Source organism: Sus scrofa, chromosome 15 (assembly GCF_054392235.1).
Source record: "Sus scrofa isolate SSC_HxYL_T2T_F1_AM1 chromosome 15, Sscrofa_HxYL_maternal_Yorkshire_Landrace_v2.0, whole genome shotgun sequence".
In the NCBI taxonomy this organism is placed as follows: Eukaryota; Metazoa; Chordata; class Mammalia; order Artiodactyla; family Suidae; genus Sus; species Sus scrofa.
In genome coordinates this window covers 110,809,809-111,327,126 of record NC_139397.1, presented here as the reverse complement: position 1 = coordinate 111,327,126, position 517,318 = coordinate 110,809,809, and the positions used below count along the sequence as shown (strand labels likewise).

At 36.7% G+C, this 517,318-nt stretch overlaps 2 protein-coding genes and 2 long non-coding RNA genes across 4 annotated transcripts; 2 read left to right on the top strand and 2 right to left on the bottom strand.

Moving 5' to 3' along the window:
• Nucleotides 1-108,633: 108,633 nt before the first annotated feature.
• LOC146396055 (uncharacterized) lies at nt 108,634-113,730 on the bottom strand. Its single transcript, XR_014829428.1, has 4 exons — nt 112,582-113,730; nt 112,191-112,293; nt 111,316-111,486; nt 108,634-108,771 (listed from the first exon to the last, which is right to left on the bottom strand). It is a non-coding gene; the product is annotated as an uncharacterized LOC146396055 (long non-coding RNA).
• Nucleotides 113,731-114,925: 1,195 nt separating this feature from the next.
• Nucleotides 114,926-376,016, top strand: TMEFF2 (transmembrane protein with EGF like and two follistatin like domains 2). The gene is made up of 10 exons (XM_021075732.2): nt 114,926-115,509; nt 117,879-117,988; nt 125,727-125,856; nt 131,077-131,103; nt 255,442-255,538; nt 323,275-323,423; nt 324,370-324,429; nt 369,804-369,927; nt 371,760-371,918; nt 375,624-376,016. The coding sequence occupies exons 1-10, from the start codon at nt 115,338-115,340 to the stop codon at nt 375,718-375,720; spliced, it is 1,125 nt and encodes a 374-aa protein (XP_020931391.1). The 5' UTR covers nt 114,926-115,337; the 3' UTR covers nt 375,721-376,016.
• Nucleotides 376,017-383,159: 7,143 nt separating this feature from the next.
• On the bottom strand, nt 383,160-458,796 carry LOC102167218 (uncharacterized). The gene is made up of 5 exons (XR_014829427.1): nt 458,476-458,796; nt 422,188-422,329; nt 403,649-403,746; nt 385,584-385,698; nt 383,160-384,112 (listed from the first exon to the last, which is right to left on the bottom strand). It is a non-coding gene; the product is annotated as an uncharacterized LOC102167218 (long non-coding RNA).
• A 22,385-nt stretch (nt 458,797-481,181) lies between these two features.
• On the top strand, nt 481,182-494,402 carry CAVIN2 (caveolae associated protein 2). Its single transcript, XM_005652440.4, has 2 exons — nt 481,182-481,690; nt 492,019-494,402. Exons 1-2 carry the CDS (start codon nt 481,208-481,210, stop codon nt 492,808-492,810), a joined length of 1,275 nt encoding a protein of 424 aa, XP_005652497.1. The 5' UTR covers nt 481,182-481,207; the 3' UTR covers nt 492,811-494,402.
• The last annotated feature ends 22,916 nt before the right edge of the window (nt 494,403-517,318 follow it).

Below are 517,318 nucleotides of genomic sequence, written 5' to 3'. Positions count from 1 at the left end.
GATTGAAAATGGTAACACTGGTCTTTTCTGCTATTTATAGAAAGAGGATTTGTGAAAAGTAAAAATAAAAGGAATTATGTTGTATTAGCCTTTCTCTCTCCTCCAGTATCATTGCGATTCATCCAGGCCATCTGATAATGGTATTACTCACCTAATATCACTCATCCTGTCTAAATTCATCACTGTCTTCATTTGCAGGCTTTCACCACAGCATTTGGATTTCTTTGATGCCATTCACCTCCTTTTTCCATCTCTAGCACTTTGAATGGTATGCAATAGATAATTGATAATATATTGATACTAATTATGTCTTCAGATCTGAACTTTCACATTGAAATGTTTCAAAATGACTGCCAGCTCTCATAATAAGAAATTAGAATTCTCAATGTGCTCAGCGGTAACGAACCTGACTAGTATCCATAAGGATTAAGGATCTGGCATTGCTGTGAGCTACAGTATAGCTTGCAGACTTGGCTCGGATCTGTCATGGCTGTGGCTGTGGCTGGGGAGTAGGTCAGCAGCTGCCACTCCGATTCGACCCCTAGGCTGAGAGCTTCCATATGCCATGGGTACAGCCCTAAAAAGACCAAAAAAAAGAGAAAGAAATTAGAAAGTTTTAGTGAGCTTAAACATCAGAAACAGGGGAACAAAACAAAACAAAAGAGTTGAACAGGAACACTTACGTGCAGGAACACTTTACCATACTCCACTAAGTTGAAATATTACTAAGACGCATTTTCTTAACTTTTTACATTTCAACCCAAATGTACATGTGGTCATTCCCAATAAAGCTACATGAGAATTACTTCGTGGAATTTTTCTTTTTGCTTGCTTTATTGAAGTATATTTGATTAACAATGTTGTGATAATTTCTACTGAACAAAGTGATTCAGTTATACACACACACACATCCATTTTTTTTCAGATTCTTTTCCCATATAGATTTTCACGGAATATCAGATAGAGTTCCCTGTGCTATACAGCAGGTCCCTGTTGGCCAATCATTCCAGGTACCATGGTGTGCATATGCCAATCCCAAACCCCCAATCCATCCCCCCCCACCTTTGGTAACCATAAATTTGTTTGGCAACCATAAATTTGTTTTCAAAGTCTATCAGTGTGTTTCTCTTCTGCAAATAAGTTCATTTGTACCCTTTTTAAAGATTCCACATATAAGCGATATCATATGATGTTTGCTTTTTCTGTATTTCTTGGAGTCTTAAGCAAAATATTTCCCTGCATAGTCATATGGATCTAGCACATCATCACCATTGAATGCTGAGCATTCAGTGAGCAAACCGAGTTAGAATTAGCCCTTACATAAGGGGCCATAGCAAGGTATATTCTTGACTGACATTTTTATACACTAAAATAATTTCAATTTACCGTATGCATTTTTTTAAGCACTCCCAGGATGAGTGACACCAATAACGCTCACTTTATGTAGTAGTTGATTAAAAGATTCTTCTCATTTTTTCTCAAATCCTGATTTTTCCAAAACTATAGTACTGTAGTACTTACTAGAGAATCAAAATAGGCCACTGTTGATACTTATATTTTATCTTTTTAAATCTGTACAATAATCATTTACAATTTTACATTACAATTATCACCATAATTGCTATATTTTAAAAAGTGAAGCTAATTACATTTTATTTTGAAAATATCCATACTAACATTTTATAATTGAATACTTTTTGGTAATGTATGTTACCCTCAAATGTTTCTAACATATTACCTAGAAAATCCTGAAACTAAAACCTTCTATAAAATGTAGCAGTAAGATGAATTTCTTAAGCTCAGAGCCTTATTTGTGCCTACATTTTAGCATCTTCTACAGTGTTTGTCACTTTGTAAATGCGCCCCCATACTTGTTGACTTGAATTTTATAAGAAAGAGTACTCACAAATTCATGTAAAAAAATGGATCTTTTAGGTTGTTAAAAACTAAAGAAGGAAATTTTTTAAACATGTCTCCAGAGTCTAGTAGTTAATGAAGTGGTATTTCTTATATTTATTTGGTTCAATGTTCTTCTACTACAAACTCTTTTTCTAAGAGCTCAAATCTTTTTGTGCTTATTAAAACTTTTCAAAAGTAAGAATGTAACCCTCCAGCCTCAGCCAACCACTAATTGTTAGTATGTATTCTGTCAATGATCTTAAGATCCCTGCCACCAGCTTCTACTATGCAGAGAATTCTTTACCATGTGGGCATTGCTATACTCTCTTAATCACTTGTCATGTTTCACCCAAGAGATGTCTGCATTCCAGAAGCAAGCAAAGTCATTTCTATAACACTGATATTGTAAATTAGTTGTCAAAGTTTTTCAAAACGCCTTGAGACCCTTTTGTTTGCAAGGTGATTTCCAAATACAGCATTATTATAATAAGATAATTCAGAAGTTGCTACCAGCAGCAGGATATGCTGTACCTGATTAGAGCTATTGACCCACTGCTCAGTGAAAGAAATCAGATGTTAAGTGAAGAACACCAGTCCTATTCAGCATAAAATGTAAGAATCTTTCTATTGTAGTTTTCCAGCTATGAAGATATCGGGTCATGCAATAAGGTGCTTTGTCTTTTCAGTAGTGCTAGATGAAGTGCCAGTACTCCCTGAACTACAATGTGTGTTCCTATTTAAAACTGTGTCATTTTCTCAAAAGTGTTTAAAGAATTGGTGCTGGTTCATAAAAGTTTTTTTTCTAAATCTCTTAATTTCTGTATCATTTCATGTGTGGTATTTCTAATTGCTTGGTTCCTGTTGTGTAAGTACATAAATAATTACTATTAACTTTTCTCATCTATGAAAATATATAACATCTGCAAAGCCAGGTATGAATATTTTGAGTCTTAGGTACGGAGGAGTCAAATCCAATGACTCATCTAAGAGAAGAATGAAGTTAAATGTTTTATAAAAAACTGAGGAAAAATGGGAAAAGACAGAGTTCACTTTGGTAGTGTTGTTGTTGGTTTATATTAAAAACTTTAAATTACAACTTTATTTTAAAAAGAGTACACACTAAATAAAAGTGAAACTTTAGTAAATGAAAAGGGAGAGTAGCCAAATCATAAAAAACATTATAGATAGTTTTAAGTTCAATTTTATAGTGCTCCACGATTAAGAAAATTATTTCAAAAGTTGTAAAAACTAACTACCAATTCTGTTTGTTTCTTTTAAATGATTGTATAGCTCATTTTATATTAATAAATATATTCAATTTAAAATCAATGTATCCATTTGCCCATAGAAATATCAAAGTTACAGTGGTTAAAAACAACTAAGTTTATTAGCAAAGCGACAATTTTTGTGAATCTCTCACATTTCTCCAAATTTTGTGAGTGAGGCACTGACTAGATTTGTTCTGGGTTTCAAAGACATTTATACAGCAAACTGCCTTGAAAGATAGAGATAGTACTTCCCTAGGGAGCAAAGGGTAGGTGTGTTTACTGTTCATCACTAAAGACTCAGGTTCTCTAAGCTCACAGATCCTCTCCTGTAATACAAACCACTGCATGGGCAACTGTCACTTTGCCCTCTTTGTGTTACCTTGAGGGAACCATGGCTCAGAGAACAAGCCCCTAGATGCTAACGTGCTGGCTACTGCTATTGCTATGGACAACAAATTTCAGTCTCTGACCCAGGAGTCTCATGTTCTCTTTCAGCACCCTGGATATAGTGAGAAATTAATATGTTAGCTCGTAAGTAGAGTAAAATCTCAGTCCCATAATTTTTCCTTTTTTCAAGATTAGCTGTTGGCAAAATGGCTGCAGATACCGTTGTGTATCTTTAGTTCTTTAGTGTTCTTCACATTCATCTTTCTACCTGCTCTTACCCCTAGGCTCATACATTTCTTTAGTTCTTCAGTCATGAATTCCATTCTAGGGCACACTGTCTAGAATGTTTGTCTAATATTACCACATTTTAGATTGCGTTCCTTAAATTTTAAACATCTGTCTTTCTCTTTCTGACTTATTTCACTCCACTTATATCTGGAATCTAATATATATGGCACAAATGAACTTTTCCACAAGAAAAAAAATCATGGAAATGGAGAATAGACTTGTGGTTGCCAAGGGCGAGGGGGAGGTATTGGGATGGATTAGAAGTGTGGGGTTAGTAGATGCAAACTATTGCTTTTGGAATGGATTAGCAATGAGATTCTGCTGTGTAGAACTCTGTCTAGTCACTTATGATGGAGTATGATAATGTGAGAAGAAAGAATGTATACATGTATGTGTAACTGGGTCACCATGCTGTACAGTAGGAAAAAAAAATGTATTGGGGAAATAACAAAAAAATTTTTTTTAAAAAAAGAATAGCTGAATACAACTAAGAAAAAAAATTTCTTTAAACATCTACAAGGAGCTTCTTCAACACAATGACCTTTCATTTCCCTTTTGTTACTTTTAGTGGCTAATGTTCCCTCTACTTCAGGATATCACCCTGGAAACTTCCATGTAATCTTCCAATGGTATCTGAGTTAATTGCCTTCCTTCCAGGCTGTTCCACCAGGCATTTCTTTTCTTTTAACCACTGGGTTACAGAATATTAAACTCTCCTTTTTTTTCTATCTACTAGCTTATCTGAATCAGCTACTTTACTACAAGCTCCCAGAAGACAAGGGATTCATCTTTTGTAGACTTTATCCCCAGAACCTAATTGAAGTAAAAAAAAAATAAAAATAAAAATATGCAAGAGTATGGGTTTTGAGACAAAGCAGACTAGACTTGAATCACAAACACTGGAATACTAGCAAAATTAATTGACTGCTCACTCTTCACTTCCCATATTCATAAATTGGGAATCTTAAAAAAATCTTTCTCATGAAGTTTTTATGATGATAAAATGAGGCAATGTACCTAAGGCAAATTACACAATGTTTAGTAAGTAGTAACCACAACATATACTTCCAGTGAATATGATTGCATAAAAATTTGTTCAATCCTCCAAGTACTTAAGCTGGAGTACTTTAGCGATTTATTTGTGCAATTGGTTATCAGTGCTACAATACTATAAATTAATACTTGCATAGTATGTTATCTCATTCAGTTTCAAAACTCCAAAGAGAAAAATGTTGTAGTACTCTATGTATTATCTTTTCACCAAAAAGATTTGTCATAGTTATATTTAAGTCTATTTTAAAATTACAATGATTAAATATTAGCAAATGAATATTTCTAGGAAAAAGTATTTATTGTATACTGCTGAAAATGTGACAAAACTTTTCTTTTTTGCTTTTTTAAAGCCACACCCATGGCATACAGAAGTTCCCAGGCTAGGGGTCAAATAGGAGCTACAGCTGTCAGCCTGTGCCATGGCCACAGCAACGGGGGATCTGAGCCACATCTGCAACCTACAGCATAGCTCACAGTAAGGCCGGATTGCCCACCCACTGACTCACTGAGCGAGGCCATGGATTGAACCCACGTCCTGGTAGATATCAGTCGGATTCATTTCTACTATGTCACAATGGGAACTCTCAACAAAATATTCTTATGTATTTGCATATCTATTGAAAATGTTCAATCTTGTGTAATTGTTTCAAACAAAATTGCAGTATTCTATGAGAAGTCATATACTGACTTCATTATTTTTTTTAATTTTCAGGGGAAAATAAAACATTAACAGTCACAAAAATCAACTTAACACTAATTGTTCTTTGTCATTTATTGTGAACAATTTATACTGAATTCCTCATATTTTTTTAAATGTGTCCTCTTCAGAATAATGATTATTTATAAAGTAAGTCTGTTTTGCATGCAAATTAACTAAAAAACATCTTTCCATAGGACATTTATTTGGAAATTTATTAAGTCATTTCTTGATCATTTAATTTAAGGCTTATACTCTGGGAAAAGTGGGGAAAAAAATCTGTACGTTCAAATGATCTGAAGCTTCTGAAAATTGAGATCTGGTAGTGAAAAATATTTGAAAGAGTTATTATGTTAAAAAATTCCATTCCTCATGAATATTAAAACTCTTAATCATTATTAACTTGAATTGGAGTTGAGCCAACAATGTAAGTCAAAATGCCTCTTTTTGCATGGTTAGTCAAATGAATTTTTATCTCTTTATAATTATGGGAATTAACCAGAATTTTTCTCGTTTGTTAAGTACTTGTCAGTATATCAACGATTTAGGGCTATGAAGATGTCCCCACATTCATTGTGCCTCAGTATTTAAAATTCATTTTGTGTACCTCTGTGAAAAATACTTCATGATTAATCATTTTTCTCAGAAAAAAATTATGTCTACCCATGAAGAAATTCATTTCAACCAGAAATGAAAAGCATAAAGCATACATTTATTTTATTTTGTTTTGTTTTTTTCAGTGTTATACTGAGTACAGTGAATACCTCCTATTCATAAAAGAGGAATTTTGTGCAAAACAATAATAAAAGCACATTTTTAGAATAAAATTCTTAACAATCTGATAATGATTATAATTTGCAAGAGGAAAATTAAAATACCTTAAAGTACTGGTTAAAAAAAAAAGAAAAACATACTAGGAATGTACAATATGCAATATTTTGAAGGTGCTCTTTCCTGAATACTTACTTCATTATTGTTAACTAATGTACATTTATATTTATATATATTCCTATATATAAATTTCAGTTAGTCACATTCCAAATGCCTCTGAAAAATTTTTAAAAGTCTGTATTTCCGCCAATAGTCTCATAAAAAATTTGGCACTATCAATGGTGCTATCAGAGTAATTAGGGAAATGAAATAACTTGGGTTATCATTCAAATCTGTTTTGGCTTTATTTTTAAATTTGAAATGCAAATAGCTAATATAGTTCATTGTGGATCACTTCAGGGTGTTTAAATTTAGTATGATGCAAGCATTCATATAATATGTATTATTAGAAATATTTTGCTCCACCAATACTTATCTTGAATAACACAATAAGTTTGACTTAACTGTATACTTTTGTCTCAAAAAAAAATGAAAAAAAGAATGAGTTGGGGCTTTGCTTTCCATGAGCTATCCTGATTTCTTGGATGTGGCATTTTAGTTTAATACTTCACTAACATGAAAAATAGATCAGAAAGAGGTAATTAGCATGATTTCCTGCTAAAAAAAATAAAGCTATAATGATATCCTGACTTTTACAGTAATTTCATTAATTTTCATTGATTCAAGAAATTCATTATTAGAAGTGCCCATTTGGGTGCAGTAGTAACGAATCTGACTAGTATCCATGAGGATGAGGGTTCGATCCCTGGCCTTGCTCAGTGGGTTGGGGATCTGTTGTTGCCATGAACTGTGGTGTAGGCTGGCGGCTGTAGTTCTGATTTGACCCCTAGCCTGGGAACTTCCATATGCTATAAAGCAGAAAGAAAAAGAAGAAAGAAATTCATTATGGAGTAGAGAGGTAACCAAGAACCTAATGGTGCTTTCTTTTTCTATTTAAGACATTTACCAAATTCTTACCTTTCACAGCCCTGATATTTCGAGACCTCTTTAGAAGATTAGAGGCTACTTGCTATATAATTGACATAAAATAAACCTCACATATTTAACTCGAACCATTTGATAAAGTTTCACTCATGTATGCTATTATCACAATCAAAATACTGAACATATTCATTGCCATAAAAGCTCCCTCATGATCTTTTGTAATCTTTCCCATTCATTATGCTTCCCATCCCCTCCCCAAGAAACCAATGAATTCCTTTGTGTCATTTGAAATTAGCTGGCATTTTCTAATATTTAATTAAAGTAGAATGATACAATATGTGCCCTTTTGTCTAGCTTCTTTTATGCAGCATAAATATGTTGATATTTGTCCATATATTTTGAGTGTAACAATAGTTTATTGATTTTTATCGCTGATTAATATTTCATTCTTTGAGTATATCATGAATTGGTTATCCATTTACTTGCTGAAAAAAAAAAATGTCAATCCATACCTTAAACCATAAACACACACACAAAAACCTCAAAATAGATCATAGGTCTAAATATAAAATCTAAAACTAAGATCTCTAGTAGAAACTATTGGAAAAAAACTTTGTTCATACTTAGCTAGGCAAAAATTTTTAGATAGGATACTAGAAGTATGATCCATAGAGACCAGTGAAAATAGTTGAAAGTTTTAAAGTTAGAAAATTAGTAAATTTAATTTAAAGTCATCTAGAAGATATTAAGTGGAAGAAAAGTAAGAAAAATGAAAGAAAGGAAGCAAAAATGAAACATTTAGATATTTGTAATATTTATATGCAATTTATAGAATAAACTTTACATTAAACACAAATGTAAAAGGAAAATAAGTGAAATAATAATTAAACTGTTTCAATGAAAAAATTGTATCCAATTAATAAAACTATAGATAGCATTATGTTATTTTAATTGCTATAAAATTTATTAACTCCATGTGTATTTGATGAAATATATAGGTATATTTTTCCAAAGTTTATTGAGGTATAATTGAAGTATCATAAACTGCACACATTTAAATTGTATAATTTAATCAGTTTTGACATATAGCTATACGTGTGAAATAATCACCACAATCAAAATAAAAAACTTTTCCATCATTCCCAAGACTTTTTTCCTGTGCCTTTTTTCCCTCCTCTCCTCAAACCTGTTTGTTTTCTGCCATTTTGGTTTAGTTTGCATTTTAAAATATTATAGTAATGAAAACATACAGCATATACACTTTTTTTTTGCCTGAATTCCTCTATTCAGCCTAATAATATTTGATTTCTCCCATGTGATAATGTTTGCCAGTGTTTACTTCCTTTTTTTGCCAAGTGATTTTCAACTATAAGATATATCATAAATTGTTTATTCATGTACCTGTTTATGGACATTTAGAAAGTTTCAGGTTTTGGCTATTACAAATAAAGAATTTGACAACTAAATGCATTGTGATGTCCTTAAGGGGATCCTGGAACACAACAAGGAGCTTTTACCTAAATTTACTCAATATAATATACTAATGCCAATTTCTTGCTTTTGATGACTACCACATTCATATCAGGTATTAATACCAAGGACAGCTGGGTAAAGTGTATGCAGACACTCAATGTACTATCTTTGTAACTGTTATGTAAATCTAAAATGATTTCAAAATAAAAAAGGTTTTCAAAAGCTAAAAAAAAAAAAAAAGAAAAGAAACCCAAACAAATAATGGTACGAACATTTTTTAACACATCTTTGTGTGGACATGTATTCCTTTCTTTTGGGTAATTACATGTGAAGAGAATGCCTGGAGAGTATTGAAGAAGTAAATTTTTTAAAACTTTTTAAAATGCTGCCAAATTGTTTTGAAAAGTAGCTCTACCACTTTATAATCCCACCAGCAGTGTATTTCTCCCCTTAAATTTGTCAATTTTTCTTTATGAATTTTGAGGTCTTATTATTAGACATGTACATTTATATTTGTTATGTCTTGCTGAAGTATTTTTCCTAATTTTAATATGAAATGTTCCTCTTTTTATGTGGCAATATCCTTTTTCTGGTACTCTCTTTCATTTGATATTAAAATATTTATAATTTTCCTGACATATCCTTTTTTAATCTATTTACATTCAACCTATGTAAATTTTATACTTATTTTTATATTTAAAAGTAATGTCTTGCAAGCAACATATAGCAGGGTCTTGCATTGTTATCTACTCTGTAAAAATCTGTCTTTAATTAGCGTGTTTAATCTATCAACATTTAATATAAATACTGATATGTGTAGATTCAGTCAGTATGGTTATCTCCAGCATTTCCTGAGAAAAAGCAACTTCAGGACAAGTCCCTTGGCAACCTTTCAAACCAAGTTTTACTAATTCCTAAACTTCCTAAGATAAAATAATTTTTCTTTCTCTTTTACGTTAACAATTTTAGTTTAAGTATTTCCTTCTACTTTTTTTTTTTTTTTTTTTTTTTTTGTCTTTTTTTTTGTCTAGATCCCCGGCTAGGGGTCAAATCAGAGCTACAGCTGCCAGCCTACACCACAGCCACAGAAATGCAGGATCTCAGCCACATCTGCAAACTACAGCACAGCTTATGGCACCCACTGAGCAAGACCAGGGATGGAGCCTGCATCCTCATGGATAATATGTTCATTACTTCTGGGCCACTACAGGAATTCCCTTCTTTAAGTATTTCTTTTTAAGGATTTTGTGTGTTTTCATAATTATTCTCACAGTCATTTAGGTACATTATAGCTTGTATATATTACCTTTAAAGTGAAATTCTCAAAACTGAATACACACGATCCAATTTCTCCATGTCCCAATGAACACTTTTTTTTAAAAAATAGCTATCCTGATAGATGTATGGTGATATATCATTGTGGTTTTGATTTGCATTTCCCAGATGACTAAGAATTTTGAGCATCTTTTCATATACATAACGGCCATTTGTATGTCTTTTTCAAAGAAATGTCTATTCAAATCTTTAGCCTATTTTTAAAGTAAGATTATTAGTTATTGTTTTCTGTTGATTTTCTTATATATTTTGGAAAGCAATACCTTATTAGATGTATAGTTTGCAAATAACTTCTTCCATTCTGGAGACTGACTCTTCACTTTGTGATTGTAGATTATTTCTTATGCTATGCAGAAGCTTTTGTAGTTTGATGTATGCCTCTTTTGTAATTTTGCTTTTGTTACCTATGTTTTTGGTGTCATATCCATGAAATCAATCCCAAGACCAATGTAATGAATCTCTTCTATTACATTTTCTTCTAAAAGTTTTATACTTTCAGGTTTTATGTTTCAGATGTTAATTCATTTTGAGGAGATTTGTGTGTATGGTGTAAGAGAAAGGTCTAATTTCATTTTTATGCATGTGGATATCCAGATTTCCCAGTAGCATTTGTTGAAGAAATTATCTTTTCTCCAGATTGTATTCTCAACATTATGTTGGTCACTATGTCTCTTTCTTTATGTCAGTATTACACTGTTTTAATTATTGTAGCTTGGTAATGTTTGAAATCAGGAAGTGTGATGCCTCTAACTTTGTAGAAATTGGAATACTTGTACACTGTTGGTGAGAATGCAAAACAGAGTAGCTTGTATGGAAAATATATGGTGCAGCTGGTATAGAGGGTCCTCAAAAAATTAAAAATAAAATTGCCATGTTAATCTAGCAATCCCACTTCCAGTATTTATACAAAAGAATTGAAACCAGAGTCTCAAAGAGATGGCACTCTTACATTCATTGCAACATTAATCACAATAGAAAAGGCATTGAAGTAACATAAATGTCCTTCAATAGATGAGTGGATAAGGAAAATGTGGTAAATAATAAAGTGAAGTACTATTCAGCCTTAAAAAAAAAAAAAAAAAAAAGAAGGAAATTCTGCAATATGTGACAATATGGATCAACCTTGAGGGTATTACGCTAAGTGAAATAAGTCAATCACGGAAAGTCAAATATGTCATGATTTGCCTTCTATAAGTTACCTAAAACAGTCAAACTCAGAGATTCGAAGAAAGAAATTGGAGTTCCCACTGTGCTACAGTGGGTTAAGAATCTGACTACAGCAGATCATGTTGCTGGGGAGGTGCGGATTCAATCCGGAGCCCAGCATGTGATTTAAAGGATCCGGTGTTACAGCTGCAGCATACGTCACAGCTGTGGATTGGATTCAGTCTCTTGCCTAGGAAATTCCATATGCTGTGAGTGCAGCCATTACCAAAAAAAAAAAAAAAAAAAAAAAGAAAAGAAAAGAAAAAAAAAAGGTGAAATGACACATTTATTGTTAGGCTACAAAGCAACATGCTAAGCACTTTCAAAACTTCTTCAATCAGCAAGATTGATCTGTACCCAAATTTAAAATTAAAGTAATACATGGAAAAAGAGAAAAAAGATTATCCAACTAGAAACCAGTGTTTTATTTATGATTGCTTTTTTTAGGTATATCATTTTACCTTTCATCCACATAGCCTTGTGCATAAAGTGGATTATGGCAGCATTTGCGGCTAAATTTTTTTTTTTTTCCTTTAGTATATTTGAGAGAATAATATCCAACTTAGTCCAGAAAGTTCGAATACTCATAGGGGTAAATAAGAGATATAAAGAGATATTCCAAAGACTAACAGGGAGAGGACTCTCATAATTTTTCTATACTTATAGAAATATGGTAATTATATTAATGAAATGATAGGATGAATCGCAGGTTATAGCATGATGACCTGCCCAAGGAGGTTATAAAACTACTAGGGATTTCTATCAGCACAAACTCTAGAATAATGTTATTTCAACTAAAGTTAAAAAACAGCTAGCAAACATTGCTTCCTTTTTTTTTCTTTTTTTTTTTTTTTTTTTGCCATTTCTTTGGGCCGCTGCCATGGCATATGGAGGTTCCCAGGCTAGGGGTCGAATCGGAGCTGTAGCCGCCAGCCTACGCCAGAGCCACAGCAACGCGGGATCCGAGCCGCGTCTACAACCTACACCACAGCTCATGGCAACGCTGGATCGTTAACCCACTGAGCAAGGGCAGGGATCGAACCCGCAATCTCATGGTTCCTAGTCGGATTCTTTAACCACTGCGCCACGACGGGAACTCCGCAAACATTGCTTTCAAGCAGAAAGCTCGAAGATTGAAATCAAGTAATACATTCTGTAAAAAACAGTTACGAGTATATTATTGTCTAATGATTTTTATTATGCCTGTAAATGGCAAGATACAGTAAATATTTTACATTACTTTATAATACTTGACACAAAATTCACTATTCTTCATTGATAGGCAGAATGATTCAGTTTCTGAGACCCAGGAGGGAAAGAAAATCTCTTCTTAACAAATAAAAAAAAATAAGCAGATAAAACTAGCCCCTCTGATAATGTTATTCAGATGCCTCTTCAGGAATTTATCTGGACAAACACAACATTTATTCAAATACTTTAAACTCTTGATAAGCAAGTACTATGTAAATGCAAATACTGCTATGGTTGTTATTTCTTTCAGAACTCTAGGCATAGTCTTCTTAGAAATGTAATTAAAATTTGCATACTCTTATTAAATGAAACTATTTGAGGGCAGTCATTTGGTTGCTCTCAAAATAGAACTTTGTTTTCAGAAATGGTTTGTGAATGTTATTTAATGCATCCCCAAGGCATCAAGAGGAAAATGTTAAGGGACCTCCAGCGGGAACTCTGCTTAAAATTCCCAAGTGTCAGCTTGGTTTTGCAAAGCATGTTTTAAAATGGAGGAACATTTTATAATTGGAAATCAACGACCCTAGGCCAATACAAGAGGACCCAAGAGGAACTGAGCTGTATAAACTATGTGAGTGTGTGCGCCTGTATGCATAAAATGTATATTTGCCGAGCATGCTACTTATGAGCTGAGGACAACTGAAAGCAAGATCAGTGACCATAAAAGGTCACCTTTCTCACACACTCAGGACCAAACTGCAATATGGAGCAGTATGATTCTTGTCAAAATTTGATTCTTGACTTGGGAGTCCAAAAAAAAAAAAAAAAAAAAATTAAGTGAGCACAATGATAGCTAAACATACTTTCAAGGTGGTTTCCAATTGTGAATCTTTAATCTGGGAAATATTGCTCAATATAGTAAAATGGAGGGTTGTCATAGGTAACCAAGTCAGCAGAAAAGGTGTACTGATATAAAATAAGTATAAATATGGTGTACTGATATAAAATAAGTAAAAATAGATTTAAAAAGAATGAAAAGGAACTATTTTATCTTTAGCTAAGAAAAATACAGTTTAGTAAAACAGTTTTCCCCAATGTATTCGCTTATAGCAAAGTAGAAAAGTAGCATTACACATACAAAGAGAGAGGGAGCTTTGTTACTGCTTCAAAAACCTTCAGCAAAGGTGAAAAGAAAGGAAATAGAAATCAGGTTCTGTATAGCACCTTCTGAGGATTCCTATGAGTTTCAAAAAGCAAGCAGCTGTGTACATTTAACTCGCTTGACAATTTAGGCAAACACGTAGCCACTAGTACCTTTACAAAATGCTCCCTTGTTATATTTCTTAAGCTCACATCAACGCAATTTGTCTAAATCCTAAAAACAAAATAGATGGAGGAATTTTAATGAGGTAAAGAACAGTTAAAATGGGAGAGGAAACACAATTTAGAAAGCAGATATAAAGGAATTAAGTAACAAGTTGCCAAAGATTTAAAATATGAAAACTGATTCACAAAAGAATAAACAACTTAACAAAAATGACCTTAAGCAATTATGGTAATTCCACATATAAATAAACATAGTTTTTCCAACTTTATAATGTGTCATATTGTTCAGTTTATATTTTTGTGTGCTGTACTTTGAAAAAATCCAAAGAATGACTATTCAATACAGAGCTTTATATTATAATGACTCTTTCTGCTTAGTGAATATTTAAAAGTAGTAAGATAAGAAAGGAATTTGCATAATCCTTTCTGATTTTCCAATCAAATATAAAAGGGGGGGAAGCCATTCAACGACAAGGCTAGAAGAGCAATCAGAATTTCTTTAGCTTGTGTAAGGTAGTGCCATTCAATACAACTACAATATGAGGAACACATATAATTTAAAATTCTCTAGTAGCCACAGTGAAAAAGTAAAGAGATACATGAAATTAATTTAAATAAGATGTTTTATTAGACAAAATATATTTAAAACATGATCATCTTTTTCAGAATAATCGATTTTGCTGTGAAGCAAAAGTATATTAGTTTCAAACCTATATCACTAAATTTTGTGGCAATCCAGTATTATTAACATTGAATTCAGTGTTAACTTGAAAATAAATTCTAAATGTATTGATATCAAAAACGGTTCTTCACATTTTCCTTGTAGTTTTGATAATCAATTTATATAACACTTGATAGTAATTTAAATCTCCTACATACAGATTCATGGTGGAAAATGTAACATCTTTATTATCAATTTGTATTATGAAAAGTTTTTAATTTGACATAAATTTTCATGCTTATCTATCCAGACGACAAACAAGTTTTCCTTTTCTTGGAGTTTTGTAAATATCTTCTTCCTATATGGTGTGATAACAAATGAGAGAATATAAGTAATGCTGCAATTTTCTTTAAATGGTTTACGATCACTTCTTTTGTTGCAAGAAAATCTTAAAATGAAAATAACAGCATAGTAATTCATTGTAAAACTTTTCCATAGTTCAATAAACAAGCATTGACAAAGAACAAGATCATTAAAGTCCTTGACTTCTGTTTCTTTCGGCAGTTCCATAGACTAATGAGGATTCACAGTCTTCATAGATGCTGAATAATTTTTAACAACTGTAACAATGATACTTTTCTTAGGATCTGCCTCAGAAAACTGAAGATCTATATCTTTAAGTATATCATGTAATAGAATGAAGCAATAAAAGAAACCTCACTCTCATTATAAAATGCCAATACACTTGGATTTTATATCACATAGCTGAGACGCTGTCCATTAAAAAGGAAGTAACTTTGTTTCCTATCTAGGTAAACTTCTAAATTATGTTGAAGATTCAAAATATTTAATCCACAAATTTGATTTTGTTAGGCTGCAGATTTACCTGTCTGCATATGTTTGTAAGATCTCTAAGATAAAACCAGCCAAGATATTTGTTGAGCTATATCTCATATTGCATGACTCATCAGGTATTTGAATTTTTTAAATTTGTTTGAATCAATTGATCTTCTTTATGGTTAGAAAGGATTTACATTCCACAAACAAATGTTTGTTGGCTTAACTGATTATCACTCAATTTAAAAAAATTGATTTTCATCTTTTTCTTATAATTTTATAATAAAATTTTAATAACTGAAACAATAATTTTACATCTTTTGATCTAATAATGTGTGCATGTTTATACATCTGTACACATGGAAGAATCTAAGCAATTTTACCATAGGTCAAATACCAAATATCAGATCCTGGTAGAAATTACTCAAAATGTTTTTTTAGAAATGTAATTTTGATTTCAGGTGAATAATTTCATTGATTCTTCTTAGACTATTGAAAACATCTTATCAAATTCACTATTTTCTGAAAATCATGCTTATTGCTCACTTTATTATCATTAAATTTTTTTACACAACAAACAGTTTTTTTTATTTTGCTCTTGCTGCTGTAAATCCCATTGCCATTCATCATTTGATTTGTGACATACTGTTAACAAGGCTGTTGCCTCAGAATCATAACTTTCCCCTCCTTCAAGCAGAAACCAATTACTCTTATCTAAGTTTCAGGAGGAAGCTACAAAGAGAAAAAAAAGAGCTGGTTGGAATCCAGTTGGTCCAAGATGGCAGATATGACTTCCAGTAGACCTTGAGCCTCATCATATGCTCATTGTAATACATTAGCATGCTAAATGATATACCTGCCAGCACCATGATAACTGACAATCCAACAAGCCCATATAAGGACTGAAAAGGAGAGCTACTTTAGTTCTGGGTCCAAACCACATCCCTGTTCTTAGATAACTCATGAATATTCCTTCCACTTTTTCCAATTCCCTCCTTTTTACCTCAACCCTCTTTTATATTTGGTATATCCACCTGAATTGGGTTGAGAAGTTGATTTGTGAATAAGGTTTCCATTTCCCCATCCTTTGTCCACTGAATGGATGAATGCTGTTCCAGTCTCAGAGTGGATTTCTTTATTGGCTGCACATCTGTTAGGAAAAAGAACCCTCCTAGCCAAGACAAGAGAACTCAATTCCAGGCCAGGATTCTGGCGAGGCAATGGTCATGAATTTGGTAGCAATAACTTCTTCTAGTCTTTTCCATTTGTTTCCTAGTTGTAACAATCAGTTTCTACATCTCCACTTGATTCTGCACTAGTAACTCATAATTATTCTAAATTAAGTTTTTAAAATATTTAAAAATTCAATTATACGATGATTAAGATAATAATAAGTGTTTCCATTGTCTTACTAATTATGATTTACTTAGGTACCACTTTAGATCTGCATAAAATGTTCAATTAAATATATTACAATGTTCCATCACTGTATAGAAATAATCATTCAAACAGAATCAATCTGTTAATATCAACTAGATCAGGTACATGTTTATGCATATTACTAAAATGATGCACATACCCAATGTACACTACAATAATAATAATTTATGTGATGCAAATGCTAAATTGACATTTGGTCTTACAGAAACAATAAAGTTATGTTTTAAAAGAAAAATACTTTCTTTTTGGAAAATATGTTTAGAAAAACCTTGTCTTTTTAGGGCCGCACCTGCAGCATATGGAAGTTCCCAGGCTAGGGGTCAAATTGGAGCTGCAGCTGCAGGCTTACACCACAGCCACAGCAATGCCAGACTGGAGCCACATCTATGACCTATCCTGCCTGCAGCTTGTGGCAATGCTGGATCCCTCACCCACTGAGCAAAGCCTGGGATCAAACCTGCATCCTCCCGGATACTAGTTGGATTCTTATGCCGGGGCAAGCTCAGCAGGATGGGGAAGAACGGGTGCTGTGGAACTTAAGGAAAAATAGTTAACATAAAACAAGACACAGAGACATTTATCTTAAGTAAAGGTGGGAGCCGGGGGACTCAAGGTCTCAGGGACCAAGAGCGCGGGACTCAAGGTCTCAGGGACCAAGAGTACCGGGGAACTCCAGATCTCAGGGACCAAGAGCACCGGGGAACTCCAGATCTCAGGGACCAAGAGCACCGCCTCAAGAAACCACACTGCTTTTATTGTGAGATTAAGTGAGGAGTGGCTATGGGTGGATGATACAGGGTTTGTTTAGAAAGCCACTTAGGTGGTAAAGGGTTAAGCTCTTACTCTGACCTCTAGGCACATAACAGTTCTTAAGCTTAAGTCACTTATGCCTTTAGGTCTTTGCTCTTAAACTTAAGTCATTTACCAGCACTGTGACTGTTTCTCCAAGAAGGAAGATGGGATAAAGTAAGACAAGAAGATGGGATAAAGTAAGGAAGGACAAGATGGAGTTTTCAAGGTAACATGTCTTGCAACATTCTTAACCCTCTGAGCCATAGTGGGAACTCCCAAGAAAAATATGTTTAGTTGCTTTGGTTTTTGCCTTTCAAATTACCAAAATTATATAAAATTCATAATTATATTCCTGGTCATATTTAACTGATTAAACTGGTCATATTTCAAATGTCCAGTTACTACATGTGGCTAAAGGCTACTGTATTAGCACAGAGACGTTATGGAGTATATAAAATACAAATATAGCTTTCAGAGCTACGAATAACATAAAAATGCATACTGAGTAATTTTAAATGTTAAGCAAATAAAGTAAACTAATGTTTTGTTTTAGCCAATGATATTTGCCCTCTCTGTGGGGAGAGATATTTGGGGAGTTCTTTGAATTTTGCATAGCTAATTTGAAGTTTTGTGGTGTTATTGCAATAGATACCAATTAACATTATTTGAAATGATTAACCTATTCTTAATTGCATTTCCATCATCATAATAATATTATTCTGTTCTTGAAGAGTAATGTTGATCTATATCTATTCCTGTTAATTTATTATGCGCTTCTGTGGGAAGTCTAGAAGTTTGCTATTTTGATAAAACATCTCCATCACCACATGCTATTTACTCTACATGGAATACCCTTCCTTTCCTCCTTACCTCTGTATTTATTTTATTGTCTCCTATTTCCTTGTTAATCATTAGGTCAAATTTTACTTCCTCATGAGGTTACAGTTCCATCTGGCATTGCTGTGGCCCTGGTATAGGCCAGCAGCAACAGCTCCGATTAGACCCCTAGCCTGGGAACCTCCATATACCATGGGTGTGGCCCTTAAAAAGGACAAAAGACAAAAAAAATAAAATAAAATTTTACTTCCTCTGAAGCGGATGAACATAGTTAATGTCGGTCAATCTTGATTCAAAGTCTGGCTTCAAATCTACCTTTGTGACCTTAGAAAAACTGCATAATCTCCTTAAATTGTGCTTTCTTTTCTCTCAAATTGGGATAATAGAACACAGCTCATTAGTAGGGTTGTGACTATTAAGCTAAAGTGCATAAAGCATAAAACACAGTGCTCTGAATTTACAGGCTTAAAAATGCTTTTGTTCTTATTATCACACCTCTGTTTCTCCCCTGTGGCAGAATCAATTCTCCAGAGCCAGGTAATAGTACTGAAAATTTGGTTGAGATCATGACACAAAATTGGGAGTGGGATAATAGAGTCATTTCCTTTTCCACCTCCAGCCACAGCATGCTAAGAACAAGTTACACCATCTCTCTAAACCTCAACTCTCCTATCCAAAGCATAGTGTTTTGGAGGAATAATGGTGAAGACTTGACTCCTGAGATGGACCTGGGCAATAGGAAGCTCCTCATCCCCTCCTCTGTTCTTGGAATGTACATTGCACACACCGTTCCTGCATTTGTAGCAGTTCCAAGAACATAGCATTAAGAGAGTAAGGTGTTGTTGAGACCAACTGGACAGGTTACATAAACTTTTAAGATTGTGCTGGTGGGGGAGGAGATCTTTCCCCTTTTCAATCACCCAAGATAAGCTTCATATGAATGTCCCCTGGCTTATTAAAACCTTTCACCCACCAATCTGGAGTGGTTCGGCTGCCTCCTTCTTTCTTCTCTCCCTACCCTCCATGTTTAGAATCTAGTCTCAGATTGCACCTGGGGAAGTTCCACAAAAAGATTATATCTACTTATAAGAAAATTAAATAAGAAAGTATATGTCTTTTTGTAGTATGCCTTACACATGGTAATTCAAAATATAGTAATGATTATTATTTTTCTAGTTTCTATTGCTAACATGTTCTGCTAAGTTTACATAACTATCACACAAACAAGAAGAGTGGCTTATTCAACTTTATTCTGAGAATGGCACATATCTCAAACAAACCAATACTTTGAGTAAAAGAGTGTTTTATGAATGAGTTATTTAAGATAATGGACTAAAATATTTTATTTACTTAAATCATGTGTGTCCAAATTATCAGCATCAAAACAAATTATTTATAATCTGTTAGGGCTCTAAATTATTCCATCTATCCCCACTCACTGTGTAGCAAGGAATTGGAGGTGGCAGGAATTAAAGATGGAGGTGGCAATCTCTCCAGTTGGGATTGGCCGGTAGGAGCCGAAGGGAACTCCCTTAAAGCGACCACATCTCTGGTCTAGAGTTAGAGCTCTTGTTGGGGGACTTTAAAGGGGCATTACTCAGTTCACTGGAATGAAAACACTGCCACTGGGTTGGCTTGGAGATGGAAATCCAGCTGAATCAAGTTCACTGGAACAGAATTGTGCAGCAGATTTATTTACACTCTCAGAAAGATAGCAGGCCACCCTGGGAGTAGGGACTGGCCCCTCTTTGCAATTGTGTTTTTCTTATGCCCCCATGCTGCAGACCTGAGTGGAGACCTGATTTCTCCCACCCCAGGCCCACTAATTTTTTCTGTCCCACCCCCCTGCGCATTCATAAGGGCTGAGCATTTATGGGGGTGTGTTTTGATTCTCCTATTGGTTTCAGGCAGGATGCCTTTTTGTATGAGGAACAGGTTATATAGGAAATGGGTGAGGAGTGGGCCACATACCTTTCCTAGTAGGGAGTAGAAAGGAACAGGCCAGGTTGCTCAAGGTGGGGGAAGGGGCATTACAATGAGACAGGTGGGGCAATGGGAAGGATCTGGTAATTCTTGTCTTGGCCAGAGGCTTTGGGTTAATCTCCTTGAAGGGTACTTGAAGCCTAACAAATCTACTACATGAAAGCCATTTTCTAGTTTTTGTGGATGTAAAATTACATATTAAATAATTGCCCTCCAGAGTTCTGCACTTTGAATAAAGGACCCATGTTCATAAAGGTTAGAAATGATACCAACCAAAATTAAGTCCATAATATAGAGTATAACCTTAAAAAGTTGTCCCCAAATTCAGGGGAAGAGGAGAATGAGATCTTAGATAAAGTATATCAAACCTCTAGATCATAATATTCTTCATCCTCTGGAAAGGTTAAAACAATTTCAATTCCCCCTAGCAGCATAAGAATGATAAATTTATTGAACCTTTAACAACACTGATATTTTTAAATTTTTTCAAAACTAATAAAATGAAATGTCTCCATTATGAAGCGTTTCTATTTTATGAAAAATGTTAAGCCATTTATATTATTTTACCATTGATATATTTGGTCTTTTTCAATCTTCTTTATTGGTTATTTATATTACCTTGTTCTTTAATGTGTTTGATACCTATTGATCTACATTCTAATTTTTTTTCTTATCTTTCTTGTACTAAATTGAAAGATAGATTGATATTTTTGTTCTTGTAAGAAAAAGTTCTTTGAGAATTTTCCTATCTTTTTCTGTCAATATACCATACTGTTTAACTAAAGCTGCATAAAATAGTCATATAATTTAACATTTGTCTTGAATTTCCATACAATTTTGTAAAAAAATATAATGATTAAAGTGTATTTATCCATAAATAAAGGAAAGAAAATAACAAAAACCATTTTGAAATCGCTTAAGCAAAAAACAAACAAAAAGTGAAGTGGGTGAGGGAGGGTGGGTTTTGTTAGCTGATGTAACTGAAAATTTCCATCAATGCACAGTTCCCTTTCTTGTTCCCTTGACTGCATTCTCAAACTCTGTGTGCTGACCCCGTACAACACGTCCTAATTGTTAATGGACATCATCAAAAAAACCCAAACAAGGCGTTCCCTTCATGGCTCAGCAGTTAATGAATTCAACTAGGATGCATGAGGATGTGAGTTCGATCCCTGGCTTTGCTCAGTGGGTTGGGGATCCTTCATTGCCAAGAGCTATGGTGTAGGTCACAGAGGCAGCTCAGATCCCATGTTGCTGTGGCTGTGGTGTAAGCTGGCAGCTGCAGCTCCCATTCAACCCTGAGCCTGGGAACCTCCATATGCCATGAGTGCAGCCCTAAAAATAAATAAATAAAACTAACAAAAATTAAAAACCCAAACAAACAAGTATGTCTATCTGCAATATTTCCAACACAAGTCTTGAGCTTGATTTCTCCTCATTATAGTTGGGTCACTTGTTTAATATTGAACAAATTTGTGTGACTGTGGGAAAAGAATAATTTGATTGGTTTAGGCTAGGTCAAATGCTTGCTCCTCCACCTTATGAAATGAGAAATAGGGAATTATGATTTCCTACGGAAAAAGCACTGAACGGTTATTGAAAAAGTTGGGCAGCAAACCCATCAAGCAAAAAAACAATTTGTACCCTACAATGAGATTATAGATATATCTTAAATAATTATTTTACTTTTTGTGTTATTAAAAATATTTACAATGTGCATAAATTCGTTCAAAATTAGAAAAATGTATAAATAAAAAAATTAATAAGTACATTGCTTGTTCTTTTACATATGTTGATAAAAGAAGAAAAGGTCCTATGAAAAAGTTAGCTAAATGTGTGTGTGCACTAGGTAGGAATCATGACTTCCTAGATTCTCTCACTATATGATATAAATCTACTGCATTCAATAAAAATCATTGAATTATGCATATAAATTTTGAGTATATTGTTGGAGGTAACCTTATAAATTAGAAAAAGTAGAAAACTGATCATCAAAGTATCTTAGCTCTTTTATGAATGTGGAAAATCTCAATGGGATATGTATACTGCCCTACTTTTTTTGCTATCAATGCCTAAAGAATTTCTGCCATAATATGGTTTGGAGGTGAAGGTGAGTCATTTCTATATCACATTAACTTTTTCCAGCTTTACAGTCCAGCTACACCTAAAGAAAATAGCCTTGATGATAGTTTCAAAGAAAGTTATACGTTAAAAAATTAGTAAATAATTGTTAACTGACTGTTTTGTGCATATTACTCTGCTAAAATCTCTGAGAGAAAGTATTTCTCAAAAGTTCATAACCTTGGAGATATATGACAAATAGAATAATAATATAAAGATTTAAAATAAATGTCTTTAGATTGTAAGCACTCACATGTCATAAAAACATTTTTAAAAATTGATGTATGATTAGGATTTTCCCACGTCTAAGCCTAAGTGTAATCTTTCTATTTATAAAATTCCAGTAGATCAATAACACATTATTCCAGAAATATTTTTATCATGTACATTATCCAAAACTTTTCCTAGAAATTCCATTGTCTCCATTAAAATGACTCTGAATTCAGATAATGATGTAATGGTTAATAAAATATATACTGTGAAAAATTCAATAGATAGATAGATAGATAGATAGATAGATAGATAGATAGATAGATATGCCTAAGCTATCTTGGCAATATTTGGAAATATTTTTCATTTCTTGCTATTTATGACCTGATTTCATCCTTTATTTATCAGGCTAATTTTTCTAAGCAAAGCTTTTGGTTTCTGGGTAGAAACTATTAACTATAGGTTTATGACATTAAAATCATTCCTAAGTCATGTAAGTAGTAGACAAGATTTTCCTTGCTTTGGAGACCATTTAGGGATTTTGACAGTCAGCAAGAAAAACTGCTCACTTCACCATCTTAGAGCAAACGTCTGTTTTGGTAAATAAATATTATTGGAACACAGCCAGGCTCATTTGTTAGTACATTATCTATGCAGAGTTGAGGAATTATGATAGAGATCACGTGATCAACAAAACCCACACTGTCTCTGGAACTTTACAGCATGAAAATTTTGCTGATGCCTGATCCAGAGTGTTCCCTTGCTCCCATTCTAACAATGAAATGGATATCACTGATAGTCTATCTTCAGAAAATTATATAGCACACTACATTTATTCTATAATTCTTTTATTAAAAAATCAGGTTAAGTGGAGCTTTTATTTAAAAATCAGGTTAAGTGGGAAGGAAAAAGTGAGTAACTGGAATCTGATAGCTTTAGCGAATATAAGTTTGCTCAGACTGTGCTTCTATCCTGTCACACTTTGAGGGAAGGAAAGCTGGCTTACTGGTTTTAAACACCTCCTGTCTAATTAGGTAACCCCTACTCTGGATTGGCTCTATTTATGCATAATATTTACCAACCTCTCCTTCTTTATTTATTGTTCTCCATGGTAATGAATTTAAATATAGACACAAATATTGATATGTAGGTATAGACATAGGGGTAGATACAATTTGTAGCTCTGCTCCATCAGCTGATCCCAGCTTTGGGTTCTGACCCATCTTCCTCTTCCTTCACTTCTTGCTTCTATCATTAAATGTGGCTTCACACATGACACTGATGCAAAATTTTTATGGCCTGATGAATTCAGCATAATGTGAAATAATTTATTTGATCCAATTTGGGCCTACCCTAAATGAGAACTTTTGAATGTATTTTTCTATAAGTCCATTTTAAAGGTTTTAATTTAGTCCCATATCCCCATTCATAAATAGGTCTGTTTTTGTCACGATGTATAGCCTCAGGCCCAAGATTCCTTAAAGATAGGAAAGAAGGTAGATTTTGGATTATTTTATGTTCCTATACTCCTGCAATAACCCTTGTCCTCAGGGCCCCCTCTACATTAAGGCAGTATGACTTAAGACCATAGGTAACTTTAGAAATCAGAAAGTAGGAATAAACAGAGTTAATGCTCTGGAGGGAGCAATGATGCCATACTAAGAATCTCAAACTAAAGCTACCTGCTGAAGAGTTCATAACACTAAAACTAAACAACCATTTCCTAAAAATTGTCCTTTACATATGTTAAAGCCAAAGAAACCATGTTGATTTTTTGAAATAGAAAGCAAATATCTATGACTAAGATAAGTAAGCTACCACCTAAAGTAAGACTCTATTTGGGTGGTGAAAATTCACTGCAATTCAATCACATTGGGGAAGATCAAAAACCCTAAAGCATTACTATGCTCAGGCTTGTCTTCTTCCAAAAGCTATTTGTGCATTTGTTATAAAACACCTTATAAATGGATTCCTTTTTTTTTCTTTTTTCCTTTCTACGGCCACATCTGAGGTATGTGGAAGTTCCCAGGCTAGGAGTCGAATCAGAGCTGCAGCTGCAGCTACACCACAGCCATAGCAACACCAGATCCAAGCCACATCTGCAACCTATACCTCAGCTTGCAGCAACACCAGATCCTTAACCCATCAGGCAAGTCCAGGGATGGAACCCATCCTCTTAGAAATGTCAGGTCCTTAACTTGCTGAGCCACAATAGGAAATCTGAAGATTCCTTTTTTTGACCACTAAAATGAAGAATATTTTTTACTGTAGATAAACACTCAAATATAGTATCCCTCCTGACCTTAGTAAAAAAATAAAAGCATATAAACGTGTCTTTAATTAATTAATTCAGTAATAAGGGATACTGATCTATAAGCAGAGAATTATTGTACTTAATTGTCTTTCTTCAGATAATTAAATAGTGGAATATCAATACTTCCTTCTGAATAATAGAAATTAAAATATTTCTCCAAAGATTATTCATATATTTTATTTCTACTAAAGTTATTATGGTAATGCTTTTAATAAAAATATTTTTATTTTCTTTTAATGAGGTATAATAGAAGTGATATATACACTAAGACTATGCCTTAGAAATAAAGTATGTAGCACTGAAAAACTGGGAAAATTCTCATAACTTTCTGATTCATATAATTGGTGACAAGTGCATGCAGCACATTATTTTTGAGACCAGTAAAAGGAATTCACAAAAGTGCATATTACCTCATAAAGAATAGTTCCAATCTCATTTATCTAGCCCATAAATAATTAAAATTCCTATTCTCCAAATTGAATTACTTCGATAAGAATGCTTACTGTTTCCATTACTGATTGCATTACCTAAATATTATGCTCAATCAAAAAGTGTTAGATGTCTTACATGATTTTTATAAACAATACTATATGCTACAATGGAAATTTTAATGGGAAACCCATTTTTCTCTTCTCTGAGGAAGCTTCTCTTACTATAGACTCACAGCTTAAAAACATAATATTTTTTTGAGTTTGAAAAAAGAAGAAAATTTTCCAGAACAATATTTGTGAGCTCTCCATATTCCCCAACCCAGAATTGTCTAAATTATGCCTTGTCTTTATCCTTTGTAACTCTGGGGTAAATTCCTCACATAGAAGTATATAAAGATATAATGGGAGCACAAAGGAAGGGATGACAGATATGCATGCATGAGGAATAAAAAATCCAATTATGTAATTTCAGTGATTCTGCATGTGAATTAAATGAAAGACAATGAAAGACATTGTACAATGTAAAATGAACAGTAAATTCATGCTAATAATTTAAATATTTAACTTTTTTACTTAGAATAACATGAAAGAGCAAAAACAAATAGCAATAAACAGAAGTAGAGAGAGACCATGGAAAGAAGGTAAAAGGTTTATATTTTAGTATATTTTTTAATATAATGATTTTTTTTTTCCATTATAGCTGGTTTACAGTGTCTGTCAGTTTTCTCTGTACAGCATTAAATGGAACTGCATTTTCCTTTTGCACCAGGTGCCACAAATTATGTAACTGGTTCTGCTATTGGGATTAGCACCTGTGGGAGAATGGGAGGAAAGCAGAACTGGGCGGAGGGAGAAGTCCACTACACAATTACTACAAAAGCCTCAGTCAACTCCACAAAAAGCCCTCAGGCTGGCATTGCCTTCAGAGGTGTTTCTCAGCTGGGGTGAGAGGATCAGCCTTTATACTCTGTGCCTGCAAGTCATCAAAGGCAAGGCGACTTGGGAAGGTGGTCCTCCTAGGCCAGGGCCACTCCCAGGGAGGAACTCATGCAAGCCTTGAGCTAACATCCTTCCTGCAGCTGGGAAATGAGTGCCTCGGTCCTGAGGGGAGATCTGGGCAGAGCAGCACAGCATCCCGATCAATACATAAGGAAATTTGGACCTTATGTCAGTTGTTGTAATGCTGTACCTCTATAACAGATTTCACAGGGTTATTGTTTTAATTTTGTGTTTTATTTTACAAGATCCTCCCCGACAACGAAGATCCTTGCAATTCTGCTTCCACATGGCAAGGGAATAGCCCATCAAAGAGAAACTGGGAGGAGTTGGCATCTGGCAGCCTGATACCCTAAAGAGTAAGGCTACTAAATCAAAGCTCATAGATAGAGAAATCCGAAAATCTTTCAGATACGGTATCTTTGAAGTAGACCCAGGAGAAAGAGGCTGAAAAATGAATCCTCAACTAGGAAAGAAAGTGTTTTGTGTTTGTGTGCTTTGTTTTGCCTCAAGAGCTTTTATCCCAAGTTAAGGTGGAGACATAAAGTTTGAACACTGCCACGTGTGTTCTGTAACATTATGACTATAGGCCTGACATTGCTGGGCCATAGGTCCAATGCAACATGCAAGCTATGCCTTCGTTAAAAAGAAAAAAGAGGAGTTCCCATCGTGGCTCAGTAGTTAACGAATCTGAATAGGAACCATGAGGTTTCAGGTTTGATCCCTGGCCTTGCTCAGTGGGTTAAGGATCCGGCGTTGCTGTGAGCTGTTGTGTAGGTTGCAGATGCAGCTCGGATCCCACGCGGGCTGTGGCTCTGGTGTAGGCCAGCAGCTACAGCTCCGATTAGAACCCTAGCCTGGGAACCTCTATATGCCCTGGGAGCAGCCCTAGAAAAGGCAAACGGACAAAAAAAAAAGAAAAAAAAAAAAAAAAGAAAGAAAAGAAAAGAAAAACTAAACCATGAAGCAGCAGTTTACTGGCCACTCATTCTCAAGTAATTCTTTCCACTGGAGAATGTATGTCTCCAAGAGTCAATTTACCCAGTCTTATATGAATGTTTTAAACTGTTTTTTTAGGGTTTTTGTTTTAAATGAAGCAGAGAGTATGTTAAGAATATATGTAACCTACAAACAGCTATTCAAATACTTTCCATTTTTCCTGGTTTGACATGTTAAAGCTGATTTACTTTTTCATTGCTCTCCATCAGAACACAGTTATGGTGGTACCATCCCTGCATATAATGCCTGCATGTTAGTTAGTGGCTGAGAAGCTCAGCAGTACTGGTGGCAGTACTGGTGGCAGAAATGGGGAGGAGGAATGCACAGGTCCAGTGGAGGTGCATTTGGCAGCATGCTGCCTCCCTCCCTTCCTCCAGCCTTTGTACCAGCCCCAGCAGTAGAATTCTACACAGATGTGTCTGCCTGGGCCCCTTCCTGTCCCATCTTCGGGGCTGGCTTCATGAGTATGCTACCTGTACAGCTGCACAGGACCATACACTTGGAAAAGCTTCAGACATGGAGAACCTGTGGTCACTGTCCTGAAATGTTGATGATTTTTCAGCAAAGAGCCCTGCATTTTCATTTTGCATATAACCCACATGTTGTGCTTTTTATCTCCCACTCATCTTCCAAAATCTCCAATAGGCTCCAAGTTAAGAGACTGATCTCAGAGGACTGTTGACATCTGGAAGCAAAATAGTTTCCTACAAAAGCCAAAGTCTTCTTTCTGCATAAATAAATAAATAAATAAATAAATAAAGTGGAGCTGCTCTGGCACAAGCGGGATGGAATCCTAACCATGTGGTCTCTGCTGCTATGAACCCCTAAGACCTAACTTTCATAAAATCTTCAGACTTTATGAAACACTGGCTGGAAACCACTGCTTGAAGTTTTATCCTAATGACAATAGAAAAATAAGTATCCAGAAGCTAGTCACTCCACTAATCTCGCAATAAAATTTGCACATATTTTTTTTCTTTCTTTCTTTCTTTTTTTTTTTTTTTGCTTTTTATGGCTGCACCCACAGAATTTGGAGGTTCCCAGGCTATAGGTAGAATCAGAGCTATAGCTGCTGTCCTATGCCACAACTATAGCAACTCAGGGTCCAAGCCACATCTGCAACCTTCACCACAGCTCAGGGCAATGCCAGATCCTTAACGCACTGAGCAAGGCCAGGGATTGAACCTGCATCTTCATGGATGTTAGTCTCATTTGTTACTACTGAGTCATGATGGGAACTCCTGCACATATTTCTTTAAATAAGATATTTGTTGTTTGGAGAGTTTTTGTTTTTTTGTTTTATTTTCAAAATTGTATGTTTGGTCCCCTCCCCCAAAAGATGGCAAACAAAAGATGCTAGAAATGTTTAGATGATTTATGAGAGCAAGTAGTTAGTGAGCGCTTCCTCTGTGCCATCCATTGTGCTGAACAATTTTTCTAAGTGTGTCGTTGAATCCTCACAATGTTATAGCTCAAAGATGTGTCCAATGCTATATAACTAATATATTATACAGCTGAAAAAGTAGTAAAGATGATATTTTAATCCGGGATGGTCTGACTCTAACATTTTTGAACAAAACATCAATTATTTGCTGAAGTTTATCATCTGAACATGCTTGAGACCTCTATTTGTTAGTGAGTATCTTTAGTAAAATTAATTATGTTTAGAAAGGGATCTTTGCACTAAGAAATGGGAGTACCTTAAAATGTATAGGAATATGAAAGAAGCCATTAGAAAAGTGAGTGTCATGGATGTAATGCTAAGATCGATCTCATATACTTGGGCTTTTAAAAGCAATTCTTATTCATTTGTAAAAAGGGGGAAAAAGTTAGATAAATATCTTTAGAAATTTGGTCTAGGTCCAATATTTGTTGATTCACATGAGCTGAATATAACAGAAAAAGAGATTAGAAAGAAATAAAAGGATATTGAAATGTCAGTGATGAAAAAATATGAGGCAGTTCCACAACTGGACTCTTTATATAATGTAGAAGAGTAAATTTGCATGTGAAAACTAACTTTTCAGAGACATATAAATATTTTCTTCTGAAAACTCCCTCACCAAAAATAACTCTTTCTACTGAAATCATTATGCTTCCGGGAATTGGACAAGTCACATCACTTAGAATTCATTTCCCTGGGTTCTTTCACAAGAAAGTAATCAATTCAGTTCAGAAAACAAACTATTTTATGGTTGGCACCATCTGCATGATCAAATGAGTCACTGAAGGACAGTAGTCCTGCCTCCTTTTTAAAACTGAAAAAAAAAGTATGCATTAAATGGGGTAATTATATAAACAGACACTTTACAAAAGAGAAGAAAACAAATAATGAATTACCATCCATGTTACTAATGCAAATGAAAATAATATAATACAAATTTTGTCTAACAAATTGGCAAAGTTTTTGTTTGCCTTTTATTTGTTTGTTTCTGAAAATACTCAAGGACAAGAGAATGCAGTCAAAAAGCTATTTTCCTATAGAATTTGTAGAAGTAAAATGTAGTTCAGTCTCATAAAAACAATTTGCAATGAGTATTAAAATGTCATAAAAAACACTATTCCCTTTGAATCAATATTTTCATTTCTGGGAATCTATCCTTAGGAAAAAATACAAAATGAAGCATTAAAGAAAACTTTTAATGTGAAGTTCTTCATGATGGAAAAAACTCTTATAATGGAAAAACTGGAGGAAAATCAACTTCTACCATTAGAGAATGGTTTTGGGGAATTATAATACATAAACAAAGTCTTATAATGTTCACAAAGTTAATTATCATGCAGAATTATCTTAAAATGTAAGTAGTAAAAAGTAATATCAGCTACAGATATAGTTTGATCACAATTATAAATGAAAATACTTGTAGGTCTAAATGTGTGATTAACCTATAGAAGAACGCATATATAAAATTTAGTATATTCATAAGTAAAATATTACTTAATTGTGAAGATAATGATGCCCAGCCACAGACATCACATTGATAAACCTCATTAACATAAAACTGGAGAATCAAGTCCAGAAAAATACTATGTGATTTCATTTATATAAAATTTAAAATCATGCAAAACAAATCAGCCTTTGCCTGAGATATGTGTTCACATGTGTGAGGGGAGAGGGTGACCTCTATAGACATAGTGCTATAAGAAACATAACATTCAGAAAAGTATTACTTATTTGGGAACAGAGAGAGATAGGATCTGGAAAGGCTTGGGGAATTCCAAGTTATTGACAATTTTCTTAAGATGAGTAGTGAGTCTCCGCACATTTGGATTTTTTAATATACACGATTTTCCACCCATGTGAAACATATCTCCAAAACTGAATACAAGAGTTTCCTAAGACTAAACACAAATATGACGATATGTTTGTCATGGATGGTCTCGAGTATTGTGTTTATGAATGATGTATTTTCTTCTCTAATGTTCATCTATTATTCAACTCTGTCATTATATCTCTGGTTAGGAAAAAAGTCCAGAAGCAATTATCAAAAAATTTAGCCTTCAGAGATGAGCTGGTACTGGAATGTTTCTCAAGGAGAAAATCCAGTGTGAGTATTCTTAGCAATCTTCAAATATATGAATGAAACAAACTACATTATAGTTTTTTTTTAATTTTTGGCAAATTGTGATTTATATCGCAAAAGATTACTGAAAGGATCAAATGAAGTATATCATGTAAGTACATTTCGCAAAGGCACAGAGTACTTTGCAAATATCATTACCATACTCACATTTTTCTACTGAGGAAGAAATTATGGAGACTAAACTTGATATGGTAGAGAAAAAACTTAGAAAACTTTCCCCAAATAGGGAGAGACAATGTAACATGTAACAATAAATGATATAATCTCTATCTTTAGGAACAGCCTAAATTCTCATAAGTCATTTCAATTCTTAAAATCCTAGACAATGTAATGCTAACATGGAATTTATATATATATATAAACACGAGAGAACAAACAATTACAGCAAAACTTTTGGTGTTTATAGGTTAACAATTACAATACTCTTAAATCAAAGGTAATTTGGACATGATCTAATCGACTTTTACTTTAAAAAATGCATAAATTGAAAGTTAGAGTCCCAGTAATTTATCAAGGTCACGAAGATTTATAGAATCAAATGTCTTTAACTTAATATGCAAAAACAAAAAGGCCAGGATGGCACAGACTTCCCAATTAATTTGCTTTAAAAGCTATTAAATTATAGTTTTAATGTTACAGTTTTCAAATGCTCTTGACTCTATTTTTGCATCTTCTTGGGCCTTATTTTCCAGGAGAATACTAAATCAGTTATACATTGTCCAATTAATGATTCTGTGCTAAATGTAAGGAGTGGATTTAATTTAATTTAATCACGGTTGTAGATTGTGAAGGCTAAACTCTGAAAGATAGAAAAGTACAATTAATCCCTTGCTCCCAAAGTGATTACAATGTGAGAAGGTCTCTGTCCCATTTCTTCCACAGAGATAAGGTTAAGGAAATTATACGTATTCATTATCAAACACATGTTGAGTCTATTTTGCATGTTGTCACATAATCGTCACAATAGTCATCTACTGTTAATCTACTGTCCCATCGATTTATAAGATACAGACACTCACAGAAATAGGCAAGTAACTTTCCAAGAGTACATAGTTAACATGTAGCAAAAATAGGATTTGAAGCAAGGTCTCATGGTTATTGAAGTCTGAATATATTCACTCAGATGTATGAATTCCCACCTTTTTCTATTGCCCAAGGAAGAATCTTGAGATGTCCATTAGCAGAAGCACACTCTAACGTTCTAGCTATGTGCAAACTATTAAAGTCTAGGGCTCTATCTGTAAGAAAAATCTTATAAAACAGTTCTTCTCCAACTTTTCTAAAGTACATGAATGTCTCAAGTAAAAAGGGCAAGAAAAACAAGAAACATCCATTGATTCTAGTTCTTGCTCTGTCTTCCCTCAGTAAATACTGTTTCCCGGGTCGGGGGGAGGGGGGAAACAGTGGAAAAGATACTTTCAGACATTAATAGATTTCTTTTAGGACCTCAACTAATTTCTTAAAGAATTTTCTTAGTGCTAGGTAACATTTCAAATATTAAAAATACAAGACGTAAAACTTTTTCTTTTACGGTCTTCTCCCAATCTAAGGAACATCGGCTTGTTAGAGACATCTAAGAGAAACTCTGCACTTTCATGAATCTACTAAATGCCAAAGCTACCAACTTAAAAATGGAAAGCACTAGAAGTTCCCATGCGGTGCAGTGTGTTAAGGATCCACTGTTGCTGCAGCTATGGCACCGGTTGCACATGTAGGTTTGATCATCGGCCCAGGAAATTCCACATGCCACAAATGCAGCCAAAAAAAGAGAAAAAAAAAGGGATTAAACAAACTATGTGCCATTATGGATAATTGTTCAATCTATAAGTAAATGTTCTTACTAAGCTCAAATACTTTTAAATAAATTAACAGAATTTTCTTTGGCTATACACAAGGACTGAGTTGTATTATTGTATTCATCTTATAAGTGACAAATACTAAAAAATTCTGAAACTTTCCTACACTGGGTAAGGATATGCAAACAATCTTAAAAAAAAAAAAAAAAGACACTTTTTAAGGGTTGGATAAGCAGTTAAAGATGTTTCTAGATTGCAATACAGACACCCAAAATTGAAAATTGATAGTCCCACACATTCCTAACAGCTGTGTGTGTCTGGAAAACAGCTGTTAGAGTTTGTACTTCTAGTGATCCAGACAGTACACAAATTTGGAAAGGTAATCACCTTTTTAAAATATTGATTTAGTAGTCCTTACTCTTTCTCTTCATAATTTCTCATTCTAGAACCCAGGTATGAGAGAACTGGCCAGTTTATCCTATCTCTTCTCTGCAAGGAACCTCTAAGACATGATTGGAGTAGACTATGCTAGAGGTTAAATATTTCATTCACAAACAAATTCTTGCCAAAAAAGGCTATGGTGAATGTCACCTTTCTTCATAATAATAGTAAAGTACTTTACCATCTTAATAGTAAAGACCTTTCTCTGACATAGGAATATTCACCAGTGTAATGATTTTCATCAAATATAAAAGCAAATTAAATGACTTTGAATGCACCAACTATGTGCTTGGAGGATAAAGAATGTGGCAAATCTTCATTTGATAAATCAACAAAATATAATATTTTTGTTAATGCCTTAAGGTTGCTACTGTAATTCTCGTGAGCTATTGTTTTGGAAGGTTTTTTGTTTTTTTGTTTGTTTGTTTTTGAGACTTTGAAAACTTGAGCCATAACTAACCCCATATTGGAGAAAAACAGGTGTACATCACAAGAAATCGTGATAGGTTCACATTCATCATTAACACATCATTATTTTGGCTGTCATTTTCCTATAATAGGCACATTGTAATAATTTATTCTAATAGGTTAAAAGGTTGGCTAGCAATGGCACTAATAATTTTTCCTCTTTTGGACTTTTCATTTTAATTCTTGTTTAGGGAAATTATATTTTCCCAAACATAAATATCAGGGTTGATATTTGGCAATAGTTCAGATAAAATATTAACCTTCTCTCTTTAGACATAACCTGTAATAAAGAACAAAAAGCTAAGACGCTTCTGGAAATATGGCATTCTGACTCTTCCAGGCTGCAATTTTAGACAGAAAAATAAAGGTTATTTTCTCAAATCTTTCATTGCGGATTCCCAGGGTTCCATCAAGAAACTCACTCAGTCAGTAGACCTTCTAAAGGACACATTTATGTACTACAGTTATCCTCGATACCCTCGGGGGATTGGTTCCAGGACCCGTACAAATACCCGAATCCTCAGATGCTAAGTCCCCTATATAATAAGGCATAGTATTTGCATATGAACTAGGCACATCTTCCTGTGTACTTCAAATTATCTCTAGATTACTTATAATATCTAATACAATGTAAAGGTTATGTAAATAATTGAAATACAGTGTACATGCAATGTAAATAGGGTCAAGTGGCAAATTCAAATTTTGCATTTTGAAACTTTCTGGGATTTTTTTTCAAATACTTTTGATCTGCAGTCGATTGGCTCTGCAGATATGAAGCACACAGAGACAGAGGGCTGATGGTACACCCTCAGCCATGAATGGAATATACATTTGACCCAAAATTAGACAATCCACTGGCTTAGCAATGACTTGTCAGATTCCTTCTATCATGATTCAGAAACAGGAGTTCCTGTCGTGGCGCAGTGGTTAACAAATCTGACCAGAAACCATGAGGTTGCGGGTTCGGTCCCTGCCCTTGCTCAGTGGGTTAACGATCTGGCGTTGCGGTGAGCTGTGGTGTAGGTTGCAGATGCGGCTCGGATCCAGCGTTACTGTGGCTCTGGCATAGGCCGGTGGCTATGGCTCTGATTCGACCCCTAGCCTGGGAACCTCCATATGCCGCAGGAGCGGCCCAAGAAATAGCAAAAAGACAAAAAAAAAAAAAAAAAAAGATTCAGAAACAAAAGATACAGTTTATAGTTAACCAATGTTTAGAGCCTATTATATAATTGGAACCAACCCTTCCATATTTGGATATATGGAATACAATTACTTCAAGAAGCAGATAAACAGAGGATAAAAGATGGAAGCAGCATCAGAAAAGGACTAGATGTGTGAAAGACCATGCAGTCCCTGAAAGACTGAGAAAGATACTCTGATTTATTTTTCAGTTCAGAGTTTATTTTATTTTATTTTATTTCATTTCATTTCCTCCCCATAGATATTTGTGTTGACTTTTTGTATCCTTCATTAAATCTACTTTTAAAGCTCACTTGACATTTTATTATTTATTTATTTATTTTTGCTTTTTAGGGCTGCATCCACGGCATATGAAGGTTCCCAGGCTAGGGGTTGAATTGGAGGTACAGCTGCTGGCCTACACCACAGCCACGGCAATGCCAGATCCAAGCCACATCTGCAACCTACACAACAGCTCATGGCAACACCAGATCCTTAACCCACTGAGGAAGGCCAGGGATCGAACCCACAACCTCATGGTTTCTACTCAGATTCGTTTCTATTGCACCACAACAGGAAATCCCTCACTTGAAAATTTAAATTGCAACTATAACACTTAGATTAGTACAGAACAGATAACCTATAAATTAATTAAGTAATTTGTCCATACCTTTTTTTTTTTTTTTTTTTTTTTTTCATTTTTGGCTGCCCCACAGCATGTGGAGTTCCTGGGTTCAGATCCGAGCTGCAGTTGTGACCTACGCTGAGGCTGTGGCAATGCAGAATCCTTTAATCCACTGTGCCTAACCCACTATGCTGGGCCAGGGATCAAACCTGCATCCTGAAGCTGCTGCAGAGATGTTGCAAATCCCATTGCACCTCCCTGGGAACTCCTATCAGTACCTAATTTTATCACCTTTCATTTTTATTTTCTACTTTTGAAATTGTGTATCATATACTGTTTCCATATTCTTATGTACATGACCACATACCACATACAAAAACTTTGTTTGACCGTTAAAGTCTGCTGTTGATACAACTGCTTCTTTGATGAACCAAATCAAGTTTCACAGCATGTTTATAAGCAAATACACAGAATTTGTGATTTATAGAAATAAATGTAGGAGCTGTTTTAGAGTTGTTTTACAGGTATGTGTTTCACATATGAATGTTATCATTAGGATACATTTTTCCCTGCAAGGTTTAAAAGAAGTTTTGTAACCAGGGAAAAAATGGAGTCCACAGAAGCTCTTGCTCAGAGTTTGTTAAAAACTGAACTGTGTTTCTAAACTATCACTATAGTATGTCCCACTGTATTAAACTTGCTACTTTCCACCCAGGAAGAGATACCTAGGTTTAATTGTGTGTTCTTGTCAAAGTTATTTCATTTCTCTGTATCTGTTTTCTCATCAATAAAATAAGAATAATAATAGTGATAATAACACACAAACATCATAGGGTTATTGTAAATATTAAATGTGATATTACGTGAAAAGCATCAAATGTATATATTGCATTTAGGACATATTAATATAGCTGGAACAATTAATTATTCAACATACGTGAATTATACTTCTTACTAGATTGAACAGGAAGCGTAGTTTTAACATCATTTTGAGATATAGTTTATATAACATACAATTCACTCATTTACTATGTACAATGTAATGATTTTTGATATAGTCACAGAATTTTCAACCATTACCACAGTCAATTTTAGGACATTTTCATTACCTCAAAAACACTATACAATTTAGCTATCATCCTCTAATCTTTCATCACCCCTAACATTTAGCAAGCATAATCAACATGCTGCCATTCTATATTTGCCCGTTCAGCACATAAGCCATAATGAATAAGCAAGAAATGCATAAAGAAAATTAAGTTTTCATAATATTTACCTCAATGATTCTATAAATGGTGGACCTTAATGGATTCTTAGAGTTCTTAAATTAGAGCCTATAGCAGACTATCTTTTTTCCACTCAGAATCCTTCCTTTTAACATAGAGAAAGCAGCACCGGGGACTTGGACAGTTGCCCGGGATGCTGTGCATAGCATCCAGCTGACCTTCTGACCTATGTCCCACATACAGCTGATAATGTGATGATTAGATCCTTAGTTTGTTTAAGGTCAAACTTACTCCTCTGTGAACAGTGCAATAAAGAAAGAAGTAGAAAGCCTTTTTCCTAAGAAAAATGTTCAGGAAACCCAATGACTGAGATCAATTGCAGAAGTGGATTTTATGAATGGTTTACTGGAAAATTCACAAAATGGTAAAGAAAGTTCAAATGTGATGTTTGCATTGTTCCTATTCCAAGCCTGTGAAGATGGGCAATTCACTCTGTAAGTAATGCTCATGGCTAAGATAACAAACCATCATGTTTTCCTTTGACAAACCCCCTTCTGCCACAACAGTCTGGTTCAGTTCTATTTTACAAAATTTCGAGTGCAGCAATATTCCATAACACAGTGCAAAGAATGAAAAACTGGAAAGTGTTCTTATTCTTCTTAAGACTGCTTCATTTGCTTCCTTGATGTCTTGCACATCTCAAATTCACAGGCAGGATTGTGATGCTTCCTTCCATGCCTTAAAAAACATATTAAGATAATTTCCCTGTATGAATGCTATTTAGGCAACAGATTCTCCACAACTATTTATTTATTTAGATATTTTCTAACTTGACAATGAAGAACTAAATGCTGTATGTAAAGCCAAGCTACGGATAAAACACCCTAAAGCATTCAGAAAAAGAAGAGTAGCTTAAGTTACAGAAATCAGGGGATTTTGTAGTATACTGTTCGCTAACTCACAGAATCTAAACATCTGTATGACAAAATTTTCTGGGTTTTTGTGTTGCTTCATAAATTTCATAGTTAATATACATGGCAGTTTTGCAACCTATTAAATATGCTACTTAATTCAACAAATTTCTGTTGTCATCAAATTCCAACAAACTCCACCACTGGGTATGTGGTTTTCAATTTTATTCAGCTACAGTGATGACTTCTATAATAAGACAGAGTATTTCCCAATACCTTGTACAACAGTACGTTTATATAAAGTATGAATCATATGCTATGACATAAGAGATAGAGGGGTCTTTTTGTTTTACAGATCTTTCTTTATCACATGATGCATTGTGCACAAACTTGTCAGAAGCAGTATCACACAGAATTTGTTCATCGACTATAATAAACATATATTTGGTGTGTCTACCAGTTACTAAGATTTGCTCATGATACTAGGTTACATGAAAATATATAAAGAAAATATAGGAGTTCCTGTTGTGGCTCAGTGGTTAACGAATCCAACTAGGAACCATGAGGTTGCAGGTTCAGTCCCTGGCCTTGCTCAGCGGGTTAAGGATCTGGCGTTGCTGTGAGCTGTGGTGTAGGCCAGCGGCTACAGCTCCGATTAGACCCCTAGCCTGGGACCCTCCATATGCCGCAGGAGCAGCCCTAGAAAAGGCAAAAAGACAAAAAAGAAAAGAAAAGAAAATATAAAACTTCCTCCCGTAGCATAAGATACTGTGTTTATCTTTGACAATATAGAAAGGAGTAACATTTTAAAACTCTGCAGATAGATAGATAGGTAGGTAGATAGATAGATACTGATATAAGATAATTGTTGTGGACAATTCAGTTATTCTGTTCATGTTAAACACCAAACACTTCAGCCACTGTTTGTGTGATTAAATTTGTCACCGAATATTTAAATAGCCATGTGATTAGATTGACATTTTGCTATTTGTTTGTGGCTCATAAAAATCACCCTGATTATGAAAGTATTATGGCTAAAATAATATTGTATTCACTTCTTATAAATATATTTCTCAACAGCTTTAAAACTGGTCTATCCATTTTCACCAAGAATATAAAACATGGCAAAAATCTTCATGGTTAACCAATGTCTGTGCCCTCTTTGAAAATAAAATTTTTTCTTTTCAATGACAGAATCTTTTGTTTAACTGCTTGAACAAATATGATGGGATCAGTTCTTGTTAAACTGTCACTTCCTTGTCACGGAAAGTAAAACACTACCTATCTTTACCATCTGGGATAGACAATCCTAAATTGTTAGCATTATCCAGTTTACCAATAAGCAATCAAGAGGGCTAAGTGCTTATCTCATTTCGCTCCTGTAAAAGATAGGAAATTCCATTTTTACTTTCTTGACAAGGAAACAGATAAGCTACCTTTGCTGTTATCAATAAAATTTTGACATGGAGCTGTGGTGGGTGTTTCGACTAGCAAAGCTAAAGTGCATTGCAAGTAAACTCTCAAAATTTAGTCTCAGTGTGTTTACTATTCATCAGCTTTTATTGATGCAATCACTTTGATACATATTTTCATATATCTTATGTTGAGTCTCTCCTAGGATATTTCATCCTTTGCATTGTTATCGGTTTGGCCAAGACTTTTTGTCAGGGGGCTGTCCTGTTCCTTGCAAGATGTTTAGCCACAGATCTAGCCTCTGCCCACTAGATGCCTGTAGCATCCCTCTGAGTTATGCTGTTTTTCTACATCTCAGCAGTCCTTAGTATCAGTCTTTTTAATTTTAGCCATTCTGGTAGTTGTGCAGTACTATAACACTTCTCTGATTGTTTTTTTCATTTTTCCATTTAATTTAGTGTCAATATTACCTATTTTTCAGTTTTTCCTTATACCTTAGTTGTAATTATTGAGTTAACATAAATTAACATTTATTTAATGATTAACATTTATTGAATTGAATTTGTAAATTTTTAAAGTATACTGTGACAAGCTCTGTTTTTAACTTGCTAATTTAGTCCATTTACATTATTTCTGATTACTGACATATTTATACTTCTTTATTCTCTCTTAATTAATTATGAAATTATACAGATTGGGTTTTTTTTGTTTGTTTGGTTGGTTGTAGTTTTTTTTTTTTTTTTTTTTTTTTTTAGGGCCACACCTGTAGCATATAGAAGTTCCAGGCTAGGGGCCAAATCAGAGCTGTGACTGCCAGCCTGCTCCACAGCCGTAGCAATGTAGATTCCAAGCCTTGTCTGTGACCTACACCACAGCTTGTGGTAATGTTGGATCCCACCCACTGAGCAAGGCCAGGGATCGAACCTGCATCCTCATGGAAAATAGTTGGCTTTGTAACCCACTGAGCCACAATAGGAACTCCAAAGTTACACAGACTTTGAGTAGTCTGCTTCAACATCATTTTTCCAATAAGTCCTGCCATTTGTGTTTGTGTGAGTGAGTATGTATGTATGTGAGTCTGTGTTGAACTTCATTTAAATAAAATCATAGAAATGTATTCTTTTTTTATTGTGGTAAATAAGATGTAATATAAAATTTTCCATCTTAGAAATGCCTTATCATTTTTCATGAGCAATTTTGTAAAATATAAAATTTATCATGTTTTTAAAAAATGTTTCTATTCTATTCACTGGTTGGAATTATATATCATTTTCCCTCAATAATTTATTTGTTCTTGGCCAAAAAACACATGAAAAGATGTTCAACACCACTAATTATTAGAGAAATGCAAATCAAAACCACTATGTGGTACCACCTTACACTGGCCAGAATGGCCATTGTCAAAAAGTCTACAAACAATAAATGCTGGAGAAGGTGTGGAGAAAAGGGAACCCTATTACACTGTTGGTGGGAAGGTAAATTGGTGCAACCACTGTGGAAAACAGTATAGAGACTCCTCAGAAAACTAAAAATAGAATTACCATTTGATCCAGCAATCCCACTCCTGGGCATCTATCCAGAGAAAACCATGGCTCAAAAAATACACATACTCCAATGTTCTTTGCAGCACTATATACGATAGCCAAGACATGGAAACAACCTAATGTCCACCAACAGAGTGGATAAAGAAGATGTGGTCCATATACACAATGGAATATTACTCAGCCATTGAAAAGAAAGAAAGAACAGCATTTAAGGACCATGGATGGATCTAGAAATTATCACACCAATTGAAGTCAGTCAGACAGTGAGACACCAACATCAAAAGCTATCACTTACATGTGGAATTTAAAAAAACTACACAATGAACTTCTTTGCAGAACAGATACTGACTCACAGACACTGAAAAACTTATGGTTTCCAAATGAGACAGGTTGGGGTGTAGGGAGATGTGCTGGCGGTTTGGGATGGAAATTTTATAAAATTTGGTTGTGATGATCATTGTACAACAATTAATGTAATACAATTCATTGAGTGATAAAAAAGTTTTTTTTGTTCTATGTGCTTTTTTTAATAAATATTCTCTCGAAAATAGATTAAAATTGGGTTTTAGTCTTATACATAATAATGTTATGTACTTCACTTTAATCAAAATTATTGATGTAATATATGCATTTTATATTTTCAGTTTATTGTATTCATTGCTTCTTATTTTCTCCCTTCCTACCACATTGGAGTCATAATATTTTTCATTGTGCCTCTGTATCTTTCTAAGAGTTTGGATGCTATAAATGTGTTTCTCTGTTTCTTCTCTAATTTTTAAAACCTAGCAAATATAATTTTAAAATGCACTTTTAGTTATAAACATTCATTTGTAAAACTCTTAAAGTTATTCATTTTTTTAATCTTCTTTTACATGGATCTTAACATTTTTAAACTGTTACACAACCATTAACTTTCCAAATCTTTTCGGTATTACATAAAGTTTTAGTTTAGGCCATGCCTGTGGCATATGAAAATTCCCAGGGACAGAATCCTCAACCACAGCAGCAACCCAAGCCACTGCTGTGACAACCCTGGATTTTTAACCATCTGTGCTACAAGAGAACTCCTGCTTTTACTTATGTTTGCACACAAATCATGTTTTTCCTTTTTATAATAAATAGTTAACTAAACATACCATTCTCTTATACCCATTAATTGATTCCTTCACTCCTTGTTTCTTATATCACATGCTTTCCCTCTTGGTTTGCTTTTACTCCTTAAACAGATGTCCTTTGTATATCAACTACATTTCAATTTTTAAAAAAATTCATTGGCAAAATCCCAGCCCCCAATGGAACTTTAAAAAAAAAATTTTTTTAAACATTCACTTTCCCTCCTGCCCATGTTATGTTGGATTTATCTAACAGAGGCTCACGTCTTTTCTAATGTATGTGCTTTATGTGCACGTGTATAATTAGAGGCCTTGCTACCAAGACATCACAAGCACTAAGATCCATCTGGGTCTTTTGAGCTCTATATAGCAAGTATTAATTATGGCAAAATGCAAAAACATATAGAGCATCAAACAGAGTATGAGTACCCAAGTAAACTCCAAGGGCTCCTCCCCATCTGTTGTTGTTAAAGTTTCCAACAGGAAAAAAAAAAAACTCTTTTAATTATTCTTTCACTGATGGTCTAGGCATGGTAAGTTCTCCTACTCTTTGAAACATTTAAGTATTTAAAATGTTTTCAATCTATCGAATGCTAATTTGGATAAGAACAGTTTCTGTTTTTCACCAGTATTTTGTACCTCTATCTGCTGTTTTCCAACGGACTTTGTTACTGATGAGAGGTCAGCTGATATTTTATGCTCCATTCCTTAGTAGGAAAAGACTGTGGTGGGTATTAAGATGGTCTTTTTAGCCTTAATGGTTGCAGTTTTCCTCCAATGTAACAAGAATGGATTTATTTATTTATTTTAGTTGATTGATTTTAGGCACACTTTCATCTTAAGACTCAGGACTTTCTTCAATACTGCTGAAAATTTTTCAATACTGTTACTTCAGCTATAGATTCTCTGAAATTTTTAAAAGTTTTATTTCCTCTCATTTGTCATATATTGGGGTTCTTAATCTAGTCTCATACCTATTAATTTCTGTGTGCATACACACACACACACACACACACACATATGTACATATGTTTATCTTTGTGCCTTAGAGTGAAGGCCACAGTTCAAATCTACTGATTCTCTTGTATCAACTATTGCATAGAGTTTATAAGTTTGTGAAGTATTAAATATCCAAATAAATATTTATGTTTAGTATTTTATTGAAGTGTTTTTAATTTCTCAATTTTTTATTCATAAGTTCATTACAATTTATATAACTATTACTAATATCATTTTGAGAATCCTGACTATACTAGCGAACAATTATTTTGTAAATTATAACATAAAACTATTGAATATAGAGTGAAATCATTTTTATTATTGATTTTTTTCTATCCTTTTTCACAGTATTTTTTCTCAAAGATTTGTTAGATTTGCTCATTTTGAACTTGTCATTTGCTGATCCCCAAACCTGTGTCTCAATGGATAGAACATTTTGGAAGCTGTCCCCTTTGAGAGAAGATGACACCCCCAATAGTAAATCAAACCATCTACTAGCTCTAGCCCCTTCCCTAATGAAAGCACTGAACATTTCAGGACCTTGCTCACTACAGATACTAAGATACTAGTAGATGGTCTGCTGCTTCATTCCTTTCCACTTTTTTATATGGCTGTTCAATCTCTGCTCGAAGAAATTTAATTTTGTCCTAGGTATAAAGTATTGGTTTTCTCTTTGGCTTAGTGTTGACCAGGGAATGTGCTAGTTCTATTTTGTTAGTATCCTTTCTCCTCAGATGATTATCTGCCCTTTTCTGTCCCTGTATTTCAAGAAGCTGATTCTCACACAATCAGCCACCCAAGTTCCATGGATTTTCCAAGGCAGGCACAAAGAGCAAAAACAGAAAGATTTTTAGGTGTATCTTTCCTGCTCCCACCCTGATCGGAACCACATTTCTGTTAGACGCTGTGCCCTTCTATGATTGCCCTTCTTTTTCTCCTCAAAAACTTCAATTTTTCTCTATTTCAACATTTCTTCTACTCCCTTTAGGGTTAGGGGTGATAGTAACTTCCTCTGACTGGGTTTCCACAAGTAATTCCTTCATTTCAATCTCTGTATTGAGCCTGTCTGAATGTGGTTTTTCTTCCTGACAGGACTGGCACAGAGGGTGTAACAATGTTTTCAAATAATATTTTATCTTGACAGGAAGCCCCTTGGTGTGACCCTTACCCACTTCCAAAGTGCCTTAACACTTTACTGTATTTGCTAGGTCTTGGAAATACATTTGTTATATTAGCTCGTGCAATATTTTACAGATATTTCTGTGTTTGAGAATGTCAAAACTTTATAAGAACAGGTTTAATAGTTCTGAGAAGCAAGAACGAATTTGGTTAGATTTGGCCCTATTTGATTAGATTTGGCTTCTTCGAATTCTATATTGAATTTCAAATATAACTCTAAAGTTGGTGCATTTGAATTTCTGTCAAGCTGCTTTTCCAATAATTACTGTTATTCTTTGGAGCAAGATATTTGAAAATCTGGCATATTCTAATTTAGTTTTACAAAGAATAAAGGATTAGAAAATTAAACGTTCAACAGACCCCATACAAGAATTTCACCTTCTGAAGTGTTTCGGGAGTTCCCCTAACAAAATTGAAAATATTGTCAACATTTACCTCATGAAACAAATGTTCAATTTCTTAAAGCATGCCAGGCACTCTACTGTTTGACACATTCATCAAATCCCATAAGGACATTGACAGCAAACAAAATTATAATGGCATCTTGTCACTTCATACCCATCACAAAATCCAAAACCAGCAGTAGGACAAAAAGATCTTTCTTGGGGTGTGTGGGTGGAAATCAGCATATCTAAAGACATCCAGATTCCTGAGAGGTAACTCTGATTATATGCACACTCACATGACATATATACGTGTTCACACATTGTTTTGAACAGCTAGTGTTAATCTTTGGTTCATTCTCATGTGAAGTTTTCTGTATGGAAATAAATTAACTCAACGTTTAACATGGAAAATTAAAAAATTATAAGAAAAACAAGAGAATAGTTTTTCACCAAAGGAAAATATATATCTTACTTTGTCACAAAACTGTTCTTTTTAACACGTAACACCAGAAGACCTACAGGGAAGGAGTTGTAAAATATAGTCTCGTATGGGCTTTTGCTCAATTAAATTCAATCAGTTTATAGTGAATCCACATTTATTTCCACATGCTGACCTAAGTCATGGTTATTCAAGGACAAGTAGATTCTAGTTCTACCATTTAGTACTTTATAAAGTGATGGATAGCCATGCAAAATCTCATAAGTTTCATAACACTTCTTGAGAATCTCCTAAGTAGATTTGATTAGTTCTAATTACAAGTATCCAAGTAGGTTTCACATAAAAATTGGCAGTGGTAAGTGTCTTAAGAGTGTGAAATTATTTCAGTAGTAGAAAATGTCAGACTGAGTACTGGTCAAGTGAATTCTAGAGATTAGTATAACCAAGGACTTGGGGGCATAGCCAGGCATCATGTATCCTGGGAATGGGACATAAAAGTAATTTATACTCCTGTGTGTCTATTCAGATAGACATGGGTGCCAGTATTGTTTTTTCCACTTTCTAAAAATGTAGCATAAATCCTCCATCCTGATCACTATATCTGAAAATAAGGCATAGAATACCATCTAACTTACTGGGCTGCTTTGAATGTACAATGAAATAATGCATGTAATGTGGTTACAAGACCTAGTACATGAAATAGCACATTCAATAATGTAAAATATCTCTAGCACCTAGAGTGGGTTTTGCGTCATCAAGTTGGATATCAAGCTGAAAAGTTAAAGTGGAATCAAACTGGAAAACCATAAATGTGATGTTCATTGGCACATGATTTGCATCCAGCTTACATCAGGGCTAAAAAATTATGTTGAATATAATCCCATAAATAGTCGAGTATTTTATGTCTGGAGAATTCAATATCTTAATAATCTTCCCTACTGATATAAATCTTCAAGAAAAAAAATATTATTCTTGTCTTTGCGCCTCTGCATAACTAGCTATGGCAGTTCTAGAATAAATCAATAAATTGTAAAAACAAGCTTTTAAAAATAAACCTCTTATGTATAGAAAAACTAGAATAACAAATATTCCCTTTTGCTTAAAAAGAGTAACAGATCAACTAATTAGCTGGCAGATCTTCAGAGGTTTAAAGAATATTTATAGCCCCTTTTCCTGAAATCACAAAATAAATTTCTTTCAGTTAAAGGAACTTAAGGGGTGGAGATAAGGGAGAAGGCTTTTCACTTGCTAATAGGAGCACAAGAGATTTGCAAGCCACTGAAGTAATAGAAAGGAATCTCATCAGAGTTGGAAGAAAAAGCACCTTTCCTTATGAGTTATGTGAACTTGAACACCTGAGTTGCTTATTCTGGGCTTCGAATTTCTCTTGGGCAAGATTATCTCAGTTGCCTTCAAAAGCTGGTATTTCTGTTGTGTTCCTCCTCCTTTCATAGATTCTCTTCTGCCAGCAAAGAATTAGAGAATTCTGAATATCCTCTGTGCCATACATCCTCTGTATAGGCTTGTTGTTGGTTTGCCTTGCTACCAGTAGAAACCTTAAGTGAAACCATTTGAATATTCCACCCTTCACTCTCTCCAGTGAGTACTCCTATTCTAAGTGAGCCCTGCTGGCCGTCTTTGTTGTGAGAACTGCATATTCCTTTGCCATGTTTCCCTCTCCTGTGAGGGTGAGAATTTCAGTTCTCAAACATTAGGTGGGACTCATTAGTTTTATAGTTTCTTTGCCAAGTGGTTGGCTCTTCATTATCATTTCAGATAAAGCATAAAGAAAAACCAAGGTCTTGATCAATCAAAAAACATTTTGCAGTGATGAGGCTATTTTGGTTATTCAAGCAAAACAATTAGTGGAACATTACTCTTTGAATAATATAGCTCATTTTAAATAGATTCATTTTTTTGGCATAATTGACTTTATGTTGTTGTTTGGTCCATATTTATTAAAGGAAGTTAACAAAGGCTTAACATGAGCATGGGAGTTTACCCCAACCCCTGCCTTGACTTTGTATGAAACACTATCAGCTTAAGGAAATGATGTTAAAAGAACTTTGCAAATTATCTGTGTATAATTGAAAGTGAGCTGAAGATGACACATATAGAGTAAAAGATATTTTATGCAAAGAATGCATAATCTTTTGTTTATGCAAAGAAACAAAATTTTTAAAAGAAAAAACAAAATCTTACTAAAATAGAAAATTTCCACCTTAAATCCCTGTTTGTTCTCTTAGTAAATTCCTTATCTTAATATTCCAAGCCTAATATGCCATCTGTATATATGCGCTGAAAAATATGGTTTGAAGTTAAATTATGTTTAATGTAAATATTTTTGTATTAACTTGATCACTCAATTAATCATTGATTCTTCTTTCTGGGAAATGCATGCTCCCTGACCTCACAGGGGAATATACATCATTTTTTCACAATCTGTGACCCAGCTAGACTTAAACTAGTTCTTGTATACATAAGCTTTGTACAGGAAATAAGTAATTTTGATTTCATCTCTGTATAGAGAATTAGTCAGACATTGGCAGTGAAACACAGTATGTCAACAGGATTCAAACTAAAGATTTCTAAGTACAAAAAGCAAACTTTTATAATAGAGTATCAGATCAAAGCAAGCAAAAGCAAGATGAATAAAATTTAATTGCTGTTTATTCTTTATTGTAAAGTAGCAATTCATCAAAAAATATTTCCTAGAATCCCACTATATCTACAGCTCAAATTAGCCACTGGAAATATGGAATGTGGAAGTAGAGGAGGGAATTAAATGAGGAGAGTACTCATCCCCAATTTTCGCAAAATTTACTTTGAGTCTAAAATTTTCTGAGGTGTATAAATGTCATATTATACAGTGACTAAGATTATGCCAAGTTTTGAAAGTGTATTATTACCTGGTGTCTTGGTCAGATTACTAAAAGTCTCAGTTTGGTTTCTCAGTTTCTTAGTCTATATAATAAAGGAAATAATAACACCTAACACCTTAGGTTTCTAGGAGGATTAAATGAGACAAGAAATGTAAGGCACTTATAAAGTTGCTAGATATATAGTAACCACTTGACAGATATTTGTTCTTACTTTTTATTTCTATTATGGAATCCAGGCTATGGAAAGGTATATAGTTCCATAAATTTATTTATTGTTCCATAAATGGTGAAGAAGAGATTTCAAGAAAGGTGACTGGGAGGAAAAGAAAAATAATGATCAAGAGAAAAATTGAAATATTGGCCCTATTCTCAAGTAACTTATATTTTCAAAATATGACTAGAATCAATTAAAATAGTCAAGTAATATATAATAGTACTAACTCTAAATATAAACAAATTTAAAGAAAGGGAAAAACAGAAAGAACTAAAATTGTCATAAAAGACTTTTTGAAGCAGCTGACCCTAGTCATATGATTTCTAGGCATAGTCATATTTTCTTTTTTCCATCTTTCATTTCTTCTGAAATAAAGAATCAGAACTGAGTAATATACATCAGTCAACAACTTTAATTTGGTTAGGCTATCTAAATTTTTTTTCTTATTTGCAAGTTGAGTCATTTTATTTATGAAGTAACTTCCTAGAAAAGGAAGTAGGTTCTATCTTGCTTCTCCAGAATTACTGCAAATGATATTTTCAGATTCTATGTGGGTCTGTGTGACATAATTCTGCCTCAGAATTTTCATTTAAAAAAAAAATGACTTCAAGTTGAAGGCCAGAGAAACATAGACAAGTTCTTGGTTATCATCAGACATGAACCTGCAGATCCATTTTAACATTTTACTTTTCAGCAAACATATATAGGTCATTTTCTACCTCTGAAAGCTAAGTAAGACAGCATATTAGATACCATATATAGAGTACGTCTGCCAAGTCTTTTTGGGGGGGGACTGGACCATCCTGAGCACATCCATTTAGTTACGGAAGAGATTCTTGGCAATCTTATTCTTGGTTTCAGGGCAATGATTGAGCCAGTGATCAGTCTCTTCCCTAGGAATTTGAAATTGTGGTCCAAATAGATAATTTCTCTTTTAAGGTCTGTCATCTTAGCTGTAAATTATTAATACCTTAGCTGTACTTGTCATGTTTTTCACCATGTAAACTTGAGGCTCACAAGGCTGAGAAGAGGGAGATAAGAGGAAATATAAAAGGAAAAGCAAATGGGAAACAAAGGAACATCTTCTTTTCCCTGGTTTAAATTCTTTCCTGAGACTCTACTGGATTCCTAGTGCTTTGGCTTCCATGAGATGCACCATGTCCTCAAAATACAGCAACTGTTCTTCTTGTTTATGTAATCTTGAATTTTTACTCTTGCAGCCAAAAAACTATGTGGTTAATATTAAATTCAGCAGGAAATGAGATTTTTTTGTTTGTTTATTCTAGTTTAGTTCTGCATTGAACAATAGGTGAAGGTCAGAATTCCAGTTACTTTTTTTTGAGTGTGTGTGTGGCAGAAAGTGTCTAGTTAACTGGAAGGAAATTAAGGGATACCTGGTGTGGTGGAAACTAAGCCTGGACCTATTTAATAAAAGAAGTTGATTCTAAGCTTATAAGTATATTGACTAACTCATCCTGATTTGCTTGAGTACTTACCAGTTTCAGTATCAAAATCCTACATCCAGAAGATTCCTGAATTGGGACAGTTTGTTACTCTACCTCTGGATATGAGTAAAACCAAGTTATTGCTTAAAAAAAAAAAAATCCTTGAAACTATTAATAATTTTTCTTGTCTTCAATCTAGTGCATTAATTGAATTTAGAAGAGAGTACTTGGCAGAAACCAAGTCTAAGAGAGTGCTTTGTCCAAGATAAGAAAGGGACCAAACTCATTTGTCTCTCCATGCGTTCCTTTAAAATTTTATTATAACATGCTGTTTAATGAAACTAGCTCTCAAACAAGTTGCATCTCTTTATTCAGAACAATTAAAATCTGTTCAGTGTGGGTGCTTTCATTTGCAAATCTTCTCAGCCAGTGCAAGCGGCAAGAGCAAGGGCTCCTCTATCACAAAATCTGGGATCTAGACTTGGCTCCACTATCATCATGTGACCTGGAAAAAGTGGTTTAAACCCTCTTAGGCTGACTCTTTTTACTACTAAAGTGAGAATAATGAATACCACGTAGGGTTGTTGAGAGGATCAAAAGTGATCCTGTGAAATCAGATTGTTATGATCATTATACAACTACAGATGTGATAAATTCATTTGAGTAATAAAAAAAATTTTAAAAATGAATCTTAAAAAAAGTGATTGCACACATGAAAATATACTTATCACAGTACCTGGACCCTGTTAGGTACCCAGTTAATATTAGCTTTTATGCATTATTTCATTCAATCCAATATTTACCATTGCCTTGTGACACAGGAAGAACATGGTATGATAGCCCTGTCCTGCAGTTGAGGAAAATGAGAGATGGACTGAATCAAGGCATCCCACTTAGGGACAGAGCTTGTATTTGAACTCCAGTTCCTCTGACCAGGTATAGGACTTATTCCTCCACACTATATTCCCTTTGTATAAAAGCATAGAAGACCTAAGTTTTTTGTTTGTTCTTATTTTTGAGGAAAACAAGAGTTTAATCATGTCCCTGTCTAAATAATGCCAAAACAATGAAATAATACATAAAAAAGAAACTCTCCTACATATTTTATAAGTTGGATGCCAAGATGTCTGTAAAGATTCATAAAATTGAATTTTTCACTTTTTAATCTCTGCTGGGAATTATGAAGAAATAGCTATTGTCACTTCAATTGCCAGGCATTATTCAAAATGAGTCACCATATGGTCATGAAACATTATCTGGGAACTAAAAAAATATGATATTTCCAACAACAAAATAAGTGATTATATTACTTATTTTTTTAAAAAAACTTTTTTTTTTTTTTGGTCCTTTTGCCATTTCTTGGGCTGCTCCCGGGGCATATGGAGGTTCCCAGGCTAGGGGTCGAATCGGAGCTGAGCTGCCAGCCTATGCCAGAGTCACAGCAACACGGGATCCGAGCCGCGTCTGCGACCCACACCACGGCTCACAGCAACGCCGGATCATTAACCCACTGAGCAAGGGCAGGGACCGAACCCGCAACCTCATGGTTCCTAGTCGGATTCGTTAACCACTGCTCCAAGACAGGAACTCCTAAAAAAAACTTTTTAAATAAAAGGAACATATATATTGGATTTATTTGATGTAAAAACCATAACTTAAAATACATATGTACAAATAGTGTTTTTAGGGGATAACTAGTATAGGAATTCAGTTTTTATTATCTGCATTTCAAAAAAAAAACCTTGGAGTTCCCATTGTGGTGCAGCACAAACAAATCCAACTAGGAACCACGAGGGTTCAATCCCTGACCTTGCTCAGTGGGTTAAGGATCTGGCGTTTCAGTGAGCTATGGTGTAGGTCACAGACGTGGCTCGGATCTGGCATTGTTGTGGTTCTGGTATAGACCAGCGGCTACAGCTCCGATTAGACCCCTAGCCTGGGAACCTCCATGTGCCACGGGTGCAGCCCTAAAAAGACGAAAAAAAAAAAAAAAAAAACAACTTGCAAGTTTCAAAAATCATTTTTTAAAATGTGGGAAAAAAGTCCAAAACAAATTATGTATTGGGAATTCACGTGTGTTTTTGGCCACCTACATTTGCACCAAGAAAGCATGCAAGTTCTGAGTCATTGTAAAAGGACACAGCACTGCATCCTAACTTCATTTTGTTTCATAAAAATTATGTTAAGTCAATTTTGTTTGATTTAACTCTCAGCAGTAGTTGAAAATTTCTTATTTGTTCCTTTTTAAAATGTTTTTCCTCCATGTTTTATGATTATCACATTCTTTTAATTATTCACCTAATTGGCCATTCCTTCCAAGCCTATTCTACTTTACTTCTAAGTCTTAGAGCAAACAAAGGCTTAACTTGAACCCATATTGCTTCACTTTCTCTTTGTCATTCTCTCCCTCTTCATTCTCTCCTTAGGTCCCATGATTTTTAAATAGTCTCTCTATTTAATACCTGTCAAATTTAGATCTCCAACCTCAACTTCTTCTCTCATCTCCAGACTTAAATACAACTGTGTATGGTAAATTACCCTTTGGGTATCAAATCGGCATCTCAAACTTTACATGTCTAAAGCAAAAGTCTTGAAATTTCCTGACTTCTGTTACCCCTCAAGTCTTCCTCACCTCAATAAAAATTCCTAGCAGATATCTAGTTACTCCAAGCAAAATCCTAGGAACACTGTAACTCATTATCTTTCTTCCATTCCCATAACCAAGCCATTAGGCAGTTATCTATTTTGGAACACACCCTGCAATGTGTGTTCCAAATAGATCATACTGCAACCATCTCTCAGGAGGACCAATAACTGCTTTCAGTCTTCCTATCTTTTACCCTCCACAGGGTAACAAAAGCGAACCTTAAAATGTAAGTGAAATACAATTATTCTTTCCTTAAAATACTCCTTAGCTTGACTTTCTTCTTCAAAATTTTAAAGATGATCTGATTCTCTGAACTTATCAAGCATTGTTTTGCCTAAACTCACTACACTATAATTGCACTGTTTTTCTTCCACAAATAATTCCATGAAAGTTTTCTCAAACAAACAGCTCTAGTCTTTGTACTTAAGCAGTTCAAAAATAACCCTCCAAACATCTATTTCTAGTAACGGGATATTTGTATTAGACTAAGTATTTAATAATCGACAATTTTAAACTTTGGAAAATGTTTTTAAACAGTTTGATAAAACTAGAGAGTAACCAAAAGCAAACAAAAACTGGAGAAAGTTAATACTTTAAAGAAATGCATTGGGTTAGGCTTGTGTTGTATGACTTTTCACCAGATGGCACTATCTTGTAGAAATTATATGAGGGGATGAAATTGATGTAGAAGGCCATGATCTCACTAGCTTGATAAATCAAAGGATACATTTTGTGGTTACCAGAATGCTCAAGGAAACAGAGCTATATCGCCTGGAGCAGATTCAAAGAGGTTCAATGTAAAGCAACTTTGGAAAGAACAAAGCACAAATTTTAACCCCCTCCTCCATAGTCTTGAAGAGACATCATTTAAAATTTGTCTCCAGATAGGCTAATTGCCTTTTGTAGCAAAAATTAATAAAGTTCAGAAAATAACAAAATCCAGAGTTTCTATAAATATCCCATTGTCTAGAATACAATCTAAAATTACTAGGAAAAAAGTGAAAAGTGACCTATGTTTGAGGGATAAAAATCAATATTATAATAATTTAAATACTAGAATTATCTGATAAAGATTTTATAGATTTCTTTAAATGTTCTAAGACAATAAGGAAAATTACGGCTCTTCAAGGAATGTAACAGATGGTGAATCTCAATGATAAAGTGGAAATAAAAAGAAATACAGGGATCTGGGCTGCAACTGTGGCATAGGTTGCAGATGTGGCTCAAATTCAATCCCTGACCTGGGACCTTCCATATGCCTCAGGTACAGCCATTAAAAAAAAAGAAGATAAGAAAAGGAAGAAAGAAATACAGTGGAAAATCTAGGACTGAAAAATGCAACATCTAAAGTAAAAACTTTATTATATGTGCTTATCAGCGGAATGAAAACGACAGACAATCATCACCTAACTTAAAGTTAGATCAACAGAAATGTTCCAAAGTAAAGAACAGGGGAAAAATATTTTAATTTAAATTTAAAAAAGCTAAAACAAGTTCTTGATGACCTATGAGACAATATCAAAAGATGAAAAATATGTGTAATTGGAGTATCAGAAGGAGATTAAAAAAAAATTGGAGAAGAAAATAACGTTTGAAGAAATAATTTAAAAATTTCTAAAATTCAGAGGAAAATATAAACTTCCAGAATACGAGTAGCTAAATGATCCTCAAAGATGATGAAGTTAAAGAAATCCATGGAGTTCCCCTCCTGGCTCAGTGGTTAACAAATACGACTAGGAATCATGAGATTGTCGGTTCAATCCCTGGCCGCACTCAGTGGGTTAAGGATCTGGTGGTGCTGTGAGCTGTGGTGTAGGTCTCAGGCATGGCTCCGATCCGGCATTGCTGTGGCTCTGGCGTAGGCTGGCGGCTACAGCTCTAATTAGACCCCTAGCCTGGGAACCTCCATATGCCGCAGGTGCAGCTCTAGAAAAGACAAAATAAATAAATAAATAGAAATCCATAAGACATTCAATATAATAAAGTTTTCTAAAATTAAAAACAAAGAAAAAATCTTTAAACCAGCCAGTGATAAACCACTTGTATCCTATAGGGGTACACCTGTTTCCTATAGGGGTACATCCATTTGAATGACTAAAGATTTCTCATCAGAAAGCAAGGAGACTAGAAGCAAATGAATGGCATAGCATTTGTTTAAATTCTAAAAGAAAGGAATTGTCAAATCAGAATTCTTTACTAAGGAAAAAGTATCTTTTAGGAATAAAGGTGAAATAGACAATTCTCAGATGGAGGAGAACAAAGAGGTATTGGTGCTTGCAATCTTAGTCTAAAAATCTGCTCAAAGAGTTTTTCACAAAGAAGGGAACTGATGCTAGAAGGAAACCTGGAACATCATGAATGAAATTAGAGCAACAGAAATGGTAAAATTTGAATGAATATAATGGATTCTTCTCCTCTTAAGAGCCTTAAAATGTTTTGTAGTTGAAAGCTAAAATTATGATATTTTCTTTCAGGTTTTTCAGTGTATGTAGATATAAAATATAAGACAACTATAATGTAAAGAAAAGAGGATAAGGGACCTATATGATGGTAAGATTTCTACATGGTAACTGAGGTGGTAAAATGCTGGTTCTAAGTAGCCTATGGAAATTAAGTCTGTATGTAGTCATCCCTACAACAACCACTAAAATAAATTATACAAAGAGAGTAAAAAGCATAGTAAGTAAATTGAAATAGAATACTAAAAATGTTCAGATAACACAAAAGAAGGCAAGAAAGAGAAAATAAAGGAAGGAAAAAGAGGAAAAAGACAGAAAATACATTATAAATGATAGAGCTAAACAAACATACCTATAATTACATTGAATGCAAATGATCTGGGAGTTCCTGTCACGGCGCAGCGGAAACGAATCCGAAAAGGAACCATGAAGTGGCAGATTCCATCCCTGGCCTCGCTCAGTGGGTTAAGGATCCTGCATTGCTGTGAGCTGTGGTATAGGTCACAGATGCGGCTCGTATCCTGAGTTGCTGTGGCTCTGGTGTAGGCTGGCAGCTACAGCTCCAATTAGACCCCTAGCCTGGGAACCTCCATATGCTGTGAATGTGGCCTAAAAAAAAATGATATAAACACATCAATTAAAAGGCAGACATGTTCATAATGGAAAACAATATATGACCCAACTACGTAGTGTCTACAAGGAAACATTTTAAATATTTAATATCATAGATAAATAGGGTGAAGATAATCTAAGCTAGAGTTTCACCTCTTGGTATTCATGCCTTGCATAATCCTCTTCTCTTGAGTGTGAATGGGACCAAGATTTACTTCTAGCCAACAGAGTACAATAAAAGCAACTAAATGTGTGTCATTACACGTACATAATTATATTAACAAGATTCAAGCTCTGGTCATGGAAAGAGAGCACCTAAACAAAACATCTAATGAAATAGGTACAGGATCGATATACTGAAAACTTCAAAACACCGATGAAAGGGATCAAATAACACATAAATAAACAAGAGACATACCCTGAATATAAAAATTTGCATAGTAAAAATGTGAATTCTCCCAAAATAATCAATAGGTTTAATGTAATTCTTGTGAAAAATTCTAGCAGAATCTTTCATGGATATAGACAAGCTAATTCTAAAAATTATACAGAAAGTAAAGAAGTAGAAGAGCTAAAGCAATTTTGAGTAAGCAGGTGAATTTGGAGAAATTATGCTACATGATTTTAAGTGTTCAAAAACCCAGACTGTGGTATTGGCAGAAGGATAGACCCACAGATCAATGGAACAGAATAACAAGTCCAGAAATAGAACCACACAAATACATCAAATCAAATATTTGATTTTGGCATGAGTGTGAAAGGAATTCAATGGAGGGAAGGAGGTAGAGGGCTGGACTGGGAGTTTGGGGTTCGTGGATACAAACTATTATATTTAGAGTGAATAAACAACAGGTCCTACTGTACAACAAAGAGAACTATATCCAATCTCCTGGGTTAGACTATGATGGAAAGAATATTAAAAAAGAATGTGTATATATGTATAAGTCATTTTGCTGTACAGCAGAAATTGTCAAACATTGTACATCAACCATACTTTAATTACAAAATTTTTTAAAGCAATTCAATGGGGATAGAGTACTCTTTTTAAAAATTTTATAGACAGAAAAGTGAATCTCAATTAAATTTCAAACATCATATGAAAAATTGATTCAAAGTAGATCATAGATGTAAATGGAAAATATAAAACTATGAAACTTTTTGAGAAAAATATCTTCAAAGTGAAAATATCTTCACAACCTGGAATTTAACAGATTATATATATATATACACACACACACACACACATGCACATATATATGCATATGTATCATACATTTGCATATATATACGTATATGTCACCTAAAGCTTGATCCACAAAAGAAAAAAATCATAAAATGACTCATCAAAATCAAAAATTTTGCTCTGTGAAATATTGTTAAAAGAATGAAAATACCAGGCACAGACTGAGAGAAATATTTGCAAATGACAAATTATTAAAAGGTATATTAAAACTAGATAAAGCACTCTCAAAATAAGAAAGTATACAGCACAATTTAAAAATGAGCAAAGTACTGAACAAATACTTTAAGATATTCTATGGATGGCTAATGAGCACATGAGAAGTGGTTCATTAACTATTAATAACATGCTAATTGAAATCACTACATGTTATAATTACACACATATTAGAATGATTTAGGTAAATAATACCAAAGTGTTGTATGATAATATCAAGTACTGATGAGGATACAGAACACCTGGAATTCTTAGTGATATAGCCCCTCTACAAAAAAAAACTGGAAGTGTTTTATAAAGTTAAAAAAATCTTACCAGACCACTATTCTTGGGTATTTAGACTAGAAATATGAAAACATATGTTCACATAAATACCTGTTCACAAATTTTAATGGCAACTCTATTTGTAATTAGCCCAAACTGGAAACCATTCAAATGGCCTAGAATGAGTGAGTGGAAAAAATTGTGGTAAAGTAATATGTGAAATACTATATGGCAAAAAAAGGGACAAACCATTGATAAATCTCAAAGACATTATGGTAAGTGAAATGAGCAAGTCTTAAAAGGTCACATTTACTTACAATTACATTTTTTGACATTGTCAAAAAAGACAAAATTGTAGTGATGGGGTTAGAGAAAAGAGCTTGGGTATAATGTAGCTCTAAATATATAGCATGAGGAAGTTTTTTTTTTGGCTGTACCCACAGTTTATGAAAATTCCCAGACCAGGAATTGAATCTGAGCAGCAACTGCAACCCACACCACAGCTGCAGGAATGCCAGATCCTTAACCCACTGGGCCTGGCTGGGGCTTGAACCCTTGCCACCAAGACAATGCCAGATCTTTAACCACAGAGGGAACTCTAGCATGAGGAAGTTTTGAGGGGTGATGGAAGATTTCTGCCTCCTGATTGTGGTGGTTACACAAATTTATATATGTATTAAAATACATGCAAAAAATTAATTTTGTACATGCAAAAAATTAATTTTAGTGTATGATAATTTAAAAATAAAATTAAGAAAAGAAGTACCAGGCTTTATCTCTCTGGGAATATACATTTATTGAATAGTCATGTTACTGTAAAAAATCACCTTACAGAAATCTTGTAAAGTTGAAAAACAGTCCTCAAAATATCTAAATTTATGACCATGATAGATGCTCAATTACACAAAATTCTCTTGTTTCAACAAACAGTAGACTTGCTTTATTTTGCTTCAAACACAAATCTTAAACAAACCTCCTCATAATAATTGTTGGTTTCCTCAGGAATGCTGAGAAGGCAACATATGAATATTTTCTCAAGTCACTTAAGCCCCTTCTGTTTTACTTTCCCTGAATTTCATATTGCAGAAAAACCATTTTGATCCTGGTTATATTAGCTGGCAATGTACAGGTCCAAGACAAGTTTTACTAATTTAATATTTGATTGTTGATTAAAAAAAAAAAAAAAACTTCCTTGCTAGTTTAACAAAATATAGATCCAATTACAAAGCCAATAGAAGATCCTTGGGAATTTTAAATGAGGACATGCCTATTTCATAAAATGAGGCTGATTCTCTGAATAATATTATTAAAGGTCAGTGCCACAGCTGTGCATTTGATGAGCAGCTGTGTGAGCTACCGAGAACAATGAACTATCTGATTGGCACCGGACCCGGCCATGCCAGCAGTTAGGGTGGAAGGATTTTGAACAGATTTAGAACAAGTAGCTACTGGGTCCTGCTGTGTACACCCTAACTATTGGAGAGTTTAAAGTAAGTGGAATAAAGATAGTGCAATTTGAGTATAATATAGACACCCTATGGAGAATAGAGTTGGATTGGGGAAAGAAGAACAGAGAATGTTCCCTAGAGGCAACAGATACAGTCTCTTTAGAAATGAATTTAAATCTTTCAGGTTTAAGAATATCAAAGTAGAATATTTTTGACAGCATTTATTGAAATGGTGGGGAAAAATCACACAATCCCACTTTCTACTGACAAGGTGATACTTAAATCCTATTTACTTAGATTTAGAATTTATCTTGGAATTTTATGAGTCTAGGGCATCAGAGTAAAATTTTTCCTTCCAGGAGTATGACTGGAAAAAATAAAGGAACATATGATGTGTTGTTTAAGTAAAACACATGTATTAACCGTCTGCAGATGCCTGTGTGTACTTCTTATTTGTAAATAATTTTTTACATTTCCTTTGACATTATTTGTAAGATCATATGTGTACGCATATATGTGTATAAAATAACTTTGACATTGCTCTTCATATAGAGAATAGCATATATGAAAAAACTCTCAGTGGTATGTTCTACAGTTTTTAAAACTTATCAGGGCTTATTGGATTTTTTTACTTTAATTATAGATAGTTTTCCTACTTTAATTAGAGATAGTTTTCCCTTGTTATTGTCCCTCTCAATTGTATCACCACCATTTTCTTGTCTTTGTTTATCTTGAATCCCTCTCTTTATCCAAAGCAGATAGCCTTTGGACTTAAGCGGTGGAATTGGCTCTTTTCTAGGTCTCTAGCCTTACAGCCCACCCTACAGATTTTAGATGTGCCAGCCTTTGTAATCACTTAAGCCAGTTCCTTAAAGTAAATCTCTTTACACACACACACACACACACACACACACACAAATCCCATTGGTTCCAATTCTCTGGAGAACATTGAGACAGTTAAAAGTTTTGTGCAGAGGTTGATTATTAATGGGGAAAACTGATCAACAAAGCTGGTGAGACATATGAACCAAGACTGTTTTTAAAGCTGTTACATCTCAATGTAAATAAATGTCTAATGCCTTGAATTTAAGCACCTACCACAGTGTGAGAACCTTAGATAGAATAGTCTTTGTGTGCACTTTCTTCAATAAATATGAATCAAGATGAATTAATATATATATTTAGAATTTTTAAGATATTAATCTTCGTCTCTGAAAATAGAATGCAGACAATTTTTCTTTATGATAGTATCTCCCGCACCAAAATATCAATGCTTCTATTTCACTACTCCTTGTTCGTAAATACTAAAATTTCCTCATCCAATTGCTATTCTTTCTATTACCTATTTTGTTGGTCTTTTTAATTTTTTATCCTTTACACCACAGTTATTCGCACTTTTTAAAAATAGAAATGGATACTATCCTTCATTATTCATTTCTGCCACTTTTATCTTTACATAAACATATCACATAATGCACTAGCGAGTGAATGTTCCTTTTTAGCTTCTTAGAAAATTATCCTAAATGCTGTCAGCTCCTGAACACCCTCCACTGTGAAGATTGAAAGAAAAAGGAGGCTTAGTCTGCATGTAGAGTTTTCAGAGACTCTGGGCATCAACATCCGTGGAAGACATAAACTTTGCTCCAGGACTGTGTCTGCTGGGGCTACATTGGATGAGAACAGGAGTCGGCTTTTAAGTTGGTGGATCATTATGATAAAAGGATTGACTTATATTTTTATTCTTTTGAGAAGAAGAATGAGCTGGAATCCTGGCCCACTTATCCTGAATGATTACATAACATGCAGTTATCAGTGGTAATAGAAAGTGGAGATGAAATTCTCAGGAAATATCTGTACCTCATTTTAGGCACAATTTAAATGTCAATGATAAAAAAAATACTTCATCTAGCTTTTACTTTTCTTTGGAACACTAATTCTGTTTTATGTCCTTAAAAAAGAAAAGGAAAAGAAAAACTCTAGAAAAGTAAGTTTGGGAAATGCTGGGTTCAACAGAGTTTAAGCCAGTTTCTTTATGGCAGGATAGCTAGTACCCTAGTATGCACTTTGAATTTCTAAAAGGTAGGCTATAATATCCAGCATTTCCCTACATATTAGATTAAAGCACCCTTTTTCCCAAGAAGATTCTTAGAGATGACTTTTATAGATTATACATTGGAAAATGCTGCCCAAATCAGAACTGGTAATAGATAGAAAATGTATATGATTGTCCTAAGTCTTCTTTCTCTTCCTTGAGAAACCTGCTAAAAAGAGATCAAAATTCCTAAGGGCAAGTAACCATATGGGAAAAGAAATCAAAAGTCCTGGATAATCAGCCTGCAAACGCTTCAGAGTGAACCATACTTTTAGCAATAATTGGCCTCCGGATTGTTCTGCAAATACGCTATTTACAGGAAATGTAAATCAACACATGCCCCTACCAAACACCTTTTTAAAAGTAAACTGCTACATTAACTAGGCAATAATACTTCCTTCTCCTTCTCCAAAGCCAAGGGTGCTCTCCACCAGCGCTCAGTCTGCTCATGGCTGGGAAAGAGTCCAGCAGAACCATGGGTGAGCACTTCCCCACTCAAAGCAAGGGATCACATTGATTAGTAGCTGCTCTGTAGGAGCTGGGAGACAGATGCCTTGTTCTAATTACAGTTTTAGCACCTTCCACTCCACATTTCCCTGCTGCTGAGGGTGCTGTGAAGTCTCTGCAGATGCTTATCATTACCAGTGAAACTCCATTTTGAATACAAAGTAGTATTAGTACCTCAAGGGAACTGAAAGCACTGGCTAAATGCACATGAGGCAGTCCCAGACTTTACCTGAGTAATACAAAGGGGACTATTAGTCCCTTCTTGACACACAGAGATTAAGGCCTCTGTGGGCCTCTGGTAGATTTTTTATCTCCTACGGCAGCACGAATAGAACAAGGAACAACATTTGTGCAGATGGTTCCTGGTAACCGGACTCAGTGATCATGAGAAAGCAGGGGCAGCAATGAAGGAGGTGAGGAGCGGTGGTCAGGGAAGCAGAGTAAGCTGAGCCATTTCCTGCAGAAAAAGCTCTCTTCTCAGCAGGCGGCCACCGTGCCTTTCCATAGGTTTTGTAGCAGCTCAGTCCTTTTTATGAATCCTTTTTCTTTAACCTCTTGTGATTTTTTTTTTCTTCTAAATCAATCACATTTTTTTCCTCTAAATGCTCTCCATTGGGACTGGAATTCTCAGGGCTTCAGCCATCAACTCTAATTGGACAACTAACAAAGTTATGCCTAATCCCCGGCTTCTCTCATGAACTACAAAGTCATTTTTCATCTTCCTGGTGAACACCTTCACATGAGTATTTAACTGGTGACTCAAATCAGTGAAGCAAAAAGAGAAAGTTTCCATTTTCACTCCTCTTCAACCTGTCTTTCTTTAAAAAAAAAAAAAAAGTTTTTCTTTATTTATTTCTCTTTTGGGGGCCACACCCATGGCATATGGAAGTTCCCAGACTAGGGTCAAATCAGAGCTGTACCTGCCGGCCATAGCCACAGCCATAGCAACGCAGGATAAAGCCGTGTCTTCGACCTACACCACAGCTCACAGCAACGCTGGATCCTTAACTCATTGAGCAAGACCAGGGATCGAACCCCAGTTCTCATTGATTCTAGTTGGGTCCGTTAATTACTGAGCTCTGACAGTAACTCCCTAAAAAATGTTTTTATATATTTCACATGTTTGCATTGGGCTAAAAATTGTGAAATAGACCATCCATTCAACAAATATTTATTGAGAGCCAATTATGGACAAGAAACTGCCCTAGGGGCTGGGACTATAGCAATAACAAAATAGAAAAACAGTTCCAGCCCTCCTGAAGCATATATTCTACTATGTTATAACTGAAAACAAACAAACGAGTCAAATATATATGAGGTCAGAATGTAATAAAGTTATGAGGGAAAGTTAAGCAAATGAAAAGCCTCTTAGGCAAACAAATGTTTGCTATGTTTTACAAATAGCAAAGAGGCTGAATAGGAATGAAACAGAATGAACTATGAGGAGGAAAATTTAGTTCAAAGATATAATAAGTCCAGATCGTGACATAAATTGTTCTCAGTCCAGACTGCCCTTTATAGTTACCTAATATATATATATATATTTTTTTAAATATCAGTGCCCAAATCTCATATGAGACTGGTTAAATTAGAATCCCTGAATATGAGACCCAGACACTGGTATAATTTAAAATCTCCCAAGGTGATTTTAACATGCAGCCTGTGTCAAGAACCACTGAAATGTGGGCTTGCTAACTAATGTAATGGCTTAATCTACCCTGAGTAAGACAGAATGTTTTTATCAGAGAAGTGGCATGAACCCACATACATTTTTAAAGGCTAGCCCTGGCTGACATGTGGAAAATAAATTATGTGAGGAGCGATGAGGACATAAATAGGGAGACCTCGTGTGGGCTCCGGCAATGATTCGTGAGAAAGGATGGTATAATGGACAGTGGGAGTTGTGGAGGTGGTGAGAAGTGGTCATTTTCTGAATCTATTTGGAAGAGAGGGTCAACAGGATTTGCTAATGAATTAAGTGCATGTGACAGAAAGAAAGACTTCAACTGTAACGCCAAAGTTTTGGTCTAAAAAGGATGGAGTTCCCACTGAAGTGGGAAGGAATGCGGAAGAAACCTTAGAACGGAAGCTTGGGAGAAGTTTTGGAACTTGTTGAGTCCCTTATGTCCCTAATAGACACAGACCAAAGTAAAGACATCCAAGACAGTGAAGTAGACAAACAGATCCAAAACTCAGAAGTTCAGGGAAGAAGTCTAAAAGCAGAGACAAACATTTGGGAGACACCAGCAAATAAGTGGTTTTAAAGTCAAGAGACTATATGAGAGAATTTAAAGAGTGAGAGAAATGAAAAAAAGACGTACAATTCTGACTATCATTAAAACTTAAGGGATATGAGTGGCCAGCGAGGAAGGAAAGGAACCAGTAGAGTAATGGGAAAGAAGTATTTCAAATAAATCTGCTTCTTCCAATACTGTTGCTAAATCAAGTAAGATGAAGACTGAGTATTGCCCATTGAAGAGATATATGCATATACACACCCTATATATAGTATAAATACACACCATTAGTAGACATGATAGGAGTAGTTTTAATGAAACTCTGTGGACAAAAAGAAATATTAGGGTGAGCTTAAGGGAGAAACCAAAGAGAAAAATGTAAAAAAATATTTTTAATAAGTTGGATAAAACTTCTGCATGCAACAGAAGAGGAAATGGGGCTTAAAAAAGTGTGTGATATTGTTATAATTAGAACGATTACAGCATGTTTTGTAAGAATACAGGAGTCAAGCTAGAACAATTGCTGGAGATAAGTCTTTGAGTGGAAGCAAGGGAATGAGATCTAATGAAGGTTATAAGAGTAGGTCTCAACTTTGTTAAAATGACCAGATTTTCCAAGGACAAGTGGAAAGACAAGGATAAGGGAGGGTGTTGGGATTACATGAAAGTTTTTTTCTGATTGCATACTACCCTCCCATGATGTAGCTCTGATGTCAAGAAAATTCTTGCCTTATAAAAATGGTTTTCGAATTCTTCCATATTAAATGGGTACTTTTTAAAAATTATGACTTCTTGCTTTTTCAGTGCCAAAGTAACTTATCTCTCCCTCTACTCTCTAAGTCATCCATATGTCTCCTAATTTAGTGATTTGCTAAACAAGTAGCCTTCAAAAAATACTTTGTGGAGAATAACATCCTGTGTGAGTTTACTATGAGAAAGTCATGAGTCATATATAGTGAGTTTTCTCTCCCAGTCTAAGAACCCTCACAAACATTCTGTCCCTCAGCTCCCAGGTTTCTTGAAAGAGCTTTAATCATCTGATTCCAGTGGACTTCCATTCATTTTGAAATAAAGTATAAAAGTGTCATGCCTCTTGCTTTAACATATATTAAACTGATCTTATCATTTCCAAAGTATCTACTAAAAATATCCAGATTGCACTGTCCTCATGTAGAACATTTTATTAATTCATAGAAAAGTGGAATTGATTAAACTACTGATTACATTTACATATCAGCCCATGGAATACTGATATTCACAATTATAGAAACTTTCTTCCATGTAATCACTAAAAGTAATACTTAACTACTTTTTACACCATAAAACAAGTTTTAGTAAATTCTACAATTAAGGTTCTGCTTATCATTTTGATATAAAGGGAAAGTTTCAAATGTTTACATCATATCTTTTTATTTTTTTACTCTGTCTGGTATTGGGGATCATATTGAAGAAGCCCAGAGGAGAACTGGCTTCTACAATTTCCAGCAATCTCACAGGAGAGGGAATATAACAGAAGCACAATAAACGTAATGAGTGTAGTTGAAATTTTAATTGATAAATCCAGTCATTAATAAATTTATTGATAAAATAGAATAGAATCAATCAAAGGAGAATAAACAAATTTTTAACTGATAAAATTATTAGAACATAAACTTCACCTGGGTAATAGCCTTGATTTTTTTATCAACTCTTCCTAATACCCAAAGGAACCTGGTTCATGGTTCAATATATATTGTTAAGTGCATATTGCACAATGAATATGAAGATAATTTTTTCCTGCTTACATTTTTTTTTTGTCTTTTTTTGCTATTTCTGGGGCCGCTCCTGCGGCATATGGAGGTTCCCAGGCTAGGGGTTGAATCGGAGCTGCAGCCACTGGCCTACACCAGAGCCACAGCAACGCGGGATCCGAGCCGCGTCTGCAACCTACACCACAGCTCACGGCAACGCCAGATCGTTAACCCACTGAGCAAGGGCAGGGACCGAACCTGAAACCTCATGGTTCCTAGTCGGATTCGTTAATCACTGCACCATGATGGGAACTCCCTGCTTACATGTATTAGTCTATGTCTTTAGTTATGACATGTATGCTGAAGGCTGAAAAAATATTGTTGCTACCTGGGGAAGCCATGTTTTCCTATCCCTTTCCTCTTTAGTTTGAAATTATCTTGGCTGTTTATCTTCCAAGCCCAGTTCTCTAGACCTCCTAGGGATTCTCTGAGCTGTCCAATATTTTTTTAAGCAAATGCCTTTTTCTTATTAAATTTATCAGAGACAAGTTCTGTTGTTGAAAACCAAGAATCCTGGAGTTCCCATTGTGGTGCAGTGGAAACAAATCCGACTAGGAACCATGAGGTTGCAGGTTCGATCCCTGGCCTTGCTCAGTGGGTTAAGGATCTGGAGTTGCCTTGAGCTATGGCGTAGGTCACAGATGCAGCTCGGATCCCATGTTGCTGTGGCTGTGGTGTAGGCCAGCAGCTATAACTCCAGTTCGACCCCTAGCCTGGGAACCTCCATATGCGGTGAGTGTGGCCCTAAAAAGAAAAAGAGAAGAGAAGAGAAGAGAAGAGAAGAGAAGAGAAGAGAAGAGAAGAGAAGAGAAGAGAAGAGAAGAGAAGAGAGAAAAGAAAAGAAAAGGATACTTGTGCATCTTGGAGCCCGTAGGAGGTTTCATACCAGGATATAACTAGACTTAAAAGCTGGGCCCCACCTCTTCTTTATTGGAACTTTCTTCCCTTAGGGCAGAGGAAAGGATTTAGGCAGAGAAATGGAATAAATTGTGAATGTGATGCTAATAATGCTTTGTACTCTCCTTGCAACTTTTGTTCCCCACAGAGCTCAAACTGTTTTACAAACCTGGCATTTTGTTCTGTAGCTATTACTCCCAAGGATACTATACTTGAGGAGAATATGTATTTCTCAAAAAATTGCCAATGAATTATTATATGTGAATGGAAACTGAAGAAAATCTTGCTTCTGTCCCACAGTTAAAAGAACATTCTTTTGCTTGCTTGATGATATTAATAATCATGAGAATGATATTTTAATACTACATGTATGCATTGCAGGAGAACAACCTCTAGAATCAGTTCTTTAGTTATTTCAACTAGGACTTTTGGATGAGAAAAGATGGACCTATTTTTACCATGTACTCTACTATTTTGAAAGCGGCTGTTTTCATATTCTGAACCCTTAATAGTCACTGTTTCAGTTTTTATTTGTTTCAAAGAATTCAATATTATGGTACACAGTGAAATGGCCACCTCTTTTATGGCCCGTCTATGTTTTGGAAATATAAACAATTTTTAACTAAAATGAAATTGAAAAAAACAAGTACATAAATGTGAGCTGCAGGATTTTGATCCATTCAGACAATAAACTAGAAAATTCATTTTGGCTTCCCTTTCCCACCACCATGATTCCCAAATCTCTACCTTTAATTGTTTGATCCATCATAGTGTCTAGAAGTAACTAACAAGTTATTGATCCAATGACTTCTACAGTAGGTAAACTCCAAGAAAGCCCCAATGACTCTGTTCTCCTGGTATTCACACACTTGTGCAGATCCATGCCCACACTGTACCAGAGATGGCTTGTGTGACCAATAACATATGTTGTGCTACTTGCAATGTTACAAATAGTCCACTTCTGGGATTAGGTTATAAAAGACTGCAACTTCCATCTCAGATTCTTTCTCTCTCTCGTATCTAACCCATATGTTCAGGGACCGCAACCTCTGGACAACAGGCAGCACTGAGCTGAGAAACTGAGCTCTGCCAATAAACACACAAGTTTGTCCAGCTTTGATCTGACTGCAGTTCCCGTTAACAGCTTGACTGCAACCTTCTGAGTCAGAACCATGCAGCTAAGCTGCTCCTGGATTCTTGACTTTCAAAATTGTGTGAGATAATATATATTTGTTGTTTTAAGTTGCTAAGTTTCTTTCTTTCTTTCTCTTTCTCTCTCTCTCTTCCTTTCTTTCTTTTTTTCTTCGATTTTTAGGGCCACACCTGTGGCACATGGAAGTTCCCAGGCTAGGGGTCCAATCAGAGCTACAGCTGCTGGCCTACAAAACAGCCACAGCAACACAGGATTCAAGCTGTGCTTGCAACCTACATCACAGCTCATGGTAACGCTGGATTCTTTACCCATTGAGCAAGGCCAAGGATCAAACCCACCTCATCATGGATACTAGTCTGATTCGTTTACACAAGGGGAACTCCTAAGTTGCTAAATTTTGAATTTGATACACAAAAATGGAGAGCCAACACCATTTTCATGGAGCTAATCTGACAGAAAAATTTTGTTGTATGAACAAAAATGTCTAGGTGTGCATTTGGTTTAACCATGGTTCATCAAAACAGATGCCTAATAGGTCATCATTCATAGTCAGCGCCTCCCTTCTGAATTTCATTTACAGTCCACATGTTGGTAATGGTCACAGCAATTAAATAAAAGTAACTTTGAACATTATGTAAGCAAAGCCCCCATGCATTTATACTGACTACCTTAAAAATACTTTTGGTTTTAAAGTACCATTAAAATTTTATTTTCTATTAAATTCTATGCTTATAAGAAAGAATACTGAATATAAAGGGAATCATTCAGGGAAATCTAAAAAATTCCTATCAAAATCTTTAGAGTGCTTAATTATTTTGATTCATGGTGGGACAAATTAAGTGAATACCATGGAGCAGATACTATTCTATTCAAAGGGAGTAAGACAGCAATTAACAAGCAAACAAAAAACCTTTGCCCACAAGAAGTTTTTATTCTGGTAAATTCTACAAAGAATTCAGGAAAAATGGGAAACAAATTCTTTAGCCAATGTCAGGAAGATTGTTATCCTACACGATGTCCTGTTTCTAGGTAGAACAAAATATTTATTTGTATTGCATGGAAATTTATCTTCCTGTGAAGGACATTCATTAGTTTCAGCCTTTTCATCTAAATGACACTCAGTGTATCTGCACCCTTTATTGTATGGCTCTTACATTTCCTTGTGGCATCTCACCCACGCGGCACCCTCACTTTATTTATTTACTTACTTATTTAATTAAACAGTAGTCACTTAATTATTTTTTTATTGAAGTACAGTTGATTTGCAATGCTGTGTTAGTTTCAGGTACACAGCACAGTGATTCAGTTGTATCTAACACCCTCATTTCTTTTTTTTTAATATTTTTTATTTTTGCTTTGTTTTCTTCTTATGGCTGTACCTACAGCATGTGGAAGTTCCTGGGCTAGGGGTCAAATTAGAACTGTCGCTGCAGGCCTATACCACAGCCACAACAATACGGGATCTAAGCCAGATCCTTAACCCACTGAGTAAGGCCAGGGATTGAACCCACATCCTCAGACACTGCTTTGGGGTTTTAACCCATTGAGTCACAACAGGAACTCCACCTGCATTTCTTTTTTTATTTTTATTTTTTTTCTAAGGCCACACCTGAAGCATACGGAGTTTCCCAGGCTAGGGGTCGAATCGGTGCTATAGCCTCCAGCCTCCACCACACCCACAGCAACGTGGGAACTGAGCTGTGTCTGCAACCTACACCACAGCTCACGGCAATGTTGGATCCTTAACCCACGGAGCAAGGCCAGGGATGGAACCCACAACCTCATGGTTCCTAGTTGGATTTGTTTCCGCTTCACCATGATGAGGAACTCCCACCCGCATTTCTGTTCATCAGGCTAAAATTTCAGTAACTTTATAAGTATTTTTGAAAATCCAAATATCTGAAGTTTAAAGACCAGTAGTTGCTTTAGGCTAAATAAATTCTTATGTTTGCACATTTTTGCTCTATGATGAACTCTAATACACCATAACATCTCATTATTAAGTTTTTCCTCTTGTACACATAAATATGGCAGAGCTATACATAGAGTATCTGCTTTTAAATGGTTCGTTGTTGGGAAATAGAATTTTCAAATGATCTGCATTTTATTTATTTTTATTTTTATTTTTGCTTTTGAGGGCTAGGCGTTGAATCAGAGCTGCTGTCCTACGCAACAGCCACAGCCACAGAAAAGCAGTGTCTTCGACCTACACCATAGCTCACAGCAACACTTGATCCTTAACCCACTGAGCAAGGCCAATGATCGAACCCACGTTCTCATGGATACTAGTTGGGTTTGTTATTGCTGAGGCATGATGGGAACTGCCTCAAATTATCTACATTTTAAAGGCGAAGTTACATATTCTATTTCAGTTTGTTTTGGTGGACATGGGTTAAAGGGCAGTTCTAAGGATGCTGCCTTGTGATGAAGGTGGTTGGGAAATCTAGTACAGATGACCCAATGTAGGAAAAGGGACTCCTTCCCTCTGCCAAGAATATACAGAATCAGTAAAAGGCCTCTGAATGCCTTGTCAAATGTAATGTATTGCATCTTGAGAATAGAAAACGATATTCAGTATATACAGTAAAAAATGGTTTGCAGTGAGAGATGAACAGGATCCCAGAAACAAAAAGGACAGTTTGTATTTAAAACATATTTATCATTTTAATGGGTTACCTGTTCTTGATGACTGCATTATTTGACAAGGAAGTAAAGCCTTGAGTGTGTGGAAGACATTGTCAGAAAAAAAGATTGATCAATTTTCTTAAAAATGCCTGAATGCCTCATCTTGGAAATTTCCATTGTCTGTCAGTGATTCACACTATATCCAACTGTAGTTTTGCATTTTCTCTAAATTTGAGAAGACGGTATATGACTCATTGATAGACAATAGCTAATGCTCCTCAGGATAGCAGGGGGCATGAGAAACAAACATCTGGGAAGTAAGTTGTGAAGAACTAATTTAAGAGTTAAGATGCCATTGTCTATCTCCATCTGTACATCTCTTCTCCTGCAAAATGTTTGTTATTCTTAATATGAAGAGAAAAAATATATTTATTACAGTGGAAATAATAGAATGCTAGTACAACTTTCTCAACCATGTATCACTGGGTTCATGCATTTCCCATCACAGGCAAAGATTTGTTTTTGTTATTTTTATTATTGTTAATACATGTAAATTTTATTATGCATCTTTTAAAATGTAGGGATAAAATAAAGGACTGGCAGAACTAAAATATAGTAGACATTTGGCCATATTAATAAATCGCTTTCTAATGAAAACAAATTTGAATTTTATGTAAATCTTAAATGTTAGACTTCTTTTATGAAGTTCTCTTTATGTTAGTGTTTATCTTAATATATGTTGCTTTCTTCTGATCTCAATTAAAACCAAAAGTTACTGTAATCTGTTTGTGTTTCAAATATATTTGATATATTTCTAAGTGTTCTTTTTTTGTTTCATCTAGTTATCATTCAGGAGGTATGGCATACATTTTCATTCTGTAAGACTTTTACAAAAGTCCTACTTTTTCTTAAGCAGTAAACAGTAGGTTTTTTTTTTCTATTTAACAATGTATTAATAGATTAAGCAATTTTATGCTCTTTATTCATAAAGAAGTTGTTCCAATTTTTGAAGCTTCCTGTTTTACCACACCAGTTAGTTAAGAATGCCTAATGAATACCTACTTTTCATGTTGCATTAATATCTATCTGCTCTTTCAGTGAATATTCATCACAGCACATGGTGCAGGAAAATTTCCAACATGCTATGTCTCCAATATGACTACTTCATGAAATTTGTTGATTCTAGTGATTTTTTTTTTTTGGGAGAGAACTTTTTGTGTTATTGTTGCAGTTGTGCATGTATGTTTATGTGTGCATTTGTGCGTGTGTGACAATTACTCTGCAAGTGTAAAACCTTAGTGTTTTGCTAGTGTCTTGGGGAGATTTCAAGTTCAGCCTCAGTCAATATAACAAATTACTCTAACAGTCTTGAAAAACCAACGTCTACTTCCTGCATAAGCGCTTCTATTTTTTACACCTTAAAAAAATATATATATATAGAATCAACTAATTTCCAGACACTGTCTTATTGCTGCAGGTATCAATAGGAATACAGTGAGTGTTCGTTTCCAGAGAGATTCCTTTCTCCTTGGAGAAATGAATCAATAAGCAAATAACAATAGTAGGATAAGTGTCAAAATGAAATCAAATCAATAGCAGGTAAGGTGAGACTATCTTTTCTTTGGAAAGTCAGAAAAGACCTCATAAGAGAAATTACGTTTTATCTAGATTCCAAGGACTTTTTGCCATGTAACTGAAAATTAAAGGAGAACATGCAGTCCAAGTTAGCACAGGAGAAGTAGAAAACATTTAGAAGTGTTAGTGCGCGTGGTAATCCAAATACATCGGGTTTCCAGAACTTTCCTGTAAGACACATGGAGTGACTGGAAGGACAAGAAGACACCTGAATGAATTTCTTGATCATTTTGAAATGTTTTAAAGTGTTTCAAAGATTGGATGTTATCCTCAAGGTGATAGAAAATCACTGAGGAAAATCACTTTCCAAAAAGAAAAATACGCTCATATTTATATTTCAAAAAGTTATTTGAAAGCAAAATAAATCATGGGCATTAGCATTGGGAAACCTGAGGCATGGCTGTCAGGAAGCAGGATGTTATAATAGTCCAAGAGAGATAAATAGAGTTTGTCTTAAACTGGGTGGTAGTCCGGGGTGAGGGGTGGCAATAGAAAGAATCCTGAACATGGAGTTCCCATTGTGGCTCAGCAGTAATGAATCCAAGTAGTATTCATGAGGACGTGGGTTTGATCCCTGGCCTGGTTCAATGGGTTAAGGATATGGCTTTGCTGTAAGCTATGGTGTAGGTCGCAGACATGGCTCAGATCAAGTGTTGCTGTTGTGTAGGCTGACAGCTACAGCTCTGATTTGACCCCTAGCCTGGGAACCTTCCATATGTTGGCCTTAAAAAGAAAAAAGAAAGAGAGAAAGAAAAAGAAAAAGAAAGAAAGAAAGAAAGAAGGAAGGAAGGAAGGAAGGAAAGAAGGAAGGAAGGAAGGAAGGAAGGAAGGAAGGAAGGAAGGAAGGAAGGAAAGAAAAGAAAGAAAGAAAGAAAGAAAGAAAGAAAGAAAGAAAGAAAGAAAGAAAGAGAGAAAGTAAAAGAAAAAGAAAGAAAGAAAGAAAGAAGGAAGGAAGGAAGGAAGGAAAGAAGGAAGGAAGGAAGGAAGGAAGGAAGGAAGGAAGGAAGGAAAGAAAAGAAAGAAAGAAAGAAAGAAAGAAAGAAAGAAAGAAAGAAAGAAAGAAAGAAAGAAAGAAAGAGAAAGAGAGAAAGAGAAAGAGAGAAGGAGAAAGAGAGAAGGAGAAAGAGAGAAAGTGAGAGAGAGAAAGGGAGGGATGAGGAAGGAAGGAAGAAGAAACGAAAGAAGTAAAAGCAACTGCTAGAACATACTTTATGAGGAGCCCAAAATCGTTTCCATACAAATTTATTTATTCTGTGTTAGCTGTGATCTCTGCTTTGGGATTCCCACTTTTTTTTTTTTTTTTTTTTTTTTTTTTTTGCCTTTTCTAGGGCCTCTCCCGCGGCATATGGAGGTTCCCAGGCTAGGCGTCGAATCAGAGCTGTAGCCGCCGGCCTACACCTCAGCCACAGCAACGCGGGATCCAAGCCGCATCTGCGGCCTACACCACAGCTCATGGCAACGCCGGATCGCTAACCCACTGAGCAAGGGCAGGGACCAAACCCGCAACCTCATGGTTCCTAGTCGGGTTCGTTAACCACTGCGCCACGACGGGAACTCCCCTTCTGACTTTTAAAAATTGATTTCTTAGTAAGGAATAAGAGAGTGGCTACATGGAGTTCCCCTCGATTGGATCCCTAGCCTGGGAACCTCCATATGCTGCGGGAACGGCCCAAGAAATAGCAAAAAGACAAAAAAAAAAAAAAAAAAAAGAGTGGCTACTGACTAGATAATTAGCCAAGAGGACAGTTTCATTTATATGTATCTGCATTCCTTTGGTAATAGAGACTATATAGATGTAACTTTAAGTGTTTCACTTCATATGGGCCACTGACACTTTCAGGGAGAAAATATAATTGCTATCCTCATACCCACTCATGATTAAACTAATATTATTATCTCTCAATCTTTGTTGAAAAAGATGAATGCACTCACATAGATGTGTAGTTTTTGTCTTTGATACGGCTGGGAGAAAGGCACAGAAGTTTTCATTTCAAGGGAGCAATTAGAGAAATGCATGGAATCTTAATTTCTCAATGTGCTCAACAGCAAAGGAGGACATCTGGCTGTAAGCAGACCAACATGCAATCAAATTAACATTATGAGAATACCACTGGCGATTCCCATTTTCTTCCCAACATAAATTATTTTTGAATCCTTTGTAGTTTAAAATATGATCATTTTATTTAGATTTCTCAGCTAAGAATTTCATCTCCAAAGAGTCTTAAAGTCCTAGTCATTTTGAAGTGACTCTATTTCTCTCAACAGGTTCAGGTAGGGCTGGCCTAGCAAAATGGAGAAGTTGTCATGTCTGGCTCCATTTTTCCCCAGAGGGACCACAGCCTCATTAAAAAAGGAAGGGGCAAGAATATCCTTTCAAAAGGAGTGAGAGTTCAGCCTCTGTGAGTCTTTTTCACGTCCCACAATATTCCTGACATGTGCAGTCTCTGCACAGGGCTAGACAGCTGGATTTGAGGTTAATTCCTAATGAGTGAAAATAATAGCTACTGAGGAGTATAATCAATATTAGCACCAAATACAAACAATCACACTTCAAAAGATTATTGCATTTTTCTAAGTAATAATTGATGTCCATGATTTTAGACTTTGAGTAAATATAATATATACGTAAAATCATATTATATTACAAATGATGACCAATTTATTAGCCAAATTTGAACTCTAATGTAACTCTGTATGTGTGTGTGCAATAGTCTCCTTGGGTGTGCATTATAAGTACATGCTGGAGGATGTGTTTTTTCAACAAATACATTTTCTGGCTACCTTAGTAGTTTTGTTTATTGTTTAAGATACAAATTTGTATTTCACATGTCGTGCACTATTCAGTGATCTTCATAATCCATTATTCAAAGATAAAAACCAGATGCTTATTTATTATAATAACAAACCCATTTAAATAAGACAAAGAAGAGTATACAATATAAGTCTCTTCCTAGGCTCCAAGCCTCTGCTCAAGAGAGTAACACTCTTAATAGTTTATCATTTATTCCTCCAGAAATTTTTTTGCACAGTTAAAATTAGATATAGTATAATATTTTTGTTTTCTAATTTTAATAACAATATACTTAACATTTTAAGAACTATCTTAATTTTATTGTTAATATGATGGAAAAACTAAATTGTTCCAATGGAAAATTATTACAATTAACTTAGTCAAGTTTTGTTTTCATAAGGTATCATTGGATATAATTCTAAAATGTAAAATGAGCATTAGGAGTTCAAGAATAGGAGAAAGGAGAACAAAATTAGATTAACTTAATTTCGATAGACATATCCTTGATACATCAATATGAAACATGCAAGTCTTATTTTAGAAATGCTATGTGAGGAAATTCACGATAAAGGCAAACACTCCATCTTAAGACACCATTGTTCTACAGGCAAAGAAATACTATCAAAAATCGGGGGGGTGGAGGGGGGAGTTCCCGTCGTGGCTCAGTGGTTAACGAATCTGACTAGGAACCATGAGGTTGCGGGTCCCTGGCCTTGCTCAGTGGGTTAAGGATCTGGCATTGCCGTGAGCTGTGGTGTAGGTTGCAGACAGGGCTCGGATCCTGCCTTGCTGTGGCTCTGGCGTAGGCTGGCAGGTACAGCTCCGATTATAGACCCCTAGCCTGGGAACCTCCATATGTCACAGGAGAGGCCCTAGAAAAGGCAAAAAAAAAAAAAAAAAAAAAAAGATTAAAAAAAATCAGGGGGAACAAATATCAATATAACTTTATTATTTTCCAGGTGAAGGGGGTATAGTAGAATATGTTAGGAATTCAGCATTTCAAAGAACTAAATTTTAAGTATAATTGTGATTGTGTGCAGAAACAGTCTTATGTCTTAGACATGGGCTGATTTTGTAGTCATCTGTGTCAAAATATTTTTACAAACATTTATATTACTTTACTTGTTAGCGAGGAATTCTAAATCAGGGTCACAGGAAAGGGAGAAAAGCAAAGAAATTCTGGAGACAGAGGGATATCCAGAGTTGAAGACATGGATACTCAAAGTGAAATAGTGGGAGGTACAGAGGAAAAGTACAAACAATAAAGTCATCCCTTTCTCCCAACATCAGGCTCAAGCAAAATTAGAAAATAAACAGTGTCTCTTCAGTGTTTCCCTAAGGACTAGAAGATGACAATCTCATCTCTTGAAGCTCTCTCCCAGCTACTCCCAATCCTCCACTACCCTGGGGAGCAAACAATTTTCCTCTAACACCTTATCCATGCCTGTCTAGTATAATAATAATAAATAGCACCAATAAAATGAAAATGTCTTAGATGCTAGCCCATTATGACTCTATTTTAGGCTGAGAATATTCTTGAAATGGCTGAGAGAAATTTTGATAACTAGTTTATGTTAATGTGATTTCATAATTCATTAACAGTCAAAACTACAGACACTGAATCAGCCAGTGAAAGAGAAAGCAGCCTTATGTGCTTTCTTATATAATACCTGTGGTATGAACACTTATTAAATTTTAATCCATTAAGCATGTCAGGAAGTAGGAATCTTTAAAATGTCAAGCAGCATTCATTCATATTTGGAATAAATAAAAAGTATAAGACAAATTTTGAATTATTAAGGATTTTAATAATAATGTGAAAATATAAGTGCAAAATGTTAAAATATTTAGAGAATTGGAGCAGAATTAAAATACCAACTAATATGTTTCATATTAGAGTATCAATAAAAGAGAAAAAAGATTATGTCAGTGGTAATAACTGGGGAAAACATGTATTTCATTCAGCAATTTTTTTTATTTATGCAATGTAATAGAATAAACATTTCAGATAATAGAAATAAATATACTGTTTTACAGGACTGAGTGTCAAGAAAAATTGAGAGCCAATGTGAACAATGGAAAGAGAAAAAATAAAATGAAAGAAAAAAGTTCTTTGTTAGGTTGGGAAGATTTTAAATTACAAAAAAAATCTTGAGAGCCAGATTGGTAAAAAGAGAGAGCCAAGGAAAATGAAATAACAGGATATAATGAGATAAGAAAGTGTTATAAGGAAGAGAAAGCATGACATTCTACCAAAATAAAATCATAATATAACAAAAATTCACAGGCAGATTTGCAGTTTTGCTCCTAAGAAATTGGATATATCTGCATAGTCTAGGCAATCAATCAATCAGTGTATGTCAATAATATCCAAACTTTTAAATGTTAACAAAAATAATGTGTTTTCATGTTTGCCCATTCTTGGCTAACAAGGTAATTACATGAAGACTGTGTTTGGTGTGAAGTGAAAACATGAAAATGCATTTCAATTAGAGTCAACTTCAACTGGTACTGATGTAACTGATTTAAAAAATGCAATTTTAGTACCTCTATTTGTCACACATTTCCTGTTCATTTAAATGATGGTTGATTTGATAGATTTTAGTCTTACTTGCTGTTTAGCAATAAAGCTTTTAAACTAAACAATCAAGAAAGTTCTTTTAATGTTTTGTGCCCTCAGAAAACATATGCAATATGCAATTAGGATTTACAATATGCCAAACAAGAAACTAAAACAACTTGATTTTTGATAGCTATGCTACATTTGCTAATTTTCATTTTAAACTCCATGTTTAAGGCAGTATGTTTAAGGTCAGTAGTAGTAGTAGAAAAGGTTAATTTAGAAGTGACCACTGAGAACAATTACAGTAAACATTTATTGACTCCTTTGGCCTAAAGCAGGATGCCTACTAAATTGCTTATGATAGTGGTAGTTCTTATCTGAAATAAATAAGGAAAAAGCCACATCTGTTCATGGTTAAACTAAAAATAATGAAAACATTGTTTAATGATAGGGACTCTGGAAGATAACTCAGCAATCTTCATTTTTTTTGAAGCAAAATGTTAAATAGTCTACTACACAAAGAGTTTGATAATTTTGTTAGGAATTCCATAGGGGATTGAAAAGAAAGATGCAAACTATGTAGGTTTAATAAAAAAATCCTCATGTTTTAAAAAAAAATATTTTCAGCCGGAGATATCCCAGTTGATTTGGTAAAAAATGGAGCACTAGTACAAATATACTTTTTTGACTGCTATTTGCTATTAACTACAAAAAATAAATTTTCAAGTGTGGAATAGGCCCATGAGATTCCTATAATTCCTGATAGCTTTAGCCTGGCAGTCAATAAATACTTAATTGCTAAAAAATGCCAACCATCATCTGAGACTTTCAGCAAATCATAATCTTTTTGCAATAGTAATATCAAAGGTCACTGATCACAAATCACTAAATCACTATAACAAATATAATAATAGTGAAAACATTTGAAATAGTGTGAGAATTATCAAAATATGACACAGAGATATGAAGTGAGCAAATGCTATTGAAAAAAATGGCTCCTTTAGACCTGCTTAAAGCAGGGTTGCCATAAAGCTTTAATTTGTGAAAAGTGCAATATCTGCAAAGTACAATAAAAAAAGATATGCTTGGAGTTCCCGTCGTGGCTCAGTGGTTAACGAATCTGACTAGGAACCATGAGGTTGCAGGTTCGATCCCTGGCCTCGCTCAGTGGGTTAAGGATCTGGCGTTGCCGTGAGCTGTGGTGTAGGTCACAGACGTGGCTCAGATCCCGCGTTGCTGTGGCTCTGGCGTAGGCCAGTGGCTACAGCTCCAATTAGACCCCTAGCCTGGGAACCTCCATATGCTGCGGAGTAGCTCAAGAAATAGCAAAAAGACAAAAACAAAAAAACAAAAAAAAAGATATGCTTGTATCTGATTACTGTATTTTGCCAGCTAGGCAAGAAGAAGAGGATAAAAAGCACTTGTTGTCTCATATATGCTTTACCCCCACACATGGTAGATTCTTTAAAAAAAAAAAAAATCTGTGTTTATCTATATTGGATGAATAGACTATTTATCAGGATTTCTGCATTTACTTCACTTAATTGTATGAAGTAGAGTTATTATTATTTATACCAGGAAGAGATAAATTCTACAGAGATTTTGTCCATGATCACACAATTATTCAATGGTATAGTATATATTTTATCCAATACCCATCCTTCTTTCACCACATCTAATGAATAAGGTACTATTGGCTTGGTAATTACATAGTAAATATATCAATAAAGTAAATATTTTCCAATTTTTGGTCAAGTATTTTTTGTAAATCTCCTCATATTTTCTTTATGATTAATGTAAATTATGCTAAACCTAGACCCTCGCCATTCTTAAAACTGCAGTAATGCCTCTTTATTTAGGAATCAATTTTAGTGTCTAGTTGAATAATGCATTTATTCCAGTAGAAAAATTTGCAGTGGAAGCTTTATCGTTCTGAATTCTATGTAAAGTATTATTTATGTTTATTGTTACTTTTTGTAATGATAGCATATGTTTTTTATCTATAGTAATATAATAGTGGATATTAATGATTAATACTACATAAGGACATGAAATAAAATGAGTAATTACCCATCTTAATTTCTTAAGGTAAATTATTTGTTTCTGAAGTAAATGTAAGTATTTAGCATTTTCAATTGTAATGTGAAGTTCTTTGGAGGGTAAATGATGGTGTTCTCAAAAATACAAAAATTTTGTTTCATTAGAAGGTATTGTATTGATTCTAAGAAAACTAATAAGCCTAAATTTAACTGTGAATTTAACAGATCTCCTAACAAAAATGACAAATTATGTCAATTCTACTAAAATAAGTGAAAATCATCAGCATTCCAGAGCTTGAAGTGAAAATTACTCGAGAAATTGTGAAATTAAAAGACCTCAAACTGTTATTGCTGAAGACATGCCTCGACAACACATAATATATTGCACAGATCAACTCTTTTTTTATTTTTTTATTTTTTATTTTTTTTGTCTTTTTGCTATTTCTTTGGGCCGCTCCAGCGGCATATGGAGGTTCCCAGGCTAGGGGTCGAATCGGAGCTGTAGCCACTGGCCTACACCAGAGCCACAGCAACACGGGATCCGAGCTGCGTCTGCAACCTACACCACAGCTCACGGCAACACCGGATCGCTAACCCACTGAGCAAGGACAGGGACCAAACCCGCAACCTCATGGTTCCTAGTTGGATTCGTTAACCACTGCGCCACGACAGGAACTCCACAACTAATTTTTTAAAGCAATATTCTTTAGTGTGTTCTTATGGTCACAAGTCACAATTAAGTGCTTAATTTGCAAATATAAAGAAAACTCCCCAGCAATAACCTCAGTTATTCCATTGAAAATTACAAATTATGTGAAAATTTGTAACTCATGACACCATATTCATAAAAGGGAAGATAGAAGCAAAAATACAAAGGGACATTTAGAGGGATACAGGTTTTGCTCATTCACAAAGCTCTCTTTCTCTGTTTGTGCCCCAGATGTCCAAATTCAATAATCTTCTCCAGCCTAGATGATATAGTTACTTGAGTCCAGTTAATACCCATTCTACCTTTAAAAACTCCAGGCTAATCAAGATTCTACCACCTTTTTGAACAACCATAAGAAAGTAAAAGAGAAATTTTCTTGTGAACTGGTAGGGAAGCAATAAAATAACAGATGAAATAATAATCTGAAGAAAAATAAATGGAGCCACAAAAGTCAGAGGTAGCATATCAAAATGAAAGGCATATATTCATATTCCATATCAAGTCATTTCCTCAAGGCTTTAAAAAGAAAACAGCAATATGGAAGGAAAATGCAGCAAATTGGGTATTCTAATCTGTTTGCGAGGGCTTTCAAAAGAATAACACAGGGCAAAATTTTAAAATACAACAGCCAAGCCACATACAGCCAGATCGTGGCAATTTATCTTTTAAGAGAGCAAAAAATAAAGAGAAAAAAATATCAAGTGGGAAAGGTAAACACTCAGAAGACTGCTTTTACCTACAGATCTACAAATATCACTGAAGTAGAGTCAGATGCTTGGCATTTCTGTATGTGCTTGACTCCACTCCAGTGTAGTACATTAAGAGAATGCAGAATGGGCACAGTACAGATTATATTTAATGGCAGGGCACGCATGGCAGCCAAGCCTTGTTGTTGAGCTCTGTGTGCCACACACAGCCACAATCTAAAAAAATAACTGTGAGGCTCATCAACTTAAAAGGAACGCAGAGAATTTAGACAGAGTTCACATTAGAATGACAACAATAATGGAGACCTCTAAGGAAACATTAAACAGAGTCATTAGCCTGGAGAAATCTGAGAAGCTGCATATTTATCGATCTTTAAACAAATTATGGCTTAGCCCTCAAAGGGAAGTAGTCCATACTTTTTACTCTATTGGGCATCACAAAAAGGAAATGAAGTTAAATTGCACTATGAGATATTTAAATTAGACATAAAGAGATATTTCCAGGTAGAGAGAGAGAGAGTGGTTTAAAAATTAACTTTCTCCGGAGGTCATTAAATGTATGCCATCTTAATTGAGTTAAGCCTAATGCTGTCTCTAATTTTCTGTCACATGTTCCCTTCAATGCTGTCATATTACTGCCCCTGTTATTTTGGCATTATAACAAATTATATTTTTATTATCATGACATCTATTCCTTTGACTGAATGTTTTTCACTCTCTTCTTTTAATCTGTGCAAAATATACAAGGAATAAAACCAAAATATCTTGGGCCAGTCCACTGCTTTTTTCTTTCTTCTTTTCAGTAGAGATGTTTTAGGGAATTTTTTTTTTTTTTTTTTTTTTTTTTGTCTTTTTGCTATTTCTTTGGGCCGCTCCCGCGGCATATGGAGGTTCCCAGGCTAGGGGTCGAATCGGAGCTGTAGCCACCGGCCTACGCCAGAGCCACAGCAACGCAGGATCCAAGCCGTGTCTGCAAGCTACACCACAGCTCAGGGCAACGCCGGATCGTTAACCCACTGAGCAAGGGCAGGGACCGAACCCGCAACCTCATGGTTCCTAGTCGGATTGTTAACCACTGCGTCACAACTGGAACTCCGGGAATTATCTTATCTCCACATTGATTTCACTTTTAGAAAAGATTAGGACAGCTGGACTGCTTCTAGGAAGACTGAAATCTGGGAGAAAGTGAAATAATATTGCAAGTATTCATTAAGCTAGTTTTATATAGAGTTTTAAAACATTCCTCCAGCCCCGGATGGGTGGTACTGAGAGCAGGCTTGGGGAATGCTCACTGCACTAGGCCCTCCTCAAGACCTTGTGTCTGTGTTCTCACCCTGAAGCAAGTATCTTAAGACTCATGTAATAATTTTTTTACGGTAGCTAAAAAAAGTCATGTTTTAAGTTTAAAAAAATTTAAATTCCATTTGCAGGAACATTTTCTCTAGTCTTGTTAGTACTGAGTCCAGCCAGATCATTCAGGAAAAAATTAGAAAGCCTTAGACTATTCATACAATCCAGTGAACCCTGCCCCTCCTGTCCCTAAACACTTAGAGTTTCAATGTTTTGAATCAAACATTCCATGTATTTATTTAATCTTCATGCAGATGACATGATACTATGTATAGAAAACCTTAAGAATTCCACACAAAAACTACTCGAACTGATCAAGGAATTCAGCAAAGAAGAAGGATGAAAGATTAACATTCAGAAATTGGTTGCATTTCTGTATATTAAGAATGAAATATTAGAAAAGGAATATAAAAATTGCAATACCTATTTAAATCTTTAAAACTGACTTGTTTGTCAAGTTGGCAGTAATTTAAAAGATTAATTTGTTAAATTATAAATAAATACCTACAGATGCACTATCTAATATGACAACTACTAGCCACACATGGCTATTTAAATTTGTTATTAAAATTAAATAAAATCTAATATCTGTTTGCTTAGTCACACTAGCCACATTTCAAGTGCTCCATAACTGCATGGGGCTAGTGGCTACCATCTTGTACAGTACAGATATATAAAATTTTCATTATCATCTAAATTTCTATTTAACCAGTACTCCAAATAATTTTGAGAATTTCCTCTGATGACCACACTCTTGAGTAATATTAAATCAACAAGAAACAATAAGCTACATGGAATTTTGACACTCTGTAGTCTTTTTTTTAAAAAACTGGGTTATGAGCAGTCTTTTTCAATAAAGGGTTTATACTTCTGTGGTACAGGCAGGTATAACATAAATAGCTACAAACTTGCCATTCAAAACATTCTTAGCAATAAAAACAATTCACACAACTTATAGGAAAGCAAACTTCAGTTGGCATGTCAAGGGTGAAAACATTTTGGCTATTAATTGCATAGAGCTGCCTCTACTAAAGTTATCCTGGGTATTGTCTTCAATAACTTTTCATCATGTTAAATCATAAATCCATTAAAATAATCATTTTAAAAGATGGATGATGGCAGACTAAAAACAGTAGAATCATTATTCTAGTAAAGTTTGGCATTCATTCTACTCAAGAGATGCAAATTTTCTTACATGAAGTTAGAGGCACTAAATGTTAGCAGAGGTTGGAATGTCTGAAAAATTATTACTGAAATACTTGTAAGTATTATTAAATATTCAAGATACCTAAGATATTCTGGGCATTATATTACTACATCGCTTTCTTTTTCAAAACCCTTTAAGATTTTTTTCCACCCTGCTTAAAGAATTAAATCCATTCCTCCTCAGGTTTTCATTGTAAGTGTTCTATGATCTGGTGCTGATTTAGTCTCTTGATTTTATCTCCTGAAATCTCCTAAAAGCAACACTCATGCACTCTATGTTAGTTTCCAATAAGGTAGTATTTCCCACAGGATGTCCTTGAAAACACTAATTTCAGGAGACTAATAGGTGTTACATTTTAATAAAAACGTCTCCAAGGTCAAATGCATTTGGAAAATGGTATGATAAGCAAAGTTAATCAGGTTTTATTTTTCTATAAATCTCAGACCCTATAGGATACTAGTGTGAATTAAGAAGAGCCAGAGAGTGGATATAGAGTGAACTATTTCCCAAATGAATTTTTCACAAAATACTTTTTTTAAAATGAGGTACCTTGATATCTGTGTTCTGAAGGACATGGTTTAAGCAAAACTGAGATGGTAGGAAGAGCACAGGATTTGGAATCTGATGGTCTTGGGGTCAAATTCCACTTAATATTCACCAATAGTTCAACCCTGGACAGGTAAATCTTTAGACTTGCGTTTCTTGCCAGATAAATGAAAAGAGTTATATTTAGCTTAGAAAGTCATTGTAGTAATTTAATAAGGAAACATATATTAAACACCAATATTGATCATTGCCATATGTTATGTGGTCAGTAAATATTAGTTTTGTTGCTTTTCCTCAACTTATAGTCAAACACAACTCTTCAGTTTCCTTAAATATATGTAACTTTTTGCTTTTGGAGATGATAGAAATTGGTTAACATTTATGCACATGTTTTTTCATGGTATTTTTGGCCTCTCTTCCTATTTTTATTCTCTCGTCCTTTAAATTCACCTTCTGTAGAAAGCCTTTTGTTTAATCATTACTTTAAAACTAGTACCTCCCCTGTTTGTATACCTATGGAAAAGAATTTGCATCACTATTCCATAAATCCCTGTTCCTCTATTAAACTGTAATTTCTGTGTCATCAATTATTGATAGACAAGAATAAAAATTTTTAATTAAGATAAATGCATAAATGATAGTTTTATTTTCTAGGAAAACCAGAAGCAGGAGACTTTCTCTTGTTAGTGACATAGCAATGAGATTTAAAAAAGTGATTTTCAACATCAACAAGCTGCCCATAGATCTCTGACACATTTTGTAAATGAATTTTTAATTTCCTATTGCTTTTGGTGTTTATTGGATGACGAAAAAACTTTACTTATTCATGTCTCGCTCTAATCTTTTCATCACTACCGTCCCAATATTATCCTCCAAGAGTTTTGCAATTTTTTTTCTTTGGGTTCTCAAGAAATACCTAAGTTCCATACTTCTCTGGATTTAGTGTAATTTATATTTGACTGCATTCAAAGCCTGTAAATTAGTTTATAAAATTAAGATTTCTCTTCTGGTTTGCACTTGAATCTCAGTGTTAAGAAGCCAAATAACAGATTGGAAGGAAAGATGGATTTTCAGTCAAATATCCTTGGCTTAAAATCTCGAATTTACTGCTTATTTAAACATTTGAACTTGAAGTTTAGAGAAATTAGGCATATTCCCAATTTTATGTCTAAAAGGAGAAATATTTTATAAGGTTATTGTGAAGAGTTAATGAAATTATATATATGTGTATACTGATTCTTGGTAAAGGAACATATTTTTGATGTTATTTTATATAAATGTGTCTTTATTATTTTTAAGTATATAACAACTTTTAGTATTTAATAAAGTTTAATTTGAATATTCCTAAATACACTTGGTGCTATTTTCATATTCTCTACTTGCTTCAATACTCTTCAACAAATCATAAATTTGATGATTCCAGAGTTCCCGTTGTGGCTCAGTGGTTAACGAACCCAACTAGTAACCATGAGGTTGCAGGTTCGATCCCTGGACTTTCTCAGAGGGTTAAGGATCTGGTGTTGCCATGAGCTGTGGTGTAGGTCGCAGATGCAGCTTAGATCCCGAGTTGCTGTGGCTCTGGTGTAGGGTGGCAGTTACAGCTCTGATTAGACCCCTAGCCTGGGAACCTCCATATGTCATGGGTGTGGCCCTTAAAAAAAAAAAAAAAAGACAAAAGACAAAAAAAAAGGAAAGAAAAGAAATTTGATGATTCCACAGATAGAGAGTGATTGGGAGTCCAGGGTATTCCTCAGTCTTCATCTCAGCATATCAGCCTCTAGACTTTTTTTAACAATATTCTAAGTGGTAATAATTCATTAAACTACATTTCCCTGAAAGTAATTTTTTTATTTCTTTACTCCTATTTGATATTTTGGTAGAAAGTCACAATCAAACAAAAAGCAAATTCTACAACTGACAGAGAAAGAAAGTTATGAGGACCTAAATAGCAGTTAGGATTACATTAAGTAAAAAATGCTTTAATATGTTGCCTGATGTTGTATTTCAACATACAGAGATCCAACAAGGCTGATGCAGAAGTGTGTGAATAGTACTGAACCTCAGATTTACTATAAGGACAGAGCCCAAAGTTCACGTCATTGGTACTCTATCAGGCCTAAGGGAAAGATTCACTAATTCACACTACCCCATCCACTCCGCCTCTTAGCAGTAGAAGTGGCTGCTAGAAGGTTTTGATAAATTCATTCATTCTTTTTTTTTTTTTTTTTTTTTTTTTTTTTCCTGTTTAGGGCGGCACGTGTGGCACATGGAGGTTCCCAGGCTAGAGGGTGAATTGGAGCTACAGCCGCCGGCCTAAACCACAGCCACAGCAACGCCAGATCTGAGCCACATCTGCGACCTACACCACAGCTTATGGCAATGCTGGATCCTTAACCCACTGAGTGAGGCCAGGGATCAAACCCCCAACCTCATGGTTCCTAGTCGTATTTGTTTCTGCTGTGCCACAAGGGGAACTCCATTTTTCAGTATTTTTTAAATTGAACTATAGTTAACTTATAATGTTAGGTTGGTTTCAAGTGTACACAAAAGTGATTATATTATACATACATATATACTCTTTTTCAGATTCTTTCCCACTATGCGATATCACAAGATATTGAGTATTATTCCACACAATTTCTGCTAATGAAAACTAACTTCTGGTTTTAATAGGTGTTTCCATTGGACTTCAACTAGAAGGGAACTATTCAAGAAAATAGAGACACAAAATGTCTGGATACTTCAGAGAAACAATAAAGGCCATATAATCAAAGGATTAATCTTTAAAGACTAGACATGTGTATTTATTTTGGAGTGAGAAAATAATTTTTATCCCAGGAGACAGATCATATTGAAGATAATCAATTTGGGACTATATTTCTATTACTGTTCTACTCCTAACTCAGAGTAATATTCTTTTATCATATCATAAAACAAAGTTCTTAGAAAATATTAAATGGTATCTAAAAATAAAATAAAACAGCCATAATAATGACGTATGTTTTAAACCAACCCAAGCATGCAAAAATTTACCTGACATTTAAGTTCTCTTGGTATTTAGGAGAGAAAAATTGTTATTTCTATGGAAATAATTTTCCCCAACGGAGAGTGAAATGTTCTATTTATTTTATCCAAGTCTAAGTTATTTGTGTTTCATTAGAATTACTAGCAGACTACTGCTCTCCTCCTGATGCCTGCAATAATTTTAAGCCCTCTTCTCTTTTGTCTCAGATAACCTAGGTTGAGCACTCTCTTTTTTTTTTTGGGAGCACTCCAAGTCTTTCCTATTAGATCAATTGTGTCTTCCCATGTTATACTAATCCTGTCTCTTCAGAAAACAAGTGCACATGTTTTTCACAGGTATCATATCATTTATGACAAAGGGAAAGAGCAACCACATAGAAACCTCAAAAGACAGAGAGGTTGGAAATGTGCTCTGAGTGGAAAAGTGAAGAGGGAATAAAAATAATAGCATTTCCAGAGGAAGTGACCTTGCCTGATTGGATTTGTACAGTGTTCCCACCAAACTAACCCACTGATTGCTCTCAAGCACATTTCATACCTGCCCTCTTCATGCTGTGCTCTTGTTCTACCAACTTGGTGTCAGTACCCAGCTGGATTACATCTAGTCTTCAGCTATGTCACAATGCCTTACTTGTTCTGGAGCTGGGGCTGATCATTTTAGTCTCTAAATAGGCTTATTATCTATTTATATTGGTAGCTGTTTTCCAGTTGTCTGAGACAGTACTCCTCTTCCAGCGCAAGCTCCTTCCTTGCGTCCTGCTCAAAATCCCAGCCTCTTATTGCAGATCTTACCGTCATATGGCCAATATGAAGTAGTCAGGTGTAAGGATTTGGCCAACACTAGGCCAAACATATTACACTCCTTTGCCTGATCAATTTGCTCCATTCTTGGTATTTTGGAAGTTGCTGTGTTTGTTTTATGTTGTATTTAACTTAGAACAAGAAAGATGATCCTTCATAGTTTACCTTTTATAGCAAGTCTAAGAAATGCAACCTTAGAATCCATCTCCTAGTAGCTATGTTGAAGAGGATAATCTCAGAGAATCAAACTGACATGGAGAGAGAAGAGAGAGAAACAGATCAAGACAGAGACAGAGAGAAAGTGAGAATTTTGGAGAGCAGTGTGTAATTTTAATCATGTATGAGATCTAACTATACCCTTGAACACTTGTGATTTTATGTTAGATCTATGTTAGATATCATTATGGTCTTTTTTTGGTATAAATTAGTTCAAAATTCAGTTCTGTAATAGAAATTAAAAGATAGCAAAGTAATACTTCAATGTCACCCTAAAAATACAGGAGCCCATGCTATTCTTACTCTTTTATATACATGATCTTTTCAAATCTCTTGGGAGTTGTGACTATATTTTATGTTTATGCTCATCCCTTTTGGTACCACCATAGCCAAAGGAACTCAAAGAACACTTATTGGTTTATCTAAGAAGATACAGTTGTAAGATTGCTTCCACTTTTTTTTAAGTTATTCCTTGGCATGCTTATCAAATTTTCACACTAGCATTAGCAAGATGGGAGGAGGGGAATCCCATAATTTACCTTGTCTTCATTAAAAGCAATGAATTTGGTATATGGACAAAATATAAAATTTTATATGCAGGAATTATAAAGGCCAACTCTTCTAACTTCCATATTAAAAAGTGAGATCAGAACTCAGATGCATGCAGAAGAAGGGTAAAAATTCACTTCATCCAAACTTGGAATTTCTCTAAATCACATTTCTAAAAATCTCTTAATAGTTAAAATGGGGTATTAAAATGAACTACTGGAGAATTCTTTTGAAAAGGATTTTTTCAGATAAGTGTCTTCAATGCTGACATATATTTAAGTTGGTCAAGTAACTTGCCATAAATCAAATAAACTAGTAATTCTTGTAATTTTTAATTTCCTACATAAAATATCTTTGGTATCTATGCATCTAAACATCTTTTATTTTATTTCTTAATCAATATTGTTAAAGGCCTTATTTTCCTATCCATAGAGCAAAATAGAGAACAGAGTATCACACAGGACTAAAGGAGTATCATTGTTAGTAGTAGACCCAGAAAGGTAAAAATTAGGGAAAACCTAAATCCACTCCCTTAGCTTTTTCCTATTGTTATTTTTTTGAAATTGAGTAATATAGCCAAGTTCCTGTCTATCAAGTCAAAGTACTAAGTCATATTGTTTACTCTTACTAGGGTAAAAAGCCTATCTCTGATTGCACACCTGGCCTTCTACAGTTCAAATGTTCTTTGTTATGGCATTTCAGAATATGTGAAGTATACACAAATTTGTTGTTTGATATTCTAATTTTCATATCAAAAAAGAATACTTTTCATTAATGGCAATTGTGTTGTCTTAAATCAGGAAAAAAATTTCAGAGTTTGGAAGTTATTTTAATAATCTGAATTATTTTTTCTTACAGAGGCAGTAATAAATTGGAATGGACTAGATATTCAAAATCTTTGTGGTTAGTTTAAAATAGAAAAGTCAACAAAACACTCAAACTGCTGCATAGATAAGTGTCTTTTCTATTATGTATTTCACCATCAGGAAGTCAATTACTCTTGGCTGTGTTTCCCCACAGGTGATATTTAGATTTCGCCAGAAAAAATTTTCTTATCTGAATTTCACTTTTTCTACTCAACACTCCATTCTGACCTACTTAAGATGTATGAATACTTAATGATCTCTTGCTCATTTATTTGAAATTGAAGTTGAAACCATCATTGAAGCTCCATGAGGACTTACTTGTAGATATGGATTTTGTGTTGCTATTTTAAGATTACAGGGGCGTATGTAAATATACATATGTAAATATATATACATATGTGAATCATATATAAATATATATACATATGTGAATCATATATAAATATATATACATATGTGAATCATATATATGCATATATATTTTTAATTTATATTAATATAAATTATATATATTTTATTTTTAATTTATGGTTGCCTCAAACCCAGTACTATTATTAGTTATATGAGAGATAAGTTTAGGAGGCAAGCAAGAATTATCATTCATAGTTAGGAATATTTGCTTAATGGACTATCTCATAATTTTTCATAATTATAAGCCTCCTTGAGCTAATGCAATAGGATAAAAAATATATTTACGGTCAGAGTTCTGACATTTCAAGCATTGTGACATTTCTGAGCTTGACTGGCCCTAAGTGTAAATTTTAGCAAATTATATTAGTGCCTGGGCAGCCTTTTGTGAATATTTATTGAGATAAAGAGTTTGAAAAGCTCTTGATAAGTGATAATACGCTATAAATATATTGTTTGCTTTTATATGAAAGTGTTCATAACATGTGGTGTTTGCATATGTTCTAGAGACAGTAGAATTATACCTATGTATTTAATAATCAAAATCTCACTTTTGGCTAACTGAAATTAAAGAGGTTTAAAAACATATTTGGAGTTGATTTGTATTTTTCTGCTTCTTTGCAATCTAGGACTTTCTTATTGGATGACAAACATTATGAATTTATGTTGCTGAATGCTAGAATTTTTGGAATTCTTTTAAATGATTAACTTTTTATAGCAGGCAATTAAATTACCTGCAGATTACCATGATCTTTCTTTTACATCATTTTACATTATTTTAGGACATGTCTAGAGTGGCTTTATTCTAGCACTGATAAAACCCCTTTCAGGATAGCTAGCAAAGATAGGAGGTAAAACAATTACCAGTCTTACATAAACAGGAATTTTCTATGTAACAGCACCAGAGTAATTTTTCTTCCTTCGGAAGTTGTGCTTGTCTGGCCATGTGAGATCTTACCTATGCATGTATAACTTGCTGTTGGACCAAAGACTCAGGAGAACAACTTTGCAGATTTCTATAGCTCTTTCTCTCTCTCTATCTCTTCTTTCCTCTTGGGTGTTATACACTGCAAATTCAAACTGTCTCAACCTCTACGAACTCCAATCTTTATCTTTTCAACTAGTGTTAAGTACCACCAGATGCAAACATGGAATTTAGTTTATTTTAAATAATGATGAGTTTGAAATACTATGTAACTAAACAATAAATACATTGGCTTACTTTACTGTAAATATTTTAAAATAGATACAATTTAGTACATTAATTTTAAAGTAATAGTTACATAAAATATTCCTCTTTATGTTGGCAATAAACTTTTCAAAGGTACTAGAGTAATTTTTGGCATATTATTCTAAGAACAGGACCAAGCAGAAGATTTTTTTCAGGAAACTATGGGCCTGATGACATTTAAGGCAAAATATTTTTATCTTATCTTTTGGACATAATTTTAAAAAATAAATGAATATAAAAGTAGTTATAGACCAATAGCAAAATAAGATTTTTCTAAGTTGATAAGTCATACTTAAGTCTTTTTTATGCAAAATTATTTTGGAATTAAAATGTAGTTTGGGAAAGCTGATGGCATTCCAAACTATACATTATCAGATTCAGGTTTTATGCTCAGACTGTCTGTCTACACATAGGTTCTTGTTTTCTCCTTCTATTGGAGTTCCTTAAGTTTCTATGTAATAGGAATATGATGAGGGTCCATTATTAAAGAGTTCACAGTCCAGACTAAGATTCAGAAAAGTAAATAGGTAATTAAAATTGAGTGTCTTGCTGTCAGGATACAGCAAAGAGAGCAATTAATATGGTTTTGGAGAGCGGACTGGATAATCTTCTTAGAGGTAACATGTAGTTGAGATTTGAAGAATGAATAGAATATATATATTCCATAGACTCTCTCTATATAGAGCTAGAACTCTGCATATAGATTGCTATCTATATAGATAAGACAGGGCATCATAAAACTCTTAGAAGAGAACCCACTGCAACACTTTCATAGTCACAGTAAAGAATGTGTTGTTTTCAGCAAGTGGTGTTGGGAAAGTTGGACAGCTGCATGTAAATCAGTGAAGTTAGAATGTACACTCACACATATACAAAAATAAACTCAAAATGGATTAAAGACTTAAATATAAGACAGGACACCCTACAACTCTTAGAAGAGAATACAGGGAAAAATATTCTCTGACATAAATTGTACCAATATTTTCCTAGGCCAGTCTAATAGAAACAAAAGCAAAAGTAAACAAATGGGGCCTAATCAAATATACAAGTTTTGCATAACAAAGGAAACCATAAGCAAAATGAAAAGAAGACATATAGACTGGGATGAAACATTTGTGCTGTAAGGGCTTAATTTCCAAGAATACAAACGGCTCATACAACTCAAGCATAAAAAATAAACAACCCAATCAAAAAATGGGCATCAGATCTAAATAGACATTTCTCAATGGAAAAATGGGTAAAAGACCTGAATAGACTGTTCTCCAAGGAAGATATACAGATGGCCAGAAAACACATGAGGAAATGCTCAACATTGCTGATTATAAGAGAAATGCAAATCAAAACTACCATGAGATACCACCTCACACCAGTCAGAATGGCCATCATTAATAAGTCCACAAATAACAAGTGTTGGAGGGGCTGTGGAGAAAAGGGAACCCTCCTGCACTGTTGGTAGGAATGTAAACTAGTACAGCCACTATGGAGAACAGTTTGGAGATACCTTAGAAATCTATCCATAGAACTTCCATAGGACCCTGCAATCCCACTCTTGGGCATATATCCGGAGAAAACTCTACTTAAAAGAGACACGTGCACCCACATGTTCATTGCAGCACTATTCACAATAACCAGGACATGGAAACAACCCAAATGTCCATCGACAGATGATTGGATTCGGAAGAGGTGGTATATATACACAATGGAATACTACTCAGCCATAAAAAAGAATGACATAATGCCATTTGCAGCAACATGGATGGTACTAGAGAATCTCATCCTGAGTGAAATGAGCCAGAAAGACAAAGACAAATACCATATGATATCACTTATAACTGGAATCTAATATCCAGCACAAATGAACATCTCCACAGAAAAGAAAATCATGGACTTGGAGAAAAGATTTGTGGCTGCCTGATGGGAGAGGGAGGGAGTGGGAGGAATCGGGAGCTTGGGCTTATCAGACACAACTTAGAATAGATTTACAAGGAGGATCCTGCTGAGTAGCATTGAGATCTACGTCTAGATACTCATATTGCAACAGAACAAAAGGTGGGGAAAAAAAATGTGTACATGTAAGGATAACTTGATCCCCTTGTTGTACAGTGGTAAAATAAAATAAAATAGAAAATAAATAAATAGACATTTCTTTAAAGACATACAGATGGCTAGTAGGCACATGAAAAAAATGTGCAACATCACTAATTATTAGAGAAATGCAAATCAACACTACAACTCACACCAGTCAGAATGGCCATCATTAAAAAGTGCGCAAATAACAAATGCTGGAGAGAGTGTAGAAAAAAAGGAATCCTCCTACACTGTTGCTGGAATGTAAATTGGTACAGTATTATGGAGTGTCCTCGAAAATAGAGTTGCCATATAATCCAGTAATCTCACTCCCAGGCATATATCCAGAGAAAACTCTAATTCAAGAAGGCACATGCATTCCTATGTTCATAGAAGCACGATTCACAATAGCCAAGATATGGAAAGAATCTAAATGTCCATCAACAGATGAATATATAAAGAAGATGTGATTTATATAGAATATATATATAACGGAATATTATCCAACCTTAAAAACGAGAGAAATAATGGCATTTGAAGCAGCTACTCTGATGGACCTAGAGTTTATGTTACTAAGCCAAGTGAGTCAGAAAGGCAAATACCATATAACATCACTTTTATGTGGACTTAAAAAAAATATGACACAAGTGAACTTACCTATGACACAGAAATAGACTCAGACTACAAATAGACTCACAGAGAGAAAAGACTTGTGGTTGCCAAGGGGAGGGAGCAGGGAGGGTTGGATTGAGTGTTTGGGACCGGCAGATGCAAACTATTACATACAGAATGGATAAACAAGAAGGTCCTACTGTATAGCACAGGGAACAATAATGGATCTCATTAAGGTTAATTCAAGTTTTGTTTCTCTTGACTTAGGTAAAAAAAAATGTAAAATTGTATCCAAAATCTGGATATGTGATTAAAAACTTAAAAAAACTAAAGAGATTAAGGTAGTGGGTAGCAGAAGGCATTTTCAAGAACTTCATCTCTTTTGGGAAGTTCTCTTTCTGGGTCGGAGAGGTACACGTGAGCTCTTAGCTCACAGGACGTGAAAGTTTTAACGTCTTTATTCACAAAACACAATAAAATATATTGTCCAAAGTATTCTTAAACCTTGGCATGTATGAATGGCTTTATTCTGCTTTCATGCAATGGATGAATTGTACTTTTATTTAATTAACATAACTAGAGTGTTAAACAATGAATGGGTGTAATTGTGTATTTGGGTAAAAAAGCAACAACAAAGGAATCAAGTCCAGTGAGAACTCATATCAAAACATAGATTGTATTGGCATTCAGGCATCTCATCTGGGCTTTGTCACTGGGCAGGTATGTGACTTGCAGCTTTTCACTTAACCTACCTGGAAACATGCTGCCTCCTCTGAAAACCAAAGGGATATGTTTACATGAATTCTACGGGTTTCATTTTGTTTGTTTTTTTGTTTTTTTGCGAGGGTGGGGGGAACCCTAAAATTCTACAAGGTAACAACTTTACTGCCTGATGAATAAATATATGATCATTGCTTATAAAAGCACTGTGAGGGTTAACACTGAACATTTTTATGTCTCTAATTAATGCCTTAAATATCTTGAGATATATTGAGAAAGACTCTCAAAATATAAGAATATAAAATACGTTTTTGGCAAATGAGAACCCAGGAGATTCTAAGTTATATCATACCTAATACAGGAGACATTCTGAGACTTAATTATAATGATTTACCAAGCAAGAAGGGAAATAACAGAAATCTTTTACAACCCACTAGTCAATAGCCAGGCACAAGTTTATAAACAGCTGCCAATACATATAATCTTAAATTTACAACACATAATCTTTTCTTTCCTCCGTCTTAAGGAAATTGGAGATAACTGAGAAGTAATTCAAGTTTAATTTCAAAATAGTTTAAGTATCCTTCTTACTACTGATGCCAACTCTTAGCAAATTAAGTATTTTGCTGAAAGAGCACATGCAAATAAAAAGGGGGAAAGCCCTAAACCCAAAAAGAACCCCTATTAATGGCTTCTTGAAAAATACAACAAAAGCCTAGATACTGAATCTACAGCTGCAGTTAACACTCCATCATTGAGCTATGATGGACAATACTGGTACTGTACAGATTCAGGCTAAATTGATGCTGTTGGTTTTTGTTTCTAAAGACAAAAAAAAAAAAAAAAGTGTATGAAACAACTTCAGTTCTCACTAAGCCAAATCTGTGATCCCATCTGTTCAGATTTTATGCTTTAAGAAGAAAAAAAGAAATCAACCTCAAAAACAAACCTCTTTCATCTAATACTATTAAGATATTCAGCGGGAGAACTAGATAAAACCCTTGGAATTTTATTCAACTTGAGCAACTTTAAATGGCAAAGCCACCGTTGTTTTCAATATCTAGGGAAACCTGTTCTAAGGAAGCATGGGAATGAAGTAAGGAGCTAGACCTATGCAAAGGGATGTGGCTTCTTTTTTCCTGGCAAAATCCAAGTTGTTAAGGGTTATAGCCTGGCATCCTGTTCAGTTCTTCCATTTCATTAAAAGCAAAGAGGTGATCTGTCTGAAACTACCAAGTAGAAACACTACATTTTTTTTCTTTTAATTTGTAACTAACTTTTAAAAGGATAAATAAATGTCCATCAAAATTTTTTTACTGATTATCTTTCTTCTTAGCAGGAAAGAAATTTGATATAAATACAAAATGCTATTGCCTAATGAAATGCTTACTAGAGAATAACTAATTGGCTTAAAATAGCTTAATTATAGGCCTGATTAAATTTTTCAGTTGATGTTTGTATTGGCTTCCTGGGTGCAATAAGTATTGCACTTCTTTAGAATTTATGATGTTTGTGAATAATCTGCTTCATAATTTAAAATACAGTCAACAAAGTATTGTTCAATTTTAAGAAAAAGCTTTAGATACAATAATTTCTCAGACTTAAAATTTACTTCATCACTATTGATTATGATAATTTTATATATTCCAGTAAGGCTTCAGAATAGATGGTATATTAATAGTTTTCCACTTTATTAAATACAATTAATTTTATGACATTCTTTTGATATTAATCTGGGTATAGGACTTATTATTTTATTGTTCCTATTGTCATGACTTAGATATATTTCCTTCACAAATGAAAATATAGAAAGGAGATTGAAGGCCTAAATGCTCTTTATCAGATACCAAGAATTGGGTAAAGGAGGAATCAGAAAACACCTGTAATGGATTAAGACAGCCAATGCAGACTCATTAAAAAATGTGCTGAGTACATTGATCTTCCTTCTTCATGCTAGTAAACAAAACAATTTTGACATTCTGTGATATGAATGAAAGGAGAGCATTTCTATTAACTTGTTCCCAAATCCTTACCCCATAGTATATTCTTTATAATAATAATAGCAGTTAATATTTAGCGAGGACTTACTTTGTGGCAGACACTAGACAAAGTTCTTTAGTATCGTCTATTATATGTTGTTCAGCATAACTTCCTTACAACCTTCTTATCCCCATTTTCTCATGTGAGAAACCAAAAACACAGAGAGGTTAATTAACTTGCTCAGAGTGATGGACTGGGATTCTGACCCAAACTATATAGCATTTGATATCTATCCAAGGATAATAGATAAGATTTTTTTTTCAAAAGGTTTTTCATTAAATGGAAAAAAAAATCAGAAATATTTAAGTACATGTTATTTATTACTCAATTCACTTTTTAACTGGTAGTCAAATTCATGTAGAGATTGCAGTCAATGCTCTTGAAAATTCTCCAATTTAAAAAAAAAACTTTTTTTTTGTTTAGGTATTAAGTTTCTTCAACTACAAAAGGATCAATGAGAAATGGAAAACTAATATTTGAAGACAGCTACTATGGAAGTCTTCTATTTGAGGGAAAACAATAAATTTGTTACTCATTAAATATTTACACTTTGCTCCAAGGCAATTTAATATGTAATAAATGTAAGCAGGAAAAAGTTATGTACTTATGTTACGCATTATGATCCTTAAAATAGAACAAGGATTGTTTGTAAAAGAGCAAAAATAAATAATTCAAGATGCAAAACAAATGAAAGAAACTAAATTTATCCATTGTCAAAAACATTACCTCTAGCAATGATTTAACTGGGATTATTTGTAATTTTGCTGCTTCATATTGGTGGCATTGTATGTGGGTTCAATAAACTTAATGATAAAAATATGTCATGTTTCAGCCCTTTTGGATTTAGAGACAGTTTTGCATTCACAATCTCACTTGATTAGATGAAATAATGACCACAGCCGTCTTATTTTCAGGTAAATGGGTATCAGGCAGAGTTTTTCAATAAAGACCATGGAGAAATTACTTATTACAAGGTATTAATCTCAGAGCATACACACCCTTCCCGATGGTTGAAGAGTCATGATAAAGTTGTTTTTATGGAAGGCTAACAGGATTATAATCCATAAAATGGAGTGATGAGAATGGTGTTAGAAAATCATTTAGGAAAAAACTGGAAGAACGACAAGGAGTGTTTAAAACATATTTAAAATGATAATTGCATATAACACTTCAAAATTTCCAAAAGATTATTAAAATGCAAATTGTTATTTGATAAAAGATAAGAATGAAGTCACAGCTATAGATTAAAGAGTCATTCATTTAGTAGGAATAATTTCAATTGAAAGCAGAGTAAAATAATAGCCTGGAGCACAGAATCATAAAGAGACAGGAAAGTAGAGGACGAAGGTCAAAGACAAAACCTCAGAATTTAGGCAAAGCCTTATATTGATTATTTTATGCATGTGCTGATCTACACTTCAATAAATAAGTCATCATTTCATTGTTCTCTTTGTTTTAAGAAAGAAGGTAATGCTGCTATTATTGCTTTGACTCTGTAACCCATTTGCAACTACTTACTTCATAATTTTTACATTTTCCAGATATAACAGTTTATTTTATTTCTATATTTGAAATATTTATCTGCTGTACAGAAAACTTAGTCAGGAAATAAAATCTTAACAAGCAATACCAGGAAGATGATGCCTTTGGCTCATAACTATTCCCTGTACATTTACCCTCACCACCTTAAAATTATCCTTCTTATGGGTGATTTTCCATAACATCTCCTCATAGATTCTTTCACCTCCTTTGTGCCACTAGCTCAGGGGTTCTTATACTGAGGTTTTTAGCCTTGAGTCTAAATTTCATCATATCTGTACTAGGTTGCAATCTCAAAAGTACACATTGGTACAGAGAAACAGATAGTATTGTGGGAAATAAATATCTGATGCCAAAAAAATTAGTGCGTGAAGGGAATGGTTCTATAACAAAATTAGTGCTATAAAGCTGCCCTTTATCTTTCCTTTGGATGTCTGAAACATTTTGGCTGAGGCACAATGGCAACTTCAAATTAGGGGCAAAGATGTATCCACAGAAAGGATTTATGAACTTAGATGTGTTCCCCTGCAAGATAAAGGGCAAAATAAGAAGGGCCACAATCACCAACATCCCCCTCCCCCCAAAAAAAGAACACTAGATTAGGAGAACAGTCTAACATTTGTACAGACTCATCCACTAACAACATGGCAAGTAATTTGAACTTTTTGAGCTTAAACATTTTCTTCTCCTTTATAAAATAATAAGATTAGACTATTTTTGTGAATCTTTCCATTTACCATCTTTTCTAAGAAGCTGTCGTTTTCCACGGAGTAGCTGGAGTGTTTATTCTATTGCAGGATGAAAAATATAGTCTATGTAAAAAGCTGTCACGAAAATTCATCTTAGGTAGAGAAGTATATTGTTTGCAAAATATATTGATAGCTGTTTGATTACAGAAGATAAGACCCTAGAATTATAATTATGAGTGACATAGTTCTAATTAAGACACATAAAAACATAGCTTCTGACATCTTGAAAGAAAAGAGGATGAGAAAATGAGACCAAACAAGGAACTTGGCAAAAGAGCAGTTATTTTGAGATGAGTTTCTTCCCAGCTAAGCCATAGTAAAGCAGTCTAGAATCATGAAACACCTAATGTATAGCTTGCTTATAGAATAGATAAAGCAGTTAAGTTGCAAACCTCTGTGCCAATGGGTAGCAATGCGGATACAATCCTTAAGAAGTCTGGAACACAAAATCAGAGAAAAGCGTAAGAGAGTAAGCTTTTGAAATTTGCAGAAACTGTGGGGAAGGCTTTAAAATCCACCACAGATGGAGGAATTGGAACTCAGGCCAAGCCAAACAAAATCTTCGAAAGTAAAAAATCCTGATATGACATCTGGCTTACAATTCCAAATTGTTAGTAGCATCACTGCGCTGATTGCAGCCTCTTTTTTATTTCCTCATTATCCTGGAAATAACATCCAAAAGTGTTTACGTGCATTACCAAACTCTATTCAATTTAACCCCTGTCTACCAAGTCATTACTCATATAATATTTTTTCTAGCTATTGAATCCCAATCAATGAGCCAAACTGCATAAATCTTGGGTCAAATATTTCATCTTTTCTTTACCAAAAATGTTGCCCCTCCCTGTTTCCCTTTGACCTTAGATAACAATGTCTCAGCTTAAATTATTTTTCTCCAGTTTGACTTTCTTGATCCCTTAGACTAGGTTTAAAGTCCGTGTTTTATGCTGTCCCCAAACATTTTCTGGTTCTGACCCTTTCATACTACTCCTCATGCTTGGTTTTAACTTTGTCTTTCCTTCTAAAACATGAGGGCAAAGACCACATCTATATTGTTTATCTTTCTATCCCCAATACTTAGCATAGTGCTTGGAATATTGTAGGAGATAAATAAATTTGCACAGAATGTCTGTTTTATAAAAATAATGAATAATTTCAGGTTCTAGGACAGGTTTTAAATAGTCCCTATGAATTCAGAGTACACTGTAATAGCTCCATTCCTCAGTAACAGAGTGGTCATATTTGCTAAGGGATAAAAGCAAAATGAATTATGCCACTGGCAAATGTCAGTAATCTAAAGAGTAGAACTCTACTTTTTATCATTTGTTATTTGCATGATAATGTCATTGATCTGGTCATTATCCAAAATGATTAAAACAGTCTACTTTCTGATTACCCATCCTCTGGTCATTTGGGCTATATTGCTTGCTCAATTATTCCAGATTGTTTTCTTCTCAATCAAGGAAACTGAAGAAGCCTTATAACTGGCCTACCTGCTCCCTTAAAATCCATTTTACACCCAAAGCCACAGTAAACAATTTAAAACATAAATCTAGTCTGACTAAGCTCTAAGTTAAATCCTTGAAAGTGTTATACTTAGGAAGCAGCAAGCCAAAAGATTTAACATGATTTATAAGACCCTGAATGATATCTGAGATTTCACACATTATCCCCCAGAATGCCGATCATTCATTTATTTGACAAATATTTATGGGTGTAGAATATGACAGACATTGAAATAGTTGCTGGGGATGCAGAATGTCTGCCCTCATAGAGCTTGCACTCCTGGTCAGAGGAACTAAATCAATCTCTTCATACCACTTTCCAACCCACCATCATTCTATCACATTAATACTGTCCTTGCTAAGTTGCCCATGAACATCACTGTGAAAACCCAAGTGGCATATTTTTAACCCTCATCTTACTTTGCATCTCCAAAGCCTATGATAAATTACCCACTCAGTCTCCTATCAATACATGTATGTCCTGATTCCCCTACCTAAATAGTGACACCATCTCAATTTTCTATCACAACTCACCCTCAACTCTACCTAAGCAGAAGGTCAAAAATGATGGGAGGGAGAGAGAGAGAAGTCCTGAGAGACTCCGAGATTTAAATGAGTGAATGAAGAAAAGAATGAAGAGTCTATCTGAACCCCTAAAGCAGATCAGTTTACTTTATTATACTCTATATACTCAAATGTAGTGGGATTTTGCACTACTTCTCCATGGAATCTCTCAGCATTACCTCTTTGTGTAATTAATTATTTAATGTTTATTTTTCTCACTAAACCCATTTCCCTATTAAGCCCCTAAAGACTGTCAGTCTTGTACCCTGCTGTCTCTTCAAAGGTAACTTGGATCTGACTCATAGTAGACATTCAAAAGGCAGAACACATGAATGCACAATCCCACTATTTTTGCACACTTACCTACATACTTTTCAGTATGTATCTATGTGATTGTGTGGATGACAACCAGGTGATGAGAAAGGTAGATTAATGCCCCTAAATTACTAACAATATATCAATATACTGGTGTTGGAGGAGGTCATCCAAAGGATGTGACTTCCAGTTGGCCTAAGAACTGGACCAGGGCAGTTGAGGAGTCTCACTTCCTCTCCTGGCCTTGGAATGTACATTCTGCCTCTGCCCATCCTTCTGCAGTAGAAATGGGTTTCAAGGATGCAGCATTCAGTGAATAAGCCATTGTCAAGACCACCCGGATCATACATGTGACAGAACCGTCTAAAGACCTCTATGCAAAGTTTTAAGATTTGAGGTGAGGTGGGGGTTGCAGAGATCTACCTGTCTTGAGGTCACCCAACACAAGCCTGGTTTCCCCGACATATTAAACCCGCTGCTTATCAACCTGGAGTGGTCTGTCTGCCTTCTTCAGACTCCTGCCCTCTGTGTACGCAGGCCAGTTTCGGATTTCACCCAGGAACTTTCCAAAGGCCACACCTGGACAACTGATATAAAAACTATGTATAAATTATGGTTAATCCCGCAACAACATAGTCTTTCCTATTTTCACACACACACACAAAATCATTGATAAGAGATTTAAGTATTTCTGTTGTTTTATTGTTCTAATAATGCTTCCTAATTAAACCCTCACTTAATCCAGGGGAAAAAAAAAACAAAATAATACTCAGATAGTAATGCAGATAGTAATGAAAAAGCATCATGAGAGTAGGTGGAAGAGAAATGAGGCTGAAAGTTGAGAAAATTAAACACAAAACTTCTCTGTGAAGGTTAGTTTTGTATTCTCAACTCCCTCTTGTTATAAGAGGTGTTTCTTTGCTTTACTTATTCTATCTTATCATAAATTCACTGGATGTCCTTGTGACAAGTAATGTGAATCAAGAAAAAAACATGCTAAGCAACAATTGGAGTGGATTTTGTACTGCCTGCATGCTTGTTGGTAATAACCATCTAATTCTAGATTCTGAGATAGAATTTATTCAAAGATACAGAAATATTTTCAATGTCAATTTTTTTTTAATTTTGCTTTTTTTTTTTTTAGGGCTGCACCAGGCTAGGGGTCCAATTGGAGCTATGGCTGCCAGCATACACCACAGCCACAGCAACACTGTATTCAAGCCAAGTATGCGACCCACACCACAGCTCATGGCAACGCCGGATCCATAACCCACTGAGCAAGGCCAGGGATCGAACCTGCAACCTCATGGTTCCTAGTCAGATTCATTTTCACTGTGCCACGATGGAAACTCCCAAAGTCATTTTTTAAAGGGTATACAAAATTCTTTTGATAATTTTATGTTTTTAGTTCAAAGTTTTCTTTTGAGAGACAGTATTGGATAATGAAAATAGTGGGACATTGATATTGATAAATATGTTTGTAACCTAAACCAGTGTACACATATTTGAATATATTTTTCTCACATTTAAGTTTATATTAATATAAACATAAATATTGAAATGATCACAGGAATATATACATATATGTCCTTTGGTAATAAAATGATAGGATATGCCTTCAACACAATTTCCTATTTCTTCATATTTTATTTCACCTCCAGTATTCCCCAATTGGGAACCTTGTGCAATTTAATAGTTAACCTATTTATAATGCTAATGAGGTCATTGATCATATGCAATCAACTTTCTGAGTTGAAATGCTCAAAAGGGGCTCAAAAGATCTATATTACAGAAATAGAAAGTGAACAAAGTCATTTGGGAAAAAACTATCATTTTCCATAACAAAGTGCTTCTTTTTCATGGAAATGGCTTATATAATCTGATGGTGTTATTTTCTTCATAAATAATAAAAAGACATAAAAAATAGTATTTATTCTAAGGGTCATATATGGATTTTGGAGAGGTCTTTTAATCTCTTAAAACCGTATGTAAAGTATTGTGTATAAGCGTATGAGTATTTTTCTGCAAGAAGAAGTTTATCTTTTAACCACTTCTCGGTTATGTTACCCTCTAAAATATAAGTACAAGTGATATATAGAAAAGAGCCTACAACTCCACAGTAATATAGGTAATGAAATTAATGAGATTTCAAAGGACTTTTTACATAAGGCTGTCATCATAATGCTAAAATGGGGATACAATAAATTTAAGATGTATTTTATGTTTGAATTAACATTACTTAGACTTCATGTGTTTAAAACTCATGATAAGTAATGTTAAGAACAGGAATTTGACTGAAATAATTTTTCACCATGTCTATAGAAGTCAGATTTTTAAGTGATTGAACTGATTGATTGCCACCTCAAGAGCACAATTTCATGGATATCAAAATGACAAATCAACTTGCTTAAATTTCTCTTAAATCTTCCCCGAAATAAAGTGGAAGAAAAGTAAATAACATTTAAAAATTGAACTGAAATGACCTATAGCTCCAAACAGACATAACTTTGTACAAAATGGCAATGCTCTTAATATGTTATATATAATACAAATACATATTGTACACCAAGATCAGGGCAATTTGTTGCTATGTCAATAAAAGCAGCAGCATCTAACCCTTTACCTTTCAATCAGACATCACTGGCAAGACCATATTTTATCAGAGAAATAGAACTTGTTAGAGAGATAGGTTATTGTTATGGAATGTAAGCCTATTAAAGTTGTAAATTTATCTTCACATATGTCATCTAAGATGCATTAGTATCCATTAGATGCAGGTATAAACTAAACATTAATGGAGCTTATTGTTGATATCTTTCCACCACAATATCCTTCCAGTCATGTGTGCAATGCCTCTGAACAGAGCTTTCTTCTAAATGGTAGACCATTCTAAATGATATGCAATTAAGAAATGTGCTATTCTACTGCATTAAAGCACAAGCCAAATGCAAGTTATTAGCATCCATTTCCAGTACAACTTTGCAAGTGAGAGAATGTGCATAACAAGGAAGCAATCACTTACCTTATAATAACAGTTTAAAATTTTGAGATTTACAATCCATGTAGTCTAGCTAGAAAAGCTTGCTTTCAGCTCTTGTTAGTTATCTTGACAACTCAAAAAGTAAGCTCATTCAAAGAACATTGAATCCTCAGCTAGGAAATATTGGATAAATCTTTTAATACTAATTTCCAGAGTCCTAAAATGACAATGAAAGTACCCATGTTGTAAGAATAATGAGAATTATTTAAACAGCTTTGAAAGAATCAAGTGCTTTGTAAATATGTTTAACATTAGTACTAACACATAATTAAACAGTTGACCTATTAAAAGAATTATTTCGTCATAAAATTAACATTGGTTCTTTCCACACTACCTAATGACACTGTATTTCTCTCCTCACCTATACAAGGTATCCTATATCACAAACACCTTAAAGACGTATAAGTCAATTACAAAACTTTTTAAAACGATGTTTAGAAAGAGTGAATTATTGTTTCATTTACTTAAGGAGAAATCACAGATCAAAATTTCAAAAGCATGATGAATTTATGAAGAAAATCTATTATTTTCTACTTCAGATAAAAATGACTTAATTGTGTTTAAAAGTATATACGTCTTATCTTCTAAAGTTTCCCAGTATTCTGCAATTTATTAGTCTGCATGTAAAAAATATGAAATCTCACATATAAAGTGATTTATAATGAACTTATATCTACCATGCTCTTCAATTAGGAGTAATTTTTCAATATAGAGTAGCAGAGGCTGAGTCACCAGTAACTGTCATGGTTTTTCAGAACCAAAGAACAAATCACATAAATTTCCTTTGCTTTGCACACATTTCAGCAAGTAGTAAATAATACCTGTTCTATTACAGAGGGCCTCGCAGATAACAGATCTCATTTAATCCTCATATTGTAACTGTCCAGTTACATATATGACGAGGATATAAAGAGGATCATCAGGCTCACATGGCTTCAAGGATCAGAGCCAGAATTTAAATCAGAGTCCAGCCAAAGTTCAGAGCCCTGGCCATTACTCTAAAGCTGCCTGTGTGATTGCTAATCCATAGCCAACTGCCTATGGAGGGGGGAAACTCACCATTTTAAAAGTTTTGATAACTCAGAAAAAGAGTCAGCTTTATGAGAGGAAAGAGCTAATTCACTCTGTCTACACTGATGTGTCATGTTAACTACTGTTCTTTGTAAGTCTAAGAGATGCAACTATCTTTGTATGATATAATTAAACTCCCTTGGAAAGACGTCAAGACCAACCCACATTACACTGAATATTATAATACGGCAACTAATATTACATTAGCTTTTGGTGGAATCATTATCTACCATGGCAGCAATTGGAGAAAATCAGCTTGTAAGAAGTTGTGTTCTAACCACAATGTTTGTGTGCAAGAATATCAGAATTAAATTTGAAAGATATTTCTAATATTTCCAATATTGTACCTAGGTTAAATGCATTCTTCATTGAGAGCAGTTATGAACCAAAAATGTAAGTCTTTGTTTGCTAGCTACTTTAGTATTTCCCCCTAAAAGCATAGTTATGCTGTCATGTGGTCTTTAGTCTCTTTATTGGTGGAGTGGGGTAGATATCCTTGTTGAAAAAGACAGCAGATATCTCACTACTGCATTAATTTTAATTAGCAAATAAAATAAAATAAAATAAATGTCTATAAATAATGGACTGAATAAATCATGAGACATCCTACACGGAATTCTACCCAGCCAAATGAAGTAGTTCTCCTGGTGTTTATTAGGTGAATAAAGCAAGAAGTTGAATATAGTAAGAATCCATTTGTAAATCAAAAGGATAAGACATGCATACACATATAAGTATACAAAAAATTATTTAAACAAAGCATACTTCATTTTATTTCTCTTCATTTATTGCACTTCATAGATAGTGTATTTTTTACAAATGGAAGATTTGTGGCAAGTCTGTAGGCACCATTTTTCCAACAGCATCTGCTCACTTTGTGACTCAGTCTAACATTTTGGTAATTCTCAAAATATTTCATATCTTTTCATTATTATTATATTTGTTCTGGTGCTCTGTGATCAGTGATCTTTGAAGTTATGATTGCAAAAAGATTGAATTATCAGAGGCTCAGATAATGGTTAACATTTTTTAAATAATAAAATATTTTTAAATTAAAGCAAGCATCTGCTTTTTTTTAGACATAATGCTATTGCACACTTAAAAGAGTGCAGCATGATAAGTATAAATTTTATATGCACTGGGAAACCAAAGAAAATTTGACTCCCTTTATTGTGATATTCTCTTTATTGTGATGTTCTGGAACCAAAGCCACCATATCTCCAAGGTATGCCCATATATATATGTTTGTGTCCTTTTGATTTCTCATATATATTATATATATGTACATATATAAACACACACATACATACACATATATACACACACACACACATATATAAAGAATAGAAGACCGATGTACTCAGCACATTTTCAGATGAGTCTATATATTTTTAATGCATGTGTGTGTGAGAAAGAATACATGGGGAGGCCAGATCTAGAAGGGTTCTTTTTTTTTTTTCCTTTGTCTTTTTAGGGCCACACCTGCAGCACATGAAGGTTCCCAGGCTAGGGGCTGAATCAGAGCTGTAGCTTCCAGGGCTTACATCACAGCCACAGCAACACAGGATCTGAGCCGAGTCTGAGACCTACACCACAGCTCGCAGCAACACTGGATCCTTAACCCACTGAGCAAGGCCAGGGATTGAACCTGCGTCCTCATAAATGCTAGTCATATTTGTTTCCACTGAGCCACAATGGGAACTTCTTTACCCCCTTTTTTTTTTTTTAGAAGTGTTCTAAAAGTCTAAAATTCTAGTAGAAGCAGTTACCTCTGTGGAATAAGAAGACTTGGAAGTTGGAAAGGAAGGATGATGCTGTATAATCTCTTGTATGGTTTGACTTGTTCATCACATGTAGATGTATGCACAAACATATATACACAAATATATTATGTACATGTATGTATATGCTTATACATACACACACATACATATAGTGTGTGTGAGAGAGGCCCCCAAATGTCACCTGCTGTATACTTTCCTCTCTCATTGTTCATGTCACTTAAAGACTTCAAATTTCACAAAATAATTTTTACTTGTTTTATGATCTGATGAGTTGAGTGATTGATCTTCTGACTTGAAGTAGTGGGCAATACAGAGGTAGCAAAAAATAAAGGCACAATTACATGTTGAGACCATGAATAAATCGCTGCCCATAGGAGGCACTTAGACTAATGGCCACTCCTTAGGGAATACCTAGGCAGAAGAAGGAGTTCAACACTGCTATCCATTGTTGAGGGGCTCCTTGATGTGTTCCAAACATGCCCATCTCAGGGCTGGCTTTTTCAATCCAAAATAAGTGTTGCCTAACAAAAGAAGGTCTACACAGAAATTCCAGGTTATTACAAAGTGATTTCACTACCTTTTCTGGTACACTCTTTCTGGAGTGTTTTGATTAATGTGCTTAGCTTTAGCATTTTAATTACCATCATCCTTTGAATGTCAACTATGTGTAAAGCATTTTGCTACATCCTTGGGGTATACATAGACAAAGAATGATGTCCCTGAGTTGAAATTAAAGGTCTTTGAAATTCAATATTATTTGACTAAATTATTTTAATATGAAAAGCAAATCTTATGAATGAAAATCAGGATTTATAAAAAGTAAATTGGAAAATTTACATAAAATAAAAAACAGTTTTATAGCTATTAAATAATTTGCCATAGAGATATCTCTTCTCGATTATTAGATGAACTAAATGTTAAAATATATAAAATTTCACAGTAATACACATAATGTACAGTAGGCATCTAATGCAGCTAAATGCAATTTATAAACACACATCTGAGATGTGGATGTTAGGATTGCAGAGAAAACTGGTCTACAGGGAAAAAGAATTGAAATAACTAAGGTCAAAAAAAAAAAAAAGTTACAGTGGGAAAATAATAATTAAAAAAAAAAAAAAGAAAAATGAAGATGCTGCCCTAGAAATATAAAATGACCCTATGCCTTAACTTTCAGGATGATTTTTTTTCTTTACAGACTTCAACCCTTCCTGCAGCCTGCCTCCTTCCTCAGCTAAAACTCCAAAACACATTCTCCCTCTTACAACAGGCTGATTCTTTGTTACTCAGGTAGTAAAAAGAACCCTGGCCAACACAGAAAACCAGAGCACAGAAAAATTAACTAACTTGTCCATAGAAACTCAGCTTGTAAGTGTCAAGGCAAAGATCCTAACTCATGGATGCACAGATAACTTGCCCCTATCATGTGGCCTTGACTTGTCATTATATCATAAACTCTAGTAACAGACAATGAGTAGCTAAGTGTCCAAATTTTTGCTGCAAAGCAAAGAGATATGTACAGAGGTATAAAGAAGTCAATTAGATTCTCTTTAAAATCTTGTGAAAATTTCTCTTTAAACATTTTTAGCATGTTCAACAACATAAGGTACAGTTTTTCAGAAAGTACTGTTATCTGACACAATCTATATCAGATCCTATGTTACAAACACTGCTAAGGATATTAGAGTATCTAATATTGAGTTTATATAAGACAAAATTGAGGGGAAAATTTAAAGGTTGTAAGACGGTGGGGCTGACATTTTAATCATCTTCCCACCATGTTTATGATGACAGAGAAAGTCACATCAGAAGATACAGTTGAGGACTATTTACCCTGCTGTAGGCTGACTTTACTTCTGTCTCTGTAAAAGAGAAATCAGAGGGAATGATTATTTTTTTATCTAACATGCTGACACCATTTTTTAAAAAACCACAGTCCTCTAATAGTGTAAGACGTAGAAATCCATTGCCATAGATTATTGCAGTGTTTTTTTGCTAAGAGGGATTCCATGATCAAATAATATTGGAAAATCTGAGTTCAATAAAGTTAAACAAGTATTTAGTTTTATTTGATGTGTTTTGGTCGGATTTTACTTCAGGGCTCCCCAGAGCTTTTAATATGCAAATGTGCACTGTGAAGCTACAAGTGCTGCACATTTCCCAAATTTATTTTGTAACAGAAGCCTTGTCCCTCCATTTTTTTTTTTTTTTTTTCATGTTCTCGGGGATCTAGGCAGGAGAGAAAGAGTTGGGTAGAAGGAGCAGCAAAATGGTTGAGAATATCGGTTCTTGACTAACTGGTTCTACCACTGACAAGAAATTTGAGGGAAAAAAAATCAAAACAAAAACAATTCAATGTCACAGATAATAGAAGGAGAAATAAACTGGAAGAACACTTGTTACTAATTCTTTTTACAAAGCCAGGGGGTAGTCCGCTTCGAACTCAGTTCAATAGAAGCCACAGGTAGCCAAAGACAGACACGAAAGCAGTTTCATCACAAACTGATCAAACTGATTCAAGCTTCTGGTTTTGACTGCAAAAAAGCAAAAAAGAATGTTTCATAATGATTCGAAGAAAAGTATTAAACTAAATCTTAAGATCAGGCATGATTAAATTAAATATCAGTTGAAAACTGTTTGGAATTTGTAAATAAAAAGACGCCAAATTGTATTAAGGTACCTACTGCTTTGTATATCTAGCTTTTTTAATTTTTTATTTTATTTTATTTATTTTTTGTCTTTTTGCCTTTTCTAGGGCCCCACCTGTGGCATATGGAGGTTCCCAGGCTAGGGGTCGAATCAGAGCTGCAGCTGCCAGCCCATGCCAGAGCCACAGCAACTCAGTCACAGCTGCATCTGCGATCTACACCACAGCTCACCGCAAAGCCGGATCCTTAACCCACTGAGCAAGGCCAGGGATCGAACCCTCAACCTCATGGTTCCCAGTCGGATTCATTAACCACTGAGCCACGATGGGAGCTCCTCTAGCTTTTTTTAAATAATAGGATTTTTTCCCAAAATATTAATTAGTGGCAAACATTAATTGCTGTATATCATTTTGGTTAAATATCCTAATCAAGGAGTAGCTTTTGTGAGATGTTTATTTTTAAAATTTTTAAGTGAAAAAATTACTCTTTAAACCTGCTGACACCTGGATATTTGGATAATGAGGAAATGACCACTTATTCACTTTCCCACTGGCAATGGTTATCAACAAGGGCCATTATGGTCACCAGGGAATTTAAAAATGCATACCAATGTCTCTGCCTCACCTCCAGAGATTTCAAGTCTTGAGGTGGGAACTCTGAAGCAATATTTTTTAATTCACGAGATGATTAAAATGTACATTCATGAATGGGGCCCACTTGCACTAAGGGGAAATAAATGCTATCACCAGTGCTGAAATTTAAATATAAACTATCAAAAATAAAGACACAGTCATCTATAAGGCACAGAGGAAACTTTATATTATAAAATTATTTTTTTAAATGATGGCTAGTTGTTTATGCATCATTAACTTACAGTAGTAAAGGGTGAAAATAGTAAATTTAATTACTTTCAGTTAAAATAATCAACTAGCAATGAAGATGACTCCTCTGAAAAATTGTTAATAGCATTTAATTTACAAATTAAACACTTAAGTTTCAATACATTTATTACTTACTGATAATATAAATTTTATGTTAATAAAATTGAGGGAATAATGATTTGGGACATTATATCTATCTAAGGTAGGGTATAATTTAAGGGACAAAATGTTAAGGTATTTGGTTAGGTATGAAAAGGATATTGTACTTCATTATCAATATCAGGATATTGGGTATTTTGGGAGTTCCCATCGTGGCACAGTGATTAACGAATCTGACTAGGAACCATGAGGTTGCAGGTTCGATCCCTGGCCTTGCTCAATAGGTTAAGGATCCGGCGTTGCCATGAGCTGTGGTGTAGATTGCAGATGCGGCTGTGATCCGGCATTGCTGTGGCCCTGGCATGGGCCAGCGGCTGCACCTCTGATTAGATCCCTAGCCTGGGAACCTCCATATGCCGCGGGAGCAGCCCCAGAAAAGGCAAAAAGATAAAAAAAAAAAAAGATATTGGGTACTTTAATATATAAGATAGGACTTGTATATCTTTACTTCATATATATATACATATATAAAACTACACACACACATATTTATGTACTAATTCATTCATTTACACAGGTATTCTCTCCAAGGCCATTACCATTACAATATACATTCTATCTCCCTTAATCTTCAAAATAACCCTAGGAGATAGGTATTATTACTACCCACATTTCATCAATAAGGGAACCATCTAAAATCACAAAGTTAGTAAGTCAGACACAATAGAAGCTTAATACATATTTGGTAAACATGCATATAGAAATTCAACATAATGCTACATACAGAGACAGATATATACAACAGTATAAGACTTTATCCTGTTTTAGAAACTTCTCTGCCAAAAGTCCTGTGAAAACTGAGCAAAAATCCAGATATCCTTCCACTTCTCATATAGGGATAAGTAGTACCTTAATTTTCAAATAAAAATGAATATTAAAACACAGATTCTGAACTAGATCCTTGCTAGTTAAACCTGGGATCCATCTCTTAAAAAGCTTCTTAAGTAATTCGTATGAATTCCAATATGAATCCCAAGTCTAGAAACTATTAGATCTCATTGCTAGTGGCTGAGATTTAATGAGTGTGGGTCTTACTAGTGCTCCATAAAAAGGGCAAATAGGCTATATGAACAGAGCAGATATGTCCCCAGTTACAGTTTCCTTTCTTAGAGGTTAAGTGGCAACGACATAGCAAAATATGGTGATTTAGGTCTCAGGCTCTGATATCATAGCCAACTGTGCTGAGTCTCAGCTATGTTACTGACTAGTTTGTTAATGGGGCAAGTTGCTTGATGCTTTAAAAGCCATATGCCTTTTCTATACAATAAGTATAATGGCATTCTTTGTCTCATGATAGATGCTGGGGTTGTTGTGGGATTAAAGAAAATCAATATATTCTTCATTGCATGGTCCAAGGTCTGACACCTGAAAAGCATACTACATATCTTACCATTACTGGAGCATCAGAATGTATTAGAGAGCAGAAAGGAGTCAGACCTCTCTCAGTGTGTCTTATTTTCCCAGGTTTGTTTATTTTTCTTGAATTATTCCTGTTCTAGAATAACTTCTCTTTCCCCCATTAAAGCTCTGAGTAATCTCACATTTCTTAACGATGTCCTTTCTGTGTGGAGGAGAAAAAACTTTTTAAAAATTTTTCTAGAAAAAATTTCCCATGCTTTCTCTACTTAAAAATATGACAACAAAAATTTACTCCGCCTGAGTTAATTCCAGAGTGTGTAGGCCACAAATAAACTGATCTAGCACAGGAATATTGAAAGCAAATATTGTATAGTATTATTATTATTATTATTTTGTCTTTTTATCTTTTTAGGGCCACAACCTCTGCACATGGACTTTCCCAGGCTAGGGTTCCAATAGGAGCTGTAGCTGCTGGCCCATGCCACAGCCCCAGCAACTGGATTGGAGCCTCGTCTGCGACCTACATCATAGCCCACACCAATGCCAGAACCCTAACCCACCAAGCAAGGCCAGGGATCAAACCTGAGTCCTCATGGATACTAGCTGGGTTCATGAACCCCTGAGCCATGAGAGGAACTCTATGTGTAGTATGTTAAAATAAGAAATTTTACAAATGCATGATATGGTTAGGTTGTATAGCTAGTAATCATATAAGCATAATGTAAAGTACAATTTATGGACTTAGTTTTAAATTCAATGCTAATAAGTAAAGGGATTGACCCTGTTGGGGGAAAAGTTGAAGCACTAATCCAATCACTAATCAATCTTCATTGCCATAAAAATTCAGGCCTGTCTACTTCCTTGGTACTAATGATAAGGCTAAATAGTGTATCTATTTTTATTTACGTATTCAATAATATGATGCTCTCTCTTTTCGGTGAATGATGTTCTTCTGCCACTTGGTGGTGCTTGCCAGTTTCAGAATTTGTTTCTTGGTGGTACTGTAACACTAAGTACAAAGTAAGTTGAACAAAATCACAGCATTCCTATTGGAAAGATTTTGCTTCAAACTGTTTAATAATTTAAGGAACCTCTGTGGAAGCAACTGCATTTGTTAACCAGTCACAACCAGTAATTAACTCCTTTGGAGTTTTAAGTTACTTTGGGCAAAATGTCTTAGGAAGAGAACATATTATTAGAAAGCATGCCAAAAATTTACTTAGCAGAGAATTCAATAACAGTTTTACTTGGCTAAGAGGTTCTGTACATTTCTACTTCTACAGCCAAGCACTGATACCTTAGCAGGTCCGGTTTCATCATTATAATTCCTGTGTAAACGCTTTTAAGGACTTTGCCTTCAGTTTCAAGCATGACTTGTTTTCATAAGCCTGATTAGTTACCACACCAGCCTTGCTATGGAAAACATGTCCTCACTTTGAACTGAGAAGTTGTTAAATCTTGATCTACATTAAGCGTGTATTTATGTTGCCCTCTCTGCTGAAAGAGTGCAGTGAAAAGACATCTCTGAGTCCCTGTTTTTGCAATATTGCCTGGCAGCTCTATCTAATAGGCATTCCGTTTCCTTAAAGAATTTGGCTGCACTGTCTAGAAGCCGATTTTCTGATTCCTTCAACGTCTGGTCAGATTGATCTGTTTTAATGGAGTCTTCGTCGGTGAGGAGCGAGATGCCACCGACTAGAATGCTGGGATTTGCTGCTTAATTGCCAGAAGCGAGAGACACTGAGATTCAGAAATCTTTGTAGGTGGGCGGGGGTGGGGGTGAATCTCGGGGCGGAGGCGGAGATGTAAGATAAAGGGATGGGTTTCACACAGGAAAAAAAAAAAAAGATTTCTTTGAGGTACTGAGGTGCTGCACAATCACATCTCTCAAAGGAGAAGTTAAAAAGCAAGGAAGTGGGAGGAGGTTGGAGGTTAAAGTATTTAAAAGAATAGCTCAGGTACAATTTGTTTTTCTGGTGATGCCTGCAAAGATAGATGGAACCTATTTTCAAAGTATATTGGTGCCTCTTTTAAGTGATGGGAATGTTCGCTAATTGCCCGAGAGATGCTATCACACAATGTTCTTCTAAATTCAGGGGACCCACGAGAGGGTGAAAGGCGAAATTTAAAAAGAAAAATAAAGCAGGAGATGAGGGCTCTTGAAGTGAAAGAGGGAGAGAAACAGAAAGACAGAGGAAGGGAAGAGTAGAAAGAAGGAAGGAAGGAAGATTAGAAAGAAGGAAGAAAGAAAAAGAAGCGAGGGAGGGAGAGAGAGCGTACGGGAAGAAAAGAAGAAAAATCCTGAATCACACAGCATAGAAAACACAGAACAATCACACAGAAAAGAAAACTCATCGAAAACACTGGGCAACAACGAGCCGGGTCACAAGATAAATAGGTTCCTCTTCATCACTGTCCCGGGAAGCTCTGGGTCCCGTTCGTTACTAGACGCTAAAATACCGTTAGGCTAAAGAGGGCTGTCGAACTGCGTGAGGAATGCAGCATACAAAAGGCGGGTCCCACTACAACGTTTGCCCAGCGCTGGCTGGGGCCAAAGATGGAAAGACGAAATAACAAGACTCCTGCCTAGTCAGATCTTCTTGCGTTGCCCAGGTCACTCAGAGACCCGCGTAAAGAGCCCAGGGCACCCGCACCCCCAGAGAGTCTCTCTTCTCGGACACTGCTTCCCGGCGAAAATGCCCGGCAACCCGCCGTGGCTGAAGCAGAGGAGCCTTCTCTTTCTCTCTCTGACCACTTGTCCCGACCACATCTGACCTTCGAACCACATTTGACCGCACCTCCCGAGCAGCCACACAAATAGGCTCCTGGCTGGAGAGGAGCGTGGGCTGGGTAGAGGGAATCAAACCTTCAGCTCCTCAGGCTGTGTCGGGGTTGCGGAGGGCCAGGGAGGGGAGAAGGAAGAGAGAGAGAGGAAAGGGAGCGAAGAGAGCCTAGCTGCCTGGTCGAGCCAGCTTGGCGAGCAGCCTCAGGTTCGCAGGCTCCTGTGGGAACTGCTGCTGCTTCCAGGCCAGCCGGAGCTGTTCTCACACCACCGCCTCTCACCCTCTCTTGCTTCCTGCTACTCCCTAGAGAAACATCCGTGGGCTCTCCGCGGCAATATTCCCAGCCCGTATCCCCTTACAGCCAGGCGGCGCGCTCCCGCACACTGAAGCGCCAGGCGCCAGCAGGACGCCCTCTCCTCTGTGCCCGCTTTCCCCTCTCCGCCCTGCTGCGACCGTTTCAGCCACCTCCGCCCTCACCAGCTCCAGCTCGGAGAGACGCCACCCATCCGCGGTGGGCCTCGCAGCCCGGGATCACGCACGAAAGAGGGACGCTAGCTCTGACCCAGCGCTCGGTAGGGGGCGTCCTGGGACGGAGAGTGCAAGGGCAGTTGGAATTTAAAGGTGTGGGAGTCGCGCGCCCTGAAGCCTGCGATTCTCACTTGAGCCATCCCAGTCTAGCCCTACTCGGGCCAGCGCCTGGTGAGCCAGCCCATCTGTGGCATCCGCGTCGTCTCCTCCTTGCACCTCCTCGCCGACCCCTCCCTCCCGGGACCTGCATCCCGCTCAGCCAATCAAAGCCCTCCTGCCTTTTCCCACGTGATCCCGGGCGGGCTAAGGACCTGCTGCTTCCCAAACGCCAGAGGGATGCGGGAGGCAGAGCGCGAGAGGCGGCTGCTAGGCTGCGGGGCGCTTTGACTCTCCCTCTACCCAGCTTCCCTGAGCTCCTCTGGTGTGCCCTCTGGACTCTGGTCTCCTCTTGCTGCCCCGGGTTGCCAGAGCTCCCAGCTTATGGCAGCAGCTGCCCGCGTCTCTGGCGCGGCTTGTCAGCGGACGACCCTCTCGCTCCCGGGGCTGAGCTGGGTCACTGGATGTTGCTGAAACTCTGGCGATCATGTGCGGGTTTGGCTGCTGCTTCCCCGTCAGGTGCCACTGCCACCGCCGCTGCCTCTGCTGCCGCCGTCCGCGGGATGCTCAGTAGCCCGCTGCCTGACCCCCGCGATCTTGTGTTCTTTGGAAGCCGTTTGCTGCTGCAGAGTTGCGCGAACTAGTCATGGTGCTGTGGGAGTCCCCGCGGCAGTGCAGCAGCTGGACACTTTGCGAGGGCTTTTGCTGGCTGCTGCTGCTGCCGGTGATGCTACTTATCGTAGCTCGCCCGGTGAAACTCGCAGCTTTCCCTACCTCCTTAAGTGACTGCCAAACGCCCACCGGCTGGAACTGCTCTGGTAAGTCCAGAACCCCAGCCCCGACCCCTTAACCCAGCAGAGGAAACGCGAGTTTCCAGTACAATCCAGCCTATCCTAGTGCGTCTCCCCAGCCCCTCAACTCAACGGCCCCAAATCCCTGAGAGCACGACCTCCACCCAGAGGAGCACCAAGAGAGCTGTTCCAAGCCGCTAAGGAAGGAGGGCGGGAGTCCTGGGGAGGACAGAAAATGCAGGTGTAGGAACCTTTGCATCCTTGCACTTAAATTGGAGCTGCGGAGATTTTAAGAAATGTTAAAAGGGATGGTTTTGTGGATTCACTGAAAAGAGCACCAGTCCTTGAGGAAACACTGAAACAGAACCTTTTCTCATTAAAGAAAAAAGTCTGGCTAAAACGAGAAAAAAATAACTTTAAGAGAAAGAAAGAGGGAGAAAGCAATAAATCAAATGGTGACTGCAGGGGAAACACTGATTACTGGCAAAAGTGCCATGAAGGTGCACTGGTGTGGCATTCAAGACCAGGTTACACAGATTCTATAGGAGCTTGGGTTTCAAAAGATTTAATTTCTCCCCCCAATCTCTTTCTGCCTCCCTCCCTCCCTCCCCCACACTCTACACGCATTCACATCCTCCCTCTCTACTTGGCTGCAAAAGACATTGTTTTTGCTTCCCTGAGATGCCTCTCCCTTGCCTTCCTAAGCTCTTTGATGGTGGAAGGAAGTTGAGAAAAGACTCATTCTTAGGTCTCCCAGGCCGGGGTGGGCTTGAGCAAGGCCGGGCAGGCTCAGGCATAGGCGGGCGGAGGGCGGAACCGACCCCAGTGGGCGCTGACTCCTCCATTTCTGGGCAGGCTTCCTCCGAGTGCGTCAGGCGCTCTTGTAGCTTGCTCCGGTCCCTTCAGAATCTGAACGCAAGAGCTTGGCAAGCTTTGCTCTGCTGAAGCCTCCTAATTAAATGCGGCCCGAGGATGGGAGTTGCTGCACTCCTCCGAGCTAGCTTCGCATTTCAGTGTGACTGCCCTTAGTATACTGGCGGGATTGGGGTGTGATCTCGTTGGCATTTTAAACTCCATTAACATGCCTGGGTATTGTCCCCCTAGGTCTGGTCTGTTCTAGTTTTAGCAAGTGTGTATGTAATTTCTCATCTTCTGTATATATAATTCTGCTGAAGTTGAATCTAGCTCTAAATAAAGTGGCTTTCAGAGATGTATGCACACTGAAGTGTTCGTAACTTTAGAGAAGAGAGAATGGCCAACTGTAACTTATAGGATAAAAGAATTTGTAATCTCGGGTAGTTACTGATGTAAATTCCATGAGGAAAATTATTATGCATCATTGTGGCTTGTGCTTTTTAAAGACAAGTTGAGATTTACAACCCTATTAGATTTGGGTCAATATATTGCCTTTGTTCTGTTTTTTGGTAATTTCTAAATTTGGCATTTTTAAAAAATAAAGCTCAACATGTTTTATTTAACTTACTCATGGCTCATGCACGCATATATGTTATCTTGGAAAGACCAAGTTCCACTTAGCAGGTACCTCATCACTTTTTAGGTTCTGTATCATAGGAATATTAAGCAACATGCAAAATCGTTTGAAATTTTGATAGCTTTGTAGCCCAACATGACTAGTTTGCTTCATCCCTAACTATGGTACTGTTTTAGGAAATGAATAACTTAGACAAAATTGGGATTGGCAATCAAGAAATTTTTTACCACCAGATATCTTACAGGGATCCCCAGAAACTAAAGAAAATAAACTGGTTTTACAGGCAGATTGTCAAGAACCCGGCACTGCCCCCTCCACCACCACCCCTGTTAACTTGGAGGTGATCAATCTTCATTTGAGTCAGGCAGACCATCAGAGAAAACACTGTGCCTGTTTATCTTTATTATTGGGGCTTTGTTTCCTCTTTGTCTGGAAAAATTCTAAATAAGGGGTTGTTGCAGACCTTAAAGCAAAAGAATAATTAAAGATGGAGAAATGGTAAAATGGTATTCAGAGACCATCATCAGCTCTTTTCTAAAAATGGAGTTTGGGAGTCATAAACTCTAGTTTAGTTAATGAGGGGAAAAAAGGAAGCTAAGAAGCAAGAGGTAAATCTTCATTCACCACTGCCAGTATTAACCCAAGCTAAAATAAAATAGCATTATCAAAAAAGAATATTAAAAGATAATTGACTAGAAAAGAATTATGATTAAAAAAGAAACAAATATTAATCACAACTAGAATTTTTTTAGGTTGTCAGTAGAGAATGACCTTGCAGTACAGCTGTGGTTGTTGGAATTAAAATTTAGGGCAATTTTTTTAAGCTTCAAGGTATTCTCTTTTTTTGTTGTTATTCAAGTCTATAACATTTTTTAATGACTAGAGTGTTCTCTTTAAATTTGAGGATATGATGACAGAGAAAATGATCTCTTCCTCTGTGACACCAACACCTGTAAATTTGATGGGGAGTGTTTAAGAATTGGAGACACTGTGACTTGCGTCTGTCAGTTCAAGGTAAGAAGTCTGATGTTTGCATCTTCTAATTCATTAAGGAGACTACAAAGCAGAGATCTTCCTTTACAGCCCATCACTTGGCAATTTATAGCTATGCAAGCTAAGAGGAAAGCTGGCACCAAACAAATGTACTGGCAAGAGAGCCAACTGATGTCAAAAAGACATAGCTTTTTGGAGAAAGGTATGCGCCACAGTTATAAATGCCACTGGAGGAAAGCTTCAGGTTGTCCTTCTGATGTGTCAAAGGAAAATTATCTTTCTGTGCCCCTTCTAACATGTATTTTATAAGTCAACTATTGGGACCAATAGTCAGAATTGTTTTTGGATAAGAAGTGTGAATTTATACTTTTGTTCTTTGATTGGAGCCATCTTCTTTTGATCCTATTGTCTTCTGTTTTAATGGTCTTGGGTTTTATTATCCTGGCAATCTGGTTAAGTTTTTAAGTGAACTCCTTATTAATGTGATTTCAAAGACCACTGTGCTAGTTTGGAAATCATGGCACTTATATGTCCATTTTTCATGGATACCGCATTCAGTTACAACTGACTCTCCCAGGAATCCCAAAGAGTGCAAATAGCCACGAGTCATTTCATAAACACGAGGAAGATGTGCTTTGCATCATATTTAAAAAATAAGTAAAAACTAAAAGAGATTGCAGAGGCAGTATCATCAAAACTAGGTTATTAGTGTTTATCAAAGATAGAACTCAATGTCATTATTATATACATCATCTAACAAATGCTTTCAAACATGTGAGTCATAAACCTTTTTGATTTCAATATGTTCATATTATTCAATTAGAGATGCCATACGGATATCTTCACCTTTGAGTGTTATTGAATTACTTTTTAAAATACTCATGAAATCTAACATAAAGTTCAACCAGGTAATAGTCCTATAAACGGAACTATATACTGGGGATCAGGGAAAACTTTTCCAAGATTGCAAGCAAAACTTAAAAAAAAAAAGTATATAGAACAAATAAAACATTAGAACACAAATTCAGGTCTAAAATTTGTTAGAGTACAGTTGTCTCTCAACTCATGGGGACTGGTTTCAGGACCACCACAAATAACAAAATCCAGGGATGCTCAAGCCCCTTATATAAAATTTTGTAGAATTCCTATGTAACCTATGGACATTCTCCCACATGCTTTGTCATCTCTAGATCACTTACAATGCAATGCAAATGCTGTGTAAACAGTTGTAGATACAATGTAAATGCTATATAAATAGTTGCTGGTAAGTGGCAAATTCAAGTTTTGCTTTTGGGAACTCTCTGGAATTTTTTTTCTCCAATATTTTCTGTCCAAAGTTGGTCGAATCTGTGGATGTGGACCCCCCCCCCAAATTTGGAGCGCCAACTATATGTGACATTTAGAATTGTTGATGGAATTTAAATATTTTAGATTGAATTCAACCTCCCAGTGAGAGAGAAAAGAGAATTCACTTTTTTTTTTTTTTTTTTGTCTTTTTAGGGTCGCACCTAAGGCATATGAAGGTTCCCAGGCTAGGGGTCCAATCAGAGCTATAGCCGCCAGTCTACACCATAGCTCAAGGCAGTGCCGGATCCTTAACCCACTGAGTGAGGCCAGGGATCAAACCTGCGTCCTCATGGATTCTAGTCAGTTTTCTGTTGAGCCATGACAGGAACTCCAGAATTTGTAACCAAGGGTAGACATAAGAAGTGAGCTCATAAACAGTAAAAAATGAACCAAGAAGAATGTTCCTCACATGGAAAGCCATAATTATAAGAAGATTTTGGAAAGAAAAAAAAAAGAGTTCACAGAATTCTAAATGGATGCATGCTACTAAAAGGAAATGTATAATTTTTTTATTAAAGAAATTATGTTCAGTTTTCAGTTTCCACAAAGAGTTTTGGTAAAACTTTTATCAAAACTTTTAAGTGTTTTTTCATGCATTGGTCAGTTGGTTACATTTTTCATTAATTTAAATAATAATTGAATGGAATAGACTAGGGGAGGGGGCAATGAATACAGGTTTGACTGAGAAACTAAAATGTAAATTTTCTTTTCCTAATGCCTGTAGCATTTTAAATTTACTACTAGATTACCATGGCTATTAGTTTGTGCTTTGCAATAGTTGTCAGTCTGTCAGGAGGAAATAAACATTTCCCTAGTGGAAAATTTAGACTCTGCACATACCAGGAATATAGAGCGGCTGAATTAAGTTCAAGATCAAGGAAAATATACAAGTTGTGCTAAGAAAATAATTTATTAGTGCAGCTTGAGAACCCTAAAAACAGTCATAGCCTTTAACCAGTCATTCAGTTCTTTGAAATCTTATCATGAGAATGAGATATTTTAGGCCAAGAATATCTTTACTCAGTACTTTCCAGTACTTGCCTGCCAATGAATTTGATATGTCTTTTTTTCCCCCACTGAAAAATGTCCTGAAAAATCTATTTTCCTATATACTGTTCCAGACTAGTGTAGGTCATCTGCTCTCTGTTTCTCCTGCTTTCAGATACAAGTCTGAATTCTTCTATTCAAAATGGGGTACAAACAATAGTCTTTCTGGCTGAGAGATAAATTTCAAAGAGAAATGGGTGTATGTGTGTATAATCTATGTTTTTCCAATTTGGATTATTATTGGAGCACTAAGGTCAACAAATATTTCTCTTCACCCCTCCTAAATGATTTAAAATAAACACATTCTAATCTTCAAACATGTTTCTTATTTATTTATCACAACTGAACAAGATAATTATTTTCTCCTCCTTTTACAGATAGGAAATTAAAGCTCATAAATATAAATAACTTACCATTATGTGGTAATCCTAAAGCAAGAACTTGGGTCCCTTGACACCAAATCTAATTTTTTTTCTAGGACATTATACAGGCAAATAAAAACATTAGTAACAACAAAAGTCCCAATTTATTGTAGACAACTCTTAATATCAAAAGTTGTACAACTAATTCTTAGATGATGATATGAGTTCCAGAAATGGCTTGCCACCTCATGTATCCTCTCTTCCTCTCTGAATACCAGGTGGTTTCCTGGTCATTCTGATAAATCAGATGTGGAGATGAAAATTTAGAGGCAGTAAATGGATGAATGGATGGATGGATGGATGGATAGATAAAAGAAGGAAGAAAGGAAAAAAGAAGACATATAGTCAGCTATTCATAGACAGCACTGGCCATATCAATTACTACATAATGATCAGTTGTCACTTTATAATATAAAAATATAATTAAGCCTATTTAATTTTGCAAGTATCATTTAATTCAAATATGAAATATTTTCACTTGGTAAGCCACGCTTTAGATCTGCAATTGTTCCATTTACTAGGACTGCATAACAAATTGCCCAGAACTTAGTGGCTCAAAACAATGAACATTTATTTCACTCATGAATCTGCAGTTGGACAGGGCTTAATGGAAGCAGCTCATCTCTGCTCCCCTTGGCATTAGCTGAGTGGGGGAGGGAACTCAAAGTCTCGGTTCTGTACTCGTCTCAGGGCTCTCACTCGTATGTTGGGCTGTCAGCTGGGGACCTTGTTCTTCCTCTCTGTGGGTTGGTTTGGGCTTCTTCATAGTGCAATGGCTGGGTTTCAAGGGCAAGCATCCAGAGAGCAAGAAAGAACCAGGTAGAAGCTATATCTTTATTGACCTAGCCTCAGACGTCACACAGAGTAACTTTCACCATAGTCACAGCCCTGTCCACTCTTTTAAAATCATGAAAAATTTCCCATATGAGCCATACGAAGAGATGTAGTGACAGAGAGGTAAAATTTACCTATGGAATGATCAAAGGGTTGGAACATATGCATTTATCTTTCTCTTTTCTGGAAGAGAAACATGCCATATCCTAAGCCAATATTCCTAAGCCTTTGACTACTGGGAATATAACAGAGTTCACTTAACATCTGTGGAGTGCCTTCTACATGCCAGACTCTGTGGAAGGTGCTGACAATATATAAAATATAAGTTATACATAGCTTCTAACTGATGAAATCTCAGTTAAAAGAAATTCTTATTAGCCAAACCAGCAGTAAATCACATGAAAATCTTCTCACGTAATATTTTTTGTTGTTGTTCGTTTGTAGCAAAACACATTCCACATATTCTAGAGCATCAAAGCATTGAATCCACTCCTGTGACATGTTGCTTTCTTCAGCAATGTGAACATTTGGGAACAAAATCATTGACAGAAAAACACATATTTGGAAAATAAACTTAAGATTTTTGAAACATCTGAAGAAAAACAGAATCACTTTTCCCCTAAGAGGAAGTTTGGACAACACATACGTTAATGAGCTTAACCATCTGGGCCTGAGTCTTGTTTTTTTCTCTTACCAGCCAACTATGTGGCTTTTAGAAAATCACCTAACATCTGAATCTGTCCCTTCATCTGAAACTGAGGAGTATTCCTGATTACCACTAAATATTTTTTCCAATAATATGACATACTTTAATGTAGGAGTTTGCTTATTTTTATACTTAGACTTAGTCTGTTTTCCTTTATCTAATTTTAGACATATGAGCTTTAGTGTCAATGTCAGGTGGTAACTCTACTAGTTAAAATGTATATCATGAAAAGCAAATAATTTACATTTCTTTCAGTGAATATTGCAAAGCATTTTGAAATGTAACTCTGTTAATCTTCCCAAATGCCCCAGTTAACTATTTCAAATAGGGAAACTAAACTGTAAACTTATTAATTTCATTGTTGAGTGATATACAAAAGGTTCTGTGTGAAGGCATTGAGAGAAATGGGAGAACCTGGGACCATACTTCCTTTCCTGAGCTTTAACGATTTAGAGTATGCTTCCTCTTTGTGTTATTCATTTTAATGAGTGCAAGTCATGGTACTAAGGGCCAAAAACATCGTGCTGATAATCTACAGTTAAGCTCTTTTCAACTCCATACAAATCTCCCTTTTGGCTTGTGCATGGAACTTGGCAGCTCTGTTTTTAGCACTGTTCACATTTGGCTTACTGCATCCCTCAGAAGTGGCATATGAACACTTTATCAGTTTGTTCGATATTTTAAGATGCATATCAGCATTGTGTACCAGCACTTGACAGAGATAATAAATACTCAGTCCCCATCTACTGACTGAATTGGTGCTTTTTACAGAAGTAGATGAGAAAGATAAATAAATGCTAGGGATTAGAGCGAAGAACATGTGGACCCAAATAATCTTCACACAGAGAACTATAACCAGGGTTGGAGATGGAGATTAAAAAGAAGGAGGGAGTAGGAGAGACCAGAATTTGGGGTTAATAGGTGCAAACTATTGCCTTTGGAATGGATAAGCAATGAGATCCTGCTGTATAGCACTGGGAACTATATCTAGTCACTTAAGACGGAGCATGATAATGTGAGAAAAAAGAATGTATACATGTATGTGTGTCTGGGTCACCTTCCTCTACAGTAGAATTGACAGAACACTGTAAGCCAGCTATAATGGAAAAAAATAAAAATCATTAAAATAAAAAAAAATTCTAAAAAAAAAAAAACACCCAGAAAAATAAAAAACTTTAAAAAAAGGTAACCTGGGATAAGAATGCTAGAACCCTAGCATGAGACACTAACTAGTCTAGCCATTTGTACTAATTATGACTCTCATCTGCCTACAGAAATGGTCAGCAAATCTACTGACTACAATACGTCACCAGCTGTTTGCTTCTTTTTGGTCTCTCCTCCATGTTCTCAGACACCATTGTAGTGTCAGTGGGTCCTCATCAATCATCCCTATATTCTCCTGTCCCTGGTCCCGAACTCAGCCCACCTATCAAACATTTAAAACACCCATCCATCACCTGCTTCCCTGGCCATATGGTTCTGACATGAGCACCACCCTCATTTATTTGGTATCTCTTCAGTACTGCTTATTGGAAAATTCAACTTTTTACTGACATTTTCCTATCACGTTTTCTTCAGTAGTGATAAAGATGTTTGATTTTATAGTCGGTCAGTTTTATATATATGTATGTATTTGGAAAGCTTGTGGAAAGCAGCCCTTACACAGGTATCATCTGGTCAGTAGTGAATTGCCTGTTGAATTAAAGATCCTCATGAGCTCAAAGTTTCTATCAAAATAGTTTTTAAAATGTAATAATGTAGATAGACTGAGTCTGGGGGCCGATAGTGGAACCATGGAAAGTAATTATTATACAGGACCTTCCAGAATGTCTGGATTAGAAATTGTAGAAATAAAGATTTTTTTAAATGTCATATTTAAAATATTTAAATCATTTCTAAATAGATATGTTTTAGTATCTAAATTACCTTGTTAACAATTAGGGTGATTATGAGTGTCATACAATTTGAATTTACTGTTGGAAGAATAGTGTAACTATTAGTAAAGAAAATATATTTAAGTTTTTTAATAATAGGTGCAAAGTAAGACTCAAAACTTTCATTTCAGAGGACATTATCTATACCATTTAAAAAATATTTAGGATGGTCAAGCCATTATTACATAAAGGCAAAGAGCAAGAGCTAAATGGTGGATTGGGAAGGAAGTACAAATATAATAAGAAAATAGAGTGAAAAAATAAATCTTAGGATTTTTACCCTCAGATTATAACCATATTGAGAATTTGCTTTTATTTTTGCATATATCCTTGAGTTGAATTTAACTTATGATTAAGTTTTTTGTTTATTATCAGATAGACTAAAACCTTAGCCACCTCACTAAGTCATCGGAATGTTTTATATGTTTTGAATTTGTAGCACATCAAACACCCAAATATTTTAATAAGAAGTTGAAAACAGCAAAGTGTTTCCACATGCATGTGTATGTATGATTTGCTTTACTTAGTTTCTGGCATGGTGAGTATTTATAAATAATAGTCTTGATCATTACATTTGTTGTAATTAAACAATGTAGCACATCAGTAGTAGTAATCATGAGATAATCACATCACTGGCATAATTAGCAGGTATAGCACACAGCCAAGTATCTCTAATGCCTTAGAGGGTGATTATATTATGATGAGTATACCCTGTAGGTTACTTCATTTCCATTGTAAAATGTGTACATTTTTGTAATGAGATTGCTTTAAAAATGAACTTTTCTCTCTATGAAATGTATATTAATAGCCATACTCTTGAATAATCAGTCAAGTTTACATGTAGTTCAGTAGTTGTTTATTTTATTTTCTGTATTCTGCAGTCTGTCATTTCTACACCATATCTACAGCAATAGCCAATGGCCTAAAATATATGAAAAATTAACTAGCAATGTCTTATCCAAATATTTGGAAATTTGCAAAGATATAAATTTAATACAGGAAAAATATACTAAGAAGTAAACTGAATTCTTCAGCATTTCAGCTATGAACTTCTGCTCCAAACACAGATAGATGACATCTATTTTTTAATAGATTAAATGTTGTAGCATGTTCTCATTTTTTCCACCAAGCCAGGTGGGCCATATATCAGAAAAAAAATGAAATAATATTGATGCATTTGTTGTGATGTCTTTTTACTATTGCTTGTCCTATCACTTTGTTGGAGTTACCTGATCAATTTAGCAGCTTTTTTTCCTCTATCTGAATCAGGTGACCAGTTGGCTTACTTGACATTGCTTTTGTATATCTTTGAATGATGTCCTTGCAAGGTCAAAGACTTGCTGGATACAATGCAGATCACTGAACACAAAGACAAGTGCTTTCTTTTTTAAATGATGGTTTCTATTCAAGGCATCAGAGGCATGCAGACTCCAATATTAACCGTAAGCTTACATATGTGTACTTTCTAGTGCAACAGTGACTATGTGCCTGTGTGCGGCTCCAATGGGGAGAGCTACCAGAATGAATGTTACCTGCGGCAGGCTGCATGCAAACAGCAGAGTGAGATTCTTGTGGTATCTGAAGGATCATGTGCCACAGGTATGTATGTGATCCTAAAGACTCCCTGAAACCTTTGGAAAGGATTCTGAGTCCAAAAGCCATTCTGAGTCTTGCTTTTCCTATGTTATCTACAAATAAATAATTCAGACTATACATTGGCTAGACAAGCCTCTTATGCTTTTGTACAAAACTTGCATTATTCTTATTCTGTGTCTTTTTACATTTCAAATCATTTCTGGAAGAAAGATTAATCTACCATAAAGATATTGTAGATTTTAATGTATATGTTATTTAATGAAGTACAGACAGTTGAATTAATATAATTAGAAATATAGATTGACTGTTGAGGTACCAAATACATGGAAAACTATCTATGCATGAATAAAGTTTTATTTGTTTGTTTGTTGGAATAATACATTGTGTGCTGGAGGGCAGCTTGCACATTTGGGTGTGTAAGTTTAAATGTGGTAATCTTAGTAGCCCTGCAAAATGCTCTTCTTAACATTTAGCAGATAATATTGAAGGATGTATTGATGATGAGCATGATTTCTAATGACTTCTGTGCTTTCTGACATGGTCAGCCTGGGACCCCACAAAGCTTTTTAGTTACATTGTACCAAGAATGCTATGAAGAAAGGAAGGAAGAAGAGTGAGGTCGTATATTAGAGCTGAGTAGCATTATAGGAAGAAAAAACAAAGAGGAATAAAGCCCAACTTGATAAAGCAGTGCTGTTAATTTAAGCTGTTTTCAGGTTAGGTTTGAGACATTAACATTACATATATTAAAGAAACTCCTAGTATCCCTTGATAGTTGTGCTTGGTGACAAATAAGCATCTTTCTGGCAAGTCATAATTTCTGGGAAATTAGATGACATAAGCATATTCAGGGATAAATAATAATGATATAAAAGAAGAGCTTTCTTCAAAAATGGAACTATAGAATAGTATCAGGAAAAGTCTATTTTATTGAAGTTTCTCTTAGATACCAGGTATTTCTATTCTAGGGACTTATATTAAAAGTTATATATATATATATATATGATGGTGGGGGCAAGGTAGTACATGAGCAAAGAGGAAGTCCAGTATGTTATATTAAGCCTATTGATTGTTAGTAGTTGATAATGTTCCATGTTCTACTGGTGACTACCAAAATTTCTAAGAATTAGAAGAGAAAGGTATTATTCTTCATGGACAATCATGTAGGTTTTTTGTTTTGGTTTTGGTTTTGGTTTTTAAATGGTCATTGCTCCTACTTGATTCTTTGCCTCACTATGTGAATGTCCTTCCTGTAATGATGATTGAGAAACAAGCTGGACTGGTGCAATGTTTGCTTATTTGCTAGCACGAACAGCTCATTGCTGCTCCATCTATGAGAGAGAAGTAACGAATGGAAGCAAGAGCAACATGCAAGAGTTATTGGACCATTTACCTCAATAGGACAGAAGGAGGACCAACATGCTAGTCTTATAGTGAGGATGGGGAAAATAGAAAGACAAGGTGCAAACTCATTATGAAAAATCAGTCTGCCATAGCTAGTGGGCAAAATTGAAAACTGATACTTTAGGACAAATAGAATAGGAAAAAAATGGAATCTCTGACTCCCAAAACCAGGAATGATGTAGGCAAATACTAGAGACTGCTGACGAATGGATTTGCTCATTTAGGATCATATGGGATATCTGTCTGTCTCTGACAGTAGCCGAATAAGGATCAGTGGGCAGTAGTCATAAAGCAGTCATGAAGTTATAGTTGTGGCTAACAGTGTTTAGTAGCAACATTTCTATTTTCTTATTTGCCAACCTCCACGTTCTTGTCAGCACATGCAATAACATTCTTCTGATTCATTCAGACTTTCTAGTATCGTCCCTAATGTGTTGGTTATACTATGAAAAGAAATACTTAACCAAGTAGAAAATTTAATCACAATTGAGTAATCCATCCCTAGCTTATTCACAGACTTAGATTTCTGCAGGATTTAATTAGTAAGTCAGTCTTGCTGAATGCACCTTCCATTGACTTGTAAATCTAAAAGGGTTTTGATCTGAATAATGATGGAGGGACCGAAGTAATTTTGATTAACCAGGTCTGACTGTAAATAAATTGGAGTTCTGACTTTTGATCTGAAAGAGATTCTCATTCTTTTCTTCATAGATTTTCCATTTTTTTCTTTAATGTTGTTTGACACTGAGTGGAGGTGGCAAGTTGTGATCTCTGGGAATAAAAGGCAGTAGAAGATATACCTTTACATTTATTATATTTCATTGAACTTACAAATCAGGGTTTGTTTGTTTGTTTCAGGAAAATTATTTCCTATTCCTATTCACAATAGCCTCACTGTCAATTTCACTTTTTTGCTTTATAAGAAATGTATTGACTAAGAGCCCAGATTCAGGTCTTCTTTTCTTAGGTGTTTCTTAGGTGTTTCTGTTTCACTAATAAAGCTTTAGCAGGCTGCTTATCTCTTGTTTGGCAAGATGATTCATTTTATAGTGGAGAATGTGTTAAAGCTTCCCATCACTTTTTTATAATGATGCCACGGATTTAAGTGACTTTTTTTTTCCCAGTATATGCCTCCTTTCTTCCCTAGATATTTAATTTGGGTCAAGCCAAATACAGATTGTTTTAAGGACCATGCCCTTTGAATTTTTAGAAACATGCATGTGAAATACAAGCCAAAATACTACTGCTGCTTTTCTTGATTTTCTCTAGCCATATGCATTTAATAGAAAAGCTATAGATGAATGGGTAAGATGTTCACTCAAATTTTTAATTATTATCTTCCAGACACAGTGATAAGCATTTAAAATGTGCTATTGTGCAGTTATCCTCAAAACAGTCCAGTCCTCTCCCCATTGACTAGAGGACCAATAAGCTTAAGAGGGTTGAATACCATTCCTTATGTTATCCAATGAGTATGTTTGGAGCTTGGAATCCATACGCTTTTATGCATTTCCTTTTATGTGTATATAAATATAGAAAGCTGAACAAGAAATGGTTCTTGATTTAAAGACATTTACAGTCTTAGTGGGAAAGGAACAAGAAACTACACACATTCAACTAAAACACAAGTAGAAGGTATTAGTGCTATAATAGTGCAACCTGTTATTAGCCTCTGATGATTTTATAAGTAATATGAAATTAAGCTTTCAAATTAATTCAAATAAAGTCAGTTAAAATTCTAGCTGTGAAGGGATACAAAAAGGAAACTTGACAAACATTGACCATTGAAGCACTGTCCTACCCAAAAGTGATTATGCCGTGATTTAGGACTCAGTTCAGTTGACAGGACTATTTTCCTATCAGGAAATGAATGCATCAGCCTTTCTGGATCTGTTACCTTAAAAGAGTCAAAGCATTCAAATAAAATCCTTATTTGAGTCTACTAAGAAGAGTTTTTATTGTAAACTGTTTTTGCCAATTACCTTGCCTTTAAGGAAAGGATATCCTTGCCCAAGGGCACACTCCTCAGTCACATAAGCAGTTAATGACTTGATGTTCTGATTCATAAAGTGTTAGACCCTGTGAGTTTAGTTAGTTCGGAGCTCCACCAAAGCTGATAATTGAAACTACTGCTTCTTCATGGCGGTGTTAATGTCTAACATAATGACAAGGGAGAACTACTGGGGAGGCATCTCTTTTTCCCTGTATCAGCCTTCTGTAGATCTTCATACATCATGCTTCCTTCTATGAAATGCCTCTCAATAAAGTGTCCTGGAGTCAAACAAATAGAAGTAGGGTTTTATTTTCATTGGTCTAAAACAGCAAACACAAATTTGTTGAAGTGGCATTTTTTTGTAGTTCTAGAACCCTAGTTGAGATTTCAGTGTAAAATGAGGGCAAAGACAAAGAATATCAGTATTAGTCTTATTTCCCAGTATTAACATTAAAAATACATAACCAAATGTATTTAGAATGGAGGGAAGCAGAGAGACAAAAGAAAGATGATGTTAAACCTTAACAAGTTGAAACAGATGGAAATCAATGGTCTTGACTCCATCTAGGAAATTGAGTGTTCCCAGGAACTTAGTTCTCAGAAATGGACAACTTTCAAGAGTTGTAATTATATAGAGGGGAGAGGAGAGAAGTGGAGAAAGAGAAAGACAGAGGGAAGTTTTTGTCTTTTCTGCCAGCATTACCTAGGGTATGGCCAATTTTAATCATGGAGACAAAAGCTGACTCTTCTACTGATTTTAAAAACAAAGGAGGCTTTTGGTTGTAGATAGACTCATCCACAATTGTGGTATTTGAAAAACATATTAGCTCTTATATGAAAAGATATTAAATTTTAAACTCTTTTTTCCCTTTGTATATGCAATGTACAAGAAAACAATCCTTGGGTTCCTATTGTGGTGCAGTGGAAATGAATCCAACTAGGAACCATGAGGTTGTGGTTCGAACCCTGGCCTCGCTCAGTGAGTTAAGGATCCGGCATTGCCATGAGCTGTGGTGTAAGTCACAGACATGGCTCAGATCTGGATCTGGCATTGCTGTGGCTCTGGTGTAGGCCAGCAGCTGCAGCATTCAACCCCTAGCCTGGGAACTTCCATATGCTGTGGGCGTGGCCCTAAAAAAAAAAATATACAGTCCTTAATTATGACTTTATTTGCCACATATCTTAGACTGTTTAATTTCAAAATCCCAGTGATTGTTATAAGTATCTCACTTTTAATTTTTTTTTTTTGTTATTGGCACTAAATTCATCTTAATTAAAATAAAAATTAAAAATTTTAGGGAGTTCCCATCTTGGCTCAGGGGAAACAAATCTGACTAGGATCCATGAAGTTTTGGGTTTGATCCCTGGCCTCACTCAGTGGATTAAGGATCCAATGTTGCCCTGAACTGTGGTGTAGGTCACAGACACAGCTTGGATCTGGCATTGCTGTGGTTGTGGCATAGGCCTGCAGCTGTAGCTCCGCTTTGATCCCTAGCCTGGGAACTTCCATATACCACAGGTGCAGCCCTAAACAAAGCAAAAAAAAAAAAAAAATTTACATAGACAAGTTTAGGAATTTTACCAAAGCTAGGTAATACATTTTTCATGATGTTTAAGAATGAATATAATAGGGAATTTATCTTACAAGTTATGTTATAAAAATTATACTCAATTGATGTGAATGAATATTTTTCATATTAAATATCAGTAAATTTTCAGTTATATTACCATCTTAATGGAGCAGTAAATATAAGTTTTTTAAAGTTATAAATATTTTTTGAGTATGTTTTTCAAATAAAAACAAATCATTTCCTTTTTCCCCCCAGATGCAGGATCGGGATCTGGAGATGGAGGTAGGAATTGCCATTTTATATGTTTGAAGACTTACATGTCAATATTATTTATGGATAATTACTGATGTATTCACCATTACAGATATCTGAGATAACTTCTCAATTTGAATTTTAGGAAAGAGAAAACAAAAAATATCTTTCTCTTTATTAAGAGTCTATACCATATAAATTATTCGATTTACTTATGAACCATACTTAAGAATTCTATTTCCCTCTAATCTTCCTGTTTATTTATGTGTTTGAGTTACTTTGAAATAAATCTTCATGTCAAAACTTCCTAACAGAAGCCTCCAAGCACGTTTGGCAGGTCAGATAACTCAGGAGAAAATCATTTAAATGTTGGATTTTTAAAATGTAGAATTACAAGGTATTGATATTAACACACACATGGCTATCATGTAAATGAGGCCATAATCATCAAATTAATAGTTTGGAATTGAAGGAACTTTATTTAATTCATGAAAGAAAAGTAAGAAAGATAAACATACTTTAAGCCAGTGAAAATGAGATAGTACATTTACTTCTTTGATTAAATTATAGTTATTTTTACTAAAACAAGTTATATGTTTTCATGATTTAGTTGTGTTTTTAAAGAAGTATGTGAGATAAGGGACAGGCAAAAACTTTCAAAATTTGATCTGATATACTTAGTGCCAAATAAGATTTTATTTGTAGATTGAACCTTCGTTATAAATTTCCTAAAATGATTTTCCAAATGAAATCCAAACAAATTCTATCTTTAAGCATAGGAAGAAAAAACTAAAATAATTAACTATGATTTCAACAAGAATAATGAAAAGAAAATAAATAAAAACATAAACAGTCTCTCAAGGCCTTGCTTAAGTTGTATAAAATGATTACATGGATGTTTCCAAGTAAATGTTAGTTTTTAAATGAAGAATTTGATAAAAGATAAGGAATAGAAGGCCTTGGATTCAGGAAAGTCAGATCTCTGCTGCTCACCTTTTCTGGTTTAGGCAACAGTTTAAAGGTTTATCACGTTACCTTATGTAATGATGGAAAGGCTTAACTATTGCCGATAAGCGATACACAGAGAATACAATTAGAGCAGCATATGGGAGCACAGTTTTTTTTCATGAAGACTGAAATGAGGAGGAGTAAAGATTCAGTACAATGAGGGTATGAGATATATTTCCATGTCATATGACATTGGACCATCATTTGATGTGAAAACAATCTTTTACAGTTTCTAAGAAATCTTTTTTTCCTAGCTGGTTAGTATAGTATTCCTAATAAGGCATTCCTAGAAGTTTAATTTCTAACACAAATTAAATCTTAAAAAGAAAGGAAAAAAGATATTCCTTGAGTAGATACTTCACCATTGGAATATTTGGAAATTAATCAGTTTTTTAAAATGTTGCTTTTGGGAGTTCTCATCATGGCTCTGTAGAATCTGACTAGTATCCATGAGGACGCAGGTTTGATTCCTGTCCTCGCTCATTGGGTTAAGGATCCGGCATTGCCATGAGTTGTGGTGTAGTGTGTCTCAGATCTAGCATTGCTGTGGTTGTGGTGTAGCCCAGCGGCTATAGCTCTGATTGGACCCCTAGCCTGAGAAGCTCCACATGCCAGGGGTGGGGCCCTAAAAATACAAAAAAAATAAAAATAAAAAAAAATTAAAAAAAAATGCTGCTTTTGGAAGGAAGTAGTTTTATGCAAAATTCTGTGTGTTTCCCAACTATTTAGTTTTATGTATAGAGTACTTAATTTGGTAGATATTGTGTTATTTCAACCGTTCCACTGTTCATGCAACAATTGTTAATCTTTTACTACCTTTAAAAACAAAACACAGAATTTCTTCTTTGCTCCTTTTGTTAAAGCTTCATGGTATACTTTTTTTTCTGATTGAGTCTTCTCATGTATCATTTCTTCATTTTTTTAGATAATAAGTGTGGTGTATGTTTCAGATACTAGTTTCCAGTTTTTGGTCACTGTAATTAGCACATGCAATTGACAGTGAAGTCATACACTTCCTTGTTGCAGTTTATATAGAAATCTTGGGTTCATTATGTTACACTGTGATCTGAATAAGGTGATTTTTAGGACATCATTTTAATCTATTGAGTATGATGTTTATAACATAAATTTCATATATTGGTGGCAAACTATTTTTTCTCTTGTTTTACCCTGCCTTTCAATTATAGTATAATACTAGCTTGGTGGGGGGAGCAGGGGAAGCAACTTCTTAAGAGATAATTGCTTTGAGAAGAAAATGAATGTGTAGTCCATTTAATTCCGAGTATAGTCTTTTTAGAGTTATTCTTCTGAAAGTTGTGATAAATGAGTATTTACTCCTACCCAGGCAATCCTCCCCACCCTTTATTTTCTTTAGTCAGACACACATTGTTTTTGTTTTGTTTTTACTGAATTTTTTTCTGGTCTGTGTTACTTTGTTCTGAAATACTAATAGTTTTAATTTTCTGTAATTTTTTACTCAATACAAAATGATAAAAATAAAACCTTATTGACTAGAACTTAAACACCTAGTTTAGAGTGACCTGCACAATTCCAATTCATGTATCTATTGGTTTATGCTTAAAATATATTTGACTTGCTGCCTTTGCTATACAAAATATGGACTTGTTCTCTATTCTGACAGAGTTCCTAATAGCAAGGTATCAGAGGAGTTGGAATCAGTTTCCTTTGAATTAACCAGAAGTGATTGGATTACCTGTGCTTGGTAATCAGACAATCCTGGCTAGTGATTGTGCTAACTGGTCTCTATAGGATATATTCTCATAGTGTGTATTTAGCCAATAATTGGGGCATCTTTGCAAGCATTTTGGTTGATTAGTGGTTATTTTTCTAATTTCTTTTAACAAAAGCTAATATAATTCCCAAATGGAGTGCATTGATCTGAATACTGAAGTAAACAATCTTATTTGCAAAACACTTATGTGTGTCTATCAAATGATATCATTAAACCTCCAAATGCAAAATCACTTTAAAAATACATCAATTTTTACCTTTTTTTGTATTGTCCTATATTTTTAAATGAGTGAATATTGCATTAGCATTGAAGATTAGATCTGATTATTTTTAAAATAATTTGACTCACTTGCATGAGGGCATATCTTTGTCATTTATTGTACTTGAGGGAACATTTTTACTGCAGTATAAAAATGATCTAAAAGTTTCATACAATTTATGTTATCTTGTTAGCATACATTTTTTAGAGAGTTTAAAAATCTTTATCTATTTATTTAGGTGAAACAATTCAAAGGGCTAACTTTATTTAATAAAATATGTTTATCATGTCTTTAACATGGTCTGCAAAATGCACATTCAGGTAATTTGTACAATAAGCAACAAATGCTGCCTACAGATCCTAAAAGTTGGCTTTTCCCATTTCACCGACTGTATCCTCTCTTTTCGTGTTTAAGAAAACTCATTAATACAAAGAACAATTTTCTATTATTAGTCTTAAACATAAGACTGGCTGTTTATGGGATTCTGTTTTCAAATAAAAATGTTTATCTGAAAGGCATCTACATCAAATAACCTTTTGGATAGACTCACACTTGAAAAAAGAAGTTCAGGATAAATTATAATTAACTATATATGCATCCTATAGGAAGGTAATATGTGATACTGTGTGGACCAAATTCCAAAGAATTTCAGAAAGTAATAGAAAGAAAGGGGTTGGTGTTCAAGTACTTCTATATGTGGAGATTTAATGTTGTAAATAGGAAAACGGGTGTGTGTAGGAGAGATAATAACATCTTATCCACCCACGGACTTCCTTAAGCAACAAATACTGAAGTAAGAAAAAAAATATTAAAGGAGCCGCCTCTCAAAATCTAGTGTGTGGGTGGTTAAGGGACAATTTTTAACACCTGCTATTCTTTCAAAATCTTGCAGTCATATTATAAGGATAAGACCATTAATATTTTCCATACTCGCAACAGTATTTTTGCATTAACTAGAGTTTTGATGGATTCCTAAAAACAAAAAATAAGTCCAGTAACATAAAAACTGTATTTTAACTATTAATATAATTATAAATATATTATCCTGATAGAAGTCTGGAAGAATCTACAGTTAAATTTTAATAACATCTTATGGGAAGTTGTATAATAATGTCCATAGACATAAAATGTCTCTAAGAATACACAGCATTGATACAATGGGTATATTTTTAATTCATGAGGTAGAATGAAATGCAGGGCCTATTTATACAACTTATATAATTATATAGTTTTAAGAGAATTCTTTAATAATTGATCTCTTTAATTAAGAGATTAATATCAGATATGTACTGCAACAAATTAAATTAAATTTACACCCATTATTTGTATATTTATTTTAATATAAATCCAGGTAATTGTTATTGTGATGATTAATGCCCCAAATCAGGTATGGTGTATTTTTATTTAATGCAAAATGGTCCCGTGCAAACTTGCTTTGTATGATTTTACTTGGATGTATGTAGTTATGACATTTTTCTCGTATATACTTTGGATAGAACAAGAAATATTTATGTTGCAACAGACTGTACACCCTAGGCTATTTCTGATTATATAGATTGCTAAAAACTAGAAAACAGTATTGTAACAAGTTTGAGAACTTAAAAATTAATTTTTTTTTAATTCTCACATCTCTAACGTGGATTTGATGATATTCTGGAATTGAGTCGAACACGCCTCATATAACCTGGGGATCATGGTAAGGTTTCTGGGACTATAAAGCTGAATATGACACAGTTCTTTGCACTTAAGGAGATTTACAAGTAAATTTTTTCTTAGCACACAGTGGGAAAATTATGATTCTAATTATCAAAAGAAAAATAATCCCCTGTAGATATAAAATGTTAAATATACTGTAAATAACAAGAAACTGAATATTCATTCCATAAAATATTCTCATATAAGGCTAAGCGATTTTTCTCCTCTGTGTTGCTATAGCAATTCCCTTTCCTGACCTCAGTCTGTACCTTCTCCATCTTACTGTCATGGTCAAATTTTGGCAAGTACAATATGCCTCACCATGTATTTTCTCCATTGCGTACACATTACAACCAAAGTCTGACAGGCATCAGTTATAAGCAGCTTCAGCTGAAATACTGATTCGATAAGACATTATACTATGTATGTAAGGTCTGCAGATTTTCCCAGGGTAATATATATCGGGAGGAAGCAGAAACTGTCCTGCTTTTGCCGTTCATACACCTGAAAGCTGCTGTCCAACACCAGAGAAAGAAGGGACGCATCAGAGGTCACAAGACTGGATGAGTTTATAGACACCTGACACACAGTTGAAATTATCTCGGGTTTTCATAGGGTGGAATCCATTGGCTTACTCTGTACCTCAAAGATAAACAATACTGTAATGGAGTAATAAAATAGAGGTAGCATGAATGCTACCTCTATTTTATTAGATAGATAATGGATAATGAAACTAGAAAATACCAAAAGCAAACGAAAGGAGAAAACAAAGTGAGAATGATGGAAAATGAAAAGGGAAGAGAAAGGAGCTCTTGTTACCAATATGGCTGCATTTGTCTTTGCACATGACTACCAACTTAAAAATAAAAATGACTTTTTTTTTCCCAGTAGAACAGTAACAATTGACTGAATTTCTAGAGAAGATTGCTTGGGGATATGAAATGGATGTTACAAGCTTTTTTTCCTGAATCATCTGTATGTGTTTTTAAAACTATATCTAGAAAAATAAATGTAATCATTGTGTGCAGTGCCATAGACATGGCTTTGGATTACAAATCAGGAGATTTGTATTCTAGATTTTTAATTGGCTTGAAGGATGCCTATTTGATTTTACTCTCAGTCTCCTTGGAGATTCACTCGCTTTTATCAGTAAAGGAGAATAATATCTGCTTATAGGAAAAGACGATTATAATAAACTAATGCAAAGAACTTGGATTCCAAAATATTAAAATGAAATTAAAAGAATTTATATTACTTTTGCTCTTTATTCCCATTTACTCTAAGAATATTATTTCTCCGAGTGGCTTAATTAGAAATTGAATCAGAAAAAGACAAATATCATATGATATCACTTATATGTGAAACCTTAAATATGACACAAATGAACCTATCTATGAAACAGAAACAGACTCAGTTATAAAAATCAGACTTGTGGTTGTCAAGGTGGGAAAGGAGGAATGGATTGGGAGTTTGGGATAACAGAAGCAAACTATTATAGAGGATGGATAAATAACAAAGTCCTATTGTATGGCATAGGGAACTATACGATAATAATACAATACACATTATTATCGTATACGATATACATATTATCGTATATGATAACTATATGATAACAATACCCTATGATAAACCATAATGAAAAAGAATGAATCACTTTTCTGTATGGCAGAAATTAGCACATTTTAAATCAACCACACATCAGCAAAAATTTTTTAAAATAGAAATTGGATCTTTTAAATAGTGATTTTTAGGTTCATGTTTTAAAGTACTGATGCTGAGATAAGAAGTCTACAAATCCCATCACAGTTTTCAATATTTGGAGGAGAGAGGCTAGCTTTGCACCTTGAAGGGGGTGAAATGACACTGTTGATATCAGAGGAACTGCAGTTCTATAAGATAGACAAGAAATAAGGAATAATGTTCAAAAATTCAAAAAAGTGGATAATTATTAAAAGGGCAGGCATATTGCCTCCATAGAAATCCAAAAAAGAAGAAATGGGAGGGATTCATAATGCTGGGGATTCAGGATACTTACAAGGAAGAATTTTCCTCAAGATGCTAAGCATTGCAAAGTTTTTCTAAGGGGATTTGAGGTTTGTTTGTTTGTTTCTTTTCCTTTCTTTTTAGAGCCTTATATGCAGCATATGGAAGTTCCCAGGCTAAGGGTCGAACCAGAGCTGCAGCTGGGGGCCTATGCCACAGCCCCAGCAATGAAGGATTTGAGCCGAGTCTGCAACCTACACCCACAGCTCATGGCAATGCTGGATCCTTAACCTGCTGAGTGAGGACAGGAATTGAACCCGAGTCTTCATGGATACTATTGGGTTCATTACCACCAAGCAACAATGGGAACTCTGGGATTTGAGCTTTTTTGAAAGAAATTCTTTTAAAATAGATAGAGAGATTTTATTAGAATTCTACTTGATAACAGTGTGAATTAGATAAATCTGTGAGGATTCCTCACTCAGGTATAATTATTTGTAAAACACTCTATAGTTTATAAAAATACTATTATAACATTGATTTATTTAATCACAATAATAGCCTTTGGATGTGTGCATTATGGTCAGGAAAAAAAAATACCATTTTACCCGAAATGCCAATAACAGTACATATGGTAACTAAGCCAGTCCATAAATTTCAAGGAAGGAAACTAAAGTCTACAAGATTACCTCACCTCTTACAGTAGTTGCAACCACTGTATCAGACAGACCCCATAGCTTGTGTTATAGATCATAAATCCTACCAACAATCATATGAGATTTCATTATCCCATCTTTTTATCACCTTCCCACTCTCATTTTTATTTCTGGAATCATCTGTTCTATTCAGTGTAGTACTCAAACCCCTGTGGGTTTTTTTTTGTGGTTTGCTATTTAAGTTAATCACACTCATCAGTCTATAATGGTTTGCTATCTCTTCTCTTCTATTAATTTCCCCTTTCATCTCCCATCCCTAATTCCATGCCTTTCTTGTATAAATATTCACACTAAGGTATTTAATATACCTTACATTTCTGGGAGGGGGGTATATGGTTGTGTGGGTAACAGTAGGAAGTGATAGTTAAAAACATAGGCTCTGGAACTGGACTCTGTGGGTTTGGTCCTGGCTCCACCCCTTACTGGCTAAGTGACCACAGACAAGTTACTTACACAATATGTTTTTAGTTTCTTCGTCTGTGATCCTTTCAGGGTTTCCCAGGAAGTAGACTCTGAGTTTGAGAACTGTACTTTCAAAGTTCATGGAGTAGTGCTCTCAGGATCAGCATCATATGGAGGGAAGAGTGTAGGACTGGGAGGAAAAGAACTGGTACAGTTTTAAAAAGGCACAGTAGCACCCATAAGGAGCTCTCAGAATGGAATGGCCCCTATGAGTTGTGTTTAATCCAGATGATGGGGCTGGGCCTTCCCACACCACAATTGATATCACCACTGATATGGACAACCCGAAGAAGGTTGTGTTACCTTGGGCCACGTGACTCTCTTCAGCTTCACATTTGACCAAGAGAGGCACTCAGCTGTAGGCTGTCTGTGTACCACCTCCCCAGCAGCTGAGAAGGAGGAAATGCAGACATTGGACCATGGCATCCTCTATGATCTATAAAATTTAAAACAGGGAACAAGACAGGCACAGGTTTTACCCTTGCAGAGCTTATTTCATGTGAAAAGAGCCAAACAGTAAACAAACAAACCAGGAAAAATGTAGATTGTCATGTGATGAGCGCTGGGTAAGAGAGAAGTGTGGGATAAAGAATGTTTGGGGTTGCTAATATATTTGGGGTCATCAAGAAGGCCTGGACAAAGATAAGAAGGAAATGAATGAGCAAAGCTTGCAAATAGGTGAGGGAAAGGCATTCCAGAAGAACAGCAGTTGCAGAAGCTTTGAAGCAGGTGCATAACTGGGGTGCTCCAAGAAGATCATGATATTAGCTGGACTGATGTGAGTGACAGGGTGCTTGGAGATGAGAGAGTGAGAGGGGGGTGGTGGGGGTGACCCTGAAGACCACCTCTCATAGGGTTTGGCTCTTCCTGTGAGTGAGCTGGGAGCCGTCAAGGATCTGGAGCAGAGAGCATGTTGTGATTTGACCTGTGATTTCACAAGATCTGTGTGGAGGATGCCCTGTGTCCAAGTAACGGAGGAAGTGAGGAAGACTTCTGTAATTAAAAGACAGAAGATAATGTTTCTTTTGTCTGGTTGTCATCAATGTTCAGGAGTCCATGGTATATTCGCCAGAGTATCCCTTGATTCTCCTATATGTGTCACTCTGCTGCCCATCAGAGGCACATTATCTATGATCCTTTATAAATAGATATCCTAGGTTGTGCAGTGGTCGAATCCATTTTTTTCTCTTAAGATATTTTTATATTTAGGATTTTATTTAAAACATCCTTCTCTTGTTTCGATATTTGTAACCAAGCAGAACATATCAGGTATTACCAGACAGTATTTAATACATAAAAATCTCTCTGCATGCAGCAGTGCATGCCAAATTGCGTTGACTTTGCTTCAAATTTGGATTTGAAAATATAGCTTTTTTACTGTACTAAATGTACAATACATATTGGAGCATATGATTTTCAACATGTACTTAACAAAGAGCAATTCCATTTTCTCTGGTGAATTACACACTTGTTATAGCTTTGGGATTTAAAAAAATCCAAGAATAAATAGAAAACAATATGTTTAAATAATGTTAGCATTCTGGCTCAATGAGTCAAACCAAAAGAATTATTCCAGTGACTTTCAGTTAGTAAACTGGTTCTGAAGATATTTTGGTTTTGCATTCCTTGCTGATCTCTCTCTGAGTAGAATAAAAGGGAAATTAACTGGATTTTAAATAAGGTTGGACTGATGCTTCCAAGAAGTTGTTCAGCAGATGGATCATTAAGCAGGACGAGTTCCTAATTAAATAAGTATGTATTTAATATAAAATAATAAATATATTCCTTATAAGCTTAATCTTCTCCCCCATGTTCTCTCATTTTCCAGCAGCTTTTCTTACTCCTTAATGCCATAGTTTGGCTGACTGGATAGCTGTTCTGTTGGTGAAGGCCACAAACAGAAAGATCAGTGTTAGTGGAATCCGTTAAAGAGGGAAGCTATTTCTGTTACGACCTCTACACAAAAATAAGATACTCTGCACATATTCGATCCTGGCTAAGTTGAGAAATTTTGCACTGTCTTGTAAGCATTGAATTAGGGCAAGAGTCATTCCAGATGCACTGACCAACCATCCTCTCCAGAGACTGTAGCACTAACAGAAAAACTGTGACCTTCGGCAAGTATAATTTCTGACACTTTGATCTAAGTGGTAGTGGTGAAAACTTGGTGAAAAACATGTTGAGCCGAATAGTGTCATCCTTCCCAAGCGCTTCAAGCTTGCTGATGCAGTTTGAGGTCTAATCCTTAAGGGCTGGAGAGTTTACAATGTTGAAGATTTTATTCCGTTAGTCAAAAGACAACCATAATAGCAGCTTGAATGTGCTTATCTTTGAAAGTAAGTGTTATTTTTAAATACAATTAAAGAGGAACACAGCTGGCACTTTAGAGACAAAAAAAAAAGGGAATTGGTAGAGATATTATACTTCATCTTAACTGGTGGGATGGTATTAAACAGTTACATTCTGGAAGCTCATGTTCTCATTGCTTTTGAGGTCCATGCTGTCCAACCATGTTCAGGCATTGATTAAGGAAACACTCTTGACCTTTTATAAAGAGAGAGCTCCCTTACACCAAACTCTGCTTTGAAACAGAACATGGCAGAATTATAAAGCCAGACCAACCCTATAAATCAGCACCTTTTACAAATTTTCTGTTGTGAATAGTTCTCAAATCTCTATGTCCAGACCCTTCATCAATCCCCTATTTCAGTCCCTAGTCCTCTCTTGTCTTTTTGGATTAAAAAAAAAAAAAAAAAAAGAGCCTCCTAACAGGTCTCCCTTCTTCCAGTCTTGTCATCCTAAATTTTTTTCTTACTCACAGTCAGAATGATTTATAGAAAATATTTTGAGCATATCATTCCATTGCTCACAACTCAACCCACAATAGTTGTCCCTCAGCCTTAGAAGAAAAGTCAGTCTTCCCAGTAGGAGATAGAAAGACTTCCAGAATTGCTCCAGTACCTGCCTCTCCATCCTCATCTTTAGTCTCCTTTACCTACTTGACAATTCCAGTGTACTTTTTCATTGAGAGTAGTTAACTGGGCTGCAACATCAATAGATTTCATGCCTCTTTGCTTTGCCAGTGTTCTTCCCTCTTTCTGAAACCTATTCCATGCTTTTGCCTAAATATTATTCATTTTCCAAGATTAAATCAGGGATCATATACTACGGGAAGATTTCCTTCAGTCTTCTGTTTGGACTAAATACAATTCCACTTTGAATCACCAGCCTGATTCATTGAAATAACCTGCTTCTATATGTAGCTGGAGCTAATTGTTAATACCCTAAATGCAGACCATAAGACCAAGTGCTTAGTAGGATCTCATTAGATATTTGCTCAGCTGAACTAAGGCCCTAATACTAACAAAAATTTAAAAATGTGCTTAAATTTTGAAATGTTTCCATTACCGTTTGCATACTATAGTTTGTTACTCGAAATTCTGATATGAATTAAATGTGAAGAGTTTCTTGGGCTAAAATAATGGTAGAATTATTTTAACTTAATAGAAGAGGACTGAAAAAACAAAAGTAACAGAATAATCCATTCCACCAAGAATAAGGGATTAAGGTGATATTCAAAAACAGCTTCAAAAACAGGTACTTGCTTACATATCCAGGATCTAAAGAAAATTAAGGGAATCTGAAAGGAGTCTAGCAAAAATATAGACTGCAAGCTAAAAGGCCTTTCCTTTATTTTTGAAGTGCATGGCATCTGATACTAGTATATCAACTTGTTCATCTGTGATTTACCCGTTCTCCTAAAAGTGGTGTGCAGAGAAAAAAAAAAATGAAGTTATTTTAGGATTCTAGTTAGTTTGTAGGTAATTGAGGTAATTTTACCCTATGTGAATACTTTATCCCACATCCAAATTACTTATTAAAATACCAAATGACTTTGGCCAGAGAATAGAATCATTTGGAAATCCATTTGGTACCTTCATTTAATTTGACACTGAACCAGTGGAAAAAAGCCTGTCTTTTCTGAGTTTTCAAGGAATTATAATAATTATTCTGCATAAAATGTTCTTTAGTCCTAGAAGACTATTACTTGGAAAATAAAACACTGGATATTAGTTCCTTGGATCTAGAAAGTTTCTCACTTTAATGAAATAAGAAAGTAGAACTCTGTGAGCTTCAGCTTTCAACTTAGGAAATGTGCACCGGGTGTATGGGAGGGGGAAAGGGGGAGCCTCCATGTGATGCCGTAGAGATTCAGAGGGAATGACTTTAAAGTAAGTCACTGCACTGTCATCAAACTGGAAGGAAAGATGCAACCAGTGGAATTTCATAGAATTGTACCTGGCAGATAGTGGTGCGTGATGAATATTTGTGAAATGAATGCATGGATGAATGAATTGGCAGGGTAAGATGTCAACTCCTACAATAGTAATTAATTGATGCTTGTGTGAACCTGGAGACCACTCTCCCACCTCCCAGAAACTGCTAACTATGGCCCTCGACTTACTTAGAGTAGGCATCAGAAATGCCAGGAGTTGTCATTCCTCAAGAAATCTGTGGAGTGATTCTATTTCTTCCACCAACTCTGAGTCACAGCTCTTTCCCACATCCCATGCTCTTTTCTTTTTTTCCTATCTATTTCCCCCCATGAATGAAACTGGAACAATATGATAATGCTATGCTCGGATATAAAAGAAGATATTTATAGGGGATAAAATGAAGAGTTTGAAGAAACAAGATAGGAGAGCAATCTGGCGAGAGAGAAAAGGATTCCTCAATGCAAAATAGCAGGAGAAAGGAGAAAGCGGTGGTGTTCAATGTTTTGTCAAAAGAGATTTTTTAGGGTCCACAGAAGGAACAAAAAATCTGGACTGTTAAATATCTGCAGGCCTCGGCAGGCTTTACTTTTGTTTTTTATGTGTTCCAACTTTTAACATTTCTTTCCATGTTAACACATGCACTATTTTCTCAGTTAGTGCATTTCTCCCTCAATAGTTTTTATACCCCAACACTTACATGTTTTGAGAAGAAAATCAAGAAAAAGGTATTCCAGACATAGATTTTCTTCCTCACTCTATCGCACACAGGTTTTTCTCACCCCTCTAAAATAGCGTTTAATGTTGCCAGAGGATATTTCATTAGGAAAAACAGATTTTGTTCTTGCCAGACAGGACAACAGTTGAAATCAATGCTTCATACTGCTGAGTAGGAGATCTGACAACCTTCCCTTACCCCAGCACTTTTGAAATGTGTTCGGTAGAACTTGAATGCCTCAAGATGCTGTTATACCTGAGGGTATCCAGTTAAGTGAGACCGAGAAATGGAGTGTATTTGGAAGAATCACAGATAGGGTGACCAATTTGCTCCAGTTTGCCTAAGACTTTTCCAGCTTTTGCATGGAAAATCCTACCTCCCAGGAAACTCCTCAGTTCTGCAAAAACGGGGATGATTGGTCACCTTAGTCACATAAGAAACATTACAGTAAAGAAGCTTGCTAAGTTTTGTTTTAACCGTGTTTTAAAAGAACACCTGACCATGAAACATTTTTCTTAAACAGAGATAGTAAAAACCAAAGAAATTAGTAATCTATGGTATACAATTTGGGAAGGTCTGCTCCAACCCCATTTGTCTCTTGGCCCCTGCAATCTCATTAGTGGTATTCTCTCTATTGCCCTTTGTTGAAGGGCATGTGGAGACCTAATGAATGATCCACCGATTGTAACTGCTTGAGTCTCTCCTTCTGAACCTTAGACTACTTAAGCCTCAAGCTGGACACTTAAAAGAATTTCCGTATAGGAATTATTTCATCAGTTTGAAATCATTCTTTTTTTCAGTCTCTTTCACAAATGTTTACCTATCTTAATGCAAATTTTTTAGGAATTTCTACAGGAGGGTAATATATTGTAAGGAAAGTCTTCAAAGGACCTATATTCCAAGTTTTTATTTTCTATTGTATGATTCTGGATGATTCTTGAAAATATCTTGGGCAATGTGCAGAAATTAAAAATATGTATATTAGTGGAGAGTTTGGAGGCTGCCATTATATGACAACATGAGCATTCGTGGAACTGCTCTCTGGTGCTTTTTTTTTTTGGTCTTTATTTTTTAGGGCCTCAACCACGGCATATGGAAGTTACCAGACTCAGGGTGGCATTGGAGCTGTAGCCACTGGCCTACACCACAGCCACAGCAACGCCAGATCTAAGCTGCATCTGCAACCTACACCACAGCTCACGGCAACACCAGATCATTAACCCACTGAGCAAGGCCAGGAATCAAACCCACATCCTCATGGATACTAGTTGGATTCATTACCAGAGCCACCATGGAACTCCTGTTCCTTCTCTCTGTAGGGATAACCCTGTCTGAAGGGAGAGGATAAAGAGATAAAAATGCATAGAATGCAATTCAAACCTTTTCAATATCTGCAAAGAGAGAAAAATTCAGATCTAGAGCTGCTTACTTCCATTCAACCATTTCCTCTTTTTTTTTTTTTTTTTTTTTTTTTTTTTTTTTTTTTTTTTTTTAAGGCAACAGTTAAAGGCTTGATCTTGTGGAGCACATCCTATTCTTGTCACCCCCTCACATGCTAGGGCAGGTACTTCTTACAACACCTGCACATGGTCATAGAAGGCAAAGCTCATTATAGTGAATTACAAAGGATTGGCTGAGTGAACTCATGAAAGGGACTCTCTGACACTGAATAATGTATTTGTTTCAACCAAGACTTAAATTTTTCTACATTCAGAGATTTTTTTCTCTAACTTTTTCCAAGTAGTTTTCAGTTCTAAATATCTATGAATTTAAAAGTGCTTTTTCTGACATTTCTAGCACACAGTGTTTACTGATAATGCTGAGGGAGCATTTCTTCTGACAAAATTTCTAATTTTTGTACCTCTGGGACAAAGCCAAGCCAAAGAAAAAATGCTTTAGCTGCATACTACTCCCTGAGGTTCCTGGGAGTGAAAAGGAATAGGTGGAAAAGTGCTTCAAATAGTATATTGCTTTTAGCTGTGATGCTTTCAAAATGAGCAATTATGGAAACACTGATAAAGACACATCACTGCTAATTTACATACACATTTAATTACATGAATCACTAAAGTTCCTACAGCTTATCTGTTCCAATAATTGATAAGTCCAATGTAACACTTTAAAGATTAATTTATACTGTCTTTTATTAAGATACTTATAATGAGCACCTACTCTGTCTCAGGGGTTTTATAGCCTAATAGTAAATATTTGTTATAACTCTTCAAGAAAGACATATCACCTCCATTTCCCAATGAAGAAAATAAAAGACGCAAAGGTGAAGTTACTTGTCCACAACTATGTAGTTAGGGGCACAACCAGGTTTTAAACCCAGGCTCCTGAAGCTATAGTTTCCTGTGTATTCTGCAACACATCTTTAAATCCAAGATTTAAAATAAAGACACATAATCTTTCATATTAAAATATATTAAACATTTATTCATTTGCTAAAAAAGATATTGCTACTTTAGCATTTGGAGTGGATAAGCAATGAGATCCTGCTGTATAGCACAGGGAACTACATCTATCTAATCATTGTGTTGGAACATGATGGAGGATAATGTGAGAAAAAGAATGTATATATGTGCATAACTGGGTCACTTTGCCGTACAGAAGAAATTGACAGAACATTGTAAATCAACTATAATAAAAAATTTTTAAGTAAAAAATAAATTAAAAAAATGTTGCTGTTAAGGAGAAATTTTGCACTAAGTGAAACATCTATGCTTTCGGCGTAATGTAACTTTGACTTATTAGTCCTACATGCACACCCACATACACGTGCACATACTGTTTTTTTTTTTGCCTCTTTTTTTTTTATTTTCCCTTGCCATACTGTTTTTTTTTATTATTTAGAGAATTTATTCCACTGATATTTATTGATAATCCAGTCCTTATCTCTTATTTTGACAACATGGCATAATAGTATTATACTTTGTGCCAGCCATGTTTTAGATGTTTGAGATACAGAAAAAAGTCCCTGTTCACATGAAGCTTAACTCTAAAGGCAAGAAATAGGCATAACCCAAGTGAATAAATAAACAAGAACATTTCTTTTCTTTTCTTGTCAAGAAACAAGGAATTTCTTTTAATGAAGTAAAACAGGGTGGTATAATTCAGAGGGACTGGATTTTGTGGGAAGAATGAAATTTGCAGTGAACACCTGAATTATTAGAAAGAAATGTGCACCAAGATCCTGAGGCAGGACTCTCAGAGCAAGAAGAGCAAATGCCAGGGCCCTAAGGGAGACCTTAGTGAAATTCGGAAACGGGAAGAAGGGAAGTGCAGTTCTGAGCACGGTAGTTGAGAAGGAGTGTGGTAGAAGAGGAGAGTGGAGAAGTCATAAAGAATTGGGGTTTTATTTATAGTGTCATAGAAAGCATTTGAGGATAGTAATATAATCTGGCTTATATTTTTAAAAGAGTGCTCTGGCTGCTGTGTGGAGAATGAATTATAGATGAAACAAGAGGAGAAGCAAAGAAAACAGCAAAAAGGATTATTATCGTAGAATAGGTAAAGATGACCCTGACCTAATTAGGATGATGGCAAAAAAGGTGGTGAGAAGATGACAGATACACTGGTGTCTCATGTCTACTCTAATTACCTTCCACGCATTTCCATATTGATATTGGTGTGAACAATGTCATATGCCAATGTAAAGGATCTAGAAAGAAGAAGGAAACAAGATAACAAAACTGTCACCTCATTTTGTACTCCCCAAATCCTCCACACACATTCAAAATGAATGAATATATAGGTTTGCTTTTAAGATGTGAAAATGTTTCATAAAAAGCATCATTAAAAAAAAACAAACCCATGCATTGAGCCTATTGTAGTCATCTAAAGCAATTTTCTCAGACTTTAGGAGGGAAGCAGATTGATGTACTTTTGGGATTTTTCAACCAGTGTCTTTTCAGTAAAGCCTGCATCTATTGATGTTTTTGTTTTTCACTTACCATTTTAAATTTATACCACTTAAATATCATCACTGGCATGGCAGTAAAAGGTAAAATATAAAAATAAACAGCTCTATAATTTGGACTTTAAATGGCTTTACGTATTTATATTCTATGTGGGATATGTAACAGATTGTGATAACAGAACCAGGTATAATCAAATTGCAGCCTTACAAATATAGCAAATATCATGAAACAGCTCCCTTATGCTGACTCAAAGAGTGGGAGTTCCACTTCTTTCATTATATTTTTTCTGTAACAGCTTATCACTAGCAACACCTTTATAGCAATTCTCCTGCTTTGACAGTGTGAATGTCCCCACAATAGCACTTTACCTATATTTGCCATTGATTCTCTCATTGGATTTTCTTCTCTGGAGACAACTAATTTGAGTAGCTTGAAATATAAAACTTATGGCTTCCACCTTTAGTTTCCCAGTTCACATAGCAACATAGTGAAGTCATTTTCAAATGCAGAAAACCCAAGGCCCTCAGATAGGCTTTGTTCATCCTCCATGGTGCTACTCTGTTTTATTTCTCTAAAACCTGTAGCCTTTCACATGTGCTGTTAGAGGGAGAAATTCTGCTGTTTATATATAGCATCACTAAATTAAATTCTGCTAGTTACTGTATCTGAATGCAAATGAGGACACCAGACCAGACTGAGAGTGACAGCCGTTTAGTGCACTCACCTGTCCACTTGGATGGGGGCTTAAAGGTGCTGTCAAATATTTGTAAACATGGCTTTTGCATATTTCTTTCACAAAGGAGAGTTGTTTTTCTGTTTTGTTGTGCTTGGGGTTGTTTTAAGCTTGTTTAGCTCTTCCTCCTCTTTAACCCTAAACTGCAACTCCGTTTCCCTCTACAACTCGCAGAAGTGATCCCTGACTGGATTCATGAAGTGGGAACAGTGTTGGACCAGTAGGGGGAGCTCATATCATGCCTATTTTGTGGGTTGTAGACAAGTTACTTTGTAGGTTTGTGTAGTTAGGATGGAACTATTTTAATTCTAAAGCCAATGAAGATTTGGGGTTGGAATAAAAGTTATTTTCTCCTGTTGAAAAGTTAAAATTTGCTAACGTTGAAAATCTCAACTACAGTGAGAGTTTAGGTGGCTTTAATCCATCTGCATGTTGTGGTTGAATTTTTCAGATAGCTGAAACGTGGAGGCTTTAAAACATTACAAGCTTTCTTTCCTGGTCTGTATTATCAAATTACTTTCTTCCATAAATGACAGACACAGCACCTGATTTTAAGGGGTTTTGTTTATTTGTTTATGGCTGTCGGTCAATATAAAATAAACATGGCCGGTGCAGATGGGCGTGACTGGAAAAAGGGTTGATGTTAAGTGTCGTCTGATGGACCCTAGGACCATGGTTAGCCTTCACCCAAATCAATAAAGAATCAGGGCCTGAAGCATCCTTCTCCCATTCTTCTTTTTTCTTTAAGGATGTTTTGACTATCCTTTCCGTCATCAGCCCCTTTCAAAATACTCCCTAATTTTCGGAGTTCCCATCGTGGCTCAGTGGTTAACGAATCCGACTAGGAACCATGAGGTTGTGGGTTCGATTCCTGGCCTTGCTCAGTGGGTTAAGGATCTGGCGTTGCCATGAGCTGTGGTGTAGGTTGCAGATGCGGCTCAGATCCCGCTTTGCTGTGGCTCTGGCATAGGCGAGAGGCTACAGCTCCGATTCGACCCCTAGCCTGGGAATCTCCATGTGCCGCAGAAGCGGCCCTAGAAATGGCAAAAAGACCAAAAAAAAAAAAGAAAGAAAGAAAAAGATACTCTCTAATTTTGGAGTCTCTGATATATGGACGTCAAGACCCTCATGGTGCTGAATGTACTTTTCCATTTCCATTCCCCCACCCCCCCACCCGCACTTCATGTGTTCATAGGGAACGCTCCTTTTTTACTTTATTGAGCACCTATTTAAAACCAGGCACTGAGCAAGACACCATAGATTAAATATCAAAGGTGGATAAGACTGGTCTCCACCTACAACAAACTCCTGATCTAGGCCTTTCATCACTTAGTGCCTAGGGAAAAGGGTGGCTCCAAAGGCTGTTTTCCTCATCAGGAGAAGAGGACACAGTTGTCACCAAACGGGTCTGAATGTTTGACTTTCAAATCATCCCTGACTCAAGCCAGTTGACTAATTGCTTACATTATGCATAACAAATTTGAAAGTCTTTGAATCCGAAAGTACACAATGCTGCATTTGGATGGACTTCGCTTCTGTAACCACTTCTGTCATACAATTTTCATCCAAATGAATGTGCGATTTCACAGGTTGCATCTGTGTGGAAACACTGGTGTGGAAGTGGCAGAGTGGGAGGGAGGAGCAGAGAGGAATGTGAGGGGACTGGGAAAAGGAGTCTGGAAGATGGTAAAATGTTCCCAGGCATTTACTCTGTTTCCTCAGGGTGAGCTTCACAATTGTCTAGCAATTTTCTAGCAATAAAATAGCTGTCCTATGGTTGATAAGCCTTTAGCATGACAGAGTGATGACCCTAGATGGATTCTCAGACTTAAATAGCTTTTTGGTTCCCACAAGGCAAAGCTCTTTTCTCTTCTCTTCCCTCGAAATAGACTTTCTTCTGCTGTCAGCATTTGCTACTGCTTATTGTTCTCACATTAGTGCCTAATTACCACGGCATCCGTGCTGCAGCAATGGCCTCTTTCCCTGTTCTTCTCACATTTCTTTTTCCAAGTGTCTTATTTTTTCTGACCTACCTGAAGAAGCTGTTCTATAAATACTGTCAGTCCTGCACGGGGCAGACTGACCACGGCCTTGTGTGAAGGCCATTATGTTGTGGAATGTGTGTAACTTCCGCTTCAGGGCCCCACGCTTTTCACAGGCCCTGCCCAGGTCTCAAAATGGAGCATTTGTGATCTCGTTTGATTTTTTTTTTTTTCCCCAAAGAAGGTCCCCCAGATTGTATAAGCTCAGCCTCTACTGAAACTTGGGTCTGTTTCTGCCCAGGAGTTTTAGTGTTCAGATCTTTGGCTCGCTTTTCAGTTGCTTTGTTGTTTGTGTTGTTTTGTGGTTCTGTAGGTAGATTGTTGCAATGCTGGTTCTTTTCTTAATGAATATTTTTTAATTTTTTTTTTTTCCCAAGCAGCCTCTTAGTCCAGAGTCATGTCAGAAGGCATGTTTTCTAATAGAGTTTAATGGATTTTTCTACACTTCTTATAAAATATGGCCTCTTAAATCTCTGTCACTAAATATTATAATATAGATATCACATGAACATATTCACCTAATCGCAGAGCATTTGCACCAAGCCAAATGCTAATATACACTATTCATATGATTCACTCAGATACATATGGGTCAAGCTTGATAGGGACTTTGAAACCAGGCTCCTTGTGAAATCTACTGGGTATTCTCTCAGTTCCACTCACCTTGACCTCTCCCCTCACATACACACAGTTGCTGCACCTCAGAGGTCGAAGGCTCTCAAAATATTAGAAGACGGTTCTAATAAGGTGCCCCTTTCTCAGGCAGTAATGTCGCAGTGGAAAATACCCTCAGAATATTAAGCCTCTGTCAGTCATGAAGTCTGTCTAGGCCATTGCTAAAGGAAAGGGTGAGCCAGTAATTCTCAATGGCCCTATTACGTTTCACCATCAGACCCAGTGTGAGGCAAAACTGAAGTTCAAATCCTTAGTTTTGACTTCCAGGTCTCAGAAAACTGATATGGAAAATAACTTTCATTCATTAATTCAATGTTTTATGTGACAGGCACATGTTCTGGGGACGTATAAGTGAGTGAAACAGGCAATAATCATGTTAACGTGGCAGTGACGTTTAGTGGAGCAGGGCAGTGAAGTGGGAGAGAGTGAAGGATGGAGAAGGATTTTTTAATTATCAGGAGCATTTCCTTAAGGCAGATCTACAAATTCTTAATACCAAGCAGTTAGAGTAGCCCATTGCTCAAAGGGACCACCATGACAGTTCTTGGCATTACCAAATTTGGTTAGATGTTGGGTCCATAGAGAGATTAAGCTATACAATGGAAGTAAACTGAATATGAACTCATTAAAAATTAAGTTTTATGATATTCTTTTGAGTGTCATGAGAATAGCAAAATTAGCACATTCAGTTCCCAGAATCACAGCTTCGTCATAAAGATGAGTCATGGTGAATGAAAGGGACCATATTTTAATGAACCAATCTGGTTACTATAGCTCATCTATGCTCAGCAGCAGACTGCCTATTTTTCAAATGAAGAATTGGTCCCTGAATCCACCCTTCTGTCTCAACTCCCCTCTCAACACTATCTGCTCTGTTCCTTCTTGAATACACTCTTGCCTTGGGGGTTTTCCTTAACTACAAATAATAGTAGCGAAAACAATCTCAATTATTGTGGTTACAATTCCCCATTTGGCATTTGTTAACAAACAAGAACCACATATTTATTATGCATCTACTGTGTTTACAGCACAACTGGGTTCGTAAAGAATCTTTATAAGATAATTTCTTCTCCTTAAAGAGGATTTCAAAATCCTTTAGGAGAGTAAAAACATATATATATGCATATGAAATAATTAGACCAAAAGGTATGATGTGTAGTCATTCAGAAAGGAATGATTGATCAAGTGGCAGGTAGTCAGTAGGGAGAACTTCAAAAAGGAGACAGAACATGAGTTAAACTTTAAAGAATACTTTAGGTTTTGAATAATTTAGCATTTTTGTCATTTTCCAATTTGCTTTCTTTTTAAATTCACAAACTGCATATTTCCTCTTGGCAAATGGATAGTGCACAATTATTTTTTATTCCTGGTTTCAGTTGATAATTTTGTGAGTAGTTTTACTTGTTTTTCTAGCTCGAGCAGAGGAGTCATACTTTCAATGTTTGTTTTGAGTCTCATTTGAGAACCTGAAAATGTGGAGTAATGAATTCTAGTGTGGGAAACTAAAGTAGAGACAAAAAGATAGGGGGAATTAGTAATTTTTCAGTCTCATCACCATAACCATAAGTAATTTTTATGACTTGTGATATTCTGATAGAAATGGGTTAAGGTAGATTTTTGAATTATTATTTGCAACTGAGTATCATGTAGTATTATTCTGAAGCTATGCTAATAAGTTCCAACTATGTATCATCTAATATACTTTATTGGTGGCTAAAATGCTTGGCTAGCATCAGGCTGGCTAGTTTTCACATTAAAAATGATACATCTAGGAGTTCCCTTGTGACATAGTGGGTCAAGCATCCAGCATTGTCACTGCAATGGTTCAAGTCACTGCTGCGGCATGGGCTTGATCCTTGGCTCATAGCTGTGGGTGCAGCCAAAAACAAAAACAAAAACAAAAACAAAAAAAAAAAAAAAAAAAAAAAAAAGATGCATCTAGATTTACAGACTTCTTGACATACAGTATAGTAGAAATATAATCTTGAAAACATACATTAAGACAGCCAAATAAAGGTTGTTCTTCTAACTTGATCCTTCACGAAGCTATAAACACACTTGAATAAGAATGCTATCAGTTAATAGATTTTTCTATTGAAAATAGACTGTGTTTCAATCTTTCAATGGGAGCCCTTATACAACTGCACACAGTTCCTTACATTATTGTGAAATCTAATTTAAACAAAAATGGCATTGCCCTGCTTGGTCATCTGCCTCATTCATTCATGCTGGAAACATTTGCATGGTTTCTTCTTATCCTCTGTGTTCTGGGCCCTGTGCCAGGGAGGCTCAGATCCTGCCTCTAAGGAGCTTACTACCGGTATGAGAGGACAGGCAAGGGTTTGGCAAATGAATAAGAGGGAATGAGCCATTAGAGACAGAGGAAATGCCATGTAAATACATGGAAGTGTGGAACAGCATGGCATTTTCAGGGAACAACAGATGGTTTGGCATGACTAGAAAGAAAAATGCAGGGAGAGGAAGGGTGCACATGATGCTAAAAATGTTATTTTAAGCCAGACAATGAAAGATTTTCTTAAGCTTAAAAAGACTTCATATTATCAAAGATTTTATCTCTCCTTTTTGCCATAGTCTGGAAAGCTGCTTTACTTTTACTAAAATTTGAAAGATTCAGGAGAGAAGGAACAAATGGTATAGATAAGCCTAGAAACGGCAACATGTGGTTTCAAAGTGATGTCTTCTTGTGAGCTAATTATTTCCCTGCTCAGTCCAAATAATTAAGAAAATCACAGAGGGTCCTGAAACTCACTTTTAAATGTGTTTTTAGTGTTTTAATACTTAAAATGACTTATTCTATTTAGTTTATACAACAACCCTAATACTACACTTTCATCTGCCCGTTTTATAGATGGGAAAACTGAGGTTTGGGGGAAATGCCCAAGATTTCTAGGTTACTAAGAGACAAAATTGAGACTTAAACATAGATCTATTTACCACCAAGGTTAATGGTTTATACTGTGCTGGCACTTTCCCTTTGTCAGGCTTCATTTATGTCATATTTGGATATGAACACACTCTGTTCTGAAGAAAATTTAAATCCTTCATTAAACTGTCCCAAGTGTCAGGAAACATTGACGTAGATTTCTCTAAATCACAATATTTATATTAAACATTCTGGAGGTTGCCAAGGAGAGAATTCCAGAACTATCTTATCTTTAGCTTTCTATACACATTGCATCTTGGCCCATTTGTCTTCAAATTAAGTTAAAGAACAAACGGGAATATTACAAAGTCTCTGAGTAAGACAAGGCTCTCAAGCATGACCTTTGGAAACATCTCTTGACCTCGGTTCCTCATCTCTAAACTGAAGGGTTTGGACTAACACCCTCAAGCATCCCTTTGCATGGCCTCAGGTTTTTGCACATAATCTAAAATAAGTAGCCTTTCATTCTATAGATACAGTATATGCTGGCTTAGAGGTGAGAGAACACTTTAACAGTGATTATTTATAACTGCCAAATTCAGAATCAGATTTGAGAACTGTGATTTTTTTTGTGTTTATTTTTAAGTATTCTCATGGCCTGCATATTTCTGGCATATGTAGGATTTGTTATGGGTGATATACCCGGTTTATAAACAGAAAATTGGTCTTTAAAAACAAAGTACTAATGTGTTTAGTTTTTAAATCAGTGGAAACAGAATAATCAGGAATACCTAGCATTGCAGAATATTTGTTACTATGGGAGGCAGAAGGGTGGGGGGATTAAGAATGCAGGCTCTGTGGCTGGACTCTGTAGGGTTAAATCCTGGTGCTGCTGCTTCCTTAATATGGAGCTTTCAGTAAGCATATTCCATGCTCTGTGCCTCCATTTTCTCATCTGTAAAATAGTTTCTGCCTCAGAGGGTTACTGTGAGTATTAAACAAGCCAATGCATGTGAAGTAACCAAGAACCAGTGCCTAGTCCAAAAGAACATTCAGGAAATGTTACCTGTTGTTAGTATTTTGGGTGAGAGATCATTTATTTAAATTAGAGAAACTATAAATCATGGATGAAATTAAAATATTGAAGGTAAGCTCCAAATAGGCAGGGATTTTTATCTCGTTCTTTCACAGCTATCGCCTCAGTGCCAACCTAAGTGTCTGGCACAGATTAGATGTTCAGTATTTGTTGAATGAAAGGATAGGTCAGTTCTAGATAGTGTTGAAGGTTCTTTTATTCTGGTTATTCCAAACATTTTAATGTTTCTTATGTTCAAAAGCATTAAATGGTATAACATAATGAGTGGCAACTAACAACTTTGGTCTCTAAACTGGCTCCTGTTTCAGTTTCTTTGTGATGTTGCAAGCAGAAATATCTGAAAATCTTAGATATCATGGAAACAACTATAGGTTTCATCTCTCTCTCTCTTTTGTTTGGCAAGTAAGAACTCAGACACCTCAAGTTCTTCGGCCATTTCCTGGGTTTGGGCGGTCCTCTTTGTTACAGCAGTTGCTGTATTGATCCGACTGTTGTAGTTGCTACTTGGGAAGCTGCTGGCCATCACTGCCCACTACCTCGGATGATTTTCAGAGAGAACAATCCAGAAATTCCATAAATACCAATAGTCCTCTCCTCTCACTCATCCAATTAGAATCCATAACCTAGAACCATAGATTCCAAATTTAGGATCCTCCCCTCTGGATACAAATTCATGCTTATCTTGAATAGCCTAAGTTTGATAAAATCTTACATGCAGTCTTAGTTTTCATAGTAACTTCAGAATTACTGTTACGTAAACCAAGTGTTTCTAAGATTTTCACAGTCTTTAACTTTATTAAAAACCCATGCTTTCTCCTCTTTATGCTCTCCTGTAGACACTGTTTCAAAGTCACTGTTGATTTGCCAGAATGACAAGGACAGCCACTTTAATTAATGAAACTAAATTATTTCTCCCAATAGGCTTTAAGTCAAAAACATGCTGATATTTAAGATGCATTCCAGCTTTACACCATTTTAAATATTTTATTATTGTCTAAATGATTTTGTTGGAAGCAAAATCTTTGAAAAGAAACAGGGAGATTTGTACAATACCAAAATCTGATGGTTGTCATCCACTGAGGTGCATTAGCCAATGAGAGAAACTTCACTTCTTGTTGCAAGAAGAATTGTCGAATACAATTAATGGTTCTGGGAAAGGTATGGAAATTTTTGCATAAAGATTTCATGGGCTTTCTGGCAGGAACAGAAACAGAAAGCTTCTTTCAAGCCTTTCTCTCCAAGATGCAACTTTATAGAAACCTGTCAGAATGGAGGAAGGTGCTTTCTGAAGGCAAGCCTGGGAAGAGCAGGGAAGCTTTCAAAATCAGCTGCATGTGAATGGTGACTGCTCTGACCCCAGGCTTATGAGGGTACTTGTGTGTTTTCCTAGAATGTGGAGATGGAATCCACACCAACCCGACCTTTTGGAGACTGCCTGAAGTCTCCAGACAAAATAGAGAAAAGAACATGACTGCTATCAGCAATGTGAGGGCACAAATAAATTAGATGAGTTATTAAAGGAGATGCTACTTTGTTCATTGCCCCCAAACAAATGAGGTACAAAATAAAATGATAAAATTTATTAAAGTTAATATGAAGTTATGCCTGTAGTCCTTATAGGAGACACAGGCATCAGTGGAGTAGTTTCTCAATAGAAGCTCACCAGTATTCTTGACCTGTGTAATTCAAGGAATGAATATCAGTTATGTCAGTGTCAGAAATTTAAATTAGTGTGCTCATTACACTAATGTGGAAAGTCACTGTTCTTATTATTATGTCCTCACGTACTCAAGCCTTACCCTCAGTCAGAATCATCTCTCTCTTACACAAAGCTCTAACCCACTCTGCTCTGTCCATTTGAGATCATTGATACAATGTTATATATTATTTGCACCACCCCCCCTCAATGCACACCACAAGTGGGCAAGACAAGTCACAAGTCTGGGCAAGACAAGTCACAAGTCCAGAGTCTAAATATTGAAACTTAATACTGCCAAGTCAGGTCCCTTTTCTTTAAGGTCTTTGACAGTTCTGATCAAAGAAACCCAAAAAGCCACTGGGTGCATGTAGAAAATTTCCCTCGTTTTCAAGAGCAACTGTGTCTGTAATTCAGCAACTGTTAATGGAATTACCGTAGCATTTAATTTCCTCTGCCTTCAAATTTAAGATACAAGTACTGTTTTGTTTTCACCCTCCCTCCCCCTCCACTGTGAAAGAATATAAACTGGTTTTGATAAAATTGTATCTAAAAATGAAAAAGCTATTTTATGTTTATTTACTGATTGAACCTGTGCCAGCAGTTCTAGTGTGTTCCCGAGTAGGCATCAGCCATCTCATGCATATTTGAGTAGCATCAGCACTTTCACCCCTTTTCGAGTATACAGTATTTCAAGCATTAGAATGTACATCGGCATCTGTGGCAGATCAGCATCTTTGGAAGCCGAAAGCAAACACTATAGACAGTCTATGGTATGCATTTTTCATACCACAGGTGTTGATTTCTCCCCCCAGGAAATATAAGAATGGTTAATCAACAGATATTAGCCATCATGAGTTAGGATCTGTCTTCTGAATGTTGATTTTAAATAGTCTAATTAGAATGTCCTATGGTTGGCAAAATATGTGTTGGTCAGCCTGCTCAATAGTTGTTGGTCTCTCATAGACAGAGTAAAGTTGACACTGGCACCTGATCATTGGCTGGCATCACAGAATCTGCACAGAAGTGGTGATGCATCAGCAAGTGTGTGTTGGAGAACTGGCTATGCTTTAATACATTGGCAGATATGAAATGAATATAAATATCAGGAAAAAATGCAGTGAAAAGTAGGATGCACAATCCATAATTTTTCAAAAATGAAAACTCACATTTAAAAAAAAATACCCTTATTCAGGCATATCCTACTATATAAAAGATATTCAAATTATTTACAAATGTTTGTATTAAAATTATATGAATATACAGTTTGGTTTCATCTCTACCTTTTTCTCATATCTAAAATATATTTCCTTTCTAAAGGTTTGATATATCTCTTGAACAAAAACTAATTATTAGACTTATTATCAAAAGTAGTAATTCAAATATTTAAATGTAGGCTCTCTATTAACTATTGAATAATATTCTTAAACTTAACATTACCATGCAGTTTAAATGAGATAATAAAATTAATATTTTTATGCATAAGACCGTAAATTACAGCATTCCACTGGAATCTGACATGTGACCAGTTCACACTTTCTGTACCTTCTAATTTATTCACTAGTAAAAGGTTTTGCTTAACTGTTTATTAAGTATAGTTGACTCTGCTTACAATAAAAGGTGGAAAATAGTTTTCAGCATTTCTCAACTTTTTAAGATTAGTGGCCTGAAGTTTATTCCAACATAGTTCTTTTGGACATATTAGCTATGTGCAATTGTTAGTTAATAAATCAGATATCATTAATGAGTCAAATGATTCTGAATTTGTGAAAATGTTTTCCTTTTTCCAATCTATAATCTGTGCTCACTTCTTTTAAAATAAATATTTAGTGCCTATCTATTTAGCATGTACATCAACATACTAGCTACCTTCATAGATGCTATCTTTGGTAATCTCCACAACAACCTCCAATAAGTTTTGCAGAGTTTCCACTGTGGTTCAGCAGAAATGAACCTGACTAGTATCCGTGAGGTGGGACCCACCAGGATCCCAGCACCCACTATTTTTCAATAATGCTATTGTCTTTCTAAAATGAACAATCCTTTAAATAATCATCCTTTCCTCTTCTTAAGAGTGTTTACGAGTTCCTGTTGTGGTGCAGTGGAAATGCATTTGACAAGTGCCTGGCCTTGCTCAGTGGGTTAAGAATCCACTGTTGCCGTGAGCTATGGTGAAGGTCACAGATGTGGCTCAGATCTGGCATTGCTGAGGCTGTGGCGTAGGCCGGCAGCTGCAGCTCAGATTTGACCCCTAGCCTGGGAACTTCCATATGCTGCACCTGTGGCCCTAAAAAGCAAAAAAAAAAAAAAAAAAAAAGAAAAAAGAAAGAAAAGAAAGAAATTTTGCAATTGATAAGCATCACTCTGCTCCCTGAGGCCACTCGTTACCTTTATAGCAGCATCAAATCCTTTTTGCAGGATTCTTTTGTATTTTATGATGTCTTGGTCTCTGTCTTGCTTAACTTACCTTCCATGGGGTTAGAAGTAATTACAGCAGCAGAGGTACCAAATAACTTAGTACCTGTACAACAAGATGGAGGGCAATCTCTGATTCTAATGCCTATTTCAGTCCTTTAAAAATAGTAAAGACAAGAAAATGAATGGCCAATTATTCTATCTTGACGCAAGCCTTGCATTTAGTAGTTAACGGTACAAAAGACAGCTCTTCACAGTCACCCTACTGTTGTCCTGAGCTGGACAGTATAGATTACTGAGTTATGCATGAGGTAAAAATTGGCAGCCATCCTAGTGCACTCAGTTCTTGATTATGTATGAATGCATTATTCTTTTGCGGGTAACACATGTTTCTCCGGATTACCACCCCCTAATTGCTATTATGGGACCTCCAGCTCGCTTTCTCCCTAAACAAATCTTTCCCAACCACACTAGAAGCCCCTAAGGACATGACTCACAAGATTCCTGAACAATTACCCTCAGCCCACGTGGAACATTTACCATTTTTCATCCTCTTGGGTCCAACTCTCTTTGGTCATATCACGCAGAAAGCCAGGTGCAGGCTGGCGAGCTTCAACCCACTGGTGCTGCCACCTGTTCATGCTACTCCAAGGTCAGACCGTATAAACACTCATCACTGAAAGCCCCTCTGCAGGAGTGGGGAGAACAGTGTGGCTGTGTTAGGGTGGTCCCTAAAGGTGGCACTTTCTGGTGTCAGAGAAAAGTTTATGTGACAACAATTTAGTCTTTATTCTGCTTATGCTTCTAATCTAGAGGACTATCCTTTGAAATTAACCCCCAATCATCTCTCGATTTTCACTCAAAAAACACAACCTACCTTTCCCAATTTTCCCCTACACTTTTTTTTTTAATTTTATGGCTGCATCTGTGGCATATGGAAATTCCTAGGTCAGGGATAGAATCTGAGCCACAGCTGCGACCTACCACACCTGTGGCAGCATGGGATCCACTGTGCTGGGCCAGGGATTGAACCTGTACCTTCACAGCAACCCTGCAGTCAGATTCTTAACCCACTGTGCCATGATGGAAACTCCTTCCCTACAGTTCTTTAATCAATATATTTGCACCCAGGCTCAGGTTTCAGATGTCTCACAATTAACATGCACAAATAGAATACTTGGTTTCTCTAAACAATTGTCCATATGATAGTCAAGGTGATCATCCTAAAATGTGACCTGGGGCAGTGGTTCTCAAATGTTGCTGGACATAGGAATCACCTTGAGAGCATCTAAAACATACCAGGTGCTTGTGTTCTTAACCTTGGTAATGTTATCTCTAGGGGAGGAAAAACTCAAAGGAAGTAATGCTGGATGACCCACCCCAGCCTGAACTTCCTATAGAGAATGAAAATATAAACTCGATGTACTAAATTCATCCTATTCTCCAAGGCTTTGGAATTGTGACAAGGGCTTGTACCGAGAAAGAGAGGCTAAAATAAGCATGTCAGGTGGGAGGGTCTTCCTCCACTGCCCCTTGTTACCTAAGAAATTATGAAAGGACTGAATGTCAAAGGAAATTATGAGGTGGTACTCGCTGCTTGGGCCGTGGAGCATGTGCCCAGGGAGTACTTCCAAATGCTTGAGGGTGAGACACATTAGAAAAAGTGACCCACATCAGAAGAGAACTGTTCTGTGTGTCACTGTGGTATCATCATACAGTGTGGGATACACCAAACTGCCCTGCAAATGATAACTTTCATTTCTGTTACTTAGATTAGCTTTATAAACATTATAATGAACCTTCACCTGGACAGTGGTGGACTGAGCAAGTGAGGGTATTTGCAGGATGCTGAATCAAAGCTTAATTAAGACAAATGAAACTTCCTATACCGGTCCTTATTTTCAAGGCCATGACTGACACCTGGTTACCCCATTTGTCCTTTGTCAATATAGGCCTATATTTTATTATCAATAATAACAATTCCTATGTGTCACTGTCCTTGTTTATATATATTTTTAAAGACCCAATTTGGTAACTGAGTTTCCATTAAGAGAAAAAACAAAAACAAAAAGATAGTGTAGTACATTCATGTGTGTACTAATTAATTTTTAATTTAATTTTTAAATTAATTTTCAGCCATATGTAGAATAATTAGATGTCTCAAAAATCACATTTATGAATATCAATTATATAGCATATAGTGACAAAACATTGGTTTCCAGAGCTTAATTTGGGATTATTCTAGAGTGAGCCTTCTGGATCAGTCAGTACCAGGTAGAAATGCTACCTAATAAAGTACTAATATATTCATTTATAGCTTAAAGAAGTTAGCCATGAAGTTATTTGATATTTTGCTTTCATTGATTCGTGTGTGTAGTCACCTGCTTTATCAAGAAATTATATAAATGTATATAATATATTATTTTGATACCCTTCTCCATTGGGACGTGTGATTGCAACATATTTCATCACAGGTTATTTAGTGTTCCTTCAGGGGTTAGGACTGTAACCATCACTGTCATTACCATAAGCAGCAATTTTGAGTCTAGTTACATGGTGCAAGTGTACAAAGAACTTCACCAACTAAGCTCCTACTCTGAACTTCAGATCTCAAGCAATTTTTAGATTCAGTGTGGCTCTAATATTTCCTCACCATTTTCTTCGTTCAAAACTCCATTTCTTCAAATATTAAAAATCTCCCGGAAGAGTCTCTAATATGCACTGCTCTCTAATAAAGAAAAGCCTGGTTCCCTGGTGACCTAGCAGTTAAGGATTTGGCATTGTCACTGCTGTGGCTCAGGATGGATCCCTGGCCCGGGAACTTCCACATGCTGAGGGCGCGGTCAAAAAAAAAAAAAAAAAAAAAAAAAAAAGTCCCAATGAAGCTTGAAGGATGGAATAAGCATAATTTGAGCTTTTTCTTCTATTCCTCCTTCCTCTCCCCTCACTATGCTTGTCTCTCTCGATCTTGTATACACACCCACTCGTACATATTTTTGGAGGCAGAAGAGCACTGCTTGCTTTTTGTGCAAATTAAATTGCAAAAAGAAAAAAATGTTGATGTGAAGCTGAAATATACTCATCTGACTAACAAGTGCTTCTGGAAAAGCTTTCACTGAATGTCATCCTGAGGAACTCATCTCCCTTTCCTTTGGGGCTCCACACATGAGCTAAAGGACCATCCGATCTCCCAAAGCCTGTTAAACAATGATCAGGATTTGAAGGCAAAATTAAAGGCCTGAAAATGGTAGTCACAAAGTGGCGGGCTGCGATCCCAGGAAGTAAGAAAGGAATAAGCCATTCTTCTGTGCCCTCTCTCTTCTTTTTGTGGTTTTCTTGTCATTCTAAAAAAGCTGGAAATGCTGTGGGACTTAGGGACCTCCTGGACACAGAAGATAGTCTAAAAATACATTTATTTAAAATTTTAAAAAACCATCCGCTCTAGAATTTGTCTTCTTTTGAGGTAATCTGGTATACAAGGCTGCTATCATTTGGCTTGCTGCAGTAAAGACTAGTTATGCCAAAAACGGATCATAAATAAAGTCTAGACAAATGCAGTGTTTTTATTCCAGAGGCAGCCAGCAGATGCTTTGTGTACCCCGCATTCTCTTGCTGACCGGATTAATTTTGCACCATGCTTTTACTCTGCAATGCCTTGAATGAAATAAATTTAAAATTGTCCTTTGACCACTTGGACATCCTCAGATCACTCACTCTAGCCTTCTTCAATTATAATGAAGAGTAAACTGTCCTTTTCAAGGCGTTTCTGATAGTCAGTGACTTAGCACACAGTCCCTCATAGGCAAGGAGATCACAGGCAGAGGAATCAGTACTCCAGGGATGTTCTTCAATTGTCAAAATTCTGTAGCATGTCAGGTGTGGGAAGAAGGACAAGGCAAGGAAATGGAAACCTAGGGGAGCAGAAATCTCAAGTTTCTCCATGGACTGTCGATCAAGTATATGATTATAATTTCTGATAACCTCGTCTTCCCCTTCTATGACATTCATGTAACAGAGGAAACTGTGAAACCTTTCAGATCTAGTACCTTCTCTTCAGAATGCATGTTATATTTGGACAAATAACTTTGCTGCATTTCCAGATGGAATGGTAACAGGAACTTAAAAATCAGGCTTTTTTCTTTTCACTGCTGATGAAAAGAGCAGAAAGGTCAGTGGAACTTGACCTTGAAATATAGCTAAATGAAGAACTATGCAACTTAAAGTTAGGCATTAGCTGCAGCGATGGTGGGAAACATGATGAAGCTTTCCACTCATCACAAGCAATTCCAAGCTCAATAGACAGACTTTCCCTAATTGAGGAGCAGGCATTACCAGTAAATTTTTATATGTTTATTTGTTCTGGAATTTTGCTTCATAATGCAGTCAGTTTATTATATTAAAAATGTATATCACAACTGAAGCAGTTTTGTAAAACAGGCATTATACAGTAGTGAATCTATTTATTTGTACCTTGGGGATGTGAGACAAAAAAAGTAAACTGCTAACTGCTTGAAAAATCATACTCATCTGATAACTAATGGCTCTGATATAGAAAATAAGGAAAATGCTTCCATTGGAGCCTAATCAAGTGATTGGGGTTGGTTGTAATGAGCGGAAGGGTGAGTTAAAATTGAATCAAGAGGTATGTATTCTTGATGAATGGACCTTTGCATCGTAATAAAATATCCCTTTTTATATTTGGTAAAAAAAAAAAAGATGTAGCACAATTGGGTATTAATTCTATTTAATGTTAGTTGAAATAAAACATGACGGAAGATAACTTACTATTTAAAAGTAGCCTTTTAAACTACTGCATGCTACTTCTAGTCCACAGTGTATACCTGAATATACCTTCAGTGATTTAGATTTTGCCGTAACTTATTAGATACCAGTCCATATTTTTAATACATTTGCTAGAGTTCCTGCTTGTTTCTGTAGTTGCTGAAACCAACAATAATGGAAAGAGAGGTCCTAAAGTTTTTTTAAAGATGAGGGATGCCCCCCAAAGAGCAGTAACCTAGACTGGAGTCCAGTGTGATCTCTTTATATTCCCATAATATCTTAATGTGTTTTCTTTATTCTAATTATAGTTCCTCTTTTGAATTTCCCAAATAAAAAATTCCCATGCAGCCTCATAGGGACCCAACATCGATTAGCTTTCACTAAGCCCATAAATGTAGAAACTAGTTCAAGGGTAATCGCCAAACCATTAATTTGGCATTGAGTGCTCTTATGCAAGTTTCTCTAGCCAGTATTTTCCAACAGTTTGTTGAAAGATTTTTTTTTTTTTTTTTTTTTTTTTAGATTTGAAAGAGTTGCTAGAAAATGTGCAATTGGAAAATAATTTACACATACAGACACACACACAAATTACAGGCTGTCGCTATGGGGCTCTGTGAAGCTTACAAATTCAGAAAATAGGATATTCACATTCTCTCAATGAATCAGAAATGTAGCAGGCCACATGACTGAGCAGATGACTAAGCAGACACTTGGGAGAAGAGCTTGCAAATCGGGCTGCGGGGAAAATGCTGTCATTAGACTCTAAAAATCTAACATAATTATCACTTAAAGTCAGTGTGGAAAATTAATTAAGATACTTTTTAGACCATTAGTTTTTCTAGTTCTTAGATCCCTTCCTCTTTCCACAGCCGTCCCCTGTCATGTTGTATCTAGTTCAATATCAAAAACATACCAAATATCAGAGGAATGCTTTAAAAACCAAACCTGAAATTTCTGTTAGTTATTTTTCCACAATATTTTTCTTGGCCAGGGGCCTATCTCCTTCTGAGAATAATCTAGCTTTTCTGACTATAAAGATTTTAAAATTTCTTATAGTTGCTATAGGGATGGCACCTTGCATAATAAGTTATTTCGTCTTGCATATTTACATTTTTGCAAAGATTTTTATGGTCTTATTTTTATATCCTGCCTTCATGATCTCATTCTTCCAAATGTGACCTGATAATAGAGAAGTAAATGTGCTTTGTTTCACATATCTGCTACTCTGTGGATGTGGGTTATTTTTCCAATTAATCTATTCATTTAAGCAACTGGTAAGTTGCTTTTCTGTTTTTTTCTTCTTGTCTGTTCAAAAGGGCTCCAGCTTCTAGAAGTGCCACATTGACAAAATAAGAGCAAATTTATATGGTACATTGTGCTCTCTATTCTAGGTTCTACAGGTGAAATAAAACATTTAACCATTGTGACAACTATAGAATATATAGAAGAGAACTGAGACACAGAGAAGTTAGATAAATTTCCCAAAATAACACATCTGATACCTGGCCAACTCAAGCAAATTGTGTCTGAGATCTATGACCTTATCCGCTACTCTGTTCTCCCTCATACAGAAATTTACACATCTTTTAAACAATATAGATGAGATATTCCTCTAAGTTAATGAGTGTTTTGCCTTTTTATTCAGGTAGTAGACACACTATTTTTAAAATATTAAAGTCTTATTAATTGGAATCACTCTGATTCCAAGCATAACATAGACTTTAAAAAATTCTACTATCAAAAAAAAAAAAAGAAAAAAAATGCTACTGTCAAGTTCACATAAAAATGGATATCTTGGAGCTCCCTGGTGGTCTAACAGTTAAAGACTCAGCATTGTCACTCCTGTGGCTCAAGTTTGACCCCTAGCCTAGGAACTTCTGCATGCCATAGGTGCAGCCCCCCAAAATAAATAACTTATTCGAAAGAAAAATTATCATAAAAAAGTGGCACTATGTGTTACCATATTCTTCTCCATCGCTTTCTCTCCTCAGCTTAGTATTTTATAGTAAAATGAAATGCACATATATTTAAAGGTTCATGTATAAAATGATAACAGATTCCATTCTTTAGGTATTTTATAGAATACATAATCAGAAGCATAGTTACATAAATATGTATTCTCTCATGAATACATATTAAAATATCAAATTTTTAAAAAGTCTAAATCAAATTCATTGTATTAAATAATGTTAATTAATAATGCTAAATCTTATTAAATAATTCAGTGTTCAATGCACTATGATTAATACTATTTATATATATAACATGAACTTTTATAAATGTTTTGTTCAGTTAAAAATGTTTATCTGATCTTCCTCAAAAGGGAAAATTTTTCAGAAAATCATATTCATTTCTTTCAAATATGTTAACTCATAATGATATTTATTAAAAACCTCTCCTGTTTGTCCTGTTTTTTTTTAACTCCCAAATCATAAATTAGTTATCATTTGGCCTTCAATTATTTTAACTATTCTATCAGATGACTTAACATTAACAAAGTCAAATTAGAAATAATCCTACAAATGAATATGATCTTTAATAGAGAAACTATATATGTTAATAGACCTATTCAATGACATGCATTGGAACATTATTTTCTCTTTGAATAAGGTGACCTGAAAAACTAAATAGAAGCAAAACTATTCTGCATTTGTCCTTACCACATTTAAATAATTTATTTAACTGTTTGTCATTCACCTTCGCTCAGTCTGGGACAAGATTCAGGTATTATCAGATCAACCTTGAAATATACACACATGTACACACACATACAACATGCATATTTACATATGTGTACACACACATATGTTAATTTAGTCAAGTTTGTCAAGTTTATCAATGTTTAAAAAACAAAGGATTGAACCAAGTTAAAAGAAGTATAGCAAACAATTCAGTAAAAGTACTGTTGGAGTTTGGAATTAGTAGATGCAAACTATTACATTTAGAAAGGATAAACAACAAAGCCCTACTATATAGCACAGGAAACTATACACAGTCTCCTGGGATAGACCATGATGGAAAAGAATATTTTAAAAGAATGTATAACTCAATCACTTTGCTGTACAGCAGAAATTGGCACAACATTATAAACCAACCATACTTCAAAAAATCTGAAAAGTAACAAAAAATAAAATAATAAAAATACTTTCAGAAGGGTGACAGGTAAACTAAAAGACTGAAGTGGCTTCTGTCTCATTCCACATTATTGGACAAAGAGGATAGGGTACTCAGAGAAAATAGGAGGTGGAACGGGAATAAAAGGATGCAAAAGTACAGAACCAAATTTTTAAAAACATCAGATAAATCCACTTATTGATTCTCCAATGTCATGTCCTTGATAATTAGGAAAAATTAATATTTCATTCTAATCTTCCTTCAAATGCAGTAAAAGGAGGAAAGAATTTCCCAAGTGATATATAACAAATGAAACCAGAAAATGAAGAGTATGATGGTGGTGGTGATAATCCAGGGAGGAGTATAAGCCCTTATGAATGAGTTTTCCTTGTTCTCCTTAGCATACGTGAACAGAAATTTTTTTTAAACAGGAATTATATGTTTTTTCCTAACAGATAATTCAAGACTTATAATTTTGTATTTTGATATCAACTGAGGTTTCAGAAGAATCGAGAATGTAGTTATTTTTTCATGTGTAAACACCTGGCTAGTGGTTACGTGGAATATAGACCTGCTGAAGAGCAGGGCATAACGAAGTAAAAAGTCAAGTGAAACAAACAGCTGTGATATACATATGATTTTTCATTCTAAATGCAAGATGACTATTAAAGAATATAACTAAGAAGAGACTTTAGGCCTTGTATCCTTCAAAGAAACCACTTGATAAATGCAGAGAATGCTTCAGGAAGGTGCTTCCACTGCTCAGAAATTAGTGAAAATTTGTAGTTGTCATGGGGATACTTAAATTACAGAAAGAAATAAATCAGAAAATAATGAATGTAATTAATTTTTCTTGAAGTTCAACTGATGCAAGGTAAAAGGATATTTATTATGTGAATGTCTAGCCACCCGTGATATTAAAAAAAGAATAAATACCAAATTTGCAATATATGTAAATCAGGCAAATTTTGTCATTGAGGTCCACAGAAAATGCAATAAGGTAGAGTTACTCACTGATGATTTTAATTTTCTCATATGTTTTTTCATAAATAAATAATTTATAAAAATAGAAGGCTGATCTTTGTTACATTTGGCACTTTTTAATAGGAAAAAATAAATCAAAGTAAACTTAATAGCCCACATACACCAAAAGTTATCTGATGTGTAAAAACTGCTATAATACCGAACTATACATCACACCTTCAGGAATATGAGCAGCTTTCAAGTGCCCAGCTTTGCTGCTGACTCTAAGTTAGAGAAAAAAACAGATCTGAATCAGATTAGAGAAACAGATCAGGCAAATAAGTAAACAACATTATTATTCAAAAAAAAAAAAAAGTGGAAGTTCCCATTGTGACTTAGGGGTAATGAACTCTGACTAGTATCCATGAGGATGCAGTTTCTATCCCTGGCCTGCTCAGTGGGTTAAGAATCCAGCGTTGCCATGAGCTGTGGTGTAGGTCATAGACACGGCTCAGGTCTGGCATTGCTATGGCTGTGGTGTAGGCCAGCAGCTGCAGCTCTGATTCAGTCCCTAGCCTGGGAACCTCCATATGCTGTGGGTATGACCCTAAAAAGACAAAGAAAGAAAGAAAGAAAGAAAGAAAGAAAGAAAGAAAGAAAGAAAGAAAGAAAGAAAGAAAGGAAGGAAGAGAGAGAGAGAGAGAGAGAGAGAGAGAGAGAGAGAGAGAGAGAGAGAGAGAGAGAGAAAGAAAGAAAGAAAGAAAGAAAGAAAGAAAGAAAGAAAGAAAGAAAGAAAGAAAGAAAGAAAGAAAGAAAGAAAGAAAAGGAAGGCAGGCAGGAAGGAAGGAAGAAAGACAGGAAGGAAGGAAGGGAAGAGAAGAGAGAAAAGAAAGAAGGAAAGGAAAGAAGTAATAGGGGTTGGTAAGTTTCCATGGTAAAGAGTTCATGCCTTATCTAAATGAGAAAATTAATTTCTCCAATACTTGTCCTGTGTGAATTTGTATCCATACATGTGATATTTAATTTTCATGGAAAGCTGGAGATCTAGATTTCTATGCAGGAACTCCTAAGTTTTAAGTGTGGGCAGGGAAGTTTCCCTTGCAGCTCAGTGGGTTAAGGACCTGACATTGTCTCTGAGGATGCAAGTTCAATCCCTGACCTGGTTCAGTGGGTTAAGGATCCAGCGTTGCCACAAGCTGCAGCATGGGTCACAGCTGCGGCTCAGATCTAATGCTGCTTTGGCTCTGGCATGGGCTGCAGGTGCAGCTCTGATTTGACCCCTGGTCTAGGAACTTCCATTTGCCACAGGTGCAGCAGTAAAAAAAGAAAAGTGGGCAAGTATTACAAAACAATGAAATCAACTAGTGGGCCACAGAAGAACTACTGTCAGTAACTAGTTTGTGACTTTCTTAGAGGTTTTCATATAGACTTTAATAAGTAGGCTAAAATCCAACCAGTTAGGGAATTTGTTGGTTGGACTTCTACTGCCTTTTCGTGGCTCTGGGTTTATGAATGTGAAACAGGCTGCTGTGTTTTATCAGCGGTGGTTTTTAAAAAATGATAACTCCTTCAGTCTATAGGTATAAGTCTTCCTTTCATAAAGGCCACTAGACTTAAATGCACACCTAATAAATCACATCCATCAGTTCTTGCATTCCAGACCATTATTTTTACTTAACAATAGTCTATGTTTCACAGTAGAAGTTTAAATAGGCTCCAGTTAGAGAATTTACTATTTGTTACTTACGTCATTTGTCAATCTTCAGACAGAATTTTCAGTCCAATAACAGCAAGGAAACACGATCTTTGTGATACAAATTAATGTACCCTCATTCCTTCATGGTTTTAGAGTAAGAAACATAAAGGTGGTGTCTTCAGTGTTGTAAAATATATATGGTCTTCAAATCAAAAGTCACCATTATAAGATCCACTGAAAAGAGATTCATTCGCTAGAGTTATCTGCATATATCAGATTAAATTCATCATTTCTAGGAGAGTCCAAGTCTTCAAACTACAGGTAACAGACACATGATACCTAACATTTATTTAAAGCTTAAAATTTAAAACGACATTCTCTGACAAGATCCAAATACACTATTTTGATCCCAACTATAATGCAAACACACATGAAACTCTTCCTTTCCTTCTTCAACTCTCCAAAGAGGGTCTTTCACATGTATCTTGGTGGATAACTTTTTATGTTTCCTGGGAAGACTCCATTGCCTGAAAGTTAGGGTTGTGTTTCTGGCTTATATTATCACGGTGTGGTCATATATATTTGATTCTATACCAATTTTTTTCAGTTACATGGGCACTATAAACCTATGAGGGTTAAGAGATTTCTTGTTTTGATCTGAAAACATTAAGAGAAATGTTTTATATAAAGGGCTTCCTTCACTTAATGCCCTGGAATATAGATGATACTGAGTAAATACAAGTATCCTTAGTTGCCTTGATTTGGGCCACCTTCTTTCCAAATGCACTTTATGAAACTTACCCACTTATTCCAGTTCCTAAAAGAAAATTCCAGTCATGGTAATTCTACACTCCCACTTGTGCTATGAATTCTTCCTCTCTCTCTAGAAAACAGGGCACAGCTTTAAAGATCCTTTCTTTTTTCTTTTTCTTCTTTTTTTTTTTTTTTTGGCGTCTCCCATGGCATGTGGAAATTCCCAGGCCAGCGATTGAACCCATGCCATAGCAGTGACAACACTAGATCCTTAACCTGCTGAGCCACTAGAGAACTCCCTAAAGACCCTTTCTGAGCCTCTTCATTGCTTCCTCTTTACCATCATGCTTTATCCAAACTAAACAACTGTCTGTTTAGCTTCTTTCTCAGAGCAGTATCTTTGCTACAATTTCCTATCTGCTTGGGATTATTTTACTACCTCTTTTTAATTTTTAAATTATAGTTCATTTATAGTGTTCTGTCAATTTCTGCTGTACAGCAAAGTGACCCAGTCATACATATATGTATACATTCCTTTTTTCATATTATCTTCCATTATGTTCTATCACAGGAGATTGGACATAGTTTCCTGCACCATGAAGCAAAACCTCATTGCTTACCCATTCTATACTTTTCACCTACGAACCCCAAACTTCCAGTCTGTCCCACTCTATCCCCCCCCATTGGCAACCACAAGTCTATTCTCCATGTCTATCAGTCTATTTCTGTTCTGTAGATAGATTCATTTGTGCTAATTTTAGATTCCACATATAAGTGATATCATATGGTGTTTGTCTTTCTCTTTCTGACATACTACATTTTTTCCCTACCATTTGTAATCTCTAAAAACCTTGTGCATCCTTGGGGCTCAATTCGGTAAAATATTTCCATGCCACTTCCCCCTTTTTACTCCCAGAGTACTGTGTGGCTCTTAAATAACTTATTTTTTAGTATTATACCCCTAAAATTAATGAAGTATACACCTCAAGCCTACTAAAAATTCACCGGCATGATTAGGATAATGTCTTTATCCCATTCACTTTGTATACCCTCCCAATGGGGGGGGGGCACACGGAGGGTTTGCCGTCCATATGTTAATTTTTCAATAAATATTTGTTGGATTTATTGATAGAAACCACAGGAACCATTTATCCGAGCTTCCTACGCAATTAAGAAATCCCCTCTATACCTTCCCAACTGCCTGACTTCTGGTAGAAGCATATGGAATCTTATTACTTTGTGATATAGTGTATTTCCTTGTTGGAAAATTGAAATGATTACAAAGTTCTTTCTTGTTTTGTTCTGAAATATTTTCCTCTTCACTTTGCTCTCTGCTCTTCCTGTGGAATTTAAATATTAAAAATTACTCATTTCCCTCTTCCACATGGCAACCTTTAAACACTAACACAGTGCTTGCCCTAGTCATTCTCTTCTCCTATTAAACCTCACTCCCCCCCTCCTTCCACATTCTGTTTTCCTCATATGACACCATTTTGGTCATCTTATTTTTAAATGTTACTTAGTTTATCATTTTACTTCTTTTAATGAGGAACCCAGAACTGGGAAAACTGCTCTGTGAATAATCTGACCAGCCCGGAATGCAATGGAAACATTATCTCCCTCGGTGTGGACCATACTTCTGCAATTCACCTTACCTGTCAACAGCCAGATCATGTGGTTGGCTCATTGTTAGCTTCAACAAGAAAACAACAATTTAGCAAGTGCCTGCTATCTGCCAGACACCACAAGGCCCTTCCACATATGTTATCTCAGTAAATGTGTAGTTGATTAAAGCTCCCAAGTCATTGTCACATAAATTACCATCAAGAAAAAAATCTGTCTTCAACATGTATAATTGCTATCCCAACACAAATCTAGGATTTTTAATTTATCCCAGTTAAATTTCATTATGTTGGCATTGTCTCTTCCCTTATCCAAGTTAAATTTCATTATGTTGGGTTTGCCTCATCCCTTTAGCCTGTCAAGATCAATTTGTATCCTGTTCCTGGTGTCAAAGATAGTAGTCAGTTTTCCAGCTTTGAGTCAATTACATATTTGATAAGGACACCATTTAGTCTTCAGCCAAGATGCTGATAGGAAAAAGTGTTTAACTGATGGAGCAAAGCCAAGGAGGGAAGCATCCTCTTTAGAGTCCATACTGATTTGTAATTAGAACCCCTAAGGTAGGGTTCTTCTAGATAGCTCCAAATTCACCTGAATGTTCGACTATTTGTTGCACATCCTCTGTCATGGCTACAAGGGCATTCCGAAATTTCTTTAAGTGTCTAAATTAGAATATGATAGAAAGCCTGTGAAATACAAGACTGGCTTAGCATGCCTTTATCTGAGTACGCACTTGTCGTTAAACACTTATTTATTCATTCGTTTATTTGTTTATTTGGTTTCCATACTCACCACTTCCTAGAGGGTCCAAACTAATAGTATGACAATCCTTTTATAGATTTTTTTCAGAGTTAGTAATTGCATGACAACTCTGTGGATTCCATACTTTGATTCTCATCTATTTATAAGAATTGGGCCATTTGCTCATCTCTAACCTTATGGGATTTCCTCTATTCCCCATCATTTCCCAGTGATTATCCAGAATGATTTGTTTCACAACCTTTCAAATATAACTCATCTGTGTCTGGACTTGCACATTCGTTTAAAAAGGCTAAATGCTCTCATAATCTTTGCTTTTATTTTGTGCTTCAATTACTTCTTTACAGTGCTGTCCTTCCTAATGTGAAGATAATTCTCTCAGTGGAGAGAAGTGGAAGCAAACCATCATTTTATCAGACTTAACAGTTTATCATTTTTCCCAAGCTGTGATTGTATACATCATTTAAAAATCTCTTTTTTCCTCTGACACAGTATTCATATCATATATACACATATTTTATGGCACATTTAAAAGAAATCTCTTTAGTGTTCTTAGTATACACAAGAAATATCAGATATTTCAGCTTCTTGGTCCTATTCTTAAAGATTGTTGCTTCGCTTTTGAATTCATCTTTGGTTATATATTCTTCCCTTCATATTTTGTACATGTTTGATTTAAATCTGAGCTCATCAAAAAGAAAGCCCTAAGCAACCGCACTGGTTTCCTTGGATACCGATTCTTTATTTTCCTCATCAGTATCATTTGTGATTGTATTATCAGATTTTCAATTTTTACTTTCCACCTCCTTTGAATTTTCTGGCCATGGAACCCCCAGGGGGACAATGATAGCTATTGCTTCTTAAATTGTTTTTCAATATAATTTCCTAAAAACTAGAGCATGCTTTCATAGCCTTTTCCTGATTACTAAAATGTCATGGATGTTTTCTCTAAAAGTTTCCATTATTTCATGTTCAGGAATAAGCTCCTCTTTGCTGGTTAAAAATTAAATCGAGAGTAGAAATCCCCTTCATTGTTTTGTCTTCAATCAGAGGAATGTTGTTTCAGCAAGACAGCACAATTTTCTGATGATCTTTGTTGGAGCAAGGGCTTTCTAGTAAACGTCCAGGTAGTTGGCTTCATAAGTTGCTCCTTTTAACACTTGCATGATTTGCATAATAAAAAAGCAGCACCATACATGTACTTGTTAAAAATGCGAATTCTGAGCCTCAGCCCAGACTGACAGTGTCAGATACTCTTGAGGTAGGTCTCAGAAATCTGTGCTTCAGCATTGGGGTCATTCTTCTGTGCCCTAAAGAATGAGATGAACTGTCGTAAGGCATCATTCATATCATCTGTGAAGCGATGAAGAACATTACCCACTAACCAACTACATTGGCTCAGGTATTATCTACCAGTGTCATAGGTTTCTAAACAGATGCACATCTTCTTACCACATGAATAAATGTTCCTTCCCTTTCTATTGACTGATTTCTCTTGAACAAGTAGTCTTAATATATCACAGAAATAGTCACATCTCAATAAATATTCTGATAACAGTAAGAGAATTCAAATTCTAATGTTAAATTGCCAATATTTCCAAAACTGTGTTAACCCTTAAGTTCAGTGTTTAAGTATGTAGCTATCTGAGGCCTTTCCTGTAGTTTGACTCATTTATTTCTGATGATTGGTCCCTTGAGTATAATGTTCTTTTGATAACTATTAAGTTAATTGTTCACCTTTGAGTGACTTATTTCCAAGTGGAAACAGGTAGAAAATATTAATTTAAAAACAATTGATGTTACAAAAATGACAAATAAATATTTTGTGTGGGGGGGTTGTGTGTGTGTGAGAGAGAGAGGGAGAAGAAAAAAGAAAGAATTCACAAAAGTTGAGTTGGCTTTAAGGGTCTTCAATCTTTCTTTCCCCTCTGTCAATAATACCATTAACAAACACTGTGTAATAAGAAATGTGACCTAATAAATATAGGAAAATTATTCTTTTATTGCACACATATGGGTAAGAGGTGCTTATATTATACATCATAAATTATAAAAATGATTTTAAAATATACCGTTTAGGATTTCCCATTGTGACTCAGTGGAAACAAATCTGACTAGCATCCATGAGGACGCAGGTTCAATCCCTGGCCTCACTTGGTGGGTAGAGGATCTGGCATTGCCTTGAGCTGTGGTGTAGGTCACAGACGTGGCTCAGATCTGGAGTTGCTGTGGCTGTGGTGTGGGCCAGCAGCTGCAGCTCTGATTAGACCCCTAGCCTTGGGACTTCCATATGCCACAGGTGTGGCCCTAAAAAGCCAAGTAAAATTTTTAAAAAATACTGTTTGTTTGGACAGTATGTTGTAGAGTTGAGAGGTTTTAATGAATCATGAAAAAGCAAGATATGAGGAAGGTAACTTCATGAAAATAGGGGAAAAGTCTTAGCAATTAACCTTAAGATGAAGTATCTCCTTTCTTACCATGATCAACTCATATGTAAGTCTTTTAATGGAAAATGACTTGTATTTAACCTTTTATGACTCAGAGAGCCATTTAATTGTAATTATAGCCAATCCAATTAAAGATGGATTATAAGAACTGCTGAATAGATCATGAAATATTAAGTTTAATTAGTAAACTCCTATTTATTTTGAAAAATTGAAAAAGAATTTTTTAAATATTATGTGAAAGCGCTTTAAAATTTTAGTTTACCTTAAAATTGTGCAATCCTCATTATTTAAAAACAAAAACCATAAACTAGAAGAAACACAAAAAATAATGGCATAGTATGAAATTTGGAGGAAAATCTGTTTTTAATTTTATATTAATTGAATTTAAATTATTATTTTATGCCCTTAATCTTGAAAGAAAATATAGTAGTAATTTTTCATTTCCTCTTTCCCTGGACAAATTAAGATTGTTAATGTATATACAGAAATAATAGTAAAAAGGTATAATAATAATACTAGTATTAAATACAATTTAATTCTTTGAGATTACAGATCACAGTGTAACATAATCTAAGTCATGTATAGACATTTTTTTATCCATTTGTTGCATTTTTAGGGAAAATCATGCTGTTGCAGTTAAATTAGGGCGAGCGACCTATGTTGGCATCAGATGTGGTATTTTAATATTAGTATAGTTTATTTTTTTAGAAGAGCTGTGGAAACAAATACGAATAATGGGAACTTTTTAAAAATTAATGATTATTGGTATGGCAAATAATTATACAACTAAAATTAAGACTTTTATTATGTGCATAAAATAGATAATACAGTGTGGTATGACTCAATTTTTCCAGTTCTTCCTACAAACATATTAAAAAGGGCTTAATTCCAATAGATGTGCATGTTAAGATCAAGTTCTCAGTCTGGGAAATTCTGGAGCAATATAGGCAAATCCCTAATAATAAATGTCATATTTTTAAAATTCTGTACTATCGTATTTTCATATTTTAACATTTTTGAAATCAGAATGCATCTGAACTCTCATTCCACTGATGGAGGAGGGGCAGTTTCTGTGTGATATGAGCTAAGGTATTAAAATGTGTTATTCTAAATTGTCCTTATTCCTTGGATAACCCAAGAACTACCTATTTCATGGCCAGGAGACATTTTTAACAGGCTAGTAAAGAGTGCCAGTCTATTTCACTCTCTCCTCTTAGAAAGTTGCCACTGGGTTATGTTTTCAAGATGATTAGAGGTAACCAAATTAGAGAATTGGTAGACATTTTTTAAAAATATACCAGAATATACTCTTGGGAAACAACTTGAGGAGCCCTTCTAAGGCCTGCATGAAGATCCCGAGATTCCTAGTGGTTTATTCAGCCTTAGACCATGTAAGTAGACAGAAATATGAACTGGCACAAGAGCTAAAATATCTAACTTAGGAGCCCCAGGCCAGAACACGTCAATATTACTCTGTGCTCAATACACATATGTGGGGCACCCAGGAATGTGCCAGAGGAAGCACATGGCTCTTGAAAGATGTACTATGGCATAAGCATCAGATACACCAATCTTTCAGAGTGCACCCTCTGTGCCACACTGGAGAGTTCCACTGCCTCCTGGGGGTGCTGAAATGTGCTGCTGTAGCACTTGGAATGGAAATGCATTTTCTGTGAGCAACAACCTCCTATGAAGAAATTGCTTTCTCCTTAAGCATTTGGAAGCTGCTGAGCAACCCATAATCAAGGTTTTCTTAATGTTGTTTTAAACAGGTCCATTATCAGAGTTGCATCTCTCTGAAAGCTTCAGACTTCATTACACCATTAGAAAAAAATTAACATTTTGTACCTGATAAGCTTCTGGCATATTCAAAATCTTGCAGCCTTACTAACGCTGACTACCCCAGCACTTTCTTTCTTATTAAAAATGAGTTTCACAAGAATTAAAAAATATGCTGTTTGTCTACCTTTTTCTTGAGATAAGGCAGCAATAGTTAACTTGTTCTGAAGTTAATTTTCTATCTGTAAATTCAAGTATTTTTAGCATATCTTTTCTTTTGTTAAAATGTTATATCTGTGCAGTAATTTATAAAGGAAAACTAATTTGGGCATGTTTATAGTAGATAATATTAAAAGTAAATTTGAAGGTTAAAATGATTTATTAGAATATTTGTCAGTAATTTAAGTAAAAAACTAAGAATATTATTATATTATGCTAATGTTGAATTGCTACTTCGTATGTAAGTTCTTTAATATTTTTAAAGTTGAGAGAGTTAGAAAAAAGTAAAAAATACGTAGACATTGAGTAAAAATGGAATTTTTAGCTTTTTAAAAACAGGCTTTATCTGAAATGACAAATTAAAAAAAAATTGTGACAGATGCAATTTATTTGGACTTAAGTGTGATCAGTGAAAGGCTAAACTATAAATGCCTGAAAACTGAAGTGATCTGAAATCTAATGTAGCAGTGGTAAATCAAGGTTGGAAATCTGAATCATATTATTACACAACTGCATGCAGTAGAATTGTGTAACTTTGTGTTAAGAAATACTACCAAACAGTCTAGACCTCTGTATCTCAAAACTTTAAGGAATTGCCAAAGACTTTGTGCAAATGACATTGTCATGAAAATTAAGATTAGAAGGGTGGAAAAGTGTAAGTCATGTTGGGTAGAAAACATTGCTTATATTGTTAAGGATTTTTGCTCAGCTCAGACTCAACTATTAGAAGGAAAAATAACATACAAATATAAAGGGATTATTACTTAAAATGTCCATTATTTCTTGAACTAGCATAAAATCAAAAGGATTGCGCTTCTCAATTAAAGTAAAACAAAGTTAAAATTACGAAGTTGTACTGATGCCCCATTTTTTACTTTAGACATGGCTAACTCTGTTCTTGTCATGCTTTAACACACAATGTCAACATTTGCCCCAAATAACTGTTCCATGTCAGCAAGTCACTAGTTTCTCCAAAACAAATAGAAGGACTTCTAATGTATTTTAAACAGACAAACAAAACCCTGCATTCTTAAATTTCAGATGTTCCCCAAATGAATAATTTTTACATTTTGGATTTAGGAAAGAAAGAAGTAGGAGAGAAGGCAGAAGGGGTAGCACTTAAAGACAGAAGGGAAAGTATCTAATGTCATTAAGAATTCATGCCGATAACAGCTGTGAATTAGGTGGTTTGTGATATTTAATGAACCCTGGTAATTTGCTCTATTGTTAGCCAATATGTGGCTTTCTGTAAGCATTTACAAAATTATACCTTGATGAACAATAAGGTCCGGTAAATCTTTCTTTCTCCTTGCTGATAGAGAATCCTTCGGACATGGTCCAAGGCAGTTATGATGCCTTAAGTGCACTAAATTCTCCCAAGACTGAGGGAGGAACTGCAGACTCTCAGAAAGCCTGGTGGAGGGGAGGGTCACTGGGTGCTAATGATCTCATTCGTGTACTTAGTATTACAGCTCTCGGGGTAAGAATGCTTCACTGATACACACGTAACTAAATATGGTAGTTCTGAATTATTTAGCAAGATAACAAGATTAGAAAACCCAAAATGAGAATTACTTTGATATTTTAGAAAAAGCAGAGTGGAGAAATGAATTGTCCAAAGTGGGAAGAGGGAGCAGCCAAAATGTTTCTTTGTAACCAAAAGGTAGCTCCACCCACATAGTGAAAGAAGACAGATTTTGGAGTCTAACCACTGGGAGGAAGTCAACCAGTCTCTCTGAGCCTCAATTTCCCTAAAATGATGGTGAGGGGAAGGCACCAAAGTCCTGAGTGTAAAACACCAGATAATTGACAGGGTGTTAGTTGTTTTCCCTTCCCTCTAGTTACAAGTGTGTCTTTTCCTTTATCTCAAATGCAATGAATATGACACTATCTGGCGTGTATCGAGCTGTGACATGAAAAATGCAGCTGGTGTCTTTAGTTTGGGACTAGCAGTTTCAGTTGTCACCTTTTATTGTCTCATACAAATCCTGATGCATTTTTTCCTCTGAAATATATCTTATAGTATCTTTATACAAATAATTGCATGTATTTGAGATACCTGAATAATTTATAGGATTTTCTCAGATACCCAAGCGACATATGTATTCACAATTGGGAACATTTCTATGGAAAAGAAATGGTAACTTATTCAGACCGTACTTTTTTCCATCACCTAATTAATTAACACAGCATATTAAGGACTTATGTATAAATTAATATTCAACTAGATGTAATAAATGAAGATTTAAAATGTTTCAGAAAATGTTTTACAAATACTTGTTTTTTGATTTTTTGCAGGGAGGGAGAATATTCTTTTTCAAATATCTGAATAATCAACTAATTTTTTCCATTTTCATTTGGACTTTTGGTAGATATGTCCATATTTATTGATATTTTAAAACAAATTTTTTATTAAATTCTAAAATACTTTACTTTTGCTTAAACATTTAAAATTATTTAGCATACTTTAAGGAGGTGCTTGGTGACTTTAAAAATTAATCCTTTAAAAAGTGTGTAAGTGGAAACATTAAATACAACATAAAATTGATTATAATGCAAGGACATGTATATTTCTATAGTGTTTGTTTTAAAAATTATGAAGGATACGTTTTAAAGTTAGAACTGTGGTGGGTTTTTTTAAACTCATAGATGGACTTTACTTATATAATGACTTGAAAATAATTTTATCTATCTTATTTGTCTGTCTCCTCTATGCTACGTATATTTTAAGACCTGACTTCTAGTTTAAAATAATGTTCAGTTATGGAGTTCCCATTGTGGCTCAGTAGTTAACAAACCTGACTAGTATCCATGAGGATTCAAGTTTGATTCCTGACCTTGTTCAGTGGGTTAAGGGTCTGGTGTTGCCATGAGCTGTGATGTAGGTTGCAGATGCGTCTCAGATCTGGCATTGCTGTGGCTGTGGGGTAGGCCGGCGGCTACAGCTCTGATTCGACCCCTAGCCTGGGAACCTCTTTATGCCGTGGGTGCGACCTTAAAAAGACAAATAAAATAAAATAAATGTTCAGTTAGAACAAAGACAAGGAGGGAAATTTCTCAAATCTTCAACACATGCCAGTTTCCAAATGTTTCCTCTTCCAAATGAGAAAACTAAAAAGAAAAAATAATTTTGCGCTATACAATCATCGTACAAGTGATGCTATTTGGAACAAAGAATGGTAATGACTCTTTCATAGTACACTTTTCCAATTAATCAATGTTTCTTTTATAAGAAATTTGGTCATAATAGCTTTTCAGAGGATATAAAAGTAGCTAATAGGGACAAGTTAATTCTTGTTATAGTATAGGTAAGAAAGAAATAGGGCACTACTATCCAAGAGGCAAGACAGTTCTAGAGTGACTAACAGCTAATCGTCAAAAAGGATGTGTTTGTTAGGCAATGAGGAAGGGTTATGGGAAATAAGGAGGCAGCTGTGACAAAGTTTGAAATGCTGGAAGAATATGTCTGTGTTTCCTCTTAGTTTTATGATCAATATGAATTACTCTTCTGTCCTTACATGTTTAAACTCCATTTGCCAGGTGTCAGCTAAGAAACCCATTTTCTACCTGCTTATTCATGTTTTCTGTCATCTGAAAATTTTTATAAGTGTTCAGCCTGCTTCTCTGAGGTTGGCGACATAAATTTGAAATACTTGCTGATCTTATCCATCCAGAAGATCCTGGCAGTTTCACAACTGTGTAGGGAACCCAGTTATTATTCTCAGGAGTCCTAATTTGACCCAAAGAAGGTGCAAAGTATCCAGATCCACAGGAGACAGAATGCAGCATCCATCACTTCTGCCAGCCCTTTGTCAAGTGACCCACAGAGCCCCATTAGAATGTCCTCAATAGGGAAAAGCTTGACTGCAGGCTCAGGTCAAGGAAAGGTGATGCAGTTTATAACTGCTGAGACAGGGGAGATGAGAAAGAGATGGATAAATCAGTTCAAATGAAGTCATAAATAGAAAAGAGTGTGAGCACTCGCCCCTGTGGTCCTATACTCCACACCCCCATCAATTTGCAGACTAGACATTCATTTTCATAATGATTGCATCCATGCATGTTTATCTTAAAGTAGTAGGAGTCAGGTGATTAAATTCAGATGTTGCTGCATGAGATTTATTACCCAGCAGCTCTGTAGGCTCAGATTGCTTCAGTTAGGAAAGAGTGAAAGGTGCATTTAGAAGAGCAGCTGATCAGTTCTTGGCAGGCGGAGTACTGCTGAAGTCACAATTTGCAGTAGTTTTACACTCCTGTCAATGCCAGTTGGCAAACTAATGGAGATGATGGAATGAAAGAACAAAATGTCACAACAGAAAGGAGCGAGTTGAAAATTCAAACGTTTTCTTATTTCTCACAATCCTACTGATTCAAAATTAAGTCAGTCTACAAATGAACCAACTCAATGTTGAGTAAAAGGCAGGTATCGGCACAATTTTTTTTCCAAGTAGGAAAATCGATTAACATTCTTGTAACCATTAGCTTGTTCAAAGAGTCATCATGATTTGTAATAACTCAGAGAACTAGTTTATAAGCAAGACTATTGATTTTAAGAGGATAAGTTTTAGTCGAGAATAGCAATTGATACTGATGTCAAAACCTTATGTTAAGGATCCCCTTGTAATGGTGTAGTGGAAAATCAGTACCGAGTTCACAAGGTCAATTTTAAACTATGATTTTCTAATACCAAATAATAATAATGATAATAATCTATCTCCAAGTTGTCCTCCTAATAATGATTATGTAGATTTAACTATATAATATTTGCCTTTCACTACAACTGCACTAGGAAAACCAATCCCGTATACATGTTGCAAGTCATGTTTCTTAACTTCAAAGATTTAATAAGTGTTGTTGACTTACGATGATTCACTCAATTATAAGTGTTTTTATAACCCAGAGGATGTACATCCGTTTTTGACTGTGGAAGAAAATGTAAGTTTACTTATCAAAACAAATAAGAGAAAATCAAATTAGCGTATCACATCAGAAGTTCAGCATAGGACAACTAAATGTGAAATAAAGATGCTGCCAAATATCAAAAAATATTGTCTCAGTAAATATACTAAAGAAAAAATCTTTACTTCAAGGAACTACAAAACAGCAGCTATTAGCACATCAAGAATGAGCAAGTAACTTGCCAAAGATTGAAAAGTAATTTTCTCTTTAATATAATTCTATAGTACATCTATGTGGCAGCTTATTCACTTTTCTTTCCTTTGGTATAAGGGAGAAGTTGTTTTAACATTCACATGGAAAAATAAATAATTAGCTTTATCTATCTCATGGCTGCTGTAAAGCTCAGAGTTCAATTTGTATGCCTCGTTATTACATATACATCTTAAAATAATATGCATTCCTTAATTTTATTTCTAGATTCCAGTCTGACTTTTTATATCCTCACTTTGCCTTTTTGCCATTATGTTATGGCATTTTTTGTTTTTTGTATTTTCAAATGATTAAATCACATTGAATAAGGCAAGCACATATAGTTCTATCAACCTATTAATCTCTGAAAACATTCTTTTAAAATGCATATAAATGAAGGATATTTTCATTTCTATGTAGTGTTTATGTGTATATTCGTTCTCTAAAGGTAATCTTGTGACTTCATTATTCTACACTTCATTAATCTTTGAACCAGCAGATATACATAGTTAATTTCATGAGAAAACTCGATTTCATCACCTGTTGACCACAACAGAAGCCAAAAATGTAGTGCTATTCACTGGATTTAGAAAGCACCATAAAAATCACACAATTCTTCAGAAGGACTAAGCCACTCCAAAAGGAGAAATGCCTATCTTAAGAAAATTCACATAATTTACCTTCTGATTTTTTTTCCTGGAACTTAAAAATAAAGCTTTTATGTTGGCAGAGTCTATATTCCTTTGACATCAGTTTTAGCAGAGTGGAGGTTAGCTACTATATACCAAAATATTTCTTTTATATTTCCTGATGGAATGAGTTCTGTTACTAAGTACTTGCATTTAGCCCTAAGGAAATCAAATTCTGTTTATGCTTTTTCACTGGAGAATAGAGAGGTTAGCATGGAATGGGGCCAGATTTTACTATAGCTGTATAACGAATATTTTTTAGGGAGCCTGGCTATTGCCATTTCGTTTTCTTTATCCAGCCATTCCACATAATTTGCATATTTGCCTGTTGAATGTTTTCAAAATTTTTATCATCGTTATCATGAGAATGACCATAGGAAGAGGAAAGAAGGCAAAAACTCTTAGTGTTTTATGGAGTCTTGCTATTTAAGTGTGTTCCTCCAGCCAGCACCATCACCACCCCCTGCAAACTTGTTAGGAGGGAAGAATGGAGGCACCATTCTGAATGAGAAGTTGCATTTTAACCAGATTATCCCGGTGATTTGTTTGTACATTAATGCTAGTGAAGGTCTGGTTCCGAAGTCCAACTCAGGCTAGCCCCATCTTGCCTCTCCAGCCTCATCCTTCTGCCACCTTTTTACCCTCCTTCCACTTTGCTTGCACTGGCAATTTTCTCTGGAAACAGAATGATCTTTTTCATGCCTTCAGTCCTCTACACAAAGTGGTCTCTTTGTCCAGATTTTCCTTCCCTGACTTCAGTACCTAAGAAACTATTGCAAATCCTTTATGACCAAGACCAATTATTTCTTCATCTGGCATTTTTTTCTCAAACTGTGGCATCTGATAAATCACAGTTAGTTGTTTTTCTCCTCTTTGCTCCTATAATGCATTTACATATTTCCAGCACTTATTATGTTATGTTGGAATTACCTGCTGATATGCCTTTATCCCTCACTAGACTTTGTTTGTAGTTCCCTGATACATAGTAGAATTCAAATAACATGGTAGGCCCTTGGCAAACAATCGTTCAAGAAATTAATGAAAGAATGAATAAGGGTTCTCTATATCTGCTTAAGGCAAACAAAATAGAACAAATACTTACTATAGGACAATTTAAACAATAACCATTGGTATCCTTTAGAACAGAGGTCCAAAACCTACAATCCCAGGGCCAAGTCCAGCCCTCTGCCACCATGATTTAAGCCAAGTTTCTTTTAGAACATAGCTTTTGCTATAGACTTGGTAATGATTCTTAATAAAATCAACCTAAAATTACAGGACAAATAGCATTTATCTGTGCAATTTATACTACTATAAAGTAATTTAAAGAACAACTGGTATTCTTTGAATCACAAGTAATGTCAGGCTGTTGTAGACACTCCTGGTGCAGTCAAAGTTTAAAGTAATAAGTGTGATCTTCATTCCTACACAGATTTGCAGTGGATATATTTTATGAGCTCAAACTACATTCCCGAAGCACTTTTCAGGCACTGATGCAAGTGCAAAGGAAACTTGCGTGTTTCAAAATGCATTTAACAGTGCAATTGAGAAGCTTCCACCTAACCTTCAATTGGAAGTCATTAATTTACAATTTAAAGACATGATAAAAGGCAAATATCAAGATGATCTAATAGCATTCTATAAATTCCTTCCAAGCAATAAATATGCTCAATTGAAACCATGTGTTCGTGCATTTATATCAGTATTTGGCACTACCTACCTGGGTGAAAAGATATATTTGAAGAAGTAATATATAAAATCACATTACAGAAGACATTTTAATTTTGATGATAGGGAACACTGACTTTGGATCTCAGTTAAGCAAAATGTTACCTTCCCCTCTCCAAAATTACATTTTTTCACAAATCTGTATTACACAAAACTATACTCAATTTTTATAATTATATTTTTTAATTTCTTCAATGAAAAAATTTAGCTGCTCTGTTGCCATATAAGTACCTATATAATGTCCTTAATTTTGCCTCTTGGCTCATGATCCTAAAATATTTACTACATGACACCTTGTAGATAAGTTTACTAACATCTGCTCTGGAACCAAAGATAGAGAGAATAAACATGTTTTTACTTATGTAGGGAATCTAAAAAATAAAGCAAACCAATGAATATAACAAAACAAAAACAGATTCACAGATGCAGAGAACAAACTAGTAGCTGCCAGAAAGGTGAGGGGAATGAATAAAATAGGTAAAGGGGATTAAGAGTTACAAACTTCCAGTCATAAAATAAATGTCACAAGGATGTAATGTACAGCACAGGGATATAGTCAATAATATAATAACTTTGTAAGATGTGTAATCTATAAAAATATTGAATAAAAGAAAACACAAATGGATGAAAAGATATACCAAGCTCTTAGATTGGAAGACTCAGTGTTGTCAAAATGACTATTCTACCCAAGGAATTCTACAGATTCAGTGAAATCCCTATCTAATTACAGAACTAGAACAGAATATCTTAAAATTTGTATGGAAACACAAGGGACCCCAAATAGCCAAAGCAATGTTGAAAAAGAAAAACAAAAGCTTCTTGACTTTAGACAATACTAGAAAGCTATAGTCATCAAAACAATATGGTACAGGCACAAAACCAGAAATACAGACCAATGGAACAGGCTAGAAAGCCCAGATATAAATCTAGGTACCTATGGTCAACTAATCTATGACAAAGGACAGAATATACAGTGGAAGAAAGATAGGCACTTCAATAAATGGTGCTGGGAAAACTGGAAAGCTATATGTAGAAGAATGAAAGTAGAAGACTGTCTACACCATATACAAAAATAAACTCAAAATGGATTAAAGACATAAGGCCAGACACTATAAAACTCCTAGAGGAAAACATAGACAGAACATTATTTGACATAAATCACAGTAACATCTTGTTTGACCCACCTCCTAGAATAATGACTATAAAGATACAAATAAACCAGTGGAACCTAATCAAACTCAAAAGCTTTTGCACAGTAAAGGAAACCATTAAAAAAATAGAAAGACAACCCACAGAATCTTTGCCAGTGATGCAACAGACAAGGGTCTAATCTCCACAATATACAAACAACTCATGCAACTCAACAACAAAAAAACAAACAACCCGGTTGAAAAATGGGCAGAAGAACCAATAGACATTTCTCCAAAAATGACATATGGAAGGCCAACAGGCATATGAAAAAATGCTCAATATCAATAATTATTAGAGAAATGATAATCAAAACTGTAATGAGGTATCACCACACACCAGTCAAAATGGCCATGATTAGTCAACAAATAACAAATGCTGGAGAGGGTGTGGAGGAAATGGTACCCTCTTCCACTGCTGGTGGGAATGTAAATCGATACAGCCTCTATGGAAAACAGTATGGAGGTACCTCAGAAAGCTAAATATAGAACTACCATATGATCCAGTAATTCCACTCTTGGGTATATATCCAGGCAAAACTTTCATTGAAAAGGATACATGCACTCCTATTTTCATAGCAGCACTATTCGCAATAGCCAAGACATGGAAACAACCTAAATGTCCATCAACAGATGAATGGATTAAGAAGATGTGAAACATATACATGATGGAATACTACTCAGCCATAAAAAAGAACAAGGTAATGCCATTTGCAGCAACATGGGTGGAACTAGAGATTCTCATACTAAGTGAAGTAAACCAGAAAGAGAAAGACAGCTACCATATGATATCACTTATTTGCAGAATCTAAAATATGGAACATTATCCTATCTAAAAATAACAAACAAAAAAACAAACAAAAAACAGAAACAGATCATGACCAAGAAGAGCAGACTTGGGATTCCCAAGGTGGAAAGGGAAAGAAGTGGGATGGATGGGCATTTGGGGGTTTTTTTGGATGCAAACAGTTATATTTAGAATGGATGGGCAATGGGATCCTACTGTACAGTACAGGGAAATGTGTGTGATTGGGTCACTTTGTTGTACAGTAGCACCTGATGAAACATTGTAAATCAACTATACTTTAATAATAGTAAATTTTTAAAAGATTAAAAAATTTTTAAAAAATAAAAATATTGAATCACTCTGTTGTACATCTGAAACTAATCTAATGTTGTAAGTCAACTTATATCTCAGTGAAGAAAATGGGTAACATATATTAAGTCTGGGAATGAAATATAAACAATTTCATCCATTTAGAAGTTATCACGTAATATACTTATGTAGTTCCTAAATAATCTTGGTAAAATATGTGTAACAACACAAACATGTGTATAAAGATGTATTTGAATTATTTTCTGAGAATAGTCATCAGGTCTAGATCAGATTTATAAACATTTTAAATCTACTATGTAAAGAAACCTATTTTTCAGGGAATTTCTCGCTTTCAGGCAATAATTTGTTATAATTTTTTAAAAGCTGAAAACAGCCTGCATATTTTGGTGTGCTGAATAAGCTCGCAAATGTTGAAACAACTTATATAATTAAACTCAGCAAGTATCTCTTCACTGTTTACTGTGCATCTCATTGTATAGAAGCCTTTCTGAACACATGCCGAGGGCTCTTCAAGATTAGAGAAAGAGGAAAGGCGTTTTGTTTCACCATGACTTTTTTATATCCCTTGAAAACAAAGCAATTTTCTGTGTTGAAACTTTTATTCTCTTCAAGCTATTGCAGTGGAGTAGTTATGGCATTCCTGAAATTTTCACCACAAAGTGGTTGCCTGTTAGAAACACAATCTGAGAGAACTTGTTCAAAAACCAGCAGCCACTCTAGGTCGTCAATTGAAGAGGATCAAAGGAATATTTTGGCACATATACCTGTTATGAAATAATCTCTACTCTAAAATTTTTAGTATAAGACCTCTAGTTTGCTTAGAGCACTTTGATTTTATAAAATTTGAGACTAAAAATGTTCATAATCTGTAAGTGATAAATAAACCAAACTATTCTCTAGTATATTAGTTTTATTCCAATTCTATGCTTTATCAATAGAAACCAAGAAACATTCATTAACTTAAACATTTTAACTCATTATTTTTCCTTTCCTAGTATTCTGTTTGGATCCCTGGCTGGCTTTAAATAAATTACCATTTCTACTCTCTTCTTTTTTTTTTTTTTTTTTTTTTTTTTTTTTTTTTGTCTTTTCTAGGGCCACACCCATGGCGTATGTAGGTTCCCAGGCTAGGGGTCAAATTGGAGCTGTAGCCTCCGGCTATGCCACAGCCACAGCAACGTGGGATCTGAGCCACATCTGTGACCTACACCACAGCTCACGGCAATGCCGGATCCTTAACCCACTAAGCAAGACCAGGGATTGAACCCGCAACCTCATGGTTCCTAGTCCAATTCGTGAACCACTGTACCACGATGCGAACTCCTCTCCTCTCTTCAAGAATCTTTCACTTCTATTAGTAACTAAGCTAGTACTCCTTTTTATTTTTTCTTCTACAGTTTATGAATATTATCTATAATATAGCTTTTCATAACTTTGAGAGGGCGCTGTACTATAAGATTTCTGAAACACGTAATTTTTGTATCACCTCAGGTCACAGCCATTCTCTGATATCTTCCATCAATTGGTAACCATATTTTAAAATCCAATTTGTTAAAAAACGATTTTAAAACTGGTTTTTTTTTTTTAAATCACAAGTATTGGGAGTTCCCATCCTGGCTCAGCGGAAGCGAATCTAACAGCCATGAGGATGAAGGTTGGATCCCTGGCCCCACTCAGTTGGGTTAAGGATCCAGCACTGCCGTGAGCAATGGTGTAGGTTTCAGACATGGCTCGGATCTGGTGTTGTTGTGGCTGAGGTGTAGGCTGGCAGCTGCAGCTCAGATTCAACCCCTAGCCTGGGAACCTCCATATGCCACGGATGTGGCCCTAAAAAGACCAAGAAAAAAAAATCACGAATATCAGAGCTAAGAAAAAGAATGACCTTTTTAAACCACAAAACATCTCTTGGTAATATATGTAGTATCACTTTATTAAAATGGACCTGTTAAATAATGATGAAAGTGAGAAAAATACTTTTTAAAATTAAAATAATTACAGAAAAAAATATTTCATTGTTATGAATGACTGTTGCGCCTCAGGTGTGTGATTTCTGGCTTAAAGGGTTTACAAATTCTTACCAGCAATCATAAATAATATGCTGCACTGAGATTTAGCATTTTTAGTAATTCTGATCTTCAAGCTAGAATTGATTCCTTCATCTCTGACATCATTGTACTGGCAGTCATCTTTATTTATATCAAAATATTTCTAAAAGAGAAGTGTCACGCAGATTCAGAGCTGCTCTTAGGGAATACCTTCCTAGAAAGCAGTTGATTACGTTTGGAATAAAATCATATAGCTGTTTAGTCAATCTGTTCAGATTGTTCTTGTTTAGGGTTAACATCAACAAGAAAAAAAATTCATTACGATTATACCTAATGACTAATATCAACATACAGTATTATTTTAGTAAAATAGAGTAACTCAACTGTATATTCATTGAATTGATTCATTTATCTTTGTTTTGCATATGGAATAACATTTAGAATTCTACCAGGCAAGTCTTATGATTTACTTTTACTTTATTAAACATATTTATTAAATTAAGCTTACATGTATCATTGTATTTTTACCTTTCATTCAGTTTACTCCAAAAGTATTCTTAGAATTCAAGCTTAAATGTTATCGTGATAAAGGAAGATTATCTTTCACAAAAGTAAATACGTCAATTTTATTTTCACACAGCAATATAATTCTTGGATTAAGGACTGTGTCCATATTCTCTGCAATCTGAACTGTTTGATATTTGCTTTAGGTTTTTTTCTTTTTTGTTTTTTTAATGAAAAATGTCCCTAACTTAGTATAGTCAGCCCTCCATATCCATGATGTAGGACCCACAGATAGGGAGGGGCGACTGTATTACACCATTTTATATAAGGGACTTGAGTATCCACAGATTTTGGTATCTATGGTGTGTGTAGGTAGTAGGGAATCCTGGAACCAATTCCCCATGGACAAGGAGGGGGATGGCTATAACACAAACACACACACATGTACATATGCACACATATGCCAGGCTTGATTCAATATTGTTCAATATTGTTCTCAAGGAGAAGAGTAATTCTAAGTAGATTGGTTGTACTTAAACAGAGTTAAAAGCAAAACTTTAAAGTTTAATAGATCTAAGTTCCAGTCTACTCTACTACTTATCAGTGATGTATCCTTCTCAGAACTTCAGTTGCTGTCAGTGTAATGGGGTTGATAATGATAATACTTTGTTGATTAGGTGGTTGTAGACAAACAATAAGATGAAGTGTCTAGGGGATACAAAGTACTCAGCAACTGTTAGCCACTGTTAATGTCATCTACTTTCAAGCAATTACCCATATTAGAAAGTTATATCAGAACTCGTATTATGTTTGTTTTATAAGTTGGAGTTCCTGTCATAGCTCAGTGGTAATGAACCCGACTGGTATCATGAGGACATGGTTCAATCCCTGGCCTTGCTCAGTGGGTTAAGAATCTGACCTTGCTGTGAGCTGTGCTGTGGGTCACAGATGCGGCTCTGATCTGGTGTTGCAGTGGCTATGACATAGACCAGCAGCTACAGCTCCGATTAGACCCCTGGCATGGGAACTTCCATATGTCACAGTTGCGGACCTAAAAAGACAAAAAAAAAAAAGTTCACTATTTATTGAAAAACAACTTTCATTTTCTTCTACTATTTTTAGGGATACTAATTTTATTTACCATTTTATACATTCAGAAAAACTGAACAGCTTATTGAAATTTATTTAATGTGATTAAATGCTATATTTATTTATGTCATTTCTATTAAGAGAAAAGTAATTTCTTAATGAAGAAATACCCCCCAAAATATGTTTTATCATCTGTGCATCCATTTACTTTTCATAATCATAAGATTGGCATTAACTCACCTAAATTAGTTTTCTTGTTTAGGGTTAACATATCATATATGATAACTAAAACATTCAAAAATATATGAAATTGACTCATCTTTTTTATATAACATTGTAATTTACCTAAAAAAATATCAAGATGAGAACTTCTTTGGCTAATCAAACTGCCTGTTGTTAATATTTTCATTATTAGCAGTCACTGGTAAAAACGATAATAGAACTGAAATATTTCTCATACATGCTACAGTAACAATATATTTTGAGTAGTACTTAAGCTTAAACATGTGAAATCAACAATTAGCTTTAATAAATGATAATGTTAATTTTATATACTTTTATACAACACAGCATTAAGGAAAACACATGAAATTTATGGAAAATGAGTTATTATCCAAAAATCCACATATATGCAGAATAATAAAGTATTTTTAAAAGAACTGATTCAGCTATATTCTAAAGAAACAAGTACAATAAATGAAAAATTAATAAGAAAGGATTTTCAAGAATTTAAAATTCCATTTATAACAAATTGAACATAGTAAATACTTAATAAGTGTTACACACCCTGGAAGAGGCAGAAAGAGATGGACAAGGGTTTAGTCTTGAAAGGTAAGAGATGTTTAAACAGAAAAGAAGACCAAAAGTATAGCCGGATTTTCATTCTAAAGATGAAGAATACCAGATAAACAAATCTCCCTCCACCTCTGGGGACCAACTTCCTTTCCTTCTCTTGTTTACAATTGTCTATACTCTCCAACTCTACTGTTTCACTTCCGACTCACCATTCAACCCACTTCAATTTGATTTTCTTCCTCATCTTGACACATACACAGCTCTCTGTAAAGTCACCAGTGACCTCTCGGATATGAAATCCAATGGACATTTTTTAGTCGTCAATTTGACTGCTTAGAAGGAGGTGACTCCCTTGACCTCTTAGTGGTCTTAGTATTTTAAAACTCTGTTTCTTCAGTTTCCATGTCTTTCCTGGTCTAATTTCCTTCTATGGCTCTGATAGGAACTTCTCTTCTCTTTTGCTAACTCATCTTCATCATTCAAAACATTAAATATAAGAGTTGTTCAATGGCCATTCACAGATTCTCTTCCTTCTTTCCTCTTTTCATTTCTATTTCTTATTCTAAAATTTCTCCCTAAGCCATATAACCTATACCTATGACTTTAACTGTGACCTATATACTAATGGCTTCCTAATTTATGTCTCTAGTAAATATTCCCTGATGTTCAGACTTGGAAATGTAACTGCCCATACAACATGACCATGAGGTGTATCTCCCACATGCCTTAAAAATACCTACAACTTAGTATGTCCAAAACCAAATTAATTATCTTCTCATACATGAGCAGGCACACACATTGCACATATCCAAATATTGTTTTCCAGAGTTTCCTTTTTAATTGAATTCTGTAATCCAGAAAACTGGAAGTCATTACGGTATTCATCCCTCCCTCAAACCACCCCTCCACCATATACTGTCTTTCTAGCACAGGTAACATAGAGCTGGCGCTCAAAATATGTCTTGAAGCTCTTCACTTTTTCCCTTCTTCATCTGTAATAAAGATAACATTATAAGGAAAATGTAAAGTCTAGAGACATCTTCAGTAACTAATCATTTATTTGGTTAACAATTTAACGTGTGTTGTTCAAGTAGAAGTAGTTAGAAATAAATGCAATGAGGATCAATGTACTAAAGAAAAAATACCTTGAGGAAATGGAAAATTGATAAGAAGTGGCAACCAACAACGTGCCAGTATAGCAGAAAGGGATTTGCAGAGATTTAGCCTGCAGTGGATTACATGTGAATCGAATATATGGCTCTATTGATTTTTTTTAAAAGCACAATATAGGATTCATAAATAAAAATACACTACATAGACTCGCATACTAATTTATTAAACATAACTCTCACTGATGTATATAAACTACAAATAACAAAATTTGTCTTTTAACCATTTTTAAGGATATAATTCAGTAGCATTAGTTACATTTACAGTATCATACAACCATCACCTCTTTCAATTTCCAAGGCTTTTTCATCACACTTAACAGAAACTGTACCCCTTAAATACCTCCCCATTGGTAAACTCTAATATACTTTCTGTCTCTATAAATTTGTCTATTCTAGATTATTTCATATAAATCAAATAATATAATATTTGTCCCTTTATGTCTGACTTATTTTACTTGGCAAAACATTCTCAAAGATTCATCCATGTATTAGACCTTCATTGTTTTTGTATAGCTGAATATTATTCTGTGTGTATATCATATTGTGTTTATTCATTCAGCTGTTGAGGCCCACTTGGATTGTTTCTACATTTTGACTTGAAAACAGTGCTGCAGTGAACATTGACATACAAGTATCTGTTTGAGTTCCTGCTTTCAGTTCTTTAAAACTCCACTATATATCAAAGAGTGGAATTACTGGATCACGTGATAATTCTATTTAACTTTTTGAGGAATCACCAAATTATTTTCCTCAGCAACTACACGATTTTATATATATACTTGCATTGTACAAGGGCTCCTCTTATTGCTACCTTTTCAATGATGGCATGAATTTAATGTTTAATAATTTAGGATTGATTGCTGTAGATTTTTTTGCAATGGATTGACAAAGATTTTAAAGAATTTAAAAATGAAAGTTATAGGTCATACCATAATGGCCTAGAAAAATTCTATAGAAGGCTATGGAATTATTTAACATTCATTTCTATTACAAAAAAAATGATTTACATTTAAGTCCAGTCCTATATAAGTGGATTTTACTAACAGCCTCTGTGAGTATGGAATATAATTCAAATTGTAGAATAGTCAAAAAATATTTCTGATTTAGACACCTTGTTTGTGTCTAAGCTCCATATGACCAAAAGTACCCATTCTGAGCTTTCTGACTGGAATAGTAGCCTGTTTGTGAAGATGAGCAATCGCCTCCTAGGAAAATCAATTTTAAAAGTTGACCTGTTTGAACTATCTAAAATAATTGATCGCACATAATGGATGACTGGCGATTTGCTTTTTCTTTTTTTTTTTTTTTTCATTCAATTCCAGAACAACAAAGCAACTTAGTTTATAACAGATAGTCATTATAACCTGTTTTTATTTCTTAGAAAGAAGTCATATGGCTTCTATCTCTTGCGGATAATCAGAGAGAGTTTTAAGGCAAACAGAAGATGAACAAGTGATCTCCTAATTTCCCTTGTTGCATGGTGATACCTTGACTATCCGATACTACTAATATATTGAGGCAGTTTATTTGGAATACAGTAATGTAAAATTTTATTGTAGCATGTGCCCATAATGATATATGTGGAGAAATCACTTGAATTATTACATTTGGGAAATTAATAAAGACCTCGGTGTCTTTTAAACATAGAATGAATATCCTGTGAATGCATGAGTATTTTCCAAGTCCACAAAATACCTCGATCTTTGTTTTGATAGACTGTTTTATCAGCATATGCCATATAAATTGGACAGTTCTGCTTTAGAAAAGCTATTTTTTCTAATTGTGGTTCTTAATTTTCTACAAATACTTGCTATATAGCATAAGTGTTTGTACATTCATGACTATTTAGAACATTAAAGTAAATTTAAGGATTTTTTTTTAAAAGGTCTCTTGTAAGAATACAGAGAATTTCCTATGTACTCTCATTGAAATAAAGAAGGTAATTCTGAAGATTTTTTCCCTCCTACTTTTCTACTAAATCTATCAAGATATCAAGATTTTTCATTCTTATATAATGCTGAAGCATTCCTAATCATGGGCTCAAGTGATCTGTACGTGAATTAACTGTTCCTTGATCCTAAGTGTATTTAATCTTAATATTATTTGTAATTAACATAGATATATGTAATTTCTTTGCACAAAAGCTTTTACTAGCTCCCAATCAGTATGTAATAAAGTCCAAACACCTTAGCCTTTTTTTTTTCTGAAGATTTGGAACTTATTTCAACTTCCTTTTCAGCCTTGTATTTTATTATTACTTATCAAATACTTAATATGTGCAACAAACCATACTATTCACTCTGCTTTATTTCCTCCAAAACGTTGCTCATATAATTCCTATCCACCAGAAATGCCTGATTCTTCTAATTCATTTTTAAAGGTCCAGCCGATTCTTTATGTCCAACTTCAAGATCACATGGCCATGATCTTTATTAAACTTATCTTGATTCACTAAATTAGAAATAATTTCCACCTCCCTGCTACTATGAGACTGTTTACCACTATTGACATAATTCTTACATTTTGTATGGAATTATATTTGGTTTTATACGTCTTAAAGGAGACTTAAAGTTTATTATTTGAATTGAATGAAATTCACATTCTCAAGTGTAGATTGTAAAAGATCATCTAAGAAGGACCAAATTTATTCTGCATTAAGTTAAACAATTAACAAAGAAATTAGTAAATCATGGGCCTCCTTTGAAAATTATGTAAAGCTCAGTAGTGGCAGCGCTTTAAGAAATGAACAAACATGAAATGGTGGATTTCTTAATCAATATTTTGGTTTATTATCAAGTTTATTGACAATTGTATAAAATAATGAGAAACAGAATACACACAAGAATAAAACACGTTTACCAGCATTTATGAGGTTACCCCCAAGATATAACAAGATAACATTTTAACCCGCAATGAGGAGCATGGATTATATATATTTCTATAGTTGGTGTTTTCCTAAAAACAGTTTGTCATTTTTTGCCAGTTATTTCCATATCAGTAAGTATGCTTCTCAAATGGCATTTTTAATAATACCTAGAACTGTTTTCTTATCTGTATAACTCCTGTACTTGAACATTTTGGATCCTAGGGTTTTTTTTGTTGTTTTTGGGTTTTTTTGTTTTGTTTTGTTTTTGTTTTTGTTTTTGTATTACCATATCTAAATCACTCTAACTTTCATTCATGTGATTTAAACTTTATGCTCATCTTTGTTTCTATTTCCTAGAAATAGAATTGTGTCACCCAGGACATACATATATAGTGTTACAACTATCCATATGCAATAATAACTTTCCCTTTAAACGTTTTTCCTTTTGCTAATTTCTATTGGCAGCAGTAATGTTTTAGAGTGCCCTATAATGACCTAAGGAAGTTATCTTTTATCTGACTCAAGCTGCATTCTGTAAAGTATTCCTCAAAATTAAGATATGTCATAACTCTTATCTGCTTGCTAAACATTAGATTATGTCTTGGATAAAGAAAAAGCAAGTAGATTAAGGATGTAATAACTTAGGTTCTCTTTTATCTTATATTTTCAACATAACTGAAGATAACATGTTTTATAATTAGTTGTATCCTGACATAGTAATGGCAGGTAGTAAATAGTAATTCAGTATTGCTAATTCAGTAATTGTCAGTAAATTAAAGAAACATGCCATTGGCTTTTGGCATTCCAGTTCTGCAGTTCTATTGCCTTGTTAAACTGTTACCTGCCTCTTCCCATGGTGTGTTGTCGGGCCAGTTGCCTAACAGCTCTTAGCTACTGTTTCTGTTCTAACAAGATAGAAATAATGAGAGTACCTTCTTTGAAGAGTGATTGTGAGGTCTAGATTAGATAATGCATAGAACATGTGTTGCCCAGGGCCTGCCACCTAGAAAATGTCTGCAAATACTCACTGTTATTGCTCTTACCTACAGTATTTGGAAAATAGCTGCCTCAAAATACAGGTTCATTACTTGATAGATAGGTTCAGTAAATGGTTTTGTTTATTGTAGAATGATATATTACTTAAAGGAAGGAAACATGCAAAAAAAAATTAAGCTTTATGTTCACTTCAGTAACCCTTCATGAAATATGTGTATCATCAATCTTTCACATGAAAGTTAAAATAATTTGGTTAAAAAATTTGTGTCATTTTGGAATATGTCAGATGAAAAGAGTGTGTTGTTCAACAGTACATCAATTAGACTTCATATGAATATTTAAAGAATTTTGGTAATAATTCATGTGATCAAATCCAAAGGCAGCCTTTCAATAAATGAAAAGTTTACCAGTCAAATCTCTTAACAATATTCAAGCATATTTACTTGTCTTGATTTAATATGAGATAACAGTCAGGGTTACAATTTCACCTATAACTAACTTAAAGGAATAAGACAGGTAAAAAGAAAAGAACTGCCCTTCATAACACAAATATAGAATTAAACTGTCAAGACCTGAAATGTTCAATAAACTACATGCAGAGTTAGATTTTTTATATTCATATAATTTTCTTTGAATTTGATAGGAAATGAACATATTGGCCAGAAAATTGTGACAATTAATTGCAGAATGACTGAATTTTAACGAAAGGCTCTAAGAAAAAAAAAATGATGAAATGAATGTGCTGTTTGCTTTTAAATCATTTACAGTTGGATAATTTATGTTATCTTTAATTCATCCAGTTAAATTATCCAAGATGAATACAACATGAATAGAAGAGGCTTAAAATTTTTAGGTTTTTGCATTAAAATGTTTGCCAATAACCACTTTCTGTTTTTTTATTACTATTTTAATGGTTTTATATATTGCAGTATGAGTTAGAAGGCTAAGATAAAATGCATAATATAATGAGTTTGCCAGGTTATAAATATTTGACCTATATCTTCAGACATTAAAATACAATCTCCTGTATAGGTAGGTTATGCGTTGACTCAAAGAAAAATAATTTAATGTGAAATTATTCTGATTATCCCCCCCAAAATTGTCTCATCCTTTTCTCTCCATTTCTCCAGTTGTTCATACCAAAATCTTTGGAATCTAAAAGCATTCTCTAGTTGTTCATACCAAAAACTTTGGAGTCTTGCCAAAAACCCTTAACTTCTTTTCTCTCAAACTCCCTGTCTTATCCATCAGTAAATTTTGTCAGAAGCTACTACAGAACCTATCCAGTATACTTCTCATAAATGCCTGCTGCTACCATCTGACGCAAGCTACCATCATCCTCCTGTATTCATATTCTTTCTCTCTCTCTGATTATTAAAGTAGTCTCTTACTGCTTCTCCCTGCTTTGGCAGTTGCTTTCCTACAGTCTTTTTCTGATAGAGCAGCCAGAATGATCCTTTATAAATAGAAGTCAGAATGTGTCACTCCCCTACTAAAAACTCCCGGTGGCTTTCCATCTCGCTCAGAGTAGAAGCCACAGGTCTTATAATGAACTTCACAGCAGTATAATGAGCTAACCCCTGCTACATCTCTGATTTTATCTCCTACCACTCCCTTTCTTTTTCCCTCAGCTCTTTTCTCAAACACACCAAGCATGCTATCACCTCAGAGCTACAGCAGCTCTGCATATAAAATAAAGACATTTCTCATTTTCTTTCTCCTTCTACTAATGACCCCACCAGTACTTTGATTCTCACCAAGAGAACCTTGGAACCCAACTTTAAATGCTAACAGACTGACTGCCTGACTCAATATACATAATAATGATTCATATAGCATTTTGCTAGGTATTTTACTTGCAGAGTCGAAAGAAAGATTACCTCCCTAATTAAGCTTCTATACCATTAAGAATTAGATATTGGGGCACAACTGGGGGTTTGTTAATATATAAATGGCAAAAGAGCCAGAGAAAATACAGAGGTACTCACTCCTCAAGGAACTGGAAGAAGATTGTTGCAGTTTTGAAATGGAAACAAGACAAATACATGATGACACATGTCTGAAGGTGAATCCAAAGCCAAAAGATCCCTATACTAGTCAATATTCAAGCATAGATGGGACAAGATAATGGGAGGAAACATAATAATCATGCTTTTTAACTTTTAGTTAGCCATTTCACAGTAATTGGTCCAGGAAGGAAGGTCATGTTGATGAGCTTTAAAACCAGTGGACAGATTTTATATTTTTCTGTTAAAAATAACTACTTGAACTGATCAATGAATTCAGCAAAGTAGCAGGATACAAGATTAACATTCAGAAATTGGTTGCATTTCTGTATACTAACAATGAAATATTAGAAAAGGAATATAAAAATACAATACCTTTTAAAGTTGCACCCAGAAAAAATTAAATACCTGGAATAAACATGACCAGGGAGGTAAAAGACATATGCTGAGAACTATAAAAAATTAATCAAGGAAATTAAAGAAGATTCAAAGGAATAGAAAGATATTCCATGCTCCTAGAGTAGAAGAATTAATATCATTAAAATGGCTATACTACCCAAAGCAATCTGCAGATTTAATGTGATCCCTATAAAATTACCTATGACATATTTCACAGAATTAGAATAAACAATCCCAAAATTCATATGGAATCAAAAAGACCCAGAGTTTCCAAAGCAATCCTGAGGAAACAAAACCAACTAAGAGGCAAAACTCTCCCATACTTTAGACAATATTACAAAGCTACAGTATTCAAGACAATGTGGTACTGATACAAAAAGGGACCAATGGAACAGAATAGAGAACCCAGAAATAAACCAAGATCCCTATGTTCAATTAATCTTCAACCAAGTAGGCAAGAACATAAAATGGGAAAAAGACTGTCTCTTTAGCAAGTGGTGCTGGGAAAACCAGACAGCTGCATGTAAATTAATGAAACTAGAACACATCCTCACACCGTGCACAAAAATAAACTCAAAATGGCTTAAAGATTTAAACATAATACAAGACACCATAAAACTCCTAGAAGAGAACATAAGCAAAACATTCTTTGCCAAAAAATGTAAAAATGTTTTCTTAGGTCATTCTCCCAAGGCAGTGGAAATAAAAACAAAAATAAACCAATGGAACTTAATCAAACTTAGAAGCTTTGGCACAGCAAAAGAAACCATTAAAAAAAAAAAAAGACAACTTACAGAATGGGAGAAAATATAATTGCAAACAATGCAACCAACAAAAATTTAATCTCCAGCATATACAGACAACTCATACAACTTAACAGCAAAAAAAAAAAAAAAAATTGAAAAATGGGCAGAAGACATTTCTCCAAATGTCTCCAAATAGGCTTTTCTCCAAAGACATACAGATGGCCAATAGGCACATGAAAAAATGCTCACAATCACTAATTATTAGAGAATTGATAATCAAAATTACAATGAGGTACCACCTCACAAAAGTCAGAATGGCTACCATTAATAAGTCTATAAATAACAAATGCTGGAGAGGGTGTGGTGAAAAGGGAACTCTCCTACACTGTTGGTGGGAGTGTAAATTGGTACAAACACTATGGAAAACAGTATGGAGTTACCTCAGAAAACTAAATATAGAACTACCATATGATCCAGAAATCCCACTCCTGGGCATATATCCAGGCAAACCTTTCATTGAAAAAGATACATGCACCTCTATGTTCACTGCATCACTATTCACAATAGCCAAGACGAGGAAACAACCTAAATGTCCATCGACAAATGAATGGATTAAGAAGATGTAGTGCAGACACACAATGCAATACTACTGAGCCATAAAAGGAGGAAGATAATGCCATTTGCAGCAACATGGATGGAACTAGAGATTCTCATACTAAGTTAAGTAAGTCAGAAAGAGTAAATACCATATGATATGACTTGTATGTGGAGTCAAGTATATGGCACAAATGAATCAATCTATAGGAAAGAAACAAACTCATGGACATGGAGAATGCCAAAGGGAAGGGGAAGGGAGTGGGATGGACTGGGAGTTTTGGGTTAGATGCAAACTGTTGCATTTGGAGTGGATAAGCAATGAGGTCCTGCTGTATGGCTCAGGAAACTGTATCCAATCACTTGTACAAAGAATGTATATATATGTATGACTGGGTCATTTTGCTGTACAGCAGAAATTGACAGAATGTTGTAAATCAACTGTAATAAAAAAATTTAAAAAGCCATTTAGTGGTATTCCATCTCACTCACAATAAATGGCAAAGTCATCACCACGGTGGCATCTAAGGCCCCATAGAATGTGCCCTGGCCTCAGTCTCATTTTACATATGTTTCTCTCCTTCTTCCATCTGTTCCAGCAACACTAGCTTTCCTTAAATCAGGGCCTAAAATGCTGTCCCAGATACCTCCACAGCTCTGTCTCCCTCGTTCTTTTAAGTCTTTGCATTACTGTCACCTTTTCAATAAGCAAATGGAGGCCTTAATTTTGTTTTTATTTTTTATGTGGGAATCATGTCTTACTCTTGCTTCAAGATTTTGTGTGTGCTGTGTTGTACACATCTCCTTGACATGCTAGTATTATTTAAGATTCTAATTCCTTCTCATTTTTTATATCAGCTGCCCTAAAACTACATTAAATTATTTATTGAGTTTTTTCATGTTACAGTTACCATGCTACATGCTTTATATGTAGAATTTCATTTATTCCTCCAACAATTTAGAATAATCATTCTTTCCATTTTATTGGTAGAGAAACTGTAACTCAGAGAAGTTTGGAATTCCAGAGCATGTGTTTTGCTTAGGGTTGATATGCTTGTTTTCATGAACCTGAGTTCACTCTTCAGGTTTTTTTTTTTTTTTTTTTTTTTTTTTTTTTTTTTTTTTTGGTCTTTTTGGAACCATACCCAGGGCATATGGAGGTTCCCAGGCCAGGAGTTGAATCCAAGCTACAGCTGCCCGCCAATGCAACAGCCACAACACCTCAGGATCCAAGCTATGTCTGTGACCTATACCACAGCTTATAGCAACACCAGATCCTTAACCCCTTGAGAGAGGCCAGGGATGGAACCCATATACTCATAGATAGTAGTGGGATTTGTTTCTACAGCGCCACAACTGGAACCCCAGGTATTTTCTTAGGTTGACTAATATTTAGGTAGGAGCGAGTGCATTCTCCATGTGGGACTAGATTTCTAAGTGAGAAGACACAGTCTGTATCCCCAGACATTTGTTAGAGCATGAGGTACCACCTGAGACACAGTATAGTCTGGTAACTCAGCACTTGTGCATTTGAATCAGCATGCAGAGGCCCCTGTCCTAACTCATCCATTTATCAGCCCTATAGGATTTCCCAGGGTCTAGCGTAGTTTCTTCTGAAAAGTAATAGTGCCTTAAGAAGGATTAAAGCTGATAAGATTTTCGAAGTCATATTTTAAAAGAAAGCATACAGAATTAGGTACAAAAATGAATGTTTATTCAGAGGAGAAAAGATAACATGGAAAAATAAAAAATTTAAAATAGGGAGTTCCATTGCGGTTCAGTGGTAAGGAACCCAACTAGTATCCATGTGAACACAGGTTCAATCCCTGGTCTTGCTCAGTGGGTTAAGGATCTGGTGTTGCTGTGAGCTGTCGCGGAGGTTGCAGATGCAGCTCAGATCCAGATATAGATCTGATTTGACCCCTATCCTGGGAACTTCCATTTGCTGTGGGTGCAGCCCTAAAAAGACAAAATAATAATTATAAAATAGCTGACAAATATCTCAAATATTATAAACATTAGAAAAAATAGCAATATTCTTGTTTCATGCCTAATAGTCAAAGTGACAAAACTAAGGATTGTTGTAAAATACCGGAAGTCAGACTTTCCTGGAAGCCCAGGGATGAGGCAGGTCTTTCTGGATGAAGGTTTTCAGTGGGCCACTATTCCGACACAACATCACACTTAAGATCAGGTTCTCAGCTTCTAAGCCAATCAAGAAAGTACTTTGAAGTGTTCATGACATACATTTTGAGTGAAACCTGTCTGCTGTAGGCACTCTATATGTTTGTTTAATTGAATTAAATTTGAATTAAATTGGATAAAGCTGGTTCTGTGGTATAAAATATGAAGAGATTTATTGAATGTAAAGCATTTTTTTGTCTATTTTAAGGCAGTTACTAACTTTGACAATAAAAGTGTAAACAGGACCATAATTCATTTTTAGGCTAACATTTCTTTCTGTGAATATTTGTCAGTACCGTCTAGCCATGACAGAGTGGTATATATATTTGTAATGCACCTGAGTAATACCTATAAAAACAGTTCAAAAAACTAAAAGCTGTCTAAAGGTGAGAAAAAAGTGATTGTTACCACATGATATGGAAATGCAGGGCCATGGGGGTAAGACCCTTGCTACTTATCCAGGCTTGCTTTGTATCACCAATGTGATCTTGAGAAATTCATTCAATACTTTCATGGCACAGATTGCTTAGCTGGAGCAGCCAGTGGTTTTAGGTCTTCCTAAATAAATAAGTTGGGAAAATAAATCTTGAAATGAACATACATGAAATGTCTGTGTGCTTTTAGTACTTGAGTCTGTTGGGTAGCAGCACAGTCTGAGGCATATGATGCAATTCTACATGCCAAACTGAGAAAATTGGGTAGAAAACCCATTTTCTCTTACACTGCCTTTGAAGCTGCCAGTAATTAATTTGATATAGTTGTTAAAAAACTGAAGCCAATCTCTCTAAGTTGTGGGGCTCTGTATATGAGCCAGCTGGAACTATCAGATAATCAAGACTGTTTAAGTTATGCTTCCATTATTGTGAATAAGAAAAGTCATTATGGTCTGAGTTCAAGGGTTTAGAAAAACAGAGTATTACTAATTCAAGAAAGCTTGAAACAATGACAACAAGAGTATACATGCAAACATATCTGATTTGAATTATTTTTAAGAAATAGATCTGAAAGCTGTATTTCTAATTTCCCAAGCTTCCCAAGGGATTAGTTCATGGCTTTATCTTCAAGGAGTGACACCTAACTAGATCTTACTCTGATACTAAAAAATCAGAGAAAACAGGCTTGTTGCTACTAAAGGAACAGTTTAACATGAACATTACTCAAGGCTTTCAGGTCCCATTTTTGTGAGAAGAAAAATTACTGTTTGTTTGCTCTATAGAAGCAACTAGAAAAATTGAAAGAAGGGACGGAAAAATAAGGAAGGAGGCCTGTACTGATTTTTGCCCAATTTTCAATGTATAAGCCCTATAGCTGCTACCTTCCTATCCTTTGAGAATATTAACTGAGTGCTAGTATAGTTTTAGGAACTTGACATTGTTGAGAATTTCAAAAATGTAATACCTCTGCTTTCAAAAACAAATTTTTAATTAAACAAAATTTCATGCCTGGATTCTAAAACTGAAATACTCTGAAAAATTCAAATCAATTCCTTTTCAGTAACTAAATTGAGTAATGTTTTACCAAAGTCTTTTTTAATACTTACTCTCAACAAATTTTGTATTGCTCGCTCAGATGCATACAATGAGTTATGAAAATCAACCAGTGTGATTCTATTCTGCTGCTGTTCATGTGATTGCCATCTACCCAGAAGAAAACAAAATCTTCAGAATTTGAAATTTTATTGAAATCCCAGATTAGCTATTTAGTTATTATTTTTCAAATTTTACTTGTATCATCCAGTTGAGAGAAGAGCAGCAGATGTAAACAATCGATTAGATGCTATAATTGAAATTGGAAAACATGGTAAAAACTCAGTTCTACCTTATTCTTTTTTAATTTTTTTATCAAAGTACAGTTGATTTACAATGTTGTGCCAATTTCTGCTATACAGCAAAGTGACTAGATATATGTTATACATGTATTCCTTTTTCTTTCTCTCTGTCTCTTTTTTTTTCTTTTTTCTTTTTAGGGTCCCGCCTGTGGCACATGGAAGTTCCCAGGCTAGGGGTTTAATTAGAGTTGTAGCTGCTGGCCTACACCACGGGCACAGCAACATGGGGTCCAAGCCACGTCTGTGAACTCCACCAGAGTTCATAACAACACGGAATCCTTAACCCACTGAATGAAGCCAGGGATCAAACCTGCATCCTCATGGATACCAGTCAGGTTCATTACTGCTGAGCCAGGATGGGAACTCTCACACATTCTTTTTTAATTTTCTTTTCCATCATGGCTATCCCAGGAGATTGAATATAGTTTCCTACACTATACAATAAGACCTTGTTGTCTATTCTTTCTAAATGTAATAGTTTGCATCTACTAACCCCAAACTCCCAGTCCATCCCTCCCCGCCCCCCACCCCGTGGTAACCACAAGTCTATTCTCTATGTTTGTGAGTCAGTTTCTGTTTTGCAGATAGGTTCATTTGTGCCATATTTTAAATTCCACATATGTTATATCATATAGAATTTCATTCTCTTTCTGACTTAACTTCACTTAGTCTGAGAATCTCCAGTTGCATCCATGTTACTGCAAATGGTATTATGTCATTTTTTTCCATGGCCGAGTAGAATTCCATTGTACATATGTACCATATCTTCTTAATCCATTCATCTGTCAATGAATATTTAGGTTGTTTCCATGTCTTGGCTGTTTGAATAGTGCTGCTATGAACATAGAGGTGCATTATCTTTTTGAATTAGAATTTTCTCTGCATGTATTCCCAGGAGTGGGATTGCTGTGTCATATGGTAATTCTATTTTTAGTTTTCTGAGGAACCTCCATCCTGTTTTCCATTGTGGTTACACCAACTTACAAAAGGAGGGTTCCCTTTTCTCTGCACCCTCTGTGGCATTTGTTACTTGTAGACTTTTTAATATTGACCATTCTAACCCATGTGAAGTGTTACCCCATCGTAGTTTTGATTTGTATTTCTCTAATAATTAGTCATGTTGAGTCTTTTTTCATGTGCATTCTGGCCATTTGCAAGTCTTCATTAGAGAAATGTCTGTTTAGGTCTTCTGCCCATTTTTTTGTTTGTTTTTGTTGTTGTGGAGTTATATGAGTTGTTTGTATATTTTGGTGATTAAGCCTTTGACGGGTACATCTTTTGAGGCTATTTTCTCCCATTCCATAGATTGTCTTTTCATTGTTTTAATGATTTCCTTTGCTGTGCAAAATGTTCTACCATATTCTTAAAACTCTCCTGTATAATCAGGAATTATCTACAGGAAACCCAAAACGTTTTCTTAAAAACTTGATCTCTTAGCACTTTGCCTAGTCTCATTTTAACACCTTATCAGATAATGAGGAGAATTTTTGGAGCAAATTGGTTTTTTGTTTGTTTTTGTTTTTGTATGTCTTTTCGTCTTTTCTAGGGCCACACCTGCAGCATATGGAGGTTCCCAGGCTAGGGGTCGAATCGGAGCTATAGCTGCCAGCCTATACCAGAGTCACAGCAACGCCAAATCCGAGCCGCGTCTTTGACCTACACCACAGCTAGTGGCAATGCTGGATCCTTAACCCACTGAGTGAGACCAGGGATCAAACCCGCAGCCTCATGGTTCCTAGTCGGATTCGTTAACCACTGAGCCACGATGGGAACTCCTGGAGCAAATTGTTTTAATTCTAAATGACAGGCAAGGAGTTCCCACTGTGGCTCATCCAAAATGAACGTGATTAGCATCCATGAGGACTCAGGTTTGATCCCTGGCCTTGCTCAGTGGATTAGGGATCCTGCATTGCCATGAGCTGTGGTGTAGGTCTTAGAAGCATTTCAGTTGGATCCTGTGTTGCTGTGGCTGTGGTGTAGGCCAGCACCTGCACCTCCAAGCTGTAGGAAGTTTCTAGCTTGGGAACTTCCATATGCCACAGGGGTGCCCCTAAAAAACAATGAATGAATGAATGAATGAACAAATAAATAATAAGCAAATGAAGTACTTTGAAAACATTGGTTTTATATTGACCAAAAATTTTAAAAAATTATTATAAGCAAAGTAGAAAAACATTTTTTTTTTTTCTACACAGGGAGGTCAGGGTTCCTTTCAAGTAAGATCTGGATTAAGAGTGGTTTTTGCTTGGTAAAATATGACTTTAAATTTGATAATTCTCACTAGGTAGAAAGTCAGTTTGTTTTTTAAAAACTATATAGTAGTGTTTTATTTTACTCTGCTGGTGTGGTTAAACTCAGGAGATTCTTATTTGGAGGGCCATTTCCTACCCTAAAATATTGCAAAGTGATGATATATAGTGCTAAATAGCAAGCATAGAATTATATACATTGCACACTTGTATTTAGTTTATTGTATCAAATGTAGTTGTCATTTGCCAAATGCTTGTGACCTTCCTTTTCTCTATCTTCCCTTTCTCTAAGCTGTGTTTAAATGGAGACTATTATTACCACTTTGGTGGAGTCTAAATATGATAGCATATGTAATGGACCTAGAATCCTAGCCTTGCACTTTCTTCACTTCGTTTAGACGATTTTTAGGCTAACGTGAATTCTGAATATGGACATATTTTTTTCAATGGTGGATTTGCATAATCCAATTAGAAATAAAAACTTGAGGCCCTTAAGAGATATTAACCATGGGGGTCAAAGAGCACACAGTGAAGTGCAGTTGAAACGTGATGACATGGAATCATCTTGCTCCTGCTCCACCACAAAGACAAAAGACAGTACTTAAAATTGCAATGAAGATTTATTCCATTTTGGTTAGCTTAAAAATGTGCAGTCAAATGCTTATTTCTCTAAGAGATGAGTGTATGGTAGGTCAATTGAAGGTATCTGTTGTGTTTTAAAATCTATTTAAAATGTTTGAGTGAATTATTTTCTAAATTGACAGGTGATTCCTATCTAAGCTAACAATATATTTCTGTTAGCATAGCCCAAGAGGGACTGCATTAAGGGATATATGCTCTTCATAGGCTTTGGCTGAGTAGATAAGATGATATGATACATGAATTAGGAAATGAATAAGCTGGAATTACAACTAAATCCATGTAATTCCATTGTGAGATGTCTTTACTTGCAATCCTTTGGAAAGCGTGCTGTGCACAGTGTGGGAAGTGTGCTTATAATAAACAATTAAGGGAGATTCTTACCTGGAGAAATGTACAGGCAATTTTTTTTAAAAGATCATCTCAATAAATACCTAAGGTGAAGTCAACACTATTTCCTTAAATTTTTAAAAAATGTATGTGTTTATAACTATTCTATCTACTAAATTTAGTGTATACACAAATATGTTAGTTCTTTATTAAATATTATATTTGTATATACTAATAATAAAAGATAATACTAAAAGTGAATGCAAAAATATATCTGTGTTTTTAGAATACTTAAAAAACTCAAAGATACATCCACATCTTAAAATGTATATTTCTATTCATAATTTTCAAAATAATGAGTAGATTTATAAACTGAAATTAGGTCAATAGGTATAGTGGATTAATTTGAAAGAAATCAGTCATGCATGAAATATTTTATTATATGCAGATTGAGTGTCTAACTTCTAAATGGCCTAAAAACAAGCTCCTAGACTAGTTCTTAAACCATTAAAAAATTAACTGTCTAATAAATACAGTCACATTTCTGTTGTTTTATATTAATGCTTCATCTACATTTATGTAGATAAAATTTTTAACTTCAATTGAAAACCTCTTCATGTAAAAAGTCCCAACTGTCCTTTGGAATGAATAAGGCACAATTAATATTCCATTGATTTCATGGTTAATGGATGACCAGTCACAGCCTGAGCAGAAGAGAAAGTTAAGTAATATCAACTGCTTCCTCTTTCAGAGCAGTGGAACGCCCATCCAAATTGCATTTTCTATGTTCTGCGGAACAGTGTCCCCAAAGCCCATAATACCACTTCTGCTCATTATGAAAAACTCTTTACAGTTTACAGGGTAAGATCAGAAGACTAAGCCATGACAAATGCCCAAAGCAGCTGTTAAGTTAGTCATGGGAACTATGAATATACCTTAACCTCAAATTATGGATTATGTCAAAAATAATGAAGCACATTTATCTTACATACATTTAATTTCTTGGTTGTGGTTTCTAAATAGTTTGACAGTTGATTATTTGTTTATTTTATGTTTAAAGTAAGTTATGGAAGACTTTTATTCCCAGAGTACAGGAAGCACTATCCTTGAATTAGAAGTCCTAAATTGAATACTCTGATAATATCTGGCTTTGCCATTAGCTTATCCCCAGTGTCATTATGGAAAGTCTTTTGGTCACTGCCTCTAAAGTAAATTAGTGGTAAGTTTCTCTATATCATGAGGATTTGTGTTATTGTGGTTCTTTGTCTTTGCTTTTGTTTTAAATAATTGTTTTCTGTATTTATTTTGCTGCTGGGAAAGTGTTGGCTTTATTGAGTTGCCTCATAACTTTGTAATTTTAATATTTCCATAAACACTTGAAAATAAAGTTGAAATGTCTGTGACCTTATTTGCCAGTAAAAAGCACACAATTAGAATTTATTTTTCAAGGCAAAAAGGATGATCATACTTTTCTCTCACTGAATTCCATGATGTTGCTATTTCAAAACTTCCTTAAGGCCTTACTACCACATCATATATGTAAAATGATACATGGAAGCATGTAGAGGAAAATCACTATCTTGCTGGAAAGGTATATTTCCATCAATATTTGTCCTTGGTTGGAATCAATTTTTTACTTCCTTTGTTTATTTTTACAAAATTTTTCACTGTCTTCAATAAATATGGTACTGAAAGAAATTGAATTTTATTCCTCTTTAATATAATTAATATTCCCTCTTAATATAATTAAAAATTATAGTTGATCATTGAGGCTTTTAGCTCAGTGGCAAAATAAGCAGCAAGCTCTGGGCCAAAATAGTAAGCTCTGTGTAATCAATTCTGCTGACCTCTGGGATTTTAGTTGTAAAATATAGTCAGGCCAGACACTGCTCCTCAAAGCAGGGCCTTCTTTATGGCTTCAGCCGTGGCCTCTCAACCAAGTTACCTTCCAAGTTTCCACTTTTATAGAATCCAAAGGGAGAAGCTGAAGGGGACTCTTCTGTTTACAGGAAAAGGAAAGCTGTTTGTGGATAACTCAGAACCACATGGAAAAAAATTAGATGAAGAAAGAGTAAGAAAAGAGAAGCAGACCTACTCAGGACATAATGAAGGGAGGAAAAGAATGATGAGGAAGATAACTGAACAGGGCAGACCATCAGCGGTTGCAAAGAACCATGTGTAATTGAGGAAAGCTCAACCTTGATGTTTAAATTCAGCTTTTGTGAACAAATGTACTTACATGAATGCTTAAACTCTACCTTACCCAAGCAAATTTACCATGAGCTTCTAGGATATGAAGGGCAGCAGAGACTCAGTTTTGAAATAGGCATAAGCAGTTAATCTGGTAAAATTCAAAGAAATATGTTGACTCATTCCTTAAGAGAGTCATTGTGTTTGGAAAATCATTGGCTTCTAGAAGAAGATGCAACGGTTTGTGTTGCTAGTGGGATGCTAGAATACAAATTTTCAAAAATTATTTATTTAAAACAAAAAACATGCTATTTATAGCAGTGACTATGAAACTTGATTATCTGCAGCTTAATTTCCCCCCCTCCAGTATATGCATTAACTAATGCCAACCGATGTCAACACAAATTATGAGCAAGCAAGAAAAACTAATTGTTCCACATTATTTTACAGTTATTATTGATTACTGTGCCCTTTGCAAATCAAGACAGAAATAGAAAGTATAATAATTCTTAAGGATGAATTTAGCAGTTACTAGATGGGAGGAGGATGTTTTCAAATACTTTCTTAATTACATATTAAAATCACGGGATACATTTAAAGGGCTTCAACTGAGTACAAGTGAAATCTGACTAAATTTTAGAACATGACCTCGAATCAAATATATACTGACTTAAGGGACTTATCAAGTTGAAAATTGTTTCTTTTTTGTAACAGAGTAGTATCTTCTTCAGCCACAAAGAGCTTAAAATCAAGATAAAATTGTGATGGGCATATGAACCACACACACACACAAAGTTATTATTAAGAATGTATTCTCCTGGCCACGTGGTAGAATTTTACTGCAAGTGGTGGGTTTCAAATGCCACCTGAAACGTATTTGGATCAGTGTCTTTGGAACTTAGGCTTATGTTACATTAAAAGGAACACAACGAAATACTACTCAGCCATAAAAATGAATGAAATAATGCCATTTGCAGCAACATGGATGGAACTAGAGACGCTCATCCTGAGTGAAGTAAGTCAGAAAGAGAAAGATAAATACCATATGACATCACTTATATCTGGAATCTAACATAAGGCACAAATGAACCTTTCCACAGAAAACAAAATCAAGGACTTTCGTAATAGACTTGTGGTTGCCAAAGGGGAGGGGAAGGGAGTGGGTTGGTTGGAGAGCTTGGTGTTAATAGATACAAACTATTGCCTTTGGAATGGATTAGCAATGAGATCCTGTTGTGTAGCAGTGGGAACTACCGCTTATGATGGAGCATGATAATGTATGAAAATAGAATGTGTACATGTATGTGTAACTGGGTCACCATGCTGTACAGTAGAAAAAAAAATTTTAATTAAATTTAAAAAAGTAAGATCTGAATAATTAGGTACTACATAGTACAATTTTAATAAAGATATGAAATTTCAAGTGGTATATAAAAAAAGGAACACAGGTAGGCTGAGAAGCTGCATTACACATTAAAATAAGAACAAAAACAAAGCAATATGAAAGCAGTTTAATCAAAGTCATACAATATGAAACTTTTATTTGGTCCTGAGCCCCAGCTCTACCTCATCCTCTCAGTCCAAGAAGATCTCATAAACCTCAACTGGAATACAGTTTATCAACATTCCTCTTTTTCAAACGATTATGTAAATAAAGTAGATAAGCTTCATTCAAGCCAAATTAATAACAAGTACATTCAAAAGTAACTGCTTGGAAGATCAAAGTTCAAGACACTTGAATATGCCATGTAGAGAATTATCATGACCTATTGCTAATATCCTGAGTCTTAAAACAATCCAGGGGCTAGGGAAAACAAAACAAAACAAACAAACAAAAAATCTTGGACTTAATACTTGTGTCTGTAAGACCAGTCCCAATATATATGAAAACCTAGGACTTCCTTTCCCTTCCTTACCATATACTTTTCCTTTTTCTTTTTATTCTTTGTTTTCTGTTTACTCTTCCTAACATAGAGTTCTTGGGGCTTAAATATAATCTGAAAGGTTTTCACTGTGGCTTTCAATTCTGTAATTACTGCAGTTGACCTGGAAATGTCCAATGAGGTCTGATTGGACCTGGGTATACATGTCATCAAATGGTAAAATTTACCTGGGAATCTGGAGCACAAGCTCTTGTCTGAATCTCATCTACCCACTGCCAAGGAAGAGAATAGAATTTTTTTGTGCTCTTATGACTGAGGTCTTGGAACTCAGATTTGAAACTTATGTCCAAAGGATTTCCTATACTATTTTTATGCGTGACCAATTATGGCCAATTCTTAAGGATGAGGAACATCTAGCCTTCTAATACCTGAAGGGAGGTGAGATGTTATTTAGAAAAAGGTGAGAGTATTTGGGCATACCAAATAAATGGTTCTTAATAGACAGAGAATTGATAATAATATAGGAACAGAATTTGAGACCTATTCTAGAAAAAAAATGTATTCAACTAGTATTACATAAATAAATGGCACCAAAATCTCATTCTCCTTTTCTTGATTTATATTTTAAACCACCTACTGCATTTTATACCTATTACTCCATTTGTTAGCATCTTTTTCTTCCCAGGACAATATGACCTCTATGAGAGTGGACATAGAGCAGGGAGAGCACCTGCCTTAAAATGATTTTTAGTCTGTGAGCAACCCAGAAAAGGAAGGACAGCTCAACCAACAGCAGTAATGTGTATCTGCCCAAGAAAAGGGCAGCTGGAGAAAATATCAAGAGAGGCTTTCCTAAGTAAACGCTTTATTATGTAGTTTGTATCAGTTCCCTATTTCTGCCGTAACAAAGTACCACAAACTTAGTGGCTTAAAAACAACACAAATATATTAGTTTACAGATTTAGAAGCAAAGAGTCCAAAATGGATTTTATGGGGCTAAGGTGTGACAAGGCCTTATTTCTTATTGATGTTCTAGGGGAGAATCTGTTCCCTTGCCTGTCCCAGCTTCTAAGGCCATCCACATTCCTTGGTCCATGGTCCTGCACCACAGTGCCTTTTCTCTCTCTGCTCCCATTGTCACATTGCCTTCTTTTCATTTGATCTGCTGCCTCCCTGTTATAAAATTCCTTGTGGTTACATTGGACCAACTGGAATGATCCAACAGACTCTCCATCCTTAATCACATCTGCAAAGACCCTTCTGCTTTGTAAGACAGAATATTCATAGGATGTGAACCTCTTTGGGGAGCCCTAAGTCTGTTTATCATAGGCTTCTAAACAAATCTCTTTCCCAGCCAGTTCTTAACCAATGATTAAAATACTAGTCTTTAGGTACATTGAAGAACTTTTTTAAAAATAAGGAACATTCTTTTCTTTTTAAAAATAAGACTTTTTAAAAATAAGGAACATTTTTATAGTTCCAAAAATCTTTTTAAAATTCCAGATAATCTGTCAATTATATGTAAATATCACACATTAGGTAAATGTAAATTATCACATGGTGATATAAAAGGATCTTATAGATTTGAAAATAAGTATGCAGAACCGTGAATATTTGAAAATAAATGGAGAACATTGAAGAGACTTCCTGAGAAGCAGTCAGACTTGATGTTGATTCCACATTGATTCACTCAAAATAGGGAAGAGTATCACACAGAATATAACAGGAATTGTCATTACCAGTAAATATTAGCCCACCATCCAGAATATTATTTTTTGTAACTGAGATTTAATAAGAGAGAAAGAGCTGAAAATTGAAAGTTCAGACCCTGGGCAAATACCTGGACTTTAGATGTTTAGGTTTATGATCAAGAAAGCAAACCATATATTTTAAAGACTATTAAGAGGAAGTAGTCATAAATAATAAATAATAAATCATTCTGAAGAGGTAGGATTGTACACCTGCTGGGAAAAGAGCAGGGTTTTAGGACATAGATGTCACCAGACTTAAGGAATTTTTTTCTCCAGTGTTTTGATACTTTGGCATGTAGTTCACACAGCAGTTCATGGTTTTTAATGAGTTGGAGAATTATATTGAAATTCAGTACTGTGATAATAGCCTCCAAATTAATATTTTCTTTCAGATAAACTCCAATGGAAAAAAATCTAATCTTATTGCCCATAAAGTGACATAATAAAACCAGAATGCCAACTATAGCGTGGAAAACTCTTCCAGCAAATGTTACAGAGACTGTCCACTTTTCAAGTGTTTGCTCTTTGTGTTTAGCTATTAAAATAGGGGTTTAATTTAAAATGCATGAATAAGTTTCTTACTAGATTGCAGACAAGCAAAGGAAGTAAATTTTTTTCCCTCTCCTTTAGAGAGCTAGCTGATACTCACCCCCTTTCTTTCTTTCATGCATTTATAGATGTAGGAGGTGCAGGTGACATGGGGGTGCAGAGATGGTGGGGAGGGCAAGGGAGGAGGGTACTGAGCACACCTGCTCAGACGCTACTTGGCCGTCTTAATAATCTCTGTGGTTTCCCTGACGTTTCTGCTACTGCGTGACTTTTGCTTAGGCTGGGATTTATAGCTCTTGTCATTCAGGAATAGGTGTTTGAGAGGAGCCATTAAACAACCATCAAAGCATTAAACAGCTACACGCGCGGAAACCTCCCACAAGTACGCCAGGAGCTGGTTGCAGAGGATCCCTAAGCCTTGCAGCAGGTGCGATACTACTTAGAGGGGGAATCTGGGGAACTGGGAGTTGACAACAATGTCCAGAGGACCAGAGGCAAAAGAACACACAGCTTGAGTGTATGAGACAGATGCTGCCTTCTTGCTGCATTCACCATCTCCCACGTGTAATATTTCCAACACATTAACAGAGCATTAGAGTTCGTGGCATGCTTAGTGACAGGAATAGAACCATGAAATTGGTAATGTCTTGCCAGTTTTAAAATGTAGATGAATAACGTCTTGTCAGAGCAATGAAGTCTTTCTTATCCTATAAAAAATCCTTGTATAACTAATGAGACTCCTGGGCCATCATATCTGCTCTATTCAATTTCTTACACTAGTTTGGCTGTTCAACTACCTGTGGTATGGACTATGCAGATAGGTATTTTCAGAATTGATTAACACTATAATAAATGAATACACACATGCTCGCATCTGAGTTGCTTCCTGGATATAATGGGCAAATTTCACGTTACCAATTTTAAACTATCCCTGGTGTTTCTACGTCAATTATCAGACTTTCTTGATTCTTCTTTATACAGAAAACATGTAAATTAGCTTATGTCACACATTGTGGAGAGAGAGTCTGGGGATGGCAAGGTGTCAGAGAACTGCCATTTTGACTGATTGTACTCCTGGCAACTTATTATGATAATAGATTGCTTTTTATTATATCACTGTATTTGGCTGTGATGATATTTAACTATGAAAGATTAAAGACATGTCATGACGCCAGGGAACTTTATGAATGGGCCAGTGCATTTTTGTCACACTTAAAATTAGCAAGCCAGAACAGTAATAAACAATTCTGGGAAACTTCAGTCACTCCACTAAAGAATGCATGATTTTTGTCTCTAGGCATTTCCTTCAATTGTTGAGTCAATACATGTTTATCATTTATTCTTTATGTGCTAGCATTAGGATAGGCCTGTGTGGAACACTTGACCATAAATATGATACTGTCCTTAAAGACCTGATAATCAAGTTTATGTAAGGCAACATGAAAGAATACAAGAAAATACATACTAGTTTTAATTTGCTTGTTACAAAAATAAATGTTACAGAAAAGAGAAGCAGATCAGTAGAGATAGAATTACATAGGACAATTTGATAGTCAACTATGAATAGCAGATGAGTAGAATTTTGTTAAGGCAAAGGAGAAAAGAAAGCAACTTAGGGAGATCAGTGCAGAAGGGAAGAACATGGTTATTCAGGGAACAGGTGAAGCCATTTCTTAAGCTTAAAGGCTGCTATGTTCTAGGCTTTATGCCATCTGATTTCCATGCCTTTTCTTGGTTAATCATCTTGGTGAAGTAGACATTATCTATTTTGCAAATAAGGAAACAAAAACTTAGAGAGGTCCTATGAAGGTTCACAGCTTGGAAGCAGAACAAGTTGGGCTCAGACCCAGCCAGTGCAGTGCCAGGTGGCATGTGGCCTGAGAAGAGCACAGGGCACATGGTGGGCGTGTGCAGGCTCAGTCTAGGTTGGTGGCCATGGGAACCCAGAGGTGGGCTCAGATCACAGATGCTGTTCTCCAGATATAGAGAGAGGCAGGGGGATAGTTAAAGAAGACTTTGTGGGTTTTCACCTGGAAGGTGAATACTGGCATTGAGACTCACTTGGAAAGGGGAGCGCTCTCCTCGTAGCTCCTTGTGCTCTTCAGAGTTTTCAAGGAACTTAAAGGGCAGAATTCTTTGCCACTTAAGAGACCAATATTCAGTCATCCTCACCTTTGGGAGCAAAAAGGCGGAGATTGTTTGTCCCTAGACTGCTGACCCAGTTCTTCTATCGCAGTAACTAGGTCAAGCAGGAGGAAGAACGGGTGAGTGGGGTGGGAAAGAAGAAAGGTCTTACCTGAGCCAAGAGGGACTTAAAAAGAAAAGGAAAGGAGGTTAGGAAAGACTGCTAGAGTCCAGGGAGCAGGAGCTTTGTGTAGGTACCCTACATTCAGTGAAGAATTGGAACAATTAACTCAAATGTCACTTTTGTCTGGATTTTCAATATATGTATTTGTTAAGAATCGACTGAGTGTCTACTGTGGTAAGTGGCTTAAGGAATACAAATATAAATTAGACACAGATGCTACCCTCCAAGAATTTGTTGAGAATTATGGGGCCACAAACTCCTAATTAACGTTACAGCCAAGGTGGACCTGACTGATAGCCCAAGATAGGGGCAAAGTGCTCCAGAGTTCTGAAGAGAAAGACTTACTTCAGGAAGAAGGGGCAAGGGTAGGCGGCTCTAAGCAGAAGAGGTATTTTGGAGGTGGTATTTGAAATGTATGTGACAGGTTTGGAGCAATCCAGAGAGGGCAGAAGACCAAAAACCAGTTTTGGACGAAAGGAAAAGCTTGAATTCAAAGATAGAAAGGTGGGAAAGTGTGACGTGTGAGTAAGAAACAAATTGAATATCTGGATTTGCTTTGAGAGCCACAGGTACATGGATACTTCAGAAAATATCAGGATAATTGATTATGTTTTGTGCTGTATTCTGTATATCTATTGTTTCATTCAAAGCAGCTCATGCTGATACCACCAATAAAGTTATCAGGGTCAACTTGCCCCACCTCAAGTGTCACTCACTGTTTCTGCCAATATGGTGGGATGAGACCCTTCTCTCATAGTGGATTATACAGCACAGAGGTGGTTTGGAAAATTGCAGGGACTCCATCAGCTAAAAATCTATGAGCCACATGTTGCTATGGCTGGAGGACAGATGGGTCCTGGAATGATGTAAATAGAAGTGTGAGCCTCCCTACCCCTTCCATCTTCCATGTCCCTTCATGGACTTTGCTCCTTCTTACCGACAGGAAAAATTTAGCCCCCTTGAATGTGTTAGGGAGAAAAACCTGATTTGCTTTGAGCTGAGAGGAAGTTGCTGAAGGTGATGGAAAGAATGGAAGTCCCCACACCTATACTTCCTGGAAGAACCTTCACAAGGAATTCTTTCTTTCTTACTGTCGAACCAAGGCAGAAACATCCAACACAGAAACACTGCTGTTCCTTAGTGAATCAGGGAGCTAGAGGGATGTGAACTGTGCTGGAATGAGTTCGTCTTTTCTAAATCAACATTTGGCTCAAGGTGAGGAACAGGAACTCATTGTACTAAGCGTTGCCTCCCAGCACTTACTTTTTCTATAAATAAATTTATTTGGGGTTTAATAAACAAGCCATTTCTTTTGTATTCAAACACACAGCTGAAATGTACAGTGTGGAAAAGAATGATTAAAAATATGGTATTATTAATAAAGATATTAGCAAGGAAGTCAGTAGACATAGCACAGAGATCTGAGTCTATCAAGGATGATACAAAGAACTTCATCATAAATATTATTCGACGAATATCACACATACTGTACATTAAACATAGACAAGCTTCTAATGTAATCTCTAGTCTCGTTTATTGCATCTAGTTATAACGGATCAGCTCCCTTTTCGTTTATTCTTCAATTTCACTGTGGTAACATGCTTGAGTGAACACAGACATGGTACATTTAACCAATTTGGCACCATGCCTTAGGTTTATTAAACAAACAAAGATTTGATGGGCTGTCTCTAAACTCTAGCCCCTCAGGTATTTCCTGCAGCTGTAATATTGCTCCTAAGGTGCCTTTCACTCTGCTGGAGCAGGGACTCAGGACATGGTGAAAGTAGAATCCACACACTTTGGGACCAGTGTTTATTCCTTAGATTTGTCTCCTCTTTCTAACCTGGGTATTGTCTTTTCTCTACCTAAAAACTTCACAACCTGCATTTTATCCAATAGAGTTATAAACGGTTTTCTCTCAGAGTATTCCATGTACTTCCTTAGAGCCTTAGAACATGAGTGAGTATTAAGTATTGTGCAAAGTTACGAAGTGAATGAATGAATTAGTCTGTTTTTTCTCAATGAATAGACAAAGTCTTTCTCATTGATTAATTATCCAGATTATTTTTTCCTGAGCTCCTGCCCAGAGTATACTTATCTATCTATGAATTTTCAGATTGGTAATTTAGTTTTATGTATAAAGTGGAATTTTTTTAATGTCAAGAAGATGTATATTTCAATTTTTTTCCTCCCAAATCCAATCTAGCAAATGACACTTAATTTTTATTATACATCTGTCATATTAAAAGAAAAATTGCCTTTTAATATATTTTTCTGCCACGTATAGCACCTAGATAATAAATTGCAGCAATATGTACTAACAAAATAAAACTATTTTAAGGAAAATGTCTTTAGATGTTGCGTACAGGCCAGATACAATGGGAAGTATATTCCATAGGAATTAAAGACATGTGAACTTAAGGTTGCTTGTCCTTTGCTAGGAGATTTGTCTAATTCTCTATCAGCTTGGCACCTACTGCAATGTAGATGGATCATAAGGTTTGATCATTATTAAGAACATTTTTTATAACCCTAACTTACAACCCATAAACACCACCTCATCTCTCAACTAACAGCCCTTTTCCTTTTTTGGAGTGTTACCAAGGTGATACATACTACAGAGGATGTACTACTGAAAAGATAAGAATTGCAATAGGAATATTTCATGGGTTCATGGGTAACCAGGTTGCAAGCAATGTCCACAATCAGTGATTTGAAATAAATCTACATAAACCTCAACTCAGGACAAAACCTTCATAGAAGCCTGGGTTTGTTTGTTTGTTTGTTCTCAAAAGAAAGGATAAATTACCAGGTAATTGAAGTTACCTTTACTTGTATGGTTTTTGTTTGTTTGTTTGTTTGTTTTGTCTTTTTGCCATTTTTTGGGCCGCTTCCGCAGCATATGTAGGTTCCCAGGTTAGGGGTTGAGTCAGAGCTTCAGCCGCCGTATCCGAGCCTCGTCTGTGACCTACACCACAGCTCACGGCAACACCGGATCGTTAACCCATTGAGCAAGGCCAGGGATCAAACCTGCAACCTCATGGTTCCTAGTCGGATTCGTTAACCACTGAACCATGACGGGAACTCCTACTTGTGTATGATTTTTGAACAACAAAAAAACTCTAGATGTACTTTTTACAGCTTTCCTGGTGGCTCACTGATAGTGCATGATAATTACAAAGGTAGAAACAAACCAACACATGACAATGCATCAAAAACTTAACTGCTCTTAGTTGTGGATAGAGATGAATGAATTCTACCAATAACTTGTTAAATAATTCCTTTTATTTTCTGATATCATTGATGATTTCTATTGGCCAGAAGTGCAGGTTTAACCAAAATAATAAATTTAATTTTCCAAATGTTAACACCTTTGATCTTTACAATGACCTATGGAATTTGATAGGGTTCATTTTCCTAATGGGGGACTGACACACAGGAAGATGAAACAGTCTCCTAAAGATCACAGCAGCCATTTTAGGTGGCGCTGTGGCACATATGGGAAACGGACCTTGTCCATGGGAATAAATCCTTTGACATGCAGAGCCCTCTGGCGTGCTAATTGCACAATGAGTGAATGCCGTGGGATAATGGTAAAAGTCATCTCTCAAGAGCTTCGTGATCAGATTTGTACACTTGCACACGAGATTTCTCCGACCCGACTTTGTTTGCTAAATCCTGAAATTACCTCCTTAGTGTTTTGTTTTGTTTTTCCTGCTTCCACACGTTCACCTTCTATCTCCATAGAGATGGATTTCCCCTTTAATGTGGTTATTAGAAGTAAACTGCTCCGGATTCCACAGTTGGGAGGGAGATGGAGCGAAGTATACTGACTGTTTGGAGGTCTGCCTCCTCCCAGTTGACTCCTCACCAAGTCCACCAGAAACGGATGATGCTCACCGCCTCTATGAACAAAGCCTTTAAGCTGCTGTCAGTTTTATTTAAAGAACCCACAATGAGTGATGCCTGACTGTGTGGTGCTGTTTCACGTGCAGAAATCCTAGGGTGCGTAAGGAAGATACAGCTCCAATGCCATGTTTCTTGCACTTTGGCCTTGCAGAGTTGGTTTTTAGCCATGTGCTGCCTCTTTCTACCACTCCATCTCAATTTACTGAGTTACTGTGAGCTCAAGTAACTTATCCCAAGTCACACATGAGTGGCTTACCAGAATTCATACCCCAGAACTGTCATGGTTCCTAAATCCTTTATTATGAGCATTATACCATACCATCTTCCAGGGCTCAGTATTAACATCATGTAAATTTATTCTCCAGCATGATTCATTAAAATGAAAATGGGCCATTTTCTCTGATTCTCCAAGCACTTCAGAAGAAGCGTTACATCCTGAATACAGATTTCATTTCTGAGGAGACAAGAAAAGAAGTTAAACCTTTACGTGTATTGGAGGCTGGTTCATCTTAAAAGAGCTTTTATTCCAGTTTTTGGTTTAAAATATTTAAAGGAAAACCAAGAAGTATAAAGATTAAGAATAGCTACAATTGTATTTTTTAGCAGTAGGTAAAGCAAGGAAACTAAAAAGTACCTGTAATTCAGTGGCAAAAATCCCCTCTGGATTAAAAGTTAATGTAAAACTAAATTTAAAAAATCAACCTGTGCTAGACACCTACACACACATTTTAAAATACTTTCTGTCATCCTAAACTATATAGCATCGATTCCTGTTTTTGGTGGGATCTCAATTTCTGTTTAAATAGAGACTTAAAATGATAGTAAAGTAGCCACTTCTGTATCTCTCCCAATAAAAAATCATATCACAGGAAGTAAAAACTCACCATATGTTTAAGATTACAGTCAAGAGGTAGAAAGGTGAAAATAAAAGTAGAGAAATGATAAAATAGGATTTTGTCTTTTTCTTCTCTTTCAGGAAGACTCCTACCCTGACTGCATTCTTTTTTTATATGTATATAAAGAACATCCACTTTCCTTCACCTACAATTCCATTATCCTCAGCAAAAACCATTTATTAGGTACCTACTATGTGGAAAGCATCAGAACTGTCGCTATTTGAATAATAAATGTCATCTCCTCTGTCAAGGAGGTTATAATCTGATTGTGTTATAGAACATACATTTAATGGTACAAGCTTACATCTATGATGTGAAGAAGAGACTATCAAGTAAGTGGCACACACAGTAAATAATACAGGTGTTTAGAAGAAATAAATAATGATAGAAGAAGAAAAAAGAAAAAAGGGGGGGGGGACTTCCCAGCTAGAGCAGAGGCATAAGAGACAGTGAAGAAGAGCTTGACTACAGGATTCCAATGAGCCTGATTATCAATCCCATTTCTACCACTATTAGCTGTGTACCTTTATGCAGGACTTTTAGGAGTTCCCGTCATGGCTCAGTGGTTAACGAATCCAACTAGGAACCATGAGGTTTCGGATTTGATCCTTGGCCTTGCTTGGTGGGTTAAGGATCCAGCATTGCCATGAGCTGTGGTATAGGTTGTAGACGCGGCTCAGATCCTGCATTGCTGTGTCTCTGGTATAGGCCAGCGGCTGCAGCTCTGATTAGACCCCTAGCCTGGGAACTCCATATGCTGCGGGAAACAGCCCTAGAAAAGGCAAAAAGACAGGAAAAAAAAAAAAAAAAGTAAGCAGGACTTTTACCTTCACTGATTCCACATATATGAGTTGGGCAGGATAATACCTAGCCCATAAAGTCACCGTGAGTACTAAATTAGGAAGCATACATAACTACCTACTCAGGGTTTGTCTCTCAATAGATGCAAATCAGTGGCAACAATAGTTCCAGTGATGGTACTATTGAGAGCCTTTTTGACATTCCTGGGAGATTCCTAATGCCAGAGCCTGGCATAGAAAAGGCCTTGAATGAAATTTAGTTCCCTTTTCCAAGCCCTCCCTTACCTACAACACCATGTAATTCTTTAACTGCTGAAGGTAAACCCCGAATCAAAATAAATCTTAGAAGTTTAGAAATGGAGACAGACATTCAGATATGGATAAAGATGAACAAAGTCAGAAAGTTGAAAATACAGTTAGGGCATTCAAGAAACAACAAATATACTGGGTGTTTTGTTTTTTTTTGCATTTTTTACATATACATTTTGCACAGTGTTTAGCTGTCTAAACGCTACACATGGTAAGCACTACGGAGAGGGTTTCTTCTTACTACTTTGTGACTTAGAAACAAGTTTTCTGCTGAAACTCTCTAAAAATCCTGCTAAGATAGACATATTCCAAAATGCAAGAAACATAACTGATAAAATACAATATTCTGTTCAGCATTTTGACATATTTTACTGTCTTCTATTTTTATTTAGCTTAAAACATATTTTATGGTTACAAATAAACCATGTTACCCAAAGCCATAAAAAGTATATTTTAGGGATAACAGTTTGGGGAAATGCACCAAAATAAATACCACATGGAGTAATGATGATCCAGTGCTAATTATCGAAGAAGGTCATTTGTCTGTAGAGTCCCAGTTAATAAGTGAAGTAGTTGTAATAAAAACTCATTCCAGAGTAATGGTAATTACCAAACATACATGTAGGAGAAAGTTTATCCTCACACATGGTACCAGGAACACAAATGTAATAACTTTAAAGTAATATAAAGTTAGACAATGACAAAGAGCAATAAAATGTTAACAACGTTTCAGTGATGTTATTAACTTTAATAGCATTGAAACTTGGATCTTTGTTTTGGAAAATCCTAGGAGGAAGATGAGAGGTCATGTTTAGCGTTCTCACTCTCTGTTTTACTACAGTGGCTGTTGGAGGCACTATGCTCCCTAAGAATTCTAAACCACATGGGGTCTTAGCAGGAAAGAGCACTAGACTTGAATATAAGCATCTGCCATGATTAAGAGCACAGCAGTAAAAAGTAAAAATAAAATATTTTCAAATTCTTTGATTAAAAAAACCCCACTCTTAAGCACATTTCAACATAAGAAAAAGAAAAGAAAAAAAAAAAACTATGTATTTATGAAGAATTAACTGTAACGGCCTAAAAAAAAAAAAGCAACTTCAAAAAACAAGTGAAATGGGTTAACAAATTATGATACCTCATCATTGATTTTTATGCATTAAAATGTATAGTTTTAAAGATCGCCTAGAAAACTTGGATACTTCCTCCATTATATTTTCTCCGTATAACAGATGCGTAGTCTCCAAGTAACTAGGGCGCTTCTGCCACTGAGATCAGTTTTGCATCATCTCCCTCCCCCAAGGCACTATTTTTTGTAATAGTTATGATGCCCTGATTTTTTTGAAAGGAAAGCCTGATGTTTTATCACAGTTAATTGTGTAGAAATTAAATTTCAGGTATATGAATTTAATAAATTGGCAAGTCATCAGGTCGATTGTTTCAATCTTTCTTAAATTAGAATTAATATGACTAGAAAGAAATGACTTCCATCTTTTGCCTTCTTATTGTGAAATTTGCTAATTAAACAAAACCTCACAGTACTTAAGAGCAAAACATACTTTCATGCCTTGTCTTTCCAGGCTTAGCATTAAAGTAGGCAAGGTTTTTTACAAAGAAATTGTTCAGAAAAAGCTTCAAGACTAAATTATAAAGCATACTGCATTTCCTACAGATTTGCGGTAAACCAATAAGCTGTATACCAAGATGCTGCTAGAAAAACAGAGTATCACTATTTTCCAGTTATTGAAATACATTTTGGATAGGCCCTAGTATTGCATTTGAAAATACCTATCACAAGAAGTTCTTTTTTCCATTCTTTACTGTGTGTCACAACAAAAAATTTCTGCTCTTACAACATTCTTAATTTTAAAAAATGCTTTATTCAGGTAGCATAAATAAAATTACAAAATGTAGACTTTTTACAGATATGCTTTTGAATATCACATGTATTTGATCGAATATTTTGCAAAGTATTATGTATAATGAGAAGCAGGTGAAAATTTGGCAAATTAGTAGGTTTGGGGATATATAGTAAACACAGCCTAAATAAGCACATGTTTGGGGTTCACGCAAAAGATTATTTTATATAGTTCAAGTCTTTATTGCTGTTAAAAAAAATGAAGCAGCAAAACTTGTCATTTAAATTTTTCTGTCTATAATCTGCAGTTGCTGTGCATCCAGAAATACTAAATTGACACACTTTCACTACCTCAACACAAGGCCTCACAAAAGTGTTCAAGAAATATTTGCTACTTAAGTTACTTGAACACCTAGGTTATGGTAAATGATTTTGTCATAATATGGTCTAATTGATATATTATAAAATATATCCTATTTTATAATAAATTACTCTCTGGCATATGCAGTCATTGTTTAGCCATTTGTAACCTTATCTTTCTTCCCCCAACCTCAACTCCACCACTCCCATCATTACGCTTTTGTGTAAGGAAGAAGCCAATTCTAAGAATGCATTAACATGTACGTTTTAGATTAAAGAGTTAATAAAGTAGACTTTATACTTAACCATGATATCTCAAGTTTATGTATTTTTCTATCTTCCTAGGCAGTATTTGTGCCATACAATATACAAGTACCAAGAAATGAAAATGCTTTAGGTCTTTGAAAACTAATAAACAAATGAAGAATTTATTTTTAGAAATCTGTTCAAAGCTTAGATCAAGAAATGACTGAGTTATATAACATTTGAGAAGGAAGGGAAAATCATTTTCATCTTAATCTTTTATTTATTTGTATGTATATCAGCTAGAGTCTATTGCTATAACAGCAAGACACAATAATACAAGGACTCAAAGAATAGAGAAGTTTATTTTGCTCTCATATTACAGTCCATCCCTGCAGCACGGATGAATGATTTTGCTCAACATAATCATTCAGAGACTCAAGGTTTTTTTCATACTTGTCAATCTAAAATTCTCTGAAGCAGGATGGTCAGATTTTTTCCATAAAGGGGCAGATGGTAAATATTTTAGGCTTGATGGACCATATATGGTTTCTGCCATATAGTCTGCCTTTTTTTGTTCTTTTAACAATGCTTTAAAAATGTAAAAACTGGAGTTCCCATCGTGGCTCAGTGGAAACGAATCTGACTAGCATCCATGAGGACCCAGGTTCGATCTCTGGCCTCTCTCAGTGGGTTAAGGATCCAGCATTGCCATGAGCTGTGGTGTAGATCACAGATGCAGTTCAGATCTGACATCGCTGTTGCTGTGGTCCAGGCCAGCAGCTACAGCTCCAATTTGACCTCTAGCCTGGGAACCTCTATCTACAGCAAGGGCAGCCCTAAAATGCAAGAAAAAAAAATGTAAAAACCATCCTTAGCTTCCAGATGATACACATGGGCCACAGGTCAGCTTCTACATATAGGCCGTAGTTTGCAGACTCTTTGTTCAGTGGAATTTCCTGCACATTAGAAACTCAATCAATGCCTCCTCAATGTGCCAGCTTTCAGGAAGAGGAAAATAACTGAGGTAGAAAGCAAGCCATTTCCTCTTAAGGAAGTGAAGCAGTAGTTATACATGTCACTTTCAGTCATATTCTGGAGCCAAAAACTTACCATATGGCCACAGCTAGGCACAAAACAGCCTGGCAAATGAAGTCTCTAAGCAGATTTCCACATACCCTGCTAGGATTCTATTACTATATGTGTCAGTTTGGTCCTCTGGGAAATAGACACTGAGATAAATTTAGGAGTGAAAAAGGTTTATTGGGGGAGTGAAAGATACAATGTAGAGGAAGCAGAATTAGACTGGGAAAATCCTCAAACTGTGATGCAGAGCTGGTACCTGTGAAAGTAAAGAGGAAGGGAAGAGGAGGGGCAGAGCAAACCTCCAACCAAGAAGCATATGTGGCAGATAATTAGGTCAACCCTATGTGCATCTCCAGAGCAAATATTGCCCATTTAGGGTGTCTTATCTTCAGAAGGAATTACCAGACACTGTTGTCCCCACCATACTCAGTATTTGGCTGTGGCTGTGCAAGAAATAAATAGCTTCTGCTTGAAAGCCTCGGTGAGTCTTGAAGTCACTAATAGCTGGAGGCACCCAGCTTACTACATATCTTGCAGCTGAATGACAAGTTATTTCTTAAAATAAGATCTGAAATGGATACCTCCATAGATGTCATGTAAAAAGGGATGTAAAAGGGGAGAATGGACTTAGGGAATACTAGTAGTTGACACAGTATATATACTCCATTAGAAGAAACAGAAAGAAGTATGGATTTAGTCACTGGATGAATCCTGCTAAACCTATCAAGAAGAGGTTAGTGTCATACCCATTCTGAGTTTGAGCAACATTTACATATGTTCCTTTTTTACAGATCAAAATTCATGTAGCTGATTATAGGGTCCCCTATATTGTCACAACTGTGACTTTTTAAACCATTTTTAAAAATTGAAGTAAATTCATTTACAATGTTTGGTTGCTTGTGGGTGTACAGCAAGCTGTTCATATATGTGTGTGTGTGTATGAGTATGTTTTTATTTTCCATTATAGGTTATCACAAGATATTTAATGTAGTTTCATGTGCTATACAGTAGGCCCTTGTTGTTTATCTATTTTATATATAGTATTATGTGTATGTTAATCCCAGTCTCCTAATTTATCTCTCCCCCATCACTGCTATACACTTTGGTAAACAGAAATTTGTTTTCTTTTTATTATCATTATATTTTAATAGCTATTTCCCCAATACAATTTTTTTTCTACTGTACAGCATGGCGACTCAGTTACACATACATGTACACATTCTTTTTTCTCACATTATCATGCGCCATCATAAGTGACTAGACATAGTTCCCAGTGCTACACAGCAGAATCTCATTGCTAATCTGTTCCAAAGGCAATAGTTTGTATCTATTAACACCAAGCTCTCCAACCAACCCACTCCCTCCCCCTCCCCCCCGGCAACCACAAGTCTATTCTGCAAATCCTTGATTTTCTTTTCTGTGGAGATGTTCATTTGTGCCTTATGTTAGATTCCAGATATAAGTGATATCATATGGTATTTGTCTTTCCCTTTCTGACTTACTTCACTCAGGATGAGCATCTCTAGTCCCATCCATGTTGCTGCAAATGGCATTATTTCATTCTTTTTTTATGGCTGAATAGTAATCCATTGTGTATATATACCACATCTTCCTAATCCAATCATCTGTTGATGGACATTTGGGTCGTTTCCCTGTCTTGGCTATTGTGAGTAGTGCTGCAATGAACATGTGGGTGCATGTGTCTTTTTTAAGAAGAGTTTTGTCCAGATATATGCCCAAGAGTGGGATTTCTGGGTCATATGGTAGTTCTATATGTAGATTTCTAAGGTACCTCCATACTGTTTTCCATAGCGGTTTACCAACTTAACATTCCAGCAACAGTACAGGAGGGTTCCCTTTTCTCCACACCCCCTCCAGTGCTTACTATTTGTGGACTTTTTAATGATGGCCATTCTGACTGGTGTGAGGTGGTATCTCATGCCAGTTTTGATTTGCATTTCTCTAATAAATCAGGGATGTTGAGCATTTTTTCATGTGCTTGTTGGCCATCTGTACATCTTCCTTGGAAAAATGTCTATTCAGGTCTTTTGCCCATTTTTCCATTGGGTTGTTGGCTTTTTTGCTGTTGAGTTGTATATGTTGCTTGTATATTCTAGAGATTAAGCCCTTGTCCATTGCATCATTTGAAACAATTTTCTCCCATTCTGTAAGTTGTCTTTTTGTTTTCTTTTTGGTTTCCTTTGCTGTGCAAAAGCTTGTCAGTTTGATGAGGTCCCATTGGTTTATTTTTGCTCTTACTTCTGTTGCTTTGGGAGGATGACCTGAGAAAATATTCATAAGGTTGATGTCAGAGAATGTTTTGCCCATGTTCTCTTCCAGGAGTTTGATGGTGTCTTGTCTTATATTTAAGTCATTAAGCCATTTTGAGTTTATTTTTGTGCATGATATGAGGGTGTGTTCTGGTTTCATGATTTGCATGCAGCTGTCCAGGTTTCCCAGCAATGCTTTCTGAAAAGACTCTTGTTTTCCCATTTTATGTTCTTGTATACTTTGTCAAAGATTAATTGAGGAAAGGTGTCTGGGTTTATTTCTGGGTTCTCTATTCTGTTCCATTAGTCTATATGTCTGTTTTGGTACCAGTACCACACTGTCTTGATGACTCTGGCTTTGTAATGTTGCCTGAAGTCTGGGAGAGTGATGCCTCCTGCTTGGCTTTTGTTCCTCAGAATTGCTTTGGCAATTCTGGGTCTTTTGTGGTTCCATATAAATTTTAGGATTGTTTGTTCTAGTTCTGTGAAAAATGCCATGGGTAATTTGATAGGGATTTCATTGAATCTGTAGATTGCTTTGTGTAGTATGGCCATTTTTACAATATTAATTTTTCCAACCCAGGAGCATGGAATATCTTTCCATTTCTTTACATCTTCTTTAATTCCCTTGATGAATGTTTTATAGTTCTCAGCATATAAGTCCTTTACCTCCTTGGTCAGGTGTATTCCCAGGTATTTGATTTTTTTAAGTGCAATTTTAAAAGGTATTGTATTTCTGTATTCGTTTTCTAATATTTCATTGTTAGTATACAGAAATGTGACTGATTTCTGAATGTTAATCCTATCCTGCTACTTTGCTGAATTTTTGGATCAGTTCAAGTAGTTTTTGGGTTGAGTCCTTAGGGTTTTCTCTGTATAGTATCATGTTGTCTGCATACAGTGACACTTTTACCTCTTCTCTTCCTATTTGGATGCCTTTTATTTCTGTTGTTTGTCTGATTGCTGTGGCTTGCAGAAATTTGTTTTCTTTATCTGTGAGTCTGTTTCTGTTTTCTAAATAAGTTCTTTATATCTTATTTTAGATTTCACAGATAAGTTATATCATATAATATTTGTCTTTCTCTTTCTGACTTACTTCACTCAGTATGAGAATCTCTAGTTCCATTCATGTTGCTGCAAATGGCATTATTTCATTCATTTTTATGACTGATATTCCATTATGTATATCTACCATATTGTTTTTATCCATTCATCTGTTGATGGACATTTAGGTTGCTTCTATGCCTTGGCTATTGGAAATAGTGCTGCTATGAACAAATAATGCTTCTGTGAACACTGGGGTGTATATATCTCTTCAAATGAGAGTTTTCTCTGGATATTTACCTAGGAGTTGGATCACAGGATCATATGATAACTCTATCTTTAGTTTTGTAAGGAAACTCCAGACTGTTCTCCATAATGGCTACACCAATTTACATGCCACCAACAGTGCAGGAGAGTTCCTGTTTCTCCACACCCTCTTCAGCATTTATTATTCATAGACTCTTTAATGATGGACATTCTAACTGTTGATAACCTCCTTGTAGTTTTAATTTGCACTTCTCTAATAATTAGTGATATTGAACACCTTTTCATGTGCTTTTTGACCATCTATATGTCTTCTTTGGAGAAATGTCTATTTAGGTCTTTGCCCATTTGGTTGGGTTGTTTGGTTTTTTGATATTAAGCTGTATGAGTTGTTTGTATATTTTGGAAATCAATCCCTTGTTGCTGGCATCATTTGTAAATATTTTATCCTAGTCCATAGGTTGCAGAATAAGGAACAATTCCAAATTCATTCTATGAGGCAACCATCACCCTGATACCAAAACCAGGCAAAGATACCATAAAAAGAAGACAATTATAGGTCAATATTACTGATGAACATAGACACAAAAATTCTCAACAAAATATTAGCAAACTTAATCCAACAATACATGAAAAGGATCATACACCATGATCAGGTAGATTTATCCCAGGGATACAGTATTCTTTAGTATCCACAAATCTGTCAGTGTGATACACTATATTAACAAATTGAAGAATAAAAACTACATGATCATCTCAAAAGATGGAGAAGAAATTTTGATAATACCCATTTATGATAAAAAAAAATCTCCAAAAAGTTGGCATATAGGGAATCTACCTCAACATAATAAAGGCCATGTATGACAAACCCACAGCAAACCTCATACTTAATGGTGAAAAACTAAACGCATTTCCTCTGAGAACAGGAACAAAACAAGGATGCCCATTCTCAGCACTTTTATTAAACATAGTTTTGGAAATCCTAGCTAAGACAATCAGAGAAGAAAAAGAAATAAAAGAAACCCAAATTAGAAAAGAAGTAATAAAACCATCACTGTTTGCAGAGACATGATGCTACACAGGAAATCCTAAAGATGTTACCAGAAAACTACTAGAGCTTATCAGTGAATTCAGTAAAGTCGAAGGATAGAAAATTCATGCACAGAAATCTGGTGCATTTCTACATGCTAACAACAAAAGATCAGAAAGAGAAATTAAGGAAACAATCACATTTACCATTGCATCAAAAGAATAAAATTCTGAGGAATAAACCTACCTAAGGATGCAAAAGATCCATAATCAAAAACTATAAGACACTGATGAAAGATAAAACAACACGAGCAAATGGAAAGATATGGCATGTTCTTGGATTGGAAGAATCAGCATTGTTCAAATTACCGTACTACCCAAGGCAGTCTACAGATTCAATGCAATCTCTACTGCATTACCAATAGTATTTTTCTGAACACTAGACAAAAAAAAGTTTAATTTGTATGGAAACACAAAAGACCCTGAATAGCCATTTTTCAATCTTGAGAAAGAAAAATGGGGCTGGAAGAAAGAGGCTTGTCTGACTTAGACTACACTACAAATCTATAGCAATCAAAACAGTATGGTACTGGCACAAAAACAGACATGGAGATCAATGGAACAGGATAGAAACCCCAGAAATAAACCCATACACCAATGGTCAATTAATCTATGTCAAGGCAGGCAAGAATATACAATGAAGAAAATATAGTCTGTTCAATAAGCGATGCTGGGAAAACTGGACAATTACATGTAAAACAATGAATTTAGAACATTCTCTAGCATCATAAACAAAATAAACTCAAAGTGGGTTAAAGACATAAATGTAAGACCCAGTACTATAAAACTCCCTAGAGGAAAACGTAAGAAGAACACTATTTGACACAAATTGAAGCTATGTCTTTTTGGATCCAGCTCCTGTAATGGAAATAAAAACAAAAATTAAAAAAAAGAGACCTAATTAAATTTAAAAGCTTTTGCACAGCAAAGGAAACTGTGATTTATTTATTTTTTATTTATAAGCTGGTACTATGTAGAATCTAGTATTCAATTTGTAGGGAGTAAGATGCAACTGAAACATTGAGAAAGATCTAATTAGGGCCCTATGCCTGAAGTCATCACAAATAATCATAACATAGATACAGAGAATTGACATGGTTAAACTGTGGATTTTTCTGATTCACTTCAAAAGCACCTCTGCAATGTATCTCTAACACCCATGATAAAAATTCTTACTCTCCCTTACTGTTCAGCTCCAACAGTTGGAATTAATTCAGGTGAAGGGGAGTACAGAAGACTAAGTTTGAATATAAATATCTTTATGCACATCCAATAAATGATTTCAGTGAAGAAACAACTCTCAATCCAAAAACTCCAGAGTACTGATTTTTACCATTTACTGAAGGTGCTAATTGATGCCAAAATTTTTACATATGTTGCATTTAATCTTGCAACATCCCTGCAATAGTTATTGTTATTCCCATTTTACAGATGATGGAACAAAGGCACAAAGTTTTGGTGACTTCACAAAAGCACATGATTAACATAGACTTCACCTGGTGTTCAACTGAGAGCCCCAAGACCAGAATCCCAGCACCTATCATTTTTCAGTAATGCCATTGTCTTTCTAAAATGAACAATCCTTTTGAATAATCATTCTTTCCTCTTCTTAAGAGTGTTTAGGAGTTCCTGTTGTGGAGCAGTGGAAATGAATCTGAGGATGCCGGTTCAATCCCTGGCCTCACTCAGTGGGTCAGGGATTCGGCATTGCCATGAGCCGTGGTGTAAATCACAGATGAGGCTCAGATCCAGCATTGTTATTCAACCCCTATCCTGGGAACTTCCAAATGCTGTCATGGATGCAGCTCTGAAAAATAGAAGCAAAAAAAAAAAAAAAAAAAAAGTTCACATTTAGTCATATTTGGAAATTCACTGCTTTTCGTAAAGAACTTTAGTGAGAGGTGAGAGAGTGAGGTGGGAGAACTTTGAGTAAAGCTATTGAATGCAGGCTCTGAACATTTTGCTGTTTATTTTCTGGAGCTCTTACTTTGGGACCAGATTCAGTTAGGGAAAAAAATGTTGAAATCATAGTCTTAAAAAATGAATGTTGTTATATATCTTTCTTATGAGAAATTAGAAAATTGTGCTTACATGTGTGTGTTTGTGTGGGTCTATGTGTGTACAAGAATGTAGCCAAACATGAAAACAAGCCTAAATATCCATGATGCCTTTCTGTACCCTCTCACACATCATTATATAATTGACGTTCCTCATTCTTGCTCTAATTATTGCCTGATCTGATGATCAAGAAGTAGAGGAGAGACATCCTTGGAAGGTTAATAAGCCATCCAGAAAATTAGATTAGCATGATCAAGCCTTAATGATTATTATTTCTCATTATATTAGATCACCTGTAAAGTTTGAGGAAGAAAAAAATAAATTGGCATCATTGGGCAGTTATACTTATAGTTTTCCACAGTAGATTTTACAGATGATCACCAGTTATGAATTCTTTTCATATCGAAAACCAGAGATTTTTTATAAATTATACTACCATTATTATAGTAATCAAAGCTCGTTTATTTGATCATCATCATAATGGAGTACTTGAGGCATTTTCTCCTTTGCTAATTGACAGTTGGTCAGTTAAGAGGTGCTTTTCATAAAATCTTCCATAACCCGAAGGGTTTGAATTAGCTTTAATAAATGCCTGAGAAGCTCCTCTACATTCTTAAGTGCATTTGCTAAAACTCCCAACTGCTATTTTCCACCTTCTGGTCAGAAAATGCCTTTGATCTGCCATCTAGCTGCCTTTCTTCCTTATATATATCTGTCTCAAGCACTGCAACCCTATTCATCAGCACAATGACACATTATCATTTAGATATCATTTTCTGAAGCCGGATTTCTCTGAGAAAGAAAACGAAATGCAAAGAGTGGGAAAAGGGTCAAACTGAAGCTCAGATTGCCCCATTTGGAGAATTGTGGGTGGTGGCCTGTGGTCAGAAGAATGAGCCTTGATCTTGATCCTCACTCACACCCTAATTACACACCTAGGTACTTCCTGTGCAGACTTTTTGGCTCACAGGCTGCTCCCTGCGCGGCCACATGCCATTTCACCATCTGTGGTGGGGACCCCCGGGACCCAGACTCCTCAAATCAACATCCGGTTACATTGGTTCCTTTAACTTCAGTCTCCCCATCACTACCTAGTAAGATGATGGTAGTTGGATGGGGGGAATGAATTGAACTAAATGCATAGATGAACTTGCTTCAAAGAGAGAGAGAGAGCATGTCATCTTAAAAGACTCAAAAATGTTTTACAATATTTTCTCATAATACAGGAAGACTTCAGGAAATAATGCAGGTTTGGTTCCAGATCACTGCAATAAAGCAAGTCACAGGAATTTTTCCCAGTGCATAAAAAGTTATGCAATCTATTAAGTGCAATGGCAATATGTGTAAAAAAAACAATGTACAGACCTTAACTAAAAAACACTGTTGCTAAAAAAATGCTAATCATCATCTGACAATGTAAGATTGCCACAAACTTTCAATTTGTAAAAAAAATGCAGTATCTGTGAAGTGCAATAAAGAGAAGCACAGGAAAACCATATATGCCTGTACTCTGATATCCATGATGAAGGGGACTTTATTTAGCTCACTGCTCTGTCCCTATTACTTCTAGATAGAGTGTGTTCAGTAAATGCTGATAGAATATTCCACAGAAACTGGTCCATATCATTGAACTGAAATTTCAATAACTAGTTTTACCTTTATTCCTTATTGTTATTATATTTTAAGGAAGAAATTGTTATGGTGATACAAACTCCCAAGTATCAAGAGTATGAATGGTTAATCTAAAACCTCTTTGCTAACGGGAGAGGGAGGAAGAAAATTGGGGAGAGATGGAAGGAAGGGAGAAACAGTTTGTCAGATGTAACTAAGCAATGTGTATATTTGAATAAAGAAATGTTATACACTTAAATATTAAACTTACAAATGACCCTTTTTCTTGTCCCTGGCAAAATCTATTCTTTTTTTATTCAATAAGTATTTCCTAAATGCCTATTAATATGTGAGTAGATGGGCACAGGGCAAAATAAAAACAGCCAGCAAGCCAAAAAGTTCTTACCCACAGAGAAACCATAGAGGTGGTTCCTTCTATTTTTCCCTCCTTCTTTCCGTCCTTCCTCCTGTACAGAATACAAAGTCAAAAGTATAAAGAATAAAATGGCATCCTTAATATCTCCTGCATGATTTGAATTAATCTGGAAAAGTTAGCAATTGAAATCTCTTCACCAGCTGAGATTAGCTTCCTCAGTGTGTATTTTAGTGTTTAAAATAAATATTTTGCAATTAGGGTGAAATATGTTAGCAACAGCTGCAGACTGAAGGCTTCTATTTATTCAGACACCCATTTATCTCCAAAATATCAAGGTAATGGCACACCCCCAGCTTATCACTGCTTCTAGATATGAACATGGAATTAAATCTCTCTGTGCCTTCATTTTGCTTTAATCTCTCTCCTCAAACTGCTGGTAATGAGAGGCCTGCTGCTGTCAGTTGGGAAGATAATTCTTCAGTAGGAAATTTTTAGCCACTAAAAATCAAGTCTTCCATTACAAAGAATATACTGCTCAAGGCTCCTATGTTGTCTTGGTTTAAATTCACATGGCTATGAAGTTCCTGTGTGATGCAGTGGGTTAAGGATCTGGCATTTCTGCAGCTGTGGTCCTGGCAGCAACTGCAGTATGAGTTTGATCCCTGGCCCAGGAAGTACCACATGCCACAGGCATGGCCAAAAAAATATATATATATAGTTTTTGGAGTTCCTGTTGTGGCTCAACAAGTTCAGAACTCAACATAGTGTCCATGAGGATTTGGTTTTGATCCCTGGCCTCACTCAGTGGATTAAGGATCTGGCGTTGCTGTGACTATGGCGTAGGCCAGCAGCTATAGCTCCAGTTTGACCTCTAGCCTGGGAACTTCCATATGCTGTAGGTGTGGCTGTAAAAAGAAACAAAATACATAGAAAAAAATTCACATGCTAAGTTTATACATGGGAGAATTAGGCCCCCATGAAAAGGAAACATTTTTATAAAGATGTATTCTAAGCTGTGTGTATATATTAGTGCTATTTTCTAGGCACAAGAACTAACCTCAGTGTATGAGGTAGGCATACTAACTCAGGCTGCAAATATAATTGGTAGCTAGAGCTTTGGACAAAAAATATCCATTAAAGCACATTCACTCTATTGTGCCTAGTTCTATTCATCTCATCTGTTGAGCTTCAAGTCACTGTAATACTAGTGCTCATTATCAGGATGATTGGACTAAATTAGAAGATAGCTATGTTTTGAGCACTTGAGCTAGAGTAAGAATACAAGGTTTTACCAATTAAGATCTGTTATGAAATCAAAGGACATTACATTACAAAAGTAACATACATAGTCATGTCACATAGGCAGGTATCATGGTAAGTTATCCCCCCCATTTCATCAGAAGCTGCAAATGAGAGTTATACCATCTTTTAATCTATATAAGTTGAAAGATTCTAAAACAGAAGTACAGAATTGGTATGATTAATTCATGAATATTATTATATGCATACTTGAGTTACATCTTTCTAGAGCAGCTCTATACAGCAGAACTTTCCTGCTGATATAAATGTTTCATATATGCCCTGTCCAATAGAGTTATCACTAGCCACATGTTGCTGTGAATTTCTTGAAATGTAGGTGGTGCAACTAAAAAACTGGATTGTTAATTTTATTTATTTTTAATTAATGCAAATTTAAACAGCTACAAGAGGCTACTAACTACCATATGGGACCACACAGTTCTAGAACATGTGATTTATAATTTTTAAAAGACTATTTTTTTAACAGTTGAAATGTAAAATATAGCTTTTAGTCAACATTAACCAAAATATATAAAATAAACCTAGTTTCATCATATGGACACATATTTACAGAATATGTCAGATCATCCCACCAAAGTGGATTTTCTATGTTGAACAAAAGTCTTCAAAGGAGTTTAGAGACAAATATTCAGCACCTTTCCAGCCTTCTTGCAGCCACATTTTTCTCAACATATCAGGGTTTCGTGGTTTATATTTAAAATGTTAAAATGAAATATAACCATTGCTTAGGCAAGTCAAACCTTCTCAGAACTACTAGGGGAAACTTAAGACAGGTCGATACTCAGGTGTGCATATTCCATACCAAGTGACATATTAACTTCTCTACTGGCTTATTAGAAGAAAGATTTGATGTCAGGAAGTAAAGATAGGAGATTACCAAAGGCTCCCCCTCTTTTTGCCAGCCAACTATTTGATTTATTTGATGAGTGATCTCAGACGACCCTTTCAGGCACTGAACCATCAGAGAATTTTGTTGCCAGGTGATAAGAAACCTGCAGAGATACCTAAATCTTCTTTTACCACTGGGAGTTTCATATGTTCTGGAATAAAGAACAGTTTTATGTATGATGTTTCTATCTGGATAGCTCTAGGAATATTCAAAAAAGATTCACAGACTTAAATCAAATTCATACTGACAAGGACCTTGAAACTGCATGAAATTTACCAAGAATGTGTGAGACAACACCTTATTTTTATTTTATTTTTATAGCTTGTTTCCCAAAGGTTGAAGGAGTGGCTAATGTATTATACATTGAGAAGTCTATTAATCTTTTGATTAGCATTTGTTTTCCTATATTTTCCTTAGAGACAAACCAGCAAATGAGGAGTGCACTTAATTTGATCTCTGGAGTAATTATGGATATGGATATTGTATCATTTAATAGATGCACTAAACAAACCAGTAGGTTTTTTAATGTACATTTCTATGAACCAAGAATGTAATGGCCTTCTTAATTTTATTGAAATTCTTGAACTGAAATTTATTTCTAATCTAATGTGTCTGCTGATCATATATAGTCTTGGGTTCTTTGGTAGGAGTTAAGTCCAAGTAATCTGTCTTTTAAAAAAAGTTGAAATCTTTCCCAGTTACAATAAAACTGATGTGAAACCTGCCTTTAAAAATATATACTATACAAGTGACACTCTTGGCTGTTCTGCCCAAATCACAGATCTCTCCATATGCAGCAGTTTCACTCAGGAGATTTCATTGTTTATAGCATATTCACCTGGCCCTGTGATACTGCCAAGTGTTGCTGATATCTAATAGAAGCTGTCTCTAAAACACATCTTCCCATTTAGAAATTCTTCACCCAAATATTTTTTTCCATTCCTTTGCACTCGTCCATCTGTACACAAACAAAACACTGCTTCAGCCATCTGACCCTCTTAAGAGTAAAGCTAAGGTATGAGTTTTTTTGAAATCCCTGTTTAGGCAAAGGAATTTACTTAACAACCTTTCTCTCTGACCTGGCTTGTCAAGCAGTGTGGGAACAGACAAGGAATGAAACTGTTGTCATGAGTGCCCATGTTTCTGAAGGAATTTAACAACCCAGAAAAGTCCTCTTCATTTTGATATGTGTATTTGTGTTAGTGGAAATTACTTCTATATGGAAGTGGGTTTTTTTTTTTCTTTAAAAATGAATATAATGCAGTAAAGATCAGATAATTCCCTAGGTCTACCTCTATATTTAGGAGTAGTTTGAAAGAGATGGGGTTTAGTGCATACAGGTCCCTTTCCCCCAAACCTTCTCTCCATTTAAAAATTCTGTCAATACCAGTGCTCGTATGGCTACATAATTCGGTAAGAAGGCTGTTTCAGATACACAAAGAAAAAGCAATTGAGTATAGAGACAAAATTAGTTGCAACATATCAATATTTCACAAGACTTTAAGTATTTCTTTTCATTAACATTTTCTTTGAATCCCACGACGTATTTTTCAAGGGAAGAACCTCCTATTCATTTTATCTGATCTAAAAATACGAATACGCATGAAGAAATCTAAGCAGCGTTGGGGAAAAATGAAAGCAACAGCACAGAATGTTGTGTGGGTATGAATTTGGGCAGGAAGCAGAATGTGTTTTGAGATAGGGAAAAAAATGTTTTTTCCATTTGGGAATACCCTGAATCAGCCACAACCTGACCTTCATGTCATCAGGTTTTTAAGGCATTTTAAAAGCTATGTGTGAACATAGCTTTTAAAATGCCAATAATTATCAGGAAATAGTTTCTTTGTGCTATGAGAAAGTGAAATTAATCTATTCAAGGATTCAAGAATTTAGCATATTTTTTGCACTTCTTAATAGCTACAGTTATTATTAATACTAGCTCTAGTGAAAGAGTAAGATTAAATTGTCTTAAATGTTTCAACAGTTTTCTATTGTCCTCTCCCCAGTAGGTAGCATAACACTCCTCCAAGCCTTGTCTCTTGCTGCTCTGCCTTCCCATAGCAGTCCACACATTTCTGGCTTCATACTGTCATTTTCAGACTATCATCAATGCAGTCTGGCACTATCACTCCCAAAACTGCTTCTTATTTGTAACTCATGCTATTTGCTGATACCACCTTTTCCTCATACTGTAGGTATAAGCCGCTGAACTTCCCGTCACTGCATTTTTCTCAATGATTTCAGCACATGGCTTACTTTCGTATACTCTATTCCAGGGTAACCATCAGTAACTGGGTACTTGGGAGCTTCTGTTGAGTTCCATCAACATGGTAGAAAGATTGCATCCGTGCCTCTTAGCCCCATCCCTGACATATTCCAGTTAGGCAAGTTTATACAGTAGTAACAAACATCCCCCCAAACTTCATGGCTTCAAAGAATCAAGGTTCATTTCTCATTCTCACTCCTTGTTCACCACAGGTTGGCTGGGTGATGAAGCTAGGTGGGGGCAGCTGGCTCTGCTCATTGCAGTCACTCAGAGACTAGACAGTCTTATCCATTCTCTCTCCAAATTTCATGCCATATTGGACCACTGTTCACTATATCCCTGTCATAGCATCCTTCTTGGGCCTCCTTTCTTGCCCATCTCAGGCACCTTTTAGTATTAGGGAAGGTCTCCAACCAGCAATTAAATCCTCTAGCCTAAAGTTCCTCATGTCACTGCCACTCAACAGCTCATTAGCTAGAACCAGTTACATGGCCTGTTCAACCACAGGGCATTCAAGAAATGCAATCTTCCCCTTTGCCTGGACATTTTAATGAACAACATTATTAACAACTATTGGATGTATCTGATATTCCTTCTCAACACTGGCTCCATGGTTCCTTTTCCAATTCAGTTTAGCTCTGTGGAAATGTGGTCACACTTTGTTATTCACTAGAACTACAACACGACAAAAATTTGGAATTCTAAAATTCTCCTCTCTGACCACTCCTTTCTGTCATCGCCCAAGCCCTGTGCTTAGAATGGATATAAAAGCAAATGAGACATGTATATTGACCTTGAAGAATTTTCAAGACAGTGGAAGAATCAGGAAACTTCTTTACAACCTCTGTAATGTATTACATCCTAAAAATGTGTGGGGGCACAAACCAAGATCCCAACATAGCTCAGAGATGAAGGAAGAGGGTGAAAAATGAATGGTGTGATGCTATAGCTGAATCTTCAAGTTAGAATCAGAATTAACCATAGACAGGCCACTATGGACAGTGGAAACAGCATGTGTGAATCCCCAGCAAAGTGACAAGTAGCAACAGCATAAGGAGCACGCCAGGGGTTCTAGAGATGAAGGTGCAGTGATAGGTTGGGGGCAAATTATGAAAGACTTTGAACACAAGGATAAGAACTATGGATTTTTATCCCGAAGGTAATGGGGAACCTTTGAGCTAAACAGGGTTGTATCATAATCAAGATTTGTGTTTTAAAGGTATCATTCAGGTTTGCTCATAGTTATCAGAAATATTTCATTGGCTAAATTAAATAAATAGCAGAGCTTTATAAAAATATGTTTTTAGATTTTGCTATTAATTCCATGAATGAAACCCACAATGTTATAATCATAAAAATGTTTCAATCTTTTAACATGTTTATTGGATTTATTACATTCATCAATATGTTTTTACTTACAAAATTACATCATAATTTATGCTTGGTGATTTTAGCATATATGTCCCTCAATGTTATAATTTTGAAAACATTAAACAGAATAAGCTACAGTCCTGTTAAACCTAAATCTTTATGATTTAGGCTGACCAGCAACTTTCTCAAAAACTTGAAAAACTTTTTTTAAATATGCAAAAACAGGAGTTCCCGTCGTGGCGCAGTGGTTAACGAATCCGACTAGGAACCATGAGGTTGCGGGTTCGATCCCTGCCCTTGCTCAGTGGGTTAATGATCTGGCATTGCCGTGAGCTGTGGTGTAGGTTGCAGACGCGGCTCGGATCCCGCGTTGCTGTGGCTCTGGCGTAGGCCGGTGGCTACAGCTCCTATTCGACCCCTAGCCTGGGAACCTCCATATGCCGTGGGAGCGGCCCAAGAAATAGCAACAACAACAACAAAAAAGACAAAAGACAAAAAATAAATAAATAAATAAATAAATATGCAAAAACAAGGAAATTAACTTAGTCCCAATTACCTTACAATTCAGGTATAACATGTTTAAAAATGAAAGGTCCATGAATCTTGATGGATCTATAAATGAAAGTGATTTGAGTTTAAAAACCTAAAGTTTAGAGAATTAGTCTCATTATGAAATTCCAAATAGAGCATTGTTAATTTTTAAAAATTTATCTCTTTCCATTTATTTCTGGATATCCTTGGCAGTCTAATGGTGATAAAAATTTCTCTGAAATCCCATGCAATTTTAAAAAATCTAGATGTCTTTTCCACAATTATTCATTCTTTTCATGTTACAGTTTTAGATTGAACTAAGTGGTTCTGTAAGTAGTCATATTGATTAGCTTGAAGTCAATTTCTAATCTATCCTGGCACTTCAGCTTTCTTAAACCATTTTGTGGTTTCGTTTGGCTTTGTGTTTTCTTCTTTTCCATTTTGCAAAAGATAGATGTTCATGTCTTATTCACAGACGGGATCTTTTTATCCTTACTTTTGCCTATACATTTTTTCCTTCTCACTTTCTTTTGTTCATGTTGATTCAAAATGTACATGAAACAACTTCTGGAAGGGAGTGAAGCTGAGGATATTGGGGCCAGCTTTGCTTGGCTGCTAGTGTGGGCAGATGCCAAGAAGAGCACCACAAGAAAGACCTTCAAGAGTGCTAGAGAACAGGCCATAAGTTACAGCTTTGAAACCAGAGTTTGAGAGACAGCTGGAAAAGGGAATCACAAGAGTAACCAAACTCCACCAATCAGAGCCAATAGGCAGGAGGAACCTGTAGAGATGAGAGTCTCTCAATATAGAACAGGCAGGTGTGGAGAAAGAGGTGTAGTAGCTATATCTAACACAAGACTGAAACTAATCACAAACACTGGACTCCAGTCCTGACTGTATTTTTTTGTTTGTTTTTTAGGGCCACACAGCTTCATATGGAAGTTCCCAGGCTAGGGGCTGAATCAGAATTGCAGCTGCTGGCCTATACCACAGCCAGAGCAACTCAGAAGCCGAGTCGCATCTGCAATCTATACAACAGCTCACAGCAACACTGGATCTCCAACCCACTGAGCAAGGCCAGGGATCAAACCCAAATCTTCATGGATACTGGTTGTATTCATTTCTGCTGCTCCACAAGGGGAATTCTGTGACCATCTTCCTATTATTTTGTCTAATGTGATTCCAAAAATTAGGGACTGGACCTTTAATAGCAAAAATAGGCTGGAAGTATCATAGGCAATTCAGAAAACTTATTGTTACAACTACCAGTTCTATGAAATGCCTTGACCCTTAAAACTGGCTTCATTATTACTGCTGCTCTTTTATTTTATTGGTCTATTTATATCAATAAGTTACATATTTAAATAAGCCTCATCTTCATACATTTTATTTTTACTTCTTATTTAGACTTGGAAGTTATACGTAGATGAATATGTTTTGCAGGCTTATGGTGAAAAGCAATGTCCATCACAGATAAATAGGAAAATAAAATATAAAGCTCTAATTTTATTCTTATCTTTGGAGGGGGAGGGAGTAGGATGGATGGGAAGTTTTGGGTTTACAGATGCAGACTATTGCCTTCGGAATGGATTAGCAATGAGATCCTGCTGTGCAGCACTCGGAACTATGTCTGGTCACGTGATGGAGCCTGATAACATGAGAAAAAAGAATGTGTACATGTATGTGTAACTGGTAGAGTTGTACGGTAGAGAGTTGACAGAACACTGTTAACCAGCTGTAACAGAAAACAAATAAAAATCATTATATAAAAAAAAGCAATAAGGAAAGAAACTATCACTTTTTAGTGCTTTCTTTGTTCCAGGATGCAGTGGGCTAGAACAAAGAGCCTGGAGCTCTTTGCAAACGTTCTGAGGCTGCCTGTCTGAGACTCCCCACCCACTTCTATCTGCTCCTCCCTCAAACCTTTTACCTCTTTATATAAGAAACCAAATGAAGACGTTTTGGTGTAAGACTTCCTCTACAAGTTTTCGATATTTTTATTTCTCTATTTTGTTATGTCATTTTGTGATTCTCATTTTCTTGCTCCATCAAAGACTCCTATTTCAGTAATATTATCAGGTCACCCAAAGGGCCAGAAATTCACGTTTGTGATGCTCAGCCTTGGACTTCCTTCAGAGAACCTTCTTACTTCCTTCAGATAATGGCTTTACTTCAACTTTAACACTTGCTTAGCATTAACACCTTAGGGTGGCAGAGCAATTTCGAGGGTGCAGAGCACTTCCACACATCCTCTGTTTAATCTTCACTATAGCCTGTGAGTTAAGCAGAACAGGCTCTCATTTTACAGATAAGAAATCTGGAGGTCCAGAAAGAATTTGGGCACCCCACATTCAGATCTCCTAGCATTAGGCCTGAACTGCCTTTAGATTTCTTCACGTCACTTTCAATTTTAAAACGGCATGATCAGATTTGCATTTTAATAAGATACATGGGAGATATATTTAAGAAAGGTAAGTTTGAAAGTGCAAAGGCAGGAAGTTAGAAGTTTAGACGAGTATGATTAGAATCTGACCTAGTATTGTGGTGATGGAATAAGAAAATAGGTAAGAAACATGACATGTAAGTTGTTATCATATTGCAAACCCTTTCTACCAAAACAAACATTAAGTAGGTTAGGGTGACTCTGTGGGCAATTTAGTCTTTTTTTTTTTACATATATATAATGATTTTTATTTTTCTCCATTATAGCTGGTTCACAGTGTTCTGTGAATTTTCTACTGTACGGCATGGTGACCCAGTTACACATACATGTATACATTCTTTTTTCTCACATTATCAAGCTCCATCATAAGTGACCAGACATAGTTCCCACTGCTACACACTGGGATCTCATTGCTAATCCATTCCAAAGGCAACAGTCTGCATCTATTAACCCCAAGCACCCCATCCATACCACTCCCTCCTCCTCCTCCTCCCTCTCCCCCTTGGCAACCACAAGTCTATTCTCCAAGTCCATGAGTTTCTTTTCTGTGAAAAGGTTCATTTGTGCCATATATTAGATTCCAGATATAAGTGATATCATATGGTATTTGTCTTTCACTTTCTGAGTTCCTTCACTCAGGATGAGAGTCTCTAGTTCCATCCATGTTGCTACAAATGGCATTATGTCATTCTTTTATATGGCTGAGTAGTATTCCATTGTGTATATATACCACAGCTTCCTAATCCAATCATCTGTCAGTGCACATTTAGGTTGTTTCCCTGTCTTGGCTACTGTGAATGGTGCTGCAATGAACATGCGGATGCATGTGTTTTTTTAAGGAAAATTTTGTCTGGATATATGACCAAAAGTAGGATTGCTGGGTCATATAGTAGTTCTATGTATAGTTTTCTAAGGTACCTCCATACTGTTCTCCATGGTGGTTGTACCAGCTTACATTCCCACCAACAGTGCAGGAGGGTTCCCTTTTCTCCACACCCCCTCCAGCATTTGTTATTTGTGCAATTTAGTCTTTATTTGATGACTCAAATCAAACTTTCCGTGTCACAAAATGCCTTTAAAATTATCAACACCAAAAGTCATGTACTAATGACATACAAAAGTGCAAGTTCGTAAGCCTATATATTTATTCATCAGAGATTTGCTAATTAGAAGAAGTGAATACAAAGTTGGAAAGCAACAAATTAGTGTAAAAAAGACTTAAAAAAGATTTTGGTCTTTCTTCATTTGCATTCACTCTCCCGTAATACCTCATATCCTCTCTCTTTTTACCACATCCTCCCAACTGATGACCTTTACTTTGAGTATAAATACAATACAGGCAGTAAATACAACCAGAGGAGATCAATTTCATCCTCTTCTTTCCAGTGTCACCTCCTTCCCACACCTGTATCCACATACTCTGCCATCCCTTCTAAAGTGGAAGGCATATTTGTACCTCTTAGACCAACTGCTATACCTGTAAAACCATCCCTTCTCAAGGACATTGCTTCTGTGACTATTGCCTTTCTCTCCTGCATAAATTTGTTCCTTTCTGCTCCATCATTTCTCTCAGCATCATAATGATGCCTCAACTCCATCCTTCCATAAATAACTTTCTTGACCCCACATCCTTTTGCAACTAATGCCTCATACTCTGTTCTCCTCATTAGTAAATCTGTGAAAAATTGTCACCTACATTCACTATTTCCACTTGCTAACTCTTAATCTTTTCTCAGTATCCTCTAATTGGAATTTGGTGCCCACCATACAATAAATACAACACAGGCAGTAAATACAACCAGAGGAGATACATTACAATAACTCATTCAGCCCAAGTCAATGTTCATAACTTACCAATAAAGACTAAATTTCCCACCTTTTAGGCATTTAATAAAGAAAAATTATAATTATTTACATGAATTTATTTAAAATAAGTTAATTATACTGATGAGAATAAAAATATTTTTGCTTATAGTTATATGCTTGATATGGTAGAGTCTCATGAGGTCTGGCATATTAACTTGCTCTGATGAATTCTGCTCTGCCTGATATCAAGCTGAATAAGCTTTTATCCTTCCTTCCATCCTTCCTTCTCTCATTTTTTTCTTACTTCATTCTCTTTCTTCTTTTTTTTTAAATCAACTGAGTATCTTCAGCTCTAACTCAGGACTGAGTGAAATCAGTCAGATTTAAATGATAATAATAGAATTGTGCCTCAACATAGTAACATTGTATTCATCTCTTAAATTATTTTTAGTTGTGCAGAAGATAAATTATATGCGATTTCTAAAGAAGCTTTGTCAAGCTCTAGCAAACTAGCCTAATTATGAAAAATTAAATTTTCTGTAATGATCTCTTCTTTTGAGTGTTTAATAGAAAATTACATTTGCTCAGTCATGAATTTGGTTCTAAGACTTTTCAAGTGGTTTTTAGAATTTTTAACTATTATATATAAGTGCAATTTCAGCCTTCCACTAGTTTTTTGCATAAATCACTTAAAAATTATCTGTAGATTTGTACGTCTTTTAATTAAAAAGAGGCAAAGATAATGAATTTCCTCCCTAAAATCTGAATACATCTTGGCATTATGGCACTGATACACATACAGAACTAATCTCTGTTAGTTTTGTAAATAGCAGGCTAGAATACTTCTCATTTCAGCCTTTCAGTAATATGATTTAACAGTGTAATTATTATTCATGTGACAAATATTTGCACATTCTAATATGAATAAGAAGAAAGTATTTCTTATTTTTCTTTAAAGTCATATTGAGGTTTCTAGGGAAATGTGGGAAGATGTAAAAGAGAACATAACTGTGGCTCAAGAAACAACAGCTTAGAATTTGAGCTTCTAGGAACTGTCAGGAGCTCCCGTCATTTAAATTCAACTTACTCATATGTGGGAGAGCATGTGAGAGGTAACAATGGCACACAAAAGGTAAAATAGACAAGTTGTACAAATTAAAAAATGGAATGGAGAATTTTAATTTAAAATTTTCTTTGTATTCTTTAAGTGGAATTTTTCCTTCACTGGAGGACAAATTCAAAGTTCAGCTTTTTGGTGATAATGAGATAGTAATGTATGCAAGTTATTCAGAAAGAAAAATTGCTTTTTATAACTTGATAAGGTAATTTTAGTTACAGCAGATATACTGAATAGCATCACTGGCAAAAGTGGAAAAAGTTACATCCTTACCAAGGATTACTTTGTCATCTTACCTATTTAAAAAACAAAAACAAAAAAACACCAACTATTAGACTGATACTGGCTTTTATATGGATTCTAAAATACAAAGAAAAAAAATACAGTATAAATTTTTAAAACTTCAGGAGTTCCTGTTATGGGTCAGCGGTAACAAACCTGACTAGTATCCATGAGGACGTGGGTTTGATCCTTGGCCTCGCTCAGTGGGTTAGGGATCCAGCATTGCTGTGAGCTGTGGTGTAGGTCACGGATGCGGCTTGGACCCTACATTGCTGTAGCTGTGGCATAGGCCAGCAGCTACAGCTCTGATTTGACCCCTAGCCTGAGAACTTCCATATGCCTTGGGTGTGCCCCTAAAAAAAAAAAAAAGAAAGAAAGAAAGAAAAGAAAAAAAATATTTTGAAAACTTCAGATTAAGGTTTATATAAAATTTATGTAAATGTTTTTATATAAATGTCTTTTCAACTTTGTAATAATTTAAATGAGTGTGTGAATCAGTATCTGTAGATCATATTTAAGATTAGAAATCTCATTCTTTCTATTGATAGAACCAGATTGTTTCAGGAACTGCTGACTTTATTTCAGACTTGATGCACATGAAGGCTTCTATTTATGCATATTTATACTGTGAGTAATATGTACACTAGGCCCAATTTAAATGGGACAACTTAGATATTTGTCAAAGCAATGTGCTAGAGTTTACATGGAGGAGAAAATGGGAACCATGCATAGACTGGGTATGGCACTGCTATGTTAGGAAAAAATGAAAACATAGTAGAAGAAACAGACTTTAACTATTAATATATGATGGTATAGAAAAGAAATAGAAGTTTGAAGGCATATTTGGAAGAAAATAAAAGCAGATCTAGAGTTGTGTAGATAAGAAATGCTACCAAAATCTGAAGTGTGGGAAATGATGTGAAAATGTTTCCTTAAAAATTATTAATAACAATAGTTTATGTCTTCTTAGCTGTCTTTCACTAGGTAAAGCTAAAGTTACAAATGACCTCAAAACCTCAGAGATTTACAGTATCAGTGAGTGACATAATTCTTGCTCCCATGGCTGTGGTCAGCTGTGGCTCTGCTCTATATATCTTCTCACTCTGGGATAAGTTGAAGAAACAGCTCTTATTCTGGAATGTCTTTTTTCTGCAAAGGAAACAGGAAAGAGCCAGAAATTAGAAATCCTCTTGTTGGCTTTTATATGGATTCTCACTTCCGCTGACATTTCAAAGGCAAAAGCAAGTCATAATCCCATCAGTCATGTCATGGAACTTCAAGTCATATTGCTATGGAGAGGAACATATAATTTTTATTGTGAAAATAATTCAACCTAATATAAGTGTCATATGCCAATAGTGCCTTCCATGAAGAATGTGAGGATATAAATAAGTCTTGAAAAGTTAGAGCTGATAAGGGTCAGAAGTCAAATAATCATTTAATGATGACAGGCAGGAGTCTCCCTTTGTGCTGACATCTCTGACTTTTTGCCTTTGAAATTAGAGTAGGATAATTGTTTAAAGTAAAACTAATTTTTAAAAGGAAAATGAGTTTTATATAATAGGTAGAAGTATGATATATGACAACAAGAGTGCAAAGCATGGACTATAGTAATTGCAATATATTATTATAAGATTTCTAAATGTTCATGAAGAAAGAGATTAGGACAATTTAAAGTTGTATCTTGTAATCCTTAAGGCACCTACTAAAGTAATAACAAAAAATATTTTAAAAATTGGGGCTTTGTAATTGGCATGTGTATACTATTGTATATGGAACGGATGGTCAGTGGGGACCTGCTGTGTAGTATAGGGAATGCTACCCAGTATTCTGTGATAACCATGGGAAAAGAATCTGAAAAAGGATAGATACGTGTATGTGTATCACTGAATCACTTTATGGTACAGCAGAAATTATCACAACGTTATAAATCAACTATACTTCAATAAAACTTTAAAAAATAAAAACAAACAAAACAAAAACATTATTAGAAAAAATAAGATGAAATAAATACCATAGAATATTTGATTCACCTGGAAAAAAAAAAAGACAGAAAATGGAACAGAGGAAAACAGAGATTGGCTAAATATGAATCAAATACTAAGTTGGTAGACTTCATACCAAACATATCAATAATTACATTAAGGTAAATGGTGTAAATACCCTGATTGAATGCAGACATATTTAGACTAGATAAAAAGCAAGCTCCAACTATATATTGTTTATAAAAAACAGACTTTAAACATAAACAACAGGTTGAAAGTAAAAAGATAGAAACAATAAGCAAAAAAATAAATAAAAGCTGGTGTGCAATCTGAATATCAGAACAAAGTAGACTTCAAGATGAATAGTGAGACCAGAAATTAAAAGGGGCATTTCACAATGCTAAAGGATCACTTATTCAAGAAGACCTAAAACTACTAAATGTTTATACTCCCAATATCAGAGCTCCGAAATACAAGATGAAACAAAAGCACAAAAGAGAATTAGAAATAATTTTACTGTCACCTATATATATTTTAACACACCTTTTAAAGTAATAGAACAATTAAACAAAAAATTCAATACAATTATAGATGATATGACATTGCTAACCATCAACTTAAGTTAACAAGTATTTATAAGACATTACTCCCCACAAGAGGCTACAACTTCTAAGATGCATATGGAGTCGTCAAGAAGACAGATCATATTTTGGACCCTAAAACAAGTTTCAATAAATTTCAAAAGACTTAAACAGAGTATTTTCTCTAACCATGATGGATAGATCACCATGAATGGATTTTTTTTTTTTTATAGCACTTTGAACATGAAACATAAAGCTGTCAACTTCCAGAGAGATTTGTTTCAAAGCCTGGACAATCAGGCTGAGCTCTTCTCAATACGTCAGACTTTTCAGCTCTTCACAACAATTTATTCTTTTAGTTCACACAATCTAGTTTTTATTTCAACTCTCAGCCAGGTTGATCATTTGATTTAATTTTGCACTGGGGAGTGAGGGAGTGGGGTAAAAAACCCAAAAGTCTGCCTGCCTAACCCTAAAGCCCTTTGAATTTAACGGAATCCTAGGTTATACAGTTTTTTTTCTTGTAATTTAAAGACTTTGATTGAAGACATTGTAAATTGAAGACCTTATAAGCCTACATTTCTGTGTCCTTAAGATGATACAACTCTTTTGTATATTTTAAATGATTCCCAATGAATTTTTGATATTTATATTAAATAAAAATAATATGAAATTCCTCAAATATTTGGAAGTTGAAAAATATACTTCTAAATAACCCATGGGCCACAGGAGAAATCTAAAAGGATATTACAATATATATTTTATGCAAAAATACATGAAAATACAATATAATATTTGTGGGAAACAGCTAAAGCAGTCCTTAGAAGGAGATGTATAGATGAAAATATATATATTTGAAAATAAGGAAGGTATCAAATCAAGCACACTTCTTCCATTTTAACAATCTGCAAAATAAATTAAACTCCAAGTATACAGCATAAAGGAAATAATAAAAATAATACCAGAAATCAATAACATAGAAAATTCAAATAGCCTTGTATAAGGAAATGAAATAATAATATTAATCCTCCACAAATTCTTTCATAAAATAGAGGAAGTGGAAACACTTCCCAACCTGTATCATGAGGCCATTTTAACCCTAATACTAAACCCAACAAAAACAATACAAGAAAAGAAAATTAAAGTCAGCATAGCTTATGAACCATAGCCGCAAAAATCCTTGAGAAAATGTTAACAAAAGAAATCCAGGAGTTCCCGTCGTGGCGCAGTGGTTAACGAATCCAACTAGGAACCATGAGGTTGCGGGTTCGGTCCCTGCCCTTGCTCAGTGGGTTAACGATCCGGCGTTGCCATGACTATGGTGTAGGTTGCAGACGTGGCTCGGATCCTGCGTTGCTGTGGCTCTGGTGTAGGCTGGGGCTACAGCTCCAATTAGACCCCTAGCCTGGGAACCTCCATATGCCACGGGAGCAGCCCAAGAAATAGCAAAAAGACAAAAAACAAAAACAAAACAAAACAAAAAAAAAGAAGTCTAGCAATATATAAAAAGGGTTAAATACTGTGCTCATGCTTGACTCATCCCCAGAATGTGAAGTTGGCTTATCACATAGAAATCAATCAATATACTTCACCACATTTACAGGTTAAGAGAGAATAATCATGTCCACATGGGAAAAATAAAAAAAGAACCATAATCTCTATTTCACATCATCAAAATCCAATTTTGGATCATAAACTTAAATATAAAGTAAATTTTTAAGATTAGTAAAAGTAAGGAATAGAATAAAGCATAGAAGAATAGCTTAATCAGTCTTGAGACTTCTCAGAAGTGACACAGTAAGGACAAATCATAAAAGAAAAAAAATTGATTTCATCAAAATAAAAAGTTCTGCACATCCACAAAAAGACACATTCAAGGAAATAGACTGAGAAAATAAATCCCAATATATGTACCTGACAAAAATTTTACCCAAAATATCTTAAAAATTTCTGCAAACCAAGAATAAAAAGAAAAACAACAAAATGAATCAAATACCAAACTGGTAGACTTAAAACCATAATTACATTAAAGTAAACGGAGTAAATATCCTGATTAAATATTCAGCCTAGATAAAAAAGTGAAATCCTACTGTATGCTGTTTATAAGAAACACACTTTATAATATAAGTTAACAAACAGGTTGAAAGTTAAAAAAAGAAACAATAAGCAAAAGAAAGCTGGTATGGCTATCTGAATATCAGAATACCACTGCGATACCACTCTTACTTGTCCAAGAGAAATAAAAACTAATGCACAAAAAGTCTTTCACAAGAATATTTACAATGGCTTTATTCATAAAAACTCAGTTATTGTTTCCAGTCAGTAACTAGAAACAACCAGATGTCCTTCAACAAGAAAATGGATAAATAAGCTGTGGTATATTCATTCAATTGGATACCAAGCAATAAAAAGAAACTACTGATACAGGCAACCACCTGAATTAATCTTAAAAATCATGACGCCGAGTGAAAGAAGCTGAACGTAATAGTTACATATTGCATGATTCCATTGATGTGATATTCTAGAATAGCTCATCTGTGTGTGTCAGAGACAGATAGACTGCTGATTTGCCCTGTAAGATAAACAGAGTAATGACAGGGAAATGGCTGGGAAGAGGCACAAGTAAACTTTGTGGGATGATGGAGTTGTTCCTTGTCTTAATGCACATTCCTCAAAAATGATTGAAAGATGTGCTTAAGATACGAGCATTTCACTGAATGTAAATTTCAGTGAAATTTTGAACCAAATAAATGGCATTGAGTAACCCTGTGTCTGTCATGTTTTCAGAAATAGTTTAACACAGGCTAGGAATATTATAAAAGGCCCAGGAGGCATGATAGTGAGTTAGTAACAGAACTGGGCCCCACAGGCAGGCACATTCACTGTGACGACCTGAACTGGACCAGAATAATGTCATGATGAAGGAATTTTGGTAGCAATTTCCAGGTGAAACCACCAGGGTGGGTAAAGTTTGGAGAGAGGTAATCTGATCATCTCTTATAATACTCCAATACAGAAGCTTCTTAAAGAAATTAATTAAATCAATTTAAACTGTAGGGCAGCGTTTTAGGTATAATATGCTTGCAGAAGTGCTACCTCTCTTGCCCCTCAAATTTCCATCAATCACACACTGAAACTGAAGTTTTTATAGAATAAAGGGAAATGATTCTTTTTTACTTTAAAATTCAAATAAAAACTCAAAGTGTAATGCATAGTTAAAGCAATACTTTAGAATAAATGAATTTCATTCCTGTGTGATCGGTGGGTAAATGCAAATAATTAAGCACTGATCCTTTCTGTTTCTGATACTGTGAAAAGAACAGGAAAAGGAACAGCCCAGTTCAGCACACATTTACCGTGTGTCTAGCATGCCCTAAACCAGTGGTGTTCAAGCTTTTGTGATTGTGACCTTTAGTAAAGAGTGAAATTTACATGGTAACCCTGGATGGATGTACATATATGTAACTACAAGTGTTGTAAAATGAAACCTCTACTTGCTTAATAAGATGCACTCTGTGTTTTCTATTCCAGTATATTCTACTTCATGTTTACAAAAATGTTGATAGTGACCCACTAACTCCACTTCACTACCCACTAAAAAATTGGGAATTGGGGTTTGAAAAACACAGTGCCATCCTTGCTACTCAAAATCTAGTTGGTGGACCAGCAGCATCAGCTTCTCGAAGCTTGTAAAAAATTTAGAACCTCAGGCAACAGATCACACTCACTGAATCAGAATCTTCATTTTAACAACACCTCCAGGTGACAGAAATCCTGTGCTAGACATTCATTGCATGAGGAGGACATTTGGGCCAGATGAAGTCTTCTCAGTATTATTTAGGGCAGAGATTCTTAGGGATGTATTTTCAAAAGTATACCTATCCAAGCCCCAAGCCTACAAATTCAGCACTTCCTAGGCTATATATGTAAAAATCAATATATAAATGAACAAAGCAAATCAACCAGTCCTATTTAAGAATCATCGGTCTATAGCATTACATGAAACTGTGTACTGATTTGTTTGTTTATTACAAAGGTGCGGACCTGTGCTTCTGGCAATATGGAAGGATGTTGTTTTATTTCTCATTGTAGATAGCTACACAATTTATTCCCAGAATGTTTATTGATAGACGTATTGCTACTGCTATTTCTGGATTTAATTCTCCAAGAGTTTCCAAACATCTTGAGTCCACCAATAACTGCCCTTTTTTAGAAATGTAATAATGTGACTTCCAGTAGAAATATTATTATTAGTTTTGCCAAGTTAGCACAATTCATCCCCTGGATTACTTCCAAAAGATCCCTAACCAAGGATCTCTGCTGCACAAGAAGATGGAGCTGCCCATAAGTGGCTATCACTGTTCATTAAGGACCTTCTCAGTGTGTTAGTTCGTTTCCTGAGTGATGAGAAGTTTGAATCTAGAAGCTGCTAATCTTGCTAACACTAAAAGGCTCTTTCCCATTAGCAGCTTCTGTGTTGCATTAATAATAAGTAAGTAATAAAGAGATGGACCTCAGCTGTTCAGGCTCCCCTGAGGCAAGGCCCCCACTTCCTTCTTATCCCCGCAGTCCACTCTAATGGTCTCGCCCGTATTAAAGTAATAGAATGGATAATAAGTGCTGTCTATTTTATCAGAGTCTAAAATTCCTTCTTCTTTCTGGAGAGGAACATCATTTTTTTTTTTAGAGTTCCAACTTTAGAACTGTACCATCAATACTTTTGCAATTGAAGTAGATCTGTTTAATTCATAAATTTTTAAAAGTGAAATGTACTTTTTTCAAGTACAGGGGAAAAAATAAGTCTCTCTCCCTTTCCTGGAAAACCTGTAAAACAGAGAACTCTCTTAGAGATGTCTTCTTGTTCTTGTATTTTTCAGGGTTTTTTTTCTTTTTTTTTTTTTTTTGGTAGATTCAATCACTCATTTGCATAGCAGTAAACTAGAAAATCAAGGAGCAAACACCTTTGCTATTGTAAATATTAATAACTCTCACTAACAGACAAAGAACAAATTATGAAAATATCATCTTAAAATAAATTAAGGTTGAATGTTTTAGATTTAAGTTTCATGTTAATAAATTATGTCTTTGTTACAAATGTTATCTTATTTGAGTTCCATATTGCCAGGAGCCAATGCCATACCTAATTGCTTATGTTCTACTTAAAATGTATAACCTTTTGCTGGAGTGCACTTTTTAAGGATCTCTGGATTTGAGTATATGTTTTTAAGTATATGATCTGTCCATGGAATAAGATTATCTATGCAGTAGTTAGGTCATTGCAATTTTTGATCTATAAGCAAAATTATTTTTGCTTTCAACTACATTTTTTTAAAATTGGGTAAACAGTAATCCATCATCTCAAAACTGTTGCTCAGACATTTATTTCTTGAACTCAAATACTAAAATTTGTTCTGCATTTACACTAGTTTCCTGATTTTGAAAGGTTAGTTTTATAATTAGGTTATATATAGCAAATTTTTACTTGTAATTTATGGTTATAAAAAGGACCAATATCAATAATCATCATAATGATAGTATATATTTTTAAATGAAATACATGTTAATAGCCATCATAAAATAAATCACTATGATAAGCTCTGTGCAACGTTTCTATAGATATACAAATCAAGGAAGATTTCTAAAGAATTATAATTAATAAATTTTTCTTTATAGGTCTTTCATATCTTGGGGGGGAGCTATCTAATAAATGAAAGCCGTCCATCTAAATTTTTTAAATTATGTATAAAAGCCTTTGGATGAAAAAATCTATAGTTTAGGGAAAAGAAAATGCTAAGTATTTTTTATAGACACTAGATTTTTCCTAGAGGCAGGTTAACAATCTCAGTCCCTTTTAATTAACCCTTTCATATGATCTATTGGCCAAATAATCTTGATAAATCCAGCAAACTCTCTTGCATTTTTTTTTGATAAAAAGAATTATTCATTACATACCAATGGCTAGGATATTATTGTTAGTTTTCCTCAAATTTAGGGAAGAAGGGAGTTAAATGTGACAATCTAATGAAGCCCAAGAGTAAACAGGTCCACTGGGAAAGCAGCAACTTTCATATATGATAGTCTTAGAGTTGTTGGTATTGTGCACACTTACCTGAATTCCTTTTGTTCATATTCTTCTGTCCTACAGTCCATGAAGGATCAGGAGAAACCAGTCAAAAGGAGACATCCACCTGTGATATCTGCCAGTTTGGCGCAGAATGTGATGAAGATGCTGAAGATGTCTGGTAATGTGCTATTTTATTCTTTTAAAAACAATGACAACCCTTAACTTCCTTTTACTCCATCAATTATCCTAAAAGAAGACATTTTCAGCAGTTTTTTAAATTGATGTATGGTTGATTTACAATGTCATGTACAGAACTATGATTCAGTTACATACATATTCTTTGCCAGACTCTTTTCCCTTACAGATTACTATAAAGTATTGGGTATGTTCCCTGTCTATATAGTAGGTTCTTGTTGGATATTTTATATATAATAGTGTGTATATGTGAATCTCAAACTTCTAATTATCCTTCCCCCTTTGGTAACCATAAGTTTGTTTTCTATGCCTATTTCTGTTTTATAAATAAGTTCATTTGTATCTTTTTGTTTTAGATTCCATGTATAAACAATATCATATGATATTTGTCTTTATCTGGCTTACTTCACTTAATATGATAATCTTTAGGTCCACCCATGTTGCTGCAAATGGCATTATTTCATTTTTTATGGCTAAATAATATTCCATTGCATAAGCATACATCTTCTTTTTCCATTCATCTGTTGATGGACACTTAGGTTGCTTCCATGTCTCATCTATTATAAACAGTGCTGTTATGAGTAGCACTGTTTACAGTCTTTTCAAATTAGAGCTTTCTGCATACTTCCCAGGAGTGGGATTGCAGGATCATACAGTAATTCTATTTTCAGTTTTTTAAGGAACCTCCATACTGTTCTGCAAAGTGGCTGGACAAATTTATATTTCCACCAATAGGATGAAAGTGTTCCTTTTTCTCCACACCCTCTCCAGCCTTTATTATTTGTAGACTTTTTGATGTTCCACACCCTCTCCAGCGTTTATTATTTGTAGATTTTTTGATCATGGCTATTTCGAACAGAACGAGTTGATAACTCATTGTAATTTTAATTTGCATTTCTCTAATAATTGGCAATGCTGAGCATTTTTTCATGTTTCTGTTGGCTCTCTGTATGTCTTCTTCCAAGAAACATCTATTTAGATCTTCTACCAATTTTTGATTGGGTTGGTTGGTTGTTTTCATACTGAAGCTGCATGAGCTGTTTGTATATTTTGGAAATTAATCCTGTGTTAGTTGCATCATTTATAAATATTTTCTCCCATTCTGTGGGTTGTCTTTTGCTTTTAGTTTCCTTTGCTATGCAAAATTTTTTAAGTTTAATTAGGTCTAATTTGTTTATTTTTATTTTTATTTCCATTACTCTAGGAGGTGGATCTAAAAAGATATTGCTGTGATTTATGTCAGAGTGTTCTGTTTATGTTTTCCTCTAAGAGTTTTTTAGTACCCAGTCTTGTATTTAGGTCTTTAATCCATTTTGACTTTATCTTTGTGTATGATGGTAGAGAGTGTTCTAATTTTATTCCTTTACATGTAACTGTCCAGTTTTCCCAGCACCACTTATTGAAGAGACTTTTTCTTTGTTGTATATTTTTTGCTTCCTTTATCATAGATTAATTAACCATAGGAGCATGGGTTTATTTCTAGGCTTTCTATCCTCTGATCTAGGTGTCTGTTTTTGTGCCAGTCAGACTGTTTGAATACTATAGATTTGTAATATAGTCTAAAGTCAAGGAGCCTGATTCCTCCAGCTCTATTTTTCTTTCTCAAAATTGCTTTGGCTTTTTGAGGTCTTTTGTGTTTCCATACAAATTTTTAAAAAAATCGTTTTAATTCTCTGAAAAATACTGTTGGTAATTTGATAGGAATTACATTGAATCTGCAGATTGCCTTGGGTAGTATAGTAATTTGAACAATATTGATTCTTTCAATACAGGAACATGCCATAACTTTCCATCTGCTTGTGTTGTCTTCAATTTATTTCATAAGTATCTTATAGTTTTTGGAGTAAAGGTCTTTTAAATCCTTGGGTAGGCTTATTCCTCAGAATTTTATTCTCTTTGATGCAATAGTACATGTGATTATCTCTTTAATTTCTCTTTCTGATCTTTTGTTATTAGCATCTAGAAATGCAACAGATTTCTGTACATTAATTTTGTATTCTTCAACTTTACCAAATTCATTGATGAGCTCTAGTTGCTTTCTGGTAACATCTTTGGAATTTCCTATGTATAGCATCATGTCATCTGCAAACAGTGACAGTTTTACTACTTCTTTTCCAATTTGGCTTCCTATTATTTCCTTTTCTTCTCTGACTGCCATAACTAGGATTTCCAAAACTATGCTGAATAAAAGTGGGGAGAGTGGGCATTCTGGTCTTGTTCCTGTTCTTAGAGGAAATGCTTTCAGTTTTTCACCATTGAGTATAAGGTTAGCTGTTGGTTTGTCATATATGGTCTTTATTATGTTGCAGTAGCATCCCCCATGCCCACTTTCTGTAGAGTTTTTCTTGCAAATAGGTGTTGAGCTTTATCAAAAGCTTTTCCTTCATCTATTGAGATGATCATATGGTTTTTATTTCTCAATTTGTTATGTAGTGTATCACACTGATTGATTTGAGGGTATTGAAAAATCTTTACATCCCTGGGATAAATCCCACTTGATCATTGTGTATGATCTTTTTAATGTATTGTTGGATTTATTTGCTAATATTTTGTTGAGGATTTTTATGTCTATGTCCATCAGTGATATTGACCTACAATTTTTATTTTTTTATGGTATCTTGGTCTGGTTTTGGTATCAAGGTGACTGTGGCCTTATAGAGTGAGTTCAGAACTCACTCAGTTTTTAGTGTTTGGAACAGTTTCAGAAGGATAGGTGTTATCTCTTCTCTAAATATTTAGTAGAATTTTCCTATTAAGCCATCTGGTCCTGGACTTTTGTTTGTTGGGAATTTTTAAATCATAGATTCAACTTCAATACTTGTAATTGGTCTGTTTATATTTTCTATTTCTCTCTGGCTCAGTCTTGAGAGATGGTACCTTTCTAAGAATTTGTCTATTTCTTCTAGGTTTTCCATTTTACTGGCATATAGTTGCTTGTAATAGTCTCTTTTGGCCCTTTGTATTTCTTTGATGTTGGTTGTAACTTCTCTTTATTTATTTCTAATTTTATTGATTTGGGCCCTCTCCCTTTTTTTTTCCTTGATGAGTCTGGCTAAAGGTTTATCAATTTTGTTTACCTTTTTTGGAGTTCCCTTATGGCACAGTGGGTTAAGGTTCCAGCCTTGTCACTGTAGAGGCTCGGGTCACTACTGCAGCAAGGGTTCAGTAGCTGGCCTGGAAACGTCCACATGCTGTGGGAAGGGCCAAAAAACATATATTTTGTTTATCTTGTCAAAGAACTAGTTTTAGTTTCATTGATCTTTTCTACTGTTTTCTTAGTCTGTATTTCATTTATTTATATTCTCATCTTTATGATTTATTTTCTTCTACCAACTTTGGGCTTTGTTTGTTCTTCTTTCTCTAGTTGCTTTAGGTGTACAGTTAGGTTGTGTTTATTTTAAATTTTTTTTCTTGTTTCCTGGGGTAAGCTTGTATCACTATAGAGTTCCCTCTTAGAACTTCAGCAATCTTTTTTTTTTTTTTTTTTTAATCTAGTTCTCAAGGGGTACAAAATAAGGTCTAAAATAACAACATGGAATTTCTGAAGCTGAACTAAGAGTCAGGCCAGCCAAGCAGCTGCTCAGGACATTACTTGACAAGGAACAATAAGATATCACTGAACCCCCCAAACACTGTCAATGTTAAGAGATGGAAGAGTTCCCCTTATGACTCAGTGGTAACAAACCCAACTAGTATCCAAGAGGATGCAGGTTCAATCCCTGGCCTCACTCAGTGGGTTAAGGATCCAGCAGATGTGGCTTGGATCCTGTGTTGCTGTTGGCTAGGCTGGCAGCTACAGCTCCAATTTTACCCCTAGCCTGGGAACTTCCATATGCCATGGGTGCAATCCTAAAAAGATTGAAAAAGAGAGAGAGATGGAAAGAAAAATTATATTTACCAGAACATCTCTCAAGAAGCATGCTCAAAAAACAATGGCTAATTGCTAATCTGCTCCTAAGACAGTGGATCTGGGTAACTGCTGAGATTTTATTTAAGGTATGCACATGTGTGGCCATGGCTGAATTGGAAAGACGGTTCAACAAGGAAAGGTCTCTGGGCCACTCTCTAAGATCGGTATCTCCCTTCACCCAAGCAATACTCAGCTTCTCCTGTAAAGATACACGGAACAGATTATAAATAATAGTCATTATTTTGAATGTGTTCCAAAACATTAGAATTCTAGGACATCCACATGTATTGGTCCTACCTTGATCTCATACCCAAAGTGAGCAGCCAAATATTCTGAGAGGTCTTTGTGAGGCATGATGGTGGGAAGAGGCAATCTCTTGTTCTCTCTCGCTAATTTTTACACACATAACTTTTAGGAAAACAACCAGGTGCCTTTTCATTTTTTTCAACATGCAGATTATATTGCCTAGAGCAGTTAACAAGCATCTTGATCAAAGAAGGCAAAAAGGGAGTAAATTTTAGATATTCTCATCACAAAAAAGAAGGGGTAATTCTTTGAGGTGATGGAGATGTTAGCCTACATTATGGTGTGATCACATTGCAATGTGTAAATGTATCAAATCAGTACATCATACACCTTAATCTTATACAATGTCATATGTAAACTATATCTCAATAAAGTTGGTAAAAAAAAAAACAGTCATTTTGGTCAAACTTTTGTGTGTAAAGGAATAATTTATCTAAGGAACAGAAAGGAAAAATTAAGGCAAGATAATTTTGGCGGGAGTGAAACAGTCCGCACTTAAAATAGTTTGGAATATTTCTGAACACAAAGCTGAGGATTTGAACTGAGCAAACTGAGGTTCTTAGGGTAAATTAAATAGGTACTTACAGGTAAACACTGCTTTTGACTAGTGAAATATCCGCCCATCAATAAAAGCAGGCACCAATAGAATTTCCATACTGTCAAATATTTCTAGCCAATGGTCATCTGAGAGCAAAGTCAGATCATCTGAGGTAAGCAAATGTATATTTTCTTAAGAACATCCTGGGCATCTTAATGACTGATGAATTTATGACTCCCAAACCTCGCTGATCATCGGGACTACTTTGGGAATTTTAAAACATATCAGTTATTTAGGTCCATGTAAAAATTAATGAATCAGAATTTCAGAAAAATGGGGCTTAAAATTTTATCTATAACTTCCCATCTGATTGTATAAATACTGCTCTAAGATGAATGATTGACTCAAAAAGATCTTTCTCCTCCCTAAATACTTTAGGACACTGTGTAGTCATAGACATTGTCTATTAAGACACATTGATAGGAAATGTATCCTTAAAATATCTCATTTTTAATGTTTGCTGATGATTGCATCTGTATTTCAACATTATTTTTAATACTGTTAATTATCTTACTGTCAGCTGTTTTACTTTTGAAAAATTCATATGGTCCCTAATTTTTTCTTAAGAATTTTCCATTCTTGGAAGTTGCCTTGAGGCACAGTGGTTTAAGCATCTGGCATTGCCTCAGCTGTGGCACAGGCTGAACCTGTGCTGCGTGTTTGATCCCTGGCCCAAGAACTTCCACATGCTGCAAGCTTTACCCAGCCTCCGCCCCCCCCCCCCAAATATTTTCCATTCTCATTCTTCTCTCTTTATCTCTTTCATGATCACTCTTATGTGACATGGTTTCACTTTACGACTGCTAAGATTTAAGAAATGAGATAATGGAAGCTAAAAATTACTGATTGCTTACTATGGACTGGTCCATTTGTATGCATTCTTTTTTTTTTTCTCAGTTATCTTCAAAATAACCTAGGAATAGATTCCATTATGACCATTTTAAAAAGAGGAAACTGAATTTAAAAGTGTTTAAGTGGCAGGGTAAAGATGAAGATATGAGGTGAAAGTAACTAGAGGATGTTAGTGTAACAATTCAACCAAAGATGCAATTAAAATATTTCTTTCCCATCATGTCTGGAATAATGAGATGGCCAGATTTCAGGCAGCCTGGATCCAGTGACTCAAGACTTGCAGGGTCAGAGCTGGTAACAAGAGAGAAGCCTGTAGCCTGGTGTGGGAAAACATCCAGGCAAGCAGTGTCACGCCTGATGGTCCCACAGAAGTTCATATGGTACGAAGGTAGGCAAGGTGGATTTGGGCAAGGTAAATGGCATCAGAAAGATTCAATAGCCATGGCTGCTGGAGTTCGAAGAAGAAATTCAGTTACAGAGGGAACAAGGGGAAGGGCAAGGCAAGAACCTCAGTCATTAAGGAATTGGAAGAGTAATCAGGGACAGACACTCCCTGTATAGATACTGGGAGATACCCATTTACCAGAAACTGGTGTCGAAAGCCACGCCTTGGTTACAAGGGCCTGGGACTAGCCCCTAGGTCTCGGAAATAAATTACGAGGTCAGAATGAAGCCAGCATTCAGGCTGACTGGTTGCTGAATCAGTTAGCTTTTGGCTAGGACATTTTGTACGCCCCCAGCCTAGAGACAAGATTAGTTCCAAAATGCAGAATAAGGCCGAACCTCCAGATGGGGCTAAGTGGCCATAGCTGTGAAGATTAGAGGGCTGCAGGGGGGCAAGGAGCCAAGAAGATCATTAGACTTCCGAGGCAAGAATGAAAAGTTGTTAGCGTTTAAATAAAATGTACTTAAAATGTCCAATGTAAGCAAGAAGGAACAGTGCTAAAATGATAAGCGTATTGATTTTCATTTACATAAATACCTTTGTAAGTTAACATATTGTATTTAGTTATAGCCATGAAGGGCAGATTGGAAACAGCTGAAGGACACACGAATAAAGCAATAAATGAAATTAAATAGGCATGGAATGAAAGAGCTATAAAGTAAGATAGGAAGCAATAGGGGAGTGATCTGACTCTAGTACTAGTCAACTGAATCCAGGGAGCTTGATGTGCTATTGATTTTGGATGAAACCATGGCCAGGTCCTCTCACAAGCATAAAAGACTGCATATGCTGTGTGGAAACAGAATACAAGTCAGTGTTTAATTTTATTTTTTCCTTTGACACCAACTAAACTACAATTTTATGCATATAGTTTCCTCAACCCTGCATTATGAAGTAATAACAAGATGTGAATAAATACTACTGAGAAATAGTTATTACTTGTAGCTACAATATTGAAACAAATGTGAAAAAATTAATTCCTGATTTTTCTTTAAACCTGGCCTAAGAAATTAATATTTTACATTTTACCACAGGGACTAAATCTAGTTACTCAAAGCTGTTCAAGTATTATCTAGATGAAAACCAACCTTCGTTAGAATTAAAAGAACAGTACACAATTAGCTGATCTTGTTTTTATAGTTAGATGAGTTTTTGAGTTAAGAAGCAAGTTATACCAGACATGGGGAAGAAAATAAATGAATAGATGGGGAAGGGTAAGGAGAGTAGAGAAAAAGGAGAAAAAAAAATCATACAGGATGACTGATACACCATGGTACTGATGATGTAACATTTTAATGCTTTTATTTTGAGGGAAACAGATGGTGTATAAGCTCATACAAGCCCCTCCCTTATGCTCCAAGATTCCTTTTCAAGGTTTTTCTCTTGCCTTTTTTCCTCTTCTTATGGAGAACATCAAGGCTGCAGAAATCAGAAAATGGCTAGATTCCCTCAATAGGGAAGAAAGAACATTGCAACAAAAGATTCTTCAGTTATAGAAATTTACCTATGTGTAGGAACAGATTATGCTTTCAAAAGAGATTTAAAAGTCCACATGGTAAGTGGTCCATGCCTCAGATATAAGCACTCTTATATTGAGGCATCCCTTTATTTAGGATGGACTTCAAAAATAATTGGAACACCTGTGCAAAGGGATGTGCATGCCTGTTTACGGGGAAGGGGTTAAGAGGAGAAGAAAAGAAAGGCTTAAAAGATTGTTTCTCTTTATATCTAGACTGAAAAAAAGTCAAAACTAATACATTTATACATCAAAGAGACTCTCAAATATATGCTGCCAAGTATAATTTATAAAGAAAAAGAAGGGCTTCAAGTCAAACATAATAAAATTGACTCATTGCAAAGTAATAAAGCCCCATCAGAGAGCACAGGGAATACTAACTTATGATTTCAACAAATATTTCTGATACTTGCTTGGTTTTAGAAACAGTTTTATATTCTCTTAATTATCTTACCTGATAAATTATTTCAGTAAGTCCAAAGTAGGTCAGTAGTAACTCATTGCACTGGGAACTGGTCCTAAGAAGTAATTAGCCTAGAACTTTCTGTTGGTTCTGTCAGTCAGAAGTAGTTCAGAGCCCTGGGGTTGATACTTGATTTAATATAAGAAAAGAGCAAGTTGATAGCTGGGTCTGATCATAGGAATGGCTAGGTATGAAACTGGCTGCATGCCTAATATTTCCAGGGTGTCAGGATAGATCAAGGAAGGGAGCACAGATGTAAGAGCAGATGTGGCAGGGTGACAAATGACATAAAGGGACAATTTAAATTATTATGCATATTTGCTTTACACGTGTGCTTTGTAGCTCCTGTGCCCATTTTAACTTTGCTCTTGTATTCTTCTCAACATGTTATTCAGGCTCCATTAGCAAAATCATATTGGCTTAAATGCCATTAATTCCTCAGTAGTCATTCATTTTGTCTTTGAAAGCATTAATAATGTTTTCCAGTTTTAGTGCATACATCCTTGTGTTTGACTGCAGTGCTAAGAAAGGAGAAAAGCAAAGTCATTTCAGGAAAAAGGATTCAGAAGAGGAAGGAGAATGAGCATCTATTTTTTCCTTTTTTTCATTGATGTTCTGTAACTGAAACAGGGTGTGGGATTTGGCATTCCTTTTGTGAGTGTCTCTTACAAAGACAGTTTAGTTTGAAGTTTTTAACATCTTGCTCCTTTGATCTGAGAAGGCTCCTTGTCACTAGGAAGACTGTGTGTGCTGGCATCGTTCCCACCTTTAATGCATTTTGGACTGTGGAGAATCATGAATATTTGAAGTGGGGCAATGGCCAAGGATGATCGTTGGCCCTGGATTTCACCATACAAATCAGCAAATTAGGCACTAGTTCCCGCTGACTTCAGTACATTTAGGTTATGAGTTTAATGGGGAAGATTAAGACACCTCTGAGTCTTAAGATTTAGAAATAATTTCTTTTTAAAACTAGTACTGGTCGACAATTGAACAAAAAGATAGTGTTGCAATTGGAAAGTTTCCAATTGTTTTCTACTAAGGAAAAAGATGGGTCAGGGTTGTATGGGAGATATCTGAAGAAGAAGATACTGATTAGTCACGAAATTTTAGGGAACTATGAGTTCATTCAGTCTTCCCCTGGGGTGTTTTCTTGGTATTGATTTCTTTTGCTCTCTTGCTGTAGAACTGTAAATGCGGTTACCGTAATTAGGACTGGCTTCTAACATGAGTCTACTCATGAAGGGAATAAATAGACACACACACACACACACACACACACACACACACACACACACACCCAAACAAATAGTAAATAGGTCTAGTCTAGAAAATCCAAAATTTTTGTTTGATGTAAGGCTTTATGAGACACCTCCTTAGTTCGAAGACCCCTGTAGTTAGGATGCTGCCTCCTTCAAATCGCTTTCTCTCCACCATGAAGACAAAGTTGTCAACTCTGAAAACTGGCATAGGATTTTTTTTAAATGTTATTGAAGTATAGCTGACTTACAATGTCATGTTAGCTTCAGGTATACAGCAAAGTGATTCAGTTATTTGCATACATGTATCCATTGCTTTTCCCATATAGGTTATTACAGAATATTGAGTAGCATTCCCTGTGCTATAGAGTAGGTCCTTGTTCATTATCTATTTTATATATTATTGTTATATGTTAATCCCAAACTCCTAATTTATCCCTCACTCCCAACCACGTTTTGTGTTTGGTAACCATGTTTGATTTTGAAATCTGTAAGTCTGTTTCTGTTTTGTAACAGAAAATAGATTCCACATATAAGATTCCACATATCAGACTCCACATATAAGCGATATCATATGATGTTGTCTTTCTCTGATTTACTTTATTTGGTATGGTAATCTCTAAATCCATCCATGTTGCTGCAAATGGCATTATTTCATTCTTTTTTATAGCTGAATAATATTTCATTGCATGTAAAATCCGTAGTTTCTTTATCCATTCATCTGTTGATGGACACCTAGTTTGCTTCCATATCTTCGCTATAGTAAATAGTGCTACAGTGAATACTGGGGTACATACATCTATTTGAATTATAGTTTTCTCTGGATAGATATCTAGGAATGGGATTGCTTTATCATGTAGTAGTTCTGTATTTAGTTTTCCATTTCTTTGGATGGGTGGGGTCAGAAGAGTAAAGACATCTCTCTTTCCTTTAATACTTCCATTTTCCCAAAAAACTTTTCCAGAGAGAGAAGGAAATATACAGCTCCTGATTTGGGGGAACACATCTCTATTCACTCCCATAATTTTCAAGAGAAAAATGCTGACCTTTTTAGCAAATCTCTGTCCAAATGTAAACATCTGAGTTTGATTTTATCTCCTTCTTTTATGTATTTATCCACCTATCTTAAACAAGAAAAAAATTGTACTTTTAAAAATGTTTTACACAATTTAGAAGTGCAATTATAGTTAAACAGGACTAGTATTTGTAAAATGATCCATACAGTGGTCCATGTCATCAAATGCCATGTCTGTGACCAAAACTTCCCTCTGCCAATAGACAAGTCTGTATCTAAACACTTTAAGTGTTACTTGCAAAGATGAATAAATAACGATGCCACTTTACATGCACAACAGGCCATTGCCAAAAAAAAGACAAATAGTAAATATACAATTAATGCACACTCCAAAAAAAGCAGGGCTGGGCTTTGGGAAACGTAAAATTTTTAAAATAAAACTGAAATTTGAAAATATGGAGTTCCCGTCGTGGCTCAGTGGTTAACGAATCTGACTAGGAACCACGAGGTTGCAGTTTCGATCCCTGGCCTTGCTCAGTGGGTTGGGGATCCGGCATTGCCGTGGGCTGCGGTATGGGTCGCGCGGCTTGGATCCCGCGTTGCTGTGGCTCTGGCGTAGGCAGGCGGCTACAGCTCCAATTAGACCCCTAGCCTGGGAACCTCCGTATGCAGCCAGAGCGGCCCTAGAAAAGGCAAAAAGACAAAAAAAAAAAAAAAGAAAGAAAAAGAAAAAGAAAAAAGAAAGAAAATGAAAATAAATCACGGTCTTTAAAACAAAGGCTTATCTCAGGCCTCAGGTCTTCTGCATAGAGGGCTACTTAGAAAGGAACTGGATTTTCACATAAGTTCTGAAGAGTCATTTGAAGTTGTCTCAATAATTATGCCTTAACTGTGCTCACTATCTCACAGAGACTAATGAAACTTAATTACGATATGATGGATATAAAGGTAGATCCGATATAGAGGACTAAGATATATATGTAGGAATAAAATATTCTAAACTTTAGTATTTTATGTTTTTGTAATTTTTATTTAGTTCAGGCAATATAAAGCATTAACTTCCACTTTATATAAAAATAATGAAATATTACACAAAGGTAGAACAAAGGAAACAAAACTCCTAAGTATAGATTGTCTTTCTACCACTAATTTAACTGTTTTCATTACGTGTTTCTCTTTTATCTGCTTGTGTAGCCCATACCCTGCTAATGGTGTACTCCTTCCTTACTTCTAGTGCTCACTCACCAAACACCCACTCACAATCTCCTCTTGAGTTTTCTGAGTCTCAGATTGGGTATATTCCAGAGACGCCTTCCCTTAAAGTCAGGGAATACACGTTCCATGTTCCAACATCACAATACAACACCCTAGTCTCAGAGATAAAAATATTAACCTCATCGTATTCATCAAAATATGATGGAAATTTCTGTTTCCTATGTGGGAGCTACCATGGTGATATCTACATTCACGGAGACGTTTAATCCTCCTGCTAATCTTACAGATTTAGATACACTGATCATTCTCATTTTATAAAAAAAAAAAAAAAGGAAACTGAGGCACAGAGAGGTTAAGCACACCATCCAAAGCCAAACATTAAGTGGAAGAATTAGGATTTGAACCCCACCAAGGCTGACTCCAGGCACTATGCTCTTAACCACCATAGTCTTCTCATATATTTAATGACATAAATTATGCATCTCTGTGTATGTTATGTATATACCATACACATATACTGAATATATTCAACAGAGACTAGCTATATTCAGTAAAGAATTTCACATTTTGATGTTGAAAGTGAAGATACAGAAACAAGACTTTAAGTGCCATGTCATGATAAAGTTCACCACTAACAGGTTCACATTTTCTATGATCTCTCTCTCTCTCTCTCTCTCTCTCTCTCTCTCTATATATATATATATATATATATATATACATATATATCTTATTTTTTGTGTGGTTTTTATTTGTTTTTTTGTAGACGTACTGAATTACTATATCTGGATAGCATCCTTATTATGACTATATGTGTACCCTGTTAAATGATAAGGCTGTTAGCTATGAGGTTGCAAAGAAGAGACATAGCTTCATCAAAACCTGGTTATTTGAGCTGTTTCAGCTTCATTGCGCTTGTTCTGACTATGAACCAAGGTGAACATTATTGATATTTGTAACTGGTAATAGGTTTTAGGTTTTTATCTAGAAACAAGGTATATAACATAGCTTTTAGAGAGTGGCCATTATAATACTCCCCCTTCTTTTAATGCTGGTGTGCTGCTATGAACAATATTTCAAAGCGCTACACAAAAGGAAGAGCACTGAGGAACTCAGAAGAGCAAGGGCACTCTCAGTGAGCTGTTTGTTAAGAAAGGCAGGAGGGACTTCATTCCTTAGTATCTTTGGGAATAGCCGATGGGCTGCATGCTGCTTTACAAGTGGCAAAGAAAGGTTTATTGCACATGAATATTCCTGCTGCAAGAATAGAAATTATGAGATATAAAAAAGGAGGGGAGAACCACCAGATTAAATGGCAAATAAATATGGCATATATGTCAGTGGGTTTTAATACCTATTTCTTAGTAGCAATGCTATCCTATATCTTTTTATTTAGCACTTGAAAATATGATGCCAAGCCTCTTATTTCCCTGTCTGATGCATGGTTTCATGGTTACATTAAAATGGAATTTACAGAGTTCCCACAGTGGCTCAGTGCTAACGAACCTGACTAGAATCCATGAGGATGTGGGTTCAATCCCTGGCCTCACTCAGCGAGCTGTGGTGAAGGCTGCAGATGTGGCTCGGATCCTGTGTTGCTATGGCTGTGGTGTAGGCCAGCAGCAACAACTCCAATTCGACCCCTCGCCTGGGAACCTCCATATTCTGTGGGTGCAGCCCTAAAAAAACAAAAAAACAAAAAAATTTTTTTTTTTTGCTTTTCTCAAGGCAAATGGATTTGAAGTCACTGTCCTAAAACACTTTTGATCTAAAAAACTTAACAAAGCCTAAATCCCCTCTAAGTCTACCTTAGACTCTTTTCTTGGCTAGACAGTATGTGTACTGAAAACATTTCCTTTGTATCCAGAGCATTCATGATAAATAGCTTTCTGAAGTACAAGTATTATTTACTGAGAAACTGTCCTCCCAAAGGTGTTTTAAATTGGGTAGAAACTGTTGCTGGTCTTCAGTGGTTTACTTCCAAATAGTAATATATTGTATGTGTTGATTCATCTAAACAATAAATCAGGAAGCCGTCCTTGGGAGCCCACATCGGTCTGTTCCAGACACATTCCCCTACAAGCAGGATGTGTAATATCTAATAAGTGATTGAACAAATTATAAAATTATATGCAACACCCAATCAAAAAATCAATACTGCAGAAGAATTAAATGCTTATTATAGTATAAAGAAGAAAATAAATAAAGGGAATGAATATTTTTCTAGCCTCCCCCCAGTGCAAAGTGAAATTAATCAGGAGTGGGTCCATTCATCCCTTCACCACTAAGCCATGAATGAAATATAAGAAATCAGGACTATGCACTTGGGATGGATGATCTTCTAAAGATTGTTTACCACAGCTCTCTTTTATTCACTGCAGCCTTTTCGGAGTCTTTCACATAATAGTTTTTTTCTCTGAGCTCATCCTAAAGTGAGCTTTCTACAATCAAAACTGTATTATCCAGGGTAATAAAAGTAATACTAGTCATAAGTGCCTATATTCAGTAGATATTAAAAGATGTATATCAGGGAGAAGTGCACAATAATTGGGGAGAAAAGCAAGAAATGAAATAAAATATTGTCTTCACATTAGCAGAAATTAGTGATGTATTTCTGTTCAAACATAGATCTCTACATAAATGTGATACTTTAAGACATGCAAATGTAACAGCAAATTATCAATTGACAAGAAATAAAAATAATATTTGATCAAGGTATTAATTTTAATCAAATATGTTTTTCCTTTTCTAAAAGATTTGCTAATTTGGGGAAAAAATATAACAGAGCTGTTTGCGCTACAATGACATTAAATTGTCAGACTTACGGAAAAAATAAATAAAAAGAAGCCCTGTATTGATCAATATATCAGAATCTGACATCTTTGCATATTATTACATTATGTGTCTTATTAGGAGATACGTTATTGTATATTTTATACTGAATCCATGAGTCTTTTAAAATTGTCTTTATGCAGTTTTGCTGGAGAAAGTATTTCCTTTTTGAGATGCACACAGCATGAAGGGACAGCCTGAAGAAAAGGAAAACCTCCCACAGGATTTCCATCCCACAACCCAAAATCCTGTGAAATTGGACTGTGATGATCATTATACAACTATAGATGTGATAAATTCATTTGAGTAATAAAAAATAAAAAAAATAAAAAATAAAAACAGCTACTCAGACAAAAAAAAAAGAAAAGAAAAGGAAAGGAAAACTTTCTAGCATATAAAACCTAATATTTTTCAGACTACTTTCTCCTCTCTTATGGTCCTCTGATATCTCTATGATGTAGTTAGGGCAGGTAATGTTATCTTCATCTGATAGATAAATACATGAAGCCCCCGAAAGGTTAAGGGTAGTCAACATGTAGTAAAGGGAAGGGCTCAAGTGATTTATGCCACTATTTCATCAAAGCTACCCACGTGAGATTTTAAAAAGAGAGAGAAAACAGTTGGTGTGACATAGTGGAAAGACCACTGCATTCAGAGAACTGAGATCTCACCTTGGGTAAAATCACATCATTTCCCTTGGCCTCTTTTTCTCCCATAAACAGATTATATTACATGGATAGATGATAGAGAGACAGATAGATCCGTCTACAGTCATATTGTAATATAATTCACATAAAATTCACTTTTTTAAAGTATATACTTCAGATATTTTTAGTAGTTCACCAAGTTGTGCAATCATCAACACAATGAATTTTATAATATTTTCATCACTTCAAAAGAAACTCGTACATATGAGCAGCCCCTCCCCGTTTCCTCCCCAAGTTTCCTCCTCCATCCTTAGGCAATAACTAATCTGCTTTTTGTCTCTATAGATTTCCCTATTCTAAATTTTCATATAAATGGAATCATTCAATAGGTAGTCCTTTGTGAATGGTTTCTTTCACTTAGAATGTTTTCAAGGTTATTCTATATTGTAGCATGTATCAATGTTTTGTTCTTTTAATTAATGAAAACTATTTCATTGTGTGGCTATACCACATTTTGTTATCTATCAGTTGATGAACATTTGAGTTGTTTCTAATTTGGGGTTCTGATGAATAATGCCATTTCGAACATTTCTATACAAATTTGTGTGCTGTGAGTGTGTGTGTATGTATGTGTGTGTGTGTGCAGAGGTTTTAGTTTGGACATTTGTTTTTATTTCTTTGGGTATATATCTACTGCTTGCTCAAATGGGAACCTCATGATTAACTTCTTGAGACACTACCAGACAGTTTTTCTAAGTGGCTGTACCATTTATATTTCTACCAGCAATGTATGAGGATCCAAATTTCTCCACATCCTTGCCAACACTTATTACTATGATCTTTTTAAATAATAAAATCCAATTGGGTATAAAGTGGTATCTGATAGTGGTTTTGATTAGCCTTTTTCAGGTGGCTAATGATGCTGAGTCTCTTTTCATGTGCTTACTGATCATGTGTACATATTCTTTGGATAAACATCTTTTCTGACTTTTACCTATTTTTAGAGTTATTTATCTATTTATCATTGAATTGTAAGAGTTTTTTAATTGTAGGTATAAGCCTCTTACCAAATATATAGATATGCAAATAGTTTCTCCATCCTATAGAGTTGTCTTTTTACTTTTATGGTGATATCTTTCAAAACATGAAAGTTTTTAATTTTGATAAAGTTCAGTTTGTCTTGTCTTTTGTCACTTGTGTTTTTGGTGTCAGAACTTGGAGGGTTTTACTTAACCCAAACTCTCAAATATTTACTCCTATATTTTCTCCTAAGAGATTTATAGTTTTGGCTCTTATTTTTAGGTCTTTGGTTCATGTTGCATTAATTTTTTGTGTATGGAGAAAGGGAGGAATCTAGAATCATTTTTAACCTGTAGATACCCAGTTGTCCCAACAATATTTATTAAAAAGACTATTTGTTTTCCATTGAATTTTCTTGGCACCTTTGTAGAAAATCAGTTGATTCTGTATGTGAGGCTTTATTTTTGAATTCTCAGTCTACTCTTATGCCAGAACTAAATACATTTTCTCATAGGTACGAGATAGGAAATAAGGGTGTTGGTCTAGATAATTTCCATGGTTCTTTTGAATTCAGACATCATCTCTGATGGGAACTCAATAGCTGTGAGCTATAAAGACCTACCCCACAAGCATCCCCCCGTGGCCCCAGGGCACTGTTCCTCTTTCTTTTTTGACCTAAAATTTTCACTATAGGTTTTGTTTGTTTGTTTGTTTTTTATTACATATTCTTTTTTTTCCCCACTGTACAGCATGGAGACCCAGTTACACATACATGTATACATAATTTTTTCTCCCATTGTCATGTTGCATTGTAAGTTAAATTAGAAAAGTGGTCTACTGTGTCCAGGAGGTAACATTTGCATCTCTGCATTTTAACCCTCAGACAGAAATTAACAGAAATAAGATGTTCATATTGACTAATCGTCTCGTTAGAAAGCATAAAAAATAGGAGACACTTCAAAGGATGTGAAGTGGTGGCAAAAGGTAAAAGTACAATGAAGCTATTCAAAGAAGAGATGCAGCTCAAGAATTGAATAATAAAACAATGTTCAGGAGAAGGAAGAAGGAAAAAAGTAGGGTAGAAAAAATAATTTTAGAGAAAAGGTGAACTAAGAAGCTGCTACAATTAATTAAACCCCCTATTTCTGAGTACCTTTAATTCAAGGTAAGGGAGAAAAGGAATTAACTCTTATGGTGTAATTAGAAAAGACAACTAGTTCATCAAGAGACACTTTAACAAGTTCTGAACTCCACAGGAATTTGTTCTTTTGACTTTAATAATGTTTTGAATGAAATAAAATATAATATCTTTGATAACCCCCTTATAAGTTATACAAAATTATATTGGATCTTAATGCATGAATGATAACTTTCTGAAATTGTGAGATTACCTCTGTAGAGGTGATTCTCTGTCAGACCTAAATAATGATAACCAGATATGCCATTGTTATAGTATCTGACTTGGTACAGGGTTAAAGCACAAGGAATAGACAGCCAATGAATCTGTTAATCTTTTTCTCTTAATTATAGTTAGCCAGAGATTAGGCAGAACTCCTAAAATAATATATATGAGTCTTCAGGATTATAATTCCCATGCACTGACAGCAAAACTAAGCAGCTGTGGAGAGAGGAATAATTTGTTCAAGCAGCAGAATAAGGAAGAGTATTAGGGGGTCTTAAGATAGTGCTAGGACAGTGTTTCCTGAATGGTTCTCCAAGCACATTTATGAACAAATTGGAAATTAGACGACTTGGTTTGTGACAATAAAGTATCATTTCCTCACATTGTATTTTTCTGTAAATATTTTGTTTTGCTGTTAATTAAGAATGAAAGATGTGGTTGGTATATAAATTCATGCAAAGTGGGAAACCACTAACCAGGTTTTTCTGACAAATAACCTTTGCTTTGATCATAATTAGTTAAATGATTAAAAAGTAGAAATGAGAAGCAAAGATAAAAAATATGCAAAGCAATAGCAATGTATCATAGTATAGAGCCTAACAATTATTAATTTTTTGGCTTTTTTAGGGCTGCACCCACAGCATATAGAGGTTCCCAGTCTAGGGGTCGAATCTGAGCTACAGCTGCCGTCCTAAGCCACAGCCACCAACAATGCCATATCCCAGCCATGTCTGCGACCTACACACAACAGCTCATGGCAATGCTGGATCCCTAACCCAGTGAGCGAGGCCAGGGATGGAACCTGTGTCCTCATGGATACTAGTCAGATTCCTTTCCACTGAGCCACGATGGGAACTCCCTAGAGCCTAACAATTATGATTCTGGGTTTAGAATGCAAAATATGACTTAGCTATAGAGTTTTATTTATAAGACTTCCTACTATCAGTCCTGCTCTTTATCTTTTTAGTCAGGTAATCAATCAATAACCAATAATTATATATATATATAATTATATGTATATATATATATATATATGACTATATATATGTATTTTTTTAATCCTCACAATAGTATTTGTAGTCCTTTATTAGTATAATCAAACTTCTGAGAATTTTAATCCACTTATTCACTGATTGCATCTTTCCCCCCCAATTTTTGTTTGTATTGTTTATGTCTCATGTCTTTTTAGGGCTGCACCCATTGCATATGGAGTTTTCCAGGCTAGAGGTCCAACTGGAGTTGGAGCCGCTGGCCTATGCCACAGCCACAGCAATGCAGGATCCAAGCCACATCTGCGACCTACACCACAGCTCACAGCAACACCAGATCCTTAACCCACTGAGTGGGGCCAGGGACTGAACCCACAACCTCATGGTTCCTAGTCGGATATGTTTCCACTGCACCACAAAGGGAATTCCCGAAGTATAGCTTAGATTAATGTCTTATGGTGCAGTGTTAAACTAGATGGAGAAGAAACCTTTTCACTAAGGATGAAGCAACACCTGGTAATGAAAGCACAGGGAATAAGGGCAGCAGGCTTGCATTTTTTAATGGCATTAAGTTTAATTCTATTCATGCTGCCTAACATTGGCCGGTAGAATTGGGGTAGAGCATTGTGGATATTAAAAACTACCTGCAAAGTTACTAGTCAAGAAGACATTCTTTTTAACAGAAATGGACACGAGTATATTAAGTACAGAGAAAGGCCATGTCAGCATGAGCTGGGATAGTTAGGTTTGAAAGGTTTGAGAGAATAATTTAAAAATAACAACTAAGCACTAGTGAGCACTTACTTTGAGCTGTGTATTCCTTAACTCATTTTCCCTTCACTGGAACACTGTAAGTTAGGTAATAGGACTATCCAGCTTTACCTATGATGAATGGAGTCAAAAGGTGTTAAGTCACTTGCCTAAGTTTGACTATTAAGGGTCAAAGACAGGATTTGAACCTAGAAGCCATAGTCTTACCTATTTCATGAATATTGCGCTCCCGAAAACTTAAGGCACAGTGGAGAAATTGCAAGACTCAGAAGAATTTTACAAGCATAGAAAAGGGAAAACAGACCAAGAGAGATATGTTGAATTAGAATGGAAGCACCAACTCATTGCATTCTTTACCACAGTGTGGTGAGTTGGGTATTATTTTTCTCCATTGATTACAAAGTCAGGAGCCAAGTTTTACGAAGGTAAATAACATGCCAAGTGTATGTTGCTAGGGAGGGGCCATTTTTTAATGCAACCTGAGAGTTTTCTAAGATAATTCCAAGGTCTCTGTGCTTTTCACTGCTTAATACTAGAGGGTAGATGTAAAGGTAGAATTAAGGTAGTGAAAGAAACTGTCCTTTCAGAGGGAAAAATAGCTTATGACTGAGAATATGTGTAGTATCTAAAGAGCTGGAAAAGTACCTGCAACCAAATGACTGATGGAGGACTTGGTTGTCAAGCATACTAGTTTGAATAAGTAACATTAAATGTTAAAACAGGTAAGTGCTAAATTCTCAGATGTGTAATACACAGACACATACACACACTTTATTTCCAGCACTCATCATCACAGTTCAAGACCAAGTGTTCCTATCCAGATAATCTTATGCTCTTAAACATAGTCTTTTAGGAACCGTGTCTTTTTCCATATCCTGAGACAGATACTACCTACATCATTAAGGTCCTATTCATTTACTTACTAGAAAAACAAAGAGAAGGCAAGATCATACATGGGAATTTCTATCAGCCAGTCTTAGCACTCCTTACTTCCACATACATTTCTCTGACCACAACCTTTGTTCCATAGTAAAAGGCATTAAAAAGAAAGAACTTGGAGTTCCCATCGTGGTGAAGCAGAAAAAAATCTGACTAGGAACCATGAGGTTGCGGGTTTGATCCCTGGCCTCACTCAGTGGGTTAAGGATCTGGCGTTACCGTGAGCAGTGGTATAGGTTGCAGAGGTGGCTTGGATCCCCTGTTGCTTTGGCTGTGGTGTAGCCCTGCAGCTACAGCACTGATTCAACCCCTAGCCTGGGAACCTCCATATGTCATGGGTGCAGTCCTAAAAAGACCAAAAAAAAAAAAAAAAAAAGAAAAGAAAAAGAAAGATTGGGTATTTAGGGAATGATTCTCTGAGGATTGCCATTTGACTCAAAGAGGAAGAAAGAGCCAGCTTTGCAAAGATCTATAGAAACAGAATTCTAAGCAAAGAGAACCTCTGGTCCAAAGGCACCATAACACTGACAAGCTTGGTGTTGGAAGGAACTGACAGAAGTTTAATGTGGCAGAAAATGGGGTCTCAGATGAAACTGAAAAAGGCCTTGATCATGAAGGTCCTAGTTACCGTTAATAAAGAATGCTGATTTTATTCTAAGTATAAGAGAAACCTTCAGATGTATTAATCTGCAAGTGGTATGATTTAGTCACCTCCACTCTCAGTCCCTCCTGGAGCCTTACTAGACCACTCCAGAACATCATCATTGCCCCCTTTTCCACACCCCAGAGCATTTTCCTTTGTTTCAGTCACATCCATTACTAGTTACCTGGAAGTATGGATGTGTGATTTCCTCAACCCAAATGTAACCTCCTGGAGAGCAGAGACTTCTGTTTAATATGTGGTGCCCTCGGTAACAAGCGCAGTTCCAAGAAAGCACTTAGATTCAGTATAAGTGCATGGATAAATGAATGATGGATAAAGGAAGGAAGGGAGGGAGGGAGAAGAAGGAAGGAAGATTAGTTAAAGGGAGAGAGAGCAATATTCTCTCATATGCAGAGCCTGCAACATCCTTCTCACTCTCACTGTCATTTGATCCACAGGAGCACAGGAGCACGATGGGTACATGGGGAAGAGTTTGGTAACCGCATAATAATGAGAAGCTAGAGATTAGCAAAAGACTCAAAGAAATGAAGATTTTTGAGGCTGAGTGCTGGGAAGAATAATGGAGCAACTTTGTAAATAGGGGTTGGGTAGGAGAGCCAATTTGGAGTAGGGGAGGGAGGTGGTAAGAGAAAGCTAGGTTCTGATTCATCCAACAAAAGGCAGAACCAAGTGGAATGCCCAGTAGGCAAATAATTAAAGGTTAAGTTGTGCGGTACAGACAGAAAAAGCTGCAGGAGTTCAGAGAAATCTAATAAAGAAAATGGATTTGGGGCTGAGGAATGAGAATAGACACTGGGATAGCAAAAAGTTAGACTGCTGGGCAAAAGGACACAAAATATTTACTGAAAATAATGTGAGACTGCAAAGACAGGACAAACTAAGTAATGGAAAGTAGGAAGATATCAGGGTATATTAATTAAGAGGCAATAAATTAGAAATAGACCAAGGAATAAAAAAACTAAGAAACTGTTATCCTCTGTTTGTTTAATTAAAAGATAAAATTACTGCCCTGCTGCTCACTGACCATTTCTGATTTCCCACCTCCAGAGTAGGCAAAATAGGTCTCTGTTACAGATTGTGTTTCTGGCTCCCTTGAGGTTGGGGAAACTCATGTGTCTAGTTTAAGACCCCTGACTGTGGCTTAATATTTGATTGCCAGTACAAGACTTTGCAGAATTCTTTCCCCCTTCTGGCATAGTAACTGGCACTGTTCACGTAGCTGCCTGTCTCATCATCCTGGGTCCTTGAGTGACACGTATAACACATGAGAAATAGATCTTTGTTGTTTTTAAGCCACTGAGATATAGAGGTTGTTTATTGCTGCAGCCTAGCATCTTATCCTGACCAGTGAATCCAACATCAATGAGGAAAGATAGATTTGGAGTGAGACTGACTCTTGATTGGAAACAGTAGAGAAACTGAGTCATTAAAGAAGGCAGAGACACAGGTTGGCAAGTGATCACTGACTGCTATCATCTAAAATGTTTGTGTCCTCCCTACAAAATTCATACGTTGAAATCTAACCTCCAAGGTGATGATGTTAGGAAATGGAGGCCTTTAGAAATGATTAGATCTAAATCATAAAGGTGGGGCCAGCATGAGTGGGGTTTAGTGTCCTAATCTAAGAGAGTCCAGAGAGCTAGTACGCCCCTTCTGCCAAGGGATTTTATAACAAAAAGACAGCCATCCATGAGAAAATGTCTCTCACCAGACACCAAACCTGTTGGTGCCATGATGCGGGATTTCCCTGCCTGCAGAGCTCTGAGAATAAATTTCTCTTGTTTATAGGCCACCCAGTTTATGGTATTTTTGTTATAGCAGCCCATTGACTGAACCCGTGACTAAGACATGGACCAGGAGTCTAATATGCTTATCTCAGAGGCCTGGAAGTGGGGTGGTCCTGGAAACACAACCACAGATGTGTGCACCTACTCATCCATGCTCCATGGAGTGAGAAGCCGATGGGCCATCTCCTTCAGGAAGACTGGTCAGCTCCTCAGAGTGCTGGCTCTGTCACTCTCCCTGCCTCTTCTTCACAGCTAACACGAGTTAGGCTGACTTAACTTGCAAATTGAAAAGTTGGGAGGACAGTGACCAGTGCTTCCAGATTTCCAACTCCACGATGCCACAACAAAGGATAAGAAAGAGCCAGAGATAATCCGAACCAAAAGTGTAAAGTAGAACGATCTGTAAACAGGGAGAGTAAAAGGCTTGAATGGCTTCTGACAAGAAGGATATACCTAGGAAGATAAAACCAAGCTTATAAGAATAAAGTAGAAATTGATTTTCCATATAAGGCCTACAAATACAGCAACAAGTAAAAAAAAAAAAAAAAAAAAGTGAGAGATGTGCAATATGCAACATAGTGCATTTTTTTTTTTCCCACGGAGGAATGGGGAGGAGGGCAGAAGGGCAAAGAAATGAGTATCTTTTTTAGCTCAATCTTTGATGACTTGTAGTGACCTAATTTTAGATTTACAGAATTATACGTAAAACTGCATTTAAGATAGTGCTCTTAATATTTTAGATGGAATTCCAAGATTCATTGTGGACCTTAAATAGGAAACATTAATCAGCTTTTATTTATTTTTGAAACTCAAAATCATGTTTTTAAAAAAGAAAACTTTGTTTTTCTTTTTAAAAGAGGAAAGTGAAACAAGCTAGTGAAATTCCTTCTGTTAGAAAATTTGTTTCACAAAAAGAGAAATCTCCCTGCCTAACAGGCCCACCAGGGGAGATGCTCAGTTTGCCATTGAATTGTAGCTGAATCAGATGTGTGAGGATCGCACCCTATCAAAGTCATGCTCTTTACCCACTGGCCATGAACCAAGAGCTCAAAGCGTGCTGATCATCTTTTAATAGACACATGTTTTGATAGCTGGATGGATGGATGGACAGATGGAAGAGTGTATGGATAGATTTATATAAAGAGGCAGCTTGGTGTCTTGAAACAGCATAAGCTTTGTGTAAAACAAACCTGAACTTGTGCTAAAAGCAGTCTAATGAAGAGTTCAAACGCTAAAGTCAGACTGCCTTAAATTTTGTTGCTGCCATTTACTCCTATGTGGCCTTCAGCAAGTTCCTCACCTTCCTGAGTCTCCAAGTTGCCATTCATAAAAGGAGAATTTGAATATTATAAAGGGTGTGTGGAAGATATATAATAACTATTGTCATTAATCTCAGTGTTCTCTGAATTTCTTATTTAAAAATATATCTCAAAAGTATTTCTCTTTCCCTATATTATAATTATTTATGATTCAGACCCTGATTTGGAGGAATGTCACTTGTCCTCTTATGTTTGGTGACCTGTAGGATGGGGTCCTAGCTTGTCTCAGAAATTCTTCTGTCTCCAAAGTATCCACTTACAAAGGTCTCAAATTTTAACACCTGTCCTACAGAGGTAGGGAATGGCAGAAGGAGTGAAAACAATCAAGCCAATTGTTTGGAATTATATAAATGAAATTAAATGTTTTGACTTATTTTTTTTACTTCAAGTAAGAGTGTAGGTGTTAAAGAAATGCTTAAAACAGTGTAAATATGCTAAACAAATTTAACCAAGAAAAATCATGCCATCCTGAATTCATAGGAAAGTTTTTTTTGTCGTTAGAGGGTAAAAAAGAATTTACTTTACAATATAAAATAAATAGCAATTGTTCACAGTACTATTTATTGATTCCATACTAAATCCAATGCTAAACAGTTTACAATGATGATTATGTTTACTGCCTCAAAAAGGTTCTACAAGTTTACTATCCTGTTATCCTCATTTTGCTGAAAAGGAGACTGAGGCTTAAAGGGCTGCAGTGCACCCACTTCCTGTCACAGGACTAATAGGTGAAGTGAAGCAGGATCTGAACATAGGCAGTCTGGTTCCAGAGCCCAGGCTCCTTACTACTACACTAAATTGCCTCTCAGATAATCATCGTGTGTTAAATCCATCCGGATGGGACCTTGGAGAACATACAATCCTGTCTCTTTGTATTACTGCTTGTAAATGTAAAACAGAGAGAAGTTAAACGATCTGCCCAAGGTTATACACTTCAGTCTTTTCCTCAACATAATACATGCTCGTTTGAAACACATTTCTAGGATTTATACAAAATAATGGCATCATCATGGCATTTTTTAATCGAATGCCCAATAAAAGAATCATTTCATCTTGTTTTTCCCTCTCATGCCCATGAACGAAATGTAAAAATGTATTGCGAAGCCAAAAGAGGCCTTATCTTCTTTACTAATGGCCTGCTTTTTCATAGAAGGAGAAAAACCATCCTTAGGCTGACTTTGTTTAAAATGAAATGTGTGTGGTCTTTTTCTTGTGAAGAACCTCTTTGAGGCATTAAGGGAAAAGATGTCCTGACTTCTAAGTCATGTAACTTTATAACTTACAGCCAACACATGACTTTAAGTATAACCTTTCCTACACTGTCAGTCTTCTATATTTTATAAAGTTCCCCACATCACTGCAGTTCCAGCTAGAAACCAATGGGGCTAAAAGTGCTTTGTCTTTTCAAGAGGCACACTGATTTTGTTTTTAACTGTTATTTTTTTTGTTTTGTTTGATCAAGTTTTACTCTTGCTTTATTCGGACACTTGAAGAGATGTTTACAAGGATATATAGTTATCTGAATGATATGATTTTTAAAGTCAAGGATAATTTTTCTTGAAAGTCTAAGATGGGGTGACCTCTACTTTTTAGAAAACCAGACAGCAAGAACAGCTCTGGATCATTTTCCTTGAAAGTTACATATCATGACTAAACACAATTTAAAACTCCATCCATTAGATAAAATTTCTGTTAAAAAGTTCTACACAAGAGCTTATTCTGGCAAAACTAAAGGGCCAGCTCCTTCACCAATCTTGCAACCTTAGTTGAGTTACCTGAACTCTCTGAACCTCAGCTTCTCTACCAGTAAAGTGGAAGAGATAACTGTCTATCCACAAATTTTGTATAAGGGTGAAATGCTCTGATATAGATAAAAATATCTAAGACGATCCATGTTAACAAATATCATGTTATCTTTTTGAGTTTAGTATCCAATTACAATACATTCATCTAGTCCTGAGACTTCAATTGCTACCTTAGGCATATGATGGACAAATATTTTTGCAGCCCTGACTCTCTTGTTCTGAATATTTATTCATTCCTTTAATACATATTTATTGAGTATCCACTAAGTATCAGGTATTGGTCTGGGTGCTGGAGTAACAGAAGTGAACAAAACAGATTAATGAAAGTTCCATTATTGAGTTTACTTTCTATTAGGAAAACATGATAAGTAAGTAAATATATTTAGTGTACATTTAAGTGCTCAGGTTTAAAAAAAAGAGCATGGAGGTGATGTAGGACTTACTAAGACATTTTGGACAAATATTAAGAAGTAGGGCATAAATATTACAATTTTAGATAGCGTGATCAATGCAAGTTTTCCTAAGAAGGCAGCATTTTATGACAGTGTGAAAGATATGAGGAAGTAAACCCTATGAGTATCAGATCAATTCTGACTTATATCACAACAAGCAGTTATTAAGCACCAACCATGTAGTATGTATTTTAGGTATCTCCTTCACTCTGTATGTCCAAATTTAATTCATCACCTTCCCTCCCAAACCTATTCTATCTACAGGGTTTCTGCCACCACTGTTCTTCTAACCACCCTGGCAAGCAATTAACTGTGTCCTAGCTAATGTTTCCTTTACGTCCCTCTGTCCACACACACCAATGTCCATCTACTCAACAGCCAAGTCCTACAAAATTTACCTCCGTAATTCTTTCTGGTCTGTTCTGTTCTTTTCCATTTCTGTTGATACCCGTGTATTTCAGACTCAAACTATTTTTACTTGGACTACTTTAATAACCACCTAGCTGGTACCTCAAAGTCCAATCAATGGAAGTTGGTCCAATCTCCCTAGTCAATGGGTTTGTCAGTTCTCAGTTTCAGAATCTTCAGCAACTCAGTGGCTGAATAGTATCCAGGCTCTGAGTCAGCTCACTCAGATTCCCTTGGCCTTCTTATTGAAATGGGGGAAGAGGGATGGTACAGCATTGATATTCTTTCAGTATAGCCTCCAAGGGCAGAACGGAGCAAGGCTTCGTCCCAGTGGAAACTTACACATTGCCATGACCACCTGCAACAGCAGACTTCTTTTATTGCCTTTGCTGTGTCACATGTTTGTGCTTATACCAGTCATGGGAAAAAGGAAGACCAATCAACACGTACCGTCTTAATACTCAAGCTTTCAATATCTGAACAGAATCAAGGATTCTTTAACAAGGAAGGAGAGTAGGGACCAAACCTGAGTTCTCATGGATCCTAGTCAGATTTGTTTCTGCTGAAGCAAGATAGGAACTCCTATTATTTTTTTTAAATGAATTAAATACAAAATTTTAAATGCCTCAGTTTTAGTTTCTACTATGAAAAATATCAAAAGATATAATTTGCATAAATAAAAACTCGTTGAGGTCCTCAATATTTTTTAAGATTATAAAGGGTTCTTGAGATCAAAAGGCTTGAGACGTGTTGCCCAGTCTAGATTACAGTCTCCTCTACCTACAATGCTGTGTCCTCCATCACTAAATGCTTATCATAAAAGACATGCCAAATGATCTTCTCCTGTCCTTAGAAGTAAACCCTTCTTCCACTGAATCCCTGTGCATTAGTTTTCTGTTGCTGCAAAACAAATTACCCTAATATCTGTCAATTTAACACAACAATATTCATTACCCCATAGCTTGTGTTGGTCAGGAATCTGAATGTGGCTTAGCCATGTGCTTCTGACTCAGGATCCCTCCCAAATCTGCAATCAGATGTTGTCTGGGGCTGTGAGTTCCTAGGGTTGAACTGGGGGTGGAGGGGACAGTGTCTATACTCACTCACATGGCTGCTGACAAGACACGGGTCCTTCTGGGCTCTTGGCTAAAGTCTCCTCACCAAAAGGTAGCTTGCTCTCTACCTCAACCCCTGGAGAAAGATTTCACATAGAAGCGGGGTGGAGGGAGAGAGTGAAGCCAGAGTATTTTTATAACCTAATCTTGGAAATGACATCCCATCGTCATGTCCTGCTCTTTCTGGGACCCAAGGCAAAAGGAAAATGTAAAGTCTCTAGTACAAAAAGCAGGAAACAAGTTCTATCAAAGGCTTTTTTTCCTTTCTTCTGTTAGTCTCTTTCTTCAGTTGCCATGGTGATTTTTATTTGCTCTGTCGTTCTGAATAGAGAAAGATTAAAATGTTTAATTATTAGCCTGTATTTTACTGTTAATTTTTAGGTTGTACAAAGCCAGGTTTAAATGCAAATATAAGAGCATTAAATTTGTGTACAGGATCACTGCACAATTGTGCTGTGTAGCTCATACATGCACATACTGTTTTGTTCTCACCAGAACAGTAGAAACTGTTGCATAAAACAACCTCAACTGTTTTTTATTTCATCTCTTGATATTCACACATTCTAGCAACCCTCTCTACCTTCAGTGGACTGACAAGTAAGCAAGGACTTAAAGGTAAAATAACTATGGGTTGCCTTTGCTCATTCTTACAAAGTCATAATGTGTCGCAAGTGGCTGACTAGTCCAGGAGAGTAACAAGAAAAAAGTGAAAATATGATAGAGTTCCCTGATCATTTTTATTTCTCAGGATGCCACTGCCTTCTTTCTGTGTTCGTGTTTTTTGGGGGTTTTTTTGCCTTTTCTAGGGCCACTCCTGCGGCATATGGAGGTTCCTAGGCTAGGGGTCTGATCGGAGCTGTAGCTGCCGGCCTACGCCAGAGACACAGCAACACAGGATCCAAGCCACGTCTGCAACCTACACCACAGCTCACGGCAACGCCAGATCCTTAACCGACTGAGCAAGGCCAGGGATCAAACCTGCAACCTCATGGTTCCTAGTCGGATTCGTTAACCACTGAGCCACGACGAGAACTCCCATTCTTCTTTCTGTGTTCTTAGCAAGTTCTGATTCAAAAGAAAAGGACGTCTTGTTGGGCGGTCAGGGCCTCCACCACTTATTCAGGTGTAGAAGTAGCCCACTTAGTTTGTACTTGCCTCGAGCCCCATGAACTCCTGTGAGTCACAGGGCCACCTGAATCCTGTATTCATGGGGTACTTAGAACACTTATATAGGAATGGAGTGGCCAAGAAGGGAGGCAGACACACATACTGACTCTCCTTCTTCTGCTCATGCACACACTCCATTGTTATCACTTTCATTGTATCACAATGAAATCCAAAGATAAAATTTCAAGACAACAGAACATTAAACCAAATGCAGGGAGTATGTGGACAGGTCACATTTCCATGAAGCCAGCCCTGCCTATCACTTTTGCTGTATCAGAGGAGAGTCTCTTGTTCCCGCCCACACTCAAGTGGACAGGATTACGTAAGGGTGTGGATTCCAGGAGGCAGGGGTCTTTAAGGGCCATGTTAGATGCTTCCTACCTCATCTAGGATCATTTTTCTCTTTGGACTTGTTCCCTTCACCCTGGTACTCTGTACTTACCTATATGCATATTATCTTGGGGACTATACCTGATGGTAATCACCTCCAGGGCAAGGTTCCTCTCTGATAAATACCCTGGAACTCTTTTGTCATATGAAACATGTAACACTTAGCAAGCATTGAAAACATGCTTATGAAATGAGTGAATAAATGATGCAGTAGAAGTGGGGAGTGGTCTTTGTGAAAAACAATCAAATTGGCCATATTTTCCTCAACTGTTGCCAGATCTTATGGCTGCCTGCCTTTGTGATTTCAGATTTTTATCTTTCCATAAACCACATATTCTGATTTCTCTTTTTACTGCTTTGTCATGAAGTGTCCTCTCTTCAAGCATAGGTTCTTTTCTGACCCCTCAAAAGTCATATTTAGGTTATTGTCACGGGTGAATTATTGTACTTGAGAAGAGAATTAATGATACAAAGGACAGCTGGAGCATATCTGGAGAAACTGTTCCATTAGCATTTACATTTTTATTTTGGGCCGCATCAAAATGGCAGGGGAGCAACGCCCTTTTAATGGTTCGCACATGTGGTCAGGCATTGTGTGAGCAAATAATGCTTCCCAGAGCTTGTATTCACTTTTCAGAAAAAGAAAATAAATATGAGCAGAAGCCTTTGTAGATCTAAGCATTTTCTTCGGTTTTCTTCATTGGTCTATTCCACAATGCATAAGCTTTCACTTCCAGATCTGTTTCAAGGGTCTTTTATAATGACAGAAGCTAAGTCTTTGTTTCCAAGGAGCAGAACACAAAATGCATCAGTGTGCCATTTAAGAAGAACTATTTTGTCAGTCTTGTTTATGCACTCAAGATAATACAGTGTTTTAAAAAAAGGTTGGACCCAGCCTCTGCCTGTTTATTCAATATAAACAGAAGCATCCCTTTTGACGTTGTAAGGACAGGATGTGTGCTAATTTCACCAAGTAAAAGCCACTCCACTTGGCTATATAAACCTGTGTCTGGAGCAGCCTTGCTGCTTCGCAATATTGTGAAAGTGTATATAAAAGATAATACAATGATGTACATCAAATATTAATGTGTGCTGACACGCAGTCATCTATTACAGCGGCAAAGGGCCCACACTGAGGGGCTCTAGGGTTCTGCCTTCCTTCACCTTTGTCGTCTTCATATGTCAGCTCTCCCCCCTCCTCCCCTGTCCAAATAAAACGAAGTACTTGGTACCCTTACCAGCAACTCCATGCAAGTGCTGGCCACATAGTGACTGGTGGCCTATTTACTTACACCAGAACACCTGTCAGCTAATGTATGCTCAAGAGAGGGGTGGTATGTCTTGTTTCAGATTGATGAGACTATGAACTGAGCAAAAGTGAGAGCCACACAGGGGACTGGAGGAGGGGGGCAGAAGTCCACAAGCAATGTGGATTTCGTTCTTTACCAATTTCTCACCAGCTTTTCAGTGATAAATGCATTGCCTTTTTATCATGTTTCATGTAAAAATGTATGAATAACAAAGCAACAACTCAACCCTGCAGTTTAGGAGTAAATGTTAGTTAAATAGTTCAGTCGAGTGTGTATTTTTCTCTTTGTGCAAAGTGACAAAAGCAGTTGTGCTGTGGCCACGTACTGCATTACGACGTTCCTCCTTTCCCCTGTCTATCACACCCCCTCTAGCCAGCACCCACCCATATCCTGCTTCATTTTAGACTTGTACCACACCTAGATAGGAAGGAAACACTAGGAATCTGTTTATGCATTTCTAAATCTCCCAATTTAAAAAGATATATGCCAAAAATCAATGTCTTGCTTCCAGACAGATTTTGCTATTACTGTGGCACAACTTCAGATCTCTTCCCAGTGAAAATGCAAGTACTGAATTTTATACCCCATAACAATATGCTGAAGCAGACATTTTGCTTTTCATTACACAGAAAAACATTTCTACTCTTTAAAACTGTGCCTAAGTAAGTTTCACCAACTTCTCAAATTTGAACTGTGCTGTTTTCCATGTCTTCCCCATCCAGCAGTTGTTTTTGTTTCTGTTTTGTTTTGTTTTGTTTTTTCAACAAAAGCCCAATATAATGAAAGACCTTCCTGTGTATAGAATTTCTTCCTCAGCTTAAGATCTTACCTGGCACCAACTTAACTAGTAATCTCACACTTGATCATTGGCCCATATCTCATCATTTCTGCTTAATAATTTAAAAGCTCAATAGAAATGCTTTAAACTGAAATTGAACCACCATTAACAGTTCTAGAAAGGTAGACATCATTCAAGCAAAACAACCATAGTCACCATCTCAGTCACCAACTCAACACCAGCTAGAGCTTAAAGTCTGGATCTATCACTGACTGCTGATGCATTTTCTCCAGATCAAGTATTGAGTCCTAAGTAAACTTCTGATCACCTCCCTTCATCTGGACATCAGTGTAGTTCCTTTACATCAGGCAATAGTATATCTCATCCCTTCCCTCTTTTTTTTCAGGCCTCTCTGCTCCTCATTAATTTTCTCACAGTCAACCAGCCAGCTCTGGCCCCCTGTGGTTATAGGAAATTATCCATGCAATGAACTTAATTTAGAAAACTCAGCTGCATAAAGAAGTGGCAACATTATTCTTCTCTGAGTCCCATCTATGTTTACTTTCACACTAAAGCTTCTCAGTGGTCACTGACAAAGAAACAGAGACTGAATTTTAAATCTTTTTCCAGAAGCTATTGGACAAAGGAACAGATAAATCGGAAGTTAGATTTCAAATTACACTCTTAATCCCATCAACCTTAGTGGGTACTTAATGTGGAAACACTTTTATACAACATCGACCATATACTCTCAGAGTATATACTTTAAAACTTGTGTCTTTAATATTAGAAAATATTAAACACAGTTTACATACTGCTATACACAATTTACAATAGGTAAATTCTAACTCAAGTTTTGAATTCTTATGGTAAAATAACTGTTTTAAAGTGTTTTTTTTTTTTGACTTGCTTAAATTTAAAAAATTAAAAAACATTTAGATTAATGGCAGCATGATTAGAATTAATCCATTGTCTTCCTAAATGACTACTTAGAAATGTAGACATGAAACATTTATTTGAACATTGCTTTAAAGATCTTTTGAAGAAATACCAGTGTCCTCCACATGCCTGACACAGGTCTATGGAGAATGACAGTAACATAAGAAAGCATCACGGCACAGTGGTAATGAACCCAACTAGTATCCATGAGGACTTGGGTTCAATCTCTGGCCTTGCTCAGTGGGTTAAGGACCCAGCGTTTCCTTGAGCTGTGGTGTAAGTCGCAGACGCGGCTCAGATCTGGCGTTGCTGAGGCTATGGCGTAGGCCAGCAGCTGTAGCTCCAATTCAACCCTTAGCCTGGGTAGTTCCATATGCCTCGGGTGTGGCCCTAACAAAACCAAAAAAAAAGGCATTCTAGGCATTCTACTTAATGTGATACATTTCACAGCTTCTCTTTGATTATCCTCTTGCAAGGGCAAGAACTTACCATATACAAAACATTGAAGGGTACTCAGGATTTTTTTACAGACTACAATCTTATGCTACATTTAAATTGAAATAATGTGTTGGCTTAATACAGCTCGTGTTGACTTAATGCAAATTGTAGCAAAATGAAAAGCAGGAAGAATCCGTAAAATATAATTCCATTGTAGTATTTCTGATAAATCGACCATGGAAAACTCTCATATATGGGAAATATATTCAAAGTTGTCCCATGAACTTAAAAAAAACAAAACAAAACAAAACAAAAAAAAAACAGGAATACTGTGCTTCAGCAGTAATAAATACATGTATAAGAGACATTTACTGTCACAAAGTTCATTTGTGAGTTGGTCAGGCTCTGGTCCCAGATTCCTCCCCTCTGCAGTGTTCTTTCACAGAATTTCAGAGGAAAGACTCTATTTAGTGTTAATCTTTCTTTAACATTCTTCTTAATTACTTTGAAGTGTGTGATTATCTTTAATCAATGAGACTTGCTAGACCCTCCTCCAACCAGTGTAGTCTGTCCCAAATTCATGCAGTCTAAGGAGAATAGAAACATCACTAAAAAGAAGATTATAAATGTGGTGAGGGGAAAGATCTCCCAGTTTAATACTGTGTCCAGCCGGCAAAGTTACTGAAACTTTGCCCTACTAATAAAATAACTAGAAATATAGATGGGTGACAGATAGATAGATACACGGCTATTTTTCTTAACTACCAACACTTGCAGATATTATACTAACTAAAAAGCCAATAAAATTGGATTTTAAAAGGCACTCAAAACCCACCAATTCTTTGCTTATAGAAACAAAGGCTACCCACCCCTATATCCAGCCTATTTTGAAAAACGTAAGGACAGACCAATCAGAAAATTGGGTGGTCCTCTCTGCATAGATCACTGCTGCTCTCAGAGAAAGCCCAAAGGCTGCTACCCTCCTCCTCTTTCCCATGATCACCTCTCTCTCTCAACCTGCAGGCAGAAGCTACAGCTCCTAGAATATAACTAGGCAAGAAGTGGGAGATACCTTGTGTTGGTGTAGTTCCCACAAGAAAAAAGTGCCACAGGCAGAGGAGGTGGGAATATAGAGAGAGTCATGAATGCTGGGTGTTTCCATGAGTGTCGATTTTTGTGGACTCAATCTATCCAAAGTGTCTTAGAGGAGAGGTGGGAAGCCTGGCTCTTTTAGATAAAAATCTAGGCGCTGGACACCAGACTAAGAAATGTGGCCGTCAAACCAGCACTCAGATATAGACATAAAAAAGGAGTATGTAGCTGTGAAAAAGGGAAGGGAATTGGATAAATCACAATCCACATACCACCCATATTGGCAAACTAGTTTTAGGTCAATAAGAACTTGTTCTAAAAATGAGTAAGCAGGCCAACAAGCCAACCCCCCAAAATTCCCTATATTGTCTCTATTTTTCACATTTTAGAACATAGGGAAATCCAACATAATACTTAATATGCTCATTGGGAGATAGCTACCTCATAGGGTTATTGCAACGAGATCAAGACTATAATACATTGAAAGCATTTAGTTCCTGGCAAGTGGTAAACATCCAATAAAGAGTGAATATTATTATTGATGATAATAACAATAAGAGATAATCAAAAAGCTCTTTCTTGAGTACAAATGTACAATCCCAAAACAACCAAGTGCAGATTAAAAGAAAAAATTCCCAGGCAGCATCAATGAATTAGTGAATGCAGGTCCACTCCAAGACATATCCTGGGAAATGTTTTTTGGGGTTTTTATTTTTTATTTTTTTATTTTTTGCTTTTTATGGCTGCACGTGCAGCATATGGAAGTTCCCAGGCTAGGGGTTGAATTGGAGCTACAGCTGCCGACATATGCCACAGCCACAGCAATGTAGAATCCAAGCCACATCTGCGACCTACACCACAGCACATAGCAATGCCAGATCCTTGAACTACTGAATGAGGCCAGGGATCGAACCCACATCCTCATGAATACTAGGTTCTTAACCCAATGAGCCACAATAGGAACTCCGGGAAATGTTTTTAATAATAAAAATAGAAAGAAAGAAAGAAAAAAAAAGTGACATACATCCAGGTAGAAAGAATTATCTACTCTCAAAAGCTTCAATAAAAAAAAAAAAAAAAAAAACACTATTGGAGTTCCCGCTGTGGCTCATTGGGATGGGAAGCATCTGTGCAACACCAGGACACAGGTTCAGTCCCGGGTGGGCAAGTGGGTTAAGGATCCATCATTGCCACAGATGTGTAGGCAGAGTAGGTCGCAACTGCAGCTCAGATCTAATCCCTGGTCTGGGAACTCCCCATACTGTGTGGCAGCCAAAAAAGGAAGAAAAAAAATAGCACTACTAGTATGTTACAGAATTAGAGACTTTTTTATAGGGATAAGACCTTATACATGTGTGGGAGCTGCTGAAGACGTAACATGGCTGCTGTCTCTGTATGTGGTTTTGGCCCTGAGGGTGCTGTGGGTCAGCAGGTGCTTTGATTCGGAAGAAAAGCTGGGTGTGGGACAAGGAAGACAACAGAACCAAGTGGAACACACATCTGCCTTTCACAGTCTCCAACCTCAATGATGCAGGTGACTTGCAGAAGTTGATACCTTATGTTATGGAGCTGCATACCCACTGGCTCAGGACTCAGAGAAGCTGATGGAGGAAATCTAGTGGGAGCTTGAGATGCTGTAGGCTGCACAGCTGCCCCCCAATAATGAAGTGAGGTAGCAGCAGATCAGCAACAGTCAGTGTGCCTGCAGCTGCTCCTGCCTCCTATGTCACAGTAGAATGGCTCTGCTTTACTTCTAGCTGATTCTCTGGTGACTCAGAACTAGCGAAGGAAAGCAATTTCTGAGAAATGGAATTCTAGTTTCTTTACCTGCAAAAGAACAAAATGAGAATGACCTCAGACTTCTCCTCTGCACATTTAAATTCCAGAAGACAATGGAACAATAACAACTGATTTAGGAGAGAAATCAGCTATGAGCAAAAGATTTAGTTCCTGTATTAATTATTTTTTCATATTTGAAAACATCTGTCATCTTCAGCTCACTCACATTTTCAAAATCTTCTTGGGCTTTGCACAACTTCATCTGCCAGTGTGCTTTCTCTGTTTGCACTCCTTTTCCAATAGCTCTTGAGAGGCTCCTGGGGCAGGTCTCCAAGTTTCACACTTCTGCTTGTGTCTTGTCATTCTTATGGTACATGGATTCTGGACCTTACACTAATAAATTTTATCTTTCTATCTCTTATTTTCATGTTCAGCCACAGTCATCCTTTAAATCAACTTCTGGTGTACTATGGCTCTTTCTATGAGGGGGCCCAAATTTACCACAGAATTGGTAGCTAAAAAGACAGCCTTTAGGTCATCCACGCTTTTTTGATTAACAAAATTCCAGGTCCTCTTGAGTAATTGCCTTTTTGATTTCAATTACTGCACTGCTTTTCTTCATGCGATTCATAAATTTGTTTCCCAGTTTCAGGCACTATGTTTACCCCACAAATTATAAGTATTTATAATATATGTTTTTTGGTTTTGTTTTTATCCTGCTTAAATCAATTACTGTAATGGATAAGTTCAATGTTGAGTTTTAGGAGGACAAAATACTAGCACTTGCATTGTTTTCTAATGAAAATCAATGGGATACATCAGCAAGATACTATAGAACAATAACAACAAAAATAAAACAGAGTACAAGTCAATTTTGTATGATCTTTGTAATATGAACTTTGGTCTGTATAATACTAGGGCATAGCTCTTTCTTTGGTATCATTTGGGAGCTATAGGGAAGCTCTTCTCACCAAGATTCAAATAGTTCTGACTGCCCACTGATAATAAACAAATGACAAATTCAGGTTTTGTTTGTTCGTTTGTTTTGTTTTGTTTATTTTTAGGGCCACACCAGCAGCATATGGAAGTTCGCAGGCAAGAGGTCAAATCGGAGTTAGTGGCCTGAGTGAGGCCAGGGATCAAACCCAAATCCTCATGAATACTAGTCAGGTTCTTAACTTGCTGAGCCACCATGGGAATGCTTTGCTTTCTACGTAGTAAGTTAAATTAACCAAAATGCTTCTAAAATATCTATATCCTCTAGGCAAACTACCCTAGGTAATAAGCCTCAACTCCCAATGCCTTATCTGTGGTTCCCATTGGGCCAACCCAGCCACCAGGGAAGGACTCACTCTCCATGACCTGCCCATTTGGAGCAGACTCCCAGGAGGCCTTCATCTAATTCTTTCTTCAGACTAGACTTTGAGAAACATTATTATGAAAGAGGATTTATGGCATATATGCTGGTTGATCAACAGAGGATAAGAACTGCTGAGTCTGCTCTGAAAAATGGTAGTTCTCTGGGCTCCCAACATGTTTCATCTGTTTTATCCTTTAGCATTCCCCATGTACTCTCATTTTTCTTTCTCTTCACATTTCCCTACACTTCTTTAAAGGGGTAGAGAATTCTAGAGCCTTCAATAATTAAAATTCCTTTTTCTTCCTTTGAATCCTGCTTCACCTGATTTCTTCTAAGGGTCCTGTGATCAGTCCTCATGGAAAGTGACTGGTAAAATAAAAGGAAGTTGAGTAGGTAACTCTTCCTATCCTGGAGTAGGATTAGTGAGATAATTTAGGAAGATAGACAGCACCTGTGTTTGGAAAGATGCAGTCTCTCTTTAAGATACTAATGAGCAATACTAAACTTTTAGAAATGCTTTTTTAGGAGTTCTTTTGTGGCACAGTGGGTTAAAGATCTCAGCAGCTTGGGTCCCTGCTGAGGCACGGGTTTGATCCCTGGCCCAGGAACTTCCTTCCACATGCCACAGGCCTGCCCCCTCACCAGGAAAAAAAAAAAAGGAGGTGAAAATGCTTTTTCAACGATTTGAATATGATCAGAATATAAGAAGACAAATGTCTAAAAATACTATTTAATAGATAAAGAGTAGTTGAGTATTACACATTTGAGAGGTCACTTTAAAATGAAACAAAAGTTAAAAAATAAAACAAAACATTTATTTTGCCCTTTAAGTGTTAGCATATAATTCAGTATGCTGTTCAGAGCACAGGGATGCCTGCAAGTCAAATGAAGGTTATGTTATAATTGATACTCTGAATTGTTAAGGAGAAGCAAAGGCGAAGCAGAATGCCTTTTATTATTATTTTTGTTGAAATCTTATTAAAAATTTTAATGAAATGCAAACTAGAGACCATCTTCAAGGTCTTGAATTAGATTATATGTGCAGCCATTAATAGTATCACTTAACATAAAGCTTTTAGAAAATAACTTCCCCAACACAGACATGGGCTAGCAGGTTTTCTATTTTCTTTGTATTTTCTTTGTTATTTCAGAGAAAGTTTTGAGCTCAAACAATATAAAGTATGATCATCATACTTAATTCTGATTAGAAATATAACTGGAAATCTCTGGATTACAATCTACACTCAAAAAATAAAAACTAATAAATAAATTTAGCATTTTAATTCATTCTGTCACGCTTAAATGTTCACTCACCTGAAGATTATAGCATTCTTTGCAGATTTCCATGAAATAATGATACTGTAATTGAGTTGAAAGAATTAGGAGGAAATTCACCTGCAGGAATTTGACAGGTTTTATACGTATGCAAGTCTTTACATGTTAAAAGTAATGATTCATAATATATATATTTGATAGTTAATACATACGTAGTTTGTCTCAGTTCTTATGTGCTCTTGGTTCACTCATTTTGTCATCTTATGGCAGCACATGCCACTAGACAAACTGAAGAACCCAATGAGACTTTAAAAAGGAGGGGCATGGGAAGAGAAATTTACAAATCAGAAAAAAATCTTCTCTGTTCTTCTTAAGGATTTGGAAAAAAAGCTGTTATTATTTTATTTTAGTGGCGGAACATCTTGCTTGAGCTCCCAACGAATAGTTTCCTAGAAGCATAGTATGAAACCTCCTATTTTAGTATGTATTTGTTCAGACACATTTCCAAAAGAGAACACTTTATATGAGCAAGCAAAAATAGCATAATTACACAAAGTTTCTTCACACTATGAAAAGTGAAGGCCTTTAAGATAATTCTCATCATGCAAAACCAATTCTCCATATAATATTCTGAGCATTTTGAGCACAATTTGTGTCTTATTCTAATTATTTGCCTAACCTTGTCTGTCCTATTGAATCACCATCTAACAACTTCTCAGTGCTTTTTATTCTTAGTAAAGATGTGCAAACTTTAATATGGATATACTATCATGAAAAGCCAGTGCAAAATAAAAGGACCCTGAAGAAGAAAAATAACAAAGGCAATATTTGTAAATGCAATATCTTGAGCATGTTAGAATCATTTCAAAGGAAGGAAGCAATTCTGAAAACAAATTTTCAAAGCTATTTTTACACTAACATTATTTTTTTTAATGTACACTCATTATGGTAGAGTTATCTTTTCCTTCCTTAAGTTCAGAATTGTCAAAGTTAATTTCCTGATATGCAATGTGCCTTTATTTTTTGTCATTTAAATTGTTTAGCCCAAGTTAGATTAGAGTGCTCATTTATTTATACATTTCAGGGCACTGTGAGCTGAAAAAATGAATTCTGTATAACATATCTATGTAAAGAAATTTGCAGTACTTCTCAACAATGATTCTGAAGATGTGTTCAGTAACTTATTAACACCTTTTATGCTTTAAGAGTTCTAAAAATAAAGTTTTTAAAAAAAAAAGGTATCATCCAATTTGCCTGACCCTTTTCTTCTACTGAAATCAAATAGTTTTGTAGATGATCATTAATATGAAAAGGAATTCATTAAACAATGCTTTGGATAGTAATAGTAACCTTCTCTATAGTGACAAGTAGTGAAATCTTTTAGATATTTATTTACTTTTGTTTCATTTATAATACAACTCACTGGTACAAATAAAACCAAAGTAATTAAATACTAGCATAACAATTTCATCAGTATTTCCCCTCCAGAAGAATTATTTTCAATATTTTGCCTTAAAATAAATACTACACATTATAGTAGATGTTGTGTGAATGTGTATAAGGAAGAGTGATAACGTTGCTATTATTTCACTTAAAAGGAATTGGTTTGATCACATAGATCCAGTGGATTAAGAACAAGATCTTAGCATATCCTGGCTACTTACTAATTCAGCAAAGTTAATTTTGCTACCTTAAAAAAAAAATACTGCAAATAAACCCAAAACATAATTTGTCTAAAATCACAGAAAAACTAAAATTTTGCCAGTTATGAGGTTTTTCAAATTCACGACTTTGAAATGTTTAAATACTTAATTATATTTCTGCTGCATTAAAATATATTGGATCAAAGTCTCACACAGAAATCATCAGAGGACTTGAGTGGGGAGGGCAAGAAGGGAGAAAGTAAAGAGAAGCTCTAGCACCACCCCCAAGTCTCCCCCACCTGGCACTGCCAAGCTGCAGGATGCCAATTCAATAGAACAGAGTCAATCAAACCCCTTTTTAAATAATGATTGAAGAAAATAAAATGAGAGGAAGAAAAGACAAGTACACTAGATTAAATGCTCAAGGATAAGTGTGAATAAATGAAAAATGCTTGCAAAACTGAGAAGGAAGGAGAACCAGGAAGTGGATATTTATGGTATCTTAATGTATAAGGGTGAAAAGAAACTAAGTATAATAAGGATAAGCTAAAAGCACAGAGAAAATGTTAAACCACTTTAACTTTTTGCTGAGTAAAAAAATCTAACACAGTTATACAGAATTTTTTTCCTGGCTATCTCAAATGACTACCAGTTAGAAAGGATATGTGTTTACTGATACAGAATGGAAACCTAAAGCTCAGAGAAACAAAGACTGCCTCTAACAAAGCTTGCCTTTTTACAGACTCAGATAGAATTTATCATCCTCATAGACTCAAATAGTACAAATCCCCCTACGTCATGTTCTCCTGAGTCCCTTGCTCTTATCTGCCAACAAGCTAGAGACTTTTATCTCAGATGGGCTGGTCTTCTTAGGTAGCAGTGAGGAAGGTGAGGAGTGGGTTTGGTGAAAGATCCAAGTGAGAGGTGAGAGAGTGGAAGTCTCAATCCTGAATCCTAGGCTTCTGGGTTTCCCACTTGGTTTTGCCAACTGCTAAAGGGGGAAAACTGAAATAGAAGTAAATTTCCAAGGGAAAAAAAATTAATGTTTAATGTTAGTTGATGATGTCTATGAAGCACTTGAGTGGGTAGGTCAGGTAGGCAGTTGGATTCTAGTGGCTGGAGTCTAGACTAGAAAAACAAATTTGAACTTGTCAGATTAAATAGAGAAGATTGCTTAGAGAAAGACTACAAAGAGAGAAGAAAGAGAAAATTGGGACTGAGCTTTGAAGAGCACTAACATGTAGGGTATGAGAGAAAGAGAAAGAGACTTAAACAGACTGAGAAGGGGGAGCCAGAGAAGTACGAGAAAAACCAGGAAAGGGTGCTAATACAAAAAGTGAAAAGAAGCAAGAAACGGTTATCGAAGTGAATGCTCTGACTAGGTGTAATCAGGTCACTAAAGCCTCATCATTTCTCCTCTGTATTGATACCCAGCCTTTGAACTGACCTCTCTGCTTCTGTTCCCAGTCTCTCCAGTCCATTACTCTTCTGCTTCCATTCTTCAAAGCTCTCTGAGCCTTCACATTGAAGTTTAATGTTCTTAGCAGGTCACAGATCTGCCTTCAGCACCACCCTACTCCTTTCCTGGCACACAGGGACCTCCAGAAGTACTAAGCTCCCTGCAGCTCCTTGACCAAGGCTTCACACCTCTGTGCTCAGGCATAAGCTCTTCCCTCACTTAAAGATTCATCTCCCATTCTGCTCAGCTATGTCCATCTCAACCTTCATTCCTCCTCTAGGAAGTATGGACACTCCACTGCACCCAAACTCAGTTAATCTCTCAGCCTTGCTTCTGCCTCTAAATCAAAAATAATTTTTGTCCCTTGCCTTCACTCTAGATAGTGCCCTGTTCACCTTTGTACCCCCAAACCAGTGTTCAGCACAGAGCCACTGAATAGATGACTGAATGAATGAGTACACCAAAATTCTGCTTTTTGTAATTTTCTCAGAGCTTTCTGCCATGCCGCTTTATTATGACTTAGTTGGAAGATGTAATATTTAGGAATGTTAAAGAAAAGGTAGCTTAGTTTCTTTTATTCTCCCTTCATTTGAGGAAAGCACCATTTGGACTCTGAATCTCATTCACTGGCTGAAAAAGTGGAATATCCAATTTCACCAACCTTCGAAGAACTAGCTAGTGAAAGAACATGGGGGAGGGTATGAAAGGCTCTGAGATGGACTCACAGGTCCTAGGTATATTTCACTGATTGACAGCAGGGTCTCAGGCCAGGAGTGAGCACAAGTGTTTCACAGTTCATGTCTCCATCAGTGAGTCATGGGATTAAAATGATGGTAGTTATTTGATTGAGTGCCATACTCAGTTACCAAGTTTGGGGTTACCATGGTCAAACTATAAACTTGTTCAAAGTGATTCTACAAGGAAATGACTATTTACCAATTTAATCTAATTATGAATTGTTAACAAACAATAGTAAATATGTATTCACTAGGTCATTGGACTATGTTGAATGGACATGAGAATCATACCAGTCAGTTCCCTGTAGCTTGATACCTCTTTGTCTATTTCTTGTATGTTTTTTCTAATAGAATTAATTTAATCATATCTCTCAATTCCTGGGATTCTGTCATCTTTAGTCCATGCAGAAATTCTTTCTTATGAAATGGCCACTACTCCAAAAATTGGTAGCATCATCCTTCACCATTTAAAGTAGTCTATAGAATTTGTAGGTTAAAAGTATTTTCCTGTGTGACTCAAGGCCCATTTTAGATATATTGGCTCATCTCTGTACAGTCCTTATATTTAGCCAACATTCATTTTAAGTGTCTTGTCCTATGAGATTTTTCATTATCTATGACTGCAAGCATACACTGCAGTTAGGTGAGGCTGACATAGTGATTGCTTGAACTATGAAACTGTGTTATGATACGGTGAGACAACACCAACATTTTGTGACACTGGCATTATGCTTCAAGGAAAAGAGGACGGACCCTAGTCTCTCAAGCAAACTGACAGCTCTGGTTCCACTTTCCTGAATATGATACCAAGGAAAATGGTTTGTACCTTCTCATAAAAAGGAGCCGTCTTCTAAATGTCACGCTTACTGTTGAAATATTTTGAGCTACTTATTAAGTGAACATCATTGTTTCCTGCATATACATTATTCTTTTAACAATATATATAGTCCTTTTATTTAGTATAGATTGTTTGAATAACATTCCTTCAAAGGATACTATATTTAACAGGCTGGTATTTTCTGCTATTCAAAAACATTATCAAAGGATAATCATTCTTTAGCCTTAAAAAATAGACTAATTTGTACAATGTAGCCACAGTTTGTCTTTAATCAATAATTCTTTCAAAGAGGCACACATATTGCACAACTGTAGCCAAATGGAACAAGTTCAGTGTTAGCATCTAAAACTCTGTAACTGTTTTAGTCCTTACGAGCCTTTCAAAAAAAAAAAAAGCAGCCACAACAGCCTGTAACAGCCTGTAGAATGCCATGCAACCATTTTAATGCCCCTGTCAACAAAAATATTCCAGTGACAAGTTACGACTGTAAATTATTTAATTTTTAAGTCACTTTTGTAGATAAAACTTTATATAGCAACATATTGTCCAATCGCTCATATCAACTAACCACTACCCTAACGGCATGCTATCTGCCCAGGCCCAGTATACATTATCAGGAAAGCAGAAGAGCACTGGTGCCTAAGAAGTCTTGCTAGACAAAGGGAGGTATTGTCTGCTTTGTGTTTGCTTTCCTTATTACCCACATTTACCACAGAGCAAACCCTCTGACAAGTAGTCTCCAGAAACCACAGTCACAATAAAAACAATGCCTGAGAAAAGGCAAAATCTTTCACCCTAAATATTTATGCAATATTTAACATGCCTTCTGATTCCAATTCATGATTTAGTAATAGCTGCATATAATGTAAGCCATACATTTTTCTTCTTGTTCTATCTAAGTATTTGAACCTACAGAAAGCACTTTCAAACCAGAACAGGCCCATTTATTCAGTTTTCAGTAGCTGCTGCTGCATCTTGGAAATGAAATAGATCTGTTGATATAAGTATAATTGGAAGTCAGATCAGAATGATCAAATGATCAAATTACTTAAATTAGACACATTCTAAATTGCCTAAAGATGAAGAAACTGCTTGATTGTCAAATGCTTACAGCAGACAGTAACCCTCAATCATTTCCTACCTCTGCAGTAAACAGTGACTCATACTCTGAAGGATAGGTGATATAAAGGACAGTAATATCACAGATTGGTACAAATTAAATAATCTTTGAAAGAAACAAGGCTGATTGAGTTTTTGTCCAGAATAAGAAGATTCTGACAGAGGGGAAGTCTAGGCCATTTTGAGCATCTCAATGAAAAAAAAAAAAAAAGGTTGAAATGATATAATATGGATTTTAATGCCCAAAATGTACATAGATAATGAAAAGGCAAATTGTATGCACTGCAGGTAGCCAAGAACTGTTAAACTGTATGGACTTTTAGCATTTATATTGGTTACTGAACACTGATCCTTAGCACCTGAAATTCATTATCATGTTTAAAATAAGCTAATCCACTTAACAGAGAGATTTTGGTCCATTTTCTTTTTGGAAATTAAATACCATAATGTCTAATAACTTGTACATGGTAAACATTCCATTTATTCAGCAAATATTTATTGCATATCCACTATGAGTTAAGCATTTAATAAAAATTAATAAATAGTTACTGTACATAAGAATGAAGAAATATTTTTCTTGATAATTGAAGAAAAAGAATGAGTTCATCAATTAACTATATAATTTAAAACAAAACTGTCTATACCACTAAAATATCAGCACATTTTAAAATGAGAAATGTATTTATTTATTTACCCATGTATTTAAAAAATATTTATTGAGTGCTTATTATGTGCTAGATACAGTTCTAAGTCTGAAGAATTCAACAATAAACAAAACAGACTAACTCACTTTATACATGTAGCATATACTGAAGTGGAAAAACACACAATTTAAAAAATCAAGTATGTGATATAATGTCAGGATTTAGAAATGGAAGTGCCGACTTTGATAGGGTAGTCAGGGAAGGCTTCTTTGAAAAGGTCATATTTGAGTCATGCAAATATCTGATTTAAGAGCATTCCGGATAGAGGGAAGAGTAAGTGAAAAATCCTGGTAGTATAAGCATATATGGTATGCCCTTGGAGCAGTAAAGAGTCCAGAGTGGTTGGAGCATGGAAAGGGCAGCAGAGAAAACTGATAGGAAATGAAATTGAATAGGTAGCCAAGGGCCAGATCATGTGGGGCCTCATAAACCATGGTAAAAACCATCGAATTTATTTTAAGGTCCATAGGACGACTTTGCTGGGTTTTGAGCAAGGAAATGATTTGATCCCATTTATACTTTAAAGCATTACCCTGGCTGTTCTGTGAACAGACTCTAGGGAGGCAGAGTAGAAACAGAGAGCAGCTCAGGGGCTTTTTCATTTCCCTGATAATTGAGAGTGTATTTTACTTATCTTCAGCTGTTTTTTTTTTTTTTGATTCCCAGCATCTTAGTGTCCTAGTTCTGGATTAGCCTATAATTTTTTTCTATATCAGAGAAGAGTTTTTTTTTTTTTTTTTTTCTTTTTAAGGCCACGCCTGTGGCATATGGAAGTTCCTGTGCTAGGGGTCAAATTGGAGCTGCAGCTGAGGCCCACACCACAGATAAAGCAATGCAGGATCTGAGCCACATCTGAGACCTACACTACAGCTTGCACCAATGCCAGATCCTTAACCCACCGAGCAAGGCCGGGATCAAATCCACATCCTCACAGACACTATGCTGGCATCTTAACCCACTGAGCCACAATGGGAACTCTGAGAATTTTTAATTTATATACACTCTTACTAATTTTTCTATACCTTGTCATTCCAAATTATATACTGATTATTTTTCCCAGCAAAATATTTTAAATCTCTTATGATTCAAGTTACTCTTTGATCTTTTCAAGTACAAATACAAAGCTAAAGTCACCCCAGTTCTTTTCAGGAAAAAAATAGATTTTAATTATATTTTTACTTTTGATTAAAACTCTATATTTTAAAAAGTATTTTTCATATTAGAAAAATCCCAAATTAAAGAACAGATCAGTTCACTTATTTAGGGCTACCATGTTATCAGGGAAAACATAAGCTTAAACTTCAACTCGAGTTCAAAGGGCCCCTGATTGATACAGCATCTGGATGAGTCATGAAATCCTGTATGATTTGTTGGCATTTCTCCCTTTGGTGCCTTGACAGGAGTCTGATAATGACCTCAGCAAGCTCTAAGTTCCACTTGCCTGACAACTGTCAAGATCTCAGTAAATTGCTTGTGAATGAGAAAGGTATAGGATACATGCTATTCAGTGGCATAAACAGAAGTTATCACCCAATGATTTTTAAGTTATAACCAACTACAGGCTAATTTATTTAAATAGAATTTATTTATGTATTTTATATGCTTATTCATAGCATGGCACTTAAAGGTACTTATTTTGAAAAAAAAAAGATAATATGTGTTAATAAGAAATATTATTTTGAATTCAAAGAAATTATAATTTAGGGTGGTTAAGTTAGAAGATTGATCATTTATGAAGAAGATGAATACCATGGGTGGAGGATAAATTAAATCCATAATACAAACTAAATAATATATATAGTCACAACAAAGTTAAGACAATAAAAATATTGCTAAGTTTCAGGTAATAACGTACAATAACCCTAGTGTTTGTTATAGGCAATAGCTTGTTGGTTTCATTAAAATGATTTTTCCTCTTGGAAGAGTTCAAAATACTATGTGTAACTGTGTCACCATGCTGTACAGTAGAAAAAAAATTGTATGGGGGAAATAGCAATTAAAAAAATAATTTAAAAGAAGAAAACATATTGTATTCCTGTAGTGGCCACTTCCTATTACTGAAAGAAAACTCCACATTTGATTATGCTGCTTAAAAAGCCTTCTGAGATGAAGGCAAGAGCAGGACCATTTTGCACAGTCATGCTTAAGAATAGAAATGCGGACATTTTAATTAGAATAAAAAGAATGGCACTGTTAGTGAGTAAGTCTAGCATGAAAAAAAATAAATGAGAGCTAAAGAATTCAATGTGACTTTATGCATGTTGCTACATATACATTTATCTAAAATCTATGGTTTGAGTTTTTTTCCACTATGTTTGAAAATACAAGCAGATTTCTCTCTCATTTCATTTCTATTGACTCTGCATATAAATTCATTTATATCATCTTATAGACAATATATTAAAAACACATTTTTCTACATTCTTATCAAGAATTTTTGAACCTTTCCATGTTCTAAACAGTAAGCTTCTCTGCTAGATGGTTAAATCTTCATGAATGGCAGGGAATTTCTTTAAGTACTGTCAACTGGAAAAAAAAGGCGCCACTTAAAATTTGAGAATTGTTTAATTTGGTGGACTTATTGAGGACTATAGGCCAGAATACAGCCTCACAGATAGCGCTGAGAAACTGTTCCAAAGAGGTAAGGGAGGAGCTATGATATATAGGAGCTTTTGTTGAAAGAAAGGAAAAAAAAAAATGTTGAATATCAAAAGATTCCTGCTAATCACACAAAAAAACCCCCACCATCTCAGGTTAATGATTTTAGTGCCTTTGTATATAGGAAGATGCCAGAGACTGGGCTCACTGAAATTAAATTATTCCTTTGATATGCATCTTAACTATCTAGGGCCAGTATCTTGTTTTTCTCCATCCTGAATTCCACTCAGGGCACACCATCAGGGACGGCTACAAGAGCTGATGGCTAGATGGCAATGTTAGTTGTTTATCTGTTTATCGGAATGGCAGGCAACATTCTTTGTTCACTGAAATGGCAGGCAATATTTTTTGTCCACAGTACTTGGTTTAAATATTTGAAGGGAGAGATTCCAGATATAAGTGATATTGTATGGTATTTGTCTTTCTCTTTCCGACTTACGATGGAGCATGATAATGTGAGAAAAAAGAATGTATACATGTATGTGTAACTGGGTCACCTTGCTGTACAGTAGAAAATTGAAAGAACACTACAAACCAGCTGTAATGGAAAAAAATAAAAATCATTACGAAAATAAAAAAAATATTTGAAGAGAGAAAGCAATAAAGAGAGAGAGGTAAGGAAGACGTGAAGCACAGAAATAACAAGGGCTAGAAAAAATAGGAGTATGAGTGAATGAACTCATTTTTAGCATTAGTCAATACAATGATATTCTAAGAATTTCAGAGAATTTGTAATATTTCTGGAAAATTGGATAAATGAGGTAATGGTTTCTATATTTTGAAAGGTACATAGAATTAAAAATTATTAAAACTTGTAAGACAATGCCAAATATCTTTAGAACAGAACATACTGGAGAAGTTCTTTGTTAACAGTTTCTTTTTGAAGCAAAAAAAAAAAAAAAAAGAAAGACATTAATCTTCTTGTACTTCAAAACTTGGCAGAATAAAATTCAATTTATAGATTTTAGATAAATAGGCAGGGCTATAGTTCTTTTATCCAATTGGTCAAAGCTTATTTGCAGTTGATTAATTAGGTGTAGGTGGAAAGGTAATATAGTTGATTGCCAGCCTGGAATGGACTAGACCAATTTAATACAAGAATGAATTCTCGAGGAGCAAGGGAAGCAAGCAGCAGAACCTGCTATTCACCAAATATCAAAGTTGTTTTCCCTTGTTCTCCACACGTATTCTCAGATGGCCTTTGGAAGTTGGTGTTATGATGAGCTAGGAGTTATTTTCCACATTTCCTAGCTGGGTTAAATAACTTGCAAAATTGGGATTTAAACTCAAGTCTATTGTTCATTCAGCAAGCATTTATGAGGTACAGATAATGGACTGAGACCCTAAGTGCAGTATCCACGGTCCCATGTTCTTCCCACATGACATAGGACAGGATGCAGAGCCAATGAGTAAGGCTACAGATGATGAAACAGAAAGAAGCCTAGCAAAGGAAGCAGCAGCCTCAGGAAGGAAGCACTCCCAGGTGACAGAGCATGGCTGTAGCCCTGGACATTTAGGAATCGCTGAGTAATGCACCCACTGGAAGGACATTAAGGAAATGTTAAAAAATCAAATGGGAATCCACATTCATCCATGCATTCATTCACCCATTTTATGTAGAATGTCTACTGTGTGGGAAGCACTATGCTAGGGCCAGGGAGGGCAGGGAAGAATGCCAAACTCATTGATAGAGGCTTTCACAGAGAAGAAGCTTCAAAGACTGTGAGGATGGAAGGGAGATAAGGATGTGCTAGATAAACAGAAAGAACAGGTAAGATGATACTTCCGATATAAACTATTAGAATTTTATTTTATTTTTTTATTTTTTTATGCTCTTAGCAGGCAATTTTAATTAAGATTTTACTTCTCCAGAATAAATAAAAATGGGTCCTTCCTGACCACAATATTTAAGTAGAAGCTATTATGGCTCTTCCATCTGGTCCTTTTCTGGGTCTTTTCTCCCACTTTTTTTTTTTTATTACTCAAATGAATTTATCACATCTGTTGTTGTATAATGATCATAACAATCTGATTTCACAGGATTTCCATCCCACAGCCCAAGCACATCCCACAACCCCCCAAACTGTCTCCTCCAGAAACCATAAGTTTTTCAATGTCTGTAAATCAGCATCTATTCTGCAAAGAAGTTCAGTCAGTCCTTTTTTCAGATTCCACATGTCAGTGAAAGCATTTGATGTTGATGTCTCATTGTATGGCTGACTTCACTTAGCATGATAGTTTCTAGGTCCATCCATGTTGCTAAGAATGCCGGTATTTCATTCTTTTTAATGGCTGAGTAATATTCCATTGTGTATATGTACCACTTCTTCCTGATCCACTCCTCTGTCAATAGACATTTAGGTTGTTTCCATGTTTTGGCTATTGTAAATAGTGCTGCAATAAACATTGGAGTACATGTGTCTTTGCGAGTCATGATTTTCTCTGGGTAGATGCCCAGGAGTGGGATTGCTGAATCAAATGGTAGTTCTATGCTTAGTTTTCTGAGGCATCTCCATACTGCTTTGCACAGTGGTTGCACCAATTTACAATCCCACCAACAGTGTACTAGGGTTCCTTTTTTTCCACACCCTCTCCAGCACTTGTTGTTTGTAGACTTTTGGATGATGGCCATTCTGGCTGGTGTAAGGTGGTACCTCAGAGTGGTTTTGATTTGCATTTCTCTAATAATGAGTGACGCTGAACATCTTTTCATGTGTTTCTCGGCCATCTGTATGTCTTCTTTGGAGAATTGTCTGTTTAGATCTTCTGCCCATTTTTGGATAGGCTTGTTTGTTTTTTTGGTATGGAGCTGTAGAAGGTGTTTATAAATTTTGGAGCTTAATCCCTTGTCAGTCGATTCACTTGCAAAGATGTTCTCCCATTCTGTGGGTTGTCTTTTCGTGTTGTTTAGGGTTTTCTTTGCTGTGCAGAAACTTTGAAGTTTGATTAGGTTCCCATTTGCTTATTTTTGTTTTTATTGTCAATACTCTAAGAGGTGGCTCTGAGAGGATGTTGCTGTCATTTAAGTCAGAGAGTGTTTGGCCTATGTTTTCCTCTAAGAGTTTGATAGTGTCTGGTCTTATATCTAGGTCTTTAATCCATTTGGAGTGTATTTTTGTGTATGGTGTTAGGGAGTGTTCTAATTTCTTTCTTTTCCATGTGGCTGTCCAGTTTTCCCAGCACCACTTATTGAACAAGCTGTCCTTTTTCCATTGTATATTCTTAACTCCTTTGTCATAGATTTTTTTTTTTTTTCCCACTGTACAGCAAGGGGGTCAGATTATCCTTACATGTATACATTACAATTACAGTTTTTCCCCCACCCTTTCTTCTGTTGCAACATGAGTATCTAGACATAGTTCTCAATGCTATTCAGCAGGATCTCCTTGTAAATCTATTCTAAGTTGTGTCTGACAAGCCCAAGCTCCCGATCCCTCCCACTCCCTCCCCCTCCCATCAGGCAACCACAAGTCTCTTCTCCAAGTCCATGATCCTTTGTCATAGATTAGTTGGCTGTAGGTACATGGGTTTAATACTGGACTTTCCATCCTTTTCCACTGATCTATATTTCTGTCTTTGTGCCATTACCATATGGTTTTGATGATTGTTGCTTTGTAGTATAGTCTGAAGTCCAGGAGCCTGATTCCTCCAGCTCCATTTTTCTTTTTCAGGATGTCTTTGGCTATTCTGGGTCTTTTGTGCTTCCAAACAAACTTTAAAATATTTTGTTCAAGTTCTGTGAAAAATGTCCTTGGTAATTTGATAGGGATTGCATTGAATCTGTAGATTGCCTTAGGTAATATAGTCATTTTGATAATATTAACTCTTCCAATCCAAGAGCATGGTATATCTTTCCATCTATTTGTGTCATCTTTGATTTCTTTCATCAGTGTCTTATGGTTTTCAGAGTACATATCTTTTGTCTCTTTAGGTAGGTTTACTCCTAGGTATTTTATTCTTTTGGATACGATGGTAAACAGGATTGCTTCCCTAATTTCTATTTCTGCTCTTTCATTGTTAGAGTATAGAAATGCTGTCAATTTTTGTGTATTGATTTTGTATCCTGCAACTTTGCCAAATTCGTGCATAAGCTCTAACAGTTTTCTGAGAGAGTCTTTAGGATTCTCTAGGTATAGTATCATGTCATCTGCAAATAGTGATAGTTTTAATTCTTCCTTTCCAATTTGGATTCCTTTTATTTCTTTTATTTCTCTGATTGCCATGGCTAGGACTTCCAAATCTATGTTGAAGAGTTGTGGCGAGATTGGGCACCCTTGTCTTATTCCCAATCTCAGCAGGAATTCTTTCAGCTTTTCACCATTGAGAATGATGTTTGCTGTGGGTTTGTCATATATGGCCTTTATCATGTTGAGGTAGCTTCCCATTATTCCCACTTTCTGAAGGGTTTTTATCAGAAATGGGTGTTGGATTTTGTCAAAGGCTTTTTCCGCTTCTGTTGAGAGAATCATATGGTTTTTATTCTTCAGTTTGTTAATGTGGTGTATCACACTGATGGATTTGTGGATATGAAGAACCCTTGCATCCCTTGGATAAATCCCACTTGATCATGATGTACAATCCTTTTAATGTATTGTTGGATGGGGTTTGCTAGTATTTTGTTGAGGATTTCTGCATCGATGTTTATCAGTGAAATTGGCCTATAGTTTTCTTTTTTTGTGGAATCTTTGGTTTGGGTACCAGGGTGATGGTGGCCTCATAGAATGAGTTTTGGAGTATCCCTTCCTCTGCAATTTTTAAAAATAGTTTCAGAAGAATAGGTGTTAGCTCTTGTCTAAATGTTTGATAGAGTTTGCCTGTGAAGCCATCTGGTCCTGGACTTTTGTTTGTTGGAAGTTTTTTAATCACAGTTTCAATTTCAGTTCTTGTGACTGGTCCATTCATCTTTTCTATTTCATCTTGGTTTAGTCTTGGAAGATTGTACTTTTCTAAGAATTTGTCCATTTCTTCAAGGTTTTCCTTTTTATTGGTGTATAGTTGCATATAGTAGTCTCTTATGATCCTTTGTATTTCTGTGATGTCTGTTGTTACTTCTTTTTCATTACTAATTTTATTGACTTAAGTCCTCTTCCTTTTTTGCTTGATAAGTCTGGCTAGGGATTTATCAATTTTGTTGATCTTGTCAAAGAACCAGCTTTTTGTTTCATTATTCTTTTCTATGGTTTTCTTCATTTGTATTTCATTGATTTCTGCTTTGATCTTTATGATTTCTTTCCTTCCACTAACTTTAGGTCTTGTCTGTTCTTCTCTCTCAAGCTGCTTTAGATGTAAAGTTAGCTTGTTTATTTGAGCTTTTTCTTGTTTCTGAGGTGGGCTTGTATTGCTATAAACTTTCCTCTTAGAATGGCTTTTGCTGCATCCCATAGGTTTTGGAGTGTCATATCTTCGTTGTCATTTGCTGCCAGGTATTTTTTAATTTCCTCTTTGATTTCTTCAGTGATCCATTGGTTGTTTAGTAGCATGTTGTTGAGTCTCCACGTGTTTGTATTTTTTGAAGTTTTTTTTCTTGTTGTTGATTTCTAGTCATATAGCATTGTGCTCAGAAAAGATGCTTGATGTGATTTCAATTTTCTTAAAGTTACCGAGGTTGGATTTGTAGCCCAGGATATGATCAATCCTAGAGAATGTTCCATGTGCACTTGAGAAGAATGTGTATTCTGTTGCTTTTGGATGAAATGTCCTATAAATATCTATGAAGTCCATCTGGTTTAATGCATCATTCAGGGCCTGTGTCTAGTTATTGATTTTCTGTCTGGTTGATCTGTCCATTGCTGCAAGTGGGGTGTTAAAGTCCCCCACTATTATTGTGTTATTGTCGATTTCTCCTTTTAAGGTTGTTAGCAGTTGCTTTATATATTGTAGAGAACTTGTGTTGGGTTCGTAGATATTTAAAATTGTTATATCTTCTTCTTGGATTGATCCTTTGATCATTATGTAATGTCCTCCTTTGTCCCTTAAAATATTCTTCATTTTAAAGTCTGTTTTGTCTGATATGAGTATTGCTACTCCAGCTTTCATTTGCATGTAATATTTTCTTCCATCCTCTCACTTTCAATTTGTATGTGTCCCTAGAAGTGAAGTGAAGACAGCATACATATGGGTCTTGTTTTTGTATCCATTCAGCAAGTCTATGTCTTTTGGTTGGGGCATTTAGTCCATTAACATTTAAGGTAATTATGGATATGTATGTTCTTATTGCCATTGTATTAACTGCTTTGGATATGTTTTTGTTGCCCTTTTTTCCTTCCTTCTTCTCTTGTTCTTTTCTGCCTAAAGAAGTTCCTTTAGTATTTGTTGTAAGGCTGGTTTAGTGTTGCTGAATTCTCTCAATTTTTGCTTATCTGTGAAGATTTTGATTTCTCCTTCAAATCGTTGAGAGCCTTGCTGGGTAGAAAAATCTTGGTTGGAGGTTTTTTTCCTTTCATCACGTTAAGTATATCATGCCACTCCCTTCTGGTCTGCAGAGTTTCTGTTGAAAAATCTGCCCATAACCTTATTGGGGTTCCCTTGTATGTTCTTTGTTTCTTTTCCCTAGCTGCTTTCAAGATTTTCTGTTTGTCTTTAATTTGGTCAGTTTGATTAATATGTGTCTTGGGGTGTTCCTCCTTGGGTTTATGTTATATGGTACTCGTTGTGCTTCCTGGATTTGAGTGAGTGGTTCCTTTCCCATGTTAGGGAAGTTTTTGGCTATTATCTCTTGGAATATTTTTTCTGTCTCCTTCTCTCTCTCTTCTCTTTCTGGCACCCCTATAATATGGATGTTGGTGCATTTAACGTTGTCCCAGAGTTCTCTGAGACTCTCTTCATTTCTTTTCAGTCTTTTTTCTCTTTTCTCTTCTGCATCTGTTATTTCCTCTCGTCTGTCCTCCACCTCACTTATTCATTCTTCTGCCTCCTGTATTCTGCTGTTGGTTGCTTCTAGTGAATTTTTTATTTCAGTTGTTGTATTTTGCATCTCTTCTTGTTTAAGTTTTATATCTTGTATCTCTTTGGTCATTGTTTCCTGTAAGTTATCCATCTTTGCCTCCAGTTTATCTCCAATGTCTTGCATCATCTTCAGCATCAACAGTCTAAAGTCTTTTTCCTGGGGGCTAAGAATATCCACAGTGCTTAGCTGTTTTTCTGGGGTTTTTCCTTTCTCCCTCATCTGAGTTATAGTTCTCTGTCTTTTCATTTTTATAGGTTTGTGGTGTGGTGGTCTTCTTATAGATAATAGAGTTGAAGCCTCTCTTACTTCTGATGTCTGCCCCCCTGTGGCTGAAGTCAGTATGGGGGCTTGCTGTAGGCTTCCTGATGGGAGGGGCTGATGCTTGCCCACTGGTAGGTGGAGCTGATTCTAATCCCTCTGGTGGGTGGGGCTTAGTCTCTGGCTGGGATTAGAGGCAGCTGTGTGCCTGAGGGGTCTTTAGGTAGCCTGGTTACTGAGGGGCGGGGCTATGATCCCACCTGGGTTCTTGTTTGCCCTGGGGCTTCTCAGCAGCTGACTGACAGGTGGGGCCAGATTTTCCCAAAATGGCCACCTCCAGAGAAAGGCACTTCAGCTGAATATTTCCGAGAGCTTTGCTTTCAGTGTCCTTCCCTCACAACAAGCCACATTCACCCCTGTTTTCCCAGGATGTCCTCCAAGAGCTGCAGTCAGGTTTGACTCAGATTCCCATGGAGACTTTGCTTTGCCCTGGGACCCAGTGCACATGAAAGTCTGTGTGCGTCTTTTAAGAGTGGGGTCTCCTGGGAGTTCCCATCGTGGCGCAGTGGTTAACGAATCCGACTAGGAACCATGAGGTTGCGGGTTCAATCCCTGGCCTTGCTCAGTGAATTACGGATCCGGTGTTGCCGTGAGCTGTGGTGTAGGTTGCAGACGCAGCTCAGATCCTGCATTGCTGTGGCTCTGGTGTAGGCTGGCAGCAACAGCTCTGATTAGACCCCTAGCCTGGGAACCTCCATATGCCGTAGGAGTAGCCTAAGCAATGGCAAAAAGACCAAAAAAAAAAAAAGAATGGGGTCTCTGTTTCCCCCAGTTCTGTGGAGCTCCTGCGCACAAGCCCCATTGGCCTTCAATGCCAGATGGTCCAGGGCTCTTTCTTCCCATGCCAGATCCCCACCTGTGAGAGTTTGATGTGTGGCTCAGAACTCTCACTCCTGTAGCTGAATCTCTGTGAACCAGTTAGTTTTCAGTCTGTGGAGCTTCCCACCCAGGAGGTATGGGGTTGTTTATGTTGTGAAATCGCCCCTCCTACCTCTTGATGTGGCCTCCTCTTTTTCTTCTGGAGTGGGGTATCTTTTTTAAGGTTTCCAGTCCATTTGGGTGAATAGTGCTCAGTCTTTAGTTGTGAATTTTGTTGTTTTTAGGAGAGAAGTTGAGCTCCAGTCCTTCTATTCTGCCGTCTTAATCCCTGAACTATTAGCATTTTAGAACTGAGCACTATAGACGTCTTATTTATTAGCTTGTCCTCCAGTATCCAGCAGCTACAGAGCAAGAATGCTCAAATCAGATCCCAGGGTCCTGACTTTAGTGTCAGATGGCTTCAATGACCTGGCCTGTTTTCCAAAAGCCTCTATGGCTCTGGGTTCCAAACAGGATGCACATGCTGTCATTTCTAACATGAAACAGGAGACAAGTGTTTCAGGGAAGGAGAAAAATGCTCTGTCATGCACTCGGTAAATGAACACACAGAAGATAGTCAAAGAAGGAAGAGAAGGAGAAATGATATTTGGGGAGGTATCTTCAGTGCAATAAAGGACTTAGAAGTCTTCTTGCTACAAGTCACCATGGAAACCACCTGCTAAAATTTTATCCCTCTTCAAAGTTGTAGCTCAAGCATCACATTCTCTGGGAAACTTAACTAGACCCTCCAGATGGAAGTCATTGTTCACTCAGTGCTCTCAAAACACATTGTTTGTGCCAACAAAGCCCAGTTCTGATGATGCTGTTTTATGAATACTTTACTTTTTCTCATTTCATTGTGATCTCTGTTGCCAGCTGGGATCACATGGGCCATCTTGGTATCTCTGATACTTAGCTCAGTACCTGGCTCCAAGCAGATGCTCAGCTACACTTACGAGATTAGACTAAATTCAGTGAGATCCGTGATAAATGAAAATGCATGTGCCTAGGAATAAAAGACAAACAAACAAAAACAAGAAAAGGGTGGCAATAATCCTTGCATCCCTTCAAACACCTTTAGCAAGGGAGTTCGCAGTAGGGATGTATTCACACATCTTATAACTTCTTACCTTTTAAAGCTTAATATATTTGAGAAACTCTGACACGTTCTTATTTCAAGGCAAAATGTTCAAACATTTCTACTTAAAGTCCTTTATCCCAAGGGTTTCAGAATAGCTCACGACTATTTCTGGCTACCAACAGCACCATACAGCCCTGTTTCAGAGCATCAAAACTTACCAGCAACACTGCAGGAAATCAATGAAGTATGCTGGCTTGGCCTGTAAACTAAAATGCCACCATGTGTTTGCAAGTTTAACATTTCAGTGGGTGAACAAGTAAATGAGGAGAGAGAGAGAAGGACAGAGATGATTCCTTTCATATAACAAACTCTGCCTGAAAGTCATTTTTATACAGACATAATAAGCTCAATTTTAAACAGTTATCTATAAAGAAACATTTTATCCCACTGGAATTTCTCCTTGCTCATATTATTCTTTCAAATGTGGTTTAAACAATTTAGAAATAAATTATCTAGATCTAAATTAATACAAAAATATTTAGGCAAAATGTCAAATTTAATGTTTTAATTATATGTTGAAACAATCAAAAATATAACACATGAGCATCCACCACCTAGTTTTAACAAACATTTTACCATATTTGCTTTTGGTCTTTTCATAAGAGACATCACTTTACAGATAAAGCTGATGCCATCCTCCTTCCTTAATCACATTTCCCATCTTTTTCCAGGGTTAGTATATATAGCATTCTTATGAAAATTTTAATTATATTTTTCATTATTCAAATAATGGAATTTATGATAGCATGTTAAAATATGTATTAAATATAATTTTAAAAACTAATTTAAATTAAATTGACCCTAAAATGAATAGGTGAATGATAAAGGATGATGTAATCATAAAGGGAGATCATTTGATACAAGTTTTAATTATGAATGTAGTTAGTTCGTGCCAACGTAATTTAATCAACATTTTATTTTTATACTCAATTATAACAGCATAAACTTTTGTGGACATCAGTCTGGAAAGAAACATGTTGCAAAAGCACCAAGAATTCATTTCATGAGGAAATGCCATAGATATACAAATGTCACCTTATTTTCCTACTGTTATAGCATAAGATCAGTGAAATTGATTGAAAGTTGTTGGATAGATATCTTATTATTCCCATTTACCACCCGCTCTATACACACACACACACACACACACACACACACTCACTGCTCTTAGCTCCCTAAGAGCCAGGGAGTGAAGGAAAACATATTAGGTCTTAGGCTGACATTACCTAATCAAAGGAGTTGTGCCAGATCATGAAGTAAGACTCCCTTTTTTCTTTCACTACCTTATATCCTTTATAGGAAAATAAATAAAAATTAATTTGACTATAAAAATATTAATTTGACAATAAAAACTTATTTGACTACCATAAGGACTACCTTATGTCCTTTATAGGAAAGGAAATAAAAATTAAACAAACAAATGCAAACCACCTGAATGACATAATGGACAATGTTTTCAAGCTACCAATTTTACCACAGTGAAGAGCTCTTTTGCATTTACTGTGTCTTATATCTCATGTATCAAATCCTGGGGCATGATGTCAAATTGCAGCTTTCTGGACAATCTAGACTGTAATGATGTCTATACTTATTTACTCTTCAAAGTCCTTTGGCAAATGAAAGCATACAGAGGGCCAGTCTGTAAAACGTAAACATGAAGCCACCGCACTGCTGAAGTGGGTGTGGGAATCCCACAGTTGGTCCTAAAGGAAAGTGTTAAACACTCAAATGGATGGTAACAGAGAGGAGTGAGTGAGAATTTAGTCTATCACAGTATTTCAAGGCAGTTTTTTTCATTGTATTGTTTTTCCTTCCAACTTTTTATTCTGGGGTTTTCATGCCTTCTGACTTTGTTATGTACTAAGACCCATCTAGTCAGAGCAACTACGCTTCTTAGTAATCATAGAGTCACCCTTGGTTATTGAATATGTTTTCCAGCTTAATGAGCAAGAGCATACACATGATGCTAATGAGGGATTTTTGCTTCAAGATACTTTTAAAAATGTATATGAGTAAGAAGAATTGTTTACTCTGATTATTTTAAGATGTAAATGCAGCTGCTTCAAAGAGGAGAAAATAATCCTGAGAAAAATGCAACTGTGATACATGATAACGGATCACGAGTTAAATCCTGCTTCAACTCTATCGTTTATACTGAAGAGTGGTGTGAGAGTGCTTGCAGGCTTAGAGGGAGGCTTGTTTGCCCTCTAAGACAGCGGCACTATTGCGTAGCTGCTGCCCCAGTCTTCAGTTAGTCCTGGAATCAGGCAGGGTCAACATTACTACAAGGAACATTTCTCCAAGCCATAGTTAAGGGTGCTTACATGGTCTCCATCATACTAGAAGCCTGTTTGCTTCTGTCCCAGTAGCAAAGAAAGAAAATTCTCCCTACCAGGAAAGGAAAGAATCCTTTCCTGAATCCCACACACAGCTGCCTCCCTAAGCCTTGCTGCTCTGGTCCTAAGTTTCCGATTTGGAACAGAATGCAGGTCAGGAAAAAAAGCAGGAAAGGGTAGAGCAGGAAAGGCATGGGGCTGACAGTTTTGCCTTAGGGCTTTGCTGTATTAGGCCTTAAGTATCAAGGCACTAAGCCCTATTGATCCTTCCTTACAGTGAATGCCTCACTGCTGAGCTTGCCTTGCTAGGCCCTCTCGCTGACCGCCGTAGCCTGGTGACTAGTCCCCCTGCCAGCATCCACAGCACCATCTTCCTAAAGCATCCCTTTCATCATGGTGACCTTCTCATCACCCTGTGCTCAAAAAGCTTTCTGGACTCCCCATTGCCTAGAAGATAAAGGCCGCTTTTTGGACCGGAATTGAGGCTCTTTACAATCTGTCTATAGTGTTGTACTCTGCCACTTTTATTGGGAGAAGTTCATTTCAATCTGACTGATTTATTCCTGTTCCCCCCGCAGCACCTGGTACACTGGCTGCCTCTGCATGTTTCCCCATGACCTTCACTCCATTGCAGTTCTGTTAAATCCTACCTATCTTTTAAGATAGTTCAGATTCCACGTTTTCCTTCCTATCTTGCGAACATTTGACCCTAGAGTCATGTGAACGTTGGAGCTAAGTGCCGGGCACAGGGGGACCCCACCCCCCAGGGTTTCATCTCCTTTCTCACCACTCCATCACAGTTTTACTTGGTGAAGGGGTTCTGCTGATGGCTCCACCATTGATGTTTTAGGATCACTGCGCTATATTATCTGTCCCTGTCACCTGACACCACATACATATCACCTGTAACATGTGGAATAATGTGTATCACTGAGCATGTACATTAGACAAGAATGCTGAATTCCTTAGAATGGAAAAAAGGAGTGAGAAAGGGAGTGTGGCTAGAGTCAGAGGAGCTGAGATTTCTCAGTAGGCTATCTGCCCTTAGAAAAAGCTAAGGAACTTGCTGGAAATGCTGATTTCTGAGTCTCATCCAGATAGACTACATCAGAATTTATTTTTATTTTTTAATTTTTTAAGGGCCACACCCATGGCATATGGAAGTTCCCAGGCTAGGGGTCAAATTGGAGCTACAGCTGCCAGCCTAGGCCACAGCCACAGCAATGAGGGATCCGAGCCACGTCTGCGACCTACCTACACCACAGCTCACAGCAATGCCAGATCCTTAACCAACTGAGCGAAGCAGGGATCAAACCTGTGTCCTCATGGGTACTAGCCGGGTTCATTTCCACTGAGCCATGACGGGAACTCCCTATATCAAAATTTCTCATGTCCAGTCTTACACTAAATTTGGGAAATCTCTTCCTTTAGAGGGTAAGAAAGAATATTTACTATAATTGCAACTCACAACAGCTGCACATCAGAATCACCTGTATCAGTTCAGACAACTGCAGGTACCTCGGCCTCATACCAGACCTCCTAAGTGAGAATCTTTGGGTTGGTGCCCTAGGTTGAAATATCCCACAGAAGGTTTCGATCTACACCCAGGATTGGAAACCACTAAGCCAAAGTAAACTATGACTAATATTGATTGGGTAATAACAATTCTAAAATACTGTTAAGCACTCTCCATATATTATTCCATCCCATCCCTACAATTCTGAGTTAGTATCTCCATTTTCACAGATTTGGGAAAGTTAAGTAACTAGTCCAACGCAATACAACTAGTAAATGATCAAGCCTCAGTTAAATACAAGCCTTTGATATAAAATTCCAAGTTCTAGTCTCATTCCTATCTACCTTTAGTATTTTAGACATTGTTTTAATATATGTCCATTAGTTTCTTTCCTAGGAATTGTTCCTCTTGTTAAATATGTGAACATGTTTAACTTCCTTTTGAAAGTTCTGACATTGCCCAGGAGAAGGGTTTCTCAGCTTAGTTCCCCTTCATTCATACACCCATTGATTGGCTATCTGCTGCCCTCGGCTTTTCCAATATTCCTAAGTCCTTTCCATCTAACAGGCGAACTTCTATGTTTAACTTCCTATAAAGAGTTAAGTATTAATGGTAACTGAACTTTTTGCATGTACAAGAGAAGCCTGGTGCCCCTCCAACAACCTCTCTGCAGTTCTGGGTAACACATCTGGGTAAAGGCATTGCTCCTTTCTCCTAGGTTTCTAAACAAAAAGAACTGCCTTTCTCAAATTAAAAAAAAAAAAAGGAGTTTCCATTGTGACTTGGCAATAACAAACCTGACTCAATAACAAACGTCAATATCTATGAGGACGAGGGTTCAGTCCCTGGGCTCACTGAATGAGTTAAGGATCTGGTGTTGCCGTGAGCTATGGTGTAGGTCACAGACTTGGCTCAGATCCCGAGTGGCTGTGGCTGTGGCTGTGGTGTAGGCCAGCAGCTGCAGCTCTGATTCAGCCCTTAGCCTGGGAACCTCCTATGCTGCAGGCACAGCCTTAAAAAGACAGCAACAAAATAGTACTCACCAAACCTCTCATATGTTACTGAGTAACAATGTGGTAGATGTTCTACTCTTAACCCCTCAGGCTAAACTTTTCTACCTTTTGCATAGAGCGTTTAACTTTTCAATGTATATTCACATCTCTTCTCTCATTTTTTTTCCTCACCACTCAGTCATTCCTGAATTGTACTTTCTTTACAGGTAGAATACTTATCAAGTTCCATCAAAAGGAGTGACATGAAAATTAACGAATAAATGGGTTTAAAGTATCACAAGAGTCTTGAATGAAGGGTGCACACTGTTTTTACTCTTACTAATATAACACAGCTCACCCATTACAGTTCTGAAGGAGAACGCTGATAGCAACTCTGATCTCATGTACTGGCCAGGCCAAAAGGAGTCTGCATCCTAACCTTAGAGACAGACAAGCTCAAGGGAAACAAACCAGTCAAGGTCCAAAACAGGCCAAGAGCCACTCTCACTGCAATGCAAGTGAGTGCTTTAAAACTGATTAGGAATGTTGTATGGTCAAGATTCTGAATGGACACCAGATCAAGGACCTTGGGAGAGGAATAAGTGACAGCCATGTTTAATAGATGAAACAAAATCTAGTGAAATTAGAGGGCAGCCACAAGCCAGACACATGAATAAGTAATTTGCTACCAGGCAGCGTTTGCATCCTCACACTCTGGTGGATGACGAGGCGTTCTTACATACATGGGGAAAGGCTTATTTAACTCATTTCAGAACATCCTTGAAAGATGCATTTCAAGAGAGGCAGGGAACTAAATTAATGTCAAACTCCCCCAAAATATTCATGAGATAATTATAAATGTATGTGAGTTGTCTTAGACACAACCTTTTACTTCCTATAATTTAGATTCTTCACTCCATCAAGTGGTCTTTTAAAATTATTGGATGTTTCTCTTCTTTTTTTTTTTTACAATTCAGAGAGCTAAGGTTTTCAGTCAATGTTAATTTTCTTTGAAGGATTTTCAGAGGGGAGTATTTCCACATAGAGACCCCTGAAATTATTATTTTCAAGTAGGGCTGATTCCTTTTCTTTGTAGCCTAGAAGAAAAGAAATCTATGCAATCGTGGTGTCAAAGTGTCAAAAGACTGAAATAGGTTAAAAAAAAGAAGAAGAAAAGAAAAGAAAACACAAAAACCCTTAAAGGCATCCACACAGTCTTCAGCCTTACAAATACTTGGCTCATATAAAATACTTGTGACATGCTGTAATTAACTAGTTACTCCTCTCAGAATGAATAATAATGCAATTATTTGCCAAACGCAGTGAAGAAGGGATAGTTTCTGTTTTTAAAAATGTTTGCCTTTCATTTCTGTAGAATTAAAAACCCTGGATTAATTTACATAAGCTGCGAAAGCACAGAGTGACCTGCAATTTCACCGTTACACTATATGATAATTCTGTCACCTTTTTATTAGCACCTTACATTTTCAATGGTTTGAAACAGTACTAAACTGACAAGTCACTACCATGTTAAAATTGCACTGGTTCTTAAAAACTGCACCCGCATACCACAGAATATAAGTAGGCACCTGGCTGGTGAAAACGTCTCCTTAATGGGACTTCCATACCATTGAAGCCATCAAGGGCTAGTGTGGGCTCGGTTTCCTTTGTCTGTGTAGACACAAACAGAAGGAGGAAGGTGAACCTTAGTTCTCCAAGGTCCTTCTCCTTCCTTAGAGATTCCATATGCCAAGTAGCACAAAGTTAGATGAGAGTTTATCTGAACATATCACTGGTTCTCTTTCCTATGTGGTAATGTCTAGATGACTTTTTTTTTTTTTTTTCCAATTCCATCCCACCATTATCTCAGTAATTCATTCAGCAAGCATTTATGGAAGACTTGCTATGATGCCCTGTGGTCGGTACTAGGAATTCAAAAGTAAAAAAGACACATTGCCCTTGAGATGGTGGCAAACAAGCAAAGATATAAACTAGAAAATAGGCACATTAACAATGTCATAAATGCCACCAAGGAGCCCACTCCCCCAACACACATACTTAAATTCATTCATTCATATAAGCACACAAAACCCAGCTACCTCGTGAATATGAACTTCCAAAATTTCTAGACTCTTTAACAGTTGTAAAGCAGAAACTTGGAAAAGATTTAATGCTAAAACCTTCAGTTTTGTAATTTCATTAGAGTCAGTTGGAATGTGTTTGTGTGTGTATGTATATCTGTATAAATGTGATTTGGGGAGAGTTCCCTTGTGGTGCAGTGGGGTAAGGATCCTGAATTGTCACTGCAGCATCTCAGGTCACTGCTTCGGCTTTGGTTCAATCCCTGGTCCAGGAATAACACAAGAGTGGCCAAAGAAAATGTTTTTGTAGAGCTAACGATATACAAAGTTTTGTTAAGGATAAAATATTCTAAACAATTGATGCCTTAAATAGTCAAATTAATTTAATACTTATCAGTTACTCATTCTGATATTAGGTGTTAATTCTGAATGTTTTAAAACTAATAGTCTCTGATTTATCCCTGTGACACTATGACACTAAAAATCCTGGGTCACTCATTAGGGAAGCCAAAGACGAAGACTCAATATGATTTAAATTCATAAAACCATGATAAATATTCCAGAAGTAAGAACAGCCTTGTTTTTTCCAAACCCCATTCATCCAAAGTATTAGTTAGTTAATAGTAGGAATTTGGGTCTATCTTGTTTTTCATTGTACTGAACAGTATGCAGAACACTGCAGGCTTTGGCATCAGACTGCCTATATTTGAAATAAGGTGCTTTCCCACACAAGCTGTGTGACTTCTCCAAGCTTATTTTTTCTAATCTGTAAGATAGAGATAGACTAGTAACTACCTCATAGAGATAGAAGGATGAAAGGAGTAATCTCGTACAAAGCATGCAGCACTGGGACGGACATTATCATTAACTTAGCTAATGTTATGATTATCATTATTCTCAAATTCAAGTGAATCGTCATCTGATCTCCATGAGGACATTTAATATTTGCCATGGTAATTATTTAGCCTACCCTATGTCTGTTTTATGGCAGTACAGTGATGATAATTTATATTAATTTTATCATTTCTTAAAAAATATAAAATCATATTACTATATTCATTTAATTGATGTATGTATTGAATGCAGAGTTACTGAAAGTTTAATGTATGAAAGGTGTTGGGCAGGGTAGGCAACACAAAGATGATTTAGCCACTACTTCTAAAAGTCCAGAAGTACTTAGAGTTTGAGATCATGGTCCTGAAATCCTAAATAATTATGCCTAATAAAAAATATAGTAAATAATGATCATATAATCAAAGTTCATTGGTCTTTCATAAACATAGAAATGCTAGGTCTTTATAAACCAATCCTAACATTTCCTTTTTTCTGAGCTACATAGTTTTTAAGCCATTTCAGCAATCAAGGAGGGTTCTTTCACTTATTCAAAGGAAAAAAAAAAATTCCTCATAGATTTCCAACTTCCAATGGTTGCTGAAATTCATGAACTGATTTTTTTATTATTTATTATTTATTTAACAGATGCAAGGCTCTAAGAGGTGGAGAGAGAAGGGAGGTTTTCTCTTTAGTAGAGAAAAAGAAGTATAATCCATGCTTTGATGAAGGTTATACCCAGCAAAATTACATCCTACTTTCACCTGAAATAACCTAGGTCCCCCTTTTGAGATGAGAATAGAAATGCCAAATGTCTATACTTTTTCCTTAGCCATTCCTTGAAAGGCTTTATTTGAGGCAGCAAGAGTAAGGAATTTCCAAAGGGGAAACAAACCTCGAAAGGAGATCCCAGAACGAGCGATGCTAGCGAGGAAGGGAAAGGGAAGAAGATGTGGGCCCAAAAAGTCTGTGGGACTAAGATCAGATCAGTTAAACAGGAAAAAATAGCCAATTAGAAAAGGAATACCTTGCAAGATATCCTGAACAATTGTTTAGGTTGGTGCTATGGCTTAAGTGAATTCTTCACTCAAACATTGAATCTGGTCAATTCAATTTAACCAAATTTTCTCTTTACATCTTTATTCTCATTTCATCATTTTGTTATGATAGCAAATGGATTTCTCAACTGCCAGTCATTTTCTGGTCAAGATTATATATGGTATACATCCCTGAATTTCTTTGGCTTCAATTTGGAGAAACCTTCAAAGCCCTTGATGGCTTACATAATGTACTCTTTAGAAGAAGTTTTCACATACCTTTCTCTCTGTTGTGATACTAACAGGTAATTATTTCATTGTCTTTCAAGGAGACAGTCCCTAGAGTCTAACACAATAGTCAAAACCTAAACTGGTTTCAGCATAAATGAAGCTATCGTTTCAAAAATACAAAGTGTCCATCCTTTCCCCTCTCTATTTACTACAAACAGTTAAGCAGAATAAACCTGATCTACAAAGGCACTTCTTCAAATCCATTATGAAAAGGACCAGAAGCTCTTTGAACATGCAGACCTGACCTCCGATTTTTCAGATGCCAAGAATCAGCCAAGGAAGCAGTGTCGTGATCCCAGTAGCTGTCATCATGGCCACCTAAGCATGTAGAGGTGGTTACCATTTGTACCTATTTGTTCCTAAATAACTGAAGTGGTACAAATAACCAAGTGTTCCTAAAGCAGTTGTCTACCAAAAAAAAAAAAAAATCGGGTATAATACCACTTCACCTGTCAACATTTTTAAGAGATCTAGGTATTTCTGATACAGATGGTCTAAAGACTACATTCTGAGAGGCACTGGTGTGTAGACAAACCCTCTCTCACTCAATCAATGAGCTGATCAAGCAGTGATTCCCAGGAAGTAAGTCTGGTGCCAGGCTGAATGCTTAAGAATACAGAATCCTAGGCTTCTCCCTAGATTTATGATGGCCCAGAAATCTGCTTATAAATGTTTAAAAGTTCTCCGGAAAATTCTAATACACAGCCTGTGGTGAGAGGAAAGGGGTTGTATTTTAGTTGAACACATCTGTAGGGGGTCCTTGTTCCACAATTTACTAGCTCTCTGACCTTATGTAATATCATTGGTCTGTAAAATGGCTGTTGTGAAGATTAAAGAAAGCAATGCATGTTAAGAACCCAGCATGTAGTAAGCTGCTTGTTATTGTTATCATTATATCTGATGCTCAGCTCTAAGTAAGATATACAGAAGTAAAATGAGTAGTTCACCGCTTTTAGAAGCATATCATCTATTTAGAAAATAAATATAAATATTAATAAAAATTTAAAACAGTTTATATTCTCAGGCAGTAACATATTTGCCCACACAAACAGACACAATATTGAGCCACAAAAAAGACTGTAAAATATAGTGAATGATAAGAACATAGGAAACATCAAAAAAGCTTGCTATAAAAGCGGCTAATTCTTTTAAAATTAATTCAGGTGACCTAATTTTCATTAATTCACTGAATTTTTCTTTCTGTTAAAAATATTAAAATCATGAGTGATGATCAACTTATTATTTAAAACTGAAAATATAGTAGTATGTATCTGGGAAAGACTCCATGGATAGACTTCAAGGGGTCCATGAAACCTCTAAAATATCATGCAGAGTTGCTTATATGAGTACAAATATTTCTGAAGAGAGATCCATACCTTTTATCTGATTCTCAGAGGGTTTGGTGGTCCCCCAAAAATGTTAAGGACCGCTGAAGGCCCAGCTCTTATGTGCATCCTCATATAGGCTGAAGAAGTGTAACTCCTGATTGCATCCCAAATAATCTCCTTGTGTACTTTCTCTTAAAAGTCCTCTGAATCATTTTCTTCCAGCTTTCACCATTCAATATCCCAAGAAAAGGAGTAACACAGTAAGATCTCATTTAAGGAAATTGTAAAGCCGAGTTTCATGGCTACTTCAGCCTATTCAATTTCTGCAGGCATCAGCACGGAAGTTTATGTACGTTTTAAAAGTTCCAGTGGCACAGATTAACTGACGATGATTTTCTGAGTTTTCCCTTTTTATTTTTATCCATTGCTCACTCTTCTGAATTATTTTTGATTAGTTCTATGTTTCTTTTCATCTCAGGTAGAAGAGTGAAGGAACTTCCCCTGGAAGGACATAATTCAATTTTTGCCAACTTGCATTTTGCCAACCTAGCAATTCTTCCACTTTGTGTTTTATTTAAAATGTGGTAACAACACTACTGATGTTACACGTTTTTATTTCTCTCTTCCTTTAGGTGTGTGTGCAACATTGACTGTTCTCAAACCAACTTCAATCCCCTCTGTGCTTCTGATGGGAAATCCTACGATAATGCATGTCAAATCAAAGAAGCATCATGTCAGAAACAGGAGAAAATTGAAGTCATGTCATTGGGTCGATGTCAAGGTAATGTTCACACCAAAATTCATTTTAAAGAATGTCTTTAGTCTTTGTGTAGAAATGAAAAGTGGAGATAACTCCTTATTAGGCAGCAATTTCATTTTTGAAAGACCGTTGTGATTTGTAATGGATAATAAAGTTTACTGTAGCAAATGTGGTGATTATAGGAATTCGAGGGCCTACTGGCAATTGTCCATAATTTTTTTAATGACCACACCTGTGCAATATGGAAGTTCTGGGCCAGGAATTGAATCCAAGCTGCAGCTGTGACCTGAGCCACAGCTGCAGCACAGCTGCGTCTTTGAACCCACACCTCTCCAGCAACCCAAGCCACTGCAGTTAGATTCTTAACCCACTGTGCCATGGCTGGAATTCCCATGTTTATTCTATATAGTGGGACTGTATCTTCAAACCATCGACACAGAGGCCAATATTCAGAGAGAAAGTATTCTCCTTGCACAGGGAAAAAAGGTGAAAATCATTTTTAGCAAAAAAAAATCTAGAGTAATTAGACAACCCTGAAATCAAAAGCAAATCACACCATTTTTATGGATTGATTCAATAAAAATATTTCAAGTATATTTTTATAAGCAGGATGTACTAAAATGTTCTATTTTGTTGGTTGTTCAGAAACATATTTTCTTGATTTTTGACTAGTTATTCTTTTACCCAACCTATCTCAGTTATAATTGTGAACCTTCTCCTTGCCCTAAACATTAGAAAGCCTGTATCATTCTATTATTCACTCTCAGACAAATTGACATTGTAAAGCTTCTTTATATAAAGACTGCTTAGAAAAATACCTTGATTGCTTAGTGAAAATACCTTCATTATAATTAAGATACTATTTTGAAGGATGCTATCAAAGACAGCATAGAAGATACTACTTTGAAGGATATGTTTGATAATATCTAGGAAATAATTAATTTTTATTCCTCATTTTTTAACACAGATAACACAACTACGACTACTAAATCTGAAGATGGGCATTATGCAAGAACAGATTATGCAGGTATGTAGTATTTTCTACTGCAAAATATGAGCACCTGTATTAAAGAGTCCTGGAGAATCACTGTTTACCATTTTAAGTTGATCGTGCAAGATTTCTGACATGTGCAAGTGTTCTCTTTCTTAGTTCAAGTTTTCAATAGGCAAGATTGAATATTTGTTGAAGCAAATAGGACACTTTTTTTGCCACAGTTAAAGCAATTGTCAAAAATGTCAGTAAGATATAATTAACTTGTTTTGACAGAAAAAAATGGTACAAATGACAAAACATTTATCAAATTAATGGGCATCAATGGAAATTAATGCAATTTTTGGCAGTGTATTGTAATAAATGCAAATGTTCTTGAATTTTTATAAAAATCAACAATAAAAAAGTTTAGTCTCTAAAATAGCTAGAAAGAAAGGAAAGCTATAAATAGTAATATAGGCTCTCTCTATTTGGATGCAAAGTTAGAAAGGTATGGTTAATTTATTTTAAAAAATAAATTTCTCAGAGTTCTGCTGTGTCACGATGGGTTAAGAATCTGACCACAGTGGCTCGGGTCGCAGCAGCAGAGGTTTAATCCCGGCTGGCCTGGCACAATGGGTTAAAAGGATCCTGCGTTGTTACAGCTGCAGCTTGGATTCCATCCCTGGCCCAGGAACTTCCATATGCCATGGACACAGCCATAAAAAAAAATTAAAAATAATAAAATAAATTTATTTAATTTATTTAGTAGCTAAAATGTAAAATTATAGTTACTAAAAATTACGCTCTGACACACTCAAAATTATAAAGCGCTTTATGTAGAAATGTGTAAATCTTATTTACCAATTATATTATTTTGAGGACTATTTTTACCTATATAATTTTCCTTGGGTGAGAAATAATTTACCGATATTCAAATAAGATTTTAACAGACTCTTAAATTTTATAGAAATTTAGGGTAAAAAATGTAACAAAAATAAAATTATTGAGGTTGATAATGATATGTGGGTTGGGGTTTTTTTTTGGGGGGGGTGTCTTTTTAGGGCTGCACTCGCAGCATAAGGAAGTTCCCAGGCTAGGAGTCAAATCGGAGCTGTAACTGCTGGCCTACCTCACAGCCACAGCAATGAGGGATGCAGGATGGGTCTGTGATCTATGCTACAGTTCACAGCAACGCTGGATCCTTAACCCACTGAGCAAGGCCAGGAACTGAACCTGCGTTCTCATGGATGCTAATCAGATTCCTTTCTGCCGAGCCACGACGGGAACTCCCAGTTTTTTTAAATCAGTCTTCCATTTAGCTATGAAACGTTCGTAACTAGATTTATGGCTAATATTCATTCAAAAAGTTGCTTGCCTTTTGAAATACCATACTATTCACTCTTTGTGCAATTGCATTTCCTTTAATAGTATTTCTCCCACTATATTTATATACATAATGAATCTTAATGATATACTTTAGAGTTAGATGTTTTCCTTATAGATACCTCAAACCTCTTAGAATTTGAAAATAACAAAAGGATTCTTAAAATTTTAATCTTAATGATTTTCAACATGTAAATAAAACTTTTTGTGTGCTAGAAGCCTAGAATTATCATGGACAATAATAAGAGGAAAAAAAATGCTATGTAGATATTGTCCAGGAAAAATATTAACAGGTATTCCTCGAGAGTTCCTTTGTGGCACAGTGGGTTGAGGATCCAGCATTGTCACTGCACAGCTTGGGTTGCTGCTATGGCACGGGTTCAATCCCTGGCCCAGGAACTTCTACATGCCACGGGTGCAGCAAAAACAAACAAAAAAAAGAGTTCCCACTGTGGCACAGCAGGAAACAAATCTGACTAGTATCCATGAGAATGCTGGTTCCTTCCCTGCCTCACTCAGTGGGTTAAGGATCTGGCTTTGCTGTGAGCTGTGGTGTAGTGTAGGTCGCAGACATGGCTCAGATCCTGCGTTAGCAGGCAGCTGTAGTTCTGATTCTGCCCCTAGCCTGGGAACTTCCATATGCTGTGGGTGCGGCCCTAAAAAAGCAAAAAAAAAAAAAAAAAAAAAAAAAAAAAGAAAAGAAATATTATGTGAAAATAACAGTCCATAGTCAAGTGTGAGAAAAGAATTATTTACCCAGAACTCCTCATAGCTCTACATGCACTGTAAAATTCTTAAAAGATATGCATATTTTATTTAATGGTTTTTATGTTTTGCAAGGAATTTCTAATATATACAATATACACACAAATATAGGCTATATAGTAAATGAACCCACATGTATTCATCATAACCTAGCCCCACCCCCATACCCATCATTCCCCACTTTCAAAACATATGGAAATAAACTCCAGAAATTACATCATTTTATTCATAAATACTTTACCTTGCAGCTCTAAAAGATCAAACCTTTTTAAATAAAATTACAATGTCATTACCACACCTAAAATAAGTAGAAATAATTCCTAATAATGCAAATCTTTTATCAAACTTATTTGATGACTAACACATTTCTTGTGGCACGTTTTGCAATACTAGTGTCACCTCTAGGAAAGCACTTTGGAATATGCTGATCCACAGGAAAATGTTAAAATTAATGAAAGATAATACTGGAAAATTAAAATCTGAAGCTAATAGCATATTTAAAATTTTTTAAATGATATAAAATTTAAATTCAATTTTTTTTTATAAATAATAACTATATGTTGGCATTTTAAGTCATTACCTGACATATTTAATTCTACTGTAGTCTAAAATATTTGGAGATTTTACAAGGATCTCAAATTTATAAAAGGAGTAACTTACTAACTGTACTTAAAATACTTTACTCCTCCTTTTTTTTTTTTGGCAAAGTAATTCATTTGGAAAAAACCTCAAAAATATAACGTTTTGTGACTATCTTCTCCATTGAACCATCCATCACCGGACTCACAGGGAAATAAAACCTCTCCCTGAGAATTGTCCCTGAAACTAAGAACTCTTCAAGTTGATTAGGATCAATATGTAAATATATGTGCTTTTATAAAATTGCACCAATAAATATTATAATAGTGTTTACCGTTCTCTCAATATTATTCATATTGAGTATTAATAGTTTATCCATTTTCAAAGAATTTTAGGGAGTTTAATTTTTATTTCAAAAAAATTTTATATGTAAGTTTGGTTTCAAACAGATCATCTTTGGTCTTCAGTGTTAATACTTTTAATTGACATTGTTTCCTATCTTATGTCTTTATTGAACATGAGAATGTGTTTTTAAGTACATGTAAATGAAACTATCTAGACACTCCGTGTTGTCCAAGATCTTCCAATTTGACATCCAATTTATCTAGTAAATCTCAAAGAAAAACTTTCGAGATAAAGTTTAAAAATACATGTTTGCTAAAATCCAAATTTAAGACAGGAACAAAGATAATGTCAACTGAAGCTTGCAACTTTTAATTAAACATTGATTGCACACTATAAAATTCTCCTGGATTTAATTTGTATGTCTTTATCTTCATCAATGATCTTATTGAAATACAATTTATACCCCTTTTTAGACATTATTTAAATAATAATCATTTCCCTCAACATTTCCATGCTTCCAATAGTATTTGCACTTTCCTGAATTTTGGAAACACAAACTTTGGAAAAAGTAAAAGGAACAAAATGGAGACTCAGTATGTCATTGTCCTCTTGATTTCTATTTCACATGCTCCAAACTCCCCAAGGAAGGAAAACAGGAACTGTGTGACTCATGTTCCTAGAAGTTTGCTATGTGCTTACAGCTAATTTAATGTCAGTCACTTCCCTTGTTGGACAAACATTCATGCACTTCACCACAGGGAAGTACAGATCTTAACCCACTCTCATTTTTTTTTTCCATATATGTCCTTAATACTATAGGTTAAAAACTTTTCCCAAGCCCCCTTTTTTCCTCTTTGAACCTACCTTGCAGCTATTAATGTAAGAACACATATTTCTTTTAAAAAAAAATGCTGTCTCATTTTTCATATCACTTTTAAAAAGAGAGACTCCAACTAAGGACCAGCAGGGGCTGATTTACAAAAAAAAAAAGCAAACTAAGAGAGCCATGTCTCCAACAAAACTGGAATGTGACTTAACTTAGGAAGAGCTGTGAATTCTGTGACCCCCATACAGTTATATGACAGGCATATAGCTGAAGTGGATGCTAGGAAACCAAAGAATTTGCTGGATCATACCTGCCAGTGTTACTTTCTGATTGTGTGTGACTTTGGTCTCTATTCTGCCCTCTCTCCTTTAATGAGACCCAAGGCATTGGTTTGTCCTGAATCAAAAGCTTTGGGTCTCTTTGTTTCAAGCCAGACAGGATTCCTGTCTGATGAGCTAAACAAGCCACTTAATGCTATTCTTCCTTCATCAGTCTAAGACAGGCTTAGATTTAGGTCTTTCTCTTCACTGGCATAAAGGTTCAGAGAACACAATTTTATAAAACCACAAAGCTAGGGCTTTCAGGGATTTCTACTGTTTCCAAATGCTAGTTAGTATTAAACTTTCCTTCTGGAAATTTTAAATGGCAAATGTTTTATATATTTTGAAATTTGCAACATTTTCTTTTAAAAAAATATACATAACCCTCATGTCTTATAATAAAAAAATGAAATACTATTTTGTTTTTTTCATTTGCCATGTGTATTTTCGGATTGTGTTATTTTTCCTTCCAAAAGTCTGGTTATGCTTCATAAAAGTGGCTGTATATTTTTCCAATAAAAATATACTTAATTTTATAAGTTATTAGGTGTTAAAGAAAACAAGTAAAGCAAATGAAGTTAAATTATTTTGTCTTTCATAATCTATAAAATAAAATGTATTTTTAATGATATTCTGTACCAATTCCCAAAAGTATTTGCAGTGGCTTATAATGAAAATATATTCAATGAAATTGTTTAAAGAGACGTTGAAAACATAAAAGCAGAAAAAAAGAGCTGTTGAGAAAAATAAGTGTATCAGCAACATAGACTATTGTAGTTGCTGCATTTAACCCTAAGCTTGCTTGCAACCACTATAAAAAGAGAAATTATGATTGAATCAATTCATTCAACAAATATTTTCAGAGTCCCTGCTATATGCACTCTACTGTTCTGGGCTTTACAAAGGTGATTAACCAAGATCTCTGCTAAAATGGCACTTAGGTCTTTCATTGCCTGATAAACATAAATAATCAGTTCAGAGACCAAAGACCAAGTTCGTCCAGGGCCAAATTCTGAAGGATATAGTTAACAGATATTTTTATAAGGCATCACCAGAAAATATAGAATGGATAATATCTTCAACAGTGATTTTTATAAAATATGCTAAGAGGCTCTTCATATGGCTGGGTATTTTTCAAAATCAACTTCTGATAACACTCTAGAGCATGGCATTAAAATATATATAGCTCAGTGATAGGGTTTCTATGACAAACTAAAGTAATGAGCTACATTTATGTATATTTTCAAATTGGAAAAAAAAACAGGATACTGAGGAAAATGGCTGTGAGGGAAAGCACACTCAGCTTGCTTTCCTCATGTATCTATAGGTTCAAGAGGAATTGGATAGCAGAATAGTCAGAAAGCTTGAGTAAAGATGAATATGTTTTAAAAAATGTTAGATTATAGTCTGTATAGAGGGAAGAGAAACTTCCCTTGTTTTTATTAGCTGTTAATGAGAAAAGTCCTCAGTCACCTCCACTCTTGGAGGGAGCCAGCATCTCCTGAGCTCTGAGTCTAGGTACAGATGTGCATGGAGCCCATGTGTCTACTGAAGGTGCATTACGCCATGGCCGTTCATCCTTCTTATAATATTTAGGAGAGATAAATTTTTAGGAATTATTCTCTTTAGAAAGTTTTTCCTTATCTTTAAGCAATTAGATATTAAGCTCAGGTCTGAAATATGGAAAAAGGTAACCAGAAATACACATTTAAACCAAATTCTATCCATCCTATTATCTTTCCATCAACCCATTTTACCACACTAAGAGGAAACTGACATCTTGAAAGGGTATCTAGATAGCCTAAGTGAATTGTCATAATAACTTTTTCTCTGTAGAAGTCATTGCAATTTACAAAGGCTTTTCACATATATTGTCTCCTTCCATCTTGACAACAGAAATGTGAGGGAGATATTATATGCATTTGACAGGTGAGAAATGGAGGTTCAGGAAGATTAAGTAAAAAGACTGTGATAGAGCTAAGGTTCAAACCATCATTGCTAATTTCAGAATCCAGCAAAGTGGGAACGGTGAGGGATCAAGGGAGAAGTGTCACTACCTGACATTCTCAGAGGCATTGGTACTTACTGTGCACCTTATAAGATTAACCCCTTGTGAGTTTCAAATTCAAAAACATTTCACCATGATATCCACATTGCTTTGAGATGCTCCAAAGAGTTACCCTTCTCTTTGAACTTTTGTCTCTATATTATAAGGACTGTATTATTTGGATTTAAAGTTCTCCTGTTCTGTTTCCTATTTATCCATATATACAAGAGAAACCAAAGGGAACAGTGTTTGTTACCAAGTAATCCTACATTAATAGAAATGTGTGTGCTGCTTCGTAGTTTTATAAAGACCCATTCACATTACCTTCTTCAATCTAATGTCGATTCACTAAAACAGGGTTATAAATACTGGGGAAAATGAAATGAAGGCCCAAAGGAGTTAAATGGTTGACCTGAAGCTGGACACAGTATTTTGACATACTGACCACCCACCCATGCAAATAGGGCACTTGCTTGACTTCTTTACTATTTGCCTCAATTGCTCTTCAACTATGCATATATTAGACATGAATACCAAATGGTTACATATCATATTTATAACACGAATTAATTCAGTCATGTGGCAAAAATCTGCATTTAAAATGGAAGCTTTTTCCATTTGCTCATGAACACAAGGAGCACTTCACCGGAAAGCATGTTATGTCTAGGCCAATAATTTGATCGGTAGGAAATAAATAAATAGCAGCAAATGCAGGCAGCAGCTTGTAGCACAAATATTGGTATCAACAGTGAAATAAATAAAAACGTTTGCCCAGGCTATTACAGTGCCACTAGACTAGCCTAGAATATTTAAGCTCAGGAAATGAATTAAGATGTCAAGATTTTCTCAAGATTTCTGAGGGAAAGTGTCTCAATTCAAGTATTTTCCCCTCTGGGATTTACTTTAGAGTGCTGCAAAATTCATAAAGCTTTCTGTGAACTCTAACTCACCATTTTCCTTGCTCTCTTGAACTTCCGTGCTTTCATTGTTTTCCCCATAAAATCATGTAGCCAGTCATCTGTAATATTGTGTTCTGTTCGTGGTTATAGATAAACACAGAAATAGTATTTGCAATACAGATGAAGGTTTTTTACTGAAGAGTTGCCTTGGGCCCTGCTAGACACTCTAGAAAACTTTGTGTTTATGCCCCAGTTCATAAATGTATCCTGCATCATTTATGTGCACATTTTCCTATTTGAAACATTCCTTTTTGAAACAAATTGTTCACCATGAGGTGTTAACTTATCTACTTTTCTCTTTCATAAAGGCGAGTCAGCCAGTTTAGTGGTTAAAGCCATTAAAAATCAGAAAGAGCTGAGTTGAAACGCAGGCCATGCTATTATTGATTGTTTAAACTTGAACCAATTAATTGATCATTCTGAGCCTCAGTTTCTACATCTGTTCGACAAAAATAATAAACCTACTTCAAATAGGGTTGAAGTGTGAATTAAAAGATGTTACATAAGGCATTAGCAAGCAACAAGTAAGCTAACTACTGCCATTATTTTGTTTTCAGTTCTGACAACTGAAAATAATTTATTTTTATGGGAAATAACTCATTGTATGGGATATGGTCTGTTCATAAATGTGTTCAGAGTTTGTATACATATAATGTCATTTTGAGTTCATGAAATTATAAAAAGTTTGGTTTTTTTCTACCCAAGTCATAGAACAACATATTGAAGATACCTCAGCTGATTTTTTAATTCATCTACAAATAAATATTTATTGAGCACCTACTATCATTTTTAAGTCATCAACACATCAGTATGTCAAAATTTTCACATGGCCATTTTTTTCAGTTTTCCTCTATTTGACATAATGTAATGTATGGTATATTTTTATCACTTCAGATTATTAAAGCATGGGATTCAAATAGGAATTTAATAAGAAGATATGACATTTGACAGAACTGCAAGATCATGATATCACTTTATATTTCTTTTCTAATTAAGCTTTTGAATTAGTCATTTATACTCCCACAATATAAGTCTGAGGACTTACACATTCATTATTTAAAATAAAACTGATGCAGTGGGTGACCACAGTGATGAAGAGGTATCAAGCAAAAATAACAGAGATGTGGCATATAAGAATTTGTTTCTGTTTATGCAACATTTAGAGAGAACATCGAAGTCAGGACAAAATTTTCCATAAAAACTGATCATCAAGGAAAATCAAGTCTTCTTAGCATAGTGGGCAAAAGAGGAAAAGCTGTTTGAGCTCCAATATCTAGATATTACTGGCAAAAGTAATATAATTCTCCACTATGATTTACCTTTTGACCTCAAGCATATTATTTCTGTTCCTAAGAAACAGAGGTATAAATATGGGTAGAATGTGTGAAACAGAAAGGAAACTAGGATATGCCCAAATGCTCTCTGCAATGTCAAGACACAAAGTTCTCCATAAAACTAATATACAGAATTCAAGCAGTTTCCCAAAAAACCTAAAATATCCAGAGCACTTTGATTTGCTGCTTTTGTTAATGAGCCTGACATGCCCCAAATATATGAACCCACATTATCAAGCACATTAAAAATTCAGTTCTCACATCTTGACAATTTGAGACTGTGTACAAACATAATCAACTAAAAATATTTTTAAATATCTATGAAGCTAAAATCTCTCGGAGAAATTGCATTTCTAAACACTGTTACTTGTTTCATGGGTCATAACTTCTTCCCTCTAGTTGTTCATTTGGAAGACACTCAGACTTTTAGTTTGAACTCAGTTGTAACCAAAAGAAATAAATCTAACTTATAAGCCAAACTCTGGATATTAAAAGTGTATGAAAATCAGTGATAAGGCTTGAGAGAAATGGTAGTCCAGGAACCTGAAAATACTAATGAAGACCAAGAGGACAGCATCCCGTCCCCACCTCTGAGACCTGAGATGTTGGGGAGGAGGGTAGAGGGTATAGCCACCTTATGAGTAAGGGAAGGGATTGGCATTCTCTGGGAAATCTGGTGTTTCCATGTGTAAGAAGAGAGATGAGAATTTCAGTGAAGCATCTGAGTATAGAGGGGAATTTGCTAATTATGGAACACAGTCCCAGGGGAGCTTTGGGAAGTGGTTGGATGTTGTGGGCCCAGAGATAAGTTTAGTCAAGGGCAGAGAACTAACAAGGACAGCATATCATGGTTATGATGGTCCAGTGGAGATGGACAACTGGGACAACAGGGCAAGAATTGCATAACTGCATATTGGGCGTTCTCTTGTAGTGCATCAGGTTAAGGATCTGGCATTGTCACTGCAGTAGCAAGGGTCGCTGCTGTGGCATGGGTTTGATCCCTGGCCCAGGCACTTGCACGTGCTGCAGGTGCAGCCACAACAAAAAAAAAGAACTGCATTGACTAAATTCATGAAAAAAGTCTTGGACTCTTGGACAGGTAGGATGAGTAGACTCAGAAATCTTTCAGTGCACTGAGAGTAAACTCTTGCTTCCTGGTGAACTCAGATTAACCAAATTTAATGTCTGTGTATGCATTTGCAATAAGAAAGAGATACCTAGAGAATCTGGTTCCTCTGATCAATGCCTTCTCTTCTTAGAGCTCAACTCCCTGAGAGGCCCAGTTATAATGAGGTTACTTAGTGAAACTAAACAGAGCATAGATTCTTTAGACATTTAAGGCATCAAGCTAAGACAGCCTGATGTAAATGACTATACAACCGGGATACTCCTATCCACAAAGTTATATAGATAATAAGTGCCTTTGGCCAGAACTTTCTCTCCCACAGTTAGAGCCTACACCAACACTGTGGGCCTGTGTAACACTTCTTTATTGTGTTGCCATTTTGGGATGTTTTTGTCCAATCTACCTATTTTTCTAGTATAATAAATTTAGTCAAGATAAAGTTGAGACCTCCCTCTCAGAAGCTGTTTGATGACTTGAAGGCATTCTAGTGCTCTGGAAAAGCACAGGGCAAATCCCGCTCTTCCTATTTCTGAGTTTCTCTGGAATATGATTCAAAAGGCCCTTGGATTTAACAATATTGGTATGAATATCAGTATTAACCATATTGGATTGATAGGTCCTTCTGCATTGTGAAAGCTGCAGAAATTTTTTTGTTTTGTTTCGTTTTTGTCTTTTCTAGGGCCGCACCTGCAGCATATGGAGGTTCCCAGGCTAGGGGTCTAATTGGAGCTGTAGCCACCGGCCTACACCAGAGCTACAGCAACACGGGATCCAAGCTGGGTCTGTGACCTACACCACAACTCACAGCAACGCCGGATCCTTAACCCACTGAGTGAGGCCACTGAGTGAACCCTCAACCTCATGGTTCCTAGTTGGATTCATTAACCACCACACTACAAAGGGAACTCCTGCAAAAGTTTTATACAAAGTTAACTTTGAACAACATTCCTTAATATATAATCCAAGGAGGTTTGACCAATAACAAAGAAAAATAGATCTTAGGAAACACGTTTAATATTTTTCATATGTTCTAAAATAATTCTTAACATCTATGCTAATAAATGTCCTTTATGGTGACATTGTTAATGTTTCATTTCCTAAAACATAAACAGAATGAGTTTATTAATTATCCCAAAGAGAATGAGATGGACGGTTCTGAAGAGATGTGAATGCATTATCAATGTTTGATAGTATTATATAATATTCCTGTACTATATATTCCAGGCCATAAAAAAAAAAAACTACTGCTTTTAATCTTCTTTTCATATTTTCTAAGATTCAAAGCTGTGTGTGCTGGCCATACATCAGAAAAACACCTTCCCAGGAGCATTTCATTTAATAATGGAAATAAATGTCTAACTAAAACAATTGAGTAAAAAATTTTAAATCATTCAAAAAATGAAGCCTAAAAACAGGCTCCATTTGTCCTCCAGAAATTAAGTATTCTGGAAAGACCATGTTATTAGTCTACAGAGTTTAAACCAACAAGCAATTAGTGTTTTGTCAGGCAGTACACATCCAAATTCACTTCTGCAGATTGACTGTTCATGTACTGTCACAATTATTCTACAAATCTTGCACCACTGGGTTTTTTCCTATTTATTTTTCTGTTATTTAAAGAGCCCCAGGGAAGTTGAAGGTTTCTGGTTGTTCGAAATAATCTCTGAGCAAATCTCATTCTTGTCCCCAAACCCCAGCCACTCAGCCTTCCCCATAGCTGGCACATATGCCTTTGTTTCTGATTTTTAATGAAATGTAGCTATGGAAGCATGAGAAAGAACCAAGAGGCAGGCCAGGAAAACTTACTTATAAGGTAATTTTAATAGTGTCCACATTGTCTTCCATATGTAGAACAATTAATGGTAAGCAGAACATCCTGTCCACTATCAGATAACCACCTGGGCATGTATCCAGAGAAAACTAATTTGAAAAGATCCATGCATCTCTATGTTCATAGCAGAACTATTCATAATAGCCAAGACATGGACGCAACTTAAATGTCCAGTGACAGAGAAGTGGATAAAGAAGATGTGGTGCTTATATAACATGGAATATTACTCAGCCATAAAAAAGAAATAATGCCATTTACAGCAACATGGATGGACCTAGAGATTATCGTAACAAGTGAAGTCAGAAAAAGACAAATACTATATATCACTTATATAAGGAATCTAAAATATGAAACAAAGGAACTCATTTACAAAACAGAAACAGATTTCACAGACATAGAAAACAAACTTATGCTTACCAAATAAGAAAGGGGGTTGGGGGAGGGATAAGGAGTTTGGGATTAGCAGATACAACTACTATATGTAAAACAGATAAACAACAAGATCCCACTGTATAGCACAGGGAAATATATTTAATATCCTGAGATAAACCATAAGAGAAAAGAATATGAAAAAGGAATGGGATCCTACTATACAGCATAGGAAAATGTGTGTGATTGGGTTACTTTGTTGTACAACAGAACTTGACGAAACATTATAAATCAACTATAATAAAAAAATAAACTGTAACAATATTAAAGATACATTTTAAAAGTGAAAAAAATGTATATTTCTATGAAAAAGAATAAATATATATGATTCATTTTGCTATACACCAGAAACTAACACATTGTAAATCAGCTATACTTCTATAAAATTTTTTTAAAAAGAAAGAAAAAAACAATGACAGATGATCATTAACTCTCACTTATCTAAGCAGATCATGAGGACCATATTCTCACATTCAAGCTGGCTACTTTGTGCAGTTTAATATGTCTTAACTGTTCACATTAGCCATGAATTGGTATATGCTTAGGAAACACAGCTAATTGTAATCTATCCTAGGAAAACTACTGTCATCTTCGTTATAATCATCATCATCATCATCATATCAGGAAAATAATACCATTGGAATAAGATCACTTAGCTCTTTCCAAAATCGACTAGAAATTATATGTGTATTATCTATTATTTTAGATTCTCTACAAGGCGATTTGCCAATGATATGGGCAGTCATATTTATTTCTCAACTTTATTTCAATTTCAGAGCCGATAACTTACAAAGAGCATTTGTAAGATAAAGAGCCTGGAATATGAATGTTGAAACTTTCAACTTAGTCTCATCTCTATTCTAACCTATCTCATTGAAATTTAAATAGGTATTTGGCCTCTCAGAACCTAAGTTTTCTCATCAATAAAATTTGAAAATAAGATTGGATTATAATGATATCTTTCTGGATTTGGGATTCTATAATTAAGTATAAACTTTAGTTCAAAAATCATGAACTTGAAGGAAAGTTGTTGACTACTTATGTCAGTGATTCTCAACTGGGGCAACATTTTGATAATGTCTAGACATTTTTGATCATCTGGGGCGGGGGGGTGCTAGTTACATCTAGTAGATGGAGGCCAGGGATGCTGTGAAATTAAACATCTTACAATGCAGAGCAGACAAAGAATTCCACAAAGAATTATCCAGCCAAACTGCAATAGTGCCAAGGTTTGGAAACCCTGCTTTACGGTACTAGAAATTATAGGAAAGTATATATTATATATATTTTTAAAAATAGGTGGCATTATGAAGTCCAGAGGTGGGCTCCTAATCATTTCTCAGTTCTCCTGTGCCCCAATAAGAGATACAGTCCTAAACCAAGGATCACTGGCTTAGTCCAAGTTTCTTTTCATCTCACTGTTAGAAACACAACATACTTTAAAAAAAAAAAAAATTATGGTTGTCTCATAAATAGAAATGTCCTTTAAGGTTTTATAAATAAAAGGGAGTATCTGTTTCTGGAAAGGCTTATCAGAATGATGAAAATGGAGTTACCTGGTGGCCTAGCAGTTAAGAATCTGGCATTGGCAGTGCTGTGGCTCAGGTCACAGCTGTGGCACAGGTTAAATTGCTGGCCTGGGAACTTGCACATGCTGCAGGCCAGAAAAAAAAGAGAAGAAAAAGAAAAAAAGGAATGATGAAAATGAAAATGTATCTAGCTAAAAAGGAGGTTATACTCTTAGTTATCATAAGTTACAGACTCTTAGTTACAAGTATCCCAGTCGTAATTGGATCTCTTATCTTATTCAGCATTTCTAACTAGTATTCAAATAACCTGGGTCCCTGCTTTGCTTCTGTGCAAAGCTGTGTCATCTTTGTGTTCTTATTAGCTACTCCTTACACATTTTGACTAAATTGCTGAGCCAAACACTGCCTGTTTGAAAGATCTTTAATGATGTTCAGTGAGAAGGCAACAGCAACTGTTTCAAAGCTTCTTTTTATTATCTGGTATTTCAACAGTATAAATCTTTGTAAACTGTGATTCATAGAAATATATTTAAAACCAACTGGCTAAATTCTGCTTAAGTGTCCAACAGCAATTCTTAAGGCTGAAATTGTAGAGTTGTTCATGGAATGAAATGCTCGATGTGGCTTTAGATCTTTGGTATTCATGAAAACCTTCATAGTTGAAGGAAATTCTGAAGATGTCTCTTAAATGGCAATTTAGCACTCACCTAGACCGCAATCCTTCCACAGGGAAAGACACCAATTCATGTTACTGTTGAGTGGCTGCCAGGCACAGATCCTTCTTGGGATGGGGAATAAACCCGGCTTCATTGGTTTGCTGTCGTACCTCTTGAAATAAAGTTATTGGTTTTGCAACAAGGACAATGAGGATATTTGTTTAAAAAGACAACTTGGAAAAATAGCAAAGACAACAGGAAGTGATAAATGAGCAAGTCTTTGCTACAGTAATTACTTTAGTATTGAAACAAATGAATAACTTTCACAGCAATGCTATCTTCTGTCTTAGACTGTGCTACTACCTATTCATATAGTGCGTGTACCATTGGCCTTTATGCTGGAACAAAAACATATCTAAGAAGGAAGAGCTGGTAAATAAATTGTCTGAGATACATGTGTTAATGTTTTGAAAAGTGTATGATGTCCTTTTTGAAAATAGACTATTTCTGAAAGATGGGAAATTTTTTTTCAACTATACTAGTTTTATGCTGAAAGTTACTCATTAAAAAAATGAAGTCTTTCTGGTATAGACAAATGAAATAATACACAAGTATCTATAATCCATTTATTGAATGTTATTCTGTATATGGTTTATTATTTCCCTACTCAAGTGTTTTTTGATTTGGTGGAAAACACACTGGACAGGTTATCATAAGACTCAAATTCTAAACCTACATGCTCAATTTACAAATGTTGTGTGATCTGAGGAATTCTTCTAACTTCTCTGAGAATCTTTAAAATGAAGATTATATCTTTTCTGCCTTTTTCACACATTCTGGAAATGGAAGCCCTGAGATGAGCCTCACTGTGCAATTATAAGAACTTACCATTGGCACAACTTCAGAATATGGATGCTTCTTATTCTAATATGTTTTTCATGTTGTCATCAAAGGTTTAATTGACTTCAAGATTAAAATAATTATTTTTTTTCTTTTTGTCTTCTGTCTTTTTAGGGCCTCACCCATGGCATATGGAAGTTCCCAGGCTACAAGTTGAATCAGAGCTATAGCCACTGGCCTAGGCCACAGCCACAGCACACTGGATCCAAGCCATGCCTTCAACCTACACTACAGCTCACAGCAACACTGGATCCTTAACCCACTGAGCAAGGCCAGAGATTGAACCCATGTCCTCAGGGATACTAGTTGGGTTCATTAACCATTGAGCCATAATGAGAACTCCCTTAAAATAATTCTTTAATTTAGATAGCAAAGTTTGGTCTAATTTTAACAAAATTCAACTGGAAGATTTTTAGATTCTAGATTTCTATTTTCCTATTTCTGTGTATAAGTGTATTAACTGGGTCATTAAAAAAAAACAAGATGGCAAGGCTGTTAGAATCAATCTTCGTATAAAGCTTCCACTTTATGCCCCAGGTAGTTCTGTTCCCTGCTGGTTGGTTTAAGTCTTATTCAAGTTCCATTTACTAAAAGCACAAGGCTATTTGGGGCAACCATTCATATTGTTACGATGATTTTTTTTTTTCTGTCTCAATGTGTTCCTAAGTAATGGAAGAGTCCATTGTACTCAACATGCAGAGAATGTTTCAGAATTTGAGTAAAAATTGCATTAGCCTATGGTAGTATGATTTAGCCCTGCTAAGAGGACCCTCTTACAGAATTTGAATATAGCAGGGTACCTATTAAAATTATGAGTTAAAATTGTTAAAAGACCTATTCCAGATAAGATACACTCCATCATTCCCACATTTTGGATATGAGTTTTACCCATTGAGAATGGAATCAATAAATACAAATATAAACATTTCTAGTACTAGCAAATGAGAGATTTCAAACTGTAACTCTGTGTGTGTGTGTGTGTGTGTGTGTGTGTGTGTGTGTGTGTATGGCTGCACCCGCAGCATATATGAGTTCCCAGGCTAGAGGTCAAATTGGAGCTGCAGCTGCTGGTCTACACCACAGCCACAGCAATGCCAGATCTGAGCTACATCTGTGACTTACACCACAGCTCACAGCAATGCCGGATCCTTAACCCACTTAGCGAGGCCAGGGATCAAACCTGAGTCCTCATGGATACTAGTCAGATTCATTACTGCTGACCCACGATAGGAACTCCTCAAGTTGTAACTCTTGTCCTCTCGCCAAGTAAACAGAAAATAAAGAAATAAATAATCTAATCATTTGTGTATATGAAGATTAAATTCTTGCCCCTTCCCTTCTTATAAATGAACCTCTATTCTGCAGTTAAATTTCTTTGGAGAAATAGATTGCTTTTTTTAAAAATCACCTTGATCACAAAGTTTTTGCATTGAAACTTGACTTTCATGGTTACTCTTTATTCCTTGAAAAAAAAAAAAAAAACTTTTGTAGTTTACCCCCCATGGTTTATATTTACCTTTATTTACCATAATATTTTTAGTAGATGGGATATGCGGGGTTTAGCAGAATACATCTACCAAGTGTTATTAGACTGTGTATTTAATTTTGAGCCTTGAGTTCATTCACTGCTCTATGTGACATTTTAAAAACCTGAGCAAACAGTATTATTCTTGGAAAAGAAAAGCCCTTTCTCACTAGATTTAGCATTTAGAAACAATATTGAATTGATTTGAATCAGAAAATTGTCTCTAAAAACCTGAAATGAATCTAAACTTTAGGAAGATGATCTCACCTTTTATTTCCTGCCTTGCTCTTATACTACTTTTTTTCAGAAGTGGGTCTTAAATACTCACTCGAACCCTGTACATGATCAGATCCATCCCAGAGCTGCAGTTTGCTTTCACTTTTGTCAGAACCAAGGCTTACTGTACTCCACACTTAAGCTCTGAGCAAGACTCCTGTGCCCTGGGGTAGAACCCTGTTAATAAGAAGTGTGTTATAATCATCCTACCAGCCACTGTCATCTCATATGTCAAGATCACTGGTATATTTTACTACTGTTTCTTCACTTCCGCCACCAAAAAAAAAGAAAATGGTGCTTTTAGGTGAGTAAAGCTCTCCTGCCTTATCCTGCAGGCAGAATTCTTACATTCCTTGGGGGTGATAAAGGTTCCCATCCCTTCCTGCCCCTAGAAGAAAAAAAAAGACTAAGATGCATCATTAATCATGCAAACTGTCTACTGCAACGGTGCCAAGAAAATGATCATTCCTACACCAACCATCAATATTCCTGACACCTGTCTAAAGAGTCAGGTCGTGCATATCCATCTGCCTTTAGAGAAGTGTCAATGTGCAAACATCCCTTCACTATTTTTAGGGTCATGTTAAAATTATTCATCACCTGCCTGTCAGTTCATCCAATTTGTCATATTATCCTGATGTACCAATGTCTATTATTGGTCATTCCCCCTTTGCATTGTGTTTTTAGAGCATTAGGGTGCAGGATGTTTTTGAAACTGTCAAATATATAAGAGGCAGTGGAATCCTACACAGTAGGCCTGAGTTCTTACTAAGAAATTACTTTGCTCAGGGTCCCCTTGTGCACAATGGAAAATGAAGACGTTTGGGGTTCCTTGTCTTCTGCAAGTTCCACTTCAATCTAATTTCCAATAAATGAAATGATTTTCATTATAAACTCCACAATATTTCTCTCTTGGGAAGTGATTCCATGAGGTTAAAAACACACCTTACAGTAGTTCCTGCTGTGCTTCAGTGGGTTAAGAATCTGACTGCAGTGGCTCTGGTTACTGCAGAGGCACAGGTTTGATCCCCAGCAAAATGGGTTAAAGGATCCAGCATCACCACAGCTGTGGCTCAGATTCAATCTCCGGCCCAGGAACTTCCATATGCCATGGGTGCGGCCATTAAAAAAAAAAAATCACACCTTACAAATGAGACAAAACTTTCAAAATTAAGGCGTTAAAGAAAAGCTGTTCTGATAAAACTGTCAATACTCAACTGACTAGGGATACTGTGTTCTATTCAAAATGAAAAATTAAATAGAAATTTTGGTAAGAAAATATGATTCAGCATCAGAAACTTAAACAATATGATGGTACATCAAATTTATTATTCTTAGTATAAAAGTCATAATCCTTAAAATTAGCTAAATCAAATTTTTTCATAATCCCCAAAACCAGCTAAGTCAATTTTTTCACTGATATCAATATCTTTAACATTTCTATTTTATGTCTGATGTAATTTTAAAACTAGTATAACTTTTCCCACTCTGACTTTTTTCCCTTCTACCTGTTTCCATTATTTTCTGCTAACACCTGTGAAATGAGTTACAGTATCTTTAAATAATAGGGGCATTCCATGTAGATGAGAAAATCTCAGATTTGGGATTTAAGATACCCATGATTCTAGTCCTTGCTGTGCATGAATCCTCAGGGAAACCTGTGTTAGGTCCTATATTTGACCATAACCTCCCTGAGCATTAGTTTTCTTATCTGTAAATCACAGGTCTTGAATAGATGATCTCAAAGTCTGTTCCAGATAATAGTCTCATCCATTACTCTAGACAGTGATGACATATAAAGCCACAGACTGGTGCTTAGTCTCTGGGTCCAATGACTTTCTCCATAATATGCCTAAATATGTTAAAATCCTGAAAACAATTAGCAAATTAGTTGAGTGCCTCTTCAGAATCATTCTTGCTATTGTTGCCCAAGCTCATCAAAGAGATAACTTCTAAGCCTAGAAAAGTGGCAGACACTATCAAGTGATGGGACTTTAATTGTGACACCCAAGAAATAAAGTATCCTTGTTCTCAGGCTGAAGTATTGAGGACTTCAAAGTCACAGATATGACAAAACAACCTGAGACCCAAAAAATTCATCTGGAAGATGCAATGCAGAATTTTATTTTTTCAGATCTTTATTTTTATCTCTTTAATTTTTATAGTTGATTTACAATGTTCTGTCAATTTCTGCTGTGCAACAAAGTGACCAGTCATATACATATACATATATATATATACATACACATACATATATATATTCTTTTTCTCACATTATCCTCCATCATGTTCCATCACAGGTGATTAGATATATTTCCCTGTACTATACAGCAGGACCTCATTGCTTTCCACTCCAAATGCAATACTTTGCATCTATTAACCCCAAACTCTCACTCCATCACTCTCCCTCTCCATCCCCCTCCCCCTTGGCAACCACAAGTCTGTTCTCCATGTCCATGAGTTTGTTTCTTTTCTGTGGACAGGTTCATTTGTGCCATATATTAGATTCCAGATATAAGTGATATCACATGGTATTTGTCTTTCTCTGACTTATTTCATTTAGTATGAGAATCTCTAGTTCCATCCATGTTGCTGCAAACGGCATTATCTTGTGCTTTTTTTATGGCTGAGTAGGATTCCATCATGTATATGTTTCACATCTTAATCCATTCATCTGTTGATGGACATTTAGGTAGTTTCCATGTCTTGGCTATTGTGAATAGTGCTGCAATGAACATATAGGTGCATGTATCTTTTTGAATGAAAGTTTTGTCTGGTTATATGCCCAGGAGTGGGATTGCTGGGTCATATGGTAGTTCTATATTTAGTTTTCTGAGATACTTCCATGCTGTTTTCCATAGTGGTTGACCAATTTACATTCCCACCACCAGTGTAGGAGGGTTCCCTTTTCTCCACACTCTCTCTAGCATTTGTTATTTGTAAACTTACTGATTAACAGACATTCCGACTAGTGTGAGGTGGTACCTCATTGTAGTTTTGATTTGCATTCCTCCAATAATTGGTGATGTTGAGCATTTTTCATGTGCCTGTTGGCCATCTCTATGTCTTCTTTAGAGAAATGTCCGTTCAAGTCTTCTGCCCATTTTTCAGTTAGGTTGGTTTTTGTTTTTGGTGTGTGGTTTTTTTTTTTTTTTTTTTTGGTTTTTTGTTTTGTTTTGTTTTGTTTTTTGCTGTTAAGTTGTATGAGTTGTTTGTATATTTTGGAGATTAAGCCATTGTCAGTTGCATCATTTGCACCTATTTTCTCCCAGTCCATGGGTTTTTTTGTTTGTTTGTTTTTCTTTATGGTTTCCTTTGCTGTGCAAAAGCTTCTAAGTTTGATTAGGTCCCACTGGTTTATTTTTGTTTATATTTCTAGTGCCTTGGGAGACTGACCTAAGAAAATATTTGTACAGAATTTTAATTAGTGAACTTTTTAAGAGAGCTGGTCAATTTCTTACTGATCCTCATAAAATTTTTTTGACTTTTTTGGAAATAAGAGGACTTGGAGGCAAACTAACCCAAGCCTCTCTCTAACTTTAAAATCAGAGAACCATGTGACTCTAACAAGCACTCTTATACTCAATGATAGTTATTCAAATAACTTTTTAGAGTAAATATAAAGAATTAAGAATGTTGAAGTAGAAATAATAGAAAACAGTAGAAAAATAGATTTATTTTTCATATACTTTGTGTCATGCATTATATATACAACATAAAGTCTTATCTCCTCACAACCTACCTGAGCAGGCGGTATAATGAGTTCTTTCTAGACATGAAGAAAGTATAGCTCAGGGATGTTGATGTGTTGGAGCAGAGACTCAAGCTGGTGGCGTAACTGTGACTGGCAGTAAGAGAAGTCAGAGGTGTTAAGGAGAAGCTGGTGTTCATCTTCCCGGCAGAGAAGAAAAAGGAGCATTATAAACATAGGAAACAGCATTTGAAAAGGCAAAGAGGCTTTGATAAGCAGGTATTTTTTAGGGAATGGTAAACAGTTTGGAGTGGATGAAGTATAGGATGAGGAAGGGGAACAAAAGGACTAAAATAGGAATAGTGGTGTACAGCTTTGATCAAGGCTCTTTTCTCACTTGTAAGGTTGATATTTACCCTCTGCTCAATAGGAGGCCATTGAGGTATCTTTTGATGTAGTATTTTTTATTAAAAAAAAATGGCAACAAAGTGAAGAATAGGTCAGAAAGGGAAGAGAACATAAGGCAAAATGAGTTAGGACAAGATGGTATTAACCAGAGAACAACGAAGCATGTATGTTGATGGTGGTGGCAGAAAAGAGGGAGAAACAGATTTGGTGTGGAATTAGGAGCTAAAATGTGTGAATGGACTATATATGAATGACAAGAGAAGAAGAGAATCAAGAAAAATGTGAAGGTTTTTTACACAGCTGCCTAGATCAATGATACTTCCATTCTCTGAGACAGGGAAAATGGTATGGGGATGGCAGATTTAGGGGCAAAATACTGAGTCAATTTTTGACCCATTTTTGTTTGAGGACATCAACATTTAAATGAATACATGGGACCAGAGGTCTGGAGAGAAGTGGAATAAAAATAATGATGTGGTCATCTGCAAACAGAAGCTGAGCTTAGGGGTGCCAAGGAACTCAGGTATAGGAAAGGCAAAGGCAACCAAAAATAAATCCCTGGGGAAGAGTGGGCTCATAACAAGGAGCCCTGGAGGCAAATGGGAAGTGTGGGAAAGATAGATATGTAGATAGATATAGATCTCCTAAAAAATGGATTCCAGCTGGAGGGTTTCATTTTTTTATTTCTACTGGGCATTTAAAAGACTTTTAAGGGAAAGACCTGTATAGAAAATATAATTCTAAACATTGCTTTGGAAGTAATAGCAGAGACTGTTTACTGAAAGGGGAAGAAAGAGACCTTCATATGCAAATGTATGGCATTTGAAAATGTCATATAGCTACATCTACATATAAATAAGCTGCTCTCTGAATTCCAGGGAAGGGAGACTTTGTGTAGCATGAGCCAATTTCTAAATCAAAATAAACTGATAAAGTAGCAGTGCGTCAAGACATGGAAGAACACATCTTTACTACCTCAGTACAGCTGTGGCACTCTGGGTTAAAGACCACGTGGCCAAAACGAAATCAAATCCCGCAGTACTTGAATGGTAATTGATATGAACCAGTCGAAGAAAAGGGAGTCACAGATCAAAAAAAATGATAGCTTCCTGTGACGTGTTTGCCTCCTTTTAAACACAGACTTGGAACTCAAGAATCTCACAATGTCTTCTATTACTTAATCTCTATATCAGGATTGTTTTTTATGTGAGGTTCTAAAGGTTGGACTGAAAAAGCAAAGGCTTTTAATTTTTACCTATTTCCTATTTGTTCTGTCGCCTTGGTACAAGACGATCACCTTGGAAACATTCTTTTGGTAAGCCATAGCATGTAAACGACCGGATGGGGATGAATAACTCCTCTATATTAAATGAATTATCCTTCCAAGATACCAGGGTATCATTCTACAAATTACATTTTTCCTACACTGTTTTGGCGTTCTTGGCTTCTGGTGAAGTTAATTAGCCTCACCTGAATGGGCAGACCATTCCTGGGCACCAGGTTCCTAAGTCTCATTTTTTTTTTTTTTTAAGTCTCATTTTTACAATAGGCGATTTGCTCCTTTCTGAATTTAGACTGTGGAATTCACCACAGGGGGAAAAAAATTTAATAAATTTTTTATGCCACTTTAACTGGCCATTTCATGAAGTCGGTGTGGGAGTTGTGTTTCCCTAGCAAGAGGAACTGTCTGCAATCTGTCAGGTAGTGCCCACACCACAGTTTTGTCTTGGACATTAAAAAACACAACAAAGCCTGCCCTCATCCCAGCATAGCATGTTTATGAGGGAGCTGAGGCTAGAGGATAAGCTTCTAGAATGATAACTGAAGAAAAAAACAAACAAACTTAAATTTAGAAAAAAAAAAAGCAATTTTAATAAGCTTAAGCTATCAATGGGGAAGAAAAAATGGAAAATCCAGTAGTCGAAGGAAACCAAGACATCAGAATGGTCTTCGGATGGATAATATAATTGCTACCTTTGACTGAATATGGCTGAATGCTTGGCACTTCATTAGTGCTTTTCTTTGAAATGACCTTCAATGAAAGAATTATTTTCACCACTGTAAAGATAAAGAAAGTTGGGATCAAAGTTTAAGCAATTTCCCCAAGGTCACCTAGCTATTAAGATGAGAATATGTGTAAACTGATACCTTTTTGACCACAAAGCTGCCTGACCTTGTTCCATTACACCAGCCTGCCTCTGGATATATAGAGTAATGGGGGAAAAAGTGGCAAGATGCATGTTGGTTACTTTTGAAACTATACAGTCAGTCTCTCGCGGTGGTTATTAAAGGAACCAGAAGCAAATCTCTAATGAGGATTAAAAATATCGTATCAAAGAACATGTTCAGAAACCTAAAAAAGGAAAAAGAAGTTGAGAAAAATTTGTTGACTTTTTGCTAAAATGTGCTGATGTGCAGATATTTATGTTTTTCTGAACATCTGGTGGATATTAGTATGTTTTTATTCATAATCTTCTGTTATTAATGATAAAGGGAAGCTGAGTAATTATGATATACTGCCATGATGAATGAATATCATGCATGGTTTTTTTTCCCAATGTATTATAGAATCTCATTATTCCATCAAACATAAAGACATAAAGTTATTTTTAAAAGGAGGACCATGAATGTTATTTTATTGTCACAAACTTGTTTCCATCAGAATAGATGGTATTGAGTCAGCAACCCTCGTTATCTATGAGATAAGAATACATTTTAAGTCATAAGATTTGCTGTTATTAACAAGTGACTCAAATTAAATTTTAACATTGCCTTGAGTTTGAGAAATAACCTAAACCTGATATGTATTTGTTTTGTCAAGAAAGAATTTCATGTCTTTTACAAGTAAAGACTTCACTGGGAGAGAAGTTCTTTTATTAGAGAGAGACACCATGGTTTTTGTCCCCTTGGTAGATTGTCATAACAAAGTATATCTTTACTGACCTTATAATCTTTCTCTCTGGCTTTTTTGAGGGCTCTTGAGCCACCCAGGGTTCTTGCAAGAATCCATTGAATATAACTGCATCCCTTCCATAGCATGCCAGTAATGACACATACCTAAAGGTTGGATAAGGCAAGCCTGGCAGACATCGGCTGGTCCTGCTGGAGAAGCAGCCTCCCCACAAGTGGGAGCACTGCACATATTTGCATGTGCCAGTCAGAGTGTGCCAACTTCTCTGCAGGACGGTGCAATAGCTTTTAGGGCTTGTACCACACTCCTTCATCCATGCCCTCTACCTTCACCTCCTTCACTCCCTGCTCCAGAAACTGACAGTTCCCCTAGGAGCCATGCTCTAGCTGCCATCTGACTTTCTGTATATGTTATTCTAACATGGAATACTCATTCTTCTTTCATTTGTCTCATTCTCATTCATCCTTCATGTTTCAGCTTAGATATCCTTCCTCTGGAAATGATAGGCATTATAACAGCCACTTCGGTTTATTAAACATTTACCAGGTGCCGGGCACTGTGCTAAATAAATGCTTCTTTACATTTAGAATCTCATTTACTTATTACAAATATTAGTTTAAAATAGCTGTAATTTATTGGATACTTACTATGTGTCAGAAACTGTTATAAATGTGTTACAGATATGCATAAAGGTTAAATAACTTGGCTGTAGTTACAGAGTCGGAGGGTGGAAAAAACCGGAATTAAACCGAGATAGTCAAGCTCCCAAGCCCGTGATCATATTGCCTCACAAGTATTAACAGGTAGAACCATTATTTCAACCATTTTAAAACTGAGGAAATGAAGGCTATTCACTTCCTGGAGTCAAGGCATTTCTGCATGCTCTTTGGCCCCTATCTTTTACCCAGTTATCACAGCTCTTTGTGTTTGCCTGTTTGCTTTTCTGTTTCCTTCTTTTTCGATGAGGAAACAGAAGCCTTGAAGAGTGAAGTCATTTGCCAAAAAAGTTAACAATATTAAATGGCTGTGTTGAGACCAAGCTTGGCACTCTCTTCCAAAGTCTACTTTTTCCCCTCTGCCAGATGACCTCCTGTAAATGAGAGCCAGGGCATGTTTTTTTCACAGACATGCATTTCCATGAAAAGGAAAGCAAAGTGACCTGAAAGGACGCAGCAGAGAATATTTATTTCTAAGTCTACTGCTCCATTCTTGTTTAGTTCCTTTAGATCCATTTGAAAACATGTTTATGAGGACGTGATGACAATAATGAGTAGAAACTAAAGCATTTATTAGGTACTTATTATTTGCTAGCTATTGTTCAGAGGATTTTATATGGGTAGTCTCACTTATTCCTCACTATAACAGTGTGATACAAAAACTCAATCATCCCCATTTTACAGACGTGGAAACTGATCCACAAAGGGGTATATGACTTACTCTAAATCCTACAACCAGTAGGTGGAGGAGCTAGATTCAGAACTCAATTTGGTGCAGTTCCTCACTGGTAGGAGAAATGAAATTTCTTTCCAATGTTACCAAAAATTCAATTACCAAAATTACATGACTTAGATAACATATAAATTGTGTATTATGAAAAGAATAGCAAACGTTGCCTTATGTTCAGAATCCCTCAGAGGATCCTGAGAAATACTTAGAGAATAAGAGAGAAATGTTTGGGCCTAAAGCATTTCATCTCATGTTTTGCTCTTAATTTCTTCAGAGTGACCCAGCCTGAAAAGATGATGAAGGGGCTTGAATGGCTCCAACTTTTTTTAGTAGGGAGACAGATGGGATCTTGAGACTCTGCAAAGCTGTTCCTCTGCTAGACATACTTCATCTTCCCTATATAAACTGATCTTCATTAACTCGTGCAGAAGATTCATTGTTCCAAGTCTCAGACAAAGACCCCCTATGTCATATGAGTTTCAGTCTGGCAGGGTTCTGAAAGGTCAGTCTTGTCACCTCCAGCCACAGACAGGACATGGACTGTCATTGCTTCCAGTGACCCAAGACCAGTGAAAAAAACAGAAATATGAAAGAAACTCTGACCCTTAAACATAATGAGCCTATTCCTATTAGAAAAGATTGTGGAGCCTCTAGGGCCTGAAATGTCATTCTCTCAAGTTTGGGAGCTGGAAAACCTGATTCTTAAGAACCAGATGAGGATATGAGGATGTGACAAAATATAGGGATTCAACAGGCCAAGGGAATTAAGATTTTACATTTTTAATATGAGAGATTGTTAAGTGATAAAAGCTTTGAATACTTCCAATCCAAACTAAACAAGAGTAAAATCTTATACGGGAAGACCTAATCATACCTTTTTATCATCCTATCTGCCGAAAAATCACTTGATGACCTTTATTTTTCAGTTCATGTATATTTTTCTGATAAAGAATATTTTTATAGAAAATTACCTCTACTACCTAGAAATAATCACTATCATTATCACTGACCAAATTACGGTGAACTTCATTCCACACATTATATATTTTAGTATCTTACTCATTTTTCTATGTCATCAAAATTCTTTACAATTGTATGATAAAATATTATTCTAGCTTAACAATATTTTATCATACAATTACACCATAATTTACTTAACTATAGTATACCACTCTTGAAAATTTAGGTAGTTTCTCAGTTTTTGATTTTTTTTTTTTTTGTATAAAGGGTTCTGCAATTTATTTATAATGAGACTTTGTCTGCTTTTGAGGCTCTTGATATACAATACCATCTTAGTTTCTGAAAGTTTGTACCGTTTTCTCTCCCACTGATGAATCTCAGATTCTTGTCTCTGCACCAGCTATCCCTGACCCAACTAACGTAAGATATAGACTTCCAATGACTACAGCTTCTCTCCAGAGAGACTAAATGGCCTCCTTATAAAGCGTACCATGCTGAATACTATTAACTGTCCTGTTATTGAGATCAGCTTTTAGACATAGTCTGATTTGAAGCTTACAAAATGAATGCATTATGCATGGTCCAATCTAAGTAAAGAGACCCAAACCATGTATGTAGTACAAAGACTAGAAGGAAATAAATTTGGATAGTGGTTTTCTTTAGGGTGCAAACAATGAGGACTCCTTCTACTTTCTATATTTGCTACAATTTTTAGGAAAAAAGAATTTTCCCTTTCATTTCATATTTCTTGTCATGCCTTTAAATCAATGTAAAATTGCTTTTAAATGAAAATACGCAATATACTTTATTTTTAAGGAAAAAAAAAGGTATAGAACTAAGCAATTCAGTCCTCTCAAAAAACACATTCTTCACACTGAATGATACACAGTTTCCTATTAGTAAGTGAAACACCTATAGACATAACTATACCTACAAATTCAAGTGAAGGAGGAAGGCAATCATAGGGATCTCTCCAGGCAAAAAAACATTTCTGTCTCAATTATCTATATCTTTCAGACAAGATTGTTTTCTGGCCTGGAATTATCCAGATGACTGCCTCTTTCATTTTTCCCCTTAACTCCATATGTACAACTCTAAGACAATTCTTTACCATTGAAAAATTGTGAAGAACACACCAGATTAAAAAGGAGAACACAAAGAAAAACTGGTTGTGGATATATGAGAATTCTCTGTACGCTTCCTATAAATCTAAACTATTTTAAAATTTTAGAAATTATTTTAAAAATGAGAACACACAATTTCTAGAGCTAGCTTTCTGCTCTTAATCCACCATATGACATTAGAGAATAATTGACTATTTCTGGCCTTCACCCTCTAATACATCAAGGGAAAAATACACACCGCACACATACAGATGCACACAAATTCATATATTTAACTTACTTAACATTTAGGAATGTTGTGATCTCAGACGAAATACTAACTACAAAAAAAAATTTAAATTAAATCACTAAACAAAGAAAAAAATAATGTAATTTAATAATTCTTTAGCCTAAATAGAATTTATGTTATGTAATGGAAATTGAAGAGAGCAAATCTATGCATTTCTTATCTTCAAATAACTCTCATTTTCTGGTGATAATTCTTTCAAAATGAGACAAAAATGCTTTACTTAAAAGCATTCCTCACTGATATTTCTTCATAATCTAATTTTTCCCTTTCATTTCATGCTATTTCTTGTCGTGCTTTTAAATCTACTTCTCCATGTCCCTTGTAGAGCATTACAAATGTCCTTCTTACTTTATATATCATGTTGAAGATTTCCATTTAGTGATCATAAATTTGCTTAATATTATTAATAGACATTTCATTCCTGATAATTTTCCTACTCAACTATGAACTTTTTTCAGTCAATATCAATTCTATTGTAGACATACCCAAACATAAACATAGTTTTCAATGTAGTCTCAAAGATCATAATCAGAGATCTGTCACATTTATACATCAGCGCTTAATTGTTTTTCCTGCAGTCTTCCCCATTATCCAAAAGCACTACCCAGATGTTCAAGCCAAAAGCCTAGTCATGTTTGATTCACTCCTCTCATTCAGCAATACTCAAACAAGTCATGTTCAGTCCACTTCCAAGACACATGTGGAATCAAAGTAATTTTCTTCTCCCTCCACTGCTACTATCCAAGTCAAGACTTGGACAGTGTCTTTCACTTACACTACTGAAAGGGTCTCCTGTGTGTTCTCCCTGCTTCCTCTGTTTTCCCTCAATTATCCATTTCCCAAACCAGTTAGATCTACTTGAAACTATCCAAATGGTTTCCTGTTGCATTTTAAATTAAATCAATACTGCTTAGAGAGGCATACAGAGTTCTACATAGTAAGGATCTTGCTGGTCGCTCCATTCCATTTTGACCCTCTCTTTTCTCCCCGTGGCATCCTGTTTTAGCCACAACATTGGCTCCCAGAATGTCCTTTTTTTTTTACCTTTGAGTCCTTTTCCATGTGTGCCACTCAGCAGGCTCTTTACCGGCCAGCTTTTTCTCATCCTTCCTTCTTCAATACCCTTTGTTCACCTCTCTAAAACAGCCACCCACTCTGCCCTGCTATATCTGAATACCGCTTTTTCTCTGTAACATTTCTAATTCTTGTTTGTTTTCAATTTTGTATATTATATGTATGATATGTATGACCTTCAGGAGAGAAACTTTGAGTCACCACTGTGCTCTCTGTACCTGTATTATTTGGCACATAGGAAGAGATCTTTTTTTTCAGTCAGTATTTTTAAGTGAATGAATAAATTAATGAGCTAATTAGGTATGGTCTAGATAGGAGCAAAGACTAGTGAAATTCAAGACTTCATAAGAAAAAAAAATCTGTCTTACCTTCTCTGGATTCAAAGGGCTACATGGCCACAGACCAAGAGCCCAGAGTGGTGGGTTGATATTGACAGCAATCATTACAGCAAATGGGAAGGGCTTGTCATACTCGACTCCAATCTCTGGATATAGCCATTTTGCGTTTTTCTATTTCACAACAGTCCCTATAAACCCCAATTTTAAAAGCCAGTTGTTTTACTTCCAATGGATAAACTAGGTGTTTGACTCTCTCCAAATTCAAATTTGTACATGTTTTATAACCCTTATTGATTTCTTGAGTGGTTAACCATGTACTTGGGGGACCTTCTAAAAGGTAAATTAACATTGTGAGACCACCAAGTACCACTTAGTTAATAACTAATTTGAAGCGCTAAATGCCATCCAAGTGGAAAGAAACTGTTAAGACCCACACCTCATCCTTAACTATTTCTAAAGAAGGTTTTGCACTCCAAGTTATCATTGATAAAAATTAAGAAAGTGCCAGAAGAAATCAACTGTCCAAAATTGGGAAGAAAAGAGAGAGAAAGAGACAGAGAGTATTCATAGCTATTTAGAATACTTGAAGAATGAGTTGTTAAAGATTAAAAAGATTTATACTTATCCAAAGGATAATATTTCAAATACAAGAACATATACTGTTCAAATGTCTTAATGGAGTACCCTAAATTCTCACCCTCCTTAAACAAAAGATGCTAAACAAACTGCAGCATTTTCTTAATGAATCAGAATTCCAAAACAGCATTAGTTATTTGGGAATCCTGAAAATGCATATAGATATAATGTGAGATATGATACTCTAGATGTGACCTGGAATTTTGTTGAAAAGGTCATTGATGTCAGTTTGCTTCTTGGTCATTTGCTTCTTTCTAATAAAGGTAAAATGCAGTATGATTTGTTCTATGACAAAATAAACAATGTAAGATAACGGCTTTTCTTATAAGATGAATAAATCAAAATGAATGGAGCCCCTTTCATAAACTTGCCCTTGCCTCTCAAAAATTCTTTACTGTGGTTATTACCATCCTTTAACACATCAGTACCTTCAAAATATAGTTTTTGTGTTGCAAATGCAGTGAACCATAGATATTTCAACATAAGCTTAAACTCAAGTGATCATATAATTTACTGCCCCAACTAGGAAACTTATACACGTGAAAGGAAGCACTCCGAATAATTATGCTAGGAAAATAAACATAAACCAAGATTGTACAGGTCACATACTAGCTGGAACCAATCTTTCAGCTCATTTTCACTGGCTCCTTATGAAATGTTAAAAAGTAGATGTTATCAGTGTGTAACTGTGTGGTTGCTAAATGGTTAACTATATTAGTTTGCTAGGGCTGCCATAACAAATTACCACAAACTAGGGGACTTGCAACAACAGAAATTTATTATGTCACAGTTCTAGAGGCTAAAAGTCTGAAGTTAAGGTGTTGGCAGGGCTGCACACCCCTCTAAAGTCTCAATAAGAGAATCCTCCCTTGCTTCTCCCAGCTGCTGGCGGCTGCTGCATTCCTTGGCTTATAGCAACAGAGCTCCAACTTCTGCCTCCATCTTCTCCTGCCCTTCAACTGTGTGTCTTCACATGACCTTCTTATAAGAACACCAGTCATTGGTGTTCGAGAGCCCTCTCTAATCCAGTATAAAACATCCGAACTAATTATTTCTCTATTTGCATTTTGAGGTCTAGATACACATGAGTTTTTGGAGGACATTATTCAATCCAATGCAGTAATCAATAAAATATTTGGTTGTTATTTTATCAAATAATCACTAGATGTAAGATTTTACTGATTATAAATATATATATATATATATAATACTGGGCATGAAAAAGACTTCTTTGTGGGTATTTTCCTGTCTCTGTAACATGTTAAAAGGAGGGACTACATGGAAATCTATGAAGGATTATCATCAAAAGGTGTTTTTTTGATTTTTGGTTTTTGTGTTTTGTTTTTTTTTTTTTTTTGCTTTCTAGGGCTGTATCTGCAGCATATGGAAGTTCTCAGGCTAGCAGGCAAATCGGAGCTACACATGCCAGCCTACATCACAACCACAGCTAACATGGGATCCAAACCGCGTCTGCAACCTACACCACGACCCACTGAGCAAGGCCAGGGATTGAACCCGAGTCCTCATGGATACTAGTCAGATTTGTTTCTGCTGCACCACAACGGGAACTCCCTCAAAAGTTTTAATATAGGAAGCAATGCCACCTTTAATAACAGTCTTATTATGCTTAAATATAAAGATACTTGATTCACAGACATATATCAAAATATAATTGAGCAATATTATCAACATGAAAGTTCAACACCATGAAACTGTTCAGAGGCTATGCTATATTCAGAAATTACTTCTGTCTGAGAGACTTTTCTGACTTTTTCAATATCAGTTTTATCTAGAATGCCTGTTTGAAATGTCAAACCAATGTCAGAAATACAGCACAATCAGCTGCACTTGTTTCTTAAACTTATTTTACCTTATCCTTGAATATGAAGAGATGGTATATCTTCTTACCCTTTCAGTAAGAATCAATTACATTAATTTGGTCAGATACCAACATATGGCAGTACTCCAAATTTATAAATGAATCTAAGTCTACACTGTAAATTTTCTAACTGCCCTTTCTGGGCCATGACATCATACAGGAGAAATGTGCAAACCCATCAACCCATCAATTGCCTGTACTTGCTCTTTCAAGTCATTTATAGATAGCTTTCTTTTCTTTTATGGTTAGAAACACATTTTTGCCCTGCAGCCTTTTGCCTTTCATTGAAGAAGCCTGAAGTACAGAGCAAATATGGCTTTTACCTCTGCATCTAATTCTGTCACATTAAATATATCCACCCTACTGAGTAGACTAGAGTTCTCCACCTTCTTGCACCTTACCTTGTCGTTTAAGGTAGAGGCTGTCTGTGCCTTTAAGGACACATCGCTGAAGTGCAGCTGGTTCCGTGATGCAACAACTAAGAGGGTCTAATCTTTTGAAAGCCACCACACCAAGGTACAGGTGGCTTCCAAATATGTTGCCTGTGCTTATCCTATCCATTCATTTATTCATGCTACTTGTTGAATACCCACATATTGGAGCTCCCCGTTCTTTTCTCGTGTGCCCTGAGTGGGTAACATGTATGTTCACTCATTTATCTACTGTAGCCACCAGATGGCTTGAGTGACTAAAGCGCCCGGGCTGGTTGTCTCCTCTGAGACAAATATTATCCTTTTTTACGTGCGTGGTAATGTGAAAAATTTGGAGATGCCATGGTTTAATGCAATGTTTCACAGAATGGAGTCTGGTAGACTAGTCCTACCAATGTTCATAAAAAGAAAATGGGAGGTTTCTTAGACAAGTGAGTTTAGGAGCACTCCATAATGTGTGTTCTTTCTAGGCATCTCACAATGCAGGTTAGCCTTTTAAGGACTCAGAAAACCAGCAGTAAAGAAATGCATAAAACTGTGTTGAATCCACTCTTTCCCAAACTTCTTTGACTAGAGAACCCCTTTTCCTGTGCAGTCTGCTCCAGAAGTAGCAGTGCATCGACAGAGCTCCCCTTAGGAAATTCTGGTCCAGAGAGTCTGTCCCTTGTTCTTAAGGCCTCCAATTTAGAACCAAGAATGGTTGTTTTGTCCTGCCCAAGAAACTAAAGAGATGGCCCTCCCCTGCAGCACTACTCATGTGCTATCAATGCCTGCTGTTTGCATCAGCTCTCCTAATTGTCACACTGCCACAAATAGTGACTTCGCTTCCGTTTATTTCTATTTTGTCTTCTTTCCTGCTCCCATTGCTTCTCTTATAATTTTATCTTTTCTATAGACCAGTTGAACTTCTAAAGATATCACCAACAGGCCAATGCTCCTTTACTCCCATCTGGAAACTGAACCAATCATAATTATTGATATAATCTGCACCTTTTCTCAGCTATGTCATTTGCTTCTATATCCAAGAAAATGCTTCATTTGCTTTCACACAGAGCGTTCTTGTTGCTATTCTGTTCTTTATCTATCAGAGCCATTAAAGAAGCCTGGAGATTTGTGAGAGCTGGTTTTAAGGCACCTGGAATTTGACGACATTTAGAAGTCTCTCACAGAGGCTGGCATTTGTTGCAGGCACACGGCTTGTTCTTTGAGTCTTGTGTCTCAAAAGAGGCAAAGACATTCTAAAATAAAATGAATTGTTCAGGCTGACTACCAAGTTCAAGTAAGGCTTAACAGCTGAAGGCCCCTGATGACTTTCATCACATCCAGGGTGGGTGTGGGCAGAGAAGCACTGGGCAAGCCATTGATCACACACTCCTGGACATGGAACAGTTGATGAGATGGTGCTTTAAGAGAAGGAGCTGAGATAGACTTGGGACCACAAAGGTGGAACCACAGCACTGGTGTAATTATCAGGGGAAGGAAGCAGGATCCAGGGAGCGGGAAAACACAGCACTGGATGGCCAGAAACAGAGTGAGATGAGAAGGGGCTCAGTGGAGCCAGGAGCATTGTGATCCAAATCACCTGAGTGTCATAATTGCCTGGGGCACTTTTTTTAAACGACAAACTTCATGTCCCTCAGCTGTTGATTCTGATTCAGTTGATCAGGACCAAACTCTGGAAACCTATTTTTAACAAGCATTTAAGGTGTGTCTGCCCTAGAACAAGGAACACTGCCCTTAAAAGAGGAATTTTAGGATAATAACCCATGCCTGTATCTCAGTAAATGCTGTCATATATATGAGGTCATAGCAGGACTGTATTTATACAAAACTCACATACATGTATACACATGCTTCTATGAGGGCATCAGAGTATCAAGAACACTTCCTAAGATTCTGTAACACCCCAATGCCAGGGTTTGGTACCTATAAATGTTGTTCAGGTATCTAGCATTGCATAATAGCCCCCCACTCTGACTGTCTACAATTTCTAGGCTAGGCAGTATATTAATGTTTAGAATTAAACATTAAACTTAAATATTGCACTTAAATATTATGTAACATTTCTAGCTATTTCAAGTGCTTTTACCACAAAACTTTTAGAGCTTATTTCTTTTTATTTTTCCAGAAGTCCAGTTTTAAAACTGTTTCCATAGAAAATTTTCCCTCATTCCTAGTGTTTTCTCAAGCACTTTTTAGACTCTGCTCAAAAGAGTCTGCTGAAGAATAAGAACTATACCTTTGTTCCTTAGTTTAAGAAACTATAAAAGCTCTCCAATTATTTTCAGAGTGCTCTTGTAGAAAACCAAGCTGATCACTAGGCTTATTCACTGCAATATCATCATGTTTATCTGCACTGTAGTTTTGGTGTTTACCATCTATTATTTTAAAGTACAAGAATAAATACGTGGTTGTATTTAGAAACAGGCGGCTAAGGAAACTAGTTCCTTCATACATAATCCTAGTTCCTATTTTGAAATAGGATTTTGAAATGCATTTACCTGTATTTTTCTTTTTCTTTTTTTTTTTTTTTTTAACTGCTCCACAGCATATGAACTTCCTGGGCCAGGGATCGGATCCCAGCCACAGTTGTGACCTAAGCTGCAGCTGCAGCAATACCAGATCCTTTAACCCCCTGTGCCAGGCAAACCTGTGTCCTGGCGCTACAGAGACACCACTGATCCTGTTGTGCTACAGTGGGAACCCATGGTTTAGTTTTTAAAATAAGTTTTTTTTGTTGCCCTGAAAAAATTCAATCATCATTTCTCACTTCTGGACAATAGTGTAGATACAGGGTGAAGGGCAGATTAGAATCTATGAATTCAGAACTGGCCACACATGGTTCTGGTGTGATTTTTGAGATAGGACATGCATATAGATATGATTTTTTCCACCAAGAAGAACTAGATTTTCCATATTCTTCAATGCTTACATGAAGGTGGTTATAAATGCTTCATTTAAGAATCACACCTGCTTGGTTAACAGAGGGAATATATTATTTTAAAAACTAGATGATATACTCCTATCTCCATTTGCTCTACCAGAAACTATAGAAAGAAGGACCCATGTCCCTTTCTCCTGGTCCATTTCTAGAGGGTCTGTGCGATACTTCTCCAGCAGACATTCTTTCCTAAGGCAATTCTCACTCTTTCCTCAGTCATTTCCTGATGCCACCCTTACCCTACAAAAATCATTCCCCCAACATGATGTTAAGATTCTTTTTCTACTGATATACCTTCTGGATGTTTCTGGCAGCTTCTCCGTGCTGGGCAACTGTGTCAGTGGGATAACATAGGAAAGTATTCCTTTCTTTTAAAAAAATGTGTGCTTAGTATCTTTTCTGTGCTAGGTGTAGAGATTGCAACCGTAAAATAAACAAAGACAACAATACTTGCCTTTACAAGGGAGTTTTTGAGCTAATGTATCACTCAGACAAGTAAAGGGTGATTAAAATTTGATGTGAAAAGTGCTAGGAGAGGGGATGGTTTTAGATAAGGTAGGCAGTGAGTCTAGACTGAGTGGTCAGGGAGAGAAGATTACAGAAGGTCCTTAGAGGAAGTAATGTCAATGAGACCCGAATGATGAGTAGGAGTTAGGTATAATGGATGATAAGTGGGGAAAATGAATATTCCAGATAAAGGAAACCACATATGGAAAGTCCTAGGGGGCAGAGAGAAAATTCATCTAAGTGTAGGAGGATGCAAGAGAATTACAAGAGGTGAGAATGGAGAAACTGAGAACAGATTCTGAATGACCTTCTAAGTAACATTAAAATTCAGTTCGCTGGAGGAGTTAATGAGTAATAATAATTGTTTCTTTGGGGATTTTAAGCTGGGTCATTATGCATTCACATTTTTCTTCTAGAGAAATCACTCTGGCTCTAGTGTGGAAAACTGACCTGGAGATAATGATGGTTTGATCTAAGAGAGTAGCCATAGAAAGGTAGAAAAATGAACAAATTTGGTAGCTACTTAAGAAGTAGAAATCATAGGACTTGGTGATCTACTCAGAATTGGAACGTGAAGTCCAAATTTCTTTTTGGGGTTGACGAGTGGATGAACACACCTGGCCTAAGAAGCAGGGAAAGGAAGTAGGAGAAGAAGCTGATGAGATTGAGGTGCTTGTGAGACACTCGGTACTTTGATATATGGATATGAAATGCTATTAAATGTGATATGGGCTGGTGAATCAGAATCTGGAAGTCAGAGGTATTGAGATGACAGCAGAAGCCTTGGATGAGTTAGAGCTCCCTTGGTGAGAATGGTTAAAGTGTAAAAAGAAAACTTTAGGAAAATATCAACACTTTAAGAATTAGTTGCGGAAGAGAAGTTCACAAAATAAAGGACCAACCAAAAAAAAACTTAAGAGGTAGGTGGTATGCAAGTCCAGGGAAGAGAAGGCTTCAAAGAAGTGGTCAGCTGTATCAAATTACTGAAAGACTGGGACAGTTGAGGTCTGATAAGAACAACTACTTTTGGCAAGAAAGATGGTGGTGGTTGACCTTCTTGAAGCAGTTTCTCTGAAGAAGTGATCAGGGAGCATGATGGGTTAAACAGTGCATGGGAGTTAGTGCAGGAAGTGAAGAATAGGAGCAGAGATACCACTCTTAAGAAGTTCGGCTGCAAGGGGTGAAACGGAGACAAGAGGTCTAGCAAGAGACACCAATTGAAAGAGGGAGGTCTATGAATTGTTAAGAAGGAAGACACTTGAAAATGTTTAAATGCTGATGGCAAGGAATAAAGAAGATACAGGAGAGAAAGGAAATAATTGATGGAGAAAGCCCTTGAGAAGGACAGAAGTGTTGGGATTCATGACGGCTTGGCCTTAGACAAGAAATCTCTCACAAGGTCAAAGGAAGGAAAAAGGAAAGAATTGCTTTTCATAGCAGCAATAGGATACAGGTGAGATAAAAAGGAGTCATAAAAGGCAAACAATAAATAAGATATGGAGGCCAGATGTTGTCTTGTGTTTTAGTTAAGTTCTTAACTGTATGGTCTACATGTTACACTGGAAAGAACTGTGGTTTTGACCCCAGTTGTGCTTATCAATTGTGTAAACTTTTAAGACAAGTAATTAAACCTACTTGAGGTTGAGTGTCCTCATTTATATAAAATGGGGTTCTTATAAATCTATTTTGAAAGGCTGTATTAAGGAATATATTTTTTGGCTAGGCCTGCAGTATGCGGAAATTCCCAGACCGGGTATCAAACCACCGCCATAGCAGCAACCATAGTGATGATGTCAGATCCTTAACCTATTGTACCAAAGGGAACTCCAAGGAATACATTTTTGTCACATTAAGTATTAACACAATACTAGGCTGTAGATTCTCCAGGAATTGAGGATACATTTATTATCATCCTGTCTTGAGATCTGTCTACCTGGCTGTTTAGAAGACAAGCAAAGTCATGTGGAAACAACCAATAGATATAGTATATTACATATAGTACATAGCACAGTGCCAGACACATAGTAGATACTCAAGAAATATTCATATAACAAATTATTGGAAGCCAATACTTTTGTCCTATATACATTATTAAAGTCTTTATTTCTGCTGTGTTTCAGTAAATGCTCCAGCCTAAATCCTTCTTGTTCTCTGTTGGCTAATAATTTCAGAGTCACATAGGAAACAAATATGCGAAGGTTTAGCTTAACTATTTATCCATTGCTGCATATGCAACCTATAAAGGAGAAAATAGTTTGACTCACACAGCAAGAAGGCAAAAGTGGGCAGTACCTGAACCATATGTCACTTGGGTTGTCATTTTCAACAGTGTCATCAAAAAAGCTTACTTAAAAAGGATGCCCAGATTAGCCACTAAGCAAATAAATTTGGCCAGAAATGCATAGGTTTTAATTCAGGACAAAAGAAAAAAGGGGAGGGGAGTATAGGTGGCATAAAATGGCTTCTCATAATTTTCTTCTTTCTCTAAGGTTTTTTTAGTAAACTTTGTCTTTGAAGAGCAGCTTGGAAGAGAGAAGGGTTGCTGCAGCAAGAGCTCAGTGGGGAGAGCTGGAGCAAATTGCCCCAGATAGGCTTAAGGCAACTCCAGCTCTGGACTCCCAAGAAGCTAATGAACCATAGATCTCTGCCTCTTCCCAAGGCCTGATATTTACAAAGTGTTGTCAGAGACATCTGAAGTTCCATAAAATACTATATTTTTAAAAGGTCTTCAGGCTTAATCCTCTAAACCTATAGGAGTTACCCACTTGCTGAGAGTTAATAGGCTCTTGACTGAATGGTGAAGTTTGAAAAGAACCATTACAGGCAGAGTGCAGTTTGCCCCAGTAGCCTGCTCTCTTCATTCTTTGGAGGGCTCTGCCATCTGAAGCCAGGCAGGGCATTTCTAAGGCAGGGGACAGAGAAAATGGCTAAAGATATGCTTATCTTTTTTTCCCTAATAATAAACACATTTTCTTCTTCTTTTTTTTTTTTTTCTTAAGAGGTCTAGAATTTCTGACTAAATCTGTAGAAGACTCGAGATGATGTCAAATTCTTAAATTTATTAAAATTGTATTTGTATAAGTTAAAATGGTACATACAAGTTCCTCTCCCAAGATTTTACAGATTTCTCAGCTTTTATCCATGTAACTATATTACCATAGAAACAGATAACAAAAGCTCATGCACATTCTCACCCAGTACTGTTGCAACTCAGTCACTCCAGTCCTCAGTTTACTATGTCCATTTCAGATGCTGGTACTTTTTCCAATTTAAATTCAGGTGATTCTTAAATAATGCCATTGTCTTGCCTGAGAAGGTAGTAACACAAAAATTAGTTTTCCTCCCCATTTTTAAAATTTTCTGTCCAATTAGAAAATTTATATATGCAAGTGGTGATGTGGATAATAATCACATTTCACATTTTATATTAGTGCTTGATCAATAGTAGGATCAAGAAAGAATTTCTCTGCAACCTCATCCACCTTGCTCTCAACCCTCTTTTGCTTAGTTAGCAAAGTTTTGGATCTAAATAGTTTGTTACTCTTATGAAAAAAAGTATGATAATGCTCAACTTGCAGAAGAAACGTTGAGTTTGTATCATGTTAAGAATTTGATCTCTATTCTGAAGTTATTTTTCTAAATCTTTAAAAGATAGTAACTAGGGGAGTTCCCGTCATCGCTCGTGGTTAACGAATCCAACTAGGAACCATAAGGTTGCGGGTTTGATCCCTGGCCTTACTCAGTGGGTTAAGGATCTGGCATTGCCATGAGCTGTGGTGTAGGTCACAGATGTGGCTCGGATCTGGTGTTGCTGTGGCTCTGGCGTAGGCCAGCAGCTGCAGCTCCGATTAGACCCCTGGCCTGGGAACTTCCATGTGCCAAAGGTGCAGCCCTAGAAAAGACAAAAAAAAAAAAAAAAAAAAAAAAAGAAGAAAGAAAAGAAAAAAAGAGATAATAACTAGGAATGCTGTGATCGGGCCTCTGCTCTTTACAAAACTTTTAGAATCAACTGTGTCCCTAAATACACCCATATCCTTTGCACTATGCTGTCCCTTTTAGCTAGCATTCTCATTGGAGCCTCGGTCCTAGTGGCTTAAAAAAGGAGAGTTGCTTCTCATCTGCTCATCTGTGCCTTGAACAAACTATGAGAGCAGGTGAGGCTATTACAGAATTTGTCAAGTTCCAAGAACCCATATTGCATTACATTCAGAACCCACTCAATAGGAATGCTTTTCTGATCTTTAAAAAAACTTTGATTGCAATTCAAGCTAGATATGAGGTTTTACTGCCACCTCATATGTTTATACCTGATAAGATAAGGACAGGAAATCTTAAGAATTATATGTCTTCTTTGAAACCTACTCTAATCAACAATGGGACAATCATAACTTTACTTTTAAATTCGTAATTTGTTTCTGTCCCAGGCACAATAAAATGGAAAGAAGATAGTTTTTCTTTTTCTACTTGGTTAAATAAAATTACTGTCAAGCTGCTTTCGAGATAGGGAAGTAAGTAAGAGAAAAGTAAAATCGAGTGATCATAACAGGTATGTGAATATCTCAGTACTGGAGGTTTCTGGTACTGTTATAAATGTGAAAAATAGAAGTTCATATAAATATATCCAAAATGGAAATTCCATGTTGCTGGAAAAATGTGGCACATTTTCTTTGCCCAAAGGAAAAAGCAGTTGAAAAGATAATAAACCAAACTGTACAACTCACATGCATGTGCTTGTCAAGATAATTTGTGATGTCAAAGCATGAGGTTAAAAATTGAATTTAGATCCACAAACATATTGTTCCCCACAAGGAAGACAATACATAATAAAGATCACTTTATGCTACCATGCCTAAATTAGAGACATAGTAAGTATTTAATATATTCTGCACCCTTTGTAAAAGTAAAATGTCTCATAATCAAGGCAAAATTATTTCCTTTGTTTACCACACCTAAATAATGTCCCTATTACTCTGCTTACCTCTCCTAGACTATCAAAAATAATAATTTGCAATAAATGGTTATTAGTTATTGTAAGTCAATATTAGCAACAGAAATAAAATATTACTCTTAAAATTCAAAGAACCTAGAGTTATGAAATAACCCAACCTACCATAGAGTAACACTCTACAACATCTGAAAAACAGTAACCAATCTGAGAAATTTTAATACCACTACAAACTCACTACTTCACTGTATAACTCATTTCCCTATTGAACAGCTCTGGTTGCTTAAAAATGTGCAGTAGAAATCTGTCTTTCTAAAGCATACTCTAAATCTGGATGATACCTCTAGTTTAGGATCTTTCCAACTTATTCTGAAATCCTTACACAGGATCAGACTCCTCCCGGGGAATCCTAAAGGATTTGTATATATTCTAAAGAAAGGCCTAATTAAAGCAAAATAAGGCTACCTCCAGAGAAATATCATCTGACTGGCCCCCCAAAAGTCTTCCCAGATTGTAAGGCACCATGGGTAGGGTCTTGATCCTTTAGCCAATAGGTGTATAAATTTGATCTTACAATCCCCCAGAATTCAGTGGGCTGAAGAAAGCTGATCTGTGGCCTCCAAAATGCATGGGAACTCAGAACTAATCAATTCACTCAAATAAAATCTATAACTTTCAAATGGATGAGATAGCCAGGTGGTACTGTCAAAGCCATTCCCAATCTGTAGACCACATAGAAGTCAAATTATTTTAAGACTGTTTAGAGAGCAGAGCATCAAGACAAAGAGAAATGGGTTGACCGAGTGAATATTTCATAGCATTGGACACTAACAGTCTATTGCATTCATCTCCACACCTGGGGACCCTGATTTATTAGTTCAAGTTGGCTTCTCAGGGCACACCACCTTGGAGAGCGCTTGACTAGATGGCACAACATGACATCCAGATGCTACTTTGGCCAAGCTCTAAACCTTAGCCAAAGGGAAACATCCTTTCTTCAGATATTAGGATAGTTTTAGTCAAAGTTTACAGTCATATTTCTGCTTCAATCCATAATGTGTTGCTTTGATAGATTAATTCTCTGAATGACATCTTATTTCCAGTTTGGGGGGAAGGAGGCAGAGGTAATGATAAACACGCATGTATACACATATACACACCCTACTCTGAGCTGTACTGGTTTAAGTCCCTGAACTGCTATGCCCAGCTCTGCCCCTCTTTATATGCACTTAACTCACTTGACTTGTGCTAAAGCCTTGCCATTTGCCATTCTCTCTGTCTTTTCAGCTTGCCCTGTTTCTTTCTCTAAAAGTACCAGGTAGAAATAATACATGTAGCTATACTTTAGAGCAGGCCACTTCCATAGCTCTTGACTGGAATATTGACTAGTAATGGGCATGCAGCTCCATTACCTCTATTGCAAATAACAGATTATACCAACATAATTTCTTTAAAAAGTCAGGATCTGATTCAGAATGAATGATTTTTAAACATTTAAACAGGAAACTGGGCAAGGATTTTAAACAAAGACACAAAGAGTTTCTATCATCAGCACTATCTCTCTTACAAGAAAGAGCACAACCCTTACATTAAACCTCTTTTTATTTTTTTTATTTTTTTGCTTTTTAGGGCTGTACTCGGCATATGGAGGGTCCCAGGCTAGGGTTCAAATAGGAGTTACAGCTGCTGGCCTATACCACAGCCACAGCAATGCAGGATCCAAGCTGTGTCTGCAACCTACACCACAGCTCAGAGCAATGCCAGATACTTAATTCACTGAGCTAGGCCAGGGATCGAACCCTCAACCTCATGGTTCCTAGTTGGATTCATTTCCCCCGTGCCAAAACGGGAACTTCTAAAAACCTCTTTTTAAATGGTGAACAGAGTTGATGTCCAAATCGTCAACCCTGGAAGAAAAGACACACTTCCAAAGTATCGTTTTTCTATGATTTAAATCTTTAAGTGCTTTGCTTCAATATCTATGCGTAAATATCAGTATTACAAATATCCACTATGGTCCACACACATATTCAGTTGGTATATTAGTTTTCTGTGTCTCTACTCTTCTTAATATACTTAAATCTCATTTCTAAAACATGTCTATTGCATTACTAGAAGTGGTTATATATTTAGGTTTTCAATCAACTGGTTAGTTGTTTGGACGGACTGTAAATTTGTTGACATATATTGATGATTCCTCATTTTCTTGCCCAGGAATCATTTCTTCCACTCATTTATTTTCAATCTCTCTAACCTTCTTATTTGACAGTATCCTATGAGCAACATAACAGAGCACTCCAAGCTCATAAAGAATGGTGTAAACTAATTAGCAGATTTTATGATGGAAACTATTCTCCTCTCACGTGATCAACCTGTCTGGATAATGAACTTTGTGAAAATGCCCAGCTCTTACTATGCTAAGGCAACAGTTTCACTCAAGCAAGCTTCTATTTTGCCCTTGGACTTCAGTTCCTAATTGTGGATGTGGCACAAATCCAGAAACAAAAGCAGTATAGGATGAAGGACAGAGTTAAAAATAAAATAGCCTTAAAACATAGATTTTGGAGTTAAGAAATTTCTTGATCTTCTTTTGCAAGTGACAGAAAGAAAAATAGCCCTAATAAGATGTATTTGAAAAAATACTATGACCAAAATCACAGTGTAGGTGAAATGTAGGGAAGTTACAGAAAATCCCCCCACATGCAAGTGTGCAGAAGCACTGAAGGGTTACTAACGAACACTAAATAGAAGTGTTGAATTGTTTGTTATGGGGAGAAGATCCAGAAATAAGAGTGAAAATCAGTGCTGGTTCATTACATCAGCAGTGAGGCTGGCAAACCCCACTGCTCAACTCCCCTTTCAACAGCAGGTGCATGGTTTGTCCACTCTGACTTGCAGCCCCCCGGCCAAGGCACAGCATGAACCCAGCCTTCATGGAGTCATGAGTGACTACAAGCCCTCTCAAGGGGTGTCTAAATACCATAATTGCTCTGCTTCTATTTTGGTCACATACTCCCATATTGGAAATTTTACCCCACACTGTCTATTTCAGTTGTTGTGTGTTTGCTTACTGCAGGTGCTGTTTGTTACCAAAGACACCATGACACAAAAGTCCAAAGTTGCCTGGAAGAATCAAAAAAACCAAAAGGGAAAGTCCTATATATTCTTAGTCTTTTCTATGGAAGTGGTTCACTCAGTTTAATAACCGTATCAAAAGAGAAATATTATAATACAAAAAAACATCCAAATTGGTAAAGAGACAGAGATGTAGAACAAATGAATGATTTCAATGCCATCTCCAGTCTCTTCAGCATACCTTTGATAAATTCTTTATTAATATGAGTACATAATTTGAATATTATCCATCATACCAATGTACATAAATATCCCTACACAAGAAAGCATTCAATATATTTAACAATTTTCTCCAAATTCTAATGTTTTGCAGATGACACCTAGATCTTAAAATGTATAGTTATTTTATAGCACTGCTTAAACATAAATAATACATTTGTCTAATTCACTAATACTGAAGATACTTTTTTCTGATGATGAATATAGTCATCATCCATGACTGCCAGTAAAAATTATAAGGATGCACTACAATAAAAAACTATACCCCTATGTGGAAATGGTAGAAAATAATCTATTTCATAAAAAATAGTAATTTGTTCTCAATCTTCCATCACTGAAAGAATCCATTACTGCTGACCAATTACTGTGGTATTGAAGTGTCTTTAGACTGAAGTCAAGAGTTATATTTTTCATGCATTCAGCAAGAATTTTTAAATATATCAGGTCTCAGAGTACAGAAAAAACTCCAAAAGGCAAAACTTTATATTATAAAATGAACATGTAAAGAGTCAAAAGACTGCTTAGACATGGCATTACAAATGAGAAGCAAATGTATCTAGACTAATAATGTTCATGAAAAAAATTAATATCTTTACAGAAACATAAGAAAACAAAACGTTAGTGACAGAGAAAGTGTTCATTTTATTTCATTTTTTTAATTTTTTTTTTTTTGCTTTTTAGGGCTGCACCTGTGGCATATGGAAGTTCCCAGGCTAGGGTTAAATCGAAGCTATAGCCGCCCAGCATATACCACCGCCACAGCAATGCAGGATCCAAGTCACATCCGTGACCTACACCACACCTCAAGGTAATGCCAGATCCTTAGCCCACTAAGCAAGGCCAAGGATCAAACCCTCATCCTCATGGATCCTAGTCAGGTTCGTTAACCGCTGAGCCACGAAGGGAACTCTGGAAAGGGTTCATTTTAGAATACGAGTTTTTCCTTTATCATAAGTTTAAATTTCACATAACATTGCTAACATAGGCCAAATATTAGGAATTGGAATACGCTTAGAACATTCAGTATGTCCTGTGTTAGCATCTACACAAATGATTCTGAAGTAACATTTGCTCTTTCAATAGTTTTATTTAGGCAATAAGAAAATGTATGAGTGCTAGTAAAATCATGTTCACAATAGATGAAAAAAGTCTGAAAGAATACTTTTGTTGAAATTTGCATTTGGTTTTGGAAAACTTCTGTTTAACAATCGCATACAGCCATATTTTAACTTCTATGCTCCCACACTGAGAAAATATCAAGGTATTGAAGCAATTTACTTTTTAGGGACATTATGCTTGCCTTTGAAATTCAAAAAAAAATAGGATATTTCTCCTTGAATTATTTTTGATCAATGTACAGTCTCTACACAAGGAAAATTAAAGCTGTCTGACAACTCATAGAAACATCCCTGGCTCTTAAAGATGTACGAAATTGCATAAAAGCATGAAAAGCACTGGGTAATTTTGCAGTTTCATCTCTAAATACAATTGTAAAGACATCTGTCTTTCAATTCTTTCTTCCTCTTTCTTCTGAAGCATGGTCTTTTAATTCTTGCCCTTTTAAATATCTTTGCCTACTGTAGCCTTGCTTCTTAATGTACTGGTTGATCTTACCAGGCTAAGAAAGTATTTACAGGAGGTGTTGCTTTTATCTGTATTCACAGAGAATGCTAACAAATTAGAAGAAAGTGCCAGAGAACACCACATCCCTTGCCCAGAACATTACAATGGCTTCTGCATGCACGGGAAGTGTGAACATTCTATCAATATGCAGGAGCCATCTTGCAGGTAATGTTTTTTCACCCTTAAACTTTTAAATGTATACAGTAAAAATATAGGAACTAAATTCTAGATGTTTACTGAGAATTGGATGGCATCCTGCCTGAATGGGTGATCAGCAGTCAACTTTTCTCTGCCTCCCCACCACCACCAAGAAAACAACAAGATAATGTGTACCTTACATACCCAAGTACTATGTAACATATCATTATATACACTCCTGTGGGAGAATTTTACATTGTGCTTTGGGCATTTTTACAAGCTCTTTAAAGACTCAGCCTCCTCGGTTTTATTCACCACTTTTTCCATGGACACAGAGCAGTGCTTGACACAGAGTAGGTACTTGATAAATGTTTCTAAACAAATGAATGGATCAGGCCTTACCCTATCTAGATAACATGGTTGCTTTTGGGAGGCTGTCTTTTCCAAAGTCCTTCAAGTCTTCTAATAAATATCATCAATCTTGGTTTTGCCAGGAAAACACTCTTACATGGATCTGCTCTCCAGATTGTGTAGCTCTGCAGATTGTATAGGCTTGTATAGTGAGCTATTACCTACACTTCCATAGCTTCGAACTGGGTTGAGACACAAAGGAATTGCTTGTCTGGATTTAGTTAACCTGCTGAATACTCATGGATAGGACATAATTATTTCAGAGATGGTAAAGGCAAAGTGAAAAAACAAACATACTTTTTATTAAAGGAATATACAAGTGACAAATGATGAAATAGCTTTCATATTGCCATACAGTGAAAGGAGTTTCTCTTTTTCTCTTTCCTCCCCCTCCCCTTTATGTCTCCTTCTCCTCTTCTTTTTCTTCATCTGCTCCTTCTTCTTTCCTCCTTTTTCTCTCTCTTCAAGAACTGTCAGTTTTTCATGTTTTCCTTCACTGAATACACCAGCACCTGCCTTCCAGTAAAGCCAGGCAGAGTGAGAAGTTTCTCCCACTGGCCTGTCATTCCCAGCAGAGTTGTCACTATTAAACCCTTCTAAAAAACCCCAGGATGTAGTTATGAGAAATTCAAGGTGAAATACTAAAATTGTTGCACAAGTCATTGACAAGTTGATCCCCACTAGTCTTGTTTTCCTGTGAGTTGTTTTCTTATCTCATTGTCAAATGCCAATTCTAACACGAAGATTGTCTACCTGAGTGGGCTTTCTGATGAGGTCTGAGTGAGTGTGAGGCAGTGTTCATCCTCAGACAAATAGCACATGGGCTTGTTTTGCTGAACCTTATTCCTACATCATAATTACTTTTTTTCCTACTGAAATTTCACTCTCTAACAGAAGACAACTTTATGACCAGCAAATTAAAGAAATCACTCTTGTGGTACTTCTGGCCCTAACATTTTTTAGCACTTTTTCTAATAGTAGCATAGAGAATGCTTTATGCAAAAATAAACAATAGCACTATTTTTTATACACATGTCATCAGAAACAAGCCTTTTCTCAAGTAATTATGTTGACTTAGGTTAATTAAAAAACAAGTTAAGTAAAATGTAAAGCTCAAATGGGGGAAAAAAAGAGAGAGAGAGAGAGAGAGAACAATTATTCCTGGGCATCTACCTTCTCTCTATATTATCATCACCAATTATCTACCCTCCTAGCTTCAAAATTGATTATTATAAGTATAAAAAGAAACCAGCTATCTTTGAAATCAAAACCATAAAGAGATCTAATGCAAATAAGTATTTGAGAAACATATCTACAAAGTACTATTTTTTAAGAGCAGGAAAGGCTAACAAAAGGCCCTAATTTCACAATAAAGATAAATGCCTATAGGCCAACTATAAAAATGAGTCCAGCAGCTCTGGATAACTGGACATTATCATTTCTTCCAGGTGTGATGCTGGTTATACTGGGCAACACTGTGAAAAAAAGGACTACAGCGTACTCTACGTTGTTCCCGGCCCTGTTCGATTTCAGTACGTCTTAATTGCAGCTGTGATTGGAACAATTCAGATTGCTGTCATCTGTGTGGTGGTCCTCTGCATCACAAGGTCAGTAACTGTACTCCCCAGCCACCCACATAAAGAGATATGTCATTCCTCCTGGTCTTAATCAAGTCTCTCTAATTACAAGTCTCTTTGTGGACTGTGCAACCATCCATTCTCTGGAGTCCTATTTCCTCATCAGAACACCAGCTGAATAGTCAAATGGAAAGACACTGACTTTCATGCTGGAATGGGACAAAATTATCTCCCTTATTTTTGCATTATGATGAGGATTATTTATTTTCTAGGCAAAGGTCTTTTTCTTCCCCTTCTAATGTGTAATACCAACCTTTGTTTGAATACACTTCTCTTTTTTTAACTCTAAAAAGTCAGTCTTCATTCAGACTACTAACAGACTACTTAAATGACCAGTAGTTTCTTACTTACCCACATTAATATGCCAAATGAGGTCAGAATAGATTTTATACAAGGTCTAGAAAAGTATTAAATTATAGCTCTATTTATGGCACTTATATTTCCAAGTATAACTCTCAAGTATAATCATTTTAACATATTGGATATAAACAACAAATACATTTCCAACTTAGGTAACAAAGTAACTTTTAAACACAAAATTCAAAGAAAATAGTTACAATAGGAAGAATTATGTTGTAGTGTATGATTTGATATATCAAATTTCCTTTGATAAATGGAAATTTCACAACATGTTTTCATATCAAACACCCAGTCAAACAGTAATTGTTTTCTGGAGAGTTAGGTTGAGAGAAATACAGAGATCTCATCCAGTTTCAGCAGGAAAGAAAACCATTGATTAATTAGTGATATCTGACATTGGGCTTGGAGTAAAGGAGTGAGGCCAGGTATCTGCTTAACTTCATTAGCGTGTAAATTCATGATCACCAACAATGAGACTCTAAACCAAATGCATATTATTTATGTTCTGTCTAACCAGAAACATTATTGAAGATACTTCATTCTGACCTGATTTCACTCTGCTTCAGAGAAAAATTCCAAGGAAGTTTTTCAAGGTTTTTGCCAAATTCACAAGGCATTTAGACTGTCATTCATTTGTACAGCTCAACAGTAAATCAGAATGTTTCCCCAAAAAATTATTTTCAAAAGACAAGAAAATAAAAGAAAGTATCATATCTTTAGAAAATAAAGGCCACAATACATCTCAGTGTCGGTACTGTGCTATCTTCTTTGAGGACAAGTGTGGCATTTGCTCTTGAAAAAGACAAAATATGGTTCATAAATCCTTCCCTGGCCTAAAGGCTTAAGGAAAGATCATTGATGGGAGCTCTGTGCTACTCTAAACCAAGTTGAGTTCATCAACTTGACTCTCACGTTTAGATGCCAAGTGAGTCGACGGATTATATTAAAATAGATTCTGGGGAACATAAAAATAACTCAAGAAACCAGAGATACTCAGTATAAAACAAAAGATATAAAAGCATTTAAAACACAGGAAATGGTGCCAAATAACTCTAAGGGTCTTGAGCCTTCTAATATCTAAGTAATAATCAGCATATGAAAAATGGAATTCATACTTAATAGATCTCATCTCATAACTGATTTGCTACTTCATGTACTGACAAAAATGCAGAACTTTAAATACTCTAGATGTATACAAGTCTGTTATTAATCACAGTTTCATTCCCATACATAATAAAAACAACTGGAATACATAGGGTACTTATCTCCCCAGGAATTCTCCTCTCTCTCTCTCTCTCTCTCCATATATATATATATATATGTGTGTGTGTGTGTGTGTGTGTGTATAAAACACACATATATACACGTAGAACATGTTACATACATGTATATATCATATGTGTTTGTATACACACTATAGGCAAACACATAATTATACACATACATTTGATAACATTGTGAAAAAGGAACAATTACCCCCATTTTCAAGATAGGGACTCCTAGGTATGAGAAGTCAGCAAATTGCTGAGTGTATATAGTTGAGCAGTAACGGCAGAAATGGAGTCCAGCCTGTCTAGTGTCAGAGCTGTGCGCTTAACCACTGCTCATACTGCTTCTTGGCTTGTCAGGATGTTTGTATCCTGATGCTCAAGACAACCTCAACTGAGCTCTAGATTAGGCAAGCCATTTTTTAAGGCATGTGGCCATTTTCATTTTCCATGTTAAAACAAAATGAAATCTATCTTCTATTTACTTTTGAGGAGGACAATGTGAGCTAAATTAGCATTACTTGTAATGCATTTTATGAATCTCTCCAAGGCCATTCAAACTTTCCAAAGTCTTTCCAGGAATCATCCTAGTCAATACACCACACTATTCTCAGTGTGGATTCATTTCATTCACTTGAAAACATTCTTCTCAAAAACTAGACTTTCCAACTAGGCTATTTTCCTCCCCAAACCCTTCCTGCCCAAGCCCTCCCTTCCTGGTGACCTGGCCACACTTGCCTGTTAAGACCTATTCCAAAACATATAATTGCAAAAGACTTAGAAAATTACACCAAGCAGAGGTCCTCTCATTCTCTTCAATTTTCTTTTAATTACATTCTCACCTGGTCTCTCCTCTTTTCTACTTCTTTTTTATCTTCTCCTCTTCCCACTTTATATTTTTCCTAATTCCTTCTCCTTGCTTTTACTATTTTAGTCAAACATCTGCCCTTCTCCCAAAAACAACATGTGTCATAAAAAATACATCCATCTAGAGACATGATCTGAAATAAAGAGAGTTGCCCTGTTGAGATGGATTTTCAATCTTTTATCTCCAGCTCCCACTTGTTGAGAATGTAACTTCCAGCTCCATGTTCACTCTGACAGATCTACCCCCACCCAAAAAAAGAAACCTGTGTGTGTGTGTGTGTGTATATATATACATATATATATATACACAAGTGTGTGTGTGTATATATATATATACAAGTGTGTATGTATATATGTGTATATATATGTGTGTATATATATATGTGTATGTATATATGTGTATATATATGTATATGTGTATATATAGTATATATGTGTGTATATATATCTTTATTCATACTTGAACATATATATGGATATGTATTTTCTGATACCTCACAGCTTATTATATGAATTTTACATTGTCGGTTTTATTTGTAGCATCAAAGCATTATTTTATTATAAAAGATCCTAGATAAGAGCTTTTCAGATAATTTGCCTGAGTATTAGCTTTTTATAGAAGCTAAATAACTGGTGCTAATTCATGTCTCTAGCTTATAGCATTAATGTACAAAAATGATATTAGGCTGAACGAAAACAATATTACTTTCCACTATATACATCCGATATTAACCGTTGGCTCCTTCTCTAGTTTGACAGGATTTAAACTTGTAGCACTGAAATGTCGATAACACATCCACCCTTAGGTCATTTCAAATATAAAATTTTTGAAGACCTTTAACATGAGCTCACAGCTGCTTGACTGCATTGTGCTGAGTTATTCTTTGTGACTTAATGAGTAAGCAGTTGGGGACTAGGCAAATGTATTCCTCTTCAAGTTCCACCTCTGTTCTTCAATTCTCCTCAACAGACGCTTAGAGACAACTTCAAGGAGAAGGAAAACCAAAACCAAAACTAAACAAAACCTCTTCCAAAATAATTCCCGCTTCTGCTAGTAATAAATTCTTTCATCTGAAATATTTTAATAATTTGTTTAATCCACAATTTCTCTCTGTGATTGTGGCACTAGACTTTAGGTAACAGCACTGGACTAAGATTTGTAAACTTTCCAACCTTCTAGGAAATGCCCCAGAAGCAACAGAATTCACAGACAGAAGCAAAATACAGGGCACTACAGTTCAGACAACACAACAAGAGCGTCCACGAGGTTAATCTAAAGGGAGCATGTTGCACAGTGGCCGGACTACCGAGAGCTTGGACTACACAATACAGTATTATAGACAAAAGAATAAGACAAGAGATCTACACATGTTGCCTTGCATTTGTGGTAATCTACACCAATGAAAACATGTACTACAGCTATATTTGATTATGTATGGATATATTTGAAATAGTATACATTGTCTTGATGTTTTTTCTGTAATGTAAATAAACTATTTATATCACACAATATAGTTTTTTTCTTTCCCATGTATTTGTTATATATAATAAATACTCAGTGATGAGAAAAAAATGGCATTCTTAAATTTGCGGTATCTCATAACTGTAAATATAATCAAACTACTACAATCTGTACAGGACCAGTATTTTATCTTTCTCCACATCTTGAGACCAAGCATTAGTTTATACAGGATTCAGTGGCTAGGTTTTGAGTGATTCCAAGATCAAGGGAAATGATGGTTATTGGAAAAGAGAAAAAATAATTTACTTTATATCGAGTGAGGATAAAATATTTCGGATCTCTGAATCATCTCTATTTCATCAACTTTCTTCCCTGGTCTTCCATTTTCATCCCCAGAGCAGAAAAATCTCTGGCATATAAATTAAATCAAAGAAGAAGGGGAGGGAAAGTGTTTTATAACTCATGAAGGAGAGGGAAAGAAAATATTGGTTTTTATTGGGAAACATCTTAGAATCTCCCACTTAAGTGCATATATCTGAAAGGTCCTGAACAAGTTACATAATAGGAATACACAGAGCACAAAATCTATTCCATTTAGGTGAGTGGAATTAACAACTAAGGAGAAATTTTAATAATATCATTAAATGTGTAATACCAAAATCATGAATTCTCAGAAGCACCTTGCTATATTTATAGTATACAGTTCTTTCTTTTTTTAATGTTAATTTTTATTTTTTTGCCTTTTGTCTTTTTTTTTTAGGTTCTCACCCATGGCACATGGAGGTTCCCAGGCTAGGGGTCTAATCGGAGCTACAGCTGCCAGCCTCGACAATGCCAGATCCGAGCTGCATCTGTGACCTACACCACAGTTCACCGCAACACTGGTTCCTTAACCCACTGAGTGAGGCCAGGGATCAAACCCACATCCTCATGGTTCCTAGTCAGATTCGTCTCTGCTGCACCACGATGAGAACTCCAGTATACAGTTCTTCAAAAAGAAGTTAGAGTCACAACCAAATACCTCATCAATAATTTTATGGCTAATGCAGTACCATTATCTGAAGTGGAACTAAGATAATAATATTTCATGAAAACAGAGAAATGTGTTTTATATATATATACACATATAAATATATATGTGTATAAATACATATATACACACATATATATGAGATAAGAACAAAAGATAAGCCCAAAAATTAATCCCATAGCATATGAAAGAGCTTAGTGGGAAATTAATATGGATTTTTGACCATACTAATATGTATGACTACTTTGGAAAAAAATAAACTCAAAGTTCTCAAAGAATAAGATGAAATAAATCAAATAACTTTTATCATCATTTAGCACTTCCTAGATTTCTGTGGCTAGCATAGTAAATCTAAATAAGGCTTTCTGTGTCTCCTTCAAATGACTTCTGATGTACTGAAAGGAAAGATATCTGTGTCCAGAAAAAGAAAAAAAGGACAAATATCAAACTAACACATTCTGAATATAAAATATGCAGTGAAAAATAAGTTTCTGGAAGTGATATTTAAGATATTTATTAAAACATTTTTTAAAAGGTGACAATCTAAATAGGATTTAGGACTCTGCAAAAAATATGGTTTTCTAGGTTAGTCATCACTTTGAAAAGTGTGACTCTATTGGCATAACCATCACTCAAGCCTTTCTGTAAATTGGTCCTAGGCTACATGTACAAAACAAACTTCATTTAAACTTCTGCATGGAATTTTAGTTTGATTAACAGGTGCAGAGATGTGACTATCCCTGATCTCCTTTATGTAAGACAGGAGTTGTGGTAAACAAACCTTTCCTTCTCCTAAAGAAAGAACAAAGATGCATCACCACAGAGCTTTAGTAGAGTTTGAAAGAAACAACAATTCCACTGACTTTTACTTGTAAGAGTATGACATGACTTGCTTCATTAAATATTGATACATTACTCTGTGGTGGATTTTTATCAAAGGATCATAAACCTAAGTGTTGGAAAAGTCCTTGGGGTTAATAATTTAGTACATTCCTCTTCACCTCCATGCTTACCCACCCCATGAAAAAAATTCCTTTTAAATGATGCATAACGAAACTTGAATGAGCCTATACTGTGTGCCAGGCACTGTTCAAGGTCCTAGTGAAACGCAGGTAACACATGACCTCTACTCTCGAGAAATACAGTCTTGTCCTGACATAATCCTCTACCCTCTACTTGCATGTATCTTAGGACTTGGAATTTCATTCATGGTCAGTTCCAATTTTGAGACTTTGGGGAGGGGGGTACGCAACCCATGACATGCAGAACTTCCTAGGCCAGGGATCAAATCCAAGCCACAGCAGTGACAACACCAAATCCTTAACTCCTAGGCCACCAGGGAACTTCCACAGACCATTTTTTTTCATATTGAGTTGAAATTTACTTCTCTGTGGTTTCTACCAATGGGTTGTATTTTTCTTCTCTGGAGCAAAGAAATAACTTATATGTTTACAAATATAGGACAGGGAGTTCCCTGGTGGCCTAACAGTTAAAGGACCCGGCATTGTTACTGCTGTGGCTTGGGTCACTGCTGTGGCCCAGGTTTGATCCCTGGCCTGGGAACTTCTGCATGCCATGGGGAAGTTTATATATATATAAAATTAGGACAGATACCATGTTTTCCCACCCACTTTTGCAAAGATTTTACTACTCTAAGCAAGTATTTTCTTCTTCAGATGAAATATCCTTAATGTTATCATCTGATCTTCATGTGAAATAGTTTCCACATCCCCCTAGCATCTGCATCATCCTTGCTTGGATGGACTCAACTTTGTTAATGTATTTCTTTAAGTGAAGAGCTCAAAATTGCACACTCCAGTACAGCTGAGGTCTGACCAGCACAGAATATGGTAGAACTTGTAGAAAGCAAATTTAACTCAAAGCCACGATCTCTAAATTCAAGTCCTACTTTGTCCACAAATTTGGTGTGGTATCATGAGAACGTCATCTCACATCTCAGGTACCAGTTTCCTCATTACTTCTAATCTCTATAATTCCTGGATTCTTGATATTCAGAAACTAGGCACTATACTTTTATTATTGCTACCTAAGGTCACATTAGCTATTTCTGCCACTCAACTTAAATTCAAAACCCTTTTTAAATAAACTGCTATTAAGCCATGTCATTCACTCATTCATTCATTTATTCATCACTCATTCATTCATTATCCATTTATGTTACATGTCCTGAGGGCCACCAATTACCAGCACCATACTAAGCTATGAGGAGACAAGGATAAATACGGCAGAGTCCCTGCCTGAAAGGGATCAGATCATCCTGGTTTCCTTGCATCAAAGATTTCACAGCCTTGTGGAAGAGACTGAGAGGTAAATAACAAAATATGAAGAATGTAACAAAGGCTCTGATAATGGTCAGTTCAGAAGGCTGGGGGCCCTCCAGGAGGAATCTCCAGGCTGAATAATGTGCCTCTTCACAGGATGTGAGATACACAGAATGACCTCATCATTCTCCACACAACCCCTGACTTCTTACTTCTGAAATTTTATCTACTTTTCATGCTCTCTTCATAACACCCAGAGCAAGTAACAGCTTATCAGTGAGGCCTCTGGGACTCCCTGAGCTGTCTTCCTAATTCTGTTATGGTACTTCCCATGTTATTCCTTCACTGTCCATGCAAGCCTGTCTTTCCCTTAGCCTGGGAGCAAGAAGGCAAAAACCAGTGCCTGGTCAATTGTTTCCATTTATTCAACAAATTTTTTTTTTTTGTCTTTTTAGGACCATACCTGCAGCATATGGAAGTTCCCAGGCTAGGGGTCTAATCAGAGCTACAGCTGCCGGCCGAAGCCACAGCCATAGCCACAGCAATGCCAGATATGAGCCGCATCTGTGATCTGCACCACAGCTCATGGCAACACTGGATCCTTAACCCACTGAGTGAGGCCAGGGATTGAACCTGCAACCTCATGGTTTCTAGTTGGATTCATTTATTGGATGCCTGCATCATAGCATTTATTGGATGCCTGCATCATAACATTCCTTTCAAGGTGCGTACGTAGCAATGAAGTAGACAGATCTCCATTCTCAGGTTCCCATTCTAGCAAAAGAAGTAGAGGTGAGAATTAATCAAACAACAGACAACAACAACAAAGGCTGGAAAGTTAAAAGCTCATGGAATGAGATGACTGATTTGGGGTGAGTGGGTTTGGTGGGGATTGGGTTACTCCAAGGAGAATGTAGTATTTAAAACTTGGCCTCTGATGCCAGATGGAGATGGGTCCCAGTCTAAGCTCCACTTAACTAACTACTTAAGCTTGGGCATGTTGCCTAATTTCTTTATGCCTTGTATTTGAAATCAAGAGAAAAATGCTTCCCACCCTCAATATGACTGTTATGAGAGACAAGCAAGACAACACATGTTGTGCTTAGAACAAGGACATGCATTTCCATGCAATGCATTTCTATTCAATATATGGAAATTATTTTTTAGGGATATAATATTTGTTGTAAAAGTAATTAAGAACAAGAAGCCATATGTCATCAGTTAAATAAAGCATAATGGGAATCGCATGGTTAGATTTAGAAGGAATCAAGCAATCACACTCACTCAAAAGGAGCGTTTCTTGTCTCTTTGGGGACAAGAGAGCTGTTTCTGAGAAAATAAGACAATATAGAGTTAAGAAAAAATATCGCTCTTCTTATTTTTTTCCAAATGGGTCCACTGGTATCATGTCTGAGCAAGAGGACAATCATTCTTTCCTTTTTAAAGAGGTCTATCCTGATAAAGTACACGGCATTAAACCTCTCGTGGTTTCCAGGCACAGGATGAGTAAGTCAATATTGCAGTGACTTTGCAGGGCCGAATTCTTTACTTTCATGAATCCTTGAGGAAAAGTCAGTATAGACTATTGAAATATGACAGAGATTATCTCAAAGTCGTATTAGACTCTCTACTAATGTTTATCTTCAGAGGCTACTTCCCTTTCCCAAAGTCATGCAGCACCTGCACCAGCTGTTACTGCTCCTCAATTACAGCAGACGTTTCACTTACATCATTAATCATCTGGATATCAATCACAAAAACCTTTCCATTGAATTAATTGATATCTTTATATGAGCATCCATATTATATGAAGGACAAAGGATTACAGTAATGGTATTGGTTTTTATAACCAAAGCATGAATATGCAATTAAGCAAGGCTCTCTGAAATCAACATTAGGAAGGTGAGGGTGATGTGCAGCCCACCCGGTCATAGTCAGGTCTCCTTCCAGCCTTACTCTGGACAAAAGTCTACTTTACTGGTCCACCTACTCTGGGAATGTAACCAAATTCAAGCCAGCACAAGAACCTCATTCAAAGGAAACGAGAAGTCCAAAAGCAGGTACTATGGAAGAGAAGAGAAAGAGGCCAGGAGAAGTCCTGATCCTCCATTCCCAGTGGTCCCATGGCCACGGCTAAATCCGCCAGTCATGCTGCTCCAACAGAGGCACTCCCTGCACACGAGGCTTGGCCTTAGTGACCCTGAGAGGCAGCACCCTGGACCCACATGGTCAACCCATTCTGCAGGGCACATCTGGAGAGGGCTCTGTGCCCTCCCTCCCTGTGGGTGTCTCCCTTTGCTGGGCTTCCCCCCACTTCTCAAGACCCTAACCACTTTTTCCTTTAACCTCATGAAGCTTCCATTCTCTGTTAAAGCCCTTCTCTGCCACAATCCATGGCTTTGAAAACAAAGCCTTTTTATGAGCTAGGCTATGAAAAGAGAGAGTAATGTCCCAAACTGGCACCACAGTACATCAAATTATTAATAAGTACATTACATCAATAACGCTTGTTTAACTAGCAGAATTAGAAAATGTAGATAAGCCAAAAGCATAAATTAATCCCTCCAGCAAAAGATAAACACCATGGTGTTTGTGTAGATCCTTTCAGATGATTATTGTGAATGTATGTTGAGGGCTGAATTTAACTGGATGAACTAGTCCAGCAAAAACGGTCTATTCTTCTAAAAGGCTTTAAGGGGTCTCTTTACAAGAACAAAGATGAATAGAAAATGCTGTGGCCACTAGGGAACACACTTACCTCCTAACTAATTACTAGTAACAACAACAACAAAAATTCCTAGCCGGAAGTTACTTCATCTGTTCACATCCACAACCTCTGGACCAATGGCATTTCAAAGTATGACACCCTCAGAGTGGGAGAAATAGTATGGGGGATGGGGAGAGAAGAAAAGGAGCAAGAAAGCTGAGCAGGGAATCAAAGGCACATGTGTGTGAGGGGTGAGGAGCGGGGAGAGGGATGGAGGAGAGGGGCAGTTATGGGAAGAGGAATTTAAGAGAAGGTTCATTCAAATAGCCCTTCCATAAGAAGCACGTCTAAAGCATTTAAGCAGGACTACAGGCATAGGGAATGGCAGCAAGTACATAGGGGGCAGCAAGGTGGTACCCCAAGAAGGCCTCCTGCCCTGAAGTCTCTGAAGACCAACCTGCTGCATGTACAGGGTTGGAAGGTGAGGAGCTGGCTTGGCAAGATGGGCAGAATGAGGCCAAGGCACTACTCCAAAAATGATTGTTCAGACCTCCAGGTGAGGAGGAAGATGCATTTAAAATAAAAGTTCTGTCATGCGCATATTTTCTTCCTCACAATTCTTGACCTCAAGATGTGCAGGTTAGATTCTTTATATTCTGCAGGACAATCCTGTCCCAAAGTGCTGGATCTGCTCTCTAGACAGAGAACAAAGAAACAGCTCATCCTCTCCACCCAGAGGCCAGCCCTCCCAAAGGCTGTGGAGGCACTGTGGCCATCACACAGGCAGGCTTCTGGATGCTATCTGATCCGGTTACACTTGCAAAACAAAATCCTGGGGTCTTAAAGCAGCCCTGAGCAGCCTTAGAAAAGGCAGGCTAAAAAAGGAAGCAGCCCAGCCCCTGCTTACTGAAGACAAATCCATCTGTGGTCTGCCTGGGGAAATATGGGTCAGAACTGCCAAGCGGAGCAAACCATTGGAAAGCATTGTTTAGGTTTGAAAAGATGAATAGAAAGAGAAAAATGACCTCTCCATAAGCAGAGGTTAGGGGAAAAAAACAGGAAGGGAAGCCCCAGTGTTCCACCTCTCAGCCTTTCTGAAGGCATGTGGCTCAGCTCCTCACAGGACAGCACGATCTGGGCAACCTGTAATTAAGCTCACAGACCGAAGTCTTGTAAACAGCCGGTGACGTCGCAGACGTCCCCCTAGAGGGTTGAGACTTCACTGCACCAGCATCCACATAATAACATTATATTTCTCTTTTAAACAGGATGTACATGAATGTTCACTTGCGCCCAATTACAGTAATGCATGATTTACATAAAATTAACTCTCCTGCCTAATTATGGTCATGCAGGGATTAAGGGAAAATAGGCTTTTACTTTGTAAACATCATATGCTTTAACACTTAGCCTCTCTTGTGAAATATGGCTGGCCCAAACGCAAATGAAAACAAGTTCCTTGGTCACTGGGTTTTACCAAAAGTCGCCTTTCTTTCTATGAGGATTATATGTAAACTGAGTCACCAGGGCAAAGAGATCCAATTCTTCTGCACTGTAAATGTATAAAGCGGAGTGTTCCATAGGGTTTAAATCTAGGGTTTAGAAGTTTTGCATCCAGTGTGGAGTGTAACCGCCTGGGTAAGGAATTTGCAAAGGGCAAGAGAATGAGTCTCTAGTTTTGCAGAAGCAGCGAGGAAAACACTTTCTTCAAAGGGCAATCCAAAGCTGCTTTGACAACAAAATGATTAAAGGCTGCCTCTTCTCTCATCTTACATCTGTCACTTTTCTGCATTCCTTTTTGCCACAAACATGAACACAATTTTTCTCTGAATAAGACTTCAGATTGTACATTAACAGGGAATTAAAAGCGAAGTTCAGTGGAACCCACACCAAAGGCATTTTCTTCTTCAGCCTCTGCCAGATCTGGTGCCAGGAAACTGGAATTGAAGAAAAGTCATTGAGCTGGCACAATAAGAAAATGATTGAAGGCAATAGGGATTGAAGTTTCATCGTTATCAGTTCAGTGGAGACAAGGCAATGCTTCTCGGAAAAGCTGCACAAAAATACCTCAAGGGGCCGAACGCTCAGTGCACTGGCTGACCACAAAAGATGGCAATTTCGTTTTACCACATTGTCAACCCTCTTTTCACCTGGTACACAGAAGGGCCAGATACCACAAGAAAGGGCTCTGAAGGGGAAAAAGAGAGATAAGGTAATGTGTGAGCTCCTAAGAATATTCATGGAAGCACAAGATCTTATACTCATAGCAGATTGCATTTACCAGGAAAGGGCTTGTAAACTGAAGTTAGGCAAAATGGTTCTTATTTTCAAAAAACTGAAAAAGAGAGAAACCCATTCCCAATTCGGGGCCTGAGTTGATTTCTTTAGCAATACCTTTAAACACTATACATAATAAACTAGATACCTGTAGTATACCAAGAACACGTCTAAAAGGGTCATTCGCCAAAAGTGACATTTAGTATGTGAGATCTCATGGTACACTGCACTAAACTTTTTTACTTCATAATCCTTCCTTGTTTATTCTGCAACAAAACATCAAGTGATGAGAACTTCAAATCCTGGAATTCAGAAGGGTTTCTGTGTGAGAGACGTTCAAAGACATCCATGGAAAGGCTGGAGATAGTATATGGCCACCTGGTAATTTCGGGAAAAAATTGGTCCAGTCATCTGTGTTTTGTTGCCTTCTTTTCATCAGTGCAAATTTTTCTGTCAGAATCTGGAGCTTTAGAGAGATTAAGTTGTTGATTTTTTTTCCCCGTCTTTGAAATCAAGGTCTTTCTGTTCTCTTGAGTTACCATCTCCCTGGCACTAGCTGCTTCACATTGTGCCTGATGCTATAAGACATCCTCACTTTAAAATGCACGAATCAACCTTGAATTTTCCATCCTCTGATCCTTCATCGAGTTGGTTGTTTCACAATATCAAAAAGCCTCAAAAGCTATGACTTGAATAGTGGTCATACTCAAAGGAACACTATGCCAGATTTGATCGGGAATACACAACATCAAGATTCCTTCCATTTCAAACAAAACCTTTTGTTTGACCTGATAGTAATGGAATGAAAGTATCCTTAAAGGACTTTTTTTCTAGCTGTGTCTGAGGACGTTAAGAATTGATATTATGATATATTGATTGCGATAATGTATGACGTAGGTAAACTTACAATTTATGACTAAGAGCAAAAATAAGACCTGCTTTATCAGTGTCTCACTCCTCTTTTATATGAGAGGCATTGTCTCAGGCCCTTCATGAATACTATTTTACTTAGTTCTTTCAATGAGCCTCTGCAACATGTTATTACTGTACCATTTTTATGATGAAGTAATTGTAAAGTAACTTGTAAAGCTGTAAATAACTTGGCCAAGGTCACTGAGCCAGGAAGGGCCACAGTCACAGTTTGAACCCAGATCAAACCAAAACCCATCCTGTTCCACTAAAGCATGCTGTTTCCATTATCTTTTATATTATCATGTCAGAAATCATACATCTTTCAAATGTACCTGTTGGCCAGACAAAAGTTGTCATTGTTACAATTATTTCGAAACGTTGCTATCAAAACTATACTCAGAGACAACTTATGAACAACACAGGAACACCTGTTTCAGTTAGTTATAAGGATGCTATCTTTGGGTTCCTACCTTTCTCTCCTTTCACACCTCCTCTTCATTCTTCCAATTTTAGGGAATTCAGCTATCCACATAGTTCTTTCTACTTAAAGTTATAGGTGCCATGCTGAAGAATTTAAAAAGATACCTTAAAAAAATAAAAAGACAACTTTAGATTTTTATAAATGATACTGTATCAGACATTATCTTGTTCATGTATATGTTTACTTGGTTTTCTGTCTCTTTTGCATCTCTGGCCCCTCTAACCCCAAGGAATGTTGAGCTTCATGAGATCAAGAAGACTTTCTTGTTTAAATGAGTCTAGTACTTAGAATAGTTATTGGAACATTTAGATGCTCAATTAATACTATTTGAACAGATCAATGAATGAAGGAAATTAAAGTCATCTCAGCTTGCTTGGAGTAACTGGCTATGTAAGTCAGAAACCAAATGATTATGGCATAAATCAGTAGAAGCTGAATAAGACAGGTTTGGTTTGAGAGTCACTTGTCTCTGAAAGAAGCCCCCAAAGTCTAAGTTGATAGTACACTGGCTGCTAAAAGGGCCCTGGAGTCCTTTTTTTTCTTTCCCCTTTTTTCCTTCTAACCCTCCAAAAGCCATACTAGCTTCCAGGCAGCACCCTGGTGGGGCAAAGGGTGGTATGGAGCTGGTGTGCTATAAATTATAGTCATTACAACATGTCAGCAGCCCCCAGCTGAGATCTTTAACTCATTGCTATGAGAGCTTTCAAGGGCATCCACTTTCTGGAAGGTTTAGAAGCATTAAATGCCTTTCACAACCCACCAGGCTTTTTAACTCATGTGAGTCTGACACTTATTGGGTGCGTTTTATCTCACAATCAATTTAATTAGGAGTTGTCGGATTTAAAATGATTTGTGGCTTCTGAAAGACACTCGAACTCTAAGATTCATTTGTAAAAGCTGTTCTCTTTCCCTGTCTCTCATTCTGTCCTTTCAATACCTACTACAAAGCAGCATAAGGGGGAACAACCCACTGTGGCTCCCTTGACGGCCAAATAAAGGAAAATGAGTAAATGCTACTGGACTCTTTGGGTGGCATATACATATGCTTTGAATAGTGTGACTAGGATGGAACCATATTCTTGTTTTATTTCTTATTAATATCACTAATATGACCTTTCCTCAAAGGAAACGAAGTTTTTAAGTGGCTCTGCATGGCTGAGGTCAGAATGGCCAAAAGGTGAACTGATACGTAAAATAAAACTCAAAAACAAACCTAGGCAGGAATAAAGGAACAAGGGGCACCTAGTCTGTTTTCATTTGTTCAAGAGTCCTGATTCTATCATTAGCCATTCATGTGAAGGGACAAAAGTGAAAAAGAAAAATGTTAGCCACCTAAGAACAGTACTTCCCAAGCTACTGAGGTAGAAACTGTAAAATGAGGTCAGCTCTAAATGAAAGAGATGTATTCTGAATAAATTACCCCCAGCAAAGGCAAATAGTGAGCCCTTCCTGCTGAGGAAAGTGAGTACCTTTGGACTTCACCTGCCAAGCTTTGTCATGTGGTAAAGTTGAAAGTGAGGAGAGGAAAAGCCATTTTAAATGACCTAATTCTAAGGATCTATATTGCAATCCCTGCCTGTTTTAAAAATTTCAAATAAAAGAACCTGCTTAGTTAATGGTTAATAAAAATGACTGGTAGGTGGAAGGCACTGAATCTGGCAGACCCAAAATGTGCCAGAGAGAAAAATCTATAAGAAACTACAGGAGATTAAACTCTTCTTAATTGCATATATTACTATTATGTATTTGCACATTTATTATTAAAATTTGATTACTCTTTCCCTCCTTGGTATAAGAAAAGTAAACTGGAGGCCCAATGAGATTTAATTGTGTTGTATTTGTTATCTAAATTGGGTCCATTCAAATCTGTCCTGGGTCCAATGAACTATTCCAAGAAGAGACTATGGGGACAGAACTATATTAGGAGCTACAAATTCTGTGCAAGGACAGCTTTAGCTAACTATAAAGGGATTTACCAACTGCAAGGACCTCCACATTGAGTACATGGAAACCAAGGCAAAAATGTTAGCAACGCACTTTTAATCTCTGAGTAGAGACTTACTCTAAAAACGAATTGCAAGGAAATCTATGAAGTTAAGCTACCTATGAATAATGCATGCTGGTTCCTTTTTTTTTTTAAAATAAACATCACTATAGTTTTCTAGTTGAAAAACAATGAAACACTCTGAATATATAATTTTTAATTAATTGTGGAAATTTACAGTCTAGCATTGCCTTGTGTTTTCCATTCTTAGTACCATTCTTGAGACTTGGGTTTGGGGAGCTTTTGGGATAGGGTCGATGAAGACCCAAGTCTGAGAGCACAAATACCAGCTTTGAGAATGTGGCTTGTTTTGCACAGCCTTTGAAAAGACACGTTTGAGTGCTCCGATGGCCACAAGTATTGTGGCCAAAGACTACACCACACTGGCATTTTGGCAGAGGAATGTTTTGGCAGGGAAGGCAAATTCTGGGCAAAGCACAATCTGCCTTGTTCTATGCTGTGCTTCAGAATCAGTGACTGTGTCCTAATCACCTTTTTAAGGTGTGCTATATAATCTAGGAGACAAAGAGATCTGAGGATGTGTTCAATAAAAACAAAAGCTTACCACGTGGTGAGGAAGTGGGGCAAAGCATACTGCTTAAGCTTCTGGATCCTGTTTACATTTCCTGGGGAAAATATCCACTGTCTGTCTGTGAATTACCCTGGAACTCATACATCAGACAATCAAATTCTAAGTTTGACTTTGAGTCTATGAAGCCCTAAATAGTACATACCTATTGAAACCAAGACTGCCTGCTGCCCTATGTCTCATTAAAGGCACTACGATCAGCAGGATTAGGTTTGCTGTCCATCCTGATGAATACTTGAAAGAGAAGAAAAGAAACGAAGACCTCTCCCTCAGGAATCTCTACCAAAACCTTCTGTAGTACTTTTAAAGTCTTCTTCAGAATGGGATTAGAAAACCTTTTCCCCTGACTTGTGGATGTCTTAATTTTATGAAACCTTGCTCACATGTCATAACTTAGATTGAAAAGACAGCCTTCCCTCTCTTTTCATTCAGGACTGAAATCTACTTCATTCAGCCATCTTGGCTGTAAAATACAGGAAAACACAGCAGTGTAGCAAGACGGTTATCAATAACATCATGATTATATTCATGTACATATATGTGTTTGACCAATTGGGCCCTTCAGCTGTTAAAATGCTTGGTAGGTTCAACATTACCAAAAATGCATCTTGAAGGTAACTTTCAAAAGCGAAACATTCCCCAAGTTGAAGAATCATTCCAACCTTTGAAAAATTATAACCAATGACATTCAGGATGAGAGTTCAATAAGAATGAGAAATAATTCATGTAGGTAGAAAAGACTCAAGAAGGTTACATCAGATTTTAACTACCTTAGCATTATTAATTTAATTTATAGTCATTATGATAATACCAATGCATTCAGTGTTTATGTAGATGGAATCACTTCTTCTCAAAATTACAATTTTGAATTAATATGCTATTAAAAATGTCACTAGAAAGTGCTTTTGTTATTCTGCCAGTGGAATAACTGTTTCCTGTTTCTTTTTATAAATGAAGTTTCAGCATTTATTTTTTGATCCTCTTTAGATTTTGAAAACTGCAATGTTTCTGTTTAAGAATTCTCCTTATGCTACATTAGTGCCATGTTCTTTGACAGCATAAAAATATGCAAATATAGCCTTTTAATGGTGATTTTCATTTTGTTACTGTCATTTAACTAAAAAACAACTGATGATGTTTCAACTTATCACTTACAACAGTGAAGTTACTGAATTGATATTTATATTCAGAGCAGATGACACAGAAACAAATATGTTTGAACTACCATCTGCACCGTGTTGATTCCTTCCTTAAAGGCACAATAGAGTTGTTGAAGTTCAGCCTTAAAGAGAAAATCAGCCTTGGGGGCAGAGATGGCACATTACTACCCAAGGAAAATGGGTAAATGAGGTTTGCTGGATTTGGGAGACGGACTGTGGGGAAGAGGGTGAGACGAGGGACTGTGTAGTCTGCTACTTCATAAGAATCGTCCAATTTTGGCAACAAGAGCTCTCTCTGCTTTTTGGCCCTCCATTTCCCAGACTGCCCACTTGGCTCTTTGCCTCACTGCCTACCTCTGCTTGCAGCCTCTACTCAGTATTACATGGCTTCTCCATCTGTTGCTGGTTGCCAACCTGCTGCTTAGGAAACCCCAAAATACTCTGCACTGAATTACGTGGGAGGGGCCCCTTTCACAGCTATTTGAACAGAGAGAGGCAGGCAGCTGGGTGGGAGGAAAGCTGGATGGCAGAGCTCTGCTGGGACAACATACCCGGCAAGGCTGACTCTCAAAGGTAGGGCAGAAGGCTTAGTTTAGGAATTGCTAGAAGATGTCACGTAGGAAGCTTCTGAGGTGCTGTACAGGACAGGGAACTCTACCCAATATTCTGTAATAACCTATATGGGAAAAGAATCTGAAAAAAAAATGCGTATGCACGTATGTACAACTGAATATGCTTTGTTATACAGCAGAAATTAACACAGCATTGTAAATCAACTATAATTCAAACAAACCTAAAAAAGAAAAAAGGAAAGAAAAAAGAAAATGAAAAGAACTCCTTTCAAGCAGCCAGTGGATACAGTATTGTAATGAACAAGATTTTTCTCCTACCTTGATCTAGCACAATGACACTAAGCAATTCAATAAACTCCACTGTGCCTGCATATCCTGATGTGGGATAGCCAGATCTCATCTTCATGGGTAGAAAAATGAGGCTTCTGGAGTTCCTGTCGTGGCGCAGTGGTTAATGAACCTGACTAGGAACCATGAGGTTGCAGGTTCGATCCCTGGCCTTGCTCAGTGGGTTAAGGATCCGTCATTGCCCTGAGCTGTGGTGTAGGTCGCAGACACAGCTTGTATTCCGAGTTGCTGTGGCTCTGGTGTAGGCCAGCGGCTGCAGCTCCAATTAGACCCCTAGCCTGGGAACCTCCATATGCCGTGGGAACGGCCCTAGAAAAAGGCAAAAAAGCAAACAAAAAAAGACAAAAAGAAAATGAGGTTTCCATGAAGTCTCTCTACACACACACACCTTCTACCCAGCTTGTCTCTGTTCATGTATCCCATTAGCAGGTAATAATAACTGTAATAATAGTTAACATGAATTGGGCACTTAGTCTTTGACATAATTGGTGTTAAGCACTTATTGCTATGCTGACCTATTTCTACCTGCCCCTTAGGGCCACTCTGTAGGTGTCCTCACCCTTTTCTGTGCCCTTCTCTGTGCCCTGGGTGGCTGACCCCTCTGGACTGCATCTTTAGGTCCCCTTGCCTTTTGACTCCTGGATGGGTTGAGCTTACATGTACAAGTCACTGGCAACAGATCGGTGGGAGGCAGAAAAATGAGATCAGTCTTGTCTTTCTGCCTTGTCACAGCAGATTGGCTGTGTTCCTCCGTGGAAAATCCTAACCAGCACCATCTCCTATAGCTACAGATTCCTCCCCTTGCCCCTTCAGGCCTGGGTAGTGACTGCTATGGGTTTCACCATCCCTTGTTCCTTTCCGTAACCCTGCCTATACCTTTGTGAACATTCCCTTTATTAAATTCTTCTCAGTCACTTGACTTGATTGGGCCACTGAGTCCCTGCTGGGAACCTCTGATGCACAAACACAGAATCCTCTCAACAACCTTATAAGGTAGGTATCATTTTAGAGGGAAACTATGACTTAAATTTCGTTAGAATTTGCTCCAGGTCATGTATCTGGTGAACACAATGACCAAATTTTATTATAGGATAAAATATTATTTATTAATATTATGTATTAGTCTGTCTCTTGCCCTAATCATTGCAAAATCCCAAACTCTTGCTTAACTATCAGAAACTTGTATACCCCTGCCATATATTTACTTGGATTTACCTAACAGAAAACAATTCAGTTTAACATAAGAAAAGAAGAAAATAAATTTAAGGTTGTGGTGGGAAGCCTCAAATATACTCTATGATCCCCACCTCCTGGCATTTATGCCCTTGCATAACCCCTTCCTCTTGAGTGTTGACTAGATTATTAATTTCTAATGAATAGACTATGGCTGAAGTGATGGGAAGACACTTTTTTTAAAAAAATGGAATCTATCTTAGATACTTACTCTCTCTCATCCATTCTTGGATCACTCTCTCTGGAAGAAGCCAGCAACCCTGTGTAAAGGCCTATATAATGAGGAATGGAACCTTCCAGTAGCCACAAAGAGTAACTCAGAAGTGGATCCTCCCCCAGTTGACCCTTCAGATGACTGCAGTACCAGCCAATACTTGTTTGTAGATTTGTGAGAGAGCCTGAACCAGAATCTGAAGCTGAGTGGCTCCATGTTCTTGACCCACAGAAACTGAGTAAATAAATGTTCATTATTTTCAGTTATCAAGTTTCATATTATATTATTTATTATAGTAATGTTTTATGCAACAATAAATCACTTAATTTTTTTTTTTTGTCTTTTTAGGGCTGCTCCCATGGCACATAGATGTTCCCAGGCTAGGGGTCAAATCAGAGCTACAGCTGCTGGCCTACACCATAGCCACAGCAACACCCAGATCCGAGTCGCGTCTGCAACCTACACACTACAGCTCACGGCAATGACGGGTCCTCAACCTGCTGAGTGAGGCCAGGGATCGAACCCGTGTCTTCATGGATACTAGTTGGGTTCATTACTGCTGAGCCACAGTGGGAACTCAGTAACTCAGATTTTGATTCTGAGAGTGGTTCCAAAGGAAGAGAATCTCAAGGCTGAGTTATTTGAATTGGTTCCAAGTTCTGTGAATCTCACAGGCAAGTTGGACAGTAAAAATGAAGCCCCATTCTGCAGCACACATCACATATCAGCATGAGACATCAGCAAGACCTGCAAATGTTCTACCTTCCCCAAGATCTTCCTCTTCAGCTTCTCTGAATCTTGGGCCAGGAGTGTGTGCTCAGTTCATGGCCTTATGGACACTACTTAACCAGATCCTGAGTAAGGTCAAATACCATGAATTTCATAAATTCAACAAAAACAAGATTTTAGCAAAAAGCCTAGGAAAGTCAGCAGCCAGAGTAATCAACAACAAGAGTTTGTTGAAATTCTTTCTCCAGCTCTACCCTAAACCCAACTGTGGGCTACCAGCTTTCCTTCTCAGGTGTCCCAGCCCCAAATTCTATACTCTTGTGAGATATTCTAGTTGATCCAGCTTAGATCAGCTACTCTCCCTTTGACCAATAAGCTGGGGGTTGGGAATATTACACGGTCAAAAATATACAGAAGAGAAGAGCGGGGCCAGTACCCAACAGACCACTACATCTTTCCAAAGGCCTCTCTGTCTCTAGTCTTTCTCCTCTGACTTATCTTACCCACTGGAGTCATAACTTTCTACCAAGTACTGAGGTCTAAAACTACCATCTGAAGTTCAGACAATTTGTCAAAATGGTCTATAATCCACACCTATGGTACATAGGCCACTCTGAAGTTCCATAAAGTTACATGGGTAAATAATTCATAACAGTTCCCAATTAGCCTTTTATTATAATTACTTAGGGACTTCAAACAGGAGTTAAGCTTTAAAATGTGTTATACAGTTGTCTCACTTTTATTCAGTAACACTCACTGTGACCACACTTTGGTCAGAGTACCAGAAGGAGAAAGGCTGCCAGGAGATGCATTCTGACATTATAAATAGAGAAGTATAATTTTCTTTTTAAATTAGATTCCCATCCTTTCACTATCAGTAATGTTTGTTCACCCAGTAAATGATTGCCTGATAAGAAAGAAGATGTAAGACCCTAATAATGTTCCTGCCAAATAAGGGCAAGAGCAGCTGTAGTAGTGAGAAAGTCTTAAACATCTCTCTGCAGGTGCTGAATGGCTTTTGTTTAACAGGAGTTATTAGGTACACAAATGGGAACACTGCACATTTGCTTAAATGTGTACAATATGCTTGTGAACTTTTGCTAAAAGAATGCTCACTAAATGGTATTGTCTTTTGCTTTTTAATTTTAAAACATCTCACAGGTATTTAAATTATAAAAATGAGGCGATCTGGCTATTGGAGTTATGGATCTCAATTTTCATGCGCATGAAAATCATCTAAAGAAGATGTTTTTGATAAAAGTGCTGAGCTCCAGACCCATAAATTCAGATTCAATTGATCCAGGATGGATCTAGGAATTTAAATATTTTAATAAGTAATGTAAATATTTTAATAAGTACCCCTAGGTGATTACGTGGTTCTGACGAAGGTCACCTGCCAGTCGACACCTTGAAATAATTGTAAAAATTGACCAGTCAGTTCCTGGATGAACAAACACTAATTCTTGTGACCATGCTCCCCAATCACATCACCAAGCCATCTTCAAGCCCAGAAGGAATTACTTCTGGTCATGGGAGCTTGCACTGAGTGAAAAAAAATGAGACAGGCACAAGGTCAAACAAGCAAAGAAAACTCTAGGAAGAAGAAAAGGTCAGAATAAGCATGAGTGCCCCTCAGCCTAGGTTTCTGGGTATCTTGATAATAAGGCTTATGAAGCTCAGTGATAGCTAAGGAAAAGTGTTCTAAATGCTAGTCAAATGGGAAAAAAGGACCATTTTGTTTTAAGAAACGGTTTCTGTTTAGAGCATTTGGAAAATGAGCCTATAATAGCATCCTTTTATTGGTACCAACCCCATAGATTTGGTTGCTTTCAGAGTGATTTTATCAAACAACTTCCCTTAAGACCTGCAGCCCTGTTGCCTTTGCTGTGTGTCAGATACAATTTAACCTTCATTGTGTTCTCAGCAGAGGTGTTTATATGAGACACTATGATCTCCATGCATTGCTTCCTCTTTTTGTTCTTCCACAGCCTCACATGCCAGGTGCTTTTTTACAAAGCCTGCAGTTAGTACAATTGACCTATCTGTTTTGCCCAAGCTGACCCAGAGGGTGACGGGCTTTCAATGGCTGTGAAGGTTTCAAGGATGATGGCCTGGCAAAGAAGGCTGAAATGGAGCTGGTTAAACTGAATGGCAGATGCGAGTTCAAATGACCAGAGTTTATGGCCAAGGGTAAAGGGAAACTCAGGGTTTCAGGTTAGAGGGTGAAAGACAAGACAGAGACATGGTCCGGAGCAGGGTCAGAGGCCAAGGGCTCCATACAGAGTAGAAAGACCTTTGGAAGAAGTGTGAATTCTCATTCCACTAGAGACAAAAAATGAGTAAGTAGCCATATAGTCAGAAAGCCAAGGTCAATTACCAGAGGATTTGAAAGCAGCGAGACAAAAAATAAAACCCTCCACACCGGCCAGCTGCTGGAGTCAGGAAAAGCAGGCCTCGTGGTCTTTCTACTGAATAAGACCCAAAGTGAGGTCTCTGTGTTACTGACACCATCTAGAGAACTGGTTAAAAATGCAGAGTCATGTGACTCTACCAAGGTATACTAAGTGAGAGTCTCCAAGGGTGTGGCTGAATTCCCATGGCTAGCTGTGTTCAAAGAAACCCACCAAGGAAGTGGCTCATGCAACACACTTCATTCTACTTTCCTCCTCCATCCTCCTCTCTTGTTTAATACAATTAGATGCTAGTGTCTTTATCACAGGATTCTTATCTAGTTCCTTTGAAAAGTTGTATTGAATCTAGCAGAGTGGAGGCTCTCTGGGGAAGGTAGACTCTTTAGTAACTATTTCTTTCCTTTTTTTTTTTTTTTTTGGTCTTTTTTTTAGGGCTGTACCATGGCATATGGAGATTCCCAGACTAGGGGTTAAATCGGAGCTGTAGCTGCCGGTCTACACCACAGCCATAGCAATGCCAGATCCGAGCCATGTCTGTGACCTACACCACAGCTCACAGCAATACCGGATTCTGAACCCACTGGGCGAGGCCAGGGATCAAACCCACATCCTCATGGATGGATTCGTTAACCACTGAGACACGATGGGAACTCCACTGTTTCTTAATAGAATAAATTTCAGGATCAAAACATTATAGGCCAATGGTGTCATAATGCCTAGGAAGATACATCAGCAGATTACTTCATTTTCTTACCAGAATAGCTAGGCATTAACCATACTGGTCTCTTAGATTAATGTAGCAACTTTCCCCTAATGAGCTCTAAGCTGTTTCATTAGGATAGTTGTAAAAATAAGACAAGAGAAAGTAAACACAGTCAACCACAGTGAGTATTAATCACTAGCAAAGGGAAGAATAGAGTCCAGTTCTCCTCACCCTCAGCAGATAATTTCTACATCTATTCAACATCAAGTGTGGGAAATTACATAAAACACTCAGTGGAAACTAACCCCCACCAATATCATTTTCTGTAATTTGAAGGAAAATGAGACCTTCAGCATATAGAAAAGAAAATAATATTCGCTGTCTATGCATAGCTCTTCTACTAAAGGAAAGCAACAGATAAATACCCAATTGTACATAAACAACATGAAAGAAAGAATTCATAACTGCAGTTTTCCCACAAATTGTTTTATAAAGTGATAATAACATTCTCAAATTCCCTGCACTGAGTTCACAACTTGTGCACAAACAGTCACAATGCCCTAGTAGGAAAGGCAGCCAAGTCACACCGCTGTAACTGAGACCAAAGACAATTACTGGAAACCACCATTAACCCCTACTTTCCTCCCTTCTGCACCCACCCCTGCATGTGTGGTTTTTGAGTCTTGTCCCAGAGTAAACAAAGCTCTACTTCTACTATCCATCACTGAAGACTTTCACACTTCCTCGAATTCATGGAAGACTCTGAGAACTTGCAAGTTAAAGTACCTTGCAAGTCTTACAATTCTGTCGTTCTTTAAGGAGTTGCTATTAAGTCTTAAATGCTTCAGAGATTAAAAGGGTATATTAATGTTATTAGAGACTTGAGATAAAATGCCATGCCTTGCAGGATATCTTAGCACTTAATGAAAACATTTTCATCACATTCTGAGTCTATTATGCCAGATCTTCATTTCATAAGTTGTAAGATAATCTTATTTTAATTAGAAGAGATATACCAAGTACATTAGAGTAATACAGTTAAATATATTCATTAACTTTCTTCTTGTCAGGTAAAATGGCTCCTTCAGAGTTACACTGATGTGCTGCCACAAGTGTCAGTTAAAAAAAAACAAAACAAACAAACAAAAAAAACAACCTCGGAGTTCCCATCATGGCTCAGCAGTAACAAACCTAACTAGTATCCATGAGAATGCGGGTTTGATTCCTGCTCATTGGGTTAAGGATCTGGCATTGCTGTGAGCTGTGGTGTAGGTCAAAGATGTGGCTTGGATCTGGTGTTGCTGTGACTGTGGCTTAGGCTGGCAGCTACAGCTCCAATTCAACCCCTCACCTGGGAACTTCCATGTGCCACAGGCACGGCCCTATTCAGACAAAAATACTGGTTCATGGAGCATTAAATGACTATATTCTAAGGAGGATCCAATATGGTGGCCACTGTCACATGTGGCTATTGAGTTCTTGAAATATGGCTAGTTCAAATTGAAATATGCTATAAGTATAAAGTACACACTGGATCTCAAAAATTTAGCATAAAATATATAAAATATCTCACTAATGTGCATATTGATATCATGTTGAAATAATTATATTTTAGCTATTTGACCTAAATAAAATATATTATTAAAATTAATTTCATTTGTTGCTTTTTACCTTTTTAAATATGGCTTCTGACAACTTATTTTAAAGTTTCATTTTATTGAAGTATTATTGATTTCCAGTATTACGTTAATTTCTGCTATACAGCAAAGTGATTCAGTTATGCACATATATATTCTTTTTTTTTTTCTCTTTAGGGCTGCGCCTGAGTCATATGGAAGTTCCCAGGCTAGGGGTCAAATTGGAGCTACAGCTGCTGGCCTACATCACAAGCCATAGCAATGTGGGATCAGAGTCGTATCTGCAGCCTACACCACAGTTCACAGCAATGCTGGATCCTTAACCCACTGAGCAAGCCCAAGGATTCAACCCTAATCCTCATGGATACTAGTCAGGTTCTTAACCAGCTGAGCCACAACAGGAATTCTAATACACACACTCTTTTTCATATTCTTTTCCATTATGGTTTGTCACAGGATATGGTATGTCCCTGGGCTATGCAGCAGGGCCTTATTATTTATCCATTCTATATATAACAGTTTGCATGTTAATCCCAAACTCCCAATCCATTCCTCCTCCACCCCCTCTTCCCCTTGGTAACCACAAGTCTGTTCTCTGTGAATCTGTTTCTGTTTTATGGCTAAGATCATTTATGTCCTATTTTAGATTTATGGCTGAGTAGTATTCCATTACACACACACACACACACACACACACACACACACACGCATATTCTTTATCCATTCATCTGTCAATGGACATTTAGATTGTATTCATATCTTGGCTATTGAAAATAGTATTTCTATGAATAGAGAGATGCATGTATCTTTTCAAATTATAGTTTTGTCGGATTTCTAAAAATTTTTAAGTTCCTATTTCTTAATGCCTATTTCTACTGGACACTGTTATCATCCAAACAATATGTAAGACCAAATCCTAATTATCTGTATTATTTATATTGTTAAATAATAAACATAAATGACAAAATTATGAATCTCAAATTGGCACCATCTAAATTCTGAATAAATTCCCAATTATCTTTCCTCACTGTCCAGTTAAATGAAAGAAAGGAAAAGCCAGTCTTAATAGCAGACTAAGGGAGATGCTACCAGGCAGGTCTGTGGTTGCAGAAGAAAGTTGGACAGTCCTTTCCAGAGCCAGGCACAGATCACATGACTCTCAGGAGTCAACTGTGAAATGAAGCCAGAAGTATCTTATGGGAGAACTACTCTTTAACCCCAATCACATTATGACTCAGATGTTTAAGCAAGATCGGGAACATTTCAAACTTCATCTTATGGGTTTGCAATTCTTACAAAGGAAGGAAAGAGAAAAAAGTATATGTTTGGGTAGGAAAAGTTTTCAAAATAAACAAGTACCCCTACAGACTGTGTTACAACACCTTGTTCAGGCCAGGAAAAATGTAAGCACCAATCAAGACAAACAGCACTTAAACAAAAGCCACTCATGACAAGGTGGTAACGTAAGAGGGCCATACAAATATTTTTAAATGTAGAACTCGCTACTCTTGAAGAAAAGGAATGTAAAGCAGGTCAGTGGCAAACTGAAAACAAATGGTCTGTGAAGAAATCAGCAGAGCACCTCACAAGGGGCTTCAAAGAAAAGTGCAAGCCCCTTTAAGTATAACAAAATCAGAAAGCCAGCTGGAAAGGGCCAAGGTCACTCAGGGATAACAAAGGATGGCAGGGAGGATCATTGAATTATTTGCCTCATTCCTGACTGAAGAAGGCTTTAGAAAGAAACTCACTTCCATCTTGTTTTAAAGAAGACAAGTCGGAGGTATTAGAACAAAGAGTGCAAAATACAGGATTTCCCTATACCTACGTGACAAACTAAATGTAAGTAAATCACCAGGACTAGGTGACATCCACCCAAGACTTCCAAAGCAACTCAAGGGTGAAATATGGACATGTTGACCAGAACATATAACCTGTTGTTATTAATGTCACTGTGGGAGAAGAATGGCAGGTTGCCAGCGTGACTCATGGTCATAAGAAAGACTCAAGGAGATTCTGGAAACGAAAGCCTCTGAGTCTGATTTCTAAATTTGATAAGGTGATTGCATCTACATCAACATTGAAAATGCAACACCCAGGAGAGTTCTGATTTATCTGAGGAAGACTCTTCTCTAAAAATCTATGTGGGGTATTTTTTTAGATGATTTAGGAAACTTGAAGTAGATACTCAACAAGATTTTGTTGAGGTTTATTTTTTGAGTGCTTATCTGTTGGAAATCAGACTGAGTATTTATGAATTAAGAAAGGCAAAGAAAATTTACCTATAATATCTTTTGGTGCTTCTCTCAGAATTGGAATAGGAGTAGACTATACGGTTAATCATACAAGTTTTATTGGTTAATCTCATCTTTGATTTATTGGTATCACTCAGTTCATCGTAATTAAAAATTATAATGACACAAACATAGTATATAATTCAATATCATAAACCATAACTTTACAAATTATAAAGATATAGTATACTACAATTCATATGACCAAAAAAAGGGCTTATTAAAGGTCCCAAATAGCTATATTATTATTTGCTATTATATTATTTTCATCCAAAGAGTCTAGTTCATCACTGATCACCAAATTAGGATAACTAAATTACTTTCTTTAGTTTTTCCTTAAAAGCTATAGTAGAAGTTCCCGTTATGGCACAGTGGTAATGAACCTGACTATGATCCATGAAGATGTGGGTTTGATCCCTGGCCCCGCTCAGTGGGTTAAGGATCCAGTGTTGCCATGAGCTGTGGTGTAGGTCACAGACATGGCTGGGATCTGGCATTGCTGTGACTGTGGTGTAGGCTTGCGGCAACAGCTACGATTAGACCCCTAGCCTAAGAACCTCCGTATGCCACAGATGCGGCCCTAAAAAGACACAAGAAAAAAAAAGCTATAGTAATTTCATAAGCATTAGCTAACTAAATTCTTTACTAATTCTAAAAGGTGTATGATATTCTTAAAAGAGATTACTTCACCATATTACTCAGACAATGTCTTTTATTTATTTATTTATTTTGTCTTTTGTCTTTTTAGGGTTTCACCGCAGCATATGGAGGTTCCCAGGCTAGGGGTCTAATCTGAGCTGTTGCTGCCGGCCTACGCCAGAGCCACAGCAACTCGGAATACGAGCTGCGTCTGCGACCTACACCACAGCTCACAGCAACGACGGATCCTTAACCCACTGGGCGAGGCCAGGGATAGAACCCACAACCTCATGGTTCCTAGTCGGATTGTTTCCACTGCGCCACAACGGGAACTCCTCAGACAATGTCTTTTAAATCCTAAGAAGCTGAGTGTGAAATAGTTAACTCATGTCCTCTAATAACTAAGAATGGTTGTTTTACACTCAGGGAAGTTAGTGTAAAATAGAGATAAAATGACAATAGGAATGCTGTCCACCAAGATACTTGTTTGTTTGATCTTGTTCTAAAATTATTACAATACTTTCCAAACCCATCATAATCTATATGAAAGAAAATCAACTAATAACCACAAATATTTTCATGCTACATATCTAAAATGATAGCATAATTTCATGATTTCTTTCAGTTATGCTTAGTCTTCAATTCACCTTATTTTAGATAGCTAAAACTTTTATTTTTGAATTTATAACTTATAAAGCCAAAAGTAGGTTTAAGTGAAACTTCCTGTTCTTCTCTTCCAACAGATGGCAATGGTAGTTTCGTTCGCTATCTAACAAGAACAAAAAAGGATGTCTGGTACCCAGTGCAGCCACGTATTTGTCTAACGTACCACAATATCCTGAACTCAATCTCTGCACTATCTGGTAGATGTTAGGTAAATAGCAAAAATACAAAGCCTCATCATCATTATAATTGATATTAACCTTGCCTAATAGTCTTTGTCTTCTTGCTATTATAAGAAGAAAATCATTCAGTGACAACAGCTAATTAGTTAAAATAGTAATAATGATGACCTCTGGTTAGTGGTTCTATTGGTAATTTTAATTTCCTTCTTTATATTTTTTATCCTCCAGTTTTTAAAATATATATTAATTGATTGACAATCAGGAAAAATATTAAGGGTATTTTAAAATGTGTCATAAATTTCCATTTACAAAATCTGGAAGGAATATTTAGAGTCAGTAATATCTCACTGGCAAACAAGTTTTCAAGACTGAAGTTTTATATAATGACTTCCCGTTTTCTCTAAAATAGAAAATGCTTGATTTCCATCCATTTAGAAGTTTGAATCAAAGTCCTTTATAAGAAAAACAAACTTAAAAATTTAAATGGCTCCAATTTTAATTTCTGATGAAGACATATCATCACCACCTACCATCTTTTATGACTGAGCAAACAAACTCAGAGACACACTCAACTACCACTGCACACAGAGGATAACACAAGCCCTTTTTTCAGTGACTCTGCTGTGTTCTGGATCATAAGAAGGGGGTTGACATTTTGTAGTAAAATGCCACAGGATCTCAAAACAAGACTTGGAGGATTCTCAGGGTCCACATACAATTTTTTCTTTCTTAGCCAAGTGAGCTAAGTGGGAGTTTCACTTTACCTCATTCACTTACAGAATCTCAATCAGTTGTTCCTCAAATAACAAAGTACAGAGTCAGCAAAAGAATCAAGAATTATATCACACATTGTTTATGGCTGAATGAGCTAGAGGGCTGGTATATGCTGAGCACACAGCTATTTGTCATGAAGCCATCAATCAAATTCAGTTGATAATAGAAATCCCTAAATAAATGAATTATAGAAATCAATGAGTCTGCTATTCTTTCAGAGTTTAAAATCACTGAAAAATTTACCATGGATTTAGAAGGCAATTAAATAGTGGGGCATCAATATTCTCTTATTCATTTCATAGCTCTTTCAGTCCTCAGTGCTTTGTTTCTCAAAGATCCAAAAGAGACCGCTAAAGACAGACTCCACTGGGGTCATCCCAAGAATAACAGGAATGAAGGCAGTGGTCAAGTTGAGTTACCTATTCTGTGAGCTCCCAATGACAAAATAAAGTTCCTCGCGGCCCAACCAATCATACCCACCAAACACACGCCCAGACCTCACTTGCCTATTATCTTAATTAGTAGGGCCAGAGGGAAAGAAAAAATGAAACCCCACAGGCAATCAAAACCTTTCACATTAGCTATTAAGTTTAACTTCACTTTTCCCCTCACATTACTAAGCGTAATGACTTTTTTGAGTCTCATCTTTCCTCTTTGTTCCATCACAAAGCATTATCAATGCCTAGGAGTCCCAGATAACACTTAGTAAAGGAGAGAAACAAAAGGCACGGATAATTATAAATTCAATAAAATGCACTGAAGTGAGTCAGTTCAACATACCTGTTGGTACGAAGCCTTGATTGGGTGAAAGGGAGTGCATGTACTTATATAACAAGAAAGCTTAATTTCTTTCATTCTTCACAATATCGTTGCAGCAGTTTTCCCACTTAACACCAGAATGGCAGTGTGTACAGGCTGCCCACTATGTGCCCAGCACTGGGTTCGGTGTTGAAAACACAAAGAGGAACAAATTCCTTCCCAAAGAAACTCCAGGGGAGTAAAAAAAAAAAAAAAAAAAAAAAAAAGAAAAAAGAAACTCCAGGGATGATGGAAAGGAAGACAGAAACCAATCATTGCCATGAAGTGTGACAGGCATGACACTCTCTAAGACACAAGAGGCAAAACAGAGCTATTAACACTTTTAAGGGTAGGGATCTAGAGAGGGCTCACAGGAAGTGATTATCTGACTATTTGTGGCTGAGGTGTCTTTGAAGAATAAAAGAAATTTAGCCAACAAACAAGGAGCAGGGGGCAATCCATGTAAGGTCATAGAGTATGCAAAAGTACAGTGTGGCATAGCCTAGCCTCTCAGGAGCTGTAAATAATTTGGTGTAGTTGGAATGAAAAGTGAACAATAATAAAAGCCTCTGTCCTCTGAGTCTACACATCAACTATCCATCGCTCCTCTGAGTGGGGGCTATTTCTGAGATGAATCTATTTGGGCTCCTCGAGTTGTGCAGCTTTAGCCCAAACTGAAGCTCTGATTATCATTCCATATTCATCTGGGCTGTCATTCCTGGTTATCAGTAACCACGCTGCACAATCAAACTCCTTGTTGTGCTCCACTGTAACCTCTGCTAACTTAGGTTGTAAACACTTAAAAGGAAAACTGACCCTGAGTGAGCTGATGCATTTTTATAAGAATGTAATTACTAAATTACTAACAGGGCTTTATTGCTGAAAATACAAATTAAGTCCTTTCCTCCCTACTCATCTCTATCCATCCTCCTCCTCCATTCTCTAGTCAAAGAAGCATTCTTAGTATATACCAAAAAACACAGTTTTGTCTTTTTGAATACCCTTGGATTACAGGGATTGTGTTATATTTATACTTGTTCCTAGATTGCTGGCATTAAGAGGCTTACCTAAAAATGACTGATGAACGGAACAATCAATCAATCAGCTCATCCGATCGGTGCACTGAAGGGAAGAGTGGAAGCACATGCCATATAGAGCCAGCCAACTGAAGAAAAGAAAAATATTGTTCATTGTCTGTAATTTTAATGATCTAAGAGAATAAGACATATGAGAAATCATAAACATTTGTCTTTATATAAATCGTACCTAAAAATAAAATAATGGCAGGTAATATCAGTTATGATGTCTTGGCTACAGGAAATGAAAAGTTTATTGCCTAAACAATAAGGAAAATGTATTATCTCATACAAGAAGTCTAAAATTCCAGGGTTGATTAATTCAGTGGCTCAACAGTAGACATCCTTTTCATCTGCCATCCTTACATCTTTATTCCTGTTTGCCTCCTTCACTGTTATAATTTGGTACGGTGGCTTTGAATATTGCACAATCATATAATACCCAAATGGCAGATTGAGAAATAAGGGCACAAATCTTTTTTGTATTTTCCTCAGATCTCTCTGGCATCACATCCCCAATCCTAAGTTAATGTAGTCAAGGGGACTGGAATTATTGTGATTGGTGCAGCCATGGACTAATCAGGATCCACTTTGCTGAGGGGCTGGAGATAATTCCATATTCCTCCAGGAACATGAACAAAATCAGAATTTTGAAGAAAAAATTAAGGGTTGGGGAAACACAGGCAGAATTCACTGTTAAATAAGCAACCAAGAGTGTCCATCATGGCCAATGACGTATATAATTTCATTTCATTACATTCATTCAACTTCTAAAGTGTCAAGTAAACCACAGGCAAACAGTATTTTCCCCTCAAAAGAGCCACAGTTGTATTTACTTTTAAAAAAGAAGAAACAGATAAATAATCCTCCAATAATAAAAGTAAACAAATGAAGGAAAACTAAAATAAGATGATGACATTTAAGCACCATGATCTCTAAGTGAAAAAAATACTATGTTTGACTATTGTGGGTTGTCCTTCCAAAACAAATACTAAAATTTCAGTGCCGCATCTGAGGCAGTAAGTCAAACTTCCTTCATGTATCTCTTATGTGGACAGTAAAGAATGAAAAGTGATCATGTTTAATATGAGACAACAGACTTAAAGAAAAACAACCAAAGACCAAACTTCCAGTTATAGCCCTTATAATTACATTTGCTATGTCTGCAATTCTTTATCCAGACATATGTAAGTCTTTCAGAATAATGCTAATTAATTTGTTAATTTATTCAAAAGTTATTTTGGTGGGCAGAATAATTTTGCTCTAACCACAAGTTAATACAGTTTTAAGAAACCTTTCTGGAATTCAATGCCTGTCACACATTTAGCATTAATACCACGTTGCAATATTTAAAAGTTTATTAACATAAAGTATTTCAAGCTATACATTTTGGAATTAATCTCAAACTAAATTGAAGATTACCCCCATTAAGCATACCTTTAAGAGTTGAATACTGGGCATAACAATCACCACTGGTTGCCTGGCAACGCTGGTACCAGCACTTACAGTAAGTTTATCCTAAACACTAATGTAAAATCAGTGATGATTATATATGCACTTCAAGCCTCTGTTTGCTAGAAAAATGCACTTTTTCTGTTATTAATGATTCTGTATTTTGCTCTCCTAGGGAGCAGCATTTCAATGTACAAGTGGAGAAGGGGGTGTCTTGGTCGTTAAGTGATCATTTACTCTCAATGAGTAGTCCTGAGAATGGTGTCTAATTACTAAAGCAATGGTGCAATCACTGGTCATCACAGTGAAAATGAAATTAATGTCAGATGAGTAACTCAAGACACTTGTTTTTTTCAAGCCACGTGGAAAGAATACCTTGCTTCCACACAGTCTAATTTCCAAAAAAGCACATAAGATTAGATTAGGAGTGCCCTGGGGCACTCTCAAGGCTATCCCACTCTTTAAAATGCCTGAGGTAGGGCCCACAGTCAAAAAAATGTCATCTCTCATCCCATTTTCTCCTGCTCAAGTATATTATAACAAATAACCTTTCTAATTCTGCATACATCCCCATGTCTGTACATTTACATTACTGGAGTCTCTGGTGCCACAATTGCCAAGGAGCTCTCTGAAGCACTGCGGCTGTGCTCTGCCAACTGCGTTTGGCTGCCCGACTCCTTCTGGGCTCCCAAAGCTGGCAAGCTAATATGCTAATAGAATTCATTAGTTTGGGCTTTGACAGACAGTTAAAACAGGACTCTACATCAGCACTCCAGCACTGCATGGCCATTATGCCATTTCAGGAGGCGCAGCTAATTCAAAGAAGATGATGACAGGGTTTGCAATCAGGGAACATTAGAGTGTCGGGCAGTGGAGAGGCTGAACATGCTAGGCAGGCAATCCTGCCAGCAACCCTGATTTGATTTTTGGCACCAGTGTTGGGCTTGGCAAAAAAAAAAAAAAAAAAAAAGGAGGTAATGAGATAAACTGAAATGCCAGGCATTGAGACTGGTCTTTGAAGTAATTATTCTCTGGGGTAACAAGGGACAAGATGAAAAAGCTTTCAGGGACAGGCAAGTGGGCACCCGTGGGACCCAGTTTCCATTACAGCGTGACACTCTGCCGAGCAGCTCACTCTCCACTCAGGAGAGCAGAGTACTAAGTAGGCTGTCAGAAAGAAGGGGAGACTGGGAAGGGGTCTGGAAAAGGAAATAAAGCCAAAAAAAAATAAAAAGATAGAAACAAGACAGAGAGGTTGTCAGAGCCCTGACTGAAAGGCAGTGGGGATTAAGTGAGGTGTTTCACAATCTCTGTTAGGAGGGATGGGAACTGGTGTGCCTTTCATCAGTTAGTCTACACATCCCACCCACCCTGGGGACAAGGGAACTAGGCAAAGGGAGAAACAGACCACAGGAGCCCCAAGAGCAGTAAAAATCCCTTAAGATGTTGGTAGAAAACAGATAAGCCTTTGGCATTTTCCCTTTGGGGCTCTTGGCTCTGTCAAGTTGAGGACTGAGTGAAATGATTAAGAGAGCACTTTCTGGAAGTTCAAGCCTCTAACCCATTGCATATAATCAGGCTCACCAGGCAATTCTTTATGTAGGAACAGGCCCAAGGCTAAAGTTGAACCAGAAATGGATCATTTCTCATTCCACAGTGAATACTACATCTTCTGAATCAAACTGGAGGCCACTGGCTAAACAAACTGGGGAGCTAGCGTGTTATAAACCAGGAGAGTTACTTTTGTGGGCACAAGCCTAGAGATTACCTTTTTTTTTTTTCTTTCCTTTTTTTTTTTTTTTTTTTTGATCTTTACTAGAGAAAAGATTCCCCAGCTGAAAGTAAACACCACTGCAGGACTGACAACTGAGAACATGTACCAATTGTGTCACCCTTGCCCTGCCGGGCTTAAAAAGTGGGAACCAGGATATAATATTTGAACACACACACACACACACACACACACACACACACACACACACACACACACACACACACACACACACATTGTTCTGATCCTAGAGAAGCTGTATATTCCAGGGGTGTTCTTTCAATTTTTGATTTCTGCATATAGCAAAGACTACCCAGTATGTTTACCAGTGACACTTCTCATTTTTTCTCCAAAGATCTCTCCTGGGCATTTCTTCCTTCTTTTTATACTTATTCTTCTGCAGTGACATCCCATTCATTCCTGCAATTTCCACTATCACCTCCACAGAAATGATTATCAACCTCTCTCCCTAAGCCAGTTATCTAGAAACTCCAGGCCCAAATTTTCATCGGCCTTTTTGGAAGGCACTAATGATGTACACAGAGCTAGAGGGCAATATCTTCTGACACACAGCCACCAACCCACATTCCACTGGCCCAAAAACCCCTTCCACATTCCTGTTTCCGTGAATACCATCATTATCTCTTTACCTACTCAATTCAAAACCTTGGAATCATCTTCTTTCTTCTGTATTCCACACCCACACTGCAAACTGTGCAAACTTTGTTCATGAGCTCTGTCACGTCTCTTGCATTGATCCCTGAATGCCATTCCCACCATGCTTTCCCAAGATAAGAGCCATATTATGAATTAAAGTGTTTCATGGATAAAACTGGGAATATAACAATTACAATATTATTTCAGGGGGAAAATACATTCTATATACCTACCAGCCAATCAACTTCATTTCATTCCTGACTGTTTATAATACCCCAAATTTATATCCAATCAGTTTCTAATCTTATAACTCTACCTCCATTTCTCTTATATCTGTTACCTCCAGATAAGGTCTGACTGGTATCCTAATTTTTGCCCAAAAAACTTCTACTTGGAGCATTGTGAAAACTTCCTAATTGACCTTTGTGGCATACATTGCTATAAGATTAGCTTTAGAGAACATCAATTTAGTCATGATAAACCCCCTACTCAAAAACTTTCTATAATGCTTTCTATCTCAAGAATGGTTAATCTGGGAGTTCCTGTTGTGGCTCAGTGGAAATGAATCTGACGAGCACATGAGGATGCAGGTTCGATTCCTGGCCTTACTCACTGGGTTAAGGATCCAGCATTGCCATGAGCTGTGGTTAGGCTGAAGATGCTGCTTAGATCTGGCATTGCTGTGGCTGTGGCGTAGGCCAGCAGCTAGAGCTCTGATTCATCCTTAGCCTGGGAACCTCTATATGCTGCAGGTGCGGCCCTAAAAAGACAAAAAAAAAAAAAAAAAGAAAAAAAAAGAAAAAGAAAAAGGAATGGTTAATCTGGCACTAAAGACTCTGTAACGTGGCAGGAGCCTATTATTCCAATTTGCCCTCCTATACTTATTCTAATATCCCAGACACTCAATCTCACTTTCTTTTGCCAAACAAATGACAGTACATAATGTTCAAAAAAATCGCTTCACTTTACCTTGAACCACTAATATCACAACTATAAATTTCTTATTGTCACATCCTACTCATCCTCCAGGTCAAATCCTACATTCTACAGGAGGTATAAGTATCTTTCCCCTTCCCCTTCAAACCCATGTAAACTAACTGCGAACTCAACCATCCTTTTTTTTTTTCCCACTGTACAGCAAGGGGATCAAGTTATCCTTACATGTACACATATACATTACAATTTTTTCCCCCACCCTTTGTTCTGTTGCAACATGAGTATCTAGACAAAGTTCTCAATGCTACTCAGCAGGATCTCCTTGTAAATCTATTCTAAGTTGGGTCTGATAAGCCCAAGATCCCGATCTCTCCCACTCCCTCCCCCTCCCATCAGGCAGCCACAAGTCTCTTCTCCAAGTCCATGATTTTCTTTTCTGAGGAGATGTTCATTTGTGCTGGATATTAGATTCCAGTTATAAGTGGTATCATATGGTATTTGTCTTTGTCTTTCTGGCTCATTTCACTCAGGATGAGATTCTCTAGTACCATCCATGTTGCTGCAAATGGCATTATGTCATTCTTTTTTATGGCTGAGTAATATTCCATTGTGTATATATACCACCTCTTCCGAATCCAATCATCTGTCGATGGACATTTGGGTTGTTTCCATGTCCTGGCTATTGTGAATAGTGCTGCAATGAACATGCGGGTGCATGTGTGAACTCAACCATCTTGAGAAATAAATACGAGTTAACATGCACACGTTTTGACAGTATTCTCTTTCTTTGAAAGAAAGATAGGATTTACGTCAAGGATCATTTTATGAAACATACCACACACAGATAGGCATGTAGTCATTATTCTACTGAATGATATAAATGAAAGGTAGCCACATAATTAGGTTAGCAAACGAGTTCAAATAGCTGGGACATATGATTTGCCCAACTGATTAACATCAGTATTTTCCAAAAGGGTTCCCTCCATGGTACCATCACATTGTCTCTATGTCCACCCAAACTACCCTGAGGAAGAGATTAGTTGGGAAAGTGACCCCCCCCCAAAATCCTCTCTCCTGACCCCTCCACTCCAGTTGTAAAGAAATTCTGATGATTCCCTTGATCCCCATCAACTGACATTTATAGGACTCCTAGATAATCAGAGAGGATCATTCAATTAGAAATAAAATTTAGGACTGAAAGAGGTTGGGAGTAGCATTTTTTTTTTGGTTGATAGTGAGGTATAAGTCGAATCCACTGTGGAACAGCCCGTGCCACCTTAGATTTCCAGCATGCAAGCTAAAGAGGATGGAAAAGCCCTCCCGTTGAGAATTCCTGCCATTACGAGCACTATTATTGATTGAGCATATTGTATCACTAAAGTATTTTGAAAAAGAAAAAAATATTTTTTTAGAACCTCTGATTTAGGTCATGCTGATTACCACATTGCCTATATCATGGAGTTGTTATGATGACAAATAGGAAAACATTTTACTGGAAAAAAAACCAAACTCTGTCACAATTTAAGGTAACCTAAATATCTATCCACCCAGCATGGCATAATTTGCTGTTGATAATTCATGATTTGGACTCCGCCAAGATAGACTCATCCATGTGGATCTTCTTTCAGACTGAACTTACACAACACAAAGTGAACCCAGTCACAAAAACCGGGGGGGGGGGGGGAGGAATTACCTGTCTTCACTTTCCATACCTGTCATGGTTAACTGGTTGTTCTCATATCTCTACTTTACCCTGAGACTTACGGTCCTTTTTGTTTTGTTTTTGATAGGGAAGTTAGGAAACACAATCAGAGAGAACATAATTAGAATCATAGAATTTTAGAGGCAGAAGAGAGAGACCATAGTGATTATAATTAAGAGTCAAGTTTATTCGAATGATATAATTTTATTTTTCCCCTTCGTGGGTTAAACGACCAGTACAATCTGCTCCAAATTGCTGTGTCCCTTCTTAAAAGTAAAGTAACTATATCTTCTAAAGAAGGGAATTATTTTCCCTTTGCACATATTTGGAGCAGTAGTTACTGATACCTTTTAGAATACTTAGTCTCTTGCTGCCATCCCCACCAGAGATATAGTCTGCATTCCACTCTTCTCAAGAACATTCTAATTGCTATATGCCCCCTTGTCCAAATGTCTCAGGATGAGTGAAATAAGCAGGTATGCAAAGAAAAGAAACACCATAATTAACAACTTTGATGATGCAGGGAGAATTGTGATGCAAGAAAGTGTCCTGATGCTTTCCTTGACAAAATTCTCAGACAAGAAAATGCACCCTTTTAGTGCAGTTTTAATGCTAAGTAGGGTACACTTGGCAGGAGGTTGGTGAAGTCGAAATCACAAGAGGGAAGAGATTCAAAAGCTGTGGATTCTAATTCCAACTCTGTAAATGGCGTGAACATCAGATAATTTAGTGGGAAGTAACTTGCAAATTGTAAAAAAAAAAAAAAATTTAAAGCATGCAACATAAAAGTATTAACTTCACTATACTGTACATATTCAATTATCATCTGCCCTGTCAACCTGTCATGAATATCAGCAACCTATTTGGGGGAGGGGTTGTTTCTTGAGAAGGACAGAGTCAATTATCCTATATAGTATTCTGTAAGTAAGAGGTGCTCAATAGACATGTGTTGAAAAAAAATTATAGATAAAGAATTTAAGAACCAGGAGTTTCCGCTGTGGCGTAGCAGAATGAATCCGACTAGGATCCATGAGGATGTGGGTTCAATCCCTGGCCTCACTCAGCAGGTTAAGGATTCAGTGTTGCCATGAGTGTGTAGGTCACAGAAACAGCTCAGATCTGGTGTCTGTAGGCCAGCAGCTGTAGCTCCAATTCAACCCATACCCTGGGAACTTCAAATGCTGCAGCTTTGGCCCTGAAAAAAACAAAAAAAAAAAAAGAATACGAGAATCATAGAATGATGCAGTAACTGAGTGAATGAAATATATTAAAGAGAAAGAAAGAAAACAAAACCATGAATGGACCATAAACACCCTAATGGGTTACAGTCATTGAATAGCATTCTAATGTGACACACAAAATGCTTTCTCATTTTAGCAAATGAAGAGGCTATCAGTCGAAGGTGTTTCTCCACCTGCTTACAGAGGAACAACATTTCAAAACACTGTCAGTCACTTAGCAAATTTTCTTTTCAGATAGGGGCAAGCCAGAATGCACCCACACTAGGATGGGAATTACAAGGGCTATTCATCTGTGAGCTTCAGGACATAAACTGATCACCAGCTGGGGTCAGGAAGAAATTACGGAGTCCCCTAAAAGCTTCCTCCAGAGCATGCTGCAGTGCTCACTGCTGGAGTCACCACGCCAATGCTAAAATGAAGCTCAACTGTTATTTTTTTATTGAGTAGCAATTCTTAGGGTTTTCAAAATGAGAAGAGAACACAACAAAGAAATCTGCTCAAATGGCACCAGGCTGTTCTGGCTTCCAAACAGAATGCAGGCAGTGGGTGATGAAAGTAAAGAAAACAGTGACATTGTTGATCTAAAATCCAAAGCATTCTACCTCTGTGAAGGACCACAATATTTCACTGAAGGACCAGGAAAATAACATAACTTGCTCCTGAGAAAGTACACAGTATGGAAGGGCAAATATTTCATCTTTAAGGTCAACAGCTGTATCACTGTCAGTTTTCTCACTGAAAAGCTACATTGGAAGTAAAGAAAGGCCCTAGTCACACGTAAAACTTCTCCACCCAGGCCAGTAATTTCATTAAGTTAAAATGGTTTCCTGAGATCATTTCACCTGAGAAAATAAACAGGATATGTAAGAGATGAAACTCCTTCAAGGACTCGATGGATGCTTTAAAAAACACACAGGAGACAACTGCTGGTGGTGAAGCTGTTGGGGTTTATTTAAAGAAAAACACAATTGTCAGACATTGGTTCCAATAGCTAGAGTCCCAGGAATCCTGGATGACATATTCAAAACAAGTCCTAATCTCCGGCTGGTGTGCATGCTTCTCAGACCTTCCTGCTGATGCAAATACAGGTGAAGCTGCCGTAAAACATTAGCAGAAGCCACCAAAGCCCTTAACCCCAGCCAAGCTCTTCACTCCTACAGAGAACAGCTTGAGGCTTTGTGCCGTGCCCAGAGTCAAAAGTTCATCCCATCTCAGGGATACTGGCAGCCAGGGCCCCTGAAGAGAACATCGTTACACTCAGCAAAGTCAAAACATTTTGCCAGATTCTCCCTGTTTGCTTTAGACGTCAATAAGAATGCTGTGAAAAGGATGCAGGCCAGATGACTATACCTGTTTTCAAATGAATAGTGCCCTGAATATACTAGAATGCAGTATAGATTAGATAACAGGAACATGAGGTGGTGCTGAGCTATTAAAGAAAAGAGGAACACATTTAACCCCGATGCAGCTCTCCTGGACTTGTAAACTCACTCATGTACTATGTGCTGAGTGCCTGCTCGGTGTACTGAGGACAGGAATACGATGGTGAACAGGACTTGGCCCTTGTCGTTCAAGTGCTGAAGTAAAGCATTCAGTAAATAAACTCTTTTTCTTCCAAGCTTTTCCTAGGTCTCAAACTTCTACAAGGGAAATGGGAGAAAATGTCATTTAAACCGAAGGTGGCTCTATCCATTTGTGCCTTCAGAGGAGTAGGGGTACAGGTGGTGGAGGTGATGGAAGTCACATAATCAGGGCAAAAGGAGAATGGGGGACGTGGCATCCTTGGTGCCTTGTTTAGCACCGTGCATTGCTGAAGAACAGCCATGCAGACGAAGTCCAAGCAAGTTAATGGGTAGGAAATGGAGAGAGTTGAATTGCTCAGCATAAACAAGTATGAGAAAATATTATTTTTCTTTTTGGAGTGGCTGAAAGGCAGCACAGAGAAGAGAGAGAGCCAAAAAACACAGCAGGCATCCAGAACTTGGGTTGGGAGACTGGCGGAGGGACTTTTTAAAGAGCCCAAGGTTCAGTTTTAGATTATCTGACCATGGAACGCCATACAGCTCCCCTCCCTGTTACCTGCTTCTTCAGTGAAATGCCACCACGCACAGCTGCTTCCCAGAGTGATATTTTAGGAATGTGAGGGAAAGAATCAAGGAGAAGAAAAGTTTCCTGTGTCTGGGTTGATGCTTGAGCAGAAATAAAGGACCAGCCACAAAACACAAAATAAATAATGAAAATCCAGCACAGCAAGAAATCAGAGCCCAAGATGATGACGAGATGAAGCCAACTTCCTGGACACTTGTGAAACTCCTGGGATAGGTACTGGTATTTCCTTGAAAGTGTTCGGTAGTGATTCTTAAGAGCAGCAGGTGACATCTGGATTGTACTTCTGCAGGGCAGGACTGCAGCTTTATCTTTGTGTATCATCACATCATGCCTCTATGGGCACTAGTACGAACCTCCTAGGAAGGACTTAGGAATGTGTGATGAATAATTTATAATAATGAGATGAAATCCCAGTGCCTAACTACCAAAGAGGGAATCAAGGGCTTCCCCAGGGCTTTCAAGTCTGAAACACGGGAACTGCTCTGTGTGCGCATGAACAAGTAATTGCCCCAAGACCCTGGTTTCAGAGGAGGCTCCTGGGCAGAAAAGTCTTCTCTATCAGTCTGCCCAAGATTGAGATTCCCACCATTAAGGATCTCGGGATAGACTTAAGACAACAGATTCAGTAACACTGTCAATTACACTTCAATTAAAAAAAAAAAAAAAGACAACAGATTCAAGAGCAATGCCTTCGCACCAGGAAAAACTCTGTCACATTTTGAAAAGGTTTTCAAACACACACTCTTAAAAGATGCATTATCTCCTTTCTGTTACTTGAATTCAGAAACAGCTAAGACCAAGCTAGTAATTCTCTGGGTTATGAGAGATGTTTCAGGCAGAGCCACCTTAATGTCAAAAGAAAAAAGAATAGAAACCAACTGTATCTTTAGAATAGGAGAATTTGGTGTTCCCTTTGTTGCTTAGTGGGTTAAGAACCCAACACAGTGTTCATGAAGATGCAGTTTTGACGACTAGCCTTGCTCAGTGGAATCCGGTGTTGCCACAAGCCGCAGCATAGGTCACAGATGAGGCTGGGATTCAGCATTGCCATGGCTGTGATGTAGGCCTGCAGGTACAGCTCGTACTGGACCCCTAGCCAGGGAACTTCCATATGCCACATATGCGGCCATAAAAAGAGAAAAAAAAGAAAAGGTGAATTTACTCTTACACAGAATTATTTCTGTCCTAGGTAGGTGGTGGCTAAAGAAAAAAGGTTCCTGACACTTATTCACTGGTCTACTGAGCACATACTATGCCAGGCCCAGGGAATAATAATGTGGACAAGACAGAAGTAGTCTCTGCCTTTACAGTGATAGTATTATAATCTAACTGAGGAACAGGATTTGGCTCAGAAAGAGGCAGTGAGAAGGGCAAGGGAATTCTAGGAAGAGGGTAAAACATGCACTGGATCAAAAACCTAGATTAAGCCCAAGGTCAATGACCAACAAAGCAGGAACAACAAATTCTCTCTCTGGTATTTTTCAAAAAGAACCAAAGTATCGATCTTTACAAACAGCACACCATTCTTAGGCCTAAATGTACCTCAAAATTCAGAACAGTTTTTATTTTGAATCCCAAATGTGGCGTGAACACAATCTTTTCAGTGTTTAGAGCTAGAGTAAGGATAAAGGGTAATGTTTACTGAATGCTATTTATGCCCCAGAATTTCTCTGAGAGTTCCACACTCACTAGCTTATATAATCCTCACAATAATCCTACTATTGCCACATTTTATAGATGGGAAAACTGAGACAAAGAAGTAACGAGCCTGAGGTCACCACGTTATTAAGTGGCAAAGCTGGAATTTGAACCCAAATGGTCTCATGCTAAAAGCTGTGCTTCTAACTATGGATTATGTGTCTATATACTGGGAAAGTGAAGTAAGTTCCCTATGGCTTAAACTTTTTATACTTACAAAATGAGGCGAGAGAGGAAAATAAAATGAGATCATAAAGAGCCTTATAAGACATATCAGAGATTTAACTTCAGGAGGGGAGTGGGGAATTTCCGAAGGTTTTTCAGCATGGACATTCATAATAATTCATAATACATATTACATAATAGTTCACAATACATTAATAATAATTCAAGTGAAATTTGAATTTGAATAAAAATTCAAATAATAATTCAAATAAAACAAATACAATTCAAATAATTATCTAATTCAAATTATGATTTAAATTGCTTTGCACCGCAATCTTGCTGGCTACAGTGAGAATAAATGAGAGAGGAACAAGACTTTGGGCAGGGAGACAAGGAGATGACAGCAATAATCCAGGTGAGAAATCATACTGCTGATCTGGTTTGGTAGCAGGGAAGACAGAGACAATAGAACATACTTGAGAGTATTTAGGAAGCAGAAACAAGAGAACTGTTGGACCAAATGGAGGTGGGGTTGACGGAGAGGGAGGAGTTGAGGATGGAAGCCACATTTCTGGGTAGGTGGCAGCAGAGGACACACAGCAGAGCAAGTTAAGGGACAGACCTGAGTTCAGGCCTGGACATGCTGATATGTACCCAGTAGGTGCTGTCCAGTATACAGCTGGATGTGAAAATCTGAAGCTCAAAAAAGAGACAGTAATTAAAACCGTGGGAGTAGATGAGAGTCTGCCCAGCAAGTGTGTTGTGTGAAATTAAAAGAAAGCTGGGAAGAAAATGCCTGGCAATAGAAAAGTCTCACAAAGGAGACTGAAAACAAGCCCTCAGAATTGCAGGCATCAGAAGAGCAACATGTCCCAGAGAAAAGAGAAAATGTGTCAGGAAGGGAGAAGAGGACTAAAGCTGCTGAGAGGCCAGAAGATACGGGTTCTGGAGGCTGCAGGGGATGCAGCAGTAAGAACATTCTGAGTGACATCATTAACAACCTGTTCTCATGTGGAGTGGAGGGAGAAGCCGCATGGCAGCAAACTGAAGAAAGCATGGGAGGTGAAAAAGTAGAAATGGGCAGTAAATGTCAGGAGGTTTGTCTGGGAAGAGGCAGAAGAAATTGGGCAGAAGAGTACAGTTATCATTATCCTTATCAACACTTTTGTAACTGTTGCTTCTCTGATTAAGACTCCAAGCAGGGAGGGATCCTTTGGCCCAGATGAAAAGCAGTGTTAAGTTAATTAAACAAGGAGGCCATTAGGTTGAAGGCCATTAGCCTTTCTCTAAGGCTAAGGCAACCTACATAAGCAAAACAAAATCTCAGCCTGTAGCACCTCGAGCTTACAAAATTGAAACCTGAGGACAACCAATCACAGAGACAATGATGCATTAAGCTACAGCCAATCAATAATTTCCTTGCTTTGATTCCATTCTTTTCTCTGTAAAACTCTCTCCCTAGCTCCTGTTGGTGGCGTGTTTCCAACAATTTCCAGTTTGGCACTGTCCAATTCAAATTGGTTTTTGCTCAAATAAACTCTTCATATTTTTAATATGCCTCAGTTTACCTTTTAACAGAGAAAAAAAACAAGGATGGAAGGCAGATACTTGGCAGGGGCAGAGTAAGGAGTGGAGGCCACTTCTGAGCAACAGTTTCCATTTCCTCTGAAACAGGGCAAGGCATTCTGCTAGGAGGGAGAGAGAGGGCATGGGGAGGATATGGCTGGTCTGAAGAGATTACTCCTCTTCTTACCCTCACTGACCATTTGTGTGAGCAGCTCAATTCACTCCCTGGAACTGCCAAGTCACTAACAGGAGCTCTACATGTACATCCTACTTTATTATTGTGGAAGGGATGGTTTAAATAATAAATATCATAGATGAAATTATGCTAGACGGAAAGGAGTTATAGAAGGAGATAATGGAGCCTGTCAAGAAAAAAAATCCAGAAATTATCGTAACATTCAGCTCCTTTTCAGTTGAAACGATGAAATACTTCTATTTAGGATGGATTTTAGAAACTTCTAGCAACATTGTTTTTTGTTTATTTCTATATTCATATTGGACCTTGGGACCTCTGTAATATCTATAATGGGAATTCTTCCCTAAGATAAACGGGTCCAGCTCTAAATATCTGTGAAGCTACAGATTCTTTTTATCTCTCATATTTTTAATAGGATATTATGATTTTCAGAACTGAGTCCAATTTATATTTCAAATTCTTTTTTCATTTTTTATAAGACTGTCATCAAAAACACAGTACATTATGTTGCCTAACTATCCCTTTATTAGATCCTATGCATTAAATTTCATTCAGAATCAAATGCTAAAACCATCTCTTTTGAAGAACTGACATGCTCCCACCTTGCAAAAATTATGCAATTTACTGTCTCTTCCTTTGACATGGCTAGAGGGAAATTCTTACGTCTAATTGGAGCAACTCTATTTACCCTTGTTAGCATGTGCCTCCTCTTCCATTTCCTCTAGTCTGTGGCCTGAACTGATGTGTCCCTACTGGACAAACCTTTGGGGATATGTGATACCAATAAATTAATTAAAAGACCAAATTAATCTTATGGATAGTTGAAAACAATTCAATTTCTCCATGAACACTATGTGTTTACCTGGTTTTCATAGCACATAATAAATCTGTTATAAACTAAATATTTAGTCTTGCTCTAACATCCTGAGCCTACACCAGAAAAAAATTATCTTAAAAAAAATCCTCACAATTTAGATTTCATTGTGTCCAAATCTACTAAGTGGCATTCCAACCTCTTATTAAACCATACAACAATGTACAAAGAAAACAAACAAAAGTATAATTCATCAGTGTTTTTTTTTGTAATTTGGATCCAGTCTTTTATCAGATATTTTGTTCCCCATTTCACCTGGCTCTCTTCCAGAAAGTGGCATTCTAATTTTTCTGAGGATAATTGTAGCTCAGCTTGCTCGGTGGTTTTTATTCTTCTGAGTGATTTGTTTTACTCAGTTTATACCATTCACATGCCTCATGTTCTTTTCCAGGAGTCAGCCCATGATACTGAGAGGTGATACACATCTGGTACCTTTAAAAGTAGCATCTGCGTTGCCTGCAATAATTAGCATTTTGCTTTATGGTGCATCCTGCTTTGCATTTATACTGCCCCCTGAATCAAATGACTTTAAGACCCTGAATTAGTTAATCTATACAACACTGCTACCTTGCCCAACAGCTCAGAAAGATCTGAAATTTTATTCAAATATAACCTAGAAAATGGGTGAGAGTGAAATCAGGCAAGCAAGGCAATAAAGCAACAAGCCTAGAATAAGAACACCTGGAGATGAAAAACCTCTAGCTGAGTCTCTCAGCCAAACTACTTCCCTAAGAATTCCTGAGCGCTAATGAAAGCAATTAACACTGTACACAGCTTGCCTCCCTGTATCCTGCCTGCTGGTGGACTCTCAATGGCCTACATGTCTTCTCCATGACATTATTAAAGGAAAGCAAAAATTACTTATAAGACAATAAAGGACAGCTATCCTATCATCTTATGAAGTTGCCTTTCTGCTGAGTGGAACAGGTTATTTTTAAAATCGTTCAAGACTACCAACCTGTTTCCCCAATAAGCAGTGGATTGTTTAAAAGCAATCTTTACAAATGATTCCAAGAGGTTATAAGTATTTGGCTTTGCTTTTTTAAAAGCCTAATTCCCTCCCCCTTCCATATTTCTATCCACTGAGGAACAGAAAAAAGAAAACAAATTCTGTTCTGCCCTCTATAGATGGAATTTGGCAACTTGCTTCATTTTGGCATAGGAACAAGTTATTTCTTTGCTGAAGTTGTGGCTTTAGTAAGAGCCCAAAGTACATCTTCAATCTCATTGGTTTTTTCAGGATGCAGGACTATCGTGATGCATTTTAGAATTTTCACTATGTTTACAGGATGATTCACAACTTGCAGTTTAATACAAATATGCTGTTCCAACATCATCTTTTTCCCACTAGGTGAAGACTGTACCCTCGTGTACAAAATTTCCATTATTTTTTGTTGGAGTCTATTTCTAAACCTCCTATTTACTTCTCTGGTCTGTCTATGTATGAACTGGTAGCATATGGCATTAAATTCTGAGGCTCTGCAACAGGCTTAATACCTGGTCATACTAGTGTCTTCAATGTTCTTTAGAATTTTACTAGCTATTCATACTTATTTTTTTCACATATTTTTTTCCATCATTGTGTATCCTTCTTAAATATACTATTGATCTTTTTATTGGCATTCCGATGTATAAATTAACATAGTGAAAGTATTTTTATTGACTATGGCTATCCAAAACAAGATATATCTTTTAATTTGTTCAGCAGTTCTTTGGTGACTTTTAACAGTTTTCTAAGCTTTTTTTTATATAGACCATGCATACGCTTTATTAAGGATATTCCTAGGTATTTTATTTTCATTTTGTTACTGTATATAGGATTTTTAAAATCATAATATATATTAAAACTTGTTATTTTTATATGAAATCTATTGATTTATATGAATAATTTTTTACCACACTATCTTATTTAGTCTCTTGTTTTAGTATTTCTTTTTCCCTTCATTCTCTTGTGTTTTCCAGGTATAAAATCATATTGCCTGGAAATAGTTATTTTTTTTAACCTGCTTCAGAATTTTTGCAACTCTATTGTCTTTCTTTAGTTAACTGCATGAATTATTACTTCCAGTATGAGGGCAAATAAAAGTGATTAAAAATAGGAATTGATATCTTATTTAGATGGGGTAGCCAACTATGAAAAAAATATATCCATAACCTGTAATTATACATTATACAAGAATAAATTCCAGGAGTTTCCACTGTGGCTCAGTGGTAACAAACCCGACTAGTATCCATGAGGACATGGGTTTGATCCCTGGTCTCATTCAGTGGGTTAAGGATCTGGCGTTGCTGTGAGCTGTGGGGTAGGTCGCAGACACAGCTCGGTTTGGCTCCCGTGTTGCTGTGGCTATGGTATAGGCAGATGGCTACAGCTCCAATTCGACCCCTAGCCTGGAAACCTCCATATGCCATGGGTGCAGCCCTAAAAAGTAAAAAAAAGAAAAAAAGAATAAATTCCAAATCAATAGAAGATTTACAAATAGATAATTAAATCAGAGAAAAAAATATGAGAATTTCTTTATAAACCTAGTTTCAAGGATTTCTTTCAAAATATTTAAAAACCCAGAAACAATAAAAGATTGATAAATATGATTACATTTTAAAAGATTTCACCTAGCAAAATAAAATAAAATTAAAATTAAGCCAAAAGACCAAAAAATAAGCTGGTAAACAAAACAGGTACTTACAACTCACATAACAGAGAAAAGAAAAATTCAAATGTAGGCCATATGGTATACTCATTCTATTTAAAAGAGTAATGGGGAAATAAGAAAGAATTTAAATTTGTATTTGCTTGTATGTACATAAACAAATTATAGAAGGAAACACAATAAACTATTAACAATGATAACCTATGAAAGTGGAGTGAGAACTCAGTAAATTAGGGACTGGGATGAAAGAAAAACATTTCACTGTATATCTTTACTCATTCCTTCATTCAAGTTTTTCTATGAATTAGTAAAGTTTAAAAAAATAAAGAAGTGGGAGTTCCCAGACACAGGTTTGATCCCCAGCCCGACCCTGACACAGTGGGTTAAAGGATCCAGCATTGCTGCCACTGTGGCATAGGTCACAACTCATAGGTTCCCTGGCCTGGGAACTCCATATGCCACAGGGCACCCCGAAAAGAAAAAAATAAATAAAGTAGTGACTTCTCAGATAGATGAGAACAGAAAAGTGAATCAATATTCCTCTTCCAGGAGTTCCCACTGTGGCTCAGTGGAAACGAATCCGACTAGAATACATGGCATCCGGGCTCAATCCCTGGCCTCGCTCAGTGGGTTAAGGATCTGGTGTTGCCGTGAGCTGTGGTATAGGTTGCAGATGCAGCCTGGATTCTGCGTTGTTGTGGCTGTGGTGTAGAGTGGCAGCTATAGCTCTGATTCGACCCCTAGCCTGGGAACATCCACATAGTGTGGGGGCAGCCCTAAAAACCAGAAAGAAAAAAGAAAAAAAAAAAATCCTCTTCCATATCTACTGAAAAATAAGCCAAGTATGTCAAGGAATTTTCCCAGAGATGGCCCAGACAGAACAAGATTGAAGTGAGTCATCAAGAGCTAACTAATATAATCTCCTAAGAAGCAAAGTGTGCAAACTCACCTAAGGTATCAAGGGCCTTTGAATGCCCCAGCTAAACATCTGTGCAAATTAGAAATAAGCACCACTACTTGGGTGAGGACTCAGTTCCCCTGGCCTGGGCAAGTAAACAATGCACTTATGAAAATTTGTAGATAATTCTTCTTTCTCTGGGTAGCAGCAAGTCTTAGTCCAGGGCACACAGTCCAGTCAGCAAGAATATGAGTTTCAGCCCCCATTCAGCCATTCAGAGTTGGGGGAAAGAAAGGCAAGGGACAGAGAAGGACAAGTCCACCTGGATCCCCCTGCACCACCACATCAGTGTCATGGAGCAAACCACCTCAAGCAGGAAGAAGTAGGGATTTTGCTGATCCCATTTTCCTGTGGTGGATTCCCCCTTCCCCAAATGATGGAATACCGCTCTAAATTGAAGGAGAATTTTTCCAAAAAGAAAAAGAGAGAGAGAGAGACGGGGAAGGAAAGGGGGGAGGTAAGAAGAAATAAGGGAGGGAGGGAAGAAAGGAAGGGACAACGAAGGAAGGGAGGGAAGGGACAAAAGAAATTTAGGGAAAACAGCAACCTCCTACCTTAGACTCAGTTTCATCGCTTCAGGATAACACTGCAAGACGAAAGTATGGGGCTGAGAAAATAGATGAGGTCATACAACCAAAGAACAAACAGGCAGCTTCTCACCAACTGACAAATTCATCCTGACTCCAAGGCATTTTCCTAAAACAAAAGGACATTTACCCAGATTGGCAGGCAGATAACAGAAAAATGACATCATATACCTAAAAGAAATCTCTAGGGTAAAGGGGAAATCAGATATGGAATCCTGACAGCTGGCTTCAATAGGTATATAACATGCTGTCCCCTTCTGAGACTGCCTATGGGCCATTTTTCTCTCAATTCCTCTCCATCTGCCTAATAATCAAACTATTAATATGAATCTGTATTATCTCCTTTTATCATAAGATAAAAAAGGAAGTGTGAAAAACATCAAGCTAAGCAGTGAGCAGACCCAAAGAGAAGGAGTCATCTTAATTTTTGCTCAAATAACAGATCAAAATAGACCTGCCTTCTATCAAAGATAAATATACACAAAATAAACAGTGTTAAGTCCTTTGAAAAGTTTTGGCAAGAAAATAAAAATAACACGATAAAGCTGGAAGAGTGTATTTTTACGAAGATATATTCCAAGAAACAAACATTCAAGCATCTTAGAACATTGTTTTTATAATCTTTAAATTGAAAGATAAGATACAGGGAGATATTTTTGAAAGGGAGTGACTACATGAGCAAAAAAAGGTAAAGCATGTAAGGTGACCAATAGTGTCATGACAGTATATAAAAGAACATGCACAACTGTAAAGAACTAAAGTGACCTTGCAGAACTAAAGTGACCTTGCAGAATGTGGAGAGAGATTTAAAATATTCTCTCAGAAAGAAAAGGTAAAGGAAAAAGAAATGAAAAAAGGTCAAAGAAAAGTATAGAAGAACAAGCAGTAGAAATCGGACAGCTGGATAATTCATCTTCCTTGAGAAGAAAATAGAATATGCCAGTCCAAAGCCATTTAAAAAGTAGGGCTTTAAGCTTCCAGCATTCTCCTCCAGTTTATTCTTACTAAAAACTGAATGCTGAGGTTCCCATCATGGCTCAGTAGTTAACGAATCCGACTAGGAACCATGAGGTCGTGGGTTCAATCCCTAGCCTTGCTCAGTGGGTTTAAGGATCTGGCGTTGCTGTGAGCTTGGTGTAGGCTGCAGACATGGCTTGGATCTGGTGTTGCTGTGGCTGTGGTATAGGCTGGTAGCTACAGCTCCAATTCGACCCCTCCTAGCCTGGGAACCTCCATATGCCGTGGGAGTGGCCCTGGAAAAGACAAAAAAAAATAAAATAAAAATACATAAAAAATAAATAAAAACTGAAAGCTTAACAGTCCAATTCATTGATCCTCCTGCCTGGTTTGTGGGTTGTTTTCCATCAGAGCCAAATATGAGAGCTGTAACTCAAATGTCTTGTCTTAAAAGAGAATAAGTGAATTATACATTAGATAAAAATAGGACAGCAGTGAACTATAGGATGCTGGTTTAGATATTGAGCAGTCATAATCAAAATGACAATAACAACAACTTCGGTATACTGAATATCTTCTGTGTCAGGGACCACACACAGCATTATCTAATTTAATAACCACCAAAAGCCCTATGGGGAAAATAATATTATCATCACCATTTCACTGATTGGTAAATTAAAGCTTGGCAGCACTGAGTAACTGGTCAAAAATCACACCGTCTAGAGAAGGGCAAACAGAAACTTGAGTCTACTTTATCTTTCTCCTGAGACCATGTTCTTTACCACCAGTCTTTGCCATTGGATGATGGTTCAAAAAGTCCAAGTTATCCTAGATTGTGATGCTCATTCTCAAGATGTTCCTTTGTGGTCGCATCAAAGCCTGTACTTTCAGATGCAGCCAGTGAGGAATCAGGAGCGACTGGATCTCTAGAGTGAGCAAATCAACCCCTGAGAGTCTCTGCCCAGTTAGGTTCTGATGATTTCTATGATGCATAGAAATCTGTAGTTTGTTATCAGCCACAGCCCAGAACAACATTAATCCCTGAATAAAGCCTAGCGTTGGGTGTAAGTGAAACCTGGGCTGCTCCAAATGAAGAAGACATGACAAAAGAGAGATGGAGTGGGGAAGGCAGAGAATAGACAACAGTTCCTAGAATAAATGGTTATTAGAATAAATGCAGCTTTCTAACTAACCAAGCAGATTCCAGCTGGTCACACAAACTCCACCAGCTGGACAGGTCCTATCTACTTCAGAGAGGTCATTAAATATCTAAAGAACAATAAGGCTATCTCCAGATTTGGCCTTACTTTTGTTGGTATGTACCTTGGTTATAAGGGCCTGCTGCTTTTTATGAAAAATGTCAAGTAAAAGCACTGAGTCAATTTATAAACTGAAAGGAAAACACTGACTTCCCCTGGACAAATATGATAGAACAGAAAATGTGTCAATGATACAATAGGGAAAAACAACCAAACAAACAAAACCTTTCCTAAAGGAAAGAAATGAATAAGTCTACAAAATAATAGGACATACCTGTATATTTATCAAGCCAATGAAAGTAAAATAAAATAAAACTGACCAACACCTTGATATATCTTAATAAAATTATCGAATTTCTAGGATGAGAAAGAAACCTCCAATTATCCAGACAGAAAAAGAAGGTGACCTAGAATAAGTAACAAAAAAGGCTGGCTTCAGACTTCTCCCCTGAAACATTAGATTCTAGATGAAGATGAAGCGGCTTCAGGGAGTTCCTACTGTGGCTCAGCAGGTTATGAACCCAACTGGTATCATGAGGATTCGAGTTCCATCCCTAGCCTCGCTCGGTGAGTTAAGGATCCTGCATTGCTGCAAGCTGTAGTGTAGGCCGAGAGCGGTAGCTCTGATTCAACCCATAGCCTGGAAACTTCCCAAGTGCAGCAGTAAAAAGAAAAAAAAAAGCCGCTTCTACCCTAAATCCAATGTTCCTCTGAAGTCTCAGAGTGCACATTCCCATAGGAAAGCTTCTGCAAAGTCTTGTTGCACACATGAAAAGGAATATCAAACATTAGGTTGACTATGTATATTAACTTACTGCTTCTCATAGCTGCCACAGAAAGTGATGTTATTATTTTAGCAAAGAGGATCCTGAAGGACAGGGAACTTAGTAAAGTGGCTGAAATCACATATCCTGAAAGTAGCAGATGCTATGATTTGCACCCAAGCACACCAGCTCCAAACTCTGTACTTTTAACCATTATGTTACTTGAAAACTAACAAATCATCTAAAATAAAAAATAATGTACAAGTACTATACCAGTGATACCACTATCATCAGCCCATTCTGGATAGCTCCTCTCGTCCCTCAGGTTTAAGGTTAAATGTCATTTCTAGGGAAATCTTCCCTGTGACATCCTCCAGACTAGGTCCACCACTCACTAAAGAGAACTCCTTAGGTCTTTCAAACGGAGGAGATTTACAAGGGATCAGTTACAAAGATGCTGAAAAAGCTGTGAAAAACAAATAAGGGATAGTGAGACAAAAGATTAAGAATAGAGTTTAATAACAGTAGGAAGTTACAATTATCTCTGTGGTATAAAAGGACAATGGCCACAAGCAGGATCCTAGAAACCATAGCTTTTCAGAGGAAGCCAGAACCACAAAGTGAGGGACTCAATAGCAGGAGCTAGAAACCCAGAAGAGATGTAGCCATCACTGGAATGAGCAGAGAAATAGAAAAGGGGAACAATACACTGGACACCCCTGACCTCCACCTTCCAATCTCCTGCCACCAGCCCCCATGGCCAAACCTATATGAAAGGCCCAGGATAAGGAAAGCTGGACAATGTTTTTCCCTATGACATGGAGCAGAACAGGAGAAGAACAGGCACTGCAGATAAACTTCTCTGGCTATACCACCAAATACCCCCATAATATCCTTACTGTAATATGCATTACCTTTGTAACGGATGGTTTGCCTCCCCAAGGCACTGCTTGCTTGCTTGCTTGCTTGCTTTATTTATTTATTTATTTATTTATTTATTTATTTATTTATTTATGTATGTATTTAATTTATTTATTTATTTATTTATTTATGGCTTCCCCGAAGTATATGGAAGCAAGCTCCCAGGTCAGAGATTGAACCTGCCCCATAGCAACAACCCCAGCTGCTACAGTGACAACACCAGATCCTTAACCTGCTTTGCCACAAGAGAATTCCTGGCACTGCACCTTTTAGATCAGCCTTCAAGAAAGAGCCTGTGCAGTCAGCTGCCAGCCTCCAGCTGCCATACCTACAGGCTACACTGTGGCATTCACACCAAGCCAGTGCTGCTCTGAGCCAATGACTAAGCACAGCAGAGGTATTTGAGCTGGGCCATTCCTAGACCATGTGACTGATGTAACTCCTCTTTTGACTCAGGGCTCCCCATCAGCCTGACTGAGACTTTCTCCAGAGCTGCACCGTAGATGCAGGTTCTTCCTCCCCCTACCCCACTTCCTTCCTCTCTTCCAGCAACACTGTCAGACCAGCATCATGATCTGACAGCATCATGGTCTCTCCTCATCTACTCCCACTCCCTTCTCCATGATCCTTCCCAGGTATTTCCTTCAATCTCTTGGACTCCTAATTGCATCCTTGCATGTGCTTTCTTGGAAAACCCACCAAACTATAACCTCCTGGAGAGGAGAGAATGTGTAGATCTTATTCATTGCTATGGCCTCATCCTCCAGTATAATACTTGGTACAGGGCTAGCACTTGCCACATACTCAGTATTTACTCTGAGTAATTGTCAAATGTTTGAAGAATTAAATTGACACCTCACAATACATTTTCAGTAATAAGTATTAATCATGAACATATTTGGAACAAGCAGTAAATAACTTGCCTTCAGATGAGGATTCATTATGAGTCATCTTGCAGTTTGCAGCTTGCTCTCATACAAAAAAAAAAAATTCTGTATTAATCATGAAGGTGAGTAATATACCAACATTCCTGGACTTGACAAAGTGGATAGCTCCTAGAATTCTTCCTTGGTTTCCAAGTGAGGCAAATAACTTTAAAGTTGGTATTTGAAATTTTTCAGATTTTCACTATTCACTGAAAGATATGTGTATTCAGCAGATAGGGAACAAAGAATCCAGACTACGTAAGGTCAGAAGACAAGATTATTAATAGGATTATTCTTGTAGTCAGGGAACTGAACACTATAGAATCCAATTTAACTGTCCCTTTCCCTGTTGGCCCCTTATTTGAATTTTACTCTTTTTTTTTTCCTTTTTCAGAAGGGAAAACATTTAAAATATCTGAATCAAAGCTAAGATTACAAAAACGAAGCACACAGTGCTACAGAGTGCTAGCAATTTTCTTTCATCTTACTCCACAAAACCAAGAGCAAGATAAGAAGATAGGATGTCGAGAGAAATAATAGGCATCATGTTAAGTGCCAAGTTCTTTTAAAAAGTCTCCTTTGCCACTAAGATTAACCCCTTCTTAAGACAAAAATCTGAAGTAGGCAAATACTTAGGTGCTTTTGTGCGAAATTTCTGGAAAAGTCTCAGGCTTACTTTGCACAATGAATATGGATTCATTCACAGTTCCAATGTCTATCATATTTCTGAAAGTAATTACATAAAATAACTTAAGAAAAAGCACAATTGTTCTCTTTAACCCATATTTCTTGTATATTGGCAGGTAAATCTACAGGTTTAATGAGATTGCGTTTCTATTGTTTTGGCAAGACTTCTTCAGAGATGATGCCGTGAAGTTCATCCACTGGGAGGCACCTAATATCAGGTCATCATCCATTTAGGATGATAGCAGACATTGACGCTCAATGCCCAGCTCCTTCTGGCCAGTAGGAGTTGCAAAATTTTACTGTAATATTATTTTTTCTTCATTTATGAACTATAATAATTTATAAAGAGAAACTATCGCACCAGTAATTTGATTATCTTAGCTGAAGTTAGTATAGAAAAGGCAAAATAAAAGCTTTACTCTATTAATTTACTTATTAGCTTTCAAAATAGGATCCAGAGGGTCCTCCCAAAGTGACTAATGAATCTCTCTTTTTTTTATTTTCGTGTCATTTGAACTTATTCTTTATATTTGGTGTGTTTTCATCTCTTGCAACATTATCTGTATTCGAGCACAAATGAAGGCATCTTTAGCCAAGTGTCAGCCTGCTCAAGGTGGTTCTAAGTTCCTTTGAAACAATCTCAGTAGTCTTTGATAACGGCTACACCTTCAGATATGACAAGCTTTCCATGCTCATCTTCTGCATTTCCTGCCCCAGACCTGAAATCAGCCTCTTATCCAAGAAGTAATGGTTTATGTGCAGGGGGACATGTGACCTGGTGGTGCCCATTTGCTGCTTGGGTTGATAACTGATCTAGGCCTTTGCAGGGAACAAAGCTAGGAAACATGTAGTTTGAAGAAAGGGTAAAATATATCATGTGACCATACCTCCTCAATACTCCAACTCAAATGCAGGACTAATGGTTTTTTTGTTGTTGTTGACTTTTTGTCTTTTTATGGACGCACCCACAACATATGGAGGTTCCCAGGCTAGGGGTCTAATTGGAGCTACAGCTGCCAGCCTAAGCCACAGCCACAGCAACGCCAGAACTGAGCCATGTCTGTGACCTACACCACAGCTCACGGCAACGCCAGATCCTTAACCCACTGAGCAAGGCCAGGGATTGAACCCGCAACTCCATGGTTCCTAGTCGGATCCATTTCCGCTGCGCCACAACGGGAACTCCAGGACTAATGGGATTTTACAAGTTTTGCATTGTAAGCTGGCAGTATAGGCATGCAATCAGAAAAACTCTAATGAGGGAAAAATAGAACCATCTTGTTTCTTTAAAAAAGAGAGAGAAGATGACAGGGATAGAGATGGAGAGATGAGGAGAAACTTACTGATTAGAAGAGAACTAAAATACACCTACTGGGATGGTTATTATCAAAAACGAAAACACTTTTAGTGTAGAAATGGACATTCACACCCCTCTCCTCCTACCAGCCCTCAGAGCCCATGGTTTTAAATATCTGGGAAGTTGTATAGTTTTTCATTTCAGATTTTAAAAAATAAAATTCTTTTGATCTTGTTAAAAAATACATAACAAAATAAGTATTGGTGAGGATGTGGGGAAATTGGAACCCTTGTGTCCTGTTGGGGGGAATGTAAAATGGAATTACCAGTTGATCTAGAAATTCTATTTGGGGAATATACCTAAAAGAATTGAAGGCAACGTCTCAAAGAGATATTTGTATATCCATACTCATAGCATCATTATTCTCAATAGCCCAAAGGTAGAAGCAATCCAAGTGTCCATTGATGGATGACTGGATAAATAAAATGTGGTATACACATACAATGGAATAGTACTCAGCCTTAAAAAGGAAGGGAGTTCTGGCACATACTATAATACAGATGAAACTTGAAGACATTATGCAAAGCGTAATAAGCCAGTTACAAAAAGTCAAATGCTGTGTGATCTATTATATGAGGTACCCAGAGGGGTAAAATTCATAGGAATAGAAAGTATAATGGGGCTGAGAAAGACTGAGAGGAGGGAGGAATGAGGAGTTATTGTTTAATGGATACAGAGTTTCAGTTATGGAAGATGCAAAGGATTTGGAGGTATATGATGGTGACAGTTGCACAATGTGAATGTACTTAATACAACAGAACTGTACACTTAAAAATGGTTAAGATGGCAAACTTAATGTTATATGTATTCTACCACAAATTTCAAAAATAGAATTAAGAAACATATAAACAAATTGCAATGTTATTTGGATCCAGATTCAAAATTTAAAAACAAAAGTCTAAGGTATCATAGTGTGTATTCACCCAAGAGCTGTCATTTCAGGAAACAGAATTGTGGGAACAGGGAAAGTATCACTGGAAAGGAGGAAATGCTGACATAAAGTTGCATTAAGGAGGTCACCTATGCCTAGGGGCCGATTCTGCCTGGGCCACTGAGAAGCACAAGGCAGGCTGCCAAGAATTGTCTTCTTGCAAGACAGGGGGTCAGTGCTGCCCCTGGGTTTTTATGACCCCCACTTCTGAGATGCACTATACACTCAATGGTGTGTTGTCTCCCTTTGGGACATGGGACTCACGCTCAGAGTGAGACACTGCCAGCAGGAAGGAGCCTGGGCACACATAAAACTCTGAGGCTGAAATAATGAAGGGGCTGAGAGGATGTGATCTAAGGACCTTCAGGCCTCTTCACAAGAGACCAGGTGGGAAATAAGGATACTGACTGAATACTAATGATAAAGAAGAAGGATGGTTAACTTTTTGTTAGTCATGATCATTACACTGTGCTGTGTTTAAGGCAGGAAATCCAAAAAAGAGAAAGAAAGAAAGGAAGGAAGGAAGGAAGGAAGAAAAATGGAAAGAAAAGAAAGAAAGAAAATACTTGTTTTAGAGAAACACTTTGGGATATTTACAGATGAATTGATAGGATATCTGGTATTTGCTCCAAAATAAATAGAAAGGGATACTTCTCTACTTCAGTGGAGGATAGAGAAATAAAATTGGTTATGAGTTAATACTTGTTGAAGCAAAGGAATAAGTACGTGAGGGCTCACTATAATATTCTATCTGTGCATATAAAATTTTCCATAGTAAAACTTTTAAAAAATATAATTGTTTGACAACACTCGTAAAGATAGCCTCTTCACTTCACTAAAGCCAAGTATCTTTCTATGATGCTTGTTTTGGTTAGTCATGACAATTATTTTCCATTCTCAAATCCTGAAAGTTTTCTTAGGTGTGGGTCTTATGGTCTAAAAACAATAATTTCCTCCTGAATACAAAGTCTGAAAATGTTTGCAATTAAACACATAATCTCAGAGACTTTAAAATAAATGTTAATTATTCATGCAATGTAAGTATTTACTGCCCATACTTTTATACCTATTTCCTGCTACCAGAAAATACTGTAAAATTTAAACTTAACTTTTGCAGCAGTATACCATTCCTTATAGCTTGATATAATAAATACTAAAATAAGAAAGCCTACACGCAAGCCTTAGTAGTATCGTGGCCACAAGTTCCAAAAACTAAGTGTTGTGCAGTGAGAAACCTGAACCTACTATAATCGCATGTGAGTTATTTCCTCAACAAACACAGAAAATGTCCTGAAAAGTCAAATAGATACTTTGCATTATCTTTTCTGAACAATGCACTATTCTGCCTTATCACATTTTGCCCACTTCTACATTGGTCATTGTTCTTTGGTGGCAAAGCAGCAGGAACCTGTTGTTTACTTAATCTAGAAAGGAAATCATTGGGAGGATACAGGAAAGCTTAGAGAGTGGTGGGGGAAAAAAGCTGAAGCAAAAAAAAAAAAAAAAAAGGACAGAGACCAGAAGAGCATCAGATGTGGTGGTGGCAGGAACAAATGGATGATTTCAGGGTACCACCACCAGGGTGAATGGCCTAGAACTATGCTAAGCTTTCAGTTCCTCTGCTCAAGATTCTTTTTCCCTGGAAGTCTCAGTGGTATAACTTGGGCTGGGTCCTCTCCGTTGGTCTTGACTGACAAGCTTAGCATTGCTGTACTGGTGAGGAGGATTAGTTCCTTAAAGCAAAAATAGAACCAAAAAAAAAAAAAAAAAAGGAGAAGAAAATTGCAGGCTGGGCAAGCAAAATCAACAGAGGCCTTCTCCTGCCTCCTTCACTGAAATGCAAGAGGCTCATTCATTTCAGTATCCAAAGAACACAGCTCAGGTATTGGTTAGGAAATGTATATACTGAATATTTACACTGACCATAGTAGGTCCTGTCAAGAGCATGGACTTAACGATGTCAAAAGGCAATGCCATCCAACACATGATTTGACTAAGTCAACACTAACTTGATAGACATACTGGGAGGCAACAGATGAACCCAAGCTCCTTAAAGAGCCAAATAGAAATAGAATGAATGGAAGAAGCAAGAGAGAAGTACACTTTGGGTTGACCTCATAACTCCACAGCAATCAGAGGTCTTTGTTCAAAATGTTATGCTGCCTCTGTACACATATATCAATTAGACAATTTCTTGATTGATTTCACGAGTCCATTACTTAATTTGTATATGGAACCCCCAGCATTAAGACAAAGCTACAGTGTGAGACTCAGCCAGTCGTGGTTATAGTATTTCTTACTCTGTGTGCAGTGAATTATTGATTACATATTGATCTGGTAGATACATTCCTACATCTTTGTCAGTACTATCATTTCTGAACATGAAGGGCAGAAATATTTTGCCATTAATATGAAGGACTACCTGATATTTCAGGAACACAGACAAGAGGCATTCTTTATTGAAACTGAGAATGTTATACAAGCAATTATATAAAACATGTCAGTGCCTAGCCATTTCTAAATCAACACTATAATCCATTAATTTTAACATGCAATTTATGAAAGAAAGGCTGTGAGTACAAAGCTCTTTTTTTTTTTTTTTTTTGCCTTTTCTCGAACCGCTCCCACGGCATATGGAGGTTCCCAGGTTAGGGGTCGATTCGGAGCTGTAGCCACCCGCCTACGCCAGAGCCACAGCAATGCGAGATCCGAGCCGCGTCTGTGACCTACACCACAGCTCACTGCAACGCTGGATCCTTAACCCACTGAGCGAGGGCAGGGAACGAACCCGAAACCTAGTCGGATTCTTTAACCACTGCGCCACAACGGGAACTCCCAAAGCTCTTTTTTTAATGCAGGTAACTTTAATAGCAACATACATGCCGGAGTAAATATTATTTCACATTCCATTCATGCAAATGGAATTATATACAGTGAGCTACCAGATTAGAGATAAAAATAAGTCACTGAAATAATGTTCAGAATTCTAAGATAAATATCAATAAAAACAATGGACAATTTCTAAAGCAACCACAATATGCTTTCCTTGTATAGACATAGATATACTCACACACTAAGGAGAAAGTAGATTATACATTAGCTTGTTCTGGAAGGTCTGGATACTTCTGCACTTTTCTAATTATTCCCGTTTCTCTACAAAGATGTCTGATCAGCCAGTAAAATCAAAGTTGTTTAATAGAACCCTTTCGTACATAAAAAGTCACTGGCTGAAGAAACCCATATTCCCAAAGTACTTCCCTTCTCTACTAATTGTGTTTTTACTTGGAAATGGCTTCATGGTGGCAGTTAAGAGGAAAGAACCCTGAATGTCAATTCTTCAATTCAAGCCAATTGTCTGAGGGAAAAAAATTTAGAGAGGAGAGGTATAAGAAGAAAGAAAATCTTTCACACATAAAATATGTTCAGGAAGTGCTAGTTGAATGAGCAGTGTCAGGGATCCCAACTTGAGCCTACACTGCTACTGTATTTCAGAAATCTGTCTCGACATCTCAGGCAAACAGGTAAAAAGGACCTGACAGAAACTTATTTGCTTCAAGGGATGTAGAACTTTCCAGAGAAATTCACCCCAAGAGAATAAAAATGACCCCCCAACAATCAATGACTTGGCTGGTTGAAGAGACAACCCAGGTGCTAGCACTCACTCCTTTCATCCTCTGTCTGGCACCCGGGGGAAGAAGGGGCTTGGGGTATAAAACCCCAGCATTTTATTTCATGTAACACCATACACACAAAGGATAGTGGCACCAGCACTGCCATGTCTGTCCACCCTAACAGATTCCAGCACAAAGTGGGAGAGGGGTCTCATTGCCCATTTTGCCATAGACTATCCTTCAGTTTAGCTGCTGAGAGGGCTCTGTCTTGTCCCTGGTGTACCCCTCAGGGAGTTGCAGTGCCTGAGGGAGGGAAGAGCAGCATGTGATGGCTGGGCATTTCTTGGGCACATGTGGAAATACCCTGGGGACCACTGTGTGGAGCTTGAGCAAGTCACTGGGAGAGCCTGTCAAATTTGGGACATTACTGATAATGTGACTCCAATGAATCTACAGATTAGTGAGCCTGAGTCAACTCAGGGAACAAATAAATGAATAAACCCTAATCACTTTAAAACACTTGCTCCCTTCACATACCTGACTTCAATCAAAACTAGAAGATGGTGATGTCACTGGAGACTGACGTATCAGGACAAAAGATAACAGTGGGAAATATCTGGGCTTATCCTAGCCAACAGTCTCTGACAATCATTATGTTTTTCTTTGAATCCCATGGTTGTAGTAAATCAATCCAAGCAACTCCTAAGCTCCTTAAAGACTTGCTTGTTTTTTTTTTTAAATATGCAGTCTGGATAGTTTCTTTCAACCATTTCCATGTCATCTTGTCTCATCATATCTGATAAGCAAAAAAATTAACTCAGGTTGACATCCTCCCTATGAGAGATGCAGAGCTATTGAATTATCTAAAGATGGTTCTAAATACCAGCCTTTAACTGATAACTGATCAGCAAAAAGCAAGCATTGTTTCCGACATGCCATGTCACATTTCTAACTCTTCACTCTGCATTGTGCTACATCCTGCAATGTCAGCTAACGTGGAAAGCAGCAGTACACAATATGACGGGGTGACTTAAAATTGAATGAAAGCCACTATTCAGGCTGAGCATCCATTTTATGCCTTCCATTAGGAAAAATATAAGGGCAAAGAATGAAAGGTTATTTTCAGAAACCATTGTTTGAAATAAGCTATGCTTCCTTGAATACTTACATAAAATGTATCTCTTTTTTTGTATCTTTACTCAGTGATTTATTATTGTGAAAGCCAATTTAAAAGATAAATCCTATACCATTTCCCTAATTAACCTGCACTTATACATGCTGTCATCTTATTCCATAATATAGTTTTTGGCTTGAAATCACAGGCCTTTTAAATTCTGGAGTTGGAAAGGACCTGGGAGATAATATAGGTCAAACCATTACTGTACTGATGAGGAAACAAAGCCAGGATGTAAAATGATTTGTCTCAAGTCACATTGCTAATTAGTGGCAAAGCTCCTGCTAGAACCTGTATCCCCTTTCAGTCAGTGTCTCTCAATTACACCATGTGGGTTGTAAGCTGCAGAGAGGAAATGCAGTAAACTGGAGGGCACCTTGAGATTATTTACAATGTTTATAAACGGCAGACAATTAGACCTAACATGCTCTGACTGAATTTCTGTTTTATTTTCATTTCTAGCCACATTTCAGTGATTGAAGAGAGCTTGCTATTAGAATGGTCAAGAAACAAAATCCTGTGAATCTGACAAAATGTGCTGTCTAATAAGCTAAAACTTAAATGAATGGAAATGACCAAAAAAAAACAAAACAAAACAAAACAAAACAAAACACGGGGGGAGAGGGTACGGATCCGGAGAGGAGAGAGCAGAGAAAACCAAGGATCAGAGCCATTAGTTTGCCCAAGGTGACCAGGAAGCAAGCATGCACCAAATCTTTCCTGCAGCATGTGTAAGTTCCTGGGCCAGGGATCGAACTCAAGGCACAGCAGTGACAATGCCGAGTCCTTAGCCACTAGGCCACCAGGGAAGTCCTCAGCTCTCTTTTAAACAAATAGTTGCTAACCAGATCTTTCATAACTCAATTGCCTTTCCAATATAAATAACTATCATACCAAATACATGAGTTCCAGTTAGGTTGTGACAGATGATAAAAAGGAGGAAGAGCAAAGAATACAGCCATATGCTTGAAAAATACTTCAAAAAGCTGGCTGTATTTCAGGGGGAAGGAGAGACCAGCATGGAGGGATTTCAGGAGAAACACAATCTCTCCTCCCACGTACCATCAAGGCCTAAAACAATTATGGCTGCTTTGTCTTAAGGATTTTTGGTTTTTGTGCACAGATTGCCCATCCTGAAATTTTTGCACAGTACTGTCCACGTCGCTCTCATTAACACATTTAACTAAATTCAGTGTCGACTTTGCCACTTTCCTAGACTCCCTTAGCTCTCTGACTGTGGCACTCATTCCCAACTGTGCTTCGCTTTTTATATGCACCTAAACCATTTTTTAATAATATACCACTCCTCCTTGAAAATGAAGACTTTCACCCATTGTCTCTGCTCCCTCCAGCCCTGAGGCACAGTGCTTGCCATCTTCATAGGAAATAGACATAGCTGTCTAGACCTGAAAATCTAAACAGTACTCTCTGATGATTGTTTTCCATATCTTGGCCTACCACCAAAATATGATCTTCTACCCTTCCTAGATGGAAAAGCATTCTGCCTTTGAGACAGATGCAAAAAAAAAAGGATGTGAACAAGTAGGTTTTTATGTTATTTGTTGACTTTGTACCACCACTCCAAACACTAAGCACTGATGATGCTTTAAAAGCCTCTTGTCCTCTTTGGCCTTTTTCAAAAGTCTCTGTTCCTTCTGAGTCTTAACCTTCCTGACTCTCTTCATGAGGATTTCTGTGTGTCTCTCCTGGTTGTACTAGATCATTCACTCATTCTTCCTTTTGTTGAGCACAGCCTGTTAGACCCAAGAGAACCCAAGTGGTTGGTCCTCAGCCAGCCTTGGAGCTTCCACAGATCCCTTTCTTTTTATTGCTTCATGGGGGAAGGTATATTTCAGAAGTAATTTTTAGAATTCCATTTTCAGAGCCTCCTTTTCATTCTAAGTTATCTTTCCTATTAAAGTTTGGCTGTACCGAGTCCTGGGGTAGAAGGGAACACCTCCTATTCCAGAACTGAAAGGGGGTGGGAGATGAGATTATCAGGGTTACAGCAGTGGGTAACCATCTGGGCATCTTCATCTTCAGCCTTTTAACATAGTAATGATAAGGACATCAATGTCTCTCCTCTCTTCTGCTGAGGGCCTATGGGTCACTTCACTACTTTGAAGGTAAAAGAAAGAGAAAGATGTCTCAGGACACATAGGAATAATTTGTTTGCATTTCTGATTGAAGCCATGGTAAGGAAAACCAATGGCTAAAGTGAGGTCTGCTATGCTCCTCAGAGACTGAGTGGCCAGTAGCCCCTTTACCACAAATAGCAGAGTGACCCTATAATAAACTGAGAGTTTTCACACCTCAGGGAGTGAATGCCACACATCCTGTATGGATGAGAGGCAACTACACTTTCACATATGCCATTCGTGGAGGCTCCCACGTGCACTCAATTTCGCACCAACTCAAGGCCCTGTTTGGACCCAATGATTCATCATGGATGCTGAGATGTGGCAGGTGAGCAATGGTACCCTGAAGACTCTCTCTGCCCACCTGTGAGTCACACCTTCTGTCACCAGACATCATGTGGCTTCTATTCACTGACTCACCACTGCCAAGAGTGGAGGTGCCAGGAGAGACAGGTGTTCCCGCTGCTCCTTTTGACATCACAGTGCCCCCAGACAGCTGTCAGAAATCAACTGAGTACTACATGCCTTCTTCCTCCCACCTCCAACCTTCTCCTTCCCAGGGCCCATCTCCCTCCTTACTGTAAGGTTGGAGGGCTTTGTGCCCACTCCAGAGAAGCCTCCAGATATGGAAGTACTCACTACTCTGGTGAAACCTCTGAGGAGTAAATGCAATAGAGGGCTTCTATTCCCTTTAGGCTCTGTGGCTGGACACATGGGAACAAGTCTGAGAGCAGAGTTTCAATTACTGTCAGAATTTTCCATAATCTGCCAATCAGTTGCTTTGCAACATCCTCCAGTCCTTGGATGGGAGGCCTGTGCCAATTTGCATGGATGCTTTGTAAAGATGAAACCCAAAAGGCATACGTATGCTCCAACATGGCTGCAATTTTAGCTGTTCTGAGAACACAGCAAGATAAATAACCATGCCATGAGAAATTACAGCATTATGTACTGCAATAAATATGACAAATGATAGGCCAGATATTCATTGGCTCATAACAGTTGGCAGGCATAACCATCTGTGGATCCAAAGTTCGAACTATTTGTTTTCTCTCCTACAGCTGCCTAGATCTTTGTCCACCTCTCTGAAACCTCTGGCCTTTACGACAGCCTGGACAACCCTGTGAAACCTTTGACTTTATTAGATTTTAATTAAGAAATACAGGTATTGCCACAGAAAAGGCAAAACTCTGTGTGTATAGGAGAGAAAACATAACCAGAGACCTTGTGTTCCTTTTCTTAATGTAGAGAAGCTTTTTACTTGCAGAGAATCTAAAAGCAGGAGAGGCAAACCTAACGATAATTAAGAAAAATGATGGTGGTTGTTGCCACAGAAGAAATAAATCTTCTGTGTCTCCCGTTTATTTATTGATTAAACAAGGAACCCTACAATGGATTTAAGTCCCTGCTTTAGTCACTAGAAAGGTAACACCAAAGTCCATTATTTCATTATGTGAAATTCTAATCTATATTTCTCATTTAGAATCTAAATCCTCTGCTTGGTTGAAATCTCACAGCTTCCACCTCTGATAAGAGAAGCCTAATGAGCCCTAATGTCGCCCCAGCAAAACTCGCCCAATTAGAGCAGCCGTTCACAAAAAAAAGTATACTGTGAACTTCTAATGCAGAACCTTGACAGTTAGGAGTTGAAAAATCCATGCTAAGAAAAATCAGATTTTTAAACAGGTATCTTTCTAAGCTTAACTATTTCCTGCTCCTAATTCTTCTGTCTTAGCCATACACTAGAATATAGGGAAGGGTTTTATCAGAAAGGCAGAGAAAAGGATTTTTCAGGGCAGTGAAAGATGCTAACAGTTCCCTGTAATATAAACCTTTTCCCCAGTTAGGAATCTGACCTGGGATTGAGTAGCTCAGCAGAACTGATTTTCTCATTATTAAATATTTTGTCTTTTGTATAAATGTTTCTCTTTCAGCACTTATTAAAATAAAGCAAAATGACCAGACCCAAGAGCAAAATTCCTTCTACGCTTCTCACACATAAAACACCAAACCAACCAGTCATTAAGAGTAGATTTTGGAAAAAAGAGAAACTGCAGGACTATGAGATCACTCTGCTACCACTTCTTATCCAAGTACCACAGCATCACCACTAAATCAATATTGCTAGAGTAAAGTAAATCTATTCAGCGATATTTATTGACCCAGTGGGCACTGGGTGCCTTCTATGTACAAAGCAGTGAGTAGAGTTTGGGGGAATGAGGGAGTGAGAATAAACCAGACATGCCCCCTGCTTAAGCCTTCCAAAGAATGAATCATTCTAATGTAGGGCAGAGAGGACTAAGATATACAGTGAGGGAAGCAGCAGACAGAGGGGATCAGTCAGCTCTGAGGACAGACCAAGAGGGAAGGTTTCCTGGAGGAAAGGGTACTTGAAGAAAAGGAAGACATGAACACGCTGACACAGGGAAGTAGGACTGGAAGAAACACGAAAACACAAAAGCATAAAGGTAGAAAAGTGCTTTAGAATGAAGTACAGTGAGAAAATGAGCAATGTACCAGGCATGCAAACAAGCACTGAAAATCATTCACTCACAAATATTAATTGAGGATTTCTCGGAGTATTTCTGGCACTCTTCAGAGCACTGGGGAGCTAGTACTGAGCAAAACCAAGAAAATTTCTGCTTGCACAATTATTTCCTAGTTGGGGAAGAGATATATTGAAAAAGGTAATGATATAACACATCAAATATTTTTAAATTATACATGTATTAGAGGAATTATAGAAGGTGTTCAGGGGAATTTCTCTAACAAGGTAACTCAAGCAGAAACCAAAAGTGAAGGTTAAGTATCTATTTAGAGGAATTATAATCCAGGCAGAGACCCGGAGGTGAGACATATCCAGTACAGTGTCAGGTTGAGGACAGAGAAGGCCAGGATGGCTGGGCGATGGAGAAAGAAGCAGGGAGTGATGTCAGAGAGATGGCACAGGGTGTGGGTGGTGGCCAGCCACATCTTCAGGACTTGTCTGCCTGAGTCAGGACTTCGGATTTTCCTCTGGGTAGGATGAAGAGACTTTGGAGGGCTTACAGCAGAGGACTGGATGACCCATCATATTTTGGGATGAGAACTATGACTCTTCTATGGAGGACAGACAGGGGTGGTAAGGAATCCAAGAGAACAATTAGAAGACCAGAGCAATAGCAAGACATGACAGCGACATGGAAGAGGAGTACATTGTGTATGTAAATACTGGCAGGGCAAGAAAAGGTTGAAAATAGCAATAGCAGGGTGTTTACTCCTAGTCTAAATAGGCTAAAATTCTCCCTCATTTACAAAAGTTTATTTATATACAGCTGCAAGTTGATTTTGACCCTGACAATCATATCATTCAAAATATACAAATAGCAAAGTTAGCTGGAATTACTCAGACATTCTAGCAATAACATCAACCCCTCCAAGCAGAGGAGGAATGAATGTGCAATCTGACTAATGGCATCGAGGTGCTGTCATGGGGGCCTTTCTCACCCAGGACTTTGGGACTGCAGTTCTCTCTATTCACAGCCTAAGTAGTTCCCAGGTTAAAAAACCACCAACACTCCTCTAATCCTCCTGCTAATGTAAACTATTAAAGGTAATAGTGGGGTCTTTGTCTCTAAACAGCCTTATCTTCCTTCTTAGTCAATTCAGCATAAACCTTCTCCAAGACCATAGATCAAGAAATGTGTGGCAGCAGGTGCTATTCCTGCAGTCAGGCAGCCAAGAAGGAGCAGGGAGTGACTGATGGCTGTTGACTCCCAGTAACTAGTGCTGCCGAAGATCTGCTTGCTCTCCAGCCTCCCATGTGACTTAGAGATACGGCTCCCCTCACTTAGTCCCAGATCCCTCACCCACACTCTTCCCCCCTTCAGGGCCCCACTCTGATTTCTATTTTCCCCCCATCTCCTATCACAGATTTAGTTTATTATTAACACAAGTTATCATGTCATGGGAGAGGTGCTTGTTTGATGGCTCAGGTATCTCAACAGTCTCATGATTGATAAGCTCTTAAAATCACCCAGGTAAAAACTGCTGCAGCAGAAGCCTCAGATCGAACAGAACAGACAAGGAGGACCATATTTTCAAATGCCCGTGGCAACCTCTAGGTCAGGTTCTTTCTCTGACCCAAAAATAAAAAAAAATAAAAAAAAAAAAAATTAAAAAAAAAAGGAAAAGAATCCACCAGTATAATGTGATGAGAAATGCAAGGTGATATGTCAGAAATAACAATGCAGGTCAAGTTGGCATTTGTTGTTACTGAAAGTGATGAGCGATATTCCTTCTCCTAGAACTGCTTTTGCTCCTCCAAGAAAAATAATTCTGTATCAGTCATTATCTTTTCAAAGCAATAGAATATGAGGTTTTTTTTTTTCTCATTATGAAAATGGTGGCCCCATTGTAAAATAAAGGTGACCATTATCTCTTGGTAAATGACACTGTTTTTTAAAAACAGCAAGCATTCACATAATTCCATCCTCAAAAATACTTTAAATGATTTTTCAGACTCCAATGTACATATAAGTCACCTTGAGATCTTGCTAAAAATTAGATTCTAGTCCAGAGGGTCTGGGGTGTAGCCCAAGCATCTGTATTTTTAACAAACTCCTAGGTAAAAGTTAACGCTGTCACTGGGCCAATCACTCATCATGTAGCAGGACATTCAAGAGTATTTTCAGAATTATGGTTTTGATTACTCTGTATTTCCTTTTGCTTTCTAGAATATGCTACTTTCTACTAGATTTGGATTTTGATCAGGACCCTTGTTTGCTCTTTCAGGGTGCTCAGAAGTTCTCTGATGATAGTATTTGAATATCTAGATTTTTTAACAATTACAGTTAGTCATGTATTACTGTCCTCAGTGTCAGACAGAATATTTATGATACTTACTCTGCATTTTATTGTTAATATATAGGTCACTATGCTGATGAGTTGACGTGGGGAAATTTTCTTTATTCATCCTTGGGAAAGTTAATAAATAAACCCTTTAGAAATCCAGTAAGCAAGAGTCAGATTGTTTTTAAAAAATACTGTATTTCTTCAGAAAATATTAAAGCTCTAACAACAATCTTTCTAGAGGGCAAAAAAAGATGCTATTTTACTTGCTCCTCGGTAGAGTGAAAGCTATGAAAAATGATGGAAGGGAGCTTAAAATAAAAATAATCTTATTTTACATTTTGATTCAGATCCTGTAATTTCAAAGAAAGCTTTTGAAGATAGATTGATTTTGATAATTTCCTGCATTCCACTTAACATCACCTGGAGCCAATCAAGAGAAATCAGAATATCTTGCTCTGACATTTGGGTGTGAAGCAAAAACAACACCTTTATATTTTAAACTTCACTCTTTCTAAAGTGAGAGGCTGAGAGGTTGAAAGTTCTGGTTTCATCCATGCACATAAGGAAACACAGCATTTGACCCACAGATAAGTTCAAATCAGTTTTGCTGAGCTGGCAGTTCTATTTGAAATCTCTCAAGTAGAATCTGTTGATCAAGCCAAAGTGCGTCCTATGGTTCATTTTGCAGATAAACATCCTCAAAAGCCTGTAGTTGAGAATATTTCATTTCCTTAAAACCCATGCCAATTTTAAGATTGTCAATTTATTTTCAAATTGCAGAGTTGGGATGGTATTTGAGTATGCAGGAGAATATATTGCTCAATTGTCATTTAACCATAGATTAAATGTCTGCATAAAAAGGAATGCATTTTACAATTTTCAAATTGATGAAAGTTTTATGGGGAGATGTAATGAGAATAAGGATGTATTTTATGCAGGAGGAAATGCTGTCTGGCACTGAGAACCATAGATAAGGATTTAAGAGTCTAGGATTGAATTGGTGGCATCACAAAAGATGCCTTCAGGCATGGATGCTCCAAGGTAGGTCAAAAGAGCATCAGCTGAATCATAAATGCTTACTGCTTCCTTTGTAAACCTCAAAGAATTTCTGGTTCCCAGGTGTAAGGAGAGGGCACGATCCCCTCAGATCTGGCTTGTGAAGTTGGCCACAGCGTCAAAAGCAGTTTAGCATAGAGCAAGGGTAGCATGTTATGGCGTCACAGGCATGGATTTCCCAACCAAACTGCCTATGTTTGAATCCACTTACTAGCTCTGTGCCCTTGGGCAAGTTACTTACTTGTGCCTGAGTTTCTAAGCTATAAAAGGAAAAAAAAAAATCTATGGCGTAAGATTGTTATGAGGATTAAGTGAGTAACATTTGTATAAGGCTCAGCTCAATCCCCGGTGTAAGTATAAGCACTTTGTATTTGTTAAATAAATGAATGAATAATAAAAAGCAAAGTGACTTAGATGTATTCTCTGGCTTCATATTGCCTCGTTTCAAATCTCAGTTCTGCTACTCTACTGGGCAGGTTATTATTCTAGCTGAAAAGTATAATATAATACTACCTACCATTATATGAGTGGTTGTGGGCAAGATGGTTGTGGGCAAGATACTAGCTATCTGAAGCCTGGTTCAACCTTACAGCAGTATACTTTCCCTGGTTGATGTATATGAGCTACTTTCCATACAGCAGACTTATTAAATTTGGTAAGTATGTCTTTAACTCATTGAAAAATTGTTTGTACAAGAAAGGGCCAGAGAAAGAAAACAAAACAAAAAACCCTGTAGTGTTATACCAGCAGTATTCATCAAGGTTAGCATCCACACATTAATCAACCCTCTCTGGGCACAGTCGTTTATCAATTATGACTCTACTTCACAGTACTGTCATGCAGCCCATATTTGACTATTTAGCCCACAAAAATAATCTCTTTTTATGGCGTGTTTTCTAACACAGAGTACATGATGATAACACCTTACATTTATATGGCATGTTAATGTTTTGTAAAGCTGTTCACATCCATTATTTTATTTAACTAGACATATCGTAAGAGGGTCATTTGTCTTTGAAGAAGCAGCTCTGAGGAAATTTTTCAAATTTAATTTAAAACCATACTTTCCCTGCTACCAAGAGTTATCATTGAAGATGGTATTTCCATCAATGGCTCCTTTCAGGTGACTGACTGTAGTCACCCGATCTCTGGATGTTTTAACATTGCTGCCCCAATGTTAAAACAGCTCTCTGTGTTCTCTCCTCTTCTCTCGGCTTCGATCCAATGCCACATTGCCCACTATTCTGATGACATCTCTACTTAAAAGTAAATTTTTTGTTCTTACTCATTCAAAATCTTCACACTTGCCACCACTATAGACTAGTTCTAACCACCTTTCCTTGACCCCAGTACCTCAAGATAAGGTGCACTGCCTCTTCTCCATTTAGTCAGTGCACGACCTAAGTATCAGTGTCATCCTGACAGTTCAGAGTCCACTTTTTCAGCCAAAAAATGATCTCTTTGCCTGGGACTTACTGTTTTTTTTTGTTTTTGTTTTTGTTTTTGTTTTTGTTTTTGTCTTTTGCCTTTTTTTTAGGGCCACACCCACGGCATGTGGAGTTCCCAGGCTAGTTGTCTAATCAGAGCTGCGGCCGCCAGCCTACACCAGAGCCACAGCAATGCCAGATCTAAGCCACGTCTACGACTTACACCACAGCTCACAGCAACGCTGGATCCTTAACCCAATGAGCGAGGTCAGGGACCGAACCCGCAACCTCATGGTTCCTAGTCAGATTCGTTTCCACTGCTCCACGGCGGGAACTATGATTTTTAACTATTTATTACTGTACTTCTTTTTTTTTTACTTTATTAAGTAAATATATAGCTCGCCTACTTTCAAAATGAATCGGAGGTGACTTAAAAACACATGAGCGGAGTTCCCGTCGTGGCTCAGTGGTTAATGAATCCAACTAGGAACCATGAGATTGCAGGTTCGTTCCCTGGCCTTGCTCAGTGGGTTAAGGGTCCAGCGTTGCCATGAGCTGTGGTGTAGGTCGCAGATGTGGCTCCAATTCCGTGTTGCTGTGGCTCTGGCGTAGGCCAGCAGCTACAGCTCCAATTAGACCCCTAGCCTGGGAACCTCCATATGCCGAGGGAGCGGCCCCAGAAAAGACAAAAAACAAACAAACAAACAAACAAAAAAAACACAAACAACCAAAAAACATATGAGCAATCACAAGTGTAAATGGAAAGCAGACAGCCTTCCAATGTCTCTCCCACTGTCCCCCGGATCTCATCTTCCTTCTCACTCACATTCGCACACAAAAAGAGGGTGCTTCACTTGGATACCAAGCTTTATCTCACTCTGCAAAGTGAATGTCAGCTTTGATGTGGACTGCAGATCTTCTCAAGACCCATTTTCTCTGCTGCTTTCCCCCCAGAATCCTCCATTTCACACAAACAGGCTCATGGAGGTTCCATGTGCCTGGTTCCCCCTCTCCTGCTTTCATATTTTCCCCAAGAAGCTTATTTTGTTTATTTACCAAACATCTATATCTAGTTCTCAGTTTGTGCCAGTCCCTATTTAAAGCACATTATATAGATTAGCTCACTGAACTCTCATAACAATTATCCATTTTACAAATGAGGAAACTCAAAGAGAGAAGTGGCTTTCACAGGTTTTAGGATGAATGGCAGAGCCAAGATGGGACTTGGAACTGGGTCTAGAGTAGGTGCTTGCCTCCACTTTGCCTGGGCTCCACTCTCTCTGTGATGCAGAGTGATCTGCCTAGGGCATCCTCAAGATTCTCCAGGGTCAAAGCACTCACTACTTTTCTATCCCAAGCATCTCTAAAGCCATTGTGTGTCCTCCAACATAGGTTTCAGTAGCTGTTGAAGCACTAACATGAAACAAATAATAACTTGAATTTATTGAAAATGAGTTTCATGGATCCGAGTATTCCTATATTCTGTGAAGAATGTAATTTTTGCATTGATCCTTATGAATAACATCTGCACTTAGAGATGTGAATGCACTGTTTAGATTTGGAGGGAAATAGAGATAAAATAGAAATAAAACTACCTCCCAAACTTGTAACGAAAGATGCTTTTCTGAGTTTTTCCTGTCTGGGAAAAAGAATAGCCCTTGTAGGAAAATGTAGAGGGGGACAATTTAAATAGAAATGGAAATGCCCGGCTCTTTCACTAACCCTGTTCTTCTCTTCCACTAACCTATAATAGTAAAACTCCAGAAAGTGCCAAACAGTTATACAAACCTGATGTTTCACCAGTCAAGTATTTTCATCTCCAGACTTTTGTAGTGTTTTCATTATTATTTATTTCATTATAATAAATAATAATATATATTTATTATTATTATTATAAATAAGTAAAAATAATAATAACTATTTCATTATTCATACTGCCTAATAAATTACCAACAAGGTACTGACTTAAAATATTTATTATCTGGAGCACCGCATAACCAGTGAAGGATGAAAAATTTCTGTCAAAATAACTCACCCCCATTGATTTTGCATAAAACCTGGTTTTACCTTTCATTACGTGGCTCTGAAGGGGGGAAAAAAGTAAATGTTCAATCTTTCACACTTCTCTGTTTCTCCTTATCAACACGACTGCTAAAAAGTGTAAACTGTTTCTCAAGGAACCCTCCCTACCTCCATCAACCATCACTGGAAAAAAAAAAAAAAGACACTTGTGTAAGCAATTTCTTCTAAATGGGTTGCAATTGAGTTTTAAAGCAGACTACTTCACATTAGAAGAATATGATTTTTACTTAACAAAAATTCAAAAAATTAAAAACACAAGACTGGTAGAAAAATCATAACATATTTTACCATAAATATTTTCTTAAATTTTGGAAAGTGTTTTTATTGAAACTTTAGAGCATATATTGGAGTCATAATTGATCTTAGGTCATTTTAGTTCTCATCAATACATGAAATAAAATACCTCTACTATATCAGAGTTGCCATTGTGGTGCAGTGGAAACAAATCCGACTAGTATCCAGGAAGATGGGGTTTGATCCCTGGCCTTGCTCAGTGGGTTAAGGATCCAGCATTGCTGTGAGCTGCAGTGTAGATCACAGACACCACTTGTAACCCACGTTGCTGAGGCTATGGTGCAGGCCTTGCAGCTCCTATTTGACCCCTAGCTGGGGAACTTCCATATGCCGCTAGTGCAGCCCTAAAAAGCAAAATAATAATAATAATATATCTATGACAGTCCTTTAGAGAGACATACCAACAAGACATAGCCTATATCTAAGATAAGACTGTAATTCAATGATACACTTGTGAGGGAAGAGAAAAATATACTTTCAACACTAAATTTGATAGACACCCTAAAATTTTTACATTTAGTACATAAATGGTCAAGAAAACATCGCAAATAATTGAGTAAGGAATATAGCTCACTCCCTATTTGGGAAATTGGCTTAAATTTTAGGGAAGGAAATGTCCTTGCCAATATCACATGTCAAAATGCACTCAGAAGTATTGATTTAAAAAATTAAGTGTACAAGTAAAACATAAAATATGTGAAAAAAATACAGTAAATATTTAAGTCTCTGAGTGGGTAAGCATATCTAAGCAATAGAACAAATCATATAGATAATGTTTAATTATTTCACTAGGTTATTTTTAATTTCCAAATATCTAAGAATAGCATTACACATTAAAAAAATAATATATTGGGGAGATATTTAACCAAATTCTAGTATGTAAAATGTTACACGGAAGGTTCCTTCCTTAGTAAGAAAAATACTAAAATATTACTAGATTAATGAGCAAAGAATATGAATAAATTATTCATAAAATAACAAATAGAAGTACCCAGTTAACATAAAAGAAAATATTTGCTCTCACTAACAATCAGACACACCAGTAAAAAATATATTTTCCAACTATCTCATTAAAATATTCTTTAAGGTAAAACACTCAACTGTGTTAACTATGTAGGGTAAAAGCAATCTCAAAGACTGTGCCATGTGTATAAACTGATGTAATCTTTCTTAACAATCTGGCAAAAGGCAAAAACAACCAAGAACTAAAAAAAAAAAAAAAATTGACACTTTAGCCCAATAGTACTTCTTAGAGAAATATAGTTGAAGATACTAAAAGGTATTTATATAAAAGAATATTTGTCATAATAGTATCAAATTTTCTTTTTTTTTTTTTTGGTCCACTGATACATCACTTCTCTTTTTTTTATTTTTTATTTTCCCGTAACATGATATCAATTTTGTATACAAAATAAATATGTACTGAGGCATTAAAAAGATCAGTATTTTAAGTGATTACTTCTGAGTGATGAGATTATAAACAATTTTTACACCTTTTTTTTTTTTTTTAAATGGCTACAACTATGGCATATGGATGTTCTAAGGCCAGGGACTGAATCTGAGCCACAGGTGCAGTAACGTGGATCCTTTAACTCACTGTGCCAGGATGGGGAACCAACCAGCACTCTGCAGTTGGATTATTAACCTCCTGTGCCACAGCGAGAAGTCTGACATATTTCTTTACACTTTTCTTTATTTTCTATAATAATAATGTATTACTCTTACTAGCAGAAAAAAAAACAAGACCGTACTTATATTTTACTGACAGAAATACAGGTATACCTTGTTATATTGTGTTTCACTTTACTGCACTTTGAAGATACTGTCCTTTACAAACTGAAGGTTTGCAGCAGCCTTATGTCAAGCAAGTCTATGGGCAATAATAGCATTTGCCCATTTCATGACTCTGCATCACATTTTGGTAATTCTCACAATATTTCAAATATTTTCATTATTATTACATTTGCTATGGTAATCTGTGATAAGAGGTCTTTGCTATTACTATTATAACTGGGGGCACCGTAAACCATGCCCATACAAAAGGCAACCTTAATAAATAAAAATGTGTGTTCTGACTGCTCCACCAACCTGCTGTTCCCCTCTCTTCCCCTCTCCTCAGGCCACCCTATTCCCAGAAACACAATACTGAAATTAGGCCAATTAATAGCCCTACAATGGCCTCTAGGTATTCGAGTGAAAGGAAGAGCTACATGGTTCTCACTTTTAATCAAAAGCTAGAAACAATTAAGCTTAGGAAAGAAGGCATGTTGAAAGTCAAGACAGGACAAAAGCAAGGCCTTCTGCAGAGAACAGCCAAGTTCTGTTTTCTGCAAAGGAAAAGTTTTGAAAACAAAAAAAATAAAAGTGCCACTCCAGTGAACACAGGTATGACCAAAAAAAGGAACAGCCTTATTGCTGATATGGAGAAAGTTTTAGTGATCTGGATAGATCAAACCAGCCACAATATTCCCTTAAGTCTAAGCCTAAACCAGAGCACGGTCCTAACTCTTTCCAGTTGTGTAAAGGCTAAGAGAGGTGATGAAACTTCAGAAGAAAAGTTTGAAGCTAGTAGAACTGGTGTGTATGGTTTAAGGAAAGATGCCATCTCCATAACATCAACGTTCAAGGTAAAACAGCAAGTAAAGACCTAGCTGAGATCGTTAATGAAGATGGCTACACTAAATAACAGATTTCCAGAGGAGATGAAATGCCCTTATATTAGAAGATGGCATCTAGGACTTTCATAGCCAGAGAAGAGAAACTGGTGTCTGGCTTGAAAGCTTCAAAGGACAGGCTGACTCTCTTGTTAAGGGTTAATGCAGCTGGTGACTTTAGTTGAAACCAATACACATTTACCATTCTGAAAATCCTAGGGCACTTAAGAATTACGCTAAATCTACTCTGCCTGGAACAACAAAGCCTAGATGACAGCAATATGTGTATAGCATGGTTTACTTAATATTTTCAGCCAAGTATTGAAGCCTACTGCTCAGAAAAAAAGATTCTTTTCAAAATATTACTGCTCATTGACAAGGCACCTGGCCACCCAAAAGCTCTGATGAAGATGTACAACGAGATTAATGTTATTCTCCTGTCTGCTAATGCAACATCCATACTGTAGCCCATGGACCAAGGAATAATTTTGAATTTCAAATCTTATTCCTTAAGAAATACATTTATTTAGCGGAGTTCCCTAGTGGCCTAGAAGTTAAGGATTCGGCATTGTCATTGATGTGGCTGAGGTTCAATCCCTGGCCCAGGAACTTCTGCATGCTCCAGGCATGGCCAAAACAAAAATAAATAAATAAAAAATAAATAAATAAAATACATTTCATAAGACTCTAGCTGACATAGATAATGATTCCTCTGATAGAGATGGACAAAGTAAATTGAAAACTTTTTGGAAAGGATTCACCATTCTATATGGTATTAAGAACATTTGTGATTCCTACGAAGAGGTCAAAATACCAGCATTCCAAGTGGGAGGAGGGAAGAAGTAGGTCCTACTGTACAGCACAGAGAACTATATCCAATCTCTTGGAACAGAACATGATGGAAGACAGAATGAGAAAAAGAATGTATGTATATGTATGACTGGGTCACTATGCTGTACAGCAGAAATTGACACAACACTGTAAATCAACTATATTCTAATAAAAAAAATTAACAGGCGTTTGGAAAAGTTGATTCCAACCCTCATGGATGGTTTGGAGGGGTTTCAAAACTTCAGTAGAGGAATTAACTGTAGATGTGGTAGAAATAGTAAGAGAACCAGAATTAGAACAGGAGCCTGGAATTCCCTTCATGGCTCAGTGGTTTACGAACACAACTAGGATCCATAAGGATGTAGGTTCGATCCCTGGTCTTGCTCAGTGGGTTGAGGATCTGGCATTGCCGTGAGCTATGGTGTGAGCGGCTACAGCTTGATTTGACCCATAGCCTGGGAACCTCCATATGCTGTGGGTGTGGCCCTAAAATAGCATTAAAAAAAAGAAAAAGAAAAAGAAAGAAACAAAAGAAAAGAAATGGAGCCTAAAGATGTGACTGAATTGTCACAATCTCATGATAAAAGTTTAAGGGATTAAGAGTTGTTCTTAGGGATATGCAAAGAAAGTGATTTCTTGAGATGAAATCTACTCGTGGTTAAGATGCTGAGAAGATTATTGAAATAACAACAAAAGATTTAGAATATTACATAAACTTAGTTGAGAAAGTCAGTGGTAGGATTTGAGAGGACTGACTACAGTTTTAAAAGAAGTTCCCTATGGGTAAAATGCTATCAAACAACATTGCATGCTACAGAGAAATCGTTCATGACAGGACAAGTTAATCGATGTAGCAAACTTCATTGTTGTCTTATTTTAAGACTCTGCCACCCACTCTGACTTTTATCAACCACCACCCTGATCAGTCAGCAGTCATCAGTACCGAGGCAAAATTTACAACTCACTGAATCTTAGATGACGGTTAGCATTTCTTAGCAACAAAGTATTGTGTTTTTAGACATTACGCTATTGCAGTTAATAGACCACACTACAACGTAAACAAAACTTTAATATGTACTGGGAAAACAAACCGAAAAAAACTATGTGACTCACTTTATTGTGGTATTTTGTAGTGGCCTGGAACTAAACCTGCAATATCTCCGAGGTGTGCTTGTACTTAAAGTAGGAAAACTGACCCTCTACAATAACCTAGAAAACTGAAGTCAGACCCATGCATAAGCAAAGTATGTGACTGTCTCTAGTAAGACTTAAAATTTTCCAAAAACATTGATTGAGAACTATGTCTAGATACTCATGTTGCAACAGAACAAAGGGTGGGGGAAAAATGTAATTGTAATGTATACATGTAAGGATAACCTGACCCCCTTGCTGTACAGTGGGAAAAAAAAAAAATTTCCAAAAACAAATTCCTCAAATGACTTCTCCCACTCCTCTTACTGATCTGCAATTATTGTTAGGAAACATATCTGCATGGGTCTCTCAGGTTTCTGCATTTCTTTATTCTTGACTATCTTCTCTAGTGTGTTTGTTTACTAAAAGGCCTTGGAATATATGGTATCTCTCTCCACAGAAGAGATCAGACATGCTTACTGCCACTATAAAAGATTTGGGTTCACTAACTTATGGATTCTTCCACTGTAATACAACTCACTGCACGTGCCAGTGTCACCTAGCCTTCTTCACACCACCTTGTGAGAATTAGAGCCAATATCTGGCTACTAATATCACTGTGAGTAATAAATTGTCCTTTATATCTGACCCTGGAGTCCTATATCTTCTGCCAGCATCAGTGAAACTATGACAGGGGAACTCGATGGCTTACAAGTAGGGTAAAGTCTCAGACTCTTCATAGTGCTTCACAATTATCTGATTAGAGATATTTTTCTTTGGCTTTAAAGTTTTTTACTCTATTAAAATCAGCATACATTTAGGAGAGATGTATCCCATCTAGATACATTTGTATTAAGTTACAAATGTATCTAAACATTTGTAACTTAATATGTGAAATAATTTATAAGATTCTCTGTTATAAATAAGTTTATACGGAGGAAAGTACAATGAGGTATAACAGGTTATCCTTAGCAATTGAGCTCAGTGGATTATGGCACATACAAAACAGGAAGGTAGAAAGGAAAGTGAAGGAGTTCCCATCATTTGAAAGGAAAGTGAGGAGTTCCCATCATGGCTCAGTGGTTAACCAATCCGACTGAGAACACTGAGGTTGCAGGTTCGATCCCTGGCCTCACTCAGTAGGTTAAGGATCTGGTATTACCATGACTTGTGGTGTGGGTCTCAGACACGGCTCAGATCCTCATTGCTGTGGCTGTGGCATAAGCCAGTGGCTACAGCTCTGATTAGACCCCTAGCCTGGGAACCTCCGTATGCCACGTCTGCAGCCCTAGAAAAAGACAAAAAAAAAAAAAAAGAAAGGAAAGTGAGGAGAGGCAGACAACTGGTGAATGAGGTAAATATGTAATTTACTGTCACTTTGGAGTGTAGAAGGGATTTTCCTGAACAACAAGATTAAAAAAAAAAAAAATTAGATTTACTCAAAATCTCTGTAAAAATGGATTCACGCTACTCCATGCTCCACCTAGAGGTACCATAACCCTGACCCAACTGAGCATCTCCAATAGCTCAACAGCACAGTACTAAGTTTGGTAACAGTGATTGACTGACAAGTGTGGGAATTTCAGACAACATACCACAAAGGCTGGACAGATTGCTTTTTGTAGTCCTTGACAAGATATTTTGGTATGGGCCACAGTTTGGATTTTCTTGAAAAAGGAGGACATAATATATTTTTGATTAAACGATTTTTCCTAATGGAGATATTTATCAGGCTAAGAAGTAGGGCTCTCCTGAAAACAAATCCAGTTCCATTTCTGCGTTCCAGGATTGACTGTTCCTGACCTGGGAAGCCCTCTGGGCCATGCCCATGATGACCTCCAGCCCCGCATTAACCAAGACTGATGTTAGACGTTATCTCCATGTAAATGTTCTTGCAGTTGGCTTTCCTAACCAACAGAGCGTTTTCAGTTAAGTTGTCATCAAAGAAAGGAATAAATAAATAAATGGATTGAGGATTTTTCCCTTAAAATTAAGATATAAGTTTCACAAGTCTGTTCTCCATGTTCATGATTTTCTTTTATGTGGAAAGGTTCTTTTGTGCCATACATTAGATTCCAGATATAAGTGATGTGGTATCTGTCTTTCTTTTTCTGACTCACTTCACTTAGTATGAGAGTCTCTAGCTCCATCCATGTTGCTGCAAATGGCATTATTTTGTTCTTTCTATGGTGAGTAGTATTCCATTGTGTATATATACCACATCTTCTTGATCCAATCATCTGTCCATGGACATTTAGGTTGATTCCATGTCTTGGCTATTGTGAATAGTGCTGCAATGAATATGCAGGTGCATGTGTCTTTTTCAAGGAAAGTTTTGTCTTGATATATGCCCAAGGGTGGGATTTCTGGGTCATATGGTAAAGGGTAGGGGGAAGGTGTGGGATGGACTGGGAATTTGGGGTTAATAGATGCAAACTGTTGCCTTTGGAATGGATAAGCAATGAGATCCTGCTGTATAGCAATGGAAACTATATCTAGTCACTTATGACAGAGCATAATAATGTGAGAAAAAAGAATGTATACATGTATGTGTGATTGGGCCACCTTGCTGTATAGTATAAAAGTGACAGAACACCGTAAACCAGCTATAATGGAAAAAATAAAAATCATTATAAAATTATAAAAAGATACAGGTTTCAAATAGGGAAAGAGTTAAAAAAAAATACTAATAAAGTAGCTGATTCAAATGCTTGTATCATAGAGAAGAACCCTATCATTAAGGGGTGACCAGTGGATAAAAAAGGAACAACACACTTGAAGATGGGAAATTTCAGTTCTTGAAAATTCCACAGCAATTTACCTTTATATTATCTCCCAATAAGGGAAACCATGTTTCCCTTATCTCCCAATAAGGGAAACATGGGTCTAGTACTTCAACTTCTAGTACTAAAAGAAGTCTTAACTTCAGAAAATCATCACTAGGTGCCAGAGTCCATTAAGGCATGTGGAAAACATTTTTGTGCTTGGTTAGTATGGTTTTAACTGTGACATTCTATCTCCATAATCATAGATAAGACCATTGTGGGTTAGATAGATTTCCCTAACCCACATTTAAGCTAACTAGCTCTATTTTCTCTCCTCTCTGCTTGAAGAAAAAAAGAGAAGGAGAATAGAAAAACCTCCTAGATTTTTACATGGTGTGTGAATCCACTTAACACAATTATAAAGCCCAATTAATCTTAGCAACATGAGTGATGAATCATTTCTCCAGGTGTCTCTTCAAGGGAGAATAAATTTAGTTCCAACACTTGACTATTGTTTTAAACCAACTGTAATCTTGCCAGATTAATCAGGAAACTAATAACTGAACTCAAATCCATATTCAAAACTACTGTCTCTCCAAGTACCAACATAACAGCACACTGACTCTAGATACCAATTTTTCCAGGAAATACAAGGAACAAAGACTGAATTCTATCATTTTCTTTCCTTTTTAAATTTTGATTTGATGGTATCTCCTGCCATCTACTGATAGATAAAAAAGATAAAAACAACTTTTCTAAATCATTTGGCCATTCACCATAGATGATCAATTGACATCTTTTGCTTAAATGTGAAAAATCACCTAATCTTAACATGAGGATTTTAATATCCACAAACTTGCAATAAGTTTGCTTCCAGTGGAAAACCTTTGGTTGCATTCACAATATGCTACATTGAAAAGAATTATGGCATGAGAAAAAATATCACTGGCTCTGGAGTCACAGACTCTGGGTTCTTGACCAGCTCATCCTAGGGCACAGCCTTGTTCTTGTCCGCTCAGGTTCCTCAGTCTATAATAAAAGTGTTGGGGGGAGGGCACTATTTCCAAGCTTCTAGATGCCGTAAATCTTAAAGGGCATTTGAGTTCTTGGTTAATACAGCACTAAAAAGAACAGGTCACTCACTCAGTTTTACAGATGGCTCAATTAAAAACCCAGAGTGCTACCTCTCAATCATGGTCATCTAGTCCATCAGCCATCCTCTGTAGAAGGCTCCTCCCCATTCTGTCTGTTACATCCAAACACTGCCCTTCTAGCCTTTCCCCAATATGCAGCATCTGTGGAAACTTCTGCCACTTCTCCTCATGCTGAAACAACATCTTCACTGTGGAAGCCTCCTTTGCATTCACTCAGAGAAAGTCAGCATGGGAACAGTGATCAAGTTGTTGAGTTTAAATGATTTTCCCACCTACTCTGAAGCCGACCCCAACTCCCAACTGAACGACAGATAGCTCTGATTCTTTTTCTAACCTTTGAAGAAAAGGCCTTACTTATCTGGGGGTCAGTTATCTAGTAACTTCAAATGTCTAAGACACCACTGAGAACCAAAGATAGACAAAAAAGGTCCTCTGGGAAGCATCTTTAAAGGTCTCCAAGATGAGACAATGCATGTCACCAAATTCATTTCATTAAAGTTCATACTCTTGCCTTAAGAGTTTCTTCTCTCTTCCATTCAAAGACATATATTATCGAAATCTCCAAGCTTATCCGTGTTGAATTTTTAGCCATTGCCATTTAAAAGCAGCAAATTAGTCATGAGGAAAAAGTCCATTAGAGGCAGGAACGGCAGCCATGAGAAGTGACAGCCAAGCATCTGACAGTAAACAGAAAAATGGAAATGTTATATTATCTTAACTAAATCTTTTAAGAAAGCAAAGAAGTATGTAATTCATTTTAGAAAGATTAAAGTAAAAAGTGGTCAAAAACCTTAAAGGTATAAGTCTCAGATAAGAAAAATTCACTTCGTAGATTTCTGCATTTCTAAATGATTTTAGAAAGATGAAGTATTCCTATAGAATGAAAAATGGGGGCTGACACAGTTGGGCTCTTCCATGACCAAGTTCCTCTAGTCAAACCTAATTTTTCAGTGCATTTTTCAAGACCGCTCCTCACCCCACACCCCAATTCCCAGATTCTTAAGAGTATAGTGTATGCAACATAAACTCTTCTCAACAGTTCAGATTCTTCTCTATTGACATCAGTAGTCGAACTATGCTGCCCTCAGAGATGACAGAGTAATAGAACCAAGTGGCCCTCTACAAAACGGCCCTCGATCAGAACACTGTAGCAGGACTTTTGCCTTCTTGTTCTGGTTTATCACACCAAGTTTTGGTTTGCTGAATGGCGCGCATTCACAATGTGGAATGTGGCCTTTTCCCTCTGGTGCCTCCCCTATAATGATTTTCCCAAGTCCCCAGAGAGACCCTCCTCCCCGTCACCACCATCCTAATTTTAGCAGGGCTCCAGGTTTACCCTACCTGAGTTTGAACAGTCACATAAGGCAACCAGGCAAATCTCCTATCACACTTGACCTTAAAACCCCCACCATTAGTACTGCTACATGAAGCAAAGTGTGTCAAAAAACAATAAAGTGTAACAGATTGTAAGAAAAAAAATATGAATATGCTTCTGCCTCCCTAGGATTTGCCCTTTCACTGTCATGCACCGGGGTGTGAAGAAGCACAGCTTGGGAGAAATTTGACCTACTCTGTAAAGGTCATAAAGTTTCCAACAAAAAGTGATGACTCATGTTCCATACATCCTGATATTTCAGAGTGTTCAGGAAAAATGCAATCTAGTCCAACACACCCTTTCTTTCCATCATTTTCTTGCCAGGTTACTGTACTCATGAATGTCACTACAAAGGGAAGTTCAACAGCCAAGGTGAGGGAAATTGCTTAATGTGAACAAAAGTTCAAAAGCAGGGCAAGAGGAGTCAGGCCTCTCTGAGCCGTGTGTTTATGAAAGAGACAGGTTTCATCCAAACACACAGATCTTTCCCATACAAATATGTGGCTCAGTGTTTTGGCATCTTTCAAAGCAAAGTTTTAGAGACTGCTTTTCCTCCCCAGTTCTGTACACACACATATGCACGCACACACAAACACCAGCTTTGAAATCGGCTGGTATTGTCTCAGAACTTGAAACACATCCAGCATTTGACCTTAACTTTCCAGCACTTCAGGAAGCAGGAATTCTCATACCCTAAGGCCCATGGAAATCTCTCCCCAAAAGATGCTTGATTGTATACACTGAGTATATATCATTTTCCCTTCTCACTGAAAACAAGGTCACAATCCAAATCCTGATATAAATTCCTTGTGTAACAATCAAGTAATATGGCTACATAACAAACCACTTGTGAGCTCAACTTGCCATCTGCATGGGGATCCAGGAAACAAGAACTAAAAGACTTTCCCTTCACAGTGGGCTGTAGTGAAATCAACCAGCCCCAACCTCTCTCGGTCCTTGTGTCACGGTTTTCCTTATTCAAATTCCCGAGAGAGAGTCTGATTGGCCAAGTTTGGGTCAGTCCCTCACACCTTAGCCTAGGAAAGGCAAGGAGCTTTGTCTGAGGGAAATGCCATGACTGCATGCAGTAGGGTAGGCAGAAAATGAAAGGGAATGGCAATGGATAGTGAGTGGGCAAAATCCATGAGTTAGTTCTACAAGCCGGGAAGTGACAAGATACCAAATCTCAGTGAAAATCTTAGGTGGTTCAGACTATAATGAGGATCCATGGATACTTAGCTGATGTTGTATGTTTTCCTTAATACAGGATTATGTGCCCCAAAAAGGAAAATAACTAAAAAAAAAAAAAATTGATGTAAGACCAACTTTGTTAAAACCATGGAATAGCTTAGTTGGCTGGATTATCTTACCCTATTAAGGGACATAGGAAGAAAAAAAGGGGGAGGGGTCTTTCAAGGTGTTATCCTCTGTCAAAATGAAAGCTGAACAAGAAACTCCTAACTCATAAAATTATAGAATATTTAACTTGGAAGAAATCTTCACAGATGTGCCCTAACTACTTATTCAGTATAGGAATTCTCTTTACCAGATCTTGGATCTTTTGCTTGCACATACATATCCCATTACTGCACATCTCTATTAAGCAGAATGATCTTCCTTATATAGAATGAAAATCTGTTTACCCATGAATCCCACATACTGATTCTAGTTCTGCTGACTGGGACGACATGAAAAAAGAAAAAATAACTTGCATTTTCACATGACAGCCTTTCAAATATTTGGATCACAGCCACCACCTCCTTGCAATAAATAAATAAATAAATAACTGCTCCCTCTAGGCTGAATACCTCCAGTTCTTTTTAAGCGGTTTTCTCATAGCACTTTGCTGACTTGTCACCATTCTTGGAGCCCTCTTTTGCTCAGGTGCTAGTTATGCATACGCGAATGTAATTATTTTTTTCTCCTACCTTGTTCCAAAAAAAGGTTTCTCGTGGCTGAGTTCCAGTCTGTCAATATCCCTTTAAAAAATATGATGCCCAAAATGAAACACAATACTCCAGAGTCAGAAAGCAAATGTACTGCGTTCAGCACACTTCACAGATAGGCTACCATATGTCACTAAGTGTTTCGGGATCTGCCACCGTTGAGGAGGAGGAAGTACAAGACTGCAGGGGAGTTAAGACAGAGTCCTGGGTTGTGTTCCAGGATCATTCCTTGTGAAATACACCCTATATAAGGAAAACAACAGATGTAAGGTGCTGCTTGTCATACAAAACTCTTCCCAACGTGGGACTATCTTACCACAGTCACAATCTTATGTTGCCTCACACCCCCTAGGGGAAATTCCCCTGGGATGTGTTAGAAGAGGAAACTGCCTTGAAAGAAATTTTTCAGGCACATTAGAGCTGACAGAAATCAGTTCTGATGTCAAGACCGGGTCTGTGGAGGAGCTAACCAGGAACACAGCCCAGGTGCACTCAAAAAGCTATCACAGTCTGTGTTGAAATACACCTCCATCACACTCCTAGTGCTGAGGGTTTTAACTATCTCTAATACAGGAGTAAGAAGGAAGAATGGAAATTTGGAAGGTTGTAATCCAGGCAGATTTTATTAACGAGTTATCAAAAGCAGATTTTACAAATTCAATACATTCCCGTGTCTGGCAGAACAAATAACATATAAGAGCCTCCTTTGATTTGCAGTCAATTGTAAACTGTCTCCATGTGATTTTACAAATGTTTTGGAGCATTCAGAGATTTTCAAATCCAGCCCAGGGAGCAACCTTGTGCACTTAGGAAGCATCTGAGAGATTAGCAGTTCTGAAAGCACAGGATATCTTACACTTCCGTAGCCCACAAATTACATTTCCTCTATCCCCTAAGATACACACACACACACACACACACACACACACACAATTCATGCTGATCCATGTCCTGTGTGTGTTAATAGTCTTCTTTTAATCCAAGCATAATTATTTACTTTCCAAATCTCCTAAGCAATGGCAATCAATTCTCTATGCTTTATCTAAAGCCTACTCCTAAACTTCTTATTTTCACTGAAAATAGTCAAACAGTAGTTACTACTTTTAGAAATGTTACAGTGAACTTTGTTTTATTTAACTGTTTTTAAAGTCTGTCTTGTCAAAAATAAATAAATAAATAAATGAAAACTCTGCATGGTGGCTCTGGGTAATGCTGACCACACAGTTGCTTATGCAAACCTGAGCTGGGATTGCAACATTTCACAACTGGTGGCACCATCCTGCTCCAGTTGAAAAGTGTGGCACGCTGGTATTCTGGAGAAGCGTGTCCCAGAGAATCCTGCCAAGCCCATCTTGTTTGAAAAGTCAGCCTGTGACATAACTTTCACTGTGTTAGGAGACACACCATTTTCCCACACAACAGAAACTGCTGCATCCAAAGGCAAAATGAGAGATATCTGGAGGATGCAAGCAGGTATAGAAACCCATATATATATATGTATGTGTGTGTGTGCATGTTAAATGAAAAACAAGCCCCATGAGGGCAGGGATTCCACCCCACCCCCCAATGTGGAGTATTGATTAATTTATCCCAAGCATCTAGAACAGTCCCTGGCACATACATGTTGAATAAATGATATGATTGAGAATGACTGTTCTAAGTTCATGTCTGAGAAGATTTTGTTCCTGAGCCCAACACTCTGCTCATGAATATTGAGAAGTAAACAGTCCCATGGCAAATATCAGCATATAAACTAATATGGTGATGGGTATCCAATGAGAAAGAAGACTTGGTAGAAGATAGTATCTTGATATTTTTTTAATTGTTTGGATGTGTTCTTGACCAAGAAATCATTCTTTGCATCTTTCTATATTATACAAAGAGTTTATAAAGAAAATACTGGCAGTCCTATGACCAAGTGTTTTCTTCTTTTATGTCTACAAGAATGTAACAACTTAATAACTCTTTAAGATATGACAAAGTATTAAAAAAAAAATAGGGCAGATAAATTAGGCCCTGATACCCTGAAGAATGAGATGAGTCCAAAAAAGAGACTTAGACTAGAAAGAAGAGACTGGGATGCCACTGAGTAGGTATAAGCAGGGATGTTGAGCCTGAAGCTGAAGGATGATGATGTGCTTGCCTGAATCCAGCAGAGCACAGGGCTTGTAGGCAGGAGGTGAGGAAAGGCCCAGAGCCCAGAGAAAGATTCCACTAGCCCCCCCCCCCCCATTATGCATCCAAAAGGAAGGAGAAGAGAATGAGAGAGATGCCCTGGCAGACGTGCTTGGCTGTCACTACGCTTCTCTAATTGTCCTGTTTTACCATAGGCTCATGGCTGTGTAACAAACAGCAGATCTGGAAGACAAACCAGGAGTGTTCTCCTGAAGATCCTGAAGCAAAAATCGACACGGGTGTCCTAGTCATACAACATCAGCAACATTATCTCTGACAGACACATTAACAATGATAACAGAAGCCATAAGATATTCATAGTCTCCCAGTATGTGAGTGACATTTTCTTCCTCTAGAAACCTTAAAAACCTCATTTTATTATTTGTATATAAATAAGAACTATGAGTTAAATAACTTACCTATATTTATTGGTGCCAGTGGCAAAGCCAAGAAAATCCACAATGATCCATGTCCTAGACATTTGTGGATTCTGTTAAATTGCTACAAAGGTTGTTCTGATAGTGTCACAAAAATTCTCTAATTGGGTCACATTTGGAAATGAGAGAAATGAGAAAGATATTTACTTCACGGTTGTATTTTCTTTTTTCATTCAGACACATAGGCCAAAGATTTAGAGCCCTGAGTCATATGTTGCTTATCCTCCACACTATAATAATTTTAAGGACAATCATCTTTGGATCCAATACCAATCATACTGAGACTGCCCAGCCCTGACGAGCAAGCCAGAATATATGTGGTGGGTCACTGAAAAAAAAGTTCAAGCATGTTGGAATCAACATTACCTGTACCTGAAAAGTGTTAAAATCAGCTCTGAGAAAGAGTTCAGCCAGTGTCAAGAAAACATGGAAAGGTTCTCATGTACGTGGGGCTGTGAGGGGGAAGGACAAGAGCCAAGTTCTGTCATCCAGTCTGTATTTCCAAGGAGCGGGTTGGAACCCTGGGGACTGATTCCTCAGACCTTTCCCAGGAAAATCTTCTAATGTCCCTGACAAAATCTGCTCGTGTGGGAACTTGCGAATCACTACCAGATGAGATTACATAGAAACTTCTTTGTTTCCAAGTCCTCATTTCATCCTAAATGGAGACGGAAACTTAGCCTTCTGATTAGAAATGATAAAAATTTAGATTTAATGAATATAGCTTTTTATTTCATAAGCTTCAACCCCATTAGATGTAGATAAAAATGAAGATAAAGCTTAAATTCAATCTAATTAATATCTGCTGTTTAGACCTCTTTCATTCTATAATAACCATAGAGTAGACATTAAGGGGTGAGATTATGATTATGTCAATATTCTCTGTAGGGGTATGAACACTGGGGAAGGAAAGCACAAAAGGCCATCTCTACAGAGCCATAGAAAGAGACAGATCTGGAGTCAGGAGGGATGACTCTGGCCAGTCTCCCAGCTAACTGACTGCATGGTATAGGGCAAGGCACGAAACAGTTTTTCATCTATTTCCTCACCAGTAAAATGAAGGAGCGGAATAATGATGATGAGAGTGACAATAATAATAATGGTAAGAGTAATAATAGCTAACAAGGAGAGTTTATTAATTGCAATTTAACTTAATCCTCTCAACACCCATATGATTTAAATATAGTAATTATTATCTCAATTTTTACATTTGCGGAAATTGAGGTTCAGAGAGACAGTCATTTGCTTGGCTATACAGCAAGTAGAGGTGAATTTGCTGCCAAATTAATGATGTTTAAGCTTCAGAGCCCCTTCTAAGACTCCAGACCTAATTCTATATTTTCTGTCTTAAAGAGGGCTTCTAAAATTGTATATGTAAGTTCCAGGGTCCACAAAAATTGGATTTGTCCCTGATGCAAGTGATCCAAATCCAAAACCTGGGCTCTTACTTGCTCTGTGTAACGGTTCCCTATGTTCCCCCCTAACTTCCTAGGCTGCCTGTCATGGACTAAATTGTGTCTCCCAAATCCATATGCTGAAGTCCTAACTCCCGATGTGTCTCTGTTTGGAGATGGGACCTTTAAAGAGGTAATTAGGTTAAATGAGGTCATAATGGCAGGGCCCTAATGTGATAGGATTGGTGTCCTCATAAGAAGAGGTACAGAGAGGAGTTCCCGTGGCACAGCGGAAACGAATCAGACTAGGAACCATGAGGTTGCGGGTTCGATCCCTGACCTTGGTTAAGGATCTGGCATTGCTGTGAGCTGTGGTGTAGGTTGCAGCTGCAGCTCAGAACCGGCATTGCTGTGGCTATGGTGTAGGCTAGCAGCTGTACCTCCAATTTGACCTGTAGCCTGGGAACCTCCATATGCTGCAGATGTGGCCCTAAAAAACAAAAACAAAAACAAACAAAAAAAAAATTAAGGAGAAGAAGAAGAGGTACAGAGAGCAGAGTCTGCTCTCACCCTCCCCCCGCCAAGGGCAGGCACAGAGGAAGGACCACGATGGGGTCTACCAATCAGGAAGAAAACTCACACCAGAAAAAGAACTTCCTGGCACCTTGATCGTGGGCTTCCGTCCTCCAGAACTGTGAGAAAATAAATGTCTGCTGTTTTAAGCCACCCAGTCTGTGTGTGTGTTTTGTTGTAGCTGCCCAAACAGATTAATACACTATCCTATGCCTGCCTCATCCCTGTGGTTTATGTCTCTTATAACGAGACTACTGATTTTTCCTTAAGAGGTCATTTCACAACGCAATATCTTAGATGTGGCCTGGACAACATCTTTCTGAACTTGATTTTAAATCATTTCTCTTAGAAATGAAAATGTCTCCTTCTTCTCTGATTCTGGGGAAGCAGTGCAGTATTAAATGCTGGACAACAGATAGCAAAAGTCCAAGTTCTAATCACAGTGATTCCTGATTTGCTAACAACATGTTGGGTTTCCATGTTCAAGCCATTCTAGGATCCTTACTTTTAATGATTTCGTCTGCATAGGACTGTAGGGGAGAATAATTATTCAAGATTATACTATGGAAACTTTATTTATAATTCATACATACAGCATAATACAACAAATACTCCTTGGTTTCCCTTTACTTCATGGAATAGTCACAAACACCTCAATGAGGAAAATAAACTAAATGGACAATCAAATCACATGATTGTTTTGAATTCAATACAGGGTTCTAAACAAACATCAGAGCCAACTGTTTATATTCACTTAGTGATTTTTTGGTCCTTCTTTCATTGGCATTTATTCATTCATTTATTCACAAGTACATACTAAATACCTATTCAGTTCATACGCCCTCCTAGGTTCTGGGGCTACAACAGTGTGGGAGGCAGAATTATATGCTGGCCTCCAGGATTCCCAGCCCTGGTGTACCTGCCTGTATAATCCCCGCCTTGAGGGTGAGCAGCCCCTGTGAATATGGTATCACTTCTCTGATTAAGTTACATTATGTGGCAAAGGCGAAGAGATTTTATGGGTATAATTAAGGTCCGTAGTCAGTTGACTCTGAGTTAATCAAAAGGAGATTATCCTAGGTGGGTCTGATCTAATCAGGTGATCTCTTAGAAGATCTAGAGGACAGAGACTCTCCTGCTGACCATGAAGAAATAAATACCATGTTTAGGCAAGTCTCATGGCTACAACCCTGGGCAGCCTCTAAAGCTAAAAGCATCCTGCCAACTGACAGCCCACAAAGAAAAGGAGACCTAGGTCCTATGACTGCAAGAAACTGAATTCTGCTAGCAATCTGAATAAGCTGGAAGAGTCTTAGATGAGAATATAGCCTCGCCAACAACTTGATTTCTGCCTAATCAAGGCAGAAAAGCCGAGGACCCAGCTAATCCAGGCATGGACTCTGGACCCATGGAAACTGTGAGATAATAGATGTGTGTTGTTTTAAGCTACTAAATTTAAAGAGAAAAATAATACAGACAGTGAAGAGTATAGGCAAGGTCTCCGCTCTCATGGAGCTTTGGATCTAGACGGAGAGATAGACAATAAGCAGCTCACAAATAAATAGTACTATTGCAACTAGTGATACGTACCATGAAAAATATGCAGTGGGGTGGCAGAGGAGAGAGGCTGAGAAAAGGACCCACATGAGGTAGACTGGCCAGGAACAACTACTCCGAATGAGAAAAAAGCTAGCCATGTGAGAACATTCGAGGGGAGAACATTCTAGGCAGAGAAAACAGTAAGGGAGAAGCCCCTCAGATACACTGGCCACATCATTACAGAATTAACTCCAAGAGCCACATGGAAACACTGCTACATAAGCTCATTTATTCAAGGAATGTTTAATTTAATATCAATGTATAACTGCCTAAAAAATATGCTTCGGTAAAGTAGGTACTATTGGACATTAATCAGTTTAAGTGCCATTAGCAAAAGTTCTAATTATAGTAGCCTTTTAAATTTGGCTTTTCTTCAACCTTTGCCAGGCGGAAATTTGCCTTATAGGATACTGTGCTTAGCACATAATGGAAATTCAAAAGGACAGTTATTGAACTGAAGTGAATTCTTCAACTTCATTTAAAGTTTCATGTTCATTTGATTCGTTGTGGGGGAGAATGCTATTCTCTTTCAGGAAAACAAAAAGATAAAGTGCTGTTAAACTGTACTTTATCCAAGATTCTGACGCATAGGTCGAGATCTCAATTAATATATAAGAAAGATTGTATTGAATAAACAAATAAATACAAAACAGGGCATATTTGGGCTAGCTGGCCAGTATTTATGTATGTTCAATGTAATAGGCTAGCTGGTATTTATGTATGTTCTATGTAATAGGCACTGCATGGTTATCATTAAATCCATGAAATGTTAAACAACACTATAATAAATAGCAGTAGTAATAGAACAATTTTTTAATGAAGACAAATGGGACAAATTTTTAATGAAGAAACTGAAGTTTAGACACAGGGAACTATATTCTGTATCCTATGATAAACCATAATGGAAAGTGTATATATGTATGTGTGTGTGTATATATATATATATATATATATGTATAACATATTATTTCCATTATGATTTTGCTGTATAGTGGAAATTAACATGTTGTAAATCAACCATACTTCAATAAAAATTTTTTAAAAAGAAACCGAGACATAGAAAGATTAAGTAATTTTCTCAATATTATACAACTAGTAAGTAAAAGCTAGGACTTGAATCCAGGTGACTTGATTCTAAAAAAACCTAGCCTATGAACAGCTAGCTGTGTTTGTAATGTATTATAATTACAATAATAACTGAAATGTATTAAATGCTGACCATGTGGCCAGGCTAAGTACGGTCAATATTTAAACTCATTTAATCCTCATAGCAGCCCTATGAAGTAGGGGCTCTTATTGTTTCTCATTTTATAGCTGATCTAAAGTCATTTAACCTCTCTGGGGTAAGCTCAGTCTCTTCATCTTAAAACAGGACATAAGAAGCACCTGCCTATGATGGAAAACTACAGAGGCTGGGTTTGATCTCAGATGGTCTGGCACCACTAGCACACTCTGAACCATCACATAACACTGCTACACTGCCACCAACCCGATGATCCAAAAGAAAGTAATAATGACTACAAAAGACCCCCAGTATGTTTTCTGTTCTTCATTACTCTGGTGGCAGGCTTACACAGACAAACTAATTATATCTGGACATATTAACTTATTTTTAATCATTCTTTTTTTTTTTTAATTGCCTTTTTCTTCTGAACTCTATCTTACATTGCTCAGTGTTTGAAGGCTAGAGTAAGATGTTCCCTTCTGCCCCTCACCAAATCTTGAATTTGGGTAGTAACTAAAATGTCATGCTCTGCAACTGAAGTGAATAGAGTCAATTAAAACAGACATGAATTACTAGTCTGCAGAATAACCTAGTATACATGTATTTTGTAAATGTGGAGCTAATGAGACCAGGGGACTTTGCTGTCTTCATTCCTATTGTAAAAAGAACGCATGTGATCTCTAAATCCAACAAGGGTAGAGAATATTTCTCAATCTAAGCAAGGTAGCAAGAGAATATCCTAAGGACAGGGATATGACTAGCACAACGTTCTTATGTAATCAGTTGTATTGTAAACTTTCCAGGGCAAAAAATGTGCAGCAGGAGGGATGCAATGTGAATGGAATCCAGAAAAGGAGATCCAAAAAGGAAACACCTGTCAGTGTTTACTTAGCTATGTCCTGGGAGGAGAGGGCTCTGAGTCTAGAGCAGTGTTTTTCAAATTGTGGGCTATGACCCTTTAGTGGGTCATGAAATCAAATTGTTGTTTAGCAACTGACATTTTTAACAAGTGAGATAGAATAATGGAGGGTGTACTGCATAAGTAAAGTTAAATATTGTTTGGGGAAACTTTTATTTCTATTATAAATATTTGTATATATATATATATTTATGTACATGTGAGTTGCATGTACTTTTTGATAGGATAATGCATTTCGCTCTGTGGATCTCAGTCAAAAGTTTAAAAGCCATTGGTATAGTACAGATCTTATTTCAGTCTTCTCCACCAGTGGTTCTCAGACTTTGGGATTTCATGGAACTATAAATCACCCTCCAAGAAAAGGAAAAATTGGAACCTGTCATAGAGTTGCCAGTATTTTCATTTTGCCAACTTCAAAAAAATTTTTTTACGTAGTACTATAATTCACTAAAATCAAGATTTTTAACATCAAAAATAACATGATGTAATCAAAGAAGAAAGCACATTAAGTATGTCTGGTTTTATGGTAAGTCCGTTGTACTTCCTTTATTTTTTTTTTTTTCATTTTACTACAGATTTGTGAAAATATTCCTATGGCCAGTAATTGGAGAACAGGCAGAAATATAACTTACACATGAAAAGAGCAGTACCTACAGTCATTCTCACCTCAGCAAAATAATTTTTTAAGAATACCTATTTTCCTCTGCTTTATTTCAGTGCTTACTGAGCTACCTTCTGATATGTAATTTTGCACCTGAGGGTGGATGACCTCCAGGAGAGTGAGCCAGAAGAGAGGAAATGACCACTGTGGATTTTTAGGCCAGGTAGTGAGTGCTCGCTTTACTAATTATTAATTAATTAGCATGCCTTTACTTAAATCATCCTCTTGTGAGTCTGAATAGCATGAGTCAACTTCCCCCAAACCTTATCATCCAAGAGTGAGTGGATAAGATTAAACTTCTGGGACTACAAACTAGAAAATGGGATATTTTAGACCATGTGATGGGGGCGGGGGCAGAGCGGAAGGTCAGCTCATGATAATTCCTGCCACTTTAATAGCACCATGATAGCTTCCAAAGCTGACCCTGAGAATTCACGTGGTGTTGCCTACGTTCACAAATACTCTTCAACAAAACCACCCCATAGCGTCTTGCTCCCAGAGGCTTCTGCATCTGGATCGCTTCCCTATTTAGAATGCTTTTTAAATTCCGTCATCTCGGTTTCTCCTTAGCTCTTGTCTGGATGTGACCTCTTTCTTTCCTGACCACTAGCCAAGCTTGAGCACACAGACTGTGAGGCCCTCCCCTTACTACTTTGTTCTATTTCCATCTTCCCAATGGCTGTCAATGTTTCTGTGCCCAAGAAGAGCTTCCAGAAGCTCTCCAGTCATGCCCTTCACTATGACACGGTGTATGACAGCCTGAAGGAGCCAGCTGGCCTCCCTCTGTGAGATCTCTTCTATGGACAGCTTTTTAGAGATAAAGGTTTCAGATATGATCATAATAAAATTATAACATTTCGAGTAGACAAGAACCAGTAAGACAGCTTTTGTTCAGACCATATTAACTTGTAAAGTTTTGAAAAATAGAAGTATATTGGACTCAAGTTTATCTATGAACTATTTATATAAAAGGGGGAGTCATTAAACAAAGGACCAACATGAACAAAATTTAAATAGTTTGATTAGTCATTTTATTTTAAAAAGGTTAACACATGAACTACAGTCATTCAAAAGATAGTCCTAATGAATCAGAAATTGTTTGGTCATTAAAAGAAGATTCCAATGGCACTTAAACTTAGAACTGCTTTTATAGCAATCAGTTCAACTTTACCACATATACTTGAAAATAATATAACTGCATTTCTTTACCAAAAAATCCTATAATTCAGATAATATTTTTCTCTAATTTAGATTGGGCTTCCTCTCATTTAAACTAAATTAGTTCAATCTTACGTCAGAAATATTTACACCAGTTTCCTCTACTGGCTTCATTACCCTCTCTCTGCCCTGATTCTTTTAAAGGTCAATCCCTGAACTGGAAAAACTCCATCTTCCCATGCTTTCATTTCTCTTATACCCTGCAGAGTAGTGCAATTAGCAGTGAGAGATGGACATGCCTAATCACCATAATAGGCTATGGTTCTAAGTTGCTGCTGCAGTGAACTGTATGCACTAACGACAGTGTCCAAAATGCAGACCAAATCTGCCTTTCCTTAAAAGGCTCTTCAGGTCTAGGCGAACATCATAATACTTGAAAACTCAAAGTCACATTATACCTCCTTTGTGCTCCTAGAACTCTGTGACTTATGTTTTCTATTACAATGCTTAACCCTTTCTTCCCACTGGATCTGTATTTCATTGAGTGCTTCTCCACATCTTTATCTTTGTATTTTCCCCTAACCCTACCCTCATGTCTCATTTAAGAGTCTTAAATGTAGGAAAGCCCTAATAAAGTTTGCTGAGTTGAATTAGATTACCCAGTCAAACCCTTTATATTATTATATATAAGGAAACCCAGCCCTTCAAGGTTGAGTGCTCAATGTCATCCAGTTAGTATCAGAGCTGAAAATCAAGTTCAGGTCTTTTGATGTCCCAGTCCACTCAGATGCTATACTGTGTCAAACCACCTTGGCTATGAGCAAAGTTGAAATCCAGTGACTAAAGGATGTTGTGTTGTCTGTTTCAGGTTTCTACTCGCATTTTATTTTCCTGGTTGTTTTGTTTTTGTTTTTAGATTTTATTAAATACAAGGAACAAAGGGAGAGGAGGCCCTATTGTCCCTCAGGTGTGAGGGAGAAGCCATGAGCCCGCCTCTCCCTCTGTTCAAGGTGTGTTGTGAGCTGGACTTGAGCAGTCGGCTGGGTAGGAAGGGTGGCTGTAAGTACTGGGAGAGGGCAGGGTGGAGACCTGGAAGACTCATGGGCAGGGAGGGAGCCTTCTGGACCCCAATTGCAGCTCATCTCAAGGGCTGAGGAATAGAAGGTGGGGAGCAGGACCTAGGCTCCAAGCTACAAGATCAGGCTCTAGGCCCAGCCTAGACCTGTTCTCACCCTTGGAAGAGAAAGGGGCAAGAGAGTCCATAGTTGGAGGGTGTAGGGCTGTGGGGCAGAGTGACTGGGCCCCTCACTCATAGATATCCCAGATCCATGAGTTTGTATGTTTGTCAGTATTATTTTTAAAGTTGAAAACCTGAAACAATACTAGCAAAATTACTCTGCAAAAATGTGTTAGTGTTCATTAAACTATAAAATGTTGCCACTAGAAAAGGCCTTAGAAATCAAGTAGACAAGTTTTACAAATGAGGATAGTAGGGCCTGAAGACAGGATGCTTCTTGCATTATAATACATTCCATCATGTTTGCCATTAATCAAGCCTGTATTATGGCTGTGTCTATGCAATAGCCAAAAATTGTTTTAGAAAGAGATACTCAAATATGTTCTAATAAAGCAGTCCTGCACAGCACATGAGGACAAGCAGCCAAACCCTTCCTCCCTCTGCTCTTGTCACCTGTGCTTGTTACCTGGATTTCTGGCTCAATCCGTATTTATTTTTTCAATTGGAACATAGCCACAGCTTCAACGAAGGTACAGTTCTTTGAGGCCAACAAATGTGAGCCCAGAGGGAAAGGAATTTGAAGTCACACATTTTTAGCATTCAGAGATAATTCAAGATAGTTCAAGTGCTTTCCAAGTGTAAGCCACCAGGCAAGTGTTTCTTCCTATCACCATTATTTGCCTACAAAAATATTTTATTGCTAAGACATGTTGCACTGCCAAAATATTTTTGATAAAGAATATTTATATCAGTGTGTTCTATACAGATACAGCCTCAATTTAATCAGTGATCCTAGATTTTTAAGATGAATACGTAGAAATTACAGAAAGATGATTAATAAGTAATTTATAGAATCCATTATGTGAATGTTCATTAACTCGAAAAACAGAACAGAATGAGAGGAAATGGTTTTATATTGCTACAAGAAGGATTTAAATTATCTGTGAAGAAGAACTTCCTGACAAATACCAGACTTGGTTACCAAAATGGCTTTGGAATTTCCTTCTTTAAAGCTTTCAAATTAATATAACTTCCTTTTAAAACAGGGTAAGAAATTGTCCTTGGGGTGTGTGTGTATGAGAGAGAGAGAGAGAGAAATAGAGAATAAAACTGTATGACTTCCTAATATTCCTTCATCATACTTTAAGGAGCAAATTCACAAGATAGACCTCAAAGTTAACTCTTTAAAAATAAGGTTTATTAAACTCTGAAACAGGTAACTAAGGGAAAACTCTATAATCGCCTTCCTAAGGGAGATTTAAGATTCAATGGCAGCAGCAGGGTGCTGGGCAAGGAGGTTGGGAAATGGAGAGAGGACTGGAGAAGGTCTATCTGGCTGAGGACAGAAAAGAGTTCCAAATTAATCCACTCATTTCACCACTGGCCAGAGTCCTAGGCCTTCCCTAGTATCAGCATAGCCATGAAAAACCACTGGAATCCTATTTCCTTTAAGTATTGTGTTTCAAGGTCTTACAGTGTCTTGAGACAACATACATGAAAAGCACTGTGTTCCAAGAAAAGCATTGGTACTAAGTGACTCTTCTAATTTAAATCTCTTTGCCTCAGTTCCTGTTTGTTTTAGGGCTCTGTAATGAGAAAAGCAAAGCTAAGGTTATCTTAAGGTTAAGGGGTTTCCTGATAATGAGAAGGGACAACTTCAATGCTTCACTAGGTATTGCCTTTTATTGTCTTCTAATTGTTTCTTGTGCGTAAGACTTACTTTTCCCCAAAGACTCTGAACTTCTCCAGGACAAAGACCTTGATTTACATTTTGTTCATGTTATCTAAAAGTCTAAGTTTATGCTGACCATGTAGCAACTCAAAATAGTTGATTGATTTATCTATAGGGAAGGATGAGGCACCCCTATGTCTTTCCTCTGGGTGTCCCATGGAGTGATCTATGAACAAGCAAGTCAGAAACAGAAGTATTAATTTTGAATATGACATCTGCAACACAAGACATGAATATATTTTTGAAAAAAATTACATCACATCTTCAAAGCCAAGATCTGAGGCATATAAATTAAGACTTTTTATTTATTTAATTTATGTATTTAACACATACATATGCTGCTTACCATGTTACAGGCCCTGGTCCAAGTATTTCACAAATATTAACTTATTTAACCCTCATAACAACCTACAACAATAAGAATTATGATTATCCTCATTTTATAAAAAGACTCTGGGGCCTAGAAAGGAAAGGCAATTTGTCCAAAGTCATACAACCTGGCTGTACTTTGAACCTGAGAAGTCTGGCTTGAGAGAACATGCCCTTAACTCTTAATGTTTGCAAGCTAAATGACCTGGGCAGGGACAAAGAACTAGAAAGAAGGGAGGAGAAGAGCTACAAGGGAGCAAGAGTGAAAGAGCAGGAAGAACTGCCATCTTCAACCTTCAATTCAATAGTTTCCATTTCTGCATCCAAGTCAGCTTTTGTCATCTCCTAGGAAAAATATGAGAGAAAGAGGGGTAGGGGTCAGAGGAGCACTCACCTAATCCTTTGAAGGGCAGCATGTGGAAGTGGCTCTTACCACTTGTGCTTACATCCAAGGACGAGAACTTGGTAACACATCCACACTTAGCTCGAGAGAGGCTAAGAAGTGTAGACTTTAGCTGGTTTACATGTGCCTACTCAAACTCTACCACTGCATTAAAAATACTATGTTATTACGGAAGAAGCCCCTCTCCTCCTACCTCTTCTGCTGCAACCTAATTCTGCTTAAATGGCCTGTTTCAAGGGGCCTTCCTTAACCACCCTAATCACTCTCTGGCCCTTTAATTCTGCTTTATTTTTATTCATAGTACTTATTGCTGTCTGACATTACTTTTTATTTTTATTTATCATCTGTCTCCATTCCCACTCCTCAGAGCGTAAGTTCTATCCAAACAGGGACTTTGTCTCGTTCACTGCTATGTTCTGCATACCTATTTGTGGCTCAGTGGTATTTGTTGAATGAAGGAATGAATGATGAATGAAAAAATGTTCTAACTTGTCTCCCTGCCTTTGATCCTGACAATAAAACAAGATAGAAAAGAGTTTAGTCATCGTAACTGGCACCAGAATTCTTAGGAAAGTAGAAAACTGTCTTTCATGATAACAATGACATATTTCCTTGAGATAGAGGATAAAATCTAAGAATCAGTATCTGAGTAAATTGTTCCTTCATTAAATAGGAGATAGAAGTAAGGAGAAAACAGAAAAAATGAGACTAGGAAGAGAGGAACCAATAAGACGTCAGAAATCTTTCTGACTATCACCCTGAGGTTTCATTAACATCCACTACACTTAAAAGAGCTTTGCGTGAGTAATTATAAGCTGTGTAAAGCAGGGGTTGGGGTTCACCACTAGGCAGGAATGGAGCACCATGGAAATGACAGGCAGGGAAATGGGAGTCCAAGAGGCAGAGGAGGGCTTGATAATGTAAGCCCCTCTAGAATTTCCAAAATTCATGGCATTCCCTAAATGACAGCACATGGGGATTGGAACAGAATCTACTTTTTATGTAAATGCTGTGCATTATTTATGCTCCATCACTCATTTATACATGATTTCCTTATATGTTGCTGTATTTCACACTGATATCATGGATGGATTACATGGGGACTCGGTTAGAAGAGATCAGAGTCATGTGATCATGTGCTTCTTCATCACGACTCTTTCTAGTGAAAATAAACACTCAATTCCTCTCAGTTGCCTCAGCAAAAGGCTAAGGAAAGGCAGGACTTTCAGGCCTTCTCCAAATTGCACCCTCACTTTCATCTGCACCCACTGCAGGACATAGGGCAAGAGTGAAGCAGATGTGATCAGATGATCCTTCAACTCTTTTCTTTCTGGCTAATTCATTTTATCTTAGTAATATGCTTTTATTCCACCACCTTTGGTATGAAGCTCAGAGTTAAGTTTTTCCTAAGCTAAGAATAATTACACAAAATCTTTTATTTTGTTTCATATTATTCAGGAGTTAAGTTTGGGGAACAATAGGACATATAAAAATATTGGATACAAGAGCTCTATGAGGAGAACTGTTAAGTATTAGTAGTAGACTGCTAATAATAATTCTTTTTGGGGGGGAGGGTCTTTTTAGGGCCACACTTGTCATGTATGGACGTTCCCAGGCTAAGGGTCCAGTCAGAGCTGCAGCTGCTAGCCTACGCCATAGCCACAGCAATGCCAGATCCAAGTCATGTCTGCAACCTCCACCACAGCTCACAGCAACACCAGATCCTAGCCCACTGAGTGAGGCCAGGGATTGAACCTGCCTCCTCATGGATACTAGTCAGGTTCCTTACTGCTGAACCACAAGGGGAACTCTCTGCTAATAATAATTCTTAATGAACTGCATTTCCATTGCAAACTAACCAATGCTCACAGTGATCTATTATTGCATAACCACTCCAAAACTTAGTGACATAAAACAAAAATTATTTCATTAGGCATACAATTTTGTGGGTCAGAAATGTGGACAAGGCACAGGAAGGATGGCTCACCTCTACTCCACAATGACCAGGGCATCATCTGGGTAGGGAAGTGGAAAGGAAGTATGCAAATGGCTAAAGACAGCTGAGACAGCTGGGGCCAGCCAGGTATTTTTCTCTCCTCATATCCTTTCCATGTGGCCAGCTTGGATTTCCTCATAGCATGGCAGGCTCAATATAGACAGACTTTTTTTTTTACATTAACTAGTTTCCTCCAGGAGCTAGTGTCCCCCCAAAAACCTAGAGGCATATTGTAAACCTTTACCTATCCTAGCTTCAGAAATACCATAATGCTATTACTTCTGAAACACTCCATTTGGCCAAGAAAGACACTAAGGCTATTCCAGATAATGCATAAGGAAATGGGAATTAGACTTCACCTCTCAGTGGAAAGAGTAACAAGTAATTTTAATTTATCATATTTCATTTTCTAGGAATAACTTTCAATATAAAACACAGACTCCACATCTTCCTTCCTTAACTTAGGGAAGTTAAATTCTGTAAGACCAAAGACAAATATATTTTATACAATCATATACATTCAGAAATTAGCACAATTCCTTGCAAGTAACTAGCGATCGATAAATATTTATTCCATGAATATATGAATTAAGGTATTCTTAGAAGTATGAGAAATCAATCTGGATAACAAATATCCTTTCCACTCACCAAAACCAACACTACCGAGCAAGAAGACTTCCCATTGTGGTGCAGCGGAAACGAATCCAACTAGTAACCATGAGGTTTCGTGTTTAATCCTTGGCCTCGCTCAGTGGGTTAAGGATCCGGCATTGCCATGAGCTGTGGTGTAGGTCACAGAAGGGGCTCAGATCCTGCGTTGATGTGGCTGTGGCACAGGCCAGCAGCTGTAGTTCCGATTCGACCCCTAGCCTAGGAACCTCTGTTTGCTGTGGGTGCAGCCCTGAAAAGCAAAAAACAAAAAACAAAAAAAAATAACCTAACAAGCAAGAATATGCACACGGAAACTCTGCTCCTTTTGAGAAGCATCTTCCATAGCCTCTAAAATAAAGCTGACAGCCACAAAGATTCCATTATACCTACTGGAATCCTTCCTCGAGTGTAAGCACCACTCTCTCCTGATTTGAAGGCACTGAGCTGTAAGCATGCCCCGGAATCACACATCTCTATTGTGCCAAGACAAGATTACCACTAGAAATCATCTCCCCACACCTCTCTCCATGCAAGAGTCATTTCACAAAAAATGCAGATTCAATTGCCATTAGGGGCTCCTACGTTAGCCAGCCTTGTAGTTCCAGCGTCTTTAAACATATTTCTATATTCTCAAACTCATTCTCTTAACTCCATTCATGCAAAACACTATGGTTAGATGAAAAACTGACCGGTTTCAAGAACTGTGAATGCTTAGACATTTTACCCTACCTGCAAACTAACAACTTAAACCTTCCACAGTTTCCTGGCTCAGAAACAAAGACTTTATTACTCATGGCACAGCAGGCACATAAGCTTCATGTTCACATCAGTTCCCTTGGCCTCCCCATGAAGTCAAATGGGGGCGACCCAGAGGTGGGGAGTGATGGATCCCGCAGAAGCTGTGGGTTTGCATCACATCTGAGGAAAACTTAATCTGTTATAAAGAGGTGGCAAACCTCTTTGCCTAACCTTTGCCCCCGAGGAAAACATTATCTTTATCATACTAGACATCAAATAACCCTACCTTCTGCTCCTCCCTAGCAGTTGCTACTACTTCTATTTTCCAAAGCTTGTCACCACACAAACATTTTTGAAAAGCTAATCCAGGACATAGCATTGTCAGTGTATCTGCTCAAAAGACATTGCAGAAACATGAAAGATCCATGGAGCACTGCCTCTCAACAGACAGAAGTTAGGGATGTAAAGGAGACCTCACATTTATATGGTAGATGGTGCAAGATATTTCATAAGAAGAAGAAAAAGGTAGAATATTTCTCTTTCTCCTGGAAGACACCTTACTTTTGTTTTATTTCTCTTTTTTCCCCTGCTTCTTTCTTAAAAAAAAGGGGGGGGGGGTTATGGTATCGTTCCTCTTTTTTCCCTTGTGGTTTACACACTCATGTGACCTCCTACTCAAGAGGCAACTCAACATTTGAAAGGCTTTTAAATACAATACAGGCTCAGAGGAAAAGATATAGAGAGAGGCCAGCTTATTTAGCCTTCTCTGCTTCTTCAGCCATTGAGGAGAAGAATTCCCTTTTCTGTGGGCTCATCACTCCAGGTCTCCTATGACTGCCACAGGAGGAAGACCAAGAATATCAGGATTCTGGAGTTTCCATCGTGGCTCAGTGGTTAACTAATCCAACTAGGAACCATGAGGTTGCGGGTTCGATCCCTGGCCTTGTGCAGTGGGTTAAGGATCCAGCGTTGCCATGAGCTGTGGTGTAGGCTGCAGACACAGCTTGGATTTGGCATTGCTGTGGCTCTGGCATAGGCCAGAAGCTGTAGCTCCAATTAGACCCCTAGCCTGGGAACCTCCATATGCTGTGGGAACGGCCCCAGAAAAGGCAAAAAGACAAAAAAAAAAAAAAAAAAAAAAAAAAGAATATCAGGGATTTTTTTTGGGGGGGAGGCGTAAATGGAAAAGGCCAAGCAAGGAAACCATTGAGCTGCCTCTGCCTCTGGTTTAGAAATTATACTAAAGGGTTAACCACGACTTGTGGCTTATTAATGCCCCAGAATGGGAAACCACATGGAAATTGGGGTGGAGGCCCTAGCTAGTAATAACTTAGGCATTTTCTTGGCGTGACTTCAGTGCTTATGACCTAGGGGCCTAAGGTAACAGTAGGCAGCTGGAGGTCAGCTGGAGAATTCTGACCCCCAACCATACCCTGCTATGACTAAAGCCCTCATGCTACGCCACTCCAGTACCACACCCATATATCTTGTCCAGTATTTGTCTACCTGCCTAGTCCCCCCAGTAAAGTGGAACTTTTAAAGGAATATAAATACATTGGACTCATCTTCGTAGCCCAAGTGCCTAGTGCTTATTTCCCATTCAACAAACATTGCCAATCAAGAGACCACTACCACTTGCTACATTTTATTTCTGTACTAAACCTTCTTAAACACACACTTTCACATATTCAAAAATCTCTATCTGCCTATCTCCCATTGTATCAAGTCTAAACTTCATTACCTAATTTTTAAGAAACATTACAGTATGCGATAAGTAGATTTAATTTTTTAAACATTTCTTTTAAGAATTGATTGCTCAATTTTACTAATCTCTCTCAGATAGAAACATGGCTTGATTTAGGTCAACTAGATGGTTAATATGGTTAGACAGTTAGTGAGCACACTGTTAGCTCAAATCGTAACTCATCACCAGTGCTTTCTTTTGTTGCCTTTGCTTTCCTCTTGCATAAACTCCTTAGACTTTATGTCACATAAACAGGACAGGTTCCCATTATATAGCTCCTCATAGATCCCATGATTATAAGACAGTGTAAACTACATCACAACTATTCACAAGTGAATTGATCTCTTATAAACATAATTTCCAAAGATATACTCCAAATCCATAAAAATGATTAATTCTAAAAAAAGGTGAAGAGACTGGACTAAAAATAGTGATTGAAAGATTGAAAGGGGCTTCAGCTTTACTGATAACAGTCCTTTTTTTTTTTTTTTTTTGGTCTTTTTAGGACCACACCACGGCATATGAAGGTTCCCAGGCTAGGAGCCTAATCAGAGCTGTAGCCACCAGCATAAGCCACAACCACAGCAATGCCAGATCCAAGCCGTGTCTGTGTCCTACACCCCAGCTCACAGTAATGCCAGATCCTTAACCCACTGAGTGAGGCCAGGGATCAAACCCGCATCCTCATGGATGCAAGTCAGATTCATTTCTACTGAGCCACGACGGGGAACTCCATCGATAAGTCTTTTGAAAGAAAAATATTTCCATGTTGAGGTGGATTGTTTCCAAAGATGGCTACAGCAATCTCTGCCATGCTGCTTACCCTTTACCATGGGACGTTGCTTCTCCTCCCATAAAGAGGTGAGGTCCATTTCCTGTCCCTTTGAAAATGAGCTTGGCCTGTAACCTGCTTAGACCAACAGAATGTAATGAAAGTGACAAGGGGAGAGAGTTCAGAACCTAGCCTTAAGAGATCCTGCTTGGGAGTCCTAAAGCACCAGGAGGAGAAGTGTGGCTTTCCTATTAGGGAGATCAGAGGGACAGTCGCTGCAGGCTTAGAGACTGAGGACAGAGAAATTGCAGCATTCTAGTCTTCCTAGTTAAGGAGACAGAGATGTGACTGAAACCATCTCAGATTCCATTACAGCTGCATGACCGAGCCCAGCAAGGATGACCCATTCGAGCTGAGCCCTGCCTAGCCAATCCCAGAATCATGAGTAAATAAAATTCATGATTATTGTTTTCAGCTACTGAATTTCAGGCTGGTTTGTTACACAGTGATACAGTAACAGACAACTCTTATGAAACTTATGTTATTCAAAATTAATTTTAAAAAATGACACACCCAAACCTTTCTTCCTGTTTAAAAAACTAGCTTCTCCCCTTTTCCCACCTCATGTCTTTAATGTCCCTATTCATATAACTGATTATATAATATCCAACAATGAAATGCAAAATCAGTGCAAATCAATGCAAAATCAGGGCAAAGTGATTATAGTGTGAAATTGCAAATCTTTCAAAACATGTAAGAAATCATGAAGTTGATGAAGGTAACATTAGAAAAGTCCTTGAATCATGGGCAACTCTTCTGGGAAATGAGAATTTGCAGCTGGAATAGTTAACATTTGAAGAAGAAAGAAATCCACACAGATGATGGCACAATAAGTGCCTCAAAAGGGAATGATTAGAATGTCAAAATTTAGGAAATGCTCTTGGAAAACTGATGAAGCCCTCAAATATTTTTGAGTAATGACCCTCTTCATGATTTGCCCACTGAAGTCAAATGTAAAAAGGGTATTGTGTCATGATGCCATATAATTTTGTTAGAAAATTATGCGTCTCAAAATCAACACTTGATTCATCCTTTAATGTTTAACACATCAGTTGCCAACTAAATTTGTTAAATATAAGGTAAATCAATTTTAATAATTGTTTTAAACTTTTTAAAAGGTAATGTCTCAACCAAATATTTTACTTTTTCTCCCTATTTTTAAAAGATTCACTTTAAGTGGGTTTGGGGGTGCCGATAATCTGGGGAAAATACATTTCCCTAAATAGCAGGCATACACACTGAGGGCAGGGTCTTGGATCAAGTTTTATTAGTACCCTCTAGACAGTTCATCAAGCACAGAACTAGTAGAAAGTGGGGAATCACAAATTCAATAAATGTGACAACAAATGACCTCCTGATTGATTGGCTTACATGCAGATTTTGCCATTGACGAATGGCACTTTTTCCATTATCAATCTATGACCCAATATGAGCTGACATTTGTTCTACTCAAACCTGTTCATAGAAGGCCTATTACAAACTTCCTGCTGAAAGCACTTTCAAAGGCTGGATACATTTAAAACCAATTCAAGCATGTAAAGTCATTTGAGGAAATAAGCCCCAAGTCCCAAGGGCTCAGCTGAGGAGGACCACGTTTTAGAACAGGTGTGCCACTTCACTGGGCAGAAATTTGGAAATGTCAAACATTTAGAAACACTTCAGAAACTCCAGCTCAACCTGCCTGAGAGTCACACTTCTGGACTCGTGTCAATAAATGCCTTGCAGAGATGGGCATCTGGAAAAAACTCTCTCAGCCCTGATTCAAAATTAGTTAAATCATCATTTGTAAGTTCTTAAAGAGACCACACTTTTTTTTTTTTGACTTTTACATTTCAATTTTACTTCCCATTAAGAAAGTATATATTTTTTTAAAAAGTGGTCAATCAAAAAGTTTCCTTCTGAAGCTCCTGCTGTGGCACAACAAGATCTGGGGCGTTTTGGGAGTGTTGGGACATGGGTTCAATCCCCGGCCCCACACAGTGGGTCAAGGATCCCATGTTGCCACAGCTGCAGGTTAGGTCTCCAGGGAAGCTCCGACCTGATCCCTGGCCTGGGAGCTCCATATGCCGCAGGGCAGCCAAAAATGAAGAGAGAAAAAGAAAAGGTTCCATCTATTACATGACAACAGTCCATAACAGCATTGCATGTTTTAACACCCCTGACTCTCAGTGTCTTTCATCTTATCTTGCATCATTAATTGCACATGTAAGAACTGGGCTGTATTCCTTGTCATTATCACAGTTACTTCTATCCTTTTGGAAATTAAAAACCAACACTACAAGCCTGACTCCAAGTTTCCGTCCAGTAGGAGACCAGGCGTTCTGCAGCCCCTCAGTCTGTTCTAGGGCAAAGGCAAACAATACTTTCCATTACAATAACTTGTATCCAGGAAAAATAACAGGCACTCTGTGGCATAGGCAGCATAGCAGCCAGAGAAAAGTTTACTAGCTTTAGCCAATTGGAGGCTGTGGAGCTGGGCCAAATTAGCATGTTTTTCTCCGCCTCTAGATGAAGTCATGAGTGAAATATGACATTGAACTTATTTTTAAAAGGGAAGAGGCAGCAGGAAAGTAAAGCTAAACCTACAGGAAAGTGCCCTGTGCCGAGGAGAACGTGGTGAGGAAGTGTGTGCAAGCCTCTGAACCCTGAGTGGTTCTCAGTTCTGTATCCTTCACCTCCCACTGGGTGGAGTAGGTCTTTTAAGAGCAGCTGGAATGCAGTTCCCCTGATCAGTGTAGCCAGTTGTTGCCTGTCGGAACTTCTGCCAGTTCTAGAGAGCCTGCTCCAAGCTCAAACCAGAGGGCCAAGCTCCGCACCCCTCACCGCCATCCTTCTCGCGGGAGCCAGAAGAAAGTTTCCACCTGCCCAGCCATGGGGGAGGACGCTGCACAAGCCGAAAAGTTCCAGCACCTAGGTCTTGACATGCCACAGGCGAAGCCAGCCAGCTCCAGCCCTGTACCCTCCTCCACACCGAGCCCCAGTCTCAACCCGGGGAGCACTGAGGAGGCCATCCGGGACAACTCGCAGGTGAACGCTGTCACGGTGCTCACGCTCCTGGACAAGCTCGTGAACATGCTGGACGCCGTGCAGGAGAACCAGCACAAGATGGAGCAGCGGCAGATCAGCCTGGAAGGCTCGGTGAAGGGCATCCAGAACGACCTCACCAAGCTCTCCAAGTACCAGGCCTCCACCAGCAATACCGTGAGCAAGCTGCTGGAGAAGTCCCGTAAGGTCAGTGCCCACACGCGCGCGGTCAAGGAACGCATGGAGAGGCAGTGCGCGCAGGTGAAGCGTCTGGAGAACAACCACGCCCAGCTCCTCAGACGTAACCACTTCAAAGTGCTCATCTTCCAGGTCAGTGCCCCCCGTTCTGCTTCCACCCAGCTGGGACTCCTCCGCATCCATGATCTCAGCCTGCCTGGCTCTCACGGCCGTTTGTACATCTGTCCTGCCTGTCAGGGATCACACACACAAGGCATTGTCCCCATTGCCTGCAGCAGGCGCATGTGAAATCTGCACACAGGGCTCAGAATTTCCCAGGTCACTGCAGCCTAAACGCAAGGCAGGTGCCTCAGAAGTTAGCAGGTCGGGGTTATTTGTCAGGAGCACCTGGCTGTACTCCATACAGGTTGGGAAGGTGAGCAGGTGCAGGTACCCTAGTCAAATTCATTTGTCACTTTGCATTGTGAACCTGGGGCTCTGACCGCAGCTGTGAGCTGGACAGGGCAAATTAATTCAGTGGCTGTTTATTAACTCTTTGTGGAAATGAGGAAATCATGTGAGTTCTGGGGTTTGTTTTTTAATCAAAAAGTCAAATTCATTACTTTTTAAAACATCCCTTTGTCCAAAGGTCACCGATGCTTTGGGGACTAACCAAGTATTGAAGATTGATCCCATTAAAGATGAACTAGACCCCTCCTTCTAAAACTCTTCTGGTCAAAGCAATCTTGAGTTCTTTCCTGGCAAATGATGTACGAAAACTATAAAGCATAACTCTACAAACACACTAGATATGCTTCTCATTGCTCAGAGAGACCACAACTGTAAAGTGAAACAATGGCAGTGTTATCAGTTACAGTTACAAAGGCTAGTCTTGAAGATTTTCTCCTTCAAATGGCTGCCTTGGCACAAAAAGGCCACTTAATTTTTTTAATGCATCAATGATGCAATTAATGTAGCAAGAGGCTATTTGGGGACAGGGAGATTGCGTGGGGCTGTTGTTCCGCCAAGTGGTGGGCATTTGTGAATCCAAGGGGAGCCCTGCCTTAATGCTAGAAGCCCTTCCGCCCAGTGGAACCCAGCCAGCACACAGCCCAGGAAGCAATTGCCATCCCTGCCCCAGGGCTGTCTCGTTGTGACCATGTGAATAGGAGAGGATTTCAAAGCCATGGAGGGGAGAGGCTTTAACCAACTGTTTGATTGTGTAAGGCACACAAGAAGAGCCTTCATCTCCCAAAAGAGATTTAGAAATTGGAATTTAAACCGAGGGAGCCTTCTTTTTCTAAATGAATCTGCTCTGCCAAGTTAGAACCTAAGCCCCCTTTCTCCATAAAAGGAAAGACTCATCTCGCTGCTTTTTTGTCCTCCCCAAATTGCACTTGATGTTGTAAAGCTTCAGGCAGCTGATGTCCTCCTATACCTTGCAGGCTTTTGCAGTCCGGAAATTTTTCAGCTTTTAATGCAAATGGAATAGCTTTTCATGCTCCAGATGAACTGCGCCTTTCTTAAGCCATATAAGATCCTTACTTTATTAGCCTAAAAGATATTATAAATCTCAACTCTCAAGGCATTTCTAAATTAAATACTGATCTCCAAACAAAACCAAACACGTACAGACCTGTTTAAATCTGAGTCATCAAAGGAAATTTCTCTCCTGCCAGTATGAATCAGAGAGATTATCTCTTGTCCTACCCCTCAGTTGAGGAAAAACAAAAAATTATTTATCTAGTACAGGAAATCACAATTTGTTGGGATCAGTTTTTGTTTTGTTTTGCCAGGGATTTTCTGTAGGTGTTGGGAGGAGGGATGGAGAAGATTCGTGACTAAAAATTTCAAGAGAACTATAATCTGACATTTAAAAGAAACAGCTGTTGGGAACTTAAAGGCACGAGCTGCTGGCGAAACCCTGCCATGGTCTCCTGTTTTGTCACATTGGACTGACAGGTGTCAATTTGCAGCCAGAAATGGTAGGCATTCTCTGTTATGAGAAAAAGGTGAAAGGGGCGCAAGACCAAGGTGGAAGCTGAAAGATTTCAAAGCATTGTGTTCAGGCTCTACTCAGGGCCTCTTCCCAAGCAGCCCCCAAGGTCTTTTTATTAAACAGCAGTTTAGGAGACAAAGAACTATAGGCAAGGATCTGGGCCTTTCTTAAGCCATGTAAAATCTTTTATTAGCCTAAAGGATATTAGAAATCTCAACTCTCAAGACATTGCAAGATGGCTATTTTTAAAAAACAAATAGAAGTTAAGTCCCTCAGTGGAAAAGTTCCTCTTTCTCTTGATTCTTTTTAAAATAGGGGTTTCTAGGGTAGTAACTATGCCAATGGATAATATAATAATTTGTGTAAGAGAGGAGTCCAGTATAGGGGTTGAGAAGATAAATTCTGTCATACAGACACTGGTTCAAATCCTCGTTTCACCACTTGTCAACTATGTGATTTTGTGCACATTTTCTAGCTTTTCTAAGCTTCTGTTTCCTTACTTGTACCCTGAGGCTATTAATAACAGCAAATTTTTTTGAGCTCTTAACAAGCCCTGCATACTCGGCGAAGCATCTTTCTGTGGTTTATTTAAATTGCCCCAATGTACAGATGAGGATGCTGAGATTCAGAGATGCTTACATCTTTTATTCTTTTTTTCATTAAAATACAGTTAATTTACAACCATGTACCAATTTCTGCCAGGACATATATATATATATATATATATATATATATATATATATATTCCCTTTCTTATACTATCTTCCATCATGTTCTATCCCAAGAGACTGGATAGTGTTCCCTGTGCTGTACAGTAGCACCTCACTGCTTATCCAATCTAAATGTCCTAACTGTTTGCATATACTAACCCCAAACTCCCCATCCATCCCGCTCCGTCCCCCTTCCCCTTGGCAACCACAAGTCTGTTCTCCATGTCTGTGAGTCTGTTTTTGTTTTGTAGATAGGTTCATTTGTGCCATATTTTAGATTCCATATTTGCGATGTCTTCAGAGATGTTTATATCATGTCTGAAGCTATTCATTAAGCAAGTGGTAAAGCTGAGATTTGAACTCATATTTAATTGATTTCAAAGTGTGTCCTCTTAAACATTAATGGTTCCTCCCTTGTATCTCTCTCATGGGGTGAGGAATAAGTGGAACAACATATTTAAAAGGTTTAGTGGCTGTAAGAGCTCCAAGAATGGAAGCTCTTCCTGGCTGGATCTGAAATGCATTTGCATGGAGAGGAGTCTACACTTGCACTTGGTTAGAAATATGACTCTTGGGTAAAAACTGATCCCATTCTACCCAAGACCTTAAAACAGCTATGCTTTTGCTTTTTCAGTTGGGATTTATTAAAAGTGCCTCCGCCACCCCTACACACAGCCATACACTGTATGACAACTACCTTGTTAAAGTCAGTATTAGGTCACCACCAGAGCAAAGAAAGCCAAGTCCTTTGAAAGCAACTGGATAGACCCTTCTAGCAGCAGCACCATCTGCACAGTGGGGCAGAGGGTAGATGTTTCCTAGACCTCAGAGTGAGGGGGCAGATAACATGCCAGGTACCACTTCAGGTCTCTAAGTTGTTGGTCGCTTTCAGTCCACTTGACCCTCATGCTAGACTTACCCTTACGAAATCCATTGGTTTTCTAGTTTAAGACAAAAAATTAAAAATAAGAGAGTGAGGAAAGAAAATCTTGTCACCTAACTGGAACATATTCAGTCCTCTAGGGTTTAGAAGATTATGTTTCCAATTTGTAAAGTCCTCCAAAATCTGCACATGCTTTTTGGCTAGCTGGTTAATAGATTTACCTACTAGATACTGAGACAGAATTTTTTAAAATTCTGACATTTGTCCTTGATTTGTTCTACTTAGAACATGCCATTTATTTATTTCTGTGTTCCACTTACAACACTATTATAGATGTTGTCTCTCATTCCTTAGCAATTACTTCAAATTATAACCAGTAGAATCTAAAACTAGAGAAAATTCACCTCCTTCTGGGCAATAAAATAAATTGTAAAATCCGTGTTAAATTTAGCAGCTTCCCTTTTTACATTTTTAAAAAATAATAGCTAAAGATCAATGTTTGAATTCAAAATACTATGACAGGATCCATTTATAAATGAAGTAAGACTCAGAGGGGTTACTGATTAAAAAGCAAATGCTTAAGACTAATAAGACTAATTCTTTGCCTGTACATGCATATGTAAGTATCTTTTTACTAAAAATAAAATTTGTATAGAAAATCAGTGAATTTGCAGTTAAGGGGACATATTCTCTGCTGACTGAAGAGACTAGAATTTCACAGATAACTGGCCCTGAGGGTATGATGATCACTTAACTTCTCCTAAGGTTCCAGTAATGATTACTTGAAAAAGCTGGTTGGGAATGATTTCAAATCCAGGGAACAAAATGAAAATACTCATGGACAGTTTACACTTTCATCCACAAAAAAAAAGTTGTGAAATTGGGTGAAAAGAGTAGAAGTTAGATATTTGCTGTGGATACATTCATTCATGGAGAATCAAGCCTATAAATGTGTTCAAATATTCATTATTTGGTTTCCTTTGATGAGAAAAGAATTTTAGAAAGGTGCTAAAAGTGTAACATCTTCAAACTATTTTAAAATTGATTTTTTAAAAGACTGTACTTTATCCAAAGCCACTGCTCTGAAAACTGCTAAATTAGTACAGACTTAGAAACAATGGGGCTATCAATAATCAAAGACACCTTCATATGACAACTGCCAATATTTATATCTCATTGATTAATGTTCCCACAATGGGATATCAGTTTTGATGTGCTACTTTTCCAGTGCCCTTTTATGAGAAAAACAAAATACTAGTTCTTATTGTTATTATTTACATTTATTGAATGTCAGCCTGCCTCAGGCACTTTCAATGAATAACTGATTACTGTCGGTATTTCCTCAAAAGAACCATTATTTCTCTCATATATTAAAAAACGAGACTCTATCTCCGATGCAGCCCTTCCAAGTAAATGTTGCCCCTTCTGTTGCTCTGTAATCTATATGTTTGAATTGAACAAATGAAAAATGTTCTCCAGTGCAACTCAGGTCTACAGTTTTGATTCTTGCATGAAACAAAACACGTTTGGCATTTATTTGTACACTATGAGATCACTTCTGCAATTTGTTAACTAGTTTTCCTGGGATTTAGGTTAATATCACAGAATCAAATATTCTAGAGCTGGAAAGCACCTCAAACATTATTTAACCTCATTTTATATCAAAGGAGCAGAGGCCCTGAGAAACAAAATGACTAGCAAGGTTTCATTTTATTAATAATAGAAATTACAGAGTTGAATTATGAAATGAGTAAAAACAAACACTATAATCCCACTATGGCAAAGTTCATGTTTACTGGGTTTTCTACAACAGCTTTTAAATAATTCAGAGTGGTTTGCTTTTTTTGTCTGTTTTGTGTTTTTTTGCATGCAACAAAGAACACCTAACTGGTGTGATCTTAAAAAAAGAATTGAACCCTTGATAACACTGAAAAATAATGAAACTTTTAAATCCTCGAGAATGTAAAAGACTGCTCAGGGATTATAACTAATGCATTTTATTCTTATGACTTGCTGATTCCACTGACAGCTGCCTTAGGGGTGCAGTTCTAATCAATGGCTTTATCCACTTGGCAATCTATACCTCTGAAACACAAATCGGAGAGAACCATCAATGTGTAAAAGAGGCCTATAAATCAGAATGTCAGGTGGGCATAATTCCATTTTAATAACTAGTATTTAGCGATTATTGGATAAAACATTCCATGGACACAAATTTATGGTCCTCATATCCCTCCAGGATGCCACCACATCCCTTTGGGAATGTTAACAGCCTTTGTTATTTTCTTCTAACAACGGGGATGATAAGTTAGTGACAGGAGAGCAAACTGCCTTAGTCAAGCTTTTAAATGACTTACTGTAGGCTTCCTTTTCTAATGCTAGTCACAGTCTCCTTCTTATGTATTTATTTTTGCTTTTTAGGGCCGCACCACAGCATATGGAAGTCCCCGGGCAAGGGGTCGAATCAGAGCTACAGCTGCAGGCCTTCTCCACAGCCAGAGCAACTCTGGATCCAAGCCGCGTCTGCAGCTTACACCACAGCTCATGGCAATGCCGGCTCCTTAGCCCACTGAGCAAGGCCAGGGATCAAACCTGCATCCTCATGGATACCAGTTGGGTTCGTTACCTCTGAACCACAATAGGAACTCCGACTCCTCTTTTAAAGAGTGTGTATTTATATATGTTCAAATAAGATTTGCTCCCATAAGCACCTAAGAAGTTCCTGGCATGTTGATATCTCTGTGTTGATATCTACATACACGACTGAGGCTCTTAGTTCACAAGAACCAATACTGAATGGCAAACAAGCAGAAGTGCAAGCAAAACATGCTATTCTCAAGAGTTCTTTCCATTCCTTTTCTCTCTCATGGTACAAGCATACCATGCACATATGTTTGAAGTGTGCTGACTGACTCTCCCTCCCTTTTATAAAAATTCTAAGGGTCCTTGTGAAAGGTGAGGAGCAGTGGCATCAGTGGGGCTTTGTACCTTTTAGAAAATAAATATGTAGGGCAAATAGGCACCTGCTGCTGGAGGCCTCTACTGGGCAGAACTACCCAAGGAAGAATGTGACCCACAAAGGATCCTTAATGCCTTGTTAACAGGTTACAAACCCTAAGTAGATAAATGGGTAACTAGCACAGTTAAGTGGAGACAGAAGTGAGGTTGTATATTTAATCCTCCCCCTTGAAAGATCCATCAGTCTTAGAAACTATAAAAGAAAGCAGATCAAAAACATTATAACAGGAGGCTGAAGGCAGCAATATCGCCTCACCTGTAGGCAGGTGAAATATCAAGTGTTTTCATAAGGTGTGTGTGTGATAGGACTGAGCAAGGACACATGAGCAGGTATGACCAGACTCCTGGGGAACACTGCAGTTACAGAGGATCCACTGTCTGAAGTTCAAGGTGAATTTCTACCACTTTAACAATACTATGTAGTCAAATAAATGTGTACATTTTACTAAAGAATAGAGATTTTGAAGAGTGTCAGCATTTTTCTGCTTCTAAATAAACATTACGGAAATGTTAAGACGTACATGTACTTGGACACTCACAAATTCTTGTGTGAAAGCAAAGGGCTTACCTTCAGAGTGGAACTGTAAGAAGCCACAAAATAAACACTGTCCAGTAGACAGAACACAAAATACTGCTTGAGTAATTAAAATGACAGCAGAAGCATAGCAGTTGGCCAAGAAGACATATCTTACTTGTTTCCAGTTGTATAAAGACACATCCAGCTCATTCTGGATTATGTCTGTTCCCGCTAGGTTTATTTTCATGGTTGGCACCAAAGACTTCTTATATAAATTTCCCTGGCATTGTATAAAAGAATTCAATTGTGCTTCCCACCTTCCCTCAACTGCCCTCACGTGTGCAGTGGGACCTACAGAAGATCACTTCTGATTCACCCGATAATGCACTCTTTCCAAACCTGTCCTCAAAGGACACAAGGTAAGGGGAACAACACTCTAAGACGCAACAGTAATTCTGCCTTTTTAACAATAAAATTTACACGACATTAAAATATAATAGCATTAGTTTAATTCTTTAAGATGTACAGTGAATATGTCCATCTTCTGCTGAGGTTGAAGAAAGGGAAATTATGAAGGCACTCCTCTGATAACTGAAATAATACTATACCAAATATACCTCTTCTCTAGTAACCAAGGCTTATTTTTACAGTTTTACACCTGGCTTTCTGCCTTCTGGAGGACTTTAGTAACATTTCACTGAGCTCTTGGTTTCTTCCTTTCCTGCAAGCAACTCCTGTCAAACTCTCCCAACCCTCTTGTCAAACCCCAGAAGTAATTTTGCTTCAGGACTAAGCCTCAGATCCCCAGCTATTTCTGCTGTCTGCTCCTTTTTCAGTAATGCTCATCCACTGAGAGTAAAATCCTTTCTTAAAAATGGAAACCACTGAGCCCCTTAGGCCTGGTTCTCCTCTTTTCCCAGTGGCAACAGCAGGCAGCAAACGTTCCTTCTAGACACAGAGCTAAGTCCCCTCTTTTGTAGTCCTCAGGCCTGCCCAACAGAAGGGCAGTCTCCACTCCAGCCACCCCAGGGCTGTCTTAGGAAGACTCCTCAACCACCACCCACTCTTTCTTTTTTTTTTTTTTGTCTTTTTGCTATTTCCTGGGCCGCTCCCGCGGCATATGGAGGTTCCCAGGCTAGGGGTCTAATCGGAGCTGTAGCCACCGGCCTACGCCAGAGCCACAGCAACGCGGGATCCAAGCCACATCTGCAACCTACACCACAGCTCACGGCAACGCCAGATCCTTAACCCACTGAGCAAGGCCAGGGACCGAACCCGCAAGCCCATGGTTCCTAGTTGGATTCCTTAACCACTGCACCCACTCTTTCAACAAACAGCTGCTGAGCTGTCAGGAACAACTCTAGGCACTGGGGCATAACAGTGAACAAGAGACAAAAAGGTCCCCACCCTCATGGGGAATACATGCCAATGAAAAAGAGCCAAGTTGAGATTTGAAGCATGGCAAGTTGCTCTCTGTAAAGGTCCATGTCATAAATGACTTGTGGGAAACCCATGCTCCTTTCAATTTTTTACTTTATCTTTTATACTGATATACTTTTATACTTTTATCTGACACATTCTGTGATATTCAAAATGAGTGTGGAGAGAGCTTTGGGAAACAGAATCTGTGATTTCTTTATTCTATCAAGGATTATATTTAACCAGACATACTGCCTTTTACCTCTACCCAAGACTCTGTTCTAACCAATTTATGGAAAGCACACTGTTATGAGTATGTGTTTAATAGGGGGGGTCAAGGGCTCTGTATCTTTTCAGAGAGTATCATAAATTATATTATTCTATGATTAATAAGGAGAGATTTTTGAGTTTCTCTATATTAAAACATCGTTCACTTAGTTTTTGTATCAAGAAGAAACATATGCAGGTACACATTTAGAACATATTTTTTATCACAACCCCAATTTTACTAACATTTCAGTTCATCAAAGTTGCAAAATGAGAAGGGAAGTGCATACTGTTTACCATAAACTTTGCATGAACAGACTTTTAAATTCACTAAATCTAGTTATTTTTCAAACTGAAAGTTTACTGGGCAGTCCACAATATAATCAGGCAACAATGAAGCTCTGCTTGAGGCCTGGGTGGCAGTGGGCTCTGGAGCCTGGCCCACCTCAGCAGTCTTGCAGAATCCCTAGGGCCCTTGGGAGTGCAGTTTGAAAGCTGCTAATCTGGGTCAAATCCTCTTGTTCACATTTGGAAGAAACTGAGACCCAAGGAGATTAAGTTATTTGCTGAAAGCCTCACAGCCATGGAGCAACACAGCAAGGACTGAGACTCGGGCCTCTTGCCATACGTTCTTACCACTATACCATTTCTTCCAGTGAAAATGTGAAAGCACGTTGCTGGCTGGCTCTCATTTTCCTATAATATTTAAAGAAAAATATAAAATCAAAGGGATGCCGAGTCTGTCTGAATTCAAATTTCTCCACTTAGAGACACTGGAGAATCATCTCCCTTGCACTCTGGAGGCAGGTTTTCAGGCTCTGCTCCCTGAGCCATAGCAAGAGGCAGATCTTTGTACATCTAGAAGCTGGAGGAAGACATGTGCTTGGGAATAATAAGGAGGTGAGGGCTGATGTATTCTTGCCCAAGGAAGCTGGGTTTAACAACACAGGCTTGATAAACTATGCCTGGCAGCATAATTCCCCCTACTACTCCAGAAATGGCCATACTATACCACGTCCTCTTATAACGCCCACAAAGCACATACGAAACCACAAGCCTTCGTGAGTGGGTCCCCAGGAAGGCTAGCCCTTGCTTCTCTTACTCCAAAATTGTATCATTAGAAAAACTAGTGTTCATTTTTAAATAGATACCAAGGTTGACCATACTTATACTTCGGACTTTCATTTGTGAAGGAAACGTGCTTGAGGGTTTATCTGGTGTCTGACACTTGAAGACTTCCCAGATCTCTCCCCTGCCCCCATCTTTTATCTTCTAACTTGACCTCCAGGCTCTTGTGCAGTGGGATTTTGGCAGGAACAGAGCCTGAGGGTGGGAGAGAGAGGTGCTCTGGGTTCACAGTAACTTACTTTAGCTCCTTTATCAAGGCAGCTTCCTGGTCTATCTGAGCCACAGCCCATATCCCTCCCTGCCTGTCACTGATAGAGCCCTGGCCAGCTGCCCTCATAATATTCCCTGCTAGGCAGCCCTTGGCCACATCCAGTCTAGGGGAAATGACTTGATCAGTTTAGAATTAACCCTTTATATTCTAGAAGCTACAGATATTTGGTTTCTATCATGCCAAAAAGCACATGCACAGAAATTACTGCAGTTCAGGACTGTTTGTAAAATGTGTTACTAACATGAAATCTCTGTTGTCCATATTTTCAGGAAGAAAATGAGATCCCTGCCAATGTGTTTGTGAAAGACCCTGTGTCCAGCCCAGCGGAAGGGAAGGAAGAACTTGCAGATGAAAACAGGTCTCTGGAGGATACTTTGCACACAGTGGACCTCTCATCTGATGATGAATTACCCCACAACGAGGAGGCCCTGGAAGACAGTGCAGAGGAAAAGATGGAAGAAAGTAGGGCAGAGAAAATAAAAAGATCCAGTCTCCGGAAAGTGGATAGCCTCAAGAAAGCATTTTCTCGCCAGAACATCGAGAAAAAGATGAACAAGCTGGGGACAAAGATCGTATCTGTAGAGAGGAGAGAGAAGATTAAGAAATCTCTCACTTCCAATCACCAGAAAATATCTTCAGGGAAAAGCTCCCCCTTCAAGGTCTCTCCCCTCACTTTCGGTAGAAAGAAAGTTCGAGAGGGAGAAAGCCCTGCAGAAAATGAGACCAAGTCAGAAGACATGCCTAGTAGTGAGATACCCAACGACCATGAGGAGAGCTCATTTGCAGAGGGTCTTTCTGAAGCATCCCTCCCCAGTGCCCTGGTGGAAGGGAAGAGCTTGGAGGGAGATGCTGGGAGGGCGGCCTCGAGAGGGAGTAGCTCGGCTATGGATAGCAACATTGACTTGGCTATTGTGGAAGATGAAGAAGAGGAATCAGTGGTCGTGGAACAGGCACAGCGGGTGCACTATGCAGGAGGCTACATGCAAACCTCTGAGGAGGCAGAGCAGTCAGATGAGGAGCCCGTGCAGCCAGCTGTGCTCCAGGTGGACCAGACCGCCTAAATGCCCAGCCCACTGTGCCCAGCCTGTTCTTGCAGTTAGATGGATAAGCAGAGCCTAGAAACAACTCCAGCACTAGCCACTCACAGCGTCTTACTGTGCAGGCAGCCCACATTTACTACACAGTAGCAGCACACACTTAACCAAGATTTACTATGAAAGCAACGTGTCAGGGTCTACACTTCTAACTTCCTCTTAGGTTCCATTTCTATAGTTATCCAAAACTGCCCAGAAAAAGAAAAGAAGCAGTCAGGAAAACACTAATCAATTGGGCTTGTCAGAAAAACCAGAGGCTATAAGATACTAATCATGAAATGTGATTCATTTTTCATCATTCCATAAGCTTGGTGAATAGTGAGCCAGCAATATACAGCATTTCCATAGAACTCTGTGAATCTAAATTTTCAAGTGTATGATATATAATATACATATATATTTAAGCTATGGAGATAAATTTTATATTTTAAGAAAAAAAACACTTTTCTTAAAAGGTAGAAGAGAAGGTTTGGTTGGCTACTCAGTAGAAACCATTCTTTACTGAAAATGAAGGAGAAATTAAAAGACTACTACATTCAGCTAGTGAAGTAAGACACGTAGAAAAGGTGGGACTTTTAGAAAAAGAAAACTAAAGAGAAGTTGGAAAATAAGAGGAACAGGAAAAAAGAATTCCAAAGAGAAGGAAGACGAGAGAAAAAAGCATGTGTTCAAAAGTAAAATATTTATAATATTAGTTCAAGTATTTCACTCTTCATACAACACTAAAAAGAAGCTCATATATACTGAAATAATGTTATATCTTCACATTTTTATTTTCCAGTATTTTCAAATACATAAAAAATTTTACTGTATTAAAACTGCAATTTTTCTTAATAAATAAAAGACTTTACAAATATTTCCCTAAGGAAGTTCAAAAGGATGTAGTCTCTTTGGCATTGGAAGGGACATAAATCTTCAAAATTAATTAATGTATACTGCCTTTTGTAGGAAGTTGGATCATACTATTCTTTAATGTTTTCCAAGTTTGCAATAGTCCTTACACTCCAAATGATGTAATGTAGGTTTATAAGATGCTGGTAGCAACAGGTTTGGGAAATGAAAGATGCTATTTTTCCTTTTTTGTACACATACACAGCAATAATTTCATTCCAGGTCATGTTTTATTTATATATTAATTTCACAGAATATTAATACTTTTTTTCTTAAAGCATGCTAATGTTTTGTATATGTGCACATTTACTCAGACAGGGTAATTTTTACTACTGCCTAACATTATACTAATTATTGCTTTATTTTTAATTAGAGAATGGTAGTGTTTTGAGAAAACTATTACAGTTTGAGACAGTTGTACCAGGGAGTAAATGTCCCACGCTTGGTATGTACCACTCACTATAAGTAACCTTACAAATACAGATATTGCAAGACAGTATTAACAAACTATGCTTTGCCTTGTAAAAGGGATAAGATTAAAAAATGTATCGATGGCATAACTGATACAGCTATGTCCTTACTTTGCAATAATGTACCCCGAATATTAGATTGTTGAACTAACAATGGCTGTGTTAAAGAAGACTAAATAAACCAAAAAATAAAAAGTATATAACAATGTCAGCTTTTTGGCAGAACAATTTTAAAACAAGCAGAAAGAATTGATTTTTAAACTCTCTTCCAAATGTAGCTGTCATGTTGATTGTTTCAGTCTTGATTTCCCCTATTAATTCCACTTTCTTTTTTTCCCTGATCTCATTTAGAAATCCAAGTCTCATTCTTCAAGTTTAACTTTCTTGACATCACCTTGCCAGCTCTGGAGAGCATCTGAATTTATTGCAGCAGCTTGATGAATTTGATAGTTCCATCTGCATTTTTATTATTTTGTACCAGACCTTATAATACCTTAAATAGCCTTGCAAACATGAATGTATTGAACTGTACATTCAGTCTATTCACACAGATGCACCTTTGTCTTCTGCAGGGCCATCCACTTGGTAGAAGACTTAATTTCACTCAGGGCCCTAAGCACGCCTGTTTAACCTTTACAAAGCTGCTGTCACTTTTTGCAGCCAAGGAATTGGGGGATCCAGAGCTAATGGAATGTTTACACTTTCTTTTCAAAAATGCTTATGTCACTTGCCCCTAGAAAATATCTGCATGTTAGTGAAAAACTACACTCAGGCATCTTTTTAGATTTGACTAACATTTATTCTTTGTTCCTCATTTGACATGATAAAATCCTAAGCAATAAAACAGAGAATCATGCCAGATAATTGCCGGCAAACAGATACTGTAGGGATTAGAGAGAGCAGCAGTTGTGGAAAAGGAAACTACTTATTCTGTATTATTGTTGAATTTTTCACATACTGGTGAGGCTGCAAAGTCCCCAAATTAGATATGTCTTCTTTCCACCCATCCAATATCCCATTCCTAACTTTATGTACCTGGAGCTCAAGAACTGGATTAGTTTTCCCCCAAAGATTGGTTATATATTAATAATGACTGAGATTCCTATCTTAGAAATGTACTTCAGGAATAAGAAGTGTCTATTACATGGATCACAAATCTCACAGAAATATAGCAAAGATATTTTTTTTTCCTGTGAGGATTTTATTTTTAAAATATATAGATACATTTCAACAGGAATATTTTTCTTTCCACTTATGAATCTAGCATATGGCTGAATTTCTTTTTATGCGTGAAAATAAAAGACCCACACTGAGGTCAGTTCTGCAAAAAATAAAGATTTTTTTTTTTTTACATTTATTGTAAGATGAAAGTCCAAAATGTTTCTGGTTTTAGCAATGCTCATGCAGAAGAATATGGTTTGAACCTCATGCGTCTCAGTCCACAATCGGGAAACTAGGAGTTCCTTTGACATAGCCAAGCCACTAGTGTAAGTAAAGGTTATAATGAAAGTCATTTCCTACATTAAGACGCTAATGCCCAAGCCCAGTTAATTCTTGCTCGAAAGTTTGTTTACTGCCCTACGGCCCAAGTCTAAGTGATTTTACATTGGAGATTGGGAGTACGAGGAATTGAGGTACAGGCAGCAATCATTATTAACAGTTCCATAGCAACCACAAGTCCTTTCCTAAAAACCAAGACTCTGACACTGCAAAACAAGTTTCAGATGAAATTGGCATTGGACCTTTGTATTCTGCTTGATCTGAGTGTCGAGATAGAGGTTTCTGCAGCCAGGAACTTGTTCCTAAAGGAAACACATGGTAACGCACACTGTTAAAGATATAGTTCTTCTTATTTTTGATTTAACCACTGCTCGTTATCCTGTAGTATCTGAAACTCTAAAATTATCCTTAACTCTCCACACTACTTGTCCAAATTAAGAAGCCACACCTTTAGCAAAACAGCTTAATATTCATACACTTAAAGACTTCCCACTGTAAAATCCATTTATTAAATGTTTATTGAGCAATACAACCATTTTTTCCTCCCACCTGGTAAAATTCATGGTGCCCAAAGCCTGAAGACAAAAACATGGGGGAGAGGAAACCATTTCTGATAGCCTACTTTCCCCCAGGCTTGGCACTCCAATGGCCAGGAATGTCGTGTACCTACTGCGTGATAGCATAATCTCCTTTAATCAAATGAATTCTATTAGAAGAATATTGTTTTTACAGCTGAGATGTTGAAGTTAATTTACTACCCCAACTGGTATGATGGGGAAAGCAAGGTATCTCCAGGGTTCTTAAAAATGCTAAGGTCTCACTCATCATGCTGCAATTTACCCATTTTTCCTTTGAAGGTCAAGGAGTTAAAACACTAGTCCAAGTTCACATAAATTTTGAGTGTCAGAGTCAGTACTCAACCCCAGTCTGAAATCCATGATACTGCCAAAACAGACTCCTAATTATACCACCCAACAGTGCTTAATTATGAATCACTTTATATGCTCTCAGATGGTATGGCATTAACTTCATTTTATCACCCTTTATACAGCATAACATACAGCTGCACTTTGTAAATGATTTTAATGACTGTCATACTAATTCTAAAAAAAAAAAAAAAAAGGCTCACTATTCTTGGGGAGCCACAGAGAGACTATATTCTTCAGGAGGACACAGAAGGACTCCTAAGCTCCTTGGAATCGTCCATTGTCAATGGCTGCAGGGTTCACTGTGGGGCATGGTTTAACAAGCACAAGCTGCCAACAGAGATAGACACTAGAATGAGCTAATTCAAAGATGGCACAAGAAGTATGCCTCAAACTCTAAGTTAGAGGAGTCATATCCCTGTGTCATGCTAGCGAAATTGCTTTATCCTGCCTGGACACATCCTCTCATAGGCTGAAAATACTAGCAAATGACAAATCAGCATGAGGCAGTGGAAGTGTGGAGGTTTGGGAAGTAGGGCGAACCCTGACAATATGGAGACCTAGCCTCTGAAGATAATTTCTACAAAATTGTCCAGCTGTCTTCTCAAGGAAAACAGGCCCTAGGTCAAGCAAATGCAGGTATCTCCATTTCTGTGGGCAAGTAATCAAAGAAAACCCTCCAGGCCAGCCCTCATTCATCAGGATGTTTGCTGCAGGCAGTGACTTCTTCCAAGGGCTTTGGCAGTGGTCACAAACTCAAATGCCTGAAGGGCTCACACAGAGCATGGTTCCAGGGGATGGCTGCAATTGTGGCAATGCTGTTACAAGTGGGCCGTGACCTCTCCGATGGGATACCCTCAAAATTCATCTGCCTGGAGGCAGTGTCTTTGGTAACTTCCAAAAATGGATGGTGCATTCTAGGAGCCACCCTGGATTGTGGTCAACTGGCACCCACCACCCAACTCCACTGGCCATGTTTGGGGGTCAGGCCCATTGTTGCCAAAGCTTCAACTTCTTTTAAGAGCCAAAATTCGGGTTTCTTTTTTATATGAAAACCTCCTGGCTTTTAATTTCTGGCAACTAGCTCAAATCATTTTAAATATTGTTTGAGTCGACTGGAACTGTCTGCTGTTTGCATGTAGACTCTGTACAAATCGTCAGTTTCTGACTCCTGGTCTATAAATGAATGCTCTTGGGTTCTCCCTCCTAGAGGCATGCACACAAGAATAGAAAGCAGCTAACAGGATTGGATTTGCCTTGAGAAAAAGCACAAAATTGTTCTTAGAGAAATAGAAATGCAAAAACCCTTGCTAGAACTTGTAAGAAATTTCTCTTGCCACTTGCTGCATTTGTAAAAAGACTGTTGTCATTGCTGCATAGTCGATGCACTGAGGAGACAGCTGCCAATCACACTGAAAGGTGGTTTTATGTTCTCTAATGGGAAAGCACCACTTCCTGTTATTAGCAGCACTAGCTACCTGTGGGTTACCTGCAGAGCCCCTGGGTGTCAAAGAGATTGGAATTGGGGATAAACTGAGCATATATTGTGACTATTCTATTTTTACATTTCAAAAGAAAAATAGCTAATCCTATCCATAACCAAGGGGTCCTATAGATGACAAAAAGCCAAGTCTGCACTCTGCTCTCCAATATATATCAAAGCAAAATGGCCAGCCAACACTCCAATTTTTCAGCTCTTTATTGTTAGCAATGAGGTAGTAAAGGAAAAGAACACAACTCAATTTTGGGGATGCTAAATTGAGCCTTCAAAGCTCAGAGTTGAGGGGAAAAAAACTGATACTGATTTAGCACAGGGGCAAGATGTCCTTTGCTAAGGAGAAATTTTATGCCTTGCAACCACTTGAAGCTCTAAGGAAGCACTAGGATTAGCTGTGTTCTCCAAGGTGCACTAGAGGTTAATTGTCTCCAGAACCCCAATGACACGTAGGGAAAGGCAATGTATTCTGGGGAATACGTCCTTATTTGAAAAACCAAATTTCCTAGGGGCTTTAAATCAATAATTTTAAACCCCTACATAATACAAGGAAGCCCTCCCCTCCTCCTTCCAAGATGTACGGAGAAAGGCAGTATCTTGGCTTATGGGATTATTCCCAAAATTAACCAGAGAAAGGGAAGCTGATGGATATTGGAAATAATTTCATTATAATCTTTAGTTCTCTCTCTTTTTTCTTCCTACCATCACTCTTTTTATTGTCAGAGACTAAAAGATCTTTCCCAGCTACTTTGGTCAAGACTTTTCAGAGATTAAGTAAAAGCAGTTAGGCCTGAATTATCCAATCACCACAGGAAGTTTTTATCTGCAAGAAACATTTCCCCAATAAAGGTATCCACTTCGTTCCATTAACATTTACTGGGCACCTATATATTCCAGGCCCCATGCTGGGTCCGTAGATAAGACTGACAAGAGAAGAGTCTTTGCCATCTAGGAACTTTCTATCTACTGAGGAAGGGGAAAGTGCTGGGAGCCCCCTACAGAAAGAATTAGAATTTAGAGAAGCAAAGCAAGAGGAAACAAATAATCTGCAAGAAAAAAAATAAATCTTCAGGCTTAAGAAATGTGGTATTGGAGAAATAGTCCCTCAAGACAGTTAATGGCGATAGTGAAGCTTGGCTGTGTAACACAACACAAATTTCCAGGCTGGGGATAAAAGTAATCTAACCAACGGAAAGTACAGGTGTGTGGATGTAAAGACTACAAAGGAATAGAGATTTCTCTTCTCTAAAGTGTGAAACAAAATGGTAGGAGGGAGACTCTAAATGGAAGAAAACTTATAGCTTTTAAAATGCATCACTAACAGCAAGCACACTTCACCTGCTCTAATTCATGAGTAAGTACTGAGCACATGCTAAGGGGACTGGGCTCGCTGGTTCACTGCAAACCAAACAGCCATGCCCTTCCGTCCCACATTACCAATGTGGCCCAGAGTAAACTGCTTGTTTAGTCACTCTCTTGCCAAAAGCTTTCAAAAGGGTTTTAGTTTTGTTTGTTTAATGTTAGGGACTTTTCTCTCAATGAAAACACATCACTAATTTATTATTATTTCTATATCTCTGTGAGGATGATACAGGAATGAATAAATAAAAACATACAATAGAAATCAATGACAGAATTTGACTTACTTTAGGGGAAGTAACTTTACATCCAACTTTGAGAGAGCACCTATTTTCCTTACAGTAAGAGTTGGATTTTTTTAAAATAATATTTACTAAGATTCTTTATTTACTTAAACAACTACTATGTAGGGGGAAATGATCCATAATCCTAAAGCCCAGATAACCTCCTGCTATATGTGGCTGGGTTCTCTGCTCAGTGTATCACAAGGCTGAAATCAGGGTGTCTCATTTGGAGGGTCTGGGGAAAATCTGCTTTGGAGGTCATTCTTTTTAGCAGAATTCAGTTCCCTGCATTCAGCTGTAGAACCGAAGTCCCCACTTCCAATGACTCTTGGCTCCAGAGGCTGCTCACATTCTTTACCACACAGTATTCATATCTTCAAGCTAGCAGTGGCACAGCCCGTCTTTCTCATACTTTGGATCTTGACTTCCTCTTCTTCTTTAGCAAAAGAAAATTTCTGACCTTCAAAGGTCCTCCTGTGATTAGGTCAGTACCACCTAGCTAACCTCTCTTAAAGTGAATTATACCATGAGACATAATGAAATAACAAGAGTAAAATCCATCATGGTCACAGATCTGGGGATTATGCAGGGCGTGTCCTCAAGGGAGGTGGTAAATCTTGGGTCCACCTTAAAATTTTGCCAACAACATAATGGAATATGGTAAGAAAATTCAAATGGTGCAAAAAGTTCTTAAATGAAAATTAAAGAAGTTAGCCTTTTCCACTTTCCCCAACATTATACTCCTATGGTAACCATGGTCAAGTCTTCTTATGTATCTTTCCAGGAAAAAATATGAAAGATATATAGGCATCTCTATAGTTTCTCTTTATATTTAGATAACCAGGATCTTATTGCATCTAGCTTTTCTCATTTAACTCTCTTGGCTCTCCTTCTTTAATTGCAAATATGGATCTGTATTAGTCTTCACAGCTACTGAGGAGTAGCTTTTTATTTCTTTAATAGTTATATAAGAAAGCAAACTGATCAAGAATGAATCATCATCCTTGGGAGTTCCCTAGTGACACAGCTCAGGATGCAGCTATGGTACAGGTTCGATCCCTGGCCTGGGGACTTCCACATGCTGCAGGCACAGCCAAAAAAACAAAAACAAACAAACAAACAAAAAAAAACAAAGAAAAAGAAAAAAATGAATCATTCTTAAGAGCAAGACAGATTATTTATTATCTCAAGGATTTTTAAATTGTGGGCACAGCTTGCTTCAGACCCACTTTTCTACCTGAAACATTTACTTGCCTTAGAGCAGATGGGTTCCCCAGAAGTCCCTATTTTGGAAGAGAATCAAATAATTTTTCTCCAATGTAAATTTAAGTAATATCTGCTGGAGGAAGCGATATATTTAGATACAAAACAGTTTTGAAAGAAGTTCCTCACATGTGAAGGAAGGGTATAAAAAAGAAGAAAGATAAGAAGGACAAGTAAGAAGAAGGGGAAGAGGGTATGGTGGGAGGGGGGAGAAAAGGAGAAAGAAAATAGAAAAGCAGAATAAATCAGTTAAAATTAAATTGAAGTCAGGAATTTATCTGTGCTTCAGAACAAGAAAAAAGTTCCACCCTCTGACCAGAACCACATATTTTCTCCATAGCAACACCAAAGAAATAAAAGGCATTTTACTTCTTTTTTTTCTACAAAAGATGTATTTTGTTCTAATTATTGTCACTCTAAAGTTCTTAAACACACAATGTTTGATCTATGGCTTTAGAATTCCAGTGTTTTATATCTGTTTCTTCTAAGTACAAAAAGACAAAGGGACTTTCACTACCTTTCACTCTTCTTTGGGTGGGACCAGACATTAAAAAAAAAGATTTACATTACTAGTCATAACTTGCAACTCTTGAAGCTTCCACAAAACTCATACATTCAGGTTTTTTTTCTACTGAAGTGACAAGTTATTCGGCTTTCATCAATTTAAATGAAAACACAGTAAGCAATAATAATGGCCACAACTTCTATGAGTATTTTCTCTGTGTGAGGAGTCCATGAGCTGAAAGTTTCTCTTCAGAGCTCAGTCCACAGCTCTGAAAAGGAGAAGGGCTATTAAGCCTAATGTGAATGCTTAAGAATTTATCTTAATTTTTTTGGCCACACCCACAGCACATGGAAGTTCCCAGGCCAGGGATCAAACCCAAGCCACAGTGGCAGAAATGCCATATCCTTAACTACTGCACCACAGCGGGAACTCCTTATGTTAATTTTTGAAGAATGGTATGATTTGCTCCTAAAATCTCAGAATTTCTCATCGCCATTGAAAAGAGATACCCTAAAAACACATCTCTGAGGGCTGCTTACTGGGATATGGAGGAGGGCACTTTAGCAGCAATTTAAGAACAAATCCCAAGACTGTATGAGGTAATTGCTAGAGAGAACAAACTGCAACAGAGAAGTTATGAGGAAATCCCATACTGCCTTTACTCCAGGCAAGCAGGGTTCTTTTCCTTTTCAAGGAGCCCCATGCCTTGAAAAACATCCCAAGAAATATTTATATATACAATGAAATAATTATCACGATTGCTGCAAAGACTTGGAGACTTTTGCCTTTTTGTGTGTGTAGCTATCATGTTTTTGTATTTTTTCCTGCTTGAAGATAATTTTCAATTGCTCAGATGTGGTTTATTCACTTAACAAAATAACTACACAAAATAATGTTTTATTTCTACATTGTCTGACCTCCAACACTGAGTATTTCTAGATGACCTCACTATGTCATTAGTTGGTAGAAACTCAGAGAATGCAAATTAATTTTGATGTTAGCTTTACACATTTTAATTATGGAAGAAAATCTGTTCTAACAATCAAATAAATGCATGTAAACATATCAGATTATTTCTGAAGTATTTATCTTTTAGTTTATCTTTTCCATTTTTATGAACATATATAATTGAGGTTTAACTATTTTAAGACATCCACTCTATCAATGGTCTGCTTTTCCATACACTATTATTTTTGTGTCCACAAAAATAACTACTTATTCTTAGGTGATTAACCTGCCTTAATGACTTAAAAACAATCAGTCTGGTCAAACAATTACTTGACCAAACCATTAAAAGAGGCTGATAATGAAGTTCTAGTTCCAGTTCAAGAAATCTTGGTTTATTTCCAAAAATGGGTAAGAAAGAATGAGGAAAGAAAATTTAAAACATTAAATATTAAATAAATATCTTAAACCAACTCAGAGAAAATATAATCCTTCCATAAGCATATCTCCCTTTAACCCACTAATTTTTTTTTTTTTTTTTTTTTTTTTTTTTTTTACCTTACCAGGTTCTGACTTAGAAAAATGCTACTAGAGATGCTTGAGCTAATCAAAGCCAACATTTTATTTTCATGGGCTTTTAACATTTCAAATTCCATTGGATTTCCTTTCAATAAATCTTACAAATATAAACGTTAGCAAATACAGCATTCTAATAACACAGTACATTAAAATGTAAAATCTGAAGTTCATATGTATATCCCTAATCTTTGATAATAAAACAAACACAAACATTTTGTCAGTACCACCATTCTTGTTTTCAAAATTTTAACAGATTTTTCATTTAGCTAGAAATGGTTATAAAATGCATGAGGGCCAAGGGAAAGTATTGGAATAATTCAAGTTTTCCAAAATAATTCTTTTTCTTTTGACTCTTTCTTGCTTTCTTTCTTTCAAACAGGATAAGAATTACCTAACTTTCAGAGATTCTTTTTATACTACCTAACCCTTTCAAGTGGCATGATAATCAAAGGACAAGTGAAGAAAAGATTTTGAATAAGCACATTAGTGGCTATAGTAATTATTTCTACTTTCTCAGTAATAAAGGGCAAGCTTTTTTGTTTAGAAATTCAACAACAACAACAAAATGTGTTTATAGTTCCTTTAAAAAGCAGTGACCTTTTTGAAATGGAATCCCTGGGAAAAAGTCTTGAAATGTGAAATTCTTTGATTTTCACAAATAAACCATAAACTATATAACATTAAAAACAATTACATGGCTTTCCAGTACTGACCTTCAAATTGATGACTCTCATTCAAAGATTAAATGCTAACAATTTTACATTCTCCAAATCCAGAAAAAATCATTTGCAAACATGAAAAAACTGAGCCAAAAAGAACATCAGATGGCTAAACAGAAAATAGAAAGTACCTGTGTGTTTTAAAAAAGAACATTTAAGATTTAATTAGAAGATACTGATCATAAATAAATCATACATGGTAGAAACAAAGATAAAATTTCTATAGGACAAAATATTGTACTGAGAATCAGTAATATCTAATTTGGTGCATCAGTCAGCATATTTGGACATTATGTTTGGTTCAAAGCCCAGTTTTGATGGCTGTGAAGAGTTCAAACTTCCACTCGAAGTCAGAATCATGAATCCCTGCCCCACTCAAGAGAAATAATGCCTTTAAAATATTTGTTCCCCATGTCCTTTTTTTTTTTTTTAAATCAACTCTAGTAGGCTCTGTTTTTCTAAGCCACGGGGTCAACCTGACATTTCCTTGAGGACTGCACCTGTCAGCTAGAATCACCATTCTTCCAACTGCTGAATCAGTCCACCCTTGTACCACTAGTTGGTAGCAATACAAGGAGACCTTCAAATTTTGTAAATTTTGGCTGGATTAGAATGGGCTCTAGGCCAATGTCTTTAAGACCAGTACAGATTTTCAGACATCTACACAATCAAATTTCAGAGGACCCTGGAAATACTTACCATCTCAGACCTGGATAGACTGTTTGATTCCAAGTGAAAATCTTTTATCATGTCATCCAGATGACTACCATATACTAAGGCCATAATAATTTTTCCTATTGTGGCAGGATATCGTTCTAACTTGAAAAGCCAAGCTTTTAGAAGGAGTGCTATAAATAGAGTTAATATTAGACAAACTACCACAATTGGAAGGAAGGGACAGAAATCAGTCACTGAGATCAAATTTCCAACCTTTGTGGCTTTGATCCTTTGCCAACCATGCTGCTTCTCTGTAAGCTGATGGATAAAGGCTACAACAGAGAACACCACTGAACTGAAGGAACTTTCCTTTTTCTGTAACAAAGGCTTATTAAGGGTTCACAGGACAGACTTCAACCATTCAGAGAGAATAGTTTATTGTTTGCCAGTAGAATTCTGGTTAACAATGATATTGTACTGTTTAATTCATCAGGACAAAATAAGCTAAAATATATGGGCCAACTCACTGTCGTACATCTGGGTACTCTAGAATCAAAGCCTGAGACAGTATTTTAGGTGCATAAAATTTACTGAAGAGGTACACTTCAGGGGAGAGTATGACAAGCAGGAGAGGGAAGAGGAAATGGCTGTACCAGGATGGTCCTGTATACAGGCTGATCTGTGGGATCACACCACAGAATTAATCATAACCCTCTCCTTTAACACAAAGGGGCCAGCCATTCGTAGCCCCATATCCATCCATCACTAGCTGCTCATAGCTGGAGGATCATACCTCTTGGATCAGATACAGCTGCCATCAGCAATTCTCTTGAAGAGCGGGGAGAGAGGAGGGAGGTGGGCATGCAGCTGTGGGTCTTTAGCAACCAAAACTCACAGCAGTTGGAAAAGGAATGTATGGGTCTGGTAAAGGGATTCCGGCTGGGCACCGACAGCATCCACTACGTTATTTGTGATTCGCTCAGCAATCAGAAAAGCAAATTCTACAGACTGGAAAGGGACTCCTCTGGCATCAACAGGTGAAGTCATTGGGATGGAATGGCTGGCAATCTTACCCAGTTGCCTTTAATTGTATTATACCCTAAGACTTGTGCTTCCTTTGCTTGTTAACAATCTACAGCCCCTGACATAATGTATCCTTAACCTATTTTGGTGCTCTTAATTCAGAATTATTCCTTCTTCCCGCATGAAAGAAAAGCTGCCAGTTTTGAGAATATCCATTACGTTAAGGGCACAAGGCAAAATGTTAACATTCAACTTAAAGAAAGAGCAATCGACTTTACAAACCACAAAGCACAATTTTTTTAAATAGAGGAATTAAGTTTTCAATTGCAAGATCTGGGGGAGTGAAGTTTCCTTTCTTAACGTATAAATTTTATTTGCATTCCATGAGTCACGTTACATGGAAATCCTTCACCCAGTAAGAAAATGTACACTTCTGCTGTTGTTTGTGACCCTCCACATCTCTCAAAATTATGGGCACTACAAATTCCAAACATGCCATGAGTCATTCTCCCAATCTTTCCTCTCAGACTTTGTGCTGGAGATGGAGTGATTCGCATTTGCATTGTTGTTCTGTGACGTACTGAAATAGTCCAAACAAACCTAGGCCTTTATTATCCATCAGGCAAATAGGAAATAAGAATCCAAAGGCTTGACTGTGATAAATTCCATAGTGTTTACCCAGATGGGTGTTTTGAACCCGTTAAAAAACTCAGAGGTACCGTTTTTGCACTTGCAACTGTCCTCTCCATTTTGAGGTGGTTAATTTCAGCTGGATGTCTACAGAACAGACAGCTTTATATCTGAGTTCATTATAAAAACAGAGAAAGGAGGAAAAAATTTGCCTATCTCTATAGGGAAGTCCATTTCTTTCTCTTTTGACCTAATCAATATGAGAAGGCATTGAAAATAATGGTTTCAAAAATCTTAACTAGAAATGCCAGCTTGGCCACAAAAGGCTTTGTTAAAAGGGCATGTGGGAATCCATGCAGAGGGTCATCATTATACTAATCCCCCAGGATGGCTGATTTCTATACCTCTGAGTCCAGGTATTTGTCCTGGATTCTGTAGCGAGCCAAGGCAGTAGGAGATTTTTTTCTGAAGCAAACAAATCTCCCTGTTTCATACTGATCCAACCTAATTCTAGCCACCCAGCCTACACATTATATATTTCCTATTTTGAGAAAAACATTCCTGGAACAGAGAGTGGGCAGTGGACTCATTTCTATTTTCCACTAAATTAAGACACCTTACAGATAAGGAAAGCCACATCTTCTGTGACAGAGAAGAGGGCAGAATATTTGCTGCACTGAAAAAAATTACAAACCAAGAACCAGAGGATAAGAGGAAAATGGCAGATTGACTTCTGGTTAAAGGACAGCTGTAAGCTATTACAAGCTCCCTCTGGTATCCCCCCTTATTCCTCACTCCACCCACATCTGTAAAGAAATCATTTCCCAAAAGCCGAGCAAAATTCCAGTTTTGCAAGGGCTTCTAAACCTGGCTTCATATAATCAAGGTAAGACCCTCAAGTTATAATTAGCTTTCATTGACCCTTCTCCAAACATCTTTTAGCCTAGGGGCAACAAAAGCTGTCTGTCAGCATGACCAATTCACTGCTATTTTTATCCGGGGCTTAGTGGCCATTCTTGTGGCCACAATTGTGTACTGACCTGCTCTAGAGGGAGTACTGAGGGTCAGTAGATTTGTTCACACACAGATCAAGTTGATATACCATCTCTGGAGATTAGAATCCTCATTTGTGAGAGTAAATGGCAGCTTTTGGTTTTATTATTAGTGCAAGAGAGTGAGACTTTATTTTTAATAGTTGTATTTAGCTGAGGGGATCAGTGAATACATTTATGAAATGTATTTATAACGTAAAGAGAGGAACATGGAGAAGAAGGGAAGGGCCAAAAACTTATTAAATTTTGTGGAGTTTATAGGAGACTAAGATCTGAATTAGCACTAGTACAAAAAATTTACCTCTTTAATGAGCTTGAGCTCAGTCTCATAATTGAGAATTTTATTACCTCTTTAGAAATTCAACTGAGAAAAATGCAACCGAGATGGACAAAAACACTAAAACCAGAGTAACAGCCTTCTTGCTAATAGAATTAACTGATATTTATATTGTGTTTACAGGTGCCAGATGCTGTTAAGAGTCCAATCCTAGTATGAAGTGTTATCACTTTCAGAACACAAACTAGTCAGTGGGATTGAAGCCCAGCCATAGCATTAACTAGCTGTGTATCCCCAGAAATACATTTTTTTCTAGGTGTTTGTGTGTGTATGTATTTGTTTTGTAAAATGAGTGCTAGAAATAGACCCCACCTCAGAGGTTGCGGTAAGGTTAAATGAGTTAGCACATGTAAAACATTAAGTGTAGAATCTGGCACAAGGAAAAAGCTTAAATAATTCTTGACTATTACTATTATCCTCTCACTAAAGATGAAAAGTAAGAGATTTAAAAGGTTAAATAACTTTCTCAAGGTCATACAATGAATAATGAACAGAGCTAGCATTTGAATTCAGGTGACCTATCTCTAAAGTCCACGTGCTAAACCTTAACACTGCCCAGACAAACACATTCCTCAGGATCCAGTGTGATTTGAACTCAGCCCATTCTGACACAGCAGGAGCAGTATACCAATAAGATGAAGATGGGTTTCTTTTGGCCAAAAGCTTGTGGCAGACCATGAGTCTAAGAAGAGAGCAGTGTAGTAACTAATCAGTATAAAAGTGGACAAATTTGAAGGCAGTGCTAATTCCTTGGTGGGAGGGGTCAAGAGAGGAAAAACTGCTGGCTAAAACTAGACTTCTCTCATGTGAAATTCAAGCATGCTTATGAAATAAAAAACATAACACTTATGAGATAATAACTTGAGGGCAAATGTTTCACCTAAAGCAAACAGAAATTACCTTTTGTGATAGAAGAGTTCACAAATTCCTAACTAATAAATGCATCTCATATTCACATTGTGCCATACAGTTTAGCATAAGGTATCTCACTTCATCTCTGCCAAAACTCCATGAAACAAAAATTATAAACTTTAATTCATGGATGAGAAAATAGAAAGGTTAAACCTGACCCCCTTGCTGTACAGTGGGAAAATAAAAAAAAAAAAAAAATAGAAAGGTTAAATGACAAAGCCACAAAATGGCAGAGCTAGAATCTGAATACATATTTACCTGGCTTATAAATCTAAGGCTCCAAAATCCAAGCTTTAGCCATGAAACTAACACAGCCTTGTTGCTTGTTCTGTGATGCTCTCTTTACGTACAAGAATTTAAAGTAAAAACTATTCTAATAAGGCCCTCTCCTGATACAATGGTATTACCTTAGCATGGTTTGTCACACAAAGAGAAGGCTGAATAAATGTTATTTTCCTTCTAACCATACACTTGCAAAGAATTTTGGAATTTTAGAAGACTTATACTTTTCTTATATTAAGTAAAGCCAGGGAAGGCATTGTTGTTCCCACTTTACTGATGGAAATAATGAGACTTGTAAAGAGTAACTTGTTCCAATCTGAGTTTTTTTTTTGTTTTGTTTTGTTTTTGTCTTTTGTCTTTTTAAGGCCGCACTAGCGGCATATGGAGGTTCCCAGGCTAGGGGTCTAATCAGAGCTGCAGCGACGGGGCTACGCCACAGCCACAGCAACACCAGATCCAAGCCTCATCTGTGACCTACACCACAGTTCATGGCAGCGCCAGATCCTTAACCCACTGAGTGAGGCCAGGGATCGAACCCGAAACCTCGTGGTTCCTAGTCAGATTCATTTCCACTGCTCCACGACAGAAACTCCTCCAATCTGAAAGTTTTTAAGTGATGTCTTAGGCTTCTTCCAGGGGCTTTTCACTATACTTCATTTCTTCCCTTTGGCAACACTGTCCCAAGTGGATGATTAAAGGATCTAAAAATAAAATTGTTTCTACAAATGATTTATATCAGAAGGCAAATACTCAGATGTCTATATAGCCATACAAAAACATTTCCACAGAAGACAGAGTTTTTGAACATGTGAGGCTCCTAAGATTGATCTATCTTTCAGTCAGATGTATCTAAAAATACTGATTGGTATCTCGGGTTCCTGTTCTCCTGGGTCAGCAGCAAACATCATGTGGTTTACAGACTCAAGACTGCTCATCCACCAAAAGTGCCTCCAAGCTGTTGGTGGCAGGCCCTGAGGCATAAGAGAGCAGCAGTTGTAGAACGTGTGGTAATTGACACAAAGCATTGTGTTTATTTCCTGACTCTGAGGAGATTGAAGCAAAAGCAAAAAGTAAGAGAAAAAATGAGAGAGAGAAATATCAAACACAACCAGGTATCTGCCACACAGTACACAACAGCAAGCACCATAGCACTGAGCAAGTTGTACTTACATAATCCTTAGCGTTCAATTGAACACCCAAGATTCAAATAATTACTCACCTGATTTTGTCCTTCCCTCCCTACAGGATCAGGAGAGAGGAAGGACAAGCCAGCAGAAGTGGTGTGGGGGAGGGGGGATCTGAGTCTCTACACCTATTTATTTATGCAGGAAGAAGGAAAATAAATGTCTTTGCTACCATCCCTAGATGGAGTAGCATTGTGTGCCAGTCGGGAACTCCTGTCGTATAATGGGCACTCAAGAAATGCTTGTTGGATGAGGAGCCTGGGGCTCTCAAAGTGATGGAGATGACATCAGTCCTGTCCTGGAGGGACTCACAATTGAAAATTTCTGACACTGGCCCAGACAAAAATGGACATGCTATCCGGATAATGCACTGAGAACTTTGAGCGATTGAATAAATACGCAGCTTGATTTTTTTCTTACATCGCTTATTTTATAGTCACAGATTGTTCAATTCCAAATCATCATATGGGTAACCTGAGTTCACAGACTATTAAAATGAAGTCACACTACATTTTGAAAAATGATCTTCAGAAACATAAATATAAGCCATTTTTTACTGGAGGTAAGTAGAATATTTTTAAAGAACCATTAGAAGGCATTTGTAAGTGAATCTTGCTTAAGATTTTCCTTTCAATTCTTTTCAAAGGTAAGTAAGATCGACAGCTAAACTAGTTCCACTTGGACATAAATTTGATTATTCTAGCTAGCTCAGAGGAGATATAGTGATTCTAATGGATTCTTAAACAACCCTAAGTAGTTCTCCACACTTGGCTATGTCCACAGTCACAATGGAGTCAATCATGTGCATATGGAAAAGAAGTCAAGTTGGGGGTGAAAACCCAACAGGCAATGTCTGACAATTTTGCTTCCTGGCATTCTAAAGTCTGCCACACTAGCTGATGCTATGCCCTAATGTGCCTTTATGTCCCTTTATATTTAATAACTTGCTATAATTCTCATTCTTCTCCTACAGTATGGTATGATACCTTTCAATGGACAATGGAAATCCACTGCACAATCACTTATGATTATTTTCTATTGTGTGAAACTCTTCTTGTGCAAGTTTTCTGGGATTGCTACACAGTGCCTATTCCCATCTCAGTGGAAAGCCCTAAACATACAGAGAAAAATGAGCTAGTAAATGCAGTCTGAAGAGGTCAGACAAAATATTTTGTTAAAGGTGGTCTCAGGAGTAATATTTGTTTGTGAGGCAGACGTGAACATTTCCGCTAAGAATCAATGGTGGACCCATTTGCACTACGCTAAGTGTTCAAAGTGTTTCTGTGCATTTATTCCCACCCTGTGCACTTTCCCCCATAAATAAATATCTGTCTGAGTTTCAAAATGCTTCTGTCGGCTGTGTTGTTATCCTTGCCTGAGAGTGGAACTGAAGAGACCAATGCATTGTTATCCATCCTCTCTGTACCTTTGCATTCAGGCAAAGATTTTCCTGGTGTGGCAGCTCTAACTGCACTGTTTCTCTGCTGTTAGCTCCACAGTCTGTATGCTGCCCTCAAGTCTTGCTCAGAACAAGCCACCCCATTTCTGCTGGCGAAAGAAACCTCCAGGCCATGTTTGCTGATTTTGCTTCCCAGCATTCCGAAGCTCTGCAGACCAGATGATGGGCCGGCAAGGGGCCCCTTCTGCCTGACTCCTTCACATCTGTCATCCTCTCAGCACAACCTTGGGATGGCTACCTTTATCTCTACTCCATACCAGTTCAAGCCAATGGAATAGTGTTAGAACAAACAATGCCTCAAAAGAGAGGGAGTATGGCAGAGTGGGAAGAGCATGGCTGACCTTTTGAAATTCCCAGTTTGGCTGTTTACCTTTAAGCCTCAGTTATCTTTTATGTAAAAGACTACATAATAATGCCTACCTTTTTTTATATATAATTTTTTTTAAAGTGTGATTATTTTTAAGCTTTTCTTTTTTTTCTTTTTTGTCTTTTTGCTATTTCTTGGGCCACTCCCTCGGCATATGGAGTTTCCCAGGCTAGGGGTCGAATCGGAGCTGTAGCCACTGGCCTACACCAGAGCCACAGCAATGCAGGATCCGAGCCGCGTCTGCGACCTACACCACAGCTCACGGCGACACCGGATCATTAACCCACTGAGCAAGGGCAGGGACCGAACCCGCAACCTCATGGTTCCTAGTCGGATTCGTTAACCACTGCGCCACGACGGGAACTCCAATAATGCCTACCTTAAATAAGTGTTATAAAGATCGAAATAATACCTGGAAAGTGCCTGGCCCATATTGAGTGTGCTATAGGATAGCTACTGTTATTCAATTCTGATAAAAACCAGCAAGTTCTAGAAGCATGTATCACATTACTTAGGAAGCTAGAGTAAAAAATATTCTGTAGACTCCAGATAATTTGGCAGGGAGCTTGAACTCAGGCCCACTCTGACCATCTGACATTCAAAAACAGGCTGCCCTTTTTTTACTGGCTTTGGGGATTTCTCCCTGTCTCTCAGTACATCCTTGGATAGCTAGTAGCAGAATTCAGTGATAGATTTATGACAGTGTGTTGCTGATGGAAATCTTTGACTGGGGCAAGCTGGAATATGACCCCTTTCTCCTTCAAGTTTATCATCAATCAATGGTGCCCTGCCAACTCTATAAAGAGGATCTTAATCTCTTTTTGCCCTTACACATCAAGAAAAGATATATACAGCAACCAAGTTTCTGCCCAGTAAGTTTGCAAGGACTCCCCAGAACCTGGAACAAGAGCAGGCACCTAGTAGGCACTCAATTAGATGTAAGGAAGAATGAATGAAAGACTTCAAGGGATACTCTATGTCCTAGTCAAAGAATTTCCTATAGTTCTGGAAGCACTAGTGTTGCCCACAGTTTCCTCTTTACATATTTATAAATTTGAACTTAATTCTGTATGATAATGTTGGAACTCATCTAGCTCCATTTCACTCCATTGATAGCAGGTCACTATGGATACTTACATGAATGATTGCACCTGAGTAAATGTCAAGACACTCAAATTTCAAACTGAAAGGGGCCTTAGTGGTTTGCACTTAACTGTCTTTCCTGCACACCTACAGTATGCGCCATGTAGCAAAGCTCACATCCACTTTACCACTTCTCAGTCTAAAGACACATTGTGTTTCCCATGTGCCTTTAAGGAATCATTCTTGATCTCAGCCATAAAATTGGAAAGCTGCATAACTGATAAGATGATCCCGGAAGGCAGTTGAAACATGGGGTAGATTGAAACCGACAGTTAATTTGCAGCAGCAAAAACTAATGATATCATCATAAAACAAGTTTAAGATCAGACTGGGCTCAAACACTCTGTGCCCAAAGAATATACAGATGAGTACTGTCAAGCTTAAATAACAAAGCAAAACAAAACTGAGCCTCCAGCTTCACCAAGCTCAATAGGATTGCTTTTTGTGGTACATTACCACCATCTGCTGGCTGTAGCTGATAAAATGCCTAGCATTCTCCAAGTCCTGGAACATTCCATTCTCCACAGCCTGCTGTTAATTACTATGCGCAAGGAAACATTTTTAACCTCACCATATCATTAAAATGATACAAATAAATCAGCCCTTCCTAGAACACCAAACAAATGAAAGAGCCGAGAAGGCTAGATGGAAGGCCAGATATTGTGTAAGGCACCCTGGTCTGCTCCCCTAAAAAGCTGCACTTGCTGGGTGCTTGCATCCCAGCTCATCCTCTTGATTCCCCAGCTCCCTCCTTACACACGTGCTCACTTTCAGACTTCCTCCTCTCCAGCTGCCTTCTCTACCAGGCATCCTACACAGCACTACAGTGATAGGCAAAGCAGCAGCTCTTAGCTAAAAACAGCCTCCTCCTGGAGATCTTAAAGGAAGAAAACCACTGACATTTGTCTTTCCCAAGGAAAGCAAAGCTCCAGCGTGATTCAACAAAGAAAAAGAGGATACCCCTGGCTCCCTACACTCTGAGAGCAATATTTTAGGAAGATTTCCACAAGGTTAAATACCTTGTGTTGTGCCTGTTTTGTTCTAATTTGGCAAGGTCAGGAATTCTTTGGAGGGAGAAAGGCTAGGGTCTTTATGCAAATAAAATCTAGCCACCTGTAACACCCTGCCCACTTTATCTAGACTCTGTGACTCCTATCCTGGACCTCTGACTTCTCAACCATTCTGAGGATGAAAGAAAGCTTTAGGAAATATTTCTTTCTTAACATGACTTTTTTTCTTTTCCTTACCTGAATTTTAAATGTTTATTCATTGGGCATGTAATGATTGCATAATAAAACACTTTCTAATAGTTTATCTATTTTAGAAAGCTTCTCCGTCAATCATATTTTTATAATTATAATGAGATAATGATTGCTCTCAAACTATCTAGTTCTTATTGAGCAATGGTGTAAATACATCACAAGATGTTTTCCCTGGAGAGATAACCACAGCCTAGTGAGGCAGCAACAAGTGATGCTCTCCAGCTCTGACATGCCTCTGTGTGTGACCAAGCTAGCCTGGTTAGAAGGGCATAATGCCCCTATACGCCAAACACACTGGGCTGGATTCATTTCCTCTTGAACAATATCGTCCTTGCCTCCATCTAAACAGTCTGCTCACTCTTGCAAACATCCTGAGACATGAACTTTAGTTCACAGGCATCCTACATTTTCTTCTTGATGCTGCAGTTTCAGAAAGATACCACATACATGTTCGGTGATTCCTATGTAAAAAGGAAAGCCCTATAAGCAGTGAAGCCTTGACTAAAATTTTCACTTATTTTCTTTTATACAAATGATCAGTGAATATATTTTTTAATGTCCAATGTCATCCAAACAAATAACATCAAATTACCCTAAAATAAAATAACAATGGTTTTTTTCTTATCAAATAGCAAAGGCTTTTTAACAAATAATAATACCCACTGTGGTCAGGAGACAGGAAAAGTACTCTATGCACAACTGTCAGGAGAACAAATTGGTACAACTCTTCCAGAAGGTAATCTGATATTATTTTAAAAATCCTTTTTAAAAATTGTACATACCTGTAATTTATACATCCCAGCACTAGAAATTTATCCCTAAAGAATAATCATGGCTCATGAATACAATATGACATCACAGCCTTGTTTGTAATTTACATACAACATCACAACCTTGCTTACAATAAGGGAAGTTTTTAGTATTCGGATATGATAGGCTGAATAATGGCCTCCCAAAGATGTCCACATCTTTATCCCCAGAACCTCTGAATACATTACCTTATATGCAAAAACAATTCTGCAGATATGATTCAATTAAGTATCTTGAGATTATCCTGAACTATCTGGATGGGCTCAATGTAACCACAAAATTTTTTGTAAGAGGAAGGCAAATGTGCCAACAACATAGAAGCTGAAGGGACAATGGATGCAGGAGTTGGAGTAAGGTCTTTGAAGATGGAGAATGGGCCTGGGAGCCAAGAATGTGGTAGTCTCTAGAAGGTGGATAAGGCAAGGAAACAGACTTTCCCCTAGGAAAGGGACGAAGTCATACTAACACCACAGTTTTAGGCCTTCTGACCTTCAGACCTCTAAGACTAAAAAGTTGGTGCTGTTTTAAAGCATTAAATTGTGGTCATTTGTTGCAGCACCAATGAAAAACTAATATCCAGGATAACAGATAGTAGAGAATCTGGTCAATTTAGGGCTCCAAAAGCCTTATGCTTGTGGATATGAGTTATGAAAGAAGGTTTTTTTTTTTTTTAAATCCAGTGTTTTTATTTTGATGATAATCTACAAAATGTTCATGTAAAGATATTCTGGACCATCTGGTAGACCAACTTATAACTAACAGCTATGCTATGATTTCAATGCCCAAGTTTGTGTTTGTGTTTATAGTCACATTAGTAGTGCCAAGTGAAGGCTAACTCCACAGAATACTCTAAGAACAGAATCGACATGGCTGTTTTGAGTAGAGTTGTGGGAGAACTGAGTTATCACTGGCAAACAGCTGTCAATGTCCCTGTGAGTAGCTGTCTTTGTATCTAACAAGAACTGGTTTAGTACTAAAATAATTTTTGCTTAAATTTTTGTTGATGTATTTTGAGGTACACCATTGGCTGACTGACCCATGAAAATAATAGATTGCTATTTTAAAATGAGTATATTATAAGGAAAAATAATAATGATGATATTTAGGCTAACTCAGATGTTGGTCCATCAAGCTCAAAATCAAGTGAACCATGCCAAGAAAGAAAATACAAAATATTTATCATCCTACTATTAAACATCAACTATCACCATAAATGACTGTTGGCATTTTAATTATACTGATTTTATATCTAAATTTAAATGTAAATTTGTGTTGATCTTATAGTTGTACACAAGTTAGGATTGTGAATAATTAATACCAGTTTTATATTTCTATATGGAGAGTAACTACATAATAAAAATAACATAAGTCAACCCAGGAGGAAGCATGAGAATTTATTTTTTCCCCTGAAAAGGATCCATATATTTGCTCAAGCCTGAGAAAGGTAGAGTTAATTAATGATAGTATGTCTTTCCAATGGAATGCTACTCAATCATAGGAAATGACTTTGGAGAATAACATTTGATGAAATAGGGAAAGGATCAAAACTTAAACTTTAAAAATAGTTGCAAACTGTAGAAGTAAGATTCCAACGTTTAAAAAGAAAGTAATTTCTATACATAGAATATAAGAAGGATACATATACAACTAAATGGCAATGCATTGCTGGGGAGAGAGGGGGTTTTATACTTTTTGGTATTTTTCAGAAATTTCTACAACAGGGAGTTCCCGTCGTGGCACAGTGGTTAACGAATCCAACTAGGAACCATGAGGTTGCGGGTTCGATCCCTGGCCTTGCTCAGTGTGTGAAGGATCCGGCGTTGCCATGAGCTGTGGTGTGGGTCACAGAGGCGGCTCAGATCCCGAGTTGCTGTGGCTCTGGCGTAGGCTGGCAGCTAGCTCCGATTAGACCCCTAGCCTGGGAACCTCCATATACCTCGGGTGTGGCCCTAGAAAAGGGATAAGGACAAAAAAAATAAAAAATAAGAAATTTCTACGACAAATACTACTTTCACAGTGAGAAAATGGACCAAGTAAATCTGGGGTTAAAACATTCTTCTCTTGGCCCTGGCTCCAGAGTATTTAGAAATTGAAATGACAGATTCACTTCTCAACCCCTGGAAGACAATTCTTCTGAACAAAATATCTTAAGCTCCCCTAGAAGAAGAGCAGAGTGCCAATGAAAAAACAATGTATCTAGCATTGACCCCCCGCCCCCGAACAACTGTGAGAAGTATACATAGACACACATATACACATATATGTATATATAATCATTCTTCAGGAAACCTCTTTACTTAATGTTTAAATTATTTAGTTGGTGTTAAATCATTTTCCTAATGAGAGGTTTGGGAGTTTCTTTCCATTCACTGGGATGCCGCACATTCTCTTATTTCCATAAACTAATATTTTATATCTGTG

Excerpts from the sequence above, each read along its gene's own strand:
- TMEFF2 (XM_021075732.2), top strand. The coding sequence starts at position 115,338 with ATGGTGCTGTGGGAGTCCCCGCGGCAGTGCAGCAGCTGGACACTTTGC. Across the intron at positions 323,424-324,369 it reads GTCATTGGGTCGATGTCAAG|ATAACACAACTACGACTACT; the intron begins GTAATGTTCACA and ends TTTTTAACACAG. Across the intron at positions 324,430-369,803 it reads TGCAAGAACAGATTATGCAG|AGAATGCTAACAAATTAGAA; the intron begins GTATGTAGTATT and ends CTGTATTCACAG.
- CAVIN2 (XM_005652440.4), top strand. The coding sequence starts at position 481,208 with ATGGGGGAGGACGCTGCACAAGCCGAAAAGTTCCAGCACCTAGGTCTT. Across the intron at positions 481,691-492,018 it reads TCAAAGTGCTCATCTTCCAG|GAAGAAAATGAGATCCCTGC; the intron begins GTCAGTGCCCCC and ends CCATATTTTCAG.